We start from the raw sequence: 463,654 nt of genomic DNA, 5'->3' as shown, positions 1-463,654 counted from the left end.
TCTTGGATCACACCAGATGTACACAATATCAATATACAGCGGAGGAAGTGGGGGAGAACTTGGCCTCCGGGCCATAAATCCTTCCTGTCAGCTTAGAGGCAAAAACCGTGACGTTAAAGACGGCTACTAACTCTGTTTGAGAAGTACAACTAGCCACTAGGCAAACATTATGAAATGTTGTTTTGCATGAATTAAACAAAGTAAGACGAGTCTGGACTCCAAAGCAGGCATATAATAATAACACGGATGAAGATGGAAAACCCCTCAAATCATGAAATTACTCAGAACGTACCTGACTGTTTTTACTCCTGCAGCTCCATCATGCAACATCTGTTAAAATTCTAGAGAAATATTTCAATGATTATTGAATGTACTGAATGACATTTGCAAACAGCTTAACTCATCACTTTAGTGCAAATGTTGGCTTGTTAAACTTGTTAAAGAATGAATATTCATACCTCAAACTCTTCCTTTCCTTCAATGTCCTACAAATGATCAACAGGCAAATGTAAATGTGAATGTAGATGTACTTTATTTATATAGCCCTTTACAACCACCTCTAGGTGAGCCAAAGTGCTTTACAGAATAAAGCATACAGAAATACAACATACAATCATAAGACAGAGCAAAAAATAAATAGAATTAAAGCTGCAAGCAGTGATGAACGGGCCCTCGCGCGTGCAATTTTCACCAGTAAAGGTCAAGGACTCAAAACTAAGTCCGATGACACCACCCACGACTCTTTATGTCAAACCAAAGTTATGGCCGAAAGTAGGAACTCAAATATATCAAATATGGACCAATCAGATGAAGGGGGGGCTATCGTCTATCGTCACCACGGTAACGCTTTTGACTGAGAAAGGTAATGCTCCCAATGCGATTTTCGTCCATGTACGTCAAACCGTATTGTGGGGCTTGAGGGATGAAGTTTTCTAGGGGGCGCTGTTGAGCCATTAAGCCACGCCCATTAATGCAAACCATTAAATATCAAATTTTTCGTCAGACCTAGCTTGCGTGAAAAATTTGGTGACTTTTGGGTTAGGGGTTTAGGGGGGCAAAAAGGCCCTCGTTTCGTCGGAAGAAAAATAAAAACGAGGATAAAAACAATTCCTACAGATACAATAGGGACTTTGCACTGTAAGTGCTCGGGCCCTAATAAAAGAAAAAGAGTAAAAAGTGTCACCATACTACTGGATATTAAAAGTCATTCTATATAAATAGGTTTTAAGCCTTGATTTAATAAGGCCCAGGACAAAGAGTGTGTAAGTTGCAGGGGAGCTTGTTCCAGAGCCCGAACTTTGACCTGGGCACCTCCAACAACAGTTGGCTTGAAGATCTCAGCGCCCTGCCATGCTCACGCACCGTTAAAAACATTAAAAGTTTGAAATCAATTCTAAAATGGACAGGAAGCCAATGGAGTGAATAGAGGACCTGAGGAATGTTCTCACGTCTTTTAGTGTTAGTTAGCAAAGGCAAGCGATGGCTATTGGAGGGTAATTGGACCTACGATGAGTGAAGCAGAAAGGTTATTATGATTTAAGGAGTTCATCACTTAATGAAGATGTAAACCAAGCAGCCGTCAAGCATTTTCTCCAACTGCTTATATGTGACATAGAAGCTCTCCTCCTGAAACAACCTCATACTAAATAAACAAGACTGCATTTCACGGGGCTGCTGTTGATCTGCTTCGTGCCGAGGACTGGAATACGCTTGAAAAAGAGAGAGCAAAGAACAAAAGAAGGCGGCTTACAGTCGGGCAGCAGGATCACGAAGAGCGAGCGTATTGAAAGCTTGGGAGATCAGAGCACCAAGAACAGAGGAGGAGGTTACAAGGAGCCTCTAGAAAGGTTAAGACGGGATAACATCACTGAACCCTGAGGTAAACCAGAGGAGAGAGGTTCTGCTGCCAGGATTACCATGGTTACATCTGTCCGGGTCAAGCAGTGAGGCCGGTGTTCTTGTCAGGGCTCTTCGTACTCTTCAAACATGTGTTTAAATGGTACGTGCCAATAAATGTTGTGGATGTGGTCTAAATTTGCTCCTGGGCCTGTATGATCAGAACTAGACAGAAACTGGTCCTGAGGAACGGTTTTTGGTTGTTGCACGTTGCATTTTTCACGAATTAGGATGCTACAAATTAGACATGCCAATATCTAATGAAAGCTTGAGCTTCAGTAGTCTGCCAGGAGCTGGGATGGGAGTCACACGACCTGCAAGGCTCTGGGGCCTCATTTAAAATGGAGTGCGTAGGATTCATACTAAAAGTGCACGTACACCCAAAAGCCGAAAATGGCGGGCGCAAAAAAAGATCTGGATCTATAAAACCGCGTGCACGCACATTTGCACGCAATGTTCGCACAGTCCAGCTGGAAGGTTGCGCAGGTGAATCCGCCTCATATCCCGCCCTCTACACGCCCATACATGCATATGGAAGAGCCTACTGAGCATGCTCAGTGGCTTCCTGCAGCCTGTTTGGCGTCAGAATGAATGAGAGGGTGTCCAGCACGTGACACTGACTTTCACGGAGACCTAGATGTAAGATGATGTGGAGGACAGGAAAACCACATTATTTGGTGGTCACAGTAAAAGTTAGAATAAGTATATAAATAGTATACAATAAAATAAAGCGAGTGAGTGGCAGCACGTTGTTGCTGCGCTAAACGCCGTGAGGTCCCCGGCGCAACAGGGGGGGCATGTCCCCCCGTCTTTTCAAAATCATGTTTTTTTTCCCCTTACTTTTTACAGTTTAAAAACTAACGGTAGGCTCAGCCTTAAATTGCAAATTATCAAGACACTGTATGAAAGCGATACGAGAACGGCCCGCAGCCCCGCTTCACCCCCGCTCCCCCTCCTCCTCTCCCGTCTCCCCTCAGAGCTGCTCAGGGCGGGTTTATGGTTCTGCGTCACCAACGCAGAGGCTACGGCGTAGGTGCGCGTCGCCGCGTACCCTACGCCGTAGGCTCTGCGTCGTTTTAACGCGGGACCCTAATTTAGGCACCATACACCCACACCTACAGGTTTCACGCGCGGGCAAAACTCATATATATGAAAAAAAATCTGAGTCCCTTTAGGGGCTCCGTGGGGCTCCCTAAACGCAGCCCCTCATTTGTTCTGTCCTAAAGCGGTGGGTGTGAGGAGGTTCCCCGCGTGTCACCGCGGCTGCAGCTCCAGCAGCACCAGAGTCCTAACTGACTGAGCTCCACACACATGGACACGATCAGCGCTATTTTATTTTATTTTATTATTTGATTATTTTAAGTCTATGTTGTGATATGTGATGACATTATTAAGAGTATGACATGAATCTGGCTTCATTTCACCACCTCACAGCCTGCGTCGCCAGTTCCCCGTGTCTTAAGTAAATTCTTACGGGAGGGTCCTGGTTGCCGTAAAGATAAGCAGATTTTTCGGTTAGTTTTTTCTTTTTAGATCCGAGGCTTTGCGTAGATGGCGGCTTCCGCAACTTTCAGGCGCTTTTTCTGCGCAAGCAAGCTTTATAGATGAGGCCCCTGATCAGGAACAAATATGTATAAGGAATGGTTTGGTGGATGGATAAAAGATAGACAAGTGGGGTTGTGATATGTCACTAAAAAAGAAGGGAGATGCTTTTGCAGTTCATGCACACCTTGTTACGCGCATCAACTAATCAGCTACACCAATCAGCTACAGAGTTGTCCTGCAGCCTGTGTTACTGACCTGTATATACGTTGATGTTAATTTGGAGCTTGCCTCCTACCTGAACATTTTTTCGGCCCAGTCAATCTGCTGACGGTATTTCTGGGAAGCAAGCCCAGTCCATAGAGACTGGTGCCCTGGGACTAAAGTTGCTTGCGTCAAGGAAAATTATGACTAAATATCATCGTCAACGAACCTTTATCACCTGAGGAAAACGAGACAAGACGCAACGAAAATGCTGGTCATGTGATGATAACGATAATTAAATATATAATGCAATATCGTAGACGAATAAAAACGAGACTAAAATGTAGATTACAAAATAAAAACTCTAAACGCTAAAATGTGTCTTCATTTTCGTTGACCAAAACGAGACGAAATGTTCTACCAAGGATCCTTAATCTCCATGTTTTCAGTAGTTTCCTCTGGTTTAGTTCTGCTGCTGGGTGACGTTAGTCCTCAATTCCAGTCGCTGCAGCGGGGAATCAGATCCAGAAGATGCAGCTGCAGAGTTAGAGGCTGATGCCGTTAACGCAGAGCTCCATGTTCACGTCAGTTAAAAACAAAGTTACATAGAGAAATGCAGGGATCTGTTCTGGGGCTGGAAGAAGAAGAAGAAGAAGAAGAGACCATCTTTGGATACACTTTCCTACATAGACGTGGAAAAGAAAACCCAATGTGTCGTTGAAAAAGAAAAAGATGGGGAGAAATGTGGAGAAATAAATATGTTGTAAACTCAAATTAGAATCTTCTGTATCTGGAATAAATGTATTCTTGAGTCTATAAGGTAACAATAATATAACAATGAGATAACCTTGTTTGAATTGTAAAATGGGTTTGGCTAAATACAATCTTTGACTAAAACTAGACTAAAGTTTCATGAAGAGGGGGGTCAATAGGCAAATTTGAGAAGACTTTTGTTGTGAATTGGTGTTGTTCATAGTGAATTGAAGCGCTAGACCTTTTCCTCCATGATTGAGTGCAGTCTGTGGTAAAGCCTCATTGCTGAGGCATTAAATTTATTTCTTTTAATTGCATGGACTTAGGTTTGTACGGAAGAGTATTAGGGCCAGGCAGGAGAAAAATAGAAAATAATATTCTAGAGGTAGTACAAGTACAATTTCAAGAAAAAAGTCGAAATGTTGAGAAAAAAGTCAGAATTTCATGAATAAAGTTGAAATGTTGAGAAAAAAGTCAAAATTTCGTGAATAAAGTTGAAATGTTGAGAAAAAAGGAAAAAATTTTACTTTTTTCTCGAAGTTGAATTTCAACATTTTTCTCAACATTTCGACTTTTTTCTCAAAGTGCACAATAAAAAAAAAACTTCCCCTCTCAAATATTTTTTCTCCTGCATGGCCCTAATACTCTTCCATAGGTTTCAGTATTTGTATCAGGAAAGGATAATCCTTTAGACCACCAACTAGAAGTATGGAGGTTTTCCTAATTCGGGGTGGAAGTAAGAACAAGAGAAGAATATAAACTATATCAACAGGAAATGTTATTTCAGCTGTGCACATATACATCACACAAAGCTGCCTCTCCTTCAATGCTAAGTGAATTAAACACGACATATAGGAGCAGGAGGTGTAACAAAGGGCCTTTTATAGGCTGGTTTAGTGTTCAGGATGGTACCAAGAAGTTCAGATGTAAGACATGTCTGCACTATGGGATGCACCAAGTCTTAAGCCATATTAAGAAAAGCCCTCGTTATCCAAACAAACCAGTGTACATTACAATTGTTGCACAAATGAGGGCATCATATAGAGTATTGGCACCTAAAGGGTGACTGTCTGAGTCGGTGCAAGTTTTACCCTAGCAGATCAAATAGATCCTGACCGTCTGCCAAGTTTGCAAAGTATGTCTGCGTGTGTAACCTCGGGCACATGCTGAATATCCACGGACGGCCTATTATAATCAACTAATCTGTATTCACGCACCGTCGTGTACCTCAGGATGAAGAAAGGAGAGGAACTGAGTGGGAGGGTTGGAAAGGTGAAAGCATGTGCAGACAAAAAACAGGCGGTGCGGGAAGAAAGAACCCAGAGATAGAAAAAGGGAGCAAAAAAAAAAACACAAAGTAAAACAGCAGAGAAAGGAGTGAAAAGAAAAAAAGAGGTTGATAATTTTTCCACCGAGACTGTGTGCAAGAAAAGGGAGAAGAGAGGAAGTCGGAGAGAGATAAACGAAGGTGGTGAAGGAAGGAGGGTAGAAGAGGAGAGAGGAGTATTCCTGGCTGCATAGTTAACAACAGAGAGAGAGAGGGAGAGAAAAAAAACGTTAATCTGAAATCCAGATGCCTTTTGGGACCAGCAGAGGGTCAAACCGATCCCTGCACTCACACACACACACACACACACACACACACACACACACACACACACACACACACACACACACACACACACACACACACACAGACTCCATCCCCTCTCAGCCGTCTCTCCTCACAGACCTTGGAAGCTCAGTTGGTTTACACGTCCGAGCCGTCAACAGGAGCAGGACAATCAACTGGATACTCGTGGACTCCTGCTTCTCTTGTAAAGGTTTCTCCCTGCAGCCATAACTACGGGACGGTGCTCTGGGGGTCGCTTTGCTACCTAAACTGTTGTTTTCCCTCTTCTTGAGCCATTTCCAGGTGAGTTTCCTGTGGTTTTAATTAGGATTACTTTGTAAGTGCCTCCAGATGCAGTTTTCACTTTTCACTTTTCAGGACTTAGTTTCTCTGTTCAGAATTGAACACTTCTTATTTAAAAGTTATCCAATTCAACTGCCCAAGAAGTAGCTAAATGTGTCTGCTAAGGGTAAAATGTCTGCAAAAGTAACACATTTAGCAACCGATTTGGACATAAATGACATCAACATGAGACGTAAAGGGTGGAATGTCATTTTGATATATGATTTGCTAATAAGTGTCATGAAGTGATGTATGACCATCCTTGTTGTTTCTTTCAAGTAAAATGAAGACTAATTAATTTAACAATTCTGTGAAGTTGAACCAAAGTAAATAATTTTACATTGGAGCCCAACAATTTTTCAAATAAATGTAGAAATGTAAAGTATTTATGCTTGTGAAATGTCTTTAGGTCTCTAACCAAGTGCATTGAGTCCTGCTGTCACCATAAATACATAAGTACTTAAGAGTCACGCCCCCTCTTTAACTGGCTTTGACGAACAGAGACAGCCAGCTGTAAATGATCATTAGAAAGAGGAACGAGGGAAGAGTAGTTGTTGAAATACCACAACTAAAGGAGAAACCAAATAAAGGCTATTCAGACCTTCAGGCAGGATGTATTAGAGTTGTTTTTGTGTTGTTGTTTTAAACCACAGCCAGCAACAAAAACGACTCTCGGACCATTTAAAATTCAAAAGAAAACCTGAAAGAAGACTTTAGGTCTTTACCTATCTTAACAAGTCATCCTGAAGTTGTCATAAATATGTTCCCCCCTTCTGAAGTGAGCATGCTTAGATTAATAATCATTGTGAGCAGGATGACAGACTCAGGCTTTCACCAGGCGTTTATGTTGCCACGTGTTTGTCAATCAGGAAAAGTTACTGCATACGCTGGATCATCTCCTCGAGAGAAGGTTGGTGTGGAACATTAGGTAGAGAGAGTTCTGCATGAAGCTGTATGGGCAGCACATGATATCACAGACATGCATGAAACACATGTGGGGATTATATAGTGGTCCTCTCACGACGCGGGTTATCTGGAGAAGACTTGGCTGCACTCGCTGCTTAATGCTTTTGTCATTAAGGTGTACATGCATCCCCCCCGGCGTTCGTAGACGAGTCCACCAAGGTTTGAGGCTCATCAGTTGTGTGTGTCTGGGGGGGCACACGAGATTTGCGGGAATATCAGCTACTCTCAAAAGAATTCAGACTGGAGATCTTGAAAAAAAGTGATGGAAATACAGGATATGTGCAAAACACATGCTACTTGCTTGTTTCTCTGCATGTTCTGACAAACCCCTTAAATGTGTTTATGTGATTAGTGTCTCTGACAGATTTCTTTCTTCTCTCTATCTCTATATTTAATCTTTAATTTTAAACAGAGGTGTCAAAGGTATTCACATTCATTACTCACATTAATTTTTTACTCAAGTAAAAGTATAAAAGTACTGGTTTCAAAACTACTTAAAGTATAAAAGTAAAAGTAATGTAAGGGGGAAAAAAGCCATTAAGGACAAAAGCCATTGAAATGAATGCATCTTAGTATAATGCAAATATATTAAAGAAGCATATATGTGTACTATTGAGCATTAACATGTGTTTCAGAGAGCAGGAGATATGATGACTAGTTGCCTATAAGTATTGTAATGCTGCAAAAAGTCAAACTTCAGAGGCATGTTATCTTTTATCCTAACCTTTATTGGAATGTACATCCAAGTTTAGTTGCAGGAATCTGAGGGAACGGATGTAAGAACAAAACTGGACAAGAACATCTGAAACAACCACAACCAAATTCACTCTATCCGGATGGAGCAATTTAACTGGATAGTTTTTTTTTAAAGGTCGAAATGAAATAGAGTAACAAGGCTGTTTTTAAAATGTAAGGAGTAAAAAGCACAGATAATTGCGTGAAAATGTAAGGAGTAAAAGTAAAAAGTCGTCTGAAAAATAATTACTCCAGTGAAGTATAGATAACCAAAATTTCTACTTAAGTAAGGTAACGAAGTATTTGTACTTCGTTACTTGAAACCTCTGATTTTAAAACATTCTTGTTTCTACCAGCTTGAGTGTTGCAGTTCTTTGACTGAGTGTGTTTAACAGGACCCTATACAATAGAAAGAAATAAGGCAATGAAAGGATGTACTTTGGCAGCAGCGAGCAAAAACACACTCCGTGCCAGCCAGCATATGATTCTGATAAGCAGGATGTGAGACAGTTGTGTGTTCTGGCTCTTTCAAAGGGTGTGCAGCACTTTATCTGCCAGGTATTAACCTAAGAGGAGGGATTTTAGAGCTTAAGGAAACCCTTGCTATAATCTCCTCGCTGATTTCTCTTGTTTGTATCTCTTTTCAGTTTTACGCTTCAATAACAATAAAAACATTTTCATTTTTTTTTACCTTTTCTTCCTCTTTCCATGGTGCTAATAAATACTGTGAAGAGACCCAGCTTTCACTTGTGATCACGATATGGTTTCCTCCTGGAGGCTGACGCTGAATGGACACCTTTACTGCTCTGTAAAACTAGCAGAGCTGCTGAGTTCTGAGGACTTGTCCTCCCTGAGAGTGGCTCCTCAGCGGTATGTAGCCCCTAATAAACTGTACCGAAAGGCCTCACATGTCGTTAAAACAGGCAGAAGACTAAATTCACATGGACAGCACCAGACATTCAACAGTAGACAGTATAGTCATGCAGTGACTCGTGTCAGAAACACCTTTGTGGAAAACGTCAAGCATATGATCTCGGGTGCAGGATGGAAGAGACACAAGGGGCATGACAGCGCAGGTTCAACGTGTTGTGCTACAAATGATTCTGTGCTGCGTCATCCCCGACTGCATTCATGAATTTTAAACAACTGTTGCGTCGCGCTTGACTGCAACCGTGAAGTCGAACAACTGCAGAGCTTGTGCTGCACTTGACCTTTGACTTCTGCCCTCCACGGAGGACAGGAGAGCAGAACTCACCTCTGTGGGCTAAAGATGATGTTGTCAGTGTTTATCAAGACTATCACGTTCTGCAAACACTGCTGGCGAGTGAAGTTTCAGCCTCCAAATCAGTGATGTTCAAAAAAAGTTATAATAAAAACTAATCAAGTAAACAAAGGATGTTGTTGCATAAGAGAAAGTATACATGCCCAGAAGTGGAGTTTTCTTAGAATATGTCAATCAATTTTTTCCCCCCTGGCTACTTGATCTTCCTTGAAAAGTAAAGCACAAGAGTTTAGGGAGGGATTGAATTACATGATCTATAGACTCATCTATAAATCTTTATACCTCACAGCTGACTACAAAGACATCTATAGGCATAAAGTAGTAAATTCTAAATTTTGCACTTAACCACCTTCACTAAATAGCTGAGATGAGACATATACTACTTACAGAAATGCAAAAATACAAGTAAATAGAAAGAATCCTGAAGCTCCATAACTTTAGTGTTTTCTGAGTGCAGGTGATGTTACCAAACGGCAGGGACAGGATGATGCACCAGCAGGTTTATGTTCACATTCATTAAATTTGAGAAATAAAAGCTATCAACACACATCTCGGGTGTGAACAGTAGGTTTTAGTGATGACTTCCTGTTGGATAAGTCAAAAATGTTTTCTCTATTAATGATATTCGGCTCTAGGTTAGTTCACTCTCCCTCGCTTGCTGTCTGAGCTGAATCCTAGAAAGCAATGATACATTTCAACGTAGATAAAATGAAGTTTACAAGACTTATGGAGGCGTTTTCTTTTCAAAGTCAACCCAATAAACAGTCGTTTTTGATCTAAGCTAAAGTATGCATCTTAAAACTTTTAACTGCTCAGGTTTATACTTGTATACAATGTGTTGTAACAAGAAACAGCCGGTGCCCTTTTTGTCAATTAAGACATCCCAGTTGACAACAGGCCAGCTTGTATTCAACTTTGATCCGTCAGTCATTCAGACTGCGTTTGTCATTATTGAGAGTAGCTGGTTGTATTTTTGTAGTTCAGTATAATCTTGGAACCTTGTCTGCAGAAGCAGATACTCTGATTGGTTCTCAAATGTAGATTATAACTATTTCTGTCTATGAGTTGGTTGGAAGTTCAGGATAAAAACAGCTGATAAACGGCATGTGACAGCTGTCGGGTGAACTTTTGAAGAAGACTGCAGCCGACAGTCTAAGTTAATTTTATCAGTTCAAAGGACTCACGCTACCAGTCATTCAAATGAATAGTGAAGGGTGTCCAAACTTTTAACTGGTACAGATTCACAAAGCATCTTTCATGAAGAGGCACACTCGTATTTTGCGACATGTTCTTGACCTTAGAGGTTTAAGAGAACAGTTGTATACGGTGGCCGACAAGGGCCAAACGCACTGCAACGGCCTAATGCGTCTCAGTTAAGGAAAACCAAACCTGCAGGGGGCGCTCTCAGCGTAACAGCTCAATGGACAGACACACGGGATGTAGAGAGAGACCGAACAGCTGACTGAACCACAGTGTTTACATCCATGGTTCAAAAATACAGCGGGAACGGTAATGTGATATACTGTGGTTTATATCACTGTACAACGCTGTACTCTTTTTGTACCTCGTTTTGAGTTTGTGAATTTGAATCGTTTCTGTACTTGAAGCCGTTTTCCTTAACTGAGACGCATTAGGCCGTTGCAGTGCGTTTGGCCCTTGTCGGCCACCGTACAGTTGCATTAGTTATTTTATTCATCATTTGTTTAAAAAACAATCTTTCTTTTGGAAACTTTTGTATGTATTTGAGCATTAAAACCAGATACATTCAAATCAGTTCCAAAGAGGACGACTGTCAACCTGTTGTTGGGTTGATGAAACCTGATATCATCTCAATCTCCTCTAGCTTCCCTTTCATACGTGTGCTGCAACCCTTTCGCACACAAACACACAAACATACATACGCATACAGCTGTTAGCTGAATTAGCTTCTCCGTGGGGATGAAACACCGACTGAAGTGGAAACCAGAAACCTCAAACTGGCCTCTAATGACTTGAAAAAATGTGTGTGTTGTTCAGTTCAACCTGTAAATGCTTCTCTCTTTCTTAGTTTGCAACCTATCACACGTGTGTGTACGTGAGAGAGGGGGAGGGGGAGAGAGATGGAGGGGGGTAAGACTGGTTGAATGTATATGGTATATGGTTCCTCTGAGGAACATGTGGACATTTACACAAACACTGATGACCAAAGCAGCTGGTTGTGCAGCACGACCACGACGTGGTGCAGCGACGGTCTGAGCCGCTCAGCTCTCTGCACTTCATTCGTTTAAAAATCACAGACATTAATCCAGAGAGCAGTCTGATGTGTTGACTGTGCGTTGACAAGCTGTATTTCTAGTTTTGAACACGACTACGGTGAGTAACTGAAATTTTGCAAGTCTTGAATTTCACAGGCGTTAAGGTAGTGGCCAGCACAGTGGCTGGATGGATGGATGGATGGATGTAAGGAAGACTGGCAGGATTAATATTCAAAATTCTCTGGTGTGTGTGTCTGTCTGTGTTTTATCAACCTCAAGGGCAAATAGTGTGGTATTATGAAACTGTGCTGTGAACTTACGAAGAGTATTTTCTCACAGTTCTCACTTTTTCTCAGTCCTGTTAATGCTATTAATGCTTATTCCTTTTTACGTTTTTCTCCTTCTCTAATCTATTCACGAGCTCTTCCTTGAGGAAACGGTTATTAATGTGATGTGTTTTGGCTTACATTATGATAATTTCTCTTTGATCACGTCTAGTTGAGGCTAAGATGACATCTAAATAAATTGCAGATAAGAAACGCGCTGGCTCCGTCCCAGAAACCAGTCGCTCACAGGGAACTTCCACAACTCCACACATCAAAGGCTGAATATGTATTATTTAATAGGAGGTTATATGATTAATGGGAAGATTTGATTGAAGAAGACTATTTGATTTGCATTTCTCTAAATGAAAGGCTTGAATACTGAATGTGGGGCTTTTGTCAGCGTTTTCCTCAAACTGGATTTAATGTGACAAACACATGGAGACTTTTCAGCCCAGTCTGCATTTCTTTCAAGTTCATTTATGACCGGAAACTTGACAGTTTGTTTTAGACCCACCTGCAACGCTTCTTTTAGGGTTTGGATGACATTTGAGATGTTAGATGTGTGGACTGTGAGTAACCAGGTGGTTATTGTTCCTGCTTACCTTCTGATCCACTCTTCATTTCAACCCAGAGAGCATTTTTTATTAGCATGTTTCCGTTATTGGGTCTGGGATGGTTTTATGAGTCTTAGGGTACTTTCACACCTGTCCCGTTTGGAGCAGTTGTTCCGAAACAGGGAGCGTTTCCCCCTAAAGATCGGTTTGTTTGGTATATGTGAACACAGCAATCGCACTCAGATGTGGGACAAAACAAGCGAGCTGAGATCTCCTAGGAGAGGTGGTCTCGGCTCGCTTCCATTCCAGACCTGGAGCGGTTCGTTTGCAGTGAGAACAGAATCCACACAGCAACCACAAAAACACACACACAAACAAACTAGCCACACTCACTTACGATGCTCCATAGTTGTTGTTTTTCCCGGGGTACAGAAGAGGAAACTCCTTCCGCGTTAATTTCTGACCAATGAGAGAACAGTTGGTTCATGGCATTTGTTAACAGCTTTGAACCGCTACAGACGGTTGCCTTGTGAACACAAATGCCACAAACGAAAAACTAAACAACTGTATCCAGAGCCGTCTGGGAAATTTGCGAGGCCCTGTGTGAAATGGCCGGGGGGGGCCCTCGCGCATGAGCATAGAGAGCGCGCGTTAAATTTTGCGATTTTCGGGTCGGATCAGGTGTCTATATGCGCAATTTTAACTCTCCAATTAGCAAAATACTGGATACTTCCCCTGCCTCATCATCATCTCTTGCCTCGACACGGGGCCCCACGGCTGCTTGAGACCCAGTCGGATCGGTGATTTTTGTAACAAATTTATCAAACAAGCCTTTCAGAGAGGCATTAAACTCTTCCATTTTCTTTATTTTTTTCTTTTTTCATCCCCTGATGGAAATTTTCTGAATCTGTCTCGTTCTCTCGACATTGTGTGACAGTTTGTTACACACTCCACCCGTATGGATCAATCAGCAAGCACATCATTGCACATATATTTATTGATATGCGCAGACTAGTACACATTTAGGTCTGTAATGGAACGTGACTGTTGATATTTATAAGGGAAAGAAGGAAAAAAAACGAGAAAAAAAAAACGGCGGTGGCACGGTTCGCACACCCCTTGCGGCGGCAATCGACTGTATCGATTTAGCCCCTGACAAAACAAACGGGCCACAGGTCTGAAAGCACCCTTAATTATTGCTGGATGTGTCCACTACCAGGAACTGCCCTGTATGGAGTATTTTTGGGAAAGTCTATGGGACTGTGACCAGTCCTTGCCGTGGGGTGATACTTCAGCGTGGCCCCAGTCCCCTGCAGGGGAGAGCCTGGCGCTAACTTGGTTGTGATTGGTTTACCCTGGGGGAAGGAGATAACGTTCAGCCCTCTCCATGTTGCCTTAAAGTGGCCTCAGCAATTAGAGACGTGGTCCTTGCCCAGGCCCTTCTCTCTCTATTGTCACTAATCTGTGCATCTCAATCAAGCCGTCGTGTGCTGCAGGTATGTTCATGGCGTGAGTGATCCAAACATCCAGTCATGGTGCCGTGGCGGTGCACCAAGAACCTCTGCTGGCTGGCTGCAGCCTGGTTTCCCCTGCTGCTCTCATCACTGCTGCTGCAAAAGGTACATCTCCCGGGCAGAAGCTCCAGGCTTCCTTTTGCAAATCGGTGACTTAAATAACAATCCTGCACATATTAACTGACTGGTATAAGCCACTCATGCTGTTTTCTTTGTCTTCTCTTACCTTGTTTCTGAATTAAAGGGGACCTATTATGGCATCTAATAACTATTTTAAACAGGCCTTGAATGTCTTAAAGGGAACCCTGGCTATTAAGACATGTAGGTCTTAAAAGATAAATGTTGGTATCAATTATAACAATGTGATATAAAAAACCTTTGTGATGTCTTCGTTTTTATAAAATTTGAAAATATAATTTAACTCGTAGGTCGCCATTGTTGTTTACACCGCAATGCATTCTGGGTAGTGACGTCAGACGGTGGCCCCCGTACACTGTTTTGACACCCAGAAACAGATCAAAACACAGCTAAACAGGTGACGGCGCAACAGAAACACAGATGAAAATGCAGCTAAAAACATTAAGGTGACGGCGCACCTACAAAAAAGTAAAAAAAAAAAAAAGAAAGTACAGCACCATAAAGCATGAACTATAAAAACACCATAAAACTCAGATAGACTAACAGACCACACGTTTCAACTAGCAGATAGCCGATGCTACAATAAAAACCCCAGCCAGATCTGGCGTCATTAAATAAAATAAAGATGTTCTTGCCTATTTGACGCGAAGTCTGCGCCTCCCGTTTCGTCAAACTCCCGGGCCAGTCCCCTCAGCCTCTGGTCTGTCATCAAACGGTGGACCCAGCCCCGAGGGCGGTTTTAGGGGGGCGAGGGGTGGGCTATGCCCACCCAAACGTGCATCCTGCCCACTGGCGTCTCCATCCCGGCGGCGGCGAGAGCGGAGCGCTGCAGGCTCTAGAGCCCCGGCTACGCCGTCTACGCAGGAGCATACGCCGTAGACGCCGTAGCCTAATGCACTGGTAAGATGCGCACGACTTTGATCATTTTTGCAGATCTCCCGTGCATCACAGCACACGAGAACTTTGATCCAGTTTGCCTGAACCGAGACGTCTTATGGGCTCCCTCGTCAGCCTCCACGGCCGGGAGATGCTGCTCATCTATGTTTTAGATACCTGTCCCAGTTAAACTAACGCGGCTTATCTTCCCAGAGCCACCGGACTACGTCATGGCCCCCAGAATGCATTGTGCAGGTAGAACATGGCGCCTCCCGCAGGTCAAAATATGTGATAAACATTGTAGATTTTTAAAGCAATTAGATTATTTTATGTGTTTCTAACAACATATTTTAGTATAAGAGAACAATTGTGGCTAATTAGGGACTACAAGTCTTAATAACCAGGGTTCCTTTTGCTTTTGATTTTTTTTGCTAAATAAATTAGAAATTCAGCCTCTGAGCCATGTCTTTATCATCCCATTCTCTAACCTCATTATCTATGTGGGATTCTGAGTGGGCAGGGAGGCTATGATAATGAGGCTCTGTGCTGATTGGCTGCCTGATTGACGCAATACACCGCTACGAAAAAATGGCGGAAGCTCCGCCCGGTGGAGTTAGTTGTGGGCGTGGTTTCACGCATCGGAGGCCAACCGATGTAAATCGCTCCCGTCGTTACGTAACGACGGGAGCAGAATCTGAACGGCTCGTAGATCCACATCAGACTGGACGGCTCATCTGGGCGGTTGTACAGACACTGCAGAATTTGGTTGCTTTCCTCCTTCTCTGAGTTGGCAGGCTGAGGGGAGACCACTTTATATATGTTAAAGCAAGAAAAAACATGTTTTTCATAATAGGTCCCCTTTAACCTGTATTTACCGCTTAACCTACTTGCCTTTGGCTATCTTATTCTTTACCTGCTTTCGGACGCCCTCTATGGAAGCGTATTGCATTCACTTGAGAAAAAAAAAATCTGCTCTGTTCTTCTGAATTAACGAGAAAATTATCTGAATTCCGAGAAAAGTTTTAATGAAAAAAATAAATCTGCTCTGTGAATGCAATATGCTTCTGTAACCATCCACTTTCACTATCAACTTACTTTCCTTTCCTCTGATTTTATTTCATACTTGTCCATTTCTTCCTGCAAACCTATGACACACACTTTTTTGCAGATGTCACCTGTCCATGCGGTCCCGTCCTGCCCACGGAGCTGCAGCTGCCCAGGCGTCAAAGAGGTCCACTGCACATTCAGACACCTCACCACCATCCCGCAGAGCTTCCCTAAAGGCACAGAGAGGCTCAACCTGGGGTAAAGATCTATCCCGGTGCATCAACTCACATGCACACATCAATTCTCAATCCTACTCACTAAAGAGAAGTATGACATGGTTTTTATTGGGTTATAAATGATCCACACGGTCTCCAAATGCTGAGGAAAGCTTCTTTGGATGATGATAATATAACTCCATCAGCCACAAAAATGTTGTACTGAGAGTCATTAATGAAACAAACAGCAATGCAATTTAATTCACATTCAACTCAAAAATACTTTTATTATACCCAGAGGACAACTAATTAAAGCTGCAAAGCTGCCTATGGTGCACTTAATATGAAATCTGTGTAAACGGAGAAGATTACGAGCTTAGAACCGACATGTGGCACTAAAACCAGATCTAATCATTTCCACATGGATCTTTGTTGTATGAACAGAGTACTGCATCGCCCTGCAGCACGGCAGAGCAATAAAACAGCCACTGTTGTTGCTCTATTAATGGACTCCAAACAACACGCAATGACAAACAACTCAGCCAGAGGTGTTCAAGGCTACACTGCTCTTTACAGGAGGGTTTCTGTTTGCACCTGAATCTCTACCATAAAAGACCACAACTGTATTTCAAGTGTCTTATCTTCATCTTTATCGAGAGTAGTTCTCCAAACCATGAGGTAGAAAGCACCTCAGAAGATATATAATCATAAAAGCTACTGTCAAGCTGCAGTCTGTAAGGTGCAAACTGTCTCCACGTGTACAAGTACTCCTTTACCGTGCAGAGTAGAAACACACAAGAAGAAAAAAGGTGCAGATCCTGATTTAAATATGAAATACTACACTGCAGCGAAGGGTTTTTGTGAGACTAGTGTGTGAATTATAATCATCCCTTTGGATTATATAGAACAATCAACTTTGATTTATTCGTCTCCATGCACCGTAACCACATGCACGGCACATGAAACCAACATGTGTGGAACATCCTCCATCGTCGTGGATCTGTGATTACAAAAATACAAAACAGACAAAGCGGGATTCTGACATGGCAGAAACAACCAAAGACAGATTCCTGGCACTGATCATTAACTGAACGGAGAGTCAAGGAAGTCCAGTGTTGTTGCACAACCAAACATATGCGGGCCCTGGCTAGCTCGGTGCAGCGTATACAGAGGCTGTCGCTCTCCTGCAGGAGGGGCAGGTTCCAATCATAGATATATATATATGTATATATATATATGTATATATATATATGTATATATATATATATATATATATATATATATATATATATATATATCTATGGTTCCAATCCCCTTCCTCCCTCTCTCATCCCTAGTTTCCTTTCTATACACTTTCAAAATAAAGGTCACTTGAGCCACAAAAACATCTTTGAAATAAAAAAAAACATATTCGAGGAACGTGTAGGATAGCATCTTTCCAATCAAAGTGATAAAATAAATACATTCAAGTTTTTTTTCTTTGAATCAAAAAAGAATACGACTATCTGTGTTTGACGACAGCTATTTTGTGTTATTTTATAACTTTGTTGTGTTTGTTTGTTCTTTTTTTTTCTTTAAATTACGTTTATTAGAAAGTGTTTGTTTTTTTTAAATTGCGTAATGTGTAATTAGTTTTTTTTATTATTACATTAATTGAAATTTGATGTCTTAGGAAAAAGGGACAGATAAAATAAGCTTAGTCTTCTTTCTGTTCCCTTTCATTCAAGGAAAGAGATTTTTTGTAATTATATTGAACTGTTTTGTTTTTCTTTTAATGAATGAAATAAAGAATAATGAATTACAGTACAAGCATTTATTTACTTTATCTCAAGTTAAACATGTGACACATTTTATGGATGTATTTCCCTTTATAAAAATAGTTTTTTGTAAAAGAGTTAGCTGGAAAAAAAAATGTGTACCACGTTGTTACACGAACATTAGCTCTGCTCTGTAAGGTGGTAAAAACAACAACAAACTAACAAGCAAAAGGTCATCAAAGGTGAGACGAGACTAGCTGACTTTTGTCAGTGTAAAGTTTCTTCAAAAGTCATTCTTCCTGCATTCATTTGAAGTGTCATACTCAGAGGATATTTTTATTGGGATAATCTCTTCCTAAAAACCACACGACCTTTAACAGCTCTTGATCTCAAATTGGGGCTCTTCCTCTTCCTCTGCAGATGTGGAGAAGTTTGCCACTGTTGCCCCACAACGCAGCCAAACAGAGACGTTTCGATTGCGTCCGGAGTCACTTGATGACAGTTTGAGCAGCTGAAGGGGAGACTCCACCTGTCTCTCCTTTTCCACTTATCATCTGTTGTCCTCGTGTGTCTGCCGCGCCAGACTGGGAGGCTCCACGCCACGCTGTTCTAGTGCACGTCTCTCAGACACTCAGCTCACACACACAGTCAACTCCAGTTCAATTCCTTCACTGAGGAATCATTGCAGAAAAAAAGTTGACCAGTTCTTCTTATAAAGTCATCATAGAGAGTCGATGTCGCAGGTTTGACTGACGGCAGGAATGAGCTCCTGCAGGACCAATGGGGAAATGCTCAGCCATGTTTACTGTTTGTCTTTCCTCACCTCTTTTAGCACTCAAAACATCACGTTAACCCTTCATAGGGAAGTCAATAATAACCTTTGTAATAATCATAGTACGTAATTCTACTGAAGTAACCAGATATGGTCACTTGCCCTGTAAAGGTGAATATCCGGTTATACATAAACAGGATGTGAGAACAGACCAGGCCAGTTTGTCTCTGATGCAAAGGATTTGGTAGAAGTTAGCACAACTTACATTTGAGTGTTTTATTTACACTCTGTGGCCTGTTTTTCCTTCAGTTCCACTTAGAAGAAAAGCTCCTTGAATCAAACTGCTCAGTGCAGAACAGCAAAGTACAGATGAACATTCAACTCTTTTTAGATACATAATGGAAAACAGCACTGCCAGTCATTGTATGCTATACTACTTTATATAAGTGCTTTCTGAGATTGTTTTTTAAAGGTTAAAAGGTTAAAGTGTGTTTATTTTCATGAAGAGTTTTCATTTATGGCTATACAGAAAATATGCATCAACATTTGTAGAACTGATGTGAAGCATGACTGCTGGGCTTTACCAGGACAAAGCTGGCAAACCTCATAGCTTGACCATCAATTGTACCTCTATCATGATTTTTGTGTTTTTAACTGGCTTCAATCTGCCCAAATGTTTGCCTTGTAAATGCCCAGAACCGAGTAATTCCCCCCGTTGTTGTGGTAGACGAGCGAGACACTGACTGCCAGGTTTCCAAGGTCAGCTCCCAGCAGGGGAAACTAAACTCAAATGTGTGCTTTCGTGGTACTGAAACGCTCTCGGGATGAAAGAGAACATTATATAATATATTATGAGTTAACTCTTTTTTATGGATGGTAGTGGAAAAATGCAAGCTTTAGTATCACCCATATGTGTTCAATTGAGGAGGGATAAGTGCACCCTGGGAACCCCACAGCTCCCGCTCTAGTGTGAGTCTGGCAGCTAGGAGATACGGCACTGTGCAAATATTGCGCTTATGACCCGAAGGTGAAGCCAGATTTACACCAAAATCTTTCAAGTGTGTCGTGTCAACTGATCCATTTATCTCTCACTGTATTTTATTCACAAGTATAATTTGTAAAGTCATGCCAAAAATAAAGACAAACTATGGTAAAAGAATGGTGAGTTACAAAGCAATGTCTGCATAGAACCCACTTCCCAAACACTTTAAGCAAACTATTTACATAAAATAATTCAAATTGTTAGTATATAAACATCTCATGAATAGATATACATGTGTATATATATATATATATATATATATATATATATATATATATATATATATATATATATATACCTATTGTATTGTATTGTATTGCCCTATTGTATCTGTAGGATTTTTTTTTTTTTCCTGGCTGGCTTGCGTGCAAAATTTGGTGACTTTTGGGGCACGTTTAGGGGGGCAAATAGGCCCTCATTTCATCGGAAAAAACCCCCCCAAAAAAACAAGGAAAAAAACTCCTACAGATACAATAGGGCCTTCACACTGTCAGTGCTCGTGCCCTAATTAAGGCTGCAAGCAGCGATGAACGGGCCCTCCACCTTTGTGCATGTTCAGACGTGCCGCAGTGGAAGCTTGTATGACTTGCATGTAGATTCTTCAGGCCTGGATATTTTGCAGATGACACCACCCACGACTCTCTATATCAAACCATTCAAAGGTTATGGCAGAAAATAGGGACTATCAGATATCAACCAATCAGATGAAGGGGCGGAGCTAATTTGAAGCAATTATGTTCAAGGACTCACAACCGAGTCCGATGACACCACCCACGACTCTCTATGTTAAACCATTCAAAAGTTATGGCAGAAAGTAGGAACTATAAAATATGGATCAATCAGATGAAGGGGGGGGCGCGTTTTTTTGCGTCTATCGTCGCCACGGTAACGCTTTTGACTGAGAAAAGTAATGCGCATTGTCGCAGGATCGAGACCCACGTTTTGATTCATAACACACCTGGGTGCACGTTACGGTTCGGACGAAGAAGCGGCTGAAGAAATGGCATAAATTGCGGCAAAATTACACGATTAATTCAAAATGGCCGACTTCCTGTTCGGTTTCGGCCATGGTGCCAGACTTTTCTTTAAGTTGCGCCATGATACAGGGGTGTACCGATTTTCGTGCATCTACGTCAAACCGTATTGTGGGGCTTGAGGCACAAAGTTTTCTAGGGGGCGCTGTTGAGCCATTAGGCCACGCCCATTAATGAAAACCATTAAATATCAAATTTTTCGCCAGGCCTGGCTTGCGTGCAAAATTTGGTCACTTTTGGGGCACGTTTAGGGGGAAAGAAGGCCCTCCTTTCGTCGGAAAAATAAAAACGAGAAAAATTAAATAGGGCCTTCGCACTGTCAGTGCTCGGGCCCTAACTATAAACTATAGTCACACAGTTGCACAGCTTCATTTAAAATACTCTCTGCAGGCAAACTGGGCCAGCCTCAGCTGTGCAAAAGTACAGTTTAGGATATGTGAGGAAGATTTATGATATTCATTTAGTTTCCTAATAATTGTGTGATATTGTGTGATATTGATGCCTCTTGTTTTGCACTATCCCCTTTGCTGCTGTAACCTGGAAATTTCCCCTCTGGGGGACTATTAAAGGATTTCTTATCTTATCTTATCTAAGTCTTCCAAGCAAGCTTCAAGAGAAAATGATGGGTCAAAGGTCGGCGGAGGTGACCCTCCTTCCGTCCTCCCCTCGGTCATTTCCTCGAATGTTTTCCTTCACTGACATTATTGTTTCCAGCGACCACCACTTTCAAAAAACTCCCACCTAGTTAGTTCCCTACCTTTGTGACAGTACTGTCCTCGTACTGTCCGCTGATCAAAGGACCGGTTTATTTTTTCTCTCGAACAGCTACAACAGCCTGACGGAGGTGGAGGGTGCAGAGTTTCGGTCACTGCGGCAGCTGGAAATGCTCATGTTACATGGCAACGACATTAGCACCGTGCACCCCGGAGCCTTCTACAGCCTCAGGTCACTGCAGGTATTGACTCTCTGTGCATCCACACAAATACAGTGTGCCTTTTTGTCTCAGTTCTTCTTTAACAGGTTTGGAGGTGACATAAGTGCAACCTCAGATGAACGGTGTACTCTGGTGCCATTATTTATCACAAATGAATTGAAAATAAAAAAATAAAAGGGAGACAGTCAGGCTGCAACACGAGGTAAAAAACAACAAACCAACACGGTCCAGCTACAGGAAGAACCACGTTTAACTGCAATAACAGGAAAAGAAAATCTGTCTTTTTTTCTTTTCTGTTTCAGCCATTCTGTTAAATTCTTTGGTGGTGTGTTGGATGACTGGCTGGTGTCCCTGAGATTATTGTGATGTTTCAAGACCCAGTTCAAATCTGTCTGACAGATGGCCTCACACCATGCTCTGCAGTTGGAAGAGTGCTCATCTAATATGTGCTATTAGCCTGTGAAGATGGCTAAACATCGTCACGCCGGGCTTTTCTGTCCATACATTCGTCCAGAAGTCTTGTGGTCTGTTTGGACTTCACAATCTTAAGCCGAGGTATCGTGTTTTTTTTTTTTTAAGGCCTATCTGCAGGCAAACGCCAAAAATAGAGTTGATGCCTGTTTGTAGTGAAGCAGAGCAGACATTTTATCACCCTAACTGAGGACTATAGAGGTTGAGATGTCTTTGATTTTTGTGAAATCACTGTGCATGACATGGTCTGACACTCGCAATGAACTTGCCTGAATTCTTTTCCATCCATCCATCCATCTTCTTCCGCTTATCCGTTCCCGGGTCGTGGGGGCAGCAACCTCAACAGGGATGCCCAGACTTCCTTCACCCCAGACACTTCCTCCAGCTCTTCCGAGGGGAGTCCGAGGTTTTCCCAAGCCAGCCGAGAGACATAGTCTCTCCAGCGTGTCCTGGGTCTTCCCCGGGGTCTCCTCCCGGAGGGACATGCCTGGAACACCTCCCTAGGGAGGCGTCCAAGAGGATCAGATACAGTGAAGGAGCAGCGGCTCGACTCCGAGCTCCTCCCGGGTGACCAAACTCCTCACCCTATCTCTAAGGGAGCGTCCAGCCACCCTGCGGAGGAAACTCATCTCAGCCGCTTGTATCCGTGATCTTGTCCTTTCGGTCACTACCCAAAGTTCATAACCATAGGTGAGGGTAGGTGTGTAGATTGACCAGTAAATAGGGAGCTTCGCCTTCGACTCAGCTCCTTCTTCACCACGACGGTCCAGTACATCGACCGCTGCGGACGCTGTACCGATCCGTCTGTCAATCTCACGCTCCATCGTTCCCTTACTCGTGAACAAGACCCCGAGATACGTGAACTCCTCCACCTGAGGCAGGACTTCTCCACCCACCCGGAGAGAGCACTACACCCTTTCCTGATGGAGAACCATGGCCTCAGTTTTGGAGGTGCTGATTCTCATCCCTGCCACGTCGTACTTGGCCTCAAACCGCCCCAGCACATGCTGAAGGTCCCGGTCCGATGAAGCCAACAGGACAACATCATCTGCAAAAAGCAGAGATGAAATCCTGAGGTTCCCAAACCGGATCCCCTCCGGCCCCTGGCTGCGCCTAGAAATGCTGTCCATAAAAATTATGAACAGGACCGGTGACAAAGGGCAGCCCGAGTTCAACCAGAGTTCTGCCAGAGTTCAACATGCACCGGGAACAAGTCTGATCTACTGCCGGCAATGCGAACCAAACTCCTGCTCCGATCACACAGAGACCGGACAGCCCTTAATAGAGGGCCCTGGACCCCATATTCACCGAGCGCCCCCCACAGAGTGGCACGAGGGACACGGTCAAATGACTTCTCCAGATCCACAAAACACATGTAGACTGGTTGGGCAAATTCCCATGAACCCTCGTGCACCCTGCGGAGGGTATAGAGCTGGTCCAGTGTTCCACGACCAGGACGAAAACCGCATTGTTCCTCCTGAATCCGAGGTTCAACTATCAGCCGTATTCTCCTCTCCAGTACCCTGGCGTAGACTTTCCCTGGGGAGGCTGAGAAGTGTGATCCCCCTATAGTTGGAGCACACTCTCCGGTCCCCCTTTTTAAACAGAGGGACCACCACTCCGGTTTACCACTCCAGCGGTACTGTCCCCTTCCTCCATGCAATGTTGCAGAGGCGTGTCAACCAAGACAGCCCTACGACATCCAGAGACTTGAGGTACTCAGGGCGGATCTCATCCACCCCCGGTGCCCTGCCACCGAGGAGCTTACGGACCACCTCAGTGACCTCGGCTTGGGTGATGGATGAGCACGTCCCCACTCTCTGCTTCCTCAATGGAAGGCATTTCAGTCGGGTTGAGGACATATTCGAAGTATTCCTTCCACCGTCCAACGATGTCCCCAGTCGAGGTCAACAGCTCCCCACCCGCACCGTAAACGGTGCCGGCAGAGTACTGCTTCCCCCTATGAGGCGCCGAACGGTCCTCCAGAATTTCCTCTAGGCCGACTGAAAGTCTTGCTCCATGGCCTCACCGAACTCCTCCCAGACCCGAGTTTTTGCCTGCAGGACCGCCCGAGCCGTGGCTTGCTTGGCCTGCCGGTACCATCTACTGCGTCAGGAGTCCCACAGGCGAACATAGCCCGTGAGTCTGACGGCATACTTTACTTCCGGTGGCCACCACCGGGTTCTAGGCCGTTCCTCCCTATCACGCCTCTCCAGGTATCACTGTCATTGCCCACGTGAGCGTTGAAGTCCCCCAGTAAAACAATGGGTTCCCCAGTTGGAGCACTATCCAGTACTCCTCCCAGTGACTCCAAAAAGGCCGGGTACTCTGCACTGCTGTTCGGCCCGTAGGCACAAACGACAGTGAGAGACCTTTTCCCGACCCGAAGGCGCAGGGAAGCGACCCTCTCGTTCACCGGGGTGAACTCCAACACATAGTAGCCCCTTTCACACAGCCAGTTCGAGGCGGGAACGTTGCGCCTTTAAGCCGCCTCGCTGTTCTGTGTGAAAGTCACGGAGGCGGAATGGGGGGGCCAAGTGGCCCCACCAATAAGCCGGCAGCGGAGGTAGTCACAGAGCCGAAACGGGGTCTGTGTGAATGACACAGCCGGCATGCCGGCATGCCACTAGACGCTGACGCTGTCGTCACGCCTCTGATTGCGGAACGCCGGCATGCTGTGTGAATTTACAGACGGGAGCGGCGTTATGCCGGCGTTGTATGGTTCTGTGTGAACCAACAAAGGCGGCGTATTGGCAGGACTTCTTTACACCAATATTGCGGAATCTATGTGTGAAAGGGGCTAGTGACTGAGCTGAGGGGCTATAAACAAGCCCACACCAGCTCGCCGCCTCTCACCCTGGGCAACTCCAGAGTAGTGGAGGGTCCAGCCCCTTTCAAGGAGCTGGGTTCCAGAGCCCAAGCTATGTGTGGAGGTGAGCCCGACTATCTCTAGCCGGTATCTCTCAACCTCACGCACAAGCTCCGGCTCCTTCCCCCCCAGCAAGGTGACATTCCATGTCCCTACTGAGAGGGTTTTGGTCCAGGGATTGGATCGTCGAGGCACCCCGCCACGACTGCTACCCAGCCCACATTGCCCCAGCCTCTCATGGTCCTTCCTGCGGGTGTTGGGCCTACGGGAAGGCGGGCCCACGTCGCCGTTTTGGGCTGAGCCCGGCCGGGTCCCACGGGCAGAGACCCGGACACCAGACGCTTGCCTACGAGCCCCAACCCCAGGCCTGGCTCCAGGGAGGGGCCCCGGTGACGCCGATCCCGGCAACATAACGGTCCTTTGTTTTTTCTCCTCCATGATTGGCGTTTGTGAACCGCTCTTAGTCTGGCCCGTCCCCTAGGACCTGTTTGCCATGGGAGACCCTACCAGGGGCATAATGCCCCCAACAACATAGCTCCTAGGATCACTCGGGCAACACAAACAGTACACCACAGTAAGGTGGCGGTTCTTTTCCCACTTTTGAATTCTTGGTGTAGAATAACTGACTCCAAATTGTTTGAAAATAGCCTTTTAACCCTTTCCAGATAGTTAGGCGGCAACATTTGCTTCTCTAACATCATAGCTGATATTTTTCCTCCTTGCCATTGTGTTATCACACATTTCACAGCTCCAAATGAGCAAACTGTTAAACCTTTTTAGAGGTGATCATGCTTGCTGATGGCAAGTTGATCAGTTGCTTTCTATCAACCAGATCCGACTTCTACTTTTCCTTTTGATAAGCAGACAGGGTGAACTTTAACACACTAACCTTTGTATTAATCCTTTGTCTTTGTTAAATTAGGGCACTTTTTAATGGTAAAACGGTAGGTGTAGTTGCTTGTTTGAATTTGAATTGAAATGATGTCAGAGCCCGTAAGGACCATGTGATCTTTCATCGTGTCCAGATACATAAAACCTTAACGTTGATCACATATATACGCTTTATCTTTACACAAAACTCTTTTTAAATGTCCAGGTGAAGCACTGTTTTGTGTGTTGACTCTATTTGCACTGGAATGTCTAAATTTGACATCTCTGCCGGTCACGTGCTTCCCCTCTTCCTCTGCTGGCCGTCTGCTCCATGTTTCCTTGCCTGCTCAACAGCAGAGTCTCTCTGGATTCAATGGTTTATGAATTATGGATGAAAAAAGTTACAAGTTAGAGCAAGTTCAACAAAGGTGAGCAGGGGACAGGCTGTTGGGGAACAGCTGAATTTTCAAATGCAGTAAGATTATACATTAATAATAGGTAGAAATGTGTACGCTCTATTTAACCTCTCATATACTACCAGTCAAATATGATGGCACATTATTTTGAATGTACACTGGTATTGTAAATGAAAAATTACTTATTGAAAAACTACACTTTGAATAAGTTGAATAAGTGATGATAAACTCTAGTAGATCATAGGTTGCTCATCTGTAATTATGTTGACCTCATTTAGGACCTGATGAATGTCAGATTATTTAGTATTTTAACCTGATATGCTAAAACTTTGGAAATAAAAGAATGTGCACTTAGGCTCGTCTTTCAGAATAAACAGAAAAGTCAGCTGTTTTTTCGCTGAACTTGGAGTCCTCAAACTTAATCTTTAGTTTTCTGTTTGAGTAGAAAGGTTTCAGCAGATTCCAGTCAAAAGAGTGTTTGTATGCTGAGGCTGATCGTGTCTCCTTTAATCTGCTGAAAGAATCTTAATAAGAGAAAACTTTTACTTACCCCTTTGTACTTTATGTGAGCATTTCCTCTGCTGCAGAACTTGTATTAGAGCAATTTGTAGAATAAACTTAATTAAATCATAAGTGGAGACCATGTCCAAATCAGCTCTGCATTTTCTGTTTCCTCTTTAAATCTGACATTGGTTTTATAAATTGTAAACACATCCTAAAGACAAATGACACAGTAATGGGACTGGCTAACACAAGTGCCTATTGAGCCCAGCACAAACAGAGACAGCTACTTCCCTGCAACCTAAACCACATCTAAGCCACTAGTGAGCTTGACGCTGATTGCCTGGTGCTGTTCAGCCCATGTGGCTCAAATCAAAGGCTGAATTCACATTTAAAGCACCGCTTAAAAACATGTGGCTGATTACTCTTAAAGAACAATTTCCTCTTAAACTCAGGGTACTGTACATGTATCTCAGGGTTGTACTCTGTTGTTCCCTGTCAGTCAGATGTTGGTTTCAATGTTTGATGGATGTGAACTTTGAGTGTTGATTTAAATATTTCAAATGCATTTATTAATTTAGCTATTTCTGATCGTATTTATTTATTTATTTATTTATTTTACAGATCTTGAAGCTCAGTTACAACAAGCTATCTTCAGTGAACCGTGGCCTCTTTGAGGGTCTTGTCGGTGTGATTCGTCTCCACCTGGACCACAACCTGATAGACTTCATAGAGCCATTCTCCTTCTCCGGCCTGACGTCCCTGAAACTCCTGCAGCTGGAGGGGAACCTTCTGAAGGAGATTCACCCTTACACCTTCATAACTGTGTCAGTACTAGGAAGCTTCTGGACGTCTGGACTCAGGTAAGAAACTGACGAGCAGTGACTATTCATGCTACAATGAAATGAATTAGTAATAATTTAATGGGGTTTATTTGTGGGGTTTTTTCCCCTTTTTGTCTGCATATATATTAATGGTTACCATGTTGGTCATATATATATATATATATATATATATATATATATATATATATATATATATATATATATATGTATATATATATATATATATGTGTTTATATAATATGGCTGGCTTGCGTGCAAAATTTGGTGATTTTTGGGGCACGTTTAGGGGGGCAAATAGGCCCTCATTTCATCGGAAACCCCCCCCGCCAAAAAACAAGGACAAAAACTCCTACAGATACAATAGGGCCTTCACACTGTCAGTGCTCAGGCCCTAATTAAAGCTGCAAGCAGCGATGAACGGGCCCTCCATCTTTGTGCACGTTCAGACGTGCCGCAGTGGAAGCGCTTGTATGACTTGCATGTAGATTCTTCAGGCCTGGATATTTAGCGGATGACACCACCCACGACTCTCTATATCAAACCATTCAAAGGTTATGGCAGAAAATAGGGACTAAAATATTTATTTATGTGAAGGGAAGGGGGGGTCCTGGTGGGGGGTGACATCCGCTATGGAAGAGTATTAGGGCCAGGCAGGAGAAAAATAAAAATAATATTTTAAGATTTTTTTTTCATTGTGTACTTCGAGAAAAAAAAGACGAAATGTTGAGAAAAAAGTCGAAATGTCGAGATTAATGTTGAAGTACAATTTCGAGAAAAAAGTCGAAATGTCGAGAATAAAGTTGAAGTACAATTTTGAGAAAAAAGTCGAAATGTCGAGATACAAGTCAAAATTTCGTGAATAAAGTTGAAATGTTGAGAAAAAATGCTAAATCTCGACTTTATTCACAAAATTTTGACTTTATTCTTGAAATTGTATTTCAACATTAATCTCGACATTTTTACTTTTTTCTCGACATTTCGACTTTTTTCTCGAATTGCACAATAAAAAAAAATCTTCCCCTCTCAAATATTTTTTCTACTCCATGGCCCTAATACTCTTCCGTACATCCGCTGCTAGTCTAAAACACCAAAAACACAGGGAAACGCACAACGAGCACACTAGCCATGGAGATCTGTAAGAGAAAAAACAAATAGACACGAGAACAGGCAGAGACACAAGCAGCAACCATTCCAGGTCCCTGAGGCTGAATCAAAGCTAGACTACTGCAATGTTATTTGGGTTTATTTGTTTTTGATAAAAGTTCTTGTTTTGTACGTCAAACAACCTACAAAGAAAACACACCACACATACTTTTACTTTTACCTGATCTTATACATGTGAAACTATATTTTCTCTTGTTTATTTATGATGCATTCAAGAATATAGATGTGTAGAATATAACATGTTGTTGTCGTAGACACTTACACCTATCAGACAACCTGCTGGAGCAGCTCCCTGCCTCAGCCTTAAAGACAGCGCCCAGGCTGGAGGTCCTGACGCTGCACGGGAACCCCTGGACCTGCGACTGTCAGCTGCACTGGTTGGTCCAATGGAGTGCCACTCATGAAGGTGAGACTGTTTGAATGAAAAATACAGTCTTATTCACATTATTTTATTGTCATTCAAACATAACATCAGAAATACAGTGCAAAACAAAATTGCGATGCATTTTAGCCATGATAAAAACAGTTAAATAAACACTAAAAGCCTTCCACTGTAAGGAACCAGGTCAAAGAAAGATGCTGTATACATATAAATATAATGTGTGTGTGTGTGTGTGTGTGTATGTGTGTGTGTGCAAAAGAGCATGTGTGAAACAGTCGTAGTAAATAGATAAATAGATAAATAGATATATGGAGGTGGGGAGTCTGACTGAGGCCTGCTCAGCGTATTACACAAGAAAGTGTTATTTTTTAAGTGGGTGTATTTAGTCTCTCAACTCCTTCAAAATGTATGAAATTTATGGATGGATGGGATCTTCCCATTAAGGAGGCATCTATGGGCTTAATGGATTCATCAAACATGTAAAAAAGAACTGCTAAGTGTTAGACGTGTACTTTTGACTCAAAACAGAAGTATGAAAATGCTGCATTCCTTCTATGAGACCAATGCTGGTCCTACTTCAGCCTAATTCATCACAAAACAGGATTTAAACTTCTCAAACTGTTAAGGAGATATATTAACTTTTGCTGAAACTCAGTAAAAGGTAGCATTTTATCAGAAATCAGAAGTAAAAATTTAATAATTAATTTAGCTTCTACTGTCTTCCTTTTCCAGTCATTATTTATATGTAGGCCTATTCCTGTCTTGTCCTGAGATTGCCCCTTGTGTCTAATTACCAACTCTTTCATACAGTTCTTTCTCTTTACTTGCCACTTCTCTATCTCTAATTTTTATAATTGAATCCCCTTCCTTCCCCCATTGCCTTTCTTTCTAATCTCTTTTGTGTTTTTTGTCTCTGCCACCTTCTTCAAGGAGTTGTAAAATGTAAGAAGGAGCGTGGAACCAGTGAGACGTGCCCTCAGTGCTCCTTTCCTCAAAATCTGAACGGCAGCCGGCTGCTGGAGTTAACTGCAGACAAGCTTCCATGTGAACGACCAGTTCTTCAATCACCGCTCAAACAGTGGGACAATCCAACGTGGGCCGAATCAGAAGCAGAGCCCGACCTTCCATACACCCGGGATTTTGAAAAACCTTTAGGTCACCTGACCATCGTTCTCTCCGACAGCCATGGAAATAGTGCACACGTGGCATGTGATGTACGCCACCCAGGAGACACTTCACCTATGACATGGACTGTAAATCCAGAGTCACCTGGGGACGTGTCTTTAAATGTATCGCTGGTGACACACCTCGAGTGTGAGATAGATCGAGAAACCCTGCAAAATCTTTGGCAATTGGTTGCATATTACTATGAAAGCCCGGCAATTTTGGAAAGAGGTCACCTGAGGGGAAATTCGAGCGGAGTGACATATCAATATGTCCAAGCTGTAAATGAAAATTCCCCATATTTTACTGAATTAAAAGGTTATTTGGTAGCAGAGCCCTCATGGTTGCTTCAACCAAGAGTAACGTTGAGGCTGAACAGGAAGCAGACAACAACAAAGAAACTTGTCATGGATTTCACTACTTTGATCACAAAAGATCTTAACACCCATAGGGGGCAAGAGGATGATGATTTTGCTTCTTCCTGGGCACTGATTCGTAGAGTGACAGGCGGACGAATTCAGACTGCTCTTGAGGGTTCAAAGGTTCATTTGGAGTGCAAAATTATTACAAACAAGCCAGATGTGAAAGTGGAGTGGATGCTTCCAGATTTGTCCACCGTGGAAGAAGCAACTGATAAGACTGAAATCTCAGAAGAAGGGCAACTTGTCATTTTAAACGCCACAACATCTGATTCAGGTCTCTACCACTGTATCATCAGAACCAAAACTGGTGTGGACTTGATGTCCTTGAGACTCACCATTAAGGAACGCTCACTCAGTCCTACGGCTTTAAATGGTCAAAAGATGGTAATTAAGAAGGGGGAGTCTCTCTCGCTTCCTTGTGAAGTGAGCTCTGCTCAGCCCAGTCAAACCATATGGTACCTGCCCAAAAGTAAAGGTCTCCTCCCTACGCAACAGACGAGGAGAGCAAAAGTGATGGAAAATGGGACTTTGATTATAAAAAAGCTGACACAGGAGGATGCAGGTGAATACAGCTGCCTGGCCTCAAATCTGTATGGAGTGGACATGCTGTCTCACATGGTGGAAGTCATTGAAGAAAAGACTTCAGAAAAGTCAAAAGTACAGACCGATAGAGAAAAAACTGTTGTGCTTGTTGGTGTTGAGGAAGGAGAGGGTTCAGGGGGAGATTATCAGGAAATTACACGTTCCTTGGATACGCAGGTCCCTGAGAAGGTAGGGATACAACAAAGAAGGCCTGATGGATATTTGACGAGGATGCGAATGAAAGATCTGAAGAGAAAGCCCAATAAATCTGTAAAGGAATTAGATCCAAATCGTTGGGCAGAGATACTGGCAAAGGCAAACGCTAAACCAAGTGTTGCTTTGCCCACAGAGCAGTCACTAGAGGAACCCAGTACTGTAACCATCCTAAGAACTTCACCCATACCTGTAACAACACCTCCTACAACTGCCAAAAACGTGCCCCATAGTACCACCCCTCCAAACATACAACCAACGAAGTTAGCCACATACCCACAACTGAACACTGAGACGTATTTGAAAGAAGAGAAAACTGGATATGAAACAAGTGAAAATCAGATGGTTTCACAAACTGTTTCTCGTGAAAGCACAGTATCATCCCAGAAGCCTACTGATGGGATGACAGAAAAAGAAGAACCTGTTACTAGAAATAATCAGCCTGCCAAACAGCCAGAAAGTAAGCCGTCTGAGGAAGGAAGAAGACCCTCCAAATTTGTTCCTGGTTGGTCTAACAGGAGGAGGCCCCCTCATAGACGTGGGAAACCCCTACCAGGAAGGACCCGCTCACAGGGGAATCCTCTTTATCATTCGCCTAACAAGCCCCAGGCACCTGTGCAGCCAATGACGACAACTCCAACAACAACTACTACAACAACTGCCACTACTACTACCACTACCACAACTGCTGCTCCAACTACCACTACCACAACTGCTGCTACAACTACCACTACTACAACCTCTCCTACTACAACAATGCATATTCCATCCACACTGGAATACCATGAATCATTATCTGCTGAGTATGATATAGACGAAGATGAATATGAATACAATGAAGAGTATGATTACAAGGACAGTGACAATGTTGATGCCAATGAAGATGTAAGCAGTGAAGTCCCTCATACCACTCAAGACCTGGGCAATAGCGTTACCCATTCTCCATTAGTTACAGGAGGAGATACTCGTGTAGGCAAACAACATTTACCAAATCCAAAAACGATTGTTACTCCAAAGCAAGATGACCTAAACTCAAGGAATGTAGAGGACCGTGTCGACTTAGAGAACATCGGTGTAAAGAGAACAGGAATGACAGAACACACCAAAGAAAACAGAAGCAAGGATGAACAGCTCGCAGGACAAAATGAAAAGGATGATTTGATAGCAATGGAGAAGCAAAGGAGACAGAGAATACATGCAGAGGGCAGTGAGAGAGATAGTGACTCCTCAAAAACAGAGTTGGTTACACAGAGGTCCAATGTGAACAATAAGATGTGGTCAGCAACACATAACAGAGCAAGACCTGACACCCCACCTTCAACAGAGCAAAATATTCAAACCCATGCAGGAACTTCCTCCACAAAGACTTTTACAACCAGAGGCAGAGCCAGAGAAGAAGTGACAGAGAGAAAGGACAGGCGACTAAACAGGCCGACTAAAAAGCCTGTAATCCACAATTTTCCCGTTATGGAGCCACTTCACCCTTGGCTTCACCAGGCCAACCAGGAAAAGTGGAAAACTACCACTCCCAAGATTATAAACAGAAACCATGGCAGAACCACAGGGAGACAGAGTGAAGTGAATCCAGGAAGGCAATCCCAGCTTCCCCGAGTCCCCCCAACCCCCCGCCGGCCCTCCCCCCGTTATCCTCATCCTTCCAATCCCATCTACCCTCCCAGGCCAGGTCAACAACCATTTCCTCACCACAGGCAAGGTAAGTACAGCTTCTTTGTGATTATTTCCTTATCAAAAGTCAATAAATCTATAAAAAATAAATTAAAAAAATGCATAGAAGCTAGAACTAGAAGCCATGTCATGCTAAACTCTGATATAATATAATGTGTGGTCTCTTCTTAGGTCCTGGGTCCCACCCTACAGCCACCCATCGACCCTGGTCATTTGCCCACCCGTGGGCTCACAGTTCACATGTGACCAACCGCCCAGAGATCATAGCTGAGACAGTAAAACCCGCTCCGACTGTTTCTGGAACAGAAAACTCCCAATTTGCACTAGCCAATTCCCATCATAATAATCCAAATCTACATGTTGATGGCAGGAGCCAAACAAGAGATCATCTGTTCATAAAAAGGCTTAGGAACAGATACAGACAGGTATAAGGAGGGTTGTGGGACTGCATGACAAGTTATGTTTGCTCATGTTTCATGTTTCAATTTTCACTTCAGTTCAGATCAGTTCAGTTCAGTTCAGTTCAGTTGTTTGTGTGGCTCCAGTTCACAACAAATATAATCTCAAGACACTTTACAGAGACGATAAACAAATTCAATGCAAGTCCAATTAAATGCAGTCCAAATCAGTCTAATTATAATTCAATTGTATTCCAATCAAATATAATCCTTAGAATCTATTTATGGGAAAACATTCACTTTTATCCAAATTCAATTTGTAACCTGAAAAGGAAAAAAAGTTCTCCAGAATACTTTAAACAGCAGGGATAGAAATTGCAGGATCAGTTACATACAGTAACAAATCATCAGCATATAGTGATAATTTGTACTCAATTCCATTTTGAACGATTCCCTTAGAATCTATTTATGAGGAAACTGTTAATGCAAATCAAAATCAAAACAGTTTAGAACCAACTGTATTTCTCTCCAACTCATCATAGTGGTTTTCTTTTAAACCAAATTAATAAAATCATCCTTGCTAAGGAAACTCTGAATTGTCGCTTCAGTCCCTATCCCTATCCCTATCCCTGTTCTTGCATGGGGTAGTGGGTGACAGTTGAAAGGAAAATCTCCTTCTCCAGGAGAAGACGCCTCTAGTCGAACCAAAGCTGTGGTAGAAACACCACCAGATGTAACTAGGTTAGTGCAGGGATACCTGCTGGTAGACAAAGTAAAATGAGAAGGACAAAATGAATGACAACCATAGAAACATACACATACAATAGATTAGGAATAAAACGCAAGTTACCCAAGCTAGCCTTAATTATGCGCTTAATTAAAAACATTAAAGTTTTATAGCTAATTTTAAAGGGAGAAACAATGTTTGTGTCCAGAATCCCAATTGGAAGCGAAGAGTTTTAAATTATTTTCTGGATTTAACAGGAAGTCAATGAAGATAAGGAAAAGATGAACACATATTATATTCTCGTTTGATAATTCTCACGTCCAACCTGATCTCACAAAAATCCGTGAAATGCCCACCACCTCTCACCACTATTTTCCGTGGTACCAACACGGAAAGTGGTATAATTCCGTGTTAGCACCACAGATATTGTACCATGCAAAGTCAATGGGATCCGTCGTCGTGATATACTCGGAATATGACATTGTGAGAAAGTGAGCAACCCCTCCCCTTCTCACCATCACAGACTTTTTTTTAATGTGTGTGGCAGAGTGGAGGATTGGGCGTGGTCTGCGGGGGAGCAGCACACAGGTGTGCCTGGTTCTGCTGATTGTGGCACACCTGTGTCCAATCAACCTCTCCACCCTGCCTGGGTTTATAAACAGCAGCTGCATACCAGAAGAGGGGTCTGCTGAATGGAGGAAGCTTGTTGGGAGGCTATGCCCCATTGTGCCTTCTTTTTTGGAATGCTGATTTTGCCCTCTGCCTGTATGTTTTTTTTTTTTTTACATGGAATAAAAAGCCTTATTTTTTTGGCATTCTACACTCTGCAAGGTTTTTTTACACCTCATCACCCAGGTCCAGTTTTGCCTTGTCCCCTTGTACGTGGGGAGGCCGCTCTGGTTCCTCACAGACATTATTATTATTATTATTTATATATTATTCTTTGTTATAGTGGCTAAATTATGAGTTTGTGTCGCGCAAGGTACTGTTTGTTACTGTCAGTTTGTAAAAGCATGTTTTTAACAAAGAATAATATATAAATAATAATAATGTCATAATCCGTGTATATATCACGACAACGGAATCCATTGATTTGCATAGTACTATATACGTGGTGCTCCCATTAAAACCTCAACCTCACAGCGTTAAAAACATGCTTTTACAAACTGACAGTAACAAACAGTACCTTGTGAGACAAAAACTCATAATTTAGCCACTATAACAAAGAATAATATATACATAATAATAATGTCATATTCCGTGTATATATCACGACAACGGATCCCATTGACTTTGCATGGTACAATATCCGTGGTACTAACACGGAATTATACCACTTTCTCTGTTGGTACCACGGAAAATAGTGGTGAGAGGTCGTGGGCATTTCACAGATTTTTGTGAGATCAGAACTCTTACTGAACTAATTTCGGTGAGAGAGATTTTAAACATCAGGAATACCAGTCTGGAAGCAACCAAGGAATAGACAGAATGTTCCTAATGTTGGTATTATTATGGAGTGCAAGACAGCAGTCTTAGAAAGATGTTTTATGTGTGAACTGAAAGACAAATCCTGGCCAGAAAGAACTTCGAGGTTCTTGACAAAAGTAGTCGAAGCTAAAGTAATGTCATCTAGAAAAACTACATGACCATTCCTGAGGAGGTCAGATCCAAACTCAGTGCCCTGAATCTGAGTTTGATAACAGGAAGTTGGGAAACAGTTATTATTTTTTGAAAGAGCTTTGCTAAAAAAGCATTTCTAATGACTTTTGTTTTCGCAATGCAGGTGTAGCATCGGTTTTTAATGTAAGACTAGAAAAAAACTGAACAAAACACAGAGGAATGTGCTGATATTGGGCTGATATTGGGCCCATACACCAGCGGGACTATCTATTATATAAATACAACCAGAGGAAAAAGCTGCATTGTGTTGGTTTCCACAGCTTCTATGAATTTATTGAGCCCTTCAAACAGTTACTAGCATTCCTCTAAACCTGTTTTTCATTTTTTGTATGTTTGTTCTTTTAGATCAGTATTTCTCTTGCACAACAATGTCTATTGATTAATGCTGTTTAGAAATTTTATTTTGGAAATCTATTTTTATTCAGAACAGAAAATGATAACTGTTATGTAGTGGATTAAAACTATTGCATAACGTTAGTTTTGCATTTTGCAGGCGCAGCTCGATCGCATTGCTCAGCACAAGCCAACCAAACCTCACACAAGCTACTACAATCCTCCACAGCTCTTCACGCCTAAAGCCAACACTGCTTCCTCATATATGCATCACATTCCAAAACCACCTGAACCCACTGCTTCTCATATTTACCCTATGAAGCCTTCAAACCCTACTAAACCATCCTTCCATGGTACTCATCCCTCTCTCTCTTACCATCCCACCACTTCCCTGCCTCTGTATGGAAGTCAGCGGCCTGCTGGAGGTACAGTAGGCTCAAAACTGGGAGGGAATGCAAGTGAAACATCTACAATATGACTTAGATTGAATGACTGATATCATTTTCTTACTTTGCCAAATCCTAGCAGGAAAAATCAGTTCCCGGCATTCCACAGTTGCACCTCCTTTCCCATGGCTGTTGGGAGCTGGTGGGGGGAAACCTCGCATCATCACAGTCACCACAGCAAGTATGTCAGTGCTGGCAGAGAATGATGTGTACCTGCCGTGCAAAGCAGCTGGGAATCCTGAGCCCAGCATCGCATGGACTAAAGTCTCCACAGGTGAGATACAAAGATGAGGAACGTGTGTGCATAAAATATACTAACAGTTGGTAGAAACTTCAGATAATAATGACAAACTTTGAATGTGTCTCTGTAGTTCTTTCAACTTGTCCACTTGTCTGCTGATGACGGAAGAGTATTAGGGCCAGGCAGGAGAAAAATAAAAATAATATTTTAGAGGAGGAAGATTTTTTTTTCATTATACACTTTGAGAAAAAAGTCGAAATGTTGAGAAAAAGGTCAAAATGTTGAGATTAATGTCAACCTTCTGAGACTATAACAAACAGCGCATGAGACTGTCTTTACAAAATGCCTCGTAAGCCTATAGATGAACTGGTGAAACTGTATTTCAGAATCAGCTTCAGTAAAAAATAAATTATCTTTTAGCTCATAAAGACGGTGTAGTTATCAGAGGAGACATTTCGACTTTATTCACGAAATTGTATTTCAACTTTATTCTTGAAATTTTGACTTTATTCACGAAATTTCGTCTTTTTTCTCGAAATAGTATTTCAACATTAATCTCGACATTTCGACTTTTTTCTCAAAGTGCACTATAAAAAAATTCTTCCCCATATTTTTTCCCCCACATGGCCCTAATACTCTTCTGTAGCTGACAGACACCAAAAGCAGACATTGTAATTTATCTTGACTTATTTTATTTGATCATTTCTCCTGCCTGTTCTCTCATAAGGTGCTACCATTCCAGCCGACACCAAGCATGGCTCACGTTTTGAAGTGTTCAAAAATGGGACTTTTGTGATTAAAAACATCCAGCTTCAGGACCGAGGTCAGTACCTTTGCACTGCCCAGAACAGTTTTGGATCAGATCGGATGGTCATCACCTTAGCTGTCCAGACTGAGGCCCCAAAGATCCGACCACCCAAGTCCGCAGAGAGAGCAGTCTACTTAGGGAAACGTGTGATTTTGGACTGCCTAGCCTCTGGAAAACCACCGCCCCAGATCTCGTGGATTCTCCCAGACAGAACGTTCGTTCGGGAAGTTGGGACAGTTCGCACTCTCCTTTCTGCAATGTCTCTGCTCCCGAATGGAACTCTACAAATTCACTCTGCCAACTTCTCCAGCAAAGGGGACTATAAATGTATAGCGAGCAATGCGGCAGGTGCTGATACAATCACTTATCATCTCCATGTGGCAGCTCTGCCTCCAAGCATAAGTGAAGGAGCAACGGATACTGTGATCATTCAGCCAGGTATACAAAAGATTTCATCTCATACAATGAAATTTTACAACAAAAATGTCTTCCTCATGGATGATGATAAAATTCTAACTATTTTTTACTAACAAAATCTCATTTAACCAGGCAGGAGTGTGTATGTTCACTGTTCTGTGAAGGGTGAACCATTGCCCACCCTGAAATGGATGCTCCCAGCAGGCGTTCATGTCAAACCATCCCAGTTTCTGGGACGCAGGCTGTTCGTCTTTCCTAACGGGACACTCTTTGTCAAGAATATTTTGCCATCTGATGGCGGGAGGTAAGAGTTACATGTTCTTCATTCATTAGATATAGTCCGTGGAGATCTAAAAACACATTTACCTCAGTTAAAGGGGACCTATTATGGCATGTAATATCTATTTTAAAGAGGCCTTGAATGTCTTAAAAACAAGCTTTTGATAGTTTTTTCTACATAAATTAGAAATTCAGCCTCTAAGGAATGTCTTTATCATCCCAGTCTCTAACCTCATTATCTATGCGGGATTCTGAGTGGGCGGGGCTATCATAATGAGGCACTGTGCTGATTGGCTGCCTGAATGACGTGTAGCAGCCGGGGAGGGAACAAAGCATCGCTCTGGGCAGAAAAGCAGCCGGCTGCGCACACTATTAAACCGTGTCCTAATTGCAAGCGATGCGAGCGAGCGTCAGCGACAAAATCAATTCCATTGCTTTATATTCTATTGGACTGTCCTAACTGGCAGCAAGCGACACAGCGCAGCCGGACGCGGCGTGCCGTTTTGAGCTGAACATTTGTCGGACGCCCTGCTTCTATTTTCATCCTGTTGCTCGCGTTGAAAGCCGGTTGAAAGCGCTGTAGGAAAGGGTCATGAATGAGGAACGGCTGATCCAGTTAGTTGAAATGAGAAGTTATCTCTATGATTCCTCCTCATTTCACTACAAAAACTTCAATAAAGTGGCAGCTGCTGGAGGGAGATGGACAGAGAGCGTCCGATATCACGTAGTGCGACGCGATAGTCGGACACTCGCATGCAGTTACACAGTGTTTAGTTGTGGGCGTGGTTTGCATTTTGGTTACGTAACGAAAGGGAGCAGAATCTGAACAGCTCGTAGATCCACATCAGACTGGACGGCTCATCCGGGCGGCTGTACAGACACTGCAGAATTTGGTTGCTTTCCTCCTTCTCTGAGTTGTCAGGCTGAGGGGAGACCACTTTATATATGTTAAAGCAAGAAAAAACCTGTTTTCATAATAGGTCCCCTTTAACGTATCAGGCTATGAGCTTTTTCTGGTCACATCACGTACATACAAAACATCTTTTAACTGTTATCCTTAAGTCATACAGTGATACAAGCACAGGCACATCCTAATGATGTTGACATGGTAAATGTATCATTTGACTGCAAAACCTCACCACAATTGCAATGAAAAGTAAGTTCATGCAGACTTTCAAGAAAACTAACAAAAATAAACACAAAAAAAGAAAAAAATATTTAAATGATAAAAAAAAGAAATATAGGAAAGAAAAGTTTCTTTTCACATAATTTTTTTCTCAATTGCAAATAATTTCTGAATGTGGGGGTACATTTCAACATATATAAAACTTTAAAAATTGTACATTCATTTTAATTCCACTAGTCCTGGGCATCCTCTTCAGAAAATGCAAGTCGTGGAAAAATGTGTATATTTTAAAGCAAAAAACAAATTCTTCTGGACCTTTAGATTTGGGTTTAAGGTAGAAGAGGTTCAAAGATGTTACCAAGCTGCTGTTAATCTTCACAGGTATGAGTGTCTGGCTACCAACGCAGTAGGAATGGCCAAAAGAACAGTCCAGGTAGAGGTGGCAGCAGAATCACCCCCTTCCGTTCGCCAGTCTCTTCCTCCCCCTCTTCCCATCCCCTCGCCCCGCCACCTCCCATCCCGTCAACACGTTGTCTCAGCTATGTATGGTTCTGCAGTTTACCTCCACTGTCCAGAGTCAACAGAGTCCTCACGGGGGACGGTTTGGCAGCTGCCGTCCAAGACCATCCTGGAGCACCAATACAGGTAATATCAATATGGACCACCTCCACACCAATGAAAAGCTACCAGATTAAACTAAGTGCTTTAACCTAAATAATATTGTCCTATCCATCCACTTTCAGCCCAGAGAGACCAATTAAAGCTTTCCCTAATGGAACACTGAGGATCCTTCAGCTAACAGAAGTGGATGGTGGAAATTACTTGTGCATCTTTCAGCGGCCCAATGGTGAGGACATGGAGCTCTTCCAGGTACGAACAAAATAGATAGTAGTTTGGAACTGGGGGTTCATTATGTTTGCAGCTCTTTTTAGTATGTCAGCTTAAACCCTGTCTCAAGTTGCATTTTGCATGTACCCCCTATATTGGTAAAGAATGTTTCTACATTTAACAGTTACATTATATAAGAAAATATAATTAAAAATGGTGAATTTATATTGCTTTCCCTGTATGTATGTATGCATGTATGCATGTATATATGTATGTATGTATGTATGTATGTATGTATGTATGTATGTATGTATGTATGTATGTATGTATGTATGTATGTATGTATGTATGTATGTATGTATGTATGTATGTATGTATGTATGTATGTATGTATGTATGTATGTATGTATATATATATATATATATATATATATATATATATATATATATATATATATATATATATATATATATATATATATATATATATATATATATGTGTGTGTGTGTGTGTGAATATGTATATGTATATGTATATATCTATAGATAGATAGATAGATAGATAGATAGATAGATAGATAGATAGATAGATAGATAGATAGATAGATAGATAGATAGATAGATAGATAGATAGATAGATAAATTAAAAATGTAAAAATGTATTGACGAGGATCATTCCATTCATCTCCCAGCTGGAGCGCTCCTACCTCCAATGTGAAACTCATAAGAAGTGCTGTCCTGCTCCATTTCCTTACAATCTGTTAATGTTACACATTTCTATTGGTTTGGGGTCTTTTATTTATTCGTTTTTTTAAATATCCATCTTCTTCGGCTTATCCATTTTTTTTTTGTTTTTGTTTTTTTATATTTAAATCAAATATATTTAAATATTTATTTATTTTTACCTTACAGTATAAATAAAGTGAAATAATGAGTGATTAATGTTTTATTCCTCTGATTTCTGATTTGGTTTTACAATCAGAGCACTGCTCAAAAAGTAGGATATTTGATTGATTATCATTTTGGAGCTCGCTCAACCACACAGCACACAGTGCAACTGCATCTTCTCACCTAACTGAGGCTGCATAAATCTGAGTTTTAACGTTGTGTTTACAGACAGTAGAGATGATTCGTGTGGTAGTTTTGTTGTGACTGAATTTGAAATGAATGAGACAGAAAGGTAGAAATTAATTGTTTGAATACTAAATGAACCAAATATGCTTGAAAGTTCTACCTCCTTAGCAGGTCCATTTTTTGGGTGGAATTTTTCTCATGGATTTCAGCCATGAATGGAGGGGTGTATAAATGGATCTATAAGACCCTCGTTCCTGGAAGATGTTGCTGTTGGTCAAAACCCAGCTGATGTGTTTTAAGATTTTTAGAATGAGTTTAGAATAATTGATTTAGTTTTTTTCATGCTTTTCACTTTTTTTTTAATTCCCTCTTTTATTTATTTATTTTTTTAACAGGTAGAGGTGTTGATGACAGCTCCCAGAATTGAACATGTAAGGGCTCCTCAGAGCAAGGCCATCTTTGGAGAAAACTTTCAGGTATATTCAATTCAACTAATTTCAATTTTATTTATATAGCGTCTATTGCAACAAAAGTTGTCTCCAGGCGCTTTCCAGAGACCCAGAACATGACCCCCAAGCCTAGGACAGGATCAAAACGGTCTAGAGTCAAGTCAAAGCCTAGGGAAGCCGATAAAGTTGAAGAAACGCCCACAACAGCTACCGGCCTGATTGATATCTTCTCTAATTCTGATGATTTTACTGTTAAAGAAGCTCATAAAGTCTTCACTACTGAGAGCTGCAGGAATGCACGGCTCAACAGAGTTGTGACTCTTTGTCAGCCTGGCTACAGTGCTGAACAAAAAATGTTGGTTATTTTTATTATCCTCTATTAACGTTGAATAATAAGCTGTTCTAGCTTTGCAAAGGGATTTTTTATATGCTTTAGGCTATCTTTCCATGCACAATACAAATCTACAGACTTACAATATTACCACTTTCTTTCCATTTTATGCACTTGTTTGAGCATGCGGATATCTGAATTACACCAGGGAGTTAAGACCATTTTCTTAAAGGAGCAGCTCCATCTAAAGCTGAGTGCAGCACAGTATACCTGTGTAGGATATGATACTGGCTGGAATTTGGATTAACATATATTCCTGATAAAACTAACTTTGCAACTATCTGACAAATAATGATACTTAGTTCTTAGTGCTGAGTCACAGAAAATGTCCAACTGCTACTGACTTTCCATGTCTTTTAAGCATGAGATTAACTGAATTATGACACCTGAGACACCTATACTCAGAAATGTTATTGGACATATTATTCTCTTACTTTCACCTAGGTGGATTGCGTTGCAACTGGCCTCCCCAACCCAGAAGTTTCCTGGAGTCTTCCGGACGGCACTTTAATCAACAACGCCCTTCAATCAGACGACAGTGGTCTTCGTAACCGCCGCTACGTCATGTTTGAGAATGGAACTCTATTTCTCCAGCAGATGGATAAAAAAGATGAGGGGGACTATATTTGTCATGCTAAGAACAAACTAGGAAGAGATGAAAGAAAAGTGAGCATCAAAGTGGAGCCAAATGCTCCACAGATTGTATTTAAATCACAATCCCTGGTTAAAGTAAAACTGGGGGAATCCGCTAAATTGAGTTGTCAGGCAACAGGAGAACCTGCTCCAAGAATCATGTGGATCTCACCACGCAAGGATTTTATATCATTGTCGGACAAATTTAATATAATGGATGATGGAATGTTAGTTGTGAAGGACGTGACACCGGCTGATGAAGGAAAATATGCCTGTGTGGCACGAAATTCTGCTGGAGATGATATTAAAAATGTAATAGTCGAAGTTGAACCCCAGGAACCCTTTATCAATGGTATGAAAGGGACAAGTACTACAAAGCTTTTAGGTGTTTCCTATCAAACAGCACTTCTGGATTGCAGAATCAAAGGAAACCCTGAACCAAAAGTATGGTGGATTACTCCTTATGGCCAGTCCCTCACAAGACCCTACCTCGGGGGACGTTTCCAAGTACACCTGAATGGGAGCTTGGAGCTGAGAGGGGTCAGGAAATCTGACGAAGGCAGGTATAGATGTCTGGCTAAAAACCACCTGGGAGAAGCCTCACTTTCCGTCGAATTACAAGTTGCATCATTAGCCGAGAAACCCAGCTTTGCTGTTCCCAATATCGAAATCTTACCAATAAAGCAAGATGGTGTTGAATTGATCCTGGAGTGTCCTGCTCGTGGCAAACCAAACCCAGAGTTTTTATGGGTATTACCCAACGGCACGACGTTAACACCTGGTCTTAAATTCCAACGATTCATCCATTATTTTCTCAATGGAACTCTACGGATCTCACATCCAGTGGCAACGGATAAGGGAGTGTACCGATGCCTGGCAAGAAATGTGGCAGGACAAGCAGAGAAGCGTTATGCCCTGGAGGCTGGCAGGAAACCAATGATCAGAGGCTCCACAGGTATGTTTTTTTCATCTCAAATTTAATACGGAAGATATTCTTTTGGTTTTACACTTAGTTCATATTCTGGACAAAATTGGCAACAGCGTCTGAAAACAAGTCGTATTTGCAAAACATAAATAATGCAATGTACAATAGTTTTGCTTATGTGAATCAGAAGAAAGCAACTTCTTTAAGCTTTTCCCTTACATACCTATTTGGTATAGGTTTTATGTCAGCCCAAACCTCTAAAACAGGGGTCTTCAACCTTTTTTAGGCCAGGGACCCTTGGATAAGAGAAAAACAGAGCAGGGACCCCCACTTGTAATTAGGGCCCGAGCACTGACAGTGCGAAGGCCCTATTGTATCTATAGGAATTTTTGTTTTTTTTGTTATCCTCGTTTTTCTTCCGACGAAATGAGGGCCTTTAGCCCCCCTAAACGTGCCCCAAAAGTCACCAAATTTTGCACGCATGCCAGGCCTGGCAAAAAATATGATATTTAATGGTTTGCATTAATGGGCGTGGCCTAACGGCTCAACAGCGCCCCCTAGAAAACTTTGTGCCTCAAGCCCCACAATACGGTTTGATGTACATGCACAAAAATCATTACACACCTGTATCATGTCACAACTCAAAGAAAAGTCTCTTGGCGCCATGGCCGAAACTGAACAGGAAGTCATCCATTTTGAATTAATTGTGTAATTTTGGCGCAATTTATGCAATTTCTTCGGCCGTTAATACGGCACGAACCGTAACGTGCACCCAGGTGTGTTATACATCAAAATGTGCGTCTCCATCCTGCGACGATGGGCATTACTTTTCTCAGTCAAAAGCGTTACCGTGGCGATGATAGACACCAAAAAGCGCGCCGCCCCTTCATCCGATTGGTCCATATAGTTCCTACTTTCTGCCATAACTTTTGAATGGTTTGACATAAAGACTCGTGGCTGGTGTCATCGGACTCGGTTTTGAGTCCTTGAACAAAATTGGTGCAAATTACGCCCGCCCCTTCATCTGATTGGTCGATATCTGATAGTTCCTACTTTCTGCCATAACTTTTGAATGGTTTAGAAATATGGATATAGAGAGTCGCGGGTGTTGTCATCCGCTAAATGTCCAGGCCTGAAGAATCTACATGCAAGTCATACAAGCTTCCACTGCAGCCTGAACGTGCACAGGGGTGCGAGGGCCCGTTCATCGCTGCTTGCAGCTTTAATTTCTTTTTAAGTTGGAGGACCCCCTACAGTACCTCTGCGGCCCCCCTAGGGGTCGCAGACCCCCGGTTGAAGACCCCTGCTCTAAAAGTCTGGGGCCATATCTGCAATGTACAAGTGTGACATTTCTGTTTACTGGTCTTTGTTCAGAGAAATTCTGCTCTAAATGAATTATACCAAGAGTAAAATCAGAGTCACCTGAATTTAACTTTTCCATGTGTAGAATCAATGGGGAAATTGATCCTGTTGCGTCATTGTTTTGTTTGTTGCTACAGTATCTGTCATTTAATGTAGAACTTAATCACTGAAATGAGTTGTTTTATCCAGGTGGGATGAAGATCACATATGGCCTGAATCTCAACCTACCTTGCACCGTGGATGGCTGGCCACATGCATCCATCACTTGGACTCTACCCAATGGCGTGGTTTTGGACAAACCTCAGAACAGTGGCAGAATATCTTTCCTCACCAATGGAACCCTACAGATCAGGCAGGTTGCCACTTTTGACAAAGGAACATACATCTGCAAAGCTTCCAACTCTTTTGGATCGTCTGCTCTGTCCTATCCGGTCACAGTCATGCTTTTCCCTCCTCGGATCACAAGCACAATCACGTCCATCACCAGAGTGATCCGGGGAACAGCGGTGATGTTACAGTGTGTTGCTACCGGTATTCCCAAGCCAGATATTTCATGGACGTTACCTGGGCGCACCACTTTGCTTCCACATAACCGATACACGGTGCAGGGAGGAATACACATGACAGAGGAGGGTAATCTGGTCATTCAAAACCCTGTGCTCACAAACTCTGGTATTTATAAATGCAATGCTAAAAATGCCCTTGGAACAGATTTCAAATCGACATACCTACAAGTGGTTTGAGAGATGGGAGAATCCCACAGCAGACTATGACTCCGTGAGGACTGTCCAATCAGGAATTAAAGTGCACATGGTATGGATACTCTGCAGACTGATTTAAACATATTTTTTGTTTTAACATGCAGTTTTTGAGCTTTTTTTTTTTTTTTTCTTAATTTACCAACAGACCATCTATTGTATTTTTACAAATGTCTTTTTCCCTATTAGGACGTTTGCCTTTTTGGCCTTATTGTCACGGTTAATATTGAAATTCTCTCCAGAATATTATGGTTATTATGTTGTTGGTTTTTAAAAATTCCAAGCATGACTTTACTTTTAGATTAAAGCACTTGTTTCTTGGGACTAATATATTTAAAATTGGTCAGTGACCCTTCTCTGGATATTGCTCTCTGTTTTGGCAAAAAGTATAACAATGTTTTTGACATTGTAAATGTTCCATATCATTTAACGCATCATATAAACGTTCAGGGTATTTTATTTTTCTATGAGGATACATTTACTCCCTGTTGCTGCTTTTACCAAAGGACGTTATATACCGGTATCATTTATTAGCTTTCAGTGGTGGGAAAAAAAATGCTTCATCACTGGTTGTGAACTTTTAAGAATACACATTAGTACACATGAAAATATGTAAGTATATAATTTATAATTAAATAAAAGATAAGGTGTGTACTATTTTTACCAGTTGTTTTATTTTTACTTAGTAACACAAATTATCTGTTCTATATAGCATATTTTAATCTTGACGGGATTCTGCAAAGCATTGCATATGATATTTGTCATTCATAAGTTTCTTTTTTTTTCACGCTGAGCACATTAGAGGAAATGTGGACTTCAGGAGGGATCAATCTTACAAACACAACATCTGAGCCATTTCCACCTCAGGTATCGCAGCAGTGAAATATTCACCTTTTTAAACCAAATACAGCTTGAAGAGCCAATACAACTTTGCACAAAAAGTGAGGGAATTTGAGTTTTGTCGATTATTCCTTTGTTGCTCTCTGGGCAGAGAGCCGTCAGCCGTTTCGTCCTGCAAACCTTGACTGCCAATCTGTAGACAACAGTCTACTTTACCTAAGTCCCTGATTGTCACAACCAGGGATACCAGAAGCTCAAAACAATAGTTAATGGCAAATGCTAAATAAGCTGTATGGCATTGGGGGAGAATATTGGGCAAAGTTTTCATGGGCACAACTCACATACTCAGCTCTGCTGCTCATCACAGAAATGCACGTTCCTTACAAATGTGGCACCACTCAAAAAAGAAATAAACAGGCTTTCCAACGGAACAAGATTTATTGCCAAGAAGTTACAACTAGAAAAGATCTACCAAACACAAATGTCCTTACTTTTTGTGCTAAGTTTATTACAGAAGCATGTCACGTCTCATTTCCATCAAGTGATTAGATTGGATTAGATTTATTTATTGTACCCTTGGGTAAATTTGGTTTACAGTGAGTGCTTCCTCATACAATCCAAAACCATACACTCAACAACACAGGACAAGATAAAGTGATGACAATGCTTTAGCTAAAATAACAAAGAACAAAAAGGACGGCCCCAAGATAAGAAGCAAGATCAGTTAAAACATCAGTAGATAAAAACACTGTGAGACAAAGTGAGACTAACAACCATACATACTGAGGGTTAATCCAGAGTCCTCAGTTATTCTTACATGCATGTTCTCTGGGCTGAAGTACCTGAACTAGCTGAAGTACCCAGACCAACTCCTGCAGGCACAGAGACGACGTGGAGACACCACAACAAAAGGACCCAGTTCAGATGAGGAGAATATACAGCAAGAAGGAATGTTCTTGCTGTACATTACTGTGCATGACCGTGCTACCCACCCAACTTACAAATGTTCCTCAGAGAGCTCAACTTAAAGCATGAGCTATCATTTATGCAATCTGGGTCCAACTTTGAAGTGCAGATTTCTGACTGAATGGAGACTTGGAGAATCCATAATGGCGCAAGCTTATTACGGATGTTTTACCACTCATTTTAACATAAACTGCTCTGGAAAAATGGCGAGGGTCATAGAAACATGTGATACGATAAACATAGATTTTGAATAACTGTGCTACTGTCTTTTTGAAAACCCAGCTAAAGTTGACCTAAACTTAATTAAATTAAATTCAATTCAATTTTATTTATATAGCGTCTAATACAACAGATGTTGTCTCTAGACGCTTTCCAGAGATCCAGAACATGAACATAAACATAAATATAATTATAAATATAATCCCCCGAGCAATTATTACATAAACAATGGCAGGTAAAAACTCCCATAGTGGGAGAAAATCCTTAAGCCAAACAGTGGCAAGGAAAAACTCCCCTTTAGGAGGGAAGAAACCTTGAGCAGGACCAGGCTCATAAGGGGGGACCCTCCTGCCGAAGGCCAGAGTGGGGGAGTCGGGGACGTCAGCAGCACACAGCAGGCAGGTGGAAGCAGCAGCAGGATTTAATGGACTTAATGCCATTGAATCAAGAACCGAGGCTGAGTTGTGGTTGAAAATCAAAAACTGAAAGATGACACGAATGGACTTAAACTCTTATATTTTCTTTCCATATACCCTTATATGAGAGTCACTACAGAGAGGAGATCCAGGACCTCACCCAGTGGTGTCCAGCCAACAACCTGCTGCTGAACACAGAGAAGACCAAGGAGGTCATGGTGGACTTCAGGAGCTCCAGGAAGACGGATCACTCCCCCCTTCTCATAGGCGGAGAAGTGGTAGAACGTGTGGACTACATCAAGTTCCTGGCCCTCCACATCTCATCTGACCTTTCCTGGTCCACCAACACCTCCCACCTGGTGAAAGAGACACAACAAAGACTGTTCTTCGTCAGGAAGGTGAAACGTGCTGGACTCTCCTCTCGGCTGCTTGTGAACTTCTACAGGAAGTCATCTAAAGCATCTTCTGCCTTGGTGTGACAGTGTGGTCTGGCAGCTGCACGGCACTGGAGAGGAAACAACTGGCCCGGGTGGTGAGAACTGCTCAGGGCTGGTGGGCTGTACCCCCCCTCCCCCAGACCTGGACTGTATATATGCAGGCCAGGTCACGAAGAGGGCTGGATCCATCACCACGGACCCCGGCCACCCGGGCCGCAGACTGCTGGTACTGCTTCCATCAGGCAAGCGGTGGGGAAACATATGGACCACAACAAACAGGCTGAGGGCAGCTTTGTCCCCAGAGCTGTCAGAGCCCTCAAACCCCCTGAAACCTCACATACCTCATGAAGTGAGAAAAAATAAGTTTTGTGTCATGAAAATGCCCTAGATTCCCAAAACACAACTTTAGTTTTTAGTCAGCCACGCACCTGCTGTTTATCATAGCAAATGCCTGCTTTTCTGTGAGAAAGAGCCTGGTTTGCACGGGATTTTGGTCCCGTGGGAGCCGAAACTTGTTTTGGGAGCTTGCGGACGGGGGGGCGAATAGCCCCCTACACTCCGCAAGGTGCTGAGGGAAAGGTATAAAGACGCGATAGCCGGAAGTTCGGATTTCAGAGTCTGCCGTGGGTTAGTGCAGAACGCCCGGCGCGTTTTTTTTTTTCCTTGGCTTACTCAAACCGGACTGTCCCCGGCTCTCCAGTCCCTTTGTCGAGGTAAGATAGGCCTTAAAAAACCTTTGTAGTTGTGTGTGGAGAATATTGCTCAGCCACTTGCGAGGGGCAACTTGACACTTTATCCTAGCAAACGAGTAATTTTGTGTGTACAGCCACTTGCGGGGGATAACTCGACAAATTATCCTAGCAAACTGCTGGTTTTGTGTGTACTGCTATCTGCGGGGGATAACTTGGCGAATTATCCTAGCAAATTGGTAGTTTTGTGGATGTCTTCTATGTAAATGCTTGCTTTTTGCTAATAAATGTATTCATATCTTATAGCAAAGGCGAGGTGTGTGTGTGTGATTCATTTTGGTACAGCCGACCACTCCTAGAACCTAATTGAGATTTCTCCCAAAACACCTCACCACCCCTCAGACACTCACACACAGACACCTCCTGACCTGATCTGGAATGGATCTGATCCTGAATGTAACTAAAAGAGTGCCATTGATTGTCACAGTAGTAGTCGCGATTGAATCAGATAAACCTTGGAGACGACTGAATGCTTTCTATACGATTGATTTGTAACTAAGGAGCATATATATATATATATATATATATGGCTTACGTCTGTTTTAACTTCAGTAGCCAGGAGGAAGCTGACACTTATGTTAAGCTGCCTGACTACTCCTTGTACAATCTTGTTGAATCTAACCTCTCTCTGTCTTGTGTCTCATTCTTGCCGCTGAATAGTTATAGTGCAGAAACAAATTTCTCCAACACACACCCATCCCCTCGAAGCCACACTCGCATGCACATTTTCATTGCATTTCAGAATATTCTACTGTATTTTATTGTATTGTTGCTGTTCTTTTCTTTTGCACACAAGAACTGCAATGCCAATTTCACTGAACAGTTGTTCAGGGACAATAAAGACATCTAAACTTAAGTTAAATCTGTTGTGTTGGATTATAAAGATATACATTTCCAGTCTTCCAAGTTTTTGTAATCCTCAAAATCAAAAAGCTGGCGTTCTTTGATTGTGCCATCTGTTCATGGAGCTGATGGTTTTCTCCTATATTAAAGGTCTATGAACTCCTCACTGCACTGAGCTGCATAAACAGCACTGCTCAGTCTGTGGGTGTTTAAATCAGTTTTGGTTTGTCAATGCTACTGGGTTTGAGGAGCACCACAAATGTATGTTTGAAGAAGATCCCTCTAAGTGTTTGTAGCAAGGCTAGTGCTACGGGGGTCACCCGACAGGACAGAGGACACAGGGTTTCGTGCAGGAAACGGTTTATTTACTCCTCCTCCACCCTGCCACACACCCCCATCACCCAACTCAGGCCGGGGACCATCCGACCTAGCCAACCTCCTGGGCGCACCCCCCTCCCCGACGCAGCACTGCTCCAGCAGCTGGTCCGCCTCCGGAACCGCCGTGTCCATGAACGCCTCGGCGACCGACGTCTCCTCCTCCGCGACCTCCGCCTCCAGGACCGCCGAGGGCCGCCCCAGACGGTCCCGCACCGCTCGCCTCACGTAAGGGCATGTGAAGGAGAAGGGGTCGTCCTCCGAGGACCGCCCTGGACAGTCCAGCACCACTCGCGGCACGTCCGGGTAGGTGAAGGTGAACGGCCTGTCCTCCGCGAGCAGAGTAGGCGGGCGACCTCACCCTGCCTGCTGCTGCGCTGCCAGTGTCTCCAGGGCTGCAGTCTGCCGCTCCGCCTGGCTCCGAATCAGGGCCGCCATGTCCGCCAGCACCTGTGCCAGCGCCTCCATCCTCGGTGGGCGCCAGTGTAGCAAGGCTAGTGCTACGGGGGTCGACCGACAGGACAGAGGACACAGGGTTTAGTGCAAGAAACGGTTTATTTACTCCTCTTTCACCCAGACACACGTGTCAGCACCTTCAGCAGCTTCCTCCCAGCAGACCTCTTGCTGGTGTGCAGCTGCTCTTTATGAAGGCAGGCAGGGTGGAGAGGCTGATTGGGCACAGGTGTGCCCAATCAACTGAGTGGCTGCTCCTCCACCCTGCCACAGTGTTCAAAAACTAAGTAAGTATCATTAAAGATCTTTACTTCCTTTTTTCGTGTCATCCCTCATGCCGAAGGGTAAGGAACCCTCTTTTAAGAACAATGCTGTCCACATTCTGGACAAACATGACAGATGGGTTTGGGAGAGAAATAAAGGAACCCATCTATGTGAAAAATAAAATCATTAAGCAACTAGAAGCCATCAGGAACTAAGAAAAGAAGTCGATTCGCCAGTTAGATAATATAATTCTGAATTAACCAGCATGTTTAACTACAACGGAAAACATTGTTTTCTATGAGAAATAAATAAAAACAGAGGATTGCAATATCACCCAATATATGAAAGTGTGAAACCATAGCCGTTTGGTTTGTGTACCAACATGTATGCATATGTATTCATGTAAATGAAGTCTACATTTCAGTGTTGGTTTGTGTTCAGCAGAATGTGAATGTCCCACTGAGCATCGCTCTCAGACAAACGGGCCTTTTACTGAGGATGAAGGGATCTTTGTAAGACAGAAGCCTTGGGATTGTTCAACGCTGCAAGTGTGTGTTTGTTGTGCATTTGCGTGAGAAAGAGATTATGTGAGTCCCTTTGAAAAAGCGTCTATGTCTGCGAGGAAGATACTGTGTCTGTGTGCGAGGGATTGTTTTAGCTGGCGAGTGGCACGCCTGTGCAAGAAAGACTCAGAGAGGAAAAGCAGGATGAGCATTTGATGATTCTGTCTGCATTTCACTCAACAAGCAGGGAGTGTACAGTAGGTGCAACTAGGGTGGGTTTGTGTCTCGTTTGTGGAGCCTCTGCTGGCGTGAGTCAAGTGGAAACAAAGCAGCTCAAACAGACTAAAGCTCCTTGCGAGGAACCATTTGAAGCGGTGAGTAAATAGCTTTCAGTTTCTTTCTTTCTTTCTTTTTCTTTCCTTCCTCCAGTATGTCAGCTTTCATGTGTTGTGGCAGTTGTAAAAAAAAGCTCTCCATTGTAATCTGTGGAAAATACATCAAACAACAGTCATGAAATCAAATAGGGCACAATAACGATACACAGTAATGCCATTTATGTTAACATGTGGCTCTAAGCACTGAAAGGTGTGTTTGTCTAAACATAAATAGATCAGCTTCTTTTCAATGGCATAGCAGGAAATTATGACTTTATATATGAATATACGTTATATGATGAAAACTATATAGTGAGATTACCTAGTCCAGATTTTCCATCTTACTTGATGTCTGCTAAACATAAATGCCATGAACTTACATCAGCTCAGAGCCAAAAGCTCAGAAAGTTATGTATCGTATACGTTATATATCATTTGCATGTTCGGAATAAATCACTAACTAAACTAAACTAAACTAAACTAAAGTGACCTTGGCAGGGTAACTGCTGATTCTTCATCACAACATGCAGTGGCTAGAAACATACATGGATCCTTTTTCTGCATTAATGTGCCAGAAATTGTCATCTGATCATACGTCACAATAAAAGACATTAACACAATGCTTCAGATGATTATTCACAATTATAGATGATCGTGTCTTTATTTAAAACGTTCACATTCACAGTAGTGGAGAAAATGTGGGTGAAAGCATGGATTAATTACTGTTGTTTTATCAATTTAACATGGAGCCATTGGGGTCCATTTTAAGAAATCAGTGTGGAAATTATATTAAGAGCTACTTCGAATGTAAAAGACAGTCAGAAAGCTTAAGTTTACCGATAATAAAAGGGCATCTGCTGATGTGAACCATGTCTTGCTAAAGGAGATCTCTAAAGACACTGATCAAGAGTAGCGGGTCTGGTTACGACTGGAAGTGCTCCATAGATACGGAAGCACATCCCAGTCAGAACGTGTGAGCGTCACTTTAATAATTGCTCGGGGGTTTATGTTTATGTTTATGTTTATGTTTATGTTTATGTTCATGTTCTGGATCTCTGGAAAGCGTCTAGAGACAACATCTGTTGTATTAGACGCTATATAAATAAAATTGAATTGAATTTAATTTAATTTGTGTGGGGTACCCCAAGGTTCCGTTTTAGGCCCAATACTTTTTAACTTATATATGCTTCCGCTTGGGGACGTCAGGAGGCACGGCATCAATTTTCATAGTTATGCTGACGATACACAGCTGTGTATTGCCGTGTCTCCTGAAGACACAAAACCAATCGATTCTTAACTGTATTTTAGATGTAAAGTCATGGATGGCAGAGAACTTTCTACAGCTCAAACAGGACAAAACAGAAGTTTTAATTATTGGTCCTGAAGCCAAGAGAGACCAAAACTACAAGATTTTAAACCATCACATTGTGTAAAGAACCTGGGTGTTATTTTTGACTCTGAGCTGAATTTTATTCCTCATATCAAAAACACAACAAAAATAGGTTTTTATCACCTTAAGAACATATTACTATGTTTTATGTTTTATGCAAAGCGCTTTGCGTTGCATTTTTTATTTTGTATGAAAAGCGCTAAACAAATAAAGATTGATTTGATTTGGAGTAAGGGCACTGCCATCTAACACAGTTTGATTGAGGTTTCTTTTTTCTGTGCTGCATGTATATTGTTTCATTGTTTTCTTCTTAGAAATATTTTGAAGGACCTCTGTGTCACCCGCCATCACTGGGCACTGGTTCAGGGGTTAAGAAGCTGTACCCTAAAGCTCCAATGAGGAGGGGTGATAGCCCTGGTAGCCACCACCAACGATGCGTTGCCATCCCAATAGCACTCCCACACCACTTCTTTCCAGGCTATGAGATTCCTGTGCAATAACTTTCACTTATATCTATTAGAGTATGTGTTTATTCTAATGACTTAAGTCATTGAGCATTAAGTTATTTCAGTTTGAATATTCATAAAGCACTCTTGGTGTGTACTGATGTTGATTTGGAAAGCTATTTTGGTCTCATCATTTGCATTTCCTTAATCAGGTCTGGAATCTGGGGCTCCTGCAGTCTTCCACATGTTGGTTTATGGAATGTGATCAGACTGATTAGCTCATGTGACTGGATAGTGTGAGAAAATCTGTTTCACCTTCTTGGGGATGGCTTCACTCGCAATGTAGTTAATTGAAGAGCTTTAACTGTGTTCTGTTTAGACTTAAAATCTAAAAAAAAGAGAAATGAACATGTTCTCATGAACTTGCAGGTATTTTTTTTTTAATCTTTCAGATATTGAAACAACAAAGTTGTGGTAATACATCATCCCTGACTTTAAATGTTTGGACATACTAAGATGTAGGTGTTCTAAACATTTAATACCCTTTTAATGGCCCCACAGGAAACACAAATGTGAGTTGTGCACTGAAATCCTGTGTAACTGCAGATGCATTGCCAGCAAAATGTTAAGAGCAAAAGCTGCTCTGCAGAAAAAGTGAAATATTTGGACAATTTCTGGATGTTAGAACAGCACATTCCCTCTGGATTTATGTTATTATCTTTTTGTGCCTTGAGACCAGGTTATCTGATTCCTAATGAAGAATAATGTTGAGAAAAAAGTCGAAATGTCGAGATTAATGTTGAAGTACAATTTCGAGAAAAAAGTCGAAATGTTCAGAAAAGAGTCGAAATATTGAGAAAAAAGTCGAAATGTCAAGAATAATGTTGAAGTACAATTTAGAGAAAAAAGTCGAAATGTCGAGATTAATGTTGAAGTACAATTTCGAGAAAAAAGTCGAAATGTTCAGAAAAGAGTCGAAATATTGAGAAAAAAGTCGAAATGTCAAGAATAATGTTGAAGTACAATTTAGAGAAAAAAGTCGAAATGTTGAGAAAAAAGTCAAAATTTCGTGAATAGAGTTGAAATGTTGAGAAAAAAGGCAAAATTTCGACTTTATTCACGAAATTTTGACTTTTTTCTTGTGATTGTATTTCAACATTAATCTCAAAATTTCGACTTTTTTCTCGACATTTCGACTTTTTTCTTGAAGAAGAAATTTCGACTTTTTTTCGAAATTATACTTCAACAATATTCTTGACATTTCGACTTTTTTCTCGTCATTTCGACTTTTTTCTCAACATTTCGACTTTTTTCTCGACATTTTGACTTTTTTCTCGACATTTCGGCTTTTTTCTCGAAATTGTACTTCAACATTATTCTCGACATTTCGACTTTTTTCTCAACATTTTTTTTCATTATGCACTTCGAGAAAAAAGTCGAAATGTTGAGAAAAAAGTCGAAATGTCGAGAATAATGTTGAAGTACAATTTCGAGAAAAAAGTCGAAATTTCGTAAATAAAGTTGAAATGTTGAGAAAAAAGGCAAAATTTTGACTTAATTCTCGACATTTCGACTTTTTTCTCAAAGTGCATAATGAAAAAACAATCTTCCTCCTCTAAAATATTATTTTTATTTTTCTCCTGCCTGGCCCTAATACTCTTCCGTAGGGTCAACATAGAGGTGTGTTTTCTTATTTCCTTGCAGTGCTTCTCCCTTTAAGGCTGCCATCAGTTGCTGGAGGAAGGGAGCCTATTGTTGCATCCCTGGTCTCCTCCTCCTCCCCCTCCCTCCATTCATCCATCCATCCATCCATCCTCTCCTCTCCTCTCCACAGAGCAGCATCCGCTCCTCCGGACCGGCAGCATGACCAACGATTCCCCGGAGGAGGAGCCCCGCGCCCCGGCCGGAGCCTGCGTGCGAGGGCCGGGCAGCAGGAGGAACCGGGCCGACGACAATGTGACCATCCTGACGTCCTCCATGGACTACCACCGGGCCGGGGCCGGGGCCGGCCGGAGCCGGGCCAGCAGCAGCAGCGGCGGCCAGGACGCCGGGCCGAGCCTGGCGTCCTCCGTGGAGCTGAGCGCGTCCCTGGAGACCAGCATCCAGACGCGCATCTTCAAGATCATCGTCATCGGGGACTCCAACGTGGGCAAGACCTGCCTGACGTTCCGCTTCACCGGGGGCAGCTTCCCCGACAAGACCGAGGCCACCATCGGCGTGGATTTCAGGGAGAAAGCGGTGGAGATTGAAGGGGAGACCATCAAGGTAAATTCAGATGTTATTCCTCCTCCATCCTCCTCCTCCTCCTCCTCCTCTTCTGTTGATCAGCTGCAGCTGATCAGCACACAAAGCATACACAATTGGATATATATCTTAAAATGAATAATTTTCCACCTTTTGAAATAAGCCATATTATTTCCTTCATGGATGATTTGGAATTTTCTGTTTCTGATATTATTATTAATATAATTTTGTTACTGGGTAAGTACCATATTCATTGTGCCAAATGGAGAAATGGTAAACCCTCCTTCTGGGGTTTTATTAACGATGTAAAAGAGTAAAATAAGTCTAGACATTGCTCGTTATTTGTTATTATAATTTAATAATTCCTCTCCTTTTCTATGCTCCATTATTTGAATTTAAATGCTTAATTTATTTTGTTATTCATATGCACCTTTTAATTCTTAGAGCGCGTTGTTTTTTGTATTCCTTACAAGAATCCCCATTCTTTTTATTATTTTCCTTTCTTTTCATAATGCATTTAAATGGATATTTGTCCATTATCCTCTTTGAGGGTTTGTATATTTTCAATAAAGTTTTGTTAAAAAAAAAAAGAAAGCTGCAGCTCCAGTTCTCCATGTGGATGACACGGGGCCTCTCCTCCCAGTTTATCCTCACTTGTGCACAGAACAGCCAAAGCGCGTGCCAAAGCACGTGCACAGATATGGTATACAATTTCAAATGTTCAAATGAGAGACATGCAGGAGAATTTCTCCACAACCTGCAGCCCTGGCTTTGTTGGTCTTTGCACTCAACAACAGAACAAAGCACCTCCTTACGCAAGATGAGGAGACCAAACTTACATTTACTAGACAATGATTTTATGAACATGGGAATAAACCTGGACAATATTTACCATACCTTACAAAAAAAAGATCTGAATCACAATCTATGGCAGCCATCTGTGATGCTCAGAATAATCACATATATGACAATAAGTCCATAAATGACACCTTCAAGGAATTTAATTGCAGACTGTATGCATCTGAACAACCACGATTTGACTTAATGGAAAATGTCTTTTCTCAGCTTAGTTTACCTACTATATCAACAGAGCAACAAACCAGTCTTAACACTCCCATTTCCAGAGAGGAAGTATTGAATGTTAATAAAAACCTTACAAAACAGAAAAGCCCCTGGACATGATGGCTTTGGTAGCGAATTCTATAAAGACTTTGGTGATTTATTAGCAGACCCATTACTTGACATGTTTAATTATTAGTTTTTGCATAATAGGTTACCTCAGACTTTAAGAGATGCAAATATTTCTCTCATACTGAAAAAGGGGAAATGCGCAGAGTCTTGTTCATCATACAGAACGATAACTCTTCTTAATGTGGACCGGAAAATACTCTCAAAAATCCTAGCTACTCGACTTGAAGACCTCCTGCCTAAAATTATAAAAGAAGAACAGGACAAAGCAGCGCAGCAGAATGATACGTGTTGTATTCTGAATGACTAAATATAGTCATCTATTTATAGATCTTTCATAGTTTCAAACAGATTTTTAAACACATTCAGATGTGATGATGAATGCAAGCATTGTAGTTTCTTCTTGACATTTCAGCTGATACACAGGAAAGATGCATGAAACTGCATGGACTGTAAACAGCTTGGTGTGCACAATGTCTAGACATCTGACCTGTTTCAAACATTTGTTACGATATATATATATAACTGTAATTTACAGAAAAGAGTAGCTAAACTTGTTAGTTTTAATGCAGTCTCAAATAATGCATGAGTCACAACAACTAGAGCAGAAAATAAGCGGCATAATAAATGAGGGCCAACATGCTGTTAGAGCAAATAGTGGATTTGTGATTGAAATGATTGGATTTCCATGAGGAGCTATCTGTATTGTCAGAGGTTATCTTTGCTCAGACTGATATCATCCCTCATCCATGCAGTAAATCTTATTTATTTGATCCCTATTCACTCCTCGCTGAGCCGGTCATTATATGTGTATCCACAAACCTCTGCGTGTCCTGCCCTTCCTGTCTGGGATGAGCAGCTGTTTGTGACCTCCACATGCCCCCTAATGCTGACTCACAAGCACATCAACACCGTCCTCTTTACCTAGGAGGTCACTGTGGGATTGAAACTCACAAACACACGACTGCAATACACTCTGCACTACATGAACAACATTTATTTTTTTTACAAGTGTATTAATTAATCAAGTAAAGTGTGACCAAAAGGGAGTTGATATGTATGTAAAACACATGTTTTGCTGTGGATGTTTATTTAATTTAGCTGTGTTTGATGAATCCTTCTGATAAGCTCTTTTTCAAGGGAGATGTGGTCAGGGGGGCAAATTCACAGCTTCAGATGGGAGATTTGTACACAAATTAAACACTCACTTAACTATTATATGATGTATATATTACTGTGTTGAAAAAAAATCGATTTTCCGATTCTAAATCGATTCTCATATTAATTCCTAAAAATCAATTTGTATGTCTAAAGATCGATTTTTCATCATTACGTTACAACTTTTGGTATTTTTTTGTTTATCCCCAAAAAAGGAAGGTTTTGTTGGACACAAGAATAACTGGTGCCATGTTTTTTGCCTTTAAATATGTTTAAAGGTATGAAAACATTAAAGTTTTCAGTTATAATTGCATAAATTGTCTATATTTCATTACTTTATATACTGTATTGGGGTTACATTTGCATATAATGATAAATTCTCAAAAATTAAAAACCGAAACACACCGAAAATGGAAAAAATTAAAACGGAATGTGGTAAAAACTAAAACCGATTTCATTCTTCCTCTGTTTGCTGCCCTGGATCTGTTTGGTAATTCTGACCCACATGATGTTTCTGAAAGCAGTTCTATCAGTGTAGCAGGGCGAGTGCTACGGGGCCCGACCGACAGGATAGAGAGGACACGGAGTTTAGTGCAGAACCCTTTATTTAATCCACCGGAACCTCACACCCAGGACACACGTGCACAAGCACCACGACCAGCAGCTTCCCAGTCCGACTTGCAGCTTCTCTGTCTCTCCCTTATAAGGCTGGCAGGGGGGAGAGGCTGACGGGCCACACCTGTGTCCCGTCAGCCTGAGTGGCTGCAGCTCCTCCACTCTGCCACAATCAGCATTCTGGGAGGTGATTGGTCCTTACAGCATCATCAGCTGCCAATACTTGCTGTTGAATCTCAATATAATACTAGTATTAATATGTTGCATAACTACAGTCATATAATTCATGCAACAGCTCAAACAGTTTTAATAACACTAACCCAAATCAATATCGGAATTGAATCAAATTTTGACATTTGAATCCATCCCCAGCCCTGCACTTAACTGTTAAAAAGAACAATGTTTATTCGTTCAATTAATCTGTACAATTGCTTAACAAGATATTTCAGGCAAGTAACACCCATGTGTTCATCTTCATGAGATCATCTTAAATTCATTTTGAAGTGAAGCTGCTGTCATACTATCGGGTAGTGTTTCCCAACCCTGGTCTCCGTGTCGCCTTGCCCTCCCGATTCTAACTAATGGTCATCACCAGCTCGTTATCAAGGTTTGCAAAGGCATCTAAAACATGTTACTCCAGGACCCGGGCTGGGAAACACTGCTCCAGCGCACACAGGGGTTTGACGCTGGGCTTTGATGCTTTAAGCAGCATTAACGCAGCCTTCCAGCTCTGGTGCTGAATCGCTGGCTGCTCCTTTCACATGGTAAGAGGAGATAATACAGCGGGCCGGGCTTAGTGGTGGGAGCCGTCCCTGGTGATATGCAAAGTGCTACTGAGCACACAGTCACACGCAGCATTCAGCCAGCTGACGGTAGGAGTGTGTGAGCTTTCTTTGTTTTAGATTTGTGCGTAGCAGAGCAATCGTATCTGCCTCCTCCACGTTTCCACGTGTGGTGGAAATCTGAAAATAAACACTGACAAAATTACCAAATGTTCTTTATGTCATTTAATGAAAACCTTGCAAGGGATCAGCATGCACTCACAACAAAGTATAATTGCACACTGGTGGTTTGCTCCAAGGTGTAGGTGTGTTTTATAGACAAAGATTGTGTAAGTAAATGTATAATAATCTATAGGTGTGGTGTAATGTCAAATGTCATCAAGTCTGTAAACAGTCAAGTAAGAAATTACAATGGACAGGTGATCAGTGGTTCATTCCTGGATTCAGATAAAGTTAAACCACAAACAAAGAGCATAAGATAAGATGATTGCATTTCCAAGACTCAGACAGTGAGTTCATTCAAGGTGCAAGTTTGTAATGTTTCCATTACACACGCGCTCCACAGATAACCTGTCCAAGGGTCTTAATCTGGAACCGTTGTCCAAATAATCGTTTTATAAGATTGCTGTATGATTTAGGGGGAGTAAATCCCCCCTTTGTGTTTTTGGGATGTATAGGCTCGTTAGCTGGGGCGAATGTGGTTGGTCAGTCTGCAGGCTTCATTTTGGCTTATAACCTCCCGTCTTGTTTGTTTCATTTTTATACATATACAACAATCCCTGTCTGCAGACGATGGTGCAGAAAAGCCCATCAAGCTGCAGAACAGTGATCTCCTGAGACACTGGAGCCAGAAAAATCTTCACACCGCTGGCGGGAGACGTGATACAGCGTGTACTGGTTTCAGAAAGCTCGATAGGCATTGGCAACTATTTATAATCTGATTCCTACTGTTTCTCATTTAATGAGTTATCTGTTGCAGCTGCTTGCAATAACAAAAGAGCTCCAATCTAATCCTGAAAGTCTGGATTCTGTCACACTCAGACATTTGAGTAAGGATGTCTGAGTGTGACAGACACTAGGAGAATGTATTCAGGGCTGAAACACTTGTCCAGTATTTTTCGTCGTACTTCCTTCACAATCCTACGGAAGAGTATTAGGGCCACGCAGGACTGCATAATGAAAAAAAAATCTTCCTCCTCTAAAATATTATTTGTATTTTTCTCCTGCCTGGCCCTAATACTCTTCTGTACAATCCCACCTCGCATTTACGAGAAACAAAGAAAATCAGAACACAGATGGACAATATCTTTTTTCTACCTCTGCAGGTGCAGGTGTGGGACACGGCGGGCCAGGAGCGCTTCCGCAAGTCCATGGTGGAGCATTACTACCGTAACGTTCACGCCGTCGTCTTCGTGTACGACGTTACCAAGATGGCTTCCTTCCGCAACCTACAGACATGGATCGAGGTTAGCAGTACAACTCTCTGGAGATGCAAAACAACTATATGCTGTTAGTGAAGACTGAAGAAGGATAAACCTTCCCTGACGTATATTATTTTTGATATTTTGACTAAAGCATATTTAGACTGAAAGCGTACAGATTTGTAGCCCCTTATACTCGGCAGCCATTAAACTGCTGTTCGTCCTTTTTGAAAATTCACATAGACACAGCAAAGACCCTGTTGAGCTGCATTTTGTAATAACGGTGCATTTTGTGATAAACGTCCAAAATGTCATAACTTTGTCATTTCATTATGTAATAAAGCCGCATTTTGTAATAAACTGCCGCATTATGTAATAAGTTATTACATTTTGAGAAGATTATTACAAAATGCACTTGCAACTTTTTTATTCCCTAGAAAATGTAATAACCTGGTGCATTATGTAATAACAATTCTAAAGCATAGTTTAGTTGTTTGTTTTGGCCTATATCATTCCAAAATTCAAATAGGCAACTAAAGTTATATTTGGAGTATTATACATAGATTTATTGGGCTACATAACTCTAAGGGAAATTGCATAAAAAACAACAAAAGTCACTCTTGTATAAATTCATTGTTAAACAAACAACAATAATAGGTATTATTACATAAAGCACCATGTTATTACATTTCCTAGAAAATAAAAAAGTTGCAAGTGCATTTTATAATAATCTTCTCAAAATACAATAACTTATTACATAATGTGGCAAAATTCATTACAAAATGGGTCAGTTTATTACAAAATGTGGCTTTATTACAAAATGAAATGAAAAAGTTATTACATTTTGGACATTTATTACAAAATGCGGCTCAACAGACCCACGTCAGTCTGTGATGAGAGAAAACATGGCAGCAGTTTGGGATGTTTCAGTGATAGAAGTACAGCTGATAAGAGCCGTGTGTGCCACGATCCCGGCTCACGCTCTGCTTCGCTGCTGTCACTTCCTCTTGAGGCAGACCAGAGGAGCGACACCAAGGTCCCGCTCCTCCGCCTTGAAAATATCTTGGCCTCAAAGTGTTGAGAGAAAGGGCCTTGTGTGCCTTGGAGACTTTTATCGAGAAGCTGAAAGATCATTTCAGCTCTGGGCCATGTGCTTTTAACTGAGAGCAACTATACAGCTTAGATTAATCAAATGAAGTCAGTTGGAGCGAGATACTTCACTCCCTGCTGGAGGTCTGGCGGTGCAGCACCATAGATATATATATAAAACATACAAAACAATGGACGAAGCATTAAGTCCTGTGACCGATTTGGAAGCCTGTTTTTGTAAAGGGGCACAGCCGTGTTGCTTGGGAAGCTGCCCACCATATGTCAGTCCAAGCCAGCGTTGCTCCCTTCTGCTGAACCCTGGCCAAATATCTGCAGAAGATGAGACGTTTACAGCGGGAAACGCCACTTAACTTGTCGACTTGAAAGCAAAATCAAAATGGACAGTCACAAGGCTGGGTTAGCGAGCTCTAGTGTGAAGAGTTGAGCTTCACTCACAAGAGTTTCCTTGCACGCGGCTGATGCTACCGCTAAAGCTTTCACAAAGCTTAATAATTCATAATTCATTTTTATTTTAGGATTTAATTCCTCTTTCCAGAGGAAAACTAAGGTTTATAGTTTACAACTTGTATCAACTCTAAGAGAGTGACATGTCTGGTGTTTTCTGTGTTGGTGCACATGTTGTACATAATTATTACCACAGGAAAGCTTAAAGGAGCTGTATGTAAGAGCAATAATAAAACAAATCATAAAATGACCCCGATATGTCAACAGACATTTAAAAATCATGTTCATTTCAAATACTCATGTCACTGACAACAGCACTCAAGCCAGGATATTCCAGTTTAAAAAGAGGAGTTGCAGCCCTCAACTGATGTTTATGTTGTCATTTTTTGTTTTGGCCTGAAGCTCCACCCTCCACCTATCTCCCAATCACCAAGTCAGTATTGTTTCTGAAGCTCCACCCTCCACCTATCTCCCAATCACCAAGTCAGTATTGTTTCTGAAGCTCCACCCTCCACCTATCTCCCAATCACCAAGTCAGTAATGTTTCTGAAGCTCCACCCTCCACCTATCTCCCAATCACCAAGTCAGTATTGTTTCTGAAGCTCCACCCTCCACCTATCTCCCAATCACCAAGTCAGTAATGTTTCTGAAGCTCCACCCTCCACCTATCTCCCAATCACCAAGTCTGTATTGTTTCTGAAGCTCCACCCTCCACCTATCTCCCAATCACCAAGTCAGTAATGTTTCGGCATCCGGGTTGCCAGCTCGGCTCTAATTATGGCAGCCATGGCAGCCTACGTTCCTGCTGCATTCTGCAGCCTACCTGGCAACCTCTGGTCGGGGGGAGGAGGGGGAGGGTACACGCCGCTCAACAGTATTTTGAAAGTGACTGCAGTACCAGTTTTGGCCATTTCTTACAGACGGCTCCTTTAAGTTAATAAGCTACACTAACTCTTTGTAAGCTGAGTCTAAATTGTCTCTAAGAGTCTCTAGAGGGTGAAATATTGCATATTGCCTCCGCCTGCAATGAAACAGACAATTCATTATACTTTCTCATCTCCTAATTTTTATACCTAATAATACAATGTCAGTGTTGTGTACATGAGACAACAATATTGACAAATTTATGGATTTCACGCTGTGATCGGTGATCGGCAATATCGGGATCAGCAGATACTGATTTTGGAGATCAGTGATCGGTCCTCAAAATCCTGATCGGTGCATCTCTAGTAGTTTCCTGGTTTGACTACTGGGAATGAATTAAAATCTTTTGTATGGAAGCACATTTTATTCATCAAGCGTGAGCTCCAAAAAACAGATTTACACATATATTCTGATTGCCCACATGCAAACTTAATTTCACCAGTTATGAGTGCAAATTCAACAGTCAAGAGCACAAACGCAGATCTGCTCTCTCGGAGCTCTGTATCTGCTCTGTATGAGCTCGCTGGGGGTCAGGAGTTTAGAAACTTAGCTGAAGCTCTCCTATTATTGGTCATTCTAATTGGACCAAAACCCACTGTGACTTTACTGGACCCGACTGTCGGGGGAATGGGTGGAAAATCCGGGCCAGACAGTGCTGTTGGAGCAAGGCACGGGTTCCTTGTGGAAATAGCTACGGATATCAGTTTGTGTACATTTAATAAAACCACAACTAAACGTTACAATTGTCGACTTTGTGTCAAGGTCAAGGAGACGTTTAAACAATGTAACGGTTCGTAGCATTAGCAGTGTGGTGGGATGGACTTTATCTGTGCATAATCTAAACTAACTCTGCACATGTCGCTACGTTTTAGGATCAGTTATATTTACTACTTTCTGTCAGGGATCTTCTCATCAGACCGTAGCATCTTAACACTGTCAGATCTCTGCAGCCTGCATGTGGGAGCAGCTACCTGCACCTATCTGAGCAAATAATCCATTATTTTCTTATTTTATGAACAATAAATCTTTTAATTACTCTCACTGGACTTTTTATTTATTCTTTTTTTTTATTATTGGAATTTGGGATGAAACAGTAGGGACCCCCACAGTGTGTTATTAGAAGAGAGAGAGTGATGCAGGATTTGACCACGACCCGCTTGCTGAAGAAAACAACTGCTGAAATACCTGCTGGGGGTGGAGACGGACACATTCCTGGACACAAACTGGAAACTGTCGAAGGATTTGCAAGAAACAAGACTCAAGACAGGAGAGCAGAGGTCCCTGATGGAGGTGTACATAAACCAGTGCAAGGGGGAATAAAGAGGGTGATAGAGACAATGCAGAAGTACACGGACGCAGAACAGCTCAGAACCGCAGGAATCATTTTCCAGGTGCAAAACACAGTGAAACACAAGAGGAAGAGATTCCTGCAAAAATACTGTGAGGAGCTGCAGGTACCCCGTCTCATCAGCCAGCAAAAAAATGCCCTCTGACGTATAGATGGAAAAGGTCAATAACAAGCCTCTTCAAGATTTCATACCAGGAAGTGCAACTTGAGATTTAGCAGCAGGCTAGACGCTGCATGTGGCCAGAGCAGCACAGGACCAACAGCCCATAAACCACCCGGAGCAGAGCTGGACACGGTCAGCAGATGGAGCCGGCTGTGGCGGTTCTGAGGCCAACTTCAAAAGAAACAGTCATGCGTTTGAAGGTGCATCTGGAGCCCGTCAAGGGTTCATAGCTCACCTTTAAATAGGAAATGAAAAACTAACACAGCAGAAATGAGGCAGGAGCTTAACAAAGAAATTAAAGCTGCAAGCAGCGATGAACGGGCTCTCACACCCTTGTGCACGTTCAGGCTGCAGTGGAAGCTTGTATGACTTGCATGTAGATTCTTCAGGCCTGGACATTTAGCAGATGACACCACCCACGACTCTCTATGTCAAACCATTCAAAAGTTATAGCAGAAAATATGGACTATCAAATACTTCTGGCGAAGAAACGGCCAAAGAAATGGCATAAATTGCGCCAAAATTACACGATTAATTCAAAATGGCCGACTTCCTGTTGGGTTTCGGCCATGGCGCCAAGAGACTTTTCTTTAAGTTGCAACATGATACAGGTGTGTACCGATTTTCGTGCATATACGTCAAACCGTATTGTGGGGCTTGAGCCACGAAGTTTTCTAGGGGGCGCTGTTGAGCCATTAGGCCACTCCCATTAATGCAAACCATTAAATATCACATTTTTTGCCAGGCCTGGCTTGCGTGCAAAATTAGGTGACTTTTGGGGCACGTTTAGGGGGAAAAAAGGCCCTCATTTCGAGATGAAGAAGGAGAGAAAAAACGAGAAAAATTCCTACAGATACAATAGGGCCTTCGCACTGTCAGTGCTCAGGGCCTAATAAAGCTCATGAAGAAACAGGGATGAGAGACCAGCTGCTTCTCAACAGAGGTGGATTCTCTCTGTGAGCAGATGGAGCAGGAGAGTTGTTGCCAGGTGGAGTCTGAAGGTCAGACCTCCATAGCAGCAGCTCAGCTCCAGGTATGAGGCTGATGTTCTCACAGCAAGAGAACAAGCAGAACCACCTTCACCACATGAAGGCTGCAATCGCTTAAGCACACTATTCCTTTATGGATTTATTAAGTTATTGAGTTATTGATTGATTTCAAGATTATTTTTTTTAAACATGTCTTTATTAGATTTTCCACATAATACACAATAATACAGAAACCCCATTTGGCAGTACAACGCTAAAACACACAACCAAAAACAAAACAAGGGCAAGGACATTTAAAAGAAAAGAAACATATTAACAAAATAGAGACAAGCTCGTAACAGAAATCATAGTAACAATAACAAACTAAATAGAAAAAAATAAATATATAAATAAAAATAAGAAGCATTATTAAAATGTAAGTATTTATATAAAGTATAAATTATCTCCATGATGCCTCTTCAGGTCACCTCACTGTTTATTCATGCTTACAAGGCCTCTAATATCAGCATTTTTAAGAAAAGCTAAGAACTTTCCCCATATATGATCAAATTCAAAGGGCTTTTTCTTGACACAGTAGGTGAGTTTTTCTAGAGCCAGGCATGACGTTAGACGTCTCATCCAGAGGCCTAAGGTTGGACCCTTGACACTGTTCCAGCACAAGGCTATTGATCGTCTAGCTTGTAGTAATGATTTCAAGATTTAACTGATGACTTTGTTGCTTTATTGTTCCACATTTGATTGTAAATGATTTTGGTTAACAGTGGTTTTGTGAAGCTAATTGTTTTTGGTTGGTGTAACACCTTTTTTAAACCATTAACATTTTCTCAGTTGAAAACCATCTTATCCTTCTCGCTTGTGATCCAGGGTGAATATGAAACCTTGGATCTTATTATACTATTTATTTATTTATTTATTTATTTATTTATTTATTTATTTATTTATTTATTTATTTATCTTATTTAATTCCTGTTTCATGTGTTGTTTCTTCATTGATTAATTAGCTATTTTTGGAAATATTTATTGTCAACCACTGATTTGTGGAATTAGATCAAACGCTATTTTTTCTGTTCTTATCTGTTTTTTGTTTTTTTTGGGGGGGGTTGTCTTTGTTGATATTTTTGGTCACTGTGCCACAGCAGCCCCTGTTAAATACATCAGGCTGCTCCATGAATGTCATGTTTGTCAGCCGTGGCTTCTGTTTTAATGGTGGCCAAGAGGTGGAGTTGCAATTTACAGTTTTACACCATGTAAAACCTTTGCCAAAGACATAAGGCTGGTTTTGGCTTTTTCCCTAACTTTTTCTTTTTTGATTATTAATCAAAAATTAATGGAATGTAATAGTATAAAGAAGCTTTTTGATCCATACTTGACCTAAACAACATATTTTCGCAAATGAGGTTTCTATATGATTGAGGTTTCTAAAGTGCACACATGGGCAATCACAATTTTGCTTGTGTGAATCTTTATCGGAACTCAAGTTTTATGAATAAATTGTGCTTCCATGGTTTTGTTACACATTTCTAACAGTGCATGTTTCTTTATGTTCTTTAGAATGTAAACATTGGTAGAGGATCAGAGATTAACAGTTATTACATTTATTCACCTCTTTCTTTCAATATTTGGTAGCCATAAAAAGCGATTACAATAAACTGCATTAACTGAAAATCTGCTCGTCTTGAACCTTTCTAGGATTGCGCTTGTGTTATTGATCCACTGTGAAATTATCAGAGAGGACATGCATGCTGTGTCTTCGCAGGTGAACGAGATGGCACCTCTGGCAGAGTTTGAATATTGTGCTTATGGGCAATAATAATTACTCCAGCAATAAAACAGATTTTACACGGTGGTGCAGATTGAACAGATGTTTGCGACGGAAAGAATGAAACAGGATGAACCCCATAAAAGACCCTATTCCTGAAAAAAAGTGGTGGTCAAACACTGTTTATTTACATGTGGTTTATTGGCAGAGATCCTTACATATTAGTGAACGTTAACTTCTGTTATTGTTTGATGTTTTCCTGTTTTGATAAATCAAATTACGTTTATTGGAAAGTGGGATTTTTTTTGCGCAATTTGTAATTTTTTTTTTTTTTTTTTATTATTACATTATTTGAAATTTGATTTCCTAGAAACAAGAGAAAGATAAAATAAGCTTAGTCTTCTCTCTGTTCCCTTTCATTCAAGGAAAGAGATTTGTTGTAATTATATTGAACTGTTTTGTTTTTCTTTTAATGAATGAAATAAAGAATAGAATGAGAACGAGCCAGATTTCAGTAGCAGTTGCATGCAAATAGGTCAGAAATTACATCAGGCGTCTCAATGCAGAAATGACAGAACAAAGGGTGCATAATGATTTTAACCCATGAATGATGATTCATCCATACGATTCTGATGAACAGATCATTGTAACGTCAGAGCAAATCTTTAGGATCAAAGTATCAGTTTGCACACTCTGTACCCAGGCCAATGCTAAATGCTCATTGTGGCAGGGTGGAGAGGTTGATGGGACACACGCACCTGTGTCCCATCCGCCTGAGTGGCTACCGCTCTCCACCCTGCCTGCCTTATAAGGCAGAGCTGGACAGCAGCGGGGGGTAGGAGGAGCTGCTGGTGGCTGATGCGGTGGGAGAAGGTGCTTCTGCACGTGTGTGGCGGTGATCTGGGTGATCTGGTCTAATAAAAAGGGTTCTGCACAAAACTCTGTGTCCTCTCCATCCTGTCGGTCGGGCCCCGTGGCACTCGTCGTGCTACACTGGCGCCCAACGTGGGGCCCGATGGAATGAGAGGCACGGAGCGGGCCCTGGAGGTGCTCGCCCTCGCCATGGCGGACCTGACAGCCGCGCTCCGTGACCAGGGCGAGCAGCAGCTGGCGAGGCTAGAGGCGCTCGTGGCCCGCGGAGAGACCCACCCCTGCGCCACGCCGGAGGTTCGCCGCAGCAGCGCGGGAGGAGCTGGCGGCGCCGCAGCTGAGAGGCCGGGAGGCAGTCGATGCAGGCCGCCAGGCGACGGCTCCTGGGACGGAGTCGGCGACGGAGACGGGGCCGGACCAGCGGCCAGAGCAGTGCGTCGTGGAGGAGGCGGTCCTGGAGGCGGACCGGCAGCCCGCGCAGGGCTGCGTCACGGAGGAGGAGGCGGTCCTGGAGGCGGACCGGCAGCTGGCGCGGGGCCGCGTCACGGAGGAGGGGGTGGTCCTGGACGCACCGGTTGGCCCGAGGCCACCATGGGCCCGGCCCCGAGAGCGGCTTCCTCGGCGGTCAGGCCGACGCCGGGGACGACCTGTTCTGAGCTTCCTCTCCCGCTCCGAGGGGGCGGGGGGGGGGAGTAGGCTCGGCCGGACGGACCCCGGCGCGAGATTGGCGTTGGGGGTGTGTGGAGGGTGGAGAGGTTGATGGGACACACGCACCTGTGTCCCATCCGCCTGAGTGGCTACCGCTCTCCACCCTGCCTGCCTTATAAGGCAGAGCTGGACAGCAGCAAGGAGTCGGAGGAGTTGCTGGTGGCTGATGCGGTGGGAGAAGGTGCTTCTGCATGTGTGTGGCGGTGATCTGGGTGATCTGGTCTAATAAAAAGGGTTCTGCACAAAACTCCGTGTCCTCTCCATCCTGTCGGTTGGGCCCCGTGGCACTCGCCGTGCTACACTCATCACAGTAGATTTGGTTTCATAGAATAGAATAGAATAGAATATCCTTTATTTTCTCCCTCAGTGGGGAAACTTATTAGTTGTCAGCAGTACACACATATAGGGGAGGGGTAAAAAGACTGAAAAGTCAGAAATAAAAAATATATAAAAGATACGTATAAAATATGTATAAACAGAATATGAACAGTATATACAGTTAAACAGTGCAGAAAAGCAGGTGGAGTGTTGTGAGGCAGATATTGCACATCTTAAGTTATTGCACATATTATTGTCATATTATTGTCTGTTGGCTACTGAGAGCAGGCGTGGTTATATAGTCTGATGGCAGCGGGGAGGAAGGACCTGCGATGCCTCTCGGTGGTGCATCGTGGGTGACGAAGCCGGTCACTGATGGAGCTCTCCAGGGCTCTGACAGTCTCATGAAGGGGGTGGGAGACATTGTCCATGATGGAGGACAGCTTAGCCACCATCCTCCTCTCCCCCACCACCTCCACCCAGTCCAGACTGCAGCCCAGGACAGAGCCGGCTTTCCTCACCACCACCATCAAACTGGCCAAGGCTAAATTTTCCATCACAGAAAGTTTGATAAAGGCTGCGCTGCAGGGGGTCGGTGTTTCCATAGAACAGTGTTTTTTGAATAAGCATAATTCTTGTAACTCTCCCTATCTTGTCCTGTGAGACTTCTCTTCAAAATCACATAAAAGGACATAGCGATCACCGCTATCACTGTTGAGCGATTTTACAGAGGTCATTATGTAATGTAAAATGATTAAGTAGTGTTAAAGCACAACTACATCATATTAATGAGGCCAAAAACAGCTGGAAACTAGATTTTGATGACTTTAGATTTACTGGCTACATCACTTCCAGCTCTGCCAGAGACATGGAAATTCACAAAAAGCATTTCAATTACACTTTTACGTATAAGTGTATTATCAGATTGCTAAAAAAGCCACCTCCTGGGAGCGAAAAAAAGGTTTTTATGAGTATTTGGGTTTTTTTTCAAATTAGTCCCATTTACATTATAGGATTTCTTTTTCGATACTTGGTTCTGTGAAAATCTAGAGGTAATGAAAATGCTCCTATAATAAGTACTGAAATAGCTATAAAACCCACTTTTACTGGACAAACCCTTAGTTTCCATCTTTGCTGCTCAGTTTCTGCTCCTAATTCTGCCATCTAAGCTTTTTTACTTTCATATGCCTCCTCCACTGAGTCTTCCCAGGGAATTATCAACTCAATAAAGTAAACTATTCACTGAGTAACTGGCCGTATGACTGTCTTAAACTAGTACAAAGTGCATGCCTAAGGCGCTCCCTCAGTATGGCATCCTTACTCCCAGCCAACAACGGTTAGGGAAAAGTCAGAAGAGGTTAGGTAAGTGGTACGGAGTGGGCCGAGTGATAAAGAACAGGTAGAGCAAGTAAGGAAGCATTGTTGAATGACTGGACAGAATAGAGGGTATGCATTGACGTCACTTTCCCACTGGACCCCCCCCCCCCCTACTTACTCTCACTGAGTGGCATCCAGCAGCAAAAACAGCTGCAACTAGTAGCTGTAACTGTGGAAAAGACGGGATAACAGCCAATTATCGGCTTAAATTAGCGTCAGTTGGACTTGACAGTGACCCGTACAGTTACCAAGAACCAGTGGTCCATGGACATTAATATTTGGTACAGTTACCAAGAACCAGTGGTCCATGGACATTAATATTTGGTACAGTTACCCCAAGAACCAGTGGTCCATGGACATTAATATTTGGCCACGAATCCAGTTTCCTGATATTTATATGTATTTAATTTCTACGTCGGGGAAATACACGAAGCAAAGCTTGAAGGCTTACAAAAGTCTTGATGCTTGGTCCTACTTCAAGGCAGGATTTGTTGGCGAAATTAAAGTGATGAGGACACCGAACTTTATGATTTGACCGTTTACCGTTAGCTACCCAAAAATCCAACATTACCTGATGCAAAATGGGAACCACAAATCCACGTTTCGGTGCCTGGAATCCAGTTGTTTCTGCGAATTGCAGCGATCCATTTGTCTCTCTTAAGCTTATTTTTCAGCAGTCTGTAAAACGATTTCTTGCTAAATCTATGAGTACAGTCGATCACACAACAGTTTTTTTTCCCATTTTAGATGTTTTCCAGTTGCTCAAACTGAAGGTTTACGCTGCCACTCAGTCTTTCTGACACTCAGTCTTTCTGACACTCAGTGGGCGTAACCCGCTGTGAAGTGTCATCTGTGACGTCATGCGCATTCCCTCTATAGACAAGTCAGGTCTCTCAGGAAAGCTGGAGTTTAAGTTATTCCCCTTTTCCACTACTTTCTTAACTGCCGCCTTTCCTTAACCAATTTCTCTATTTCTCTTTGCCGTACAGACTGATCTGATTGTGTCCTCTCACCCTTCTTTCTATCTCTATTGCAATCCCTCTAAGCCTGCTTAAAACTATCAACACGTCTTTAACTGTTTCCCATTCTTCACTATCATTTGCCCTCGGCCATCTAAGCCTAGATTTTTGCTCCATGTTTCTCTCTCTCGCACTGGCATGCTAACCTCACCTGCATCCCTTCTTACCTCCTCTTCCTCCTTTTACTGATATCATACAAACTGTGGTTTCTACCTGTCACTGGATTTCATCCGAATACCTTGGCTGATTTCTTAGGAGGCACTGTTCAGTGTGGCCCACTCTGTCCTTTCTTTTCTAAACAGTTCTTTTTTCCCCTCATTTCCCTTAAGGCCTTTGATTGATGCCACAAGGACATACCTGAAGTATCTTGTCCTCTACGATACCACCTTTAACCTATGCAGCTTCTCTCCCCTTATCCTGAGCACTTCTTCTTCTTCTCCTTTTGGCTTTTCCCTTCAGTGGTCGTCACATAGAATCATTTGCCTCCATCTGAGCCTGTCTTCTGCATCCTCTTCTCTTCCCCCAACTACCTTCATGTCCTCTTTCACTACATCTATAAACCTCCTCTTTGGTCTTCCTCTGGGCCTCCTGCCTGGCAGTTCAAAACTCAGCATCCTTCTACCAATATATTCACTATCTCTACTCTGGACATGTCCCAACCATCTCCGTCTGGCCTCCCTGGCTTTATCTCCAAAGCCTCTAACATGTGCTGTCCCTCTGATGTACTCATTCCTGATCCTGTCCAATCTGGTCTCTCCCATAGAGAACCTCAGCATCTTCATCTCTGCTGCCTCCACTCCTGTCTTTTCCTCAGTGACACTGTCTCTAGACCAAACAACATTGCTCTTCTCACCACAGTTTCGTACACCTTATCCTGAGCACTATTGTGTCTAATTCTAGCCCTGGAGAATACGACCATGCCCCTATCCTTCACTGAGTCATATATTCGATTCATTACCATGTCATCCATGTGACGCATCTTCCACCCCTGCTCTCGTTGACTCTTGGGGTATTGCTCCTATCTGTCTTGTAGCTTATTTCTGGATGTAGCAAAGCTGCTGGGCCTCACCACTGGTGCCGTGGGTTGGTAGCTCATGTCAGCACCTTGGGGGTCTTTCCCGTCATGCCAGCTGTCTTTCCAAGCTGTCACATGGACTTTCCCTTGTCAGTTGCCCTACTCACAGCAGTCACTCACTGGGTTGGCTTTAGATCACAGAAACTTGGGTTTCAAAAAGGATTAGCACTCACAGTTTGCATAACTTGACTATATACCCGTGAGCAGCAATAACTGACATGTTTCGGGGGTGTTCAAGTGGGAACCTCCCTGGGGAACCTCCAACTTATTAGTTTCCTATTGGATTTTTTAGTTACACAAACTGGTGTGTTTAAAAAAAAAAGTGAGATAGCTGGAAGCTTATACAGAATCTGCAGTCTTGTCTGCAGTGGAAAAATACTGTGACAAGATGAGTGTTGGAAGCAAGTTTTGACCTATGGAGTTGAACGGGACTGCGATTGATTGTCACAGTGGTGGTCATGATTGAATCAGATAAACGTTGGAGACAACTGAATGCTTTCAATATGATTGATTTCTAACTATGGAGTATATATATATGGCTTACGTCTGTATTAACCTCAGTAGCCAGGAGTAATAAGATTGTTGAATCTAACCTCTCTCTGTCTTGTGTCTCATTCTTGCCGCTGCATAGTTGGAGTTCAGAAACTCATTTCTCCAACGGAAACATGGCCATACAATATAAAAGTATATTCTGTTGTGTTTCAGGAATGTAATGGCCATCGCGTTTCAGCATCCGTGCCTCGTGTTCTAGTGGGAAACAAGTGTGACCTTGTGGATCAAATACAGGTTGGTGCACCCAAGTTAATGGTGCCAAGGCGCAAATATGTTTTCAGATTTTTTTCAACCGTTTGTTCAAGTTCTCTTCCAAACATCTGTTTCCCCAGGTGCCCTCCAACATGGCGTTGAAGTTTGCAGATGCCCACAACATGCTGCTGTTTGAGACCTCTGCAAAGGACCCAAAAGAGAATCAGAATGTTGACTCTATCTTCATGTCCCTCGCCTGCCGCCTTAAGGCCCAGAAATCGCTGCTCTACAGAGACGTGGAGCGAGAGGATGGAAGAGTGCGACTCACACAAGAGACTGAAACAAAGAGTAACTGTCCCTGTTGAGGATGAGGAGGAGTTGTAGCCATAACAGAAGGGAAGAGTCAGGAAAAAGTAGGATGTTAAGAAAGTGGGGCATAAGCAAGAGTTTGAAATGTAATGCAACTTTTTTTAGTATAGAAGGAAGATAGGGCAAGTTAAGACTGACTCCAAGATCAATGTTGACAAAGTAAAAGACGAGAGGGAAAAGGTGTTACAGCCAGTGCAAGGAAATGAAAACACAACTCTCGTTCTTGAGGACTTGGAGAAAAAGGGACAGCACAGATGAATTCTGAGTAAACATACTTTTTATATGTTCTTCCTTTCCCGTAACTGGTCCTGGCTTTGTCTTTTCAGATTGTTACTTTTAGGAAAATACTGGAACTGTCACAGCATATTGTTTATTACCTATTTAGCTCACATTTGAACTGAAAGCAGGACCTCCTTTTGTACTGCCTTAAAAACCAATAGAGCTGCCTCCTTCATAGTCGTCGCACATCACTGAGATTTGAATATTGTGTAGGCTTCAAGCGTTTTAACCTCTTGTTTGTACAGCTAACCATACACTCTGATATCTGCTGAATGAACCATTAAGTCTGCCTGATTTCTACCAAGCTAAACCCCGTACAGGAAGAACAGATTCTGAAAATCACTGTGAGCTCATGGACGTGGGAAAGATGAGACAGAATGACAGAATACATGTGGATAAAATGAAAGGTAAACACTCCAGGTAAGCTTAAAGGAACCAAGTAAAAAGATCTTTACAGAAGCTCTCCTGAAACCTGCCAACTTACAGCTTTTCCACTGATTTAGAAGATATAAGATCATATTCCCCTTATGGAGGACAAATGCACTCTCCTACAAAGAAAGGATGTCAACGGTCTTCTTTCTTCTCTGTTCCTCATGTAAAAATATCCTCACCATAGGTTCACTCTGGCAGAGATGTAGATGAATCCAGCCTCAACCTTAAAGAGGACTTTTGAAAAGTAAAGCAAATCCTCTTGAATGTCAGAGTTTTACATATAACAACGCAAATAATTAACAAACAACAAAATGAAATAAAAATCTGGTCTGTACCATGTCTTAAAATGAGCTGAAATCCAACCTCAGGTGGAAAACAAAACATGACTTACTACACCGTCTCATTATTTATTTATTTAACAATAACTAAGCCAAAAAGGTCAAAGTAGCCTGCGACTTGTTATGCTAGGGAGTAAAGCCGTTATTCAATAGCTTTTATGCCCACCTTGAATTCCTTTAATCAATCATTATCTGTGAGTTATAATCAATCTTTCACACTGTTATAAAGGAATTTTGGCCCAATCTTCTGTCGCTACAGTTCATTGAGGTTTGTATGCATTAATTTCTGCACAACTCTCTAAAGGTTCTGCTTCTGCAACAGCATTTCAATCAGACTGAGCTCCGGGCTTTGAAGGAGCCATATCAATACAAAGATTATTTTCGTTTTTTGGGCATGCTGTTGTAGATAGGCTCATGTGTTTGGGATCATTGTCCTGCATAACACAGTATCATTAGCCATCACACAGCTGGCCTCCCATTTGACTCAAATGCTTTGGCTACAGATGAGTTCATGTTCATCTTGTAAAGTTCTTTTAAAATGGAGTTCTCCCGGCAACAATATGATTGACAGCTAATATGAAGTGTTTGTGTTAATGTGCTGTTCTTGGTTTCCATGTGTATTACGGCTAGACGTAGATACTTTAATCTCATCTGTCCAAAGATATTGTTCTAGAAACGTGACATTTAATAGGCTGACCAGGACTTAGGGAGCCTGAGATGTGGGTCTTGGGTTTTCCAGAATTTCTCTGAGCATGGCACAGACCTTGGGATAAACTTCCTAGAAATTCCAGTGTGAAGAGTGGCCCCTGTCTTAAATATTTTCCACCTATGATTATTTTTTCTCACTGTACAAAAATGACTCTAAATTGTTTGAAAATGCCCTCATGACCCGCCCCCAGCCTGATGGACAGGTATAATTGTTCCAATATCATTCCTGATATTGTTCCTCATTAACACTTAATTTAAAAAATGCATCAATTCTCCAGAACAACAAATAGCCAAAACATAACCTTGGTGATCAATGAATCAAGTACTTTTGATTAGTAATAATAATAATAATAATAATACCAGTAATAGTGGACTAAATTGCTCACATGTTGCTTCTGCATTTTGGCTTAGTTATTGTTTAATCATTGTTCATCTGAATTTTTTTTTTTTTTTTTTTCATCTTTACTTTTCAATTACCTCCTCCTGATACATAGAACATTTAAACTGACAAGGGATTTTTTTTGGTTGGTTTGTTTTGTTGTACATGCTTGCACAGTTACTTCACTCTTCCATTAGACTGGAGCATTTTAATTCTAATTTTACTTTTTCAAGGTAGAGGCCATTTGTCTTATATAATGTGCAGTTCACATCAGCATGACTCCTTGCAGTAACAGAAAGTGCAGAAGAGGACACTGGTAATAAAAAGGCATCGGTGTTGCCACACAGCCTATACTTTTCTAGAATAAGAAGAGTATAAGCAGCATGATTACTGTAAAGGAATATATCCAGCAGTATCCAAGTCACTTGTGATACCAGCAGCATGAATCAGTAGAGCAGGCTATATTGGTTAATAATTGTGCACATGTTAGCATTATGCCTCACTATGAGAAAGCTGCAAGTGGAGGAACACACTGTTTTAAACTCATTTTTAAAGATGTGAAAGTTCTGTGTAATATGGCATTCATTAAATACCCTGACTGTAATATGTGCCACTTGGATATAGCAGCACATGTTTCACATGTTATCACTGTAGCCTACTTTTGAGAAATGCTATTAATATACCCGAATGCCATATTTAGAAAATTCACTTCAGATTTCAAGAGCAGTCCTTTCCAAGCTAAAAGTCTGATGGCCATTATTTATTTGGCAAACTGACACGGGCAAACACTGTGCAAGTCTAGAGACCCGAGTACTTACTATTGATGAATACCATGACATCATTGTATTTTACCTGGAAGACAGTAACTCTCACTGTACAGGGAGATCTGAAACTGAAATGAAAATTAACAACAAACTCTACTTTTTTTTATTTTCCTTCATTTTTGGAAGGGGGTGATGGCAGGGTGTTCAGATGTGATGACTTGTATCTGCAACCCTTTAACTGCCAGCAAATACACACAGGTCATATCAACCTTCACCTTGTTATGACTTGGCTAGTTCAGGCATTGCAATGCAAGGGGGGGACTGTAGTAGGATAATTAGAAAACATACTTAAAAAAAACAACAGTTTAAATGGTTTAAAACATAAAAAGACAAAAGGGATGATGAAACGCTGCCAAGTTTGCTGATTAAAAACTTGAGTTCACTGCATTAACATTTTCAATAAAACTCAAAATGCTTCTAGTAATTTGAAATTACAAATTGTAAATGTGTGTAACCCAGGTCTGAATTGTGCAGTTTAAATGTGAAGTCCATTTTTTCACCACTGACTTTGTTTTGTAAGTTATATTTTTGCTGTGCTCCTGCTTCAGTGTGAAATATTGTTATTTAAGTAGTTGATTGCTGCTTACACAAAACAAACCTGTTGCAGATATTTTCACATTTTTTTTAATTTTTAAATTTTTTTTATTTTTAAAGATTAAACATAATACACACACATACTGTACACACACAAACACACAATTGTGTGCGTGTATATATATACATACATAAAATGAAGCAAGCCACATCAACTGAGTTTCATTTGCCTTGGTAACAACATTCTTTTATTTACAACACAGGTAACTTATTTTTTTAGTACCCTGTCAGTCAGCAGGTATTCTGTCACCAGTTTCCAAATGATGTCAACACTGTTATACTAATAAAAATGATAAAATATGACTTAGTGATCATCATTTTGAACTTGTCAGCCACATCTTGGCAAATAATTTATTTTGTCTTTTTCTTATCTCAAGAGAAGCTCTGAATGGCAGGTATGGATGACTGACACAAGTCAATGGTCATAATAGACCTGATGATGCTCCATTTTTATTAATAGTATAACAATAAGTATAATCTATTTAAGTTTTCAGTGACACCACAGTTGATGGGTTGGCGCTTTGTTGCTTCCTGTCTAGGACACACACAAACAGGCCAATTATATATATATATATATATATATATATATATATATATATATATATATATATATATATATATATATATATATATATATATATATATATATATTTTTAGGATTGAACTGGTAAATCTGAGAGTACAATGATTTCAGCCTGTCATTTATTTATTTATCCAGTTGTCCTATTCTTTACATTTCATATGACACTGACGTCGTTATAATCTCAGAAAAGAGCTTCAGATAAACTACTGAGGAAAGCCTCGACCTGCACTGTCTCATTCTTTTAGTTCAATTGTTCTACGCAAAGAACCTTTGAGATTAAATGTTTCTCTGTACCACATCTGTTTCCATCATATGTTTATTCATTTAATGACTGGGCGAATGAGTGTTAGAGATGGTTTCCCGCACAGGAATTTAAGATTTTCCATCTGTTTATCCATTCTCTTACTTTATGCTCTTTATGTTATTTAACCTTTCTCTTGTCATCCTGTATCTTCAGCATTTGTATGCTATTTCTGTCTTAATCCCAGTACTATTTCTCTCTTTAAATCCCTCAGTACTATCTCATATTTCACTGTTAGAGCTTTGGTTAGACTTAATAATTTGAATTCCTTGTTTCCGCTCATATCTTTGTATGTTCCCATTCTGCTTCCAACATTCTCTCTTGTTTAATATCTTTTTTTGTCATGTCTTTGGCTTCAAAATTGTATTTCTTAAGCAGATCGTGTGTCCATTAATGGGTGCAGCAGATGAGCTTTGCTGCGTGTTGAGAAAGTAAGAGGTTTTGAGCAATAATACATGCTTTATTCTTCTTTGATTCTTGATACTGACTTAAGTACACTCAAATATTTAAGAGGCACATCTGTAGCAGTTTTTTAGAATACTCAATATTTTTCCAATATGACAAAACATGGGGTGGGATGGTTCCCAGCAATACAAACAGTGGCGTGAAGTCAAACCGTATCTTCATGGTAAACTGCTGATTATTTTGTGGAACATAATAGTCTAACACTCCTAACAATAGTCCAATAATTTCCATCATAAAAATGATGTTAACAGCTAAAATGACAAAAATAGTGTGGACAAAATGGCATAATCATATATTTTGCTTCTCTGTTTATGATATGATATAATATGGCGGTGACTTGAACAAACGGATGAAGAAAGCTAGCTCTGTTCTGGGAGCCTCTGGAGCAGGATACTTCATAAAGTAAGTAAGTAAGTAAGTAAGTAAGTAAGTAAGTAAGTAAGTAAGTAAGTAAGTAAGTAAGTAAGTAAGTAAGTAAGTAAGTAAGTAAGTAAGTAAGTAAGTAAGTAAGTAAGTAAGTAAATTTTATTTATATAGCACCTTTCACAGGCAATGAAATGTCACAAGGTGCTTCACAAAAAGGTGCTTCATAAAAAATAAAACAATAACACAAATAAGACCCTACAATAAAAGTAGGAATACGATAAAAACAAGACAATACCGATAAAAGCTCCTAAAATAAAAGTACTTAAAATCAACATGGTGGTCATAAAACAACCCTCTCACTACTGATGTTTAAAAGCTTGGAGAAACAGGTGGGTTTTAAGTTTGTTCTTAAAAGCATCGATGGAGTCCAGAGAACGTAGAGACGGCTGGAGATCATTCCAGAGCCTCAACGGCCTGGAAGGAGAGATCTCCTCACGTCTTAAAGCAGGTACGAGGGACCATGAGTAGACTCTGGTCACATGATCTCAGCCTCTGAGATTATAGGGGTGTCGTAGGTCCTGGATGTAGGAGGGGGCTGAACATGCAGAGCTCTAAAAGTTAGCACCAAACTTTTAAAGTTAAAACGAAAAGGGACGGGGAGCCAGTGAAGAGTTTTTAAAATTGGGGTGATGTGAGCCCTGACCTTCAGCCTTGCCTTGCTGCAGAGACTTGCTGAAGACGAGACAAACTGTTGCAGTCGTCCAAACGAGATGACACAAAAGCATGAATAATTAGCTCCAGATCATTTTTGGAAACCACTGTTCTTAGTTTCTTAGTTCTTAGTCTTAGATATTCCTTAAATGGTAAAAACAGTTCCTCATCAGCTGATCGGAGTGGTGTTCTAATGACATGTCTTTGTCAAAGACAACACCAAGATCTCAAAACTACTAGAAACTGGCTGATAGCTGGAAGGACATCATCAGGGCCAATCACCAGCACTTCAGTTTTATAAACTGAAGAAAGATCCTCAACAACCCTGAGCATCCTCTTCATAACACAGTGATTCAGCAAGGCAGTGTCTTCAGACAGACGCTTCTGCTCAGGAGATCCTTCCTGCCCACAACAATAAACCTCGACAATAACTCTTTGAAGAGACTTAAATCATGAGTACTGCAACAATTAATTTCCCTTCAGGGATTAATAAAGTATTTTTAATATGATAGAATAGAATATAATCTGTATAGTATAATTAAAACAACTGATAATTACTGTCATCCCTGTAGTGCACCAACTAACCATTGTGTCTGTGTCTCTCCTTTCTCTGTTCTTCATTCTCTGTCTGTTTTTCTCTTTGATTGAATAATTCAGAAAAAAATATACCTCCACAGATATAGAGTAAAGTGAGTCAGATGTGGAAAGATAAACCCCCTCACAGGCACTGGGCGGCTTGATGCTGGGATGATGTCTGTTTATTCCCCCTGGCCGCTCGATGACTGGGGACTCTTGTGCAGCACCGGTGTTCTGTCAATCTATGCTACCCGTCGTCGTCGAGAACTGCTACTTTGTGGTTCTGCGCACGCGCAGAGTCGATTTTCAAAGTTTTATGCCCACACCCATAATTTCTTGCATCCCTTCAGTTCACGCATTAAGTGATGGAGCATTATTTGAAGGGATGTTACTGGACTATCAAATGATGCTACACCTGAAATATTGATTTAAAATGCATAAATTGAGGTGTAAGTATGCTGACATTCATCCTGCAGTGGCAGTGAGGTGATTAGTATCTTACCTGAATGCATTAAGTGACGGGAGCATCATTTGATAGGATGTTACTGGACTATCAAAATATGCTACCCCTGAAATATTGATTTAAAATTGATAATATGGGATGTTGAGTATTTGATCCTTGTAGCACCCTATAATGTAATAATTTCCTGAAAATGTAATAAACCCCAATAATGTAATAACTTTGTCACGGTTGGTGTTTGTTGAGGACCCAAACGCAGGAGAGCAGGAGGCAGGAGTTGCAAAAACAGGATTTATTTAGCAAAAAACAAGAACCAAAAACGCTGCAGAGCAGGATTAACAAAAAACACGAGCGCAAAAACCTGACAGGACACATGGAGGAAGGAAACAGTACGGACCGTAGGGAGCAGGGAAAGAAAAGACCAGATATCAGGGGATAACGAGACACAGGTGCAGACAATCAGGGCAGATGGAACACAGGAGGAGCAGAACAGAAAACACAAACTGGGGGAAATGTCAAACCCTGACAAACTTCCCCAACAATGTAATAAAATATCCTGACAGATATTGTAATAACATTTTTATTTACATGTACCTTATTATGTTATTGGGAATTTATTACATGGTACTCAAAGTCTGCAATTTAACGCAATAGTCATTCTGGTGTTTCAAATCCAGTGTATATAACATTCTAAGATTCTTAAAACACAAAATGTTGAACTCTGGACTGAAAATGAACATGTATTACATTATTTGTCAAGTATTATCAGTTTTGAAAAAAAAAAAAAAGACCCACCTGAAAATGTAATAAATTCCCAATAACATAATAAGGTAAATAAAAATGTTATTACAATATCAGTCAGGATATTCTATTACATTATTGGTGAATTATTGCATTATTGGATTTTATTACATTTTCGATTGAGTTAAGTGCAAATTTTATTACATTTTCAGGCGTTATTACATTTTCAGGAAATTATTACATTATATGGTGCTACAATCCTTCAAAATACCATACCCATGACATGAATTGCATTACACTTTGTGAACATTATACGATAAAGAGAAAAAAAACTATTCTATCGTTTTATTTGATATTCATTCAGTCATTGGCCTTGGCAGGTCATTAAGAACACATTCTTATTTACAATGACGGCCTGGCAAGCGACAAGGACCACTTGGGGGGAAAGGAAGTGGGCTAGGGAGTAAAACACAGTAAAACTGTAGCTCTACAAAGGTAGAAAACCATTAGGTAGCATTTTTTGGCAAAGCAGCAGAAACTGGCAGAACAGGGGGGGTGTTGTGCAGAACCAGGACAGGTGTCGTGCCAAAAAGTGATGAAGGCCAAATATGAAACGTTTCTACCTAAATATGATTTGATGATCTCATTCTTGAGCTTCATAATATAAACACTAGAGCTCACAGGATTGCGTTTAACTCTTTTAAATGACCATTACAACACAAAATAGGCATTTTCACCTGCCAAAAATTGATTGAAGGCCAAATACAGTTAATGCAAAGTTGTTTCTTCCTAAATATGACTTGTACGGAAGAGTATTGGTACGACGGAGTATTAGGGCCAAACTAAGACAAAAAAAAAAAGGAAATTACGAGAATAAAGTCGTAAAATTACGAGAATAAAATCGTAATATTTTGAGAATAAAGTCGTAATATTACGAGAATAAAGTCATAATATTATATATATTATAAATATATAAATATAACTTCACAAAATGCTCAATATTCCTCATTTTTACACAGGGAGAAGAGTTCTCATAAATTATATTCTCATAATATTACGACTTTATTCTCATAATGTTACTACTTTATTCTCGTAATGTTACTACTTTATTCTCGTAATGTTACGACTTTATTCTCGTAATGTTACGACTTTATTCTCGTAATATTACGACTTTATTCTCGTAATTTTAAGACTTTATTCTCGTAATGTTACGACTTTATTCTCATAATGTTACGACTTTATTCTCATAATGTTACGACTTTATTCTCGTAATGTTACGACTTTATTCTCGTAATATTACGACTTCATTCTCGTAATATTACAACTTTATTCTCATAATACGACTTTATTCTCGTAATTTTACGACTTTATTCTCATTATATTATGACTTTATTCTCGTAATTTCCAATTTTTTTTGTCTTAGTTTGGCCCTAATACTCCGTCGTATATTGGGGCCAGGCAGGAGAAAAATAAAAATAATATTTTAGAGGAAGATTTTTTTTTCATTGTGCACTTCGAGAAAAAAGTCTAAATGTTGAGATTAATGTTGAAGTACAATTTCGAGAAAAAAGTCTAAATGTCGAGGATAAAGTTGAAGTACAATTTCGAGAAAATAGTCGAAATGTTGAGAGAAAAGTCGAAATGTTGAGGAAAAAAGTCGAAATTTCGTGAATAAAGTTGAAATGTTGAGAAAAAAGGCTAAACTTCGACTTTATCCACGAAATTTTGACTTTATTCTTGAAATTGTATTTCAACATTAATCTCGACATTTCGACTTTTTTCTCGAAGTGCAAAATAAAAAAACATCTTCCCCTCTCAAATATTTTTTCTACTCCATGGCCCTAATATTCTCCCGTAGACTTGATCTCAGTCTTGAGCTTCATAATCTGAAAATCTGATGTTTTAGGGCTATCGCTCAACCGGCTGCTGTGCGCGCTCCCGCGGCCAGAATCACATTCTGGCAGGAATCACTTTTTGTCACGACACCGGGTCTGGGGACTGACTGGGGACTCCTGTGCTGGTCCTGCTCTGGTTCTGCCGGGCGTCACCGCGCACGGCAGCAGCGGGCCGCCGTGCGCGTCAGCAGCAGCCGCGGCCGCCGAGGAAGAACGACGCGGATACGTCACGTCGGGAAGCGAACCAGCAGCCGCAGCACTGAGCACGGTAGCATGAGCTAGCTGCTGCACGGTACCCGGGCACCCGTCTGATCTCTCCCCGCACACCCGGACTAGTGCACCTGCAGCAGCGCAGCATAGCGGGGGCGAGCCCGGCGGTCGGTTGGTTGGGAGAGCAACTACAGCTACAGCTACAGCGACAGCTAGGGCTGCTAGCAGCAGCTGCTAACGGCCATGGAGGAGCTGGTGGTGGAGGTGCGGGGCGGCAGCGGGGCTTTCTACAAGGTAAGACCCGCTTACACCCCCTACACCCCCGACACACTCACACCCGAGCTGCTGGAGGAGCAGCCGCGGGGGCGCGCAGGCCTCCGTGCGCGTGCCCGGCCTCCCCGTTGGGGGTTCAGACCCGGGGGTGTGTGTGTGTGTGTGTGTGTGTGTGTGTGCGCGTGTGCGTGTGCGCGTGCGCGTGTGTGTGCGTGTGTGTGTGTGTGTGTGTGTGTGTGTGTACTAGCACCACAGTAGTTTCTGACCCGTCTTGTATTTATCTCATATTGTGTGTGTGTGTGTGTGTGTATGGGGGGGGTACAGATGTACACACATCTGTCCCATTTATCTCCCAAACTTAACTTAGTTTAGGATAGAACTTCATATATCAGATATAATCATGTCTGCTGCACCTCTCACTTTTTGTATAATTTGTTATGTATAATTGTAAATAGGTTATTTTATTCAGAGCTGTCTTTTTTTCTCCACCTCAAACTGCTGCACCTTAGATGTTTATCTGTATATATGTCAAGAAATACCACATTTGTTTATTTGTGTATTTACTGCCTAAAGAGCGAAATTACTGGAGTCAAATTCCTTGTTGGACAATGTTCGAACCTGGCCAATAAAGATGATTCTGATTCTGATTCTGAACCAGCATCCCGTCCAGGAGGATGCTGGTCCGTGGGGGCTGAACCCACGAGCAAACACACACAGATACAGAGTTCCTTCAGCCTTAGACTGAGGTCCATGTCCTAATAGCTCTATCTGGGTTTGGAAGTTTAATTGTTTAATTAGGATCCCCATTAGCTACAGCATGACTGCAGCTATTCTTCCTGGGGTCCGCCAACAATTTAAAATAATACAGTACTAAACATAACATAATAAAAGCAAACCAAATACATTTCCACTAGATAAAAAGAATATCAAATTAAAAATACTTTGCAAAAAAAAGCACACATTCCACAAAATGAAGACATTGAAATGGGAATATAACACAAACCAAAACAAAAACACTGCACAGTTAAGAGTTCATCTGAGGTCGTCAAAAAGCCTGAAAAGCAGTCCACACTTTCATTTCATTTGTAGTCTAGAACTTCACAACTGATCTAATACAGAAAAAAAGAAAAAGAAATGCATTCAACAACAGTCATAACTACTCCAACTATGTTTCAATTTCCAGCATGTCAGACAATCAGTCCCAGCAAGCTGCTTGTTTAAGTGATCTCTTTTTCAATGTTCTATAATTTTACTTATACTGATTCAAAAGATGTTGCTTGACTAATAATTTGAATATTCTTATGCTGTTTGTTTGTGTGATGTGTTTGGGAAATGAATTCCACTCATGGCCCTGTACACAACAGTCCTTTTATCAGCATTAGAATTCACATTTGGCAGCAGAATATCCTCCAGCTGCAGGTCTGGTGATATTTATAGTCAGAGCTGTAACATCCTCCTGGTATAATACCTGAGGACTCTTTGTTATGGACATATTTCTAATAACACTATTAATATTTAGTGTGGCATCACCGTTTCATTACTTTATTTGTCAAGGCAAGGCAAGTTTATTTATATAGCACAATTCAACACAAGGTAATTCAAAGTGCTTTACATCAACATTAAAAGCGGCAAGACACAATTAATCAGTAAATAACAAATACAATGAGATAAAATTATGAGAAAAGAAGGGAAAATAATAAAAAGCACAAGTTGCTGAAAACTAAGGGCTGTAGAGTACAGCAGGTACACATCTCATTCACCGTTTTCAGAGTATTTAATTTAAGAGTATGCTTAAATACCAAATAAATGAAATGAAATGATAAGAAAAGAGGTAGAATAATAAAAAGCAACCCCCGTCCGCGGAGGATGCTGGTCCGTGGGGGCTGAACCCACGAGTAAACTCATACACATACAGAGTTCCTTCAGCCGCAGACTCAGGTTCAGGTCCTAATGGCTCTATCTGGGTTTGCAAGTGTGGCATCACCGTTTCATTATGAATGAATTAATACTTTATTACAGACTCAAAAGGTTCCAAATAAAATACATAAAAATTACAGGTCACACATTAAAATACATGCAAACATCTGTTCCAATGTTTCCATAGTCCAGATGTGTATACCTTGTATCACTCCGTTTGATGTTAGTGAGTGCAGTTATTAGACAATTTTCTGACTCATTGAGTTGACACATACATTTAAACATAAAATTCCTCAGCAGAGCATGGAAGGTGGGGACACAACAATTAACAAATAAAGTGCTTGCACTTGTCCATCTTGGAAGCTTAAGGAGGATCCTGAACTCATCATTATATGCTACCTGCAACTTCTTTAGCTTGGCTTTGGTGGTATAATTACACCAAAGGTGAGCTGTGTAAAGAGGTGTACAGTAGGCTCTGATTAGATTTACTTTAACATCAGCTGTGCATATGTCATTACTTTATTTACCCAGATAAACAGTACAGAGACATACAGTAACAGTAGAAAACAAGTACCCAAGGTAAAAAATATAACATTCCTCTATGGAATAAAGACTCTTGCTCCTGTTTTATGTTTTAATTCATTTTTGTGGATTTTCATGCCTTAAACACAGTTGGAAAAGATTTAAATTTCAAATAGAAGGAAGGTATGAAAAATAATTTCCACTTTTGTAATTTTGATTTTTGCTTGAATGTATGAGTATGAAACATTCAGGGTTGTAATTCATCTGAACTCCACACATTCCTCCCTGCAAGTTGTCAGCAAGCTTTAGTGTTTTTTTTTTTATTTCATCTTTATTTAACTAGATAAAAGACCCATTGAGATCAAGACCTCTTTCACAAGGTTGACCTGGCCAAGGAAGGCAGCAGCACACATCCACAAATAACACACAAATAACAGCAATCACAAAATAAACATTAAAATGAGAGTGCAAACTGTCCAGCAAATAAAGTGCAGTAGTGGTGACTTCAGTAACATGTAGGAAAAAAAACCCAACGTACTCCTCAAAATTAAATATGATGTATTATTATTGCTATATAAAAATGTAATTTCTTTGCAACATCAGCAGAGCAGATGCTGCCTTGTCTTGAGGATGGGTGTGGTACTGCTGAAAAAGATGATTAATTAAAATAATTTTATCATTAATATTAAGGACATAAATACAGACATTTTTGTTTGATATCATTGTAGTTTGTAACAGCCTGCATATGTATGTATGTACGTACACACACATACACACACACACTCTAGCGCATTGCTGTCATTCTGCAGAAAGGCTTGTTGTCAATGAAGCACACATAAAGATGAGCTGTGGGACAGATGGCTCTCACTCACCTGCAGGCTGTCCCGTATATAGAGGTGGTCATGCTTGACTTGGTGACTGAAGATGCAAAGGTCCTGTGGCTGCAAACCTAAAACCCTCACCCCATCACCGTGGTGCTTGATAGTCGGCATGAGGAGTTTCTGCTGAAAACAAATCCACTCTAGTTTCATCTGATCCATACGCTTCTTAGAGAAAAGAGGCCCTTCCAAACAAAACTGTATTTATTTCCACTTCTTCTAATTGTGTTGCTATGGACTTGCATTTTCAATATGTTCAGTGAGATCGTTAGTGGGTACAGTATATAGGGCTGGCAAGACAGACAGTTAAACTTTATAAGCTATATAAAAAAACACCAAAAACAACACACATGTTCATTATTAGTAATTCAGATTGAATTTATTTTAATTTAGAGGCTAGCTGGCTTAGAAAGGAAAGGTTTTAGTGGACAGCTAAGCTTTCAAGAGAGCCTCCAGTTTTTGGAAGTTGTTTTGTTTATTTATTTAAAGGAAACACAGCCGAGGTCTTGATGGGTTGGACGAGTTGTATCTGACTCTTTCTTCCTTGTAAGCTTTTAAAATGCTAATTTAGAAATATCATCTGTTTAAAAGTTTTTTCTTTTAAACGGATTAGATTATTTTGTTGACTATAGATGAATAGAAGTCACATATTTAAATTACTTTGTGCATTATGTCAAAACTTAATTCACTTCTGTGGTTCTTGCAGGCATTTGTGAAGGATGTTCATGAGGGTTCAGTCACTGTTGCATTTGAAAACAAGTAAGTAATGTACAGACTAAACAATAACATGCCTCTATGTGAGATCTTTGTCTGAGGATTAGAAACACATTAAAAGTGTATTTTTTTTATTTTTTTCTATTGCATGTTGTGTCCGTCCCAGCTGGCAGCCAGATCGGCAGATCCCCTTCCAGGACGTGCGTTTCCCTCCTCCAACAGGCTTCTCCAAGGAGATCAATGAAAGTGATGAGGTCGAGGTGAGAATCATTAAATATTTTCCAAAAATCAGTATCACCACCAAACATGATTGATTCAGAAAGTTAAGTCATATTTGGAGCTCAAGGGAAGAGTGTGAATTAAATACGCGCGGACACAAAAAGTTTCAGCTTTTTGGTTCAGGTGATTTTCTTCACATTGATTTTCAATAAATATGGACCTCACTTGTTCAGAGGAAAGTGAAATAAAATAAATGAACGGCACTATTTATTTTACTGCTTTGTTTTTGGACTTTTATTTTTGCTTTCTTAGCAAAACTTACTCAAAATTAAATCAATAAAGATATGTTTCTTTTTAAGCATTTTGCATTTTTTATGTTCAGTTAACATTAATGGTTTAATATTGTGATTTTAAGTTGGCCATACAAGCAAATTATCTACTGCCTTGATTTCAAACAGCTTTTGAAAGACCAGTTTTAAAATAGTTTCATTAAAAGAAACACATCTTGATATGAACGGCTAGCACTTCTAATTGGGGTTCGACTTGTCAACACAGTGTCTTGTGCTGGATTCCGTGTTACTAATGAGCACTCCTGCACTGAGGGCAGAGTGGATATTATTCAAGTTATTCTTAATCATACAAAGGGTGATGAATTGCTGCATGTGTATATTGCAGTATACTGTACAAGTTCAGGTTTAAACCTGTAAACATTCTACCACCAAGTTGCAAAGTGAACACACTGTAAAAAGATAAGAATTTGCCGTGTGACAGAAAAATCTGAATTTGTGGTCATCTGCTAAATGCTATGAACACTAGTCATTATTGCTTTAAAGCTATGACCTTACAAACTGCAACAGTGCAGGAATAACCACTCTGCAACAAAAACTCACTGAACCAGGAGCCAAGAACATCCATATGAAAAGAGAAAATCAACCGTAATTTGTACAGCCCACCCTGAATTTAGTCTCACCTTTGGTGCTTCATCATCATATATCACATTGCAGTTAAACACTCCCTTTGATTCATATAGTCCGAAGTCTCTGTGTCAAATCTCTCTGTTTCTGTTATGAATTGAAGTTAACACAAAGTGGACATCCCAGAAAACAGCCAAGCTGATCCGTCTGATTGTTAATGTCTAATGGGATGTGGATTTGTGACCTGCCCATTGATTCTTTGGTCTGTAAAGGAGAAGAGGTCACTTGATGCAAACAAACCCAAACCAGTAATATTTGCAAAGTAATTCATGCATTTAGTGACATAGAATGAATAAAACAAGTTATATAATTTGGTACCTGGAAAAAGCTCAAAGGTCTAAAAATGTAAACATTCTTCTTCAAAAAACCTTTCTAAAAACTCTCTGATGTGAGCTTATGTTGTAAAATTGATTTCTACAGTATTTAAGTTGCAAAAATATGTGAATTCATAGCAAGCTGGACATTGCTTTGCTGAGATTAACTCATTTTAAATGTGTAATTTTCACTCAGGAATCTGAAAAGTGGACATGGTTAGGATGGGGGTTAAATATTTGTCAAATTTAAAATGAGTGGAAACTTTAGCCAAATGTGCTGAGCGTGTGCTTGTGTTTTGTCAGGTTTACTCCAGGGCCAATGAGAAGGAGCCGTGTGGATGGTGGATGGCGAAGGTTCGCATGGTCAAAGGAGAAGTAAGTTTCTGTTCAACTTAAATGGTGGCTGAGAATCATCTGTCATTCAGAAACATTACCAAGCAGCGTTTACACAACTGGCCTGACTTAGTTTGACTACGTTTTCCATTTATTACAATATTTCTGATTACAGCCAGGTCTCACCCGTCCTCATAAACATGCAAAACACCAGTGGAAGTCACTTTTATCAGCTCAGTGCAGATGTTCTGCCTGCGTGTACAACATAAGGAAATTGTCCTCCGAACTCAGAGTTCACATCTCTGATCAAGATATCCACTAAATGCAAGAATTACATTATGAATTCAGACTAATCTGCCAAATGTGTCTCAGCTCTTTGACAAGTATTTTAGCTTTAGTTCCCTGGTTTTTACAACCAGGATCCACTAAGGGGAATTCACCTGCGTTATCTGCTGATGCTGCATGTTATTGCATCACTCTAGTTGCTGCCAGACCACTAACAAAGTGCTTAAGTTGATTCATGCTGACTGATTATTCCAGCTACGCCACTCTCCAGCAAAATTTCACTTCCTGTTTATTCGAATTTGACTTAATTTGAACTCAAATTTTCCCTTTAGGGTTTAATGTTAGTGTTTAGTAGAGATTGCCAGGGTTTGTTTCCAGCAAACTTCAGATGTTCAGCAGAGCTTGATGGAGAGCGTCCTGCGGGATGTTTTCCCATAGACTCCTCAGGTGGTCAGAGACCTCCGTATGGTAGACTCGTCAACAAAGATGTTAGTGGCTACTTCCACTGAGGATGGCAGAGCTTTAGCACTTTCTTGTGGGGTCTTCTTTAGCTCATTCAGGATTCAGTGTTGTGCCTTTTTGAGGTCGTCTGGGCTAGATGTCCACTTCTAGCCAGAATAGCTACTACACTATCTTCGTTTAGAGACCGTTATTCTGCCTGTAGGTATTGGGTAGGTGTAAGTAGGGCTGGGCGATTTTGGACAAAAATAAAATCCCAATTTTTTTTCTCTGAAAACCCGATTTTCGATTTCGATTTTTTTTGGTAAAACTACAAAAAACAATGGAATAAATTGTTTCAAATATTTTTAAAGAAAAATAGCAAACAGATTTCCCTATTGGGAATGAAGTGCAATTGAAAGATACTGTAAATCCTCCTTGAGTTTAGTAAAGTGACAACATTTACAATTTTCTTGACCAAACAAAGATGACTAGACGAGCTCTGTCTGTAATGCAGCCAGCTGCAAAAAAGGAAAATCCATTTTCCGATTTTCCTTTTTTTAACATTGTCTTGATTAATAAATCCGATTTAGATTTAAAATCGATTAATCGCACAGCCCTATGTGTAAGTGGAATGTTTGAAGTAAAAATGTCATCTTACTGGGAACACAAGCAATACAGGTTGCAGAGACTATCACTAACTCATCAGTCATGACCTCCTTAGACATGTTAAGTTCCACGTTTCTTTCAAAAATGACCACTGCCACCGCGGCTTGTTGTTTCAATGCAAGATGAGTCGTATCGCAGGTGGTATTATATCTTGTGAGGCAGTTTGTTTTGTGTATATAAAGTCTCTTTACTACTGTCATTTTACTACTACTGTCATTTAGCAGACACTTTTATCCAAAGCGACTTACATCTGAGAGGACAACACAAGCAAGAAATCAAATAGAAGATCACATCTTCTAAAATCACATCTTTAATCAAAGAGGCTTCTGGTTTGCTTATAGTGGGCAATTCTCTGAGGGAGACTTAAAATAAGAGTCATCTGAGTATTTGTTGGAGACGACAAAGCTCTGATTGTTCTGCGGCGCCCCTGTGCTGGTGATACCTGCTCAGACACACAATCTGTTATCTGTTTGTCCGGAAGTCAGTAATGATTGTGGAGGGATCTACCTGTGTTTCCTGGAGACTCTCTCATAGCAGTGCAGGATCTAACGTCGCTACTGGCTTTGCCCAGTTGACAGTAGCCGCCTTAACCCTTGTGCTGTCTTTGGGTCAAGGGAGGGTGAAGGGAGAAAAGAAGGAATGAAGGAAATAAGGAAGAAAGGAGAAAAGAAGGAAGGAAGGAAGGAAGGAAGGAAGTAGGAAAGGGAGTAACGAAGGGAGAAAAGATGGAAGGAAGGAAAGAAGGAAGGAAGGAAGAAAGGAGAAAAGAAGGAAGGAAGTAGGAAAGGGAGTAAGGAAGGGAGAAAAGATGGAAGGGAGGAAGGGAGAAAAGATGGAAGGAAGGAAAGAAGGAAGTAAGGAAGGGCGAAAAGATGGAAGGGAGGAAAGAAGGGAGAAAAGATGGAAGGAAGGGAGAAAAGGAAAGAAAGAAGGGAGGGAGGGAAGAGGGAAGAAATGGATAAAATAAGGAAAGAAGGAAGGAAAAGTAAAGAAGGTAATAAAGGAACGAATGACGGAAGGGAGGTAGGAAGAAAAAGGAGTAAAGGAGGGTAAAAAAGGAGGAAACGAGGAAAGGAAAAAGGAAGGAGAGCATGGCAGGAGGAAAGAAGGATAGAAGAATTGGGTCATTTTGACCCAAAGACAGCACAAGGGTTAAGCAGGTGCATGATTGCAACTTCAACTCCAGCTCTGTGACTACAAGGAAACTGCAATGGGTCAGAAAAGGTGCTTGTTTGTTTTTTTAGATGGGCCAACGCAATCATTTCCAGGTACGGCAACTGCTCTGTAGTGGTTAATGACAGATTTTTTTTTCATATTTTTTTTTTTCTACAATTGCTGGAGAAAGACAGAATGTTTTCCACAACTCCCTCAGGAACTGTTGTGGTTCAGTCTCTCCAGCTCCCACTTCACCTGACTGCTAGAGAAAGGCAGATGAGGGGGGGGCTTTCATTGTTTTTGGCATGATGAGAAGTGAGAAGGAGCGCTATTAAGATGCATAACGAAGGTGGAACATGGAAGCTTTTTGAGATCTGTGTGGCCGGGAGCATGAACGGAGGGAACAGTTTAGAAGTTTTCCCCCATGCTGCTTCTTGCCACTGTAATTAGGCTGCTACTTTACCATCACATTCTATTTTAGGATGAGTTGACAATTATCTTTTCTGTTTTTCTAGTTTTATGTAATAGAGTATGCAGCATGTGACGCAACGTTAAACGAGATCGTGACACTGGAACGGTTACGGCCCATCAACCCGAGTAAACCAGCCACCAAACACACCTTCATTAAGATCAGACTGGATGTTCCTGATGATCTACGGCAGATGTAAGTTTCCTGCACCCGTACTCATCACACACACCTTTAATACTGACAAACACGGGGCTTTTGAGTACTATTTTGCAAAAGATATGGTGATCCATACATTTATTTGTGTTGATATGACTAGTGCCAATGCACCTCAAGCTCAAATGTGTTAGAAATTGTAATAAATGTCAGGTTTGTGTACAGAAGTCCACAAGTGATCAATATACTTATATATATTAGTATATATATATATTAAGTGAAAGTATTAAGGATAGAGGAAGCCTCTTGTTGGCTGTAACAGCTTGCGTTGACTCGTGAGCTCATGTGTAATCTGTGTGCTACCAGGTGCTCCAAGGAGTCGGCCCACAAAGACTTTAAAAAAGCCATCGGAGCGTTCAGTGTCACCTACGACTCGGAGAAAAAGCAGCTCATCATCCTGGTTCGTCACGCTGTTCTTCTCTTCTTTAATGAAGATTGCTGTAATCATCATCATATTTAGTGTTGTAGCACCGGTGTCGAGCCTAAAATACTGCATCATTTTGTGTATATCCCTTGATGTAACATGCAGAAGAGTGAAATTGGATTTAATTGCTCTTGCAGTCAGTGAATGAGGTCACGACGAAGCGGGCCAGTATGATGAGTGACATGCACTTCAGGAGCCTTCGCACCAAACTGTCACTCATCCTGCGAAACGAAGAGGCCAGCAGACAGCTGGAGGTATTTACATGCAGAGAGAAATGAAATAAGACTAGTAAAAAACTAAATCTTTTGTGTGCCTGTATTACTGCACATTTGGCAGCAATAGTTTCTACTCGCTCTCTTTATTTTTTCCTCCACATCTTTTTGAATCATGTCACTTCTCTGTTATTTTTGGTTTCTAGAGTTCCAGACAACTGGCATCACGGTTTCACGAGCAGTTTGCGGTCCGGGACGACTTGATGGGTCTGGCCATCGGAACTCACGGCGCCAACATTCAGCAAGCACGTAAAGTTCCCGGTGTCACTAACATCGATCTGGATGAGGAGACGTGCACCTTCCACATATACGGGGAGGTAAGTTGCCTTAACTGCTACACATGACCCGGCACGCTTGTACCGACATTCAAGCTCCCACATTATGCTCTTGTCCACTTTCAAAAAGTTTAAAATTGGCTTTAACTGTGATATACCGAGGGCATGTAGTGCAGTGGTCCCCAACCCCCGGGCCGTGGGTCATTTGGTACCGGGCCGCACAGAGAGAAAAAATAATTTCTGTAGCCCCGACTGATGATGGTTGAATCTCAAACTGATGGTTCACAATGTTTTTATTCCTTGGATGTAAATACACTGGTAAGCACACCGTAAGAGCTATGAAGGAGATAGTCTTTTATACATTCATATAAGTTTCATTTAACTTAAATACAGACCGAAACAGCTGCTCGCTCGGTCAGTAACTTTTAACGTTAAAGTCCGAAGCGCCGGATGTTTACAAGGTCTCGGTGAGACGCCTTCAAAATAAAAGCACTAAATATCGGTCTCCTTAATATATAACAAATAAAATAGAAGCCTGGCTTTAAATAACGTTAATGAGAAAACAAACATAAAAACACATTTATAGAAATACTCATATTAAAGGTCATTTACAATTTCCATTATTTTATTTTTTCAAAAAGAAAGTTCATTATTATTACTATAGAGAAAATACCACAGTTTTTAATGTTGATCTTGTCATTTTATTTAGTTTTTATCAGCTATACCTTTTAGATTGGGCCGTGAAAATCAAATTATTAAACTGGTCCGCGGTTCAGAAAAGGTTGGGGACCACTGATCTAGTGGATTAGTCTGGGGGAGGGGGGGCAGTCTGAATAGGAATCAGAAGTGCATTATATGGGAATTTAAATATATTTTAATTCAAAAAGGAATTCAGCAAAAGAGTTTCCACTGTGTTTTTGTTGTTCCTATAAGGATCAGGATGCTGTCCGTTTAGCCAGGAGTTTCTTGGAGTTTTCTGAAGATGTCATCAAAGTTCCCAGGAACTTAGTCGGTGAGGACATTGAGGCAACGCTATTTATTCATGTAATAACATGCATTAAAAGTTTCAGCAGACTGTGATGGATGGTGTTTTTGCCTCTAGGGAAGGTGATTGGCAAGAGTGGGAAACTGATCCAGGAGGTGGTTGATAAATCTGGCGTTGTGAGGGTCCGGATCGAGCCTGAGAACGACAAAAAGAACTCAGCTTCAGCTGCAGCTGCAGCGGCGGCGGCGGCAGCGGCATCATCGACAACAGACGAGGTCCGGGGGAAAGAATCTGGGCTGTTTCTGCAGCAATGAAAATAAATCAGGACATTGATCAGCATGATCTGATCAATCTTAACCCCTGAACTGAAACTGTCTTTATTCTGCACTTGTGTTACAGGGAATGGTGCCATTTGTCTTTGTGGGGACTAAAGAAAGCATCTCCAATGCAACCGTACTGCTGGACTATCACCTCAACTACCTTAAGGTTCGTGTTGCAACATTGTAAACCAGCCACGCCCAAATGATCCGTGTAGAAAACACAATGGAAAAATATACTTTATTAGGCAAAGGAATTGAAAGAAAAGTGAGAACGTGCCCAAGAACATCGCATCAATAATTACAATGTAAAGGTAGAAATACTCTTATTTTTCAAAAGAAAGTACACAATTTTTCAAATATCTGGTGTTTACAAAGTCTTACATTTGGTTAACTGCAGTCTCAGATTAATAACAACACAATGGACAAAGAAATAAGCTGAAACCGTCATTAGGGCTATAACTCGACGTCATCACTCCGTAGCCAGCTCTTATCTACATGGCTGCTTCAGTTTGAGCTTTGTGGCATCAGTTTAGGCTCTTAAGGTCCGTCACAGCATTTCAGTTGAAGATCTGGTTGAGCTCTGACCATTGGGTCCAGATTCCTATTTGGCGTTTAGTTCCTCCTCTCATTGACTTGATTATGTGCGAGTTGAATGGCCCAGTTTCATCTAAGCTTCAGCCATCCCAAATTCAACTCCAGAATACCAGAATTCAGATGATTTCATGGCTGACTAGATGACTGCAAGATACACAGAAGGTTCTGTGTGTGTGCAAACCAGACCCAGATCATCAAATTCCATCACCATGCTCCGCTTTATACAGAAACTTTAGATTTCTATTGTTTTGCAACAAAAGGGAGTGATTGTTAAGTTATTAAATAGTTATTAATAATTGTCCGATGACTGTTATTAATTATGTAAATATGTTATCAAAATGAATGAATCAAACGAGGCACCAACTGAATTTCAGGAATGAACTAAACATCACAATCAGTCTCAAAATAACTGTTATTCTATACGTGCCAGCCTGTCACCAGGGGTGGCGCTATAGAGTAGCAGAGAAGGAAGGAGTCCGAGCAATTCAATTCAATTGAATTCAATTCAATTTTCAATTCAATTTTATTTATATAGCGTCTATTACAACAGAAGTTTTCTCTAGGATCTTTCCAGAGACCCAGAACATAAACCCCCGAGCAATTATTACATAAACAATGGCAGGTAAAAACTCCCCTAGCACAGGCCTTTGCAACCAGCAATTGTTACAAATACAGGACTGTCTCAGAAAATTAGAATATTGTGATTTTCTGTAATGCAATTACAAAAACAAAAAAGTCATACATTCTGGATTCATTACAAATCAACTGAAATATTGCAAGCCTTTTATTATTTTAATATTGCTGATTATGGCTTACAGCTTAAGAAAACTCAAATATCCTATCTCAAAAAATTAGAATATTCTGGGAATCTTAAATTGTAAGCCATAATCAGCTATATTAAAATAATAAAAGGCTTGCAATATTTGAGTTGATTTGTAATGAATCCAGGATGTATGACACTTTTTTGTTTTTTTAATTGCATTACAGAAAATAAAGAACTTTATCACAATATTCAAATTTTCTGAGACAGTCCTGTATGTGTAAAATAACAGCAAACAACCTCTCGCATTCAAATTAATCTGAATTTATTCTCACAGGTATTAAAGACTGTAAAACACTTGAATAAAGACACAGTTCCGACATCTAAATTACACGTATGTTTGTGTGAATGGTAAAAATGGCCCAAATCACGTGTTCAAGTCGACACTCGGCAAGAACACAGGAAATGAGAGGCCTGATGGTGGAGATGAGAGTGGACGTGTGTGTGTGGGTTAGTAGCAAAGAATCAGAGAGAGAGGAGAAGAGAATGAAGCCCAAAAACACTAGAATAACTCTCACTACCAGAAAACTAAGCTGCTCTGACCGTTCCTACACAGAAACGCACCAATGTGAAGTCAACTTCACACGTGCACTCTGGTCATTCAACTTGAGATCCAGCAGCGTGGATGCAATAACAGATAGCTAAAAATGAACAAACACACTTCAGCAGCTGTAGAAAATAAAGCCAGTTGTGGCTCACGATGGGAAACCAGTTAAAGCGTTAACTTTCTCTGCCCACACACAACAGCCTCTTATGTGGACGGCTTGGCAAGCACTGGCCGCGATGGTTTAGTCCCTGCCAGGCCAGCGCTCCTCTGGGTTTGGTGAACAGCTAGATCGTTCCGCTCCGTTGCTGGTCCTGGTGAGGACCGGGGCTCTCCTTCTCTCCCTGTCTCCGTGAGGATGAGGGAATGCAGCGCCGCTACCGCAGCGTCGGGGGCGTGCACGCGTCCCTCGCTCGGCTCGTCAGGGCTTTGGAACGTTTGCGGGTCGCTCCTTCGCAGCGCTGTGGCCAGACAGACTGTCCTTGCTGTTTCCTGGCAACCAGGCAGTGAAGGAGGAGGCCGGCCTTTGGCTGGTGGCACGCTGTGCTAAAGTGGGAGCTGTGAAGACCACAGCTCGGGAGCCATGAGCTCCGTGTCGGAGTCAAGTCTGTGAGAGAAAGCAGGGGAGCCGCTCTGGGCTGCTGCGTGAAATTCTGGTACAAACATTACAGTTATGGCGCTTTTCCACTAGTACCTACTCAGATCTACTCATCACAGCTCGACTCAACTCAACTCGGCCTGGTTTCTTTTCCATAACAATTCACCTGGATCAGAAGTAGGAGGTTGGAGTGAAGCTGCTGTGACGTATTTGATTGTGTGATCTAAATGAAGAAGACAACAACACTAAAGATGTAGAACCTGGAGGAGATGATAGATGTGCTGCTGGGTCTGTGGCTTGTGTTTGATACCAAGTTAAAAAATGAGAGTGAGAGAAGTTACAAGTCGCGACGCTTTTTTTTTTGTTTTGATATTTTTATTAGGGGGTAAGGCACAGTTGAACAGGAATAAACAAAAAAAAGATATACAGTCTACCTCCTTTTTTTTTTTTTTTTTTGGAATTAAGAACAGAACAAAAAAATCCACACAAAACAATGACAAATACACGAAAATTATTATATTCTTATATACAAGTAATATTTAAGTATTTAAGCTAAAGAGTATGAATTAAAAAAATAGATGAATAAAAAGGGGAAAAAAAAAAAAAAAAAAAAAAAACCCAAAAACAAAAGAAAAGTAAAAAGATAAATAAAAAGGAGGAAGAAAGAAAGGAATGAGAGAAGAGAGGGAGGGGGGGGATCCGTCAATCAGGAGGCAGGGACTGGAGAGAGTGGAAGAATGTAAGAAAGGGAAGCCACTTATTATAAAATTTGTTGCAACTACCCTTCAGTGAATATTTAATCTTTTCCAGCTTCAGAAAAAACATGGTGTCGTTGAGCCACTGGGTACTAGAAGGAGCCTTAGTCGACTTCCAGTGGAGAAGAAGGTGGCGTCTTGCCAGTAAGGAAGTAAAAGCCAAAATGTCTTTTTGGTTTGAAGTAAACCGGCCATGGTCCTCTGGGAGCCCGAATATGGCAACATGGGGGGAGACTTTTATATTCACCGAGAGTATTTTTGACATGGTGTCAAAATAATTCGACCAAAAGCGAGAAAGTAGTGGGCAAGAGTAAAACATATGGGTTAAATTGCAGGACGAGGCATGACATTTGTCGCATTCGTCAGTGACACTGGGATAGATCTGTGAGAGTCGAGCTTTAGAAAAGTGGACTCTAAACAGTACTTTAAACTGTATAAGTGTAAGACGAGCGCAGGATGAACTTGTGTAAATTTTTTTAAGAGCAGCGTCCCACCAGTCATCCTCCAAATTTAGATCCAGTTCATCTTCCCAGGCAGCCCTAACTTTAATAACTGGAGAGAGATCGTAAGACAGAAGGTCATCGTAAACCTTAGAGATCAGTGATTTTTGAAGTGGATCATGGTTTAAAAGCACCTCCCACTGTAGAGTCGGCGGAGAGGATGGAAAAACTGGAAACAAAGCTTTAGCGCAGTGTCTAATCTGAAAGTATCGAAAGAGATGAGAAGGCGGGAGATTAAATTCACCTGAGAGATCTGCAAAGCTGCGAAAGATACCATCCTTGTAAAGATCTCCAAAACTTTTCAGGCCCTTATTATGCCATATGAGAAAGGTTGAATCTGTAAGCGGAGGTCGAAATAAATGATTGTTCAGTAATGGAGCTAAAGTAGATGCTGACTTAAATTTGAAGTGTTTCCTAAATTGATACCAAATTTTAAGTGTGGAGTGAACCACTTGATTATTTGTAAAGACAGAGAGGTTGGATGGAATAGATGAGGTAAGTAGAGCAGGTAAAGAGGATGAAATGCATGACTGTGCCTCCAATTTACACCATGGCATATTCACCGATTTGAACCAAAATGAAATTTTTTGAATATGTGCTGCCCAATAATACAGTTGGAAATTGGGAAGTGCCAGTCCGCCATTGAATTTACATCTCTGAAGTGTGGATTTGCGGATTCTAGGAGCCTTCCCACACCATAAGAAGTCAGAAATAGTTTGATCAATTATTTTAAAAAAGTGTTTTGGTAAGAAAAGTGGAAGACAATGGAACAGAAATAGAAATTTGGGCAAAATATTCATTTTAACTGCGTTAATTCTTCCAATTAATGAAAGAGGTAAGCTTTTCCATCTATGGAGGTCAGATTTAATTGTAGACATTAAAGGTGAGAGATTAGCAGAAAAAAGAGAGCTTAACGTTCTGGTTACGTTGATCCCAAGATACCTAAAGCCGGAAGGACTAATCTTAAAAGGGATATCTGACTGTACGAGCTGTGTTGCTGAGTCATTAATGGGATAGCATTCACTTTTAGATACGTTCACTTTATAGCCTGAGAAAGACCCGAATCTCTGGAAAGCAGATAAAATTGAAGGAATGGAGAGGACAGGATCCGAGACATATAACAGTAAGTCATCAGCGTAAAGTGACAGCTTATATTCTGTTCCCAATCGGGAGATCCCAGTAAAAGTGGGGGAGGACCTCAGAAAGATTGACAGGGGCTCTATAGCTAGTGCGAATAATAGGGGAGAGAGGGGACACCCCTGTCTGGTGCCACGGGCTAGAGTAAAAAAATTGGACTGAATGCCATTAGTGGAAACGCTTGCTTGTGGAGACGTGTAAAGGAGACGAATCAAAGAAATGAACCCATTCCCCAGCCCAAACTTCTTCAGTACAGTAAATAAATAGTCCCATTCAATCCTATCAAATGCCTTTTCAGCATCGACTGAGATTACGACTTCAGGTGTTGTGGTGATAGTTTTAGAGTGAATAATATTTAAAAGTGTCCGCACATTAAAGAATAACTGTCGCCCCTTAACAAATCCTGTCTGTTCATTTGAGACAATAGTTGGCACAATGTTCTCCAAGCGAAAAGCCAAGGCTTTAGCAAGGATCTTAGCATCTACATTTATTAACGAAAGAGGTCTGTATGAGCCGCAGAGAGTTGGATCCTTATCTTTTTTTAAGAGGAGACTTATGGAGGCTTGCCTTAAAGTGGGAGGGAGAGTGCCATGTTCCAGTGATTCCTTATAAACAGCATGCAATAAAGGGGACAATTTATCCTGAAATTTCTTAAAAAATTCCACTGGAAATCCATCAGGGCCAGGAGCTTTGTTATTTTGCATACTTCTCACAGCGAGATTAATTTCTTCTACCGTTAATGGCGAGTCAAGATTTTTAGCAGCATCGGAGCCTATAACAGGAAAGTTGAGGCTATCTAAGAATGAATTCAATTCAGTGGAGCCAGATGGAGATTCAGACGTATATAAAGAGGAATAAAATGAGTGAAAGACAGAATTAATGGCGGTGGGATCCTGATGCAATGAGCCTGATGAATCTTTTATCTGAAGGATCATACGTGAGGCTGCCTGGCGACGTAGCTGATGAGCCATGAGCCGACTTGCCTTGTCTCCATGTTCATAATATACGGAGCGTGATCGTAAGAGAAGTCGCTCTGCGTCATTAGTGGTAAGGAGATCAAATTCAGTCTGTAAATCGACACGTTGCTTAAGAAAACTGGGAGAGGGGCAAGTAGCAAGTTGTTGGTCCAATTTTGTGATCTTAATAGAGAGTTCTTGTAATTTGGCTTTCCGGGACTTATTCAAGTGAGCAGAGAAGGAGATAATTTGTCCCCGCAAATATGCTTTTAATGATTCCCACAGCAGTGAAGATGAAATTGGTTCCATATCATTTTGATTTATAGAGATGTAATCATCAATTTTAGTTGTAATAAAATTGGTGAACTTATCATCTGAGAGAAGTAATGTATTGAACCTCCAAGATGTTGAGTAGCGTGGCTGTGAAGAGAACTGAATATCCAAAGAAAGAGGAGCGTGGTCGGAGATCACAATAGGATGATAATCAACAGACAGTACTTTGGGAATTAGTTTAGCATCAATAAAATAATAATCAATCCGAGAGAAAGATTGATGCATCTGAGAAAAGAAGGAATATTTTTTGGTACAAGGGTTATAAAATCTCCAAGGATCGGTGCAACCGTTCTTGGACACAAAATCTGAAAGAGACCTCGACATTGAAGAAGGAGTCAGATTTCGTGGGCTGGAGCGGTCTAGTTTGGGGTCAATTACGCAGTTCATATCCCCGCCAATTATAAGAAGACTGTCGTTCAATGAGGGGAGACATTCAAAAAGCTTATTCATAAAGTGTGGGTTGTCAAAATTGGGGGCATATATATTAACTAATAATATGGGAATATGAAATAGCGTACCCGCCACAATTAAGTATCTGCCGTTTTTGTCTGAAATCACCTTAGATGCTGAAAACTGCATTGACTTACCAATTAATATAGCAACCCCCCTGGCCTTAGAGTTGAAATCAGAGTGAAACACCTCAGAAACCCAGGGACATTTAAGTCTGACCTGGTCTTTGGTGCGCATGTGGGTTTCCTGAAGGAACACTAAGTCAGCTTTAAGACGTCTCAGGTGAGCAAATATTCTCGATCTCTTAATTGGACTCCCCATGCCTTTAATATTCCAGCTCAACAACCTCACAGAAGTACCAGTATTAGTGGCTATATGTTAAATTCCTAAAGATAGAGATGTACCGAATGCGGATCTCCAAGGAAGGAAAGGAAAGAAAGGGATGGAGGGAGGAAAGAAAGAAAGAAAGAAAGAGGAAAGAAGAAGAAGAAAAAAAGGAAAAAAAAAAAAAAAAAAAAAAAAAAAAAAAAAAAAAAAAAAAAAAGGGGGGGAGAAAAAAAATAAAAATAAATAAATAAATAAAAAAAAGGGGGAAAATTGAAAACAACAACAAACTTAACCTACTGCACCCCCCACCCCCCAATTGCACTTACAACGACCCCATCCCCAAACGATGGAGAACCCAGTGCAAACTCCAGAAGGAGTCAGATCCCTGAAAAGAACACTTACGGCTTTAAGCATAACTAACAAGATAATAACTAACAAGCTTCGTGTTGAGCTCCTGCAAGCCCAGCAACATTAACAGAGAGGTACAACCAATCACGACCAAGTTAAACTGAAAACCACATACCGTGTATATATGGGAGAGAAAAAAAAAAAAAAAAAACCGACACTGATGAACTGAAAAAAGTTCAACTAGACTTTGAGCGACGTGATGAAAGCGCTGGCCTCCTCTGCCGACCTGAACTCCCTTTCTGCGCCGTTGTGGGTGATGCGGAGGCGGGCGGGGTACAGCAGACCGTAGCGGATCCCCGGTATCTCGCGGAGCCGGCGGCGGACGTCATTAAAGGCGGCTCGGGCACGGGCCGTCTTCTGGGTGTGGTCGGGAAAGACAGAGAAAGTCAACTCTCCACACGTAATCCGTTGCTGAGCCCTGGCTCGGCGCAATATATCCACACAGTCTGTATGATAGTGCAGACGGGCGATGATGGGACGAGGGCGCTCTCCGGGCTTCGGCTTCGGCTGGAGGGTGCGGTGCGCCCGGTCCAGGAGAGGCTCCTTCTCCAGGCTGAAAGCCTCCTTGAGCAGAGAGGGAATATCCGTAACAGCAGAAGAGGTGGAAAAATCTTCAGGAATTCCCACGATCCGTATGTTATTGCGCCGGGATCTCGCCTCCAGATCCTCGCATTTACCATCCAGCCTCATCAGTTCAGCTGACAGATGCTCCACTTTAGCCTGTAAGGTTGTGATGTCATCGGTGCAGGATGAAAGAGATGTTTCCATTTCAACCACGGTGTTCTTCAGAGCGCGCACATCAGACTGGATGTTTGTAATGCTTTTTGATAATTCCGACTTCACCGCTTGCAGCTCAGTCTTGATGCTCGACAGGTTTTCAGTTAAAGCAGCCTGAAGCTCCGATTTAAAAACAGCCGCCATCTCAACGCGGAGTGATGCGAGCAGCTCGGCCTTAAAGTCGTGTGAAGGAGCGGCCCCGGCGGCCTCGGCCAGGCTGGACGGGGGGTCACCACGAGGCGGGGATGCTGCGTGCGGAGAGGGCCGCGGGGGTGGTGCGGATGGTTTGAGTTTTGGAGGCATTTTGGTCGGCAAAAATACGGGGCCAAAGTAGAATAATGAAGGTCGGGAAAAATAAACCGAAGGAAGATGAAAAAGCTGTACCAAAAATAGATATTTTTAAAGGTTGTTGCAGGAGCTCAAAAAAACACGTCCTAGTCCATTAGTCGCTACACCGGAAGTCAGTCGCGACGCTTTTTAATTTTTTTTTTAGTTTGTCTCGGCGCTGCTGAAAAGTGGATCTGGTCGTTCCTTATCGCCCGTCTAGATCCCTTTTTAATTCTCTCCTCAGCACCAGGTTTATGAACATCTGCACCTCAGAGTTGGATCAGGAAACAGACTTTTGCGCTGGTCGAATAAAATGAACAAGAAGCGTTGCTCTTTCATTGATTTCCTCCTCCTGACTCAGACGTCTGACTCCAACCCCCCGACCAATCGCTGGCCTGTAGTGTGATGACGTCAGATACAGCCGACTCAGCCGCTTAGAACCTCAGCAGAGTAGTTACAGAAAAAGTATCTACTCGGCACGTTAGACCCCTAGTAGGTACTAGTGGAAAAGCACCATTAGTATAGTTTTGCGCTACATGAAATGAAACACTGCGCCGGACCAAAGTTCCCTGGAACCTGATGGTATCAGTGGTATCAGCTACAGCAGGAGTCACCTTACCCAGGCTCGTGCTACCGCTGTCATTACCGCATCAGACTTATCCTCTAGCTGAAGTTCAGCCGTATGTGAAATGTAGTTTTAAATATTAGTAAAATGTATCATTCCTCTGAGTTGTGGAAAAAAACTGAAACAGACTGGAAAGCAATTCATTGTCCCTCCAGTATTTAACCAGCCGCTCTCACCAGAATCAGACCACGACAAAAAAGAACTCCGGCGTTAGGGATGTTTCACGCTGCTGATGTTACCATAGTTACTATGTTACCATGGGGGGAAAAAGATTTAGAAATTTGGTCAAAGTACTAGAGCGCAGCCACAATGTGTACTTGTGGATGTTTTGTAGCCACTTCATGTGAACCATTTAAAAAGCATGAAAGTAGCAGTTGAGACGTTGAAGCAAATCAGCTGTCCCTTCCCCACTGATGGAGTGACTCCACAGTGACTTCACAGAGTCATAGGAAGAATAAAAACAGGCGAGACATTATAAGTCGTAGAGTTATAACCACAGGCAGACAAGAAGGGGGTTTAATGTTGAATAAAACTGGAGGAAATGACATGAGAATGAAACAGGACTCAGAACTGGAGTTTATTTGAATATATTCTGTTTGTCTGATTTGCTCCCATCAGGAGGTGGATCAGTTACGTCTGGAGCGTCTCCAAATAGACGAGCAGCTGAGACAGATAGGAGGCGGAGGCGGAGGAGGAGGCGGTGCAGGACCCCGAAACCCTAAAGATAAAACCTACGTGTTCGATAACGGCATGGGTGTGGGGATGGGCAGAGGAGCTGGAGGAGGAGGAGGGAAGCCCTACGCAGGAGGACGAGGGGGACGAGGGCGGAGAGGAGGAGGGGCATCCTTCCCCTCAGGTAGGAGACACTTCCTTCTTATCTCGTATTATAAAACCATTTATCAAAGCATAAATAAATACATGACTACGGGAGAGTATTAGGGCCAGGCAGGAGAAAAATACAAATGATATTTTAGAGGAGGAACATTTTTTTTTTCATTATGTACTTTGAGAAAAAAGTCGAAATGTTGAGAAAAAAGTCAAAATGTCAAGATTAATGTTGAAGTACAATTTCATGACTAAAGTTGAAATGTTGAGAAAAAAGGCGAAATTTCGGCTTTATTCTTGAAATTTTATTTCAACATTCATCTCGACATTTTGACTTTTTTCCTCGACATTTCGACAAAAAAAGTACAAATAATATTTTAGAGGAGGAAGATTTTTTCTTTCATTATGCACTTCGAGAAAAAAGTCGAAATGTTGAGAAAAAAGTCGAAATGTCAAAATTAATGTTGAAGTACAATTTCGTGAAAAAAGTCGAAATGTTGAGAAAAAAGCCAAAATTTCGACTTTATTCTTGTAATTGTATTTCAACATTGATGTCGATATTTCAAATTTTTTCTCGAAAAAGGCGAAATTTCGACTTTTTCTTGAAATTGTATTTCAACATTAATCTTGATATTTCGACTTTTTCCTTGAAATTGTATTTCAACATTAATCTTGACATTTCGACTTTTTCCTTGAAATTGTATTTCAACATTAATCTTGACATTTCGACTTTTTCCTTGAAATTGTATTTCAACATTAATCTTGACATTTCGACTTTTTCCTTGAAATTGTATTTCAACATTAATCTTGACATTTCGACTTTTTCCTTGAAATTGTATTTCAACATTAATCTTGACATTTCGACTTTTTCCTTGAAATTGTATTTCAACATTAATCTTGACATTTCGACTTTTTCCTTGAAATTGTATTTCAACATTAATCTTGACATTTCGACTTTTTCCTTGAAATTGTATTTCAACATTAATCTTGACATTTCGACTTTTTCCTTGAAATTGTATTTCAACATTAATCTTGACATTTCGACTTTTTCCTTGAAATTGTATTTCAACATTAATCTTGACATTTCGACTTTTTCCTTGAAATTGTATTTCAACATTAATCTTGACATTTCGACTTTTTACTTGAAATTGTATTTCAACATTAATCTTGACATTTCGACTTTTTTCTCGAAGTGCACGATAAAAAAAAAATCTTCCCCTCTCAAATTTTTTTTCTCCTGCATGGCCCTAATACTCTTCCGTCCGTGAACATTCATGAACGTTACATGAACTTGGAAGCAGCTCAAACGTTGCCGTTTGTGCTCACTGCTGCAGGAACCAACTCGGAAGCGTCCAACGCCTCAGAGACGGAGTCGGACCACAAAGACGAGCTCAGCGATTGGTCGCTGGCCCCCACCGAGGAGCTGATGGCCGGAGGAGGGACCATGCCCAGACGGACAGACGGCAGGAAAAGACCAGGGGGTGCAGGGACGAGGGGACGAGGAGGAGGAAGAGGAAGAGGAGGATATAAAGGTGGGTGCTAATTGATATTGGCAGGTTGTGGATGGAAACCTTGTGGTTCTGGTTCTTCCTCAGCAGATATTTCTGGAACATTATTGAATAAACACATCTGCTCATGGGAAAGGTGATGAACTTTTCCTCTTTAATGAGTTATAAAAATATTTTACACTTTATTTTTGATCTGCTCTTTTACTACAGATGGTTTATTTTGAAGATAATTAAAATAATTAGCTTCATTTAAGTTTATAAAGGATAAGAAAGAAAAGGAGAGTTAATTGAAAACTGGAAATAAATAACAAGGCTTCATTAATTATACCCTGATGAATATGAGTGAATCAAATAATGACATCCTGCAGACGCTGTTTGGAAATATATACTCGTTAGGAGTTTTACCATTTAAAGACCTACATACACATCAGGGGAAATCAATTTCCCACAACAGTAATTAAAAGTGATGGCCATAAATAAAGAAGCTGCTCACTCACCACAGAATAAAGAAATAAAGAACGTTGGAGGTTTAGATGGCATCATAATAATATACTCAGTGCTTTGTGATTTAATTTTTGCTATGTATATATAATATAAATGTCCTGGGTTCAGGGGAAGACATGCAGTGGAGTGAGTCCAGACCTCGTCATCTCAGAGACCCCAAGACACGAGCCCAGGAGGACACCTTACAGGTGAGACCTTCACTTCATTCATCCCTGAAGGGAAGCATGTGTAGCAGCCGTTATTCAAGTCTCCTCCAAGAGCCATGTCGGTGCTCATCATTTGTACAGCTCCTTTTAAAGAAATAATAACCAGAAGGGTGGTTCAGTAGGATTTAGATCGGGGTTCAGAGAAGGCCCGGTGTTTGGTTCTCAGCCGTTCTGTTTTTAGTCGTATGTTTGGGGTCATTATTGTGACCTGCGACCAGACCAAACTCTCTGACACTGGGCAATACATTTCCCTCAAGACGGCCTCAATAGTCTTGAGATTCAGTTTGATCTTGCCCACATTGAAGACTCCCAGGACCAGACTCCCCCAGGCTTCCCCGTGTCTCCTAGTAGCTGCAGTCTTGCTTTTCTTTGAGTGTTTCTAGTTTTTACGTTTGTGAAGGCAGAGCTGACGTGACCTGCCAAAAATGCTCCAGTCTTGTCTCATTCGTGAAAAGAACATTCGAGCAGCAGCTTTTTGACTAGTCAATGTGCATTTAAGTATTTCTTTATGATTTGATTTCAAGAGTGGAGTCGTCTTCGGTCGTTCACTCTGGTTCAAGCAGCGACTGATGATTTGGTCTGACACTGATGTACACTTGACCTTGGAGTTCACCTGGAACCTCTTGTTGTTCTGGGCTCTGAGGTCATCATTCCTATTATCTGTCTCTTCGGTTTGTCATCACTTTTCCTCTCGTGGCCACATCCAAGGAGGTTAACTCCAGCCCTAAATGTCTGAGTGAAACTCTGTAATCACAGGAACACCAGGCTGCCTGGAGATGTTCTCCCACCCTTTCACATGCGGGTCTATAATCCTCCTACTGAGGTCATGACGGCACACAGCACAGTGACAACTTTGAACCCTTTTAAATTAAAGACACACTTTTTGATGTCACATTATTTTACATAGTACCAATTAATTTGTCCGGAGCAGTTTCATTAATTTCTTTTTATGAGTCTTTTGAACCAGAATTCAGAAGCAGTGTCTGATTTTGATTAAGTATTTAGTAAATAATTATTACTTTTATTACTTTTGTCACCTTCAAGTAATGGGGTTTTCTCTCTAATGGAGAGGTAGCAGCACGTTTGTGCTGGTCTGTAACTGTGGGTAGGAAGGATCCTCATCAATGAGGTTAATCCACGCTTCCTATTGTTAAATGGGTATAGAGGGAATGACGTCAAAGAAGCAACTTCACAGCGGGTTACGCCCACTGAGTGTCAGAAAGACTGAGTGTCAGAAAGACTGAGTGTCAGAAAGACTGAGTGTCAGAAAGACCGAGTGGCAGCGTAACTGTAATCTATGAGTACTCGACTGTACTCATAGATTAAGCAAGAAATCGGAGTTATCGTTTTACAGACTGACGAAAAATAAGCTTAAGAGAAACAAATGTATCGCTGCAATTCACAGAAACAACTGGATTCCAGGCACCGAAACGTGGATTTGTGGTTCCCATTTTGTATCAGGTAATGTTAGATTTTTGGGTAGCTAACGTTAAACGGTCAAATCATAAAGTTCGGTGTCCTCATCACTTTAATTTCTACAACAAATCCTGCCTTGAAGTAGGACCAAGCTTCAAGACTTTTGTAAGCCTTCAAGCTTTGCTTCGTGTATTTCCCCGGCGTAGAAATTAAGTTCATATAAATATCAGGAAACTGGATTCGTGGCCAAATATTAATGTCCATGGACCACTGGTTCTTGGTAACTGTACCAAATATTAATGTCCATGGACCACTGGTTCTTGGTAACTGTTCCAAATATTAATGTCCATGGACCACTGGTTCTTGGTAATTGTACCAAATATTAATGTCCATGGACCACTGGTTCTTGGGGTAACTGTACGGGTCACTGTCAAGTCCAACTGCCTTTAATTTAAGCCCATAATCAGCTGTTAAACCGTCTTCTCCACAGTTTCCCTACTAGTTGCAGCTGTTTTTACCACTCAGTGAGTAAGGGGGGGTCCAGTGGGAAAGTGACATCAATCCATACCCGCTATACTGACGACTAAGGAGATTATTAATCAATCAAGTATCTTTTAAGGTAGTCCGTCCTGACTAGTCCATGAAGTCTGCAACTCTTCTTTTTAACCTCATTTCCAAGAGACCTGTGTTAGGAGGGGGCTTGGGTCTAATGCTAGAACTGGGAATAAATGTCTTAACAGTGTTTTAACCAGAGGAGTCAAATGCATTGGATTATTTGATGAAGTGGTCTCTGAATTATTTTGGGGACTTTGTGTAACAATTCAACCTTTGCCTGCTTGCTTGTCTCCTTCGTTGGGAATAACCACCAGCAGTGAGCTCCCAAGTGTTTTACTGACCTATTAAAAACCTACTAATTACTAAGAGTTACTATCGTAGTAGATTTTAATGTATCTGTCTTAGGCTTGTTCTTCCGTCAGTCAGATAGGTGACTGACAATTATAAATAAACAATAGAAAACAAGACAGATCACTTGATTAAAAACAACCAATTTTTTTCTTTTATGAGAATAATTGACATTTATTTACATATTATGCAAACTAGTAAACAGTTTTTTAAATTTTCCAATAAAAATAAATACAATTATTTTAAACTTAACATTTCCTGAAACATTAAAAAAACGAACTTTTTCCAAGTATCAAAAATAAAAAATATTCTTAAACACTGCTTTTAAATTATGCAACTTCCCATTCAGCCCCAACACGTTTCAACAGAAATGCTTGTCTGTGAACCGGGACTCGGAACAAGAGTTTTATACCGTATCATGGACCGGGACCTTTTTTTATTATTTTTAGATATTTTTTATTCATTTTTAATTTGAAATAATTCCACACCTTCCACATCTTCTTTCTCTTCCTCTTATTAGGGCCCGAGCACTGAAAGTGCGAGGACCCTATTGTATCTGTGATGTTTATTAGGGCCCGAGCACTGAAAGTGCGAGGACCCTATTGTATCTGTGATGTTTATTATTATTATTATTATTATTATTATTATTATTATTATTCTCGCCATAAATAAATTGCCTTTTTGGAGGCCTTAAAATGCCCAAAAACTCACCAAATTTTGCACACGCTTCCAGAGTCGCGTAAAATTACGTATTTTATGGGCGACAGGCATGGGTCAAAAAGGATTAGGCTCTATAGCGCCACCTATTTTATGTTTTTGACGAGCCCCACAATATGGTTTGACTTACAGCAATGACCTTTATGTGTCTATTATATCAGACAAAGCCCTACAAAAAAGTCTCTTGGACACATGCTCTAAGTTACACAGGAAGTCCGGCATTTTGAACAGAAAATGTCATTTTTTATGAATTCTGATCATTTCCAGGCCTCGTACTTTAACGAACTCCTCCTAGAGATTTTATCAGATTGGCTCACAACTTGGTTTGTACAATCTAGACACATGGCCGACGCTAAATTGCGAAGCTTTTACGTTTTTAGTAGAGGGCTTGACCGTAGTGATCCGGCGAAGTTTGGGGTCATTTTTAAGGCTCGCCATGAAACACCAATTGGCTGTAATTCAGCAATACATGATTTGATGTGGTTGAAAACGTATGTGCATGATTGTAGGCTGAGCCTGAAGACATATGTGGTGGAATATTCAGGATCGGTTGTAGCGCCACCTGTTGGCACCAGGAATTGTCATGTCTTCTAGTATGCATCTGTGCTCAAAGGGAGATGAGCGGATGGATCTCAAAGTTGGTCAGATAAATAGGTAAGACATTGACGATGGCTGACAGAGAAAACTGTACGTTTTTCTCAAAGGGCGTCGCTGTTAGAGGTTGTCAAATTTCGGTGTCTCGCCATGAACATAAAAGTTGTTTTAACTTTCAAATACTTGGTCCAAATTGACCCAAAATCAATACATTTAATCAGGCTTCCATTCTGATATCCATTCTATATTTGGGACAGTTTGTCACCGACTTTATTCAAAATATGAACTCATTTTGAAATAAATCTTTACTTTGTCATGCAATGTCGAATTAACTTCTAACTTCGTAAAAATATTGTTGAAAATTATATGATTTGAGCATTGTATGTGCAAGAGGCGATTTATAATGAATGTTTTGAGTTGGATTAGAAGCATGAAGCTGTCTGCGGGCCGCGTGCGCGCAGACCGCGGGAACGCGCAGCCGCAGCTCCTGGAAGCTGCCGGGGGCGGGGGCGGGGCCGGGGAGGGGGGTTGTTGCAACTTGCAGCAACATGTGGAGTCACGCCGTCACGTCACGTAAGTTGTATTGTGGTTTTTTAATGCGTGTTGCAATTATTTTATTTTATTATATTATTATATTATTATTGAGCTTCCATCCGCGATCCCGATCAGGAGCGCGCGGCCGCGCGCGGCCACGCGCAGAGCCGAGAGCCAATTTCTGCCCATTTCTGCAGCTTTGCCAAAAAATGCTACCTAAAGGTTTTCCACCTTTGTAGAGCCACAACTTTACTGTGTTTTACTCCCTAAACCACTTCCTTTTCACCCTCCTTGTCTCTTGCCAGGCCGTCATTGTAAATAAGAATTTTCTTAATGACCTGCCTGGTTAAATAAAGGCGAATGACTGAATGAATATCAAATAAAGCCATAGAATTGTTGTTTTTTTTCTCTTTATCGTATAATGTTCACAAAGTGTAATGCATTCATGTCATGGGTCGTGTATTTTGAAGGATCAAATAATCAACATCCCATTATCCATTTTACATCGTGCAAGAAATGATGCAAACTTTGAAAATCGACTGTGCGCATGCGCAGAACCCAAACGTAGCATTTTTTCGGCAGGGAGCAGAAATTGGCAGAACACCGGCTGGGACGGACCTGATGCTCTGATGCGACAGGTCTCTGCTCACACTGACTGTACGTTCATACACGGACGTAATATGGGGGGGGGGACATGTGTCCTGCACTTTTTCAAAAGGCAGTTTTGGTCCCCTGCAGTTTTTACCGTCCAAAAACAATGTTACGCTATATTAAATGGAGACAGGTCAGCACTAGGACCAAGCGGAAAACGGCCGCTCAAGCTGAAGCCTGTTGTTTGGTCTGCCTGGGTCACGTCAGCTAGACGGATTTTAAGAATAAGAATAAGAATTACTTTATTAATCCCCAAAGGGAAATTCCTTTGTATGGCAGCTCATCTACTGTACCATTTGCAGAAGAGAAGCTCTTCTGAATATCTCTTGGATGAGTTGATTATGTTGAAATGTTAATAGATAACCCTTCTGTGGTCTTTTGGTCAAATTGACCCATATTCACTTTTCTTTTATATCAAAAATATGATTTTCTTCCATATAACTGCCTCTGTTACACTCATTTCAAATAAAATTGATGATCACTACCAGAGGTGGGTAGAGTAGCCAAAAATTGTACTCAAGTAAAAGTACTGTTACTTCAGAATAATATGACTCAAGTAGAAGTAAAAAGTATCATCCAAATAATTACTTGAGTAAAAGTAAAAAAAGTACTTGGTGAAAAAACTACTCAAGTACTGAGTAACTGTTGAGTAACGTCTGATTTATTTTTTTAACACACCCATTCAAAAAGACAAAAGTACAAAATAATCACCTTCAGGCAAATTAAATCAATAAAATAATAAAATAAATTAAAATTAATAAAAAAATGAAAAATAGCTTAAATTAAAATAAGCGTAAAGTAAATTCAAGAACTTTAATAAATAATAAAATAACAGAATAAAAAAATAAATTAAGCACCAGTAGCACAAAATTTCAAGCCTTTGTACTTTTCTTTTTCAACCAGGCAGAACTAGAACAAACATGAACTCATAGAAACTCTGTGTGTGTTTGAGTCTGTGTAAATGTGACAAAACATGCAAAAACAAACCTTTTTCCCAAAGAATCACTCAGTGATGTCATGAGATTGTACGTGGATAAAAAGGATAAAAGAAAAGTAACAGCTCAACGTAGCCTAATGTAGCGGAGTAAGAGGAACAGTTTCTTCTTCACAAATCTACTCAAGTAAAAGTAAAAAGTACAGTTATCCAAAACTACTCCTAAAAGTACAAAATTTCCCAAAACTTACTCAAGTAAATGTAACGGAGTAAATGTAACTCGTTACTACCCACCTCTGATCACTACTTGCATTGAATTATGGATATTTTATTCAATTTCTCCTCTCCTGTGATATTCAATTTGACCCACCAACCACTGGCTGGTGCTGGGTGGTGGTCCAAACATTTTAAATGATTTCATTTCATTTTCACATATACCCGTCTGTGATAATCCATCAATTTATATGCCTCTGAGTTTAACTATAGTCAAAAAAATTCAGAATTTCGGCTTATCTTTATCTATCTCAAAAGTGAGCTATGATTTTATGTAAATGAGGTCTATTGACCATTCATTCCAAAAATAAGTGTAAAATTGGTGGTAATGAGTTGGAGTGAAGTTGACTAACAAGGTGAAACACAGAATTGGGTGATAATTAAAGCTACATGCTTTACAACCAGTAAAACCACAAAGGGAACAGTAAACTTAAAAGTAACAATAGAAAACTAGAAGAACTACTAGAAAACACAGTGAACTGAAAGAGTTTGAGTTTTCTTTTTTTTTTTTTTTTACCTTGTCTGCACACATATTAATGATTGAAACAAGAGGAAAATTGGTTCAAAACGAGCCGGCAATGGCACAGTGTCTGCCCGGCTTTAAACAGAACCGCAGCCAGTACTCGAGTTGTAAAAAAAAATCAGGGGGGGTGGTGGATTTGATCATATGGGGACAGATAATTTGTGCTGATTACAAATAATATAATATATTACAAATAATAGCAGTGACCAAAACAGCTGCAGAAATACTGCAGGAATGACATAGCAGCAGTTAAATGCAGCCTTCTGTAAGCTTTAAATATCCACTGGGCTTACAGCAAATACATCAAAACACAACAATAAAAAACACTTTTCTGAACTTATCAATATGACTCTGTCCTTCACAGGATAAGTTAAATGGATCACTGCAAAAACTCAAAATCTTAACAAAAATATTTGTCTTATTTCTAGTGAAAATGTCTCATTTTAGTAAAAAAAACTTCATTACACTTAAAACAAGACTCATAACTGAAAAAAAACACACCATTGTCATCTGTTTCACCTGTTCACCTGTTTTCACTTAAAATAAGTAGAAAAATCTGCCAGTGGAACAAGATTTATTGCTTGTAATGAGAAGATAAATCTTGTTTAATTTTATTTATTTTTTTACATTTATCGTATTTTTAATATTCTCTTTTTGGGGGGGGCTGGAAGGAGGGGCGTTGGCCATGAGTGCGAGGGCCCGTTCATCGCTGCTTGCAGCTTTAATTATTATTATTATTATTCTCGCCGTAAATAAATTGCCTTTTTGGAGGCCTTAAAATGCTGGAAAACTCACCAAATTTTGCACACGCTTCCAGAGTCGCGTAAAATTACGTATTTTATGGGCGACAGGCATGGGTCCACAAGAATGGGCTCTATAGCGCCACCTATTTTATGTTTTTTGACGAGCCCCACAATATGGTTTGACTTACAGCAATGACCTTTATGTGTGTATTATATTAGACAAAGAGTTACAAAAAAGTCTCTTGGACCCATGGTCTAAGTTACACAGGAAGTCCGGCATTTTGAACAGAAAATGTCATTTTTCATGAATTCTGATCATTTCTAGGCCTCGTACTTTAACGAACTCCTCCTAGAGATTTTATCAGATTGGCTCACAACTTGGTTTGTACAATCTAGACACATGGCCGACGCTAAATTGCGAAGCTTTTAAGTTTCTGCCAGAGGGCTTGACCGTAGTGATCCGCCGAAGTTTGAGGTCATTTTTAAGCTTCGCCATCAAACATCAATTGGCTGTAATTCAGCAATACATGATTTGATGTGGTCGAAAACGTATGTGCATGATTGTAGACTGAGCCTGAAGACATCTATGGTGGAATATTCAGGATCGGTTGTAGCGCCACCTGTTGGCACCAGGAATTGTCATGTCTTCTAGTTTGCATCTGTGCTCCAAACGAGATCAGTTTCTTGATCTCAAAGTTGGTGAGATAATAGGTAAGGCATTGACGATGAGTGACAGAGAAAACTGTAAGTTTGTGTCAAAGGGCGTCGCTGTCAGAGGGTGTCAAATTTCGGGGTCTCGCCATGAACATAAAAGTTGTTGTAACTTAAACATAATTGGTCAGAATGAACCCAAATTCAATACATTTAATCGGGCTTGCATTCTGAACAAGTGGATATGACAATCTTGGATGAACTCCATAGCGCCACCTTTTGGTCAGGTATACATTTTTCATCAAATTATGTGCTTTAGTTGCTGTTTGGTTTATCCAATCTTAATGAAATTGACACATTTGATTGGCAGTAGGTTCCTTGTTGACTGTGTCGCGTATCGTGGTTATTTCTTGAAAGGAATTGGCATTTTTATGTCACTCTGTATTTCTGGAAAAATATTAATTAAAAATCAAAGATTTTGTGTAAGGAAAATCAAATGACAGTTTCAGATAGCTTACAACAGGAGTAAAAAATCATACACTGTAACATATTGTTTTTGAAAAACTTGGTCACTCTAAAAATTAAAAAAATGAACTAATAACGTAAAAAGCTATGTCTTTGTCAATAAATGTAATCGACATATGGGACTTCATAAGTATATTGTTTACTGTATTTTGAAAATGTCCTGTGACTTTGATAAACCTAATCATTAGACGTGATTTTAAATGAATATTTATGTGTGATCAGACTGTGTCTCAGTCAGATCCAGCAGGACTGCTGCAGCTGAGAAGACTTGGAGGGGAGGGGAGGGGTTGAGCTCCCGCGGGGGGAAGGTGGGGGGATGAGTGCAGTTTGGAATGCGCGCGCAGCTCTTCGGGGGAGGGGGGGTGGGGCGCGGCCGCCATCTTGGACCGGGCGCCGATCGATGCGGCCGCCATCTTGGACAGGGCATTATTTGCGTCTTAGTGCATCATTTCTACTGAGCAAGGTTTCTCCCGGACTATAATCATTCATAACTCTCAGACTCTTTACCCGATTTCCACACAGTTTGGTTTGTACAAACGGCAGAGATGTAGTTATGATACAGGATGCTGTCACACGTTAAAAATACGTACATTTATTCTGAAAGACTTTGTATTATGCTCTTTTACAAAGACATATGGTTTTTGTATAAATTGTATAAGGAAATAAGTTTGATTGTTTATTTGAATTTATTTTAAGAGGAGAGGGGTGTGTTGTTGTATTTATATATATATATTTATGTATTTATTTAGTTGAGAGTGAGAGTGACCTCATGCAAATATCTGAGATTAATTCCAATATCTGCTCAACAAACCACTTGCTCAGAAGTTGTTGTCTGTGTTTTGAAATATGTATACACTGTTGACATCCCACTTGCATTGGTTGTCGCTGTCTTGCCTGTCTCACTCACTGTTTTTTTTTTTTGTTTGAGTCATTTTTCTTTCTTTTCTATTATTATCATAGCCTGTAATTCCTGTATATAATCGAATTGAATCAATGTATTTTACAATTAGCTGTGATGTACAATAATTTTCATTAAAACCGATAATATTCCTATTTGTTTTAATTGAAATGAGAGAAAAACATTTAATTTTATTAAAATAGAAAAATAATATTTATAGCTTATAGGCTATAAAAATAATGTTCATTAAAGCAGTATATAAATACCATGTTATAGCTATCTGTTTCTGGTTATTTTCATATAAAAGTACGTTTTTCAATGTTTATAATTATTCACAAGTATGCAGTGTTATAACTACATCTCTGACGTTCATAACAAACTAAACTGTTAGAAAATCTTTAAAGGGGGACCTATTATGAAAAACACGTGTTTTCTTGTTTTAACATATTTAAAGTGGTCTCCCCTCAGCCTGCCAACACAGAAAAGATGAAATCCCTATGAAAATCTGCAAGATCTGCTCGCCCCCACCCTTACAGAGTCCCCCAGTGTCACGTGGTCTCTGTGAGCCGTTAAGATTGGTGCATTTTCTTTACGTCACCAAAATGCACACCACCCCTCGGTCTCCTCCGCTGCTGAAACCACGCCCACCACCAGCTCTGCCGCTCGAGCTGCAGCCATTATTACAAGCAGGGGCTGTTTCCACAGCGAGGGAGAGTTAAAATGAGGTTTTGCCTCGACAAGGCGGTGCCGAGAGGGAGAGAGAAAAAAAAGGCGCTGGAGGAAGACACGGCCAAATGTCAAAAATTGGTTGATTTATTCAGCCCCCTCCACAGCAAAGATGCGTCCGCACGTAAGTTGCAGTTCACTTTCAGGCTACACAGTGTAAATATGCAGCCTATAAACCCTGGCCGATGGCCGTTAAATAAAAATAAGGATTGAGATTTTAAAATTATTGATTTATAAGACACTTTATTATAATCAGTACTCGAGTTGAGGGGGGATGAGGGGGATTTCCCCCCTGAAATAAAAACGGTCCAAATCATCCCCCTGTAAAACTGCCATCCCTCCTTTCCATCCCTTATGTCATTTCATCAATGAATGTGGTTTTACTGCTATTTCAACATTTAGAGTCATCACCAGAAAAATAACACCAGAAAAATAACTTATTTGACAATTTTCACCTGTTTCAAGTAAATGTTCACTTGAAATAAGTAGAAAAATCTGCCAATGGGACAAGATTTATCTTCTCATTACAAGCAAAACAATCTTGTTCCACATGCAGATTTTTCTACTTATTACAAGTGAAAATCTACTTGAAACAGGTGAAAATTGTTGTTTTTTCCAGTGATGAGTCTTGTTTTAAGTGTAATGAGATTTTTTTACTAAAATGAGACATTTTAACTAGAAATAAGACAAATATTCTTGTTAAGATTTAGAGTTTTTGCAGTGATCAATTTTACTTATCCTGTGAAGGACAGAGTCATATTGATAAGTTCAGAAAAGTGTTTTTATTGTTGTGTTTTGATGTAAGCCCAGTGGATATTTAAAGCTTACAGAAGGCTGCATTTAACTGCTGCTATGTCATTCCTGCAGTATTTCTGCAGGTGTTTTGGTCACTGCTATTATTTGTAATATATCATATTATTTGTAATCAGCACAATTATCTGTCCCCATATGATAAAATCCACCATCCCCCCTGATTTCTTTTTTTTTACAACTCGAGTACTGATTTTAATTATTTACTGATTTTGAAATTATTTATTTGGGCAACAAATGGGATAGCCTATAATCATTCAATTAGTATGTATATGAATACAAGGCCAAATCAAGTGAGACAAAGGCTACACTATCTTCCTGTATGAACTATACGTGTATGAAAAAACACTGTAAGCATATTGGCTGTTCAAAGGTGGTGATGGTGATGACACCAGTCCTGCTGTTGCTTCAGGTATTAACGTTTTACTACCTCCTCTCGAAACACTGAGCCAGGCCTGGTGAAAAATTTGATATTTAATGGTTTGCATTAATGGGCGGGACCTAATGGCTCAACAGCGCCCCCTAGAAAACTTTGTGCCTCAAGCCCCACAATACGGTTTGACGTACATGCACCAAAATCGGTACACACCTGTATCATGTCACAACTTAAAGAAAAGTCTCTTGGCGCCATGGCCGAAACCGAACAGGAAGTCGGCCATTTTGAACATTTTGAATTAATCGTGTAATTTTGGCGCAATTTATGCCATTTCTTCGGTCATTAATACGGCCCGAACGTAACGTGCACCCAGGTGTGTTATACATCAAAACGTGCGTCTCCATCCTCCGACACCACGCATTACTTTTCTCTTTCAAAAGTGTTACCGTGGCGATGCTAGACGGCAAAAAGCGCGCCCACCCTTCATCTGATTGATTCAGACAGAAAAAACTTTGCGCCTCAAGCCCCATAATACGGTTTGACGTACATGAACAAAAATCGGTACACACCTGTATCATGTCGCAACTTAAAGAAAAGCCAGGCCTGTCGATACATTTGATATTTCATGGTTTGCATTAATGAGCGTGGCCTAACGGCTCAACAGCGCCCACTAGAATACTTTTCTCTGCCATAACTTTTGAAAGGTTTGACATAAAGAGTCGTGGGTGGTGTCATGGGACTCTGTAATGAGTCCTTGACCTTCATTGGCCTGAATTAGCCCCGCCCCTTCTTCTGATTGGTTGTCCCTTTTTTCTGCTATAACTTTTGAATGGTTTGACATAGGAAGTCGTGGGTGGTGTCATTTCTGATATGCTTATGGGGGGCGGTGGCCGTGAGTGCGAGGGCCCGTTCATCGCTGCTTGCAGCTTTAATTACTTTTGCTTTGCTGCATTTTCTCATTGGCACGAAACATGCGTGTTAGCACGTTGTGTCACATTAAAAGGAACCCGTGCGAAACGTGAAGTGTAAATGTATTTTTTTATTTAAACGAGGCTTCGAGGCAGAGGAACTTCATCAATCATTTTTAGTAATCAAGTACTCGAGGAATCATTGCAGCCCTAATCTAGTCTGTATTTTAGTCTGCTTGAGTCTTTACTGTTGGATGTGTCTCAGAAGTGGGTGAACTTACCAGCCGCTGCATGAGTTCAGGAGGTCAGACGTTTCCCGTACATGAACTGTACTTGGTTTCCATCAGCAGACGAGCAGCAATAACCAGCGCCGGTCGCACCGCTCACCGTCGTCAGCTTGATCTGGTGTTCAAGTGTTGGGTGGAGTGAAGTCAGGCGACTGACTCCAGCTTCTTTAACCATATCATTTAATGTGGATGGTGAAGACATTAGGCCTGTGTTGAAAAAAATAAATGTTCCTATTCTAAATTGATTCTCATATTAATTCCTAAAAATCGATTTGTATGTCTATTTTGATCGATTTTTTTATTTTTTATTTTTTTTTCATCATTACATTACAACTTTTGGTATATTTGTGTCTATGCCCAAAAAAGGAATGTTTTGATGGACACAATGTTTTTGCCTTTAAATATGTATGGTATGATAGGTATATATATATACCGGTAGGTATAATAGGTATGAAAACATCAAAGTTTTCAGTTATAATTGCATAAATTGTCTATATTTCATTACTTTATATACTGTCTTGGGGTTACATTTGCATGAAATGCTAAAAACCAAATTCTCAATTAAAAACCCGAAAAAGACAGAAAATGGAAAAAATAAAACCGATTTCATCCGTCTCTGTTTCCTCCCTGGATCTGTTTGGTAATTCTGACCCACGATGTTTCTGAAAGCAGTTCTATCAGCATTCTGGGAGCTGATTGGTCCTTACAGCATCATTAGCTGTCAATACTTGCTGTTGAATCTCAATATAATACTAGTACTAATATGTTGCATAACTACAGTCATATAATTCATGCAACAGCTCAAAAAACAGTTTTAATAACACTAACCTAAATCAATATTTGAATCAAATCGCAACAAACCAAATCTTGATAATCAATTCTGAATCTTACGAATCGGAATCGAATCGATTCTTAACATTTGAATCGATCCCCAGCCCTGGAAGACATGATTGAAAATGTTTCTTTTTGTATCCAGAGCCTGTCACGGATTTCTTATTCGGACCTTGGGATACTGGCATTTCATTTTTTATTTTTTATTTTTTTATTTATTTTTTTTTTTAAATCTTTCCACCTTCCAACCCAGGCCTGACCGGTGTGGTTTCTCCCCTCAGATCCGCGTGGACGGAAACAACGAGCGGAGCGTGCAGCACTCGTCAGCCGGGCGAGGAGCGGTCGGGGCGGGGCCGTCGTCGTCGTCCTCCCAGAGCGCCGTCGGGGTCGGGGTCGGGGTCGGGGTCGGAGTGGGCGGCGAGGGCCCGGCCCGCCACCACCACCAGAGACCCCTGAGGGACCGGGGGGTGAAGAAGGACAAACAGGACACTCCGGCGCTGGTGAACGGAGTGTCGTAGACACCACTGGAGGACCTTTTCATTTAGACACACTCACTCACACATTCAACTCCCTCATTTACCCTGATAGAGTCGCACTCTGGCTTTCTTTCTTTCTGTCTTTTTCAAACACAAGAATACACATATTCCCATCAGCATAGAAGTGTTTACTGTAGTGAAGTCTTAGACCAGAAGATGAGGGGGAACAGGGGGGGGGGGTGAGGGATTTGTCTCATCTCTCACAGGATACTTTCTCATTTCATGAAAACAACATGAATTACTATTTCTTTTTAATGTCCATTCAGACTTTCTCATAAAAAAAGGTTAATAAATCAAGGAAACCATTGGCTGATACACATGAGTGAATTTTAGACACGTGGCAGATGTTCCCTGCTCTTCATCTCATCGCCTCTTTGAATGTAGTTTACTGATGGTGGCAGTTTGTGCGGATGATATGAAATCCCTCTTTTTGGAGATAGCGTCAGCATTTCCCAAAGGTAAACTATGAAGTCCAACATGTCAGAGCTGGCGGCAACACTGCATTCGATTTATGATCACACTCCGACCCTAAGAAGAGCCGTACACTCTTCCAGGGACATTTCTAAACTGAACTAAACACCACAATACTGAATTTTGTTACAAGGGAAGGAAATAATTCAATGTCACCCAGAAAAACCTCTACACGTGGTAAATGTGTTGCTGTGGAAAAAAATATTTGCAGGTGGCACTTTATGAATAATTTAAAAATGTTTTTTTCTTCATAGTTTTTTTTTTTTTTCAATGTTTAATGCATTTAAGAATGATACACATGCGTAAGCTCATGAAGCAGCTTTATATTTAACTCGTGTTTCGTTTCAAGTTGCCGAATTAATGTAAAATCCCTTCAGTCTCCGAGCGTCAGACCTGTTCACAAACCTGCTCTACTCGCAAATGGAGACGCATAAATCTGAGGCACTTCCTGCAGCCGTTTAAGGTTTTTCTGTGGGGGCAAAATGCTCCGCCCGATAAAGTCAGGTGTCAGAAGGGAGCATTTCTACAAATCTGCTCCGTGATGCAGTGAGCAGAAACAGGTGAAACCACTGATTCACGACTTCAGCCTGTAGCAGGAGGAATTCAAGCTGTGATAACGTCGTCCCCAGGCTCCACGAAGCCCGGCCGCAGGGCTTTTAACCACTTTTGGCTCTTTCCAGGGAGAGCTAGTTAGCCAGCGGCTGGAAGTCAGCCTTACTCTGGCTGTAATTCTGTTTACTTACATTTAAACACCCCAGTTATTTAACTTTAGTACGTTTGCCTGCAGACAAACCGGACAAGCAAACTTGTTCTCTCTTAATTTCTGAAAATCACTTTAACTTTGTTTTTCAATTAGAAAACGATCAGCAGAAATCATTGCAGAGAAGCTACAATTGTTAATTAATAATTTAAAGAAAACAAAAATGGGCAAGGTATTCCTCCTAGTGTTCTGGCTTGTTCTGCGTTGTTTTTGTCCCTCTTAGAGTATTTTCTGTATTCACTTTCTTTTTATCCCTCCATCTTTTCACCATGTTGTAAGTGCGGGATCAGAGAAATCAGTTTGAAGTTTGCGTCGGCCCATCATGCACCTGTGATCTGCAGGAAGTCATCAAGCTGACGTTCCTTTGTCATGTTGGGGCTTATTTATATTTTGTGCCTTGGATTTATGTTCCATCCACGTACATGAATTTGGTCCATTATAGAAGAGGAGAGGGGGAAAAGATGTTCCATCGGTCCTTAGCATCCTCTGATTTGAACTGAAGATATTCTGTAAACTCTCTTCTGTTCCTCCCCTCCCGCTGAGACACGTGGCTCATGCACTTTGTCAATAAAACAAAGGAACAAGCTGTAATTTAGTAAATGTGACGTGTGGCGAGATCCGTAGTCATTGTCAATAATGTAAAGAGTCAATTTAGCAGCAAGAAGGCTTTCAAAGTCCCAAAACGGCGTCTTACATCCAACTAAAAAGAGATTCTCAAGACTTCTCAGTCCATTTGTAGCCTTAATGTTATTTCCAAACTGATTTTAGCACTTTCAAGTCCCTGTTCCTCCCGGATGCAGCAGCGAGTACTCGGGACCATCACATGAGTTTAGTGCTCACATACGCTGCAGGGTCCATTAGATCAGCGTCATCTGTGATGTTGACCTGCTTCTTTTTTTTGTTCAATTTGGATTTTTAAAAACTACAACTCAAATAAAAAGGTTTGTTTATGTGAAAGATCTGCTAAAGACTTCAGACGGTTATTCCACCTCCACCTAAACCCTCCTCCCATCGCCACCACGCCATGAGGGGTTCCTGCTTCATCATTCCTAATTTAAGGTTTAACTGGAATTCTTATTGTTTACTCATCTGGTTCAATGGCATCCCACTGGAAAATAAACACCACCTGACAAGCAGTCACATACCGGTTCTGGATTTAATTAAGTAGTTTTGGGTTTTTTTTGGAATATGCTGGTAAAAGGTTTTTCCTGACAAGAAAATAGTAAGGACATTTTTGGTCTGCAGATTGAATTTGTGCAAAAAATCAATAGTTTGTTTTATTTCAGGAGTGTCGTCCATCAGCAAAAGCTTTGCAGCAAGAGCTGGCACGTCATCAACAAGAGCAGTCATGGCTAGAAAGCTGGGAATGTGCAGGAAAACCTTCAGCACATTTTGTGTGACATGTGCCTTTAACTGTGGCTATAGCATCACAACTTAGACGTGTAAAATCAGGGAAGAATGAGTCGTTATCCGTGGACTAGGTGTGTAAAGATGGCCTTTTTTTCCTGAAGTGATTTTAATTATTGCCACCTTAAACATCTTTAAGGCTCCTCTCAAGCCGAGGCGCAGGAGGCGGTTATTTCTAAGGACGCATGAGACGGGGGATTTTGGTACATCCAGGAAGCAGCTGATCCTTTGTAAACACCGAGGCTCTTGCGTCCTGACGCCTGCAGCTCCTATTGGCACACGTTCACCCTTTTTTTAATGTATTTATTTGTTTGTTTGAGTTTCATCTTGATATCTGAAGTGATGTGCAGCCTTTACTCCGTATCCCACTGTCACGGCTGCCAGAAGAGAGGAACTGAAGGAAAGGTTGAGCCAGGTCTTTACAAATGATCAGTGTACTTTTCTAGTCTTGCACAAATTTAAGTCTTTTACTTTGGATTTCAGACATCCTGTAGTTTTTGATACACTTGGAAAAAAAAAAAAAAAAATATGTATACAAGTTTAATTTTGAAGCTCAGTATTACAGTTTTCACATCTTGTTGACTCCAGTTCTGCTAAAGTGGCCAGCCCTTAGCAACCATCACCTTAGAGCCAGTAAAGACGTTGTACCGTTGTAGAGTCGTCACGAGACACTGTCGTGTAACGAGTATTGAAATCTGGGAACAGCCTTTTCTTTTTTTCCTCAAGTTACTTTTTTTTTTTGCTTTTCAAGAAGCATTATTAGTGTCCGTTTCCCTCTCCCACGAATCTGTCCGGGCCTTGGGTTTGAAATGTTCACACTGCATCCATATTGAATCTTTTCCCCAGTAAACAATCAGTGGATCCAGTACATCAACAAAGTGGCCAGTGGAAGTAACCCCTGTGTTGTCAGCAGATTATCTACAGTATGGAGTTTGTATTGTTGGGAAAAAAAACATGATGGGGGGGTGGGAGGGGGCATACTGTAAATAATGATGTCATTAATTGTCTGAAAAAAATATTTGTACTATTGTTTCAAATGTGCACTTATCCTGATGTTTTCTTTCTTTTCTTTTTTGCTGTTTAATATCAAGTTAAATGCTAGAACTCTTGATAATAAACTTAATAATGTGCAGAAAAGTAGTATCCTCCATAGACGGACCGAGTCATGAACCATGAGATGTTCATAGTGCTGCATTACTTGAAAAATAACATTGCATTATTATTATTATTATTATTATTATTATTATTATTATTATTATTGTTAATATTCTGATTATTTTACTTAACAACAACATCCAGATCAAGCTGAGTGAGTTAGTGAAGCCACACAGGAAATATAACAGAATGATGAAATAGAAGAAACCTGTATTTTATGATGTATTTGTTTAAGACGAAGACAGGTTTGTTTGGCACTGTGAAAATATTTTTAACACTAGTTTGTCTTAAAAGGAGCTCATCAAACGCATCCACGGATCTAAACGTGTCGCTCCGTCTACGATACAGAATATCAGTGTGTTTGGGTCCACTGAATCTCTCCCAACGTCAAACCCGTGTTGGGCAGAGGTTTTGCTCCAGGATGCTCTTGTTGCCGTGGAAACCTGCCACTTTTGGGTTTCTGCTTATTTTAGAAGCTGGTTTGGTGGTGTTTGGTTATCTTTAAAACAAAGTTAAAAAGAAGTAGCTCGACCCCCAAAAAGAGCCATTCCACCTGGAGTTCACTGATATCTTTTGATGCTTTTAACTGCGTCTAATGGTCACAGCAGGTGGCCTGTAAGTCATTATTCATAAAGCTGTTATAACTTTCCCATAGTTGAGGAACAGCTGACGCCATTAACAGCTCTTAAAGACATTTCAGACATCAGACCGAGTAGGAACATGTAAGGTTAGCGGTATCTTTTTAAATTGTTAGGATTTCTTTCACAGCTCATGTCAGCGTACGCGCCAGCAGCTGCAGACAGACTAGTCAGCTTAATTTAGCATGGTATAAAAACTAAAAGCAGAGGTTTTCTTCTATCCAAAGTTTAAAAAAAAAATGCATGCATCAACACATCTTAAGCTTGTTTGCTTCAAACACCAGTTCCAATGTAAATACTTGTGGTGGTTTTATCTGATGAGTGGAGGTGCAGCTTCAGCCAAGCTGCTGTTCCTCTTCTGTTCTCAGCCTTTAGGCCGAGCTAAACTAACCACCTCCTCGCCCTTTAACGATATTTTTCCTACTTAAAAAGTGCATATTTAGCTCCTTTCCAGCATGCATCAGCTCTGAGTTAAGTTCACCTCCTACTGTAACACCATTAATGTTTTATGATGGATTTCTCCAGAATGTCTCCTTTGCACTGATTCCTGGACTTCCTTTCTTTCTTCTTTTCTTTCTTTCTTTCACGACTTTGTGTCAGTCTCTGTCCGTCTCTACGGGGACAAATTGATTTAAACTCTCTTGAACTTGTGTTATTTTTATTTTCTTGTTTTGCTGGTGTTTAAATAGACTTCCTGTAAGCAAGTATAGTTTGAAAATCTTGTGCACATTTGATGATTTTTGGAAGATCTTTAAGGAAGTTGCTGAACCTACAAAAATGTCTCACCTTCACAAGAATGCTGTTATTTTTTTTCTTTTTCTTTCTGTTTGCTTGCCGAAGCGTTGCTGCTTGGAGGAACGCTTCGGCCTGCTTGCCGGTGTGTTATTGTGCCTCCACCAGGTTCACAGTGGATATTTCTAACTGCTGGAAAGAAAAATTAACTTTGGTCAGAAGACGTTTTTTCGTGTGTTTTCAGTGCTTCTGGTTGGATTTTTGAGTAACAAACCATTAGACAAGACTTGTAATATTGTGAAAAATGTAAATAAAGAAGGAAAAAAAAAAGGAAAGAAAACTGCTGCATGCTGAAGTTGGGGGTCCCTGAACCAAAATGGTGCTAAGGAAGTATTTATTAAGGAGTCGTATATCTTACTGGCCTAGACATTGTTAAACAGTACTGACCTGCCAACGGGTGGAAAAGCGAACCTGGGACCAGTACAGTTGTGACGAGGCGCTGTGCTATCAAACTTTATCATGTGGGAGCAAGAAAAGGACCATTTAAAACATTTCTCATGAAGTAATCCCTTTAGGATTCCAGGTGGCAGTTTCCAATGTCGAACAGGGTGCTTGATTTAAAAAAACAAAATGTTATTGGGTCCCCAAAAAAAGAGTGTCCTATTTTTGAAGATGTTGTGTAAGTGTGACATTTTGCTCCATATTGTTTGTGACCAACTATAAATTAGATTTTTCACCACCAAACTGCATAAATGTTAATGACTGAGTTCACTTCCTTGGAAGAAGAAACAACCCTGTAAAGTCTCACAAATCTCACTCCAAAATGTGTCTTCTGTGTCAGCTGGGGGATGGAAACGGAGGTTTGTCACGCTGTCTGCTTGCAGTATTTTGGACCGTTCTGGTGTCATCACTGTGTCTACTTCACAGCTTCATGTAAAGGTTTCATGTGACTTGGTGTAAACATGACCACATATATAATAATCATGGGATTTACCTCTGGAGGGACCTTTCTCTGGACTGGAAAAGCCCACGCGTTAATCTGGGTTAATATGTGCTGATGTCCACCTAATGAAGAGCAGGAAGTGCCAAAATCTGACGTGAAAATACCTGGTTTGCTCCGTGCTTTGCTGTGGTTTTGACCTGTTGTGTGCTTCCCGATTGTGATAACCTTGTGGAAGAGGAAGAGTCTCTCTATCAGCTCCACATCTGCAGCTGAGCTGGAAGGAACCTTAAAAAGACACAATTACTGCAAATGTAACCAAAAAAAAAAAAGTACAAAACAGCTTCTAATGAGAAAGTATGCAGATACTTTGTGTTGGACCCGTGTACTGGCCGTACTGCCCCCTGTATTGTAACCCTGTAGTGTCGACTCCTTCTCTTCAGGATGAATATACAGCAGTGGGTCTAAAACTAGTCATATCACTGTGTTTACGTCACATCCATTGGTTCTAATCAGCCCGTTATTGTAGGATGGATCATTCTCTTAAAGACACGGTGTTGTCTAAATCAAATTGTTAGTTTGTGTATTATAAATATGTGTCAGTTTGGACTCTGTCACTGAGAGCCATGTATGTGACACACTTAAAGGTGACTGCAGTGGTCCCAGCTCAATTCCTTCCTCTACTACAGTCCAGTGTGTCCATGTGCTACAGTATCCCTGTCTTGCTCAGCTTTTGGTCGGGCGGGAATGCATCGTGGTTTACGGGAAACTAGGACGAGATGGATCCAAAGCTGCGTGCCGTGGCCTGGCGAGGAAGTGCCGGCCAGGCCGCGGCAGACGCCAGCAGACTTCTCTCTGGGAGGCCGACCAGTACCAACAGACCAGTACCAACATTATAGAGAGTTAAGATTGCAGAGAGTCTGTAGATACCTTCATCAGGGTAAATTAATCATAAAAAAAGTAATTGGGGGAAAAAAAAGCTGTGAAACCTTGTTTGCACTTTCTCAGCATTTTTGTTTGTTTTCTTTTGTACATTTTACTAGCATTTAAGATGTTTGGGTTGTCTGGTTATAGTCCTAATATATTTTGTATGCAAGCAGTTTTAATAAATAAAGGTTGATCTTCCTCCTGTGGATTTGACTCATTTTTTTTCTTCAATTTAAACTTTTAGTTTGTGTAAAAATTCTTCTGGAAAGATGTCTGTAATGACGGCGGTATGTGACATGATGCACAGTAAATGTGGAAATACCAGCAGACTTCTACCATCTGGGCCACATTCATCCTAGAAAGTTCAGTGTCACTTGTCACACATCGCTGTCACAGTGCGGCTCTTCCTCTTCACCGAGTTGACACATAAATTATAGTCAGCAGGATTATTTAGTTTTTCTTCAAAAGCCTGACCATTGATGGAATTATTTACTTAGTAAATGTTACTCTGTTAATGCCCACTTTTTTTTTTTTTTACCAAATTCTGTTTATTGATTTTCTCTCAAATAACCAATGTACAAAACATTCATAACAACAAGCCCAAAAACAACCCTCCCCCTCCCAAGGTCCTCAGCAAAAGTGCTCGACAGAAAATATGTGAATACATAAAATAAATAGTCATAATAATCAAAAGTAAACAAAAGAAAAGGACTTAAGGGGAGGGAAAAAAAAGATGCAGGTATAAATAACTACGGAGCCTGTGAAGGCTCATGCAATATATTTTTAATAAAACGTGAGCACATTTAATAAAACGTGAGCACATTTAATTAACTCGTGTGCACGTTTTATCAACTCGTGTGCACGTTCTATTAACTCGTGTGCACGTTTAATTAAATTGTGCGCACGAGTTAATATAACGTGCTCACGAGTTGATAAAACGTGCACACGAGAGATTTTCCCAATCTTGAAAAGCCTAAACAAATCTGTGCTGAAAGAAACAAACAAACAAACAAACACACAGTTAGATGACATGAAGGGAAATCACTGCGCTGCAGGAGATGATTGCCAAACACTGAGCTGTGAAAACACAGTGGTAATATTATTGGAGTTTTAACCCATTGACCAAATTAATCACTTGAACACAGCAATACTGACAATCAAATATCATTAAACCGTGATCTGATCAGGTGACAATCAGTCCTGTCGGGCGGGGCTGCTCATCTCAGGGCCCCGAGGGTCCGTGTCTGGCACGGTTCAGATTTCCTTGCTTCAACACGCAGGGAAACACAGATTCACATGAAGGTTTCGTTACAACAGTCTTGATCACAAGCTGCTGGTGATCCATTCATCTGAATCCGGTGTGTTGAAGCAGGGAACGCGCCGCCCCCCCCCGGGGTCCAGCATGGGGCAGCCCGGCTGTCGGATTGGGAGAGATTTTGGAATTTTCCAAAATGTGCACACGCTTTGTTAATCGTACCCACGCTTTAATAAATTGTGCTGACGATGACACATAACATGCTTTCGATTAACTTTAACGTGGCCACGAAGTTACTTTTTTTTCTTCACTTGAGCTCTTACAGGCTCCGTACATATATACATACAATACAATACATTTGTCAATTGCAATTACAATTAAAGCTGCAAGCTTTAAAGCTGCAAGAACGGGCCCTCGAACCTTGTGCACGTTCAGGCTGCAGTGGAAGCGCTTGTATGACTTGCATGTAGATTCTTCAGGCCTGGACATTTAGCAGATGACACCAGCCACGACTCTCTATATCAAACCATTCAAAAGTTATGGCAGAAAGTAGGAACTATCAGATATCGACCAATCAGAAGAAGTGGTGGGGCTAATTTGCAGCAATCATGTTCAAGGACTCAAAACTGAGTCCGATGACACCACTCACGACTCTTTATTTCAAACCATTCAAAAGTTATGGCAGAAAGTAGGAACTATCAGATATCGACCAATCAGAAGAAGGGGCAGGGCTAATTTGCACCAAGTAAGGTGAAGGAGTCAAAACCGAGTCAGATGACACCACCCACGACTCTTTATATCACACCATTTAAAAGTTATAGTAGAAAGTAGGAACTATCACATATGGACCAACCAGATGAAGGGTGGGCGTGCTTTTTGGCATCTATCGTCGCCACGGTGATGCTTTTGACTGAGAAAAATAATGCGCATCGTTGCAGGATAGAGACGCACGTATGTATAACACACCTGGGTGCACGTTACGGTTCGGGCGAAGAAGCGGCTGAAGAAATGGCATAAATTTCGTCAAAATGACACGATTAATTCAAAATGGCTGACTTCCTGTTCGGTTTCGGCCATGGCGCCAAGAGACTATTGTTTAAGTTGCGACATGATACAGGTGTGTACCGATTTTCATGCATGTACGTCAAACCGTATTGTGGGGCTTGAGGCACAAAGTTTTCTAGGGGGCGCTGTTGAGCCATTAGGCCACGCCCATTAATGCAAACCATTAAATATCAAATTTATCGCCAGGCCTGGCTTGCGTGCAGAATTTGGTGACTTTTGGGGCACGTTTAGGGGGGCAAAAAGGCCCTTCTTTCGTCAGAAGGAAAATAATAAGAAGAATTCCTACAGATACAATAGGGCCTTCGCACTGTAAGTGCTCGGGCCCTAATTAGCACGAGCACTTACTTAAGTCACAAGAAAAGGGGCATTGAAAATAAACAGCAATTAACTGTCATCTAATCTTTGTTCATGAGAATCATTGGGCAGATTGTCCATAAAATGTAAAAAGGGTGACCACATGTCATCAAATTCTTCAACTTTACCTCTAAGAATGTATGTTAGTTTTTCTAATACTAGGTGTGAATACATCTCTTTTAACCACAGAGTGGAATTAGGACTCTGAACATCCTTCCACTTCAAGGTTATTACTCTTTTGACTTGTAACAAACAAAAATCTATGAGCTTTCTTTTCTTTGCAACAGCCACTTTAAATTCACTTTTGATATTTTCTATCCCTATTTACTAAATGCAGTGGAACCTGCGGTTGTGGCAGCGATTAGCCTCCTTCAGGGCTTCACCTCAGCGGCCCGTCAGTCAACGGTCGGGTCGCCTCAGCACTCAACTGAGGGAGACTCCTTAAACTCTCTTTAAGACCTGATGTCACGCTGCCAAAACAACCAAGGAGACAGCCGATGCTCCTCTGAATGGAGGAAGACTGTCCGGACATTTCCTGTCCACAACAACAGTAGTTATTAGTTGGAAGTTATTGAAAGTGCAATCTTTCTAAAATAACGAGAGATGTCTCTGAGAATCACCAGTTGTCCAGACGTGATGTATCAGAGAAGACGGTATTGAGAGCTCTTCATCGCAGTGGCCTCCACAGTCATCATCTCAGAGGAACCCCATTACTCACACAGTGGCACGTCAAAGTCTGGAGATCGTCCACAAGCATCACAAACACAGGGCTGAGTCTGGTTACAGTCCTTTAGTCTGATGATGCGCCTGGATGCTGCTGGGCTTCTTTTTTGCTCAGAGGTTACAAGAACATACAGTGAGGCAAAAAAGTATTTAGTCAGCCACCAATTGTGCAAGTTCTCCCACTTAAAAAGATGAGAGAGGCCTGTCATTTTCATCATAGGTAACTTCAACTATGAGAGACAGAATGGGGAAAAAGAATCCAGGAAATCACATTGTAGGATCTTTACTGAGTTAACTGGTAAATTCCTCCAAGTATTTGGTCATCTACAAACAAGCAAGAGTTCTGGCTTTCACAGACCTGTAACTTCTTCTTTAAGAGGCTCCTCTGTCCTCCACTGGTTAGTTACCTGTATTAATGGCACCTGTTTTAACTGGTTATCAGTATAAAAGACACCTGTCCTCAACCTCAAACAGTCACACTCCAAACTCCACTATGGCAAATACCAAAGAGCTGTCAAAGGATGGGAGAAACAGAACTGTAGACCTGCACCAGGCTGGGAAGACTGAATCTGCAGTAGGTAACAGCTTGGTGTGAAGAAATCAACTGTGGGAGCAATTATTAGAAAATGGAAGACATACAAGACCACTGATAATCTCCCTCCATCTGGGGCTCCACGCAAGATCTCACCCCGTGGGGTAAAAATGATCACAAGAACGGTGAGTAAAGATCCCAGAACCACACGGGGGACCTAGTGAATGACCTGCAGAGAGCTGGGACCAAAGTAACAAAGGAACCATCAGTAACACTACGATCAGGGACTCAGATCCTGCAGGGCCAGACGTTCCCCCTGCTTAAGCCAGTACATGTCCAGGTCTGAAGTTTGCTGGAGAGGATTTGGATGATGCAGAAGAGGATTGGGAGAATGTTATATGGTCAGATGAAACCAAAACAGAGCTTTTTGGTAGAAACACAACTTGTGGTGTTTGGAGGAGAAAGAAAGCTGAGTTGCATCCAAAGAACACCAAACCTACTGTGAAGCACGGGGGTGGAAACATCATGATTTGGGGATGTTTTTCTGCAAAGGGACCAGGACGACTGATCCATGATGAGGAAAGAATGAATGAGGCCATGTATCGTGAGATTTTGAGTGAAAACCTCCTTCCATCAGCAGGTCATTGAAGATGAAACATACTTTTTTTTTCCCCCACTGTAGCTGTAAGGCAAGTTCACTGTAGAGCGTATTTCAGATTCCATACATAAAAATATAAAAACGTACATTTGAAAAGTTTGAAATCAGAATAAAAAAACATCAAAGAGAGGCAGACATAAGTTTAAAAAGGAATGATTGAAGAGATAAAGGAAAGAAGGCACTTTGATGGCGCATGGTTTTGCAGAAATGGAGGCTTCTTCCTGCTGCTACATACAGCCCACATGGCAGACATACCACCTTAAAAAAAGACCAATCTACGTAGACACTGTCTGATATGATGATGGGTAATCTGTCGACACGGATGAATGGACCTACAAAACTTTGTACATGAGACATGGAGACCTTATTTTCAGCACATGTAGACACATCAGTGAAACGAGAGATGAAACCAAGTTAGGTGTGAACAGAAACTGCTACTTACACCAAAAGACATCCTGTATCCTGCAGAAAGCTGAACGCTAAATAGAGTTTAAACACATCAAGAAAAGGGTTAAGGAGTAAAAAGTCACAGAGGGAAGACAAATATTTGGGGGGAATAAGAGGGTTTGGTTACAGTGCAGTATTAGTTTTGGGCCAGGTGGAGGAGCTGTGGCGCCGCGGTGACGCTCGGCTCCTCTGCTGAGCGTCAAGGAGACAGGAGCCAGAGCAAAACCTGGGCCCATATTGAAAATTCATGACATGCACTTCCCAGCTACTGCAAGATATACGGGCGGCATAATGAGCTCAAAGCTGAGAACTCGGCCCTTCCTGACTGTTTTATCACTTTGTGTTTCTTTTCAGCCCCTTTCTCTGCGTCCGTGTGTGCGTATTAGAGACAGCGGTAGGCTGTCCGTCAGTGTTAGCGTTTACATTTCTGGCATGGATACGGGTTCAACAACACTGCAAAAGACAGAAGGCAACAATTACAATTAAAATCTCTAAACAAATAGCTATTATGGTCGACGCTGTGAACGGGGAAATGAAATTCTGCGTTGGGCTCTGCGTATTTGCTTTGATTACATCTCCTCTTCACATCCTCCTCCAGCCACGGCTTCCTAAACTCTGTGATTCAGATACATCTCTTCCTCTCGCTGGTTCCAGTCATCCTCCGTCTTGGTGTCTGACCTAGTTTTGGACAGCATTTTCTGACACGTACACACCACTCCTGGCCCCACAGGTGCTCGAAAGCCCTTATAATTTGTTGAATTTTGATGACCTGCATGATGATCTGTGAGGCTGGAGTTGATGAGGGTTAAAGAGTATTTTCAAACAATCTCTCACTATTACTAGTGGCAGGAAGTATCTAATCCCCACCTCACTTAAAGATTAGTCCTCTCCTGTGTGTGTGTGTGTGTGTGTGTGTGTGTGTGTGTGTGTGTGTGTGTGTGTGTGTGTGTGTGTGTGTGTGTGTGTGTGTGTGTGTGTGTGTGAGAGAGAGTGAGTTGCGTAAAGTGGTGTAAGTCTGAGTGGCGCGTAGTTTGATTGGGTTTTAAGCATTTAAGCATTTTCTTCTTCTTTCTTTCTGTGCATGATCAGGTTAGTTTAATTTGTTGGTCTAGTTGGAGGATTGTTGGAGGAAAGTTGGACTGTTGTTGGAGGATTGTTGGAATGTTGTCGGAGGATTGTTGGACTGTTGGACTGTTGTTGGAGGTTTGTTGGAGGATTGTGGGACTGTTGTTGGACTGTTGTTGGAGGCTTGTTGGACTGTTGTTGGAGGATTGTTGGACTGTTGTTGGAGGCGTGTTGGACTGTTGTTGGAGGATTGTTGGACTGTTGTTGGAGGATTGTTGGACTGTTGTTGGAGGCGTGTTGGACTGTTGTTGGAGGATTGTTGGACTGTTGTTGGAGGATTGTTGGAGGATTGTTGGAGGTTTGTTGGACTGTTGTTGGAGGATTGTTGGAGGATTGTTGGACTGTTGTTGGAGGCGTGTTGGACTGTTGTTGGAGGATTGTTGGACTGTTGTTGGAGGATTGTTGGACTGTTGTTGGAGGCGTGTTGGACTGTTGTTGGAGGATTGTTGGACTGTTGTTGGAGGATTGTTGGAGGATTGTTGGAGGTTTGTTGGACTGTTGTTGGAGGATTGTTGGAGGATTGTTGGACTGTTGTTGGAGGATTGTTGTAGGATTGTTGGACTGTTGTTGGAGGATTGTTGTAGGATTGTAGGACTGTTGTTGGAGGATTGTTGGAGGATTGTTGGACTGTTGTTGGACTGTTGTTGGAGGATTGTTGGAGGATTGTTGGAGGTTTGTTGGACTGTTGTTGGAGGATTGTTGGAGGATTGTTGGGGGATTGTTGGACTGTTGTTGGACTGTTGTTGGAGGATTGTTGGACTGTTGTTGGACTGTTGTTGGAGGATTGTTGGAGGTTTGTTGGACTGTTGTTGGAGGATTGTTGGAGGATTGTTGGACTGTTGTTGGAGGATTGTTGGAGGATTGTTGGAGGATTGTTGGAGGTTTGTTGGACTGTTGTTGGAGGATTGTTGGAGGTTTGTTGGACTGTTGTTGGAGGATTGTTGGAGGATTGTTGGACTGTTGTTGGACTGTTGTTGGAGGATTGTTGGACTGTTGTTGGGCCAGGGTTCAGCTGTGTTTCCTGACCATTCCTGTGCAGCTGTTTCTGAGGATGCTGCTGCAGGCAGTCCTGTGACTGTTGAGGAGAGTTTTTGTGTAGATGAAGGTGAGATGGATTTTTACTCTCACTCAGATGCTGCATCTGTTGCAGATCTTTGTACCAGGTCCAAGGATCTGTATTCTTTGGAGGATATAAACTGTTTTCTGGATGAGACTTATAAAAAGTCAGTTAAGGTCAGCGAATACTTCACTGATCCTGAAAAGTTCATTCGATCCAGTGTGCTGAGACACGTGGGTTTTGAGCTCCTGGACGAATGGATACGTTTCCGTCTTAAGAAGCATATAACAATTCTGAAAGCTGCTTCAGGTAAAATGAATATGAGGACTAGGAAGATTAAATAGTTTACATGATGATGCATCACATCTTTCTTTCCTGCTTCCTCCTTTGTCTATTTGCTGTTTTTCTTTTCTCTGACCTTCTTATTAGGGTGGGATCCTTGAACGTAAACGGTGGGAGGGACAGTAATAAGAGAACTTTGATTCATGAAATTGCATTACAAAAAGTGATTGATATATTTTTTCTGCTGGAGACTCATTCTGCTCCAGCGGTATGGGTAGACTGGGGGTTGTGGTGGGACGGTAATTTTGTTTTCAGCAGTGGCTCCAACTTTAGTGCAGGTGTAGCTATTTTATTTAAGAAAAGTCTAACTGTGAGCATCCTTTCAGTAACCGAGGTTGTTCCAGGCAGATTGGTATTCGTTAGGGCAGAGATAGGTGGTTCTGGTTTTTGTTTTATGAATGTTTATGCTCCAAATCATTGTTCTGAGAGGATTTTTGATGATCTTAATGGGGAATTGCAACATTGCCATCAAGACAAACTCACTGCAGGTGATTTTAACTGTACTCTGGATTTTCCCTATGGATAGAACGCACATCCACTTTCTTCCCAGAGCCTTAAGACTGTTGTTACAGGTGGGATTTGTTAGACACATGGCGGGTTCAATTTCCACAAGTTAAACAATATACATGGGTTTGAGTGAGGGATGATGTAGTAACTGCTGTAAGGCTGGATCGTGTTTACATCTCGGGTAATTTGGCCTCAGCGGTTACATGTAGCACTATAAGCCCTGTTGTGTTCACGGATCATCATCTCGTCACTGCGAGTTTAGTTATCTTAGCAGGTGTAGGGACTAAATCATACTGGCATTTTAATAATAAACTTCTTCAGGATACTGGGTTTTGCAAGAAATGTGAGTGCTTATGGGAGCAGTGGAGGGGCCGTAAGACTCTATAAAACACTGGTGGGAAGTGGGCAAAGCTCAAATACGCATTTTCTGTCAACAGTATACTTCACATTCCACTGCTGCATTGAAAACTGCCGTTTGTGATTTGCAGAAATCTATTACATCTATTGAAGTTGGGTTGCTGAGGTTCCCGGATCCTGGAGCCGGTCGACTGTTACAGGGGAAGAAGTCTGCGCTGGGATCTTTTCTGCATGAACGTGTCAAGAGGGACTTATTGTGTGCCTGAAAGAACAAGTACGGACAATATGTTTCTGATGCGGGATGTGTTTGATTTGTGTAAAGTTTATCATTTGAATTGTGGCATTTTATCTCTGGATCAAGAAAAGCTTTTGATAGAGTGGATTGTAGCAGGGCGAGTGCTACGGGGGCCCGACCGAAGGATGGAGAGACACGGAGCTTTGTGCAGACCCTTTATTGCCAAACACCCAGGACACACGTGCACAAGCACAGCTTCACTCAGCAGCTTCAGCTTCAGTCTGACCATCCGAACCCCTTGCTGCTGTCCAGCCCCGCCTTATCAAGGCTGGCAGGGTGGAGAGGTTGACGGGCCACACCTGTGTCCCGTCAGCCTGAGTGGCTGCAGCTCCTCCACTCTGCCACATGGATCATTCATACTTATTTTCTACACTGGGGGCCTTTGGTATTGGGAACGTATTTTTGTCTTGGTTAAAGTTATTGTATAATGGTGCTGAATATTTGGTGAAAGTGAGGGCGGGGCTGAGTCGGCCTCTCCCTGTGCAGCGGGGGATCAGGCAGGGATGCCCGATCTATCTCAGGGCAACTTTTCAGCCTTGCTATTGAGTCCTTGCTGTGCAGCTTGAGGGCTCGGCTCAGTGGGCTTTCACTGCCCACTTTTTGTCGCACTTTTGTCGTGTCTGCTTATGCTGATGATGTACACATCTTTATTTCATCTCCGTCTGACATGCTTCATCTAACGAGTGCTTTGTCTCTCTATGAAACTGCTTCTTCTGCAGGGGTGAACTGGGATAAGAGTGAAGCTCTATTGGTGGGACAGTGGAGGGGACAGGATGAATGATGACCTTTTGTTTCAGTTTTGAGGGTTTTTTTATGGGATGATGAAGTAATTTGTGTTGTGCTTCTGTGAATTGGTCAATAAAGGGATTGTTAAAACCTCTCCTCTCCTCTCCTCCTCTGGGCTGCTGTGTGTCAGGCTGTGATGCAGAGCAGTACTGGCATGTCGCCCCACCAGATCAAAATACTCGCACAAGCACGGTGACGCTGCAACCAAAATACAAACTAATTACCACACTATCTAATGAGCTGTATTGTAGCTCATGATGCAGCTCATTATGAAGCGTTCCTGATGCGTTTGCACACCTTGCTTGCTCTCTCATCAAAGGGTACAGGCGTGCAGGAGAGGACAGCAATACCACACTGGGACCTCAGTTAAAGCCACCGCACATGCTGAGTGAAAACTTTCAACCATCTGTTCAATCATCATTCATAGCGAGGTGTAAACAGTAAAATGTGCTGCAGCTAACGTGTGATGGTGAATCAGGATGGGCACGCACTGCCACCACAGCTGATCTGAGTAGAAGGTGATGCGGTTAAAAAGAGGATTAAAGAACAAGGGTTACTGAAAAGTACCATGTGGAATGAAAGTACCCACAGAGTTGAGCACGGCTCCTCAAGTCTGCTGGGCCGGACAGGCATCACCTTGAACAGTCTGGGTGTACCTGGACGTTTCAGTGCAAAGGGTAGGTGTGCCACATGACAGCAAATTAAACACGCTAGAGAACAGACAAGACAAGGCAAGACAGCAACAGACATGTGACCCACTGGAATAAACTGGTTCTCTGCATGAATTTGTCATAAAATATGAACCAATCTTCATCTAAATCACCTTAGTAGACAAACATATAGTCCTTAAACTGTTAACAGCAAACTACGGAAGAGTATAAGGTCCAGGCAGGAGAAAAATAAAAATAATATTTTAGAGGAGGAAGATTTTTTTTTTCATTATGCACTTTGATAAAAACGTTGAAATGTCAAGAAAAAAATCGAAATGTCGAGATTAATGTTGAAGTACAATTTTGAGAAAAAAGTCGAAATGTATGAATAAAGTTAAAATGTTGAGAAAAAAGGTGAAATTTCTACTTTATTCTTAAAATTGTATTTCAACATTAATCTCGACATTTTTACTTTTTTCTCAACATTTTTGACTTTTTTCTCGAAGTGCACAATAAAAAAAATCTTCCCCTCTCAAATATTTTTTCTCCTGCATGGCCCTGATATTCTTCCGTAGCAAACAGTTATAATTGCTTGATTCTTTATTTAACGTTTACTGAACACACCCATTAAACAATCACTTAACTGAAGGCCAAAAAAAGTGGAACCACGCCATAGAAACCAATGGCTGATTACTGCTATGGGAATTGGAGTCGTAATCTGCACACCTGGAGTCAGATTAATTAGATTAGTTTGGAGGTGTGCCTTTAAAGCGGCATTGATTAACAAAATACCAACATAAATGTGTTGTTTATCAGAAGAGTCTGCTGATGTGAAGCCTGCCTCACAAAAAGGAGAAGATTCCAAGTACCTGAAATCAGGAGCAGCTGATCGGGTCTGGGCTGGACGGGGGTTCAACAGAATCTCAGTGTTTGGACATCCGTCAGTCCACAGTTGTTTGAAGATTAACTGTCTATAAAAGGAGACAGTTTAATACTCTGGCTGCTCTTCCTAGGAGTTGGCAGGAGTTGCGGTCAACATGACTCCAAAAGCACAATGCAGAATCCTCAAGAGGGAAAAGACCCGTGAACAAAAGCTAAAGGCTTGATGACATCACAGAAACTGGCAAACATCTCCACCATACCAAAAAGATCTGCCATAATCAATTCATAATACTTATAATCATCCTCATCATCAAAACAACACTTTGTTGCACACCTTAAGTCTGCCAAAAAGCCTACTGGCCACCGTCAACAGTAAGAATACTCAACACTATGTGCAACACAAGAATTGCACAGCTTAGTTTTTTTTTCTACTTGTCTGCACACATATTAATGGTTAAGACCATGCTGGTAAGAACCTAAGGCATATATATGTGCATTGTTAATATATTTATCTCATTAATATATATACATATATATATATACGCATACATACGCATACACATACATATATATATACACATACACATCTTAGTAAATAACATCAACATGTCAATCCAACAGTGACGTCTGGTGGTACATCTTGGTGTCTGCTGTTGTGATTTGGATGAAGGTCACATCATATCTGGTGGTACATTTGTATAGAAACCAGTTCACTACAATGGGTTCCCATTCTTTTGCTTCCTGCTGCCCAACACGCATAAGGCGCTCTCAGAAATCCAGTAACATGTTCCCTTTGAAACAATATTTGTACTCCAAAAGCAGCAAATGGGCCATTAAAGAAATAACGTGGGGGAAAAGAAATGCTGGATGGTATATAAGAATGAACTCATGTAAATCTGGCTGTGGGAGCCACCGTCGCCCCTCGATGACAAGCTGCAACTCCTCCATCCATTTATAGCTGCTGAACCCAGTGCAGGGTCATGGGGGTCCCTGGGGGTCTGTGGGGGTCCGTGGGGGCCTTTACTGGCTCTCTTTAGGCAAAAGTCAGGGGGGCCACCTGGAGAAGCCACAACCAAAATCAAGGAAAACTTTCAAATGTATTGAAAAGAGAGGGAGTGCAGTTTAAATTGTGCTTTCATGCAGTTAAAAAAAGTGAAACAACTGTAAAGAATACCTAAAATATGTAGCTTTACCTGAGAGCTTTAAGTTTACCTGAGGCAAAGGTGTGGAACCCACTGAAAACGGGTCCGAGACCCCCCTGTTGAGAATCATTGATTTAAATCAATGATGTGATTTCAAAGTTGCATCACTTTACACAAGATCATCAGTTCCACAAGAGTAGGTTCGTGTTTCCAGAGAAGATTAGCACTTTTTCTAATGGATCATCAAAAATATGCTTTAAAACGTCTAAATTTTCCCTCCATCCATGCACTTGTTAGGCATCTGATTGTTGCCAAATTTTATACTTTAGTAAACACAACCCTACCAAACCCCAGCATAACACTATCGGAGGTTGTATTCTTACCAGCTTTAAGGGATTGCTGGTCTGGATAATTCAAGCGTGTGTTAACTTAGTGCAAAAGAGGAAAAGAGATCATGAGAGAATTAACCAAGAGAGACATCACAGCCATCAAACATCAGAGCTATCCAAAAACCGGAGTCTATCCTTTTACAGACAGACAGTTCCCAGTGTTACCAGGAACAGACGTCTCAGCAGATTCCCTTCAAGGTCAGACTTGGCCACTCTCTGAGGAGATGCCACTAAATAGATAAATACATCTCATAATCGACAGGTTTCAGTCAACTTCAGCTTTTGCTTTGATGTTCATGTTCGTTGACTTGATAAGTGGAGGAACTGAAGACCTTCTGAGTAACGGAGGGATTCCCAGCTTCTGTGATGTGTCATGAGCGCTACATCATCCTCTTGTTAATGATAATAACAATTATTATTATAACATTAACAGTATTAGCAGAATTACACTATGATGTATCTATTCAACCATCCTTGAAGGGGAAACAACAGTTGCCGAAGCCTTTCCTTTTGTGCAGTGTGTTGACACCTGAACGCTCCAGATGAGCAAACATCTGCTTTTAGAGAGGTGATCACACTTACTTAGGATCAATAATAAAATCCATTGCATAAGCAGGTCCTGGCTGCTGAATGTGCTCTTAGTTTTTCTCACACTGTTTCTTTGCTTCAGTTAGATTTAGCCAAGGAAGTAATGACACCGTGAGCTGTCATGTTGTTCATCCAACGCTGGCTTTACCTGGTGTTAACATCTGGGCAGGACCGTGTCATTTATTTATGCTCTAATGTCAGCGTGTGAGGTTTACGTGCTCTTGCCGGGTCTGGGTTCTGTCTGTGAGAACATCGGCTGCCTCTCCGTCACCAGGCCTGCATCAGGCCCACTGCTGCAGCCGACTGTAAAGATAATAGTTCAGATGTGACTCTTCGGGGATCTTGATCTCATAATCCCAACCCTACTCCAGATGAAACCTTTGATCACATAATTCTGCTTGTCAGGGTTTCCTTCACTCAGACACACATGGATGGTCTAAAATGCATCCAGCCCTGCTCAAACACACGTCCCCCTGAAGAAATCTGCTCCCAGTGGTCCTGCCGCCCTGCCTGCACACATCCACAGGGGGAATGAGGATTCCTGTCATCTTTTTAGATCCAAACATTCCCTTCCATTTGCTTCCTTCTGTAAAGTTGTTTACTCATCATAGAGGTGAGATGAACGATAAAGATTCAGATTCAGACTTTTATTGTAGTTATACAGGGCACAACGAAATTAAGGGCAGTACGGGGTGGTGTTTTCCTTCAAAAACAGATTTAAAAAAAAGTAGAATAAGTATAAATAAAATAGAATAGTATAAATAGAATAGGGCGGTCCTGGAGGCAAAAACTCGGGTCTGGGAGGAGTTCGGGGAGGCCATGGAGGAAGACTTTCGGTCGGCCTCGAGGAAGTTCTGGCGGACCGCTCGGCGCCTCAGAAGGGGGAAGCAGTACTCTGCCGGCACCGTTTATGGTGCGGGTGGGGAGCTGTTGACCTCGACTGGGGACATCGTCGGACGGTGGAAGGAATACTTCGAGGATCTCCTCAACCCGACTGACATGCCTTCCACTGAGGAAGCAGAGAGTGGGGACTCTGGGGCGTGCTCATCCATCACCCAAGCCGAGGTCACCGAGGTAGTTCGTAAGCTCCTCGGTGGCACCGGGGGTGGATGAGATTCGCCCTGAGTACCTCAAGTCTCTGGATGTCGTAGAGCTGTCTTGGTTGACACGCCTCTGCGACATTGCATGGAGGAAGGGGACAGTACCGCTGGAGTGGCAAACCGGGGTGGTGGTCCCTCTGTTTAAAAAGGGGGACCGGAGAGTGTGTTCCAACTATAGGGGGATCACACTTCTCAGCCTCCCCGGGAAAGTCTACGCCAGGGTACTGGAGAGGAGATTACGGCCGATAGTGTGGATCTGGAGAAGGCATTTGACCGTGTCCCTCGTGCCATTCTGTGGGGGGTCAGTGAGTATGGAGTCCGGGGCCCTCTATTAAGGGCTGTCTGGTCTCTGTATGATCGGAGCAGGAGTTTGGTTCGCATTGCCGGCAGTAGATCAGACTTGTTCCCGGTGCATGTTGGACTCCGGCAGGGCTGCCCTTTGTCACCGGTCCTGTTCATAATTTTTATGGACAGGATTTCTAGGCGTAGCCAGGGGCCGGACGGGATCCAGTTTGGGAACCACAGGATTTCGTCTCTGCTTTTTGCGGATGACGTTGTCCTGTTGGCTTCATCGGACCGGGACCTTCAGCATGTGCTGGGGCGGTTTGAGGCCGAATGCGACGCGGCAGGGATGAGAATCAGCACCTCCAAAACCGAGGCCATGGTTCTCCACTGGGAAAGGGTGGCGTGCCTTCTCCGGGTGGGTGGAGAAGTCCTGCCTCAGGTGGAGGAATTAAAGTATCTCGGGATCTTGTTCACGAGTGAGGGAACGATGGAGCGGGAGATTGACAGACGGATCGGTGCAGCGTCCGCAGTTATGCGGTCGGTGTACCTGACCGTCGTGGTGAAGGAGGAGCTGAGTTGAAAGGCGAAGCTCTCGATTTACCGGTCAATCTACGCCCCTACCCTCACCTGTGGTCATGAACTTTGGGTAATGACCAAAAGGACGAGATCGCGGATACAAGCGGCCGAGATGAGTTTCCTCCGCAGGGTGGCTGGACGCTCCCTTAGAGATAGGGTGAGGAGTTCGGTCACCCGGGAGGAGCTTGAGTCGAGCTGCTGCTCCTTCACATTGAGAGGAGTCAGCTGAGGTGGCTTGGGCATCTGTACCGGATGCCTCCTGGACGCCTCCCTAGGGAGGTGTTCCAGGCATGTCCCTCCGGGAGGAGACCCTGGGGGAAGACCCAGGACACGCTGGAGAGACTATGTCTCTCGGCTGGCCTGGGAACGCCTCGGACTCCCCCCGGAATAGCTGGGGGAAGAGCTGGAGGAAGAGCTGGAGGAAGAGCTGGAGGAAGAGCTGGAGGAAGTGTCTGGGATGAAGGAAGTCTGGGCATCCCTGTTGAGACTGCTGCCCCCGCGACCCGGATCTGGATAAGCGGCGGACAATGGATGGATGGATGGATGGAAAATAGAATAGACTCCGTAAAAAGAACGGTAGGCTATATGTACAAAAATGTGCAACAGATACAAAAATGTGCAACAGAGCAGTGTAAACACGTGACCTCAAGTAGCAGCAGTAAAGATGTGTGTAATTAGTGGTTTCCTTGATAAGAACACAAGAACATGGCAAGAACATGCACCTTTCTTTCTTTCTTTCTTCCTTTCTTTAAGGGATTTATGTAACACTTTGGAGCGATGCCCATGTGTGTGTGTGTGTAAGTAGGGAAAGGAAAGGGGGTAATTTGCAAAAATCTGAGGAATATAAATAGCTGTCTTTGTTATTAAGGCACATTTTTCCAGTGAACATCTCAGTATGACTCGTTGTCTCTGCGCCCCCTTTCTCTCTCTCTCTCTCTCTCTCTCTCTCTCTCTCTCTCTCTCTCTCTCTCTCTCTCTCTCTCTATCTATCTCTCCCGTGTGCGTGCGTGTCTCGCGTGTGCACGCGTGCGCTCCCTCCCTCCCTCCTCCATCCCTCCCTCCCTCCATCCCTCCCTCCGCCGCTGCTTGGCTGTCAGCTCGCTCCGACCACGTAGCAGCTTCCTGGCAGCGCAGCAGCTTGTCTCCACTCACTCTCTCACACACACACTCTCACACACTCTCACACACACACACAGACACTCACACACTCACGCTCGCCATCAGCAGCGCATGTAGAAGCGCGTCCCCGGCTCGGACTGTACCCGGTACCAGCAGCACCAGCAGCACCAGCAGCACCATGGACCTCTTTGAGTTGGACTTTTTCCGGGACTGGGAGCTGGAGCAGCCCTGGTGAGTCCTGCCTCTGCTTCTGCCTCTGCCCCTGCCTGTGCGCTTTTCTCAGCCGATCACGCATGCACGCCCCGCGGAGGGGACGCACGGGCCCCGGGACGGGGTCCGTGCGTCCCCTCCGCGGGGCGTGCAGCCGCGCGTCCTGCAGGGATCCGTGCGTCCTGCAGGGATCCTGCAGAAAGCTCTGTTTCTTTGTGCCGTTGTTGCCGGCAGCAGCCGGGCTGGCGTGTACACGTAGCAGACCCACGCGCACGCACCCAGGCAACACGCGCACGGCGGTCCGAGCATCCCATTGTGACCCTGAGGAATGTGGGATGCGGGTGCGAGCCGCAGCAGGTCCCCCGGCGGAGCCGCGCACGGAGAGCCAGGCGCGGCGCCGCCGGCAGCGGCAGCAGCTCAGCATCCTGCACAAGTTTGGAGCCCCATCTTCATCTTCACTGCCCTCCTTATGGGCCGCTCAAGTTGGCCCGGGTGACTTATTGTGCGCAGTGTTTGGCTCACACTCGTCTGTTAAATGGGTATTAATGAATGGGATGGTTTATATTGTGAATTTGGTCCAGGAGGAGCGCAGTCTCCTGTCACGTGTCCATGTTTTTGTCTTTGTTTTAGGGCTGAAATAATGAATGTGGATGGAGGCATCAATTTGAAGGTGTTTTGATAAAGAAAATACTTTGTGAGGTGTTCCATGGCCAAAAAGTTTTCATAGGGGGGGCCAGATGGGGCCACTTAAATTTTTGGGGTGGACACCAAAATTAAAAGCCATCATTAGGCTACAGGATTTTATTATACTGTAACTGTTGTAGTATACAGGTTCAGAAATATTTAAAGAAATGCCTACTGATATACTTAGGTTTATTGTGTTACATTTAATGTTACTAATGGTCTAATGTGCATAGACTAATAGTACTACTGTGAGTGATAGCAGATCAAGAGTGGCTTCCTGGGCCTGTCTGGCTGTGCATTTGATTTGGCCCAAATGATTTGGGATGAAACACATTACTGATGATAGAATCTATGTGCAAGTGTTTTTTTTTTGTTTTTTTAATTGAGGCAAGTGGGGTGGCCAGCAAAATTTGGTGGCCATGCCACCATGTCCATGTCCATGGCTGTCAGGTAAAGCAGAGGCTTCCAGCTGCTGGAAGTGCTGCTGCAGGCCTTTCAGCAGGTTCCTCTCACAAGCCCAAGCACAAGAACCACTGTGATGTGGGAGACTTGTCCGGATAAAATCTCAAAAAACAAGTTGAAGCAGCGAATAAATCTATAGTTTTTCTGAATTTGTCTGAGCTGAACTTTGAAGCGCTGAGAGTCAGACGGCTATCTGAAGAGTTGCGTTGCCTGGAGCTGCCTCTCCTCAGGGGAGTCTTTCTCTGAGCTGCACAGGACCCGGGAACAAAGGCCCGGGAGGGGAACAGAGCCTTCTGTCTGCAGGGTTTTAATGCTTAGCAGGCCCAAATATACAGTAGTGGAGGTTAAAATAACAACCAAAAGGAAAGGCTTGCATGAAGTTAAACATAACTCTGCTTCTTAGCATGATTTTAATGGTCGTATCGTATCACTCTGTGGTTGAATGGAAGCGGAGGAGCCAGCTTTGACAACAGTCAGAGCATTTCTATCACTCTTTTAGCCAAGGTACTTCACAGGATTCTCCTTTTCTTGCTGTGTGTTGCAGTGGAACCAGCCATGTACATCTCCACCATTGTTATCCAACACAACTGCTCTGTGAGATATATCAGTATCAATACATACCCCCCCATAAAAGATGCTTGGCATCATTTAGAAAGGGTGTTATCACAGTTTGTCAAGCAGGGCGACGCTGACTTCATAGTTAAGTACGCTGTCAGCGCCGTGTACAGCGACGGCAGCGGGGAGACAACACAGCTGAGCAGATGCTGTACCGGAGTCAAGTGATGTTTTCACAGTCGTGCTAATAGATAAATGAGGAACTTTATCATCATTTAGTAACACGGTGCATTATGTGTCTTTCTAACAGCTCCCAGTGAAGAGAGGCTGTTTCTTCCATTTGTATAGGCATGAAAAAAATAAATCCTTATAATTACAAAGAATTAGATACTTGAATGTGATTAAAGAGATAATTAAAGTTTATTAACATAGTGTTAAATGAATATGGTTATAGATTAAAGCAGAAATGTCAGTATACAGTCTCTGACCTTTTATACATTAACTATTGCCCAAGTATTGGCATATATATTTCTCTTGAGCAATTTATGCAGTGTTGTGTTTTTATCCAACATTAGATTGTTTAGTTTCTTTGAGGGTTTCTAATATTGCCCTGTGATGGACTGGCTACCTGTCCAGGGTGTAACCCCTGCCTCTCGCCTGTGATTAGCTGGGATAAGCTCCAGCAGACCCCCGTGACCCCGCAAAGGATAAAGCGGGTATAGAAAATGGACGGGTGGATGGGTTTCTAATATTTTCCGTACTGACAGCGACCTGGACCAGGACCTTTAGCTGCGATGGAGCTACGGACAGACGGCCTCCGCACTGTTGAAAGAAATCTGCACTATTTCAGGATGCATTTCAAGGCCTGGAACCTGCACGATAGAAAATGTCATGAGAAACAAACAAACGTGGAAAAAAAAGCAAAGTAATAACGTACAGCATGAGTTTTTTTAAGCCCTCCTGAGATGAAGGGAAGTTGCCCGCTGAGGCCGAGCTGCCTCGGTCTCTCTAATATATGGATGTGGCATGTGGATGTAGGCAAACAACACAGACACTGGGCATGTTTCACTGGAATATTTACTGGCTGTTGTTTATGTTTGCACTGCGTCGTGTCACAGAGGCGTAAGTGCAGGACAGTTGTCCAGATGATTATCTGCTCAGTTCTGGCCTCAGAATATGCATGAATGTGATATCTACTGGTGTTGGGAAAGTCCTCCAGGCCTCAGTTAGCAATGAAAGCTGACCTGAGCAGTTGTTTCGCTAGATGCTTCTTATATTTCCTTTTCTCTACGATAGCAAGAAGGATGGGAGGTTGTGCGGCCCATAATACCGGTTCAGCAGGAACACAATAACCTGGCAACCATGTTGCTGTTTTGGATCCTTATTCCAGCTGGGAGTGAGTGAGCATGGAAAGTGACACACACTGCTGCCCCTAGCAGCCGCGGTGGAGGTGCCCAGGGGCGAGGTACTTAACCCCCCTCTGGAGGAGAGGAGCTGCCCGGGGCTCAGCGGCCAGCCCGGATGTCTACACATGTAGCGTTCCCACTGCCACCTCTCCATCACTGCTGCGTGTCACGCCTCGGTCTGGGAGATCAAGTCCCACCGAAACAAGACTCATCCCACAGGGAGAACGCAGGAATGTTTGTAAAACATCCAATTAGAAAGAAGATCCTGACGAGGGGAATCGTTACGTCTGAGAGAGATTTTCAGTGAATGGAAACTAAAGGTTTCTCCTCCATCCAGTTATGTCCTGTAGCTGCTCAGCTGCTGTGATGACTCGCTTCTTCTTCTGACCCTAACACCGCTTCTTAATAGTTGATTTTTTTTAAGGATTTTTAATAGCAAAGTGAATAAAATAGTTTTCAGTGTCGCATCCTTTCCTGTTGTTGGATGCACTAACAGGAAATGAGAAGGTGTCCTTGTGTCTGATATTATTTCTCAAAGAAAAGCTGATGTTTCTGGAACTTGTCCAATAACTTATTTTTTAACTTGTAATTTACGCTTTCTATCATTACTACTGTGTCCTACTGGGTAGTACTGGGTAGTACTGGGTCCTACTGGGTCCTACTGGGTCCTATTGGGTAGTACTGGTTAGTACTAGGTCCTACTGGCCGGGTACTACTGGGTAGTACTGGGTCCTACTGGGTCCTATTGGGTAGTACTGGTTAGTACTAGGTCCTACTGGGTCCTACTGGGTCCTACTGGGTCTTACTGGGTCCTACTGGGTCCTACATAGTCCTACTAGGTCCTAATTGGTACTACTGGGTCCTACTGGGTCTTACTGGGTCCTACTGGGTCCTACTGGGTCTTACTGGGTCCTACTGGGTCCTACTAGGTCCTAATTGGTACTACTGGGTCCTACTGGGTCTTACTGGGTCCTGCTGGGTCCTACTAGGTCCCAATTGGTACTACTGGGTCCTACTGGGTCTTACTGGGTCCTACTAGGTCCTACTGGGTCCTACTGGGTCCTACTGGGTAGTATTGGGTCGTACTGGGTCCTACTGGGTCCTATAGGTCCTACTGGGTACTACTGGGTACTGTAACAACCATTTGCCAAAATATCTCTGCAAATACGATTACCTCCTGGTAGTGCTGGGCGGTATACCGGTTCAGACCGAATACCGGTGTTTATTTTTCTTATGATATGAATTTTTCATATACCGTAATACCGGTGAGTATGTACAGTAGCGTACACAACGTTGGGAACGTAGCGCCGCTGGACACTGTTTGTGAGGAGACTGTTTAGCAGTAGTGATGCACCGATTGTTCAGTAACCGAAATTGTTCGGCCGAAAATGGCAAAAAAACACTTTCAGTGTTCGGTTGAATAAGTGGGAAAAAAACCGAACAATTAATAACGGCGTTGTAAAATAAGGAAATAGACTGGCCGCTCCCTTACCGGCTGCACCACAAACATAAATCGTTGGCCAACCAAAAAGTAACCACATAAGAATTTTACCCAACATTCACCAGGAGGTGGAACCAAAACAACATAATGCTGGGAAATTAAAACATGTTCAGTTTTTTATGTTCAATAAATATTTTCTACCTTGTAATTTTGTAAAAGATTTTTTTCTTTGAAAAGCCTAAATCAAATGTATTTGATTTGATTTGACAGTAAAATAGGCCATTCTAAGCCAATTTACTGCAGCAATTCCTTTCCAAATCATTAGAAAATGTGGTTAACACCCAGTTGTGCATGAAAAAAAAAATACCGTGATATACCGTGAAACCGATATAACTTTGAAAAATACCGTGATATAAATTTTTGGTCATACCGCCCAGCACTACCTCCTGGAACATGACCTCACCCAAACAAATGTATGTCTGACTGAACTTTCACTGGCGTTTTAAACAACCATTGCAGTCGCAGTTACAGCTCGTGTGTGCAGTCATGTCTGTTTCCACAGGTCAGTGCCAGGTTAAGAGAAATCCGTCAGTAGCCATCTCTACATGTGCGGTAAAGTTGTACTCCAGTTCCGGCTCCACCAGGTGCTTTAGCTGAACACACTTGTTTCAGGGAACGTTGCACTGCACCTGACTGCACTACTACAGGTGCCAGTGCTCGCTCTTTCACCACGCTTCTATGAGGTTTCCTTCTTACGTCACAGGATGAAACAAACTGGTGTCAAAATGGTACCATGTCAAGTAGAGAATCAAGCATCTTTGCAGTTTTGTTCACTTTAATGTTCTGTACACATGAGAGTTGCACGTTATCCCTTTTAGTCATTCTGTGTACGCGCTTGTTCTGTAACGTCTGGGCCGAAGCCTGAGGCCAAATAAAAAGAACGAGACCAACCTCTCACGTTGTCACCCACGAGGAGAGCTTTGGTGCCTTTTCTCACGTTTGGCCCAGTGCCGTGTTGCTAAAGGGCTGTCTGAGCCGGCCCAGACAGCTAGCTGGAGCACACCCACCTTATTTCCACAGTTACCTGTTTTAGCCTGGCTAGTTTAGCCATGCTAACCGTTGATGCTATTGGTTTAGGACTAGCAGAGCTCGAGACTGGAGGCCGCTTGCCAGGATTGGAGCCGCCGTGCTCAGGCCAGCTCGGTTCTGGCAGACCGGGCTGGAAGGGTCCTGATGTGATGATGTGATGTGATGATGTGCTGTGCTGTGTCTCCGGGCTCCTTCAGCCCATCCATGCCGCAGGAACTGTGGAGCTGCCCGCAAACATTTGTTTCAAATGTCACTTGGGCGACGGCATCAGAAATGACCCCTGCGTTTAGCTGACACTCGGTTAGTACAAGCTGTTTGCTCTTAGCTAATCTCCGTCCTGGAACCCTTCCGGGCCACTCACAGCCAGACGTGGCCGTCTAACAGCACAACAGAAAATATCCTCTTCAAAATATGAATGATGCTGCGCTGAATCATCTGGGACTGTTAGTCTGACTGTGGGACGCCTGATTGGCAGGTTTAAAGGTGTGGCAGCACATTCAGATCTGAGCTTTAGTTTTCTTTAAAACTTCAAACAGTCTGCTCAGACCTTGTCATTGCTCGGCCTTGGAAGAGAGTAAAAACTTTAGAAAGACTTCAGGGGTTCATCTTTTTGGCTATTACTGTAAATACCAATTTTGGCTACTATGTTTTTTTTTCTTTCAAAATCATAGCAGTTTGTGTGCCTTGAAGATATTAAAGCAACATGCATCACTCCAGCTTGAGCGGTGAAAGCACACATCAGATCTTAGTGGGTTAACATAATGGCCTCAGAGTATGTTTTTTTCTAACTCTATACTGCAACAGATCACATAACTTATGGTTCGGATTTGATTTGGGCTGTTTAGCAACAGATTTGATGTTTTTATTGGATCAGTAAACAATGAAAAACCAATCGAATTTCTTCCAGCTCAATGCACACGTAAAGTCTCTCTTCCATGTATGTTTTCATTAGCCCTGTAGCCATAATTTGATGGGCTGATACTGGTGTTGAAGGATGAAAAGATGGAAATTCCCCAACTTTTGACAGAAGTAATACTCCCGCTGCTGCAGGACACACAGGTCATTTCAACGTCAGCTCATTCAGAGAAGACGACGATGCTTCGTACACGAGAGCTGAATATTCAACTGGTCAAATGTTTAAATTATCTTATAATAACACAATTCCATTTTAAAACTGCAAAGAATTTGTCTTCTCTTAAACTAAATAATTCCTTTAAGGGGAAAAAGAACAGCAATAGGCATCTCAAAGAACTGAGTGTACAAAAAGGTGTTATTAAAAGGTATGATACCTGCTTAACATACTTTAGGCTTTGCTTAAATGAGATACCTACATTAAAAAATGCTGTTTTCAATAAACACAAGTTTGTTTCTTGGGCGTTTTCTCCCAGTGGTGCAGAGGGATGATGTTCTGTATGTGTTTTACTATGTCCATATGGCTTCCTTGTGATAAAGCCTGCATAAGGCAATTTATACTCACATATATGATGACCAATGCTTGACCAATGCTTTCAATGTATCACCCATGAAGTCATTTATGCTTCTCCGTTGAACCCCAGTGGCCTCAGCTGGAGACCCTGGGCCATTACCAGATACGTAACCATGAGTTGGTTAGCTGTGGGCTGTCGTTGACAGGGACGCAAAGTGCTTCCACATTGGCAGCTTCAAAGAGGGAAGAGGCTTTTCAAGTCCTCCTGCCCTGCATGCTCGCTCCCCATTTGAGCACTCAAAGTCCACATGTGCCAAACGCTTTTTTTTCTATTTTAGTTAGAAAAATTAATCTGTAACAATCAAACTAAAAGATAGCAAGTATTACTCTCCGACCAGGGTGTAGCAGATTGTCCCTGCAGGACTTCACTGATAAATTTACCAAAGTAATTCATAATTTAATAACCTCAGAAAGAAAAATTGACTTAACACTAATGTTAATGTATTTACACCAAACCACCGAGCTCATGAACCATTTACTACAAGTTTATTATGTGTGAATATGAAAATATATATATATATATATATATATATATATATATATATATATATATATATATATATATATATATATATGGAATTTAATTAATGCCCAAGGAATCAAGGAAAACCATTTAGTGTTTTATTATTTCCAGAGGTTCTTATAAGCTTATACTACATGTGTCAGTGCTACAGATCCATACATCAGTGATCCATGCAGACCACAGATCAGATGTTATTACATCACTACTATCTCAGCCTCCAAAGTCTATTTGACAAACGTGAGTGAGGGTAAGGTGAAGTCGGTCCTCATTACAGCCGTTTTTATCAGCCATTTCACTCTTGGTGAGTTAATATGCTAGCTCAAGCAAATAGTTTTGATACGCTGTTTTGTGCAATTGTAACATATGCATGCACCTCATTGTTTCAACATCCCTGGGTTTTTTTTTAAATTGGACAAAGCAGTGCTGGAATTAGTTTTAGTGTAGTTAATGATTTAAATGCAAATATGAGCAGAGTTCTCAATAGCCCCTTTCACACAGCCAGTTCGAGGCGGGAACGTTGCGCCTTTAAGCCGCCTCGCTGTTCTGTGTGAAAGTCACGGAGGCGGAATGGGGGGGCCAAGTGGCCCCACCAATAAGCCGGCAGCGGAGGTAGTCACAGAGCCGAAACGGGGTCTGTGTGAATGACACAGCCGGCATGCCGCTGACATGACGGTCGGACTGACGCTGTCGTCACGCCTCTGATTGCGGAACGCCGGCATGCTGTGTGAATTTACAGACGGGAGCGGCGTTATGCCGGCGTTGTATGGTTCTGTGTGAACCAACAAAGGCGGCGTATTGGCAGGACTTCTTTACACCAATATTGCGGAATCTCTGTGTGAAAGGGGCTAGTATTTCATGAATTGCTATAAACTAAACATATGCAGCTATGACACTTAAAGCCACACTTTATTCCTGGCATCCCAAAACAATTGATTACCCAGGAAACAGTCCAAATAGATATTTTGGATGGAGATGTAACAAGGTTGTACAAATAATTCAGAATTATTTTGGCTTTGGTTGGCTTCTTCAACATGGTTACAGCCTTAAAGGAGCATGAGGCAGGATTGAGGCAGGATTTATGAAAAAAATCGTATACGTTTTAAGTTTTCTAGTAATAATGTCAGATGAAGCGTTCCAAACCCAAAAGAATGAGCCCTCTAGTGTATCTCTCCTTTGCCTTGAACAGGCTGTGTGCTGCAAAATGTGCTGCAATTCGGGCCCAAATTTCCCGCGCTGTCCTGTGGATGTGACGTCACATGACGCTGCATGCACGTTCTCCCCGTTCTCCCGTGCCGGCTTCACTGTTGGATGCAGTACCCCCGACGGCCGTCGTGGTGAAGGGTGGCGCTAGAGAGTCTCATTTCTTAAAAGGAGCCTCATGCTCCTTTAACAAATAGACAATAGACATGTGGGGAAATGCAAACTATTACCTCCTCTGCTAACATGTCAAGTTGGTGCACTGTGACTAAACTGTGACCAACACCAACCATCCTCCTCCTGCAAAAAGCTGCAAAAGAGATCTAGAAATAACATTTTCTTTATCCCTCTGGAGAGGAGGAGCTGACATATTTCATTGTTTAAAAGATGAAGCTAAGTCAGTTTGATTAAGAAATATAAGAGCAGTTTAATAGAAGTGACATTGGAGGTCAATTAACTAAATATGATGTACAAATCAATACTGCACTAAATGTGGCATTGATATATGTTTTGTTAATAAAGTGACAGTTTAGCCTACAGTTATACCAATGTTTTATTTGAAAGTAAGAAATTCATAAAGAGGGATTTTGTTTGAATAGAAAATGCTAAATTAACTACTCCTACACACTAATTTCTCTCTTAACATAAAAGACACGCTTGGTATTTTATGTTAATTATCTATTTGTTTGTAAATCATGTATTTGTAGTTATTGTAACTAGGATAGAAAGATAGTAGCCGATGGTGGTGCCATTTAATTTTCCGCTAGGAGCACCAGTGTTACCTGTGGAGGAAGTTTGTTTGCAGCCCTGCAGCTAAAGCATACATGTAACTGCAGTAATTGTCCAGGTCAAAGACACCAACACCCCACAGATACTGCACTTCCTGCTGACCTGACTGCTCCTGATCACTGACCACCAGCCTGTAATGCTGCTTTGATGGAGGACATTTAATAGATTTTGAAATGGACACATCTGTTCAGAAAAAAAAATGACATTGGGAGATGAAAACCGGAAAGGAGAGAAAGAGCTACATTCAAATGCATCTATTTTCCTAAAAAAAAATTACAAAGGGGTTTTCAGGCATAAAAGACAACAGACACTCAACAGAAGCTACAGAAATCACTGAGATTTGCCTTAAAAGTCTGTCACCCGCCATTGATGTGTGGCTGATGTTTGACAGTAGATTTTCCCTTGAAGGGAAAAACAGAGAAAGAAAACAATCTTGAAGCTCTCTGCGCCTTTGTTAAATCTGAACGAACACTGTAGGTCTCCTCCTCCTCCTCCCTGAAGAAAACCCGTTTCATCTCTTCTCCTCTTTGTTGCTCTTTCTCCCTCCTCCTCCTCCCATTTCGCCTCATTTCATTCTCTCGCTCACAGATCTGAAGGCTTTGTATGATTGTAACAGGCCTCACAGTGAATATTGCATGCTCCTCACTGTAATTGCCCATCATGTAGCCGGCTAATCATAGCAGTGGAATCTGAGGGAGATCGCTTTGAATGTTAATTGATGCTGATGGTGATTGGTTGAACCATTTAAGTACTTAATTAGAGAATTGATTACACATTTCGCCAGCATGGAATAATAAGATTCCAGGAGCGTGTTTTGAAGCCTGAAAGTTCACATCCGCAAGAAGACGCTTTGATCGCTGTTATTTTTTTGTCAACTATCGAGACCTTTCAGCTGTTTGTATAATATTTCACATAATGCTCAATCAGTCTAATCAAAATGCCGCTTGTGTAAAACACACATAAGGATCAGGTGAAATCTCCAGTGAAAAGTGGTGACAATTTATTCAGCGTTCATTCTCAAAGTCTCATATTCAATCTAACAAGCCTCCCTCCTCTCAATCATCTCAGTCACACATTGAAACCCAACAGGCTCAGAATCATTCATCATGTTGAATTTTCTCTCCTCGCTGTGTGAACAGGCTCAGCCTGCCAAACCAGCCTCACTCGATGATACTGCACACCAACATGATCAGCGACTATGCACAGAAAAGCTGTGCCTCATCCCAAACTGCCAAGAATTCACAAACCTTTCTAAAATTGACAGCCGATAACAACGGAGAGCTCATACTGGTGGTTCCAAAATCCCACCGGGCTGGAAGGTGCGAGCTCCGCCAGCAGGAGTGAAGAAGCTGCTGGAGCAAGTCAGCTCACCTGGACTCCTTCTGGGAGGAAACAGCCGCTGTCCGTGGTGCTGAAAACAACACAGTGTTATTTGGATCTTAATTTGACATTCCACAAAGGCAGTGTTAATAACCTGTACAGCTACAAACAGTTATTTAATCAAACTTTAGCCTGGTATTTGTTTTTATGGAGAGTATTCTTGCTTGAAAATGAAGGAAAATTTGTTAAAGATACACTTTATTATTGTCAAAAACATCCAACTTGCTTATTTTGTTAGACTCAGTGGACAAAGTGATAACCAATAAATGAAGGATGAAGAAGAAAAAATTATTTTCCCTCACACCAGGGAACCAGAGAGAAATGAAAAATGTCCATTATAGAGGCTTCCAAGTTAAACATGTGGTAGCAAATTCTTTTTTTTTTTTTTTTTCGTTGTCATATTGTCCATATTCTCAAGTCACTGGTCAATTTTAAGATCAAAACAATTAACCCCCAATAAACTATGGTACATTTAACCCAAATATTGACAATGTATTGCAATATTTATACATAGTAGAACAATCCTCATTGTTAAGGCCCATACTTGGTCATTTTTGAAAGTAAAACATTTAAGTTTTCTTTTTACTAAATATAGTGGAAAATTGAGGCTCATATTGATTAATTAGTTAACAATTGGTTTTGGGCTTCAAAGCCCACCAGAACCATCAATCAGCATCTGGACCTTTTCTAAAAGGTCCTGGTCTGGAACATCCAGACTGTACATTGGATCACTGCCAAGGACAAGGAGATCAATTCTTTTAGAAAAGTTTCCAACATTTTATAGTAGAAAATAGAGAGACGTTAAAAAAAAAGCCTTATAAAGGTGACTGTTGCTGAAGTGACCACTTCTGGACTTGTCACAGACTGCGGTGGGTGCTCTTCATCGCGGTGGCCCTTCACAGACACAATGGCTGAAGGACAATTCCTGTTTGGGTGCATTGAATCATGAAAAAAGAGAATTATGGTGCTATGTTGAGGAGTAATGTAAATACAGGCTGTTAAGCCAAAACAAGGAGCTAAAAGACCAAATCATCCAATTTGACAACAATTGTCAACATTAGAACAGCTGCTGATCGGTTCACAAGAGGTGGATTGTATTATTCCACTCAGAAAAAGTGCTTTCAGTCAGTCTACATTCTCTGTTAAAGCTGCACTAGAATGGAACTCCATCCCTGCAACTATGAGAGAACTGGACACATACAGTTTATTTAGAGATCATTTAAAGAAATGGTTGATTAATACTCAGCTCTGTCAGCACTTAAACTTAATTGCACCTATCTGTACTTCTGTACCTTTCTGTACTTTTTCTGTATTCTTACATCTGTCCAGGGACTACAGATGAAAAATAGCCTCTTGGCTAATTCTGGCACATTTACAGCAATGTTTTATTGATGTGCATTGTCCCTGTCAAATAAACCAATAAATAAAAAAAATTAAAATAAATGAAAAATTAAAGGTGATTTAAGTGATTTCTGCATGATGTTAAAACTGTTATACAAAACATCATGAAAACACTGAGCTAGCTCATCATTATAAACTATAAACTATAAACCCAAGTCTTCTCTACTTCCCTCTTACTGACAAATGTAAAGGTTAGTAGTAGGGGTGTAACAATATTTCGTGCCATGAAATTTTGCGAAATTTTACAAAAACGTCATGATACGTGTCGTGGAGGTGACAAACTGTAGCGCGATATTGGGTTATTAATATTAATATATTGTGTTTACTAGTAACATCATATTGATCACGTGACGGCCGCGCCTCGACCCGCGGACCAAAATCTTACTACGCTCAGAAGAAACTAGTACGGTTTTGCCGTCGCGATCACGGGACTCTTGCAGGGTTTTGAGCTCTGAACTTTTACTTATAAGGTGAGCATGAATCCATCTTTTTTATGATGTAAAGATGAAACGATACCGGGGTTCACCTTACGGCCTCAGGCTGGAGCATGTGAAGTTCTGAGCTCTAGCAGTAGATAAATAACAGTCATGTTGCATTTTGAGTTTGAGACTTTTCATAGTTTATTTTTTTACTTTTATTTATTTATTTAATTTGAGTTGTTACATTTCTGGAAAAGAAAAACGTCAAGTCATACATGAGAGAAACTATTCAGCTTGTGGCAAAATATTTGTACTTGTATGAAACTGAAGATGCATAATGCAAACCTGACATTTACTTTTAGTTCAGTTTGTGGAAAATGGTTGGCCTGGCTTGCTCTTTAAAACTTAAACAGTTATAAAGCATTACAAACTGTAACAAAAGGGCAAACGCACACGATACACGATATTGAGGTCATGATAACGATACGATACGATATTATAGCAGTATTTTTTTAACAACCTTGAATGAGGAACATATGACTGGAAAAAATTGTCTTTTATTTGAAAGACACAAAATACAAAACAATGCTGTGCGTTTGCTCTATTGTTTCAGTTTGTAATGCTTTATAACTGTTTAAGTTTTAAAGAGAAAGCCAGGCCAACCATTTTCCACAAACTGAACTAAAAGTAAAGGTTTGCATTATGCATCTTCAGTATAAATATTTTGCCACAAACTGAATAGTTTCTCTCATGTATGATTTCATTTTTTTCTTTCTAATTTAACAACTAAAATTAAATAAATAAATAAAAGTAAATAAATACATACAATTTTACATCATAAAAAAGATGTATTCATGCTCACCTTATAAGTGTAAGAGGAGATTTATTTTTGTTAAGAAGTTTATTTTGGTAATTCAGGGTTCATTATTTTATAAATATATTCTTTATATTCTGATGTAAATCAAGGACTATAATGACACTAGTCAGTTTATCTGTAGTTGTTTTAGATTGGGCAGAGTGATACAGCACTAGGTGCTGTGTTGATGCTCTAAAATCCTACGCTGCTGAGCGGACATTAAAGTACACTGGAGCTCAGCAGAAGTTGCCTGCGTGTTTATCCTACTCACGACCCCAAAAAGGTTTAATTTAATAAGGTAAGGCTTAACTCTACACCAGACTTACATAAGTAAAAGTTCAGAGCTCAAAACGGGACCACAAAACGGGACTAGTTTCTTCTGAGCGGAGTAAGATTTCTGTCCGCGGGTCGAGGTGCGGTCGGATGTGCGTTACTAGTCAACACAATAGATTAATATTAATAACCCAATATCGAGATACAGTTTGTCACCTCCACGACACGTATTGTGACGTTTTTGTATCGCGAAATTTCGTGGCACGATATATTGTTACACCCCTAGTATTTTTTTCTTTCAAATAAAAGACAATTTTTTCCAGTCATATGTTCCTCATTCAAGGTTGTTAAAAAATACTGCTATAATATCGTATCGTTATCGTGACCTCAATATCGTGTATCGTACCGTATCGTGAGATTACTGTATCGTTACACCCCTAGTTAGTAGTTAAAAGTACAGCTACGAGTCCTATGTTTTGCTACTTATGGGCAGTTGTTATCACATGGATTTCTGACACAAAACGACAGCCTGTTCACTGGGCTGACTGTAATCTCATAATATCTAATCACTGACTGTAACACAGTTGAGTTTTGAAGATATTAAGAAAAGCTATTTTACATTTTCTGATAATCTGAGTTCATTTATTATAAATGAAGGAGACTGAAGACAACAGTTTACTTTAAAAAGTGCTAACTAAATTTGATTTAGGTAACAGAAATGAAATACTACAAACACGGTGAATCCACATGCAGCAAACATCTGATAATAAGGTACAATAAGCACTCGGTAGCACAATGAGGGGCTGTAAAATGTCACTCGTGAGTGCAGCTGAGGTACTTACGCCGTGCTATGTCTCTCTGAGCGGCAATATCTTTATTAAAAAAGACTCGCGGAAGACGCTGTTCTCATGCAGCTGACGCAGCTCATCCAATCAACGGAAGAAGTATCTTTCTCTTGATGTGACACAAAAATAATTTAAAAAGAAAAGTCTATGTTGTTATTATGTTGGCTACAAGATCTGTTGCAATTAATTAGACTATAAAACTGAGCATAATTGGCAAAAGGGAAAGTGATCTCACTGGTGTGATGACAAGGCCAAGCCTCCCCTGACGCAGCCCGCTCCTCTTCCCGTCTCCAGAGCCGTTCCCACCTTTTGATACTCGTGATTTTCTGTGTAGTCATGGCTCCTGGGTCCTTTTTTATGTTTTTCTAAAGTTATTTATTTCAGAGAACACTGAGAGCAGATAAGGAAATGCATTAGTCATGGACGAGCCTTTGAGTCACACTAAAATGTGAAAAAAAGGTGAGATGGAAATTTCCAGGTTTAGTCATTTCTATCAGATAATGGTTGGCGTGCAGTTTGAGATGAGTTGCTTATAAATAAAAGTAATCGTGATATAAAGTGTAACCATATTTAATTAGCAAATAAATAGCTTAGAACAATTTACTGAGTTAGGTATGGGTCAGGTTATTGGAGAGCTTGTCTGAAACCACTTTCTGTAATTTTCTGTTAAAACTAATTGAGAATTAGTTGGTCAAGTATTTGCTTTGCATAGTGTTGCCTAATATGTAGTGTAAATGTTCTGTGTAATTGCTGGGACTTGTTAATGAAGTGAATGTTTTCTCTTGTACACAGTTAATAATTGTCTAATTGGTTTAATTCACCTTACGAATTGTTACAGATTACTTTTGTAATAATGTATTTGACCCGGTCCTTGTACGTTTTGACCGTATAGAAACATAATTCTTGCCATTGTAAAAGTGAGATCTGTACCTGCTGGACTCTACTGCCCTTACTTTTAACAACTTGTGCTTTTTATTATTTTACCTCTTTTCCTATCATTTTATTTCATTTTATTTGTTATTTACTGTTTAATTGTGTCTTGCCGCTTTTAATGTTGATGTAAAGCACTTTGAATTACCTTGTGTTAAAAGGGACTTATTATGGCATCTAATCCCTATTTTAAACAGGCCTTGAATGCCAATGTTATTTAAAACAAGCTTTTGATTGTTTTTGCTAAATAAATGAGAAATTCAGCCTCTAAACTATATATTTATCTTCCCATTCTCTAACCTAATTATCTATGCAGGATTCTGAGGGGGCGGGGCTATGATAATGAGGCTCTGTGCTGATTGGCTGCTTGAATGCCGTGTAGCAGGGGAGGGCACAAAGCCTCGCTCTGGGCAGAAGAGCAGCCGGCTGCGTTACACCAACGCGCAGCCTATGCCGTTGGCTAAGCGTCGATTTAACGCAGAACCATAAATCAGGCTTTAAACCGTGTCCCATGCGATGTGAGCGAGCGTCAGCGACAAAATCAATTCCATTGCTTTATTTTCTATTGGACTGTCCTAACTGGCCGCGAGCGACGCAGCGCAGCGCAGCGCGACACGACGCGCCGTTTTGAGCTGAACATTTGTCAGACGCCCTGCTTCTATTTTCTTCCTGCCGCTTGCGTTCAAAGCCGGTTGAAAGCGCTGTAGGAAACAGTCATGATGAGGAACGGCTGATCCAGTTAGTTGAAATGAGAAGTTATCTCTATGATTCCTCCTCATTTCACTACAAAAACCTCAATAAAGTGGCAGCTGCTGGAGGGAGATGGACAGAGAGCGTCCGATGTCACGCACGTGAGTGCTACGTGATAGTCGGACGCTCGCATGCAGGAGGCTGGATTAGGACACAGTGTTTAGTTGTGGGCGTGGTTTGCATTTTGGTTACGTAACGAAAATGCGCAGAATCTGAACGGCTCGTAGATCCACATCACACTGGACGGCTCATCCAGGCGGCTGTACAGACACTGCAGAATTTGGTTGCTTTCCTCCTTCTCTGAGTTGGCAGGCTGAGGGGAGACCACTTTATATATGCTAAAGCAAGAAAAAACCACGTGTTTTTCATAATAGGTCCCCTTTAAATTGTGCTGTACAAATAAACTTGCCTTGCCTTAATACCGCAGCTTGCACCAGCACCGCCACTTAAAGGATCAACATGACACCCCAAATATGAGGAGTAATTGTAATCACCATCGTTGCCGCGGCGTTGACATCTTTTGACACAGTTTCAACCAGTGTGTGTGTTTAGAAAACAGGATTCATCCATTGTTATGGTTGTGATGGGAGGGGGGGGGGGGTAACATTCACTCTAATGTGTGAGGCTGATGTGTGTCCTGGAGGCTTAGAGAAGGAGGGAGCACCGAGAACAAGAGACTTGGCAGTCAACACCAGGTAGCTTCTGCCCTTGTGCCCCAAGATACCAAGACACACACACACACACACACACACACACACACACACACACACACACACACACACACACACACACACACACACACACACACACACACACACACACACACACACACACACACACACACACACACACACACACACACACACACACACACAGGTCCCGAGGCTGGCACAGTCATGTGCCAAGAGGAGTGTGGTGCTGAGGAATGATAACACATGCACACACACTCCCTCTATTCCTTTCTACTTCATTTTGCAGCACACACACATGCACCCGGTGCTCTGGTGTTGTGTCCTCTCTGCCGTGGTCGGCCCCTGCGATGCCGCTGATACCTGCTCCGTGACTCTGTGAGTATTTGAATGTGGCAGAAAGCCGCAGCTGACGCCGTTCGGCTGCCTGTTACTGGGATCTTTAGCTCCTCAGGTTTAACGTTTACGTCTATACTGTTGCGGGCAGAGCTTCACTTTTAAGCCCAGATCTTCCATGAACCTGCAGAAACTGGTGTGTTATTCAACGGTGAGGACAGAAAAATAGAAAACCGCCCTGCATTTTTCTTCAGGTCAGCTTTGAAATTGATTCCACATTTTTTGGTTCTTGGGCAACATGATCCCTCATGCATTCTGCAGTTAATATAAAATTTAAACTTGATGTATTATAAAAGTGGCTCAGTCTAGTTACTACTAAAATTTCTGCCGTTGCTTTTCAGTCAGCAAAATAATGAATTACCCCCCCCCCCCTCCAGAATTTCACTTCTAGTCCGGAGAAAAACCTTGGAAAATAGTTTTACGGCATGTGCCGCTGCCTCTAAATGGGACTTGTGGTCTTGTGATTCCAGGGTGGGAAGTTTTGGATCAGTTCTGCTTTCTGACCCAATCAGTCTTAAATCTAAAACAATCAGCTCAGCCCGTCATAACCGCCGGTCCCACCGGAGCGCTCCTTCCTGGCCCGGAGGCCGCAAGCGTAATTCAGAAAATCCAACGCAATAACGAGAGGAGGCTTCTGGGAATATCGACATTTTATTCAGAGCGATTGTGACCTAACATGAAACAAGAGCTGCATTTGAATACATTTGAAATACATTATATATCCACTAAAATGTGACCTCAATGACCTCCATGATTTCTGTGAACATTAACAAACAACATCTTGTACAGTATGAAAAAAAAAGAAAAAAGAAAACCCATCCATGAGATCAGGCCTCCGTCCTCCGTTGCTCAGAGCACCAGACTCAGGAGGTCAGAGGTCAGAGGTCAGAATGGGCCCTTTGACTAAGGCCCCGTTTACACGTAGCAAAAACTGTGGTGTTTTCATGCGTTTTGGCCGTTCGTTTACACGGAAACGAAGCTCAAAGTCACCAAAAACGATAATTTCTGAAAACTCCGGCCAAAGTGGAGATTTGCAAAAACTCCATCTTCACGTTTGCTTGTAAACGGAGAGAAACGGACATTTAGGCTTCAGAATGTCATATTAAACGTCACCAGCGTCATGAGTGCGACCTGTGTTTACAATTTGTTTGGCAACCGTCAATATTTTCTTGTATTTTACCTGTTTTATATTCTAAAGTCACACTTAAAAGTAACTCCACTTCTCTGTCACTCCAAACGAAAGACTCTCATTCATCTTGGAAGTAACTGGAAGTTACTGGTGTCATTTGTTGATGTTTTTTCCAGGATTCTGATTGGCTAGCATGACTTTATCTTCTTGTTACACTGCCCCCTGTAGGTTTGGCTGCTCATAGCACCTTAACAGCGTATTTATGCGGGTTTGTGTAAATTATGGTATTTTTCAAAACGTAGAGGGGGAAATATCCGTTTTTGGAAATACGAAAACGTGGCCTAAAATGCAACTACATGCTTCATACACTGTTTGTTTTGCAATGTCTTTTGACACCTTTCTGTCCGCGTTCATGTGGATATTTGCCTCCTCAAAAGCCCAGTGTGACTCAGTCATAGTATCAAAATTACATGTAGTCTGCATGTATTGAGATATATTAATTAATGTTATACAAATACAAAACAAGTACATTTGTAAGCATGCAATGCATGATTTGGGACAAAAACATCTTTTGGGTTATCTGGTATGGCTTTACTGAGAATTATTAATAATACATGTGATTTATACAATTTCAAAGAGACAAAGACTAATGAGAGAACAGTTTGGGAACACTCCTTCTGTTCACACTTTACTCACATCAGACAAGAGCTCGCGCTAATTACTCCCAGCAGCACTTTGGTTTTACATGTGTGACTGCGGCGCATTTGAGAGACAGAAAGCCGGACAGGGAGGACTAGTTAGCCCTACTCGGTAGTAGATTAAGCGCTGGATTTCTAATTTAACAGAAGTAATAAAACTGAATCCGCGAGCTCGGAGATTCAGAGGAACGGAGAGCGAGACAGAGACGGAGACGGAGACGGAGAGGGCTAATGACGTAGCTTTGCTAGCCGGGGCCAATTTACTGCAAGGTTTGGAAAGGTCATCTCCTACATGGAAGCCTGTCTGTGACAAATTACATTATTTACAGAGGGTGGAGAGAGGCAGCGGGACCCGAGAAACGGAGAGAACTGAAAGATGACAGAAGACAGTGTCTGCTTGTTTGAATCTAATTGGTCTGCAGTGTTAACACGGAAACACAAAAGACATTTGGCAGCATTTCAGCTCATGACGCTTTCATCAAAGCCCGGTTCTTGCATTTTGGCCCTGAAACCGCCGTGTTGTAGAGGCGAGAAAGAGGTAGTTCACCGCAACATTCAGAAAGTTCATCAACCCATTCAGTCAAAGGCAGCTGCAAACAAATGAGTTTTAACCTTGATTCAAAGGAACCGAGGGTTTCATCGTCCTCGCAGTTTCCTGGAAGTTGTGGAAGCAGTGTGTCGTCCAAGAGTTTAACCTTAGGAAAAGATGTGGGTAATAATTAAGATGAGCTTCATCCCTAGCTTTTCGGAATGACAGCTTATCCCTGGGAAGTGCAGGATGGTGCTTGGTTGATTGACAGAAAATTCTTGGCTACTGCAAAAGATGATGACAAACTCTGCACCCTCGCCAAGCTCTTCCTTCTTAAATGCTTATGCCAACTCACCATATCACCATTTAGTTAAGTTAAATTAGCAATGCCTTCATTTGTTCTACATAATGATTACTATTTGTTTAATTATTGCCACTGTTAAATAAAACAAGACTAAAAAGAAACAAAATAAAGACATTTGGATGCTCACTCCCCTGGAGGAGAGGGCCCGCTTCCCCAAAGACCGGCTCATAAATGTGTATTTCTGCGTTTCCCCTGGGCTATCACGCGAGGGGAACTGCCAAAGGGATTAGCTGCTAAAAGGTTTGGGACTTGGGAACGAACAGAAAGATAAATATTTAGATTCATCTTCTTCAAGGAAATGCCTTGAATGATTAAAACAGAATATTCACTGCTAAACATGTTCCTGAAACAAAAGAACAAAAGCAGCCTCTTGTCTGAAATGTGCTCGTAGTCATGTTGTGTTTGACTAGCGAGACAGATTAGCATCAGAGAGCTCAGTAGTGCCGGGGATCCATTCAAATGTCAAGAATTGATTCGATTCCGATTCTTAACATTCAGAGTCGATTATCACGCTTTGATTTGATTCGATTCCGATATCGATTAGTGTTATTAAAACAGTTTTTTCAGCTGTTGCATGAATTATATGACTGTAGTTCTGCAACATATTAATACTAGTATTATATTGAGATCCAACAGCAAGTATTGGGAGCTAATGATGCTGTAAGGACCAATCAGCTCCCAGAATGCTGATAGAACTGCTTTCAGAAACATCATGTGGCAGAATTACCAAACAGATCCAGGGCAGCAAACAGAGACGGATGAAATCTGTTTTATTTTTTTCCCATTTATGAGAATTTGGTTTTTATCATAGAAATATAGACAATTTATGCAATTATAACTGAAAAATGTAATGTTTTCATACTTTTAAACATATTTAAAAGCAAAAACATGGCACTAGTTATGCTCTTGTCCAACAAAACGTTCCTTTTTTGGGCATAAACAAAAAAGTACCAAAAGTTGTAACGTAATGATGGAAAAAAAAAATCGATCTTTAGACATATGAATCGTTTTTTCAGGAATTACTATGAGAATCGATTTAGAATCGGAAAATCGATCTTTTCAACACAGGTCTACTCCTCAGTACGACTGAAGTCATGGTCATGTATTTCATACACCGGTTTGTAAATGGACTGATCGTACAGAACCGTGTTTTACTGGCAGTACACGCTGCACTTCAACTCCACTTCATCTGAGCAAAAGCTTAGCATTTCAGCTGGTTCCCCCTTTTATTTAGTGTCTAACAAGAGAAGATGGTCTCCGACCTGAAGAGATGTGCGTCCCACTTAAGGTTAATAAATATGTGCTGTAATAACTACATTCAGAGTTTAATATCAAAAGAATCCGTGTCCTCATTTTCTCCTTGACTGCGCCACTGTGTCCTCCGTCACCCCGACTCCCCTCCTGGACGACTACTATTACCTCTTTATCAACTAATTCATAACCATCCTGTGTCTGGCTGCCTTCTCTTCAGCATCTCTCCTCTCTTTCCTTTTTCTGTTAACCTTTTCCTATCGCTTTCACCCCTCTTCCCTTCCGTGCTTCCTCCCCCTGCCTTCCTTCAGAGGGACCTAATACATTTGTTATCACCCTACCGCCTAATTAACATGCCCTCCCTCTGTCTCAGGCACTCCTATCTCCGGCTATCTGTCGATATGTCTTCTTCCTGTATTCCTGTTCCATTTAAACTTTTCTTCTTTATGCATCGTTTTCTGTCTTCCCCTTTCTTTTGGTCTGTGTTTCAGAATAGATTATTTTCCAGGGGGCTCCTCATCCTCACCGCTCAGCCTCTATTATCTTCAGACAGACAATTTGTCTGTCTGAAAGCCGGTAGGACGCAGAGATCCAGTTTCCGTGTGAAGATGTGAGCTTCTGTATCTTGACCTGCCTCTCGCTTTAGTGGCGTCCTCTGGTATATCTGTGCCGTGTGTGTGATTGTGCGTGTGTGTGTGTGTGTGTGTGCGTGTGTGTGTGTACTCACCGTAGCGGTTCGCAGCAGTGGCCGCAGTGCTTGGCAGGCTCCCATGCTGGGTTCATAGGGTGTCTGTGCGATAGTCATTAGCATTTGCTTTCAGCGCTGCCCTGTAACATCGCTTCCTCGGTGGAGCTGCTCGGAAGGTGCTGAACATACCCTTGAAAAGCAGGGAAATCTCATTTGTTTTGGACTCTTGGCTCTTTGAACATCAGACAGTCGACATTTTGCTGTAAGATGTTCAGGGTTTTACACTCCAGTACCAGTAAAGTTGCTTTAAGTTTATATACACTCACCCATAACAGTCTGTATGGCCAGAGATGCCAACAGGCATCCTCCCTGCTCGTCCAACAAAGGAGCAAGAGTACTCAAGGATAATATTTGTTCTGTAGGTCAGACGTGTTCACATTTGTTAAGGACTTATCCTTGTCAGAGTTTGTACAATACCATGAGCGTTGCTGAAGTTTTGACTGTAAACTTGATAAACACAAGAAACACATGAAAGGTGTATTTGATGAATCTCGTACGCCTCAAAGCTGACTTCACAAAATGAACCGCCAATATTACACCTACATTATTACATCTTATACAAACCTTTTTAATTTCCTTAAGTTGAAACCTTAACACCTCAAACAAATACAAATACAAATTTGAGTCAGTGTTTATTATGTGCCTGATGTTTAGATAAGGATGGCACATTTTCATCCCAGACATTAATCCCATTATCTGTGTGTATACTGTATATGTACATACTGGATATATATCTACATATCTATTTATGTAACTATATATTTACATTCTGTATCTATATACATCTATAGTGTGTATATATACAGTACATACCAAAAGTTTGGACAAACTTCCCTATATTCCCTATATAATCAATTATATTTTTTTGAATTGTGATAAATCCAAAGTTTTTATGGCGAACTTGCAATTATTCACACAAATAATTATTTTAATGTTCTGTTTACCTTACAAATATATTTTTTTACGTTGCAATAATACAGGATCAGATCATTTTCTTGTTCCAGACATATGGTTGTTGTCGTATTGTGACTTGTGATCTCAAGAGGTTTAACTTTGGCCCAACAAGCAACAGCTGAACAGAAAAGAATGTTTTAATAACGTATATTTTGACGTTTATTGTTTCATTTCACAACCACAAGGACTCTGAAGAGGGTTCATTTATATTTAACACATCAGCTGAATTTATATTAGGCATTAACTTGTTTCTGATATGAGGCATGTCCTTTTCATTGACAGTTCAGCCAATGGCTCATTATTACTTCCTCGTTATTTCATTGTCATAATAAAAGTTAGGAAAGTAATCAAGTATATAAGAATATATTCAATTTTTTTGTATTTTATTATAATATGTTGAAAAAAGAGGCTTCAAAATCTGTCTACAGAAAAGCGATGGGTCATGTGACCCATGCGTTGTGTAGAGTATTTTACAGTCTTCAACAGCTGCAACCTTGTGAGACTGGGGGTCATAGTTCCTGAAACGCCTGAAATCTCTTGTTAAAAAAAATAGTGGTGTTGAACACAATTTTTGTTATTGCATTATTAAAGTATTAAGTTTGACACCTCTATTACATATTTGTTTTTCTATATACTGTATATATGTACACATACTAGTAATAAGTAATAACTGTAATTAACCGGCCAAGAAAACCACTGAGTGAGATGCAGCAGGGCATTCTGCTTTGGGTTTGTCAAGCTAATCATCCAGGGGTGATGCAAATGTGTTACAGGGTTGTGTCATAAAGTAACAGAAAATAAGCTCGGATTGCAATCGCAGCTTTGAGTCAGTGCATCTTTACATTGGAAAAGAAATACTGCACTCGTCTGACTGAAATCATAGTTTTATTTATTTTATTTATTATACACGTAAACATCTCAAATAAATCCAACTAAGTAAAGCGAACGTCTCAGACTAACTTGGTTGGAAGTTGGGCTAATCCATATATGTTAGCATTCAACTGGAGCCAAACCGGCCTACGGGCAAAGTGGGGATCGCCCTGAGAAAAACTGACAACAACAAAGTCTCACGCAGACAGGACTTCTGAACTGTACAGAGCTGCCGGTCCGTCCCGTTTAGCATCACCATTGTTCCTATTCGTCATCCCTGCAAAACCAACGTTTAGCTGTTGTTTTGGTGTGTGGCGTAATAGATGAACTAAAAAAGCCGATACTAACAGGGTGAAAGCAGAAGAAAAACGCCATCTATCATGTTGGAGGTCGACATGCTTTGGTTGGTAAATGGATTCCCCTCAACAGCACATCCATAGGGACAAATGACAGCAGGTGATACAGCGGAAACGTCTTAAATACATCAGGAACTTGTTTTAGTGTTAAATGTATTAACCCATCTTAAATTGATATGTTTAAATACTGAAAGTGCAATATTTTTAGGAAAAACTGTAATGGTAGTAAATGTCTACACGTGTTACACTTAATATTTGCATATTGGAGTACATTCACTGTAGACTGGGACCGCCGAGGACCCACCCCCAAGACCACTGCTGGAGGTCTTTCCTGCCAATATTTACTTATATACTATATATAAACTGATGATTACTGTCTTAACTTTTATTATGACAATGAAATAAGGAGGAGGTAATAATGAGCCATTGGCTGAGCTGTCAATGAAAAGGACATGCCTCATATCAGAAAAAGGTTAATGCCTAATATAAATTCAGCTGATGTGGTAAATAAAAATGAACCCTCTTCAGAGTCATCGTGGATGTGAAATGAAACAATAAAACCAAACTGTAGATATGTTTCTTAAGAACTTCTAAAGAACAGAGGACGGTGAATTGGACATTATTTTCTGTTCAGCTGTTGCTTGTTGGGCCAAAGTTTAACCTCTTGAGATCACAATACAAACACAACTATATGTCTGGAGCAGGAAAATGATCTGATCCTGTATTATTGCAACTTAAAACAATTTGAAAGGTAAACAGAACATTAAAATAATTATTTGTGTGAATAATTGCAAGTTCGCCATAAAAACTTGGGATTTATCATGATTTAAAAAAATGTAGTCAATTTACAACCTTAGATATAATGACCTGTATATATATATATATATATATATATATATATATATATATATATATATATATATATATATACATATGATTGAGAAAACTCCATTAACAGGTGATAATAATCTACTTTTGACAATAACTATTTAGTCTACAACTCTACATGAGTGATTCCCATGACGTGAGTCATGTGACTAATGTCAACTTTAGAGCGGAAAAACAAGCTAGCTAGCTGTTTAAGAAAAGACAATTTGTTGCGAAATTGACTTGGCTATTTCACATTTAATGCTAGTTAGACCTGAAGGATAAATTAGTGACAATAACGAAGCCTAAAGCTGGAGATTGTAACGTTACAGCTCGGCCTAACGTTACTCCTTCCACGTCTGACGAGGCCAAAGTTTCATCAACCGTAAACACATGTAGCTAATAACCCAGTCAGGAATTGGTTAATAAGGGGATATAATCAGAATAAAACACATTCAAAGGTTATTATAGGCAGGCTTAAAATTTGACACATTAAAAAAAAGAGGGAAAAAATAAGAATTACAAGCGGGGGTCCCTGCTCTGTTTTTATCTCATCCAAGGGTCCCTGGGCTAAAAAAGGTTGAAGACCCCTGATATACAGTATAGATGTATATAGATACAGTATGTACATATATAGATATAGATACATAAATAGATATGTAGATATATATCCGGTGGCCGTCAAAGTCTATATACAACCCCCAGCCCCCCCAGCTGAAGTTGTACCTCATCTTATCTTATCTTATTACTTATTACTACATTTTGGATATTTGTTTCAATAACTGCATGGAATCGTGACTCCGGTGCTGCTAAGCACAATGGAGAGCGCCATTAACCCGTAGATGGATGGCAGTAGTTAGTGAGGATGCATGACGCTGTACCCCTTCACTCTGTCCATGCAGCTAGTCCAGGGAAGAAGAGAAGGCCTAACACGGGGCATAATCAATGCACGAAAAATGTGTGTGTGTCTGACACTTGCTGTGTGCATTTGCATCCAGTGTGTCCTCACGTGCATATTGGGAACCACACGCTGGCTTACTAAATCTGTATCGATCCTGAGGTGTTGTTCTCTGTAACTGCTGTTGTGCTGTGTTTTATTTTCATTAAGTTTGGCTCACAAACACAAATGATGACGGATGAAGTCAGCTGAGCACTGATTCATCATTCATGATTCTTAAATGAAGCCTGTGGGCATTTCTGTTTCTTCCTGCTCTTTTTTTAATATAGCATTTTGATGCATTTTGAGCTGGGCTGGGACAGTTCCTTAGAGATAGAGATTCACATCTGTGTCCAAGTGTACGGTACACCCAACTTGTCTTTGACAAAGATGATCTTACTTTATCCTAAAGCACAAACATACACTCACAATGTTTATAGTTACTGTTGTTGAAAATCCCACATCTTTTCCATTTTTTAAATATTTTAAATAATCTCTTAGATGCACTCTAATGTATATATAAGTGTGTTTTTCAGTCAATGGTGGAAAGAAATGTTCCCTTTCAGTACGTTTTCTTATTGAAATACTGTTGAAGAACCTTAAAATTCAATTCAGTTTGAGACTAACATCAAACCGACTGTGACAGTTGCTCCAGCAAAGTTCCCCCGATGGCCTTCTCTTCCTCCACATCCTCTCAGTCTTTGGGGGGAACACCATGGTGTTCCCAAACCAACTGGGAGGTATAATCCCTCCGCTGAGTCACTGGTCTGCCCAGAAGCCTCGTCCCCAGAGGACATGTCCAACAACATCCCCTGGAAAGCCCCAGTGGGCATCTTAACCAGACGCCCCACCAGCGTCTGATGTGGCGGAGCAGTGGCTTCACACTGAACCCCTCCCTGATCTTTTAGCTCCTATATTTGATCCCTAAAATTGACCCCAGCCACCCTTCTTCGCAGAAAGCTAATTTTGGCTGCTTGAATCATCACCTTACTCTTTCAGTTACTGACTACAGTCCATGACGACAGATGAGGGTCGGGATGTGGACCGACAAATGCAATGCAATTTCACTGTGAAAGAGCAGCATCACAACAGGTGCTGAAACAGTCTACCTGTCAATTTACAACCTGTTTTACCCCCATTTGTGATTAAAACTCCAAGATACTTGAACTCTTCCAGTAGAGGCAATCCAACTTTTCCTAATAGCACCTGGTTGCTGTGTCTACTGAACAGGGCTGGGGATCGATTCAAATGTCAAGAATCGTTTCGATTCCGATTCTTAAGATTCAGAATCGATTATCAAGATTTGATTCGATCTGATTCAATTCCGATATTGATTTGGGTTAGTGTTATTAAAACAGTTTTTTGAGCTGTTTCCCTGAATTATATGACTGTAGTTCTGTAACATATTAATACTGGTATTATATTGGGATTCAACAGCAAGTATTGGCAGCTAATGATGCTGTAAGGACCAATCAGCTCCCAGAATGCTGATAGAACTGCTTTCAGAAACATCATGTGGGTCAGAATTACCAAACAGATCCAGGGAGGAAACAGAGGACGAATTAAATCGGTTTCAATTTTTCCCACATTCCGTTTTTAGTTTTTCCATTTTCGATCTTTTTCGGTTTTTAATGTTTGAGAATTTGGTTTTTAGCATTTTTTGCAAATGTAACCCCAAGACAGTATATATAGTTATGAAATATAGACAATTTATGCAATTATAAGTGAAAACTTTAATGTTTTGATACAGTACCTTTAAATATATTTAAAGGCAAAAACATGGCACTATTTATTCTCGTCTCAAACAAAACATTAATTTTTTGGGCATAAACAAAAAAATACCAAAAGTTGTAATGTAATGATGAAAAAAAAATCGATCTTTATGAATTGATTTTTAGAAATTAATATGAGAATCAATTTAGAATCAGAAAATTGATTTTTTTCAACACCTACTACTGAGCTGCCAGACCTCCACCTGGAGCGCTGGGTAAAACAAATAGATTTTAAATACCGCTTTAAGGACCAAAGGGCATAGAGCTTTTACTTTTCTCAGGAAAAAGATGTGACAATTTCATATCTGTGCCTGTGATTTTATTCCCCTTCAGGGATTAATAAAGTATTTGGAATTGAATTAAATTGAATGACATTTCCCCTTCTGGGCATCGATTCAGTTCGATTCAAGGCCGGCAAGTGTTGATCTATTCCCAGCTTCTTCATACTGAGCTGCAAACTGCACCAATTAGTGTTGCAGATTTCCCCTCAAAGAGGCCGACAGGACCACAGCATCCACCAACAACAAGGATGCAGCCCTGAGCTGGCTGAGCTGCAAATACATCGACTCCTGGCCGCATCTACACATCCTCTCCATAAAGGTTATGAGCAGAACGAGAGAGACGGGGCACAGGGCAGGGCAGCCCTGCAGCCGGGGGGGAACCGAGTCTTCGTTCCTGCTGGATGGGGAACAAAGGTGGTTGCATGCCATTCATTAGGTAGCAGAAGAGGGAGGGAACTTCCTGTTTCACCTCCAAGAATAAAGGACCCTTAACGATCTCACTTGTTTCAGTTTACAGATTTTACAAAGAGAAATAAGCACAAATTAAAGCTGCAAGCAGCGATGAACGGGCAATTTTCACCAATAAAAGAGAAGGAGTAAAAACCGAGTCCGATGACACCACCCACGACTCTCTATGTCTAACCATTCAAATGTTATGGCACAAAATAGACTATCAAATATCGACCAATCAGAAGAAGGGGCAGAACTAATTTGCACCAATTATGTTCAAGGACTCAAAACTAAGTCAGATGACACCACCCACGACTCTTTATGTCAAACCATTCAAGTTATGGCAGAATGTAGGAACTATCAAATATCGACCAATCAGATGAAGGGGGGGCAGGCTTTTTGGCGTCTATCGCTGCCACGGTAACGCTTTTGACTGAGAAAAGTAATGCTCATCGTCCCAGGATCGAGACGCACATTTTGATGTATAACACACCTGGGTGCACTTTACGGTTCGGGCTGCATTAACGGCTGAAGAAATGGCATAAATTGCGCCAAAATTACATGATTAATTCAAAATAGCCGACTTCCTGTTCGGTTTCGGCCATGGCGCCAAGAGACTTTTCTTTAAGTTGTGTCATGATACAGGTGTGTACCCATTTTCGTGCATGCACGTCAAACCGTATTGTGGGGCTTGAGGCACAAAGTTTTCTAGGGGGCGCTGTTGAGCCATTAGGCCACGCCCATTAATGCAAACCATTAAATATCACATTTTCCACTAGGCCTGGCTTGCGTGCAAAATTCGGTGACTTTTGGGGCACGTTTAGGGGGCAAAAAGGCCCTCATTTCGTCTGAAAAATAAAAACGAGAAAAAAAACTCCTACGGATACAATAGGGCCTTCGCACTGTAAGTGCTCGGGACCCAATTATGCAGAAATGCAGAAATGATTAACTATCATTTCTGCAATCTCACCCAAAGAAGTTCCTATTTGATATTGGTGGTTGTTTATAGATTTTTAAGATTGTGTTGATGTTAATAGTTATTGTAGTGGTTGTTTTACAGCTTTTCACCACCATTTTAGCCAAAGAGCAGCATTATTTCTAATAAAGCAGAAGCACATGCTGAAATATGCAGTTATAGACACGTCTGTGGGCCCAAAGGGGGAACATCCCAGGGAGAATTGTTATGATAAAAAAAAACCCAGAGTAGCAAAAAAACATGGAATCTGAGGCCCCACGGGGCTCAAACCTCAAATAATAGATAGAGAGAAACCAGGTCAAATTGTTAATGCTACTGTAAACAACAACAAACATAAACAAAAGCAAAGCCAGACACTGCCTCCCACAAGTTCCTACACATAAACACATCATTCCCTCCATCGCTCCACACACTGCTAATTAAATCCTCCCTGCTTTGGTCTTCATCTTCCTTCACTCTTTTCAATTGTCGGTTTTATTCTTTTTCTCGCAGGTTTTCCTCTTCCATCACTCTCGTTTGGTCTCTGAGTATAATCACCATGTTATCACAGTAAATCTGTCAGACTCCAGTCGTTCGGCTTCATGGGGATTTGTAATATTTTCCTTGTGTCTTTTATGATGTCATGCTTTAGTTAATTTAGTCAGCAATAATGTTTGATTTTTCTATTTGTAAAGATGAAAGGGATGTCTACAGAATTAGTTTGTATTTGTTGGTTTTTATTGGCCTCTGCTGAATTAGAACAACCCAATGGAAAGTCCTTAAAAAGTGCTCCGTGCATAATTTTATTTAAAGCTTTTATCAGTCACATTCAGACAACTGGTGGGATGAATGATAACACGGCGTCAGTGCTCCTGTTGTTTGAAGCAGAAAACAATTAACTGTTTATGTTTTGACTCACTTTCTGCAAAATATTTCCTTTGTTTTTACTCTTCAGAGGTCAGAGATGTGTTCAGGAGTTACTTTTTTTGCTGCTGTTGCTGCTGATGTTGCCTCCCTACGGAAGAGTATTAGAAGATGCAGAAGAAAAAATATTTGAGAGGGGAAGATTTTTTTTTATTGTGCACTTCGGGAAAAAATCTAAATGTCAGGATTAATGTTGAAATACAATTTCGAGAAAAAAGTCGAAATGTCGCCTTTTTTCTCAAAATTTAAACTTTATTTGCAAAATTTTGACTTTTTTCGCAACATTTCGACTTTTTTCTCAAAATTGTACTTCAACATTATTCTCGACATTTCGACTTTTTTCTCGACTTTACGACTTTTTTCTCAACATTTCAACTTTTTTCTCAAAATTGTACTTCAACATTGTTCTCGACATTTCAACTTTTTTCTTGACATTTCGACTTTTTTCTCAAAGTCCATAATGAAAAAAAAATCTTACTCCTCTAAAATATTATTTTTATTTTTCTCCTGTCTGGCCCTAACACTCTTCCGTACCTCCCTGTAATGCTTCAGATATGTGAAAAACTTCTACTTGGCGGGCTTGTCATCATCATTCTTTCGTGGGGAGGTTGTGCACTACGGCTCGAGAGGAAGAGCATGCAGAGTATAAACTGCAGCCTCGGTGGGCAAAGGGCACCGGTGTGAAGGCTCACCCTGCCAATTATATCAAGAGATATTAAAGGCAGAAATGTTCCTTCATATGTCAAATAGAGATCAAGAGTTCGTGTTTTATGACCTATACCCTGAACTTTGAACCAAAAAAGCATTAGGTTGCATTAGATACAAAGTAAAGGAGAAACATTTAGTCTGTACTTTGGTGAATATTTCTCATCTATTCCCCATGTAAACCACGACCCTGTTCCCAGTCTTTTTGCTCTGTTAAAAGTCTTGTGTCTATCCCTTCGGAGGCTACTTCAAACTTCAAATACAGTCAAGAGAGTGGCATCACTTTGTCAGGGGAAAAAAAACAAAAGCGTTTTGAATATTGCCAAACAAAGTAACAAAAAACAAGAACAAAACAATTTTACAATACTTTTTATATAACTTTACCGGATGTTTTGTGGTGGAGAATCACATTTCTAGATCTACGAAATAGAAAAAGTACTACATACAAATCGTTATTGAAAATATGCCATGAAAAAGAAGAATTACACTTTTGGCGCTGCCAGGGATTTTGGGGCCCATGAAAAGAATCTTTACAGGGCCCCCAACACAGCCGCAAGGTTTTCTGATGCTATTTTACATAGAATTATGCATTTTAATTGTATTTTTGACCACAGGAAGAACTGAGCACTCTGAATACTGAATATGTTAGTTAATAACTTAGTGTCATTATTTTTTCCGTACTATCATTTCATCATCATTAGGGGCCTGTCTGGGCCCCTCAATCAATCTCCTTACTCCCCCTTTTTCAGTCCCCCAGGACCTTCATGCACAATGCGGCCAAATGCATGTCGAACAATACGGATGGGAATCATGTTTATGTATTTCCTTAAGTTTGAGAATGATCACTATTAACAGATAAGCAAAGAGTTTAAGATTATTTTATTTCAAAGTTTTGTTTGTTAAAAGAAATAGATTTCCTAATTTAATATAAGGAGAATAAAAAAAAAGCTATTTATTCAGCTGCTTTCTTTATTTTGCAGTTAGAGTCCATTTTCTCCTTTAGATTCATTCCATTGCAGACGAGTCATGCGTAGGTGTGCATTAATGTCAAAACATAAAGTAAGCATGAAATGAAACTAAAAATAAGATGAATTTTCTATTCCACTGATCTTTTTTGAATTGACTAAATGTATCTATGAAAGACTTGGGAGTCAACAACATCTGAAATCCAGCAGCTGCGGCTGATTATCTAACGTCCACATTAGCGGAGGGTTGGAGGCAGAGCTGCTTGTAAAAAGATGTCTCCGCAGTTTTGTGTAAAACAATGCAAACACTTCATAATGAACCTGTTGCTTTCTTGTATTTGTCATTTAGATTTAAGATTAAAGCGATTAAGAGCATTTAAATCTGTACTATGTGCTATTTGCTCATCTCTTTTATCCAAACTTAATCTGCTGTTGTCTTGGCTGCTGTTGTCTGGTCTTGTGTTGTCTAAGCGTGGGTCATTATCGCCCTCAGTAGTGACTTCTATCGACCGAGGGAAACAAATACCATGATATATGAGGTATTGATCACACTGCCTCTGTAACAGTCAACTTACAATATCAGGTCATTGTCTTCCAGTCAAAGTCATTCCCCAGACATTTTTCTATCCTGGATCTCACTGTATCAGTACGAAACACCACAGCACCACGAGCCAGCCAGCGCCTGTGAAGGAATAACAGCCCAAAACAGATTCCAGGTCCCATCTGACAGCTTCACACTGACAGAACACAAAGTCCTTGTCTGTCTGAATCTGCAGAAGAACAAAGCTTCCTAAGACATCATATCCCTGGTGTAGCGACCAGCTACGTGGGTGGCCTTGACGGCGCGCCACGCAGGAAGAGCTGACCTAGAAAACAACGCCTGTCCTGTCAGGTCCTTTCCCTTGAACCTGCAGAAGCAGGCACATGGACTTGACAAAGAAATAAACATACAGCACGAGTGGCTGTTTATCCCTCTGACATTTATCATGTCGGCGTGTAGAGCAGACGTGCCACATCGGCCAGTCGCAATTTATCCACATCCTCAAAGAAATTGCTACCTTACATTCTCCTTTCACAATAGCTGCTGTCAACTCTTTTTTAAGGGTAATTAACGTAATGTTTAGGATTTTGGTGATGCATTTTCTCTCTAAACCAGAAATCTAAGTTAAAAGAAATGTTAAAGGAGATTTTAGTCATAGTTGACATTGTATTAGGGGTTTATTTTTTCAGCAAAACTCTACAAACTGTGCAGCCCATCTTTATGCAATATGCCTGGCCTGCAGGAGCTGATGAGGGCAGCGCGTGCTGAGTCCTTAGTGATAACCGGCATTCAGACGGATGGATGCGAGGGCAGAGGTGGCCGTGCTCTCGCTGTGTTGTTTCTAGAGTAAACCGCAATAAATCAAGTTCATAATTACACAGTTTTAGTGTTGCATTTGCTTGTTTTACGGCTCTCGTGTGTGAAAGTGGAACACAAACAAGACAAGTATCCTAAGTAATCAGGACTAAAAACATTAGCTTTGTTTTCTCTTCTCCAGTTAGCAGTTAGTTTGATCTTTTAAACTACTTTTTTAATTGCAAGCGGACAAAAATGATCCAAAATCATCATTGGCCCAGTTTATTAGTATAACTTGTTCCTAAAACACTCTCTGCCTGACTTATTATCTCAAGTCGACCTACTTGCTATTGCAAGTAGACAAAACTTCCGTCATTATGAAGGGACGGTTATGAGAAAAGTACCTCAAAATGTATAATGCTACAATAAGATCAGGCTAAATCCTAAGTATGAAAAACAATGGTTATTCTGTAGTACTGTAGTAGTTTATTGATTAGAAAATGAAAAAGACAGGAAACACTTTAATTCAAACAAGAAATTAATAGAAGATGGGGGTGGGGTTACTACTGCAAACTTGGGTGTTAATGACAATGAACCTTTGGCTGGTGAACTCCAGTAGAAACATCACGATAGGGCAAGGAGCAATGGAGGTCTGGATCAACACAGACAATAAGAACTGCAAATAATGTGTAAAGGGCCACTCTAAGAATATAAAAATGTTAACATTTTATACAGTCTAGTGCTGACATTGTGTAAAAACCATGGCCCTCTAGCAGTAGCTTGTAGAGTGAAGTGTGTGGTTTGAGTCTGCAAGCATTGTTCAGATTTTCCAAAGACTCATTTTATGTAAATCACCACTAGGTTGTGGAGACCTTGGCTGATGGATTTTCCACTAACAGTCCCGTTTACGACTCAGACACAGATCCACACCAGGCTGTGATGTCGAACCTCCACATTCATTCTTTAACAGGCTGTGGCATAAACTTTTGTAAGAATAGGCACCAGCATTTTCTAAAAAAAGAGCCCTGTTTAGCATTTTTAAAGCATCTTTTCACCATTGCTCTTAAACGTGACGCTCACGACCAGTTACAGTGTTCAAGTTACACCCATCCCTGCTCAGTGGTATGTATCTGTGATCGGGTTTGATGGAGGTCACACAGGATGCCAATAACTATTCTTTTTGTTTCAGATGCCTTCAGTTTTAGGTTATTTCTGTTCACCCCGAATTTCAAAGCATCATTGCCATTCAGCAGCCTGTTAACCCAGTCAAAGCCTGTTAGAGGGGACACATGTCACTTTCAAGCCTGGGGTTTAAGAGGTGAAATATGTCTAAAATTTCAACGTCATCATAGTATTTCAAAGGGAACGCAGCAGGGGCTTCACTTCCTTATAGCCCCAGACTTATACAGAGTACCCAGAGTAAGCACATCTGATAACACAGGTTTTGATGGCTTTGTTGTAGACATAGATTTGATTGTGTGTGGTGTGTTCACAGACTCTAACCAGCTGGTAAAGAGCACTGCAGCCGTGATATCAGCTGAAGATCTCTACATTCAGCCTAACTGCCTTGCGTCTGTCACAATAGACTTCCACCAATGGACTAACAATGTAAACAAATAAGAGTTTAGCCGGGCGTTCGTTCACTTTAGTGAATAAGGAGGTGGATATCTGTAGCTGACAAGCCTGCTTACTTGTGAGCACACTGAAGTGAGCTCATGCAGCCACTGGCTTTGTGCCGTAGCCTAAGAGATTCATAAATGTGGGAGTTAGTGCCATCAGGGTTGAGATAAATGACTTAAAATTTCCATCTACCTTGAGTAATGGATTAAAGAGCTCACAGAAGATCCCTGAGAGCTGTCTTTATCAGGTTTTCAGCAGCTGGGTGGTCAATATATTTGGTCTGTGTGTGCTTTGTAGAAGTTTAAAATAAGAAATCTCTGGGCTTTCTCTGTATAAATTAAACTTGGTGGTTTTGTGGACAAAAAAAAATCAAAAAGTTCACAGAAAAGGTCATGTATTTGCATTGTTTCATTTAAACCGACGTCTTTACTTTTAACATAACCAGAAATGTTTTATTCCAATTATACATTTTCTCCTGCATCGTATTTTTACTTTTATTCATGTAATATGTATAAACCTCAGATGAAATACATATTCATAAACATAATTAAAATGTGTTTATTGTTTCCCACTACTACTGTATACAAAAGATGTTGTTATGTTTGAATATTATTCTTCCAAATAACATTCATGTGAATGCCAGGAGATTTTCAGGTTATCACTGTATAACATGATAGCTATTTTATCATTCTAAGCTGTCTTTTTGAATGTGTAAAGCTGATAAATATAATGATTATTAATAGTCAGTTAATGATTTGGCCGTGGTTGTAATAATGCAGCAGTTTCCATGGTATAGACAAATACAAAATTAGCATAATTGGACTAATACATGCAGAGGCGTGCAATGCTTAGCTAATATTATTAGTCACAGAAAAAGTGGATTTGACCGTATACTGTATGTTGTAGTCCCGCTGTCATGGTTTGTTACTTCCTGTTTTATTTTGAAGCCCATGTCTTTGTGTTTACGTTCTGGTTTGACTTTTCTGTTTCCCATCTGCCCTGATTGTCTGCACCTGTGTCTCGTTAACCCTTCTGTATATCTGGTCTTGTCTTTTCCCTGCTCCCTGCTGGTCCATACTGTTTTGTTCCTCCATGTGCCATGTCATGTTTTTCTGATTTTGTCAAGTTTGGGTTCTTTTTTTGATTTTGGATCCTGCATTGCAGCGTTTTTAGTTTAAATAAATCATAATTTTTAGAACTCCTGCCTTCTGGTCTCCTGCATCTGGGTCCTACTCCAACCCAATCCTGACACCTGCATTTTCTTAGAAGACCAGAAGGATTGGATTATCTTATACCCAGTTCTGTATGAAGATAATAAACTGATCGATAAATATTCAAAACGCTGGGGATGTCATTAAATGGTAAAGGAAAGCTCTCTAACAAGTCTTCCCTGGACAAGGCTGAGCCTGTTGACTCTGGGTGAGGCTCACACATTACTGGAGCTGATGTTGTTGAGGTAGTTACAAAGGTCTGGTGGTGGATGAGGGCCACCCTGAGTTCCTCAGAGCTCTCGATGTTTTGAGGCTGTCTTGGCTGACATTGCATGGACATCATGGGCAGTAGCCATGGACTGACAGATTGGAGTATTATGTGTATATTATAGGGGAATTGCATTTAGCCATTGCCTCCCTTGCCAGGTATATGCTGGGGTGCTGGAGAAGAGAATCTGATCAATAGTCAAATCCTCAGGAGACTTGTGATGGGTGCACTGTAAGTGTGGCATACTGGGTCCATTGCTATTGGCTGTTTAGTCTTGTGTATAAACAAGAGTTTGATCCGCTTTGCAGGTAGTAAGTTGTATTTGTTCCAGGTGTGAGTTGGAGTTAATCAACATTCCTGATCATAACCAAAACTGGGTGTGATGCAACGATGAGAATGAGCCCCTCCAAATCTGACACAATGGTTTTAAGTCAGAAAATATTGGAATGACCTCTGTAGGTTTGGAGTGTGGTGCTGCCACAAGTGGAGGAGTTTAACTATGTCAAGTTCTTACTTACAAGTAAGAGAACAATGGATTGGGAGATTGAAAGGCAGATGGGTATGGCATCGGCAATAATATAGACACTCCACCCATCTGTGGTGGAGAGGGAGCTGAGCCAAAATGGGGGGTGTTCTCTGTTTACAGAGAACTTTGTTCTTATTCCTACCCTGACCTATGGCCATGAACTGTGGGTAGTGACTGAAAGAATAAGTCTGGATTAAATCAGCTGGAAAGAGATTTTCTCCACAGGATGGCTGGAATCTCCCTTAGAGATAGGGTGGGCAGTTAGTGATCCAGGACAGACCACAGGCTGAGATGGTGCTTTTCTGTGACTTTCACACAGATTATGCAGAGCACAAATTGGCACCAAAGTTCACAAAATGGATATCACAGTAATTTATTTTCAGAAGGCAATGCCACCTTCTTTTCAACCTGCCAAAAGCTTTTTTCTACAACCTCCTGTGTTTGGCTGAGTTTTTGGTTGAACGTATGCTGTTCTGTTGCCAGCCGTCCAGTGTCATGGAATGGTTTCAAGACCCAGTCTTGCAAAGGATAAGCAGAGTCTCTGAGGATGTAAAAGCTAGCAGTTACTGCACCAATGATCCTGATATGAGCTGGGAAGAGGTTTCTCCGGCTGGCTATGTCCCACAGTGTGGACAGTCTCAGAATCCTAGCATCATGCAAGCTCCCTGGCAGTCCAGCAAACACATCCCAGAACAACCCCTTTCCATCAACAACATCTTGAACAATTATTGAGTCGAGGCTTTGCGATTGCAATAGTCAGTGTGATAGTGCTGTGATGCTATGATGGATATGTGGGAGCCATTGATTGCACCAACACTGTGTGGGAGCCCCCACCTGTTCTCAATGTGAACAGCCATTTCTCTGAACCTCCCTTCATCAGTAAAACAGATTTGTTCTAGCACCAACAACGGCTCTGCTACAGCACAAAACTCCTGCACACATCTCCACACATTCGTGATGTGGACTCCATAAAGATGTCCAATACTCCGGTACTCTGAGCCAGTAGCACGATTCCACAGTGCAATGGCCACTATTTTTATTTAGGGGCACACATTTGAGGAAAGTTGTGTCTCATCACTCCATAGCTAGATGCAGTTTGTTGCAAAGGAAGCTCAACGTTTCTTCATCCTGACGTTGTGCACCCATTGCGCATTCATTAAAGCGGGAACAGTAACATCCCACCACTGAATCAGAATCAGAAAGAAGTTAATTGCCAAGTTGTTTAACACACACACAAGGAATTTGTTGTGGTGATTGGTGCAATACAAAAGAACAAATAATATTAAAGGAAAAAAATTACAACATGTTGGTTTTAAAGTGCTGGAATAATGAGTCTGTACAGAGGTGATCTAGGATGTGTGTTAATGTGATGCATAAGGTCAGAAGTGGAATCTTTACGTTAATGTAACGTAGAGTGGGAGGCTCGATTGAACAACCAGATGGATGGTGTGCAGCAGCAATCACTTTCCAACAAGAGAGCCATCTGAAACACACGGAGCACATATATTTTCAATACCTAATAATGTACACAGGACTTATTAAATACAATGTCTGTAGAAAACTAACATTAGTTACCATTAGTTTACCCTCATATGTAATCTACTTCGTATCCTATCAACTTCGTCTTGGTATCGCTGTATGGCTTGCCAAACTCTTTGGTAGTTTTCCTGAATATTTCGTCTCGCTTCTTGCAGCCTTTCCTGGCTCTCTTCTTTTACCTTGAGTCTGACAAAAAGCCACAGACTGAGCAGCAGCCAGGGCGTTGCTCGATGTCATCAATAGTTCTGTTATCATTGTGTTGCACTACGTGACTGGAGTTGTAAGATGTCACCAGAGTTTCATGCCACCTTGCTATGACCACCCCACCTACATTGAGGTGATACTGAGTTGTAATGGAAAACAAACAAAACCAAGGTGTCTACAAAAGTGTAGAGCCAAGTAGAGCTGAGTAATGCTAAAACTGTGTAATGGAGAAGGGCCATTTGAGTAGCATTGCTGCTCTTCCACATAAAGAGAGAGCCAGCTAACGTGGTTTTGGCACATGTTCGAGAGCCTCCTGGAATCCTTCCTTGGGGGCAATTTCTAGTGAGGGGGCTCCAAGGCAGACCCAGGACACACTGGAGAGATCTCGGCTAGGCTGGAAACACCCCAGTATTCCCTTAGGAGAGCTGGATGGTGTGGTTGTGGAGTGGGAAGCCTGGGCCTCTGAGGTGCTTTGGGTCGCAAGACAAATTGGGATAAGTGGAAGTCACTATAAGGACACTGCTAATCCACGGTTTATTGACTGTGATTCACTATGGTTACAACAGGGCACATGGATATTTACCATAATGGCAAATCATGCATGTAACATATTTGGCTGTGTTTCTTTTGAATTGCACAAATAAAAGTAAACTGTTATGTGATGAAGTGAATTTATCTGAATGACTGCTCATGAATTGGAGATGGACTTACTCACCGTGAGACCAGTGGCAGTTAGTACTATTGAGCAAAGCAACAATATAGCAGCGTAGTATTCAGTTGACAAAAGCAACACTGCATGTGCATGGTGAGATACTGCTTTTGAAATGATCTTGCAATGAAACACTGCCTTTTAACATAGCTGGCATACATTTTACACTACCGAACCGTGTGCAGTAATTCCAGCCAAGACCAAATGGTTGGAGGTTAAATCTCTGTGGTACAGACACTGAGCAGCTGTTAACCCTTCATGTGCCAGCCCGGATAATTGGCTGGAAAAGCCTTTGTCTGAGAGAAAGAGAGAAGAAGAAGGTGGTATGGAGGCATGTTTGCTGTGTGTGTGTGTGGGATTGTGTGTGAGTGTGTGTGTGTGGGGGGGATTGTGTGTGTGTGTGTGTGCACGTGTATATCCTTGGGGGTCTCTCTATCCATCTTTCTCCCTCTCACTCTCTAGTCCAGAGCTTGTTACCATAGCAACATAGAAGAAGTGGTAATGCTGCTGGAGTCCCAAAAATTGTATTATCTTTGTCAGACACATACGCATGCATGCAGGCGCACAAGCACTTGCACATACACCCAAACACACACACGCAGCTCCTTTGTCCGTCTTGCGTATTTAGAAACTGGCAGACTCTCGTCCGTGTGTGTGTGTGTGTGTGTGTGTGTGTGTGTGTGTGTGTGCGTGTGTCTGTCTGTCTGTCTGTGTGTCCAGTACAGCTTGTTCATGCTGGCAGGCAAAAGCATACAAACACATGCACAGAGACAGAAAAAGATCGGCTGAAGGAAAAGGAGGACAGGCAGAGTGCAGCAGCAGAGAAGACAAGGTCATGCAAGTGCAGGAAGATACTTTATTTATGCCACTTTGGGGTGGATAATTGCTTTTTTACTCATTCATTATTTCTTTGGTTTTCTCTAGTTCTCGTTGTATTGTATAACAGGTAGTTGTGGCTCTTAAAGGTGCCATAAAGCATGGTTAGCTGGCTTACAACGTCCTGCAGAACATCAAAAAGCACTCTGTGGCTCTACTTTAAACTTGTTTGTTCTGCTGCAGTCCATGGTGATGTGCTAGGGCAAAATGATATTTCACAGTAAGTTATATGATAGCGGAGGGAAGCTTTGACCCAGTGTTCAACAACAAACCTGCCAGTGGCTCATACTGTTGGCCAGTGTTGTTCCTTCAAAGTTAGAAAATCAGAAGCATGTAGTATTTCATTTACTTGAAAAGAGGACGGATTGAAAGTCTGCACAACCTCTGAAGATGTGATCTTGAAGACGTGTGTTGCTCTAAAATCTCACTCTACTGCATCAGTGTGTTCACAAACATGTAAATGACCTTTGCCAAGGGCACTGATGCAACCCCACAACCCCTACCCTCAGGCCATCACAGATCCTGGCTGTTTGGACCTGTTGCTAAAGACGGTCTGGATGCTCATTTTCATCTTTGTTCTTGAGCACATAGCAGTTATTGATTATAAAAAAGATCTGACATCATTTATTTAGTTGGCCACAAAACAGCCAAGATACATCCGAGCCCTGGAGCTCCAACACAGCTCTTCATAAGGTTAGCAGAGGGTTCCTTTTTTGTGCATTTTTAAGATGCATTTGTCAGTGGACTTCCATATTGTAAGGCTTTACAATGGTTTCCCAAAGTAATCCCTCGTGTTATATCAGTTCTTTATGAATGACAATTCTTCATGCATGCTGTTTGAGGAATCACAATGTACAGGTTAAGCTGTCACCCTTTCCCTCCACACACCAAAATTCCTCCAGAGTCCTTGAATGGTTTAATAATATGATGTCCTGTAGAGGTAGAAGTCTGCAAACCCCCTTAAAATCAGCACAGTATGTGGCTTTTCAACATATAAAGTTTTCTCACACATTTGTTAACAAATTAGAGACCCTGTAACAATATATGTTCCTCAAAAACGTAGTCTTTTATGTAATGAGTTTTTTCAGTCGTGTTGGTAGTCCAGTTTAGCCAACGGTTTCCCCTGCTGGAGCAGCGGCATCACGGCAGCAGAGAGGAAGAAACTCAACTGAAAACTCAATCTGTCGTGGGCTGCAGTCTCAAGCCTGTGGGAGTGGTGGGCGACCGGAGGATGATGGCAAAGCTGTCATCCATCATGGACGATGCCCCCCACCCCCTACATGAGGCTGTTAGAGCCCTGGAAAGCCCCATCAGTAGCTTCTTCACCTGCGGTGCCAGACAGCGAGGGACCCAAGGCCCTGCCTCCCGTCTCCCGTCAGACTCCATGATCAGACTCCATGATCAGGCCGGCTTTGAGCAGAGCTGATCATCCACTCCCACAGCAAAGCTCACCATTGTGCAATATCTGGTTATAGTTTGCTTAACACAGCCCACAAGTGTACTTTTTTTTTTTTTTTTAAACATGTCTTTATTAGATTTTCCACATAATACACAACAAAACAGAAACCCCATTTGGCAGTACAACGCAAAAGCACACAACCAAAAACAAGACAAGGGCACAGACATTTAAAAGAAAAGAAACACATGAACAAAGTGAAAACAAGCTCGTAACAGAAATCATAATAACAGTAACAAACTAAATAGAAAAAAAAATTTAAAAAATAAAACTAAGAGGCATACTTAAAATGTAAGTATTTATATAGTATAAATGATCTCCACGATGCCTCTTCAGGTCACCTCACCTTATATTCATGCTTACAAGGCCTCATCAATATCACCTTTTTTAAGAAAAGCTAAGAACTTTCCCCATAAATCATCAAATTCTCATCAAAGGGCTTTTTCTTGACACAGTAGGTGAGTTTTTCTAGAGCTGCATGACGTTAGATGTCTCAGCCTAAGCTTGGACCCTTAACACTTTTCCGGCACAAGGCTATTGATCCTCTAGCTTGTAGTAAGCATAAGTGAGCCAAATTTTATTCCTTATTGGACAAAGCGCAATTGTCTGGGTAGGCACTCAAAACACACAATTTAGGGCTTAGAGGAAGCGGGGCGGAAATAATTTGTGAGATATATTGCGTCACCATCCTCCCTTTGGGTTTCTTTAAATTCCCATAGACAGTGATATAAAGTACCTTCATAATCATTGCATTTACAGCAGAGCAGATAACTGTACATTATCTTATTTATACTTACTGTAATGGATCTTCATCTTCAGTCACCTGTTGACAACACCTGTTTGAAATGACACCATTATTAAAATGCGTCCTTCCCAACTTGGTTTTGGAATGTATTGTAAGTCTGAAATTTTAAAATGGATTCATACGAGTAATTTGAATATGTTTGATGAGAAATGTCATGAAACGTGGGACATTTCTACTTTCCGTTAGCATGTGGAAACCTCAGCTGAGCTGTAACACAAAACTCTCTAAGCTGCACCAGCTGACCTGCATCGTGTCATGGGACATTTTGCGTGGGACAAAGTTATTGAGATCAAGCGCTTAAGAAACAGAAACGCAGTGAAAGAGGACACAATCTTTCTTGTTCATACAGGGGTTTTACCACCCCGTTGAAACCACCACTCAGCGTAATGACCGACAGATCATTTGGTCCCTTGAGTAATTTGTTTCTTGCAAAAGGAGAAAATTCAAAATAAATGCAAAAATCACTCCTCTGTTTTGTTTTTTTTTTTAATTTGCCATATTGTCCCATCTTTCCCTGATTTGGCTTATGAACACAAACAGACACGCATGTCGTAGATATTCAGATCTTTTTGTTTTATATTAAAATGAGTTGAAGCTGGATGAAAGCAAATTAACTCCTTAACCCCATAATGGCAAATGTATCATATTTGATGCATGAATTTCATTTGTACAACCCCATAATCAAAAAAGAATATTTACACATTTTATACATACCAAAAGATTATTACAAAAATTAAAACAATTGAATAAAAAAAGCTAAGCTAGCTAATGTATTCATAGTGATAAGAACAATGATTATTTAAAAATGATCAAATACAAAATTGGTATTTTGATTTTTGATTTCAATATATATTTTACACTTTAAATAAAAAAATAAAATAAAATTTTGTTATGTTATATGCCAATCTTTAAAGGGTAAAATGCCAAGGTGCTGTGAGATCTTTTCCTGTTCATGTCAGTGTGGTCAATTAATATTTTTATAGTTTATTTTTGTGGTCTGTATCAAATTTCTTCTGTGATGAGGAAGCAAGCGGCTGGTTCACAGCAGTGCAACACTATCACATGCAGGAGAAGCATTTACGTCTATGGATGGAGATAATTGGCTTGACTTTTCCATGATTTCATGTTAAAAAAAAACAAATCCCATGTATTCTTCGTGCCGCGTACCTGTAACGCTGATCTCCGTAATCGGGGTTTTGAAGCTCAGTGCTTCCGACGGGCTGATACGCAGTAAAAGGTCAATTTGCGGAATCCACAGTGCAACAATTTTGCCACAGACTCTGCCTTAAATTAGATTTGAAATACTTATCCATGCATGTGGCTAAACACGTTTTACGTGCGCACACATGTAAATGTGTCAGATTAAAAGGGAGGAATTACACGCCTGTCTTTTCAATTAAATTCTGAGAGTCACATAAACCCTTAACTGGGGAAGCATGGGAAATATCAACAGCTCAGGCAGGCCCGGTGCGGCGTGGCAGTGATGAGGACAGTCAGACCATGACAGGTTGGTGACATCAGAGATCATGAGCATGATAATGGTGGCGATTACATTAGTAGAGCTGTTATGTTCTGGATGACGGATCTCATTAACATGTAAACAGCCCTAAACACGGCTTCCACCACGGAAATAAAGTGGCCCACACACATATTAACATGCGGACGGGGGATCAAAGTGAGATTAAAGAACAGCGATTACATGATACAGATATCAATAAACATAAAGTCGTTAAATACAGATGCACATAGACGGCATGTTTTTGCTGTTTAATGCTGAAAAGTTCATGATAACCTGGTTTTAATGTAATACTACTGAAAACTAGATATGGGCATGCCCTACTGCCCATTCGTCCCCTCTTGCTGCTTTGGTTTGGGGCTGTAGTGGTTGTGTTTGGGGTGATTAAATCACAGCTTCATGAAATTTGAATATGTCCACAGCGTGCCGAGTCGGGGAACATTTGTACGATGTCTCTACGATAACCTGTTGCCTAGCAACAAGCGTCCAAATTCAAATGGATTTTTTTTTTTAAATTGAAAGTTAAATATCGCAAAAACTGTAATAAATTGGCATAATGAGGTTGTACGGTCCTTTAGCGCCAATCGGTCCGAGTGTTTGAAAGTTTGAACGATGTCTCAACGAAAAAGTATGGTCGAATAAAAAGGTACGGAATTTTTGCCCTTTTTTTTGCTTGCTAGCCGCTAGCATTGCCACCGTAACACTTTTGACTGAGAAAAGTAATGCCCATCGAGGCACGATGGAGACGCATCTAACGATGTATGCCATGCATGGGTGCACGTTGCAGTTCGGGTCGCATTAACGGACGAAAAAAGCACGTGGAATAAGATAAAAGAAGAAGAAAAGGGAAACCTTTTCTGTATACTAATATATCGCCTTCATTTTCATGTTTTTCCTTGTTTTTTTGGGCTTGTTTTATTTTTGGGGGATTTTTTTCTTCCATATCAAAGCGGGGTCATGCTGTACACCTGCTGCTGCGCAGGGGAATTTTTGCGACTTTAGCTTGTTAGCAAAATGCTAGCAACATTGCCCTTTGGGCCATTTTGGACAATTGTAATATGGTCATGCCACTACCCTTTTTTCCCTCTCTGAGTCATTTTCTGAAAATTGCACACCCACACATGCACGCGCGCACACGCGCGCACACACGCACACACAGACACACAGGCAGTTTATGTGCCTGTGAATCAGGTGAATACAGGAGTGGTCTCCAATCTCTCTCTGTCTCTTCCTGCCCTCATGATAAACTGCCTGTCTAACATTGTTTTCTTATCGCTGTGTGTGTGTGTGTGTGTGTGTGTGTGTGTGTGTGTGTGTGTGTGTGTGTGTGTGTGTGTGTGTGTGTGTGTGTGTGTGTGTGTGTGTGTGTGTGTGCGTGTGCATGTAGCCCGGGCATGTGTGGGGCTCTTGTGCGTGAACACCTCCTAATGAGCGTTTAAAGAATGCCGCTGCACGCCGGCGTGCACGCGGGAGCGTGTGTTTGCTTTAGCCACACCACGTCTCCAGAGCCGGGCTCTGGCAGCATTAGGAGGCAAACATTCACGTCACCAGATGCCTCGGTCTGAGTCTCTCTCCGTCTCTCCCTCTCCGTCTGAGTCTGCTGCTCCCTTGTTCTTTTGTCCTTCCCTCAAATCTGTTATCTGATCACTCACTTCTTCTCTTTCTCCCCGATTTCACCGAAAACAGGATGTAGTCAACTCATTCATTCATTATCTACTTAACTAATTTAGAATACGCTAATTATTTCTCATCACCTAATAGTGTGGATTATCCGTGGACACGTGGGTCTGAGTGTACAGAGAGTGTTTTTTAAGTGTATGTTTAATTATTAACCCTTCATTATCAGGTGAAAATCAAGGAATAAAGGCCGTTCCTGTCGGTATTCTTGCCAATCAAGCATCAATCAGTTTTCCTTTCAAAAAGGAAATGTGAGCAATCAGGACTCTGCACACATTTCCTTTCCCATCTTTTCAAATACTTGCAGTGGCTCATTTTAATTTTACAGCTACAGTATCATTGTTGCCACTTCACACTCATTTCTCCCCTAGTGATCCACGTCATGCCTTTCCCACCCCCCCTCTTCTCTTTTCTTTTCTTTTTTTCTCTCACTGGGCCGACTGCCACATGAAAACAACCTTCAGGCAGATTCGGGAGTTACACATCAAAGGCAGAGCGGAAAGAAATCTTTAAATCTGATGATGGGAAGCAGGCCTCTGCAACGTCAAAATATTAGCGCTGCGGGGTGTAATCAAAGTTCATTGTGAGCCCGTGAGGAAATCAGGGTAACGGCAAGAGGAGCCAAAACAGCTTTTTCAAACTGAGGGTAATTAAACTGATGAATGTTGCTAATTCAATGAAACCACTAAGTAAAATATCAGTGTTTGATGTAACTCAACCCCGCCTGATTTGATGTTTTAACCGCTTTCTCTCAGGGCAGCAACTTTACATTTTATTTTAATCGTCACCCCTTATCATTTTTTTGTCACTGCAGTTATGGCACCCCCGTTATGTGCCAAATCACGGCTGGGCAGGACACTGAACCCCACTTTTCCACTACCGCCTCAGCCAATAAGGGTTCCCTAAAAAGTGTTTTCATGGTGCTGGTCCAAACCTTGCTAGATAAGAAGTAGGCCTGTGTTGAAAACATTTTCCGATTCTAAATCGATTCTCATATTAATTCCTAAAAATCGATTTGTATGTCTAAATATCAAAATTTTTTCATCATTACATTACAACTTTTGGTATTTTTTTGTTCATGCCCAAAAAAGGAATGTTTTGTTGGACACCAGAATAACTTGTGCCATGTTTTTGCCTTTTAAATATGTTTAAAGGAATGAAAACATTACATTTTTCAGTTATAATTGCATAAATTGTCTATGTTTCATTACTTTATACTGTCTTGGGGTTACATTTGCATGAAATGCTAAAAACCAAATTCTCAAAAATAAGAACCGAAATAGACTGGAAATGGAAAAATGAAAACGAAATTTGGGAAAAAATAAAACCGATTTCATCCGTCTCTGTTTGCTGCCCTGGATCTGTTTGGTAATTCTGACCCACATGATGTTTCTGAAAGCAGTTCTATCAGCATTCTGGGAGGTGATTGGTCCTTACAGCATCATTAGCTGCCAATACTTGCTGTTTAATCTCAATATAATACTAGTATTAATATGTTGCATAACTACAGTCATATAATTCATGCAACAGCTGAAAAAAACAGTTTTAAAAACACTAACCCCAAATCCATATCGGAATCGAATCGGATCGAATCAAAACTTGATAATCGATTCTGAATCTTAAGAATGGAATCAAATCGATTCTTGACATTTGAATGTATCCCCAGCCCTGATAAGGAGCTTTATGCCAGGAAGAGCGTCCAACAGAAATATCTATACCAAAGCAATATGCAGAAAACAATGGTCCACTGTGGTAACCCTTACAAATGTTATTGACTCTATGCCTTTTTATTACTCAAGTCATGGAACGATGTTTGATATTATAAACAAGGGTACAGGCAATAACACGAAAGGTGAACCCAGTATCACCAGGAAATGGAAAACAGTTTTTTTCCACATTTTAAAAAAGTAGTAGTTCGACAGTGCATGGTTAGAGATGAGATGGAATGTTTTCTGCCGTGCAGCGTCCACACGACGTGAAAGGAGCAGTGCCCCAGTAAAATGCATAACCTTATATTTTGTAATGGTGAACCCATCCATGCATGAGATAGGTATCAAGCTCCTCGCTCCAGGATGGGAGTCAGGAGACCAATATGTTAAATCACCCCTTAGACGCTTGTTTGGCCAATTCCTCTGTGGCTAATGTGCGCTGGATGTGTACTTTGTGGCAACAAACCTTTTAAAATGTTATATCTCTGCAGATTTCAAGATAGTAAGGGAACAATAAGTCAAATTTGGAACGTTTTTATTTATGTACAGAGAGCCTTATCATAGCTGTGTTATAGCTGTCAGTTTTGGAAAGAAAACTGAATCTATGATTTGATCTGAGGGCAGCCTCTCCTCCGTCTCTGCTGTAATGACAGGCTCCACTACCACAGAAAACTCTGCAAATGCTTCCAGATTTACAGTTGTCTCATAACAATATTTTGTTTCGTCATAAAAAATATCAAGCTAACAAGCGGGCTGTCTTATTGATATTTGGCCACGCAGAAGGCGGATGATTCAGCTGCAGATCAAACACTTTTAAGTAGTTGTCTCTTGTTCATTTGGCTCAGATTGTGGTGCTGCAGCTGATTATCATGAGTAAGATCATTGTCAGGGAAAAGCTTCTCTATTAAAACGATCTGTCAGATTTCTGTGGACATCTGATTAGTATCCAACTGCTGCTGTGTGTCTACCAGAAAATGTGAGTGCAGCAGTTCCTATTTATGTTACTGATATCTATATGTGATGTTATATTCATCGCAAAATGTTGGAATGTCAGAAAAGCACCATGTCAGGGGAATATTGGAATATGACACTTTCAGTTTCAGGGGTTGCCATATATATGGGAAGCAGTGACTCTCTGAAAAGGGTTTTGACACCCCACAGTGGGGTGCATAGTAGATATGTTGGTGAAAATGAAGCATCAGTCTTATATTGTGAGCGAGGTTGTACAGAAGAGCAGGAGCTCTGGCCTTCCTTCCCTCACCTCTGCAGAGCGGCTGCAGGCTGTGACGGAGCACTACACTTTCCCACAGCAGTTTTACGAGTAAACACATGAAAAGTAAAGTCTAGGAATCTGAGGCACTGGCCGCTATGAAGGAACAGGAAAAAGAAAGTAATAAAGGGTTCAAGCAAAGATAACCATGACCTGGATGACTAAGACGCAACAGCAGTATATGTAAATTTAACCGTAAGTGTTTAACTGCACCTTTTAAAGTCTGAAACGGTCATGTTTGTGCCTCAAATACATTCACGCTGACAGTCACGCGGTCCAAGGTTGATGCACATCTTACTTGGCGAATAAGGGAGGTGGGCAAGGTCGATAACAGTAAACCGATTTTCAAAATGAGGCTCTTGTTTTCTGCCAGTGCACATCGGTTTATCCGCTAATTAGCTTATATTCTCCTTTTATTTAGAGAATCTCATGCTCTGCAGCTCACTTCTGAACCGTCAGAATTCTGTCCCTGACAGTGCACATGCATATTCTAGCACGGATCTGCTGAATTATACAGACTCACTTCGGGTTCCAAGGACAAACGCTCGTCGTTGTCGTAGCTGCAGTGAGCTGAGATGCGATCTGTGTATGGATGTCAGAGATAGTGGGATAAGTTTATTCCTCAGCCCGTCACTGAAATTTAATTGCAACTGTTCTGAAACTGTGTTTCAGTTCAAAGCTTTCCTCAATGTTGTGGACCATCCAAGTGAAATTATGGAGTGGACATAGTTTTCAGTTTTGGTACCCGAATTTGATATTTGGTGTTAAACTGCAAATGCATTTGTGATGATTGTGGAAATAATAATATAACGTGATGCAACCTCCGCCTGGCCCCCTGCAGACAGACGCTCGCTAACGGGTGGGCGTGAGTTTGTCCTGCAGTCGTGCTTCACTTCTAGCTGTTAAAAGGTGATTCTGAGTTGGCCGTCAGGACCTGCAGTGTCCACACAGCCTTGGCTAATGTTGCTCCAGTTATTAGAGATGCACCGATTGATCGGCAACTGATCGGTATCGGCCCGATAATGCCCCTATTGGTTTTGATCGAAGATCGGAAAATAATAGTTCAGAGCGGGCTGATCTGATGACGTTTACAACAACAAAACGCCCGCCCGCGCGTGTGTTCCCAACAACTCAGACCGAGCGGTCCTAAGGGGGTGTTGGCCTCGTCGGTACGAGAGTTTTACAATGTCTGAAAAGGACAACAAATTTGCAGTTTGCAAGGTCCAAAGGAGAGACCCCGAGGTGGAATGTTAGAAAAGAATTTCAACACAATGAAGCTGAGTTTTTCACACGAAGGAGTATATTGAGTTTCCAAAGTTGGCTGCTGCTAAGGCAGAGAAAGAACAGGAGGTGTCACGCCGCTAACTCACCTGTAACAGAGACCTATAAATGACAGCAAGAAAAATAAAGAACTACATCATAAGGTAATGGATTCATATTCATATAGGGGTAGGTGGCTCAGTTGGTAGAGCGTTCGCCCATGAACCTGATGGTCAGTCGTTCGAACCCTAGTTCCTCCTGTGTCCACCAAAGTGTCCTTGGGCAAGACACTGAATCCCCCGGTTGCTCCCGGTTGTCAGGCCAGCGCCGTTGTATGGCAGCTCCACCGACAACCGGTGTGTGAATGTGTGAGTGTGTGGGTGAATGTCTACTGGAAGCGCTATATAAGTGTAAGCCATTTACCATTCTTTGCTCTTCAGCCGCTTTCTGTTGTAGAAGACATCGGGTTTGAATGCGTCGTTAGCAGCTTGGATCCCGGTACGCACTGCTGCGTCGTAAATACTGATGAAATCCCGTCGGAGTTATACCAAACTATATACAGTCCAAAGTAGGGCTGGGCGATATGGCCTTTTATTAATATCTCGATATTTTTAGGCCATGTCACGATACACGATATATATCTCGATATCTTGCCTTAGCCTTGAATTAACACTTTGATGCCTACATTCACACCAGTATGATGATTCTATATCTACATTAAAACATTCTTGTTCATACTGCATTCATATATGCTCATTTTAAACTTTCAAATAAGTCAAATTTACCAAAACTGTATTTATTAAACAGTTACTAAGCAGTGAGTGGCATAAACATAAAAAGTGTCATTTCAAAACAGAAAGTGGACGTTGCATCTGACTCCCCGTCTGAAGAACATCTGCTAAGAACATGTTCTGGTCCTGGTTTCACCTGGTTTCACCTGGTTTCACCTGGTTTTACCAGGATGAGCTGCTCTGAGCAGCAGGGGCCCCTTAGAGCACCTTTATATTCAGACTAATTGTAGGTGCAGGGACTGCAATGTTTCATCCTCTCCTCCTTTACTTTGCATCACTTTCACTTACTTTTAGAAATATGACGTCATATAGTCTTGTTTGACTTTGTTTCGATGATAGTGATTGATTTCATGTGGCCACATTTAAGCAACACTAGGTGACGTTTCTCAGTTCTGGAAGAAAAAGGCCTGAATTATGGTTCCGCGTTAAATCGACGCAGAACCTACGCCGTAGCGTACGGCGTAGGGTACACGTCGATGCGCATTTACGCCGTAGGCTCTGCGTTGGTGTAACGCGGAACCATAAATCAGCCTAAAGGCTGGGCTGCGCGTGTAGCGCTAAGCGGCTCCCCGCTCTCCGGAGAGCGGTGCGCGTCGTGCGAGGAGAAAACATCCCCTCCCGTCTTTACTAAACCGGTTTGCTTTGAAAAGAGTCCGCCGCGCGTAGCAACCGCGCAGATGAGCTCATGGCGCAAACAGGCCGAGTTTGGGAAAGTTAAGTTAAAGTTAAAGCGGGGAGGAAGTGAGCGCCGGTCCCGGACAGCAGCGCCGACACCTGCAGCTGGTCGGGGGCCAATGATAATGCACACACGACAGCACGTGACTGACATGTGTAACAGGGTGCGCTTGTTTTATGTCTCAGAGAAGGAGAGACGAGACGAGAGAGTGAGAAAAGCCTGTAATTTAACGCCCGCGGCTAAAAGCAAATGTATATTCGAATATTCACGATAGAGTCTTTTTGTACATCGCACAGAGTAGAAGCCGAGATACATCGGCTATCCTCGATATATCGCCCAGCCCTAGTCCAAAGCCTCACGCAGGACGACAGTCATTTCAGTCGGCTTCATGAGTGACATCTGGAGTTCTAGTGTGAAGAGTTTTGCTTCACTCACAAGAGTTTCCTCACACGCGGCTAATGCTACCGCTAAAGCTTTCACAAAGCTTAATAATTCATAATTAATTTTTATTTTAAGATTTAATTCCTCTTTCCACAGGAAAACTAAGGTTTATAGTTTACAACTTTTAGAGAGTGACATGTCTGCTGTTGTGTGTGTTGCTGCACATGTTGTACATTTATTACCACAGGAAAGCTGAAGCTAGTAGCTACGCTGCGTCCCAATACTCCCCCTCGCCCTCGTTTTTTTCACTAACCCTAACTTTTGTGCGTTCCCGTGAAGGTAGTGGTGTCCCAATTCCTCTTTTCACCTAGGGGGAGGGGGCATATCGAGGGCTAGGGGCTGAGAATAGCCCCTTCAAATCGAGGGATTTCAGATGCTGACTTGGTGAGTGAGGGAGTATGAAAATTTCCCAGAATGCTTTTCGTCGTCATTTGCGGACTGAATAAAAAAAAAAACATGGCGGACATTTCTTATTTTTTTGGGAATAAAATCAATATTTTGAGTTAGTTTCTGCATAAAAATGCATTTTGATTACATTTCTCGGCGCAAACCAATATTTTACTTTCATAATATTCACTCAGTGAATGTACATAATCCCTTTTTTGTCCGTTGTTCGCTAAGATCGCGCCGGAATATGGTTACGTAACCTACGTAAGCGACGCCGTAGGTTACGTAAGCTACGCCATAGGCTGCGTCGATTTAACGCGGACCTAAACTCCGGAGCCGGCAGACAGAAATCTCTAAATTTCGGAGCAAATGTCTTAACAGGCGTAGCTACAACTGTTAGATTTCATCTATTAAACCAACATCTTCCTAAATGATTTATTTCAGCCAGCGTAATACTCAACAGAGCTGCGTCCCAGGAGAGAGTTTCTCTCCCGGGACGACGCAGCAGCTTGACCCGGCGGACACGTCTGTTTTCGGGCTGTGAGCTGAGGCTGCTCCCCGGGGGCGGCGGCTCTTCTCATCTCCGAAAACATCGGGTCAAATTTCTTAACAGGCGTTATTTGGATAAACTGAGCCCCGGTTGGGGATCTTAAGGTTACCTTTATACCTGAAAATATATTAAAACTTAATAAATTGCCATATTAACAGCGCTACAGCTGAAATTAAAACAGCTTTTTACTCTCAGCTTCCTGATCAGGTAAGGGATGAAAACGAGGGGGAGTAGGAGAAATGGGACAGGCACCTGGGCCAAGTGCCCTAGATCTCAAGTGCCCTAAAATCTCCCCCTTCTTTTTTAGGGGTTAGGGAAGAAAAGAAGGGCGAGTGAAGAAAAGTAGGGGGAGTATTGAGATTGGGCCAAAGTCGTCTCTAAGAGTCTCTAGAGTGTGAAATATTGCTCATTGCCTCAGCCTGCAATAAAACAGTCAATTCATGATACTTTCTCATCTCCTAATTTTTATACCTAACAATACAATGTCAGTTTCATGTACATGAAACAACAATATTGACGAATGTATGGACTTCCGCTGTGATCGGCAAAATCGGGATCGGCAGATACTGGTTTTCGAGATCGGTGTTCGGTGATCGGCCCTCAAAATCCTGATCGGTGCATCAGATGTGTGCCACAAATGAGTGAGATTCCTGTAGGCCGGGCCTGATTAGTCCATTTCAAGTGATTGATCAGTCTGAACCAGGCTTTTTGGATCTAACTGTCACTAGTGCTCATTTAGTGCAGCTTAGCTACTTTGTAACTACAAGTCGCTAAGTTTCAGGTCCCATGAGTGAATCTTCATTCATTTATGTATTCATTATTTGACATCAAAGTTGAAATAACGTCCAACTGTTCCCCTGCAGGGACTCAGCTTCCAGCTCAGTGGTTTTCAGAGAAGAGCTGCATCAGCAGCAGGAGCTGCTCTTACATGCTCCGTATTGTTCTTGCGGCGCACCAGGAAGCTGGGTTCAAAATAAATAAATAAAAATAAACAAGTTAGACATTTTTTTATTGCTTTTAACTTTATGTTTGAGTCACCATTTTACTTGTAAATGCACTCTGTGGCCACTTCATCAGGTGCACCTGCGTGGTGAAGGGGTGAGAGCATGTACACTAGGGGTGGGCAAAAATATTGATACGGCAATATATTGCGATACATAGTCTCCCGATACGATATCGATATTCAATGTATGTATCGCGATATATTGCCGTATCAATATTTTTGCCCACCCCTAGCTGCACTTTATTTTGTGATTTCAGTGTGGGTGAGACACTGCATTTTATTTTTGTCATTTTAAGTCAGGGGCAAGTAGCTGTACTGTATTTTTGTGATTTCAATTTCATTGTGGGTGAGACACTGCATTTTATTTTGAGTATTTTGTATCTAAGAATAATGCACACACTGCACTTTTCATTGTGTTTCAGTGTGTTTTTTCATGCAAATATGTTGCATAATTAAAATGGAAAGTTTGAATTACATTGTTTTGACTCAGTCTGTCCAATGCATTATCACTATCATCTGATGTACATATATACAACTTGGATTTTAAGATGTGTAATGCATTTTTAAATTTTTCTGTGAACTATGTAGAATATCGCGATATATCGGGATATATCGCATAATCGGGATATCACAATGTGTATCGTATCGTGGCTCAAGTATCGTGATGCGTATCGTATCGTGAGGTCCTTCCCAATACCCACCCCTAATGTACACGCTACCGACCCAGGTGTGCTGTGCAGCCTGCAGAGCCTGCAGTTAGAAAATCAGGATTTCAACAGAGCTTTCAGTTTTACTATCAATTTTTATTGTTTTCATAAAATCTTAAAAATCCTCCGCACCAAACTACCCGTGCATCCGTCGGCAGCGCCTGATAAAAGCAGCTCACGCTGCATTATTAACTCACCTGGTGTGAATCTGCTGCCACTTTCCACACGTCTTTTTACAAAACTTCTTTTGTATTCTGAGAGAATAATAAGTCATCAATGATACGCATTTTCAAAAAGACAAGACAACTTCAGAGAGAATACTATTTTAAAAGTCATCACTTCTTCTAACGAAGAAAACTGGATATATTATAGGTCAAACTCACTTAAGTATTGAAATTGTTAAATGCATTTCAGGGCCATGTCTTCATTAATGGGACTCTTGTATTGAAGGCTGTGAGGAACCAGCGGGGCATTGCATTCTGGGACTTGATAGACAGAGAGGAGTGGAATGAGACTGTCGGTGTTTGCACTGACGGTGATTCTACTGTAGCAACACTTCACCATTTCAATCTCTCTGCCTGCAGCGTGTTGTTGTCACGACGCTCCAAAAGCCATTATAGACGAGTGTATACTAACTCTAATGAAGTTAGTATTCCTGATCATTTATTTATGAGAGCGAGTTTGTCGAGTCCATTGAGTGAAGGAGAAGAGTTCAAACTGCTTCAAAGTCAAACTGACTGTGTTCCCCATTAAGAAGAAATGAATACACAGAAGAGGCTTGATTCAACAGGGTTTCATGTTACAGGATTCAAATATTTATACATGTTTTAGGCTGCTACTTTTATCAAATGTACAGTTTAACCTATCACAGCCCTCTGTTGGAAGGTTCACTGTCTAATTTTCTGCTTTTAACTGTTTCTGAACGTCTACAGATGAACAATAAAAAGTATGTAAATACTCTAGAGAGTTCTTACAAATTGTCTGACATCTGTAAGTTTGTGCATCCATGCAGTGAGAAATAAAAACAGCAAGGTCCTGTGTTGCTGCTCGGTATTCAGTCTTGGTCTGCGAGCGAGCGCTCAGGTCTGATGTGCATGGAAAACAAGCCCGGAGGAAAGTGTGTTTGAAGGCTGCGTCTCATTACAACACCTGCACACAAGTCAGACTCTCACACGGAAACCTAAAAGCACAATATTTTCACACTGATGACATTCCCAAACTTCTCCTCTCTCTCTGTCCAGGAATGCCTGCTGATACTCCTCTAATGTCTAGTCCCGTCTGAATGAACACACGAACCTGAACACACACACACACACACACACACACACAACGCATCGCTGAGCTGACACTTCAAACAAAGCCTTTGTCTGCTGCCTGACAGCTACTCCTCTCTCCTTCCCCCTCTCCTCCTCTTCCTCCTCCCCTCATTATCCCCTTCACTTCTCTCTGTCATTCCAAAACACCCATTCAACCCCCTCATCCCCTTGTTGTCTCCCACACACACACACGTACACACACCCACACACCCACACATACACACACATGCAAGAGAGCATTCAAAGCCTTCCTTCCTAATTGAGCTGCCTGGTTAAATGCAGGTTAAATCAAATAGAAAGAGTTAAAAACATGAAGGGCATTTTTATGACACCACTTGAGCTAAAGGTATAATCACCGGGGGGGTTTTATTTGTGATTTATTTTAAAGCTAATGATTGATTAATGAGTTGATTCCTGGAAGAAATATCTCCAGTAAAAGTGGGGACTGAACTTTGAAGAAAAAAAAACAAACCTGTCCAGTTCTCTGGCTGGACCGTGTTGTGAGCACAAACAAAGCTCCATTGTTGTCACGAATAGCAGGATTTTACAATTTCTCGCATGAAAAAAGGAACTCCAGTCCTTGCCTTTTGTTCTGTTACTCACAAAGCAAATTTGAGTATATCTTAAAGTCCAAGGATCAGGTTTAGTCTATTTTTGCAAGGTGATAAGTCTGTTGAATTCAAAGTAAAGAGCAAGTTATGCTTCAAAAACAGATCTTTTCTCGCACGGTTTCTAACCGTTCATCAAAGCATGCGTGAATAAAATGATCAGCAGATATGCAAACTGGTTTAAAAAAAAAAAAAAAAAAAGCAATGAAAAAATGCAGGTGTCTTTGGCTCAGACCTCAGACCAGTTTGATTTGACCCCACCGACACACCAAGAGGAGAGGAGCTGGTTTTCGGTGTGAGCTCGGAAGCCTTTTTGAAGAGAAAGCATGCCGAACCAAAATAGGACATTCCTGCCACAATCAGTTTATTTGGGGGCACTGAATTAAGTTTACATTTATATCCTCGCAGACATGAGCAGGCAGCTAAGTCTCATAGTTCACAGTTTTTTGTGATTAATTCAGGTCCTCCATAACCCGGAGCAAACAACCAGGTTACGTTCAGAGGGGTGTGTTGCCATAGTGATTAACATACTGTGTTGTAAGTGATGGAGCTTCCTGACTGGAGTTTCCCCCCCGTAGGCTCAGTGGGTGACCAGGTCGTTGCATCTTGTAGTTTGGCCCCGTAACCAATCACATCAGCTCTGCCTTGACCTCAGCGCTCCACAATACAAGTTGTGTAGTGTGAACAGCAATCTGCTGTAAAGGCTGGGGAGAACTGCCAGCAGTCTCACCTCAGAATTCAGCAGACAAAACTCTTATTTTCCAACATAGAAAATGTAGATCCATGACAGCTAGTTCCCATATGGACATTTACAGAAAGTAAATAAATTAAATTGAATTAAGTCAAATTAAATCAAAGTACATTAATTAAATTAGATTAAATTAAATTAAATTTTAAAGCGTGTTTTGATTTAGATATTATTATTATAAAACTATATAATTCTCAGTAAATTATATATTGCAATTATTACTTTACTTTCATACGATCAGTCTTTTTGGCTTTTGTATTACATATATTGTTATTTATCGTATATGTATCATATACTGTATATATATATTACGATATTATATTACTATATTACCATCATACATACATAAATACATACATACATATTTTATATATATGTATATGTTATATTATACATGTTTCTGTTACACGCATGCATTTATGCACATATATTTTTATTCCATTTTTTTTTCTTTATTTCTTTTCTCTTCATATATTTATATGATGTCCAACTTTGCTGATGCTTTCACAGGCGGACAGATGCCAGTACAGGTGTGAACGTGCTGCAGGGGACTTGTACATTTAAACAAATAGAAAAAGGTAGAGAGTGTGCATGAGGTTACTAAATATGAAAATGTATTCAAACTGAGTTTAGTCTTACATTTAGGGTTGGTGTGTAACGCACTTGGGCATTCACAAGTTGGTTTAACAGTAGTCATGTTTCCATGACACTTTTTTTGCAAAAGAAAAGCAAAACTCCAACTTTGCAATAAAGGTAGTGTCTGGTGGGGGTGGGGTGTGGTGGTGTTTCTACTGAAAGATGTTTTTCCCTCTATTAACTCTCCTCGTTTTCTTTCTGTATCGCCGTAACATATCTCGTCCTGCGAAACTTCTCTTCAAAGCAATGAAAAAGAAGATCTTGACTTTGAAGAAGGACAAAAACATCTTAAGTCTTTGACAAATGATTGCGTGTTTTGAAAATAGTCAAGTGGATGAAGGCAGCGGATGATCGTTCAAATGACTGTTTAGAGGCGAAGTCCTTATGTAACGCGGTAATGCAGGATGATTAAGTGGTGTTATAGCATGACTTCATCGTATTAATGAGGGCAAAGACAGCTGGAAACTAGACTTTGATTACTTTAGATTGACTGACACATTCAGCGCTGCCAGAGACGTTCAAATGTATAGAAAGTTTTGGATTCTTGACATGCTGCAAAACCACCTCATGAAAGCGTAGAAGGGCTTTGCACTTTAGGTTTTCCTTTGTGATATTGATATTTTGTGGAAATCTAGTGGTAGTGGAAACACGACTCGTGTGTGCGAACGCACCACCAGCTCGTTATTTAATCTGCTGTGGAAATTGTTTAAGCTCCATGTCTGGCATTCTCCCAGCTCTGCATCCAGCAAGCACATGAAGATCGTCATTTAACTGGATGATGTTTGATTCAGAACCCTAAGCTTGTTGGGCTCCTTGTAGTGAGTGAATGTGCCTGCTAGATATGCAGCTTTTTGCGGAGTAAATAGCACTTTTTCAATTAATACAATGTATATATTTTGATGTAGTTGCATAAAATGCACAGAGGCTTGCCCGGGTTGCACTTCTTTTCTTTGTAACACCACTGTTTAATTAGTGCTTCTCCTCACAATTTCTTGCTTATAAAAAATGTGTCATTATTTTGTACATTTGCAAATCTAATTTTCACAGCTTCTGCACTGTGAAAATGTTGGCAAACGTCCTGCTATCATGGGACTCCAAGTTGGAAAATACTATTCTAAATTTTGGGAAAAGAAAGAATAGCCATGAAAGTGAAGAATGTTAGAGTAAGTGTGCTGCAAGAGAAAGGTGTAATCAGAAGAAGAGCAAACACAACACAAACACACATAACATTCAAAGAAAAGTCTCAAAATCTAAGGGAGATTCTTTTCAAGCACTGGAATTCAGACTCAAATACAACAACACCCAGATTGAAACATACCATAGTCAATCTGATGTTGAATGGCAGAAGTCTGTAGACAGCTTTGCTCTAAATTTCTTGATGGCTGCAGGTGAGTTGGAATTTATTTCCAAATCATTGCTTTAAATTGCCCTGACAGCTATTCCCATAAGACACAGATGCAGTTTGAGTCCTCAAAGTCAAGCTCCAGTAGACTTCCAGTGAAGCAGCTCCAGAAACTGTCTTGATGACATACCCAGACTGGAACCTTTCCTCCTACTGATGACAGAACATGTTCAACTCAAATCAATGTCCATCTTAGACATCTGGCTTCCGTGCATTTTATTGAAAACAACCTATATTTTTCACTGGCATCAAATATAAAAGCTGCTTGTTATAGAATATAACTTACGGAAGAGTATTAGGGCCAGGCAAGACACAAATAATAATAATATTTTAGAGGAGGAAGATTTTTTTCGAGAAAAAAGTCGAAATGTCAAAATGAATGTTGAAGCACAATTTTGAGAAAAAAGGCGAAATGTTGAGAAAAAAGTCAAAATGTCGAGAAAAAAGTCGAAATGTCGAGATTAATGTTGAAATACAATTTCGAGAATAAAGTCAAAATTTTGTGAATAAAGTTGAAAAGTTGAGAAAATAGGTGAAATTTCGACTTTATTCACGAAATTTCGACTTTATTCTTGAAATGTATTTCAACATTAATCTCGACATTTCGACTTTTTTCTCGAAGTGCAAAATAAAAAAAAAATCTTCCCCTCAAATATTTGTTTAGATTTTTTCTCCTGCATGGCCCTAATACTCTTCCGTAATGATTACATCTAACAGTATCAAACAAATGTAATGCATGTTTGATTACATACCTGTACATATCAATTGTGACAAATCTGTCAACTCAACTGTGTAGGAAATGTACAACTTAGAGCTGAAGTGGTCACTCTCCCTCATAAGAGCCTCTGATTAAGCTTGATTAATCAAGGAGGGGGATCTGCCGGTGAACTGGGCAGCTGCCTGCTCCCACAGCCTGCTGAGTTGCAGTATCCGTGCTCTGCTAGGGGCACTGCTCAGGAACGGAGTGAACACTACTGAATTTCTGTGCAGTGGAAATAAATGACAGAGTGATGAGGCTCTGCGAGAGACATTGGTCTGTGTGTGCATGTGTGTCTGCCTGCATTTAGTTATCAGGGGAGCACAGCATAGCTCTGCCGAGATTAAATTCCCAGAGCTCCCTCTGACTATCAGCATTACTTCAGGACACATACACACAAGCGCGCGGAGGGAAAGCAGAGTGGTAGGAAAGAAGCTTCCATCGCTACATTTTCATTCACAGAAAATATCAACATTGACAATATGCCAACTGCTGATATCACCACTGCCATTTATCCCCAGCCATCCTGTCCAATATATCTGTATGCACGTCATATCTTCAGACATAAATGTATGTCTTTATTCATTTTATCAATAATAAAGTATGTTTCGTTTGTTTACAGTTGCCTTTGACTGAATTATTCAAATGCTTATGAATTTAGATTAAAAGAATGTTAATTTCAGGGCAAAATTATAACACTACCTTGATTCTTACTTTTCTTTATTTTGCCACTGCGATGTAGCTTTTATCTTCAAATCTTTACTTTTCATGTTTTCATTATGTAAAGCACACGGAATTGCCTTGTTGATGAAATGTGCAATACAAATAAACTTGCCTGGCCTTGCCTGGCCCGGCCTTGCCCTGCCTTGCCTGGCCCGGCCTTGCTTTGCCTTGCCTTGCCTTGCCTTGCCTGACCTGGCCTTGCCTGGCCTTGGCTGGCCTTCCCTTGGCTGGCCTTGCCTTGCTTTGCCCTGCCTTGCTTTGCCCTGCCTAGCCTTGGCTGGCCCGGCCTTGCCTTGCCTTGCCTTGCCTTGCCTGACCTGGCCTTGCCTGGCCTTGGCTGGCCTTCCCTTGGCTGGCCTTCCCTTGGCTGGCCTTGCCTTGCCTTGCCTTGCCTTGCCTTGCTTTGCCCTGCCTTGCTTTGCCCTGCCTGGCCTTGGCTGGCCCGGCCTTGCCTTGCCTTGCCTTGACTTGACTTGACTTGACTTGCTTTGCCTGGCCTGAACATAAAATTTTAATATTTACAGGTTGAAAGTAGAACTGCCGTTACAGCAACATTTATGCCACCAGGTCCAGAAGTATTTAGGCCATAACTTATTACAGGAAATGGATAATACCTTATTATCCATTTCCTGTTGTACATAGAACAATCGAGATGTGATCAGAGTGCAGACTTTCAACTTTGATATAAGTGGTTTCACTATTTTGAAATTACAGCCATTTACAGCAACGTATTAAGGCAAAGGGCTAAACAGTGTCTTGACCAAGTAGCATAATTGTACATACAAGTTTAAATTTAAATACCTTTATGAGAATCCTCTGTGGTGTAAGAGCGCCTGTGGTCTGCAGCGTTTCCTCCCTGGAGAGGATTTGTCAGGGCTTCACCCCAGCACACTCCAGCTGCTTGTTTGTGGGCCTTTCTGCCATCACTTTGTCTTGTGCAACTGAAAGACACGCTCTGCTGGGTTCACATCAGGCTACTGACTGACTCAGACATGTTTGCCTTCAAAAGTCTTGACTTGCTTTTGCAGTCTGCTTGGGTTTATCATCCATCCGCACTGCAAAGTGCCATCCCATCAGTTTTGCAGCATTTGGCTGAATGTGATCAGAGTATACTGTCTACCCTCTGCCATCTACACCTCCGAATTCATCGTGCTACATCTTCCCGCAGTCACATCACTGACAGGCACCTGCTCCGTAGGGAGCCGTGCATGCCCATGCTGTAACACTTCCTCCACCATGACAGACATATGATGTGGTTTGGTTTGAAGCATGAGCTTTCTCTGTCCTTCTCCGTACTATGCTTGAAATGGGTTGATCTTGTTTCATCTGTCCAGATAATCTGATTCCAGAGTGTTGTATCAGGGGGGATCATGTCTTTGTTGTGTCATGGTTGCACAATTTATGCCACTTACTGTAACTGTCAACCTTGATAACTGTTTTCATTAGGGCTGGGTATTGTTAAGAACCTTTCGATTCTTTGGGTTTTGATTCGATTCAATATCGATTCGATTTGGATTCGATATTGATTTAAATGCTTCGATATTGATTCAGTAAGACGTAGAAATACACAAATACCTGTTGGCAATTATTTTTATTTTCATGCCTATAACACGTGGCATGTTACTTCACATAGAAATGAACCTAGCAATTAAACTTAGCAGCATCATAATGGCTCACTTGGGCATTTGTACTGTAGTACAAAAGTTAAAATAAAAAAAAAAACACATGACAGTTCTGTGTCAACATGATCGCGTATCGTGGTTCAAGTGTGTGTACCATCTTCTTAAAACCTTTTCCACAACACTGTACGGTCGAAGGTCCTTACAAATGAAGACGCCACGGACTCCGTTATCTTCCGTGCGCGGACAGATCTTGGCGGTAGTTTGCAGACAAAGACTTTGTTTTGGGTCCACAGTTTTAGCCGTAGGTTGTTGCAGGGTGTCCGCATGGTGTCGGCTTAAGTGGTTCCGCAGGTTTGTCGTGTTGCTGTTGTATTTTAGTTCTGCCTGGTACAACTTACACAACACCCTACTTTTGTCTGTTTCTCGTGTTCCTTCTTTAAATGGAAATTCAAAATTAGTCCAGACGTCTGATCTGAAAGATTTTCCGCTTGCCATCATCGCCATTTTATTGTTGTTTGGTTGCGTGCAGCCACCGTCCAAAAAAAGCAAATCATAAGAAAATGTTGCGCACAGCGCCCCCACTGGCCAGGAGGTGAATCCATTCAGAGGCTTTGCTTAATCGATATTGAATTAGGGGCGGGGATAATTGCGATGCATCGATTTTTTTAATATTTTTACCCACCCCTAGTTTTCATAGATAGGTTGTGCTCTTTCTAGCTTCATCATCAAACTGGTTTCATAGAAAACATTAAATGGAACAATTATCACTGTTAGTTTGGATGAACATTAATTATTTATTCATTCATATTCATACATTTGATTATTTACATTTTCTGTATCTTTTAAATGAAGAAATCTGTCCGCACTAAATTATGCATGCTTTGCATAAGGGGTAGGGATGCTCAACCAGTAAACAGAGAAAGAAGTACAACTATGTGGTTTATGTTCTGGGAGGTTTTCGAGTGCCTCGTCCATAACAGTTTATTTTTTACTGGCTAAATCTAACATGGTGGTATAGGAACATGAAGATAAAAGCACTACTGGATAGTGGCTAAAGACAGCAGTCTAAAGTTAATATAAGTGTAGGAATCGAGGGCTTGGAGAAGATTTAACTCAACCCCTCCATTACCATATTTTTGATATTTGTGCTTGTTAAAACTGGTAAACACACCTTGTCATGTACAAAAATATCTACAATTATACCAGCAAGTGGCGATTATCGTGTGGTGACACGTCATGCCTGATACTGAAGCCTCATCTAAGTTTGCCAAATATGAGATTGAGATGTCTGAGATGCACGATGTCATCCTGATCAGCAATGGCAGGTTTCATTTGGACAACTACATGAAGAGTAAGCTTGAGGACCTACCCACATATTTATTAGTGCGTTACTCTGAATCAGTTTGAAGAATGAAAAGTGTGAGAAAGTATTTTTCCTCAGCACAGTCCCAAGATGACCAGTCTGACTTTACTTTCACTTTTGTTTTTTTCAAAAAGTTCAAGAAGGTTTTATGACAGAAATTGACAACAATTTGTGTCATAGATATGATATCTTTCACAAATGTACGTTCGACCACCTGAGCTGTGAGCTAAAATGTAAACGTGTTTTTAAAGATGACCCCTGTATTTAAACTTTGGCACACAGCTTCTGCAATACTATGTGTCCATATGAAATAACTTTTTTTATTGGATAAAAGGGTGTCAGACTGACAGAAATAGGTTGGTTGGACTGGACCTTTCAAGGAAGAAAAAGATAAACTAATTTTCTTTCTAGCACATACGGTTCTCAGGATATGAGCCAGAGCATAAAGCAACTTGTAATAGTGACACTGTGGGTCATTTCACTTGCACAGCACATTTCACTGACGAGGAGTCTGTGGGGGAGGTTTGGTGTTAGTATGATTTACGGCTCATGCTCGTCTTATTTTGCTGGTGAAAAACAATATTCTGAACAAAAAAACGGTGGGGGTCCATCAGCTTTGCATATAAATCACAGTCATGACCATGGACCAGCGTCAGTAGGTCGAACTTTGTTGCAGCTTCAAATGTTTTAGTCAGAATATGTTGATGTAACATTATCTTTTACAACTACTTATGTGAACAAACAACACAAACCCTTAAAAGTTCTGATGTGCCGTCATTAGTCTTTTGTCTGCAGGTAAGGTCTTCCTAGCGTTCTTTAAACCTCCCTGTGACTACACCAAACCCCATAGCTGCCTTTAGTGCAGGGGTCTTCAACTGGGGGTCCGCGACCCCTAGGGGGGCCGCAGAGGAACTGCAGGGGGTCCAACAACTTAAAAAGAAATTAAGGCAATTTTAACCCAAATAATTTGTGAGAGTTAAAAAAAGGCTAAATATATATATATATATATATATATATATATATATATATATATATATATATATATATATATATATATATATATATATATATATATATGTATATATATAAATCTCCATTAACAGGCGATAATAATCTACTTGTTTATAATCTACTAATGATTCCCATGACGTGAGTCATGTGACTAATGTCAACTTTAGAGCGGAAAAACGAGCTAGCTAGCTGTTTCAGAGAAGAAAATTTGTTGCGAAATTGACTTAGCTATTTCATATTTAACGCTAGTTAGACCTGATGGATAAATTTGTGACAATAACGAAGCCTAACGCTGGAGATTGTAACGTTACAGCTCGGCCTAACGTTACTCCTTCCACTTCTGACGAGGCCAAAGTTTCATCAGCCATAAAATAAACACATGTAGGCTAATAACCCAGTCAGGAATTGGGTAATAAGGTGATATAGCAGAATAAAACACATTCAAAAGTTATTATAAGCCAGGCTTAAAACTTGACACATAAAAAAAGGGAAAAAAAAAAAAAGAATTACAAGTCCCTCCTCTGTTTTTCTCTCATCCAAAGAGTCCCTGGGCTAAAAAAGGTTGAAGACCCCTGTTTTAGTGAATAGGAGGCATACTGTACATATACCAGCACCTTGTTCCATCCTTAATGACGGTTCAGGTTTCTGTCTTGTTCTTTTCTTTTTTTGGAACGTCACCAAAAAGTACGGTCAGTCTGTTTCTTTGAACTTCTCTTGTTGCTTAAATAAAAAGTATTACTGTACCTGATATGCACAACAGAGTTACATTTCCTGCTCCTGCTGCCCGTCAGACCTACATGTGGACGTGTTAATTACCTTATATGACCTGGATCTGACGCGTGGCAGACGTATGCAGAGACAGCATCCCTCACATGGGACTACAGCACTTTGGGTATCCGTGAGCATACTGTATACATGCGTGTGTGTTTGTGGTACTGACACCACTGTCAGTTATCTTTCAGCAACGACAGACAACACACTCGTCAAGCAGCCATCCCAGAGCACACAGAGGTGTTTGTGCAGTGCTGTAGCCGGCGCATAGAAACACCTCACACGTCAATCACTCCGCCTGGAATTCCCACTGCTCTCTCTTGCTTTTCGCTTCTCCCATCTCCCTACTCCTTTGCCTATCTTTGCACTCTGTCTTTAATCATTCTGTTATTTTTCTTTCCTTTTAAAGAAACTGTCTGCTGCTCTGAAACTGGGTCTTTTTTCCTCCCATGGGTCTCTGTTTTTTTTTTTCGTCTCTCTTTTTCCACTCAGTGCTTTTCTTTTTCACCCTCCCACATATATCTTGGTGATAGATTAAATGTTGAAGGCAAGGTCTAGTAGAGAAAGTTTCTTTAAACCGTGTTGATTGCTAATGAGGGGGCCCGCCTCTTCTGTCAGGAGAGAGTCTGATAAAGCAGGACCTCCTTTCCTGGGTCAGCAGGTCATGGCTTCCTGCGTAACGGGTCATTACGCACTCTTCCTCAGGGAATTGAGTTTTGTAGATGATCTAAAGTGTGTATTTGTGACCGTGTGGTCAAAAGTGACTAAAACTACATAGTTATTTACAGAACGTTTCCCTAAACTTGCACAGTTCCTCTACAGGCACATTTCCATTAGACCTAAATTTGCGCAAAACCAAATATCAAAAAAGAAATCCTGCAATGGAAATGGCACTAATTGGAAACCAAATTGCCAAATACCGAATAAACCCTTTTTCTCTTCCAGGAGGTGGTTTTTCAGGTGATTTGATATTCCACTAATTCCCAAAAGTGTAATGGAAACGCTTTTTGCAAATTCCCACATCTCTGGCAGCGCTGGATGTGATGTAGCCGGTCAATTTAAAGTAATCAAAATCTAGTTTCCAGCTGTTTTTGGCCTCAATAAAACGATGTACTTGCGCTGTAACGATACTTGATCATGATGCATTACCTGGGCTTAGCCTCTGAATAGCCATTTCAATGATTATCCCCTGCATTCATCATCCCACTTCTTTCTCAGCAGCGGTAGCAGCAATCAAAATCATTTCTCAAAGATGTTTTTGCTCATCTTCTTTAACATTGAGCATTTTTTGTTGTTGTTTTGAAGAGAAGTCTCACAGGACAAGACAGGGAGAGTTAAAGAACTAAGTTTATTCCAAAAAACACCATTCGAAGGAAACACTTACCCCCTGGAGCGCTACCTTATCCATAAATTCAGAAATTGGATTGTATTTTATAAAAGTAATGGAAATGCAAAGTATGATTTCCTGCCTATTCCTTCCAGTTATTTTTTGGCTTTATTTTGTCTCCTATTTTACCTTTCCTTTTTCTACAATAATCTACATCAGACATATCATGAATTTGCTCTGCCATCCCAAATAGAAACACCCACCAAACCATTTACAGTAATGTTGGGATGGTAAAAGATTAAAAGCAGATTTTATGGGATGCAGAAAGTCAGCACGGCAGGACATAAAAGCTTCTGTCTTTTACAGGATGTAGTAAACACTGGCTGGATTCGGTGCTCGCCGAGCCCACCTATGTTGAACTGCATTCATCAACAACACTATGTTGATGAATGCCTTCCACACGGCAGCCATGCCTTCATGTTGCGTTCGACATAGCAGAAAAAGGAATGAGTAAAATGTTGCATTTTCAAGGTCTTCCTGGTATTATTGTGATGGTAAACTATTAAATCATGCTGCTTACGTGGGGAGCAGGTCTTCTGAGGCCGAAGCGAACCCCACCTTGGACAGGTTGCAAGTCTATCCCAGGGCCCCAAAGAGACAAGTGAGACAAGCAACCACGCATGCGTACACTCGGTCATAGTTTTGGAATAATCACAAAAGAATCTAACAAGCAAGAAAAGCCAAAAAAGTATTTGGAGAAAATGCAGACTCCACACAGAAACCCTCAGCCAAGATTTGGACTTTGATGCACAATATTTGTGTAGCGTGAGTTGTTGGGCAGATTGCCACATGTGTTTATCAAGAAAGGAAGTCACACACCATAATGTCACATACAACCCCATGTGGTTGTGCTCTGTCATTAAATCCTCCTTAAAGAAGGGCACCAGTCCCACCTGCAGTGGAGTAGGCCCATACCATGACGCTGCCACCCCCTTGCTTTGGCGTTCTGAGGTCTACAAACTTCCCCGTTTTTCCTCTGAACATTATGATTATTATGACCAAACTGTTCGACTTTCAGCAAACCACAGGACAGACTGTTAGTCAAGGAAAGGGTATTATTGTGATGGGAGTGCTGAGTGTGAGCTCGTCATCGATCAAGCAGGAGGTCAAGAATTATCCACAGTTCTTAAGGTTCACAATTTCTTTCCAGTCTTGGTTGATTTCTCTCGACTTTTCTATGATGTCATGCAAAGGGGCCCCTTGATGCTGAAGCCATGTCTTAATCACTTCCCCAGATGTGCCTCCAATTAACTCAGATGATGTAAGTTATTCATCAGAAGCTTTTAATGCCAGAATTGCATCACATGGAAATTACAGTTGGCCCAAAGCAGGATGATTCCTGGTTTCAGGAGCTTTTTTTGTGAGTAGTGCTTGTGTAGCTTTTCTCCAGGTTCTCTGGTTTATGTATATGTTGGTACATTTCCCTAAACAGTATGGAAACTACTAAAGCTCTGATCAGCAGATTTGGAAACGTGACTCCCAGGTGGATAGGCTTAGTGTGTGTCCTTGCCTACAGGTTTAAGTCAGCTTGCTCTTCTGCTTGGTGCGGTTCATTTTGGCTGGTGTGAATGCAGTTATTCCCAAAAAGCGGTGGTCTTGATTTGAACGTGATCCGTGGTGCAGAAGGGGTACCGAACCAAAACGGGACCAAGAACCAAGAAGTGCATGACAGAAAGGCATTAAATGAAGTGTAGACTTCAGTTTCAGTGGGATTAACACTGAGGTAAATCCTGTACTGTATAGTTCTGCACATTTAATGCTAAATCCTGTAACATTATGATACTGAACCTTTGGTGAACTGAATGCATTAAAATTCCCTGCCCCCTATTCATTTTCACACAGCAGTATTTAGCAAGAGCAGTAAATAAAGGGGCATAAAGAATCACTGGTGTAACAACTAATCCACATGGGTTTGCAGTTTCACATTTACAAGCATACACCAGTATATCCCACAATACTGGATCGTGTATTTCAAACCTTTGTTACCACAGCACAGACATCTGGACAGTATGCAGTGTCGACGCTATATCGTATATCGGTATGATTTGAATTTTTTCTGTGTGAAAAGGAACTTGACCCAGTTGAAAACACTATACTTTACCCATACGCATGTTATTTGGACCACACCGAATGAAGCTATGAAAGCTAAATTTAATTCCTTTTCAAGTTCAGTCACGGTTGGGTGAAACACCCCGAGTGTTGATGTCTACGGCCCGGTTTCACTAGTATGAGTGGTCCTTGCTCTGGCACGACACAACTCCCAGTCCTCGCCACAGCTGGAAGGGTGGGCTTTGGTGCAGTTAGGTCATGCATGTATCAGGACCAGGGTGTGTGCACAAAGTATCCATGACATGTAGATGCGATGCATCTTTGCAATAATCATTTATCGAAATAGCAGCATCATTCTGAAAATCTAAAATGTTAGGCAGGGCAAGTTTATTTGTATAGCACAATTCAACACAAGGTAATTCAAAGTGCTTTACATCAACATTAAAAGCAGCAAGACACAATTCAACAGTAAATAACAAATAAAATGAAATAAAATGATAAGAAAAGAGGTAAAATAATAAAAAGCACAAGTTGTTAAAAATAAGGGCAGTAGAGTACAGCAGGTAAGTATTTAATTTAAGAGTAGCTTCAGTAAACAGTAATGTTTTTATCCTGGTTTAAAGGATCTACAGTTGGAGCAGACCTCAGGTCTACAGGAAGTTTGTTCCACCGGTGAGGAGCAGAATAACTGAACGCTGCCTCACCTTGCTTGGTTCTGGTTCTGGAACCACAACAAACCAGATCCAGATGAACCTCAGGGGTCTGGGAGCTTCATAGGAACTAACAGATCAACCATGTATTCTGGTCCAAGACCATTCAGGTCTTTGCAGACCAGCAGTAAGATTTTAAACTCTTGAAGCCAGTGTAGTGATTTCATGACCGGTGTAATATGGTCCAGTTTCCTGGTGTTTGTAAGGACTTGTAAGGACTGCAGCTGCCTGATTGATTTCTTGTTCAGGCCTGTAAAGATGCCATTGCAATAATCCAACCTACTGAAAATGAATGCATGAATACGTTTTTTCATGTCTTGTTTAGACAGAAACAGGTGGTAATAGGCAGATTTAGTAATATTTAGTTACAGTTTCATATCTGATAGAAACCTATCCTGCAGGTGTGTCCTGTAGCAACATGATGAGGTATGTTCATGTGGCTGGAAGGGAAGGTGGACTGGCCCGGCCACAGCATGGACCAGCGTGAGCGTAGCCTCAGAGCCATTATTGACACAATGAAAGCACTGCTTACACTTAGGTTAAGAATATTGCAAGAATTAAGCTTTTACTGTGATTTTCTTTCCTGTCCGTCTTGTTAAGATGGAATTTTAATAATTTTCACTGCGTCTGTACGACTAACCCCGTTATTTTCATATATCTGTCTATTCTAATTACACAGGCGGGAAAATTACTTTTGCCAATCCACTCGCATCGCCTGTTTATTAAAATCCACTGCTACTGCAAGACTGTTTATTGACTCTGAAAGTGAATCTTACGTGCGTTTGTCTTTGTCTTTCCAGTCATCTTGAGTCGGAGCGCAGCGCCCTGAAGAGGAGGGAGTGGGAGAGGAGGAACCAGGAGGTGCAGCAGGATGAGGACCTGTTCTCCACCGGATTCAATCTGTTCGGAGAACCCTATAAAGTAAGAGGAGAGGTAGTTAACCACGTGATGGGTTACATGATTACACAATTACACAGTTTGGACACACGTTCATATACAAATGCTAAGGGTCCCCCCTTATGATCCAGGTCCTGGTCCAGGTTTCTTCCTCCTGGAGGGAGTTTTTCTTGCCACTGTTTGGCTTAAGGAGCTTAAAGAGTTTTTACCTGCCATTGTTTATGTAATAATTGCTCAGGGTTCATGTTCTGGGTCTCTGGAAAGATCCTAGAGACAACTTCTGTTTATACTTTACGCTATATAAATAAAATTGAATTGAATTGAATTGACAAATAATATCTCCAAACCTTTGACCAGTGCCCAGAAACGGAAATTCGCACCACAATGTTTTCAAGAAGTAAAACATTTGTTGACATTTTTAATTTTCTGTTAGATCAAAGTAATTAAGATGGATTGCATCTCATGCATATTTTGGGTAAGTAAGATATGCATTTTGCACATGTAAAGCCCTCTCGCTGCTGCAGAGATTGCAGCTTTGGTCACATGGAGTGGATTTACAGCTTTTTCACTTGTTGAAACACTGAAAGTGATGCACTGTGTCATGATTTAAATAGAATTGTTATGGAGAATAAACCAAACTACAGTATATCATCATCTATTGCTTTGTGGATAAAAGAAGAAGATGAGGGGACAGTTGGCCATGTGCTATGTCTGCCTGAAGTCTTCAGCATGATCTCAAACATGTTGGTTCTGTTCTATGTTCTGCGTGTCTTGAAATAAATGTAGTCTCTTCTTTCGTGGAACATGAACTGGCCTCACATGAAGTCCACAGCCGCTCTCCGGCTCCCCTTTATGAGATGTATTTGGTTTGTTCCCTCTCATTTGCTTCCACTACCATCTTTAGCACTTGTTTACGTTGCCCAACATGTCGACCTTGGGACAGACCAGACTGTAGATATTGAGGAAATGTTTGCTGCTGTCTGAGCACAGATGAAAAGACTTTTGACGTTTGGCGGCAGCTGAAGCAGAAGAAACCTTGTTCTTGTAATGAATCCAATCCTCAGGGCCGCCACACGCCAACTAATTGCTGGTGTGTGTGTGTGTGTGTGTGTGTGTGTGTGTGTGTGTGTGTGTGTGTGTGTGCGTGTGCGTGTGCGTGCGCGTGCGCGTGCGTGTGCGTGTGCGTGCGCGTGCGCGTGCGCGTGCGCGTGTGTGTGTGTGTGTTAGAGAGAGAGGAGAGAGCCAGGTTGACTGGGCTGGCTGGTGTGAAGGGTGGGGTCTTAAACACTACTTTTACTAGAAACATGTATTTTGGTGTCTATAAAAAGTACTTTAAAGATATACTGTGATGTGATCTACGTCGGACAGTTGTTCGCTACCTCTCGACATACGTTGTGTTTTTTGCAGCTCGCACTTACACGTCTATCATTTCTAATTCATCAGGGCTTCAAACCCCCACATTTATCCTTTTGATTTATATTTAAGAATTTATCTGAAAAGGCATTCTGTGATAGTGTAAAACCCGCCAGTATTAGAAAAATGAAAGCTTCTTCAAGAAGCAGCTTTAATTTGATTGCACTTACAGTAATCACTGCAGTTGACGACTCTATAAAGACGTTTCCTTTTATCTGGGTTTACCATCTCCGACAACCAGCGTGGATTAGACGAGGCAGAGACAAGGCGGTGGAGAACACGCAGCATCTCTTCATAGATGCTCCTTTTATCAGCCAAGCTGAATAATAGTCTTGTAGTAATAATCTAATAACAAAGGTATTTACCCTCTAAATGATGCAGTTTATTGCGTGACTTTAAAGCAGCGCCACGTGCCAGGTGATCCCCCTCCTCTCTGTTAATGAGAGCGGATGCAAAGTCACACATGACCTTGCTGGATCCAGCCGTCTCAGACTGACCTCCACGCTGGGACGAGACGGGAAACTAGAAAGAGCTGCCAGGAGATAAGAATACGCCTTCAGGGAGAAGAGCGCTTGTGTAAGACGATCAATGATTTACAGCAAATCTCGGTAATGTAATTATGTCTTGGAAAGTTTTCTTCTTCAATTTTTTATCATGTCGTAGAACATAAGAGTAAAGCAGTATTATCTCATGAGAAAATGATAATATATATATATAAAAATGTATATATATATATATATATATATATATATATATATATATATATATATATATATATATATATATATATATATATATATATATATTAATAACTTAATGATAAATGTTTAATGTTTGAAAATGAGTGAATTGCTCATCATTAGTCCTTGAAGACCTGGGGTCCGTTTCACAAAGCAGGTTCAACAAACTCTGAGTCTAATCCTGAACTCTTAGTTGATCTACTCTGAGATCAGAAACTCTGAGTTTTCGGTTCCAGAACAGCGGATTTGAGGTAATTTACTCAACTCTAAGTAGTTTCACCTGGAGTTAAGCGCGTGCGCCACAACTATAAAAAGCCAGTATCTATAGAGCCCTGATACAAGGATTCACCATGACAACCGGCGACAACAAAAGATCCACATACTTTTTTTTTTTTTTTTTAAACTTTATTTAACATTTCAATTTACAAAATCCCTTTGGGAAAAATTTGTTTGCATCTGAAGATCCACATACTTCACGCCGTGTCCTTTTTCACCCGAATGGAATTAGAGATTTTAATGCGCGCATACGGCGAATTTGAACATGTTTTTTGAAAAAAAGAGTAACACCGCAGCACAGAATATAATATAAAATTAATTTAACAGACCTCCACATCATTCACCTGCAATCCTGTGGAACTCCTTGATGGCTTGGACAGGTTTATGTAGGTTTGCCACCCGTCCCTTGAAATACGGAATTGTTCCGTAATTGGGAATTAAAAGTTGCGTTCCGTATTGAACCAATAGAGACACATATTATGCTCTTATTTATTTATGTAATAATATACAGGCGGAGGTCGGAAAATTGGAATATATTGCAAAACTTCATTCGTAGTAAATTCAATTTAAGGTGAAACAAATATTATTTCCCACTACATGCAAAGTGAGATATTTCAAGCCTTTATTTGTTATAATTTTAATTTATGGCTCACAGTTTATGAAAACCCCAAATAAAAATCTAAAAAAATTAGAATATATTATTAAATCATTAAACAATTCAATCATCAAAATGATAACAAATAAAGGATTAACATATATTGCTTTGCCTGTAATGAGACTATGTATAATGTACATGTATTACACGGTCTGATAACCATCTCCCGACGAATATTTAATTCTCTGCGCATTAATGCTGCACCTTCATCAATTGTGTCTTCATCAAAAGGACATGCCATGTTCGTGACAATGGATTTCTAATATTTATACTGACTCTGTTTTTAATGACAGACGGCAGAACTTCGCCAAAACTCGCCTGCTGACTGAATGAATGAGGAAATCAAATGTGCGTGTGTCTCTGAAAGAGGCGGAGACACAGAAAAACTCCAGGTTTCACGATATAAACCTGGTCCCGACCAGGTTAGGTTCAGAGCTTCTGTTACTACGGTAACTGACCGAGAGCTTAAATTACCTCTCTTTGTGAAACAGGCTAGAGTTACTCCTCTTTCTCTGGTTTGAGTTACCTCCCTTTGTGAAACGGAAAACTCAGAGTTTCCCTCATTTCAGGGTTAACAGACTCAGAGTTTTCACTAAACCTGCTTTGTGAAACGGACCCCTGGTTTATATCTTCAAAGTTCTAATTTTTCTGGTCAAAACCTGCATTCATTGATTTTATTAGAATATTAATAAATATTAATCTGAGAAGCTGCAACATTTGCAAATGGCATTTGATGTAAATTATGAGACATGCATTTGTTTATTACGGAGGTACGTCTTTGGTGTTGTACTTCTGAGAAGGTTATTTTTTTTCTTTTCTTTTAAACACCTCATTATGACCGTAATTAACTTAACAGTTGTAGTTGAAGAGAAAGTAATTCAGATGATACACTGTGCGACTGCGTCATTCACAGGGGGCTGTGCACTTGTTTCATGTTCTCCATCTAGTCAAGTGATGAATTGACTTTGCAAAACAACTTCAATATACCTTGGTATTTTCACCTTCTGATTAATACTTGGAAGCAATTAATTTTTTTATCCTCACATTATTTCATGTTCTTTGGTTTATGAACATATGGAGACATCGTCCCTTTCAAATGATGCTGGACTTGTTGGACCTAAATGATCTCTGGGGTCTTATGGCAAAGAGGTTTTTTTTTCTAATCACTTTCTTCTTTGCTCTCTACCCTTTTGTCTATCAAATGTCCATCACTCTGCTTCTTTCTTCCTCTCTCCAGCTCTCCAGTATTCATTCTCTGTGTCAGTTATTAGCTAATCCCTATTCTAATCCTGTTAAGGAGCGTTATGCTGTTAGCAGCTATTTGGGATAATCTATTCTTTACACACACACACACACACACACACACACACACACACACACACACACACACACACACACACACACACACACACACACGCACACGCACACAGACATATTCATTCTCTACTTCTCCTCTGTTTCTCTCTTTACCTCTCTGTAAATGTGTTTTCTGTTCCTCTTCAGCCACCAGATCTTTTATTCATGAGCTGGAGTTGGAGAAGAGATGGACTAATTTATTCACAGCTAACTTAAGCTCACAGCTACAGTGTGCAGCGTTTGAGTGGATGTGTACACAGAGAAATGACATCTGTTAAGATTATTTCAATGGCATTCTCTCTTTTTTAATATGCATCTTTAGAAAGGATGGCGTGATGCTTTGCCCTGTCTCATCTCTCTGTAGTTTTGTGGGTTTTCTTCTTTATTGGTGTAAAAAAAAACGTACAGGCTTATTGATTACTTTTCCTTAACTAAGCATTAGTAACATGAGACTCATCCTGTCATTAGTGGATGTTGCAGATATTCTCTTGTGCCTCTTGTCTGTGTTTCATAATAAGAATGAAATTGTTTCACGTGGATTTTTTTTACTAACATACATCCTTTTAGGGCTTTCATCTTTCCCTTCAAAGCTATAAAGTGTGCAGCTTTATGCTAAAATCATGACCTTACGCTGCTAAACACACTACCCTCAGACACTGTCTGGAGCTCCAGCAGTTCAGACGTGTCGTAGCACACAAAGGGATGTGCTGTTGCTGCTGCAACATAAAGAATCACCCTAACCACAAGGTATTTGTTCTGGTTTAGGTGAAGGATGACGCCACGGCAGAACACGCAAGGGGCGGGACGTCATCGAGGCGGGATATTACTCCAATTTGGCTCTGTTAACATATTGGATGTAAATAACTGAAAGTTAAATTCCAGTAAAATGCATGTTAGGCTTTATAAAGGGGACAAAATATGAAAACAAACATGCTAGTTGTCACGGTTGTGGTTTGTTGAGGACCCAAACGCAGGAGAGCAGGAGGCAGGAGTTGCAAAAAAGCAGGATTTATTTAGCAAAAACCAAACTAAAAGCGCTGCAGAGCAGGATACAAAACAAGAACGTGAACGTGAACGTGAACCTGGCTACAAAAACCTGACGAGGAAAACATGGAGGTAGAAACAGTACGGACCGACCATGGATGTATTATAAAACTGGATGGGACACTAAAAATGGCCGCCCATTCATTTCAATGCATTTTGCTCAGCCAGCGCATACGCCGAAAACATTTCTGACTTCCGGGTTTACTTCCGCTTTATGCGGCCCATAGAGCATGCGCAGTTGAGTCACCTCCCATGCTCTGGGGCAATGACTCGAATATTAATATAATATGTATTAATATAATATATTAATTAATGTATATTATTACATGTAAAGTATTACATATATTATTAATGTATTAATATAATATAATTACATAATATATATTTATATAATACATCCGTGGAATGCATGGACACGGCTGTGACGTCAGCCGTGACGTCACGCCCAGAAAGAGACTTTTCTTTGACTTTTCTGGCCGTTATTAAACATTTTTGACGGATATAAAGTCCACTTAAAAATATAGAATACAAAGATTAGTAATTGACGGTGATTACAGCTGGAGGTTCCTGTGAACAGTTTTAGAGGCTTCTCTTTTACTATTGCGGTCTATGGGAAAAAAGCTTTCTGGGCCCCATGGGATTTTTTGTTGCAGTACCGCGGCTGGCCACTGGGAAAAGTCGGCATGCCTTCTGAGTGCGAGACCCGGGGGCTGGGACCGACAGGGAGAAGGGGAATGACAAGACCAGATATACACAGGGGATAACGAGACACAAGTGCAGACGATCAGGGCAGATGGGAAACAGGAGGGACAGAACTGAAACTCAAAAACTGGGGGGAAGTGGCAAACCCTGACACTAGTAGGCAAATGTTTGGGTGTCTGACGCATCTACCAACTCAAAATCTCTGATAAAATCAACCCGTAACTGAAGGTATTTAATGCTTGTTCAGATGTAGAGGGTGCTGTGACATCAGTGAGCCAGATCAGAGAGTTATCTAACGTTCCCATAATTAACTCCACCCAGTCTCACCTTGAGTTGTATTTGTTGTATATCTGAGGGTGTAACACAAAGCTGTAGCAGACCCTGCATGAGAGAGGGTGGAGCGGAGTTGAGACACTCTTTTATTTATTGCTTTTTAACAACTATCTGCACATATATTAATGCTCAGTACCATCATTTGGATATATGTAGATGTAGTTAAAACGATAAGAAAGGAGCATGGGTTCTGGGATGATATGCGTACAGATAAACCTCAACTACTGTGACATCAAATAGTTGTTGAGACTTATGAATCTAAAATATCCTTAATCCTTAAATATTTATACATTTGGTGAGATATTCATGGCCCCCATAAAATGAATCCTATTGGCTCCGGTGACCTTTCTACTTTCTTTACCGCCACCATGAGAAAAAAAATATCTGGCCATTACTTTGGGTTGTAATAAAATCCCTTATGTTTCTATTATCTGGAGCTACTGTTCTGGATTACAAATGTTTTACACCAGCAAATGTGAGTGACATGGAAACAGCACACCTGCCAACAAAGCATTTTAGCTAGAACTCGCCAAACATCTGAGTACCTTGACCAGTTTGTTGCCGTAGAATCACACCAGCCGTCATGACATTTAAACACCAACACAACTCATCTATACCATATTTACAGACTCACGTTAAACCATTCTGGAGTTGAAAAAGGTTAGAATATTGCAAAGGTCATCAACTCCTGCTTAACTGCCCCTCCGTTAGGGTAAATACATTGGTGTTGTTGTAATGATTTGCAGTGTTATGAAGTGCTAAACACACAATCACACTCTCGTAAGTCCCTTCTCAGCAACGAGGCGTCTCCATGGATCATTGCATGTTATTAGACTATTAATTTTTGATTGTCTGAAGCTGTTTCCATGTGAAAAGAGAAAGCACACTTAATAACACACAAGCACAAGAGTCGTGCCCGTTAAAAAGAAAATCATAGACTTAAGACTTTAATCAAGTGCTTCTTTATTTTAACCTGAACTTTTAAAATACTAGTTTTTAAATCGCTTTTTTTTCTCAGTCATAGTGAAAAGTGAAAAATCAATATTCTCATGGGTTTGTTCCTTCTGGAGCTCATTCTTATTGTAAGGGTTATGCCTCCTTCTCCTTTGAATATAATCTACTGTTTAATCAAAAGTAAATGTAGTTTAATCATCACTTCTTCTTTTGTTTTATTTGACATGCTAATACCATTAGCGCAGCAATGATTAGGCAAACGGTGTGGCTCATTAACAAATCTGTCACTGACTGAAACAAAAAGCACTGCTAATATATTTTAAGGAGCATCTCAGGTGCTATACGATCACATATAAGCAGGAGCTTCACTTTCTTCATGCAATGATTGGTGGAGAATCTGGGGTCAGGCTAATAATGATACCCGCCCCATTAATTTTACTGCTCCTGCCTGGACTAGAGTGTCGTAAAGATGGCATGTATATAATTAATCATCTCATCCTGATGTCTGGTCAGTGGTCACCCTATCCATCTTTCTCAGTTCCATTTCAGATGAGTAAAGAGGTCTTCTCATCAATCTGAATAAGAAGAAAAATGAGAGACGTAATTAATGCACTTCTGTTTCTCCTCTCCCCCTGTCCTTTTGTTCTTTCGTCTCTCCTTTTAGACTAATAAAGGTGATGCATTGGCCAACCGTGTGCAGAACACGTTGGGCTCCTACGAGGAAATGAAAGACCTGTTGACCAGCCACTCCAACCAGAGCCACTTGGTGGGGATCCCAAAGGGCAGCACTGCAAACAACCTCCAGCAAACCCCGAGCTTTCCAGCCGCAGAGAGACCTGCCATGGAGTCCCAGTTTTTCAACGAGGCTTTGAGAGGAGGAGGAGAAGAGGGAGCTGGGGAGAAGAGAATGGGAAGCGCACCTTCTTCCTCCTCGGCCTCCATGCAACCACCGGCCGTGACCACATCAACATCCACCGCAGCAACTATTCCACATCAGAACTCCAAAAAGTCAAGAAGCTCCATGGACTGGTCCAGGGGGGGCCACGGGCAGACGGCCCCGGCAACGGGCCTTGTTCTGGGCCTAGGGCAGGGTGGGCAGGGGCAGGTCACGGCTGGAGCTTCCGGCAGCAGGAGTAAAATGTCTTTGTTAGAGGAACAGCAGCTCCAAAGGCACGAGGAGCTGTTTAGCTCGCTTAAAGATGAACTGGGGCTGAAAGAAGATTCAAGTCCCTCTTGCTCCTCCTCTTCCTCCTCTTCTTCTAGAAAACACTCATCCCACTCAACCAGAACCCATCCTGTTGCAGGCAAGTCCCACACTGCGATGCCACTTAAGAGGAGTTTAACATTTTGAGAAAACTGTTTATGGACAGTCGGAATTCAATAAAAAACTATTTCTTATATGACATTAAAAAACAAAAACAAAACTATTCTGCTAAACTCAAACCCTACTGTCAAATTGCATGTTATTTTGACAAATCCTACCAATTTAATGTCTCAAAATAGGACAAGGTTTCTCATATAATGTAGCTGGATGTCAAATTACTCAGGCATTATCTTCAGTAGTACGTCCATGCTCTGGACGTTGATGCTCCAGAGTTTTCCTCCTGGCCTTTGACCCAGAAGTAACAGAAGAAGCCAGTATACTGAAAAGGAAGATGTAAGAAAATACATTAAAACTTTGCTAAACAACTGAAATCAACTGAAACTGAAAGCTGGTGAAAGGGTTAGCTTAATTGTAGCCAACTTCAAAAGCATTCAAGCTACAGAAATATGAATCAGATCTCCATTAAAAGTGACATTTGCGGTGCTTTCAGTAAGAGCCAGTGGACTCTTATCTCTCAACAGTCCACTGGCTGCTTTGCTGGAACAATGGACCAGGTTTTAACACACAAAGCAGAGAGATGTACACTAGCAGGTGTTTCTGTGGGTGGTTTGGTCATTTTTTCCTTTTTTCTTTTACAGATGGTGGCACTTTTCGATCGTCCACAATGGATAGCTGCCACTTCAAGTCTTCCACTAACACAGAAAACGGTGGACCTTTTAAATCATCCCCATTTGAAAATGAAACAGGTTCTCTACTCTCCTCGTCCTCCTCCCCACTGGCTTCCACGTCTGTTCTGACCACTCCCACTCCTGGTCTAACCACTCCCACATCGGGTCTGACCACGCCCACATTCCCACCTGGTAGCCTATCAGGAAAACCAGTAGCGGTGCAGCAGAAGCCCACGGCGTATGTACGACCAATGGATGGCCAGGACCAGGCGCCCAGCGATTCTCCCCAACTTAAACCGCCCCTAGTGGCCACGGAGGGGTTGAACAGCAGCCAGCCCTTCAGTGGAACCTCCGGAAATGTGAAGAATAAACTGCCAAAGCTGAGTCTCAGCCATGCAGGAGAGGTAAGACAAGTTTGCAATTAATATATGTTGAAAAAAGTAAATGCTCAGGTACTTATGAATGTTTTGTAATGTAAAGAAGCAGTAAATATAGGCAGTATGTAGTTGGCAGTGTAAGGGGGCAGTAAGTACTTACAGTTACTTACAATGGTGTGGGTACCTGTGAAATAGTGAAAGGTACAAATGACTCCCTGGTGCGCTCTTTATGACAGCTGCGTGAGTCTGTTGGGGACTGACCACCGCTTGTCCCTGAAGTGAGTCATGGGGCAGGTCAGATGGATTGTCTGTGATGGAGAACAGGTTGTCAGTGACTTCTTGTCCCTCAGTGGAAAGAAAAGTGTGCAGGTTCTGCCCAATGGCTTTTTTAGCAACATGAATGTGTTTATTGATTTGTTTACTGAGAGATGCCCTGGCCTCTCTCCACAGCAGACCACCACAGTAAATGGAATTCACCTCCTTGTACACAGCAACATCTTCAACTTTAGTTTCTTGTTCAAGTGCACACTAGGGATGGGAACTGATAAGATTTTTACGATTCCAATTCCCTTTTCGATTCTGTTTAATGATTCGGTTCTTTATCAATTCCCTTATTGATTCTCATTTGGAAAAAAAGGACAATATAAGGTCGCCAAACATCACCAATATTAACATTTAGATAGTATTAAATTAAATATTCTGTGGCAATTCCTCGAGAATGTCCAACATTTTTCTAATAGAAATTAAAATTCTCCTTTTAAAAAGGATAATGATATGAACTGAGCACTCAACAATAAAACTATGTCAGCCATTGACAAATAATATCAAGTCAAATCCAATCAAACTGTATATCAGTATATTTTGCAAATCTGCATCCCTAACCCGTTGACGAAATGTCCACTTGGAAAGTATTGAAAAGTATTATTGCCTTGTTGTCGTCTTTTTTACTGAAATGTAATCAGACTTTCGAGCGTTTGTATCGCTTGAGTGCAATGTTTATTATTGACTGCTGGCTACGTGCGTGATGAAGTCATTCGTGCTCACTGGAATTGAAAAAGGAATCGTTTTCAAAATTTGCAAACAATTCCAAGGAATTGAAAACAATGGGAAACGGTTATGCACAAGAACCGGTTCAAGATGGACCAGAAACACTTTCTCCAGAACGTTCATGAGATGCGGTCTACGGGTCATTGGTCTGAAGTCCTTGAAACCAGATGGGGTACACTTCTTTGCTGGTAGCACCCAACTTAATGTTTTCCTGATCACCTCTACTGTTTTTTCTGCAGCGGTTAAGTTAAAACATTGTCACAGGATGTCAGGCAACTGGTAAGCAAAGGGCCTCAGCAGCTTGGGACTTATAACACCATGGCACGGCCTTGACTTGGTGAAGTCTTCCAGGTGTTTCCTCACCTCATCACCATCTCATCATGGCCATGTGGGCATTATGGCCATTGCTGTGGAGGTTGGAGTTGGGGAATATTGATCCAAAGACCTCAATAACAGGAGTTAAGGGCAGGGAGATGTGGGATTGTCTGATGAGTGAGGAATTGATAAAACCGATGGAGTGTGGGATGGCCCATTAGGGGAACCACAGCTGAATCTGCTATTCAACAGGTTGGGCCTATCCAGGCTTACTGCCTTGCTGTTGACAGCCTTTATTGCTAAAGCTTATGATATGCTTCATACCAGCCCACACAACTCTGATGTTGTTTTGATGGCATTTTTGTTTCAAGCTCTGGCTACATGAGTCTTTACATCGTTGGGAAACAGTGTACATCCTGGTGGGGGATGTTGGTGTCTTCACAAAAGATGACATGGTCTGTTATGCTGTCAGTGATTAAATTGATGCCCATCTGGCATGCAAAGAGGATCCCGGTCTGTTGTGTGAAAACGGTCCTGCGATCCAAACTGGCCTCCTGACTCAACCTACTTCGCAGAGTTGCTGGGCATTTTTAAAAATCAAGGCAAACAGCAAGACTCAGAAACGCAGTGGTAGTAATTTACATTTACATTTATAAATAGGTCAAACAGAAACAAATTATTGGATTGGTGCAGCGTCCGCAGTTATGCGGTCGATGTACCGGACCGTCGTGGTGAAGAAGGAGCTGAGTCGAAAGGCAAAGCTCTCTCTCTTTACCGGTCAATCTACGCACCTACCCTCACCTATGGTCATGAACTTTGGTTAGTGACCGAAAGGACAAGATCACGGATACAAGCGGCCGAGATGAGTTTCCTCCGCAGGGTGGCTGGACGCTCCCTTAGAGATAGGGTGAGGAGTTCGGTCACCCGGGAGGAGCTCGGAGTCGAGCCGCTACTCCTTCACATTGAGAGGAGTCAGCTGAGGTGGCTTGGGCATCTGTACCGGATCCTCCTGGACGCCTCCCTAGGGAGATGTTCCAGGCATGTCCCTACTCCCTAGGGAGGTGTTCCAGGCATGTCCCTCCGGCAGGAGACCCCGGGGAAGACCCAGGACATGCTGGAGAGACTATGTCTCTCGGCTGGCCCTGGAACGTCTCGGACTCCCCTCGGAAGAGCTGGAGGAAGTGTCTGGGGTGAAGGAAGTCTGGGCATCTCTGTTGAGACTGCTGCCCCCGCGACCCGGGAATGGATAAGCGGCGGAAAATGGATGGATGGATGGAGAAACAAATTAATACTTATTGATATTAATAGAATTAATAAAGACTAGATGGATTGACACAGAACATAAAAAAATAAAATAAACCAACAGAGGAAGGCAGACTTTGTTATTAAGACCAGCTTGTGATCGGGTAAGGTGGTGGCCTTGTGTGCATCCTTGACATTTGCCTAAATTATGCCCAGTCTTTCATTGTGCCATGCGGGACAGTCCATAAACTGATGAAGAGATTGGAGAATGGAGTCCAGATTCACGTGATCGAAATAGCCAATAATAGCTACAAAGGCTTCTGGATGTTTGTTCTGTATCGCAGCAACAGTGGCATGTATCGTGTCACTTGGTGCAGTATCATCAGCCGATGGTGGAAAGTAAACATCGAACAATATACTATGGACAAATACTCAAAGCTCCCTTCAGTGTTTCAGTGAGAGCAGGTTAAGGCTCAGTTATGGTTCTGCGTCAAAATGACGCCGTGCCTACGGCGTGTGGTTTGGATCGACGCAGAGGACACGCCGTCAATGACGTGCACCTCCTGAAAATTGTAACTACGCGTCGAGGAGACGCCGACCAAACGCAGACCGAGAGGGCTGTGATTGGTTCGTTTGAAAGCGAAGCATTTCCGGTTTCCGGTTTGAATCAGTAGTGAACTTCCAGGGCTCTTTTCTTCGTTTATGTGTGATTTTTTTTGTTTTTGTTTTTTGCACAATAGTTGTCCTTATTTCTTTGATTTACTGTGACCGGAAAAAGTCGGATAAACCATTCAGAAAAAGATCGCTAACTAGTGGCCGTGGGGGGTACTGCACCGCGACCAAATAGAGAGACGGAGAAGTCAGAAGGGTTCAGCACGGCGTCACGGCTGCGGCGTGTGCTCTGCGTTGGTGTGACGCAGAACCATAACTGAGCCTTTACTCTCTGGGTCTTGATCAGTTTCCACAAGTCCTCCATCTTCTTGGCCAAGGAACTTACATTTTCCATGATGACTGAATGAAGCAACAGTTTAAAATTCTTCGTCCTAGCCTTTACTTTGTTCTGGCGTTGCACCCGAACCATCTCCCTCTGACTTCAACTGAGATAACAGGTCAGCACTGGGCACGGATTCAGTTTTGGAGAGGGTTAGCAGCTGCTCTGGTGTGGAGGTAAACACTGGTCCACTGTGTGAGCAACCTTCAGCTGGAATCACTGCCAATAAGCTCCGTACCTCTCCTTGCATCTGCCAACAGGCTTAGTCCTGTGGAAAAAAATCCCCTAACTTTCTTGGGTTTAATGCTCTTTCTGTACTGTAGTTCAATCAGTTGGCGCAATGATGAATAATTATTCGCTATTAGAAAAAAAAAATCAAGGACAAGGAGGAAGAGAAAAAAAATCTTTATTTTGGCATGTAGGTTCCAACTGTAGCACTTCCACAGATTAGACTTACTGTTAGACTGTGGAATGAGCAACACATTACTTTAACTCTGTACTGATCCATAGATTTGTAGCTTACAGGTGGATGCTGGAGATTGTTGGGTTTTAGGGAAACTACAATCCTGACAGTTGTCCTTCAGTTGGGACAAGGGACATATGAGCGCCATTCTGTTCCTTTAAATACACAGATGAACTTGGCATTGGCGTATATGTTCAATAGGTGGTGGGTTCTTTCATCTATTAAATCATTAGGTGTACTCAGCTTTTCACACACTGCTTTTACATCTTGGCTTAGTTTTCTCTGAATAAATCATGACTTGGTTCGATTTTTCCTTTTTTTTCTGGATCCACTCTCAGCAAAAAAAAAAGGCTGTAACTTCATGAATAAATCCCTCTGTGGTGCTAATTATTATGATCCATCAATCATATAGGCTTATCTTTAATCATGAAAAGTGTACCCTTGATTCCAAACAAATAGCAAGAAAAAATGGAAAAAGTGCATTCAGCATATGATCAATAGACTAATCTATATGTGTAGGAATCTGATAATGTGCCTAGTAGTAAACTCCCACCGAGAGTTACCGTTCAGTATTTCTAATGCACCCCATAACCAGCTGGTCTTAGGTGGAGTTGGGGAAGCTTGATGGCAATTATCCAGGGATTCATTCTCATCAGGTCAAAAAGTCGCCAAACAACATAGATAAAGATAAAACAAAAAAAAACATCTACATTTTTGAGTTCAGAACTACTGTACGTTACCTGTTGAGATAAAAACATTTTATAAACAAAAAGTATTATAGAAGAAAACGAAGCATATAAGCTTATACTGTACAATAAATTGTCAGGGAGCGGGGAGGACCAACGGACAGTTTGCTTGTCCAGAGGGTCATATAGTCTTGCATGTAGATGATCAAGACAGACACAGATGTACAGAGGGAGTATGGTATGTTAGCTGTTTTCTTTAACAGTCTTTGGAAGCTACAGTCATGAGTCACACCGTCATTTTGGGCCAAAATATTCAGAACAAATTCTAAATGCATGTTTCTACTTAAAATCTCATTAGCAAAGTCTTTCAAGAATGTGAGAGCAGCCATCCTTACGCAAGGTCATTACACACAGCTACAATTTACACACAATTCACACACAATTAAACAAAGTGTTTTATGACAGAGTGTACCGTAGAACCGCGGTGGGCCCAGCTTTCCCTCAGAGCACCATGTTCAAACCATTAAAATAAACAAAGGGCCACACATTGGATAGTTTAATAAAAGCACGGGCTCAGTTTACCAGGTGATTATATCACTCATTTCCTCAAAAATTCACCATCAGATGAAGGCTTGTTGGATTTAACAAGCTTGTTCAAAGCTTTTGTGGGTTCGTGGATGCTGGATTTCAGCATAAAAATAACCTATATATGTACCGTTATTTGGAAAGTTAGTGGTATAGTCAGTTAAAAAATCCAAGTCCAAGTTTGGTTCTGACGTCAAAACCGCTGCGTCACTGCAGAACAAAGGCAGCGTGCTCTGCTGTAGTAGATTAGTTAAATAGCGATCAAGTTTAGACTTTGTTTTCAACCACCTGAAAATTCTTTATTAAAATGCATTTCTCTCTTTTTTTTTCTTAATAATTAATAATAATAAAAATTCTTTATGCTGCATCATTTTTATGGGGGGAGGACTGGACTGCCCGTTGGCCGTATTTTGCCCATGTGTGCTGTAAAAAGTAGAGGGACGCAAAGTCCAACAACAAAAATAAAAGTCATTTTATATTCTTCAACAAATTGAATTTCTACTTCACTTCATCAGGCCAACAAAAACAAAACAAATACATGCATATGTGGTCTCAAGAATGTGGCATGACACAGTCCAAGTTCCAAGAGGTCAAACATATTCACTGCTGTCTTAAATATTCCTAATCATTCATTCTTGAATATTCCTGCATGTCACAATACACCTCAGTCTATGGTACCTTAAAACCAGTGGAACCGCAATGGGGCAGACAACCCAGGCAATTGCCTAGGGCCCCGAGAAGAAGGGGGCCCCGAGGGACGGGCAACGTCAACAACTAAATAATGGAACTACTTTACAACGACAACGCATCAGAAATGCCCCTCACGGGGCCCTTTCCAAGTTGTAATTGATTAGTAAATAGTAGGGGGGCCCCGACAGACGGCTGATATCGCTCCATACCATCGACACAACTTGAAACCCCTTTAGACACTGCAATGACAGTCAGGAATCTCCCTAATGGGGCCCCTGACTAGCCAGCATCGACGTGGGGCAATAGTGATTCACAATTTGAAAAAATGAAGCAAACATATCCCTCTGGACACAAAAAAAAAAGAAAAAACAAGAAGAGGATGAAAAGGAAAAAAAGGTAACAGTGTAAAAAGGTAGTGCTGCTAGCCAGTCTGCCACTTTATCCCAAACTCCCAGTCATCCACCAAGCAAGTTTACCGCACATTAAAGTCCATGTAAAGTGAATTCAGCCATTTTCTTCTAAACACATTCATAGCCACATAACACGTTTAGTGTTTATGTCAAGTTTGCATTAAGATAGTTATGTTAATTATTATTTATGTTAATAAAAGATTTCGTTACTGATCTGTGGTCCTGGACTTCATTCATCATGATTCTGGGGGGCCCCATGGTCTGTCCTGCCCACGGCCCCCAGGGGTCTAGAAACACCCCTGTTTATAACTAAAGACCTGACGACCAATAAAATAACTGTACAGTGGACACAGTAGTAAATCACAGGAACGGTGATCAGGATGAGTGGACTGGACACGTGTACAAACATACATGCTATCTGGACTGTGAAGGATGAAATTAGACAAATTGCTATGTGGTAAACTATGTATCTTACTGAATTCTGTTGTTGATGTGATCATGAATCTTACATAGAACGGGGCGGGACTTTGATAAGCGTCAGCTTCTCCCGTACCCTTTTCGTCATGTGCTGAGTATGCAATGTATAATGTTCTGGAGATGAAATGTGTCTATATAAACATGCCGAAATAAACGAAATAATAATAAATCAGGTCTCTCTCTGCACTAAGCTGTTGGTGAAAGTTGGAGCAGGAACTGCAAGTGTGGGAATGATCCTGTGGTGGTTCTCAGACACCTGGCTGTAACAACTACGGTTAAGACGTGGTGCAAAGTGGTTCGTCGTTGGAGTTGATTCATGCACATGATTCTTGTTAGTTGGACAAATATAAATGAAAAAAACCCTAAATAACTAAATAGAACTATATCTGCAGCTGTGACCTGCCTCTTGAAAAAGTATTAGGTCCTGGAAAAGTCTGGTGAAGATCGCACAGGAACTAGTCTGGCATTATTTTTTATTTTCTGGATCCCATATCAACTTAAAAATCAACTTATCTCAATAAAAAAAACTTTAAATATCACTAAAGCCTAATTTTAATTAGATGCAAACAGTTGATGATAATTTTCAATCTGTTTCTAACTGACAGTGAAAATAAAGGTATTTCATAGGACAAAAGTGTCTGACTAATAATGAATTTCATTGTATACAGCTGCATTATATGACAAAGTAGATCCCGTCTAACTTAAGACTTAAATGTATTCATGAACATCTGGTGGAGATGCTTGTCAGTGGCACACGCTGTCATCTTGCCTCTGATGTCATGAGTCTGGGTGCATGTTAGCAGTTTTTGATTTTAATACCCTCTCGTCTCTCCATCTCTGTTCCCCTCACTCGTGTTCCTTATCAGAGCAGCAGGACACAACGGTTTTAATGATGATGATGGTGTGCGTGTGTCTGTGCCGTGTGAGTCTAGTTGACAGGCAAGTAGTCATCCATATCGAGAAGCCAGCTGTTCCTGTCCTTTGATAGAGTTGATTTGTGTGTGTGTGTGTGTGTGTGTGTGTGTGTGTGTGTGTGTGTGTGTGTGTGTGTGTGTGTGTGTGTGTGTGTGTGTGTGTGTGTGTGTGTAAAACACTGCAAATGAGCCCAAGATGGAGCTTTGAGCATATGGCACTAAAAAGGAGAATGCGTTGGAGGGGGGGCGGGCAGTGCAGAAAAGGAGGGAATTAAAATATACTTTACTTCAACACTTTTTTATGGAGGATGCAAGAGAAAACAAATACATTCATGACAAGACTGCCTTCTTTCACTTTGTGAAAAACCCGCATATCCAGAGATGCTCTTATTGCTTTTTTAGCGTTTAGTTTAGTCCTCATTCCTCTTGCATGTATTCTGATGAGATTTTATTGGATGGAGAACTCGCTCCGGCCTGAGGAGGAAGATAGAGACATGGAGAGAAATATGGAATGGGATGGGGCTGCTGGGTGGTGCGAAAGAGGATGGGATCAAATAATGAAAGAAATGGGGGCCTGATTACAGCATGGTGTCATGGCTGTGTTTGTTCTGGCTGGATGAGTCTAGGATGTGTCCTGCAGCTTCAAGGGAAACAATATCTGCATACCTCAGGGGCGAAGCAGGGAGACAAGGAAAGACTTTGACAATCCTGATGATCTTTTGTGTCAGTAAACAAGGGTACACATGTTCTCTTTTCACTTTTGATCAGCGGATCTCTGGACCTAAACCGCAGCTGTTACAGCTAACACGGTTAATACATCACATTAATGCAGAACTAGTTAAAGCGTGAGGAGAACAGGGTTGTATTTTCCATGTAGCGGTATTTGAAATGTGTAAGATGTCATGAACGTGTTAGAAATACTGAATAATAGCCCACTTTAGGCCCTGCACGTGTTGTCGGGGATATTGTGTTTCTCTGTGTGTAATAAGCCTTTAAACTGCTGTGGAAGCTTTCTGTTAATGCTATAGAATTATTGATTAGAGAGCAAGTGCATGTTTGTGTGTGCGGAGCTAGAGAGAGGAAAGTACTGATAACGCCATTGATCTTCCCCTAACAGTTACAGTAGGCTTAAAACCACTTCAGTGCACACTCAGACATTTAGTTGTCAGCAGCTGAGTGAGACACTGAATGATTTGACTTTGGATCAATACAGCTTTAAGTATTATCATGTTTAGTGATTTCCACTGTAGCTCTAGTAGGTGAACAAGCAATCAGACACACTGAATCAGGAAGATGAAAAAGTCAACAGACAAGCGTTGCAAAGCAAATCTAAACTTATAACACTTATAATAAGTTCAGCATCAGGCCGACTTGTGCAGTGAGTTCTCTGTTTGCATGTGGAAGAAGACCAGTGCATTTCCACTGCAACTAAAATAATTAACAAAAAAGATTTTGATCAGTTAGTTCTTGGAAAACTACTACTTCTCTATTCAGTAGTTTACATGATATTGAATGAACTTCATAAAATGTATTTCCATGTTATTGGTTGGAAATTAGAATAAACAACCTTAATAATACAATTATTACCAGCATATTTATCCTCTTTTACATTAGACATAGTTTTGACATAACGTACAGGGGTTAATCCAGGTAAGGATGTAACTTTGTGTTCAGGTGCTGCTTCAGGCCAGAGTAGCTGCTGTGGAGGAACTTTCTCTCTAGACCTAAAAAAATCGACATTTCTACCTTTTTACATCCATTTCTGTTTGTTTTGTATAATTAATCAGTATGGATACAGTATGGATTACACAGACAGTAAAGCTTATGCCTAAGAAAAAGTTATGTGCAGGTTTTGGTTAAGTTGATGAGCAACGCTTGCATATGTCGTAGTACGGCGAGGTCATCGAAAAATGTTGTGATTTGACATTTGGAAAGGAATATAATTAGGTTTAAATAGAATTACAGGTAGTGTAAACCCTATCACAATAAAGGTGAAAACTGGTCAAGAATTCTAAGATAAGGTAATTTCAGGCAGGTATTGTTTATGAAGGTGTTTTATTTGATTTAATTTCTATGTATTTATGTCTGAGAATGATGGTGATTTAGTTCTCCTCTGTGTTGTTTGTGACTAAGGGAGTTGTGTCTATTATTGTTTTGTTTTGTCATGTATAATGTATGTCTGTTATGTATTTAGTGTTAATTTGTGTGTTGTGTGTATGTCGGACCCCAGGAAGAATAGCTAATGCTAATGGGGATCCTAAATAAAACAAACACACAAACATATGGCAGCGTACGTGAGGTGTGCAGTCGTCTGCACTCATTCACACGTTCTTTGTTAGTTTCTCAGAAACTGAACTACGTCGACATAATGTCTAGCATACTTATCTCTAACCTACGAGTAACGTGCTTTGACCTGAAGGCTTTATGGTGAGCTGTTGCCCATCTGAGAGATGAAGGATCTGGCACGGCTGAGATGAAAAAACGTGCTAACTGTCCTACAACGTCAGCGTGACATTATCCATGTCATGCGGTGCCAGTTTGGTGCCAATAGAGCCAGAGATGACGAGGTGAATGGGGAAGGAACTGTGGATCATTTACACTAATGTGCTGTGTTTACTTTATGTGTCCATCCAACACGGGATGTTTACGGCCAATATGGAATACCTAAATCATCGTTAGTTCGTCGTATATCAGCGTTTTAGAGACATTTTCATACGTTAGCTTACCAACTAGGGGTGTAACAATATACAGTATCGTCCCACAAAATTTTGGGATACAAAAACGTTACGATACGTGTCGTGGGATTATTAATTTTAATAGTTTATATTGTGTTGACTAGTAATGCGCAGCGTATTGGTGCCAACCGGGCCTCAACCCGCGGATGAAAATCTTCCTCCGCTCAGAAGAAACTGGTACCGTTTTGGTCCCGATCACGGGACTCTTGCAGGGTTTTGAGCTCTGAACTTTGACTGATGTAAGTCTGGTGTAGAGTTAAGCCTTACCTTATTAAATTAAACCCTTACTTTTAGTTCAGTTTGTGGAAAATGGTTGGCCTGGCTTTCTCTTTAAAACTTGAACAGTTATAAAGCATTACAAACTGTAACAATAGGGCAAACGCACAGTATTGTTTTGTATTTTGTGTCTTTCAAATAAAAGACAATTTTTTCCAGTCATATGTTCCTCATTCAAGGTTGTTAAAAAAATACTGCTATAATATCGTATCGTATCGTATCGTTATTGTGACCTCAATATCGTGTATCGTACCGTATCGTGAGATTAGTGTATCGTTACACCCCTATTACCAACATATGAAAACTTGTATTGTAATGAAAGCTGTACACATAAAATTGAATTAAATACCCATGCTACATCGTCAAGGTGCGACAGGGCTCTAGGTGATCGTTAGGGGGTATGCCAAGATTTAAAATGCAGTCATATTTTTTTCATATTGAAAATTGCTTCTTGCTCCCCCACGTGACTAGTTGCTAACTTTGTTGGCCTTTTGTCAGTTCAGAGTCTCAAGTGCCTCCATAAAAAACATTTCAACTCCAAACAGCCTGACAGTGAGATGAGACGTGATTGAATAAAAGATTTTAGTTCAACAATTCAATTTTTTCAGTAAAACTGAAGCTAATTGCTGTCAGGCGATAATACTGAGGATCTTTCTATCACCATAGCTTCACAGTTCACAGCACACTCAACTAGTTGAGCTATTGTCCATGTAAAAGCATTGTTATGTTCAGGAATTTCTTGTAATTGTGTCTCAACTGATGGATTAAGGTCATTGTGTTTTTTTTTGTTTTTTTTAAAGCACTTTGAGTTGTGTTTCTGCAGAAAGCTGGATCATTGAAGCTTAGCTGAGTATATTATGCAAGACTGGATAAAGTGACTCATCTTTTCCTGTTTAAGGAGGCATAACTAGCAGGAGGACATTAGTGCCTCCTGAATCGTGGGGTCAACCTGTCACGACGCTTTTAGTGGCACCGAGTCGCACCCAGTCTCCAGAGCGTTCTCATTCACGTAAACAACATTCGAGTCAAGTGGGTATCCGTGTATATCCGTCGGGCCCTGCGAGCAATCCGGCGAGAAGGTAAACAAGGAGGTGACAGGTGACATTTCCAACAGCACTGTGACAAGTTTCATTTACATGTGGTTCAAAGTACAGAGCTGATGTAATTTCACAGTGATTTGAAGGGCGGCTGTGCTGCTTCCGTTAGGGGTGAGCAGGAATACGCGCCGCCTCGCCACTAATACAGCGGTAAATAAGCAGCAGTAGACTAAGGCCTGCAGTCACTTATCACCGTGAGGCTAACAGCGACCACATCTGACCTGCTCTCACAGAGAACACTCATTTCATGCCTCTTTTGGATCAAAAGATGCTGCCTTCATATAATGCATTTCCTGGATAAAAGAAACACAGTGATATACATTTATAAACAGAGATGTCGTCCTACGAAGCAGGTCGAGCTGATGCGGATGGATTTTCCAAGACGCCCACCCTCCTTTCCCTTTCCTCTTCTTTCACTACGTTAAACTTCGGCACATTTGAAGATGAGTTTAATTCTGTTTAGCAGGAAACGCTTAGCAGGAACGCTCTCTTATGGTGGATCTAATCAGCTTACATTTAGGGAGAAAAGATGACGAACAATTCACTAGTGAAACAGAGTATTTTTTTTTTTTTTTTTTAGTTTTAGTTTAGTTTTTTTTTTCGGTCATGACACAAAAAAAAAAAAAAAAACCAAGAATAAAACTGACAACAAAAAAACGAATACACTGTTATAATAAAACATAACAAAAAAGTTTCCAGTATACAAATAAACAAATAACATCTAGACCGAATAAGGTGTAGGCTGAAGCAAAGCTTATTATTTGCCTACCCTCAAAAAGATTAATTAAATTAATGAAATAAAAGCAAAAAGTAAGAGAAAAGAATGACAGTAAAACAAATTGCCTCTGTGGGGATAACAAACATTCCTCAAAAAATAAAAAAGATTTTTAAAATAAAGGTGCAGTCTACATGTTACCTTCATCCTTAAAAAATCAAAGCAAATCACCAATTAAATAAATACCCAAATCAACATCAAGCCAATCATTAATTTAATATAAGGAAATCATCCTTCTTTTAATTTTCACCATTAAATAAATAAATGAAAACTTTTTTTTTCTTTCACTTTTGCTATGATTTGAATCCAAAATCTTGGTGTTGAATTTATGAGAATGTAGTAAAACGTACATGGCGTGATTATAACCTGAGGAGTATTTAACTTCAAGTTAAGTTTGTGTACAGTTGTAAATAGTTCACAGACACTTAAGAACGTAGCTGGCAGACTCGCTGGAAGGTGCCAGATGATGTCACCTGCTCATTTGCATATTAATTTGTTACATTAAGCATCTCTGTGGAGGAGAAGACGTTGTAATTCAGTCGCAGTGCTGCAGATTTATTGGCAAATGCCTGTCAAGTCGATGCACTTTAAATCCTTCTGGCGTGGTTAAAAATGGTTATTTGTGACAACTTTCAGCTTGAAGGGGAAGCACTTTACAAGTAGCTAGCTGTTTTACCAATCTGAACATCCACTTTAGTAAAAAGAAGGGACGTTTTAAAGCTGCAATAACCGGCCCTGAGCCTCGCGTCTCCCATCAGTCCAGATTCAACACATCTGCTTGCGGTAATAAAGCCGTGATACACTGCATCTCCAACACCAGGCCCACAAAGTTACAGATAACCAACGCAGGGCAGATTAAGGAGCAAATATCCCCCCCAGGTGCTCGCGGAGACTCAAGCAGAGTTAAAAGGATGGTCTGTGCAGATAACACAAGCTTGAGATCACACTTCTGGAAAAAAAGATACATCTTTGTAGAAAAATGAAATGATTAAATTAGAATTTAGGTTTCCGGCTTGTTTCAGGTGCCTTTAGAGTCGATCATTATGTTCCCAAAGCCTTTAGTGAGTCAGCTGCTCTGGGGCAGGATTGAAACAACAAATAAAGTGCCGAGCATGTTCAAGGAGAATAATATCACACAGACATGCAAGCACTGCAGCAGTTTGTCAGGAGAGGGAAACTACCTGCGTAAAAGTCCCATGATGAGTCCAATTATGAGTCTAAGATATTAGTTGAAGTGTCTGTGCATGGCATTTTCATTTACTTATATAGTCCAAATTATATTCCATCAGGGTCCTTTAAATCTTATCAATCTCTCTGGTGGCGGGTTGTGCCCTCCCTCCTCCACTATAGTTACAGTTCAGGTAGAGCATCGTTTTGACTTTACACACACACAGCTACACAGACATACACACCTGCTCACTCACCTACACACTCACTCCACAGTTTTGGGGGACAGATAATCCCAGTAGTCTAGCTTTGATTCAGTCTCAGGGACCTGGAATGGTTGCTGTTTGTGTCTCTGCCTGTTCTCCTGTCTGTTCGTTTGTTTTTTCTCTTGCAGATCTGCAAGGTTTGTTTGCTCGTTGTGCGTTTCCGTGTGTTTTTTGCGTTTTAGATTAGCAGCGGATGTCAGGAAGTCTGTTCCAAATAATCTAAAGTATTAGCTAATTACTGCACTTTATAGGTTGAGTTACACTCCCTGCTGTTACATGTGCACTTTATTTGTTTGTCATTTAGTTTTTGTATCCCCCTGTTTTGATCCCACTTAGGAGTAGGGGATATTTTTTGAGCCTTTTATTTTCCTCCATATGAGGTTAGACATAATTTCATGGAAAATGTAACTGACCAATGCACTTCTTACGATGTGCAAAGTTTGTGATGCATATGGTTCATTGTTTTACTTTGAGCTGCTTAAAAAAACAAGGAATCTTAAGTTAGTCTTTACAAGTGTAAAGTTGGGGACTACATTGTGTTTATGAAGGAATGTTACATTCAGGTCAAAAGCTTTTTTTGTGGAAAATGTAATAAACATTGGCATATAGCAAGCATATATGCCCTTTCTCATCTTGTTAACAGTATTAAAAACATAAAAAAATACCTTAAAGGAGCTTGAAGCCGGATTGAGGCAGGATTTATGAAAAAAATCCGTATACATTTTAAGTTTTCTAGTAATAATGTCAGATGAAGCGTTCCAAATCAAAAAGAATGAGCCCTCTAGTGTATCTCTCCTTTGCCTTGAACAGGCTGTGTGCTGCAAAATGTGCTGCAATTCGGTCCCGAATTTCCCGCGCTGGGCTGCGGATGTGACGTCACATGACGCTGCATGTGCGTTCTCCCCGTTCTCCCGTGCCGGCTTCACTGTTGGCTGCAGTACCCCCAACGGCCGTCGTGGTGAAGGGTGGCGCTAGAGAGTCTCATTTCTTAAAAGGAGCCTCAAGCTCCTTTAAGGTAATTTAGAACAGCAAAAAATGTGTGAATAAATGTGCGATTAATATGCAAGTTAACTATGGACAACATGCAATTAATCGCGATTAAAAAAATGTACCGTTTGAAAGCTTTAACAAATATATATAAAATAAATATATATGATATATTAAAATATATATGATATATATTACTGTATATATTAAAAATACGACAAAGTAAAAAATAAATAAATAAATATATAAATCTTATCAATCTGGCCCCAAATAAACAGACGAAGGTCTGCTAATCTCAAAGTGTTTGAGTTTGTGGTGACTTATATTGACTGAGGGTCGTGAACGGCAGCTTCATCTTGAGAGAAAGTCAGTGTTTTTCTTTTCCTCCTAGCATTGCAGCGATGATGTCAACTCCATCTGGATTGATGTTAGAAATATCCATGTATTTTGCATTTGTTTTTCATGGAGCTGTGTATTACAAACCTCAGAACACTTCGCTTCACTTAAAATACCGAAGTCAACAAAGACTCAGGGAGGCTCTCATTGTTGGCATGTTGGTGGTACTGTAGTCTGACGGATGGCACACCCACGGCAATCATGGTGAAATATGGCGAGGGCTGTATATAAAGTTGCAGTGTATAGAAATATCTCCTCTGAAGAATGAAGAAAAGCCAAAGGAAAGTGGTGATGAGGAAAACAGAGAATAAATGTTTTTTCTCACTTCCAGCAAGAAGTGCAAGAGTTATGGGGATGCTGCCAGTGCAGTAAACAGCTGGCCTCATTTGCATAACACCCATCAGGCCCATCTTCCTCCAGGCTGCCTGTCAACATGCACCAATAAATACACACATGACACCACCTTTATCATCGTCTGGAATGTAGTGACACTAAATCAGTCAAGTGAATTCGAGGCTTCTCTGGGACTTAATGAAAGCTTTTTAATGCTGTAATTTATTTCATTTTCATAAGGCCAGCTAATTGCCTCTGCAGAGAGGGCGATGGAGTGATTTAGCTTTTATGCTGATCATAAAATAGTCTTCCAGAAACAAAGAACTCAGTTGCATGAATCAAACTACCGTGGAGCGACTGCAGTAAGACAGAGAAGAGGGTTCTTGGGTAAAACTATGCTTAAAGACAACATAAAAGGGTTTTCTAAGTAGCGTGGCGGGGTGGAAGCCTCATCACAGCAATAGCTGCTCTCTGAAAACAGAGATGGCTGCATCTCGAGCTGGACTTGATGTGTTTGTCACAACATGGCAGCTGGCCTGGTGTGGTGTCATGTTGTGTGATGATGTACAAACAGCAGCTAGGCTGAAGCGTTGCTATGAAGTCAGAGTCCGTAGATACATCGCTCCAGACGTTTCACAGGCTGTTTTATTCTATTTAAACAAAAAGAAAACATGAATTCAGTGTGGTAGTTGTAGTAATTTGTTTCCCACTGAGCGGTAAGTTATTTCATGATGGAAAATTAGCGTTTTACCGCGGGGATTAACGCTATAGCTCCACTTACTGGATTAGCTGCAATGATCAGCATTGATCTCTGCTGTCTCCATAATAAGCCAATAGCGTATAATATGGCCCCTTAGAGAGAAGCAGCCTCACTCTTAAACAAATCTCCCCCTTAACACTGTTTGAATGTGACATTTTTCAAGAGGCTGGTTGGATGAGGCTGTTCCACTCGCCGTATAATGCTGGTGAGTCTGGGGTTGGCGGTTCACAGTCGCAGGGCAGAGCGATCAGCGCTCAGCGAGTCCCGCTGATCGTTGAGTCAGGGTCACAGCAGTCAATCCCTGCACTCTCACAGCAGCTTCCACCACGTCTGCTGTGGCGATTTGGGAGATTTAGTGGACCAGCAGAAGCATGTCGCTGATGTCACGGGTTCACCAGGTCAAGATTTAAATGCAAAGTTTAAAGTCTGTGTGTGACATTTGATCAAATTATTAAATAAAGACATTATTTATGAAGGTTCCACTGACTCATCAATGGCAGTTGACTCTTCCATAACCCAAAATAATCCAGGTAACGTGGAAAACAGGGTAACATTCAAAACTTTGTACATGCTTAGTCCTCTTTTAAAGTTTAGCGCTCATCTCCTTCATGGCAGCAAACTTGCAGAGTGTGCAAATTGGCTGTAACTGTTCCAGCCAATCAGCGTTGGCTCACAGCCCTGATGCGTTCAGGACAGTTGTAAAGTAAGAATTATTCTACATTGGCCGCACAATGCACATTTTATCGTTATTATAGCCTACAATTTATGATTATAGATGAACGTATCACACAAAACGGGGCCCTATCATTGGGCCCTATGAGCTTGTGGGCCTGGTGGCGACCGCCCCCTTGCCCCCCCTCTGGCTCCACTATGAGTTATGAGTTATTCATTATGAGTTATGAGTCTAAGATATTAGTTGAAGTGTCTGTGTGCATGGCATTTTCATTTACTTATATAGTCCAAATTATATTCCATCAGGGTCCTTTAAATCTTATCAATCTCTCGGGTGGCAGGGTTGTGCCTCCCTCCTCCACTATAGTTACAGTTCAGGTAGAGCATCGTTTTGACTTTACACACACACAGTTACACAGACATACACACCTGCTCACTCACCTACACACTCACTCCACAGTTTTGGGGGACAGATAATCTCAGTAGTCTAGCTTTGATTCAGTCTCAGGGACCTGGAATGGTTGCTGTTTGTGGCTCTGCTTGTTTTCGTGTTTGTTTGTTTTTTCTCTTGCAGATCTGCAAGGCTTGTGTGCTCGTTGTGCGTTTCTGTGTGTTTTTTGCGTTTTAGACTAGCAGCGGATGTCAGGAAGTCCGTTCCAAGTAATCTAAAGTATTAGCTAATTATCACTACTGCTCCTATCATGTCATATATTCTCCTGGAGGAGGGAGGGCTCCAGCCTGTGCTGATCCTGATGGCAGCTGGTGTGGTTTTGTTTGTGTTCTGCTAGAAGCTGATAGCTACGGCTGTAGCTTCCATGTTAAGCAGCAGCGCTGGGCTGTAGTTCAGGGTAGTGGTCTCCAGACGGGGGCTCAGGTCGTCCTGGGACACAAGGGATCAACCAAACCCTTCTAGACCCCCATGGAGGGCTCAGCCAGAACCCTTGGTTTGTTTAACTGCACCCTGGACCAATGTTCCCTCTAATTTTTCATGTATCTGGGCACACACGCAAGCTCCCTGAGCAAACTGAGGACGACTGTGAGCAACATCACATATGCACGCTTTATTTTTAAGTATCTCATTACACTTAAAAACAAGACTCGTCGCTGGAAAAAACAACAATTTTCACCTGTTTCAAGTAAATTTTCACTAGAAATAAGTAGAAAAAGGAAGGAATTTCGACTTTTTTCTCGAAATTTTGAGAGAAAAAATCGAAAAGTCGAGAAAAAAAGTTTTGAGAAAAAAGTCAAAATGTCCAGAGAAAAGTTGAGATTTTGAGAAAAAAAAGTCAAAAATTTTATGAAAAAAGTTGAAATGTCGACAAAATTTTGTTTTAATTGACCATTTTCACTTGTTTCAAGTCAATTTTCACTTGAAATAAGTAGAAAAATCTGCCAGTGGAACAAAATTTTTTTTGCTTGTAATGAGAAGATAAATCTTGTTCCACTGGCAGATTTTTTTACTTATTTCAAATGAAAATTTACTTGAAACAGGTGGAAATTGTCAAATAAGTTATTTTTCTGGTGTTATTTTTCTGGTGATGACTCTAAATGTTGAAATAGCAGTAAAACCACATTCATTGATGAAATGACATAAGGGATGGAAAGGAGGGATATGGCAGTTTTACAGGGGGGATGATTTGGACCGTTTTTATTTCAGGGGGGATGATTTGGACCGTTTTTATTTCAGGGGGGATGATTTGGACCGTTTTTTTTCAGGGGGGGATGATTTGGACCGTTTTTATTTCAGGGGGGATGATTTGGACCGTTTTTATTTCAGGGGGGATGATTTGGACCGTTTTTATTTCAGGAGGGGATGATTTGGACCGTTTTTATTTCAGGGGGGATGATTTGGACCGTTTTTATTTCAGGGGGGGTGCCATCTCCCCTCATCCCCCCTCAACTCCAGTACTGCTGGTAGACACAGCAATGGTATGGATAGCTTTTAGCAGAGGCTTCAGACTTTCTCGTGTCCGGGATCCCCACAGCTCCTTGTATTCCCCAAATCCTTGAATACTTCTCCTCTCGACTCGCGGGACCTCCGTAAACTGATTTATGGTCCCGCGTAACACCAACGCAGAGCCTACGCCGTAGGGTACGCGGCGACGCGCATGTACGTTGCGCGTCGCCGCGTACCCTACGGCGTAAGCTCTGCGTCGGTTTAGCGCGGAACCATAAATCAGGCTTTGCGAGTGAACGTCTCACGAGGGGCAGTCGCGTTGCAACGCCACTGTAGCCAAATCGCAAGGAGAGAGCAGAGAACTGAGCTCATGAGAAGTCCCGGTACGCCAGAGGCTAATATTGAGAAGTGGGGGTACTCCGTACCGGCGCGTACCGGCCCACTTAAAGCACTGCGCTGGATAGACTTTCTTGTGCGCTGAGAATATGCGGGCAGTGCGCGATTGCGCACGCGCGCAGTTTAGAGGGAACATTGCCCTGGACCCTCTTTGTCTCACCTTCAACCGGGCTCTTACTAAAGGTGAGGGTCCAAAAGGGAGGAAGGAGCAGGACTGGGAAGAAAATTATACACGTTAGCTCGGAGGACTAACCTATGATGCTAATTAGTGTTACTTTACACTAAAGTTGCTTTCGTCAACGAAAATTATGACTAAATATCGTCGTCAACGAACCTTTATCACCTGAGGAAAACGAGACGAGACACAACGAAAATGCTGGTCATGTGACGATAACGATAGTTATATCTATAATGCAAAATTGTCGACTAGAATTTAGATTACAAAATAAAAACTCTGCTAAAATGTGTCTTCATTTTCATTGACCAAAACGAGACGAGACGAAATATTATAACAAAGATCCTTAATCTCCATGTTTTAAGTAGTTTCCTCTGGGTTACTGGCTGCTGCTGGGTGACGTCACGAAACAGGCTGATAAAAACAACACTACTTTACACTCATTCTTGTTACATCAGCCCAAACATTCTCATTTCAAGTGCTCCTGCAACAACATCCACTCGTGCTGCAGGAGTTGAACCAAGTACTGGCTAAACCCTGGTGGGCTGCTGCTCCACTGCTGCTTGCAGCTACCACTAACAACCGGGGCCCCGGAGTCTAGGAGATTACAACGTTAACACATAAATATTCATGTTTTAAATATAGAATATTGAATAGTGTTGCTCCATGTCTTTTTAAATAAACAGATGTTTTCTAATATCTTGAACTTAATGCAACTCAGTTTTGTTTTTCTCATGCAAATGAGTTTTTCATTCTGTGAAGCATAAGTTTAAGAAGCTAAAATGCATTAACTTAACTATGTGTAAAATGTATTCATTTAAACATTGACATATTTTCTATGAAGCATTTAAAAGTCTAATAGCGGTGAAATAGTTGTGGTCTGAGGGCCGTGTGGGAGCTGCAGTCAGTGCCACATCGTTGTTGCGTTAGTCAGATCATCCCGTCTGCCAACCCTGAGAATCATCTGCCATCATCTGTCAGTTGCTGTTCGTCACTGCGTCATCCACCCCCGGCTCCGACCACGACTCCACACCAGCTCCACGTCATCCTGCCGGCTCCTTCCTCTGAAACCCTGCCGACACCGGACTGTTCCTGATCCTGATCCTCCCAGACTAAAGTGGAGGGAATGTGCATGACGTCATAGATGCGACTTCACAGCGGGTTACGCCCACTGAGTGGCAGAAAGACTGAGTGGCAGTGTAAACTTTCAATTTGATCATTCGAAAACATCTAAAATGGGAAAGAGCTGTTGTGTGATCGACTGTACTCATAGATTTAGCAAGAAATCGGAGTTATCGTTTTACAGACTGCCGAAAAATAAGCTTAAAGGGGACCTATTATGGCATCTAATACAGTACCTATTTTAAACAGGCCTTGAATGTCTTAAAAACAAGCTTTTGATTGTTTTTTCTAAATAAATTAGAAGTTCAGCCTCTGAGCCATGTCTTTATCTTCCCATTCTCTAACCTCATTCTCTATGCAGGATTCTGAGTGGGCGGGGCTATGATAATGAGGCTCTGTGGTGATTGGCTGCCTGAATGACTGATACGCCGCTACGAAAAAATGGCGGAAGCTCCGGCCGGCGGAGTTAGTTGTGGGCGTGGTTTCACGCATCGGAGGCCAACCTATGTAAATTACAGAATCTGTAACGGCTCGTAGAAGTCACATGACACTGGACGGCTCATCCGGTGGCTGTACAGAGACTGCAGAATTTGGTTGCTTTCCTCCTTCTCTGAGTTGGCAGGCTGAGGGGAGACCACTTTATAAATGTTAAAGCAAGAAAAACTTGTTTTTCATAATAGGTCCCTTTTAAGAGAGACAAATGTATCGCTGCAATTGGCAGAAACAACTGGATTCCAGACACCGAAACGTGGATTTGTGGTTCCCATTTTGTATCAGGTAATGTTGGATTTTTGGGTAGCTAACGTTAAACGTTCAAATCATAAAGTCCGGTCTCCTCATCACTTTAATTTCTACAACAAATTCTGCCTTGGAGTAGGACCGAGCATCAAGACTTTTGTAAGCCTTCAAGCTTTGCTTCGTGTATTTCCCCGGCGTAGAAATTAAGTACATATAAATATCAGGAAACTGGATTCGTGGACAAATATTAATGTCCATGGACCACTGGTTCTTGGTAACTGTACCAAATATTAATGTCCATGGACCACTGGTTCTTGGTAACTGTACCAAATATTAATGTCCATGGACCACTGGTTCTTCAGGTAACTGTACGGGTCACTGTCAAGCCCAACTGACGCTAATTTAAGCCCATAATCGTCTGTTATCCCGTCTTCTCCACTAGTTTCAGCTGTTTTTGCCACTCAGTGCGAGTAAGGGGGCTGGTCCAGTGGGAATGTGACGTTAATGCAGACCCTCAATAAAAGACATAACTCGGACCCCACTCCTCCCTCCAGAACAAACAGTTGCAGTGGTGTTGCTGAAACAACCTTTGCCTCTGAATTGGAAGGGGAAGTCAGATTATGGGTAGGAGTTGGTCAGGGGCTCGGGCTGCATCCAGACGAGCTGTCCTGACGTCTCCCGGTGCTGCCGGAGTCGGGCTCTGAAGGAGCGTAAATCCACATCTCAGGCACTTTATTCCCGGCGCTTTTCATTCATTATTTCTTGCAATATTATTTCATCTGTTCTAGCTGGAGCCGCTGGTTCGGAGCGAAGACAGATTCTTTTATGTGCCTTCACGGTGCCAAATAAAATGAACTGCCTGCTTGCCTTTAAACAAAATAAGCATTTTATATTGTTTCAGTGGTAGTCTATGTATCATGTTCTTGTGAGGCTGAGGACTTCTTCACGTGATACATCACACAACTGAGAGCTCGGTAATATCCGACTAAAATCCTCCATGAATCAAGATGTTGGTTTATGTGATCCCAAACACATTACTCACATGTGACTCAGCGATATGTGGCACTTATCTTATGGAATAATATTAATGTTGGGATAATAGCACATCCCAGCGAATACTCGCACATCTTGAGCGGTCAAACGTTATTAATTATGAGGCAACTTTCTTTTAGACAATAAAAAAAAAAGTGATCCGCACACCTATTAAATATCCAGCTATTCCATAACAGCTTATGTCTGGTGCTCATAAAAATAAAGTAATAAAAATGTTTATTGCTCTTGGCATTACAGAACAATACGTGGAGAACCCCCAGTGCTAGCTCTTTAGTATTATTCATTAGGTTTTGACACAGGCTGGTGGCTGTTCCTAACATTTAGATGTTTGTGTGTGTGTGTGTGTGTGTGTGTGTGTGTGTGTGTGTGTGTGTGTGTGTGTGTGTGTGTGTGTGTGTGTGTGTGTGTGTGTGTGTGTGTGTGTGTGTGTGTGTGTGTGTGTGTGTGTGTTCTTGTATATGTGTGTGGTGGGGTCTTTTAATGAAAAAAAAAAAAACCCCGCTGGGCTCTGTGTTGCCAGTTTGCCAATCAGAGCGTAGCCACAAAATGCAAATCTCATGCACACACACACACACACACACACACACACACACACACACACACACACACACACACACACACACACACACACACACACACACACACACACACACACACAGATGTAAACACACAAGCAGGCTGACGCACACATGCGCGCACAGTGGGAGAAGAAGTGTTTTGATCTACCAGAGCCATTACAGACATTTTAAAATCCTATGAATATAAAAAAGAGAGCGAGGGGAAAGGATGGGAGCGAGAGGCTGATGAGAGAGATGGGCAAGAGAGCATCTGAGACAGAGAGAGGGGGGAGGAGAGAGCAGGGGGAGAGATATGAGCTGGGAGGAAACTGAGAGGAAACAACATTTTCTGTGTGCAGAAGTTTATTACTCAGTTGTGGAGGAGACTGTATGGGAGGATGCGTTAGAGAGATTATATATAAGATAGACCATTAAATAGCTGCCTCGCTCTCGCTGCCATTTGTTTTGCATATTTCTGTTTTATGTAGTCTTACTTGATATTACAGAAGTCAGGGAGCAAGACACGAACTTTAACTGCATAAAAACTGAGAGCCAATGTGTCATGGCTGTCGTCGGCGTCGCCGATTATTTAAATGGAGGCTAATATTGGAAGAAACAGAACCTGCCGCTAAATCCAAGCAGCATCCGCAGTGATTGGTTTGAAAAGATACATCCAGTACTCGAGTTGAGGGGGGATGAGGGGGGATGAGGGGGGATGGCATCCCCCCCTGAAATAAAAACGGTCCAAATCATCCCCCCTGTAAAACTGCCATCCCCCCTTTCCATCCCTTATGTCATTTCATCAATGAATGTGGTTTTACTGCTATTTCAACATTTAGAGTCATCACCAGAAAAATAACACCAGAAAAATAACTTATTTGACAATTTTCACCTGTTTCAAGTAAATTTTCACTTGAAATAAGTAGAAGAATCTGCCAGTGGGACAAGATTTATCTTCTCATTACAAGAAAAAAAATCTTGTTCCACTGGCAGATTTTTCTACTTATTTCAAGTGAAAATCTACTTGAAACAGGTGAAAATTGTTGTTTTTTCCAGTGATGAGTCTTGTTTTAAGTGTAATGAGATTTTTTTTTACTAAATTGAGACATTTTAACTAGAAATAAGACAAATATTCTTGTTAAGATTTTGAGTTTTTGCAGTGATCCATTTTACTTATCCTGTGAAGGACAGAGTCATATTGATAAGTTCAGAAAAGTGTTTTTATGGTTGTGTTTTGATGTATTTGATGTAAGCCCAGTGGATATTTAAAGCTTACAGAAGGCTGCATTTAACTGCTGCTATGTCATTCCTGCAGTATTTCTGCAGGTGTTTTGGTCAGTGCTATTATTTGTAATATATTATATTATTTGTAATCAGCACAAATTATCTGTCCCAATATGATAAAATCCACCATCCCCCCTGATTTTGTTTTTACAACTCGAGTACTGGATACATCACATGACTGTTTTCAGACAATACTGGAGAACACGACGAATCCATCATTATCTCCAAATGTTGTGCCCATTTCTGTTTTTGAACTGCAAAGAGAGGTGAAATCAGTGCACAAGACCTTCTTTGGATAAATACATTACTGGATACAATGATACTGGAGGAGACACATGATTTGATGAAAGCAATGAAGGGATAACTCATTCGATATAATACATAAAGACACATTACCATTAAGAATAAAATACGATTGTCTAATGCTGACAAGAGTCTGAGGTCGTCAGATCAATTCTGCAGCAGGACCTAAAACCAGAAAAACTACCCAGCCAGTCATGTGATCAGTCATGGGAGGTAAATGTTTTCTGTATCAGCAGCTCTTCTTAAAAGCTCTTTACACATCTCATCAAGTGCATTAAATGTTTTCCTGCATGGGGAAACATCTCTTCAGTTCAGCAATAAAACTTGTGAAACAGGGACACGTGTATGTCAGTGGTTTAAAATGTGCATGAAAATGATGACAACACCACTCGTACCAATGGAGGAGAAGAGAGGAAGACTAATAGGGTGATTAAAGGGGAGGAAAGCTGCTGTTGAGAAAAAGACTTTGTTGGATTATTTTTTTCTTCTTAGGAGCTTACAGCGCAGCAGACGGTGTTTTACACCTCAGCCCTTAAGACCCTCAAATCCCCTGATTTAGACTTAAACTACACAGAGATGTAAAAGAGAGGAGGGAGTGGAAATAAGAGGATGGGAGGGGGAGAGAAAACTGAAAGATGAGAATGCAAAACGACAGCGTCAGGATGTCAGGTGATAGAAGAAGAGTGTTCATCCACAGTTTAAGCTGCTGAAGATTTTTAGTTTCTGTTTTTTTAGAGTAAAAATGGTTGAGAATCAAGAGACAGTTTGTCAAATAGGTGAAAGAGTGCGTTAAGATAGTGAGACAAAGCTACATTTATCACATCTTGGCACATAATTCTCTGTTGATTGAGAGAGGAGGTGAGGAAATAAAACACTGCCTAATCTGTGGATCATGCCGTGAGCGAGTCGGCGCCACAGCGGAGTGAAATATGGCCGCCGTGCCGGGGCTGTGGTTTCTGCAGGTTGAGCCACCCGGGAGCCTCGTTGGTCTCACCTGGTTTTACAGCCGAGCTGTGGTCAGAATCCGGGCTGACGGCCAGGACCGGTGTTCTGACATTACTTGCTGCTTTGCCAAAAAATGCTACCTAATTGTTTTCTACCTTTGTAGAGCTACAATTTTACTGTGTTTTACTCCCTAGCCCACTTCTTTGCCCCCAAGTGGTCCTTGTCGCTTTCCAGCCCGTCATTGTAAATAAGAATGTGTTCTTAATGACCTGCCTGGTTAAATAAAGGCCTGAATGACTGAATGAATATCAAATAAAGCAATATAATTGTTTTTTTTTCTCTTTATTGTATAATGTTCACAAAGTGTAATGCAATTCATGTCATGGGTAGTGTATTTTGAAGGATCAAATACTCAACATCCCATATTATCAATTTTACATCGTGCAAGAAATGATTGGCGTGGCAATCAAACTTTGAAAATCGACCACAAAGTAGCATTTCTCGGCAGGGAGCAAGGATTGGCAGAACACCGGTCCTGCTGATGCTGCGCAGGAATCTGCCGGGCCACCGGGACAGAACCAGCTTATCTTTACAGTTTTATTATGTTTTCCGGCAGGTTGCAGAGAGAAACACATAGAGAAGCAGCAAGGGGTGTAAATGTTTTAATGTGAGGTGCTGAAAGATTTATTTTTATAATATTATTCATTCTTTACATCCTCCTTAATGTATCGATTTTTTAATATTATGACTTTTGTGACGTTTGTGATAGTTTCATATCATTCAAATTATGGATTATTACAGTTTGCAAAGTAAAACATAGGAATTTAATGTTTTTGTAGAAAATATAACTATTTTTGATGTATTTATTTGCTTTGCGACTTGGGCTACTGATCTTGTTGAAGTCGTTTTGAGGACAAATGCCTGATCCTGATGAGCTTTGGGTTGGGGTTGATGTGTGAAGTGAGATGAATTTAAGAATAGAGATGGATGTCAACTAACTGGCTTGTTGTCACACTGACTGAACATGACCAATCCAAGCTTTTTAAGTACATTTTAAAGTACATTCACCAAAGTAAAGCTCATCTGCATCAGGATCATCATGTTATGAAATATAACTAATAAAACATGAACTTTTATTTTTTCATTCCAGTTCATTTCTTGTCCTTCAGTTGAAAATAAATAAATAAATAAATGAACAAAACCCTACTTTGGTGGTGAGATGTGTTTTCCTTTCAGAAAACAGTGAATAAATAAAAGCTCATTGCCTGTTAGCTACTTCTTACTTGTGCTGAGAACAAACGGTTTGTCCTTGTTATGCTGGGTTTAGAAAACACTTAATACGTCCTTGTTTAAACCAGCTGCATGGTCTTTTCTCTCCATCCACGATTAAACACATTAAGTGAATCCTCAATAAAGAGACCGACCTCTGTCCCGACAATAGCACGCTGCACGTTGATGCCTCAGAACTGAGTCATCCTTATTAAACTATTGTGCCATTAAAACTACATTTAAACTTATTTAATGCTAAATAATGCCCCTTTAAGCAAATATGAAGAGAAAATGGCCAATTCGGTTTATACTGTTTGTTTAGTCAGCAAAAGAGGTTTATCCAGTCGTCTGTGAGTTACGTGAGCGCGGGGGATAAACGCGCACACACACACATACACACACACACACTTTTGCCGCCCTATTGTGTTTCTTGAGACCCTTCACCTCCCACCTGGCAGCCTTCCCATCTCAAGAGGTGCTTGTAGAGTCGCTGAGAACTGAGAACCCCACACAGACACAGCCCACACACAGCCAGCACACACACACACACACACACACACACACACACACACACACACACACACACACACACACACTCAAACAGGTCCTGCCAACAGAACAAATCAAATATACTCAGCTTGTATTTTGCCTCTACACACACACACACACACGCTTTCACACAGCTGCCTGCCAGTCATTCTCTTGTCTCAGTCAGGCTGCAGCAGCTACCCCGTGTTTCCCTTCACCACTAATTAAAACAGAGGTGTTTGGCTGGAGAAAACCCCTTTCTTTCCATTTATATAGTTGAATGTGTGCTGGTGTTGTTGTGTATATTCATTAAAGGGGGTTTTATACAATCACTTTACCACTCAGACTGTGTATAAGCCGGAGAGAAAGAGCTGTGTGTGTGTGTGGGTGTTTGTGGGGGGTGTTTTGTTTGCAATTAATCACAATGCGTATAATATAGATGTCATCCACTGCAGTAACTCCACAATGCTAGCACTGCACAGGCAGCTGTTTTATTGTTATTAATTATCTTATCTAGTTTTTCATTAAAACCTCTCGAGGTTCTTATTTTGTAGTTTTCTACTATATTTATAGCTGCACCCCCTGTTGAGAGTTGTTCACCGGGCAGTAATAGACTTCACTTTGCAGGAGGTCGGTCACCTGCCGACAAACACACCTATTGGGGACAAGACTCAAAGAAGTGCTGAGTAAGATGAGGACTGAGGTCCTCACGCCTCAATTAATAGATGAATATACCAAATACAACCAGCAATCTTGAGATGTCATGAAATGTGTGATCTGGACCGCTCTGTGGCTGCCGGCACACTTTCAGAAGGAGTTTCACGCCAGTAAGAGGATTCTCTGAAGCCCTTCCTTGATGAAAACACGGCCACAGTTTGGGTTGAACAGGCTTTTCTCTGCACACAGGCTCAAGTCTGAAGATTAGCTCTCCAGCTACGGGCCATAAATATCACGGCACGTAAAAGATGCCGTCATCATGCTCACAGAACCGTCTAATAAGAGAAGAAATGTAGGTTATGATAAAAAAGATCATCAAGAGCTGAGCTCTTGGAGAGCCGTCCCCAGGTTCAGGTCCGAGCTGCACCAGAACGCTCTGGTCCGTTAAATGTTCAAAGGTCTCGTTATAAACTTATAAAGTCAAAGTAGCTTTTTGTTTTTAACTTCTAAGACATTTCTATTGTACACTTAGCTTCCTCACTTGTGATAAGAGTCATGCCTATGCATAAATCAGCATGTAGCAACTCAGGCCAGACACTGCTGTTTGTTATCATATAATAAATACTTGACAATTACAAGGCTGTTTTATCTGATAAAAGCAGTTACATGACATAAACACAGTGGATGAAGCAGACGGGTCACGGTCAGTCTGCAGGGTAGATCTGCTCACGCTGCATCATCCTCATTCCTCATATAACACTTGGAGACAGATTGGTCATGTAATAGGGCAGTTATGGTATAATGGTAAAAACAACCCCAAAAAAGTGGCTTTTCAGCTAATTGAAGACAGTCAGCAGACAGCAATGAAACATTGGTCCAATATGTCCTGTATACAGGATTATCTTCTGCCACAATTACCTGCGTAAGGTCTTCAAGAGGTCTGGTTCAATGGAACTAAAGATGTTAAAATAATTAAAGCTGCAAGCAGTGATGAACGGGCCCTCGCACCCTTGTAGACGTTCAGGCTGCAGTGGAAGCGCTTGTATGACTTGCATGTAGATTCTTCAGGCCTGGACATTTAGTGGATGACACCAGCCACGACTCTCTATATCAAACCATTCAAAAGTTATGGCAGAAAGTAGGAACTATCAAATATGGACCTATCAGATGAAGGGGGGGGGCTCGCATTTTGGCATCTATCATCGCCACGGTAACGCTTCTGACTGAGAAAAGTAATGCGCGTCGTCGCAGGATGGAGACGCACATTTTCAGATTCAGATTCAGAAAACTTTATTCATCCCCGAGGAGCAATTGCAGGACAACTGAGCAGCAAGACGTTGAAAATCTCAAATAGAACAAGACATAAGTAGATGTTTAACACACCTGGGTGCACGTTACGGTTCGGGCAAAAAAACGGCCGAAGAAATGGCATAAATTGCACCAAAATTACACGATTAATTCAAAATGGCCGACTTCCTGTTCGGTTTCGACCATGGCGCCAAGAGACTTTTCTTTAAGTTGCGACATGATACAGGTGTGTACCGATTTCCGTGCATGTACGTCAAACCGAAATTTGGTGACTTTTGGGGCACGTTTAGGGGGGCAAAGAGGCCCTCATTTCGTCAAAAAAATACAAATAAAAACGAGGAAAAAAAAAAATCCTACCGATACAATAGGGCTTTCGCACTGTCAGTGCTCGGGCCCTAATTACTTCCTGTTGTTAATTTCATCATCTAGTTTAATTGTCATCGTCTTCGGTCACCGTCCTTTTATTTCACGTGGCGTCAGCTGTGTTGTAGGGGATGGTGCAGGGGCCTGGGTCTGGGTGCAGATACAACCCTGGATCTCTCCTCAGATGCTATAAAACAGCTACACTGGTGTCTACAAAAGTGTCTTTAGAAATAAGAAAGTTGTAGAGTTTATCCATGTCACCTTTGAGCCCTCCTCTGAGTTGTGCTGCTCTTGTAGATTCATCCACGTTGAGCATCGTATGCAGGGAAAAACTAAGTAATTTATTATTTTACTGGTATGTTTGCTTACATCCATGTGACTCCAAGGGTGTCCATAGTTCTGAGAAGTTTAGGTGGCTGGAACATGAGCCGAGCCCAGACAGACGTTTACAAGGATGCTGATGCCCGCCACTGCTCAAAGACTCAGTGATAGACGTCTGAAGATGCTCTGAGCAGAAATATATGGCTTGATGGGCTGAGACTGGGCTGAAAAATGATATGATAAGAGGTGAGTTGACCGAAGCATTCGGCGCAGACAGCAAATTAAAAACCATCATTACCTTGTGAGTGAATCAATGTGTGGAATCTAGCCAGGAGAAGAAAAAGATTGTATGACAAAGCAAAGGACTGATTAAACCTGGTGTCAAGGGAAGATTTTCACCGGCTGAATAAATGAATTCAGCAATATAAGGGCAAAGGGAGCTTAATAACAAACACACATCCGTTATTCCTTGATTTTGAAGATGGCCTTGTAGCACGTTACCTCTCAGCTCATCAACTGCAGAAAACTTTAATTTTAGCTCCTTCAGATGGATGACTCTGGGTCCAGCTAATACAAATTGAAGCATTTAGCTTGGCTTGCTGGCTCCAGGATGTGATCCATCAGAAAACAAGGCTAATGTTTTCAGCTAACCCACTCCGGTGCAATTATATGGTCCACTGGCATTGATCACAGCTCCTCTTCTTCAATCTATCCTCCTCTCTCCCTTCCTTGCCCCTTTTAATGGCCAAGTCAGTGTTAAATGTTTGATAAATGAGCTTTAGAGACCATTTGCCTGTGGATATATTAAAATTCTATTTAAAACCCCCTTTTTTTTGGTTGTGTGAATGTGTTTGAAAGAAAAGTAGTAGAGGTTCACTCTTTCATGTGTGTTTGTGAATAATGAATTGGATTTTTAGCATGTAGAAGGAAGATGGATGTCACCACTGGTCGAGATCAAATACCCCCGACAGCCACTAGCCAAGCCTGGGGGCCAAAATAAGTTGGCCCCCAGGAACTTTTATTTTATTCCATATTAAGAAATACTAAATACATGCTGAGTTGGCTAAATTTGCTCCCCCTGCTTATTGTTTTAGAGGTCATTTCCATGATTCAGTAGATGTGAAGGCATTGAACAACTTAGCTGCAAATAGAGTACTTAAAAATCTCTCTCTCCTGCTTAAAAGTGATGTATAAAATCCCTTCGCCCTGCTGTAGTGTGCTGACGCCAGGAACACAAACACTTGTACTTCATGTGTCTCTCTGTAACCCATCTGTCTAACATTCATAATGCAGGAGGCACAAGTAAGTGAGACTTTGGAGTTAATCGCCGGTTGGCAGCAGCATTGGCTGCAACTAAACACTTTCGGTAGCGCTGGATCAGACTTGTACGAAGTTCAGGAGGAATTTTTGATGATTCCTCTTTGTACAACTGCCTCGGCTCAGACACAGTTGTAGTCTGTCTTGTGTGAACAGCTAGCTGGAGATGGTCCCGCAGCATCTTTACAGCAGAGTTTGACTGGGCCGCTCTAAAACCATTCTGCGGCCGATTCACGGCAGCGTTTTGGCTGATTGTCCAACTATCACCCATCTTCTGCTGAGCTTCAGGATATTTTGATAAACTTGAGAATAAATAGTCAACCTGAGAAGCGCAACACATCACATCAGGAAGCATCACAGACTGTTTTGTAGGCATTTCTGTTCTCACCTCAAAAATTTAAGGGAACACTAATCCCTCGCTATAACGCGGTTCACCACAGGTCTCGCTGCTTCACGGATTTGCATCGTGTTCTGCATTCTGATTGGATAAACAGTCTCCCTGCTCCTTCACTTCCTGTGTCAATAACGTTGGTTGCTTAGCAACAATGGTGAGAACGGCCAATGAACTTCAGCAGCAGCTCAGGAACGGGACTCTTTGATGAATCGTTCATTACAGTCTCAGATATAATCCATGGTGGCATGTTGGTTTATAAGAATCTTTTTACTCAGAAGAAAAAAGAGCGACAACAACGACCCAAACTATGATCTTCTCTGTAAAAAACACACCTGCACCGCGGCTTTAGAAGAAAAAGATGCTACAGAGCGAGTCAGGATGCAGCGGCAGTCAGAAGAGCAGTGGAATACCCACCGGTCACAATTTGTCCTGCTGTACTTATTGTATTTTTTTTTCATAATAATTTTTCATTTTCTCCCGTTCAAATCCAATTACTCGGGTCGCAGAGCTGATCTCCGCAATTTGAAGCCTTGTATAATAAAGGTTGCTTCTTCGCAGATTTCACCTATCACGAGTTCTTTTTGGAAGGTAACCCCCGCTGAAAACGAGAGATTACTGTATATTGTTTGAAGAAGAAACAATATTTGGTAAATTTAGTTGCAGCTCTAGGGTCGAGGTATGGAAACCTGGGAGACTGAGATGAAGCTGAAACTGACTGTATGAGGCCCAGGGGAGTCGGCATGACAATAGATGGAGATGGACTGTTATGGAATGGTGGTTGGCCGGACCCAGATGCAGGAGTTCCAAGAAGGTGATTTATTAGTCAAGACAAAACCAAAAACACTGCTGAGCAGGATGCAAAAACCAGAGTTTAAAACAAGAACCAAAAAACTACAAAAACCTGGGCAGAAAACATGGAGGAACAAACAGTACGGAGCAGCAGGGAGCAAGGGAAAGACAAGACCATATACACAAGGGTTAACGAGACACAGGTGCAGACAATCAGGGCAGATGGGAAACAGGAAAGTCAGACCAGAACTTAAACACAAGGACATGGGCTTCAAAATAAAACAGGAAGTAACCAACCGTGACATGGACTAGATGTGTATTTCACAAATAATTTCAGCCAGATTCCACAGATCGGTATTCCCAAAGTATCGGACTACTGTATTTGGTGACTTTCTGACATGAGGAAAACATCCAGGGAGCAAGATGGTTTCCGTGTATGTGATCAGGTTCAGCTCCATCGCAGTCTTCATGCTTGATTCTCCGCTCTGCAGCTCAACAAAGTCTGCCAACTGTTGTTTTCTTTCTTGCCACAAGTGTACAATCCTATAAATGTCTGAATCTCTCCAGGGTTCTCTGACAGCCACGTTTATCGGTAAACTTGTCTTCAACTCTTGTTCTTGCTCCAGTTTCTGTGGTGAGACTGTAAATGCCTGTAAAAGCCCACAGAACCCCGTGTGCCGCCCCCTCCTGTGATGTTTTGTGGTTCTCGAGTTGCCCATATTTTCCCCTCGATGATGGCAAGTGTCCCAGGCCCTGAGGCGGCAGAGGAAGCCCAGATCCTCCCCTCTACTCCACGCTTGGGAGGAGGGTTTGACGTTATTAAGCCCCATACTTTCTGAACCATACATGGTGCTGAGTATTCTCCCCAAAATCTGTTTCTCATCAATCCACAAAATATTTGGTGGGTGTTTTTTTATAACTCAGTGAAGCTTCTTTATAGATTTATTTTGTTCTTACTCTGATTATATTTATTCTTCTTATGGACAGCGAACTTAAAATGTTTACATGTCTTTTATTCATTGAAGTACATTTAGTTTCCTTTGCAATAATTATTTAGGATTCACTTAGTTTTTGCACCAGCCCGGCCAGTTTTTATGGGACGTTTTCAATAAAGCTACAGAAATCCCGTTACTAGCTTAAACACCTTGTGTTTGTCTATTACTGTGATTAAGATATGACTCAGATCACAGTTTATGACAACTTAATGCAGAGAAGCAACTCCTTCCGGGGGTTTTCCACACCTTTTCCTTTCTGCGGATGAGGATGTATTATCTCTGAAATGAGCCTCGTTAACCGGTCTCATCAGTCTACGGAACCCTAAATCAGAAGATCTTGGGGCGATATCAAATGCTTTTCTCATCGTTACCATTTCTCTTGCAAATTTCATTTAATTCGTTAATTTAAACCACTTTTTGGATTTTCAGGTCTGCAGTGCAGTAAAAGTGAAGCTTTCCCATTGTGTCGTGTCTCGCTGCACTTAAAAGGAGTCCTGGCGCTGAGCTTCAAATGACCAAACGTCTCAGTTGTCCTTTTGTCTCATTCTTCCTGCAAACACATCTTTTTTCAAATTTCACTCTTTTTTTTTCCCACAATGCTCCACACGTTCTCTACTGGAGACATGTCAGGGCCGGAGGCAGGCCGGGGCGGCACCCACGCCTGCACGGGGAAAGTCATGCCCTTGTTATGCGAGCAGAAGATCGTTTTCATTGTCTCATTAAAAACGGCACGGAGGCCCATCTGAAGGCACCATCTCAATTTACTTTTCTGTGTAAAGGCTGCTGTGATTGCAGAAGTGGAAATGTCCGACAAAACCACATTCATTACAGACCCTGGCACTGGTCTCGGTAACAGTGTTGGTGGTCCTTTCTGTCTTTGATCTGGAGCACCCTTTTCTTTTCAAAAAAGATCTGTAACACTGACTCTTTGTCCGGATGACGCTCCATCCCAGACGCCTCCGAGCCTGGGGAAGTCAGTGTCGCCACCCAGTAAAAAGTGCCTTAAGACGACTGTTTTGAACACACAAGGACAAAAAGGGGGGGGGGGATGACTCTTTCTGCCTCTATAAGAATCAAAATTGGACAAAATACATTAAAAAAATGAATGAAAATGAAAACAACCATCACTGACAATAAGAAAGGCTTTTATCAGCTTGTTTTAGTTAGTGTTCCTGAGATAAAAGGATCTTCAAATATATTAATTTTTGTTTATTAACAGTATATTAGCATCCAAATGTTTTGTGCTTGATCACATTTTGTCAGAAAAACAAACATTTAATATTAATGATAAAACCCCAGAACTTCAATTTTGATATTACACCATGGTGACTCCACCAATATTCCAATTTCACTCTACATGCGTCTCATCTCTCTCTGTCTGTGTCTCTCCCTATCTCTGTGTGTGTGTGTGTGTGTGTGTGTGTGTGTGTGTGTGTGCTCCCTCTTTGTCGCTTTCCCTTCCTTTTTACTCGGTTCTTTATTTCCTTCTCATTCTCACCCACCAAGCTGTGGAGAGGCTGATAAGGAGTTGATTTACCATCCAATTAAATACTGTCATTGAAACATTGCTTCAAAAAAGCCTGGCGGTTTCACTCCGTGCTAATTGGCCTTCCACTTGCATGTGTATGTGTTAGTAGATTACATGCGCTAAGTGCATTTGGGTCCTTCCCTGTGTATCTGAAGCAGGGACGGGCGACTTTGGTCCTCGAGGGGCCACTATCCTGCATGTTTCAACACACCTGATTCCAATGAATGCTCGTCACCAACTCGTCATCCAGGTCTCCACAACGCCGTGAATGACTGTGTTTACATGCAGACAATAGCCCTTTAAAAACCAGAATATTGGCAATAACCCGGTTTTGCACGGCCATGTAAACACCAATAACCCCTTTGAATAACCGGAATTTGCTCATATTGGGGTTTTTAAAAACCCGAATATGACCCCTGGGTTACTCCTTTTAAAACCCAAATATTCAGTCATGTAAACGCCTAACGGAATATCCCCATCAAAAGGAACATGAATTTGTTTTCTGTGCATGGTCTTTTCGCAAGGAATCCTGGTCTTTTGAGTCCAGGAAGTTCTTCTAAACACGGAGAAACACAAGACCAGGAGGAGACTAATCACTTCATAAATGTAATGAAGGATATGAACATTTTGGCATTTGTAGATGGTAGAAAGTACCGGGATAGCCAGATTTACAAGAAGATGAGCGAAAAGTTGCGCAAAGCAGCATTTGTTTTGAATTTGGATACAGGAAGAAGAAGTGGAAATGACGCTAATTCAGTTCAGTTTCAGTTTATATTTATTTGTTAGAGAGGGACAACGTATTAAGAAACATTTTATAACATAAAATGTAAATGTACCCAATTGTAGCCAAAAGGCTAGTTTACATTGGCAGTCCCCCTGCCAGATATAATAAGCTAGTACCTAGTAAAAAAAGATTAAAACACAAGTACAAACACATCAGCAATAACATATAACATACATAATTCAACCCTTACAATATACACAGTTCATCCCCACATCGATAGTGGCTCTTTGATTATCGATCAACCAATTCCTAAGATTATATTTGAAGACATTGTATGTATGTATGTATGTATGTATGTATGTATGTATGTATGAATTGCATCATGACGTTCTCTGTGCGTCGCTGGTTTGATCCAGATATCCTGAATGATTAATTACCATGTAAACAGGGATAACCCTGTTTGCTCACGCATGGAAACGGAATATTCCGAAGTTTCAGTAACCGGAATATTAGCAATAACCCAAATTTTGACTGCATGTAAACGTAGTCACTGACACAGCCACTTGTATCAGGGTGTGATTAAACATCTAAAACAGGTGGCCCTCGAGGGCCAGAGTTGCCCATCACTGATCTAAAGCTTTAAAACCAACAGCTTCTGATTAATCATTAAAAAAAATAATAATAAAAAAAATGTCATTCCAAGTTCTACTATCTTTTTTTTCTCCCTCAAAATGTAAACCCCATAATTGTGGTAATTAATCAACAAAGATTGAGCCACGACTCTCAGAACTACGTTAATATGCCACAACGACACTGAATCAAAAACAAACGTATACTAAACCGGTTCTTCTGCCAATCCTTGATACCTGCCGAGAAATGCTACTTTGTGGTTCTGCGCATGCGCACAGTGGATTTTCAAAGTTTGATTGCCACGCCAATCATTTCTTGCAACATGTATAATTGATAATATGGGATGTTGATTATTTGATCCTTCAAAATACCCTACCCATGACATGAATTGCATTACACTTTGTGAACATTATACGATAAAGAGAAAAAAAAACAATTTTATGGCTTTATTTGATATTCATTCAGTCATTCACCTTTATTTAACCAGGCAGGTCATTAAGAACATTCTTATTTACAATGACGGGCTGGAAAGGGACAAGGACCATTTGGGGGGAAAGGAAGTGGTTTAGGGAGTAAAACACAATAAAATTGTAGCGCTACAAAGGTAGAAAACCATTAGGTAGCATTTTTTGGCAAAGCAGCAGAAATTGGCAGAACACCGGGTCACTAATGTCACAAAGGCACCTGACCAAACTTTCAGTTCTTGCAGTTAAACTTTTATTTTGCTGATAATGTCTGATTTAGCAAACTTATACAGTGCTAGTCATTTCCTGCAGCAGGCAAAGTTCTCACAGCTCTACTTCAGAGGAGCTCTCTCCGAGGTCAGTCTGTGCATCATATTTATAGGAGAATTTTAAAAGTGTCATTCCAGTTAAGCTGAAAAGACACTTTTGGTTTTCTAACTTCTGTTTCGACACCTTAAGTTCAGCATTTAATTAGCTTGCGTTTCCATTAGCGGGGAGTCCAGGCAGTTTTTCAGGGGCCGGATCATTGGTGCGTCTCCATTTTTTATTTTTTTTTCCTTTATTAATCCCACAATAGGGGAAATTCTTTCTCTGCATTTAACCCATTTTCTAGTGGAACTAGTAGCAGAGGTCTGCCATTTGCACGGCGCCCAGGGAGCAGTAAGGGTTAAGGGCCTTGCTCAGGGACCCAAAGTGGTTGACCTCGGTTGCAAGCAAGGGGTTTGAACGTGTTTGAACCGGTTTGAACCTCAAATCAAATCCTCCAGACTCCAGCCCTCCTCTGTAACCACTAGGCTACCACCCCCCCTCAGGATCGGTCCTGCTAAAGTGCCTTCAGGAGCCTCTGCGGGGCAGAACCTTCCTGAAGTAGGAGTCCGCTCACCCAGGGGGAGCCACCTGGCAGGGGGGTCTCCGCTGACCAGGTCTTCTACATTACCTTCAGCCCTCTCATGCAAACATAAATCATCTCAACACAACTCTTTATCAGTTTGGACCAGAAACATTTAACTTTAAGCCCATTTTTTGAAGAAGGAGAGAAAAAAACCATTGATGGCAAGAGGTTCAGGCGTGTTGGCGTGTTACGTGGGTGAAAAGGTCCAGCACAGGATTTTTTTTTAAAGGGGACCTATTATGAAAAACAAGTTTTTTCTTGCTTTCACATATATAAAGTGGTCTCCCCTCAGCCTGCTAACTCAGAGAAGGAGGAAAGCAACCAAATTCTGCAGTGTCTGTACAGGATGAGCCATCCAGTGTGATGTGGCTTCTATGAGCCGTTCAGATTCTGCTCCCGTCGTTACGTAACGACGGGAGTGATTTACATAGGTTGGCCTCCGATGCGTGAAACCATGCCCACAACTAACTCCGCCGGCCGGAGCTTCCGCCATTTTTTCGTAGCGCGTCATTCAGGCAGCCAATCAGCCCAGAGCCTCATTATCATAGCCCCGCCCACTCAGAATCCTGCATAGATAATGAGGTTAGAGAATGGGAAGATAAAGACATGGTTTAGAGGCTGAATTTCTAATTTATTTATCAAAAACAATCAAAAGCTTGTTTTTAAGACATTCAAGGCCTGTTTAAAATAGGTATTAGATGCCATAATAGGTCCCCTTTAATCTCAAACACTACCACTGTGGACTACGTTTAAAAAGCTAATAAAAACATGAGGAACCCTTCTTTGTTGACTTATTTCTTCTTCTCTTGCTTCTTTTGTTGCACTCTTCTTTTACGTTTCCTTTTATGCTGTTAGCCATTTGCAAACAACAAAAAAGGCACATTGTACATCAGTGTGTAAGCAGTGTTATTGTTCGGTTAGTGGTTCTTAAGTGGTGCCAAAGTGTAAGACACGCTGAGGGGGCTGGGGGGGCTGAGGGGGCTGTCGCCCCGTTGGAGGTTCCTGTCTAGCGGGTTTACCAGGAACAGGTGTGTTTCCAACAGGTGAGGAAACACACCTGTTGTCATCGCTGAGTTTTAAGTGTTGCCAGATCATGTGACAGAAACAAGGAGCGAGATAATTGAAAACAAGTTCAAATCAAGCAGTTGAGTGCAAAAATACACAACGCTCCAACCATGTGACCCACGTGTTATTCAGGTAACACAGAACAATTATTGCCCAAAGAACGATTTATTAAATCTCATTTTATATATTTTCATTAACATTTGATTGACAAATATGCAATATGTTAAGATTAATTAGCCTGTTTATGCAATAAATTGATAGAAATATTATATGCAATTGAAATGCACAAATCTTGAAATTAGGTCTAAATATTTCTGTTGCAGGCTCGACAGTATTCGTGAGCATAAAAGCATCCTTACAAAGACTAACCCTGAACAAACGTGTGGTTTTGGGAGCAGGGAGCTGGAGTGATACATGTTTGATTCCTCCTACCTCATAGTGATTCAGTGCATGCTAACTTGTCGGTTTGAATTTTGACAATCTGGAGCGGCTTGAAGCTCTGAATTTTGTTGATGATCAAGGGTGTACAAAGGAAACAGGATGGGTTTATTATTTATTTATTCAGTTTTCCCTCAATACGTGTCTTAATATTGCCAGGCATACAAATAAACTGGATTTACAACATGAACACGCTTTTATTCCCACTGTTTTTTGTGATACTGAAAAACCATTAATGGCCTCAAAAATTCATCAGATCAGCTCCCGTCGGAGTGCAAACTGAATCTATTTTTTCAATTGGTCTGTTTATGTGCTCTGTATGTTTCCTGCAGTTATATTATCACGAGCAGCTAATACGTCTCCTCCATATTAGTTGTAAAGGGCTGATAGTATAACATCAAGTTGTGATGGCTTTAATGCTGATAATGGAAACTACTGAAGCAATCTGAATTTCTTTGCACCAAATTAAAATATGCAGTTAAAGTGAGGAGATGGGAATGGCAGAAAATCACAACACAGACTGTAAAAGTCAGTTTTTTTATATGAGTGATTTACTTTTATGCACCCAACAGTGTTTAGGTTATCAGGCAGGCGGACTCATACATAAACCAGCACACATATCAGTGAATCCCTCACATGCAACTGGACTAAAACACACGATACACACACACACAGTCTCCTCTGAGGGCACGGCTTGTGATCTGTCTAGCATGCCGGTAATCCCAGTGACGGCTTTCATTCCAGCTCTGTAAACAGCTGAAATATGGATGATAAAAGAAGCAGATGAAACTGAATAAACAAGCAGAATGTGGACAAAAAAAGAAGAAAAAAAATCCTTGGAGATTTTTAACCCCTGTAGGACCGCGTACTGACCTGCATTCCACTTGAAACGTCAGGACATTGACAGGCTGCTCGAGTCTTCATTTGACTTTGGCATTTTTCATGACAGCGGGCATCCATTTTTTATTTGTGGCATATTCGAGTCATATTGATAAAGTTAGACACGGTGCGGTCTCGCTAGCAAAGGTAACCTTTTCTTATCGTGCTGAGAAGGTATCCGGGGGAAAACGTCAGCAGAGAGGATGTGTTAATAGCTCTCAGAGGACAGCGCAGGAGAACGTGTTTACATCCATCAGGCCCTGGACTTAATTCTGCTTGACTGTCTTCCTTTATTTCTTTGCATGTTATCCTCTCTTTCTTGTTCATCTTGTGTACCTGCCAATCTCCATGTGGCACATCACTATCTCCCGGCTTTTGTAAATATGAATAGACTGAGTGTGTTTTGGGATGCTTCCAGTGTTTCTTTCTTTTTTTTTTTGTCATCACAAATTCTTTCACAGAGCCATTCAACTCTCTCTCTCTCTTTCTCTCTCTCTCTCTCCCACACACACACTTACACACACACACACACACTCACACAGAGAGAGAGAGAGAGAGGGTTTCTTTAAACACATCACTGTAATTACCTGTTAATGATGTTGAAATCCAGCACAAAAGGAGAACATGGCACCCTGGTTGATGTGAAACATGAAAACACACAGAATAAAAAGGGAAATCACTTGACTGGAATTGCATTCAATGCACTTGTTATACAATTTTATAGGTGGCTGTGTAAACGGGCCCTTCGCCGATGTGACAAATTAATGTAACAAGCAAGTACCCATTCAGCAAATAATGAAGTGTCAAGTCATAACCACTTGTTATATTTGAAGAAATAAACAAACCTTTTATTTCAGAAATTGGCAAATGTCACCGTGTTCAGCCCCCTTGTGCTGACAGGCTATTGATGTTTATGATGCAGCGATAGCATTGCTAATGATTATTTAAGCTCACTGGAAGTGCGGCTGTGCTATTGTCTCATTTCACATATCTGTCTTCCACATATCTGTCACATCTGGGATAACCAGCTATTGTCTTTTTCATTCTTCATGTGAATTCACTTGAGTTTTACTTGTTAGAAAGCGATCTCAAATGCTACGTTATAAGCGGCTATCGATATCAAGAAAACACACGAGTGATCCCTGCTGGTATGAACCTCCCTCCCCAGCAGAGGTGTCTTCAGTATTCACATTCATTACTCAGGTAGAAGTATAGATACTAGAGTTTAAAAATATTCCTGTAGAAGTTGAAGTATCAACTCAAGTTTTTTACTCAAGTAAAAGTATAAAAGTACTGGTTTCAAAACTACTTAAAGTATAAAAGTAAAAGTAATGTAAGGGGGAAAAAAGCCATTAAGGACAAAAGCCATTGAAAATGAATGTATCTTAGTATAATGTAAATATATTAAAGAACCATATATGTGTACTATTGAGCATTAACATGTGTTTGAGAGAGCAGGAGATATGATGACTAGTTGCCTATAAGTATTGTAATGGTGCAAAAAGTCAAACTTCAGAGGCATGTTATCATTTATCCTAACCTTTATTGGAATGTACATCCAAGTTTAGTTGCAGGAATCTGAGGGAACGGATGTAAGAACAAAACTGGACAAGAACATCTGAAACAACCACAACCAAATTCACTCTATCCGGATGGAGCAATTTAACTGGATAGTTTTTTTTTAAAGGCCGAAATGAAATAGAGTAACGAGGCTGTTTTTAAAATGTAAGGAGTAAAAAGTACAGATAATTGTGTGAAAATGTAAGGAGTAAAAGTAAAAAGTCGTCTGAAAAATAATTACTCCAGTGAAGTATAGATAACCAAAATTTCTACTTAAGTAAGGTAACGAAGTATTTGTACTTCTTTACTTGACACCTCTGCTCCCCAGCAAGTATGTGGCGCTTTTGATATCATTATTAATTACTTTACATGAAAATGAAGTGCAGTGTGAGTTGTCGGAGCTTTCTCCTTCGGATTATCGTGACAGTAAAGTGTGCAGCTAAAGTGTTTTTGCAGCATTTTTCAAGAAGATAATATCCGCCCCAAGTGCAGGAGGGTTAGAAAGGATCAATGTAAATACCTAGAACTTCAGCAGAATTTCAGGATGCAGTTTTTTAACTGATAAATATGTGGTCAGTTCAGAAAGATTGAGCCTACCTGATAATTTGCTCTAACATTTTCGGGGTTGCAAGCCTCCACTGGCAGTTTAACTGATAAATCTTTCAAGCTTTTTAAGCCGACTGAGCTTTAGAGCTCCTTTTTTCTCGCAAGAACAGACTCATAGTATCAAAGAACACATATTCATTTTCACATTTTTGTAATGCGTTTGTTAATGATTATATATTTTTTCTATCATTTCATGATTTCAGATGAAAAATAGACAAGGCAGATCATGCAAGTTGCACAATGTAATTAATTTACCCCTAACAAAGTGCTGGGCTGGTGACATTACTTACCTCCTGGTGCCGCCCGACGCATGAGCGCTGCATTCTGCACAGCGCAGGTACTGTTAATTCCAGCCCAACTCCAATTAAATGAGCAAATGGGAAAATGGGTGAAATAAAAAAAGCAGAGTAGCTGGTTGGAACATGCCCACAGCCACCACAAATTACTTATTTTAACTCTGCTTGCCTCCTACACAGCTAACTATTACCTTTATTCTGATTGAACAGAACTGGTCGTGGTGATTTGGTACAATTAAGGACACATTATCTTTAAAATCTTTAACAAAAAGAATGATTACACACTGTTAGATCTTTATTCACAGCACAGAAGCCACATTTATTGAAAGTGATAAGTGCTAAGTACCTATAGTGAGGACAGTAAGCCATTGTCACCATGGACTGTAATGTGGCTGTCACTCAAACTAATTACCACTAATTATGGAAACATTTGTAGCTTGAAAAAGGAAAAAAAAATGTGCCTTTCAAACGAGTTCCTGGTGGTCATTGAAGGAACTGCACATATTGCAGTGGCTGTTTGGCGAGCCAGATCGAGCCGCTTGGTGTGAACACACCATTAACCTGCTGATGACGCAGCCACTTCAATCAGTCAGTTACCTGATGACCCAAATATCCGCCTCGTTCTGACAAGATTGTTTTTCCTCTACCTGAGCTGCACTCGCTCTGAGTCGACTGGATTCATCAAGCCGGCATGATCACACGATCAGGTTTATCTGTCAAGATCCCAGCGACACCTTTGGCCAGTCTGCATAGTAACAGCCTGTGGTAGGTTTTATGTATGAAAATAATCAACAAAAGAGGTTAGAATCATATATTTAATTTCTGCGGGGACTTGAGTAATCAGGAATAAAGAGATGATTTTACACCATCATACGCGTTACCTTTTTCATGCAATTTCTGGCACTTTTAGTCCATTCAAATGTATTTGTTGACAAAATAATTGTCGTACAAATCGATACTGGAGTAACAGTGTTGATGTTATTGTGTAGATGTGTGTGGGATTGGGTGACCCCATGTATCTTTATGACTGACTGCCTGCCTTATGGCTGGTGTGTGTGTGTGTGTGTGTGTGTGTGTGTGTGTGTGTGTGTGTGTGTGTGTGTGTGTGTGTGTGTGTGTGTGTGTGTGTGTGTGTGTGTGTGTGTGTGTGTGTGTGTGTGGCTCCTATCTATCTGAGCAGCTATTTCAGAGAGAAAGGATTTCTGCCTCAGTAATTGCCTCGGCTATATTTTCCCCCTGAATCTCTTTCTCACTCATTTTTCTTTGGTATCTATTTTCTTTCAGAATTCTGTCCTTTTCCCTCCCACAGACTTACTCTGGCTCTCACCCACATTACATTTCTCTTTTGTGTTCTCTCTATCATTGAGCCCTAGAAATTAACTGTAATTTCATAGCTCCATCAATTAGCGAAACCCACACATTTACATATAATAATCACATGTTTATGAAGTCCACGACTTTCTATTCAGCAAACTTCGATTGGATGATTATATGATTTGTCTGCAATAACAACCGGTACAATGTCTGGTTCAAAGCAACACTGTCAATGTTCCACTCCAGTAAAATGTAGCACAACAGTGGAGGAAAAGGATGGTTACAATAAAGCTGTGGAAAGAAAGAAAGACATAGAGTAATCCTGAAAACATATGGATGTTTTAAAAAGGGACAGCTTAAGAGACGAGACTTAAAATTAAGCACGAAGTGATGATTTAAACAAACAATCTCACTTGTTTAGATATAATTTGTTTTTAGTCTCACTCACTTATATAGTATTTTCCGGAGCTCTTTGAGAATGTAATGTATTTTAAAAGCTTTCATATAATACCCTCCTAATTCAATTCAATCAGTTCAATTCAGTTTTATTTATATAGCGTCTATTACCATACAAGTTGTCTCTAGGCGATTTCGAGAGATCCAGAACATGAAGCCCTGAGCAATTATTACATAAACATAACATAAACAATGGCAGGTAAAAAACTCCCTTAGTGGCCAGAAAAACTCCCCTTTAGGAGGGAAGAAACCTTATATTAAGCAGGACCTGGATCACAAGGGGGGACCCTCCTGCCGGAGGGTAGAGCAGGAAAAGAGAGCTAGGAAAGGGAGAATGAAGAACAGAGAGGAGAGCTACAGATATATTGTCAAAAGTACAAAAAAGATGAGACATTATCCGAAAGCTGGAGAATTAAATTCTGACCGATACATTGCTAGCTGGTGCACTACAGAGACGACTTCATAAACAGGTGTAGACGTCAGACACTGAGGTGGTCAGAGGGGGGACTGCAGGTGAGGATGCAGCTCTTGAGGCTCTGGCCTGCAAACATGCATGGGTTGTTTGTGTTGTCTTTTCTTTTCTTTTCTTTTCTTTTCTTTTCTTTTCTTTTCTTTTCTTTTCTTTTCTTTTCTTTTCTTTTCTTTTCTTTTCTTTTCTTTTCTTTTCTTTTCTTTTCTTCTCTTCTCTTTCTTTTCTTTTCTTTTCTTTTAATTTTATTAGGTTATATTTTTATAGGTTATATATGATATGATATTGTGAGGAAGGGACAGGAATAAATAAGCGTTCTGCTTCCTCCTGTTCCCTCTCGAACACATTGTTTTGCTGTGTTTTATTTTTGAATGAGACTGTTAAATTGTTTTGCTTTTTTTTAATATTTTGATGCTTTTAATTTGATTGGGTTTTGTTGTGTTCGAGACAAAGCCAATAAAATTTAAAAAAAAAATGCACAAAAGAGAAAAGGCGGGGGGCGGCAGACCAGCACAACAAAGTACAAGAACAATCTAGTGCAATTATGGTTATGAGACACTTATCATTAATAACTAAGGATTGAGGTAAAGAAAGGAAAGAGAAGAGAAGAGGAGAGAAGAAGGGGCGATGGGCACCACTCAGTGGATCATGTTGGTGTTCTATCTCTATATCTAGGATGAAGCTCTGTTTCAGACCAGCTGCTCTAGTCTGGTCCTGCAGCTGCAGCTATGAATACTGGCCCTAACACACTAGAGTTTACACTAACTAGAGGTCTTACTAAACAGAAACTTTAAGTCTGGTTTTAAAGGTGGGGGTGGTGTCAGCCTCCTTAACCCAGATTGGAAGTTGGTTCCATAGTAATGGTTCCTGATAGCAGAAGGGCCCTCTGTCATCAGGAACCATTACTATCGAAACATTTGGATCTTCTAGGAACTACAAGTAAACCTAGATTCTGTAGAACAGAGAGCTCTATAGGAACATAACTATCAGGTCTTGCAAATATCGCAGAACTAGGCCATTTAAAGCTTTATACTTTATAAGTAATAAGATGTTGAATTTGATGAGTTTTACGGGTAGCCAATGGAGCGACGCTAACACTGGAGAGACGTGGTCTCTCCTGCTGATTCCTGTCAGCAGTCGTACTGCTGCATTCTGGATCAGCTGGAGCCTACTCAGAGAATTACTGGGACATCCTGCTAATAACACATTACAGTAATCTAGTCTAGAAGATACAAACGCGTGAATTCGTTTTTCATCACTCTGCGAGAGGATGTTCCTAATCTTTGCGATATTACGGAGATGGAAAAAGGCTGTCTTACAATTCAGATTAGCATAAAAGAGAAATCCTGATCAAATAGTACTCCAATGTTTCACACAGTATTACTGGAGGCCATCGCAACATTGTCTAATCCCTTTCTAAGGTGTTTGAGACCAAAAAGAATAACCTCTGTTTTTCTCAGAAAACCGTTTAACTGGGCTTCCGGCTTAGCTTTACATGGGGTGAGACGTAATTAGCAGAGCTCCTGCAGAGTTAATTTTAATTCAGCATTTATTGGCACTTTTTGTATCACTCCCACGGCTTTGGTTTTAACTAACCTATTTTCAACGCGGTTACTTCGACGACTTACCACGGAAATGCCTCCAAAGTCCGTCAAAGCGGGGAATAACCCTCCAGCTAACCCGCGGCCTGCTGCTCATGCCGTCTCCTCGCCCCGCGGTGATTCCCCTCCTCCGGAGAGCGCCTGCACTGCGCAGGTTCCAGCTGCGGAGTTCAGCCGGCTTAAAACCGAACTTCTCTCCGCTCTTCGCAATGATGTTGCGGCTGTATTTAGGTCAGAGCTTCAGCAAGCACTGAACGAGAATTTAACGTCCATTAAGTCCGAGCTGCTTTCCCTTAAAGCTGATCTTTCTGGCAGTATTTCCTCCATGAAGGCGGACGTCGCGGGTCTCGCAGCCACGGTCGCTGGGATCGAGCTCTCGCTCTCAAGCTGCTCAGATGACATCGTTGCTCTCCAGAAAAAAGTTGATCACTTGTCGAAAGAATATGTGAGGCTGGAGGACAGATGCGAGGATTTGGAGTCAAGGTCCCGTCGGCAGAACCTGCGGATTATTGGCGTCCCGGAGGAGGATCCTGACTCTTCATCTGCAGCCGGCGTTTCCAGGCTCCTGGCGGAAGCCTTCTCCCTCGACGCAGAGCCGGTGGTGGACCGAGCCCACCGCACCCTCATGCCGAGACCGAAGACCGGGGAGCGGCCCCGCGCAATAGTGGCAAGGCTCCATTATTACACCGACTGCGCTGACATCCTGAGAAAGGCGAGAGAGCGGCAGCGGATAAAAGTCCGGGGTATGAGCATCTCCGTGTTCCCGGATCACACAGCCAAGACAGCGCGGGCGCGCGCTGCCTTTAATGACATGCGCCGTCAGCTGCGGGAGATTGAAGGAGTCCGGTATGGATTGCTGTATCCAGCCCGGCTGCGTGTAACCCATGATGGCCAGCAGCGTGACTTCACGTCGCCAGATGAAGCCCTGGCATTCATCAGGAAAATAAAAAAAGTGACTACCAGCTAATTTTCTGGGACGATTTATCCAGCTTGCTGTCCATGCGGGACTCTGGCCCGGGGTGAGTGACTGAGTCAATTCAGAAAATGGGACTTTATGTCGTAATTTTTTTAATTTTTTTAATTTTTTAATTTTTTTAATTTTTTTTTTTAATTTTTTTAATTTTTTTATTTTTTTCTTCTAACTATCAATGGGAACAACACCGTTTAAAATTGAAGGCCTAATCATTTCTCTGGTATGATGCCTTGATTAGAAAATATGCACACACCCCTGTCTTTGCTTAAATTGTGTGCATGTGTGTGCGTGTCTGTGTGGGTGTGCGAGTACATATATGTATATATCAGTGTTCTATAGGCCAAAGATCTCCTTAATTTTAATTAACGTTTGTTGTTACCCTGACAAGACAGCGATCGTCAGAATGGATCAGATTGTTGGTTTCATATGCCTCCATGCGGGACTCTGGCCCGGGTTGAGTGACTGAGTCAATTCAGAAAATGGGACTTTATGTCGTAATTTTTTTTTTTTTTTTTTTTTTTTTTTTTTAATTAATTTTTTTTTTTTCTCTCTCTCTTCTAACTATCAATGGGAACAACACCGTTTAAAATTGAAGGCCTAATCATTTCTCTGGTATGATGCCTTGATTAGAAAATATGCACACACCCCTGTCTTTGCTTAAATTGTGTGCATGTGTGTGCGCGTCTGTGTGGGTGTGCGAGTACATATATGTATATATCATTGTTCTATAGGCCAAAGATCTCCTTAATTTAATTAACGTTTGTTGTTACCCTGACAAGACAGCGTTCGTCAGAATGGCTCAGATTGTTGGTTTCATATGCCTCATATTTTATTTTATATATATATTTTTTTTTTAAGGTTTTAACTCTGCAGGAGCTAATTTTGTTTTCGTTTTTGTATCTAGCTTTACAGTCGAAAGCATCTCCTTTCGAGAATGGCTTCCTTTGAAGCCAGCACGGCTGTTTCCATCGTTTGGGGATGGGATCATCTAATGTGCGTTGGGTGGGTGGGCGGGGGTTATGGGATGTTGGCTTTTTGTCTCTGTAGGTATGTATATACTCCTGAGTTTTGTTTGTTTTGGTTTTCCCTTTTACCTTTTTTCCTTATATCTCCTCTGGTGGTGGGTGAGTCGGTCTTATTTTCTCTCAGAGAATGCCTATGAGCGATCGTAATCTGCACAAGCCTGATACTGGATCAAACATTACATTCACTAGCTGGAATGTTAAAGGTGTGAATAATCCAATTAAGCGATCAAAGATTTTTTCACATTTGAAACGCTTGGACACTGACATAGCTTTCCTTCAGGAAACTCATTTGCGAAATAAAGATCATTTCAGACTCAAACGAGCTTGGGTGGGTGATATTTTTCATTCAAATTTTGATTCTAGGTCTAGAGGAGTAGCAATTTTGATCAACAAAAGAGTCAATTTCTCCGTCTCCAGGACAATATCTGATAAGAATGGTAGATATCTTATTGTTGCGGGCACTCTATACTGTAACCCTGTATTGTTGGTGAATATATATGCCCCTAATTTTGATGACCCCAATTTTACGGATAGGCTGTTTGGCAACCTCCCTTTCTTAAATACGCATATTACAATACTGGGCGGTGATCTGAATTGTGTTATTAATCCTTCTTTGGACCGTTCGAATCCTCGTACTTTGACTCAATCCTCTATGTCAAAATCTATTACCGATTTTACAGTCAAGAACGGGCTTGTTGATCCGTGGAGGTTCTCACATCCTGGAGATAAGGAATTCTCTTTTTTTTCTCAAGTACATCAGTCATATTCACGTATTGACTATTTTTTTGTTGATGGCTCTCTTCTCCCCAAAGTTACTTCTGTCGTATACCACCCAATTGTTATTTCGGATCACGCCCCTCTAACTTTGAATATAACATGGTCTGAGCGCCCCCGTTTTTCTTCTCCCTGGAGGTTTAATCCATTGCTTTTATCCGACGATGCATTTAATGTTTCTATATCTGCTTCAATAGATGATTTCATTGCATTAAACAAAACAGACTCTACCAGTTTTTCGCTAGTATGGGAATCACTCAAAGCATATTTGCGAGGACAGATTATCTCTTATTCAGCATACGCCAGTAAAATCCGCAGGGCTAAATTACAGGAGCTCACATCTAAAATTCAGGACACAGACAGACTAAACTCAGTTAACCCAAGTCCGAGTTTACTGAAACAACGGCTTGATTTGCAGTCAAAATTCGATCTTATAGCGACAGCCGATTCTGAACGGCTCCTATTACGCGCTCATGCCAACTATTATGAACACGGCGATAAACCAAGCAGGTTATTGGCTCACCAATTAAAAAGGCAAGCAACGTCGAGACTGATTCCCAGCATTAGAGATTCTAATGGCACACTTACCACCGATCCAATCGCCATCAACACAATTTTTAAGTCATACTACTCCTCTCTCTATGAGTCAGAATCTCCACTTGACACAGCAGAAATGACCTCCTTTCTTGATAATATCACTGTCCCTACTATTAATTTGGATGTGGCTAATGGCCTCGATGCTCCTTTCAGCTTGCAAGAAATTGCTGCCGCCATTGAAGCTACGCAAAGCAACAAGGCCCCTGGTCCCGATGGGTTCGGAGCTGAGTTTTTCAAAAAATTCAAAGACAAATTAGCCCCCCTTTTACTTTCAGTGTACAATGAGTCCCTTGATCATGGCTCATTGCCTCCCTCTTTAATGCAGGCGTCCATTGCCCTCCTTTTGAAGAAGGACAAGGACCCTGAATCATGCACTTCTTACAGGCCCTTGTCTTTACTGAATGTGGATGTCAAAATTTTAGCCAAAGCACTAGCAATTCGTCTTGATAAGATCCTTCCTAGCATCATATCTGAAGAGCAGAATGGTTTCATCAAGGGACGCCAGCTCTTTTATAATGTTCGTACACTTCTTAATGTGATTCTCTCTAAAGATTCTTCTCCACTCCCTGAAGTTGTTATCGCAATTGATGCTGAAAAAGCGTTTGATCGTGTCGAATTTAATTATCTTTTTGCAACACTTCATAAATTCGGATTTGGACACAGGTTTATATCGTGGATTAGACTTCTTTACACTTCCCCTCAGGCCAGCATTCACACCAATGACAACTACTCCACTTATTTTACATTATCACGTGGCACGAGACAGGGCTGCCCTCTCTCCCCTTTGCTATTCGCTCTATCCGTCGAACCACTTTCAATTGCTCTAAGAACTCTTCCTCTATTTCGCGGAGTCTCTAGGTCCAATGTGGAACTCAAATTGTCACTTTATGCAGACGACCTCCTTTTATATGTATCTGACCCTTTAACCAGCATTGCACCAATATTATCTCTGTTGAATAATTATGGATCCTTCTCCGGCTATAAGGTCAATCTTAACAAGTGTGAATGCTTCCCCATAAACTCCTCTGCTTTACAACTCAAACAATCTGATATCCCCTTTAAACTCAGCCCGTCAGGCTTTAGATACTTAGGGATTAATGTGACCCGCACTCTGCCCTCTCTTTTCACCGCTAATTTTTCCTCACTGGTAACTCAAGTGAAGGCGGACTTACAGAGGTGGAACTCCCTACCACTGTCGCTGATAGGAAGAATTAACACAGTGAAAATGACTGTATTGCCTAAATTTCTTTTTTTGTTCCAATGCACTCCTTTATTTCTACCAAAATCTTTTTTTAAATCACTTGACCAAATTGTTTCCAACTTTTTATGGGCCGGTAAGACACCCAGAGTGAGATATTCGCTTCTCCAAAAATTTAAATTTAATGGGGGTCTAGCACTACCAAACTTTATGCTTTACTATTGGTCAGCGCATATTCACAAACTAATTTATTGGCTTCAGTCTCCTGAGTTATTATGGTGCAGATTGGAGGCTCAGTCACTCTCTTCATCCTCTGTAACGGCCCTACTCTCCTCCTCTTTACCATTGAATCCCTCTAAGTTTACAAATAGCCCTGTGGTGCTTTCCTCCCTTAAGATTTGGTCACAGTTTAGGCGCCACTTTAAATTTGCTTCTCCATCCATCTATACACCTGTTACTAAGAATCATCTGTTCCCTCCATCACTAATAGACACCACTTTTATGATTTGGTACAACCGGGGCATTAAGCACTTCAGGGATCTATATAAGGATGGTATCTTTTCCACATTCTCAGATCTGAGGTCAAAGTTCAATTTGCCTGCCTCCCATTTGTTTCGCTACTTCCAGCTTCGACACTGCGCCTCTGCTTTGTTTCCATGCTTCCCTTCCCTTCCTGCGAACCAACCGTGGGATGATCTTCTAACTATGAAACTCAGTCAAAAGTCTCTGATATCTAAGATATATGCACTGTGTATGACATTTGATGATCATTCTGTAGATAAAGCTCGGGAAGGTTGGGGACGAGAGTTGGGCCTTGACTTCACAGGGGAGCTGTGGGATAAAGCTATCCGTAGCATACGATCTAGCACGCCTTGCGCTAGACTAGAACTTATTCAATTTAAGGTGCTGCATAGAGCCCACCTATCAAAATCCCGATTATCGGAAATATATCCGAATGTTGCAGACTTATGCGACAGATGCCAAGGTTCTCCCTGCAATTTAAGTCATATGTTTTTCTCCTGTCCTAGGTTACAGAAATTTTGGAGTGATTATTCTGTGATCATGTCTAAAGTTCTGGGTAAAAAAGTTGTTATGGCCCCTCTCTTAGCAATATTCGGACTCTCTGTTGACTCCTCACATATCAGCCACATACAGTCAGAAGTATTGGCTTTCACATCCCTTTTAGCAAGACGTCGTATCTTACTTTTATGGAAATCCCCCAGGTCCCCGTCTATTTCTATTTGGCTTAGTGATGTTATGTTTTTTCTTAAATTGGAGAAGGTGAGATACTCTGTAAAAGGCAACTCAGCTAAATTCATTCGCAAATGGCAATCGTTCATAGACCACTTTACCGCGTTGAAGACTCTACCCACCGACTGACCCCCCCCCTCCCTTAATTTTCTTTTCATCTCCTTAATTTGTTTTTTTTTTATGTTTTATTTATTTCCAGTTTCATTTCTTGCTCATCTGTTTATTTATTTTTTAACGCTACAGAGACTCTGTTCCTTCGTTAGGTTTTGTGTGTTTAAAAAAAAAAAAAAAAAAGGAGACAATGTATAATGCGTCTGTTTGACTACACGTTTCCATGTTTTAATTGTATGTTGTTTCTTATAAAAAGATCAATAAAAAAAAAAAAAATAAAAGTTATCCCTGACATAACTGTACTGCAAAAAAAAAAAAAAAAAAAAAAAAAAAAAAAAAAAGAAAACCGTTTAATTAACGGTTCTGTTTCATCCGACTTCATAGACAAATAGAGCTGCGTATCATCAGCATAACAATGAAAGTGTATGCCGTGATTCTGGATTATACTTCCCAAGGGCTGCATGTATAAACTAAACAAGATTGGCCCTAGCACTGAACCCTGCAGAACACCATAACAGACCCTTGACTGTTCGGAAGAAACCTCATGTACATGAACAATCTGGAACCTGTCAGATAGATATGATTTAAACCAACGTAGAGCTGTCCCTTTAATCCCAACAACATGCTCTAACCTGTGCAGTAAAATGCCATGATCTACAGAGTAAAAGCAGATAGTCCCTTATCTGAGGTCCAGTAGAACCAGTATGGACACTAATCCCTTATCTGAGGTCCAGTAGAACCAGTATGGACACTAATCCCTTATCTGTGGTCCAGTAGAACCAGTATGGACACTAGTCCCTTATCTGAGGTCCAGTAGAACCAGTATGGACACTAATCTCTTATCTGAGGTCCAGTAGAACCAGTATGGACACTAATCCCTTATCTGAGGCCATAAGAAGGTAATTTGTGACTCGAACCAGTGCTGTTTCTGTGCTACGATGCATCTGAACCCTGACTGAAAAACTTCAAACAGATGATTTCTATACAAATGTTCACATGACTGGCTTGCAGCTACTAATACTACTAATAGAAAGATACTTACATGTTTTATACATTTGTTACATTTAATAAATCCTTTATGAATAAACTTAAATATAAAATCATAACTAAAGAAAAAAAAAGATCAATTGTAAGTCTGCTTTAGCCATTGTGTGGAACCAGCAGGAAGGATCTGCTTCCTCCAAGGTCATCACTTTAGTATAAGCCCTGTCATACACAATACACAAGCTTTCCCATTCACTTGAATGGGAAAGCTTGGATTGGCAGTGTGTGCTGAAGTGCTCTTCAGTAGTACATTAAGCTCCACGTCGAGCCCTCATACGGCACTATGAACGGCACTGTGATGAACTTCACAAGTGAAACAAGCATTCGCAGCCAAGTTGTCCCTTAACGAGAGCTACTTCTGTCTTCATAGCTCATTTGGTTAAATTATATGAAGGCTCTGTGTGGCAGTATTTATGAGCAGAGGCCTCTTGTTTGACACGGTGGCTGCATCTTATAGCTGTAACTCCAAGATTGTTGTGCCACGTCATTTCAGTTATTTCCCTCTTAATTTACAACGAGTGCATCTAATTCTCATGAAAGAAAAATGATTTGATTTAAAATGTTATAAGCTACAAATCCTTTTACAGTGAATATAAAATTCCTCATAGGTTATAAGCCAGTTTTATTCATCATATAGGATTTAGAGTTTTTATAAAACAACTTTACAGCGTTTACACTCAGCATTTACAGTCTAAACACTGAGTTCAGACTGTAAATTTGGAGTTTGCTGATGCGTCTGGCAGACCCATCTGCTTGAAGTTTTACATGGTCTCTGTGCTAACAATGCGACTGTGGCAGTGTTTGTTGCTGCCCGCGTCCCCCGCCGGCCCCCGCCCTCGCCCTCCTACTCCCCTGCATCACTGGTGCGTGATATGTGTCAAAATCTGTCAGAAAGGCAGAAATCTCTACCATATTTGCTTCCCGTATTGGCACACAGTGAGCCTGCCGTCTCTCTTTGAATGAAACATTTGATGTGTGATGCAAAAGTTTGACACTCTGTCAAATGCCGTGAAGCTCTGCTGCATTCCTCAGATTTATTGCACTATATATGTCAATTTTAAGGGATCCCTTGTGTGTCCGTTCTCAGCTAAATCCACTTCCTCTTGTTCAGCCTCAGACTTTTTTTTTTTTTTCATTAGTTAAAGGCTCACGTGTTAGTTTATTGAGACTTAATATGCACATGAGGTCAGCTTCATTTTGGCTTTTCTTTAGCCCAATATCACATTATGGGGCCTTAATGACAAACTATTGACCTTTGTACTGCAGCCTGTCATTGCGTATTAACACGGCCCGGAGAGCTGGTGATGTGAAGATATTTGTTTTAAAGTAACTCAAGGGTTCCACTGGGAGAAAAACATCTCCATCCTCCAACTCTGATTTCACATTTACCCACTGTGTGATTGAGGTGCTGATGTTTGGATAGTGTGTTGGAAACACAGTTCATGTCTTGAAGACATACAGATGGGTGTTTTGTCTGTGTGCTCAGGCGGTTTTGATCCGAATATAAACACGCTCCGACTGGAATCTCCTCGGTTGTTTTAAAAAGACGGTGATTTAAGGCTGAACGTGAACATGATGTCATTCACTTCATCAAGTTCACTACATTGCTTTTCTATTAGTGTCAGTGCTATTATCAGTGGAGTGCAACAGCGCTGCAGCATTATGTTCGTCTCCCAGTCCTTTATCTCTAATGAGCCCGTTTGCTGGACTGATCCAAGCCCGAGATGTGACCCAGATAATTGCATTATTTTGTTTGCAGTTACATTTTTGGAAGCAATAATTTAGCCATGGATATTATTCCCGAGCCTTTTTAAGTTTCAGCCAGCAAAGTCATGCATGTCCTGCAGCTGCAGTAATGATTTGTTTGGGATAAACAGAGAAGCAAGTCTGTGATGTGCTTGAACAGCAAAAATGAACTCTGGTTGAACTGAGAAAGGAAACAATTCCAGCTCGAGAAACTTCAACATTTTTGCAAGTTTGCATACTTTATACATATATATATTGTTTTTCTTTCACCTTCTACAACTAATACAAATTGTCTGCCTTCGTTGAAGGCTCAGACATCTTATTTAACGCTGCTCTGTTTATCAGTACACGAAGGGCTCCACTGACCAGGGCACATGTTTACACAGATTATCAGTGTGCAGCCACTGAACTGGTTAATCGAAGCAGTTGCATATGTTTAAGCTCAAACCGCCTCCGTTTCTCCCTTCAAATCAAATTCCTGACAGCCCCATGAATCGTGGAGCTGAAATGGCTCTGTGGTTTGTGCAGCACCGGCCAAACCACAGTCACTGCACGGCCTCGGCGAGTTTGAAGCTGAAATGGATCAGCTTTAGTATCTGTGCACCGCTTTACTCGCCCACACACAAGCTGGTGCTTCTCAACCGCTACGGGACATCCTGGACCGAGTTTCCCCTCTGCGCTCCATATCAGGCAGACGGTACATGCATGCGTTAACTTCCAGCATGTTGCATTAAATTTACGACATCAAAATAGTAATTAGACCATTTTAAAAGGAACTCTCGAAAAAATATATAAATGTTTTGACCATGACCATGAGTGAACCGCTAAGGGTGGAGCAGCTTGGCACGGCCGAGCTTCGGATTTCTCCACATGCTGAAGTGATATGTATGTGTGGGGACACAATAAAAACACTTCTGGTGCTCAGAGAATCTATTTATGCGGTCTGTTTTGTGAGGAAAATACAAAACTCCACGAGTGTACTCTAACGTACACCACATCTAATGCATTCCCAATTATACTTGGTGGTGCATGTTGAGGCAATGTGTAGGCAAAGTTTCATGGTACTTTGAGCTGTTTTTACACATGAAGACTAGATATTTTATTGTGGTTTTTGCCTGGAATTCTGTCTGGAATTCTGCTCCGTATCCGTGCACATCCGGCAGCGAGAGGCCAGGTGCTGGAGGTGCACTCTTCCAGCTGGGAAAACCAGGCACAGGAATGTCACTGCTCAGTTCAGAAGGGATAAGACTCAATGCTCTGGAATATCAAAAGTTATGTTCACACATCCATCCCGTGCAAGCTGAGCAGAAATCCTCTACAAGTAAATAGCCAATCAAAACATGTTTGTTCTGTCTATAAATAGCCTTCACCAACACTAGCGTACTTATGAATGTATGTGACACGCACCTTCTTTGATAGTTGGGCTTACCAAATAGCATCTGAACATAGTTTGCTATTTCTGTGCAAGTTGCAAAGTAAAGCACTGTCTTAAAAGTCAGTTTTTGTCATTATAAAGTCTCCAACCAGAGAGGACACTGCTCATCCGAACCACAAACCCATAAAATCTTGGATTTTTGCATTTCCCACTGGCTGTGTCAACAAGATTCCCACTTGGCCGGTAGATTTAACAAAATGCTAAAGTAAATCTCACTTTACGAGGTACGGGGGAGGATTTACAAATATGAGACCCACGGTGATTGGAAAGGTCAACAATTTTTACAAAACACTGTTTAATAAAATAAGTCTACGGAGGAAATGTTTTTTTAATAATACCCAAGTGATGACTCGCCATAAAACCTGTCGAACCTTTTTACACTCCTGTGCGTTTTACGGCTCAAAGAGGCTTTTCTTTCCCCGCGTTAGCATTTAGGACAGTTCCTCGTGTTAGTTATAAGTGACCTGGTAAAACATTCACTGGAGAAGAAGGCCGTCCTGCAACCTTGGAAAACAAAACTGTGCTCCAACATTGTGCCAAAACTGACATTTTATATTGAGTACAAATGTGAAGTTTATTGCACCAGTGCTTTTTTGTTAAGCTCTGCCACCGGGGAGCAACTGTTTGGGAGTACTTTCCTAATGATATGTGCACGACGATGGAGGGGAGCTAATCTCCAGGAAGCATCGCAATAAAACTAACACATGAAGATGAAGTGGCAACACTGACGATAAAAAGAAAATAAAAACCTGATTCCAAATGACCTCAAGGAAATTTACCCTGTGAATATTTAATGAGGAGAGGATTTAACTGGTTCAGGCAGAATGGCTTTACCTATTTAAAAGTATTTTGGAAAATGTATTCTTCCAGGGTACGGAAGAGTATTACTGTAGGGCCAGGCAGGAGAAAAATGAAAATAATATTTTAGAGGAGGAAGATTTTTTTTCATTATGCATTTCGAGAAAAAAGTCGAGAAAAAGTCGAAATGTCGAGAAAAAAAAGTCGAAATGTCGAAAAAAAAGGCAAAATTTTGTGAATAAAGTTGAAATGTTGAGGAAAAAAGGCAAAATTTAGACTATTCTTGAAATTGTATTTCAACATTAATCTCGACATTTCGACTTTTTTCTCGAAGTGCACAATAAAAAAAAAAATCTCCCCCTCTCAAATATTTTTTCCTGCATGGCCATAATACTTCCGTAGCAGGGTGCATCACTTCTCATCAGGTTTTCTTACATTACTCTACTTGGAAGTCAAGAAAACTGCAACCAAAAGTTGTCAAACATGTTCCTCTGTGAATGCTGAGAGTACAAATATGGTCAAAATGTTTTTAATTACTCTAAATTACCGTACAGACCAATATATACCAGTCCGGTACTGCAGGGTCGGCAGCGCTGCACCTATAAACCCCGACGCGCCACCGCGCCCTGCAACCACGTAACTCTGCACTGCCATACCAGAGCCATGTTTTATTTATCAACTCATGTTTGCTTAATTAGCTAACTGGCTTCAGCTGATAAAATCAGCCTGCGGCAAAGGCACGGAGACGGGCTCGAGGCCGGGGACGCCAGGGCAGCGTTTGTCTCCTTCTGCACAAAACGGCCTCAAAATTGGTCAAGAATTGTGCAAAGTGAACCTCCCACAAGCATCTCTGCCGACTCCACATGTGCCATTCCAGTCTGCATTTAATTATCATGGAGGTGTTGTCGGGTCAACTTTGTGTTGTTGTTGTTGCTGCTGCTCAGAACTGCCGTAAGTGGAGTTGGAGTCAGTCTCTCTGTCTTTCTCCATTGTTTTCTCCAGGTCAGCCTCCCAAACGACTCCAGCTGTGTTGAAGAGATTCTGCGGGTATGTTGCCTGGGCACCCACACACACACACACACACGCGCACGCACTCACACACACACACACACGCACGCACGCACGCACGCACGCACGCACACACACACACCAACGAAGTAATTACGCTGATTATCAGCTGTTTTTTGTTTGCTCTCAAAGACTTTGGTCCCCCTCCAGAGAATCTGATTTTCAGGAGAAAGAACAGGAGGGAGAGAAAGAATGAGAAACAGAGGGACTTGAAGGCAAATGGAGAGAAAAGAAGGAAATCTGCTGGCTTGGGTCAATGATTATACAAGTTTTTATTTTCCTTTTTTCTGGATGACATCATGCCCAAATCTCTTCCACACTCTCCCCCGTACCCTTTTTTTTTTCTCTCCTCCTCATCTCTATCTGCATGTCATCAAAATCACATCAAGTAACACGTTTTTTCCACAACCTCCCCTCTTCCTTCTCCTCTCGCTCTGTTTTGTTACTGTGCTCTTTCGGAGCGATGTCACAACAGACATGTTTCTCCATTAATCTTCCATCCTCTGTCAGATGCATTTGCAGCCAAAAAGACAAAAGTCTCCTTTGGCTGCTTATGTCAACTTCCCTGTTTCGCCTCTCTCTTCTCCTGCTCCCTCTCTTCTCCCCCCTCTCTTTTTCTCTCTCTCACCCTTCTTTATTCCTCTCTGCCCTCTGTCCTTCACCTTTCTCTCTCTCTCTCCCTCCTTTGTAAAATCAATATGCTGGTCAACAGGCTGTGTGACAGATAGTCTGCTGTGAGCTGCATGAAAAGCCTTTGTCAATAATATTGGTGCACTATTGAATTCAGTCTGTGGTTTTTAGCTGTGTCAAGGGGAAAAATGAGGAGTTCAGATTCAGAGATGGGGGGGGGATCGGAGAGGAGGCCTGCGGCGCATTTTTCTTTTCCTGTGATGACACCGCTACAAGTCAGTTGTTACAGAAAATACTTGTTTTGGTTGTCTTTTTTTTTTCATGCAGGTTGGCGCACGCAAGTTTGGCGGCGAGACAAACTGTGGCAACGTTTTCTGCAGGAATTTGTCATAAAATCTGATCCGATCTTTATCAAAGTCACAGTAGCACGAATAATTTGAGTTTATGTGTTTTTTATGGAACACACCCATGGGTCATCGACAGCACTCGTGGACTAATTACTTTCACAAAAGCTAATTGGCATCAGTAGTTTGCACACCTGGAGTCCAGTTAATGACAGGAGTCTGGAGGTTTAAAGCTGCTTTAGCGCAGATTCCTGCCAGCAGTAGCGACGGGGGATGCTGAGGCGAGGAAAGTCCTCCCTAAACGTGAGCGGTATCGCTTCAAGGAAGTTGAAACAAGTATTTGAACATGAAAGAACGTTTTTTTGTGCTGCTTTAAATGATTAAACATTTCAAGTTGGAGGTATTTGTTGATGTGAACCATGCCATGCAAATGAATATTTGATCAGCTTAAAGCTGGACAAGAGCATTACATAGTTGTTTAGGTCTCCATCCGTCCACACCTGTCAGTGAAACTGTCAATTGTCGATATTATCGTTAAACGGCGACGGCTTGATGCCGTGACGGCTCTTAGTTCTTAGAAGTTCCAGCCCATCCCAGCCGGGGTGACGCCAACCACCCGACGCAGGCTTTAATAACAGCTAAATGCTTGAAATTATCACTGGAACTGGCAAACATCTGTTCATGAGTTGACTGTACGTAGGAGTCAGCGTATCCGAGAGCCAAGCACCGCGGGGAAGGTCACTGCCCTCAGGAAAAAAGACCAAAATAAAACAATGTGCTCCAAAAAGACACAATAAATTATAATCGTTTTTGTGTTTCTGGCTGAAACACGTTGTGTTTGTTTCTTATTGTAACTTGGATGTAGATCAGATTACATCTTTTGGCAAACTAAAACCAGTTTATTCCAAGGGGTTTGCCTACAACTTATTAATGCAGTATTATAACCTTTTCAGCCACTTTGTAGCCCTTTTGTGATTTGGGATACAAAGCAATAATGGCTCTGTGAATTTGTTTAAGGAACAATATTCTGCTATTTTGACATAAATCATTGTGCAGCCAAGCCTGAAAATGTCACTGTGGTTGTCTAACATTTACCGTTTATGTGGTAAATACTTGGAAATGTTGGGTTTCTCTACAGTTCAGGCTGATGTTTAAAAGTTGGATTTAATTTATAGCAATAAGCAGATTGAGAAAGTTGAGAAAAACATTATCTTTCACTTCACAGTCGGCGGTTCGCACCACTTGTGTGTGTCAGACAGAGAGGAGAGGCTGCAGCCGCATAACACCACTTTCTGTACCATTTCCTTTTTGTTTTTCAAAAGCTGTTAAAAGGAAAAACACTCAAGTGGCACCTCTAATAATAAACAGAAAACATGCAGTTATAACTTTTGGAGAACTGTTTAATGTCTTCATCCGTACACTTCACTTTACCTACGTGTTTTTGAAATTGTCCATCCTAATGAGATTTCAGTCACAACTTCTATGGAAAAGGCAAAAAACAACCACAAAGCTCGTTTAAAAAGTAAAAAAAAAGAAAAGACATCCATCTGCTGGAGTATTTATGAACATATGTTCATGTCTGAAAGTTGCTTATTAATAACCGAGACATGCCCTCACTCTTTATCCCATCGATAAATGTGACCATGTTCATTTTTAGTTTGTGGTATTTCCACTTTAAAACATTATATTAGTTGCATAATTAAACATTGTTTGCACAAAAGTATTTCTGCCATGTCAAAATATCCATAAAACGTTTGATTACTTTTTAGGAGGCATTGTTTCCCGTTCCTACCATCGGCCAGAACGCAGTCCAAGTAACATTGGACTCGTGTCCTGGTCTTTACTCTACATGCCGTTACCAGTCTGTCGTCAACAACAACACTGAGCTGGAGTGGGCATCATGGCCGAGATTCATGAAAATAATGACAGAAGAGACACACAGAGAGATTCCCATCTGTCAAAGCCTGCGAATCAAGGGACATAATGATGTCAAAGAGTTGCTTTTGACATGACGACACAGACACAGACTCTTCTGCTTCAGCATCCTCCATCATTTCAGGCTCACTGATACGTGCATGCTGAGCCACACGCTCACTCTTACTGATTCTGAAAACATGCGTCACTGGAGGAATGTGAGTCATCCACTCCAGAGAGGTGAAGCGATGCAGGATGGGTAATTCAGCCCGTTTGGCCCACTGACCTGCTGCATGGCAGCTGTGGTCATGTGCTGCTTTTACAGACACAATAAGTAGTGAAGGATTGTGATGAGGAGTTGTACGGTTGACAGGTTTGTGCTTAACAGAGAAGGGAACAAAAGGACAAAACAATTAATTTAAAAGAAAATACACAAATTTTTTTTAAAGTAACTACAGCACACAGATTTTCCTGTGAACTAACTGGCCTTGAGCTGAAAGCCTGTGTGATTGGAATAAGTGAAAGGAGAAGCTGCAGCTGCTCTGCTGCGTGGTTATAATGCAGCCAACTGGAGTCAGCTTTTATTTTGGTAATTTAAGTCTGCACTTACACTCACTCTCAGTACATTGATCCCTGGTGGGCCACAAACTCCCCGTACACCTCTTAGTTTACACTGTGTATTATTAAAATCCCTCTAATGGGGATGGGGTAGCACGATCTTGATTGAATGCTGACTTTCACTCCTCTGATCCGAAGATGTTGCACAAGCAATCACGTTGCTCAAATCAGTTAAGCTTTAAGTATTATTATCATTCATCAGATTAATGCCACATAAGAGATAATTGACAATACCGTACATTTAGTCTGAGTTATTTCCTTTTTTTGTCATCTATAATAGCAGAAATGCTAACACTACGTCTCTGTAATCAATGATAATAGCGTAGTAAAAGTATGTGTTTGTGTGCCCAGGAGATGACCCACTCCTGGCCTCCTCCACTCACAGCCATACACACCCCTGGAAAAGCCGAGCAGACCAAGTTCCCCATCCCAAATAAGGTTGGTACACTTTCTCTGGTACAGTCAAAGTACAGTCAGTTAAAAGTTTAGCATTTTTTCACATTAAAAAGATTTTTTTTTAATAGACCTTTGAAGATGTACGCAATCAAAAATGATGTAATCCCTGGCTCTTACTGCATCATTTTTCTGTGTTGAACTATCCATCCTTGAGTATGAGCAAAGGGACTGGTTCTAACACCAGACACAAATTGGTAGATCACACAAAAAATATGATCAGAGTGATCAGAAAGTCTTCACCGGGCTTGTTAGATGTTATTCAGATCTTCTCTGCTCCTGTGTTTTACTACCGTTGGCACTCGACTTATCTTATCTGTTCAATGTCATACCTGTCATCACTGGCTTACTGATATTTGTTTTTTGTTGTTAAAGTGTAAACTTCAACTTAGAGTTACAAATTCATGAATTACTTTCTTAATGTTTACGTTTGAGACAGCTCCATGCTATTTTCAAATTAGCATAGTTCAACAGTTTTTCAAAAAGACACAAAAACCTTAATGGCAGTGCAATACTTGGAAGAGTTCAGGACTTAATGAGAAAAAAAGAGAAGCAAAAATTAGATTGATATTAAAAATGACGTTCAAGTTAGGACCAACATTTAAATCCTTTCAATCAATTTTACACCCAGTTCAGTTATTAGGCATCTTTTAATGGCGCTTTTCCACTAGTACCTACTCAGCCCAGCTCGGCTCGACTCCACTCAGTTTGGTTCTTCTCCACTAGGGGTCTAACGTGCCGAGTAGATACTTTTCTGTATCTATTCTGCCGAGGTTCTAAGCGGCTTAGTCAGACTGCATCTGACATCATCACACTACAGACCACTGATTGGTCGGGGGGTTGGAGTCAGACGTCTGAGTCAGGAGGTGGAAATCAGCGAAAGAGCGACTCGCGGCTCACGGCTAATTCAAAATGGCCAACTTCATGTTCGGTTTCGGCCATGGCGCCAAGAGACTTTTCTTTAAGTTGCGACATGATACAGGTGTGTACCGATCTTCGTGCATGTACGTCAAACCGTATTGTGGGGCTTGAGGCACAAAGTTTTCTAGGGGGCGCTGTTGAGCCATTAGGCCACGACCATTAATGCAAACCATTAAATATCAAATTTTTTGCCAGGCCTGGCTTGCGTTCAAAAAGACTTTTGGGGCACGTTTAGAGGGGCAAAAAGGCCCTCATTTCATGAGAAAAATAAAAACGAGGATAAAAACGAGAACGAGGAAAACAATTCCTACAGATACAATAGGGCCTTCGCACTGTAAGTGCTCAGGCCCTAATTAAATCACTAATTAAATAAATCAAAATTATTAAAGTAAAAACAACAAGTACGTAAAAAAGTGCAGATATGCAAAATAATAATAATGGACAATATCCATGTCTAAGAGTTAGATCTTTTCTATGGCATCTCCTTCTGCACTTTTGTGTGTGCCCGAACACGATGTAGTCTTGACGTAAATAACCTGCATGAACCATTAGCACATCATGTTCGTGTCTTTTGTGTGGAACCGTTAGAACTAGCGGAGAACGTTTAAGAGCAGAGGGCAGGGCTGCAGTTAAAAGTTCATAAAAGTGTCTTGTGATCTTTGGCAGGTCAGCAGTGTGGAGGCAACCAGTCAGTGTCCCAAAGTACACGATTTTAAATCAAAGCTACAAAACTCTTCAAAGCTCACATAATGCCTGCAAGCAAATCCACCTGCTGGGGCTGAAATAGAATACAAAAGTACTTATCCCCTTGAACATTTGACAGTTGTAAATGTGAGTGTATCCAGGCCAGCAGGATAAATATCACAGCTTCAGAGAAATGCACTATTTCTGACTCTGAGATCCATCTTAAACCTTTTTATTTTATACTTCATCAAACATGCAAGAGATGGCTTCATGTTCATTAAAGACAGTTAACTGAAGTTCAGAAATAATGAAAGCAGATACTTTAAAAGATAAATGTTAAGAAAACCTTTAGTTACCAAAGTGTTTTACAACAATGTTTAATGTAAATACTGGGGGCAGCTGTCAGAGGCTGCAATAAAGTTCTGAAAGAGACTGCAGGAGGTACTTTTCCCACCACTTTGTACTTTTGTTAACTGGCTGAAATTTGCAAAACACCTCACTGATGGTGATATAAAAAGAAATAGAAATACAGAGAAGCTGTAAATCCAGTAGTTAATGAAAAAGGAAGCACTGTTGTGGAGCTTTGAGCTACAAGCATCACTCTAATCCTTCCATTGAGTTTTGAAGAATGAAGTGGATTGTTGAGCGTCGGGGAGATGAAAAGATCTGAATCCTGTGTAATGACAATCCTGCATTGCTGAGAAATCAATAATGACATCTGTTGGTTTATCATTCAGCTAATTTTCCTCTGGCTTTCTCTCTCTCTCTCTCCCTCTCTCTCCAGGAGGCGCAGCATGTGACCTCGTGCTACAACAACACCCAGAGTAAGTTTCTGAGCATCAATGCTCAAGTACATCCAAGTGGTAGTTAACAAGTCATGAAGCCAACAATGTCCAGAGGAAGTGGACAAAGCATCATAATAACCACCAACTTAAAGATGCTCACATACACGTAGGCAATGGCTGAAAAGCATTCATCTGCAGACATCCCAGACACACCAGAGCTGGTGTCTCTGGGATGACAGTCAGATTACCAGGTCTGGTATCTGGGTTTGAGGGGAAGTATCAAGCATGCACCGAACAGAGCTGAGGTCCTTAATGATCCAAGGGTCATCTGACCAGAGTAATGTCTTCACGTTCGGTCCCCACAAGGTCCCCCAGATGCCTTTTAGGGAAGTGCTCATGATTTTTATAATAGCAACGCTTCCATTTTGTTTCAATTGGAATTTTTTTATTTATTTACTTATACACTAAGGTCACATGACATTTTGGTTGATTTAACGCAGCTAAACATAATACTTCTGAAGGTACTGTAACTGGCAGCACCAGATCTGCATTAATGAATTCATGACAAAAGATTTACATACATGTACACACACACTACACTTAAGCAAAAAAAAATAAAATTAAAAACATTTATATCTTAATTAATTAATACATTTCGATTAGTTGTGTTTAAAGTTTAAAGATAAAACATTTTACATCTTCTCATACAATGATGGTAATTAAAAAAAATCAAAAAAATAATGTATATGAAAACAAAATGATTTAAACTTCATGACAGAGCATATGGCTAATTTTATTTAGAAATGACAGTATGAAACTTTTGAAATGACTAAATCAAATGTTAATTGGAGGAGGAATGTCCACATTGATCACGACAGTGTCTCCTGGTCCTGGTCCTCGGACCCACAACCCTGGGTGTTTTAGGCTACGTTCACACTGCAGTTCCCAAGTGACCCAAATCCGATTTTTTGCTCATATGTGACTCAGATCTGATTTGTTTATGACAGTGTGAACAGCACAAGTCACATGGAATCTGATCTTTTCAAATCAGATTCAGCTTCCATATGTGGTTTTAAATCGGATACAGGTCTGATGTTTTGCAATGCGACCTCAGTGTCGCATTGCAGGCCAGGTCGCAATTAATGCGACTTTGACGTCACACGCAGAGCCCCGAGCCGCGGGGGAGACACGGGAGACGGCGGGGGTCGCCTCCGGGCCGCCTTCACCTCTCCTCCTCCCCTCCCCACCGCTCACCTCTTTTTCGCCTATGACCTCAGATCAGACGAGACAACCCGCTGATTTTAAGCATATTACTAAATAAAGAAGCTAAGGATTCAAATCAGCGAAGCGGTCGTGGTCGCATAACCTGCCCGTTTTACAACGAGCTGGACCGTGTGTTAGGTGATAAACCCAGCTGAACGCCGGAGAGCAGAGCTGACACTCCGGGGAGCGGAGTTACCTTTAGCCCAACATACGGCGTGCTGCGTGTGACGTCTTTGTTATTGTTCCTCTGCGCATGCGGGTCAGTTCAGGGCCGCGATGCGTTCACACTCGAGTCTGATATAGGACACATTTTAAAAGATAATGTGAACAGCAACACAAAAAAATCGGATATGGGAAAAAATCGGAATTGAGCATTAAGGCCTGCAGTGTGATCGTAGTCTTAGACGTTCCCTTGCTTCACTACACCTGATTCAGATGACTGGGTTACCACATCAACTTGTCGTAATGTTTACATACGACCCAGTCATTTGAGCCAGCTGTGCAGCAGCAGTGGGTCCTAAGGACCGTGACAGGGAAACACTGGGCTAGTATCTAGTCAGATTGATAGATAGCCAATAAAAGTGCAACACAGTGATAACTATTCAAAGAAACTTTCACATAACAAATGAACCAAAACCATCAATGTTGCAGGGAGATGGGCTCCCCTAAAACAAACAAAAGAGCAAGACAGCTTCAAACCAGTGCACCATCAGATTCAGGCTGATTCCATAAATAAATCAAGGAATAAAAACAGAAGAGACAGTAACTCCCTTCTCACCCAAAACAACAAATGCCGAGCAAAACAGTCTGGTGGCACACAGCAAAACCGAGGAAACCGTCTCTTCTGGCGTCTTCTGGCCCCCTAGAGCATTAGTCACAAATGATTTTTTTTCCAAAAGTTTCAAAGATTTGTAAAATGACCCTTAAACCTCCATTGTAATCATGCATCACTGGCTGAAATATTCTACTATAAATGCGGATATTAAGATGTGGCTTCCTAAACATACAATGAAAATGTTTTGGAGGATTCAAACCAAATACCAGAATCCCTTTTAACGTCATCGTGTACATTAAACATTTAGTCTTTTACAGTGGGTCCAACGGCCATTTGAAAAGAAAAGCATCTCATCATATTTGCCATTTATTGCAAACAAAGAAAAACATAGGCCTATGTAGTGTTTTTACTCAAACTGCTGTGACCCAAGTAAAGTGAAAAAACACACACACACACACACACACACACACACACACACACACACACACACACACACACACGCACAAAACTCATTAAATGACCCTGGAGCAGTCTCATATTTTCCTGTGTGAAATGCTGCAAGTCAGAGTGATGGGAGTTTGGCTTGTTTTCAAAGCTTGACACAAGCAGAACAGTGATACAATGATTGAATGTCCTCTGTTGTGTTTCAGAGAGATGTACTGTATCAGCTAACAAGCCCACTGCTAAACCAACTGCACCACAAAAGTCGTGAGTACCTTTCTCCTTTCTCCCTGAGACACACACACACACACGCACACACACACCCATAAATTGAGAAATTCTGACCTGCTGCTCCAGCGTTTGCCTCAAGGTAAAATTAAACTTGACTCTTGGATGGAATTCACTGGTGGTAGGAGGGAAAAGAAACGATTGTGTGGATCAGAGTGGGAAAGTGCAGCTACATTAATTTAACGTGAGCCAGGAGCATATTGCAACATCTCTGGCTACAGTCCACTCCACATCATTCACAGGGCTATACAGCAGGATTCGTGGCAGGATGACACTAGGAAAGCAGAGATCTTGGCTAACATCCTGCAGAAATCTTATAAAACCAAATCTTATAAAACCACCTCATGATCCTGACGTATCCTCATTCGACCACAGCGAGCTTAATGATTTTGTTTTAGAAAGTACAAATGCCTTGAACAGGAAATTGTCCAGTAGCAAATTGGCAGCCTTATCCAGTCACAGCAGAATGTTAGCCTCTGTTAAATGAAAAATAGAGCAAAAGCTAAATACAAGTGATTCTTTAACTACCTTGCTGCAGGTAATGGTACACGCAGTACAGAGATAAGGGAGGGTGGTGGTGGGTAAGTTTATACTGTAAATACACCAATCCATCATGGCATTGTGACCACTGATGGGAAATGTGAGCAAACACTACTTACAACGCAATGTTTCCTGGGACACCATGGAACCTACCATGAATGTTGTTCTGGCACTTTCCCCACCTACCTAAACATTTTTGCAGACACAAACATGTCAACATGATTCCCCCACAGCTGCCTCCCCCAGCAGGTTGGCGGTGGAGCCCCTTATAAATTATTTAAGGAGGTGACCAAAGAAAATGACAGGGAGTCTGAGGTGGTCATTTGGTCTCCAAACTCCCCAGACACCGATTGACTGATGACATCTGATGAAAAGCATACCCAGTTCACAAAGACCCCATGCCACAACCCAGGGGGCCTATATGATCTATTGCCTATCTATTCTTTGTGTTTGTTATCACGTGCGTTATTTGTCCAGACCCTGAGTGGTCAGAGCTCTTTTTGGGAGCATAAGGAGGACCAGCACAATCGATCTCATGTCATCAGTCTCAAGCTGGAGATTCATGATGTACAACAAACATTCCAGGGGAAATGGGGGTCAGGACGGCAGGTCTTGGAGGATATACCATCATCCCCCTTCATGGAGAATAGATACGAAGACCTGATAACCTGAACACAAGGGCAGATGACCTGAGAAGCAAGATCTCATATAGCCCGGATAGTTCAAGTCTGTGTGACCCCCTTACCAAGGATAAGAGATAAAGTTCCTTCTGAAAGTCTACTAGACGATATGAATTGCGGTGCTACAAACAATAACTAGTGATCAGCAAGATCAATCAGCTTGTGTACAGCACAGCAGCAGGGATCCTAGAGATGATTGACTACAAGATTAACAACACTTAATAACTATGGAAGCTCCTGTCGGGCTTTGTAGCAGCCAGGATAAGTAGGCACTTTGCTTCACACATGAGCACAGCCCAAAGGTGAATTGGAAGTGTCACCAGAGGAGCCAAGCACCAATTACTGTAGATAAGGTAACTGTAAGGTAAGGTGATCAACTATTAGAAAGCCTGCAACTAAATGCCCCACTCATGGATACCAGAAGGCTTGAAACGGTACAACATCAACAGGATACTGAGAGGATACAAGCATGAAACAAGCGGGATACAAAAACTCGATGATACTTACAACTCTGGAGGCCAACTCAAACACATGCTGAAGTTACCATCAAGTCCATTATATACGGACTATATAAGGACATATTTTGTACCCATTGCTGTTCTGCATAGGCCTAAATACTCCCAAATCATTGTAAAGAATGGTAGGGCATTCATGGAACGCCACACCCACGTAGTTGGAATAGTGTACAGAAACAGCTGTGCTAAATATGGGTTAAAAGACCCAAAGCCAAGATGGATCTCCTATGGGACCTCCATATGTACACTGATAAATTGCTGACGGGCCAAATAACTGGACATTGTGGTGGTCGACAAATAGTAGTGATAGATGTAGCTATCCAAAGCAACAGCAGCATCAAGACGAGGGAACATTGGTAGGTTAGGGTTAGGGTTAGGGTTAGGGTTAGGGTTAAGTTTAGGGTTAGGGTTAGGGTTAGGGTTAAGGTTAGGATTTGGAATGTGTCAGATGAGGGTTAGGGTTAGGGTTAGGGTAGGCCAGTGGTAGGTGAGCACTCGTAGCTGTAGCCTCCAGGTTGGGAGGCTGGTTCCAGCAGAACTCAGGAGCAGCGTCAGAGATCAGTTGGGAAGTGTGCAGTCCTCAGAACAACACAAATACTGCAGAGAACCCTCAAGCTGTGTGTTTGAGGAGGGGAAGGAGAGAATGGACAAGGTTTGATAAGTTTATATACATTCATACATACACACATAAATATATACTCAACATTAGAAGTGGATTAAAGAAATGTATGGGTATTCAAAATTCTTATTCGTGCATAACATGCAAGTGTTTTTGATCTTCTTTAAATGTCGACTCGTGTAGATGAGCAGCAATAAATGATATATGACAGAATGTCCTTATTTATTTTACTAAATCTAAAACAGAATGCAGAAGCAGACCGTCAAAGACTGAGTACTCCCCATGAATGGATTGTGAAGGAGGCTATTCCTTTGGCAGGAATAATTTAAAGTAATTGTTCTCCGTGTCTTTTTGTTTAGTTTCTCACTTTCAATTATTGGCCCACCCCTCTTTACACTGCTGCTTTGGTCAGTTGAAGTCTTCAGGTCCTGTTTTAGGCACAGCTCTCAAGTATTTCACTCTGGTTGCATTTTGATTTTTGAGTCATTGCAACAGCTTTATTCTGTTCATGATTTTTTTTTTGTCCTTATGCATGACCCACATTTTAGTTGATGGCCTCACAACATATTCTTGAATACTTCCAACAAATTTGAGAAATTCTGAGTTCACCAATATTTGCAAGATGCTCAGGACTTGTGGCTGTAATTCAAGTTTAATCATCACCCTTCCACCACCATGCTTTACAGCTGGTATTAGTATTATTTGTGTGTGCTTTGGCTTTCATCAGATGTTAGCTCTGCAGAGCATGACCACACACCACTTTGGTCTGTTCAAAAAACATTGCTCCAAATGTCATGTGGTTTCTCGAGGCGCAATTTTGCAAACTGAAGCCATTCTAATCTTTTTAGAGCAAAGAAGGTTTCTCAGCCAACTCTTCTATATTTGTGCAGTCTTTTTCTCATTGTACATTCATGAATTTTAACCTTTAATCCAATAGTTGAGACCTGTAGAGTCTGAGATGTAGCAAGTAGTTTTTTCTCAGTGTCACTGAGAAACACAGTCTTGGCTTGGAGTGAACTTGCTACGATGTCCACTGCAGGGAAAGAGTGGCATCTTCTTTTCAAGACTGCAAGTCTTGCAATGCAAGAATGTTTTTTCATTGTCTTACATGATTCATTAATATGTAATGGTGATTTTTTTTTCTATTTACCTTGGGATATGTAGCTTACGGTTCAGTGGACTGTAATATTCATGCATTCATTCCAGCTTTGCTGATTAGCTACCTTGAGCTTTAAAGGTCTTTTCAGGTAATAAAACTATTCTTACCCCAACTAAGAACTAACACTTTTACACCTATTTTTATCTAAAGAAGAATAATGAAACATCTTCCTCAGTCTTGATAAATATGTACGTGGGCCATTATAACCATTGTATGTCTTTTAACAAATTAATGCTTGGTTGGAACAGCCACAGTTAGACGGATGAGGTTCAAACGGTCTTTTCTCATGATGGCACAAGTAATGAGGGTTTTCAGAATAAAGAGTAAAACCACACCCCAAAGTAATTAACCAATACCTGCATGGCTGCTTTTTTCAACTGGATTGCCTTTTTTTATTTCTTTCTTCATTCGTGAGAGAGGATTTGCTCTTCTCGTTGTCACATTATCCCTTAAGTACTAAGGATAATAAGACAACTTCTGTTTTTATAATGAGAACTAGGTTAAATTTACTATTTATTCATTGAAGTTTTAAAATAATTGCATAAAAAGGAGGGAAATAATTGGCGCACATAGTGCCAAAAAAAAAAACCTTTTGAAAATGAAGAAAAATGATGATGCAAAGATCCTGCAAGTTATGAAAAACCCAAGACCGTCTTAGCAGTTATCACTAATTCAGCAGGATAGTTTTATTAAAGTTTCAGGTCAACACTTAAAACTCATATTGAGGATGATATCTGCAGGAGTTGCAGTTTTATGACTCTCTTAAGAACTCTATTTTGAGTTTAAAGCCGATAACTCTGTTTCTCTGCATATCTAGTTTAAAAGCTCAGAGGTATTAGTTTCCCTGTGCTCTTTGTTTATGTGGCTGTAGTGACTGTCATTGGTTACAATAGTTAGCCCACTACACATATTGGGCTGTTATTTGATTTCTTCTTTGATTTGAATTTGCATTAAACTTCATGGATATCATTTTTAAAGTAATTTTGTGATTACACAGCTAACTGGTTATGGGTTCTCTGTAAACTCATCAAATAGTAATCACGGTCCAACAGGCTCTGTGCTTCTGTGCCACAGTAGAAGAATAAAGTCAAAATTGTGCATTTTATTGTATCTTTCTGTTGTTGGAGCGATTGGTTGAGTGTACCTCCCAGCGCCAGGAGCCCCATTAAAACTATGCTACAGTGACACAATGTTCTGACAACGGCATGTGTGTAATGGGATGGAAGGAGTGAGTTCACTTCTCCTGCAGTGACTCAATGGTACTGTTTCAGAAACCCAGGAAACATTTAGTGTCTGTTTTTATGAACACAAAGGGCTCTAGTCCTGGACTGCGGTCCAGTGTTGGTCTGACTGTGGAAACAATATGTGGAAACAAAGTCCCGCTGTGTAGGTCAGTAGATGTAGCAAAGCAGTAAAGTTAACAGCTTGTGTTTTGTGGTCAGTTTTATCCGATATGGATGTTTTGTTTTGTTTTTCGTTTGTTTGTTCTTAACACTTTGAGCAGCCCAAAGGATGTCAATGTAACGTTGACGCACAGTGTGCCGTAGTTGTAGGAAGGCCTGACACGAATAATGTTATGTTAACTCATGTTAACTATTGAATGACATGATGAGTTCAATTTTTCATTCACAATTATTTGGCAAAATAGCAATCATATCTTAATAACTATTGTAATTGTGTTTAATCAGAGTTTAAGTTCAAATCAACTAAATATTTTCCATCATAGAACAAATTAAATGTCCGTTCACTGAACATTTTGTTGTCTTAACCATCACCGTTCTGATTGTGTACTGATAAAGGTTGAGTAATTAGATTAAAACATGGCTATAATGCAATGATTTATGAGTATAATAACAGCAAATCTGTCCAAAGAATAAAATAAATAATTGATCTTTTTTTTTGTACATTTATCACTTTACTGGATCATCTACTTACGACTTGCGATACGCTCGTTGGCCCTTAAATGAACCTCTGTAATCTCCTGCATCTACTCAAAGCTTCTCCCTTCCGTGCTTTTTTTGCAGTTTGCATCCAACGGTTTCTGCATATGCAGTGAGTTTCACACTGTGCTAGCTTATATGATATAGGACAAATTTACCTGTGAGGCATAAACACACGAGCAGGTTTCTAAGACAATTCCTTTTGGGTCCATCACTTTTTTCCACCGTTCAGGGAGCTGGACTCAAAACATTATCCGTGCATGTAAATAATCATCAATGATCAGCTCAGTCTTAAGATCTTGTCTCTCTCTCTAAGTGGTCCCTGCTCCACCGTTCTCACCCATGGCCTCATTCATGTGGTTGTTTGTGCTCCCTAGTACCGGCAAGTATGGCAGGATGATCAGCGTTGCTCTGCTAAAACAGCTGTTAGATACAACACATGCAAAAGGTTAATCAGAGCAGTGAGGCTGCAACCAAATAATTAAACAGCTTTAAAAACAGTTAAAGACAGTTGGGACATGGCCATGTTTAACCCTGCAATGTCTCGGCTCTTACTTCCAAAACTATAGAGAAATTTGGGATCAGAGGAGCAGAAGAATAAAAAGAAGACGAATGGCACTTTTATTCTTATTTTATTTTTAATCATTACACAACTTTCTACCTCATTTATTTGGGGTACTTTGCTTTGCACTTTACTTTTAGGAGACATGATTCTATTAAACCAATCCTTTCATATACATTATGTTATTATTCCTTTGATTTCTATTGTGCCATTGTTTGTTTAGCCAAAAGGCAAAACTGAGCAATGAAGAAAATCAACAATTATTCCCATTTACTGCCTTCCATGTGATTTAATGAGGCAAGTGTGAGCCAGGTGCAGCTGCTCGTCATCCTTACAGGACCTGATCATCAGATCCCCTTAGAGATGCAACCGTTAATGCTAATCGACCTGGAAAGGGTTAGAAAACTATTATACAAATAATTAGAAGTTGAGCATTCTTGCGTGAGAATGACTGTTCTCACGGGGAAAGGATTCAAGATAGTAGTGGACATCCCAACAACGCATCCCATTTTACACAAACACCTCATCTCTAACTGTTAAGCAGGGGTGATGATTTAGGATTGTTTGGAAGCCAAAGGACCAATAGAAGAAGATGTGGGGCCATCTATCCAGCAACACGCAACAGGTCAATGATCTAAAACACTCCAGCAAATCTAGATCAGACTGTCTGAATAATAAAAGAATGAAGGTTTTGGACCGGTCTGGTCCAGACCTCTGTCAGGACCTCATCCCACATCAAATGCTGTGGGGAACTGAAGCAACGTTGTAAAGAGAAGTGAGGCCCAAATTCCTCTGCAGTGATGTGAGGGACTGATAAAGTCATACAGGAAACAATTACCTCAATTTATTGGTGCTGAAGGTGGAACTACAAGCTGTTGAATGATGGGAGTACTTGCTATCACCATCATGACATCTTTTTTCTTTGCAGGCTTCATTTTTAAGTTCACTGTTTCCCATAAAGTTGGAATGATTTTGTTTTCAAAGACATTCCTCTTTTCATTGACAGTCATTTCATGGCAACAACAATGTACCTGATGTTTCCTGATGTTTCGTGATGTTGCTGACTGTTTCCTAACAAGACCCGCTACAATCAGATGACTCTGTTTATGTTTCTGCATACATTTGCATCGCTGCACGCTGTCACCCACCAGCCGCTTTTATCTCGTGCATTTCATTCGTGTCCCCGAATGCTCCTCTTTCCCCCTGCAGCCGCCTGCCACTCGCTCCCCTTCACTTCCCCGTCTCCCCTTCATTATCATCTCCATCTCACTCACTATCTCTCTCGCTCCATCTGTCTCCCCTTATGAAATAAAATAAGAATCCATTTCTCATACATTCAAACATATCTATCATCACCCGGTGCTGCAACCGTGGCCCTTATCGGCGCAGCTTTTTCTCATTGTGTTTCAGTTATTCAGGACTCATAAGACCCCATCTGAAAACACCACAACACTGGGGAGTGTTTTTTCGTGGTGCAAGCACCGACAAGAGTGGTTCGCGAGGCAGTAAAAATCCCTTTAGGGGATTCTCCTGTCATAGCAATAGCAGTGCAAGCCTGAAATAACAGTAGTTTGTGTGGAGGGTTTATATAAAGCAATAAAACACGGCAGCTTGCCAATACACAGAAATACTGAATAATTTGTGCGGGTAAGGAGCAGGTGATGTTGTGAGGGAGGTAATGTTTTTGACTGTGCCGTGTATATCTTTTTCATTGCTATTGTTGGAATTTGATTTGAAGCACGAAGAGAATTAAACAAATACAAGCAACAGAAAAAATTTGGCAACAATCGGCCTCTTTCCCCATTTAAATCTCTTTAAACATCAGTACGGAGGCTGATGGGGCGAGCACGCCTCTCTTGTTTCCAGGGAATTCTTAGCTGCAGGTCAGCTCGTTGCCAGACAGAAAGTTTCCAGTTGAAAAAACAACCTGGCTTGTCTTTCCAAGCCCTAAAAGCGGACATCTGGTAAGGTTTTAGAAATGGATGTACTCTTTCTCATTCTTTAACATGAACGACCGGCACAGATTTTGCCGAGTTTCCTTGCTAAGTCTCTTTATTAGGGAATGCAGATTGCAACCCGTCATCTCCTACCTGACACGAGCAGACAGAGAGTCAAGGGGGGAATGACTTGTGTCCCTTTATGTGTGTGCAGGATGCTGGAGGACGACCTGAAGATTAGCAGCGACGAGGAAGAAGCTGAACAACAGGTGAGCTCCTTCTGCAGTCCATTTATTCCTTCACATCCATCCCTCTCTCCTTTTCCCACATCTGTCGATCTGTTTCTCATCAACAAACACACTTGAAGTGATAATTACTGATTCACCTTTTTAGTCCGAAAACCAGATGTCAGTGTGCCTAAAAACACCCTTCCATCCTCATTTTGCATTGCACAAAAGATGGATTATACCTTTTAAAAAACCACTAAAACAAAAAGTGTCTTTTTCCATAAGACATTATAGGTACAAGACATGCAACGTCAATCTCGCCAGTTAGCAGTCTATCATTTATTGGCAAATATTGCCATTAGTCAGAAGAAAAAAAGTCACCACAAATAATTCACACGCTCGCGGGAAGTGAGAAAGATGCACATGCTCATGTTAAAGTGCATTGATTGAAAGAGAAGCTCCATGAGTGCCAATAATATGCACTTACACTTTTTCAATAAGACGTTTAGAGAAAATGAAAAATATGAATATATCATACAGAAGCTCCGCTGTTGAGTGCAGAACTCAACATAGCACCTCTGATGTGATTTGAACACACAAACGTCTGATCTGTTGACAGATGCTTTACTTCTGAACCACAGGGTCTGTCAGGCAATATTCTCAGATCCGTTACTCAGCTCAAAGCAAATGCAAGAATGCACCAGAGGCCTCTCAAAATGGGATCAAACCCGCTACTGCTGATGAATTCTATGACCAAACCAATCTTCAAAAGACTGAGTTGTTTATACATCTGTAGACTCGAGTCAAACTGCACAGGACTTTTCGGGGAGAGTTTATTAGCAAAGGGTCTGAATTTGAAAGGAAACTGGGTCAGTTTATTGTTAAATCAGTCTTTTATCGTTAATAGATTAACAAAAGCTCAACAAACACTTTTTGCTTTGACATTCTTTCCAGAAAGTAGTTTTAAAAATCCTGTACTTATCTCTTCCAGATCTGATACCTAATGCGTGTTTGTGACTCCACACATTCATCATTTACCAGGGTACCATTCTGTTTCAGTAGAAAGCTTTTTGATCATCAGTGATGATAATTATGTTAGATTACAACTCAGTTAATTAACCTGTTACCCTCTTACATTTTAATGGCCATTTAAAAGAGGAATTCAAAAATTAAAAAGCATGATATAAATAAATAAAAATCTGTATTTGTTTAAAAAAAAAAAGAAAAATAATGACTGAATTTCCTTCACCTTTATTGCTTGCAAAATGAAGCAATGTACACAAATGGGCAGCAGCCCGCCGTGGCACTCTCGAAATTTCTGAGGAAATTGTCTAGTTAGTGCAACGGCTGCGCCTGTTTTAGCTATGTACTACTCAGGTTTTTAAGAAGGTCGCTCCTGTTCCCGGCTGCACTTTCATGCCCTATCCTCAACTGGATTTGGTTAATCATTCAGTGTCTCCGTTTAGCCTCTCTATGACACTTTGGGCCTTGAGCTGTGAAAACCAGGCTAAACAATCCAGATCAGCTCCTTCAACATTAGAGGCTGATTTCCATTGTTTAGCCACTGTTCAGTCACAGCATGAATTATAATCATGGTGCGATGTGAGTGCAGCTTGCCGGCCACAGTGTAAGTAATAATATGACCATCAACTTCTTTCTCACTACGCACATTTAAGCCTGATTTGCCAGTTGCCAGCTTGCTAAATGGTGAGTGGAAACCTGTGAGAGGTCTGCGTTTGGCCAACTCAAGACGTCATTGCTCCAGTGGAAATACAGCATCCTATTTATCTGGAGCACTGATGCAACGCCCCTCTCAAGCTATAGCCAGAAAGAGATACAGGCATGGGGTGAGGTCAGGGTGAGGACAGTCAACATGAAGAAAAGTCTGCAACGCAAGGCTGAGAGATGATGAGGCATATCACCATATTAGCTTCTTTTTTATTACAAGACTTTTTACTCACCTCCTACTCCGTGTTCCTCATGGTAGAAACCCACCTTTAACCATGCCTCAAACAGCAGGATTCTTTGATAGTGATCAGCAGGAAAAAATGAGCTGTGCAAAGTTTTGCACGATGACCTGACACAAATGAAAAGAAGAACTTGGTGAAAGAACGTAATGCAGGCAGCAGGTTTTAGCCCGGTTTTATGCCTAAAACAGGCTTGCTGACTGAGTTAGGTATGGAAGAGTATTAGGGCCATGCAGGAGAAAAATATTTGAGAGGGGAAGATTTTTTTTTTATTGTGCATTTCGAGAAAAAAGTCAAAATTTTGAGATTAATGTGGAAATATAATTTTGAGAAAAAAGTCGAAATGTCGAGAATAATAATTGTAAAATACAATTTCAAGAAAGTCAAAATTTCGCCTTTTTTCTCAACATTTCAACTTTATTCACGACATTTCGACTTTTTTCTCGAAGTGCATAATGAAAAATAAATCTTCCTCCTCTAAAATATTATTTTTATTTTTCTCCTGCCCGGCCCTTATACTCTTCCGTAGTTAGGTGACCGAGTTAGGTGCATTGAGATTATGTACTGTGTGAGCCCCTCAACTGCACATTAGAAGTGTGAACACCACAGTCATTTCCCTCAAAGACCCCCAAAACTGGAAAGTGTGTAGTCTGAACAGCACAAGTGCCGAAGCTAGAAATCATGTAGAAATCATGTAGCATAAAACAGCTACTAAGGCATAAAACAGATTGATTTTTCTCTTCTTGGTTTTTCCCCTACAATGCATTTGTACACTTGAGTGTGACATTAGACATGCATATTGTATTTAACAGCAGCTCTTGTTAGGTTGTCGGTCTCACAGTCATCAAACTCTGGAGCTCATTTCTGAGGTCTCTCAAAGTACGAAGGGACATCCAAGCGCGGGATTTCTAAGAGTATAGGTTATGTTCTTTCTCGACTGTGTATCTTTGTCCTCTTGTTTTCTAACTGAACTATGCTATTTCAGAGTCATCCCTGGTCCTCCACACTATTGCCGCTGCATTAATGTATGATCATAAAACTGCAAGTGTGACTGTGAGAGCAGGACAGAGGAGCATGATTGGCAGGCTCATTAAAAACAAAGCAAAGAAACGACCTTTTGAGACTTACTAATGTCATAAGTGAAAAATGATTTGGTACATTAAGGAAATTCAATAGTCTTTTATCTTAACATTAAGTAGAAGTACAATTTTAACGCCATTTCAGTTTAACATTGACAGCTTTTTAATTTTAATCAACCTATTATGCCAATTCACTTTAACTTTTAAAGCTATGTTTTGTAATTTTGAGCAAATGGCGAGTCCGCTGTGCGTGTGTGTGCGTGTGTGTGTTTATACACCAGCAGTGCTGATCTCTTTACTAAGCACCTGTTTACGCAGGGCCTGGATTTCTCACTCCGGGGTACTTTGCGTATGAGCTGTGCAGCAGTTGTCCTGCACTCTCTGGCCTGTTTTTCAGTGTGAAAATTGGCATGGTGGCCTTCTCTCTTCTAATCACTGTCATCACGCACTAATGATGCCAGAGAAGAGTTCAAAGCAGTTAGCGGGGTTCATGCGTCTGTCCCCTCCCCGACTGTGTAGACAGATATCAGCAATCATCAAAGAGTCTGTGAGATAATTCCTTTTAATAAAAAGATACTGATTCCTCTCATCCCCTTTTAACTGATCTCTTGATTGTATAATTTTCACTATGGAAGACATAATCATTATAAATGACAGCAGGTCATTAAGGTGCTTTTAGTTATTTCATAATTATACTGAAAGTAGATCTGTTAATGAGAGATATTTAGTGTTCACTCAAGATTTTTCTGGAATTTCATCCTGCTTAGACAGAATAAAGGAGAATATGTTACATTTATTTCTGTTTTTATACCAAAAATACAGATTCTCACGTTCTGTTTGCCGCTGTATCACAAAGGCTTATCCATCATCACAGACAATGAAATGAGTTTTGTGTTAATCTGCACTCTATTTTTGTTATATTTGCTGTCAGGGCTATTATTGCTGCGCTTGCGTACATTTCCAGACACCAAGCAGGCTGTTGAATTTCTCATTCATGTTTATCTGCTAAACTGACACCAAGCTCACATTTAATCAGTCCAATCAAATTGCAGGTAACTCTGCTTTGTTTCTCAGTTTTGTGGACCATATTTTTCTTTTTTCTGCACAAATACAACATGAAACTTTTGCAGATTTTCACGAGTCCTAAAATCAGACACTAATAATTAAATAAAACAAATAACACAACATTATTATATTTGGTAATTCATTTATTGAAATATGATTCAGTTACATATCTTTGAGTGTGTATGTCACAGCTGACCCCCATGCAACCATAACTGCAATTAAACATTTCTAGTCACAGTGGATCATCAGCTCCTCTTCTCCATATAACAGACTCAGCTCTGGGATGTTGGTGTATTTTAACACATAAACTGTTCAGGTCTTTTCACAATATTTTTGCCAAATTAAAGTCAATACTTTTATTTGGCCATTAGAAAATATTAACTTTACTCTTTTAGAGCAGTTTGTTTGCTTGGCTAGCCACTGCATGAAGCACCTTGTCTTAATATTTGAGCTTGACTCATGTGTGCAGCAACGGGCCTGTTATTCTTGCAGCAAAGCATCTTTAGGATCACTGTTGTGGAGCTGTGCTTCAGTTTATTCCTCTCTGTGGTCGTTCCTAAATATTGTATTCACATTTTTCTGGTGGGCTATCAAAAGATACTTTAGTCACTTAGTAAGGGGTTAGAGGGATTCAAGGCATCCTACTTGGTTATGAGCTTCAGTATCAGGGCTTATCGTTGGTAAGGACGATAGTTCATCTCACTCAACCTTCATCCTTGCTCCTAATTGCCATAGCATCTTTGTTGTGTCTCACTAATGATGAGTTGTGATAACAACTTCCTTGTGTAGATGTAAGAGTATGGAGTGAACACATATTTCTTTGTTAGATTAAAAGCTATAGCTTCAATAGCTCCCCGTCTTCTGCATGTACTGTAACTCTCTTTGGGGTGTCTTGCATAGTAGCATTTCAGTCGTCTGACATTGTCAGCTGTGGTCCATATATGTTTTGATCCATTAGCCCATCAGCATGTCCTGGTTGAAGAGGGATGAGCGCGGACGAACCCTGATGGGATATGAACCCTGATCTCTTCAAATCAGCCAGCCACTCAAGTTGTAGCAGTGAAACTTGACAATTATAGCTACTTTAGTCTCCTTTGTGGTGATTCCCATTGTTTCTAGAGTGTTGTGTAAAGTGAACAGAGAAACACATTAAAAAGAGCTTGTTATTACAATAACTTAACCAGAAAATCCCAGTTTTAGCTGTACTTTGACCCTCTGCATAAGATGACCAATTGACATCGCTCTGATGTGGACTAATAACTCTCAAAGGTATGAAACAAGGCAACTGGACTTCCTTTTCTGTTGTTTTTGAAGATATTTTGCCTTCCACCGAGAGGCAGTCCTCAGTTCTCGTTCTCTGGCAACCTCAGTTTGAGAAAAGAACTTCTGGATGGAAGGTGAAACTTGTTCAGGAACAAAACAAAAGAGAGTCCAGTTGCCTTGTTTCAAACCTTTGAGAGTTACCAACTAACATAATTTCACCATTTCCACTAATCAGGTCAGGGGTTAGTGTTAGTGAGTTTACTGAGTTTACTGAAAACTACTCTATCATTCCTTCTGAATATTAAGAGCAGAGTGAGGTTGTTAGACTTATCTTTCAAAAGGAGCCATTGTATTTTACTGTTAGAGATGGTTACCTCCAAAGAAGCCCTTGGAGCCATCAATACCTTTTAAAATTGGGCCATGTGCAGATAGAACTATTGACAGCAGTCTGAACGTCTGCAGGGAGAAAAGAAAACAAGACAGGTGCAATGTTTTTCAGTTTCTTTTCTTCGAATTAAACCTCGTTCAAGGTGTTTGGGAAATCGGAGAAACCAATTATTCACAGACGAAAAGGTTAGCATTACTATGAGTCTGTTATCATGCCAACAGTGAAACATCCTGGAATCATCCAAACTTGGGATCGCTTCTCATCTTAGGGAGTTGGCTCACTTATAGTTCTTCTCAAAAACATTATTCAAGTGCATCAACAGGTCCTTGGAGACAAACTTCCAAAATCCAAAAACTATTTGGTGATGATCCAAGTGTTTTTTCGCATGATGGAGCATCATGTAACACGACAAAATGCCTCAGAGATCATGGCATTGAAATTCAAGACATTTGGCCAGGAAACTCCCTAGATCTTAATCCCATTGAAAACATATGGCTAATCCTCAACAAGCAGGTGGGCAGTAAGAAGACACAAATATGATCAGCTACGGCACGAATACAACAAGATCACCATCGTTTAGGATTTGGTCCAAAAACATACAACATGCTAAGGAAATACAGAAGTTTTAAAGAATAATACGCGCTGTAAACATTTGAAAAGATCTGATGTACTGTAATTGCCAATAAATGCTTTAGAAACTTGTGAAATAATGCATAATGCAATACAGTATATAATGCAGGGTATAGTCATGCATTATAGCCAACTTTAGACCTCTGCCAAATGTTTTAGCCACTACTGTACATAAACTTGGCACAAAAAGTCAGTACATTTATGTTTGGTAGTTTATTTCTTTGTTGTAACCATGCTTCTTGGCAATAAATCTTATACCGTTAAAAAGCCTGGTGCCTGGTTAAAAATGGTGCCACATTTGTAAGGAACATGCATTTGTGGTAGGAGCAGCAGAACTGTGGGTTGTGCCCATGAAACATTTGCCAAATCTTCTCCGCCAATGCCAAACAAGTTCTTTTGCTGTTGACTTTTGAGCTTGTGTCGACAACACATGCACTGGAACCTGAATATGTGGAAGATGGATCCAGATCCTGCCTACGGCAGTTGGATTGTAGGGTCAAAGTGTGGGAAAAAACGCTGATTGCCAACTACGGAGTGGGGTTTATCAGAGACTCCCTCCAGAATTTGGGAGTGTAGAGGGTGGAAAGGCCTGCCAGCAGTCCTGACCTCCCACCCCAGCGAACACTTGTGGGATCAGCTTGGCCGCGCTGTTCGTGCCAGAGTGACCATCACAACCACGTTGGCTGTCTTGCAACAAATACTGGTTGAAGAACGGGATGCCGTCCCACATCAGTGTGTGAGCAGGCTGGTGACCAGCAGGAGGAGGAGGGCCCGGCTGGTTTGGCTGTGTTTGGTTCTTCCACACGCCACTCCGGTTTGTTAAATGGATCAATTGTTAAACAGCCAAAACTGTATGTGTTGTTTCTTCAAACATCAATCATCCAGTCCACCGAACACCAAACAATAGTCAAAGTTGTTTGACACTGCCAGGGGAAATTTGGCAACATTTCATGGGCGCAAACCACATACTCAGCTCTGCTGCTCATCCCACAAATGCACGTTCATTACAAATGTAGCTCCATTTAAAAGGGACATAAACAGGCTTTTTAAAGGTATAAGATTTATTGCCAAGAAGCATTGTCACAACAAAGTTTTAATCTAAGTTTTAAAGTGTCCTTGTGTTGTTGTTTTATCAATTTAAATTAGCATTATTTATTTTTCAGCTTCTCTATTCTAAAGGTTAGACTGATTAATCAGCCGAATCAGTGTACTGATTTTTTGATTAAAAAAAAACTTAAATAAAAACAAACTCTGGTTGCCAAGGACTTGTGCATAGTATATACAGTGTGTTACTTCTGCTATTATGGTCCTTCCATTATACAGTTTTTTGCAGGAACTACTGTTTCCCCAAATGCTGAACTATTCTTTTGAATCTCCATCAAAGCTGTTCTCTCTCAGTATTTTTATCTTTTCAAGTGAAAGGAAGAAAAAGAGTAAATAAGTTAGCAGAGCAGACTGAGAGAGAAAGGCATAAACAGGTGAAACGGATTGATAACAACCAACAGGAGGCAAAGATAAAGAGGACGGAAGATGGAAAACAAGAGGATTGAGAAAGATAGCGATGGAGAGAGAGAGCGACTGAGATGAATTCAGTGGCATTTATCTGTGCATGCTGTTAACAGGCTTATAGCAAATGAGTGCATGGTGTATTATCAAGCTTTTACAGCCTGAAGTAAAACACTCACACACATTCAGAGGCGAACACACAGACACCCGTGTTTTACACACAAGCATCCCTATAAACAGAAAAGCACATACAGTGTGGCCATGTAAAGCTATACTCTCCAGCTTTTATGCCAGCAGACACATGGACATAAACACACACAGACAGCGTCTCACTGACGCACACACTGATGCACACTGTCATTAGTATGCTGTGGCTCAACGCTGCGAGGGCAGCAGAGGAGTATGATGAATATGTTTTTGGCAAAGAGCAAAAGAGATGAAGGAGGGGAGGGACTTGAAAGAAAGAGCAGAGGGAGGAGAAATGGAGGAGAGTGGGGAAGGTTTTAGAGGAAACCAGTGATATAAAAGGAGAGTTGTGCCTAATGACTTTAGAAACTGACAGAAAAATAGCAACCCAATTACCACTGCAGGACTGTCCTTTTTCTCTATCTGTGTATTTCTCTGCGAGCGCTTGATGACAGATCACCTTGGTCAAAGCAAAGAGGCTTAAAGGTTCTTTCTTTATATAAAAGCACCGTTGCAGCTGGTAAAAATGTCCAGCCTGAAGGTGAATGTGGCTGAGTTTGCTATAAGGAATAAAAGAAAAATACTCGGAGGACTAGTAAAGTGTTTTCATATTCGGCAGTAAGCGTACGTGCAACATTGAACTGTAGAAGATATGACAGATGTGTTGTAGCTCTGCAGCTTTGGGAGTTTTCCTCAGGAAACTGGTAGGTGAAGGCAGTCAGTGCTGCACACCTTTCACTAAAATGCAATACATACATGTAACTTGATATTAAGTCTATACATAAGCCCTGTGAGTCCTGTTGTCCTAATTCCTATCCTGGTGGATATCTGGACATTACCACTCCTACATATTTTGACTATTTACATGCATCTCTTTCCCATCTTACATCTAAGGATTTGTTTAGAAAAAAGAAACCTGTCTAGACGTGAGACTGTCGCTCAGCACCTCTGTATTTCACTCAGCACAGGTTGAAGCAGCTGAGGGAGAGCAGATTCCAGTCATTTCAGATCTAGTCTTTATTCATTTCTACTTCTTCCAGTATCTGAGCGATCGCGTGTCTGACGCATAAATCCCTGTCGTCTGTGGAAACAGATATCAGGCAAAAATCACGTACAGCATTATGAAGTTCACAGACCCAGTGACAACAACATTCACCTGGACTTCAGGTCTCCCAATAAATATGCAGAACATGTAGGAATCAACATCATCAATGTTGAGGGTCAGTTATCCAACAAAATACTACCGTATTTTCCGCACTATAAGGCGCACCTAAAAGCCTTCAATTTTTTCAAAAGCTGACCATGCGCCTTATGATCCGGTGCGCCTTATATATGGATCGATATTGAGCCGCAACAGGTCTCGCAACCATAGACCATAAAATATTTATTCTAATATGTCAAGATCACAATAATCTTCCAATTTAGAACTAAAATATTAAAGAACTAACACAAATAAAATACACTTCAATTAAATACTTAGTTTGTTTTTTTTTTTGTACTTTTTTTTCCCAAGCCACTTGGAGCCGCAGTATAAGGATGAAAGAGCCGCATGCGGCTCCGGAGCCGCGGGTTGAGACCCTTGGTCTAATGGATGCATAACGTAACCCCAGCCTCTACTGTAGCGCCTTATAATGCGGTGAGCCTTATATATGGAAAACTTTTTAAAATACGTCATTCATTGAAGGTGCGCCTTATGATCTGGTGCGTCTTATAGTGCGGAAAATACGGTAGTTAGATTGATGAAATGCAGCAGCAATAAAGAAGAGCATCAGTTATTGGCTAAGATACGTTCAAGTAGCAGTAATGACTGAAAACTTTGTAAAAGTACTAGTTGGAGTGTCAGTAAAGGAACACTCAACTCACTTAGTTACTAGTTTTAGTAACAAATAACTGATGGAAACAGAACTGTTAGTTAATTTGTTGACTGAGGTTAGCTTTAGCTGAGTACAAAATCTGGTGTCACTGCAGAACCTGCAGTTTCTTTGATTTTATTTCAGTTTTTATGACCATCTGCTACACGCTGTAATCTTAAAACCACCAAATCCCAGAAGAGGTTTTTCAGGTCCTTTAGTGACTGGCAGGTCTGCTTATCCCACAGCCAACGGTTCGTCGCTGCACAACGAGCCTGAAAAGAACCAACTTATACCATACATATATACCATGATCCTGAAACTGAATGAATGAAAGTTCAGCTGCCATACATCGTGTTTTAAGTTTGTAACTGACCTGTTTCTGAGCAGACTAAGCAGTCCCTCTGTTTTATGTAGGCAAAAAGGTCCACTGCTTACTTTGAACTTGTGCAATGACAATCGTGCCATTCCAGTAGATAATACCGGTATTTCATTTTCATCTTCATTCTTTCATTTTAGACCCTCAAACATCCAGTGGTAACGTGTGATAAGTCTAACTGGTAACACTCACAGAGGGCAACATTTTAAATTATTTGTTATAATGTATTTGTCACGGTTTGGGGTTTCGATTAGTGCCTGTTTTATTTTGAAAGTCTGTCTTTAGTTTGTTCTGACCTGTTTTACTGTTGCTCCATCCTGGCTGATCATCTTGGTCAGCATATCCATATATATTGTCTCATCTTTCCTTTCCTCACGGCTCGTCTGTAGTGTTCCCCAGTCTTCCTGTTTGGTGTTTTTCAGTTGTCTCTTTATTTTTCTAGCGAGCCTGTTTTTTTTGGCATTTTGTTTGGATTCCTGCCTGTGCAGCTTTATTTATTAGTTGAAGTTCTTTCTTGTCTTGAAACTCCTGCCGGCCCGTCTCCTGCACTTGGGCCCCGCGTTCCCCGACCCGTGACAGCGTTCCTCAGAAGAAGTTGGGGATTTTTAAAGAGGTCCTTGGGACAGAGTTGAATGAGAAGTGAAGTAAATTGACATCAGTATTTTTCCATTACCTGTGTCTAGATATAGCAGTCAGCGTTTGACGTGGATCAAAACATTCCATCCAAGTTTTCCTAAAACAAGAATATTAATCAAAATTCTTGCATAACATGTAAGTGTGTTTTTGATCCACTTCAAATGTTAGCAACTAAATAAAGTTTAGAGAATTGAATGGACGGATGGAATGGAAAACTGACCAACGGAATAATAGATTAGAAATAGACTGATAATCAATTGTTGCTTTTGAATTGTGGTTAAACAAAATCTTTTCAAAAGAAAAACAACAAACACAAATTACACTTTGTAGTCTTTTGCATTTTGACAAAGTCTGTCTTTTTTAACCGTTTACTTTTAATGGTGGAGTCGTCCTCGGTCACTCACTTGGGTTTAAATATTAACTGATGGTGTGATCTGACGCACTGATGGAGCCAGTACTCGAGTTGAGGGGGTATGAGGGGGGATGGCATCCCCCCTGAAATAAAAATGGTCAAAATCATCACCCCTGTAAAACTGCCATCCCCCTTTTCCATCCCTTATGTCATTTCATCAATGAATGTGGTTTTACTGCTATTTCAACATTTAGAGTCATCACCAGAAAAATAACACCAGACAAATTATTCATTTGACAATTTTTACCTGTTTCAAGTACATTTTCACTTGAAATAAGTAGAAAAATCTGCCAGTGGGACAAGATTTATCTTCTCATTACAAGATAAAAAATCTTGTTCCACTGGCAGATTTTTTCTACTTATTTCAAGTGAAAATCTACTTGAAACAGGTGAAAATTGTTGTTTTTTCCAGTGATAAGTCTTGTTTTAAGTGTAATAAGATTATTTTACTAAAATGAGACATTTTAACTAGAAATAGGACAAAATATTCTTATTTTGAGTTTTTGCAGTGATCCGTTTTACCTGTGAAGGACAGAATCATATTGATAAGTTCAGAAAACTGTTTTTTATTGTTGTGTTTTGATGTATTTGATGTAAGCCCAGTGGATATTTAAAGCTTACAGAAGGCTGCATTTAACTGCTGCTATGTCATTCCTGCAGTATTTCTGCAGGTGTTTTGGTCAGTGCTATTATTTGTAATATATTATATTATTTGTAATCAGCACAAATTATCTGTCCCCATATGATAAAATCTACCATCCCCCCTGATTCTTTTTTACAACTCAAGTACTGGATGGAGCTTGACCTTGGAGTTCACCTTGAATCTCTACGGAAGATGTTTTGCATCACGATTTATATTATCTGTCATCCGTTTTCTTCATGTGTCCCTCACCAGGGAGGCGAGCTACAGTCTTGTGGACCCTAAACGTGCTGCTTGGAGATGCTCCAGCCTTTACCTTTAGCATGCTCTGCTGTACTTTCCTCCTCATCTCCTCAGGCAACTCTTTCCTTGGCGTTCCCTGGTCCACGTTCGGTGTGGCTAACACCACATCCCCTTGTACACTGACTGTCACCCCGTGTTTAACGCCCAGATCTAGTGTGCTCCCCTCCAGATCTAGTGTCATGCCTTCCAGATCTAGTGTGAGCCCTCCAGTAACTCACAGGTCAGGCCTGATGTTATAATCCCTCCTAGCGGGGAGGAATTAACACGCCCTGCATTTACACTGCCCTGTGTGTGTAAACAGGTGCTCTTCATCCGGGGATAATAACAGGATCAGATCTAAAAATGACACGTAATATCAAACAGCGAGTGCTGACCTGCGAGTGCTGGCTGACGCTAATTGTGATGCTAATTACAGGATACACTTAAGCTTAACATTTAACCATGCAGGTCAAATTGTTCTCAATCCTCCCTACAGGTAGCAACTCATTTGTTATTTCAGTGACCACATGGGGGTTGCAGGGGCCTTTCTCTGTAAAACTAAATGAATTCTAAAAAAGTGATGAAACTTATGCGAATTCTGGTTGTTTTTCTGCATAAATCATAGACATTGTATGCTCCAAACATGGAGAGCAAACCTCCATACAGTATCGTACAGGCCACACAATTCATATATATATATACCCTTTTGTGGTGTTCTTCCTCACCAATCAAAAGTACCGTATTTTGCAGACCATCAGGCGGTTATCAGGGGTTATAAGGCATGATATCAATGAATGGGTCTATTTTGGGGGAGTGGTGGCCTGGTGGTTACAGAGGAGGGCTGGGGTCTGGAGGGATCCAGGTTCAAGCCCCTGGATTGCAACTGAGGTAAACCACCATGGGCCCCTGAACAAGGCCCTTACTGCTCCCCGGGTGCTGTACCAAAACAGCAGCCCATCAGTCCTAGTTTAACTAGAGATGGGTTAAATGCACAGGAAGAATTTCCGCATTGTGGAATTTCTAAAAGGAATTTTTTATTTATTTTTTCATACATAAGGCGCACCGGGTTTTAAGGCGTATGATAAAACATATATAAAGGAGAAAAAAAACAGTCAGGTAAGTCCAACTTCATTCAACTCGTTCACATAACTCAGAATATTGTTCAGTTGTAACTAACACAGAAAAATACTCTCACATTTTAAATCATTCATCTTCCACGAATCCACGAATAAAAAGTGGAGGAAGTAAGCGTCATACAGGTGTCCTGCTCTCTGATTGGTTCATCATAACCAGCGATATCAGACACCTTTAGTTAGTGTGAGGTTGGAACAACATTGTATTCCAACATTTGATTATAACTGGATTATGATATAGATTTGAAAATTGGGTTTACTCTAAAAACCTGACGTTGGCGTGACGTCTAATTACAGTAAGGTAACATTGACTAGATGATGGATGATAGTTGGTTGCCAGCACTACATAATTAGTTATCTAATGTTGTCTGACGTTACAACCCGTATCCAAGCAAGGACTAACTTTAATGTGTCCGAACATCAGTCAGGTTGGAGCGGCTACATCGCTACCAAAGTCAAACTAAAACATTTTGATAGATGTTTGAGAGCAATGTACCAAATAAAACTGGTTCGAGGTCAGTAAGCACAACAAAATTCATACATAAGGTACATCTGATTATAGGGTGCACTGACGAGTTTTGAGTAAATTTAAGGATTTTAGGTGCACCTTGTAGTCCAGAAAATACCGTAGTCAGAAACCAGTTGTGCACCTTGATTAGATTTGATGTCACATGCACACATCAAAGGTAGTTTTATTATTTTTTATTATGAATTAGTAGATTATTTCCTGTGCTAGCGGTGATCTGCAGGGCTGACATCCCCACCGTCTCAGGTTTGTACTCATCAGGTGACCTCAAACTGCAATTTAGGTTCGTTTAAATGTGTGATGCCAAAAATGTTTTATAAATACAGGAAATCCGAGAAAATGATAATTGGATTTAAGACCAGGGTCAAAATGCCACATGAAGCACAACTCGAATTAAAATAAAGCCTGAGCCTGAGTTCTGGGAACATTCCTGCTCATTTTGGGTTCAGTGGTTTTTTCACCTGCTGGATTTATTGTCCGTCTAATCACCAGTTTCTCAGGGAAGCTGCTAGGATGCAGTGCGTCTACCTTATCATTTATTTATTCTCTGAGTAATGATAGGTGTTAAATCTCAGGGCTCAGATTATGTCCTTTTGGTCTGACCTTTGCGTGATGTGTCGTTCACCTTTGGGCGGGTGGACTCGTCTTCAAAAGAGCAACAACATGTTTCCATCAGGAAAAAATAAAGTTAAGAGCAGATGATACTATTAAGTCTTGAAAGGCAGATAAGATGTGACTGGGGTAAGTAACTAAACAAGGCACTCAGCACAAAATGGAGAAAGGAAGAGTGTTTGAGGTTTAAAAGGCATTGATCGATGAGCTCAAAAGGTTACGGAGTAAATGGAAGTGGTGAAAGTGACCGCACAGGCTTAGAGGCAGGTGAGTAAACAGATAAATCTCATATCTTTGGCATCTGCAAAAGGAAAACATTTGCTCATTATGTGTGTTAGGAATGGGCGATATTTTACCATTCACGATAAACCGTCAAAAAAATTGTCCACGCTAAGAATTTGTCATCTCACGGTAAAAATGATAAATTGAGGAAATGAGCCTGAAAGAAAGAAAGAAAGAAATAAAGAAAGAAATAAAGAAAGAAAGAAAGAAAGAAGAAAGAAATGAGTCTGAAAGAAAGAAAGAAAGAAAGAAAGAAAGAAAGAAAGAAAGAAAGAAATGAACCTGAAAGAAAGAAAGAAGAAAGAAATGAGTCTGAAAGAAAGAAAGAAAGAAAGAAAGAAAGAAAGAAAGAAATGAGCTTGAAAGAAAGAAAGAAAGAAAGAAAGAAAGAAAGAAAGAAAGAAAGAAAGAGAGAGAGAATTGAATTTTCAAAAACCTTTTATTACATTCTTGCCACATAATACATGATCACTTTGTGCAGAGTACAATCACATTAACAATACAATAAAAAATAAATAGATAAAATTGAGGGTCAAGTCATGCTTTATCCTCCAAGAAATGTGCAAACTGCAATTCATCATTAGCAACCATACACAACACACTATTATAACACCAAATTTCTTCAAAAGCTTCAATATTCATCATGGCCTTATAAAAATGAAAATCAATTAACATGCGAGACCTCACAAGTATTGAAAAGACCATTACTATGTCGTCACTAGAAGTTTGCTCAATTTTGTTTCTACGACTAACATATATTGCCATTTTTGCTTGACCTAGGAGAAAGTTTATCAGCTGACATTTGAAACGATGTTTCCGCACATATTTAAAACCCAAAATAAAAGTCTCCATTGAAAATGTTTCATTAAAATGATCAAAGAGTGACTGTAGAACCACAAATAATGTTCGTAACCTTACACACTGCATGAAGGAATGAAACACAGTCTCTCTTACAAAACAAAATGGACACTCTTGATCTACAACAGGATTCAACACTGAAACAAAGGCATTGACTGCAATTGCTCCGTGCAGAATCCTCCATTGTAAATCCCCACATCTTTTGGCTAAGGGTGACTTGTATAGTGCTCTCCACTGGGGTCGAACATTTTCCCCCATTTTTAAAACAGTGCACCAGGGTGTTTCCACCCTCTTGTCCAGAGACTTTTTGTTAAAGGACTTCACACACAGTTTATATAAACACTTGCCAGCAGCTGGCTTCTGACCCAAAAGAGACAATTGTTCAAAATGCAAGTACGGACCAGTACAACCTGTCAAATTTGGAGACAATGACAGATTGGGAAAAGGATCATTACAGTCTGAACTGCACAGCCCTCTAAAATAGTCTGCCAACATCTGTAATTGTTCCCTTGTAAGGGAGGCCCGCCATTTCTTAAGTAACTGAGCTACTATTCGAACAGATCTCATCCCCAGTTGACTGGCAACTTGTTCAGCGTTAACAAGATCTGGTCCTGCGAACTTGAGTAAACTCTCTAAAGTAATGACTCCAGACCTAAGAAGGCTATGTGTGACTGCGGGAAGAGACTTTTCAAGAGACATATCTAAAACGGAACCAAAGATTAGGGGCTCCTTTAAAAGCCAATGCAGAGACACTGTGCTTCCTGTGCGTTGCAATGTAAGAAGGGACCAAACTTTAAACAAATTGCGATAAAACACAGGGAGTTTGTTGACGTTCAATCTCCTTGGATCCATCCAAAACAAAGTTCTGTCCAGCCCCAGTCCATCAAAAGTCTGTAAAATGGCACATGCCACAGATTTCCAGCCGGAATCCAGAGGTCCCATAAGAAGACGCTGGACAAACTGCAACCGAAAGGCAGCTGTCCTACTTTGTAGGTGCACAAGTCCATGTCCACCTTCCTCTTTAGGTAGATATAGGATGCTCTGTGGAACCCAGTGAAGCTTATCCCAGAAGAAGTCCACTAGGATTGACTGGATCTTTGACAGCAACTTTGCTGGAGGGTCCACACAAGACAACTGATGCCAAAGGGCAGATGCCACCAAATTATTGATGATAAGAACACGCCCCTTGTAGGATATCTTCTTTAAAAGGAATTTCCATTTATCAAGGCGGCCCTTAACTTTCTCCACCACCCCATCAAAGTTCTTTTGAATAAAAGTTTCATTCCCTAAAAAAACACCAAGATATTTAAAACCACTCCTAGCCCAATGTAAGCCAGCCGGAAGGCTTGGCTCCCCATTTAACCAAGTCCCGACCAGCATAGCTAAACTTTTTGACCAGTTTACTCTTGCTGAGGAAACCACATTAAAATCATCAACAATCTTTAACATAATATTTATGTCCCTTTGATCATTTACAAGTACTGCAACGTCATCTGCATATGCCGACAGTTTAAAAACACTTTCACTCGCTGGAATTCTCACCCCCACCAGTTCTTTCCTCAGCTTCACCAAGAGGGGTTCAATTGCCAAAGTGTATAACATACCTGATAAGGCACAACCTTGTCTGACCCCTCTGTGAACTTTAAAAGGAGCACACAAGTCACCATTAACCTTTAAAATACTCTCGATGTCACAGTACATAACTCTAATCATACCAATAAACTCAGGGCAAAGACCAAAGGCTGCCAGAGCACTCCACAAATAATTGTGCTCAACACGATCGAATGCTTTTTCTTGATCAATTGATACTAAGCCAAATTCCAAATTAAACAGCTTACCAACATCAAAAATGTCCCTGATCAATGAAATGTTGTTTTGAATTAACCTACCTGGCACACAGTAGGACTGGTCAGGATGAACAACCTGCTCCACAACTTTACTCAATCTATTAGCTAATGCCTTAGAGAGCAATTTATATTCAGTACAGAGGATTGACACAGGTCTCCATGATTTTATGTCATTCAAGTCCCCTTTTTTGGGGAGCAAAGTGAGTACTGCCCTTCGGCAGCTCAGTGGCAAACGCCCCCTGGCCAGACTGTCACTGAGAACAGTCAACACATCGTTGCCCACTTCAGACCAAAAGGACTTATAAAAATCTACGGGTAGACCATCCAACCCCGGTGCCTTTCCACCCTCCATACTCTGGAGGGCTCTCTGCAGCTCCTCTAGGGTCAAAGCCCTTCCAAGGAACGTATTCTCGTCTTCGGCCACCTGGGGTAGATCTTCAAAGAATGACTGGCCATCCTTCAGCTGAATATCTGAGTTCTCACTCTTATATAGCTCTTCGTAAAACCCGACTGCTCTCTGACGTATTTCAGCCAGATTGGTCAACAGTGAGCCATCCTCAGAGAGCAGAGAGTGAATGAACCTCTTCTGCCCATTCCTCTGTTCCAAATTAAAAAAGAATTTAGAAGGGGCGTCCATCAACTCCACGCCCTGGAAGCGGGACCTGACCAGTGCTCCCTGTGCCTTTATACCTAGCAAGTCAGCCAATGATTTCTGCTTCACTTTAACACTTGCCGTATAAGTTTGATTACCAGTTTGTTCACCTAAACGCTGGAGTTCAATTATTTCTTTTTCAAGTTCTACCATTGAGCGAGTTATGTCCCTTGTGACACAGAAAGTATATTCCTGACACAGTTGTCTTATTTGTGACTTGCCAAAGTCCCACCACTGTTGCAAAGAGCTAAATGATGGTTTTGTGTTCTTGAAATCCTGCCAAAATAGTCTAAAAACCTTTCTGAAATGGCCATCGGATAACAAATTATTATTAAAATGCCAATAAGAGCTTTTAGATTTTACAGAGCTTAACGAAAGAGAACAAAAAACCAAACTGTGGTCTGAAAAACCAACTGGGATGATCGCACATTTCCTAAACAAACTAAGTTGATGCTTAAAACCATAAAATCTGTCCAGTCTAGCCAAAGTCAAACGGTTATTGTAGGAGTGAACCCAGGTGTATTGCTTCTGTGAACTGTGAAAGTTCCTCCAGACATCAACAAGCTCATTCGCAATCATCAGTTCTATGAGTCTTCTGCGTGAGGGCATGTGTGGCTCTACATGATTTCTGTCCATTGCATTTTCAGTGCAATTAAAATCACCTCCCAAGAGTAAAAAATCTTCAGACTCACAATTGCCTAGAGCATCATTTAATATATTCAAAAAAGCATTCTATCCACTGGCGTGGTGGGTGCATAAGCACAAAAAAACACAAAGAAATTGTTTTCAAATTGGGCTCTGATTTTTAGAAGTCTGCCCTTGACTAATTCCTCAGTCTGGTAGGAAATAGGAGTAAAGGTCCTAGAGAACAGAATAGCAACACCACCACTATTGGATGTGTTATGACTTAAAATAGACAGGCCATCAAACTCACTTGCCCAGTCAGCAGCAATTGAGTCGTCAGTGTGAGTTTCCTTGAGCAAGAAGCACATCAAACCTATTCTTCTTAATCGTTTCAAATAACAAGGCCCTCTTAATTCCTTCCCTGGCCCCATTTAAATTTAAGGAAGCAATTCTGATTTCTCCCGTCATAAGAAGAAAAAAAATATAAGAGTTGTGTGCACACCATCATCATAATTCATGTGAAAGATAAACTAGACATCAGACATCACTATTCAACAAGACATTAATTTTGGTCATTATCTTTTTGAGACGGGTAGCACTCTGGATTCGTAAAGCAGCCCTCACTCAAAAAAGATCTAGTTTTCGTGAGGAACTGCTCCACATCAGGGAAGTAGTCGTCAATCTGAACATTTCTCATATGTTTTGTTTTTTTCAAGAAGGATCTTATGTCTTCCACACTATAATCGCAACTAGAAAAACCACTCTGACGTAAGCTGCATTTAACACTACAGTCAGAAAATCACTCTCATATTCATTATCTGTGCCGCTAAGGTCAGCCAAAACATCGTTCTTTTTAGTCCTTTTAGGTCTCTTTCTTTTGGGGGGCATCTTAAAAACAGTTTCCTCTGTATCCATGAGGGAGTCATCCAGAGACGCAAGAACTTGGTCAAAATTGGCCTCAGAGACGCTGCTCTGCGAGTTCTGTATGGGATTGACTCTCAGATTCTGCATCTACTGCATCATCTAAGGGAGAACTTTGTTCTGCATGTAGGCCTACTGGCTTATCAGTCGGGTTTACCCCGATAACCTCTTCCCGCAAAAGGGACGCATTATCTGCCCCTACCGACTCGGCTGAGGGCAGACGAAGTCCCACTGGATACAGCGGGTGCCGCAACAGCAGACGCACCCATCTCGGTAGCCTGCTCAACCACCACAGCTCCATTAGGCGTTTGTCCTATTAGTGTTTTCCGTGATTTTTTTTCACATCACTAGAATTCTCTTTCTCTTTAGGACACACACGAACAAGGTGCCCCTGTTTGCCCACAACCAAGCACTTCATAACACCTGTTGAAGCATAGATGGCATAACTAAAGTTATCCACCTTCACGTTTAGACTTAGGTCCAAATCATCCTTGTTGTCTTTCAAGACCATGAATACGGAGCGCCTGAATGACACTACATGACTCAGTAAGGGGATTTGCTTCCAATTGGAATCTTTTTAATTGCGGAAACCAGTTTACCATGCTCTTGAAAGGATTTCAACTAAACCTCATCTTTGATAAAGGAGGAACATTAGATAAAGTCACTTTCTTTGATGGGGTTGATAGAGGAAGGACAGTATGAAAAATGCCATCAACCACCAAACCCCTTTCAACCAGCTCATTAGCCATATCAACAGTGCACAAAAACATCACAATAGCATTGTTCATGCGGGCCGCTGACAAAATATTGCCATGCCCTACAACTTCTCCTGCTGCCAAACTGCAAACCTCTACACTGGCATTCGATGCTATTTTAACAGCATGACGCCGCGTGAGTTTTTCAAAACTCTCCATACCTGAGCGGCTGCGACCACGCCCGGGAAGCAGACATCCAGGTAAAGCAAGACAAAAAGACAAACAACAAACTCCACGCCAGTATTGCTAACCCAAAAAGAACCAAAGCTTAACACTATAAAGAAATGAAAAAAGATACAAATAAAGAGATAGAAAAGATAGCAAAAAGATAGAAAACAACTGTCCCTGGCACAGCTGCCAACAGTCACACTCACTCAAACGCTCAGCCCCGCCCGCTCACTCCGACATGCTCACAGAGAGAGAGAGAGAGAGAGAGGAGAGAGAGAGAGAGAGAGAGAGAGAGAGAGAGAGAGAGAGAGAGAGAGAGAGAGAGAGAGAGAGAGAGAGAGAGAGAGAGAGAGAGAGAGAGAGAGAGAGAGAGAGAGAGAGAGAGAGAGAGAAAGAAGAAAGAAAGAAAGAAAGAAAGAAAGAAAGAAAGAAAGAAAGAAAGAAAGAAAGAAAGAAAGAAAGAAAGAAAGAAAGAAAGAAAGAAAGAAAGAAAGAAAGAAAGAAATGAGCCTGAAAGAAAGAAAGAAATATTCCCGTTGATGACACTTTTTGTATTGGTATTTTTTTTATCGTTATTGGGTTAAATGCCAGAAATTATCGTGATACGTGATACGATATGTTTTTGTCCATACCGCTCATCCCTAATGTGTGTCACCTACTGTAAATGTCTGCTGTAACACATGTCAGACTGACTGAAGGAAGTAGTGGGGGGGTAGTATCATCTCATAAGTCTTTGGTAAGCTAATTGTGTTATATCTCAACTTGAAGCCAATGAAAAGATGCTTTAAAGCGAAGCACAGAGTCTCTTGTAAAGATGCGGCAGCGACTGTATTTTCATCAATACGATCCCTCGGCAAGAGTTGCATCAGAAATACTGGATTTTGAAGTCAGCGAGCAGGTGTTAGACCTGCTTTAGTCTTTAACCAAAGAGAAGCAACACCGAAAAAGATAAGCAGAGAATCCATTGTTTGGTTGCTGTTTAAGATGGTGTGGGCGTCTTTAAAGCCTCGTAAGCCCGTGTGTCGCTGGTCCCGCTGTGAAACACGGGGATGTCTGGCAGCCACATGAAAACAGGAGAGAAGGGAATATGGAGATTTTAGAAGTAAAATCATACATGACTTAAGGTGCGAATAGTCTCTCTCTGTCTTACCGTCTTCATCTCTTTGTAAAAGCCAGCATTGTCTTGCCAGGAACGACGCTCGCAGCCCCTGTTGTAAGATTGTGCGGGTTGAGTTGTCCTTTATTTAAATCCAAGCAAAGCTACCAACTTGCTAAATATATTCAAGGATAGATCCTCTCCGCGAGCCCTGCAAGTCTCCGAAAGCCCCAGATCTGAGGAGGTTTGTTGTTTTAGCCTGCAGCTCTGCATCGATCTATCAGAAACTTCACTGGTTCAGTTAATCACCTTATTCCAACAGAGGCAATGAAACCACCAGCCAGAAAAGAGAAAATGTCCTGTTTTTGTTGGACTAATTCGTTTTAATCGCTGGTTACAGTGCTTGCAGAGACGTTTTTGGGATTATATTTACAGAAAATTGAGTTGACTGTTTTTGTTTACCGTTTGTAATTGATGTAGCCATGTACAAAATTGACAGGGAGATAAGGGAGGGAAGGAGGGAAGGAGGGGGGAAGGAAAAGCTTCACTGCCTTTCTTCTTTCTATCGTTGAAAGAATTTATAAAGCAGAAATAAAAGGAAGGAGAGAAGGGAGGATGAAGGAAAAGAAGTAATTGCAGAGTGGAGAGGTTTTCTTGTCTTTTTAATGAAGAAAAAAGATGTTGTTCTCCCGACAGAGGAGAGAGGAAGAGACCTGGCCGAGAACAGAGACGTGTGTGAGGGGAATAAAGGAAAGATGAAGTGTTATCGTCTGTGGAGTGTAACTGGCTGTGCCTGTGCGCTTGTTTTTGTTCCCTGCAAACAACCTGACGAGAAAAGCAACAAAAATGACAGTGAAGGTTTTAAATTCAGTCACAGTTCTTTCCTTGGTCTTTATTTCCTTAAAGAGATCACTCTTTTCTCCTCAAAAAAACTGGTATTTCATTCCAAGACAGCACTTCATTCACAATGTTATGAATTCATTCTCTAAATAAATTTTTCATTTTCTTTTGTATTTTTTTTTGCCAAACTTTTGACCCGAATGTAATTTGATGTCACTGATAGAAACACGGGTTGATCACTCGTCTGATCTGCTGTTCATCCGTTTCTCACTGTGTAGAAATCAGTTAGTATATATCACCTGCTTCCATTTAACCCCATTCAAATTTTTATTTACATTTCTTCCTCTCCATCAGCTCGTGTGTGTAAGTATCACCCACGTATCCTCTCTGCATTCTCACAAACATTTGAACGGCTGCTCATTAACAACTCTTTGTCTTGAAGCAAATTATGCTTTTGATCAGGATTCTTTGTTTTTAATATACAGGACTGTCTCAGAAAATTAGAATATTGTGATAAAGTCCTTTATTTTCTGTAATGCAAAAATGTCATACATTCTGGATTCATTACAAATCAACTGAAATATTGCAAGCCTTTTATTATTTTAATATTGCTGATCATGGCTTACAGCTTAAGAAAACTCAAATATCCTATCTCAAAAAATTAGAATATTCTGGGAATCTTAATCTTAAACTGTAAGCCATAATCAGCAATATTAAAATAATAAAAGGCTTGCAATATTTCAGTTGATTTGTAATGAATCCAGAATGTACGACATTTTTGTTTTTTTAGTTGCATTACAGAAAATAAAGAACTTTATCACAATATTCTAATTTTCTGAGACAGTCCTGTACAGTACAGACCAAAAGTTTGGACACACTTCCCCATTTGTTTGAATGAGAAGGTGTGTCCAAACATTTGGTCTGTACTGTACATATTGTTCATATTGTGTAGTTTAATGTAATAAAATGATGTCAGTAATGAGCTGATCTTCTTGCTGTCAGCAAACCAGTGAAAATCAACTCACTCTCACTGTTTATCACTCAATTACTACAAAAGTCACACAAACAGCAAAGTCGGTTGTACTGAAGATGTTTTTTTTTCTCCTTCTGTGCGCATGTGTGCCGTCAGGTGTCCGACAAGACCAAAGCCAGAGTCCCGGCCCAGAGGTAAGACAATCAGACCCCCTCTCTGTTGGTTGACTGTGCTTTATTATACAATGTCTTGTGTTTGGTGCTTGTTATTTTGGCAGAGAAAGGTGTGATTGAGGTCCTCATTAAGCCGGCCCAGCAGGTTGCCTTCAAAAAACAGCCAAACATTCATCTGTAAATAAACGTTTTCGTGCCAGGAAACGTACAGATGACATTTCGGTCACTGCTGGATGAATCCCAGGAAGTGATGTTGAGGTTAGAGTCGCCACGGTGACTGCGCAGCGTCAGTGACCCAGAATCCGTCACACATCAGCCCCCAGTGGGAGTCCACAGATGTCTTATTTCTCTGAATATCACATTACTTTGAAAGGATGGATATGGCGAAGGAAACTGGATGCTGCTGCTGCTGCAGAGTTTCAGAGAGGATCATTCTTTCCAGGATTTGTAACATTTGACAGTTATTGCAAACACAGTCGCTGTGAAGGCTTGGGGAAGTGCAGTGGTTGTAATTCAGCGAAACATCTGTGCTGACGGGTGACCCCGCCGTGACCCCGCTCATCAGCACGCGCTGCAACCCTCCGTTCTGTACGAGCTGCTTCCTGGTGCAGACATGGATCTTTGCACTGTGTTCAAATGTGTTCAGCAAATCATGTGCATGAAGGGATGATGGTTCAAATGAGACGTGCACGTCGACTCTTACATCACTGTGATCTCACGGGCTGATAAAACCAAATAACACAGAAAGATTGTTGGAAATGTCATTCCACAATAACTGTATAACAACAATAATAGTGTCAAATATATGGATGATATAAAGTAAATCTCATAAAAGAGGTTTATTTTCTAAACTGCTGAAGTCGTCATAGCATTTTTATGAACCCTTCTGGTCTTTTTTTAAGCATGTTCGTTGTTTTTTGTTGTTTTTTCAATACTGAAAAATAACTATGAGGACCATTTTGTACATCTTGTATATCTTTAATAGTCATATTTGACTCTATAAGGCACCACATTAGAGTCCTACTTGGTTAAAACGGATATAACATTTCATGTGCAGTGTAATACGATATTAAAATATGACGTTAAAGTGTTCCATAAAAGCCAAATGAAGCAATACCGCGGGGAGACAGCTGGGGCGGCGGAACGGGTCGTCAAAAACACTTTTTACTCCTCATTTCAAACGGAATCAGCACTTCTTTTAACGATGACTATAGTTTTTTATTTTTATTTTTTAGCCAAATGCTTGATATTTCTCTCCATCTCTTAAATCTGAGCTGGAGTTCCCGGATTTCTTGGCAGTCCCGGGGAGGAGGATGGTTTATTGATTCTCCTCTTTTTTTCCGATAACTGGAAGGACGCTGGCGCTCCAGAGTCATAGACAGTATTCTGGTTCTTTTTCTTTGCTCGAGGTGATTTCTTCTTCTACCTTTGAATGTAATCCACGTGGATAAAAGTAATCCTGACTTTAGATCCTCCTGCTGCCTGTAATTTAAATGTGACTGAGGTGTAAATCTAAACAAGGAGACGGTGGATGAAAGACCTTTTGTGGAGCTTTTGCAGCCCTTTATGGTGCATTCAAACATTTTTACGTCAATCACCTCTGAGTGCCGTCTTGTTGAGAGCAGACTGTTCCACCTACTTATTCAGCGGTCCGAGTACGACGGAGTATTAGGGCCAAACTAAGACAAAAAAAAATTGGAAATTACGAGAATAAAGTCATAATAAATTGAGAATAAAGTCGTAAAATTACGAGAATAGTCATAATTTTGCGAGAATAAAGTCGTAATAGAATAAAGTCGTATTATGAGAATAAAGTCGTAATAGAATAAAGTCGTATTATGAGAATAAAGTTGTAATATTATGAGAATAAGGTTGTAATATTACGAGAATAAAGTCGTAACATTACGAGAATAAAGTCGTAACATTACGAGAATAAAGTCATAATTTATGAGAATAAAGTCGTAATATTACGAGAATAAAGTTGTAACATTACGAGAAAATAAAGTCGTAACATTACGAGAATAAAGTCGTAATTTATGAGAATAAAGTCGTAACATTACGAGAAAATAAAGTCGTAACATTACGAGAATAAAGTCGTAATTTATGAGAATAAAGTCATAATATTAGAAGAATAAAGTGTTAATTTATGAGAACTCTAACAGGAAGAGCAGTCTTCTCCCTGTGTTAAAATGTTAAATATTGAGCATCTTGTGAAGTTATATTTACATATTTATAATATATTCAATATTACATTACATTCTCAAAATATTACGACTTTATTCTCGTAATATAACGACTTTATTCTCGCAACATTATGACTTTATTCTCGTAATTTTATGACTTTATTCTCATATTATTATGACTTTATTTTCGTAATTTCCATTTTTTTTTCTTAGTTTGGCCCTAATACTCCGTCGTAGTCCGAGCATTTGCAACAATGCAGAGATCCAGAAATCATTTTCCAAACAGCTGATTTTGGCACCAAGATTTTTTCTTTTTCTTTCGCTCTTTCTTGCTTTTCCTCGGAACGATTTCTGAAGCCTTGACTGATGTACAGGAACACGGGGATCTTTTTTAAATGAGGCCTGCTCTGTTTACAATCTGCAGGCATTAGTATGCATGTCTGGAGTGTGACTGCGTGTGTGTTTGGGGGGTTGGAGGGAGTAAGCGGTGTGTCTGCCTGTGCCCCGGGCCATGTGTTACTCTGCTACCACTAATGAGCCCATTCACTCTGCAGCCCAATCTACTGAGCAGCGCACACACACTGCAGGGACGGGGGGACTGGAGATGCTGCGAGCGATCCACTGGCTATATCCCCCACGGACAGGAACACACACTGTCTCACCCACGCGTCTCACACCATCCACACTGACACACATTATTATTGTTTTTTCTCTTTTAATCCTCGCTCCAGAAGCTCCTCCACATACCAATCATTAGCCCGCTGCCACACACAGACACACACTAAACTAAACCACCTACCACATCATCCCGCCACACTGTGTATTAAACAGGATTATTTATATATAATCGTTCTGCAACTCGCTGCAATCTTCCCGTGTTATATACTATCTGCTACTCCCATCACGCTGAGGAGGAGAATTGCCTGCAGTGATATGGATTACATTTTTATACTAATTATTACTAAGAACATATCATTTGTAGGCCTTTGTTTTCATAAGCGGCGATAGGGAATGATGCAAAGCTCCAGACGTGAGATTGATGGACCGATACAGCAGAATCATCAGAGATGAACGTGGTGGCGTTCATGGCAGGAGAACCTGGGCTGTGGAAGGTAACAGGAACTCAGATATGTATTTATTTTTGGACACAGAGGAATGGTCTGACTTTGGTAGGTCTTCTTCACCTCCGCTGTTCTCTAAAAGTGGTCGGAGTGAATTACAGATACTGAAATAGATGACTTCTTTAAAGCGTTTCAGTCCCAAGGCGTTCTGTAGTCGACCAGTCCAGGATCTCTGATGTGATTTAGCACCGACAAGCCTCTCCAGACACCCAGACCAGAAACCATATTTGGTACCAGAGTATCTGGTAACGTGAGGGGTTTACAAATCCAATCATAAACCTATAAGTGCTCGTAAACTTATCAGGATAAACGATGTCTGATGGAGTTCAGAACCGGACGCAGCTCCTCACAGAGCAGCTGCCACCAGATGTGTGCATCCGGGTTAATGTTAGTTATTTACTGACAATAAATATTGACACCAGCAGTAAGTCTCCTCCAATTCACGCTGAAGTAGAAATAAGCTTCGTTGACTGCAGGGCTGCCCTTTGTCACCGGTCCTGTTCATAATTTTTATGGACAGGATTTCTAGGCGCAGCCAGGGGCCGGAGGGGATCCGGTTTGGGAACCACAGGATTTCATCTCTGCTTTTTGCGGATGACGTTGTCCTGTTGGCTTCATCGGACCGGGACCTTCAGCATGTGCTGGGGCAGTTTGAGGCCGAGTGCGACGCGGCAGGGCAGGTTCTCGACCGGGAAAGGGTGGCGTGCCTTCTCCGGGTTGGTGGAGAAGTCCTGCCTCAGGTGGAGGAGTTCAAGTATCTCGGGGTCTTGTTCACGAGTGAGGGAACGATGGAGCGTGAGATTGACAGACGGATCGGTGCAGCGTCCGCAGTTATGCGGTCGATGTACCGGACCATCGTGGTGAAGAAGGAGCTGAGTCGAAAGGCGAAGCTCTGGATTTACCGGTCAATCTACGCCCCTACCCTCACCTATGGTCATGAACTTTGGGTAGTGACCGAAAGGACAAGATCGCGGATACAAGCGGCCGAGATGAGTTTCCTCCGCAGAGTGGCTGGACGCTCCCTTAGAGATAGGGTGAGGAGTTCGGTCACCCGGGAGGAGCTCGGAGTCGAGCCGCTACTCCTCCACATTGAAAGGAGTCAGCTGAGGTGGCTGTACCGGATCCTCCTGGATCCTCCCTAGGGAGGTGTTCCAGGCATGTCCCTCCTCCCTAAGGAGGTGTTCAAGGCATGTCCCTCCTCCCTAGGGAGGTGTTCCAGGCATGTCCCTCCTCCCTAGGGAGGTGTTCCAGGCATGTCCCACCGGGAGGAGACCCCGGGGAAGACCCAGGACACGCTGGAGAGACTATGTCTCTCGGCTGGCCTGGGAACGACTCGGACCCCCCCGGAAGAGCTGGAGGAAGAGCTGGAGGAAGAGATGGAGGAAGAGATGGAGGAAGAGATGGAGGAAGAACTGGAGGAAGTGTCTGGGATGAAGGAAGTCTGGGCATCTCTGTTGAGGCTGCTGCCCCCGCGACCCGGGAACGGATAAGCGGCGGACGATGGATGTCCATGAGATGAAATGAGCTCCCGCGGTCCACTGTCATGCTAAGATCATTTGTTTAGTTTCGTCTTTTCAATTAAACATACTTGAACTTACAAGAGGAAACCAAAAATGTCGATTTATTGGTTCCCTTCAAGCGTGGTGGTCGTGTTTTCAAGAAGCTTATTCCTGGCTCTAATTTGAAAGTTGATTGTTGCATCAGTATTCCTTCCAAGAGGGTAATTGATCGGAGATCCTGAACACGCGCTCGTGTTCAGGATCAATAACTTGAGCGGGCGTGTTGCCACTGTACGAGCTGACAGGCTAAGCCTGGTGGACACACCTTGTCAGTCAGGTGAGCGCACTACGGCGTGACAGGGTTCATGTGGGGAAGGCGTTGTGGAGGAACTGTCACTCTCGTCACTGCCAGAGAGTATTAAAGTACATATGTAGAAGCGGAGGCCTATTATAGCCTCCCCGACAGTGCAGCCCCAGGCAAACACGCGCACCGACACAAGCGAACGCAGCCCAGAATAGACAACCGCCACCGCTGCACAGCACCTGGAAACATGTTTTTATTTATTTTTTCACATTTAGAAGTTGTAACTTACCAAAAACAAGGAATCATATTCAAAGAAATATCCTCCCTGATTAGGTCTCATGCATCAAATCAAATCAAATCAATCTTTATTTGTTTAGCGCTTTTCATACAAAATAAAAAATGCAACGTAAAGCACTTTACATAAAACATAAAACTTAATAATGAAGTTAAAATACACACTAAAAGAGTTTAAAAGGATAACATAAAATCCTAAAAGTAATCCTTAAAAAGCAAGACTTGCTAAAACAAACTTAAGAACAACTTAAAGGGGACCTATTATGGCATCTAATACCTATTTTAAACAGGCCTTGAATGTCTTAAAAACAAGCTTTTGATTGTTTTTTCTAAATAAATTAGAAATTCAGCCTCTGATCCATGTCTTTATCTTCCCATTCTCTAACCTCATTATCTATGCAGGATTCTGAGTGGGCGGGGCTATGATAATGAGGCTCTGTGCTGATTGGCTGCCTGAATGACGCGATACACCGCTACGAAAAAATGCTCCGGCCGGCGGAGTTAGTTGTGGGCGTGGTTTCACGCATCGCTCCCGTCGTTACGTAACGACGGGAGCAGAATCTGAACGGCTCGTAGAAGCTCGTTGGTTGCTTTCCTCCTTCTCTGAGTTGGAGACCACTTTATATATGTTAAAGCAAGAAAAAACCTGTTTTTCATAATAGGTCCCCTTTAAAACCATAAGAGCATAAGACTTGGCTTAAAACAACAAGAACAGCTGGTTAAAACAAGGGGATACAAGAAAGACTAAAAGGAATCAGCTAAAAGCCAATTTAAAAAGGGGAGATTTGAGCTGTTCAAAGCATCAACAGTCTCTGAACCCTGAGGTTCCAGCAGGTTCCACAGACGTGGGCCGTAGTAGTGAAATGATGCCTCACCGTGGGTTACGGTTCTTACTTTGGGAATGATTAAAAGGCCGGAGGACCTCAGGGTCCACCAGGGTTTATAGGGTAAAAGCAGATCAGACAGATAAGAAGGCCCCAGACCGTTAAGAGATTTAAAAACTAATAAGAGAACCTTAAAAATTGATCCTGAAGCACACGGGGAGCCAATGCAGCCATTCTAAAATTGGCCTTATATACAGTAGTTATTTAGTTGACTTTTCACTGGAATGAAACAGTCAAGGTAACTGTGCACATTAAGGAGCAGGCACATGGACGCGATGCAGGCTGGATGGTGCACACGTGTGATGGAGAAGGCGGCTCCGTCTGTGGAGCCAGCTGTGCAGCAGGAACGCTGCCAAGCGGCAGGCAGGACCAGCCAGTCGGAGGCACACGAGGAGATGCCAGATGAACTAAGCGCAGATGGCCTCCACATCTTCACTTCACTCTCCTGTAACACCGCTTCCATATTCTATTCATCTCCTCACTTATTTTAAGGAGCTTATTTACATGTTCGTGGTGTTCTCTCTTCTTCCCGCTTCGCTGCTTCTTTCCAACCCCCCCGGCCCGGCTGCGGTTTGTCTCAAACTCGGCTCGATTGGCTCCGAGCCGCACGTTTGCTTGTCTAAAACGTGAAACCGGAGGGGAGAGCTGCGGTTGAGGCATCAGGGACGGAGAGGAAGAGTCTTCATGACACAATCAATACAAACAGGTGGTAAACAAGACACTCGCTCAAGCCATGATCGACCATGCAAAGTCTCAATCAAAGGCAGGAAAATGTTCCTCTGATCCAGATCGATGGATGGCTGGCTGGAGCCGGTGGGCTCGGATGCCGGGGATCAGGGCTTTGATCAAGGGGCTCGCGGTCTGGGCCTATAAGATGAACCACGTGAACACGACAGCCGCAGAGAGAAGAGAAATGACTTCATCAAAACACAAACAGAACAGATGAGGAATTTATGATTTCATATTGATGTGATAAAGACTTCAAGCTTCATAAGTTTTCTTTCCTGGGATCACTTAAATGTTCCTCCTACTTTACACACACACAGTTACACAGAGATACACACCTGCTCACTCACCTACATACTCACAGTTCTGGGGGACAGATAATCACAGTAGTCTAGCTTTGATTCAGTCTCAGGGACCTGGAATGGTTGCTGTTTGTGTCTCTGCCTGTTCCCGTGTCTGTTTGTTTTTTCTCTTACAGATCTCCAAGGTTTGTGTCCTCGTTGTGCGTTTCCATGTGTTTTTAGGCCACGTTTACACATAGCCGGGTATTTACAAAAACGGATATTTCCCCCTCTACGTTTTGAAAAATATCATAATTTACACGAACCAGCATAAATACGCTTTTAAGGTGCTATGAGCAGCCAAACCTACAGGGGGCAGTGTAACGAGAAGATAAAGTCATGCTAGCCAATCGGAATCCTGGAAAGAAACGTCAACAAATGACAAGAGTAACTTCCAGTTACTTCCAAGATCGAACGAGAGTCTTTCATTTGGAGTGACAGAGAAGTGGAGTTACTTTTAAGTGTGACTTTAGAATATAAAACAGGTAAAATACAAGAAAATATTGACGGTTGCCAAACAAATTGTAAACACAGGTCGCACACGATGCTGGTGACGTTTCTGTCGCATAACGTGACGTTCTGAAGCCTAAATGTCCATTTCCCTCTGTTTACAAGCAAACGTGAAGACGGAGTTTTTGTAAATCTCCACTTTGGCCGGAGTTTTCAGGAATGATCGTTTTTGGTGACTTTGAGCTTCGTTGTAAACGAATTGCCAAAACACATGAAAATACCACTGTTTTTGGTACGTGTAAACGGGCCATTAGACTAGCGGATGTCACCCCAACCCCCCCCCTCCCCTTCACATTTAATAAATAAATAAATAAACAAATAAATAAATAAATTTAAAAATATATATATATATATATATATATATATATATATATATATATATATATATATATATATATATATATATATATATATATATATATATATATATATATATATATATATATAAATATATATATAAATATATATGATATATTAAAATATATATCATATATATTAAAAATGCATATAAATGTATATTTGCCTTACATTTTTACCAACATGATATTAACCATTAATATATATGCAAACAAAAAAAAATATAAAAATTTCCTCCTGACGTGCCAGATCTGAACAGGAGCTGTCAGGTTTGTTTGTGGTGGACCGTTGAACGTCTCTCGTGCAGCGAGCGCGGCCTCGTTGATCGTTCTTGACACGACTGCTGGCGGCTCGCTGACCTCACCGTGTCCAGAAGTGCGGCTTCGCCCCGGCGTTACGAACGCCGCGCAGATCCCGTGAGGCCCACTGGACACGTCAGACCCACATATCATCGGCCGTGCTTGTAATTTTATCACCCAGATAAACAGACGCACCAAAGCTCCCGCTGGAGCCGAGCATCTCGCAGAGGCTACTTTGTAGGTCTTATCCGTGTTATTTATGCAACACTGACAGCAGAAATAAAGTGACGGCTCCGCGGCCTAAATAAGCCCAGCAGGTCTGTTGTTGCAGATTTTGAAGAAAATACACCGATCGTAAAACTTTTGATTTCCTTGTCTGCGTGCAGTATGGGAAATATCTGCAATGTCCATCTAGTTTAAATTATAAGATATAAACTTCACATGTCTTGGCTCCAGATGAACATTACAGAGGAGTAGCCCTCATGTCCCGTCTAAAACTGCTCTGTCATCTGCACCAGATGGCGCTCCATTTTAATTTGGCACCAACCGCAACACTAAATTATGTTTGACAGCTGATGACTGATTCCTGAGGAGAGGAGAGGAGAGGAGAGAGGGGAAGAGGGGGGCGAGCCAGATGTAATGCTGTCACCTACACACAACACACATCCCCTTTTATCTCGTTCCTCCAACATGCCCTGCTTATGTTGCCAGGATAAAAGACTAGAAAGCGTTCAGCTGAGAATCCCGCTGAGAGTAAAAAAAAAATCACTCTGAGTCATTTACATAAAAAGACAAACAGATCAGTGATGAAAGTATAAAGTCATATATTGCTTGCTCTGAGTTTATCTGTTGACATAATGAATGGCTGATAAGAAACACCATGAAAAAGACAAACTGGGTGTTCATTGAATATACCGCTTTCATGTTATTCTTCTCAGCACAATCTGTTGGAGCCTTTCGCTCTAATCAGAGAAGGGACGTTTCATCCTTAAAATATCCTATAACAAGGTATCCTCTTGTGAAACACGACATGCAGGCAGACCTAAACCGCTTACTCATTTATCCAGCACTTGAAAACACAAATGAAAACACAAATGAAGTCGCTTTCATCTCAACTTCAGGGTCTTAGGGCACTATCGTCGACGAACTATCAAATATAGCTCTGATTACTAAGTCGGTGTTTATTTACCTATTAATGTGGAAGTTTAATTACTTTTGCAACAATGTCCACCAAATAGTCTTGCTCAGTTGTTTCCTCTAGCATCATTACTTTCTCGGTCTCCTGGTCCACTGCAGCTCTGTGGTTTGATCGTTCATGTGTTCATATTGCTGTAAAGTGATGAGGTATGTTGACCCGTTCTGCTGTGCTCTACTTCAGCTCATTGAGGGTTTGGGGTTCATGCACCACTCAACAGCGTTTCCGTTGGGCTGATGTCTGGACTTTGACCAGGACATCCCAAAAGCCCAGATTCTCTCCTTCTTGATCCATTCGGATGCAGATTTACTGGTGCGCTGGAATGGACACAAGCCAGAGTAATAAGATCAGGTGTATTTTGCTCCACTCCATCGTGGGGATGGATTCGTTCGATGGATTCGTACGCCTGGCGGCGTCCTTGTTGCTAACAACAGTTCCTGCATTGGGCGTGGCCTAATGGCTCAACAGCGGCCCCTAGAAAACTTCGTGCCTCAAGCCCCATGATACGGTTTGACGTACATGCACGAAAATCGGTACACATCTGTATCATGTCGCAACTTAAAGAAAAGTCTCTTGGCGCCATGGCCGAAACCGAACAGGAAGTCGGCCATTTTCAATTAATCGTGTAATTTTGGCGTAATTTATGCCATTTCTTCAGCAGTTAATACGGCCCGAACTGTAACGTGCACCCAGGTGTGTTATACATCAAAATGTGCGTCTCGATCCTGCGACGATGGGCATTACTTTTCTCAGTCAAAAGCGTTACCATGGCGACGATAGACGCCAAAAAGCGCACCCCCCCTTCATCTGATTGGTCCATATTTAATAGTTCCTACTTTCTACCAGAACCTTTGAATGGTTTGATATAGAGAGTCGTGGATGGTCTCCATATTATGTATGGTGGGTTCTGAGGTGTAGCTCTGTCTGACTTTGGGGTGGGTTCATGTCCATCCCCGTGAAAATGTTTCCACTTCTGAATAGTTGTCACTGTTGTTTGGCAGCAGTTTTATAACCCCTTCCGGGTTGATGTGACCCAAACCCTGCTTGTGTGGGCCTTCAGGTAATCCGGTGTGAGGGAGCATCAGGTCGTTAGTCCATGTGGGAGTCTTCACTGGCTGACGACCTGTCCAGGGTGTCTCCCCCTTTCACCCACACTATAAAGGGTCTGCATTGACGTCACTTCCCCACGGGACCACGCCCCCTTACTCCCACTGAGTAGCAAAAACAGCTGCAACTAGTGAAGAAGACGAGATAACAGTCAATTATGGGCTTAAATTAATGGCAGTTGGACTTGACAGTGACCCGTACAGTTACCCCAAGAACCAGTGGTCCATGGACATTAATATTTGGTACAGTTACCAAGAACCAGTGGTCCATGGACATTAATATTTGGTACAGTTACCAAGAACCAGTGGTCCATGGACATTAATATTTGGTACAGTTACCAAGAACCAGTGGTCCATGGACATTAATATTTGGTACAGTTACCAAGAACCAGTGGTCCATGGACATTAATATTTGGTACAGTTACCAAGAACCAGTGGTCCATGGACATTAATATTTGGTACAGTTACCAAGAACCAGTGATCCATGGACATTAATATTTGGCCATGAATCCAGTTTCCTGATATTTATATGTACTTAATTTCTACGCCGGGGAAATACACGAAGCAAAGCTTGAAGGCTTACAAAAGTCTTGACGCTTGGTCCGACTTCAAGGCAGGATTTGTTGTAGAAATTAAAGTGATGAGGACACAGAACTTTATGATTTGACCGTTTAACGTTAGCTACCCAAAAATCCAACATTACCTGATACAAGTAATGGGAACTCCACTTTTCGGCGCCTGGAATCCAGTTGTTTCTGTGAATTGCAGTGATCCATTTGTCTCTCTTAAGCTTATTTTTCGGCAGTCTGTAAAACGATAACTCCGATTTTCTGCTAAATCTATGAGTACAATCGATCGCACAACAGCTCTTTCCCATTTTAGATGTTTTCCAGTTGCTCAAAGACAGAAAGATGTTGTCAGGTGACTCAGACACAGGTCTTAACAACAACCACACTGACTGGTTCCGTGTGGCAGCGCTGAGCCTGTGAGAGTGGTTGCAGTTTGCTTGTGAGTTTAATAGAAAGCTGTTTATCTTCCAAACTACCCGCTTTTGAACAGTTTCTGCCAAGAACTGTGGACACGGCTCTGACAGAGAAGTACATTCGGTATATGAGGTTCAGTCTGCTCGGTTACCAGAGCAACACCTTCTTAAGACGTTTATCTTATTCTTTTTTGGCAATAGGGACTTACAGCCTCGGCCTTTGTGACATCCTGTCAACTACATTGATGTTTCTTTCCAAGTAAACCCACTTAAAGTAATAGCAGCTGACACAAATCTCGTCCACTGAAAAGGAGTTGAATTTCTCAGATGGAGAGCAGAATACACAGTCGGTGTCGTCTGGATTTGAATCAGTAAAACTAATGAGGCCCACTGTAAAAGAGATCTGCTCACAGTTTCATTTAGTTACACATCAAAAGGTTCTTTAAAGGAAATAATGGAGACGAGAGAAGTTAAGAAAACGCCTGTTATCACCGTCGACAGCTGTCTGCTCCAGTCTTCTAGTAATCCTTTCACAATTCAATTTTATTTATATATTACATTATCTATTACAGTACAAGTTGTCTGGAGGCGCTTCCCAGAGACCCAGAGCACGACCCCCGAGCTGTTATTACATAAACAATGGCAGCCTTGTCCAGTGGCTGCAGCCACGACTACTGGCCCTGAAACACTTACGCTCAGACCAACTTTAAACACCGGAACAGCGTTTGACAAGCCGAGCTGTGAAATGTCATTTTGTACTTATTTTATTACAACTTTTATCAATTTACATCCTGTATGCATAAACTCAGCATAAGTGATCACCAGAGGTGTCAAGTAACGAAGTACAAATACTTCGTTACCTTACTTAAGTAGAAATTTTGGTTATCTTTACTTCACTGGAGTAATTATTTTTCAGACGACTTTTTACTTTTACTCCTTACATTTTCACGCAATTATCTGTACTTTTTACTCCTTACATTTTAAAAACAGCCTCGTTACTCTATTTCATTTCGGCCTTTAAATAAAAACTATCCAGTTAAATTGCTCCATCCGGATAGAGTGAATTTGGTTGTGGTTGTTTCAGATGTTCTTGTCCAGTTTTGTTCTTACATCTGTTCCCTCAGATTCCTGCAACTAAACTTGGATGTTCATTCCAATAAAGGTTAGGATAAATGATAACATGCCTCTGAAGTTTGACTTTTTGCACCATTACAATACTTATAGGCAACTAGTCATCATATCTGCTGCTCTCTGAAACACATGTTAATGCTCAATAGTACACATATATGCTTCTTTAATATATTTGCATTATACTAAGATGCATTCTTTTCCAATGGCTTTTGTTCTTTATGCCTTTTTTCCCCTTACATTACTTTTACTTTTATACTTTAAGTAGTTTTGAAACCAGTACATTTATACTTTTACTTGAGTAAAAAACTTGAGTTGATACTTCAACTTCTACATGAGTATTTTTAAACTCTAGTATCTATACTTCTACCTGAGTAATGGATGTGAATACTGAAGACACCTCTGGTGATCACCTGGCTGTGATTGTGATGGATCAGGGAGCTGACGGACACCAGGGCTGTTTTCTTATGTTAGGTGTGGTGGATTTCTTGCTTGTGTTCTCTCAGATGTAAGTCGCTTTGGATACAAGTGTCTGCTAAGAGACAGTAGTAGTAGTAGTAGTAGTTTTCAGAACATTTGTTTGTTTATTGTTTTGTTTATTTGTAAGGATCCCCATTAGCTATGCCCTTAAACACAGCTAGTTTTACTGAGGTCCACATTAAAAAACAATACATTTAAAACATACAGTTAAAAAGAAGACATAAAGCGAAACGAAATGACACGACAAACCTACATTAAACTTTACCGTACATGTAAGTCATTACCCTAAAAGAAAAAAACTTACATGAAACATTCCATTATACAGTAAAACATTATCTAGGCCATGAAAATCAGATCAAAAATACACCTTACCCTGTCCAGTATGTATGTATCTGTATAAGTGTGTGTGTATGGTATCCTATACATATGATATTCCAAGGTGTTTCTTAATTTGCTTTTTGAATATTGATTTCTGTGTTAATTTAGTCATATAATGATTAAGAATTCCATGATTTCATTGATCTATATTCTACTGTATGCTTCAGAAAATTAGTGTTTGGCTTAGGAAGTGAAAACCGGCCCTTTGTTGCCTGTCTAGTGTCGTATGGATATGACGCTAGATTGTTTCTTAACTGAATTTACTGATATAATGGAGTTTTGGATTGTAAAACCTTCCATGTTGAAAACAGAAGTGCAGCATTCATTCTGTCCTCAACTTTTAACCATCGTAGACAGAAGCGGCTGCTGTTGATACTGGTGTTATATGGACACTGGAGAACAAGGAACAAGAACACGATGAAGAATAAATATATCCTGGTACTAACCAGGGCTAAAAACATGTGTGAAGATACTCTCAGAACATATTATCCACTTTTGTAATGACTTGTTTAACAAAATCTGAGGGAAAATGTGTGTGCGTGGAAAAGAAAGTTGTCACCGTGTGCTGCTATTCAAGTGGAGAAACACAGCTGTGTGGCTTGTCTGGAAAGGTTGACGGGAGGAAGACACTTCCAACCAAAAAGGAAAAGTTTTCCTCTGGACAAATGAGACGACAGCGATGATGTTCGGTCATAAAGTGTCCAGTTTTCATGGCTCAGTCAGTACCATATCTGATGAAAACCACACACCTCATATTGTAGAGCACATTCCATTTAAGCCGAGGTTAAGCAAAAGTATTCACATTCATTACTCAGGTAGAAGTATAGATACTAGAGTTTAAAAATACTCCTGTAGAAGTTGAAGTATCAACTCAAGTTTTTTACTCAAGTAAAAGTATAAAAGTACTGGTTTCAAAACTACTTAAAGTATAAAAGTAAAAGTAATGTAAGGGGGAAAAAAGCCATTAAGGACAAAAGCCATTGAAAATGAATGTATCTTAGTATAATGTAAATATATTAAAGAACCATATATGTTTACTATTGAGCATTAACATGTGTTTCAGAGAGCAGGAGATATGATGACTAGTTGCCTATAAGTATTGTAATGGTGCAAAAAGTCAAACTTCAGAGGCATGTTATCATTTATCCTAACCTTTATTGGAATGTACATCCAAGTTTAGTTGCAGGAATCTGAGGGAACGGATGTAAGAACAAAACTGGACAAGAACATCTGAAACAACCACAACCAAATTCACTCTATCCGGATGGAGCAATTTAACTGGATAGTTTTTATTAAAGGCCGAAATGAAATAGAGTAACAAGGCTGTTTTTAAAATGTAAGGAGTAAAAAGTACAGATAATTGCATGAAAATGTAAGGCCTAAAAGTAAAAAGTCGTCTGAAAAATAATTACTCCAGTGAAGTATAGATAACCAACATTTCTACTTAAGTAAGGTAACGAAGTATTTGTACTTTGTTACTTGACACCTCTGGATTTAAGTTTTTGATATTGTTTTAGTGGCATTTATGATTATATTCTGCTGATTTCTTGATTTATTTTAAATTAGTTTCAGGTTTTTACACTTCATAGTCACTAAATGAGTCCACGTTGGACTGTTCAAAGGTCAGCTGGTCCTCTGTGTGGAGGTTGGAGGTTTTCCCTGTGCTTGTATTTTCCCTGACTGCCTCCCACCGCTCAGAAAACATGCACGTCTGCTTCGCTGGTCCCCCTGATTAAATACAGGAGCGTACGCTGCCTCTCAGAGAGGAGATAGGCTCCAGCATCCCCCCGTAACCCTGAGCAGGATTGAAGCAGGTATGAGAAATGAATGCCAGAAGTGATAAAAGTGCAGTCTCCTGGACTCTACAACTCCCCTTAGCATCTTTTAGCCTTTTATTTCATTTTGGCTCATTGCTTTGCTTCATTCTCACTGTTCACTGCAGTTGCTTGGCTTTTTAGCTGTAGTAGTCGCTTTTTTTTTTAGTTAAATGAGTTCTGTTTAAGCCATATGCCGCCTGCAGACAGACAACGCTCGCTGAGACAGGAACATTTTGCTGACAGAAAGCCAGGCCTTTTCATCTGGGATTGCGAGACACTAAGATTTAAAAGAAACGGGAGTAATATTTCATTCACATGTGTCGAGTGCACGGAAAATTGTTTCAAAATAAGAATTCAGTGCTTCCAGTAGGCTTTCCAACACGCTGAACATCTCCGCTTCTGCGGTCAAACCCACTGCTCATCACACAGTCACCACGTGCTCCTCTGACACGATCAGCTCCCCTTTATACTTCTGTTTGATACCGGGAACTAACTTGTTAACGGATGATCCCACTGATATCATCTCATGTGGCAGATGTTGTCTGCTCTACTGTCCTGCCTCGACTGACGGGATGTGCACTTTTTAAAACAGCATATACAGTACGTGACATATGCCACCACCGTGGTTGGAAAATGAAATGAATGAGGGGAAATACGGATTTCTCTTTTCAAAGATGCATGAGCGTAAGTAATGAATAAATTACTGAATTACTTTAAAAGTGGATGAAAAGAAAAAACATTCTGAATCTCTGATTGTGTTTTTGAATTAGTTATTTTTCGTTTTAATGAATGTAATGTGTGTGTGTGTGTGTGTGTGTGTGTGTGTGTGTGTGTGTGTGTGTGTGTGTGTGTGTGTGTGTGTGTGTGTGTGTGTGTGTGTGTGTGTGTGTGTGTGTGTGTGTTCATTAATTTGTTTGATTCTCAAAAAAAAAAAATGAAATTAAAATAGGACGATTGGTTCTCAGGCAAAACTGAAATGGAAATTCCAAATAAATAAATTTAAAAAAAATGAAGACAGATGACAAATCAGGTGTGTAGAAAAGTTCATGAGTGGCGACCAGATGGTGAGTGTTGGGTGTGATAGTCCATGGAGATGTGGTCAATGAGTACGTTTTCCCATTGTGCTATGTTTATCTTTTTCTTGTATTTCCAGTTCATGAGGACAGTTTTCTTGGTGATACTACATGGATTAATGTATTGTTTGAGTTTGTCAGATTTATTGTTGATGTGTCGCCAACTAAGCAGAGGGATGGAGATAAGGGGATGTGGCAGCCCAAGAAATTTGACAGTGACTTTGTGACCTCAGACCAAAATTGCTGAACAGGGGTGCAGTAACAAATGTATGTAAGTGTCTGGCTGTTTTATGGTGCAGTTAGTACATGTTTCAGATGAGAATCCCATTTTAAACATTTTCTGTCCTGTGTAGTGTCTTGTGAACTATTTTGTGTTGTATTAACTGTAGGTTTGCGTTTTTTGTCATGAGATACATGTTTTGACAGATATGATTCCAGAAGTTGGCATCAAGAGCAATGGATAGGTCCTGTTTTTTGTTGATTTAATGTTAATGAAGTCTGAGCATGATGAAGGAAGATTCAGGTTAATGGTTTGTATGTCAAATGAACCTTGAATTGCTGATTTAAGTTGTAGGTATTCAAGAAATTGAATGTGTTTTATGTTGAGGATTGTTTGTTAGCAAAAATCTGGAATGGAGACCAAGCCAGAGTAATAAGATCAGGTGTATTTTGCTCCACTGCATCGTGGGGATGGATTCGTTCGATGGATTCTTACGCCTGGCGGCGTCCTTGTTGCTAACCACAGTTCCTGCAGCTGTTTCAACATGTCAAACGTGCAACTTGCAAGGAATTGCATTTACAGTAACATGGCATGCAAAGGGAATACACACACGCACGTTTACACTATCATGCATAAAGCGGTTTAGCTTAAGGCTTTGTCAGAGTTGTTTCTGCGAGGATGCTAATGGAGCAAACTGAGGAGAAAATTTAATTGGAATTGAAAGAAAAAAGGCTTCGGACGCTGAGAACACGAGCGACGGCACGGGGAAACCAGGACTAGACTGCAGGCATACAGTGTGTGTGTGTGTGTGTGTGTGTGTGTGTGTGTGTGTGTGTGTGTGTGTGTGTGTGTGTGTGTGTGTGTGTGTGTGTGTGTGTGTGTGTGTGTGTGTGTGTGTGTGTGTGTGTGTATGATGCCTGAGGAACAGTTGATGGATTTGATGCTTGACTGCTCACACAGATTTGTGCCTGCTGTGATGGCAGCCTTGAACTGAAATTACGTGCACACTCACACAAAGAAAACTACACATAATTGCAATTTCTGTGTGCCAGTGTGTTTGTGTGTGTTGTCGAGTGGCGGCGAGCGAGTGTGTTGCCTCCAGGAGGCCATTTGCAGCACTGTGGAGGGATGGATGAGCACGAGGCCGGCCAGCACGCCGGGGAGCAGGAGACGACTGAACCGCTTCACAACGCTGTGTTTACGCAGCTATTAATAGTCCTTTTATTAGGGTTTCTGTTACATGCTAAATTTTGTTTTGAATCACCTGCTGGTAACCTTCACCAGATTAACAGACATTTTTCAAAAGGATCAAATGCAACATTTAAATATATTACTCAGTCCCGCTGTATACTTTATTTCCATGTTAGCGGATGTAATTTACATATGTATCGAGGCAGCACAGTGGCTTAGCGGTTAGCACTGTTGCCTCACAGCAAGAAGGTTCTCGGTTCGACTCCCTGACTCCCTCCCTCCCTGGGAGTCTTTCTGTGTGGAGTTTGCATGTTCTCCCTGTGCTTGTGTGGGTTCCCTCCGGTTACTCCAGTTTCCTCCCACAGTAAAACATGCATGTCAGGTTAATTGATGGTTCTGAATTGCCCGTAGGTGTGAGTGTGAGTGTGAATGGTTGTCTGCAAGCATATGTGGCCCTGCGGTGACCCGTCCAGGGTGTATTCCTGCCTCTCGCCTGAAATTAGCTGGGATAGGCTCCAGCAGACCCCCCTGACCTGCAAAGGATAAAGCTGGTATAGAAAATGGATGGACATATGTATCGATGCAAGAGCATTTCGCTTTTTTTTTCTCTTCATTATTATCTATGCATGTATTTATTTGTGATACAGTGTATGGCAACTCAGCATGTGTGCAGGGATGAGGAAGGATTAAAAGAATGTCCAACTACAGCACCTGGAAACTCCAGCATGGAGAATAAAAACAGATTTGAAGTGGAAGTCATTGGCTGCCAAAGCCTGGTCCAGAACTACGTGGACAGCTGCTCTCCAACGCTGTTAAAGTTAAGGATCACATCATATATGCTGCATAAACACTCCAGCTTTAATGCTTCGGAGCTGAAACTTGAGCGTTTTCACGTCCAGGTTGGAAAAACGGCTTTACAGCTCAGAATGAACTAAATTATGAAATATGACACAAGTAAAATGTTTTATTCTTTATGCGGGGAATCTTGAACAATAAATGTCTGACATCTGGAGCCCAGTGACATGGTGAAAGTATCGCTATGACGACGTGCTGTAGCATCCCTAAAGTAATTCATTTTAATTTCAAGTTACAGCTTTGTTTATATCTCTCACACCGAACAGATGATTCCCTCAGTCAGCCGGTGACGGCAGATAACTGTGATTTAAAAGCGTAAAACTGCAGCCTCGGGCGGGACACTACCTGACAAATCAAACGCTTACTGCGTAAAGAGTAACTAACGGAAGCATTGTAGTCTTTGTGTTTTTGGGTAAATGAGAAACAAAATATGAAAGTGCTTTGTTGAACCTGGAAGAGGTTTAAAAAGCGCTATAAGAGTGCATCTCCCTTACTGTCTTACTGGCAGGATGGACACGTGAAGCCGCGAGAAGAATGACCATAGTCCTTTAAACATGAGTATATCCTCATGAGGATATGCTCATGAGTATACTGATGAGGATATCCTCTGCTCCAGAGGTTTTGGGATCAAATGTATTTTGAGACGTGTGCAGTTTGCTATTGGAAAATGCACAAAAGAGATGGCTATACTGTACTCCAGTGAGGGCATCACTGGTGTGCGAATGTGTGTGTGAACGTACTTAGAGTGAGTGTCCAAGAAAAGTATGAATCCACTATTATTATTATTATTATTATTATTAGGGCTGTCAGTTTAGCCCGTTAATTCGATTAATTAATTACACTGCTAATTAACGCATTATGAAAATTAATGCAATTAATTATGAGTGGCAAAATGCACAAGTATTTTAAATTAGGCCCATTGAGGGACCCGTAGGCCACTTGGCAGGTCACTTCCCTCCTGCTGCTGGTCAAACTAAAAAAGGAGTGACAGACCTGGACGACTCAGGGGAGCGACCCAGCAAATCTTTGCTAGGGCCTTTGAACGGCAAGTTTATGTACAAAAAGAAAGAAGACTGTACTATCAACAAGAACGCTGTGATTAGTACATTTTGTAAAAAAGATTTTTCGTATCACTGGAGCTGCTCCAGCCTGAATTATGATTTAAACGCTAAACATTTTCCGGACAAGTTCCACTGTAAACGTTACAGCTACTAGTGCTAGCATGAGCTCACTTCACCAACTCACGCTTGCAGAATCTGGGAAACGAATGAGCAAAGCCACGACAGAAAAACTGACAAACTCAATCGCAAAGTGGTTTGCTGCTGATTGCAGGACGATTTCAATCGTGGAAGACGATCAAGGAGGAACGGTGTCATGACCAAACCGTATTAAAACTACTCCCCCAGGCCAACATTCACAGATGCACGACCATCTGAACGGGAAGATGTTTTTTCTTTTGAATTTCATTTATGAAACACACTTCACCAAAAGAAATGTGGATTTCAAATCTTCTCTTCTTAGTGTATTCAATCGATTAGTCATGCACTGCAATTTTGTAATGTCCTAGAATTCGAATTCTTTATTTGGGGACCTTCAGCAGATATGAGATTAAAATGTGATTCGCCTGACAGCACTAATTATTATTATTAGGGCCCAAGCACTGACGGGCGAAGGCCCTGTTGTATCTGTAGGAAATGTTCTCGTTTTTATTTTTCTTCCTACGAAATGAGGGCCTTTTTACCCCCCTAAACGTGCCACCAAATTTTGCACGCAAGCCAGGCCTGGCGAAAAATTTGATATTTAATGGTTTGCATTAATGGGCGTGACCTAATGGCTCAACAGCACCCCCTAGAAAACTCAAGCCCCACAATACGGTTTGATGTCCATGCACGAAAACCGGTACACACCTGTATCATGTCGCAACTTAAAGGAGCTTGAGGCTCCTTTTAAGAAATGAGACTCTCTAGCGCCACCCTTCACCACGACGGCCGTTGGGGGTACTGCAGCCAACAGTGAAGCCGGCACGGGAGAACGGGGAGAACGCGCATGCAGCGTCATGTGACGTCACATCCCCAGCCCAGCGCGGGAAATTCGGGCCCAGAATTGCAGCACATTTTGCAGCACACAGCCTGTTCAAGGCAAAGGAGAGATACACTAGAGGAATCATTCTTTTGGGTTTGGAACGCTTCATCTGACATTATTACTAGAAAACTTAAAACGTATACGAATTATTTTCATAAATTCTGCCTCAATCCGGCCTCAAGCTCCTTTAAAAAAAAGTCTCTTGGCACCATGGCTGAAACCGAACAGGAAGTCGGCCATTTTGAATTAATCGTGTAATTTTGGTGCAATTTATGCCATTCCGTAACGTGCACCCAGGTGTGTTGTATATCAAAATGTGCGTCTCCATCCTCCGACGATGGGCATTACTTTTCTCAGTCGGATAATCCGTCAGTACAGCTCTCCATCCATGATCTACCACAGATACACCAGGTAGATGAGTCCACCAGGTTTGAAGGTTTACGCTGTTTTATTAACAGTTCTGATCGATTCCGTTGATTATAGAAAGATTGGCATCAAGGATGGAGATGAAGAACGCCTCTCTGCTACAAATGTCCCCCATCGTTCCAGCTGGTCTCTAACAGTTTTGTCTGCTGCTGATAACCTGGTTACGGTTTACCAGCCGGACACTGTGCTGAGCAGGGGTCATGGCGACAGCAGTATCGGGACAAACAAACATGTCTGAAAGAAGAGAAAAAGCGGTAATAGTGAAGGCACTGGAGAGTTTGTACAGTTTGCTTTGGTTGTGGAAGGCAACCCCGGAGTGGGTTATTTAAATACAAGACAGAGTGGACATCATCGCTTTTTACCCCCCGAAACGTGAAAGCTTATGATATAGCACCCTTCAGTGTGCCTCGTCAGCATGTGGGGAATTTTGATCTTAATAAAATGTGACATGTTTATCCTTCTTCTCTTTCCCTGCCCCCCACCCCCCATCCTTTTTCTCCGTCCTGCTTTGCAGCGGCGCGTCGGGGAGCAGCAGTGAATCAGAGAGCAGCTCCGAGTCTGACACGGACGAGTCCGAGAGCAGCTCCAGCGACAGCGAGTACAACCAGGCCTCCCGCACAAACACGCCAGAGGTGAGGGGACGTGTGCATGTTCCCGGTGGGTCCACACGCTGGTTAACATGTTTAACTGTAGAGAAGCTACGGTAAAGGTGGGAAAAGGAAAAGTATTACCCCCCCTTTGTCTGCTGTATATTCATGGTTAATTCCAAGTTTTGCTACAACCCAAAAGCCACTTATATAAGCATGCAAGTCTGGTTTGCTCTGGGTCTGTGATGTCACAGAACCCTGCAAATCTATTTTTTTCATATGACCCTCCCGTTTTTTTGTTTTTGTTCATCCCAGGATTTAAAAGAATTTTAGTTGCAATTAGGGTTGCCAACCGTCCCTTGAAAAACGGAATCGTCCCGTATTTATAAACTAAAGTACGCGTCCCGTATTGAGCTGAAAAGGGAAGCACTTTGTCCCGTATTACCGTGAGAGTCAAAAATAGTCATAAAATGCCAATGGAAAATGGCATTGAGCTGTTGAGTTCATAAGTTATTTTTTTTCTGTTTTAATACAACTGCAGCTGCAGTTATGGCCTTTATGGCACAAATATGTTTACAAGTTTTCTACAGACTTTCTGTTTGCACTTTTGTTATTGCACTAAAAATGCGCACTATTACAGAATGGATGTTCTGCTTTCTTTCTATTGTTTTATATTAATTTATACAATTTTAAGTTAAGCAGGACAGGTTTCTGTTAAAGAAAGATACTTATTTTATTCAGTTCATATTGTTATTTTGTATTAAAGTGAATTGCTGGATAATTGTTTTCCATGTGTTCATGGCATTCAAAAATATGCATCTAATTCAATTCAGGTTCGAGTCAAATAGTTAAAAAATCGTTTCACTCAGAAAAAAAGGGGCTAAAAAATTCACCATGCCAGGAAGGGTGAAGGCAATCGGGTTGGCCGGCCCTGCAGATGAGGTGTCCCTTATTTATTTATCAGGGAGTTGGCAACCCTAGTTGCAAAACCAACCAAATCAGTTAATCAGCGAGTCAAAGGTTAAAGACATATTAGTGTGATGTGGCCGTCACCTCCGGCAGATGTTGACAGTTGTGTTTACATTTTGTAAAGGTTGAGTTTCACTTTCATTGCGGGTTTTGGTTTTAATTTTCCCCTTTTCACTGCTATTTTCACGCTGAGTTCGACTGGCTGTACATTAAGCTCTCACTTCCCTCCGTCTCTCGCTGATGCTCTGAAAGTCATAAAAACCCAGCTGCAGAGGACCGAATTATTACATTAGTTATCGCATTATTTTAATGGCTCAGCGCTGCCTGGGTTTATAGGCTTATGCAGTCCAACACACTGTGAGAACGTAATGGAAAAATGCAGATATGGAGGAAGGAAATCATGACTGAAGAGCAGCTTCAAAATATGCACGTAGCAGACACGCAGCACGGTGCTTGGGTGGCTGTGCCGCACGTTTGCACAGCGCACAGACAGAAGCCTTAGAGGTGATTTCACATTTCACTGAAAAGATTTGCCGCTATTTTTCACTATAAGTCAGTTCTCATGAATATTACGGAACAGTATTAGGCCATGCAGGAGAAAAAATATTTGAGAGGGGAAGATTTTTTTTTTATTGTGCATTTCGAGAAAAAAGTCGAAATGTCAAGAAAAAAGTCGAAATGTCGAGAATAATGTTGAAATAAAATTTCGAGAAAAAAGTCGAAATTTTGCCCTTTTTCTCAACATTTCAACTTTATTCATAAAACCTTGCCTTTTTTCTCAACATTTCGACTTTTTTCTCGAAATTGTACTTTGACATTAATCTCAATATTTTGACTTTTTTCTCGACGTTTTGACTTTTTTCTCGAAATTGTACTTTGACATTAATCTCAATATTTTGACTTTTTTCTCGACGTTTCGACTTTTTTCTCGAAATTGTAATTCAACATTAATCTCAATATTTCAACTTTTTTCTCAACATTTCAATTGTTTCTCAACATTTCGGCTTTTTTCTCTAAATTTTAATTCAACATTAATCTCAATATTTCAACTTTTTTCTCGACGTTTCGACTTTTTTCTTGAAATGTGCATAATGAAAAAAAAATCTTCCTCCTCTAAAATATTATTTTTATTTTTCTCCTGCCTGGCCCTAATACTCTTCTGTAGAATATGGATGCAGACTCTTGTTTTGTGTTTTTTCCTCCAGCCCGAGCCCCCTTCGACAAACAAATGGCAGTTGGACAGCTGGTTGAATAAGGTCCAAGCTCAAACCAAACCCCTGGCCCCCCCCACAGCACACCATGGCACAGGTTAGTGGAGAAACTACTTGCTGAAGCTGAAGATGTTTTGGTTTTAATTACAAACCACTGGTCAAATGCTCCCCGCTCAGGCTCCATCAGCCAGGACGCGCAGACTTTCTCTCCTGGGAACGACACGTCAGGACTGGCCACAGCTGCCAAGACCAAATCCTGCGTATCCAACAACATGCCTGTTCCCGCTGCACCCGTGGTGGAGCACAAGGATGCTCGGGTTAACTTCTGGTAGGTGCTGCAGAGAATATTACAACAACCTGATGAACTGTATCTCCAACCTTAAAAGAAAAAAAGCCAGCTGTTTTTGTTCTCCGCAGCCCAGGCAGAGAGAAAGCCAAAGCCAAGCTGAGCCAGAAGGCCTCGGGGGAGAGCCAGAGATCCAAGATGAGGCTGTCGCCCAGCCTGTTGTCAGGGCAGGAGGTCACAGCCCCGAGGAGGATCACCACCGGGAAGAAGCAGCCCCGGCGAGCAGAGAGGTCAAGCAGCGTGGAGGATAATCAGAACCAGACGTGGAGCAGAGCAAACCAGCACAGGTGCAGACGGACGGGCTGACTGGTATTTCAGTTTGGATAGAGAAGCTGGAGCTCAGGACAAATCCTGCTTATTTAGTTTTTTTATTTATATTCTTAGCTCAATAATGAATTAATCGTGGGCCCCGTTTACACGTAGCAAAAACGGTGGCGTTTTCATGCGTTTTGGCCGTTCGTTTACACAAAAACGAAGCTCAAAGTCACCAAAAACCATCATTTCTGAAAACTCCGGCCAGAGTGGAGATTTGCAAAAAGTCTGTCTTCAAGTTTGCTTGTAAATGGAGGGAAACTAACATTTAGGCTTCAGAACGTCACATTACGCGACAGAAACGTCACCACACTGCAAAAACTCAAAATCTTAACGAGAATATTTGTCTTATTTCTAGTTAAAATGTTTCATTTTTAGTCAAAAAAATCTCATTACACTTAAAACAAGACTCATCACTGGAAAAAAGTGAAAATTTAGGTGAAAATTGTCAAATAACAAGTTATTTTTCTGGTGATGACTCTTGTTTTAAGTGTAATGAGATTTTTTGACTAAAAATTAGACATTTTAACTAGAAATAAGACAATTATTCCTGGTAAGATTTTGAGTTTTTGCAGTGCAGCGTCATGTCTGCGACCTGTGTTTACAATTTGTTTGGCAACGGTCAATATTTTCTTGTATTTTACCTGTTTTATATTCTAAAGTCACATATAAAAGTAACTCCACTTCTCTGTCACTCCAAACTAAAGACTCTCGTTCATCTTGGAAGTAACTGGAAGTTACTCGTGTCATTTGTTGATGTTTTTTTCCAGGATTCCGATTGGCTAGCATGACTTTATCTTCTCGTTACACTGCCCCCTGTAGGTTTGGCTGCTCATAGCACCTTAACAGCTATTTATGCGGGTTCGTGTAAAAGATGGTATTTGGCCTTGATCTACACGTCTTTCAAGTATACAAACTAACCTGGTGATGGCTGGTCTTTAAGTGTATGATACAAAATGATCACTACAGAAATAAAAACAATGCCAAAACGTTAAGGTATGAAGCCAAACTCTCAGTTTTAACACTCCATTCAGGGAATAAAGGGTCAGAGCGTTTTCCAGGGATAAATGGCTGTCAGGCCTGATGGCTGACGGGAGAGCTTTGCACACACGTCATAGATCAAAGTAATGGTTTCACTATAACTAGGATTTGATGAGGATGATATATCTCCTCCAGAACAGCCTCATCCACGGGACACAACAGGTCACTTCATGGTCAAATGAGTAAGGAAATGATGTGAATCATAAGCGCCGACCTTCTCAGCCACCACAACCGCACAGTTTTAGTTCACTCCATGAGTCAACAGTCGTGAAAACATCAAAGATTCTTAGACTGATGTTGGTTTTCAGACTGTGAATAAGGAAAGATTTAAACCGACACTGAAAGTCAGCAGTCTGGAGACATTTTTCGTTTGAGATCGACCTACTGAAAAACAACAAAATGGGTTTACGCATTTACGGACTCAAAGACTAGGGGTGTAACAATATATCGTGCCACGAAATTTCGCGATACAAAAACGTCACGAAACGTGTCGTGGAGGTGACAAACTGTATCGCGATATTGGGTTATTAATATTAATCTATTGTGTTGACTAGAAACGTGCATCCGACCACTCAGAAGAAACTAGTACCGTTTTGTGGTCCCGTTTTGAGCTCTGAACCTTTACTTATTTGCGGCTGGTGTAGAGTTAAGCCTTACCTTATTAAATTAAACCTTTTTCGCGTCGTCAGTAGGATAAACACGGAGACAACTTCTGCTGAGCTCCAGTGTACTTTAATGTCCCTCAACAGTGTAGGATTTTAGAACATCAACACAGCACCTAGTGCCGTACTGTGGCGTATCACTCCGCCCAATCTAAAACAGACTAATCACTACAGATAAACTGACTAGTGTCATTATAGTCCCTGATTTACATCACAATATAAACAATATATTTATAAAATAATGAACCCTGAATTACCAAAATAACCTTCTCAACAAAAATAAATCTCCTCTTACACTTATAAGGTGAGCATGAATCAATCTTTTTTATGATGTAAAATTGTATGTATTTATTTACTTTTATTTATTTATTTAATTTTAGTTGTTACATTTCTGGAAAAGAAAAGAGTCAAATCATACATGAGAGAAACTATTCAGTTTGTGGCTAAATATTTGTACTTGTATGAAACTGAAGATGCATAATGCAAACCTGACATTTACTTTTAGTTCAGTTTGTGGAAAATGGTTGGCCTGGCTTTCTCTTTAAAACTTAAACAGTTATAAAGCATTACAAACTGTAACAATAGGTCAAACACACAGTATCGTTTTGTATTTTGTGTCTTTCAAATAAAAGACAATTTTTTCCAGAAATATGTTCCTCATTCAAGGTTGTTCAAAAAATACTGCTATAATATCGTATCGTTATCATGACCTCAATATCATGTATCGTACCGTATCGTGAGATTAGTGTATCGTTACACCCCTATCAAAGACACAAACTCACCTCCATATTCACTGATTGGTTGGTTTAGTGCCACTCTTACAGTCACAGGTAGGAACTTTACTATCCTGCCAATCGCTGCTACTTAAACCACCCAGACATAAAGCTTCATCTTAAAAAATCATTTTCAAACCTTTTTTAATTTTGTTTTTATGGTTGTTTGTCTTAAAACTGGAAGTTCAGTAAAATGACACATGTTATAAGTCCTGAAGGGACGAAGATCAAAAGCTCCTGAAGACTGTTGTAAAAGATTGAGATTAGTTGAAGCCCTGCCCAACTTTATCCTCTCCATGACTTTGGGCCAATCAGAACAAAATGATGAAACCTTTTCTTGTCCTTTTGTCTTTCCTACAATCATTTCTTTGTTTCCGTTATTCCTTCATGAGCATCCAGCTTCCAAACAAGCCCATCCGAATGAATGCAAGCTGTTTTTAATTATCCCATACTGTTGTATATATCATTTTGTTGTTCTGTTTTTTTCTCCTCTGAACACACATTCGCCCCCTGGAGCAATCCAAGGCAAACATTATAGTTCGCTGTTTGTCAGTGTTGATTATCGCTGGCTTTGGCTTCATTGCTTTGCTCAGGGGGGAATCTATTTCAGTGCGTGATGCTTCCTCTTTTTCTGCGTTCCCTCCAACTAGCCCTGCAGCTAGAGAGAAGGACCTGTTGCCCCCCCCTTCCCTGGAGCATCCCAACCCCCCAAGGCCGCGCAGCAAAGCTCTCAGCATGAAGACGGCCCCGAGGAAAGAGCCTCGCAGTGCTACAGCCTCCAACAGTAACGCAGCCACTCCACCAGCAGCCCTGCAGCCCAGCCCTGCACCCGTCCCTGCTGCCCCTGTTAACCAGGTTAGGTTTGGGGTGTGTGTGTGTGTGTGTGTGTGTGTGTGTGTGTGCGCATGTGTGTGTTTTGACATCTGGAGTGCATGACTCCAGCACCTTGGGGGAGCTTCCTATCACTCATGAACATCTGGAGTTCAGCATCCAGCCCTGCACGAGTAACAGATTGTGTGTGCGGTGACATGTTCACTGTTGATGACTCCTCCAAGACTCTTGTGATACAGTTATCAAGGTGGTGTGTTCTATTATTGATTGCTTTCATTTTAATAAAGGAAAGACTGTAACTGTAACTTCACAGAAAGTCTTTGAATACACCTGAAGTTTGGCTGAAATGCAAAAAGGAAATAACATTGGATGAAAAAAAAGCCTCCATCGGTTCTTGGCAGAAATTTTTATTTGTTTGTTTTTGAATCATAGGACAGGATTAGATTTTTGATGGACGCATGTGCATCATTAGTGTTGCAGGCCGTCGTCTTCATGACGATGGTTTGAGAAGAAAGTTCTGGAAAGAAAATCTGTCACAGAGAAAAACAACTTGTTAACCAAAGTTATCGCTAACGTTGAAACAACGGCTGCAACGCCCAGCAAACACCTAACACAAGTTGTATTTGAAGCAGAAACCGACATGTCGGACCTTTAATCCCTGCTATTCATATCCTGCAGGACATACATACAGTTACAAAGAGTATACTACTTATAACAGGGCAGAACCTCCTCTGTTTACATGTATTTTATTTATTTATCTGTTCATGTAGCCGTGGTTTAACCATCAACATCCCATTGAGATCACAAATTTCATATTCAAGATAGTCCTGGCCGAGAATCAGCAGCAACACGCTCCACAGACAAGAGGCGCTTACAGTTAAAAACAGACAACGTAAACCAAAATAACAATTTAACCAAAATGAACAGGAACTACAAGCAATGACAGGTCAGAGACTGCATCTATTCAGTTCAGTTTTATTTATAGAGCATCTATTACAACACAAGTTGGCTCTAGGTGGTTTCCAGAGACCCAGAACATAAACCCCCGAGCAATTATTACATTAACAATGTCAGGTAGAAACACTCCTAGTGGGAGAAAAACCTTCAGTGGCAAGAAAAACTCCCCTTTAGGAGGGAAGAAACCTGGACCAGGACCTGGATCATAAGGGGGTAATTCATCCTTCACAGCTGTGAAGGATGACGTTCCAAAGAAAAAAAGAGTAATTTTGTCAAAGAAACAGAAAAAAACCCAGTTCTGTTAATCTACATAATACCTGTTTATGTTTAAAAACACATCCAAACATTTGTACGGTGGATTCTGCAGATGGCAGCGTTGATACTGAGTACTGGGAGCTTTTCTTCACTTTCCTCCACCAGATCTGCCTCTGTTGTCAAAACTGCAGATAGTACCGACTTTACATTTTAACTGAGAGTAACTGATCAGCTCTCCTCTTACTAAATCACAATCATTTAGGTCAAATTTAATTAGAAAAGAGCTAACATCAGAACTTCCACCCATCTCTTACATGATCTACTCAGTAACAAGAACATGTGTGAACACTGTGGAAAGAACCTTCTGCATTAGTTTCTACAGATTGTGATCTGATATTCGTTTAGGTCTCAATTATAAACACAAAGTGCTGAAGCTGATATTGTAAACATAAATGTAGGAATATGACCTGAACACACGTGTTACACATTCACAGGGCTGGAGTGAGACGTCAATGCAGCACCTGGAGTTAATACCCGGTCAAACCTTGTTTGGCAGCGTTGAATTCAAGTAGGCAGCTCTCCGTCAGAGCTGCACCGTGCTCAGGAAGAGTTTTACCCGTCCTGCTTCAGCTCACACACACGTGCAGGATGTCGCTCCACACCAGCTCTGTGAGGTCACAAGGCCGATTCCCAGTTTCTGAATCTGTTTTGTGGTGGATTCATTGATTAGGATTGAGGTCCTGCAGCATCACCTATCACATTATCCTCCAAGATATTTATGTAAACTTGGGAATTCTTTTTCCCGCCAGTGATGAGTAAGTGGTCCCTACTTTACTCTTTAGATACTGCTTTAAGACAACCCTTTCCCACTGCCAAGGTGGACTTTGTATTTTTTTTTTTTTTGTTAGTTTCTTGTTCTGGAGAGCAGCATCTTCAGTTGTGGCATCCTCCCAAGCACACACTGCCTGTTCAGTGCATTACTATGGTAGAATCATGTACCGCGATGTTTGTGAGCTCCTGTAGCTGTTACACGTGTTTTCTTCTTTACCTCACTGAGGATTCTGCGTTGTGCCTTTGCAGTCATGTTGACTGGGCACCCACTTCCTGGAAGTTGGTAACCGCCTCCCTTTAGAGACATGTAGCCCAGGAAGATCTTCTCACAGTTACCCAGGTCTTTCTGATTGTTTTTATGCACGCAGGTTATTTGGACTTTCATGTGCACTGGTGCACTGTTGTATCCAAACATTAGCAACATGAGCTTTGGCAACAAATAAGATAACCTGAAAGTAAATATGTTAAAAAATAATATTATAAGATAATGCAAAACCATCATCTACTGATAAAGGTGTGCAATGTCTCAAAGCTGCAGCATGATAATATAAAGCATGTTTTGTGTGCATATCACTGTGATTCAAATGAAGATCAGATCACATTTCGTGGCAACTTAACACAGAAAACTAATAATTCAAAGAGGGATACATACATTTTTCTTCTATAAATCTCTGTAGAGAGCCCTTATGCAACAATGACAAACAGAGAAAGAAGTGAGTAAATAATATCTAAGACACTGAAACCAACATTCAGTCATACTATTAGTTGTTGTTAATACTCTGTTGCTGCAGAGCAGGCCGTGCGTTGCTTGTCCTTCTTTGTGAAACACCGGTCTGTTTGATGTTCCTCATCTTTCTTCTAAACTGCTCTCTGCTGTTGAATGAATGTTGGCAACACAACAATCAGACGTACGTGTCACTGCTGCCATTAGTGAGGATGCACCTGTAGTAGTGATCTCTAAAATATTACAACTACGATGTCTTCTTTAAGGCTGCTCAGCTGGGCCTAAAACTCATTCAAAATAGGAAATGTTGATTCAACTGCACTGCAAAAACTCAAAATCTTAACAAGAATATTTGTCTTATTTCTAGTTAAAATGTCTCATTTTTAGTCAATAAAATTTTCACTTGTTTCAAGTAAATCTTCACTTAAAATAAGTAGAAAAATCTGCCAGTGGAACAAGATTTTTTTGCTTGTAATGAGAAGATAAATTTTGTCCCACTGGCAGATTTTTCTACTTATTTCAAGTGAAAATTTACTTGAAACAGGTGAAAATTGTCAAATAACAAGTTATTTTTCTGGTAATGACTCTTGTTTTAAGTGTAATGAGATTTTTTGACTAAAAATTAGACATTTTAACTAGAAATAAGACAAATATTTCTGGTAAGATTTTGAGTTTTTGCAGTGTGTGTGGCTTAAATATTAGTGACGTTCAGAATGAGTCAGTCAGACATGTTTCATTTCACTTCCCAGATTAGTGGAACGAGCTGGCAACTGGTTAAAATAAAAAGATAAATATAAAAAGACTTTTGTTGGGGGTTAACACTGCATTTTAATTGGGGAAGGTGAAGAAAATGCAGGTTACCGTATGTGTGATTTTTTTTTTTTTTTATGTGCATATGAATGACTATGAGCTAACGAAAATTCTCCCCTCTCTCTCACTCTTTCATTTTTATGGATGTTATTCACACACACCTCACCAGGATAAGAAGAAACACAGAGGCCCCAACACCAAAATCACACCAAAGTCCAGGGAATTCATCGAAACAGATTCCTCCTCCTCATCGTCAGAATGCCACTCGGATGCCGAGGAAGCCGTCAAAGTCCCGTCTCTGGCGGCTCAGACCGCGCGGCCCGCCGTCAACACGCAGGCGGTGTCCAGCACGCACATGCACATGTCTCTGCCCTCGTGCCCGGGCTCCGTGGGCAGCGTGGGCAGCCTGGAAACCTTCGGAGGGGCAGGGCTCCAGCTCAAAGACGGTAGCAGCGTGACCACCAACGGTAGCAGCAGTCACGGTAGCAGCAGCAGCGGCAGCAACGGCAGCACCAGCATCAGCAACATAAGCAGTTTTGCTAATTCTGTCCCTGATCCTGGAGGGTCAGGGGGCCAGATCAAGGACATGGAGTCCATGTCCCCACCCTCCAACGTGGGAGTCCCTCTCTCCCCCTTGAGGGATTACCATGAAGTCCAGAGTTTATGGGTGAAAATTGACCTAAATTTGCTCAGCAGGATACCTGGCCAGGATGTGGGGGAGCGATCTAGGCCAGGAATAACGGAGAGGGATGAGAGCGAAGGGAGAGAAAGAGAAAGAGGTGCGGCGGAGAGAGAAAGACAGAAACTGATGAAAGGGGAGAGACAAGAAGAGGAAACTGAGCGATTAGTGCAGCACAGAGAGAGGCAAGGTGACAAAGACAGATTAGCAGAAAAGGAGAGGCAAATGGAGAGAGAGGACAGGGAGAAATTTGGATTTGGGGAACGGGAGAGAGCGGCGGCGAGGGATCGAGAGAAGATTTGCCAGAGTCTCGGGGTTCTGGACAACTCCCCGGTGCAGGAGCAGAGTAATCCCCGGCTGACTGGAAGAGCAGACCGAGCAGAGGCCGGAAGTAAAAGCAGGAGGCCGGCGGCTGCTAACATTGTCGTTCCCATGGAAAAACACACCAGCAAGAGCAAGAGGAAACACAAGGTGTGCATCAGGATGCTCCTCTCTTTCCACATCTATAGTACAGTTTAGAGGGAGAAAATGAAGACTATTACACAGTCTGTTCTGTTTTGACCTTGATAAGCTGGCACTGGTGACACCTGACGGCGGTGGCAAACGAGAAGGAGCCAACCTTAGTGGTAACTCCTGGATCTGGGGCAGCAGCCCGACCGATGACCAGGCCAGGCCGAGCCTGTTAAACTATCTAGGCTTCGGTCGCTGGCCTGAACAAAGCTAGCTAGAGTAGCTGCTCTTCTTATTGTTTTCTACTTACTTTTACGGTGAGCTACTGCAGGATCTGGCTGCTGCATAAACATGACTGCTAGTAAACCTAAAAGCAAGTAAACTTAGACGTGGCAGAGTTCTTTCTCCCTGGAGATACGGCTTCCCAACGACATTATTCAGAGTAAATGTCACCGTGTCCTTAAGGAGGCAGATTTTTAACATATTTCATGTTCAAAATACTTTAAAAACACAAAGTTTCTGTTCTATCATCCACTTTAGTCCTCAGCAAGCCTCAGTCATGACTGGGTGATGAATTCTGAAAGGAGTCAAATATTGTCTAAATCACTGAAAATACAAGTTCTGCAGTAATAAACAAAGGAGATGTCATATTTTAAAGTGACACGAGGAACTTTTGTCATTTGTAGCCGAGCAGCAACCACCCTACCTCCAGGGTGAGACTCATGCTGGACTAAGATTCGTTGCAGTTCCTCGACTGGCCCCTAAAGGCGGGCTGCAAAAGCCACTCATATTTACAGCCTGGTTTAAAAAAAATAACATTTTGGAGCCAGGAGAGTTTATATCAAGCAATATATTTATTTCTAACATAATTGATTGACAGATGAATCCGCCAATGGCTAGCCGTTTTCACTTCCTCATCTGTAATCCTCACGCTACTGTGAAAGCAAATCAGCCGTTTGTATTAGCATCGGCTAAACGCAACAGACATTTTTGATTTCACTGTTGAGTCGACATGCTAAATGGTTTATCTATTTTTCTGTTCTTCGTTTCTTCCTTCCTCCTAGTTTGCCATGACATCCACTGCTGCTCTGTGAACGACTTCCATCATTTCAAAGTCACTTTGGGCGTATTCTACTGATATTTATGTGGAATCTGAGAAACAAATCCTCAACGTATTCCACAATAATAATTGATAAACACATCTCTATACCCTACAGAAGAGTATTAGGGCCATGCAGGAGAAAAAATATTTGAGAGGGGAAGATTTTTTTTTATTGTGCACTTCGAGAAAAAAGTCGAAATGTTGAGAAAAAAGTTGAAATGTCAAGATTTTTGTTGAAATACAATTTCAAGAATAAAGTCGAAATTTTGCCTTTTTTCTCAACATTTCAACATTATTATCAACATTTTGACTTTTTTCTCAATATTTCGACTTTTTTCTCTAAATTTTACTTCAACATTGATCTCGACATTTCGACTTTTTTCTCGAAGTGCATAATGAAAAAAAATCTTCCTCCTCTAAAATATTATTTTTATTTTCGTCCTGCCTGACCCTAATACTCTTCCATACTATACCATTTAACCCTGTAGTGTCCACAAACTGCAGGTAGAGCATCACACAATCTGGAGCTACATTAAAAAGCGAGTCATTTTACTAGCTTCCACATTATAGTTGGGTACCAGCTTCAGCATATCAACCTGAAGATGCTAGTGGCCAGCTTCACCAGTTAGTAAGGTAATAGGTAGCTTCCTCCTGCCCAGATCAAACCAGTAGTCCCCTCCTCATTTGCCCCCACTGGCTCTTCAGCGACCAGCATCAGATTATCTCTAGTAGACTTCATTATGTCCCGTTCTTCCTTGTCAGTCCTCAGCCATTCTGTTAGTCTGTGCACATTTCTCCCTTTGATACCTCTATTTTCTGTCTCCCATTTTAGCAGTTGGATCACAGAGAATCATCAGTGAAATGTAATAAAAAGCTACGTTTGGACAAAGACTGTTTGCTCCTGCCGCCGTGCATCTCTCCAATACACAACCACAAAAACAGCTCCATAGAGTAAGTATTCGTACCTACAAGATCATCTCAGAGAAAAGACAAAAGCTACACACTACTGGCCTGAAAGCCTCAGACATCACGCAGAGCAGATTTTGTCATCATATAAATAAATGATCAAAGGGAACAGAATGCAGCCAAACACGGTGTCATCAATGAATCATTCATACTTAGTTTAATACTCCTTTTCAAGGTTTGATTAATTCAAAACAAATAGAGTGAGTAGTTAGTCCTGTTCTCACAAGCTCAGCTGTAGCATTGAGACTAAAATGTCTCAACTAAGAGTCCTGCAAGATGAAGCTTGAAACCAGGTCCTCAAGCTCACGTGTTTTCAGCTTATTAACTTTCATTAGCACAAGAAATACTTAAAGGCAGAGTGAGAGTGTTTTTAAACTTATAGAAACAACGACTATGATTTTAAATGTCAAGAAACGAGGCGCCCTAGATAGCTCAGTGGGTTTGAATCGTGGCCTGTCGGTCTTTACTGAGTGTCTTACCCAGTGTTGCGAACTCCTCAGTAAGGAAAGTAGCTATTGGCTGTCCCAAAAGTCGCTAGAAGTCGCTAAATGACGGCATCACCTAATTTGCATAATTGGCCATTTGCATATAACTGTAATGGACGCTGTAGGAGAGAGGAATAACGTCGTGGGAGAGACAAAAGTGAGTAAAAAACACCCTAAATATGTTTAGAACTACAAATGTACAAAAATAATTTCAACATTAACAACATTTAATGATTTTAATGCTTTGTCTAGATCCACATTACACACATCAGTTTTGTCCTGTATTGTTAAATGTTATAACAGCAAATTTAATCAAAAGATTGTTATGTAGGGTGAAATTGCTACCTCTACAACCAACCCTCCTCCCTCTATCCGGGCTTGGGACTGGCAAAGTGACCCAAAAGACACACTCTCGCAGAGATACTTAGGTTTTTTTTTTTTCATAGTTTTTTGTTGTTTTTTTTTTTAGGGGGGTTTGTTTAGTTTTCGTTTATAACTTAATACTCCACTTACCTGTAGGAGCCTACAACAAGTCATAGTAAACCATGAACATAATTTGCAACAACAATAACATGTTTAACATTTTTTTGTATAGACGGTTTTGACTTGACAACATTAACAATCTAAATGGACAAAAAGAGACAAAAGAAAAAAACTGTCAGTGGCAAAGAAAATGATAACTAGTTTGGCCCTAATTCAGGTTCATTGTAGTTTTACAGGTTCCTCGGCCTCCACACACACACACACACTCTGCGTTGATTTAACGCGGAACCATAAATCCGGCTTTACCCATTCAATTATGTGCGCTCGGCGCAGAGCGGACGAAAGGCCGAATTGAACATTGTCTCCAAAACACCAGATAAGTCTCCAATAACACTAGAAAAAGTCGCTAGATTTGTCGCTAGTCGCTTTTTTGAAAAAAAAGTCGCTATAGGGGTCTGAAAAGTGGCTAAATCTAGCGACAAAGTCGCTAAATTGGCAACACTGGTCTTACCGCCTCAATCTACGTGTTTCCTGTCTAGCCACTTTCAAAGTAAGTAGCCACAAAAATATTTAAAAAGAAATGAAACATGGCTGAGGATCAAAGTAATTTGCATTAACAGAAAGAAGCCTCCATCTTTCCACCTCTCACCATCAAGCATCAGATTATCAAGTGATTGGCCTGGAGACAAGTGGAGATAATCAGGATAATTCAGTCCCATCACAACGAGGGGAAGACAAGCTGTGGATTTGAACTCTCCGTGTGGATTATATAAAACCAGACTGAGCAGACTGTCACCCTACCTGGGCCTCCGTGCGACAGCTACAGAGGAAATGTTTTCATAGCATCTCAGCATTATCAAAGAGGAAGAGGGGGGGGGGGGGGGGGGGGGGTGACCGGGAGCTGAACCCGTTACACTATTTGAGTGTCTCATCCTGCAGGCTTTCTGCACACTCCTCAGACCCAGTTAGCAACTTCTGGTGAACACGTATTACCGATGCAAGGTTAATCAATCAGGATATTGACAAAAGATAGTTAATTACTAATATACACTTTATTACTGAGCTATTAAAACTCATTCATGCAAAAAGGATGCAGCCTTTTTGTTGAGTATTTGAAAATTGGACAGAAAAGAAGCTTAATTAAGCTCCGTAAATAGATTCAATTTGTCCTTTCTTAGTTGTGAAATTGTTTCGGTGGGTTGTTGGTTTATTGCTCTGAAATTACTGTCTAAAATTACTGTCTTAAATTACTGTCTGCAGACAAAAGCAGAGATTCTTCTATTTTACTACACTGCACGTTAGTTTGAGAGTACCAGCCAGCAGTTAAATGGGATGTAATTAAAGAAAAACACAGTGCAACGCTGAGTTAAAACCCAGGGTTTTATATTAACCTAGACTCAGTGGGCCGTGACTTACCTGCTGACAAGACGACACTAACATCACAACTAGATATCATCTTAAACCGCCACTGCAAAGTTTTAGAGAGAAATCTCAAGTGTGAATTTCTCCTGCTTCTGATTTTGAAATTTCTTGTTAAAGAAGCACAAACACACGTGCGTGCACACACAGACACACACACACACGTGCGTGCACACACAGACACACCACCACCCCGTGATCCACACATGAAGATACAAGCAAAGGAGCGTAGCTGTACACACAAACACATTGTAATTATGCGGCACACAGGCACGAAGGCGCACACACACTCACACGCTCTTTCTGCAGCAGCTAATTAGTCTTTGTCTCCCCGATTTTGTATATTATCTCTCATGTTGGCGCCTGGGGCCTTGTTCTGTGAGCTCAGCAACTTTCTAGCTGCATCAAACCCCTCAGAGTTTCCAGGGAGAGGAAAACATAAAAATATTATCTCTTGTGTTACAAACAATATGAGTCACGACGAGGCAGCTGAGGGAATAATCATGGATGCGCTACCGGTGAAGGGAGAAATACAGCAATCTTAGAAGGAAAGCGTCTCTCCATAACTGCAAATAGCATTTCTCCAACATCTTGTTGTGGATTTGGTGAACATGTACGCAAGGACACAAGAGCTTATGCTCAGCTCCAACCCAAGAGTCCTCGCTCTGCAAGATGTCTGTGCAGTCTTTGACACCAAAATGTTGATTCACTTATAGGCCTGTGTTGAAAAAAATTGATTTGCCAATTCTAAATCGATTCTCATATTAATTCCTAAAAATTGATTTGTATGTCTAAAGATCGATTTTTTTTCATCATTACATTACAATTTTTGGTATTTTGTTGTTTATACCCAAAAAAAGAATGTTTTGTTGGACACGAGAATAACTGGTGCCATGTTTTTGCTTTTGAATATGTTTAAACGTATAAAAACATTAAAGTGTTCAGTTATCATTGCATAAATTATTTATATTTCATTACTTTATATACTGTCTTGGGGTGACATTTGCTTAAAATGCTGAAAACCTAATTCTCAAAAATGTAAAAATTAAAACCGAAAATGGAAAAAAATAAAACAGAATGTGGGAAAAACTAAAAGCGATTTCATTCGTCCTCTGTTTGCTGCCCTGGATCTGTTTGATAATTCTGACCCACAATGTTTCTGAAAGCAGTTCTATCAGCATTCTGGGAGGTGATTGGTCCTTACAGCATCATTAGTTGCAATACTTGATGTTGAATCTCAATATAATACCAGTAGTATAATACCATATGTTGCAGAACTACACAGTCATATAATTCATGCAACAGCTCAAAAAAACTGTTTTAATAACACTAACCCAAATCAATATCAGATTCAAATCGAATTGGATCGAATCAAACCGTGATAATCGATTCTGAATCTTAAGAATCGGAATCGAATCTATTCTTGACATTTGAATCGATGCACTTGGAAAGATCTTGAAAGACAGATGAACCCCCCAACAGCATGATCCCTACATGGATCCAGAGAGGCGGGTGGAGGCTCAGGAGGCCGGTCTGCTCAGGACAGGGGGCAGTTGGTGGGGTGGGGGGACAAAAACAAGAACAGCACGCGGGCCCCCAGCAGGAAGCTCACAGGAGTGAGAGGGAGCACTTTCAGGAGCAGCTACTGTACGTCACAACACCATGCAAACACAAAGCTCCTGACTGCTCCACATCCTCCAGCCTCCAAAATAATAGTTATATCTCACATCCACAAAAGACTAAATAAGATATCCTTGAACAAATTCTTCAAATTATCTAACAGTGTTGTCATGTTTGTATCTTTGCGTGTGTGTGTGTGTGTGTGTTGCACAGCTCTCTCAACAGAAAGCAGGCTCGGCGTCACGAGGAGAAGCTGCTTCCACCTCTGTTGTCCCCCCTCTCCGACGAGCCCCCCCGTAAAGCCTCCTGCGACGCCGGTTCCTCCCTGGGCCAGGAGGGCGGTGCTGCCGCCAGGCTGCCGTGCTGCACATCCTCCACGTCCGCCCCGTCCTCCTCCCACAGACACCGGAGAGGCGAAGGGAAAGCTTCGTCTCACGCGAGGAATGGCAATGTGAGTGCTTCACCGCGGGCCGGCACACACCGCTACAGGCAGATTAATGCTCCCTCTCTGGGTAGGGACTCGCTCAAGACAGATTACCCTTTCAGGAGAACAAAGGTGAAGGTGGCGGAGGAGTAATTGAAATGGAGTGTGAGAAAGGATAAGTCACATGTCAGTGAGGGAGTTGATGTGACTCTTAACCTGCTCTTATTCTGTCAGTCCTCCCTCATCTGTGGCACAGCAACGCCGCCGCTCACCTCACAAGGTCCACAGTAACGCTCATCAGCTGTTTGTTGAAGACCACACGTCAGAATACACATTTGTACTTTTTTAAACATTGTTTAAATACTTTCTGCACTACAGGAGATGGATTCCCACGCCGATAAACCCTGTGGAGAAGGTTACCATGCCAACAATCATTCAGACTCGGAGGTGTGGTCGGAGCACCTGATGGATCCTGCTGAACCCCGCAGGACACGGCTGACCTTCAGTGACACGTATGTACAAGTACATGCCACCGTGTGCTTTCTAAACCTTAAACTGTTAATTAAAGGGATTCACCGAAAGCTGGACACACACCCATGACAACAGTTGTGGTCCCAGTCTCCCAGTCAGCCTTGATTGTTCTGCAGATCATTTCATCAGGCTTCCCTGTGCTGCGAGTGCTGTTAAAAGCCAGCTACAGTCTGCTGGAAGAGCATTTGGACCATATATGTCTCACATGGTAAATATCCAACATGCTGCATATTTACCATCAGAGGTATCGTTGTGTGACGGGAATCCCGGAGACAAAGAGCCTCACACACTCTGTGGGGTTGTGAAATGGTTGTTGTGGGACCCAGATGTAGGAGAGATCAGGAGGCAGGAGTTCCAAAAAAGCAAAGATTTATTTAATCAAACAAAAAGCGCTGCTTTGCAGGATGGCAAAAACTCCAAGAACAAGAATCAAAAACTACAAACTCATGGGAAACACGTAGGGAGGAAACAGTACCAGAGCTGGTAGAGTAGCCAAAGGTTGTACTCAAGTAAAAGTACTGTTACTTCAGAATAATATGACTCAAGTAGAAGTAAAAAGTAGTCATCCAAATAATTACTTGAGTAAAAGTAAAAAAGTACTTGGTGAAAAATTACTCAAGTACTGAGTAACTGTTGAGTAACGTCTGATTTATTTTTTTAACACAACCATTCAAACAGACAAAAGTACAAAATAATCATCTTCAGGTAAATTAAATCAATAAAATAATAAAATAAATTAAAAAATTAAAAATAGCTTAAATTAAAATAATCTTAAAGTAAATTCAAGTACTTTAATAAATAATATAAATAAAATAACAATAAAAAAATAAATTAAGCACAAGTAGCACAAAATTTCAAGCCTTTGTACTTTTCTTTTTTAACCAGGCAGAACTAGAACAAACATGAACTCATAGAAACTCTGTGTGTGTTTGAGTCTGTGTAAATGTGACAAAACATGCAAAAACAAACATTTTCCCAAAGAATCACTCAGTGATGTCATGAGATTGACGCGTACGCGGATAAAAGGGATAAAAGAAAAGTAACGAACTCAACGTAGCCTAATGTAGCGGAGTAAGAGGAACAGTTTCTTCTTCACAAATCTACTCAAGTAAAAGTACAAAGTATAGTGATTCAAAACTACTCCTAAACGTACAAAATTTCCCAAAACTTACTCAAGTAAATGTAACGGAGTAAATGTCCAATAAGACAAGTCCAGATATACAGAAGGGATAACGAGACACAGGTGCAGACAATCAGGGCCGATGGGAAACAGGAAGTTCAAACCAGAACTGAAACACAAAGACACGGGCTTCAAAATAAAACAGGAAGTGTCAAACCCTGACATATGGACCGTTATGTGACATGTAAAGATAACCAGCCAGGAAGGGTGCTCAGAACTACTGACGGAAATGTATTTAAAGTTAATATAAGCAAAGCTTAAACTTACTTTTCCTTCTCTCCAAAGCCCTGAGAAAGAGAAAGAGCAAAACATTGCAAAACACATGAATACGTGACTTTTCTAATAAATTTAACTCCACATTTCACGCTGTGAAGGAGGTGTAGGCTCTGTGTGTGTGTGTGCGTGCGTGCGTGCGTGCGTGCGTGCGTGCGTGCGTGCGTGCGTGCGTGCGTGTGTGTGTGTTTACCTACAAGCAACTTCTGTTCATGTGCTTTGTCACCACCACAGGTCTTGTCACTTAGATGAATATGCTATACGTACTATAATATGTTATAGCAACAAAACTTGAACCGAATATCTTTTACGCATTCTGTTTTTCTGACCTTAACAAACCGATTTCCTTTCATTCCGAGCAAAGCGCACGTGGAGTGTTGAAAAAAAGCTATGTCAGCACGAGTGCTTTTATGTTGAAACCTTAATAGATGATGCATTTTCTTTTCTATTTGTCCCAAAAGGCCTGTGCATTATTCATGAAACATGTTTTGTTGTTGTGCTGAGGTTACACCGATAGCCGGAGGTGTGTATACATATGTAAGAAACAGCGCGCGGCTCACTGCCCGCTACTTATGGCCACTGATTATGTAAATCACGCCGTTATGCTGGATATTATATTTCTCTTTGTTAGTAACTGTTCAGCAACATGTCAGCACACGCTTGTTCTTGATGTTGTTTTTATTTACTCTTATGTGTCCAGGGTCCACAGTGCAGACTTCTACATGCAGGAAGCCAAGAGGCTGAAGCACAAGGCCGACGCTTTGGTAAGACGTTGCAACAGTGAAACGTGCACGTCTGCCCCTCTGCCCTTTAGCAGGGCAGCACGGGCCGCAGATTGTTAAAGACCATCAGAATTATTCTTTCAGCACAGACAATGTTAACATCCAGCGTCTAAACTGTAATTATATGTGCAGCGGTAGTCTCTGTAGAATGAAAATCTATCTCGTATCAAGGACTGTACTGTGTAATTTGTTATTTATTGCACCATTTGTCTCCAAGAGAAGATTGCATTCAAGGACTGATGATGTCTGCAAGATTATACAATATCCAAATAATTATCGGATCCTCCCCAAACAATGAAATGAGATTTATTTAACTTGTTATTTATCTTGTGTTTATGCGTTATTCTCTCAGATTTATCTGGGGATTGGCGTCTTAGTGTGAGATTATTCAAATAGAAGGCTGCGCTTCTGCCACAGTGCTGCTAAGACGTAGCTGACTCCATCTCTTATTCATGTGTACTCTCCCTCTGTCTCCACGGCCTTTTTTTTTCTATCTCTGTCCCTCTTTCTGTCTGTCATCTTCCTCCCTCGCCTTCTGCCTGCAGATGGACAAATTCGGCAAAGCGGTGAACTACGCAGATGGTGCCCTTTCTTTCATAGAATGTGGGAACGCCATGGAACGAGACCCGTTGGAGGCCAAATCCCCGTACACCATGTACTCGGAGACCGTGGAGCTAATCAGGTGAGGGTGACAGAGAAATGAGCACTGTTGCTTCAGACCGGCCTCTAACTTCCTGAGGTGTTTAAAGATTGAGAGCATTTTTCATAGCTGCCGCCGCATCAAGCCGAGCTGTGATGAGATGGGACGTCTCAGGAGTGAATGCAGCACATGCAAGCATTACAATCACACATCACCACTTCCTGCTGAACTATATTTATATTAAATAATATTAAATATTAAATAAAGTTTTTCAGAGCTGTAGTAATGAATGATAATCTTATCTTCATATTATTATCCTTCTAGACTTCAATGACATGTCTAGTTTTTATCTTATTTTCTAAAAATAATGTAACTTGAAATTGCAAATAGAAAATACCCCTAATGAAAACAGATCGGTTTCACAATGATAGTTGGCAAAAAGGTTTTGACACTCACAAAAGATGTTTTATTTATGGAAGAGTATTAAGGCCAGGCAGGAGAAAAATAAAAATAATATTTTAGAGGAGGAAGATTGTTTTTTCATTATGCACTTCGAGAAAAAAGTCGAAATGTCGAGAAAAAAGTCAAAATGTCAAGAATAATTTTGAAATACAATTTCAAGAATAAAGTCCAAATTTCATGAATAAAGTTGAAATGTTGAGAAAAAAGGTCGAAATTTGGACTTTATTCACGAAATTTGGACTTTATTCTTGAAATTGTATTTCAACATTAATCTCGACATTTTGACTTTTTTCTCGACATTTCGACTTTTTTCTCGAAGTGCACAATAAAAAAAAATCTTCCCCTCTCAAATATTTTTTCTCCTGCATGGCCCTAATACTCTTCCGTATTTATTTCTGCTGATTCAAGAGGGAAATATGTTAGAAAACTGCAATGGAGACAACTTTTCCGCATCTATGGGTCACATGACACATCAAAAAGAGTCACATTGTTCCTCTAGGACCGTGATTCCCAACCCCCGGTCCCCGGACCGGTACCGGTCCGTAGAGGCGTTACTACCGGGCCGTGGAATGGCTTGTGTTCCGATCATAATTAGGGCTGCAATGATTCGCCGACGTTGTCGACAAAAAAGCGATAATCAAAATTGTCACCAGACGTTTTTTTCCCGATGGAGTGAGGCATCTCACTTCACTTCACCTCATACAATCTCTGCCGAGAGCAGCGCTGCACGACAGGGTCTCAGCAGCTTTTCTTTTTTTTGCGTGTCAGCGCAGTTGCGGGTAACAAAACTTGGCACTGGGGGTTCTAGGATTTTTCTGAAACAGGGGCCATTATGGGGCCAAATGTAACCTTCAGGGGCCAACAGCCCCTTTCACATAGAGGGCGCAAAGCGCGCCGCCACGGAGCTTGGCGGCGCGCGAGAGGCCACCTGCCACGGGCGTTTCACCTGCCTGCGTCTGAATTGAACATTTTTTAATTTCATCGCGCTGTGAGGGCATCTCGGTGCGACCAATAGGAGAGAAGGTGGTTGTCATCCTGCTGAGGACCCACTCCAAAACAGGCTGTCAAACTGCTCCCTGTTCAATCTGAAGTAGACCTGGTCATCATCATGGAGCTGTAGCTCCAACGAGCCTGGGGCCTCATTTATCAACAGTGCGTAGAAAAGGTCCTAAATTCTGTCGTAGGAGTGAAATTTAGAATGTGTGTAAGTACAAAAAAATCCGGATTTATCAAACGTGCGGACGCTGGTCGTACGCACATCAGTGATGATAAATCCCACCTGTTCTAAACTGCCGTGCTCGTGCACGGTTACCGTCATTTGCATACAGAAACGCCTCCAATTGACCATATATGGCAGCAACAACAGCTCCCGTTTGGAGGTTTACAAACTTTATTGACCAAAATTCTGTAGAGTTTACAACAAAAGGCAAATGAAACAAAATAATCAATCTACAAATATCCAACATTTGGGGGGGGTTGAGAGCAAAAAAAAAAAAAGATACATTTACTGACAAGCTATGGGAAGTGTATTAATAAAAATGAAGAAACAAAGACATCGTTTCATATAAGCTTTTGGCAATATCGTTTTTTTCAGTGTTTCTCAACCCTGGTCCTCGAGGCACCCATGTCCAGCATGTTTTAGATGTTTCCCTGTACCAACACACCTGATTCTAATTAAAGGTCCTACTTAGCTTGTCAGCAAGGTCTGCACAGCTCTGTTGATGACACAGGTACTTTTATCACGGTGTGCTGAAGCAGGGAAACATCTAAGACATGCAGGGCAGGGGGTCCCGAGGACCGGAGTTGAGAACCACTGGTTTAAGAGACGCTAAGTACAGTTTACATTCATTTTTCAGTTGTACAATGGAGGGTTTGCTGTTATTCCATTTGCATTTATGTATGTGATATTTGGCTTGTAAAATAATTATGTTGACCATGTTTGATATATTTCTTGGAAGATTATCCATAAATTAAGATTTGGTTGGAGTCAAAAGCTCCTGCTTAGAGGTGCAAACACCAATAGAGCTGTTCTGCAGAATAAATGAGTGTTGCGTTCCTGCAGGCCACCGGGCAACAACGGGCAACAGAGACATAGTTGCATCGCAGATTATTTGTGCATTGGTTGAATGAAATCCTTTCATGTTCACGTAACTAAATTCATTGTGTGATGGTGATTTTATGGCGATTTGGGTGCAATATAGCTCCAATTATGTTTGGGAATCCGGCGATGGCATGAAATCCTCGTTTAATTTGGGCTTGTTGGTGATGTGTGTATGGAAACTGGGTGTAAATTATGGCCAGAGAAATTATTGCATACAACACTGCCGGCATGATTCTGCTGCGAAATGCCGCATATGTCTCCAATCTCTCTCTGAAATGTTCCGGTGGACAAACATTCCAGGGTGGACAGGAGCTGGATGTGACTGGGATGGAGTTGTAAATCACAGCATAGATCCATCAGAATGTTTTTGGGGAAGCGGTACCTGCTGAGAAGCCGCTCCGTCTCTCACTGAACAGATCAGTGCGCTCTTTGAAAACGCGCTCTCTGCGCGGAGCGTGTTTTTGCAGAGCGCACGGTCTCTAAATCCTCCAACAGTGCAAGATAAGCCATGGTACTTGTATTTTCTTTTCAGGTCGTCCTGCCAAAGCTGTCTTTTATAGCTTGTCACACCAATTATTCAAAATGTCTGAATTACTTATGGAGAATTTTTATTAATTGGAGGAAACGGGGAACATGTGCACATGTTCCCCGTTCAGTCACAGTTCAGCGATCTCAAACTTCACATGTAAAGTTTGACACTCTTTTAATGGGTTCTATTTGTAGTTTCACTGTTCTACCACTAGGTTTTGTGCGTACGCATGGTCGGAGCTGTGCGTATATTTACACGTGTTTCTGCGCACAAATACATGTTGATAAATACCATACTTTGCGTGGGAATGCTCGTACGCACGCTTTACGCACAGATCTGTGCGTACGCACGGTTGATAAATGAGGGCCCTGGATTCCCCCAAATCTTCTCAAGTCTTCTCATGAGGATTTCATGGACCCTCCTTGCTGCTGCTGCTCGTCTCCTCCTCAGAAAAACTAAAGCCAGCATCCCCCCTGAAATAAAAACGGTCCAAATCCTCCCCCCCTGAAATAAAAACGGTCCAAATCACCCCCCCCCCGAAATAAAAACGGTCCAAATCATCCCCCCCCTGAAATAAAAACGGTCAGAATCATCCCCCCCCCCGAAATAAAAACGGTCCAAATCCTCCCCCCCTGAAATAAAAACGGTCAGAATCATCCCCCCCTGAAATAAAAACGGTCCAAATCACCCCCCCCTGAAATAAAAACGGTCCAAATCACCCCCCCCTGAAATAAAAACGGTCCAAATCATCCCCCCCTGAAATAAAAACGGTCCAAATCATCCCCCCCTGAAATGAAAACGGTCCAAATCATCCCCCCCTGAAATAAAAACGGTCAGAATCATCCCCCCCCCTGAAATAAAAACGGTCAGAATCATCCCCCCTGAAATAAAAACGGTCCAAATCATCCCCCCTGAAATAAAAACGGTCCAAATCATCCCCCCCTGAAATAAAAACGGTCAGAATCATCCCCCCCCCGAAATAAAAACGGTCCAAATCATCCCCCCTGTAAAACTGCCATCCCTCCTTTCCATCCCTTTTGTCATTTCATCAATGAATGTGGTATTACTGTTATTTCAACATTTGGAGTCATCACCAGAAAAATAACACCAGAAAAATAACTCATTTGACAATTTTCACCTGTTTCAAGTCAATTTTCACTTGAAATAAGTAGGAAAATCTGCCAGTGGGACAAGATTTATCTTCTCATTACAAGCAAAAAAATCTCAGATTTTTCTACTTATTTCAAGTGAAAATCTTTGAAAAAAAATTGTTGTTTTTTATTTACTTTTTGTATGAACAGCAGCAAAGTTGAATAAAATATCTATTTTTCATTGAAGTACCCATCTTTCTCGTGTTTATTATCATTTGCCACATAATTAAAGCAACCTCATACTAAATTTAAGAAAACAATTTTTGCATTTTTTTGTCATATAATTTCATCCAAAACTTGTATAAATCGAAATGTGTTTCTTTGAGTGGCAGCCCTGTCATGGCTTGGCGGACAATAAGTTCTGGTACCCAACCGGACTGAACAGCGCCATGCACAGGTGCTGTATGCAGGTTAGGTACAGTCTGCTGCAGAGATGAGCGGACCTCAGCAAACCTCCATGAGCCGTTTCTTTACTGGTTGTTCGAGTAAAAGAAATAGTGATGAACAAGTAGAAAATCCTACCAAAAAGAAAAGCAAAAGCTTTAATCGCAAGTACGACATTATGTATATAAAATACGGATTTGTTGCAACGGGCGATTTGGAGGCGCCAAACCCACTATGTATTTTATGTGGAGAAACGCTCGCCAACGAAGCAATGAAGCCATCCAAGCTTCAAAGATACTTAAATACAAAACATCCTTCTCTCAAAGACAAACCAGTGGATTTTTTCGAAAGGAAAAAACGTGAGTTACATTTGCAGAAGCAAGTTTTAAAGGGCACAACATCAGCTAACGTCGCTGATGATAGCCTGCATTTTAAAATGCATAGTTTTTTTCTAAAATGTTTATTAAAATTGACATAAATTGTCAACCGGTCCCTGAGCTTTTTGTTTATACTTCTGCTGGTCCTTGGCTCAAAAAAGGTTGGGAACCCCTGCTCTAGGAGGAAACTGGCTCCCCTGGGTGTGAGGTCGCAGGAAAGTGGCTGCTTTGCATAACTTATCAAAAGTGGCATCAAAAGTTTTGAATCCATTTCTTCTGTGTGCAAATATGAAAAATTAACTCCCAGAATTCCTCCAGATGTGGCTGACACAGCATTAAAGGAGTTCATTTTTTGATTCGAAAAAATGATGGCAAGAACGGCGGCAGTAATAGCAATGAACCTGATCACAACGGGACAAACAGCATTTTCATCAACCTTCTTCCCATTGAAAATCTTGTTAAAACAAATGGTTTCACAGGAAAAAAAACAAAACATTTTGACTTATTTTTTCAGTTGAAGTTGAAAGAAATGCACTTCATTGTGTACATCAAAATAAAAGCATTTACTTTCTCATGAACCCTAAATAACTTATTTATGAAAAGATGCATGAATCTGTCCTGCAGAAATAGCAGCAATAATCTTAGAGCAAGAACGACGAGGACAGTTTGTGTATCTCCAATCAATTGTTTTTTTTTACCACATTTATTGGAGCAACAGAAGCAAAAGCGTTGGTATTACGGGTTCTTCATTTATGATCCTCTGAACAGAATTTACTTGCAATTAATAATTCAGGAAGAGGTAATTGTAATGTTTGTGGGAGTTTACAACTCAAGTATTTTCTCTTTGACTTCACTGGACTGAGAAAGGAACGAATCACACCGTCACTGGTGCTGACTTGTTTTATTCCAATAAAGCAATCTTTGACTCTTTTCTTAAAACCATAAGAACTGCCGGTGACAGCTCGAGCCCTTCCTTCCCAGTTTTGCTGGTAGCTTATAAAACTCTGTGGCCACTCGTGAACACCTCTGCACATTAAAATGCAGGCCTTTGATAAAAACTAAATTAGCGTGAAGGTCTCCTCATAAACAGCTGGACTCTCCACCCTTGTATTTTCTGCCTTTTTGGATCTGAAGCCCCGCTCACTTACAAGGTTACCCAACCATGTCATTTAACCAGCGATGCATTAAAGGATCTCAAGTTCTCAGCCTCCGAGAGCTGCCAACGTGTGAAGCAGCTGAGTTGAACGTAAAGAGAGCAAACTGAGAATAGCAGATGAGGGCGAACGTGTGAATGTCAGCGGGTCGACTTCAGCGATGTGAAGCAGCTGAAGTGCTGTGTTCAGGATCTGCTCGTCTGCACTCATCCTTCCTGCTGAAGTGACCTTGAGCAGGGCTCTGTAGCGCTGCCAGGTGCAGGGCAGAGCTGCTGATCGCTGATATGACTTCTGAACCTCTTAACCAAGGTGAGCATAGTATTTCTCTGCAGAGATCAATAGGCTACGGAGGTGCCACTCCTGATCAGTGATGCAGCACTTCTGAATTTCATTTTGACTGATGAACTCATCGGCTCACCAGAGGCAGCGGGCCTCAGCTGAACCTTACACTTACGCTTTGAAATAAATAAGTAACCGGGGGAGAAGGCTTCGCCTGGGCAGGGTCAGGCGGAGCCGACCCGGAGCTTGTCTCGCCTGAGGCCCTGCAGCTCTGAGAGCCCACAGCTCACCGGTGGAGGGGAGAGCAGCTCTGCCAAGGATTTACGCTTCATTTGGAGACTGATGTTAACCATTTATGTTTTTGTATTCACTATTCAGTAAGAAAAAAATACATTTGTCCACATTTATTCCTATAAATATGGCCACGTCTGCAGACTGATAATGAGCGTGTGTTTGTTGCAGGTACGCCATGAGGTTGAAGAACTTCACCAGCCATTCAGCCAGCATCTTTGAGAAGAGACTCGCTGTGTTGTGGTATGCTTCTCCTCTCTTCTCAGCGCTCGTGTGAGTGAGTGAATGAATGAATGAATGAATGAATGAATGAATGAATGAATGAATGAATGAATGAATGAATGAATGAATGAATGAATGAATGAGGTTTAAATGCACCCTTACAGCCACACTGCAAAAACTCAAAATCTTACCAGGAATATTTGTCTTATTTCTAGTTAAAATGTCTTAATTTTTAGTCAGAAAATCTCGTTACACTTAAAACAAGAGTCATTACCAGAAAAATAACTTGTTATTTGACAATTTTCACCTGTTTCAAGTAAATATTCACTTGAAATAAGTAGAAAAATCTGCCAGTGGAACAAGATTTATCTTCTCATTACAAGCAAAAAACTCTTGTTCCACTGGCAGATTTTTCTACTTATTTTAAGTGAAAATCTACTTGAAACAGGTGAAAAATGTTGTTTTTTTTGCAGTGATGAGTCCTGTTTTAAGTGTAATGAGATTTTTTTGACAAAAAATTTGACATTTTAACTAGAAATAAGACAAATATTCTTGTTAAGATTTTGAGTTTTTGCAGTGCAATGGGGTTTCTCTACAAAGTATATTTTATATATATATATTTATATTTTATTATCTTGCTCTTATTGTAGTGAATTCTGTGCTACATCCATATTGTAACAGAACAGAATTGTAACAGAAAAGCAGTTTAACAAAAAGATAAGTCTTTTTTTTGTGATCAACTGTTTTTTATTATTTTGTTGATGTATACAATTAAATCGAACAATTGTGCACGCAATTGTATAGCAAAAACCTTTAAATCACCCGTCCCCCCCACCCACCCTGTAGTGATCCAACCAGACAACAATAACACAACAACAGGACAAAACAAGCAAGAGAAGAAAGCAAAAAGAAAAGTATAAATGTTCAGTCAATATTAAAAAGATAAAAGTCTGATAGGAGTTTAAAGAGCTGCCCAGTCACGGGGGAATTGACGGGTCCCTGTTGGGTGCAAGAACAGCCCTGACAGTGACAATAAATCAGATAAAAGCTGTAAGGCACGTGGCAAAAGTGGAAAACATCCTGTGTACACGGAAACACGCTGCTCTAGACTCGTAAAACAGCCTCACACGTCCTCTTTTACTTTCAGGAATTCCTGACAAACCATGGAAACGCTCTTAAATCACCAGACAAGTCTGATCACATAAGACACAGCCATTAAAATAATCATTTTATTTCCTCTGGTTCATTTTGGATCCATTTATTTATTTTTTGGGCAAAAGTCTCGCAAGTAATTTATGGACATGTTGAGTATGTTTTCAGAATATTCAGACTTTTATGAAGTGAATTTAAAACACAATCCGTTATAAAGAAATTGTCTTCTTTTTTTCTTTTTCTTCTTTTTTTGTTTGCTTGTTTTTGTTTGTTTATTTATTTAGCACATATTGAAAAGTCAGTAATACAATTACCATAAATAAACAATAGACAGCATATACAAGGAGGTCCAAAAAACCCTCTAGGGGCTTGAAAAGAGGACTTCGTTAAATGAGCATAAAAATAGACATTATCATGGACATAAATGCATATCATACGCAGCAAACACACACCACACACACACACACACACACATGCCACAAGCACATACACCCCCGCGTACAGCACGCCCACTGCACACTCGCAAACACAAAGAAAAGAAAAAAGTACATACCCAAAACATAGAAAAGACAAAGGAAAGAAAGAAAAAACTATAATAGTGTATAAAAATGAGGAAAAAAGACAAATGTGAGTAAGTAGAAGTTTACATCATATTATTAAGCTATTAATATAGCAAAATATGTTTCACAGATTTTTTAAATAATTCATGAGAAAGTTTGACAAGGTGGGGAGGAAGTGAATTCCATATCTTGGAACTGCTGTAAGAGATCTTAAATTGAGATGAAATACTTTGCGATTGCAGGGGCCGAAGCTGGGAGGCTTTACGGGTTAAATAATTATGAAATTCATTGTTCGGGGAAAAGACATTGTGAAAAAAGTTAGGAAGAGTTTTATTATAAGAACCATATACAAATTGAGCAATTTGGAGGTTATTAATATAATATAATATAATATAATATAATATAATATAATATAATATAATATAATATAATATAATATAATATAATATAATATAATATAATATAATATAATAATAATTAATAGATACTAAGGATGCCAAATTTACGAAACAAAGGTAACGAGTGACTTCTTAGAGGCGAATGATTCTCACCACTCGTTTTTGCAACTTAAGAATTGGTTGTAATTTTGTTTGGTGAGTACAGGCCCAAGCAATGTTGCAGTAACTAATAAAGGGATAAATCATAGAGTAATAAAGGTTGAGTCGAGTGAAACATTTGTGTTGAGGAGATAACGGATTTGCCCAATTATTCCAATGTTTTTTTTGCAATTTTAGATGAAATTAGTGAAATATGAGGTTTCAATGATATGTTTTCATCAATTAGCACACCAAGAAAACGAGTCGATTTAACATTAGCTATTGAAACATTATCAATCATCACTGTTAAGTTCTCAGTGTGTTTCTTATAATTGTGACTAAACAGAATGACATTTGTTTTCTTAATGTTTAGTGACAATTTGTTGGTTTTATTTTCATTGAATTGTATTTTACTTTTCCCAAATTCTTCTCACCACTAAAAATGCCCCTAACGCTCAAGTTCAGGTGCATTTTGAGTGGATCGAATGAAAAGATTATTAAGGGCAGAGCTTTGAAAGGAATTTGTACAGTGGATTCATCTACCTTCTGATGCTTTTGTTTCCATAGTAACCGCTGTCTGTCTCTGCTGTATCTGAGGATGTTCCGTCTAAAGAAAGACCATGCTGTCAAGTACTCACGGTCACTCATGGAGTACTTCAAGGTAACACACCCGCACACACACACAAATTGGACACAGACATCATTTCTTTCCTCTCTGACAAACATTTAAAGCCAATTACCATTCCTCAAATACATTTCATATTCATTTCCATGGTGGCTGTGCATTAATTTTGCATGGCTGTATTAAATTTCATTCAGTCTATTTGATATTAATGTATTAATTAGCTCCATCAATCATCACAGTGGATTGTAGAGGTTTAATGTGCTTGTTTTGATTAATTATGTTTAGTTTTGATTAATTACCGAGGATGTCATTATCACACCGCTGCATTTGCATTGATGGGCTTGAATTTCAGAGACTGCAAATCTGTGTGCAGGCTGTGTGCATACAGTACGTGTCAAGATTATGAACAAAACAAAAATATATTTTCTAACCGCTTACTTACACTGACTAATATGATGCAGTCTGTAATGTCTCATTTAGTTCTGTTTCATGGTGATGAGTTGGTTCCCCACATCCAAATAAGAGCTTAAACACTAAAATGTCACTGAAAGCATAATAAAGTTCAGCTCACATTTTTTGCTGGTTTATTACTTAAATTTGGGTCACTTAAATTTGGTTCACTTCTTTCAGCAAACATTTTGCAAACATTACATTTGTTGTAGTTTTTTCTATTTGTTTGCATCTTTGCTTGTTAAATATATATACAGTATATGCTGCTGCTGCTCTGCTGCTGGTTGATCTCAGCAGTTATGGAGACTTTTCAGAATAACACATCTTTTCCAGTTTTCTGAACTCTCAGCTGTTTTAAAACATGTTGTGTAATCTGATTACAAAAGAAGATTATATTCAGGAGAGACTTAGATTTCTCTAAACATATTAATCTGATAACTATCTTCAGTCAAATATAGAGTAATTTGGAAATTGTTACACTTTCATTGTACAAAGTGTCACAACTTTTTGGGAAATAACAAAAGCAAGTGACGAATTAAAGCACCGATGAACGGGCCATTTTTTTGCAATTTTTACCAACAAATGTCAAGGACTCAATACCGAGTCCGATGACACCACCCATGAGTCTTTATGTCAAACCATTCAAAAGTTTTGCCAGAAAGTAGGAACTATCAAATGTGGACCAACTAGATGAAGGGGGGGGCGCGCTTTTTGGCATCTAGCGTCGCCACGGTAACGCTTTTGACTGAGGAAAGTAATGCCCATCGTCGCAGGATGGAGACGCACATTTTGATGTATAACACACCTGGGTGCACGTTACTGTTCGGGCGAAGAAACGGCCGAAGGAATGGCATAAATTGCGCCAAAATTACACGATTAATTCAAAATTGCCGACATTCTGTTCGGTTTCGGCCATGGCGCCAAGAGACTTTTCTTTAAGTTGCGACATGATACAGGTGTGTAGCGATTTTCGTGCATGTACGTCAAACCATATTGTGGGGCTTGAGGCACAAAGTTTTCTAGGGGGCGCTGTTGAGCCATTTTGCCACGCCCATTAATGCAAACCATTAAATATCACATTTTTTGCCAGGCCTGGCTTGGTGCAAAATTTGGTGACTTTTGGGGCATGTTTAGGGGGGCAAAAAGGCCCTCATTTCATCGGGAGAAAAATAAAAATGAGGAAAATAAAAACGACATCTCCTACAGATAAAATAGGCAGTGTGAAGGCCCTAATTATATTCAGCAGATTTAGCGTTCTCTAAACATGTTAATCTGATAAACATCTTCAGTAATTTGGAAATCGTTACACTTTCATTGTACAAAGTGTCACAACTTTTTGGGAAATAACAAAAGCAAGTGATGAATTATCTCATCAGAACTGATCTTTAACTTGTAAATGATGCTGGGTGAGTTTTATTGATGACCCCATGTAGAGAAGTGGGGGTCCGTGGGGTCCATGGGGTCCATCCACCTCCAGGGGTTTAGATTTACATGTGCACGTGTGCACAGAATCTGTATTGAGGTTGTGGAATAACGGATGAGCTCACTCACCTTTACGCTGATTCAGTGTCCGAGACATTTCTGGCACACACTCCAGTGCGTTGCCAGTGCTCACGCTCCTGAAGGGAACCTGTCCAAACAGTCCCGTGCTGTTCTCTCACTCAGCACACGGAGCTGTCAGACATCACCAGCACCTTGTAACAACAAATACACGAGCCATTAGCAGGCTTCACGCCCTCTCACAGACCTATGCACGCTCTATGTGGGATTATTATTATTAGTAGCAGTAGCAGGAGGAGTACTATTTAGTTTGATTTAATCACAGGAAATGTGGGAATGCTGGAAAAGATGTCTTTTTCTGGAGATTTAGGTGACAAGTGGGAGGGCTTCCAGGGAAAATAGTTTTGCATTACTGTGCCACGTTAGCATAAAGTGCACATAAAACCATACAAATAGTTTTTAGTTGACTTAAAGGAGCTTGAGGCCGGATTGTGGCAAGATTTATGAAAAAAATCTGTATACATTTTAAGTTTTCTAGTAATAATGTCAGATGAAGCGTTCCAAACCCAAAAGAATGAGCCCTCTAGTGTATCTCTCCTTTGCCTTGAACAGGCTGTGTGCTGCAAAATGTGCTGCAATTCGGACTCCGTATTTCCTGCGCTGGACTGCGGATGTGACGTCACATGACGCTGCATGCACGTTCTCCCCGTTCTCCCGTGCCGGTTTCACTGTTGGCTGCAGGAACCCCGACGGCCGTCGTGGTGAAGGGTGGCGCTAGAGAGTCTCATTTCTTAAAAGGAGCCTCAAGCTCCTTTAAAAGGAAAAAAAACTGAAATCTTAACAGGTGAAATGGTTTGATATTTTAGGAACAAGCAAAGATTTAAGCAACATCAAGAAAAAAATGAAGGCTTTTACCATAAAAAGGTAAAAACAGCCTTAAAAAAAAACTTGAATCTCTTGAGTCAAGTGATAATCTTCTGTGTTCTCTCTGAGTCACTCCTTTTATATGCAAAAACACAGTTAAAGGACTATTCCTGATAATGATGATAATAAAAATACAGAATACAGAAAGGAATTCAAAATGCAGAAGGATGGCACTAAGAAAGGAAGAGAAATACCGGTACTTTTTCTTTATCCACAAAGGCATTTGTGTGTTGTAGTTTGAATGTGCATCGTCTTCCACTTGAATTTATTTATATGTCCCCCGTGGGTGGTTTTAATTCTGGAGGATACCATAGCAAACTTTTAAAATAATACTCACGTCCACGGTAAATTTCCCTGTTATTATTTTATTGCTCCTTTATTTAAAGGGGCTAAACACCAGTAAGCTGTGAACAACATGGTTTGGTATCTTTTCCTTTTTACGCAGAATTCGGCCAAAAGTTCCCACCAAGCACCCTCTCCCTGGAGAATCAATGGAAAGTGAGTTGTCTCTCTCACACACACACACACACACACACACACACACACACACACACACACACACACACACACACACACACACACACACACACACACACACACCAGAAGCAGTATCACCCAGATAATTGAGAATTTATAATTCACCAGAGCTCTGTGGCAGCATACTAAGCTGTCCGTGACAGCCACTTGCTCAAACAAACCCCTCAGGAAGCAAATACAGGGATTGATTTGTTGTAGATGTGAGAGGGAGAAGACTGGAGGGGCTGCCAGGCACGCGGCGAGAAGAAGTGATGGAAGAAAGTAATGATAGATGGAGGAGGAGAGGCGTGGAGGAGCCGCGGATGTGAAACTAATGAGTTTGGACAGCCCCGATGCTGCACAACAGCAGGACGGGCGCTCCGCGTGGCTCCGCGTGGCTCCGTGTGCGTGCGTGAGCGCGGCACTGAATCAGACACAAGTATTAGGTCAGCAAGGGTCAAGGCCACATCACAGACGTTACATCACTGCCAGACCCCCCCCCCTGCACCCAGCTGTGCAAGACTCGCAGAGCACTTTGTACTAACACGAATGTTGCTGTACAGTAAATATCAGAAGGGCTGCAGTCTGAAAGCCCCGGAAATACCAGACGACACATTCCACAAACCACCATATTTTCAGAGGTGTCAAGTAACGAAGTACAAATACTTCGTTACCTTACTTAAGTAGAAATTTTGGTTATCTATACTTCACTGGAGTAATTATTTTTCAGACAACTTTTTACTTTTACTCCTTACATTTTCACGCAATTATCTGTACTTTTTACTCCTTACATTTTAAAAACAGCCTCGTTACTCTATTTCATTTCTGCCTTTAAAAAAAAACTATCCAGTTAAATTGCTCCATCCGGATAGAGTGAATTTGGTTGTGGTTGGATGAGAAATATAAACATAATACCATTCCGACATCCTATTGGTTTGTACGTGTCTGCTCTCTGAAACACATGTTAATGCTCAATAGTACACATATATGGTTCTTTAATATATTTACATTATACTAAGATGCATTCATTTTCAATGGCTTTTTTCCCCCTTACATTACTTTTACTTTTACACTTTAAGTAGTTTTGAAACCAGTACTTTTATACTTTTACTTGAGTAAAAAACTTGAGTTGACACTTCAACTTCTACAGGAGTATTTTTAAACTCTAGTATCTATACTTCTACCTGAGTAATGAATGTGAATACTGAAGACACCTCTGCATATTTTACAGTTACGTTACAATATCAGTGTTGATTACATTTATATTTACAAATCTCATCATAAAGAAATAAAGCATGCCTGTGATACTTAAAGTACTTAAACTGCCAGCAAACCCCGAGGGTGAAACTCATCAGTTCCTTTAATAATGAGAGAGGTCTCACTGATCCTCTCAACCGCACCACGGAAATCACCCACTCTCTCCTATCCCATTTATTATTTTATTCTATTCATTTATTGATGGGCATAGCATCGATTAAAGTCCTGGAAGTACTAAGTAGTGAGTATCTTACCTATGATCGCTCCAGAGGAGCCAGTTCACACTCAAGTTCAAGCTTGATCAGACGTACTAACACTATGTAGATCCAATAGAAAACCGTGTGGAGGCTAAACGAGCTTTATGAATGAGTGAATCCAGCTTATGGAGTAGAAGTGCTTTGAGTGTGATATAAATGTCCGCCCATTACCATTTAACTTTTCCCTTTTGCTGGTATGTAATAACCCCAAAGCTCCTCGGGCACACAGAGTACCCCTGTTCTGCAGCAGGACGTCCCTGGTTCTCACTGCGTGTCTGTGTTCTGCAGGGTCAATGGGACTCCTTCACCCCTCTCACTCAGTCCTTCTCCAGCCAGCAGCGGGGGAGCAGGGGGGGGCGGCGCTGCGCCGGGGTCATCAGGCAGCGTTGCAATTCCCCAGCGGATTCACCACATGGCTGCCAGTCATGTTAACATCACCAACAACATCCTGCGGAGCTACGAGCACTGGGAGACGGCTGACAGACTGGCCAGCGACAGCCAGGGTGAGACTGCAGGGACACAGCACTGCACACGCCTGCTGGGGTTTAGATCAGACACATGGGAATACTGCAGCCATGTGCACCAACTCTCATCCTTAACTTCTGGAAGTATTGTTTGTTTCTTTGTTTGTTTTATTTAGGATCCCCATTAGCATTAGCAACAGCATTAGCTATTCTTCCTGGGGTCTGACATACACACAACCAGTACTGGAGTTGAGGGGGGATGAGGGGGGATGGCATCCCCCCCTGAAATAAAAACGGTCCAAATCATCCCCCCTGTAAAACTGCCATCCCCCCTTTCCATCCTTTATGTCATTTCATCAATGAATGTGGTTTTACTGCTATTTCAACATTTAGAGTCATCACCAGAAAAATAACTTATTTGACAATTTTCACCTGTTTCAAGTAAATTTTCACTTGAAATAAGTAGAAAAATCTGCCATTGGGACAAGATTTATCTTCTTATTACAAGCAAAAAAATCTTGTTCCACATGCAGATTTTTCTACTTATTTCAAGTGAAAATCTACTTGAAACAGGTGAAAATTGTTGTTTTTTCCAGTGATGACTCTGGTTTTAAGTGTAATGAGATTTTTTTTACTAAAATGAGACATTTTAACTAGAAATAGGACAAATATTCTTATTTTGAGTTTTTGCAGTGATCCATTTTACTTATCCTGTGAAGGACAGAGTCATATTGATAAGTTCAGAAAAGTGTTTTTTATTGTTTTTTATTGTAGTGTTTTGATGTATTTGATGTAATCCCAGTGGATATTTAAAGCTTACAGAAGGCTGCATTTAACTGCTGCTATGTCATTCCTGCAGTATTTCTGCAGCTGTTTTGGTCAGTGCTATTATTTGTAATATATTATATTATTTGTATTCAGCACAAATTATCTGTCCCCATATGATAAAATCCACCATCCCCCCTGATTCTTTTTTTACAACGCGAGTACTGCACACAACACACAAATTAACACTTAATACATAACAGACATACATTATACATGACAAACAAAACAATAATAGACACAACTCCCTTAGTCACAAACAACACAGAGGAGAACTAAATCACCATCATTCTCAGACATCAATACATAGAAATGAAATCAAATAAAACACCTTCATAAACAATACCTGCCTGAAATGACCTTATCTTAAAATTCTTGACCACTTTTCACCTTTATTGTGATAGGGTTTACACTACCTGTAATTCTATTCAAACTTAATTCTGTTCCTTCCAAATGTCAAATCATAATTCATTACATTTTAAAAGATATTGTTTCAACTGAATCTTAAACCAATCTTTGCTTCCTACATGAGAAATATGAACTGGTATAGAGTTCCAGCCAACCATGGCTCTGTAAAAACAGTTCTCTCTATCAAACCTGTTCTCTTGGTAATATGAACCTCCTAAGTATGAAAGTATTGAATGTGTTAAGTATTTGGAGTGGATGTGGAGTTGTAGCACCGATGTCCACTGATGCATTTTGCTTCTGGGTACGGTTTGCTGCTAACTCTCCTGATGTGGTGAAAGCTGCCTGTGACGCTCAGCTGCTTGAGCACCGGCTGACAGTTGTCGTTCACATGAGCACGTACAAACACAGGCAGCTGCAGAAATGCAATCAGACTTCCAAGGAAGAAAAGGATCAAGTTTATCATCAAAAGATCTTTTTCAACCTCAAAAGGAATAAAAAAAAGAAAAAACATATTCTGGTTGTGTTCAGTAGTTGACTAAGAACCTTGCAGTTTGTCTTTGTGATCAGGGGCCTCATCTATAAAGCTTGCTTGCGCAAAAAAAGCGCCTGAAAGTTGCGGAAGTCGCCTTCTACGCAAATCCTCGGATCTAAAAAGAAAAAACTAACCGAAAAATCTGCGTATCCCTACGGCAACCCTGACCCTCCCGTAAGAATTTACTTAAGACACAGGGACCTGGCGACGCAGGCTGTGAGGTGGTGAAATGAAGCCAGATTCATGTCATACTCTTAATAATGTCATCACATATCACAACATATGTCAGACTTATGGGGGGGGGGGGGGGGGGGGGGGGGATTGCCGCTCCGAGCCCACTACTCCATGCCGAAGAGGAAAAAAGAAAGTGTTCTGATTAAAATAAGGAAAGTTGGACTATGTAACAATTGCGTTCATAAGGATAACGTTTTTTAAAAAATAAAAATTTAAGAAATAGTCTCTTCTCCCCGTGTGTGTCTGCCTGTCATGCACGGGTACGTGTGCACTGGTTTTTACTTTTAAGCCGGAATTATGGTTCTGCGTTATACCAACGCAGAGCCTACGCCGTAGGGTCCGGCGTAGGTGCGCGTCGCCGCGTGTCCTACGCCGTAGGCTCTGCGTTGGTGTAACGCGGACCATAAATCAGCCTAGAGCAGCTCTGAGGGGAGACGGGAGGGAGGAGGGGGAGCGAGGCTGCCGGGCCGCCGTCCCGAGTGTCTTGATGATTTGCTGAGCCTACCGTTAGTTTTTAAACTGTAAAAAGTGGGGCGGGGGGGACAAATACATAATTTTGAAAAGTGGGGGGGGCATTCTTTTTTTTTTTCTTTTTGTTTAAGTGGGGGGGGGGCATGTCCCCTCTGCCCCCAGTGGAAATTGCGTCGTGGCACTAACGGGCAGCAACGGCGTGCTGCCACTCACTCGCTTTATTTTATACTATTTATATACTTTTCCTACTTTTACTGTGACCACTAAATAATCTCGTTTCACTGTCCTCTCTCCACCTCATCCACAACATCTAGATCTCAGATCTCAGTGAAATTCAGTGGCACGGTGGCTCGACACGTTCATTCATTCTGACGCCCAAACAGGGTGCAGGAAGCCACTGCGCATGCTCAGTAGGCTCATCCATATGGATTTATGGGCGTGTTGAGGGCGGGATATGACGCGGATTCCCCTGCGCATCCTTCCAGCTGGACTGTGATTTATGAAGGGAACATTACGTGGAAGTCTGCGTGCACGCAGTTTTATAGATCCGGATTTTTTTTTGCGCCCGGCATTTTCGGCTTTTGAGCGTACGTGCACTTTTAGTATGAATCCTACGCAGTCCATTTTAAATGAGGCCCCAGATCTTTACATAGTAATATAAAAAGGCACAACCTCTTCTGCTCTTTATTAACTTTTTTTGGTTGTAATCCATGGATCTAATTGTGTTCGGCACTTTATTTTACGTGGCACTTCACCATGAATATCATATCTATGAAAAGGCCAAATGACAGTCCAACAGTCGTATTAGCGCTCCACATTAGACGGTTATGACTTGGGGAAAGTGCCGAAGCCACGTAGGAGTAGTTTTGATTAAGTCAAGCTGTGTAAAAAAAACAAAAACATGCAATCTGTTGAATGAAGCCTTTAGTTTGAGTAACGCCGTCTCTCCCTCCCTCTTCCTGCAGCTTTCTTCCAGGAGCTGGACTCGGCCATGGAGCCGCTGAGTCAGCAGAGCAGCATGACGGGGCTGGTGCGCTACATCAGGCAGGGACTGCACTGGCTCCGGGCGGACGCTCACCTCTTATAAAGACTGGACCGGGGTCCGAGGAAAGACAGAGAAAAAAGGGGGAAATAACACTGTTGGGCCACGCGACGCTACGTTACATGGGCTGAGGTGAGGAAGGACGGCAGGCCCGGATCGATGCCTCTCTTCAAACATCACGGACGGTAATGCGTCGGCATCGTCCGGGTCTGTTCATTGGTCTGAAAGTTGCCAAATGAGAAGGAAAAGTAACATCACAGAATACAAGTGATAACGTTGAACGCGTGATTGATGCTGCTTCTCAGAGTGACGTGAGCCGGGAAAGGAAAGTGGGTAAATAACCTAAAGGAGGCTCATCTCCTGCAGCAGAGGAGCAGGAGTGTGTCAGTGATTGGGACTAGTGCTGAAGCCCGGGGCTGATGTTGATGCAGCTGGAGAAGTGGCAGTCCAATTCATCAGATCACGGCAAAGCTGCACCGCTAACACTAAGCCTGAATACAGGGAAGCTGAAACCAAACAGGGTTTTTCTGTTCTACTCTTGGTCTAAGCCCAAATATCACTTTGACAAATCTATAATTACATCAGAGGAAGACGTGAGTGCAGGAAACAAAGCCTTTCAAAAGCGAGTTCATCTTCTATACCTGCTTAGTCCTATACAGGGTAAGGGTCCTTTGCAGGGCTGCATATATCTAGATAAGCAACCACTCACACACCTGCAGGCAATTCAGTCAACCTAATACATGGTTTTGGACCGTGGGAGGAAGCCAAAAAAAACCCTGTAGGCGCGAGGAGAACATGCAAACTCCAGACTGAAAGACTCCTGCTAATGGTTTAGTTGGTGTGAGTTAATCCCAGTCAGAGTTGGGTGGTAGTGTTACTGGTTACAGGTCAGGTGCAGCAAGAACCAGCCTCTCTGGGCTCTTTTCTTAGGTACAGAGCCGGTAAGCAGGCACTGATGTATTACTCTTTTTCAAGAGAATAAAATATGGTTAGGTTAGGTCTTGGCTGAGGAGGAGAGAGCTGATTAGTGATCTGCTAATTGATGATCTATTACAGCTGTTTTATTTAAGTTCTTACTTCTCTCCCTGAACACCCACATCTCCTCCGACAGCTGAGCAGAATCAGCCCATCACAATATCATGGAAAAGCTGTGGTGACGTTTGTAACTGAAACAACAGAGGGAAGTATTGTTCCATGCTATTATTTCTGTCACTGGAAGGACACTTATTTAGCCATGGCTAAGATATACGTGTTGATATGGTTACACAGAGTCTAAAACTTGCACTATTGGTTCAAAGTGTTATTAATGGGGCCCTTTAAAACACACCGTTGTTTCCTTTTTTATTCAAGGCAAGGCAAGTTTATTTATATAGCACAATTTAGTACAAGGTAATTCAAAGTGCTTTACATCAACATTAAAAGCGGCAAGACACAATTAAACCGTAAATAACAAATAAAATGAAATGAAATGATAAGAAAAGAGGTAAAATAATAAAAAGCACAAGTTGTTAAAAAGTAAGGGCAGTAGAGTACAGCAGGTATATCTCATTCTTAAAATGGCAATTTTAAGAATGAGACGACAATTGACAATTCTATGCCACAATGCCTGTTTCCAGGTCTTATTTCACACAACTGACGAGAATTACGTTTCTATACAGCCAAAACGTGCAAAGACGGGGTCAAATATAGTATTACAAAAGTAATCTGTAACAATTCGTGCGGAGAATCAGACCAATTTGACAATTCTACGTCACAATGCCTGCATTCAGGGCTTATCCATCACTAGTGTAACTTTGCGCGGTTTTCAAAAATCACAAGTATTTCAGTAAAATCAGTAAACAGTAATGTTTTTAGGTCTGATTTAAAGGATCTACAGTTGGAGCAGACCTCAGGTCTACAGGAAGTTTGTTCCACCGGTGAGGAGCAGAATAACTGAACGCTGCCTCACCTTGCTTGGTTCTGGTTCTGGAACCACAACAAACCAGATCCAGAAGACCTAAGGGGTCTGGGAGCTTCATAGGAACTAACAGATCAAGCATGTATTTTAGTCCCAGACCATTCAGTATTCACGCACATCTAAAGTTACACCAAAATCCTGTTCGTCATTTAATGGCAGAAATGTTAAATGTTTAATGACAATCCTTAAATACCTGCCAAACACACTTTCAAGAATCACACAGATGGGCTTTCCAAGTAGACCCTGCTCAGGTTTCAGTTTCAGCTCCATCCCTCACTGTACCGGTCCTGCAGACGGGGACTTTTCCCATCAGGCCTAGCACCTCTCTGGCTCCTCTCCTGTCGGCCATGGCGTCTGTGAGATTCCACTACTCCGAGTTGTGGTTCCCATAGTTACCCGTTCATTAAGGTGTCCAAGGCTTGCAGAAGGGAAATGACAAGATTCTGTGTGAGTTGGCTCTAATTAAGCTTCCACCCACAATTCATAGCAAGCAAACAGGGAGAGAAGCTCACGCCAAGCGTCTCTGCCCTGATGTCAAAGTAAATCTGTGATTTTGTAAAGCACTTAATGAGATCGAATGACCTGCCGGGTATCTTCTGGTCTTTTCCCAACATTTGTTGTGTTGTGTTGTTAGTGTGTATATGTGTACAGCTGATTGTCAAGTCTATCTAAATCATTACTTTACCTAACAGAAATGATGTTCGTGTACCATAATGTACAGATTGTGACTCCTGAAAGCAGTGTTTTTGTTTTTCAGTGTCTTGTGAATGATTTAATGTGGACGAATGGAGAAATTAAACAAGAAAATAGGGAACGTTCATGTGGAAAAGGAAGTACACCCTGTTCGAATACTATATTTTAATGTTGAGCGTATAATTAAGAAAAATCACCTGGTCCTTAGCAGGTTTCAAAATAATAAATGAAACTCAGCAGTAATTTATGACATATATTGCACCTTATCATTATTTATTTCACAAAAACAAATCCAAAATGGAGAAGCAGAACCCTGACCGCTCTACGGTGCTGATACATGAATGCACTTGATGAGTCGATCATCAGCATTGTCAGGGATCAACACCCTAAGCTAATATAGAAGCAGTCGTTGCTTCCCGTCAGTCTCTGGAGGGTCATAAGGCCATTTCCAAAGAATTTGAAGCCCATAATTCAGTAGCGACAAAGATTATTCACAAATTGGAAACATCTCAGGTAGCTGGCGGCAGTGCGACTGGAAGAAGTCACCAGTGTGTCTTTTCTAGGGAGGGTTACCCGGGTAACCCTCCTAAAGCCTGACAACACATTAGAGCTTGACTTGGACTTTCAAAGTTGCTTCTGAACGAGAACGAGAAAAGAAAAGAAAAGAAAAGACCAATGTGGCGATGCTTGACTATCATGTGCAGCGCCGCATTTGATGAAAACCAAGAAGCACAAAAGATTAATATCCAGTGTCAAGCACGGTGGTGGTGGAATCATGATCTGGGTTTGTTCTACAGCTGCAGGATTTTGTACAGTAATTAACCATGAACCTGCCCGTTTACCAGAGTATTGGAGCGGCCCGTGTGGGGCCATCTGTCCGGCAGCTAGAGCTCGGCTGAAATGGGGTCTTTCAACAGGAAAATGAATCCAGGAACACCAGCAAACGTACTACAGCAGTGATCTTCATCCCTGGTCCACAGGACACCCTGTCCTGCATGTTTTAGAAGTTTCCCTGCTTCAGCACACCCTGATACAAATGACTGTGTCATTAAGAGACTTGTGCAGACCTGGATGACAAGCTGATGACGACCACTCACTCATCTCATCTTCTCCCGCTTTATCCGTTCCCGGTCGCGGGGGCAGCAGCCTCAGCAGGGATGCCCAGACTTCCCTCACCCCAGACACTTCCTCCAGCTCTTCCTCCAGCTCTTCTTCCTCCAGCTCTTCCTCCAGCTCTTCTTCCTCCAGCTCTTCCGGAGGGAGTCCGAGGCGTTCCCAGGCCAGCCGAGAGACATAGTCTCTCCAGCGTGTCCTGGGTCTTCCCCGGGGTCTCCTCCTGGTGGGACATGCCTGGAACACCTCCCTAGGGAGGAGGGACATGCCTGGAACACCTCCCTAGGGAGGAGGGACATGCCTGGAACACCTCCCTAGGGAGGCGTCCAGGAGGCATCCAGTACAGATGCCCAAGCCACAGCCTCAGCTGACTCCTCTCAATGTGAAGGAGCAGATGCTCGACTCCGAGCTCCTCCCGGGTGACCGAACTCCTCACCCTATCTCTAAGGGATAGACGACCATTGACCATTGATGACGACCATTAGTATTTAATTTAAGAGTACGCTTCAGTAAACGGTAATTTTTTTAACCCTGATTTAAAGGAGCTGACAGTTTGAGCAGACCTCAGGTCTACAGGAAGTTTCTTCTGGTTCTTTGGAACCACAACAAACCAGATCCAGATGAACCTCAGGGGTCTGGGAGCTTCATAGGAACTAACAGATCCAGCATGTATTTTGGTCCAAGACCATTCAGGTCTTTGTAGACCAGCAGTAAGATTTTAAACTCTATCCTTTGACTAACTGGAAGCCAGTGTAGCGAATTCATGACCAGTGTAATGTGGTCCAGTTTCCTGGTGTTTGTGAGGACTCAGGTGTGATGATGCAAGGAAACATCTAAAACATGCAGGACAAAGGGGGTCCCGAGGACCAGGGTTGAAGACCCCTGTACTACACAATAATGAATGGAGGTTTAGCAGTGGCTCAGAGGTGGCCGGCCGGCCCGGCTCTGTGGTCTGGGCCGGGGATCTCCACGTTTCAGTAATACTGAAATGCTTAGCTGGGACCTTAAGCAGGCGTGCCAAGACAAATGCTTGCAGGCCTCAATGAACCGCAGCAAAGTAAAGCAGTTATTGCCAGACGCCATAGACGCTATTGTTGCTCAGGGTGGTTCCCACAGCTGCTGAGTCGAGGCCTCAACTCGTTTTTCAGGCATTGCTTCTGCATTTTGGCTTTGTTTTGGTTCAGTAACCAATCACAGTGGCCTATGAGGTCGTATTTACCCAACTTTAGGACCAGGTAAGGACCAGAATATTTTTTATCGTTGTGATATAAAGTACATTACATTTGAACGAGGGTGTATTTCTTTTCAACATTTATCTCTGAAAGCAGGTGTGTTTCTAACAGTTTTGTGCTGCTTTGAAACACCAGCGGATATGAAGCAGTTTTTAACTTTTCACTCAAAACAGATACAACACAACTTCTAGGTTTCTCCTTTGCTTGTACAAAGACTTAAAATGTGCTTGTTTTGGTATTTTGAAAATCCAACAAATCAAGCATGGGTTTTTAAGTTCTGGATCATTTCACCATCACTGAATGTGTATGAAAGACCAAGTGGATGTGGAAAGTCATTTTCACATTCACGTTAAAAAAAAAGAAAGAAACTCAAGTGCCTCTATTTGTGTCCAGTTGGAATTGCTCTATTTATTTAAAAAAAAAAACAAAGAAGGGATCTTAATTATTTTCCATACCATATTGGTATAAAAATAAGATTGTTTTTTTTTTTCTTTTTCTTTTTTTTTTCGTAAAATCAGATGTTTCCATAAGCTTTTTACTGGCGTTTATTATGACTCCAGGGTTTGGCTTTAAAACGAAAAAGAAGTGTGTGATTAAACATGGCGAGTTACTATCAATTGCTGTATTTTCTTTACTTGATGATTTGAAAAAGTATTGGTTTTGTCTGAAATGCCTGAAACTTTAAAATCATCGCATGCAATAAATGGTAGTTTCAGACCATGAACTGCTTGTGTCCATTTTAAGAGAATGTAAATGTTCTACATCCGCTCCAAATCGCTGCTCTGGACCAGTGGATGTTTGAAATTAACGCCATGGGTAACGCCTGGGAGTAAAATTACCTGAAAAACCAGCGTAGCCCTCAAAGGTGCACATTGGATAACAAGCTGGAGTAGTTAGATTAACTTTTAGAACATTTTGGACATGAAAAAGAAATAATGCGGCTCTAACCAAAAGCGTTTACTGCTCTGATTTAATCCATGTGCTGGTGTAGCGTCTCACCACCATCTCACCGTTTAGTATCATCCATACCTTCACCACATCTAGCAATCTTGCTTTAAGACATAGAAAACAGACCACAAATGCAACTACAGCAACATGCATTGAAGTAGTCACAGAACATGACTGCAAACATTTGAATAAACACATATTATCTCACCGGAGTAGCTGGTCACGTTGTGTTAGCTTCAAACATAATCAGGCTAATGTGTTCTTGTCTGAATACTAAGCTAAGCTAATGATACTTGTTCTGACAAAGGGAGCAACGTATCAGTGAGATCTGAAAATCTTTGCTAATTATCAGTTTCAACTGCATTTCAGACTCCATCTCCTGTTTTCAACGAATATGCGTTAAAGATGTTGTTTGTAATTTGTGATAGATTTCCTCAAATACCCACAAACGAACCCCCAAAAACAGCTCTCTTTGACGTCAGTCGTCGCAAGTCAATAGCTGATCAACAAAGTCCAGAACAACAGCGTTTATTTTCAAGAGTATTTTCATACGTAACAGAAGTCTCATATTTTGGGTATTTGCAGCAACCATATGCAGGGACAGCTCTATCCCTCTATGCTATCGTATATTTATGTGACATATCTGCACAACTGCAACGGTAACTGCTGAATTCATGCAACTGATATATGCAAAGATGTGGATATACTCTGAAAAATGTAGAAATCTGGCTTTCCCAGCATGCTCCAGCATACAGCTGGCATCTGATTCATTTTATTATCATTATTATTATATTCATTTTTGAATTTTTACAGTTTGCAGCATGCTTCTGAACAACAACAGTGGGATTGAAACATTGAAAAATATAGTAAATAATACAAGGCTACCAGGAGATGTTCTCTCCCATTGAATTGAATATATCAAATGAAAATTTGTGTTTTAATTAATTATAGATAACTAACAACTCCAAAGTGTTGTTTATGATGCAGAATGATTACGGTTCAGGAGGAATCAGCATTTGCAGGACTGTGCTTGTTCACTGGTCCACTACAGGAGAATGTGTCTTTACGTTTTCCATCGCCAACGCATCAAAGGACTCACAAGGCATTAAAACAATATCGCTAACATTTATTAAAAATTTGTGCCGATGACTTCAGAGAATCAATCATTTAAATAATTCAATTTGTGATCCAAACTCTACGGATGAGTATTAGGGCCATGCAGGAGAAAAATAAAAATAATATTTTAGAGGAGGAAGATTTTTTGTTTATGCACCTAGAGAAAAAAGTCGAAATGTCGAGAAAAAAGTCGAAATGTCGAGATTAATGTTGAAGTACAATTTGGAAAAAAAGTCGAAATGTCGAGAAAAAAGTCGAAATGTTGAGAAAAAAGTCAAAATTTCGTGAATAAAGTTGAAATTTCGACTTTGTTCTCGAAATTTCGACTTTATTCACAAAATTTCGACTTTAGTCTTGAAATTGTATCTCAACATTAATCTCGACATTTCGACTTTTTTCTCAACATTTCGACTTTTTTCTTGAAGTTTATAATCCCTCTCAAATATTTTTTCTCCTGCATGGCCCTACTCTTCCGTAAAACTCCACTCCTGTCAATGCCATAAGTTTAGCTTAGCTTTAGTTGGAGGAACTGCTCTATTTGAATCGTGGCTTTAGTTTTCTCTGGAGACCAGCCCATGATGTATGTTTAAAATCAAACAACTCCCACCATTCAGTAAACCTCTGATCATACATATCTCTGTAATACCCACAGAAACAATTCCTCCCCCTGCAGGGTGTCATGCCCGGCGCTTGTAGCTGATAATTTAGCTCAAGAGTTGGTGACAGAGACTTTGTCCTGACTTTTCATCAACCAGGAGTTTACTTTTCCTCCTGAAACACTGGACACGTCGATGTGCACCTCATCTCTTAAAACTGCTCCATCACAAACGATGCTCCCATTCTGCTGGCAGTAGCATATTTTTAAAAAGAAGGCTACGATTTGAAACTTTCGAGAGATTTTATAACATTACAAAATTAGATCAATCTAGATAAATCAACTCTAAAAAAGCTGTTTTATAATGTTCTTTAACTTTAATTGTGTAAACAACCCAACAGAAAAAAACTGGTTGCAGATGCAGTTTTATGTGTCGTTTCAGTTTTGACCGAATAAACAAGAATCAGTTCGTAAAAGCAAGCAAGTAAGCAAGTTTGGCAGCTAAATGCAGCGACTTGGTGTTAACAGCTATCGACACGAGAGGCCGGCACTTCTCCTGAAGGAAACAAAACCAGTTTGGACACAGTCCTGGTTCTGGCACCAATTTTTTAAAACTCAGGCATTTAAAATATCAAGTACTTATAAAATACTGGCAATCCTGAAGGCGAATCCCTTTTTCCTTCATCGCTCCAGCGACTTATTTTCTCTGCGTGATAGTAAAACTAGAGAGGAGGAGGACCTGCAAGTGCAACGCTTTAGCTTCGTCCAGTCGCTTTAGTCGCGAGACTCTCACGGCCTCGTGTGTAGCATTTCTGTGATTGCTGTTCTGCTTCCTTTGTGGAGGACGGCAGCGTTAAATCATGTAGGGAATGAAAACAGTCCAAGTGAAACTTAGTACACTGCAAAAACTCAAAATCTTAAGTAGAATATTTGTCTTATTTTTAGTTCAAATGTCTCATTTTTAGTCAAGAAAAATCTCATTACACTTAAAACAAGACTCATCACTGGAAAAAAAAAACAATTTTCACTTGTTTCAAGTAGATTTTCACTATCTTCACTTCACTTTCACTTTTCACTTATTTTCACTTAAAATAAGTAGAAAGATCTGCCAGTGGAACAGGATTTTTTTGCTTGTAATGAGAAGATAAATCTTCTCCCACTGGCAGATTTTTCTACTCATTTCAAGGTGAAATGTGAAAATTTACTTGAAACAGGTGAAAATTATCAAATAACAAGTTATTTTTCTGGTAATGAGTCTTGTCTTAAGTGTAATGAGATTTTTTGGACTAAAAATAAGACATTTTAACTAGAAATAAGACAAATATTCCTGGTAAGATTTGGAGTTTTTGCAGTGTAATAAACAGGACTTTTCAGTCATTCGGTCCACTGTTGATGAAAACCGTTACTTTACCTGGTTTCAGCTCTCCAACTCCTGATAATGCCCAAATAAGTCTTTATAAGCTTGACATGATGCAGTTTTTCAACATCCAGCCTTGATAAAGAAATGTCTTGATATTCATTGCTCTGATTACAGTAAAATTAAAAGTGTTGAGCGTTCTCTCGTAGCAATGACACCCTTCTTCCCTTGAGACTGAGCCAATTTCCTGCCGAGTTAGCAAACCCTCTAACAGAGTTGTTGGGAGCCGTCAGGACAGCTATACTGACAGCTCATATGTCATCCAGTGCTGTTAAACTGGAATCTGAGTCATGTCGACCATAAAAATATAGTATCTTTGGATATTACGAGCAAGTCTTTGTGGTTTTGAGGAGAGCAGCAGTAACATGGTGGGTTTGGGTTTTACTGGAGGACGTGGGCCGCAGCGCTACTCCCCAGCCTGATGGATATCTGTGTTTGTCTCTGCTGTACATCACTGGCTGAACAATGTAAAGATCTCTGCTGCCAACACCGAACACGTCCACCCGACAGGGAGCGTGTTGGTATTTTTTAATGTGTCCCACGGCTTCAGCTGTTTTCTCCGTTTCTTTCAGTGCCATTTTTTCTATGGTTCTTTTTATAATAAAGATGTTCTGTGTTAATGATGATGAAAAGTTGTGATGCATTTCCATAGTTTTTCAATATTTAATGTCTCTAAAATATGGATTAAAATGTTTGAAGCAGTGTATGTGCTGTCTGTGATGTTTTTTGTTTGTTTGTGTTATATATATATATAGCTTTTTCTCACTGAACACACATGACATGTTAGAAGTAGGTCTGCAGGACTTTGGTGCCCACATGGAGAAAAATAACAAGAAAATCACTTATATAGCCAATATATTTAAAAAACACCATAATGAATAGATTCCCACTGGTTTTACACTCAATATTCTTCTCTGAATAAGAAAATGAGCTTATGCATATAAGAGCCCGACCAGTCATTATTACCACTAATGAACTCCGATTTCTACATCATAGCAACTATTAGGCTACTTCACCGTGCATGATTAATTCACTGAATGTGGTTCGATGTTGAACGCAGGAGCAGAAAAGAGAAGGCTGTGCGATGGAGAGAATGAGAGAAGTACCAAAGAGTGTGTTCGAGAAATTAGAGGAATGAAGACGGAGGAGTCGTCTCTGGTGAAGCTGAAATAAAAGCCCCTCTCTGGGAGATAGAAATTCCTTTTAATTAAACATTAAAAAGCGACGAAAGAGGTGAAAGTCCTGTCTGCAGGTGTGTGTGTGTGTGTGTGTGTGTGTGTGTGTGTGTGTGTGTGTGTGTGTGTGTGTGTGTGTGTGTGTGTGTGTATGCCTTTTCTGCATAAACAACACACTCACAGCTTAGTTTTATATTTAATTGCCGTACGTAACCATGAATCCAATCTCTAAGAGATTTCTCAGGCATACACATCATGTATCCATCATCCCAGAGCGCTTTAGTCCTGATGAAACCAAGACGAGAGTCGGGAGCACAGAGACACACATTCAGACGACAATCACAGCTACTTTAACGTTGCTCTTACAGAAATGACTAAATTGGATGTAAGCGCTGAAGTGCAGCATAACTGCACCTACAAAGTCCCTGCATTCAAACTAAAACCCAAAAAGTCCCTCGACTATTGTGACGTTTCAGTAGTGCTTTGAGACGCTTTATTGAAAATACAGCTAATAGGGCCTGAGTTCTGCATGTTGACTGGGTGCTGTGATCGAGATATCGTTGTGAGCAGCCCAAACTAAGTAAAGAGCTTATTATACATTCACGTTATATCCTTAAAGGATTGCTCAATAGAGACCACACAAAGAAAGCTCTGCATATATGCAGAACTCCAATTTGAATATTGATACCTTCTAATTATTCACATTAAACCTCTTTAATATTTATGATGTCATGATAATTTAACGTAATTTTGTTGCAATAACTCGCTGATTTAAGCCTCTGATAAGACTTGTAAATGTAAATCCACTTAAGTGATCGAGTGGACGGGTCCCTGAAGACGAGCCGAGGTCATTATTAACTTTAAATGTGTCCAAAAAGTGTAAGAAAATGATTGTTTGCACAGGCAGCTCCAGTCGGCTGCTGCTGGTTTCTTTGTTCATGCCTCTGAAAGTTGCCTTTTCTGTCTGATCCGGTTCTACAAACGCCGAGGCCATGAACCCCCCTGCCCCTGACATCACTGTGCGTGACATAGTACTTGACTCATTCTTCAACCAGGCCTTTGTAATGCATGCAGAATGTGCCAAAAAGAGCAAATGGCATCTTTTTGATCTTTTATCCAAGTTTCCTCCTGATTCTGAAAACTATTTTTTTTGTTTGAACAGTTCACAGCATTTTTGTAGATAGTTTTATTGCTAAATGAAAGGCCAAAGGCCCCTCCAAGTCTGCTTTTATTATACTATTACTGAAGGAACAACAGTGAAGCGGGTGAGCTGTAGCAGCCCAATCCCATAATACCTGTTATCTTGTATAGGCCAGTGTTAAGTTTCATAATAGATGTATTGTGATGTAAGAAAATATCTTTTAACCTTGAATTACAACCCTGTATTTCATATCATCTTACCCTAATTGTATATTTATGTGCCTATCTATGTGGGTTAGGTATAGATTTGGAATATCAGGTCTGTAAAAGTGTAAAAAAGGACAAAAAAAGGCAAAACTGTGCTTGTTTTTAGTTTCAACAACTGCTGCAGGAACCGAAGTGCCGATTTGACCCTGCATGTGTAAACTCTTCTTCTGCTGTGAAGACGGTACATCAGTATCAAACAAAATTCACATAATCAGTGATGGTGTTTGTGCACACACTGTGTGAAGATGTGCGCTTGCACCAGTTTAAGCGAAACTAATTGTTTTTTTTCTCTTACTGTAACGTTTAACGCTCACGTTGCACCTGGGTGTCCCTGTACGCTCTGGTGACGTACTCTCAGTCAAACAATGTTTTGTCTTTGATGATCTGATAACCGCTTTAATCTTATCTGAGAATGTTTCAGTATCACATTTGTGACTTTGTAGTGCAGCTAAAAACAAGTCATGCTCCAGTTTCCAAAGGAAAAATACAGTCACGCAAGCTAGTCAGAAGTTTTAGACAAAGTAAACCATTGTTTTAAAATGTTGCTTAATTTTATTTATGAAACTGGAACATTAAGTAGACCGAAAGTTGAGTTGCTGATCCTGAGAAACAAGAAATAACTATTTCAACAATTCACGTCACGATTTCTTGAAAATGATCATTACGACTGAAGACTTTTTGTAAGTGACAATAGCAAAAGGATTCCAGAGTAAAGATGAAATAAAAAAATCTGTGATCTGTGTTTTCAATACGTTCAAAAATTCAATTTACCTCAGTTTACTGACATTCTGCTCAAACAGCTCTGTAATGAAATGCCTTTTCCCTGAGGTCACATTGAAAGAATATTTGATAGGACAGTTTCCCTTAACTGGAAAATACCTCATGTAGTTTAGTGGAGGCTGGAGCAGAGGTATCATCTTCATTTGTGATTAAATTGATATTTTAAATTGCCTTTTCCAACCAAGATCAGACATCCACAGTTACCGGTATAAAAATACATGTACAGATACTCTGCTATATTTACTGTACATTGCTGCTTGCCTGGATTCACCGACTGCAACACGGGATATGAATATGGATTATTAGTAAACAAGTCTTTATTCTCAGCTTTATTGCCTTATGAGACTCCTGGGGAAACTGTAAAGCTGCTGCAATATTTCCATTAGCGGTTTTGAGTCTAAAAGCTGTTTTTTGTTTAAATAGTTCACACTATTTTCTGAGAGCAATGAATGAAGAGCAAGATCAGTATTTCAATGCATCATTGTTAGTAAGGGAGACAAACCAGTGTTTGTTTGTTTTATTATTGTTATTTTATTTATTATAATATAAGGCCGTGTGGTTTTTATCCTAAACCATAATCCTGTATTTTATTAATTTATTTAACTCAACTGTTTTTTTGTATTTTCTTGACCAACTGTTAGTGAAGGAAATAAAACCTATTTGGAAGGGATATGCAGACATGTTTGATCTTACATGACAACTATTAAACCGGACTATAGTTTCTATTTATAAAAAAAAAACTAACACTATATAAAAGAAAAACTAACAATTCAAACAAGTTGAGACGGGATGCTTTTTCACGCTGGACCTTTCACAGACAAAAGGACCGGTGGGTTGAAGGGCTGTGAGACTCCTGAGTCCTAGTTAGGTCATTTATTTTATGTGTGACACTCATATTTGTCCAGTTTCTTGTTTGTGGGCATTCTTTATCTAATATAATCTTTATCTAACTTGTATGTTTTGTTGCAATGTCGTGTCCGTCACCATGACAACCAGAGAGCAAGGAATGACCTGCTAATGGTCTGAAGGTTTGTATTTTGACAACATACTCGGCATTGTATTTCAGAGATGAATGAAGTTGTGAATGTTCTAGAACACAGTTCAAGGTTCAGATTAACTGCAACTCCAACGTACACCTTTAGGTTTTTCTTTTGCTTGATCTCCTGCATCAAATTTTGGAGGATTTTAAGACTAAATCTGTAAATTTGTGTAAAATGGGAACACTCTTTTCATCACACCAGTGTTGCCATGGTGATTTTATTTTCCCATACATACAGTATGTAAACTATGTTGTTATTGAAATAACTTATTAAACTCTGAACTGTTTTTCATTGTTAATGATCATTGTTTATACCTCTTTTATAAGCAGCAACACTCCACAAACTCTGCCAAACACATGAGGAAGCAGAGGTCTGTCCCTCTGAATGATCTGAAAAACAACAATAGTGTCTTGAAACAGTGAAACACTGGAGAGAAAACTCAGGTATTCTTCTCCTCCTGCAGTTTTGACATCCAACACCAAAAAATCCTCTTTTCATCTCAACTTGCAGCATTAAGATGCTGCTGACTTAACTCTCCTCCATTCTCCAGCTGCAGCTCAACATCCAGCAGCAGAGGAGAATTCAACTCACTGTGAAATGTAAACCTTGCATTAGGTGTACGAACACAAAAAGTGAACTAGATGTGTATAAAACTACCCCTTGACAAAGATATGATGATAGAAGATAAGGTAAGATAATTAGCTAAGTCGTATTTGCTCAGTTTTCTAACCCTGCTCCATCCTCGTCCATTCCCTGATTGTGTAGAAACTCTTCAATTATAACCTCCAGTATCACTTCTGACAGGAACCTGCAGCAGCTCCATCCCCTCCGTCACAAACGTCCACCTGCTAACTCTTTAAATAAGCTTCATAAACTTCCACCTCCGGCGTCTTTCCAAAGAGATGACGTATAGTCTTGTTACATACTAACGTCTACACCTATAACTACTTTCACCAAGCCTTAATGTACGCTCAAGTCTGGAGGAACATCTGGCTTCCTTCCCTGTGCTCCCTTCAGGTAGCTGGAGATTCAACTTCTGCTTCCAGACTGTATGATGCAGTCGTCCACCTGCAGCTGCTCATATCCATCATCTGTCCTTTATAGCAGCAGTCATCCTGAAGCAACTCCACCTGAAGACGTCTGTGTTCCTACCTTACAAATTCCTCCATATCTGCACGTATTCACCACCAAATTGATTACATTTAGCTGCAGTCACCTGCTCTAGCAGGTTGGAAACCAGTCTGTCATTGTCTGCGTTTACATGCAGTCAATAACCCTTTTAAAACCCAAATATTACCAATAACCCGGTGTTGCACGGCCATGTAAACACCAATAACCCCTTTGAATAACCCGAATTTGCTCATATTCGGGTTTTTAAAAACCTGAATATGACCCCTGGGTTACTCCTTTTAAAACCTGAATATTTGGTCATGTAAACGCCTAACGGAATATCCCCATCAAACGGAACAATTTGTTTTCTGCGCATGTTCTTTTCACAGGGAATCTTGGTCTTTTGAGTCCAGGAAGTTCTTATAAACACGGAGAAACGCAAGACCACGCCACACTTTTGGAGTGAGGAGGAGACAAATCATTTTATACTGTAAATGTAATGAAGGATATGAACATTTTGGTATTTGTAGACGGTAGAAAGTACCGGGATAACGATATTTAAAAGAAGGTGAGCGAAAAGTTGCACAAAGCAGCATTTGTTTTGAATTTGGATACAGGAAGAAGAAGTGGAAATGACGGGAATTGCGTCATGATGTTCTCCATGCTTCGCTGGTTTGATCGAGATATCCCGAATGATTAATCACCATGTAAACAGGGACAACCCTGTTTGCTCACGCATGTAAACGGAATATTCCGAATGTTTCAGTAACCGGAATATTAGCAATAACCCGAATTTTGACTGCATGTAAACGTAGTCAGTAGCTACTGTAGGAGGTGGGATACACCCTTGAGTAAGTAATTCAGTAATGTGTACTTAATTTGTACCTCATGTGTACCCTGAAGCAGCAGGACCACTGCCTAAAGATCAAGGGTTATGCTTGAAGAGCATATGGATCCAACATCCACCTAACTTTCTCCTTCTAATTTGCCCCCTTTTTTTTTTTTTTAAGGATGTGTTGCAGTCCGAAAATGCAAAAGCGGATGTGTTTTGTATGTCTGATATCGCCCCAACATTTTCTGTTTTGCAGCCGTGCAGCCGTTGCACCGTTGCACCGTTGTACGGGCGGTGAACAGCTTATGCTCATCTGCCTACATTGATAAAGTGAAAGATGTTTTTTGGATTATTTTCAGTGGGAAGCAAAAATACCTCAATCAGACAAAGCTCATGGAATTAAGTGGCACTCTCTCCCTCTTTTTTATTTCTTATTTGAATTGAACACAATTAATTATAAATGGTGTTATTCTAAATTGTAATTATGAAATGCTTCTGATTCTAATACCTCGCTAATGACACTCTTGTTGCAGCTGTAATGATGAGAAGTACCCTAGAGCCCTTTATTACTAAATTAGGTGAAATTCAACAACAGTTGAATACCTTAATGTGTTTTGTATGAAATGAAGCAGTGATAGTAAAATAGCTTTACACGCCATTTTACGCCCCTGCTGGGTACACTCCAGTCTGTATTAAGCAGGAAATGTCAAATATTGCAGCGGATTAACACTAAATCCTCAGCACTAATTATGGCCTTCCACAATAACAAAAGAGGAAATGTTTCTCATATTTATAACCTTAGAATATTGATTTTACTTTAATAGTTATTAGTCAGTTTTATAGGAACTGAATGTCCTTGCTGGATAAGATGTGTTGTTTTGAAGCTCGAGGACGTTGGAAAAGATGAAAATATCTGAAACATTTTGAATGAACGGCGTTCTTAGTCAATAAAATCTGAAAAGACCTTTACACGGTGACATTTTAGGGAGCGAGAGCATTCAAGACAGCCAGATGTCTCATGAAAACCAAGCACCGCTCAATCACCCAAAAATGGAGCGTATCAAGTATCAGCTTGGGATGGTTCTTTCACGCAGGCGGCCTGACATTAATCAATCACATGTGATGAATCTCCGTTCAGTCTGTTTTTGTGTTCACACAAACAGATATTGCGTGAGATGTGATGTGAGATGAAGCATATAATCTTTCATTGCTCTTAAGCTCTGCCGTACACTGACACTTCATATAAACTTCATATAAATGATGTAAATGTGTATAGACGTTTTAAATAGTACTTTTATACCTTTTTTACATCTTTATATTTTATTTTGAGTTTATCACCGTCTGTTCCTCGTATGTTATGCTGAACACTTTCCCCTGGGATCAAGAACGTGCATCTCATCTCACGCAGAGGAGGAAGTCATCCTTTGTCCCTAGAGCTGTCCAGCTCCTAAACTCGCCATCTTAATCTATTTTATCATCAATCTATTTATTGTTGTTTTTTTTTTTACTCATCTTAACCTTTTTAAGACCCCAGAAAGCTAAGTGTACTTTAAAATACACGTATTTTAAAAGCTGAATATCTGTTATGTGCAATTGTGTGTTTGTTTGTATGTCCTTAAGCTGCTGTCATGCCTTTTAAATTGCTCCTAGGGGATAAATAAAGTGATTTGAATTGAATCATCTCATCCTCTCATAAGTAAATGAAATACAGTTCAGTTCTCATGGTGTAGTAACTGACAACTGGCCATATTATGACACATTATGAAAACAAATACATTCAACTGTTTAATCAATCTACAGTCTAAGTCTTTCCAATTTCATCCCATTCCAATTCTTTAGAAATAAAAATAAAAAGCAAAAGCAGCGTAGTTGTGGAATCTAACAGATCACGTTGAGTCTTCATTTCAATCCAGCTCCTTGTGCTCAGCGACAGTCGATGATTACTCGCTCCTAACAGGAAGAAACCTGCAGCACTATCAGGCTCGGCCTGATGGAGAAATTAGAGGACAGGGAAGGGACACCAAGGGGACCACAGATTAGTCTTTCTCTCTTTTAGCAATTTATCAGTGCTAATGTTTAGTCAAATTCAATTTAGACCTTTCATCGTCCTCCATGGGAAGAGTGGGTCCCGGCGCGAGTAATGACGTCATAACGACAGTATTTCATGGTGTCATACTGTCCTTATAGCAGGATGGTGTAGTCTTGGTGAGGACATGTTGTCATGGTGTATTCATGGTCATGTATCATGATGGTTACGTGTGGTCGGGGTGGTCAGGTTTATTCATGGTGTCATGATTGGTGCAAAGATGACCGATCACAGACCAGCACAACAAACTACAAGAACAATGGACAACAATGATGGTGATGAGATAGTTATAATTAATTAAAGCTGCAAGCAGCGATGAACGGGCCCTCGCACCTTTGTGCACGTTCAGGCTGCACTGGAAGCTTGTATGACTTTCATGTAGATTCTTCAGGCCTGGACATTTAGTGGATGACACCACCCACGACTCTCTTTATCAAACCATTCAAAAGTTATGGCCGAAAGTAGGAACTATCAGATATCGACCAATCAGAAGAAGGGGCAGGGCTAATTTGGGGGGGGGGTTGACGACATCCACTGCCAATCCAGGAAGCAGGAACACACGGAGACACACGTCAAGCACTGGAAATCTGCAACAAAAAACCACAAACAAAGCACGAAACCGGCACGGAGCCAACCAAAACAATAACAGCAATCGACCTAAATCTTGAGATCTGATCGTCGCAGTCTGAGCTAAGCTATCGCTACCGCTACCTAAACCCAAAAACTAGAGAGCCAGCATGCAGGTGAACAAGCCAGTGTGTATGTCTATGTGTGTGTGTGTGTATGTATATGATCATGCGTGAGTGTGTGTGTGTGTGTGTGTGTGTGTGTGTGTGTATATGCATGTGACTAAGTGACTATATGTGTGTGTGTGTGTGTGTGTGTGTGTGTGTGTGTGTGTGTGTGTGTGTGTGTGTGTGTGTGTGTGTGTGTGTAATAAACCAAACAAAGCTCCACCTGAAGTGTATCTATAGTGGGGGAGGGGGGGGAGCAACCCCGCCACCCGCGAGACCAGAGGCCGACAAGGAAGAGCCCGGAACCCAGGCCACCGGCAACCCCACAGAGGGGAGAAGTAGGAGGGAGGCAACCCACCGCCTGCGAGGCCTCACCCCCCCCCCCCCCCCGGCTGCGGCCGAGGGGGCCCGCGGGCGGGGCCCCCACTGCGCGGGAAGAAGCAGCCAGGGATCCCGCGGCGGCGGACCGCGACCCAGGCAATCCCCGGCCACCCGGTCCGGGCCGGACACGCGGCCAGGAGGCCCTCACCCTTCAGGCCAACGACCCTCACCCGGAGCCGCCCCGGCCGCCGACGCGGGCAGGCGCACCCGTCCCCCACGAAAGTGGCCCTCCAAGACCAGAGGGGCGCCCCGCCGTAGAGGCAGCGGGGGGGACCGGAGACGGGCCCGGAGAGAGGGAACCCCCCAACAAGGCGACACCCGTCCAGGCCCGACAACGGAGGGCCCCAGACCCAGGCATCCCATTCATTCATCCATTCAACTATCCGATATCTATACTAATAATAATATGATATACTATACATAATAATAATACTAATAATACTAATAATAACCATCTTTGTATAATATAATATTGATAAATTATTAAGTTTTGATGTCCTGCCAATGGAGGCTCAGATCCTCCATGGCAGGACCCTTCCATACCGCATTCTCACCGACACAGACATACAATCACGCACCGTTTCCCCCTCCCCGGGGGGGTCCAGCACCGCCAGAAGGCGCCCCAGGCTGCACGGCGGGCCCCGCCAGGCCCGGGTAACCCGACCCACCCGTCCCAGGCCGGTGAGGGAACGCGGGTGATGTGGGACCCCCTCCCGCCCCTGGTGTTGAGTGCATGTGATTAATGCCATAAAAACAGGGAGGGGGGAGGGCCAATTATCGATTGACACCGACCCCCCCCCCCTCCCGAACTACGTGTCCTTGTCAAATGTATTTATTAAGTGTTGAATGTGCAGTGTCTATTTTGCTGTTAAAACCGTGAGGCGGGGAGTGCCGGGCCACGCGGGACAGTGCCCCCCACGACCCGGACCCCCCGCCCCTCGCCTATGTGCGTATGAATCGTGTAGGGGGGGAAAGAGGGGGAGCGGAGGCCGAAGCCAGGAAGCAGGACCAGCAAAGCCGGCCCTGATAAGACACCCGCGTCCCCCCACCGGCCATCCAGTACACGGGGGCCGGCCCCCCGAGCCGGGCCAGGGCCCCACCGTACCTCCACGGGCGCCCCCGGCCCCGCCGGAGCCCCCAGACGGAGGGGGAAACGGTCCAACATCCTCCCATTCATACTGACAACATAAGACATAGATACCTGGGAATGGTGCCACCCCGCCGCCGCGCCCGCCCGTGCACCCCCCGGTCAGGGGAGGCCCGATCCCCGGACCCGGCCCCACCCCCCCCCCGAGGCCACCCCGGCGGACACCCCAAGGGTCACGGAGTCCCCACATCCGCAGGGGCACTTGGCCCCCGCCCAGCGACGGAGGACCAAGGCAGCAATGCCCCCCCAGCGCAGACAGCCACCCCCCACCCAGGCAGGGCCGGGCCCTCCGGGTGGCCCGGAGACGCCCAAGCCACAGCCCCCCGCCCGAGCCCTCCCCAGCCACCCCCCCCACCGCCATGAGGCAACCCCCCCCACAGGCCCCCAAGGCCCCCACTGGCTAGGGACAGGGCCCCGCGGCCCCACCCACCGCCCCCCAGGGGCCACCAGAGGCCCGCGCCCCAGACCGGACTTTTCTTTAAGTTGCGACATGATACAGGTGTGTACCGATTTTCGTGCATGTACGTCAAACCGTATTGTGGGGCTTGACGCACAAAGTTTTCTAGGGGGAGCTGTTGAGCCATTAGGCCACGCCCATTACTGCAAACCATGAAATATCAAATTTTTCACCAGGCCTGGCTTGCGTGCAAAATTTGGTGACTTTTGGGGCACGTTTAGGGGGAAAAAAGGCCCTCCTTTCGGAAGAAAAAATAAAAATTAAAGCTGCAAGCAGCGATGAACGGGCCCTCGCACTCACGGCCACCGCCCCCCATAAGCATATCAGAAAAGACACCACCCACGACTTCCTATGTCAAACCATTCAAAAGTTATAGCAGAAAAAAGGGACAACCAATCAGAAGAAGGGGCGGGGCTAATTCAGGCCAATGAAGGTCAAGGACTCCATACAGAATCTGATGACACCACCCACGACTCTCTATGTCAAACCATTCCAAAGTTATAGCAGAAAATCGGGACAAGCAATCAGAAGAAGGGGCGGGGCTAATTAAGGCCAACAAAGCTTAAGAACTCATTACAGAGTCCCATGACACCACCCACGACATCCTATGTCAAACCATTCAAAAGTTAAAGCAGAAAAAAGGGACAACCAATCAGAAGAAGGGGCGGGGCTAATTCAGGCCAATGAAGGTCAAGGACTCCATAAAGAATCTGATGACACCACCCAGGACTCTCTATGTCAAACCATTCCAATGTTATAGCAGAAAATCGGGACAACCAATCAGAAGAAGGGGCGGGGCTAATTAAGGCCAACGAAGCTTAAGGACTCATTACAGAGTCCCATGACACTACCCACAACTTCCTATGTCAAACCATTCAAAAGTTAAAGCAGAAAAAAGGGACAACCAATCAGAAGAAGGGGCGGGGCTAATTCAGGCCAATGAAGGTCAAGGACTCCATAAAGAATCTGATGACACCACCCAGGACTCTCTATGTCAAACCATTCCAATGTTATAGCAGAAAATCGGGACAACCAATCAGAAGAAGGGGCGGGGCTAATTAAGGCCAACGAAGCTTAAGGACTCATTACAGAGTCCCATGACACTACCCACAACTTCCTATGTCAAACCATTCAAAAGTAATGGCAGATAAAAGTATTCTAGGGGGCGCTGTTGAGCCGTTAGGCCACGCCCATTAATGCAAACCATGAAATATCAAATTTATCCCCAAGTCTGGCTTGCATGCAAAATTTGGTGACTTTTGGGGAACTATCAAATATGGACGAATCACATGAAGGGGGGGCGCGCCTTTTGGCGTCTAGCGTCGCCACGGTAACACTTTTGAAAGAGAAAAGTAATGCGTGGTGTTGCAGGATGTAGACGCACATTTTGATGTATAACACACCTGGGTGCCCATTACGGTTCGGGCCGTATTAATTCTCAAATGAATTGCATAAATTGCTCCAAAATTACGCGATTAATTCAGAATGTCCAAAATGGCCGACTTCCTGTTCGGTTTCGGCCATGGCGCCAAGAGACTTTTCTTTTAGTTGCGACATGATACAGGAGTGTACCGATTTTCGTTCATGTACGTCAAACCGTATTATGGGGCTTGAGGCGCAAAGTTTTTTCTGTCAGAACCAATCAGATGAAGGGTGGGCGCGCTTTTTGGCGTCTAGCATCGCCACGGTAACGCTTTTGAAAGAGAAAAGTAATGCGTGGTGTCGGAGGATGGAGACGGACATTTTGATGTATAACACACTTGGGGGCACATTACGGTTCGGGCCGTATTAACTGCCGAAGGAATGGCATAAATTTCGCCAAAATGACACGATTAATTCAAAATGGCCGACATCCTGTTCGGTTTCGGGCATGGCACCAAGAGACTTTTCTTTAAGTTGCGCCATGATACAGGTGTGTACCGATTTTCGTGCATGTACGTCAAAACGTATCGTGGGGCTTGAGGCACAAAGTTTTCAAGGGGGCGCTGTTGAGCCATTTTGCCACGCCCATTAATGCAAACCATTAAATATAAAATTTTTCGCCAGGCCTGGCTTGCATGCAAAATTTGGTGACTTTTTGGGCACGTTTAGGGGGGCAAAAAGGCCCTCCTTTCGTCAGAAAAATAATAATAATTAAAGCTGCAAGCAGCGATGAACGGGCCCTCGCACTCACGGCCGCCGCCCCCCATAAGCATATCAGAAATGACACCACCCACGACTTCCTATGTCAAACCATTCAAAAGTTCTAGCAGAAAAAAGGGACAACCAATCACAAGAAGGGGCGGGGCTAATTCAGGCCAATGAAGGTCAATGACTCCATACAGAGTCTGATGACACCACCCACGACTCTCCATGTCAAACCATTCAAAAGTTATAGCAGGAAATAGGGACAACCAATCAAAAGAAGGGGCGGGGCTAATTTTCACCAATTATGGTCAAGGACTCAATACCGAGTCCCATGACACCACCCATGACTCTTTATGTCAAACCATTCAAAAGTTATGGCAGAGAAACGTTTTCCGGGGGGTGCTGTTGAGCCATTTTGCCACGCCCATTAATGCAAACCATGAAATATCAAATTTATCACCAGGCCTGGCTTGCATGCAAAATTTGGTGACTTTTGGAGAACTATCAAATATGGACCAATCAGATTAAGGGGGCACGCTTTTTGGCGTCTAGCATCGCCACGGTAACACTTTTGAAAGAGAAAAGTAATGCGCGTAGTCGCAAGATGGAGACGCACATTTTGAGGTATAAGTCACCTGGATGCACGTTACGGTTCGGGCCGTATTAATTGCCGAAGGAATGGCATTAATTGCGCCAAAATTACACAATTAATTAAAAATGGACGACTTCCTGTTCAATTTCGGCCATGGCGCCAAGAGACTTTTCTTTAAGTTGCGACATGATACAGGTGTGTACCGATTTTCGTTCATGTACGTCAAACCGTATTATGGGGCTTGAGGCTCAAAGTTTTTTCCCTCTGAACCAATCAGATGAAGGGTGGGCGCACTTTTTGGTGTCTAGCGTTGCTGCGGTAACGCTTTTAAATGAGAAAAGTAATGTGCGTCGTTGCAGGACAGGGACGCACATATTGATGTAGAAAAAAAAAAAATGGCTGACAAAAAAGTCTGGATACTGCAGGAATCGAACTCTGATCTCTGACTCCAAAGACGGGAACGCTCTGGCTGAGCTAAGACTCAGCTTCTCTTTTCTATTTGACCTACTGACTTAGGAGAGACCAACATATCGATATTTAGTAATGTAAGTCTGGAGCTGTTTTTTCTAATTTTTTTTAAATATTTGTAAGTTATAAATATTAGTAAAACCCTACTATTTTAATTATTACTTTTTCTGTAACCATTCTGCCAAGGTTGTAACCGGGCTGAGCTGGGAATATTTCTGACGTCACCACATTACAGGGAGCTGATTGGTCGGGGGGCGGGGCCGTCATCACCCTACTGGCCACTGATTGGTCGGGGGGCGGGGCCGTCATCACCCTACTCGCCACCGATTGGTCGGGGGGCGGGGCCGTCATCACCCTCCGCGCCACTGATTGGTCAGGAGGCGGGGCCGTCATCACCCTACTCGCCACCGATTGGTCGGGGGGCGGGGCCGGCAGACGTTTGAATCAGGAAGCGGGAGTCAGTGCGAGAGCGACTGGCGGCTCGTGGCGATTTTATTATAAAAAAGGGACAACCAATCAGAAGAAGGGGCGGGGCTAATTCAGGCCAAAGAAGCTCAAGGACTCATTGCAGAGTCCCTTGACACCACCTACGACTTCCTATGTCAAACCATTCAAAGTTTATAGCAGAAAAAAGGGACAACCAATCAGAAGAAGGGGCGGGGCTAATTCAGGCCAATGAAGGTCAAGGACTCCATACAGAATCTGATGACACCACCCACGACTCTCTATGTCAAACCATTCAAAAGTTATGGCAGAGAAAAGTATTCAAGGTGGCGCTGTTGAGCCGTTAGGCCACGCCCATTAATGCAAACCATGAAATATAAAATTTATCACCAGGCCTGGCTTGCATGCAAAATTTGGTGACTTTTGGAGAACTATCAAATATGGACCAATCACATGAAGGGGGGGCGCGCCTTTTGGCGTCTAGCGTCGCCACGGTAACACTTTTGAAAGAGAAAAGTAATGCGTGGTGTCGCAGGATGTAGACGCACATTTTGATGTATAACACACCTGGGTGCACGATACGGTTCGGGCTGAATTAACTCTCGAAGGAATGGCATAAATTTCGCCAAAATGACACAATTTATTCAAAATGGCCGACATCCTGTTCGGTTTTGGCCATGGCTCCAAGAGACTTTTCTTTAAGTTGTGCCATGATACAGGTGTGTAGCGATTTTCGTGCATGTACGTCAAACCGTATTGTGGGGCTTGAGGCACAAAGTTTTCCGGGGGGCGCTGTTGAGCCATTTTGCCACGCCCATTAATGCAAACCATGAAATATCAAATTTATCACCAGGCCTGGCTTGCATGCCAAATTTGGTGCCTTTTGGGGAACTATCAAATATGGACCAATCAGATGAAGGGGGGGTGCGCTTGTTGGCGTCTAGCGTCGCCACGGTAACACTTTCGAAAGAGAAAAGTAATGCGTGTAGTCGCAGGATGGAGACGCACATTTTGATGTATAACACATCTGGGTTCACGATACGGTTCGGGCTGAATTAACTCTCGAAGAATGGCATATATTGCTCCAAAATTATGCAATTAATTCAGAATGTTCAAAATGGCCGACTTCCTGTTTGGTTTCGGCCATGGCGCCAAGACACTTTTCTTTTAGTTGCGACATGATACAGGAGTGTACCAATTTTGGTTCATGTACGTCAAACCGTATTATGGGGCTTGAGGCGCAAAGTTTTTTCTGTCTGAACCAACCAGATGAAGGGTGGCCGCGCTTTTTGGCGTCTAGCGTCGCCACGGTAACGCTTTTGAAAGAGAAAAGTAATGCGTGTGGTCGCAGGAGGGAGACGCACATTTTGATGTATAATACACCTGGGTGCACGTTACGGTTCGGGCTGAATTAACTGCCGAAGGAATGGCATAAATTGCGCCAAAGTGACACGATTAATTCAAAATGGCCGACTTCCTGTTCGGTTTCGGGCATGACGGCAAGAGACTTTTCTTTAAGTTGTCCCATGATACAGGTGTGTACCGATTTTCGTGCATGTACGTCAAACCGTATCGTGGGGCTTGAGGCACAAAGTTTTCAAGGGGGCGCTGTTGAGCCATTTTGCCACGCCCATTAATGTAAACCATTAAATATCAAATTTTTCGCCAGGCCTGACTTGGGTGCAAAATTTGGTGACTTTTTGGGCATGTTAAGGGGGGCAAAAAGGCCATCACTTTGTCAGAAGAAAAATAATAATAATAATTAAAGCTGCAAGCAGCGATGAACGGGCCCTCGCACTCACGTCCACCGCCCCCCATAAGCATATCAGAAATGACAGCACCCACGACTTCCTATGTCAAACCATTCAAAAGTCATAGCAGAAAAAAGGGACAACCAATCAGAAGAAGGGGCGGGGCTAGTTCAGGCCAATGAAGGTCAAGGACTCCATAAAGAATCTGATGACACCACCCACGACTCTCTATGTCAAACCATTCCAAAGTTATAGCAGAAAATCGGGACAACCAATCAGAAGAAGGGGCGGGGCTAATTAAGGCCAACGAAGCTTAAGGACTCATTACAGAGTCCCATGACACCACCCACAACTCTCTATGTCAAACCATTCAAAAGTTATGGGAGAGAAAAGTATTCTAGGGGGCGCTGTTGAACCGCTAGCCACGCCCATTAATGCAAACCATGAAATATCAAATTTATTGCCAGGCCTGGCTTGCATGCAAAATTTGGTGACTTTTGGAGAACTATCAAATATGGACCAATCACATGAAGGGGGGGCGCGCCTTTTGGCGTCTAGCGTCGCCACGGTAACGTTTTTGAAAGAGAAAAGTAATGCGTGTTGTCGCAGGATGGAGACGCACATTTTGATGTATAACACACCTGGGTGCACGTTACGGTTCGGGCTGAATTAACTGCCGAAGGAATGGCATAAATTTCACCAAAATGACACAATTTATTCAAAATGGCCGACATCCTGTTCGGTTTCGGCCATGGCTCCAAGAGACTTTTCTTTAAGTTGTGCCATGATACAGGTGTGTAACGATTTTCGTGCATGTACGTCAAACCGTATTGTGGGGCTTGAGGCACAAAGTTTTCCGGGGGGCGCTGTTGAGCCATTTTGCCACGCCCATTAATGCAAACCATGACATATCAAATTTATCGCCAGGCCTGGCTTGCATGCCAAATTTGGTGCCTTTTGGGGAACTATCAAATATGGACCAATCAGATAAAGGGGACGCGCGCTTTTTCGCGTCTAGCGTCGCCACGGTAACACTTTTGAAAGAGAAAAGTAATGTGCGTCGTCGCAGGACAGAGACGCACATTTTGATGTAAAAAAAACACAAATATTGCTGACAAAAAATTTCATCATAGGTACAGCCAGGCTCGAACTCTCGACTTCTGGCACCAAAGACCGCAATGCTGTGGCTGAGCTATGTCTCAGCTATCCCTTTCACTTCGACTTACTGGATTAAGACAGACCAACATAGCGATAAAATGTCTGGAACTTTTTTTTCCTAATTTTTTAAATATTTGTAAGGTATAAATATTAGTAAAACACTACTATTTTTATTACTTTTTCTGTAACCATTCTACCGAGGTTCTAACCGGGCTGAGCACGGGTCTATTTCTGATGTCACCATATTACAGGGAGCTGATTGGTCGGGGAGCGGGGCCGTCATCACCCTACTCGCCACTGATTGGTCGGGGGGCGGGGCCGTCATCACCCTACTCGCCACTGATTGGTCGGGGGGCGGGGCCGTCATCACCCTACTCGCCACTGATTGGTCGGGCGGGGCCAGCAGACGTTTGAATCAGGAAGAGGGACTCTCTATGTCAAACCATTCCAAAGTTATAGCAGAAAATCGGGACAACCAATCAGAAGAAGGGGCGGGGCTAATTAAGGCCAACGAAGCTTAAGGACTCATTACAGAGTCCCATGACACCACCCACGACTTCCTATGTCAAACCATTAAAAAGTTATAACAGAATAAAGGGACAACCAATCAGAAGAAGGGGCGGGGCTAATTCAGGCCAATGAAGGTCAAGGAGTCCATAAATAATCTGATGACACCACCCGTGACTCTCTATGTCAAACCATTCCAAAGTTATAGCAGAAAATCGGGACAACCAATCAGAAGAAGGGGCGGGGCTAATTAAGGCCAACGAAGCTTAAGGACTCATTACAGAGTCCCATGACACCACCCACGACTTCCTATGTCAAACCATTCAAAAGTTATGGCAGAGAAAAGTATTCTAGGGGGCGCTGTTGAGCCGTTAGGCCACGCTCATTAATGCAAACCATGAAATATCAAATTTATCGCCAAGTCTGTCTTGCATGCAAAATTTGGTGACTTTTGGGGAACTATCAAATATGGACCAATCAGATGAAGGGGGGTGCGCTTGTTGGCGTCTAGCGTCGCCACGGTAACACTTTCGAAAGAGAAAAGTAATGCGTGTAGTCGCAGGATGGAGACACATATTTTGATGTATAACACATCTGTGTTCACGTTACGGTTCGGGCTGAATTAATTCTCGAAGGAATGTCATAAATTTCGCCAAAATGACACAATTTATTCAAAATGGCCGACTTCCTGTTCGGTTTAGGCCATGGCGCCAAGAGACTTTTCTTTAAGTAGCGACATGATAAAGATGTGTACCGATTTTCGTTCATGTACGTCAAACCGTATTCTGGGGCTTGAGGCGCAAAGTTTTTTCTGTCTGAACCAATCAGATGATGGGTGGGCGCGCTTTTTGGCGTCTAGCGTCGCCACGGTAACGCTTTTGAGAGAGAAAAGTAATGCGTGGTGTCGGAGGATGGAGACGCACATTTTGATGTATAACACACATGGGGGCTCGTTACGGTTCGGGCCGTATTAACTGCCGAAGGAATGGCATAATTTTCGCCAAAATGACACGATTAATTCAAAATGGCCGACATCCTGTTCGGTTTCGGGCATGACTCCAAGAGACTTTTCTTTAAGTTGTGCAATGATACAGGTGTGTACTGATTTTCGTGCATGTAGGTCAAACCGTATCGTGGGGCTTGAGGCACAAAGTTTTCCGGGGGGCGCTGTTGAGCCATTTTGCCACGCCCATTAATGCAAACCATAAAATATCAAATTTTTCGCCAGGCCTGGTTTGCGTGCAAAATTTGGTGACTTTTTGGGCACGTTTAGGGGGGCAAAAAGGCCCTCCTTTCGTCAGAAAAATAATAATAATAATAATTAAAGCTGCAAGCAGCGATGAACGGGCCCTCGCACTCACGGCCACCGCCCCCCATAAGCATATCAGAAAAGACACCACCCACGACTTCCTATGTCAAACCATTCAAAAGTTATAGCAGAAAAAAGGGACAACCAATCAGAAGAAGGGGCGGGGCTAATTCAGGCCAATGAAGGTCAAGGACTCCATACAGAGTCTGATGACACCACCCACGACTCTCTATGTCAAACCATTCAAAAGTTATGGCAGAAAATCGGGACAACCAATCAGAAGAAGGGGCGGGGCTAATTCAGGCCAATTATGGTCAAGGACTCAATACCAAGTCCCATGACACCACCCACGACTCTTTATGTCAAACCATTCAAAAGTTATGGCAGAGAAAATTATTCTAGGGGGCGCTGTTGAGCCGTTAGGCAACGACCATTAATGCAATTCATTAAATATCAAATTTATCACCAGGCCTGGCTTGCATGCAAAATTTGGTGACTTTTGGAGAACTATCAAATATGGACCAATCAGATGAAGGGGACGAGCGCTTTTTTGCGTCTAGCGTCGCCACGGTAACACTTTTGAAAGAGAAAAGTAATGTGCGTCGTCGCAGGACAGAGACGCACATTTTGATGTAAAAAAAACACAAAAATTGCTGACAAAAAATGTCGTCATTCTGCCAGGCTTGAACTCACGACTTCTGGCACCAAAGACCGCAATGCTGTGGCTGAGCTATGTGTCAGCTATCCCTTTCAATTCGACTTACTGGGTTAGGAGAGACCAACATAGCGATAAAATGTCTGGAACTTTTTTTTCCTAATTTTTTAAATATTTGTAAGGTATAAATATTAGTAAAACACTACTATTTGTATTACTTTTTCTGTAACCATTTCTACCGAGGTTCTAACCGGGCTGAGTACGGGTCTATTTCTGACGTCACCATATTACAGGCAGATGATTGGTCGGGGAGCGGGGCTGTCATCACCCTACTCGCCACTGATTGGTCGGGGGGCGGGGCCGTCATCACCCTACTCGCCACTGATTGGTCGGGGAGCGTGGCCGTCATCACCCTACTCGCCACTGATTGGTCGGGGGGCGGGGCCGTCATCACCCTACTCGCCACTGATTGGTCGGGGGGCGGGGCCGTCATCACCCTACTTGCCACTGATTGGTCGGGGGGCGGGGCCAACAGACGTTTGAATCAGGAAGAGGGACTCTCTATGTCAAACCATTCCAAAGTTATAACAGAATAAAGGGACAACCAATCAGAAGAAGAGGCGGGGCTAATTCAGGCCAATGAAGGTCAAGGAGTCCATAAAGAATCTGATGACACCACCCACGACTCTCTATGTCAAACCATTCCAAAGTTATAGCAGAAAATCGGGACAACCAATCAGAAGAAGGGGCGGGGCTAATTAAGGCCAACGAAGCTTAAGGACTCATTACAGAGTCCCATGATACCACCCACAACTTCCTATGTCAAACCATTCAAAAGTTATGGCAGATAAAAGTATTCTAGGGGGCGCTGTTGAGCCGTTAGGCCACGCCCATTAATGCAAACCATGAAATATCAAATTTATCGCCAAGTCTGGCTTGCATGCAAAATTTGGTGACTTTTGGAGAACTATCAAATATGGACCAATCACATGAAGGGGGGGCGCGCCTTTTGGCGTCTAGCGTCGCCACGGTAACACTTTTGAAAGAGAAAAGTAATGCGTGGTGTCGCAGGATGTAGACGCACATTTTGATGTATAACACACCTGGGTGCACGTTACGGTTCGGGCTGAATTAACTGCCGAAGGAATGGCATAAATTTCGCCAAAATGACACAATTTATTCAAAATGGCCGACATCCTGTTCGGTTTCGGCCATGGCTCCAAGAGACTTTTCTTTAAGTTGTGCCATGATACAGGTGTGTAGCGATTTTCGTGCATGTACGTCAAACCGTATTGTGGGGCTTGAGGCACAAAGTTTTCCGGGGGGCGCTGTTGAGCCATTTTGCCACGCCCATTAATGCAAACCATGAAATATCAAATTTATCGCCAGGCCTGGCTTGCATGCCAAATTTGGTGCCTTTTGGGGAACTATCAAATATGGAAAAATCAGATGAAGGGGGGGTGCGCTTGTTGGCGTCTAGCGTCGCCACGGTAACACTTTTGAAAGAGAAAAGTAATGCGTGTAGTCGCAGGATGGAGACGCACATTTTGATGTATAACACATCTGGGTTCACGATACGGTTCGGGCTGAATTAACTCTCGAAGGAATGGCATATATTGCTCCAAAATTACGCAATTAATTCAGAATGTTCAAAATGGCCGACTTCCTGTTCGGTTTCGGCCATGGCGCCAAGAGACTTTTCTTTTAGTTGCGACATGATACAGGTGTGTACCGATTTTCGTTCATGTACGTCAAACCGTATTATGGGGCTTGAGGCACAAAGTTTTTTCTGTCGAACCAATCAGATGAAGGGTGGGCGCGCTTTTTGGCGTCTAGCGCCGCCACGGTAACGCTTTTGAAAGAGAAAAGTAATGCGTGTTGTCGCAGGATGGAGACGCACATTTTGATGTATAACACACTTGGGGGCACGTTACGGTTCGGGCTGAATTAACTTTCGAAGGAATGGCATAAATTTCGCCAAAATGACACGACTAATTCAAAATGGCCGACATCCTGTTCGGTTTCGGGCATGACCCCAAGAGACTTTTGTTTAAGTTGTCCCATGATACAGGTGTGTACCGATTTTCGTGCATGTAAGTCAAACCGTATCGTGGGGCTTGAGGCACAAAGTTTTCCGGGGGGCGCTGTTGAGCCATTTTGCCACGCCCATTAATGCAAACCATTAAATATCAAATTTTTCGCCAGGCCTGACTAGGGTGCAAAATTTGGTGACTTTTTGGGCATGTTAAGGGGGGCAAAAAGGCCTTCACTTTGTCAGGAAAATAATAATAATAATAATTAAAGCTGCAAGCAGCAATGAACGGGCCCTCGCACTCACGTCAACCGCCCCCCATAAGCATATCAGAAATGACACCACCTACGACTTCCTATGTAAAACCATTCAAAAGTTATAGCAGAAAAAAGGGACGACCAGTCAGAAAAAGGGGCGGGGCTAATTCAGGGCAAAGAAGATCAAGGACTCATTACAGAGTCCCATGACACCACCCACGACTCTCTATGTCAAAACATTCAAAAGTTATAGCAGAAAATAGGGACAACCAATCAGAAAAAGGGACTGGGCTAATTGTCACCAATTATGGTCAAGGACTCAATGCCGAGTCCCATGACACCACCCACGACTCTCTATGTCAAACCTTTCAAAAGTTATGGCAGAAAAAAGTATTCTAAGGGGCGCTGTTGAGCCGTGAGGACACGCCCATTAATGCAAACCATGAAAAAAAAAATCAGATCACTCAAATGAACGACGATCATACAGTACAGCTGTATCTCATGGTCCAGAATGTATGATATTATTCATTCATTCATTCATTATCTTACCCGCTTTATCCCTTGCGGGGTCACGGGGGTCTGCTGGAGCCTATCCCAGCTCATTTTAGGTGAGAGGCAGGGGTTACACCCTGGACAGGTCACCAGTCCATCACAGGGATGATGGTGTATGATATTATATTAATCTATTATACCATATTATATTACATGTTGTTATTTCATATTAGCGTACCCAGTAATATAGCATATTGTATTATTGCATTGTATGTTGCTTCATTTCATATATTTTTGACTGTATTATATTGTAAAATTATATATCATAGCGATTGCATTATTATATAATTTCAATTTATAACACTAATATACAATTCCTCACACACACACTCCTTCCAAATGTTTCTTTTTTTCCCCATTATGACAATTGTATGCTGTCATCCGTTATGTTTTTTGTTTTTAAGCTTGTTATCTCTGTTATTCAAATATATTTATACATTCATTAATATGCTATACTGTACTTTGTATTGTGTATATTGTGTGTGTGTGTGTGTGTGTGTGTCTGTGTGTGTGTGTGTGTGTGTGTGTATATATATATATATATATATATATATATATATATATATATATATGTGTGTGTGTGTATACCTGAAGTGTGACTACCTGCAGAACGTATTTTAGCATGAAAGCTTGCATATTTAACGTACATCAAGCATCCTGTATCATAGCTACATGTCTGCCGTTTGTAACAAAGCAAACCGCGTGAAAATCGGTTGAAAATCAAGTGAGTTATAGTTATTTTACTTATGCAGACACCTCCTTCCACAATAGAAGTGAACGCTCTAGAGTTAAAGCGATACCGATCCAAGATGGCGGCCACGCCCGACGTTCTCAGGCAGTCAATGTGGCGCCTTGACCAAGATGGCGGCCGCGCTGAACATCAGCCCCTCCCCCCGCGGGAGCTGCGCGCGCAAACTCCACTCAAATTCAAAAGTTATGGCAGAAAATCGGGACAACCAATCAGAAGAAGGGGAAAGAGAAAAGTAATGTGCGCCGTCACAGGACAGAGACGAACATTTTGATGTAAAAAAAACACAAAAATTGCTGACAAAACTTTTGGCATATCAAGCCAGGCTTGAACTCTCGACCTCTGGCAGCAAAGACCGCAATAATCTGGCTGAGCTAAGTCTCAGCTATTCCTTTTATTTGACCTACTGGCTTAGGACAGACCAACATAGCGATAAAATGTCTGGAATTTTTTTTTCCTAATTTTTTAAATATTTGTAAGTTATAAATATTAGTAAAACCCTACTATTTAAATTATTACTTTTTCTGTAACCATTCTGCCAAGGTTGTAACCGGGCTGAGCCGGGAATATTTCTGAAGTCACCACATTACAGGGAGCTGATTGGTCGGGGGGCGGGGCCGTCATCACCCTACTCGCCACTGATTGGTCGGGGGGCGGGGCCGTCATCACCCTACTCGCCACTGATTGGTCGGGGGGCGGGGCCGCCATCACCCTACTCGCCACTGATTGGTCAGGGGGCGGGGCCGGCAGACGTTTGAATCAGGAAGCGGGAGTCAGCGCGAGAGCGACTGGCGGCTCGTGGCAATTTTATTATAAAAAAAGGACAAACAATCAGAAGAAGGGGCGGGGCTAATTCAGGCCAATGAAGGTCAAGGACTCCATAAAGAATCTGATGACACCACCCACGACTCTCTATGTCAAACCATTCAAAAGTTATAGCAGAAAATCGGGACAACCAATCAGAAGAAGGGGCGGGGCTAATTAAGGCCAACGAAGCTTAAGGACTCATTACAGAGTCCCATGACACCACCCACGACTCTCTATGTGAAACCATTCAAAAGTTATGGCAGAGAAAAGTATTCTAGGGGGCGCTGTTGAGCCGTTAGGCCACGCCCATTAATGCAAACCATGAAATATCACATTTATCGCCAGGCCTGGCTTGCATGCAAATTTTGGTGACTTTTGGAGAACTATCAAATATGGACCAATCAGATGAAGGGTGGGTGCGCTTTTTCGCGTCTAGCGTCGCCACGGTAACACTTTTGAAAGAGAAAAGTAATGCGTGGTGTCGCACGATGGAGACGCACATTTTGGTGTATAACACACCTGGGTGCACGTTACGGTTCGGGCTGAATTAACTGCCGAAGGAATGGCATAAATTGCGCCAAAATTACACAATTAATTCAAAATGGCCGACATCCTGTTCGGTTTCGGCCATGGCTCCAAGAGACTTTTCTTTAAGTTGTGCCATGATACAGGTGTGTACCGATTTTCGTGCATGTACGTCAAACCGTATTGTGGGGCTTGAGGCACAAAGTTTTCCGGGGGGCGCTGTTGAGCCATTTTGCCACGCCCATTAATGCAAACCATGAAATATCAAATTTATCGCCAGGCATGGCTTGCATGCCAAATTTGGTGCCTTTTGGGGAACTATCAAATATGGACCAATCAGATGAAGGGGGGGTGCGCTTGTTGGCGTCTAGCGTCGCCACGGTAACACTTTCGAAAGAGAAAAGTAATGCGTGTAGTCGCAGGATGGAGACACATATTTTGATGTATAACACATCTGGGTTCACGATACGGTTCGGGCTGAATTAACTCTCGAAGGAATGGCATATATTGCTCCAAAATTACGCAATTAATTCAGAATGTTCAAAATGGCCAACTTCCTGTTCGGTTTCGGCCATGGCGCCAAGAGACATTTCTTTTAGTTGCAACATGATACAGGTGTGTACCGATTTTCGTTCATGTACGTCAAACCGTATTATGGGGCTTGAGGCACAAAGTTTTTTCTGTCGAACCAATCAGATGAAGGGTGGGCGCGCTTTTTGGCGTCTAGCGCCGCCACGGTAACGCTTTTGAAAGAGAAAAGTAATGCGTGTTGTCGCAGGATGGAGACGCACATTTTGATGTATAACACACTTGGGGGCACGTTAGGGTTCGGGCTGAATTAACTTTCGAAGGAATGGCATAAATTTCGCCAAAATGACACGACTAATTCAAAATGGCCGACATCCTGTTCGCTTTCAGGCATGACCCCAAGAGACTTTTGTTTAAGTTGTCCCATGATACAGGTGTGTACCGATTTTCGTGCATGTACGTCAAACCGTATCGTGGGGCTTGAGGCACAAAGTTTTCAAGGGGGCGCTGTTGAGCCATTTTGCCACGCCCATTAATGCAAACCTTTAAATATCAAATTTTTCGCCAGGCCTGACTAGGGTGCAAAATTTGGTGACTTTTTGGGCATGTTAAGGGGGGCAAAAAGGCCTTCACTTTGTCAGGAAAATAATAATAATAATAATTAAAGCTGCAAGCAGCGATGAACGGGCCCTCGCACTCACGTCCACCGCCCCCCATAAGCATATCAGAAATTACACCACCCACGACTCTCTATGTCAACCCATTCAAAAGTTATAGCAGAAAAAAGGAACAACCAATCAGAGGAAGGGGCGGGGCTAATTCAGGCCAATGAAGGTCAAGGACTCATTACAGAGTCCCATGACACCACCCACGACTTCCTATGTCAAACCATTCAAAAGTTATGGCAGAGAAAAGTATTCTAGGGGGCGCTGTTGAGCCGTTAGGCCACGCCCATTAATGCAAACCATTAAATATCAAATGTATCACCAGGCCTGGCTTGCATGCAAAATTTGGTGACTTTTGGAGAACTATCAAATATGGACCAATCAGATGAATGGGACGAGCGCTTTTTCACGTCTAGCGTCGCCACGGTAACACTTTTGAAAGAGAAAAGTAATGTGCGTCGTCGCAGGAAAGAGATGCACATCCTGATGTAAAAAAAACACAAAATTTGCTTACAAAAATTTCAGCATCCTGCCAGGATCGAACTCCCAACCACCGGCACCAAAGATCGCAATGATCTGGTTGAGCTATATCTCAGCTGATAACTCACTTTGACTTACTGGGTTAGGACAGACCAAGATAGCGATATAATGTCAGGAACTTTTTTTTCCTAATTTTTTAAATATTTGTAAGGTATAAATATTAGTAAAACACTACTATTTTATTATTACTTTTTCTGTAACCATTCCACCGCGGTTCTAACCGGGCTGAGCACGGGACTATTTCTAACGTCACCACATTACAACAGCTGATTGGTCGGGGGGCGGGGCCGTCATCACCCTACTCGCCACTGATTGGTCGGGGGGCGGGGCCGTCATCACCCTACTCGCCACTGATTGGTCGGGGGGCGGGGCCGGCAGACGTTTGAATCAGGAAGCGGGAGTCAAACCATTAAAAAGTTATAGCAGAAAAAAGGGACAACCAATCAGAAGAAGGGGCGGGGCTAATTAAGGCCAACGAAGCTTAAGGACTCATTACTGAGTCCCATGACACCACCCACAACTTCCTATGTCAAACCATTCAAAAGTTATGGCAGAGAAAAGTATTCTAGGGGGCGCTGTTGAGCCGTTAGGCCACGCCCATTAATGCAAACCATTAAATATCAAATGTATCACCAGGCCTGGCTTGCATGCAAAATTTGGTGACTTTTGGAGAACTATCAAATATGGACCAATCAGATGAAGGGGACGAGCGCTTTTTCACGTCTAGCGTCGCCACGGTAACACTTTTGAAAGAGAAAAGTAATGTGCGTCGTCGCAGGAAAGAGATGCACATCCTGATGTAAAAAAAACACAAAATTTGCTTACAAAAATCTCAGCATCCTGCCAGGATGGAACTCCCAACCACCGGCACCAAAGATCGCAATGATCTGGTTGAGCTATATCTCAGCTGATAACTCACCTTGACTTACTGGGTTAGGAGAGACCAAGATAGCGATATAATGTCAGGAACTTTTTTTTCCTAATTTTTTAAATATTTGTAAGGTATAAATATTAGTAAAACACTACTATTTTATTATTACTTTTTCTGTAACCATTCCACCGCGGTTCTAACCGGGCTGAGCACGGGACTATTTCTAACGTCACCACATTACAACAGCTGATTGGTCGGGGGGCGGGGCCGTCATCACCCTACTCGCCACTGATTGGTCGGGGGGCGGGGCCGTCATCACCCTACTCGCCACTGATTGGTCGGGGGGCGGGGCCGGCAGACGTTTGAATCAGGAAGCGGGAGTCAAACCATTAAAAAGTTATAGCAGAAAAAAGGGACAACCAATCAGAAGAAGGGGCGGGGCTAATTAAGGCCAACGAAGCTTAAGGACTCATTACTGAGTCCCATGACACCACCCACAACTTCCTATGTCAAACCATTCAAAAGTTATGGCAGATAAAAGTATTCTAGGGGGCGCTGTTGAGCCGTTAGGCCACGCCCATTAATGCAAACCATAAAATATCAAATGTATCGCCAAGTCTGACTTGCATGCAAAATTTGGTGACTTTTGGAATACTATCAAATATGGACCAATCACATGAAGGGGGGGCGCGCCTTTTGGCGTCTAGCGTCGCCACGGTAACACTTTTGAAAGAGAAAAGTAATGCGTGGTGTCGCAGGATGTAGACGCACATTTTGATGTATAACACACCTGGGTGCACGTTACGGTTCGGGCTGAATTAACTGCCGAAGGAATGGCATACATTTCGCCAAAATGACACAATTTATTCGAAATGGCCGACATCCTGTTCGGTTTCGGCCATGGCTCCAAGAGACTTTTCTTTAAGTTGTGCCATGATACAGGTGTGTAGCGATTTTCGTGCATGTACGTCAAACCGTATTGTGGGGCTTGAGGCACAAAGTTTTCAGGGGGGCGCTGTTGAGCCATTTTGCCACGCCCATTAATGCAAACCATGAAATATCAAATTTATCGCCAGGCCTGACTTGCATGCCAAATTTGGTGCCTTTTGGGGAACTATCAAATATGGACCAATCAGATGATGGGGGGGTGCGCTTGTTGGCGTCTAGCGTCGCCACGGTAACACTTTCGAAAGAGAAAACTAATGCGTGTAGTCGCAGGATGGAGACACATATTTTGATGTATAACACATCTGGGTTCACGATACGGTTCGGGCTGAATTAACTCTCGAATGAATGGCTCATATTGCTCCAAAATTACGCGATTAATTCAGAATGTTCAAAATGGCCGACTTCCTGTTCGGTTTCGGCCATGGCGCCAAGAGACTTTTCTTTAAGTTGCGACATGATACAGGTGTGTACCGATTTTCGTTCATGTACGTCAAAGCGTATTATGGGGCTTGAGGCGCAAAGTTTTTTCTGTCTGAACCAATCAGATGAAGGGTGGGCACGCTTTTTGGCGTCTAGCGTCGCCACGGTAACGCTTTTGAAAGAGAAAAGTAATGCGTGGTGTCGGAGGATGGAGACGCACATTTTGATGTATAACACACCTGGGTGCACGTTACGGTTCGGGCTGAATTAACTTTGGAAGGAATGGCATAAATTTCGCCAAAATGACACGACTAATTCAAAATGGCCGACTTCCTGTTCGGTTTCGGGCATGACGCCAAGAGACTTTTCTTTCAGTTGCGCCATGATACAGGTGTGTACCGATCTTCGTGCATGTACGTCAAACCGTATCGTGGGGCTTGAGGCACAAAGTTTTCAAGGGGGCGCTGTTGAGCCATTTTACCACGCCCATTAATGCAAACCATTAAATATCAAATTTTTCGCCAGGCCTGACTTGGGTGCAAAATTTGGTGACTTTTTGGGCATGTTAAGGGGGGCAAAAAGGCCATCACTTTGTCAGAAGAAAAATAATAATAATAATTAAAGCTGCAAGCAGCGATGAACGGGCCCTCGCACTCACGGCCACCGCCCCCCATAAGCATATCAGAAATGACACCACCCACGACTCTCTATGTCAAACCATTCAAAAGTTATAGCAGAAAAAAGGGACAACCAATCAGAAGAAGGGGCGGGGCTAGTTCAGGCCAATGAAGGTCAAGGACTCCATACAGAGTCTGATGACACCACCCACGACTCTCTATGTCAAACCATTCAAAAGTTATGGCAGAAAATCGGGACAACCAATCAGAAGAAGGGGCGGGGCTAATTAAGGCCAAAGAAGCTCAAGGACTCATTACAGAGTCCCATGACACCACCCACGACTCTTTATGTCAAACCATTCAAAAGTTATGACAGAGAAAAGTATTCTAGGGGGCGCTGTTGAGCCGTTAGGCCACGCCCATTAATGCAAACCATGAAATATCAAATGTATCGCCAGGCCTGGCTTGCATGCAAAATTTGGTGACTTTTGGAGAACTATCAAATATGGACCAATCAGATGAAGGGGACGAGCGCTTTTTCGCGTCTAGCGTCGCCACGGTAACACTTTTGAAAGAGAGAAGTAATGTGCGTCGTCACAGGACAGAGACTAACATTTTGATGTAAAAAAAACACAAAAATTGCTGACAAAAATTTCGGCATTATAGCCAGGCTTGAACTCTCAACCTCTGGCACCAAAGACCGCAATAATCTGGCTGAGCTAAGTCTCAGCTATTGCTTTTATTTGACCTACTGGCTTAGGACAGACCAACATAGCGATAAAATGTCTGGAACTTTTTTTTCCTAATTTTTTAAATATTTGTAAGTTATAAATATTAGTAAAACCCTACTATTTTAATTATTACTTTTTCTGTAACCATTCTGCCAAGGTTGTAACCGGGCTGAGCCGGGAATATTTCTGAGGTCACCACATTACAGGGAACTGATTGGTCGGGGGGCGGGGCCGTCATCACCCTACTCGCCACTGATTGGTTGGGGGGCGGGGCCGTCATCACCATACTCGCCACTGATTGGTCGGGGGGCGGGGCCGTCATCACCCTACTCGCCACTGATTGGTCGGGGGGCGGGGCCGTCATCACCATACTCGCCACTGATTGGTCGGGGGGCGGGGCCGTCATCACCCTACTCGCCACTGATTGGTCGGGGGGCGGGGCCGTCATCACCCTACTCGCCACTGATTGGTCAGGGGGCGGGGCCGGCAGATGTTTGAATCAGGAAGCGGGAGTCAGCGCGAGAGCGACTGGCGGCTCGCGGCGATTTTATTATAAAAAAAGGACAACCAATCAGAAGAAGGGGCGGGGCTAATTCAGGCCAATGAAGGTCAAGGACTCCATAAAGAATCTGATGACCCCACCCAGGACTCTCTATGTCAAACCATTCCAAAGTTATAGCAGAAAATCGGGACAACCAATCAGAAGAAGGGGCGGGGCTAATTAAGGCCAACGAAGCTTAAGGACTCATTACAGAGTCCCATGACACCACCCACGACTTCCTATGTCAAACCATTCCGAAGTTATAGCAGAAAATTGGGACAACCAATCAGAAGAAGGGGCGGGGCTAATTAAGGCTAACAAAGGTCAAGGACTCCATAAAGAATCTGATGACACTACCCACGACTCTCTATGTCAAACCATTCCAAAGTTATAGCAGAAAATCGGGACAACCAATCAGAAGAAGGGGCGGGGCTAATTAAGGCCAACGAAGCTTAAGGACTCATTACAGAGTCCCATGACACCACCCACGACTTCCTATGTCAAACCATTCAAAAGTTATGGCAGAGAAAAGTTTTCTAGGGGGCGCTGTTGAGCCGTTAGGCCACGCCCATAAATGCAAACCATGAAATATCAAATTTATCGCCAAGCCTGGCTTGCATGCCAAATTTGGTGCCTGTTGGAGAACTATCAAATATGGACCAATCAGATGAAGGGGGGGCGCGCTTTTTGGCGTCTAGCGTCGCCACGGTAACGCTTTTGACTGAGAAAAGTAATGCGTGTTGTCGCAGGATGGAGACGCACATTTTGATGTATAACACACCTGGGTGCACGTTACGGTTCGGGCTGAATTAACTGCCGAAGGAATGGCATAAATTTCGCCAAAATGACACGACTAATTCAAAATGGCTGACATCCTGTTCAGTTTCGGGCATGACGCCAAGAGACTTTTCTTTAAGTTGTGCCATGATACAGGTGTGTAGCGATTTTCGTGCATGTACGTCAAACCGTATTGTGGGGCTTGAGGCACAAAGTTTTCCGGGGGGCGCTGTTGAGCCATTTTGCCACGCCCATTAATGCAAACCATGAAATATCAAATTTTTCGCCAGGCCTGGCTTGCGTGCAAAATTTGGTGCCTTTTGGGGAACTATCAAATATGGACCAATCAGATGAAGGGGGGGTGCGCTTGTTGGCGTCTAGCGTCGCCAAGGTAACACTTTGGAAAGAGAAAAGTAATGCGTGTAGTCGCAGGATGGAGACGCACATTTTGATGTATAACACATCCGGGTTCACGATACGGTTCGGGCTGAATTAACTCTCGAAGGAATGGCATATATTGCTCCAAAATTACGCAATTAATTCAGAATGTTCAAAATGGCCGACTTCCTGTTCGGTTTCGGCCATGGCGCCAAGAGACTTTTCTTTTAGTTGTGACATGATACAGGTGTGTACCGATTTTCGTTCATGTACGTCAAACCGTATTGTGGGGCTTGAGGCGCAAAGTTTTTTCTGTCTGAACCAATCAGATGAAGGGTGGGCGCGCTTTTTGGCGTCTAGCGTCGCCACGGTAACGCTTTCGAAAGAGAAAAGTAATGCGTGGGGTCGGAGGATGGAGACGCACATTTCGATGTATAACACACTTGGGGGAACGTTACGGTTCGGGCTGAATTAACTGCCGAAGGAAGGCATAAATTTTGCCAAAATGACACGATTAATTCAAAATGGCCGACTTCCTGTTCGGTTTCTCGACATGACCCCAAGAGACTTTTCTTTAAGTTGCGCGATGATACAGGTGTTTACCGATTTTCGTGCATGTACGTCAAACCGTATCGTGGGGCTTGAGGCACAAAGTTTTCCGGGGGGCGCTGTTGAGCCATTTTGCCACGCCCATTAATGCAAACCATTAAATATCAAATTTTTCGCCAGGCCTGACTAGGGTGCAAAATTTGGTGACTTTTTGGGCATGTTAAGGGGGGCAAAAAGGCCTTCACTTTGTCAGGAAAATAATAATAATAATAATAAAAATTCCTACAGATACAATAGGGCCTTCGCACTGAAGGTGCTCGGGCCCTAATAATAATAAAAATTCCTGCAAATACAATAGGGCCTTCGCACTGAAGGTGCTCGGGCCCTAATAATAATAACGCGAAGAATTCCTACAGATACAATAGGGCCTTCGCACTGAAGGTGCTCGGGCCCTAATTAAAGCTGCAAGCAGCGATGAACGGGCCCTCGCACTCACGTCCACCGCCCCCATAAGCATATCAGAAATGACACCACCCACGACTTCCTATGTCAAACCATTCAAAAGATATCGCAGAAAAAAGGGACAACCAATCAAAAGAAGGGGCGGGGCTAATTCAGGCCAATGAAGGTCAAGGACTCCATACAGAATCTGATGACACCAACCACGACTCTCTATGTCAAACCATTCAAAAGTTATAGCAGAAAATCGGGACGACCAATCAGAAGAAGGGGCGGGGCTAATTTTCACCAATTATGGTCAAGGACTCAATACTGAGTCCCATGACACCACCCACGACTCTTTATGTCAAACCTTTCAAAGGTTATGGCAGAGAAAAGTATTCTAGGGGGCGCTGTTGAGCCGTTAGGCCACGCCCATTAATGCAAACCATGAAATATCACATTTATCGCCAAGTCTGGCTTGCATGCAAAATTTGGTGACTTTTGGAGAACTATCAAATATGGACCAATCAGATGAAGGGGACGAGCGCTTTTTCGCGTCTAGCGTCGCCACGGTAACACTTTTGAAAGAGAAAAGTAATGTGCGTCGTTGCAGGACAGAGACGCACATTTTGATGTAAAAAAAAAACACAAAAATTGCTGACAAAAGTTTCGGGAAGCCAGGCTCGAACTCCCGACCTCTGGCACCAAAGACCGCTATGATCTGGCTGAGCTACGTCTCAGCCATTGCTTTTGCTTTGACTTACTGGCTTAAGAGAGACCAACAGAGCAATAAAATGTCTGACACTTTTTTTCATAATTTTTTAAATATTTGTAAGGTATAAATATTAGTAAAACACTACTATTTCATTTATTACTCTTTCTGTAAGCATTCTACCGAGGTTCTAACCGGGCTGAGCACGGGACTATTTCTGACGTCACCACATTACAACAGCTGATCGGTCGGGGGGCGGGGCCGTCATCACCCTACTCGCCACTGATTGGTCGGGGGGCGGGGCCGTCATCACCCTACTCGCCACTGATTGGTCGGGGGGCGGGGCCGGCAGACGTTTGAATCAGGAAGCGGGAGTCAAACCATTAAAAAGTTACAGCAGAAAAAAGGGACAACCAATCAGAAGAAGGGGCGGGGCTAATTAAGGCCAACGAAGCTTAAGGACTCATTACAGAGTCCCATGACACCACCCACAACTCTCTATGTCAAACCATTCAAAAGTTATGGTAGAAAAAAGTTTTCTAGGGGGCGCTGTTGAGCCGTTAGGCCACGCCCATTAATGCAAACCATGAAATATCACATTTATCGCCAAGTCTGGCTTGCATGCAAAATTTGGTGACTTTTGGAGAACTATCAAATATGGACCAATCACATGAAGGGGGGGCGCGCCTTTTGGCGTCTAGCGTCGCCACGGTAACACTTTTGAAAGAGAAAAGTAATGCGTGGTGTCGCAGGATGTAGACGCACATTTTGATGTATAACACACCTGGGTGCACGTTACGGTTCGGGCTGAATTAACTGCCGAAGGAATGGCATAAATTTCGCCAAAATGACACAATTTATTCAAAATGGCCGACGTCCTGTTCGGTTTCGGCCATGGCTCCAAGAGACTTTTCTTTAAGTTGTGCCATGATACAGGTGTGTAGCGATTTTCGTGCATGTACGTCAAACCGTATTGTGGGGCTTGAGGCACAAAGTTTTCCGGGGGGCGCTCTTGAGCCATTTTGCCACGCCCATTAATGCAAACCATGAAATATCAAATTTATTGCCAGGCCTGGCTTGCATGCCAAATTTGGTGCCTTTTGGGGAACTATCAAATATGGACCAATCAGATGAAGGGGGGGTGCGCTTGTTGGCGTCTAGCGTCGCCACGGTAACATTTTTGAAAGAGAAAAGTAATGCGTGTAGTCGCAGGATGGAGACGCACATTTTGATGTATAACACATCTGGGTTCACGATACGGTTCGGGCTGAATTAACTCTCGAAGGAATGGCATATATTGCTCCAAAATTACGCGATTAATTCAGAATGTTCAAAATGGCCGACTTCCTGTTCGGTTTAGGCCATGGCGCCAAGAGACTTTTCTTTAAGTTGTGACATGATACAGGTGTGTACCGATTTTCCTTCATGTACGTCACACCGTATTATGGGGCTTGAGGCACAAAGTTTTTTCTGTCGAACCAATCAGATGAAGGGTGGGCGCGCTTTTTGGCGTCTAGCGTCGCCACGGTAACGCTTTTGAAAGAGAAAAGTAATGCGTGTTGTCGCAGGATGGAGACGCACATTTTGATGTATAACACACCTGGGTGCACGTTACGGTTCGGGCTGAATTAACTTTCGAAGGAATGGCATAAATTTCGCCAAAATGACACGATTAATTCAAAATGGCCGACTTCCTGTTTGGTTTCGGGCATGACGGCAAGAGACTTTTCTTTAAGTTGTCCCATGATACAGGTGTGTACCGATTTTCGTGCATGTACGTCAAACCGTATTGTGGGGCTTGAGGCACAAAGTTTTCAAGGGGGCGCTGTTGAGCCATTTTGCCACACCCAATAATGCAAACCATTAAATATCAAATTTTTCGCCAGGCCTGACTTGGGTGCAAAATTTGGTGACTTTTTGGGCATGTTAAGGGGGGCAAAAAGGCCATCACTTTGTCAGGAAAATAATAATAATAATAATTAAAGCTGCAAGCAGCGATGAACGGGCCCTCGCACTCACGGCCGCCGCCCCCCATAAGCATATCAGAAATGACACCACCCACGACTTCCTATGTCAAACCATTCAAAAGTTATAGCAGAAAAAGGGACAACCAATCACAAGAAGGGGCGGGGCTAATCCAGGCCAATGAAGGTCAAGGACTCCATACAGAGTCTGATGACACCACCCACGACTCTCCATGTCAAACCATTCAAAAGTTATAGCAGGAAATAGGGACAACCAATCAAAAGAAGGGGCGGGGCTAATTTTCACCAATTATGGTCAAGGACTCAATACCGAGTCCCATGACACCACCCATGACTCTTTATGTTAAACCATTCAAAAGTTATGGCAGAGAAAAGTTTTCCGGGGGGTGCTGTTGAGCCATTTTGCCACGCCCATTAATGCAAACCATGAAATATCAAATTTATCACCAGGCCTGGCTTGCATGCAAAATTTGGTGACTTTTGGAGAACTATCAAATATGGACCAATCAGATTAAGGGGGCACGCTTTTTGGCGTCTAGCATCGCCACGGTAACACTTTTGAAAGAGAAAAGTAATGCGCGTAGTCGCAAGATGGAGACGCACATTTTGAGGTATAAGTCACCTGGATGCACGTTACGGTTCGGGCCGTATTAATTGCCGAAGGAATGGCATTAATTGCGCCAAAATTACAGAATTAATTCAAAATGGCCGACTTCCTGTTCAATTTCGGCCATGGCGCCAAGAGACTTTTCTTTAAGTTGCGACATGATACAGGTGTGTACCGATTTTCGTTCATGTACGTCAAACCGTATTATGGGGCTTGAGGCTCAAAGTTTTTTCCCTCTGAACCAATCAGATGAAGGGTGGGCGCACTTTTTGGTGTCTAGCGTTGCCGCGGTAACGCTTTTAAATGAGAAAAGTAATGTGCGTCGTTGCAGGACAGGGACGCACATATTGATGTAGAAAAAAAAAAAATTGCTGACAAAAAAGTCTGGATACTGCGGGAATCGAACTCTGATCTCTGACTCCAAAGACGGGAACGCTCTGGCTGAGCTAAGACTCAGCTTCTCATTTCTATTTGACCTACTGACTTAGGAGAGACCAACATATCGATATTTAGTAATGTAAATCTGGAGCTGTTTTTTCTAATTTTTTTTAAATATTTGTAAGTTATAAATATTAGTAAAACCCTACTATTTTAATTATTACTTTTTCTGTAACCATTCTGCCAAGGTTGTAACCGGGCTGAGCTGGGAATATTTCTGACGTCACCACATTACAGGGAGCTGATTGGTCGGGGGGCGGGGCCGTCATCACCCTACTCGCCACTGATTGGTCGGGGGGCGGGGCCGTCATCACCCTACTCGCCACCGATTGGTCGGGGGCGGGGCCGTCATCACCCTACTCGCCACCGATTGGTCGGGGGGCGGGGCCGTCATCACCCTACTCGCCACCGATTGGTCGGGGGGCGGGGCCGTCATCACCCTACTCGCCACCGATTGGTCAGGGGGCGGGGCCGGCAGACGTTTGAATCAGGAAGCGGGAGTCAGCGCGAGAGCGACTGGCGGCTCGTGGCGATTTTATTATAAAAAAGGGACAACCAATCAGAACAAGGGGCGGGGCTAATTCAGGCCAAAGAAGCTCAAGGACTCATTGCAGAGTCCCTTGACACCACCTACGACTTCCTATGTCAAACCATTCAAAGTTTATAGCAGAAAAAAGGGACAACCAATCAGAAGAAGGGGCGGGGCTAATTCAGGCCAATGAAGGTCAAGGACTCCATACAGAATCTGATGACACCACCCACGACTCTCTATGTCAAACCATTCAAAAGTTATGGCAGAGAAAAGTATTCAAGGTGGCGCTGTTGAGCCGTTAGGCCACGCCTATTAATGCAAACCATGAAATATAACATTTATCACCAGGCCTGGCTTGCATGCAAAATTTGGTGACTTTTGGAGAACTATCAAATATGGACCAATCACATGAAGGGGGGGCGCGCCTTTTGGCATCTAGCGTCGCCACGGTAACACTTTTGAAAGAGAAAAGTAATGCGTGGTGTCGCAGGATGTAGACGCACATTTTGATGTATAACACACCTGGGTGCACGATACGGTTCGGGCTGAATTAACTCTTGAAGGAATGGCATAAATTTCGCCAAAATGACACAATTTATTCAAAATGGCCGACATCCTGTTCGGTTTTGGCCATGGCTCCAAGAGACTTTTCTTTAAGTTGTGCCATGATACAGGTGTGTAGCGATTTTCGTGCATGTACGTCAAACCGTATTGTGGGGCTTGAGGCACAAAGTTTTCCGGGGGGCGCTGTTGAGCCATTTTGCCACGCCCATTAATGCAAACCATGAAATATCAAATTTATCACCAGGCCTGGCTTGCAGGCCAAATTTGGTGCCTTTTGGGGAACTATCAAATATGGACCAATCAGATGAAGGGGGGGTGCGCTTGTTGGCGTCTAGCGTCGCCACGGTAACACTTTCGAAAGAGAAAAGTAATGCGTGTAGTCGCAGGATGGAGACACATATTTTGATGTATAACACATCTGGGTTCACGATACGGTTCGGGCTGAATTAACTCTCGAAGGAATGGCTCATATTGCTCCAAAATTACGCGATTAATTCAGAATGTTCAAAATGGCCGACTTCCTGTTCGGTTTCGGCCACGGCGCCAAGAGACTTTTCTTTAAGTTGCGACATGATACAGGTGTGTACCGATTTTCGTTCATGTACGTCAAAGCGTATTATGGGGCTTGAGGCGCAAAGTTTTTTCTGTCTGAACCAATCAGATGAAGGGTGGGCACGCTTTTTGGCGTCTAGCGTCGCCACGGTAACGCTTTTGAAAGAGAAAAGTAATGCGTGGTGTCGGAGGATGGAGACGCACATTTTGATGTATAACACACCTGGGTGCACGTTACGGTTCGGGCTGAATTAACTTTGGAAGGAATGGCATAAATTTCGCCAAAATGACACAACTAATTCAAAATGGCCAACTTCCTGTTCGGTTTCGGGCATGACGCCAAGAGACTTTTCTTTCAGTTGCGCCATGATACAGGTGTGTACCGATCTTCGTGCATGTACGTCAAACCGTATCGTGGGGCTTGAGGCACAAAGTTTTCAAGGGGGCGCTGTTGAGCCATTTTGCCACGCCCATTAATGCAAACCATTAAATATCAAATTTTTCGCCAGGCCTGACTTGGGTGCAAAATTTGGTGACTTTTTGGGCATGTTAAGGGGGGCAAAAAGGCCATCACTTTGTCAGAAGAAAAATAATAATAATAATAATAATAATAAAAATTCCTGCAAATACAATAGGGCCTTCGCACTGAAGGTGCTCGGGCCCTAATAATAATAATAATAAAAATTCCTGCAAATACAATAGGGCCTTCGCACTGAAGGTGCTCGGGCCCTAATAATAATAATAAAAATTCCTGCAAATACAATAGGGCCTTCGCACTGCAAGTGCTCGGGCCCTAATAATAACGCGAAGAATTCCTACAGATACAATAGGGCCTTCGCACTGAAGGTGCTCGGGCCCTAACGAGGAATTCCTACAGATACAATAGGGCCTTCGCACTGTCAGTGCTCGGGCCCTAATAAGTGAGAAAGGAAAGAGAAGGAGGGTGACAGGCACCGCTCAGTGGATCATTCTCAGCCTCCCTGCAGCGTAGCTCTATAGCAGCATATCTAGGATGAAGTCCACTTCTTGAAGTCTCTGGGAAGCAGAGAACAGATTGTTTACTATTCCTGGATTCATTCACACATGGCAGACGCAGCTACACACACACACACACACACACACACACACACACACACACACACCTCCGAGACAAACCCTCAAACAAGCTGTTTCTAGACACAGATGCACACAACAGTCCCTCACACCAGCGTCATCATGTATGTCACCATGAACAGAAAGAGTGGTGAATCCTTTACCAATGCAATCATAGACAAATCAGTGAGATGAAGACAGGAAACAGAGAGAAAAAGAGCGGGTGAGGAGGAAGAGGAAGAGGGTGCAGCAGAGGTACAGAGAAGAAAATAGCAGGTAACAGGAATGTAGGTGAAATTAGATCAATCTGATTGCGGTCAGAGATGGTTGCTTGTGATGATGAAGACGTATCTGATGAAGTCACCGAGGCAGAAACACAAGCCGACAGGAATACAGGCATCAGAGAGGGTAATGGCTCCAACGGCAACGACTTAGTCTCACTGCTTTCAAAGTCTGAGTAATTTCCTGGAGGAGGATGACTAAGGAGCCGCTCTGAAGCACGGCACCAACTCACAAATTGCTCCAGTGACGCATGTGGCAGAACGAGGCTGTTCAAGCGGTCGTCCATGTGCAGTTCCCCGTCTTTCAGGTTTTCTCTCGGTGGACTCCGGGAGACGGAAACACTCCTGCTCAAAAGTCAGGGTTTTAAGATCGGAATCAAAAGGGTCCCAACTGGAGTTTAGTTCAATTCATCTCACACGGGCATAAGTCCACAAAACTATTTTCTTATCAACGTTAATTCAAATAACATTTCTTATTTCCAAATATAGTAAGAGAATGACGTTATTAAAGAGTCATGGCTGCTAAACTCTTAAAACATCAAAACTATGTTAAAATAAATACGATTATGACACACATGTCTGAAGAGCTGACATTTCCAGCTAATGGATTTTGTTCTTGGTCTTACACTTATCTAAAGGGTGGATATGAGACATGATGAAATAAGAGGGTTCATTTGACTTGTACATCACCTTAATATTAAGTCTATTTAAGTGTATTATCACATATACATTATACAAAGATAAAAATATCAAAAACAATTGCTCTGTTACACAAAGTAAAGAATTAATTGGACAACAAAGCATTCTATTTACTTAGTTTTTTTAATTTACGTTATTTGTACACTTATTTCTTGGGGAAAAGGGGCAGATTAGATAAGATTCTTCTTCTTTCTGCTCCCTTTCATTTACAATTTAGGAACGTTTGTGTTTGTATAGAATCGTTTGTTTTATTTTTTTAATGAAATAAAGAATGAAATGAAAATTAAGTGCTAAACCCAGAGGTTCACATGTTTTTGTCATTCACTGCTCATTGCTTTATTTTTATAAAGGTGGGGGGGCTGTATGTTTATTTCTAGTCTTACTGAGTTCTCAAAAGCATTTTTACACCACAAGCCACGTTCACACACTTTCATACGGAACTCTGAAGTGTGTAGAGATCTGGACTTCTTTTTTTTATTTTTTTTTTTTTTAATTGGATGAATGCAGTCCTTTTTCTCTCTCATACACACACATGTGGGCTTCTGTCTCGTGTCCAAGGACACTTACATGTGGACTGCAAGGCCAGTAAATAAACCACACAGCTGGAGCTCCTGAGCCACGTCCACTCCCCGAGAGGAGAAAAGGAATAATAAACCGCACTCTATTTTAAAGTTTGTATTGTTTCAACACCTTTGAATATGGCTACAAAATCAACACTCACTGCACATGAACAGAAAGTGGGAGGAAAAAGAAGAAGAGCTGTTATTGGGCCCATTAAATACAGACCTACGTGTAAAACTCACTGCTGAGAAACATGGTGAGGCCTAAAGCTCCTCTCTGCTGCCCCCAGTGGCCAGAAAAACTTATTTAACAGACAAGACACCTTAAAGACATTGGGGGACAGAACAGACATGCGTCTGTTGCTGCCGTCAAATTCAAAATGAGCTAATATTTTCTTTGAATTTGTTTATTTCTACATGTCAACTAGGCCTGTGTTGAAAAAAATCGATTTCCCAATTCTAAATCGATTCTCATATTAATTCCTAAAAATCGATTCATATGTCTAAAGTCTTAAAAAAAATTTTTAGTTTTTTTTTTATTTTATTTATTTATGTTTTGTTTTTTTCCATCATTACATTACAACTTTTGGTTATTTTTTGGTTTATCCCCAAAAAAAGGAATGTTTTGTTGGACACGAGAATAACTGGTGCCATGTTTTTGCCTTTAAATATGTTTAAAGGTATGAAAACATTCAAGTTTTCAGTTATAATTGCATAAGTTGTCTATATTTTGTTACTTTATATACTGTCTTGGGGTTACATTTGCAAAAAATGCTAAAAACCAAATGCTCAAAAATTAAAAACCAAAATAGACCGACAAACCGAACAAATGAAAACAGAATGTGGGAAAAAATAAAACCGATTTCATCCGTCTGTTTGCTGCCCTGGATCTGTTTGGTAATTCTACCCCACGATGTTTCTGAAAGCAGTTCTATCAGCATTCTGGGAGCTGATTGGTCCTTACAGCATCATTAGCTGCAATACTTGCTGTTTAATCTCAATATAATACTAGTAGTAATATTTTGCACAACTACAGTCATATAATTCATGCAACAGCTCAAAAAACAGTTTTAATAAAACTAACCCAAATCAATATCGGAACTCAATCGAATCAAATCTTGATAATCGATTCTGAATCTTAAGAATGGGAATCGAATCGATTTTTGACATTTGAATCGATCCCCAGCCCTGATGTCAACATTTAAAATAAACTAAAAGAGGATGATGAATGATTTCAAAAATCCAACTGCACGGCTTTAACGGCTCGTTTCCCAGACAGATGCACTGTTGAGTTATGCACTAATTAACAAATGTTCAGCCAAAGTTAAACTCTCCTGCTGGCAGAACGCTGGCATGTGCATTTTCTTATCCAGACGTTTCAGGGGAAACCAGAGAAGACAGTCCTGGTCCCCCCTAGGGCTTCCTTCACAACTCTGCAGCATGCTGAGGCCGGTGCGTCGACAGGAGAACTTCAGCAAAGCACACAAAGAAATAGACAAGAGCGTAATCATACAAAGTTATTTTTAATTTTTTGGGCCTCTTCAAACAAAGAGTTTAACTATATTACCAGCACGCCCTTACATGTTCCCTTCAGAAAGCTGGAGCCCAAACTTTGAAGACAATGAATGAATGCAAGGATAAACTCATTCCTCCTTTGTCAGTGTTCTTTGAACAATTGAACCCAAAATTTTTTGAATGTGAAATGTTACAAAAATACTACAAATATGCAGAAATTACAATTGCATTTTAGTATTTTCCAACATCCTGACATGAATGAAATCTACTGACGATGCAACATTCATTTGTATCCCATTAACAGGAAGCCAGTGCAGCGTAGTAAAACCTCACAGACCAAATCCCTCCTGGCCGTCGACGGACCTGAAATTAACAGCCAAGCGTTGGAAGAGCAGTAACGTGGAGCTGCAGTCCGTTTCCTCTGCATCACACCGTTATCGGTGCCATTAACTCCTCCATTCCAGGCCTCTGAACTGATCTGAACTGACTCTCCACAAGGAGACGAGGCAAATAGCTGCAAGTGGCATCCAGTACAAATGGAAATGTCATATAGTTTAACGTTACAGTGCAAATATGTCTAGGTCTCCGTGCGCTGGCGCGGTTCAAAGTTAGAGACGACATCAAAAGGTTCCCTAAAGCGGGGTGGATGATCAACAGCCCCCCCGAGGAGCGAGCAGCGCTCCGAAAGGAAACTGGTCTTGCCATTAATGAAATGGCCTAGTTTTTGACGTCTGCTCAATATTCCTTAAGATGAAGAGACTCGGCTGCTGCCAATCAGAACAAGCCATGAAGATTTCATGCTTCTTAATGACGTGGACCGATCGTGGGCCTGACGCCGCCAGCCTGGTCCTTCACAACAGGCAAGAAGGTTTGTTTATTACTACAGTACCTCAATTTCTATTGATTAAACTCACCATGGGGTGTACAGATGAGGGCATGATTACGGTGGCCGAGATTTTCGGAAAATTAAAGAAACGCTGCAAATAAAAAGAAACGCCGCTGCAAATAAAATAAATCGCTGAAAATAAAAACAAACGCCGCTGCAAATAAAAGAAACGCTGCAAATATAAAGAAACGACGCAAATAAAAAAGCCACAACGGAAGTGAATTACCAGGGACTATTTTTGCCGATGCACCGGTGTTTTTTACGTGAGAGGAGAAGAAGAAGACGAAGAGGATGTAAGTGAAAAGGAAAAAATAAGAAGAGCGAGGAATAAGGAGAACAACGAACGAGAAAATAAGTGAAAAGGTTAGTGTTCAACGTCGCTACGTGTAATTTTTAATGTGCAACACCGGTGCATCAGCAAAAATAGTCCCCGGTAATTCACTTCCGTTGTGGCTTTTTTATTTCCGTCGTTTTTTTGTTTTATTTGCAGCGTTCCTTTTATTTGCAGCGGCGTTTCTTTTTGTTTGCAGCGTTTATTTTATTTGCTAAGCGTTTATTTTATTTGCAGCGGCGTTTGTTTCCGTTTGCAGCGTTACTTTTATTTTTTCAGCAATGGCGGGTCTCGGCCACCGTACATGATACATTAAAAAGGTGCTGAATTAGAGCCCGGTCACTCCCGTCCCCATCTGTGCTAATGTTGAGCTACTCAAACGTTCCCTGCTGATGCCATTCTCTCATTTGAATTAAATGCACCGCTGCAGTCCCGATCTTATTTTTACAGTACTAGAAGCACAAGAAAATAAATAAATAATAGAAAGACTAACAGTTCCTCTGACACCACTAAAGTGCTAAACCTGGAAAGCTCCGTCTCCAAAGAAACTGGGGGCAAAGCTGACAAACATGATGGCAGTTGTGATGAAAACAGACCTGTGTTTGGGTGAAGCACGCCTGAGACGTGTTTTCACAGGATCCACACGCTTTCTTTGCAAGGAAACTTGTGAAATATCAGATTCTTAACAAGGAGCATCAGCTTGTTGAGCTGAGTTCAAACAACGTGGTCCCATTTAAAGTCATGTGTGGGCCATTTAAAGAGGTTTGGAGCCTCATTTCCCTTCCATCTGTCCATCCATCTTCCCTTTGTACTCATCCACATCCGTTTCCCTCTGGTCATCACACGGTCCGTCCACCCGTCTTCATCCCGGCTGTGAGATAGTGGAGCTGCAGCTTCATCCTCGTCTGCACACTCACATTCTGCACAAGGACACAAGCGAATAATAATAATACATCAAAAACAGTAGTATGATGTTTGGTTCCAGCTATAGAATTATCTGATAATCCTAAAATGAATATACAAATAGATAGTCAAACAATTCAGGAAGTAAAAACCGTGAAGCTTCTTGGACTTTGGTTGGATTGTACATTGTCAGGGTGTGATCACATCAACAAAGTTGTTGCCAGAATGGGCAAAGCTGTTGCCGTAACGCGTAAATGTGCACCATTTCTCAACAAACAGTTGTTTTTCGTCAAGTTGTTACTTCATTGGTTTTGTGTGATTTAGATTACTGTTCAGTTGTTTGGTCTGCTGTATCGTCTTCTAAAAAAAAACTACAAGTGGCTCAAAACAAGACTGCAAGACTTGGTTGTTCTCCCAGAACAAGTGTTGCAGAAATGCATGGACGTCTCTCCTGGCTGAGGCTTGAGGATATCTACTAATGTACTTACATATTTCCCTAGAATTATTAACACTCAGACTCCTACATTTCTCTATAATAATATAACTTATTGTTCAAATATTCATTCATATAACACTCGAGAGGTGAATAGTGGTGGGATTATGTTCCCCTTACCTAAGTCTGACTCTATGAAGAGGACAGTACTTTATAGATCAGTTGCATATTGGAAAACCCTTCCAGGTGAGATTTGTGACATCAAAACAGGCTGATTTGAAATGAAGACTAAGAACGTATTTGTTGTCATCACCTTAACATCATATAGCGCATCTGATTGAGTGAGATCAATACATCAAATTATATAGGATTTTTATGATGTTTTTCTTCATTTCTTATTTGTAATTTTATTTTTATTTTTTAAATGTACTTTATGAATTGATATTTTATTTTTATTTATTTATTTTATTTTTATTTATTTTATTTATTTAGCAATATAAGACAAATTGAACAAAAAATGAAAAAACAATTAAATAATATGCAAGGAAAGGAAGAAGCCTGGTGGCTTATATAGAATCCTTTCCATATATGAATAAAAAACAAAACAAAAGCTACACAAGGGGGAGTAAAAAAAAAACACAAAAAAACACAAAAGAAAATGTAACTCAGATCAAATAATGAACACTACAAAGATGAAACAATAATAAAGTTCTTTAAATGTTTTTTGAATATTGGCAAGGATGGTGATGATTTAAGAGATTTATTGAGTGAATTCCACAAGTGGGGGCCTCTGTAAGTGATGAAAGATTGATGTTTACATGTTCTACAAAACGGTAAATTAAAATCCTCTTTGAGCCTTGTGGCATAAGAATGAATATCGGAATTAACAAAAGAAATTATGAAAAGAAGAAGGAAGATCTTGTATATAATTTTTAAATTTGAACATAAATAAACATGTTTGAAAAATGTTAATTTTATTGACGGATAATAATGAATATTTAATAAAAAAGGGGAGCAGATGGCTCATATCTGTGTGCATGTGATATCATTTGTATTGTATGTTTGATTTAGTATTGTCTGGACCCCAGGAAGACTAGCTTTCGTTTTGGCGTCAGCTAATGGGGATCCTTTTAAATAAACAAATGAACAAATGAACGTGGGACTGTGAGGGAAAGGGCTCTGTTCCTGAAAATGGATTGAAACTTACATGAGGAAGGGCGTCCATCTTCCTCATTAACACGCGGTGGTTGAAGTCGCTGTAGACGTTGTTGTCCTCGCCAGGGTCGTCCTCTAACATGTACAACTCCCCCCCATGCACGTCAGATAAGTTCACCTGTAGACGGCAGTAGATCAGACGAGTGTGATATCCAACATCACCCCCCCCCCACGTCCTGGCTGACCCACCTGGAAGCTGCTGGGGTCGAAGCCCAGCCACAGCGTGTATCTGTAGTCCCAGTTACGCATCGAGTAGCCCATCACCTTTATGTCTTTGAGATCCGGCAGGTCAGAGTTCTCCTGAAACAACAACGTGGAGGATTATGGAGCTGATGTCCCAGCCAGACATCCACCTGCAGCAGCCGCTGCACTCATGCCTGTTTTAATAAGCACTGAACACAAGAAGGAAGCAGATCTGGCAACCGCAGGGCAAAGGTCAAAGGGCTCAAGTGTTTCATAATTAAAGTTGCTTTGTCAATGAAAATTATGACTAAATATCGTCGTCAACGAACCTTTACCACCTGATGAAAACGAGACGAGAGGAAAATGCTGGTCATGTGATGATAACGATAATTAAATATATGAATGCAATATCGTAGACGAATAAAAACGAGACTAAAATGTAGATTACAAAATAAAAACTCTGCTAAAATGTGTCTTCATTCGTTCTAACAAAGATCCTTAATATACATATTTGAAGTAGTTTCCTCTGGTTCAGTCGCTGCTGTGGGGAATCAGATCCAGAAGATGCAGCTTCAGGTTAGAGGCTGATGCCGTTAACGCAGAGCTCTAGGTTCACGTGGATTAAAAACAAAGTTACATAGAGAAACGCGAGGAGCTTCTCTGGGGCTGGAAGAAGAAGAAGAAGAACCATCTTTGGATACACTTTCCTACATAGACGTGGAAAAGAAAACCCAATGTGTCGTCCAAAAAGAAAAAGATGGGGAGAAATGCGTAAAAATAAATATGTTGTAAACTCAAATTAGAGACTTGTGTAACTGGAATGAATGTATTCTTGAGTCTATACGGTATAAATTATATAATAATAAGATAACCTTGTTTGAATTGTAAAATGGGTTTGGCTAAATACAATCTTTGACTAAAATTAGACTAAAATGCTCAGACTTTTAGTCGACTGAAACTTGAAACGACTAAAAGGAGAATGAACGTGACTAAAATTAATAAAAACTAAAATGATAGCTTGACCCAAACACTAGACTAAAACATAAATTGAAACGGGCTGATAAAAACAACACTATTCATAATAAAAAAATAATTAAAAAAAAAAAAGAAAAAAAAAAGACACTTGCAAATAGTGGCCCTCGATTCATTTTCATATTTGTTCAAATGTGCCTCCTACTTGAAACTATAATGATCAGGGTCCACTGATCAGGGTACCTGTGGGGTATCAGCAGGTCTGGGGTACTGGCTAAAAGCCACCAGCTCTCCGTTCCTCCCTCTCTCCTGGTGTACAAAGGTGTGAGCCAGATTCTTCCCTTCGGTGCACAGCTCCACCTGCAAGAGAGAGAGAGGTCGAGGAAACAGACGTCAGGATCAGCTGCATCACACGGGCGTCAGGTTCGGTAGAATCTGCTGGTGGAGGGACTACTTCTTTTACCATTTTGTTTGGCTCAGCTAACGCATCTTTATGTAGCGGCCCGTGACAAGTCAGATGGCAAAGCTTTTCCTAGCGACGAGCAGATTGCAGGCTCAGGCGGCCCAGTGGAGCTGCACAGATGCACGAGGCTCAGTCTTACTTTGAGTCTTAATTAGACTCAGTCACAATAATTAGCTTTTTTAATTTGCATTGTAAAAAAGGAACAACTAAATGTTGTGAAGGTTCGTTTCAAATGGGCTTAGAAATACTACATATTATGTAGTTTATATTGAAACTTAACAATAATCCTGCAGACTCGCAGCAGCTGGGCTGTCAGAGCAATAAACCGGCTCTGTGATCAACAGAAAACATCCCTGAAGCTGATAGAAAGCTACTGTTTTTACAAGTAATTGGTCATAAAAGCATTGAAAAACGTTATCGTCCCCTTAAGTGGAGCATGAAGCAGATTTCATGTCAAAAGCAATAATCAAAAACATCTTCTTTTGCTTATTGAACATTACAGAGGGAACAGACTAAACGGGGTTTTCCAAATGTCATTTAACCAGCCGCGTCTTCTAGTGCCTCCTGGGAAATCGTGAGGCATCGCGTCTCCAGAGAACTCTAGGTTTACCTGGGAGTGTCCTCCCAGGTGGCTGAGCCCACAATATCTCCAGAGCAACGTCCCTGAGGCGAACCAATCAGACGCCCCAATCAGGCGCCAGCACCACCTCTGCTGACTGCCTTTCCATGTGACAGAGCAGATCCCACTCAGAGTTCATTCCTATCAAAGCTACGCGGCCGCCGTCGGCCATGGGTGCAAACTTTCAGACCAACCAGAATTAGACAAGTGGATTCCTTTTCTGCTCTTGATACCTGGAGAGAAGGCTGAGGACAGTGATGGGGGGTGTGCAGGCCCGCCAGGGTGGAGACGGTTGGAAATACGTCCACCAGCTCAACCACGTTTCTTATCACTCTGGCATCTAGGAGAGAGAGAGGGGGTTAACTAATTAGTGTTCAATCCAACCACAAAGGAGAAAAATGGTGTAGATATTCCCAAAAGTGTCTGTTAATTTACTTACATTTCATCATCATTGCATCATGTATACTTAAAGTAAAAACTATCCTGACAAGATATCAAAAAGCTTTCCTTTCTAAATACTCTTGGTCGCCATTTCCATCATAAGACCACTTAAGAACGCCAACATTATTAATTGAACCTTACTTCGAATTTATAAATATAAAATTCACATAAATTAAATGAATGCATTAGAGAAAGCGCCTTACTCTGAAAACTGCGCTGTGATTGGCGTAAAGCATCAATAAAAGGAAAGGTTGGCTCTCCCAGCCAGTTGTCGTCTGCCGTGACTCCGGGGACGAACATGATGAGGGGGACGCGTGTGGCCACGTCAAAGTTGGAGTATTTGGCCCATTCACCGTGCTCACCCAACGACCAACCTGCATCAAGTTAGAAGATGTAAAACAGGATGAAAGATGTCAGTCTATGCATATGGGAAGGATAGAAATGAAATAATTATATAAATAATGTTAAAAATCTAGATCAAATCTTAAGCATTTACTTTTTCCGTATCAGCTGTCATTAAAAAAAGGTGGCATACATTGAGCTTTACTATGAAAACACTACAGACGTTATTCAATTGAGCATCCACCTCTGTCAGAAATATTAAATATACTGAGCTTTCAATTCGAAGTTTTAAAAAAGGTGAAAAATGCAAACAAAGAACTACAGCTTGCGAGTAAAGCTGTGGAAAAACTGTGGAAAAGGATGACTGCAAAATTATACTGAGGCAACACTGCCATCTGGTGGTCAAAGGAAATACAGCAAGGCTTTTATTGATGAAGGAAATCTAGTGAGGTGATCATTTAGAAATGTATTCTACTTAATATTGTGGAAAAGAGGATTTAAATAATGCTACTTACCATGATCTGAAGTAAACACAACTATTGTGCTCTTTACCAGCCCCAACTCATCAAGTGCACTGAGCAGCCTCCCAACCTGGGCGTCCATGTAAGATACAGAGGCGTAATAGTGCTGACGAAGACGCAGCTGAAAGATACGACATAGAGTATGATTTTTAAATATTTGTTTTTATAAAAAAGGAACTGAGTATTGTTGGGGAGGTAAAATAGTGAGGTCCCACCTGGAAGTCTTTAGGAATGGGTCCATAGGGAAAGCTAACGTTGAGCTTCTGGACATCCTCCCTCTTCCTCACATCTGTCCAGGGGTTGTAGGCCACCGGGGGAAGGTCTTTAGGGACATCTGGATCAGGAGCCAGGGTCATGTTATCCAGAGGATATAAGCTCAGGTACTCCTGTAACACAGAAACAACAACATTTATATTTGTATATAGGGACTATACAGGACTGTCTCAGAAAATTAGAATATTGTGATTTTCTGTCATGCAATTAGAAAAACAAAAATGTCATACATTCTGGATTAATTACAAATCAACTGAAATATTGCAAGCCTTTTATTATTTTAATATTGTTCTACCATTCAGGTTAAGAGGTATCATCTCATTTAAATTTCAGCTTTTAGCACTTCCATCTCCCAACTAAGCTTCCTACAGCAGAAATAAAACATTCATACACCCTTGAGAAATCAGAGGTCTTAAAAGAAAAAACTAAATAAATGTCAGACTTGTTGCATCTTCAACAGAATTGTTGTGTTGGCATGTGAAATTCATCTTCATGTTGAGCTTTTTGAACCAAAATATCTGGGTATTTGGAGCGGTTCAGTCTACCCCCCTCACCCTCGGCGTGCTGCTCCTCGGATGAACAGACCTCTCAGAACTGAGTCCCAGTTGTGTTGTCAGACCACAACGCGTTTCCCACATGGTCTAGGGTGACTGAACACATTTTCCGGCATCAGTCAGATGTGCTTGCCTATGTGTTTCTGCACAAGCAGCTTCTGTCTCACCACCCCACCTCACCGCCCAGACTCAGGCACAACTCAGATGTTCGTCACATGCAAGAACTGACCAGCAGCTGGAAGAAATTCCTGCAGTGGCTTCAGCGTTGCCCTCGGCCAGTTAGATTTTAGTTTTCCACGGTACAGTCAGCACCTTTACAAGCCTCGCTTGGTAAAGATAAAGTGCTGCAGCTTGTTTTGCAGCTCTTTGCTGCTCATGGCTCTCAGTAGAAAGCAGCTCTCAACATTCAAACACCCGCCTGAACTGGTGTATCTAATTTCCCACAGTCCTTATTTTGATTGGGATCAACTCTGAGGACACTTGGAGCGCCACTACGGAAGGATGGGAAGACTCATGCAGTCAGCGGGCTGTAGATTTTCTTTTCTTTTTTATTATTATTCAAAATGTTCCTTTTTTTCTCTAAACTTTTTGTACAGAAGATCACCTTACAGACCTCCAGTACTATGCAACTCTAGCCCAAGTCTAACTTCTCTTTATTATGTAAAGCACCTTGACTTTCCTTGTTGTTGCCATTTCTGCCTTTTTACATTTTAAATATCTGTAATTTCAGAAGGGCGCGTCGACATTTTATATCCATAAAAACAACACTTTGGGGCTTTTCATATTAAAACTGTTATAAGAAATCTTTAGAGACCTGGTTGTTATCTTTTCTTACTGCCTGAAGTTTCAAATTCACCAGAAACCAGTGTTTGTTTGGCTGGTCGCTCAGACTCAACTGTTTTTCCAGACCGGGGCTCCTCCTGGCTTCCTTTCCTCTCGTATTCCCTGCATGCCTCTCCCTCGTGTTTACACCATTATCCATCTTCATTCCTGCCACAATTTACCATCTTCCGTCTGCAGTTTGTCCAAGAGCCTTTGTCCAGGGCAGCACCGTTAAGGAAAACTGCTCTCTGCAGGACAATCATTCCCACAGCTGGGTTTTTACCTGCAGAACTACGACCGCATTGACTCTGGGGGACAATCGAATCGTATACATAATTGTAAGCGGCTGAATGCCTCTCTGTGCATTATGGGTAAGGGTTAAAGTCAACCAGAACAATTGTTGCATCCAGCTCAATGCAAGCAGTCTGGCTGCAGAGCTGCATTGTGCATGCTGCTGCAGGGACGCGTGGATAATCGTCCAAATGCAGTCACATTTCTTTAAAAAGGTTATTTCCCTGAGTCATTTGGAAATAAGCAAATAAATATGAATAGTAGGCCTGTTGAAAAAAATCGATTTCCCAATTCTAAATCGATTCACATATTAATTCCTAAAAATCGATTCATACGTCTAAAGATCGGTTTTTTGGGGTTTTTTTCCTTCTCCTTTTATTTATTTATGTTTTTTTTTTTTCATCATTACATTACAACTTTTGGTTATTTTTTTTGTTTATCCCCAAAAAAGGAATGTTTTGTTGGACACGAGAATAACTGGTGCCATGTTTTTGCCTTTATAAGTGTTAGATTATAATTGCATAAATTGTCTATATTTCATTACTTTATATACTGTCTTGGGGTTACATTTGCAAAAAATGCTAAAAACCAAATGCTCAAAAATTAAAAACCAAATAAACCGAAAATGGAACAAATAAAAACGGAATGTGGGAAAAAATAAAACCGATTTCATACGTCTTTTTCCTCCCTGGATCTGTTTGGTAATTCTGCCCCACACGATGTTTCTGAAAGCAGTTCTATCAGCATTCTGGGAGCTGATTGGTCCTTACAGCATCATTATCTGCCAATACTTGCTGTTTAATATCAATATAATACTAATAGTAATATTTTGCATAACTACAGTCATATAATTCATGCAACAGCTCAAAAAACAGTTTTAATAACAATATCCCAAATCAATATCGGAATCGGATCGAATCAAATCTTGATAATGGATTCTGAACCTTAAGAATCGGAATCGAATCGATTCTTGACATTTGAATCGATCCCCAGCCCTAATGAATAGTAACTATTTTACTTTCATATTTGTTTTATAGGAAATATGAGACTTTCTGGACAATAACTAAAAGTAAATATCAGTGTGGTTCAGTATTATAATTTCTTCAAGCTCTTGCATTTCAAAACATTCAAGTCATGTAGCACAGTAATCAGTGTCGACTCATCTAAACGCTGTCAAAGACACAAATTATAATCCTTTTAAGAGCTGGGTGAGGAGCCAACGGCCCTGTAGAGACGCTCGCCGACCGCTCTGCGAGGGGCCCATCGCGCTCAAAAGCCTCCTGCTGCCGTGCACATCCAGCGTGTCATCAGCCGACACGGAGACGATTCAAAAACACATTCCTCCTTCACACTGCACTCCAGCACGCCGTGGAAAACCCCGGCCCAAACCCAACCTTCTGGATGAATTAACAACTCTCTTTCATCATGTCACGATCACAAGCGTCTTGTGAGGACGATGGATGTTACCCAGCAGCCCCGTGTGCCGGGGGACCACGCTTCAGTCAGGGTTTCAGAAAGAGACTCATCTGAAAGTCTGTCGCCACACATCAACACAACATGCTTTGTTGGCTTTTATCTTCCCCGTTATTCATCTCTCGTGTTTGATGGAGCAGATATTTTCCCCCATCTTAATCCAGTTGTCTACTCTCGTCACGTTTTACACGTTTCAGATGAGAGAACAGATGAGTCCATTATCTGTAGAGAACAATTAACAGTCTAGCCAAACTCTGACGGACCTTCACCTGCACAGGAGGCACCGGACCGGCTCTGATGCCTCCTGTGCAGCTCTAACATCCTAACACTATAGTAAACAGAAATGTCAGCTGCAGTCCACTCTGCCTGGACTGCACAAACGTGAGTCCCTAGACTTCGTCCTGCTGCTGATCTGTCCTGCTCTCAGTAAGAACCATGTAAACGTGTTGCTCTGTATGACAGAAGGTGTTGTGCAAGTTAATACTTCTCATGAACTGGTTCAAAGTTCAGTTCACATAGTTTAAAAATGAATAGTTCACTTTCATAGTTCACCATTTTCATTTTGAACTAATTTCAGTTCATTTCAATATTTATAGGTGAGAAGTACAAATGAAACGCCACCCTATCCTAAAACTGTTCACTGTACAATCATGTATTGTCCTAGTGGCTTTTTAACTTTACTAAAATATCACAGCGTATGCTCAGAATGTTTAGTGTGTGCGCTGCATTGTGGGTAATGTAGTGTGAAGTCGTAATGAGAAGGAGGATTATTCCGTAATAATTGGATCTAAAAAGTGAAGCTGAAACTCACATAATCTGAACAGTTCAAATTCCAGTTTGTAATCTGCAAATCTGAACAAGTTCACGTTCAAGTTCTTTATTTGCAAATATGTTGCGCTCAGTTCAACGTTCTCACAGAAATGAACGTGTTAATTTGAACTCGTTCATGCACAACACTGATGACAGAGCACCCAGTCCCGGCCCCGAGGGCTCAAGCCGTTCACAAATATCTAAATCTGGGGAAGGTTATAAGAACTTTAAGTGACTTAGTGGGAATCCAACTGCCAATGGACTCCTTTGTACATCTTTTGAATGATGAATCCAAACTATCTCCAACAGGAAAATCACGCTAAATTTGGCTGGCAGGACTGACAGCAGCCAAAAACATCATAGTCCAACGTTGGAAGCCTCCTTATGACATCTCCATAACTCATTGGCTTCGGAGTTTCTTGAATATCGCATATTTGGAACTGTCGTCAGCAAGGATTAACAACGCTCAACAAGGCACCATTTCATTATGGACAAACCTGATATCAGACCTGAATTATACTATGACTGGATAAGGACACAGTTAGTGTGTACTTGTGATTGGACTGGTGGGGGGGTGGCGGGCTGTTTTTATATATTGGTATGTGTTGTTTTGTATCTACAGGACTGTCTCAGAAAATTTGAATATTGTGATTTTCTGTAATGCAATTACAAAAACAAAAATGTCATACATTCTGGATTCATTACAAATCAACTGAAATATTGCAAGCCTTTGATTATTTTAATATTGCTGATCATGGTTTACAGTTTAAGAAAACTCAAATATCCTATCTCAAAAAATTAGAATATTCTGGGAATCTTAATCTTAAAATGTAAGCTATAATCAGCAATATAAAATAATAAAAGGCTTGCAATATTTCAGTTAATTTGTAATGAATCCAGAATGAATGACATTTGTTTGTTTGTTTGTTTTTTTTTAATTGCATTACAGAAAATAAAGAACTTTATCACAATATTCAAATTTTCTGAGACAGTCCTGTAAGTAATTCAATAAAAAAATGAATGAGAAAGAAAAAAAAAGAAATACCTAAATCTCCCTCCTCTGCAGGACAAACACCTTTAACATGTGCAGATTATGTTTCAACCAGCAGACGATTCAAAATCATGTCATTGTTTCATGGCATCAACCACACCCCCAGGCGTTGTCTTTAGACCAGTTATCTGTTTTGTTTACATTTTTAGATTCATATCCCATCCCCGAGGCACAGCGTGGTGTGAGTTGGGTGTTCATGACGACTGGATAACAACAGTAGGGTAAAGAAAAGACTACTTTCCTCTCATGTCCCCTGCAAGCGGTGTGTGTACCTGCGGTATCCTGAAAGGTATGTGCGGTTTATGGAAGCCCACGGCCAGGAAGAACGGCTCGGGGCGGCCGGCCCGGCTCTTCAGCAGCCTCACGGCCTCGTCAGTGCTCTCCAGGTCCGGGAGGGTTCCCCCGGGCTGCTCGCTCACGTTCACCGCACACAGCAGGTTGGCGTGGAGCTCACCGTCTTCTCCTTTACACATCTGGAAATCACATTCAAAGTCGTGTTTGCACGCAGTCCCTGACATGAGATCTGACAAGTCGTTCACTTTCAAACATCCTCCAGCTTCTGCACCGTGATGCAGGAACTTGACACGGTTCAAACATTAGCTCTCATCCAGGACCATTCTGGGCTCTGCTCAAACATCTGTTCATTGAGGAAAGCATCTCAAAAATCACTAAATACTTTACCACAAGTCTGGAACGGTGCACGTTCAGTGTTTCCTTGAGGATTAAAGCAGACTTAAATGGCTGAAAATGGCACAAACAACACAGCAAAGACCTTCGCAGGCTGAGCAGCTCAGTAATCAGATGAAACTATTAAGCTCTAGAAAACAAAAGCTTTCAGATTCAGGCACCAGCTCTGTGTTAAAGGAGACTTCTCTCACATATAATCTTACAGTCTATAATGTAGATGGTTTAAATGTAAGAGTAAAGAATGACAGAGCAAACAGGTGAAGCTGATTTTATACTTACAGCTGGACACATTTCTAACTGTTAGTATAAAAAGTTTCTCACATCGTCATACATGCCCAAAGAACTGTTTTCTCAACGATGAAGCGTTAATATTTTACTGAGACAGTTGTGTCCCTGCAGCAGAACTAAACTTGCCTATCTTAAAACATTTAAAACCCCGTAAGGAACATAGTTGCAAACCTCTGACCTACATCATTGAGACCCAGTCAGATATATTCACACTTCAATTTCCTGAAGTGAGAAAGCTTGTGCTGGAACCAAACAGCAGACTGGGAACACCCCCCCCAATCAGGGAAGGGGGGGCATATGAAAAAAAACAAGTTTGAGTTCATGAGCTTTTGCATAAAACTGCAGCATCTACCTTCTTCTTCTCAAATGTGAATGAAGCGGGGTGGTATGCAGGGATGCTCCAGCTGTACGGGTAGTCGTCAGTGTGGTTAGAAGCAATCCCTGAGGAAAGAGAGACATTACATTTACATTACGCTATTACCACCTGAAAACATTGCTAGAATTAAGGGGTTTCTGTCTAAACAAGACATGGAAAAACCTATTCATGCATTCCTTTTTAGTAGGTTGGATTATTGCAATGGCATCTTTACCGGCCTTAACAAGAAATCTATCAGGCAGCTGCAGCTGATTCAGAACGCTGCTGCCAGAGTCCTTACAAACACCAGGAAACTGGACCACATTACACCGGTCATGAAATCACTACACTGGCTTCCAGAGTTTAAAATCTTACTGCTGGTCTACAAAGACCTGAATGGTCTTGGACCAAAATCCATGCTGGATCTGTTAGTTCCTATGAAGCTCCCAGACCTCTGAGGTTCATCTGGATCTGGTTTGTTGTGGTTCCAGAACCAGAACCAAGCAAGGTGAGGCAGCGTTCAGTTATTCTGCTCCTCACCGGTGGAACAAACTTCCTGTAGACCTGAGGTCTGCTGCAACTGTAGATCCTTTAAATCAGGCCTAAAAACATTACTGTTTACTGAAGGTACTCTTAAATTAAATACTTACCTGCTGTACTCTACTGCCTTTACTTTTTAACAGCTTGTGCTTTTTATTATTTTACCTCTTTTCATATAATTGTATTTATTATTTACTGTTTAATTGTGTCTTGCCGCTTTTAATGTTGATGTAAAGCACTTTGAATTACCTTGTGTTGAATTGTGCTCAACAAATAAATTTGCCTTGCACTCCTGGAAATAAGTTTGATGAGACATGGTTCCTCCCAGACTCATCATCAACTAGTGGGAAACAATTCCTGGTCTGCTATTTCCCCATTATTTTAAATGAAAAGTTCCCTATTTATTTTACTGTTCCCTATTTATCTTACTGTGTGGAATTGTGGGGATCCACCTTTAAAACCACCTTAAATTCATTAATAAAACTGCAAAAACGAGCCATACAAATCATCAATAAAGCTGATTACTATGCTCCCACAGAGACACTTTTTCTAAATTCTCATGTTATTAAAATTAAAATTTTATGATTTGTTTTATTATAAAATCATGCAAATTATGTTCAGAGCAAAATCAAAAATGCTCCCCGACTCCATACAGAGGTTTTTTTTCAATTCAGGAGACTCCGTATAATCTTAGAGGTGTCTGCAATTTTACTGTACAAAAAGCTAAAAAAGGCATGAAAAGGAGATGTGTCTCCATTACTGGAGTTAAATTCTGGAATGAAGCCAACATAAATTTAGAAACATGTAATTCTCTTTTGGTTTTTAAGAAAATGGTTTGTAAAGCTATTTTTGAAGCTTATAAGTGTGATTGACTATCTGTTAACGTTTCTTTGCTTTTCTATTGTCTCTTTGGTTTTCTGGAGGTCGGTAGCCAAAAAAAGAAAGTTCATAACATAGGATAGGCTTTTATAACCAGTCAGCTTCTGCCTATGCCTTTTCAGTCATTGTTCAACACATGATTATTGGTTTTGTGTGAAATGTCAATGCTGTGCACGATGTTTTTTGGTGTTGTGTTGTTTTTGTGTTGTCATGATTGAATAAACTTCATTCATTCATTCAAAAGTGTCCCACCTGGGTGGAAGACCTTCCCCACCGACATGCTGAAGTATCCGCTGTCTCTGAAGTGCTGCGGCAGCGTGCTGTAGTTCCCGGCGTGCGTCCTCCAGTAGGAGCTGAAGTCGTACAGCCGGGTGGAGTCGGGCCTGCGGCTGGTCAGCATGGAGGTGCGGCTGGGCGCGCACACGGCCTGCTGGGGGGGCACAGAGCAGGCACGGGCACGTCAGCCAACGGGGGGCACCCCTCTCATGCACACTCATACAAATATTGTGCTTGATCTACTTAAAAAAAATAAGTCAACTTTTTGCATGAGATTATTATGTAGATCAAGAAAGACTACCGGTAGTCTTTGTATAAACTACTTAATTTTTCTGTATGTAAATAATACACTTTGCAAGTACAGTCCACTTAATTGTGTTAAGTTTACTTTATTTATCAAAAATTAAGTTGACTTTACTTGCCAAAATTAAGTTGACTTTACTTGCAAATGAATTTTGTACATACTAAAAATTAAGTAGTTTATACAAAGACTACTCTTTCTTGATCTACATAAAAATCTCATGCGAAAAAGTTGCCTTAATTCTTTTAAAGTAGATCAAGCAAGATATTTTTACTGTGGTGTTCTACATAAAACATAAAGCATGTTTCATCTAAACGTTGGTCAATCTGCCCAATAGATTAATATTGTTAAAGGAAAAGTAAATACAACAAGATTCTTGCTTGTTGTTTGTGTGTAAATGAAAAGATTGCCTGGGATTACATACGGTAAATACTGCTTGTTAAGGAAAAATTGCACAATGTCTTGTTTTTTGAACAAATGCAGATTAAGTTCAAAACTAGATGTATTCATGTAAAGCAACAAACTTCATTTTTAATTGTTAATATCACAGATTTAAATATGTTAGATGTATTTTTTTCAGTGCACTGAACTGAAGAGGAGAAGCTGACCTGGGCGTATGCGTTGAGGAACACCTGGCTCCTGGACGCCAGCTGGTCCAGGTTGGGGGATCTGACCAGCGCGTCTCCATAGCAACCGAGGGATGGACGCAAATCATCCGCCACGATGAAAAGGACGTTGGTCCTCTCTGAAAACAAACACCCCAAAGACGGGTCACTTTTACAGAACAGTACCAGGGCCATGCAAGAGAACAAATATTTGAGAGGGGAAGTTGTTTTTTTATTGTGCACTTCGAGAAAAAAGTCGAAATGTCGAGATTAATGTTTAAATACAATTTCAAGAATAAAGTCGAAATTTCGAGAATAAAGTCGAAATTTCGAAAATAAAGTTGAAATACGTTTCGACTTTTTTCTCGCACTGCAAAAACTCAAAGTCGTATTTGTCTTATTTTTAGTTAAAATGTCGAATTTTTAGTCAAAAAATCTGATTACACTTAAAACAAGAGTAATTACTAGAAAAATAACTTGTTATTTGACAATTTTCACCTGTTTCAATTAAATTTTCACTTGAAATAAGTAGAAAAATCTGCCAGTAGGACAAGATTTATCTTCTCATTACAAGCAGAAAAAATCTTGTTCCACTGGCAGATTTTTCTACTTATTTTAAGTGAAAATCTACTTGAAACAGGTGGAAATTGTTGTTTTTTCAACTTTTTTCTCAACATTTCGACTTTTTTCCTCGACATTTCCACTTTTTTCTCGAAGTGCATAATGAAAAAAAAAAAATCTTCCTCCTCTAAAATATTACTTTTATTTTTCTCCTGCCTGGCCCTTACACTCTTCCGTACACTTTAAATGCAAGCAGAGCATAACATTAGTCTAACTAACTAAAGCAAACTACTGTCAAACATGTATAAATAACGCTGAACCGCAAAGTTTAAATGGCCCGTTTCACTTCAGCAAATCTCCAATTGAACATCAATGAGATGCTGCAAATGACTAAATTAAATAGACGGCAGATGTCGGCAGCAGCTGAGAGTAAACAGCATTAACATCTCCTTATCCCTAATGGCAGCTAACGAAGTTAAGGGCTGATTTATGGTTCCGCGTTACACCAACGCAATCCTACGCAGTACCCTACGCCGTAGGTACACCGTACACTACGGCGTCGATTTAACGCGGACCATACTTCACGCTATAGGCGAATACTCCCCTCCAGGATGTCTCCTCTCCCCGGCGGAGCGGCTCAGGGTGCAGGTCAGGGCGCACCAGCCCAGCAGCCAGGAGCGGGTCATGGGCATCTCTCTGCCAGTCCGATCAGAGGAGGAGGATCCAGCCTGCAGGAGCCCCGACCTGGACCAAACTGCTGTCAACAAACTGCTGCCAGACCTGTTGATTGTTCAAATAACTTCCTGTTAATGAGTCACGGGGGCGCGCTGTTTCCATTGGTCCATCCAGCAGTCGCTCTACGTTTAACAAAAATAACTTTGGTTTCTCTATGCTTACTCCTAAATTAAATACGTACCTGCTGTACTCTACTGACCTTATTTTTAACAACTTGTGCTTTTTATCATTTGACCTCTTTTCTTATCATTTTATTTCATTTATTTGGTATTTGAAAATACTCTTAAATTAAATACTCTCTGTAAACCGAGAATGAGATGTGTACCTGCGGTACTCTACTGCCCTTAGTTTCCAGCAATTTGTGCTTTTTATTATTTTACCTTCTTTTCTCATAATTTTATTTCATTTTATTTGTTATTTACTGTTTAATTGTGTCTTGCCGCTTTTAATGTCGATGTAAAGCACTTTGAATTGCCTTGTGTTGAATTGTGCTATATAAATAAACTTGCCTTGCCTTGCCTTGCCTTTATTAAAATCTGATCATATATGACATTATCTACCAGTACCAGGCTGTAATCAGTACTATGGCAAAATGCGGTATTTCCTTATTCCTGACATATTATGCCTTTATGGGCATTTTCGGTCGCTCAATAAAATTATGTACACCTGTAATTTTTTTATTTTTTTTTCCTGATTTTCAACAGCTGATAAACAAGAAAAAGAACAGACTTTTAAAGCATCTTTGCACTCTTTCGGGCGCACACTTTATTTGTATTACCTTATACAGCTTTTATTTTGAAAGGCATCTACAAGCTTGAGGAAGCGCCATAGAGGCTACAAATAAGAAAGAGGTCTCACTCTGCACGGAGTTTGGTTTCACAAACGTGGATTGAATAAATCTCAGTCTCGGTCGTTCCACAAAAAAAAAAAAAAAAAAAACACAAATAAATGCTCAGGATGGATTAAAACACTTTGTGATGTGAGATTTCTATAGTTAGTTTCCACCAATAAATATAGTTTTATGGCTAAACTAGGGTTTTACATTGACCAAACAAATAATTTCCAAATAACCTTTTAACATTTGCGACGCTTTCTTTTTAAATAAGATGTATTGGGCAAAATAAGTATGTGTATGAGAAAGAACACCCAATTTGATGTGAGGGAATTCTTTCAAAACAAAGTCGCGTACGGGTTTCGTATTCCAATGTGAGTGAGACCTCTCTCCCCGTATAGGAGATCTCTGATCAGAACAGCTTTCTGTTTAAAACATGGCGAGCAGCGCGGCCAAACATGTAGACGCGAGGAATGAAACCCAGGATAAATCTCCGGGGTTGAAGAGGCCGAGAGCCGACGACGGAAACCGAGGAGATGACGGAAAAGAAACTGAGAATATTCTGTCCGGATTTAAGACATCTAACGTTTTGAGTGATTCCGCTCGGGAGAAAATCATCTTCATTCATGGGAAGGTATTTTTCTAAAACGTTAGCTAACTTATTTGGGATATTTAATATATATTAAGCACATTCTTACTTATCCTGTGGAGTTGGTGCTAATATATTTGAAGTTTGAAAGGTCATTGAAATTGGTGCAATTAATTTGTAAGAGCAAGAGATAAAAATTTGTTTCCGGATATTTCAAAATAAAGGTCCAGGTTAAGGTGGTGACACTTAGGGCTGATTTATGGTTCCGCGTTACACCAACGTAGAGCCTACGCCGTAGGTTACGCGTCGACGCGCACTGTACGGAGTGCGTCGCCGCGTACCCTACGGCGTAGTGTCTGCGTCGATTTAAAGCGGAACCATAATTTACGCTTTATACATTTTTAAATAAATACTGAAAGGAAATATGGGAAATTCTCTGCATGTTTTGGAAAGAAATTAAACACTTGAAATGTGCTGTTCAGATTGCTGAGCAGGATGCCGTGGTGGTCCTGGAGAAGACTCCGTTCAGGGAGGAGAACCTGGAGGAACTGTTCAGTGGATCCAAGCTCAGGCTGGAGATGACAAATGACATCTATAGCACATACCGCCTGCAGGCTCCCCCTCACCTCAACGGTACTGCCACGAAAGGATAAAACAGCCAATTTGACCACAACGGGGGGTAATACAATAATAACCTTTTGTATTTCTGTTTAATTATTCAGAGATCAAGACCACAGTCGTGTTTCCAGCCACAGAAAAGCATGTGAAGAAATACCAGAAGCAGGAGAGTTTTCTGGTGGAGGAGACGGGGGAATACTATAAATCCATCACCCTGCCCTATATTCAGCTGCAGAGCTTCAGTCTGCAGGTTAGTCCCAGACATCCACCCTCCTGCAACGGCTCCACACTGGAAGGCATGTCCATGACGGTTGGCCTGTGTTTTTCTCCACTCTTTAGTGGGTGTACAACATCCTGGAGGGGAAGGCAGAGGCTGAGAGGGTTATCTATGAAGATCCAGACCCGGTGGTTGGGTTTGTCCTGCTCCCTGATTTAAAGTGGGACCAAAAACAGGTGAAAGACCAGAAATACTCATCTCATCGTTGAATATTAACCTGCTGATGGGCAAATTTGCTAAAATTCAGAGATGCCGCAGTCATATTTTTCTTGTTCGATTCCTAAATAGGCTAAAAATCTGTCTTTTCTGATCACCAGCTAATGTATTGTATCTTAGACTGTAATATTGTAGACTTTATCCACATATTTGGTGAGCGTTCAAGTACATCTTACCCTCTCATCGTCATGGTGACACACAGCGTTGATGCTTTCCTTCTCTCTCAGGTGGATGACTTGTACCTGATTGCAATAGTACATCAGAGAGGCATCCGGAGTCTCAGAGACCTGAAGTCAGAGCACCTCCCGCTGCTACAGAACATCTCCAAGAAAGGAAAAGTAAGATTCCCGTGATCTTCGGGGTCTCCCTGGGGAAACCTTAGTGGCAGGGAAGCAACTTGGTAGTGAAACCACTCAGTACAGAGCAAAAACAACTGACTGCATCCCTTTCACTCTCATTTCTTCCTGCATTAATGACTCCCCCTTGTAAACCCTATTTATTTTATTTATTTATTTAGCTTTATTTACTTATTTATTTATTTTTGGCTGCATTCCTATCCTATCTAAAAAAAACATCATTGACTTCAGGCAATAACCCTTTTAAAACCCGAATATTGGCAATAATCCGGTTTTGCACGGCCATGTAAACACCAATAACTCGAATTTGCTCATATTCAGTTTTTAAAAAATTTGAATATGACCCCTGGGTTACTCCTTTTAAAAACTGAATATTCTGTCATGTAAACGCCAAACGGAATATCCCCATCAAAAGGAACATGAATTTGTTTTCTGCACATGCTCTGTTCACAAGGAATCCTGGTCTTTTGAGTCCAGGAAGTTCTTCTAAACACGGAGAAACACAAGACCAGGCCACACTTTTGGAGTGAGGGGGAGACTAATCACTTCATAAATGTAATGAAGGATATGAACATTTTGGTATTTGTAGACGGTAGAAAGTACCGGGATAGTCAGATTTACAAGAGGGTGAGCGAAATGTTGCGCGAAGCAGCATTTGTTTTGAATTTGGATACAGGAAGAAGAAGCGGGAATTGCGTCATGACGTTCTCCGTGGGTCGCTGTTTTGATGGAGATATCCAAAATGATTACAATTACCATGTATACAGAGATAACCCTGTTTGCTCACGCATGTAAATGGAATATTCCGAATGTTTCAATAACCGGAATATTAGCAATAACCCGAATTTTGACTGCATGTGAACGTAGTCCTTGTAGAACACCATCATACCCATACACACCACATACATGCATACATACATAAGCACAGTCAAACGTGCACACACCTGATCAAAATCTGTGCAAAAACACTGACTTTGTTGTTCTGTAGTGTTTCGTTTGACTGTTTATCTTTGTTTTCTAGTGTAAAAAAAAAAAAAAAAAAATGACTGACTGCCTCTCTGTGATTTAGGAGGCCGTCCTGGAGCGCTACAACCTCCCAGCCAGCAAGCTGCGGGTCTACCTGCACTACCAGCCCTCCTACTACCACCTCCACATCCACTTCACCAAGCTGGGCTACGAGGCTCCGGGCTGCGGCGTGGAGCGGGCCCACCTGCTGTCAGACGTCATCCAGAACCTCCAGTGTGACCCGCGCTACTATCAGACCCGGACTCTGTACTTCCCCGTGAGGGCGGACGACGGCCTGCTCGGAAAGTTCAAGGAGGCGGAAAAGATTTAACCCAGACGCCGAATCGGATCACCTCGTTTTCAAAGATTCTTTAATTTCTCTTATTATTGGATGGCGTGACACATGAAACGATGAAGTGATCAAGTACAGACTGGTTACCTGTACATAAGTTGATTTAGTTGACTTCACAACTTAGTTACTCGGTTTTTACATTCAGAAACATGATTTGTATGTTTCTCTTCTTTTTAATCACAGTATTACTGTGTTCGTTGTGGTGGGAGGAGACAATACAGAGCTGATGTGGCAAACCCTGTAAATACTATATTTTTCTAATCGGGTTGTTTTTATTTGGGGGCGGGGGGGTTACATGTTTTCTTTGACTGAATATTGAATAAAGTGTTTTTTTACCGAATTTAGTTTCAACAAGTTCTTGAAATTCTTGTAAAGTATGGACTTCGTCTTCATTACGTGGCACCGACATATTTAAGAGGCTTTCTGCTGTCTTTATTAATGTTTTGAAAAACTTTAGGGGCATAAAGCGTGCACATAACAATTTAAAGTCACTTAAATGAAGTGAAGTGGGTAGGTGGGTTTCCCTAATAAAGGTTTTATCTAATACACGAACAAGGCAAGTCACTAAACACTGGTTTCATATTCAAACTCGGCCCACATGAACTCAGTTACAACACTAGGTGTCAGTGTTAAATCTGTTTTTTCTTTATACTGTGAAGCTGCAGCACAAACCGCAAAACTAAACATTTCCAGACTTAATAACATATTAGATCTGTGTTTGACTCTTTGGTGTAGAGGAGGACAAACTGTGAGTGATGGCTGTATTATGTCTGCAGGTTAGACAAACTAAAGATAGTTCTCAGCTAATTATGTCCAGCTCAAGTGTTGTGATGCCAGTGTTTGGGGCAGAAGTGACAGGTTTGTTAAAATAAAACACCAACACTCATCCTCCCTGAGAAGAGTTTAGAGTAAACACAAAGAAGAGACATGTTGTGAAAGGTGAACATGTAGAAAGTATGTGCTGTCCTCTGGGCTCTTGTGCTGCCAGTGTGACGGGATTACTCTGCTGGGCAGAGATTTCCTTCAGGAGACATCAGTCTTATCTCCTCTGAAGTCAGCGGGGCGGCGCTCCGCTTTGTGCTGGGGCCGCGTTCACGGACCCCCGGAAAAATGTCAACTCACGAGTAGCAAAGGAAAGGAGGTAATATGTGTAAGACAGCGAGCCTGCTGGTTGAGACGGCAGATTGTGGGCTCTGATCCTGGTTTGGAAATCAAATCACTCAGAGAGAGATCTACTTTGTCTTCCTTTAATGAAAGTTGTACTTAAACATGATTATGTAACAGCAGTGTGTGTGCGTGTGTGTTTGTATAAAATGAGTGACAAAAAATACTCATGAATCACATGAACATTCCTGAATAAGTTGCTATATGAGGATATGCTAAATCCACTAATAATGTCGCCAACTGTTAGGGCTTAACATGTATGTAAACTGTTAGTTAAGCATAGAGATGTTCATCATCAATCAGAAGATCTGCTTCCTTTAACTAACACGTAGAAACACAAATACTGAGTGAATTTGAATGATATGATATCAATGAAATCAGCTGGACTTTAGTGAGTTTAGTTTTGGCTGAGGTCAAAAAAGCAAAAAGTCCTTTATCTAGAAACATCTTCATTCATATATATATATATATATATATATATATATATATATATATATATATATATATATATATATATATATAAATTAAAAATAATAAATAATAAAATTAAAAAATAGCTCTAAAAACATTTCTTAAGCATATTATTAATTGTATTGTGTGTATTTTTTTTTCAATTAGGCCATATGTTTATGTAAGTGTTTAAAAAATAGCAAAAAGGACAAACTACAGTGTAGTTTGTCCTTTTTGGTTTTCATGTGCATTCTTAGTGTAGT

General features: G+C 41.5%; 6 protein-coding genes across 6 annotated transcripts; 5 read left to right on the top strand and 1 right to left on the bottom strand.

Moving 5' to 3' along the window:
- The first annotated feature begins 6,161 nt into the window (after window positions 1–6,161).
- On the top strand, window positions 6,162–46,879 carry si:ch211-159i8.4 (matrix-remodeling-associated protein 5). Its single transcript, XM_061725889.1, has 17 exons — window positions 6,162–6,310; window positions 13,943–14,065; window positions 16,143–16,279; window positions 21,667–21,796; window positions 27,527–27,765; window positions 29,166–29,317; window positions 30,224–33,388; window positions 33,532–33,785; window positions 36,659–36,923; window positions 37,024–37,218; window positions 37,913–38,431; window positions 38,543–38,714; window positions 40,197–40,460; window positions 40,559–40,685; window positions 42,113–42,193; window positions 43,002–44,145; window positions 45,667–46,879. The coding sequence occupies exons 2-17, from the start codon at window positions 13,979–13,981 to the stop codon at window positions 46,218–46,220; spliced, it is 7,485 nt and encodes a 2,494-aa protein (XP_061581873.1). The 5' UTR covers window positions 6,162–6,310; window positions 13,943–13,978; the 3' UTR covers window positions 46,221–46,879.
- A 5,663-nt stretch (window positions 46,880–52,542) lies between these two features.
- On the top strand, window positions 52,543–78,967 carry rab33a (RAB33A, member RAS oncogene family). Its single transcript, XM_061725888.1, has 5 exons — window positions 52,543–52,674; window positions 56,345–56,775; window positions 61,823–61,963; window positions 74,728–74,808; window positions 74,907–78,967. The coding sequence occupies exons 2-5, from the start codon at window positions 56,374–56,376 to the stop codon at window positions 75,129–75,131; spliced, it is 849 nt and encodes a 282-aa protein (XP_061581872.1). The 5' UTR covers window positions 52,543–52,674; window positions 56,345–56,373; the 3' UTR covers window positions 75,132–78,967.
- A 5,942-nt stretch (window positions 78,968–84,909) lies between these two features.
- On the top strand, window positions 84,910–126,278 carry fmr1 (fragile X messenger ribonucleoprotein 1). Its single transcript, XM_061725887.1, has 15 exons — window positions 84,910–85,291; window positions 89,294–89,346; window positions 89,468–89,561; window positions 91,112–91,183; window positions 94,204–94,352; window positions 94,677–94,770; window positions 94,932–95,048; window positions 95,213–95,383; window positions 96,275–96,353; window positions 96,444–96,601; window positions 96,726–96,812; window positions 106,416–106,653; window positions 107,957–108,154; window positions 108,743–108,822; window positions 122,422–126,278. The coding sequence occupies exons 1-15, from the start codon at window positions 85,241–85,243 to the stop codon at window positions 122,656–122,658; spliced, it is 1,878 nt and encodes a 625-aa protein (XP_061581871.1). The 5' UTR covers window positions 84,910–85,240; the 3' UTR covers window positions 122,659–126,278.
- Window positions 126,279–146,000: 19,722 nt separating this feature from the next.
- On the top strand, window positions 146,001–388,409 carry aff2 (AF4/FMR2 family, member 2). The gene is made up of 26 exons (XM_061725886.1): window positions 146,001–146,171; window positions 216,917–217,037; window positions 225,151–225,790; window positions 226,449–226,882; window positions 285,427–285,471; window positions 289,350–289,436; window positions 291,841–291,880; window positions 294,530–294,587; window positions 302,775–302,829; window positions 326,514–326,551; window positions 348,496–348,613; window positions 350,743–350,845; window positions 350,926–351,076; window positions 351,166–351,381; window positions 354,533–354,737; window positions 358,460–359,440; window positions 361,357–361,472; window positions 365,708–365,945; window positions 366,297–366,430; window positions 368,603–368,666; window positions 369,230–369,366; window positions 376,224–376,295; window positions 379,090–379,183; window positions 382,467–382,519; window positions 384,340–384,554; window positions 387,951–388,409. Exons 1-26 carry the CDS (start codon window positions 146,119–146,121, stop codon window positions 388,070–388,072), a joined length of 4,590 nt encoding a protein of 1,529 aa, XP_061581870.1. The 5' UTR covers window positions 146,001–146,118; the 3' UTR covers window positions 388,073–388,409.
- A 52,655-nt stretch (window positions 388,410–441,064) lies between these two features.
- ids (iduronate 2-sulfatase) lies at window positions 441,065–456,523 on the bottom strand. Its single transcript, XM_061726409.1, has 12 exons — window positions 456,240–456,523; window positions 455,307–455,484; window positions 453,633–453,721; window positions 452,578–452,778; window positions 447,247–447,417; window positions 447,026–447,152; window positions 446,372–446,542; window positions 445,961–446,067; window positions 444,889–445,005; window positions 443,680–443,790; window positions 443,483–443,608; window positions 441,065–441,859 (listed from the first exon to the last, which is right to left on the bottom strand). The coding sequence occupies exons 1-12, from the start codon at window positions 456,429–456,431 to the stop codon at window positions 441,779–441,781; spliced, it is 1,671 nt and encodes a 556-aa protein (XP_061582393.1). The 5' UTR covers window positions 456,432–456,523; the 3' UTR covers window positions 441,065–441,778.
- Window positions 456,524–458,774: 2,251 nt separating this feature from the next.
- On the top strand, window positions 458,775–462,089 carry dcps (decapping enzyme, scavenger). Its single transcript, XM_061726408.1, has 6 exons — window positions 458,775–458,998; window positions 459,436–459,586; window positions 459,676–459,821; window positions 459,911–460,024; window positions 460,292–460,402; window positions 461,490–462,089. Exons 1-6 carry the CDS (start codon window positions 458,801–458,803, stop codon window positions 461,754–461,756), a joined length of 987 nt encoding a protein of 328 aa, XP_061582392.1. The 5' UTR covers window positions 458,775–458,800; the 3' UTR covers window positions 461,757–462,089.
- The last annotated feature ends 1,565 nt before the right edge of the window (window positions 462,090–463,654 follow it).

This window comes from Cololabis saira, chromosome 7 (genome assembly GCF_033807715.1).
Source record: "Cololabis saira isolate AMF1-May2022 chromosome 7, fColSai1.1, whole genome shotgun sequence".
Classification (NCBI taxonomy): Eukaryota; Metazoa; Chordata; class Actinopteri; order Beloniformes; family Belonidae; genus Cololabis; species Cololabis saira.
This window is presented reverse-complemented; position numbering and strand designations above follow the sequence as displayed.

What these genes read in the sequence shown, in the direction of transcription:
- si:ch211-159i8.4 (XM_061725889.1), top strand. Translation starts at nt 13,979, where the DNA reads ATGGTGCCGTGGCGGTGCACCAAGAACCTCTGCTGGCTGGCTGCAGCC. An exon ending in CATCACTGCTGCTGCAAAAG is followed by an intron (nt 14,066 to 16,142) that starts GTACATCTCCCG and finishes ACTTTTTTGCAG; the next exon opens with ATGTCACCTGTCCATGCGGT. An exon ending in ACAGCCTCAGGTCACTGCAG is followed by an intron (nt 21,797 to 27,526) that starts GTATTGACTCTC and finishes TTTATTTTACAG; the next exon opens with ATCTTGAAGCTCAGTTACAA.
- rab33a (XM_061725888.1), top strand. Translation starts at nt 56,374, where the DNA reads ATGACCAACGATTCCCCGGAGGAGGAGCCCCGCGCCCCGGCCGGAGCC. An exon ending in ACCTACAGACATGGATCGAG is followed by an intron (nt 61,964 to 74,727) that starts GTTAGCAGTACA and finishes GTTGTGTTTCAG; the next exon opens with GAATGTAATGGCCATCGCGT. An exon ending in ACCTTGTGGATCAAATACAG is followed by an intron (nt 74,809 to 74,906) that starts GTTGGTGCACCC and finishes CTGTTTCCCCAG; the next exon opens with GTGCCCTCCAACATGGCGTT.
- fmr1 (XM_061725887.1), top strand. Translation starts at nt 85,241, where the DNA reads ATGGAGGAGCTGGTGGTGGAGGTGCGGGGCGGCAGCGGGGCTTTCTAC. An exon ending in ATGAAAGTGATGAGGTCGAG is followed by an intron (nt 89,562 to 91,111) that starts GTGAGAATCATT and finishes GTGTTTTGTCAG; the next exon opens with GTTTACTCCAGGGCCAATGA. An exon ending in TTCGCATGGTCAAAGGAGAA is followed by an intron (nt 91,184 to 94,203) that starts GTAAGTTTCTGT and finishes CTGTTTTTCTAG; the next exon opens with TTTTATGTAATAGAGTATGC.
- aff2 (XM_061725886.1), top strand. Translation starts at nt 146,119, where the DNA reads ATGGACCTCTTTGAGTTGGACTTTTTCCGGGACTGGGAGCTGGAGCAG. An exon ending in CACAGCACACCATGGCACAG is followed by an intron (nt 350,846 to 350,925) that starts GTTAGTGGAGAA and finishes CTCCCCGCTCAG; the next exon opens with GCTCCATCAGCCAGGACGCG. An exon ending in CTGCTGCCCCTGTTAACCAG is followed by an intron (nt 354,738 to 358,459) that starts GTTAGGTTTGGG and finishes ACACCTCACCAG; the next exon opens with GATAAGAAGAAACACAGAGG.
- ids (XM_061726409.1), bottom strand. Translation starts at nt 456,431, where the DNA reads ATGGCCCTGGTACTGTTCTGTAAAAGTGACCCGTCTTTGGGGTGTTTG. An exon ending in ATCACAGCGCAGTTTTCAGA is followed by an intron (nt 446,068 to 446,371) that starts GTAAGGCGCTTT and finishes TCTCTCTCCTAG; the next exon opens with ATGCCAGAGTGATAAGAAAC. An exon ending in TCGACCCCAGCAGCTTCCAG is followed by an intron (nt 443,609 to 443,679) that starts GTGGGTCAGCCA and finishes TGCCGTCTACAG; the next exon opens with GTGAACTTATCTGACGTGCA.
- dcps (XM_061726408.1), top strand. Translation starts at nt 458,801, where the DNA reads ATGGCGAGCAGCGCGGCCAAACATGTAGACGCGAGGAATGAAACCCAG. An exon ending in GGCTCCCCCTCACCTCAACG is followed by an intron (nt 459,587 to 459,675) that starts GTACTGCCACGA and finishes TTAATTATTCAG; the next exon opens with AGATCAAGACCACAGTCGTG. An exon ending in TGCAGAGCTTCAGTCTGCAG is followed by an intron (nt 459,822 to 459,910) that starts GTTAGTCCCAGA and finishes TCCACTCTTTAG; the next exon opens with TGGGTGTACAACATCCTGGA.